The sequence below is a fragment of the Lepisma saccharinum genome, chromosome 7, assembly GCF_977018435.1.
Source record: "Lepisma saccharinum chromosome 7, izLepSacc3.1, whole genome shotgun sequence".
In the NCBI taxonomy this organism is placed as follows: domain Eukaryota; kingdom Metazoa; phylum Arthropoda; class Insecta; order Zygentoma; family Lepismatidae; genus Lepisma; species Lepisma saccharinum.
The window spans coordinates 68,150,938-68,727,653 of NC_139235.1; the positions used below are offsets into that span (position 1 = coordinate 68,150,938).

The 576,716-nt window shown below is 39.1% G+C and overlaps 5 protein-coding genes and 1 non-coding gene across 12 annotated transcripts; 4 read left to right on the forward strand and 2 right to left on the reverse strand.

The window, feature by feature from the left end:
* Positions 1–101,678: 101,678 nt before the first annotated feature.
* Positions 101,679–368,736, reverse strand: LOC145989899 (uncharacterized). 6 transcript variants are annotated; one of them, XM_083125391.1, is made up of 23 exons: positions 368,665–368,736; positions 225,809–225,898; positions 182,233–182,310; positions 179,715–179,950; positions 156,813–156,884; positions 151,351–151,574; positions 145,614–145,711; positions 141,913–142,076; positions 140,997–141,132; positions 139,471–139,610; positions 137,364–137,490; positions 135,721–135,840; positions 132,428–132,619; positions 125,462–125,584; positions 123,455–123,659; positions 121,865–122,021; positions 119,442–119,644; positions 112,118–112,266; positions 110,550–110,662; positions 109,450–109,645; positions 107,753–107,962; positions 105,017–105,207; positions 101,679–103,441 (listed from the first exon to the last, which is right to left on the reverse strand). In XM_083125391.1, exons 2-23 carry the CDS (start codon positions 225,848–225,850, stop codon positions 102,937–102,939), a joined length of 3,681 nt encoding a protein of 1,226 aa, XP_082981517.1. In that variant the 5' UTR covers positions 225,851–225,898; positions 368,665–368,736; the 3' UTR covers positions 101,679–102,936. The 6 variants fall into 6 exon arrangements, with proteins under 6 accessions (XP_082981517.1, XP_082981514.1, XP_082981516.1 ...); XM_083125388.1 differs by having other exon boundaries at positions 132,413–132,619; XM_083125390.1 differs by lacking the exon at positions 368,665–368,736 and adding an exon at positions 309,871–310,032 and having other exon boundaries at positions 132,413–132,619.
* On the forward strand, positions 177,105–177,176 carry TRNAT-UGU (transfer RNA threonine (anticodon UGU)). Its single transcript has one exon. It is a non-coding gene; the product is annotated as a tRNA-Thr (tRNA).
* Positions 368,737–378,839: 10,103 nt separating the features above from the next.
* LOC145990499 (uncharacterized) lies at positions 378,840–379,277 on the forward strand. Its single transcript, XM_083126195.1, has one exon. It carries the CDS (start codon positions 378,840–378,842, stop codon positions 379,275–379,277), a length of 438 nt encoding a protein of 145 aa, XP_082982321.1.
* Positions 379,278–379,283: 6 nt separating this feature from the next.
* Positions 379,284–384,376, forward strand: LOC145990500 (uncharacterized). The gene is made up of 3 exons (XM_083126196.1): positions 379,284–379,733; positions 380,408–380,523; positions 384,235–384,376. The coding sequence occupies exons 1-3, from the start codon at positions 379,284–379,286 to the stop codon at positions 384,374–384,376; spliced, it is 708 nt and encodes a 235-aa protein (XP_082982322.1).
* On the reverse strand, positions 383,310–462,324 carry Exo70 (exocyst complex component 7). 2 transcript variants are annotated; one of them, XM_083125395.1, is made up of 15 exons: positions 462,052–462,324; positions 461,760–461,878; positions 459,233–459,398; positions 455,033–455,241; positions 451,409–451,526; positions 449,791–450,020; positions 442,354–442,409; positions 440,017–440,117; positions 432,281–432,465; positions 407,806–407,985; positions 404,470–404,707; positions 402,859–403,075; positions 392,631–392,742; positions 390,904–391,037; positions 383,310–386,670 (listed from the first exon to the last, which is right to left on the reverse strand). In XM_083125395.1, the coding sequence occupies exons 2-15, from the start codon at positions 461,808–461,810 to the stop codon at positions 386,568–386,570; spliced, it is 2,100 nt and encodes a 699-aa protein (XP_082981521.1). In that variant the 5' UTR covers positions 461,811–461,878; positions 462,052–462,324; the 3' UTR covers positions 383,310–386,567. The 2 variants fall into 2 exon arrangements, with proteins under 2 accessions (XP_082981521.1, XP_082981520.1); XM_083125394.1 differs by having other exon boundaries at positions 461,760–462,323.
* Positions 462,325–551,129: 88,805 nt separating this feature from the next.
* LOC145990255 (protein singed-like) lies at positions 551,130–574,144 on the forward strand. The gene is made up of 6 exons (XM_083125929.1): positions 551,130–551,253; positions 560,325–561,280; positions 567,264–567,423; positions 568,185–568,346; positions 570,280–570,416; positions 573,591–574,144. Exons 2-6 carry the CDS (start codon positions 560,332–560,334, stop codon positions 573,797–573,799), a joined length of 1,617 nt encoding a protein of 538 aa, XP_082982055.1. The 5' UTR covers positions 551,130–551,253; positions 560,325–560,331; the 3' UTR covers positions 573,800–574,144.
* The last annotated feature ends 2,572 nt before the right edge of the window (positions 574,145–576,716 follow it).

Consider the following 576,716-nt stretch of genomic DNA (forward strand, 5'->3'; position numbering starts at 1 on the left):
CTTGGCTAGTACAGTAAATCTGAGAGTTTTATCTGGATATAATTGTAACTTGTTAATCTCGCCAAACACAATCTTTACCTCAATTTTGGAAGCTAGCTGAACTTTAGCGTTTCGAATTAGTGAAGGCCTCTATAGTGGAAAAATACACCCCGTCTGTAAAAATTTGGAAATGTTGTCTCCTCTGTCGAACCAGACCAACAGTGTTCTCAAGTGTTTCAATATATTTCTTAACATAACTAACTTTTCAAGAAAAAAATACCTTGTGACCAGATAGCTTAGTTGGTATAGCGTTAGGCTTTTAACCTATCTGTCCAGGGTTCGAGTCTCTGTCTGGGCGATAACAATTTTTAAATTTTGTCATCGGATCTTTTGCAGAATGGATATAAAATATGTTTACAGTCTAACAGATTATTATTTATCTAAAATTTTGCAAATAAGCTTTTAAGTTTCTCAAATATCAGCATCTTTAGCTAACAGTACAGCATAACCAGTATTATTATGATAGAAATGTTCTAGTGGTAGAATCTACACCTACTGTAATATCTCTGTGGTATTAACTTACATGCAGCCCATAACTTTTGGGACTGTTTCTCCTCCGTTACATTTCCTGGCCATTTACCCTTAGCGTCGCAATTAGCCTCAGAAGCAAAAAAAGCGAAATCTTATATTTGTTCTTTTTATATCTCTGAAACCACCTATAGCTACTATAGAACTACATTTAATTAATTTTGCAGTCTTCCTGTTCGATCTGTTAAATAATCCAGTCAATAAAAATATACTTACATAGAAAAATCTGTTTTTCAGATACTTTAATCGGGTAATCTGCTCTTGCGTACTTCCTCAGAAATATACACAATCATAGTTCTTTATAAATTTAGCACCTGATATAGAATAAATCGAAGTCTAGTTAGATTTGGCCTGTAAGTGCTTCTGGTACATGTAGTTACTTGAAAAAGCAAATATTTGGTGCATAAAAAGTAGCATTCTTGTGAAACAGTAAAAAATCAACCTCATTTCCTCGTAGCATTAGCTGTAAATGATTCTTGCAGGTTAACAAAGCTCTGGCGTCTGGTACTACGTCACCTACAATCCTTTGTAAGGTTCGTGTTGTCCTATAAATTGTCGATATACATACTAAATCCCTAGTTACAGCCTAAGCTTTAAGTTTCAATCAGAGGATTTCAGTGTCCAGATAGTGATTGTAGCCTCGTATAATAAACCAAATAGAAATAACCCAAGTGTTGATGCACCCAAAAAACCAGTAATACTTCAAAAATACCTTGAAAAAGGCTATAAGGCTAAATTATTCTTCTAGCATAGAAAAAAGTTTAGCAAGTGGGCCTATGGTCCATATAGTCAGTCGTCTGTGAACTTCGTCTTGTCCTGTGAATTGAGAATATATTGATAAATGGTTATATATATATTTTTTAAAAAAGGAACAATGTTGGTAAGCGTTCAGTTATGGACCCATCGGTAAAAAGATTTCAGTCTTTATAGACACACAATAATTTTCGTTACACTAAAAAATTGGCCTCGTATAAAAGTAAATAGTCGAAATGATAAACATTTCGTGTACTTTATCCAGTAAGCCTTAGCTAGAAATACAATAACAGCGTTACAGACATAAAAATTAAGCAAGCTTTGATATTCTAGTGGCACATAATAAATATAAAATATCCTTTAAAATACTCTGACAAATAGTTGTGGGTTATCTGAGATCAAAATTTTCAAGCCCCCTCTCCTGCATAAATAGGCTCTAGAATTCACTAAGCCTCAAAATAATATTGGGTACATAAAATAAAAAGCAGATGGAGAGTGATGCTGATCGCATCATCTCCAAACAGCAAAAACAAAAGTATATGGATGGAGCCCTACCTGATATATTTAGAAAACTTTACCTAGTATAAAAGTAACAAAATACTCAGCAAACTCTAAAATAAACAAACTTTCCTACGTAGCACGCGTAACCTGACCTAAATAAATACATATAGAAATACAGAACCAAAAATAGCATAGTGGAAATCAGTAAACCTTAATAATAATAATAATAATAATAATAATATATTCTGTGGCTTACATTTTAGCTAAAAGTACTTTTTCTTTAGTGTTTTTGAAAAGATTTAAATAAATACTAAACTCTAAGTTAAAAATTTGTAAATGTATATATGATACAAAACAAAATAAATACAAATTAATACATACCCTGCAAAAAATCAGTAAAAAAGTTGAAAACATCTCTTTGTGCATCCAAAATATAATAACAAATCCTTCCTGACTGGATTAAATTGTGTTATTTGAGTAATATTAAGCCTAAACTTGTAAAATAAAAGGGTAAAACTTGACGAAACACACTTCATGTGTACAAAATTTAATTCAAAACACATCTAAATTGTGTTATTTGAGTAAACTAGAGAATAATCCTGTAAACTTGGAAAATATATCTGTGTGTGTGTGGATGTGTGTGTGTGAGTGCGTGTGTGTCCAAAATGTAATAAAAAAACACGTTCAAATCGTGTTATTTGAGTAAATATTAGGCTAAACTTGTGAAATAAACAAATAAAAGTTGAGAACACACACTTTGTGTGTCGAAAATATAACTAAAAATCTTTCCTGAACAGATTGAATTGTGTTATTTTGGTAATAATAAGCCTAAACTTGTGAAATAAACAGATAGAAGTTGAGAACACACACTTTGTGTGTCGAAAATATAATAAAAAATGTTGCCTGAATAGTATAAATAGTGTTATTTTGGTAAAAATTAACATAAAGTTGTAAAATAATTAGTTAAAAGTTGAAAAAATATCTTTGTGAGTCCAAAATTTAATAAAAAATGTTGCCTGAATAGTATAAATAGTGTTATTTTGATAAAAAATTAACATAAAATTGTAAAATAATAAGTTAAATTTGAAAAAAAATGTCTTTGTGAATCCAAAATTTAATGAAAAAATGTTGCCTGAATAGTATAAATAGTGTTATTTTGGTAAAAATTAACATAAAAATTGTAAAATAATAAGTTAAAAGTTGAAAAAAATGTATTTGTGAATCCAAAATTAAATGAAAAAATGTTGCCTGAATAGTATAAATAGTGTTATTTTGGTAAAAATTAACATAAAATTGTAAAATAATAAGTTAAAAGTTGAAAAAAATGTCTTTGTGAATCCAAAATTAATAAAAAATGTTGCCTGAATAGTACAAATAGTGTTATTTTTGTAAAAAATTAATATCAAGTTGTAAAATAATAAGTTAAAAGTTGAAAAATTGTCTTTGTGAGTCCAAGATTTAATAAAAAATGTTGCCTGAATAGTATAAATAGTGTTATTTTGTAAAAATAAGGATAAGCTGTGAAAATGTTTGACATAAAGTCAAAGTTTGGTAAAAAAAAAACTCAAAATTAAGTTAAATAGCACACAGTAACATACATTTACTACCTAAATCAATAATCAAAGGGTCCTAGGTTTGTTACCCCGTGATAAAAGCAAATGGTGAAAACTGTAGGCCCCGTCCCTGATAGCTCTCCCTTCTTCATAGTACAGATAAAAAAAACCCTGCGCTAAAGCGTCCTGTGCCTTGAAGGCAAACCTGAGCGGAATATTAATTGGCGGCGGAAACCAGTTCTACAAGCGACGCATAGCTTCAGAGATTTGACCCTTGCTGCGCATTCGCAGACATCCTTTGTTGTCTGGATCAATCCCTCCCCTGCCCTACAGTATTGCATATCTTTCCCCTGTTCTTGCGTACTGGTTAACCTTGAAAAAAAAACCGGTTCTGAAAACCTACCGACGCGTTCTCTGATTGGTCAATCGGGTTCCTTCTTTGTCCTGGCGTTGTGACGTCATTTGACCTTGAACGCACACTCCCCAAATTCCTTTCTCGTCTACCTGCGCTGAATATTAATTCTTTCTCTCTGTCTGGCATCAGAGCGGAGTTGAGATTCGGAGACCTTATTCTGTCTAGCGTGTGAAACCATCGTGTTTCATAACGTAATGCAATTATTACATAGTACTAATTAATAATATTACATATCGCGGGTTCGAATACCGGGACCGTCCCCAATCGTAATTGGACCTGTACCTACACCCATTACCACCGTTCATAGCGGTTCATAAACCATAAACTCTTATTTTCAATATTATAAACATTAATATTAACATTTTATACATTACATACTTTGTAGTAATGAATATAAAACCATATGCATAGCGTTTAGTACCTCTAATTACCTTCTATATACATATTTTTCATAAAATAAATAATTATATATTCATAAAAAGTTATAAACATGCAAATACATAAATGTAAAGTACTCTAAGTACATGCAAATGAATTCTAAATACATGCGAATTAATTAAAACCCGTGCAAATTAGTTCTAAGTACGTGCAAATTAAAGACCACCCACGCAGCGACCGTCCTTGGCGCGTTCCTCTTCTACTGACACCTAATGAAAATATCTATTCTATGTCCATCTCAAATTTACCAGCAGTAATGTTGTCACCTTGTAATAAAAATGCCTGGCTGAATACCCGGTGGGAACACATATTGTCCGGACCCACAAGGTCTTTGGAGATGTGTGGGGAGAAAGTTCTCGGAATTGTAAGATTTGGGCGTAAAGTCTTGGAAGTTCACAACAGTCAAACTTGATAAATGTGTGTAAATTAAGAAGAGAGATTCCATAAATAATAGAAGTGGTTAACACATTTAATCTACGTGAATATGGAAAAGGTAAAATAATTGAGAGAATTATTTTTTTTGTTTTTCGCAAGTTGTAGTTGTAATGTTGTTAACATGCAATGATGCAAATAATATACTTATAATACCGTTTAACACAAATGTTCAAGGTTCCAAGGATGGAAACATGGTGGAGACACCAGTCTACGGTCGAACCAGGGACTCTTGAAGACAAATTTAAAAGGTTCAAAGGTTGCTGGTTAGATACCCGATGTAGGTACCATCACTCCAATTCACATTGTTGTAATGAGAGAAAAGTGGCAGGAATGCGACAGTAAAGAAATTAAGATAATCAAGCAGTGACATTATGATCAAGGGGTCCCAGAATCGATACCCGATGACGATACACCAATTTCAAAGTTGCATCTTATGCCTTGATATTTTAACAGAGCTGTGTTCGAGTTCGAGTTCTTGTGATAAATACGTCCAACAGATGTGTTATTTTATCGCGTTTTCTGCAAATGAACCGATTCGTACAACGGAACTAACATTTTCTGATTTTGCATATTAAGACAAAACCGGTGTCAAGCGGAATAATAGCATGCAGGGAGAAAAGAGAGATGAAGATAAAGAGAGGGAGAAGAAATAGAAAGAATAACTATTTTTCTCTTGTTTTTTCCATGTGCGGCTGTGAAAAAGGAAAGAAAGAAACAGAGAAAGAGTCAAAGAGATAGAGGAACAAAGCAGAAAATAAAAAGATATACAAATTCCCTCCTTTTGTTTTCTTTCTTTTTTATCGTAACTCGGAAGGAGAGAAAAATAAATAAAATACAAAGAGTGATAAAAACAAACCGAAAGAAACATGAGAGAAAAAAACACTCCCTCCCTTTTGTTTTCTCTCTCTTTAGATTCACACAGAGCTGCGACAAAGCAATAAAACACAATACCAATCATTTGTCGAGCAGATAACTGAACAGTAAACTGACTCTCGAAGACAAATTTGAAAAGTCAAAGTGTCCCTGGTTCGAGACTCGATGGAGCATTCGCCTACGAACATCTCAAATTCACCTCATATACCTATTTCATATTTTGATAAGAAAAACCGTTGGAACAATTTGTGGGTGGTTTTTTAAGTGTGGTAGGGGGAAAATGTTGAGAATGGAACAGAGTAAAGGAGTGGTGAGGGTTGGAATTGAACATTGAACAAACGTTTTACAAGGTTGAGAATTAAATAGTATCCAAGAATGTTCCAGGGTGTATTAGAATTTTGGAAATCTCTTAGATTATACCCTTCACTGCACTGTTGCTTTTTTCCCAATACATTCACACAGATCTGATATAAAGCAATTAAACACAACACAACACAAAACCTTTGACTAGCAGAAAACTGAACAGTAAACTGACTCTTGACGACAAGTTTGAAAATATTAAAGGGGGTTCCTGGTTCGATACTCGATGACATTCGTCTACGGACACCTTATATTCCTTTTATATGCTTTTTCTTGTATCTTGATAACAAAAACCGTTGGAACAATCTGAAGGATTTAATGGCGATAAGGAAAAACAGTTGGGAGTGAAGGGAAGTAAAAAATGGGCGTGTGTTGGATTTGATCAGAGAACAAACTTTTTTACAACATTGAGCATGAATTATTATCCGAAAATGTTCTAGGACGTATTATTTTTTTTTTAAATTGAACAGTTTCTACACGTCATGCGATATATTACTTACTACAAATGGGATGATTTGTAATTGAAAAATGTGTCAAGACGGATTTGTTATCACCTAAGTAATATTTGGTGCAAAATTGAGTATTGGAATGCCAAACTGGGAAAGAAATTGCAAAAGGGCGCATATGAAGTTTTAGATAAGGTATATTTTGTGATGTCATGTGATCTATGTTTTACCACCTTTTGATAATGGTGAAGGTAAAGGAATAGTGGTAAAGATTGATTGAGTTGGTGTTTAAGTCCACTTTATGCACAGTAAGGCCAATCGAGACTGGACCTACCGTTTAAAGTGGGATCCGAACCACTATGTGCTTCCACCGGGTATTGCTTCCACCAAATATTACTTAGGTGATAACAAATCCGTCTTGACACATTTTTCAATTACAAATCATCCCATTTGTAGTAAGTAATATATCGCATGACGTGTAGAAACTGTTCAATTTAAAAAAAAAATAATACGTCCTAGAACATTTTCGGATAATAATTCATGCTCAATGTTGTAAAAAAGTTTGTTCTCTGATCAAATCCAACACACGCCCATTTTTTACTTCCCTTCACTCCCAACTGTTTTTCCTTATCGCCATTAAATCCTTCAGATTGTTCCAACGGTTTTTGTTATCAAGATACAAGAAAAAGCATATAAAAGGAATATAAGGTGTCCGTAGACGAATGTCATCGAGTATCGAACCAGGAACCCCCTTTAATATTTTCAAACTTGTCGTCAAGAGTCAGTTTACTGTTCAGTTTTCTGCTAGTCAAAGGTTTTGTGTTGTGTTGTGTTTAATTGCTTTATATCAGATCTGTGTGAATGTATTGGGAAAAAAGCAACAGTGCAGTGAAGGGTATAATCTAAGAGATTTCCAAAATTCTAATACACCCTGGAACATTCTTGGATACTATTTAATTCTCAACCTTGTAAAACGTTTGTTCAATGTTCAATTCCAACCCTCACCACTCCTTTACTCTGTTCCATTCTCAACATTTTTCCCCTACCACACTTAAAAAACTACCCACAAATTGTTCCAACGGTTTTTCTTATCAAAATATGAAATAGGTATATGAGGTGAATTTGAGATGTTCGTAGGCGAATGCTCCATCGAGTCTCGAACCAGGGACACTTTGACTTTTCAAATTTGTCTTCGAGAGTCAGTTTACTGTTCAGTTATCTGCTCGACAAATGATTGGTATTGTGTTTTATTGCTTTGTCGCAGCTCTGTGTGAATCTAAAGAGAGAGAAAACAAAAGGGAGGGAGTGTTTTTTTCTCTCATGTTTCTTTCGGTTTGTTTTTATCACTCTTTGTATTTTATTTATTTTTCTCTCCTTCCGAGTTACGATAAAAAAGAAAGAAAACAAAAGGAGGGAATTTGTATATCTTTTTATTTTCTGCTTTGTTCCTCTATCTCTTTGACTCTTTCTCTGTTTCTTTCTTTCCTTTTTCACAGCCGCACATGGAAAAAACAAGAGAAAAATAGTTATTCTTTCTATTTCTTCTCTCTCTCTTTATCTTCATCTCTCTTTTCTCCCTGCATGCTATTATTCCGCTTGACACCGGTTTTGTCTTAATATGCAAAATCAGAAAATGTTAGTTCCGTTGTACGAATCGGTTCATTTGCAGAAAACGCGATAAAATAACACATCTGTTGGACGTATTTATCACAAGAACTCGACCTCGAACACAGCTCTGTTAAAATATCAAGGCATAAGATGCAACTTTGAAATTGGTGTATCGTCATCGGGTATCGATTCTGGGACCCCTTGATCATAATGTCACTGCTTGATTATCTTAATTTCTTTACTGTCGCATTCCTGCCACTTTTCTCTCATTACAACAATGTGAATTGGAGTGATGGTACCTACATCGGGTATCTAACCAGCAACCTTTGAACCTTTTAAATTTGTCTTCAAGAGTCCCTGGTTCGACCGTAGACTGGTGTCTCCACCATGTTTCCATCCTTGGAACCTTGAACATTTGTGTTAAACGGTATTATAAGTATATTATTTGCATCATTGCATGTTAACAACATTACAACTACAACTTGCGAAAAACAAAAAAAATAATTCTCTCAATTATTTTACCTTTTCCATATTCACGTAGATTAAATGTGTTAACCACTTCTATTATTTATGGAATCTCTCTTCTTAATTTACACACATTTATCAAGTTTGACTGTTGTGAACTTCCAAGACTTTACGCCCAAATCTTACAATTCCGAGAACTTTCTCCCCACACATCTCCAAAGACCTTGTGGGTCCGGACAATATGTGTTCCCACCGGGTATTCAGCCAGGCATTTTTATTACAAGGTGACAACATTACTGCTGGTAAATTTGAGATGGACATAGAATAGATATTTTCATTAGGTGTCAAACTCAGAACAGTTAAATACAAGACAATAAAATAGGTTACCATTACATCATTAGTTCATTAAGTTAATTAATTTAAAGTCGAATTCCAACCACTCTGAGTTAATAGTTTCAGTATGTTTTTACATCCATTTCATTCACAAAGTGACTAATCAGGATAGGACCTACAGTTTGAAAAGTGAAATCCAAACCACCATGCACTCTATCTTATTACATATTGCATACATTTATATACATCACCATTCATTTCATTGTAAATAATTTATATATGCACCAATTATGTACTTCAAAAATTGTAACTAAACATTCATAAACTTTAAACATATTTCATTTCTTGTAATCATTACAATAAAAAACAGTATAATTTCCAAACATTTAATTGCATGAGCGTTTACATTTTCACATTTGGCATGTTCTCTATACTTAACACATTTTTACTTTTCATAATACCACGGTATTTTTCAACAGCGTGAAAGAACGCTTCACACTATCCACTTGTGGACATTCAAGTTCATATGACAAACATTTTCTCTAACAATAACTTGTCCACCCATTTTTACTTTTTTTGGAGGGGGGGGTAGAAAGAGCAGTGGACCAACAGTTTTAAACAAAACCTATACTTCACTCACATTAACGGTAGAAAAGGCGACATTAAATTACAAAAGTTACATTTTAAGAATGCTGGCGCGCCAAAAAGGTCCCTTGTTCGAATCCCGAATTAGGTCAAAATGTTATTTGTAAGTATCCCTTCATCACATCGTCACTCATCGTCGCGTTTAGCCAAAAATGGTAGAAAAAAATAGCATAAAATAAAAAAAAATCTTGGCGCACATCAAAATCAAAAGTCTTAGGTTCGAATCGTAAATGCGCCAGCACCATTTTCTTCAAATTTCTCTGTTTTGCTAAATACAAACATCTATCTCTTTCAAGTAACGCTAGGTTCTTGGGTAGTAAAGAAAAATCCTCACGGTAATACAAACTATTCTATTGTGAATATAATTAACACATTTCATCTTCCACCGCCCCTCAATACGCTTAGTAGTAAACTCCGAAGCAACATCACTAGTTTTCATAGTAATAAAATAATTATTTGCGCTACACTGTAACTGAAACTATTAAAAATAAAACAAAAAAATATTGTTCTTGTTTAAAAATTATCACTTATCTATACAAAACATCCTATCTCGCCATCTGGTCGCACCATATGTCCGCTCATTCTCTGCAATGCATAGCACCAGTTCTTTCAACAGTGAAGACATCTCACAAAGAGTGCAAAGGGTATTGTAGAATACCTGCTCATCTCCTAGCGGATCTCCCTTGAATTCAGGGTGGCTCCGTTGATAGAACTGAAATACATGTAACGTATTCTCTGGTTCCTGGAAATACTGCCTCACACTTCTTATCTTGCTCCATATGCACCGATGACATTCAGATTCTACACCTTTGCCGCCGCATTTCAAGAAATGGTACATCTCACAAAAATGTCCATCCTGATTATCCAAACATTAGTAACATCCATTGCAAATCACAGCGTAATCTGGAGTGTAACGCTTCAATGAGTTCCAGAGACAGTACACGTCGACATAATCGTGCGAACATGTACAGAACGTTAAAATTTCCGTAACAATATCATTGTCTACTTCGATGGTGTTCTTCCCTGCCATCATGAATACTCGACTGTGAAAACATGGGTAATATCCTCGGTCGTTTCATACACACACTACGTCCACTTCCATGGGGTTCACAATTACCATGTTTGCGTCGATGGTCATTTCGCTGAAAAATAAAATCTGGATAAGTCTCAAGGTAGTTATTTTTTAATTTTATAAATTTATTACATATAATACAATTGCTATCAATCATTTCCTCTTCGATATTTCCGTGAAAGTACATACTTTTACATAGTTGACACAATATTATATTCCAATACACATAACTTTATGTCAGAAGACCAGATTCCCAAATATCATACCGTTTGGTTGTTGGCTGATTGATTGATTTGGTATTTTAGGTCCATTTTATGCACAGTAAGGTTAATTGGGACTGGACCTACAATTTAAAATGGGATAAAAAATTGAAACCACATCGCCACACACGCTTAGAAAAAACTCACAAAAATTTCCGCAGAGGGGCGCCCTTTTCGAAATTACCGTGAAGATACATACATTTACATGGTTGACACAATATTATATTCCGATGCACATAACTTTATGCCAAAAAAAAAAACATATTCCGAAATATCCTACCGCTTGGTGAAGTGGTTAGCACAGCACCAGAGATCCTAGGTTCGATTCCTGTTTGTTTTTTGTTTTTTTTTGCATTGGTGTTTTTTCTTTGTGTTCTTTCATCAATTTCATCATATCATCACTTATCCTCACCGTCGCGGTTACGGATCGGTAGAAAAGGCTACATTAAATTACAAAAGTTATATTTTAAGAATGCTGGCGCGCCAAAGGGGTCCCTTGTTCAAATCCCGAATTAGACAAAGATGTTATTTGTAAGTATCCCTTCATCACATGATCACTCATCGTCGCGTTTAGCCAAAAGTGGTAGAAAAAAATAACATAAAATAAAAATAGAAAATCTTGGTGCACATCAAAATCAAAAGTCTTAGGTTCGAATCGTAAATGCGCCAGCACCATTTTCTTCAAATTTCTCTGTTTTTCTAAATACAAATATCTATCTCTTTCAAATACTTCTTGGGTAGTAAAAAAAAATCCTTTTTCAAATAACGCTAGCTTCTTGGGTAGTTAAAAAAATCCTCACTGTAATACAAACTGTTCTATTGTGAATGTAATTAACACACTTCATCTTCCACCGCCCCCTCAATAGTTAACTCCGAAGCAACATCACTCGTTTTCATAGTAATGAAATAATTATATGCACTACACTGTAACCCCCTCAATAGTAAACTCCGAAGCAACATCACTCGTTTTCATAGTAATGAAATAATTATATGCACTACACTGTAACTGAATCTATTAAAAATAAAACAAAAAATATTGTTCTTGTTTAAAAATTACTTACCGCTTCGTATTATCAAATACACTTCAAACAAAATAGAAAAAATGATCCGCACGAATAACCTGAAAAGAAAAAAAAATGATATTAGTGTTTTCCGTACATTGTTCAATTAATTAAAATTCTAATAAATTTAAACAGATTATCGTATGCAACAAATTTTATTTGAAAATTATTTGCATGCATTGCTACCATTCTTCCAGTCGGTGAATTTAGCTAGAATTCAAGATCGTTAAATGTCGGACCCCGTGGCCGAGTGGTTAGCATCGCGCTCCGACGCAAGACGTCCCGTCCCGCTTGGGCATAAATGTTTGTGAGTGTCCATTCATCAATTTCCATCCCCATCATCGCAAATTAGCCAAAAAGCACAAAATAAAATAAAGCAAATCAATCAATCAATGAAAATCAAAATCGTTAAAAATTGTTTGCATCCTATAATGCCAAAAAAACCTAAGTTCGAATCCTATTTTATGTTTGACTCTTGATACTCGATGATACAGTAATAGTTGTGATGTGTCTTGGCGTAGAAACATTGCACACTAGTTATAATCTGCATTTAAAATATATAGATCCAGACATCCAGTCAAAATTAACCTATGCGAGCATAAAATAACCTTAATAAAACAGTTTTCATCTTCTCAACATTCAGTCTCATCGTCGCGATGTATTCAAGGAAATCTTGGCCTAGAAAGATATTGCACACTGACTCGTTTTTTCAAGTTAGCAATAACCAATGCATAGAAATAATATCAATATATTCACTGCAATATTCACTGAATCGTTAATTTAAAAAATAATGTTCTTTTAAAATTTACTTACCGATTTTTTTATTTTCAAATATGCTTCACACAAAGTAGAAGGGCGATTCTGCAGTGTTAATCTGAAAAGAAAAAAGTAATATTAGTGTTTTCGGCAGATTTTTCAATTCATCTTTGCTCTAAACTAAAATCACAACAAATTTTATTTTGAAAGACATTCAGATGTCTTACTACCATTCTCCGAGACAGTAGCTACAAAGCAAAAAGTTAAGAATCGTAGCGGTTGGTTAACATCCTAGAGTGCCAAAAAATTTTCTAAGTTCGCATCTTTGTGGCGTTTCCCACTCGTGAACCTCACTGCGACTGATGTATTAAAATATCGGTCTAGAAACACCGAGCACTGGTTCGGATCTTAATTTAAAATATATACCCAGTCCTGATTAACCTATCCGAGCATAAAATAAACTCTAGAAGCCATTTTTAATTTTGTCATCATCATCATCGCAATTAGTCTAATAAAAAGTTAACAAAATGCACAAAATTCGCATTAAACTTTTATCTCAAATACACAATGCAATATTAATCAGTAAAATTATAACAACTTACTACAGTCTTACCTGGTATTAATTTACAGATACAAGTCGGCAAATACAGCTAGCGTCTTCTTGAGCTTCTTTCGGAAATGTGACAGCTGGCGACAATCATCTAATTTTATACTGTTGTCGATACAGTAACTACTTCAACGTCATCGGTGCACAAAATTTTCCGCAAACACATTGTGCTTGTTTGTCTCCATTTTTAATGCGACGACACCAAATCGGAGGAAGTCAATCTTCCGAAATAGTGCGTCTCCCGTTAACACTTCAGGGTATTAACAGACAATCGACATCAAAATAGAAAATACACTTCCTGCCGATGAACGGTCATAGATCCAAGAAAGTGTGCCATTACAGTACCTTTGAAACACCTTCCTGTTGGAAATCAGTACATGTGCTGGAGAAAGGGTGTCACAGTTCCATTCTAGGATTTTCAAAACAACTTCGGAAATTTCATTACTTTCAAAAATTCAGCACAAGACAACAGTTCCACGGATGATCAGCAATGCCATTCTTCCTATATTCTCAATCAGCTCAGATTTCGTTCTCGCCTTCAAACTCACCACTGGGTTCGACTCCCAAAGAAAGCATGACTGTTTTGTGTGAGTATTCTTCCATCAATTAGGCTACTATTTTATTCATTTCTCCCTCTCTCTCTCTCTCTCTCCCTCTTTCTCATTTTCATTTTCTCTTTCTCCCTCTTATCCTTTCTCTTTCCATTTCTATCTCTGTGTATTTCGGTTTCTCTCTCTCTCTCTCTCTCTCTCTCTGTCTCTCTCTCTCTCATCTTTATCCCTTTTTTCTTATGTTCTTATTCTTTGAGTGGTAACAGGCAATCAGAATAAATACCAAAGAACACCTTTCTATCCCCTTTTTTCAACTCTCTCCCTTTCTCAGGTTCGCCACCTATAATCTTTCGCCTCTTTATTCCCTCTTTCTCTCTTTAACCACTTTCTATCGTCTCTTTTATTCTTTGAGGGTTAAATCTCAAAACAAACGCCTAAAAACACTTTTCTACCCTTTTTTCAACCCTTTCTCTCTCCATCTCTCTCTGTATCTCGGTTTATCTCTCACTCTCTCTCTCTCTCTCTCTGTCTCTGTCTTTCTCTGTGTGTGTGTGTGTGTGTTCTATCTTTCTCATTTCCTCTTTCTCTCTCTCTCTCTCTCTCTCTCTCAGTGTGTGTGTGTGTGTGTGTGTGTATGTGTGTATGTGTGCTCTTTCTGTATCTCGGTTTCTCTCTCTCTCTCTCTCTCTCTCTCTCTCTCTCTCTCTCTCTCTCTCTCTCTCTCTCTCTCTCTCTCTTGTGTCTCCCTTTCTCTCTCTCTCTCTTCCATCTTTATCACTTCTTCTCTGTGCTTTGAGTGTTAAAGGGCAATTCTTTGAGTGTTAACGCTTTGAGTGTTAAATGACAATTTTTTGAGTGCTAACGTAAAATTTACGTGCTATTTCTCCCTCTCTCTCTCTCTCTCTCTCTTCCTCTCTCTCTCTCTCTCTCTCTGTGTGTGTTTTCTCTTTCTCATGTCCTCTTTCTCTCTCTCTCTCTCTCTGTCTCTCTCTGTCTCTCTCTCTCTCCCTATCTCTGTCTATTTCGCTCTCTTCCTCTTTCTCTCTCTGTGTGTGTGTGTTCTCTCTTTCTCATATCCTCTTTCTCTCTCTATATATATATATCCACTTCTCTTTTTCTCCTGTTCATCATCTATGATCTCTCACTGTCTTTATCCTCTCTATCTCTCTATATTCCCCCTCTTTTATCGCTCTCTCTCTCTCTCTCTCTCTGTGTGTGTTCTCTCTTTCTTATGTCCTCTTTCTCCCTCTCTCTCTCTCTCTCTTCCTATCTCTGTCTATCTCCGTCTATTTCTCTCTCTCTCTCTCCCTCTTCCTCTTTCTCTCTCTCTCCCTCTTTCCCTCTCTCTCTCTCTCTCTGTGTGTGTGTGTGTGTTCTCTCTTTCTCATATCCTCTTTCTCTCTCTCTCTCTCTCTCTCTTCCCATCTCTATCTCCGTCTATTTCTCTCTCTTCCTCTTTCTTATTTTTCTCTTTCTCTCTCTCTCTCTCTCTCTCTCTCTCTCTCTTTTCTTTCTTTGAGTGGCTGGTGTCAAATCTCTACTCCCATTAAATTAATATTCTTGAAAGCCTGCAAAGAAATGGGTGTAAACATTTTCTTGCTTGCTTCACTCGCAACCATGTGTTGAGAGAATGCGTGTTTGGCGCTTTACTGAGGTGAATGTGAAGTTTCATACTATACATTACAAGACACAAGCGATATTCTCCATATTCATTAATAACATCACTTATTAAAATATAATGCTTAGTGTTGGTATACTGCTTAATGTAAAGCAGGTGCATCATTTGGGACAAAAATATATTGAATCCGTATTTCTAACTTGTCACAGGAAAATTTTAAATTTGCACTGAAGATAAAATCCAAGTAATTATTGTTATGGATTATGGTTTGTTACGAAAATAATTATATTTACTCGAGGAAAACGGGGGGTGAGGGTGAGTTCTTTGAAAGAGGAACCCTGTTATATTATCGCCCTGAGGTTAAGAATTTCTAGCTAGGGTTCTGTAATGTCTCGTGAAACAATTTGAATCTGCCATACGGCTGGAGCATATTATTAGGTTTGCCAAGGTTGAATTATTCTATCTTTATCTTAAGTTGTGTAACAATTTGTGTTAAATACTCAAATTGAGTTTTATAAACACACTCAAAAATACTATATATATACATATTTTAATTTACTACATTTAACCAATCAATGTGCTAGCTTTAAGTTTTTTCGAAAATCGAACAATCAAAAAATATGGACAATGTAACATGGTATTTCATTCAAATAGACATCAACTATTACACATTCATCCAAACTATTTTCGGGGGATTACGATGAACGATTTTAGGGGTGGTCTTTAGTGATGGGCACCCCTGTTTAGGGAATAAGGGCAGATCAAGTATAGTGTTCTGTAAAGCTAAGGAAAAAGTTACTTTCGGTAGACACACTGTCGTAATTAAATACTTTGTGGGGATTACAATTTACAATATGGTTTGAGGGCGCGAATTATGCTTTTCAAAAATTCTCGTCTGTTTTCATCTGGGCCTATTTCAAGAATGGGCCTAATGCTGCATCATCAATAGCACCCACCTTAATCCGGCCCTGATTCCTTGCCCCCTCGCTGTGTGTGTATGTGTGTGTGTGTGTGTCTGCTCCTTCCACCCACCCCCACCAATCTGCAGTGATTTCGCAACCTGAAAACGAGAAGACCCATCCAGATTCAAGAAGTTCGCTCTGTTAGCAAACCACAGGAATGACAGAGTATCAAACGACAGTAAATACAATATCCTATTAGCGAGGCTTCTCTTGCTTAAGCATCAATGTCTTGCCTGTTGAAAGTGGTCTAAATTCAATACCTATGCTTAATATGACAACATGGTTTTGATAAGTTCTCATAACGTAATATAATACTGTAGGATTTAATAGTGTATAGATTTTTAAAAGGGGGAGTGGAAGGGGGTGCGGTAGAAAATTCAAGAGTGCTTGAGCACGCACCCCTTTGCATCCCGCTTGAGCCGCCCCTGGTATTTGGCAAGTCTTTAGGGAGATGAAGTTTTCGATAAAACAATTATACGTAATTGGTGAATGTGGTAATTGAGAGAATTTTTTCACGGATCTAATCACAAGTGGTTCTCAGTTGTAGCGAATGGACATTTCCACTCAATTTTTTTTTACAACAAATTAAAAACTACACCCTGGAAAAATGACCCCTGCAAGTTCTCGCGTTTCTCTGCGTCCAGTTTAAGGCAAAAACGAGACTTCCAAAGTTGGGAGGCTAGCGTTGCGCTGAAAACACGCCGCCGCCATGTTAATACGTCACGTCTTAGAGAGAGCTCGTTTGTCGTCTGCTTTGAGCGTCCAGTTTACTGCGGGTAGACCGCGGTGAGCGAACATGTGCAGCAATTTTACAAATCTGTACAGATTTAAATAATGGAAGAAGGAGCGATAGTGGAAAGGAAAGCCATGCTTTGTAATGATCATTCTTCCATGAAATATCCCTGCTGCTCACGTGCAAGGGAAATGAAAGGGTTCTGCTGCGTACTTGTTCTCAGGTCATGCGAAAAAAATATTGCTTGTAAAATTGGTTGCTGACCAAACTTTCAAAAATATATATATTTTAAACTTATATTTATCGAAATTTACCGTAACCTATGTAGTGCAAAATAAGAATGTTCACATTCTTCTTCACTTTATTTATAAAGCCTATTTTACTTTATTTTCCATAAACCAATTTCAGTTTGTGTTTCATTTCTGTTGCGCAAGTTATGATCAAATATTTTTGGGCAATTAAGAGAAAATACACTGACAAGATTACATCAGTTGCACAGTACATATTAATACTTAGTTTATGTATAATTATTACAAGGAAATAATGTGTATAACAAAGGGCGTACTTAAGGGGGTTTCAACGGGTCCACCCCCCCTTTGGTTCAGTAAAATTACCAGAGTTGCCTGTTCATCTGCTTGTTCATAAAAATTTCTTCGGACTTATTTTATTCTCTTAAATTAGAGACGTAGGACAGGGAAAGAAATTACGTAATTCCACACACCGGATGGGACTGCAGACCAAATGTCTGCAATTTCCTGATAGTTTCGGAATTTCTGCGATAAGAAACTGCATTGAGACTAAAATCAGTTTTTTTTCCCTCGAGTCATCTTAAAGATATTTGGTTTTTAAAAACGCAGTGACACAAGATGAACAGAAAAGTATCAATACTAGCGTGACTTTGTGACTACATACACACAACTTTGTCGGGTCCAGCACTCCCTGCTCTCCAACAAGCTTCTGGCCAGCAGTGTCCTGGATTTTCACTTACGAAATAAAGCAACCCTAATCATACCAAAAGTTGATCCACCCCACCCCCCCCCCCACGTGAACTATATATACGCCCATGTGAATAACAATATCCCATTCTGAAATGGTACGATATATTTTGAATTTTGTACTGCGAAAATAGCCGCCTCATCTCGTTACCCCGAACGCATTAATTTGTTGGTTCACAACTTCAACACTAAGGATCCCATCGACGGTACGAGCCCTCGAAAACTGAATATTATCCTGCTTATATATGCAAACCAAACAGCAGATTCAGAATTACCAGGAAAGAACTGGCGTTGTAATTATTATACACAAAATTCATGATTTATCTGAGAAGTCGCATGTTCCAGGTTTGACTCTCGACCTGGGCATGACTGTTTCCTTGTGAGTGACATTTCATTGAACTGGAAATTGTTACATGGGAGGATGTTACCTCGAAACTTTGGGGACAGCTAGGGGGATGCTTCTCACGAGACGAGACATTTTCCGTCTCGTCTCATAAAAGGAGATGGGACAAGTGAATGTTTTCGAAATGAGATGGGACAGAAGAAAAAGTTCGTCTCGTATCGTGGCAGGTTGGGTGATACTTAGATTGTGCTTGGTGGTGGTAGTGTGTGTGTGTACGTGGAGGGGGTGTCCTCCTACACCCCGACTTCGAATACTGCTTGTAGTCATTCATCTTCATTGTAGGGATTAGCCAAAAGGGGGAAGAAATGTGATGTTAGAGAAGATACATAATAAACTAACCATGCGTTCTCATCGTTGTGGTTAAACAAAGTGACGGAAAAGCGACGTAAAAGTAGGCTAAATACAAAAATTTGCAATATATATATATATTAACTGAAGAAAACTGTCATTTACTGCAGGAAATTTAAAAACTCCCCATACCTTTTTATATTGTTCACCTCTTATATTGCAGAAATTGCCGTGTAAACCAGAGTGTTCTAAACGTATTATCTTAAAATTTGCGAAGAAAATATTATGACGAAAATAATTGTAATTCCAGAAAAAGCATTCCTATAACATTAAGTTCTTGCTAGTCAGAACCAACCTATGTATTCGCAGTAGTTATGCACCCGCGTAGAGTCCGATAAATCAATTGATTGGAAACGATCGATCAAAGATCAAGTGATGACCAAGCAGTGTGGGCAAGCAAGGGTGGGTGTTTTGAGTGATGACGTCATAAATGGGTGGGGTTTATTTTGTTAGGAGGGATTTGATTGGTGTGACGTCATTGAATGGGTTGTGATTAATTTGTGAGGAGTGTTTTGATTGGTTGTTGGGGGGAGGAGGAAAAGTCGGTGGGAGAATTGATAAGATGGTTTCCTGTTGTTAATGATGAGGTGACGGTTTTCTGGGAATGTTGATATGGGTTGGGGTTTCCTGTTGTTAATGAGGAAGTGACTACGGTTGGTTTTCTGGGAATGGTGATATGGGTTTCCGTTTCGGTTGGGGGGCGTAAATGACTGTTGAAGTTGATAAGAGGTGACAGTTGAGAAGATAAAGGAGTTGGAAAGGAAATGTGTTGGGATGTTGAAGTGATATGGAGCGATTGTGGAACACGTGTTGGGACATGTCGGGTGTTTCTTGGAATGGGCGTGTAGAAGTTCGTGGGAACATTGATAAGGTATGACTGTGTGCAGGATACGTTAGTAGGCGGCGGAATGGAGAGCGGGAAAAAAGAGCGGATGTGTCTAATTGGTTTTTAGGGGCGTTGGTTATCAGTTTAGTGGAGATAAATGCTATTTGTGTAGGAACATGTGCTGGTTGGGACTGTAAATGCAAAGATGGAGAAAATGTGATACTGCTGGATGGAGAACGGAAGGAAAGAAAAGAAAAAAGTACGTTTCTCCGAAGAGGTGGATGTGTATGCGATACCGGGGGAGGAGGATCGACGAGGTACGTGGGCACTCGACGCTCTGCGCGAGAGGATGCGCAAGGAACTTCAGGGAGAAGTTATCAGCGAGGAAGAGGAGGGGTAGGTAGGTATATAAAAAGTTCCGTTGTGTTTGAATTTCACTATTCACCAGACATCTTCAGCTGTGTACATCATTGGAGATAGTTGTTACCGGAGGAAGCGATAGAACAGCTATTCGAAGGAAGGTAAGTATGATGGGTTTGGTGTCCTGGGTGTTGACGTTTTTCGGTGGGGTGATTGGAAAATTATCCCCAGCTGAACCAGTTTCGGATTGTAGTAGTGACGTACCTGCTCCTGAAAGTTTACCGGAATCATCGATACGTCCAGGTGGGAGTACGGAAGAGAAATGGTATGAGGGTAGGTATTATTTCCGAAACTGAGGGTAAAATGAAAAGATCGATATTTAAAAATAGTAATAAACGTGTACATATATATTTAAAATGAGCTATGAATACAAAGTTAGAAGCGATAGAATATAAAAAACAGAAAACTCACCGGAGATTCGGTACTTATACCTGTTGAGCTTCTTCTTCTTCTTCTCCGGAAAGTATCTCCACTATCTCCGGTTGGGGGTTATTTCCACCCGAAGATAGTGAAGTAGTAGAGTTACCAGCATTCGGTATCAGGGGGGAGGACAGCCGTGCGAAAAATAGAGCAGAACTCGGAGGGGGAATTTGTGGAAGAGCTGCAGGTTCGAGAGCCACGGGTTCTGTAGCAAGAGTGTGAGTAGTAGAGGTAGAAGGTTTGGAACGGTCGAAAGGTGACGGAGACGTAGGTATCAGAGGGGGTGGGGGGTTTACTGTTGTGGAAGATGAAGAAGTTTGTTTTCGTCTTAAACTCTTCCCTGATTCTAGATGCTGGTAACGTCTTACATGTCTTTTTCGGAGAGTATCGAACCTGTAAATAGATAGAAATATTTTGTGAGAAAATGCATATAAATATATAGAACGAATTAGTAATGATTAAAATGTTTAAATTTAGAAGAACGTTTGTAAGTATAGGAAAGTATGTTTCTATGTGTGAATCGGGAATTATCAGATACTTTAATCGAAAAATTGAAAATATGCGTGTATAAGAAATTATAATTTGAGAATTCCAGAAAAAATGTATTCCAATAGACGTGTCAAAATATTGTATTATAAAATATGGTATTTACCCTGTTTTGTGGGTACGGCACTCGTCCAGAATCTCGTTCTGCATATCATGAGTACCGAATCTCCGGTCCAGCTCCTCTTCCATCTGGTCCAACTGTCCCCTCATGGCGTCTATTTTTTGCTTGAAGAAATTTATGTTTTGCTTATTTAGCCTGTGATATTTCGCCAATATATTCCTTATTTTTCTGAGAAACGTCTCTTCCGTACCCGTCATCACACCGAATATCTGCATTAATATGAACTGTGTCTGCATCATGTTGCCTATGGTGAAAAACTTTTCCTGAAAACAAAAAAAAACATATGTCTTACTTTTTGTTTCTTATTTCCAGATGGCATCCCTACCGTTCGAATTTGACCTCCTACACGCGAATGTGAAAAATGAAGCTGAACGTGGAGGTGAGAGAAAGAATCTATGGAGCAAGACCCATGCGAAGCAGGCTGAGAAGCAGATTGCGTGCTTTGTAGATTTTTGCGAGGAGAATGGTTTAGCTGGAGAGTTGTTGGAAAATCTGGAAGAGGTGTGCAAGGATATGGAGGTTAGGCTCGACAACCTCGTCAAGCTGTTCACGTACATATTCGACAAAAAACAAACAAGTCTGGTGTTCGAGGGATTTATTGAAAATATAAGAAAAGCTACCTATGTACCATCCCACTTCAGCTTGAAAGTGTGTTTTGAACTGATGGAAGTTTTCAAAGGTGTGCGGAAGCAGAGAGGTATAGATAAAATGGGGGGTACAGAAGGTGAAATGGAGAAGAGAATGCTAGAGATTTTGAAAAAACGAAAATTGGATAACTAAAAACTAACAATGCTAACACACTAATCATCTTATTCAATTTTCGTTATTTCTATATATGTAATGTATATAAGTTGACATGTGTGCAGAGTAACACTGTTTTTTCTGATCCATATATGTATTTTGAATAAATGGAAATAATAAACATATATTGAATATATATAAAAAATGATTATGTTAATTATTTACTTGGAATACTTGGAGTTCTCTCTCTCCATATTCTTGATGGCTTCTATAAGATGTCAGAACAAACACTGTCAGTGTATTCGACAAGTTTCATTTTCCATTCGCAATATCAAAAGGAAATGGGTGGATGTTCATATCTCTGTAAGGAAATGGGTGGACGTTGATATCTCTGTACGGAAGTGGGTGGATAGCGGTATCATATTCTGCTAACAAGAATGACAAACCATTCGCAGTATGTCAAAGAACCTGCTAACACACATAACTCATGGTTAAAGTGTAAAACCGTATACCTTTGTAACCGTAAGTTAATGACCGCTAATAACCGTATATATATATATTTGTAACCGTAAGTTAATGACCGCTAATAACAGTATATATATATATATATCACACACACACCCATATGTCAAGGTATATATATATATTTTACATATACATCTTGACCTTGACCTTGACGACCTTGACCTTGACCTTGGCCGTGACCTTGACCTTGACCTTGACGACCTTGACCTTGACGACCTTGACATTGACCTTGACGACCTTGACCTTGACCTTGACCGTGACCTTGACCTTGACCTTGGCCTTGACCTTGGCCTTGACCTTGACCTTGGCCGTGACCTTGACGTTGACCTTGGCCGTGACCTTGACGTTGACCTTGGCCGTGACCTTGACCATGACCTTGACCTTGGCCGTGACCTTGACCTTGACCTTGACGACCTTGACCTTGACCTTGACCTTGACGACCTTGACCTTGGCCGTGACCTTGACGTTGAAATGACCTTGAAACTTCAAACCCGGATATCTCGGTAACCGGAAGTGCTAGACCGGAAATGACACCATATTCGGATTCTACGCCTCGATATCTATCGATTGGACAACTTGACCTTGAAATGACCTTCAAACTTAAAATCCCTATATCTCGACTCCTAATTGACCTAGGAGGATGATTGATAGCTTGTTGGACTCGGAGTGAAGGCCTCTTTCCGGTGAACCGGCCGTTTCCTACTTTCTTTATTTTCAATCGTAGACCCCCTTCCGACCACTCTACTGAAAGGTCTCGACGTGCAGATTACGAATTTGTCATCACTTCCGGTCTAGCTCAATTAGGAGCCGAGCTGTTTTCTTATCTACGTCCTTCTTCCTTTGCCGATAGATAAACATTTCAGACGTTCCTTCGTTAAGAATTTATCTACATCCTGTGTTTACAGATAAACATAAAAACCGTTACATAGTGATATCAAAGAGGAAAACATGTGGTGAAGCCTGTTAACCATTTCCGGGATAATTACATAGGGTCAGTAGAACCGTTAGGATCGGAGATAACTGTTGCTTCATGCTTGCATATATAAAGAACGGCGTTCTCTCCACAAGACAGTCTTCGTGAAATAATCATTGTACGATCATGGACGTACAGTTATCCGCTGACGATCTGTTAGTGCTATATCGTGACGGATATTACACAACATCTGCACAATTACGGGAAGTGTTGGCGATCATTGCGCAGAAAATCATCGCGGGAGAAAGTATCTCATTGGTTGAGGAGTATGACCACTTACTACGGACAGTGACAACATCCGCACCCGATCTTTCAGGAGGATGGACAGGTATTCCCGAAGAGTCCCCAGGCCCCCCATCGACACCTGATCCTGTATCCCGAGTCACCAAGGAGACGCAGGCATCCGACACAGGAACTTCTACAAACGCTGCATCCAGATCACCACCGGAGCCTTTGCCAGGACCGTCATGGAGACCGGACCCCCCAGCAGGAGGAGGATGGACAGGTATTCCCGAAGAGTCCCCAGGCCCCTCATCGACACCTGATCCTGTATCCCGAGTCACCAAGGAGACGCAGGCATCCGACACAGGAACTTCTACAAACGCTGCATCCAGATCACACCCGGAGCCTTTGCCAGGACCGTCATGGAGACCGGACCCACCAGCAGAACAGCCATCAAATGGGAAAGGTAAGAAAAGGAAACGTGCTTCAGTGTCTCGTGAACAGATAGGAAATATAACATTACATAACATTCAAGAACGTGAATATCCTAAATTCCGTTCCAAGGGACGACGTGTTGAATTCAGTTTCTCACAGCCACCAGAAAATGTCGATCCTCACACTTGGATTCGCGAAGGTGTTGAAAATCTTCTCATCTACGTTAAAAAAGACACCAAGGATGAAGACAAAATAGGTTTAACTTTGTCTAACATATCTGACCCAACTGTGAAAGATATTTACATCGGGTGGCATAGATGTGATCAGTTGCATAGTGATATGGTGTGGAACATTATGTACAAAATACTACAAAGTGCGAAAACCTTCACTGCTACAGATCGTTTAATTTTACGAGCAGACCATGTCAATATACCTGTTGGAGGTGGTGGGGGTAATCGAACATATTGTTTACCTAATTACATGTTAAGCACTCAAAAAAGAAGTATCGTCGGTGTGCCAAATAGAAAAAAACCACTCTGTTTAGCTGAAGCGCTGGTCATAGGGAAAGCCTATGCTGATAACGATCCTTCCTATACTCAATACAGAAAAAACAGAAATCTTCTCAAACCTGTTTTCGAAATTATGCGAAAAGCAGATGTAGATCTGACAGACAATACGTGTGCCGGAAGTGGAATTCCCGAACTGAGAAAATTTCAGCAAGTTCTCTCAGAATATAAAATTATTGTATACAACAATCTTCGTGACGTTAAAGATGTTTTGTTTGAAGGACAGGTTGAAAACGCTTCCAAATTTATATATCTTCTCTACGATAACCTGAGACAGCATTATGATGTGATAGTGAACCGTGTTGGAGCATTTGCGGCAAAACAAGAATGTCGCGGGTGTAACGAACTCATATTTCAGAAAGCTCATAACCATCTGTGTAAACAGTTATGTTCTATGTGCCGTTCAACTCCGCCGTGTGTGCCTGAACAGGGTGTTCGTAGAATATGTCAGACATGTAACAGAATTTTCAAAAATGAGAACTGCTTCACAAATCATGTTTCTACACCGTTCCGAAACGGTACTGTCTGCAGCGAAATCCAACAGTGTCCCCGATGTTTCAGAATTATTCTCACGAACAATAGATATGAGAAAGTACATAGATGCAACATGAAATATTGTACGGTATGTAATTGTGTGAAACCTGTAAATCATTTCTGTTACATGTCTATACCGAAACCTAAACAGAACTCAAAATTTCTATTTGTGTTTTACGACTTTGAATGCTACACTGACATTCCTTATTTTGAGAAAGAAAAAACTTTTCTTCACGTTCCGAATCTCATTGTGGTGCAGACGGCCTGTCACGCATGTTACAAAAAAGAGGATTTAACAGTTCAGTGTTCTGTTTGTGGAACAAGAGAGTTTATATTCTGGGATGACCCTGTAGACACATTCCTGTCCTATTTGGAATTGCAGCATAAGTTTTCCGACATAACCATCTGTGCACATAATGCACGAGGTTACGATTGCACATTTTTATTACGGAGAATGTTGGAGAAAGAAATGAAACCTCGTGTCATCTTAGATGGTACCAAAATCATCAGCATGACATACCAAAATCTTCATTTTGTGGACAGCCTCAACTACGTTCAGACAAATCTTGCAGGCTTTTCGAAACTTTTCGGTTTGCCTGTTCAGAAGGGATATTATCCGCATTTGTGGAACACCTACAAGAACAGAAATTACATTGGACCGATGCCTCCTCCTTCTGCATACGGTTATGAATACATGAAAACAGTTGAAGATCAACACCGTTTCATGTCTTGGTATGACGTCGAATGCATGCGAAACATACCTTTCAACAACAGAAACCAACTTCTCCAATACTGCATCAAGGATGTTACCCTGTTGAGACAAGGATGTCTGAAGCTGAGACAGAATTTCCTGGACATATGCAAAATAGACATTTTCAAGGATTGCCTCACAATAGCATCTGCCTGTTCACTAATTTACAGACAGAAATTTATGCCTGCTAACACTATAGGAATAATTCCTAAAGGAGGTTACCATCATGCAGATCAGATGTCGAAGTTTGCATTGAAATGGCTAACCTACGTTGAAGAACAGAATGATGTAATACTTCTTCACGGCGGACGTACTCGTGAGAAATATGTCATAGGAGGACGTTACAGAGTGGACGGTTATCACGAGGAGACGAGGACAGTGTATGAGGCCCTGGGCTGTTACTGGCATGGTTGTCAACGTTGCATATCCGTTAACAGGAATATGTATCCGAAAGATGACGATGAAACCGATCAGGATAGTAACAGTCAGAAACACAGTGACATGTTGAACACTGCAGCTTTCAGATACGAGACAACATGTCGTAAACTTGCGGCTTTACGTTCTGAAGGATACCATGTCGTCACTATGTGGGAATGCGATTTCAACAAAATATTGAAAGCAGATCCTGAACTGAATAGATATCTATCGACACATCCTATTGTTTGCTGCATTCCTTTGAATCCACGAGACGCCTTATATGGAGGAAGAGTTGAAACAGTCAGGACTTATTACAAGATCAAGGAAAACGAGAAATTGCAGTACAACGATTTTACAAGTCTGTACCCTTATGTGAACAAATACTGTGCCTATCCTGTCGGACATCCTACAATATTTCTAGGAAATTCTATTCCTCCGGTAAATGAGGTTTTGAACATGGAGGGACTCATCAAATGTACTATTCTGCCACCGAAAACCCTTTTACATCCTGTTTTACCTACAAAAATGCACGGAAAACTGATGTTTGTATTGTGCAAGGAATGTGCTTTTAGATTAAAATGTGAAGGTACATGCAGCCATTCCGATGATCAACGTGTACTTTCAGGAACTTGGGTCATAGCCGAGGTGCGTAAAGCTTGCAGTTTAGGCTACAAAGTACTGTCAGTGTCGGAAGTGTGGAAGTATGAAACATCGATGTACGACCCTGTCACAAAGACTGGAGGACTTTTTTCTGGTTATGTCAACACCTTCTTGAAAATAAAACAGGAAGCGAGCGGGTGGCCTTCATGGTGTCAGAACGACGAGGATAAGCAGAAATACATACAGGAATATTTCGATAAGGAGGGTATTCTGCTGGAAGAAAACAGTATCGAAGTCAATCCCGGGAAACGTACTCTGGCTAAACTCTGCCTTAATTCTTTATGGGGCAAGTTCTGCCAACGGGACAATCTTTCCCAGACAGCCATCATCAAGGAATCGAAGGATTTCCTCGATAAAATGACTGACCCAAATATCATAATCGGAGGAGTCGTATTCATCAATCAGGACACCGTTTTAGTGAACTGGAAATATGTTGAAGAGGCAGTCAGTCAGAACAGGAAAGTAAACGTTCCTATCGCTGCCTTCACAACATGTCATGCTCGTCTGAAACTTTATGAACTTCTAGAAAAATTGGGTGACAGGGTATGTTATTGTGATACAGATTCAGTAATTTACATAGATAGTCCTGAAATGGAATACCATCCCCAGACAGGTGACGCACTAGGAGAACTCACCGATGAATTGGCAGATTTCGGCACCGATGCGGTTTGTGAACAGTTTGTTTCAACGGGACCGAAAAGTTACAGCATGAAAATAACAAAACCGTTCTCCGAAGCACAGTATATCTGTAAAGTGAAAGGGATTACATTGAATACCTCCACATCAGAATTGATTAATTTCGATACCATGTGCGACATGATAAACAATGAGAAACCTGAAGTTATGGTCGAAAATATTTTCCGAATCAGAAGAACAAAACAGTTCCAAGTCATCAGTACAAATGAAAAAAAGCTGTTTCAGCCAGTATTGTTGAAACGACAATTCGACCATGAACATTTATCGTTTCCTTTCGGATACTGTGCAGATTAAAATATGTCTGTAACGGTCCAGAGTTCGAACCCTTCGGGGCTGATATAAAACGTGTTTGCAGACTGCCAGACCTTCATTTTTCTTCAGAATCTGTAAGACGTTTCTTCAGCATGATTCCTAAACTTTCTCATCCTTTCACCATGATGGTTTGCGGAGCATCAGTAAGCGGAAAAACTACTTTTGTGACAAATATGGTCGATTCCATCGTTCATCTTGTAGAAGGATCCGTCAAGAAAATCATATGGTGTTACGATCAGGAGACCAGTATTCCACAAAGTCTTCGAGATGTGCAATATCATAAAGGTATCGTCGATTGGCAGTCGTGGAACGGAAAAACTCCTACTCCCATAATCCTGGATGATCTTATGATGGTTGCACAAGGGGAAAAAGTCGCCGACCTTTTCACAAAAGGTAGCCATCACAAAAACATTTCGGTGGTGTTCATAACACAGAATCTTTTTCACCAAGGAAAAAATTGCAGGGACATTTCGTTGAACGTGAAGCACTTTGTTATTTTTAAAAATCCTCGAGATATGAACCAATTCACTGTTTTTGCAAGACAACTTCATCCTCACCGCATGAAGGAACTCGAAAAAGTATATACAGATGCTACCACGCAACCTTACAGTTATTTGTATATTGATCTCTCACAGTCAACACCGGATCCTTTACGTTATCAGACAGACGTTTTCAACCAGAATTACTCAACTGTATATCTTCCTCAGGAATGTTTAAAACATCGAGATGAGGAAAACGAGGAAGACACGTACCAACTCACGTTCTAACAGGAATAGACATTCCACTTCTTTCAAGAAACATTCACCTTTCTTGCACGTGTTGAAAAATTCACCGCCCAAAATCCGTAAATCATTATTGAAAAGTGCTCCGAAAAAAACGATACGTTTCATCAGCGAATGCTGCCTGAACGTTTTAAAAGGAAACGTGAAAATTAAACCGTCCGCAAAACGTCGTCTGACACCTTACAAGTCGGTCATACGCAATCTAGTGAAACCGAAAGTGAACATCGAGAAACGCAGAAAGCTTCTTGTTCAGAAAGGAGGATTTCTACCTTTACTTCTAGGCTCCTTGTTATCGGGTCTTCTCGGTACTCTCATTCCTCATTGAGAAATGACATCTTCTTACAAAAAGATGATCGTCCTTTCACCGGAACAGTTAGCACGTATTCGTGGTTCCGAATTGTCTATAACTCAAAAATTATCCGTTCTAGATAAGAAGATGAATGATATTCTAAAAATGAAAAATATATCAGACGATCAAAAATGGCGTCTTTACAGAAAGGAACTGGACGAGTATTTATGGCTGAGTCGAAAATCCAAAGAACCATTACAGATTCCTATTGTTCAAGATAACGACGGTTCTTCTACTATTTCACCAGAATCGACGTATTTTCCTGAGAACCTGGCAGAGACATTACCCCGTAATACACGTCATCAGTTACAGAATATCATCGATGAGTACCAATCCACGGCACAACATTTGATAAACGAACGTCAGGAAAAAACACTTCCGGATCCGAAAACGTTGAACTTCTCATCGTCGCCAACGGAAAGCCCTGGACCGTCTCATCGACAGAAGAAGAAGAAGAAGAAAGTGACAGTCCGTGTTTCCAGGAAAACTACACCTTTTCTGAGAACACCTGACGCTTACAAACTGGTTCCTCTGAGAAAAAGCCGTAGACAGAGAGATCGGTCATGGGAGTCTCTAAGTTGAAACACAATAAAATTCTCACCAAAATATATTACGATCCCCGACACCATGGTTCATTCTCATCTGTAGATCGTCTGTGGAAAGCGGTACGGGATAAAAATATATCCCGCGATACGGTGAAAAAATGGCTGATGCATCAGGAAACCTACACTCTCCACAAATCTGCGAGAAAAAGGTTTCCTCGAAATCATTACAATGTATGGAACATAGACATGCTTTGGGAAGCTGATCTCAACGACATGACCTCGATACAAAAACATAACGACGGATACAAATATCTTCTGACAGTGATCGACGTATTTTCAAAATATGCCTTTGCGTTACCGCTAAAAAATAAAACAAGCAATTCGGTAACCGAAGCTTTCAAAACTATTTTCGAAGAAAACAGACGGAAACCTGTTACACTGCAGACCGACCAAGGAACGGAATATACAAATTCTACATTCCAGAAATTTTTAAAAAATGAACATGTACAATTTTCGACAGCAACAAATTATCCTGTGAAAGCGAGTGTAGTGGAACGTTTCAACAGAACATTAAAAGAACGGATGTGGAAATATTTCACCTCAAAACAGACAAGCCGTTATGTAGATATTTTACCGCAACTTCTCGAAGGTTACAATACGGCAATCCATAGTTCCATAGGAATGGCCCCTCGAGATGTCAACGAGACAAATGTTTACATTGTGTGGAAACGTCTTAACAAACCTGACAAACATGTCTCGCAACCGTCTTCAGATCTTAATGTAGGTGATATTGTACGAATTTCTGTCGTCAAAGGACATTTTGAGAAAGGATACGAACAATCGTGGTCACGAGAACTTTTCAAAATCCATTCCCTTGTTCAGCGAACACCCGTACCTGTATACATATTAGACGACTTAAACGAAGAACCTGTAAAAGGTACATTTTACAAACACGAACTGCAGAAAGTTTATTCGGATCCTGACGAAGAGTATAAAATTGATAAGATTTTGAACACCCGGGGAAAAGGAAAAAATTTGGAATACCTGGTTCGTTGGCTCGGATATCCGCCTAGTTTCGATTCATGGATCAAGGCATCTTCCGTAAAACAGTTATCGGGAAAATAATTTCCAAAACATATTTATATCAAAATATAACGTTACAGTGATCCAGTGAGTCCTCTGTGTTCGGCGAGAATGGACGATAATTTCTACGTTTACCTCCTATCATCTGCATCGGAGGAATATTTTCCAGACAACACACTCACTCATTTCACCGTAAAACTTGCTAAACGGATCGATCTGTCTCCAGAATTGTGGGAAGTCGGATTGGCAGAACTACATTATTCAACTCTATACGACAATGTTTTGGAAACTGATTCTGGAATGTTAACTCTTCCTGTTCGGACATATGCAAGTGCTGAGGACCTGATCTCTACCATCATCGAATCTCTCCCCGACGACCTGGAAATAAGGAGATCCGTTCTCGAGAAATTCTGGCATTTTTTGACGGAACCGCAATGGGGAACATTTGGATCTACTGTTTGTGCGGATAACACACTCTATATAAACGAACAACCATTTTATTTTCCTGCAACAACATATACGATAGAGGATCTGATTTATTTCCTGAAAACAGACCCTGCTAATGTAGCTGTTCCTACTCATCTCAGGTTTTTCTTCAAACAGGCCGTGTACAAACATCTATCCGTGATAGGGGTTCCGAAGCCTGAACCTGACGATGCTCCAACAAATACCGTTACACCCATAAACGAAACTGATGACTATGCTAAATTTCGATATGACATATGGAAATCTATTTATTCTACGCACGCACAGTCCAATAGCGTTGTGGATAAAAACCCATATATATTTATTTACTCCGATCTGGTGAAACAACAATTGGTCGGGGGAGAAATGGTACGTCTCTTGCGTCTTACCCGAAAACAGTGTTCGGACACAAATACGTCTTGCACAGTACCCGTAGCCCATCAATCATTCGACCCGATTCATTACGTTCCTCTGGATAAAGCCTCTTTCGAAACAATAGAAATTGCGTTGTACGATAGAAAAGGAAATTTCTTACCTTTGAGAACTGGGTCCGTACCCACAATCGCTGTTTTACATTTTCGTAGAAAAGCAAAGTCCTTTTAAAAAACAGTACACAGCTATTTGTCTCAGTCTTTGTCGAAAAGCGAATGAATCATCATGAATTCGCAGACCGAATATTACAGTAACCAAATACGTGGAGGAATTGGCCCCATCTACCGTTCAACTAGAAATCAAAAAGGGAGAGGATTGGGGTCACTTTTCGCAGGACTGTTTAGAATGGTGAAACCTCTACTCTGGAGCGGTGCAAAGGCGATCGGAAGAGAAGCTTTAAAAACAGGCGCTAACATTATCACCGACATTGCAACAAACCAACAAACTCCGAAAACTATTGTTCGTCAACGGGTACGTGAAGCAGGTCAAAATCTTCAAAGTAAAGCACAACGAAAAATCGACTCTCTGGTAGGTTCTGGTATAAGAACGAAACCTGCAACAAGAATTGCTCAGTTGATGTTAAAACGTTCAGCCACCCGTATTAGAACATCTACGATCCGTAAAAAACAAGCATCCAAAAAAACGAAGGAAAACATCCGCAAAATCTAGGAGAACACGTAAAAGAAAAATCAAACAGAAGGTCTCAGGGAAAGATATTTTTGGATAATAATGGAGGATAACATGTGCATGATCTCGCAGTTCGACCTCTTCCGGAAAAAACCTATTCAGCAAAATGTGGAAAAAACGTACACAGCCACCTACAAGCCTATCGCTTCCATCGATAATCAGAATATAATTCAGTTTGTCATACCGGCGGCAGGAACTGATTTTCTCGATCTTTCATCTGCATATCTCCGTCTGCAAACGCAAATGGTTAAACAGGATGGAAGTCCCATGAGTGCTTCCGAAACCGAAAATGCCCTCACAAAAAACTGCGGGGTCGTGAATTATCTTCTCCATTCACTCTTTTCCCAATGTACAGTGACTCTCAACGGCATTGCTGTAACAACCGCCGATAACAATTACGCATATAAAGCGATCTTCGAAGCAGCTATCAATTACGGAAGCGATGCCGCAAACACGCATCTCACGAATGCCCTATGGTATTTAGACACACCTGAACATCAAGATGAAATCACTGCCGACAACACAGGTTTCACTACAAGGAAAAAAATCTTCCAGTATGTTCCGACGACCGGAAATCCTACGGAAGTGACAGCCGTGGTCGACCTTATGGGAAAACTTCACATAGATTTCTTCCACCAGTCTAAATACCTGATCAACGGTGTTGAAGTACGCATCGATCTAGCTAGATCACGTGACGCTTTTTACATCTGGGGAGACCAGACATCACCTACAGTCAGAATAAAAATTTTAAAGGCTGTTCTCGAAATAAATCACATCATTCCTACTCCTACCACCAGTTTGGCCATAGACAGAGCACTCACTTACGCTCCTGCTCATTATCCGTTCACCAGAAGCGTCATCAAAGCTTATTCTTACGTCGCCGGAACGCAGCAGATTTCGATCGATAATGCTTTTCAAGGTCATTTTCCGAATGTTGTTCTTTTTGCTATGGTATCCACCGCCAGCTTTCTCGGAGACAGTAAGAAAAATCCGTTCGACTTTAGAAGTTTTAACCTATCTTCTTTCCATCTTGTGAAAAATGGAGAACTCGTACCTTCCGAACCTTTACGGATCACCACAGGAGGAAACAGCGGATTGATAACACGTGCCTATCAAACTCTATTTTCCGGTACAGGCATTCACCACGCCAATTACGGACACCAGATCACACGGAAAATGTTCGAGAACGGATTCTTTTTTCTGATTTACGACATAACGCCTGACTCTTCAGGAAACGACACGCACACCAGTCTTCAGGAACAAGGCATCATCGGAGCCGAGATGCAATTTTCTCCCCCGCTGTCGGAAAATATAACATGCCTTTTGTATGCTGAATTTGAATCTGCAGTGGATATACCTAAAGATAGAAGTGTCATCCTCCATCAGTGAGACAGAATTTTCCATAAATATGTCTGCCTGTGTTTCTGACTCACAGTGTTACCGAAACAGCTCTTATGTAAACATTATACTGCTTGTGATGGAAAAACCCACCAAAGTGATAACCCGTACTATTAAGCATAGTAGTGTTTCTTCGAAAGTGACAACTTCGAAACCTGTGAAGATACAATCGTTTCACGAACTACTTGACAACAGCCCTGGAAGCATAGAAATGACCAAAGACAGACGCATTATTATACATTATTGAAAACATAAGCAGCATGAACACGTCGCAGATCAGACAGATTCTATCTCGTAACTGTTCCACCAGAAACATTTTTTAAGGTGTTTACCCGAGAGATCTTTTACCTCGGACGTTTCCTACCCCGGCCTTGATCATCGCAAACACTGACAAGTCCGACTCCCGGGGTACACACTGGGTGGCCTTCTATTTCGACAAAAACAATGTGGCCGAGTATTTCGATTCATACGGATTTCATCCTTTCTATCAAGAATTCGTAAATTTCCTGAACAGTCATTCCTCGGTATGGACTTACAACAACATTCCCTTACAGGGGATATTGGCCACAACATGCGGTCATTACTGTTGCGTGTATGCTTATTACAAAGCACGTCACGTTACAACCAAGGATTTCATCCACACATTTCCACCAGGTATCAGTAAAGATGGATATATCCTGCACCGTTTTCGTCAGATCTTCAAATGTTTACCACATTCCAAGTGTTCCAGAGGGGAACAAACGTGTTGTTCTATCCACACCATGCACCTTTAACATAAACTTGCTGATTCATAAGCACTAAATACAGAAGATCTTCTAATTTCTCGTACGGTAGCCATCCATCATTCCAATCGAGACCATGTTTGTTGGTACGGAGCCAGTAATTCACTCGGCGATACTTTTCACTCAACAAGTGTAAACCATATGGAGGTTTCACTAAACAGTCAAATGCACTGTCGAAAGGAAATTTTAAAATTCCTACTTCTTTACACACAAATTCTCCTTCGACTCCTCGAAAACCTTGAATGTCCAAAAAACAGGCATCCATTTTGTTCAACAGGTGAACACTGTCAATGTATCATCAATACTGCCCCGACATACCGCACACTTGTCCAATTGAGAGGCACAGAGACCACAGGCTACAAAATGTCGACACGGAAGAATTACCACACTGCGAGAGTTTTCAAAACATATTTTACAGAGTAGCACAGAATCCACACTCTTTTTATCGGATGTTTTTTCAGTAGTTTCCACACTGTCGCAATATTTGCAACTTTTCGAATCACTGTGTAACGCTGCAACACTCTGTATGTAACTACAGGCTGGTATTGCCTGGTAATGTTCTAGAATCGGGCAATCTTCGGATGTCCAATCACACGCTCCGTACCCACAATGGAAACATATTACCCTATCACTGAATCCTGAATAATAAAAACCTGCAGTGACTAATTCTTCAGCAGTCTGACGTAATCCTATTGGCCACTTTCTGTAAGTCTTGTATCTCGCATTCACCGACATATAATCGGTGGTAAAAGGACCGCCTGCTATCAGACGAGTATGGTAAGTATACACTCTCATATGTCGAACAAAGAAAACTCGTCTGATACTATAGGTGACGGAGTCCTCGGTATCGGCGATAAAGGTTCAGCCAGAATATCCTCAGGATCGTCGGGGAACAGCCGTCTGCGAAAATCGAAACCTTCGGGAGGAACCACAGGGAAACAAGGATGACCTTCTAAGTTAAGTAACAATGGACGATCACAGCCAGAACACCACACGGAATTTCTGTCTGCCAACAAAGAAAGCCACTCTTTCACTCTCTTCTTCAAAGCTTCGCCCAACTCTTCCTTCCTGCGACGTAGTTCGCAGATACACCCGTGACTCGGAAATCCTGTTCTCTCGTCACCTCTTCTTTTCCTCTCTTCTATCTCCTTCGAAGTCTCGCAGCGACGGTGAATTCTTTTTCCTGAGCCGTTGACCACGTGACATCCACACCAGGGAGATTCAGGTATCGCTACATACATAAACGGGAAATAACTCAGCAACCGATCCAGGGCCGTTCGATCGCTGTCCAGATCGCCTCAAGACCGAACAAGTTCCCAGAACTCTTCGTAGCTGATCTCGTAGAAATTCACACCATTATCAGACAAACGTGTACCGCTTACATCCATCCTCACATGACACTAAGATCCTCCATCCTTTCTATTTATACCTTTTTCCCTCCTACATCACCATTTCCGTTAAACAAACTTAAAACTACAAGGCTACGCCCAAAACATGTTCGGGCATGTTCACACAGAAAACCGTTACACCACCCAGAAATTGCAAATTCATCCAAACCTACGCCCAAAACATGTTCGGACATGTTCTATTCAGACAGAAAAACCGTTACACCCATTTCCAGGAATTTCAGACTTATCAACGGTCTCAAACGGGAAACGCCCCCCAAAAATAGCCACCCATCTCATCAACAACCGGAAACCCATATCAATCACTCATTAACAACACATCAACGCCATTTGTTTTCAAACACCGGAAACACGTACTCCAATTTATATATGACGTCACACGCCAAAATAGCGTAACAAAAACAAAATGGCGTCACAGAAATTAAAACAATTCATAATAATAATATAATAATATTTAAATTAATAATAATTTAATAATATAATCTGGTCACGTGACTTCCATTTTGTGACGTTACAGTCACGTGACTCCCAGAAATTGCAAACTCATCCAAACCTACGCCCAAAACATGTTCGGACATGTTCAGACAGAAAAACCGTTACACCCATTTCCAGGAATCTCAGACTTATCAACGGTCTCAAACGGGAAACGCCCCCCAAAAATAACCACCTATCTCATCAACACCGGAAACCCTTATCAAGTCCTCATTAACAACAAAAAACACTTCCCGCCAAACTTATCAAAGCCCCCGAAAACGCCCCCCTTAATCAACTCCAGACCGGAAACACTTATCAATCACTCATTAACAACAAAAAACACTTCCCGCCAAACTTATCAAAGCCCCGAAAACGCCCCCCGGAAACACTTATCAATCTCCTCATTCACAACAGGAAATCCATATCATTAAGCCCCGCCCACTTTTTCCCAACAACCAATCAAAACGCTCAAAACACCCACCCTTGCTTGCCCACACTGCTTGGTCATCAATTGATCTTTGATCGATCTTTTCCAATCAATTGATTTATCGGACTCTACGCGGGTGCATAACTACTTTCGCAATGAAGAAGGCTGTTCACGTGTTCAGCCATTGACTGTTACAAGTTTTGCTTTGTCACCCTAATGAGAAAACCCTCTACCGAATGGCTGAATTATAGTACATTCTGCTATACTGCTAGGGCATAATTCATCTCCAAGAAATGGAGCACAGATTTTTGCACTGGAAGTTACAGGATACTTGTTTTACACAGTAGCAAGTGACTTGCTGTCGTTTCCGCGGCTCATGCTAAGTTGAAGGGACGAGCAGAAGCCCCGCCTACACGCATTTCTAAGTGATGACGTCAGAGGACCTCGTGTCTGTGGAGAGGACGTTTTCAAATCCGTGACGTAGGAGGTGAATTTCAGCGGTGTTTGAAGGCGTGTTTCTCGAGAACCAAAACAAATATCGCCGAGATATTTTGCACATCTCATGTTTGTGTCATTATCTGTAAAATGAATGGATTTAAAACGTTTTTCATGTCAAAGTGGAAATGTCCATTTAGGAAAAAGACAAAATTGCGTTGTAGACAAATTAAGGAAATTTAAATTCTTTCTCTTTCATTATCTATGTAGACAGTATGCCTTGCAGGCATGGGCGTATTTAAGGGGAGTTCAACGGGTCTAACAACCCCCTTAGGTTCAGTAAAATTACCAGATTACCTGTTCTATCCGCTATGCGCAGAGACTTAAATTGAAAACATTTCCCCGCAGATTTTCAGCACCATGGAGGACGCAATAAAAACATGGGCGGAGTTTGAGCTTTTGCTTTAGGATGGGGGGCAGACTGTGGGAGAAGCATATGATGTACCTGAGGATTGTTGAATATCCCCTAGCTTATAAAGGGTCCGGAGGTCTTTCCCCGGAAATTAAAAAACAACAACTTAAAAACACTGAGTTCTAGGCCTTTTAGATTTGAAAATGTTAAATTTCCTCGTTTAAGTAAACAAATATTAATTAGTAATATTGGTTGTCAGTTTTAAAAGAAGCAAAACAGTACGATTATTGCATTTTGCATTTCATTATTTTTTTATTGATACAATACTCGTATTACTTTAAAAAAGTTACGGTACAATAGTAAGCTTCAGAAATTTTAGAAAAATTAAATTAAAAAGTTCTTTTGATGCCTCAGCAGTAACTGTTGACTCAACACAAAGTCATTTTACGTTTTTCTTTCTTCAAACTGTACACATCAATCAAGTCCCGCTATTGCGGCGCAATTACCGCAGATGCCATCATGCCAAACGTCAAGATTTGCGGTATCGTTTCATAACAAAACTGCAGTAACTGAACTTAATCATGTGTTATTTTTTTAGTCTTTTTTAAGTTGGGGGCGGGGGGGGCAGGCCCCTGGTTGAAATTCAAAACTGAAACGCATGAGCGCCCTTACGGGTAAAATTTACTCGGGCAGTGTTTTTACGCTCCTGTGACGGGCAGGTGCGATTCCTCCATGTAGGAAGTGAGGAACTTCCTACAGTTCATTTATACTTGCTTCCAGCTCTCTATTTTTTTGGAGTTTAATAATAATACGAGTTATAAAATTATGAGCGTAATGTACGTACAATTGACTAGGTTAGCTACTGTCAAGAGATGACAGGTACTACTGCTCCTTCCAGCCGCAGCCCAAAGACGATGGACACACAAGCTTGGCTGCCCCACCTGAGGAATCTCGGCGGTCATCCTACAGACATGGGTGAGGAGTGGAAAAGGGGCCGGGGGAAGGTTGCGGTTTTTATCGAAGGGTTCCTCAATCAGTGATGCCAACCCCATCAAAATGGTACTAAACGTAGCACAGTTTGATCTTTGTTGGCCCCTAGCATCCTGCTTTTGGCATAATGGTTAAATCTAGCATAATCTGCAAACGCGAGTCCCTGGGAGAGGGCATCCACCGTAGCTTTTCGGCGGCCCAGTAATGCATGTTGTGCCGATTTACCTGACCATCACTTTTAAATGTAGCCTCGTCAAACGACAACATTTCGTCAAAGAATCGAACATTTGCATTCACTTGAGCTTGAGACCACATGCAAAAGTCTAGCCTGCTTTGAAAATCAGTTCCTTTGTAGCTCTTGATGCAAGGACACGTGGTACGGATGAAATCTGTGATTCTTTAAAATCCTTCTCACTGTACTTGCGCTGACACCAGAATCATGAGCTACTTGCCTGCTACTCACGTGAGGATTGAGATGAAAGGCTGCAAGTACACCAGCAGACATCTCATCTCGAACAGGTCGAGCATGAGTTCATGTTTGTGACTGCTAGAAGGCTGAACATTGCCCCTTCTGCGTACACGATCGGCAAGGGTGCGAAAAACATGTCTTGAACAATGTTCCCGATCGGGATACCTTGCAGCATACACACGAGCAGCAGCAGCAGAACTATTTCGTTGCCACTCACCCAACACCATGAGCATATCAAATGCTTCTTCGTTCGTGAAAGGCATTATCAATTCACATTCAACAATTTGCAACTGCGAATTAAGTACAGGAATGCACACTACCCGCGAGGAATGCACTGTAGAACGTCCTGAGGTACCACGCAATGCCTTCGACGATGCAGGCAATTGTAACAGACAACGGTGAATGAGACCAAGATTGGAGGGACGCATGGGAGGGACGTATTCGCGTTATCAGAAGAAAGCAGACTGGAACCGACTGCTATGCAGGAGAGCTCGTCACACCTCGACCCGTGGTACTTTCCGATTGCCTTTGTTGAACTGGGCAGTGGGAATAGCGTACGTGCAATTAAATGGAACTGGACGCACCGGCAAGTGGCGTACTTTGTTGTGTACTGCAGCCTACCCAACACGTGGGATTATGCTTTTTCCTACTCGTACACAATGAACCTGAAGTTCTACTCACTGCATGTTGTACACTCACAGAGGCATGTACTAATACGAAACCGCAAACCTCTCACCCAGATGTTCAGTACACTGACGTTACATGTGACGGGTGGCATGGTCTGACAATGGTAGCGAACCAGTCAGTGGCGTACGCAAGGGGGGGGGGGTTACCGGGTTTAAACCCCCCCCTTGAGCTCTTGAAATATTATGGAAAATGCTGTAGAAAAAATTAAAAATGGCTAATTTATCACAGTCAAAGATCTGCGACAGTAATAATAATAATAATAATAATAATAATAATAATAATAATAATAATAATAATAATAATAATAATAATAATTTGGATTATTATTCCCATGCAGCATGAAGAAAAACACAACATTCCAAACACAATCTAAGCGGCCGCAAAGTTCAATTTTGCAATTTTCTTTTGCAAAAAGTCGCGCAGTGACTCTTGGGAGAATTGTGAAAATTCCTTGCTTCGTCCTTATTGCAAACGTTCTTCCCGGTACTGATTTCACATCCCCTTGTGAACTCTCAAGTGATGCTGAGTCTACATCCACATCATTAAATAATGTCGAAGAAGTCTTTTGTGAATCACCTAGAATCGATAAATGTGTTGGAATGTCTATAAACTTACTTTACAACGAAAACATAGACTCAGTGGAATTTAGCAACATGTATTCTCGCGCTTCATCATCACCCTGGGTGAGTTCCATAGGTAAAGGTAATGTAAATTCCCCCGTGTATATAGCACCTAGAATCGATAAATGTGTTGGAATGTCTATAAACTTACTTTACAACGAAAACATAGACTCAGTGGAATTTAGCAACATGTATTCTCGCGCTTCATCATCACCCTGGGTGAGTTCCATAGGTAAAGGTAATGTAAATTCCCCCGTGTATATAGCACCGTGCCATGAAGTCACACATAGTGGTGTGGTGGGCCCCAAAGATTCTTGATCTCGAACTATTTTGCAGGTGATGTGATCAGCACCATGCTCCGGCAGCCTTCATCCCCCAAGGTTGCTCTCAGATACCCATAGGCTGGGTGCGGAGACAAGGCTGGATAAATTTCAACCAATTCCGGGAATCGAACCCGGATATCCGACGAAGTTGTCAGACTAGACCAGCGCGGCTCCTTGAATGAGTTTCATATTTCGATTATTTCAATAAATTTAATATATTTGCTTGTTTTTATGGATTTTCTTCACACTTAAAATGTCTCACTTATCATATACAAATAACCGTTGACTAGACAATTATTTTGAAACAAAAGAATTGTAATTTTGTTCTATTTCTTTCATAAATAGCAGCTGCATTAGTAGTAATTAAACTAATTAATTAATTATAAGAATTATTAATTAATTTATTATTATTATTAATTAATTAAAGTATAATAAAACAATGGTAATGTGAATTTGTAGAAAGTTTTCGAGATAACACCCCCCTTGATGAAATCCTGCGTACGCTACTGGAACCAGTAACCACTTAGAAACCTTGTCACGAATAAACAGCTGTTCCGCTGGCATTCTTTGTACAGGATCTCATGTACTCTGTCCAGTGTTCGTGTTTTGCTATTTACGTACGTAATTCCTCACTTTGGAACACCAACTTCAGGGGTCGGAATTGTTTTGGTCGCCATTTTGAAACCGGTCATTCGATTACAAAATCATGTTCGCATCCTTTTCACGTTTTCTGTGACCATTAAAACGAGGTATTACTGGATACCCCTTGCCATTTGAAATTTTCGAGTGCTTCCCTAACTTTAGACTCCCTTTTTTGGGTCACGCGGTTTCATCCTTTTTTAGTCTCGCAGTCATCATGTGGCATATCGTTGGAAAGCTTGTGTCCCGCACTATACGAAACTGTTATGGTGCTGCACTTATCTTAATTGTTAAGCTCGGTATACTCGTTTTGCCTCACCTTCCTTTTCTTTTTGCAAAACCATTTTCTACACGGAAAACGGTAGGTGGTAGAGACAAATGTTTCTTATGTCAATCGTATTTTTTCTCCACCTTTCCGAATTTGTATTCCAAACGTACCCTTCCCATTTGAAAATCGCACGAACGGGGCATGTGCCCCCCACTAAAACCACAAAGGCTGGCTTTCGGGCTGTTGCAAATACTTTCTACGGATTCTTTGGGCCCAACTTAGTGGTGCATTTTTTTGTTTCAACTTGATACGATCTCCCGTTCTCGAGAAAAAGGTAGTGTCTGGGTCGCTCTTAAACACCCTGTATTTTGTCGCACGAAGTTCAAGAAAGAATCCTGTCGGCGTCTCTGCGTTGAAGTAATAGCAAATATTTCCAATATCCTCTCCCAGTTATTTTTCAGCCTAAGTTTGATTTCCAGATGTTTATATCGATAACAAAACTGAGAAGGCAAGGTATTTGGGGCAAAAAATAATTTCTTGAACAGCCAATGGCAAAGGAAACAAGAGGCAAATTGTCCATTACCATTTTCATTTAGTTTGTTTTCCACATTGTGATGATAATGAGTTGAAATAAAAACGTGAATAAGTGGAGGTGAACACCAACAGAATTCCATTCTAACAGGATGTAGAATAATAATAATAATAATAACAATAATAATAAAAGATAACAGCGATGGACAATTTGCCTACTATTATATCTTTGCCGTTGGCAGTACAGCAAATGTGTGTGTGTGTGCGAGGGGGGGGGGGACTAGCTAATATCTGTGCGTCCATCCCCCTAGCGGTGTCAATGTTTTATGCGTTATAGATTTATCGTTAATTTTTTCACTGAGGGGTCCCACAGAAGACTGCGCTACGCCACTGGGCAAGCCCATTGTCCTAGGTGGAACTTCCACGACGTGTCCTACCAAACGGTAGGGAAAAACCTTATCGAGAGGGGTCCTACAGTTTTTCTTGCCATCCGAATAATAGGAATCCATGAGATATAGGGTGGAAACGTAACGTGTAAAGTGTTTTTAATTTTAAAAAAACTGCCTTGGTCAGCAGCAATAGTGTACTTAATGTGGAAACAAAGCAAGAATCCAAGTTACTTCAGGAAAATCCTTTGATAGCACAAAATATAACACACACGATAAATATCAGATAAAGAGAATAACCAGCATTCATTTTGCAATCTAATCTACAAGCTGTATACAGCAGCGGTGATGGGACTCTATGAAACTGAATTCTGGTTGGCACTCTAAGACCTGTTGGCGACACGGTTTATCTATTTTATAGACAAACACCTCTGAACATATATAGAATTAATAATGGTCCCGGGTTCGAAAGCCGGCCTGGAAATGGGTGTTCTTTGTGACTGTCCCATCATCTTCGTCTTCGCGAGTAGCCCAAAGTGGAAGAAAAGCGAAGTAAAATAAGCCAAGTCAATGTAGCATTAATAACAGAAACATGTCGGTTCGGTGACCCGAGGAGTTGGCAGACTTTCGATCTTGACACCGAAGTTCCTGGGATGTAATCTCGATCTGGACATGGGTGTCCATGTAAGTGTCCTTTCTTTAATGTAATCACATCGTCGCTATTAGCCAGAAATTACAGAAAAGCGATTGAAACTAATAAAATTCAAGAACTTACGTACTATCCTGCAGCTGACAGCATCTCTCCACTTTTGAATGGAAAACCGGTATTAAGAATTTTTACCTTAAGTAAAAGTAGAATAGATTTCTTATACGCGTTGGGCCGTCAGTTTTTGAATGTAGTTCCATAGCTACTGTAACGAGCTTCAACAACGAATAATAAGTGTTGCATGTTGTGTGTTAGATCCAGGCCGTTAGATAGGCAGGGGCCAGAAGGGCTCAGCCCCCCTGGAACTGACATGGCATAATTTGTTTGCAGTGAAGAGTGAAAATGTAGACAACCGATATTATTTTGCTCACAACTTTGGTGAAGGATAAATTCACAGCACATGAACAACAGCTAATACATTTGTTCTGAGAAGTCTAAATAGCGGTAAGTATTTAGAAGATTCTCTTCTCTAGACTCTAGAAAGTTCTTTCACAGGGGAGCTTCTTTCAAGGGCGCCGACGTTCCAAAATTTCTGTGGGTGCATATCAATGGCGGTTAGATCTGTAATTATCAAATATTGTATACTTCAAACAACTTACATGCACAATGATTGCAAGAGGCAATGATATTATCAACATGTTACTAAAAGAAAATACCACATTCATACAAATAAAAATGAAAAATCTGCATAAATGCAAATAATTTTAATTGTATTGCAGAATGAACTATGCAAGGATTTTGTTGTGAACAGAAACTACAAAGTGACTAACTTTATGTACCAAATAATAATAATAATAATAATCATGGCATGTTAACTTTCAATATAAAACACATTCCTTCTTACGTCATTTGCACTTCTGAATTTGTTTGTAATTTTGGTAATGTCAATATTTTTAGTCATTTCTTTATGAACATGCAAAATTGCCAAATCATTCAATATTATTTGGGTCATTGTTGACCGCAAAATGTTTTCAATCGTCTAAGTGCTGAAAATGACCGCTTAGAGGTACAAGAAGTAACAGGTATAGTTAAAATCACCCGTACAAACTTCACAAATTCTGTGATCATTTCACGCATGGGACCACTGTTTTCTCTACTTGAAATATTTGTAATGTCTGACAAGTTGGCCACTTTTTCTTTGTTCGTTCTGCACACATCTAGAAACATGTCCCTGTCCAATGTTAGCTTGTCTCTATCAAAGTCTGTCCCATCTCAATGTTTTAATTGCTTATTATTTTTTGATAATGGCAAGTGAGAAATATTTATTTTATTTTGTTTTTATCAAACTAAAAATCTTGTGGGTGCGGCGCACCCACAAGATTATTTATGTGGGTGCTCGAGCCCCGGAGCACCCACGTAGTCGGCGCGCATGGCTTCTTTATCTGTACCTTCGTTGTCCCTGTTTCAATCTGTGACTTTAAAGTCATCATGTAAATTCCCTCCCGCATCTGCGTCAAAGGTCAACAGTTCCCAAGTTTTCGGAAGTCAATTTTTTGAACGTCACAATTGAGGCCAGTGGTGGAATGTACTGTAGGCAATGTGATTGAATATAGTGCATTCTTTTCTTGTGTGATATAAATATGTTTCATCAACAGTAGTATTGTGTGTGCAGTAAGGGATAATTTCAGTAGCAGACAGCACTTCAAAACTCGATGTTTTAAAAGATATAGAAAAAATGTAGTAATAATAGCCCAAGGCTCGACAGCCCTAGAAAGGGCCTGGGTCTATCTCCCGGCTGCCAGTCTCACTCGCACAATCCTACCTAGAGCTGTGGAGTTCTTCAACCGGTAATGGGGTGACGTGTGGTTAGCACGTCGAACCCCTAGCCATTGTAGGAGATTTCCGAGACCCGGTTACGCTACTCACTCAGCTCCCCAATTTCCTCACGATGGTGGGTTGCCACCAGCCGAAAATTCCCGGAGACTCAAGATATTTCCAAATTATTTATAACTCATTAACCCCACCCCAACACACACACAATTTCTTTGTAAGCTTGAATTTGATTTTAATTTTTATTTTAATCTGTTCTATTGTATGGGATTTTATTCCTTTTGTATTTTATTGTACTCTCTTGTTCAATTTCTTTGTAATCTTGAATTTTATTTTAATTTTAATCTGTAGGCCTACTTTTTGGGATTAGGTGGTATACCAGCAACAGCTGAAACTCCCCCAGCAGTAAAGTAAATTCAATTCAATTCAATTTACCTTCATTTAATACTCTTAAACTTTTGAAAATTGGACTTTGTTTAAAAAGCCTCCCCTGATAACTCGTGAGCCCCCCCCTCTTAGATCAGTTCTAGCTACGGGCCTGGTTAGATCATTTATTTATTTATTTATTTATTTCGTCTTCTTTTACATGGCGAAGTTAAGGCTGTGGAGCCTTTTCTTCCACTTGACCATGTTTACAAAAAAAATTGAATATGAAATAATTAAAATATTGAAAAAAAGAAAGAAAAAATATAAAAATTACAGATAAATAAAAAATACAAAGAAAAATTACATATAAGAAAGGTAATCTAACCTATAGATACGAGCACACACACTCACACACACACATACATATTTTTGCCCTTATACACGTACAAGCAAATACATAACACTACACTTTCTTAAGCACAGTCCAATATTACACATACTTAAAACACAGTCCAAAACGATATACTTTGACGATAATTCATCTTAACTATTACGCTAAATAATTTTTGTGCCTTACGTCCTTCTATCATTCTCTGCACCCGCCATATTATTAGGGAAATCAAACATTTAATTTTCATTGTATAATATGTGTAACTTTAACAATTTTTTGAACGTCACAATTGAGGAAGAGATATGAATTTCAGGTGGCAACTTGTTCCAAAGGCCTGCTGAGGTAATAGTAAAATAATTTCCATAAAAGTTGGATTTGTGGAGTGGAATGGACAGCAAAGACCTTTCGCGCGATCTGGTGTTGCGGCTGTGAAAGTCGGAAAGATGTTGAAATCGGTTATAGAGATATTGCGGGTCTTTTATTTGGAGGATTTTGTACAGTAAAATTAACTTATGAAAATTACGTTTATCGCCTAATTTAAGCCACTCGACTTTCGCAAAGTACGATGTCAAATGCTCTGAATATTTTAGATCGAAAACGAAACGAATGCAGGCATTTTGAATTCGCTGCAGTCGTTTAGCTTAATCGTGATTGACATCCAAGAAAGCAATGTCGCAATAGTCAACAATGGGAAATACAAGAGACTGGACCAGTTTAATTTTTATGCGTTCAGGGAGGAAGTTTATGAGCCCATAGAGTGAATGCAATGCACCGAAAGCTCTTCTAGATACAGAGTTAACTTGCTCTGCCCAGGTGAGATGTTGGTTGAGTATCACACCCAGATTCTTAACAGTAGTGGGGAAGGGCAGATGAATATCATTTACGTTGAGTCTAGGGAGGCTAGATTTATATATTTTGCTCAAAATTCTAGGGGAACCTACAAGAATACACTGGGTTTTAGTCGGGTTTAGATGTAAGCCATGGTGTGCAGACCAAGTACTTATTTGTTTAAGGTCATTGTTCACAATTTCTATTGCATGCAGTATTTCTTGCGGGGGGAAAGAGAAATATAACTGAAAATCGTCGGCATAGATATGGTATTTACAGCAGTTAAGCACCGTCGGGAGGTCGTTTATATACATAGCAAATAAGAGGGGGCCGAGTACAGTGCCTTGAGGGACACCACATGGAATGTTTTTCCACGACGATTTTCCATATAGGTCAACGACACATTGTTGACGTTCTTGTAGATAGGAGTAGAACCAATTAACCGCGGAGTCGGAAAAATTGAATATCGATGATAATTTAGTGAGTAGAATTTCATGATCAATTGTCTGAAAAGCTTTTGTAAAGTCTAGAAGTACCAGAATCGTAAGTTGTTTATTGTCCATGGCTAGCCTCATGTCATCGGTTACATTGACAAGAGCCGTGCAAGTGCTGTTGTTACTTCGAAAGCCAGACTGAAGAGGATCTATTAAATTATTTCGCGTTAGAAAGTCCCGGGTTTCATCGCTGACGAGATGCTCTAGGGCTTTAGACAAGGCTGGGAGGATGCTGATTGGTCGGTAATCGTTGACGTTTATTATGTTGTTTGTTTTAGGTATAGGGCGTACCAGGGCGAGTTTCCAAGACGAGGGAAATGCGCCGGTAATTAAAGAAAAATTTAAAATATGAGTGATAGGAGCAAGTACTTGGTAGAGAATTTTTTTAATCATGAGGATAGAAATTTCATCTACCGATGACTTTATCTTCTGTAACGATTTTCTGACTTGTTCTGGCGAAAAATAAGAAAAACAAAATTTTGGAGCAGTTGTGGAGCGTGTTTCAATGTTACGAATCGTTTCGTGTTTCACATTATCATCGACGATCGGAAGATCACAAAAGTGATCGTTCAATACTTCCGGTGGAAATTTATTAATGGATTCGTGGTTTCTCCGCTTCCCAACTCCCAGTGTTTTCAATTTTTTCCAGAGGGCATCAGGTTTGCTTTCGTATGTTAGTAGTTCAGACGCGAATCGGCGCTTTGATTTTCGTACTTCCTGGGTGCAACGGTTCCTCAGGATTCTGTAATTTTCAAAGATGGATGTGTTATGATCACCAACCTTGATCCCCTTCCTATATTTGGTGTACGCTTTGTCACGCATCGCCATAAGCCGGTGCAACTCGTCCGTCAGCCAGGGAGCAGGGGGACGCGAAACACGCTTCTTCCTGACTGGAGCATGTTTATCGTACAATTGGAGGATAAAGGTATTTAACAATGAAACTTGCTCATCCACTATAGGTAACGTACTGATTAAATGCCATGGTACAAGGGCAGCGTCTTCATTTAGGCGGGCTTCGTTAATGTTTTTGAAGTCTCTATATGAAACTTGTTTTGCTTTATATTTAGGAACGCGAAGATAATAGGACACGTAAATTAAATCGTGGTAGGAAATTCCAGGCACTGGTATTTGACCATGGCGCGTTACACGATTTTCGTCAGAAACCAATATGACGTCAAGCCATGAGTCGGAAGTGGTCGTGTGGTGGGTTGGATTTAAATGGCATATGGAAAGATTTAAAGCATAGAACGTATCACGGAATTATATAACCTTTTCTTTTTTGCTACATAGGTCGGTATTCATATCTCCCAGAACGATCGTGTGTGAATATTTTGGTAGAAAGTTTGCAACGTCGTACTCGAAGTTATCAAGGCGAGTGCAAGGTGGACGATAGACTACCGCCAGGAGGAGTTTTTGTTGACAGATACTGATTTCGAGGATTATATATTCCGATGAACCGTCATAGGCATCGGGCGACTTTGAGAAAATTTTGGCAGGAATGTCCTCGCGCAAATAAATTGCCACTCCCCCTCCCCTCATTCCGATTCTGTCTTTCCTAAATAAACGAAATCCCGGAAGATGCACCAGATCGTCCGAAAGACTCTCCTTTTACCATGTTTCCGAGACCAGTAAGGCATGCACGTCTTTGTTTATTTGAATTATATTTTCTACTTCTAGGAAATGAGCGAGAATACTTTGCGCGTTGATATGAATTGCGTTAAAGCTGCCGGGTGCAAGATTCAGCTGCGGCCCAGAATATGGATAAACCGTTCACTTACAAAATAATCTAGAATGTAAAAGAAGTTTCGAACATAAAGAAGGAAATATTGAAACTGAACGTGAAGTCAGCAAATCTCTGGAGTTAGCTAATTTTACTTTTTATTAATATAGCCATTTTGACATCTTTCCTCTTTTCCTCGATCAGTTCATTTTGAATTTCAGAATGTTGATAATTATTGTGAATCTTCTTTTATTGTGTACGTCTGAAATTTTTTTGTGGTAATTGGTCATATTTCGAAAGAAATGTCACAAAATACGTGAAGTTTCCTGATTTTTTGTTCTTTCTGTTGTGTATAATTAATGTTTTTTGATGTTCTCGAACCGCTAAGTTATGAGAAGTCAAAAATTGCGTTTATGCTTATCAACCTTTGTAAGAGAACGTTTTATTGTTGGTGTTTGACTTCCTGAATATTCTAAAAACAGACGGCTACCACCCGGTTTATTTAAAATACTAAATAGTTGATGTATCCATTCAAATTGTAATGTTTCATTAGAATTTATAGCTCGATAAAAACATAATAATGTAGTTTTATCGCCCACAAAAATTAGTCCTTTCCATCTATTTTTCTCACCTCTATTTATTACAATTTTTTTTTAAAAAAAATTAATAAGCCCACGGATCGCGAGGCCCCTTCGCCATACCCTTTGCTACGCCTCTGTTGTTATCATAATTCCTCTCATTGTTACGGTAACTGAAAGTCAGATATGAGGAGTAAAATGAATAAACAAAGAAATAAAAATGCATTCTCTTCAGTGGTCTCAGCTCCGATTCCCTTCTAACGCATCTTGTAGACTTGTTCTGATCCAAATTAAAACTTTAGATCCAGTTCGAATTAGCCTATCATGAGGATAAAGTGGATTTCTCGAGCCTGTAAAACGTGGTGATAAAAGTACAGAACGAATGAGTCTTGAATATTATATATCCAAAAAATGGAAGTTGGGAGGGGCGATCGCCCCTGGGGGAGAAAATATTGTAAAGGGCAGCAGTTAAATTACTTGCACACATTGTATGCGCGTGCATGTTGTTACCCTGTCCCTATGTCATGGCAACAGTGTTTTTTTCCCTTATTGAAATATTTATTAATATGTTAATTAATTGGGTAATCAAGTGTATAAACATATATATGTGTGATTAGTGTAAATCAATTTATTATGCATTTTTAGATTAGTTAGGTTATTATTCCATGTATAAATACCATGTACCTCTCTGTTCTTTCTTCGTGTTCCGAACGTTCGAGGAAAAGGCGGGTAGTTTAGCTGTTAAAGGTTAAAAATTTTGAAAGAAGGGCCGTTGGCAACAGACACCAACAAAACGTATAAAATCTCCCAGATGAGAGTGAGGGAGGTCGTCTGTTGGAACTGAGACTTGGAAGGGAGAGGCTGTTTTTGCTTTGGTCAGCTAGGACCGGAGGACAGTTCTCCTAAAACGGATGCTGTAAGAGATTGGATTGCCGGGCAAACTAGTGCCTTCGTGTCCAGTTTACAGGTAAAAAGATAGTTTGTACTGGATGTTATTTTGAAGTAATTACGGTGCACCGGGCAGCCTAGTGCCTTGTCACCGTGGAGGTTGAGAAATGTACACGGATGGCGACCTCGAGCCTTTAAGACGTTTCTTGGAGTAATGCGAGTCTGCCTTGTGACAAGCGTACTTCAAATGTAATTCATGAAATGTAAAGCATCCAGGTACAAACAATAGAGATTTTCCAACATCAAAATTAGAGTTTTGGCCCGATAATTAGAGAAATGAACGTTCGGATACGACTTGTATATACTTCAAATTTTACGTTAATTAAACTATAGAAAATATCCAAAATTTCCGTTTTTTAATTTCACAGATGCTGGTCAAGGTAATTTATCTCCCTATAGCAATAAGGTTTCGCAAAGGTTATCCGTTGTCTTTTGTAGTTAATTATATAATTATGTTGACTTGTAGCAACCCACGTGCATTGTCGTACAAAGAAGGATACCCCTAGACAAATCAGAGCCGAATACGAAGTGCACCGAACTTCTGGTGCGGAGGTAAAGTGCCAGGAGAATAACATATTTATTTGGGGGCTCGTCCGGGATTGAACTTATTTATTTGGTGGCGTGTCGCAGGATATTGAACGAGATTTTTGCTTGGAAAATTACAGAGAGAAACGGACGAGGATTGAACCAATGATCTTGCGAAGCAGAAAAGGGGAAGCTACGAGAATGTCGCTTGGTAACTCGAGCAGGTCCAGCCCGACCGCGTCATAACTTTCTGTTGTTGAGGAACAAAGGTGCGTTCCAAGAGTGACAATGGAGGAAATTCGTTTGCCGCTTCCGACATTTGAGGGAAATGTATGGAAGGAAGATGCTTTTTCGTATCTGGATAGGATTGAAGATTACGCGAGAACGCTTAAAATTGTTGAAGATGATCTTCTGAAGCAGTTTATTCCTCTTTAGTTGAGAAATGAAGCGAGAGAGTGGTTTTTGTTCACGGAACCGTTCGGTGATTTTTCACAATTCATGCATAAATTCTTGCAGGCTTTTCACGGATTGGATTATCACAGAGAAGCAGAGTTATTTTTGTCTCAGAGGTTGCAACTTGCTAACGAGGGATTGGCGGAATACGTTCGCAAAGTTGACAGGCATTTTTGCAGGATAAGAAATTCGGCTTCTGCACAGGAGAGAATTGACTTTGTGAAGTCGCACTGCAATCCGGTATTTAGGGATTATTTGTACAACAAGACATTCACTTCTATGAGAGAAATGAGCGAGTACGCGCTGGAATTGCAAGCGGAGTTCTTGGAAAGGCAGAGATACAAGTCTTTCGTTTCTGAAGACGAAATTCGCAATTGGGCGCTGAGGAAGTCAGTTAACCAGGAATGCGAAGAGGAGAGGGGGAGAAAGAAATCTGATATTTTCTTGGACCCTGTGAGTATTGGTTTTGACCGCCCGAAAGTCGAGCGCTTGAGGGCTGAACATGTGGTTTCACGCCCTCCACCCTCGAGATTTGCGGTGAGGGATGAAAACAAACAGAACCGCTTTTCGAAGGAAGATTGCCAGAGAAATAAATTATGCTACACTTGTGGACAAAAAGGTTGCAGAGCTTCAAATCACCGTAGGGAAAACAAGATTAATGAACGTGGGAAGGAAGTAACAAAAAATGCGTAGAGTCGCCACCACGAATTTGTCAAGTTCGTGGCGTGGAAACAGCAAATTTTACAAACAAGGACAATTTTTCACCTCACAATGTAAATGCAAAAGATGTAAGGGAACTTATTGTTTTATGCCACGTGGCTAACGTGGAAGTACACGCATGTATTGATACGGCGTCGTCCAATAACTTTGTGTCTTTGCAGATCTTCGAGAAGATGAAGACAAATGGAGTGAAATTTAAGGGTTGTAAAACTAAAGTAATACTTGCGGAAGGAAATGTTGAATCTTTGGGGAGCGCTTACGTGAATATTAAGTTTCACGGACACAAGGCTCGGGATTAGATATTTGTTTTATTTAATGCTAATCATGAAATGTTAATGGGAAGGACATTAATGGCCAAGCTGGGAGTTATACCCATGATTCATCGTAACGGGTGGGCAATTAGCCTGATCTTTCGAAAATCGTGCCTTTTGATTCGCCGCCGACACATGACAGCGTTGATGCTGTTGGTTCTAGGGGACTGAGTTCGTCCACGGATGGAGTCGAAGGAGTCCGAGAGAACGTTTCTTCTTGCGGAGCGGAGACACGTAGCAGAGACATCAAAGGGGAGGGGGTTGACGAAGAGAGAAGGATTGCCATGCTGATGGAGGGTACCGATATCTCAGAGGAAAACAAGCCGAAATTGATTGCCATACTGAGAAGGCGTATTGATGTTTTTCAAGATAAACCGGGATTAGCAAAGGATTACGAGGTTCGTTTGAATGTGAATAACGATAAGCCATTCCGAGCGAAACCTAGGCCACTTTCTGAGCAAAAGAGGAAATTAATGAATCAGGCTGTTGAGCAGATAATTGAAGACGGGATCACTGAAAGGGGTGACACAGATTAACTTTCACCGCTTATTCTTCATGTGAAGAGAGATAACACATGTAAAGTGATCATCGACAGCAAAGGCTTGAATAAGAGATTGGAGGATAGACGTAGAGAAACACCTGATATTAGGTCGACAATATGTAAGCTTTCTGGGGGAACTATATTTACAGTTCTGGACATTCCGTTTGCATTTGCAAATACGCAGATTTCTGAAGATACAATAAAATATGCAAGTTTCTTGACAGAAATGGGAACTTTTAGATACAAAAGGTTATTTTATGGCTGTCGTAGTAGACCTTTTCACCTTGCAGAACCGATGCAGAAGGCATTAGGAGAGCATTATCAAACTGATGCAATATGTTATTATGATGACGTAGTTATTGCGACGCTACTGAGGAAGGACAACTGAGTGTGTTGGATTCTGTCCTGGGAAAGATGAAAGACAAAGGACTGACGATTAGTTATCGAAAGTCGCGTCTCTTCAGAAAGAAAATTGATTTTCTTGGGTTTACAATTTCAGAAAATACAATATCTTGTGCGGAAAGTAAGAGGAAACAGGCAGAGCAATTGCAGCGTCCGAGAAATATCAAGCAGGTTAGGAGACTAGTAAGTTTCTTAAATTTTCTGTCGGATTTCATAAAGGACCAAGCAAAGATATCCAAACCGATAACGGACTTGTTACAAGGAAATACGAAATTTTCTTCGGGAAAAGAACAAGAAGAGAGTTTGCAGAAAATGAAGAATGCAATTGTAAATAGTCCTGATCTCAAGATTCCTGACGTTTCGAAACCGTTTCACTTGTTTGTAGACTGCTCTGACATAGCGCTTCGCTATATCGTCGCTCAGGAGGAAGATAAAACCAGAAAATTACAGACTGATGCATTTGGGAGTAAGAAGCTGTCTGACACTCAGCGTTCTTATTCTGTCACAGCGAAAGAGTTATTTGCGTTGAGCATGGGTCTGGAGAAATTTGAATATTACTTTCTGCAAGCACACTGACCATTCTGCGCTCGTGGATATTTTGAAATCTTCTCAGATTCCGAGCCACATAAACAGAATGATAAACAGGGTGACCAGGTTTCCAGTTACCGTAAAATACATTGCCGGTAGAAATAACACAGCGGTTGACTACTTGTCGAGGATCGAAGCGGGATTCTCTGAAAGGGAGAATTACATTGGATCTTCGGATGCAGAAGAGAATTATCCGATAGAGGACATCAAGCCTGAAGGATATTTCAGATTAGAGATGTCGGATGGGATGATAATGGAACAGCATGAGATTCCTAAAGTCGAAGGCAAAGTGTGTCAGAAATTCGACCGGAAGCAGAAAAGGAAAACGGAAGCGATGTTTACAGATGCAGCTGGCAACACTGTAAATGGAAGACAGACGGACGGGCAGAAAGAATCTTCGCCGCCCGTAGATCTTAACGAAAAAGAAATGTGGAAACGAGGACAATAGTGATCCTTACTTGTCGAAATTAATTGGATGTTTAAATGGGGAAGAAGTTGAAATAAAGGATGCTAGAGAGAAGAGAAAATTTGACTTTTATCTGCAACATTCCTGTCTCGACGATGATGGACTGCTTTGCCGTTTCGTTGACGAAAACACTGGACTTTATCCACAGTTTAGCTCCAGATTAAAGCTGTGGGTACCAGAGAATTTGAAGAGTGAAGTACTTAAGTCTTCGCATGATGATTTATTATCTGAGCACTTAGGACATGGAAATACATTGTTTAAGGTCCTAGAGAATTATACTTGGGACCGAGTAGTCAAAGATGTGAGTAACTATTGCAAAAGTTGTATCACTTTCTTCAATATAATCCTGACAACAGCAGAAAGATGGGCTTTATGAACTCGAGGAAAGCTACTGCGCCTGGATACAAAGTGTTTCTGGACATTTTTGGACCACTGCCTACAAGTACTGTTTAGTCATTCAAGATGAGTTCTCAAGGCACATTAGTTTGACACCGCTTAGAACTACAACGGCGAGGACGATCTCGCAAGCATTCTTGAAGTACTGTTTTCAGTCAGGATTCCCGAAATACGTTGTCAGTGACAACCAAAGTGTATTTCGAAGCAAACTGTATTCACAAACGTTGCGTTCTGTGAATTGCAAGCCTGTCTATATTACGCCATATAGACCGAAGGGAAATAAATCAGAAGCAGCTATTAATATAATCAAGCAAGCACTTGGGAAGTTCTGCAGAGAGCACTTGTCGTGGGCTGAAAACTTGGACGCGATAAGTTTTGCCATTAATAATGCAACGAATTCGATGACTGGATTGAAGCCGTCATTCTTGTTCTTTGGACGTGATTTGTACACACCGCATTACACTCGGAAAATGGAGCTTCAGAGGGAAGATGGAACCGGGGAGGACGTCACGGCGGAGAGACAGATGGATTACGTCATGCAGTTAAAGGAAAGAATGGGCGCGGCTTTCGAATTTGCAAAAGAGAAAGAGGAAAAGACGGAAAAGACGAGGCAAAAGTCGTCAAAGGCCTACACTAAGGGCAGAAGAAGGGTTAATCTTCGTGTCGGAGATCGAGTACTGCTTCAAGAGCATATAATTTCGTCTGCTTTTAATAAGCAAACTGCGTGCTTTTTCCCGAAATTCAAAGGGATCTACAGAATTCTGAATTTCTCTACTCCAAATAATGTTGTTTTGGAAAAGGAAGGTGAGGGGAAGAGAGTTCTGGCTAACGTTGACCAGCTGAAGGTCATCCCGAGAAGAAATTTGAGAAGTGTGAGGGAAAGCACTCGTCCCTAAATTCTACCCTGAGAATCCATCTCAAGGGGAGGGGGTAGAAGGGCTGTGAAAAATGATGGAAAGGAAGCCGAGTGACAGACTTCTAGTTTGTACAGTTGTAATTAAGTTCCTGATTTATTGTCGCTACACATTAGAGTCCTGGTAAATTTATTTCATGTGAATATAAGATTTAAATTACGGACTGTTGGATTTTGTTATGAAAACTTTTACCGATTAAAGTAGATGAATATTCTGCACACGAGGACATGATATTTTCATCGCTAAGAGAATGCTGAGGATGGCAGTTCGATGCCCGAAGAAGGAAGGGAATTCCTTAAAGATGGAAAATGGGAAAGCCATTTTTAAATGTCGGGTCGTGTGATCGAACGATAGAACTTTTTGTAAGCATTTGAAGCTGAAATTAGGCAGGAGTCGAACCAAGTACCGCAGAAATCCCAGACGCAAGAACTAGGTGACTAAGGAGCCAAAGGTTCTTTGCATGGACCGTGGAGAGGCCGAGTCGACTCTAGAGCGGGAGCCGGACATGTTCTTTGGAAGGTGGAAGAGCTGAATACGTCTGCACCTGGGAGCAGTCCTGATGACCGAGATGTCCAGGAGATTCCAGGATTCCCGGAGGAAGAATCCGTGTGGAAATAGGATATTTAGTGCAGTGAAATCGAGACTCTTCTTTTCAGAGAGACGGTTGTGGTGTGTAGTGAAAAATGACTTTTTTTCAGTGAACTTTTCTTCTCAGATACAGTGCTTAACTTTTCTCAGTGACTTTAAGACAATTCACACACCAGTAGCGTACGCAGGATTTCATCAAGGGGGGGTTATATCTTAAATTTTCTCCAAATTCACATTACCATTGTTTTATTATACTTTAATTAATTAATAATATTCATAATTAATAATACTGATAATTAATTAATTAGTTTAATTACTACTAATGCAGCTGCTGTTACTACTAATATCACTAGTATTATTAAGTAGTAGAGATCTACATAAACATATTTATGAAAGCAATAGGACAAAATTATTTTGTAGTCATTCGATTGTTAACAAATTCTTTGAGTTTTTTTGTTTCTTTGTTACGAAATAATTGTCTAGTCAATGGTTATTTATTTATGATAATCCATAACAACAATCAAATATATTAAATTAATTGAAATAATCAAAATATGAAACACCGCGGTAGTCTGACAACCTCGCGGGAGATCCCCGGAATTGGTTAGAATTTATCCAGCCTTGTCCCCGCACCCACCATCATATCAATGGGTACCTGAGAGCAACCCTGGGGGGATAAATGCTGCCGGAGCGTGGTGCTGATCACATCACCCGCAAAATGGCCGAGATTGAGAATGTGTGGAGCCCCACCACACCACTACACGTGGTTTCATGACACGGTGCTATATGCACGGGGAAATTTACATTACCTTTACCTATGGGAACTCACCCAGGATGATGATGAGGCAGGAGAATACATGTTGGTAAATTCCACTCCACTGAGTGTATGTTCTTGTTCAAAAGTAAGTTTATAGACATTCCAATACATTTATCACTTCTAGGTAATTCACAAAGCACTTCTTCAACATTATTGAACTTTGCGGCCGCTTAGATTGTTTAGACACATCGACGGATCCCAAACTACACTGTAAACATTTATGAGAAACACGCCAATACCGCTCTCAAAATCTACTATGCACGGGCACTATAATTCACACCTGGTTGTCTCGTTGTTCTTACCAACAAAACATTTCACAATAGTTAAGCTTATTGTAGTTCGAATTCAGAAATTCAAATGTACCGTGCAAACAATAGACGGTGTTAAAGGCGGAGCTACTGCCGAGCATGCGCAATCGTCTGGTCCCCCTCGAACATCCGGTTACGCTTGCGATGCTATGGACGTTAATATGAAAGGGCAAAGTGGAGATTTTTTTTACAAGGAAATAGGGTGTCAGCTGTGTAGCATATGGTTGCACAGTTCGATCGGGAACAAATTTATTGAGTCAAGTATCACTTCGTAGGTTTCCCAAGGACGTAGAGAGACGAAACATGTTGATACAAGCAGAACGAAGAAAGGATTGGTACCCGGAAAGGATTTGTACGAGTTGCATTTTGTTACAAACATATTTGTTGATCTATGTAGATTTTCAGCGAAAAATGCAGGCTCGACCAGGACTCGAACCCGGGTCTCTGGCAATCCGTGCCATTGCTCTACCGCTGAGCTACCGCGCCAACGAAAATGCGGGGGAAGCCAGGCCGGCTCGGTAGCTCAGCGGTAGAGCAATGGCACGGATTGCCAGAGACCCGGGTTCGAGTCCTGGTCGAGCCTGCATTTTTCGCTGAAAATCTACATAGTACATCTCCTGTGTGTGCCTAATTTAATATTTGTTGATCGTTTATCTGCGTATTGTGTTGTGGTGAAAAGCACGCATCTTAGTGAGGTTTCAAACCGAAGCGACACGCGACAGCAGTGGTTCGTACCGAAGTGAGAAGAGGCACAGGCCCATTTAGTCTATAAATAAGCATTTACCGCTCATTGGAAATCAAATTTAAGGCGGTACAATACACACAATTCGAAATCTGAGCGACACGTGCAGCTTGTTGTGTCGCTTCGGTTCGAAAAATTTCATTGATCACTGAGGATTCACTTTATTTTAAGTGGCACGGAGATTATACACCAAAGCGACAAGCAACAGTCCCTTTACTCTAAAGGAAACACTTCACCTTGCATACGAGTACAACAGAGCGAGGCGACACGATGTATGGTACTGAGAAAACAACAGTCCAGTCAAAGCGACACGTGCATTTTCTCGTGGTGAATTGGTTCGAAAGGAAGCTTCCAGACTGCAAAGATACGTGTCCTTTGGATACCAACATTAAAAAATAAAGAAACACCTTCCGAACGACAAATTGCAGTACTGTGCATGCATTGTATTGTATTATTTGCGCAAGCGTGATTGGTGAATGGTTTGCTTTAGATCGAATGCTTCTGTGCGAAATCCCGATTCGCTTGTCGCTTCAGTCTGAAAACTCCCTTGTTGTTTGAAGTAAATTCGTGCAAGTGGAAGTGGCATGCCATATCATAGGTTTTCCCGAAATCCCTCAGGCGGAAAGGCGACGTTGAAAGTACAAATATTTACTTGCATTTGTTATGTGTCATTACTTCTGCAGATTTGTTGGCAAAGATTCACTTAAGCATACTTTATAATATAATAATATCACAAGTTTTATAAAATTATCTTTCCCTCACTTTTCCATTTACAAAATAATTGAATATATCTAAACGTTCGTCGTGCGTGTACGTACATGAGACACTTGTATGTACGTAGTGTAATATACAACTGGCGGCCACAAAGACACGCCATATTTTAATAATCTGCTCTGCAGTTGATCATCCGACGGATTTTAGACGTCCACTCCTTCATAGTAGAACTTTAACAAATACCTTTCTGGACTATCGTCGCACAACTGATGAAAACAAGCGCTCATTTCTTACTTCGTATGCCGGTGAATCTACACTGGCAACAACGGGGACTGGCCTAAACCGGAAGTTCCGGGGGGACCGGGCAAGACCTCACCAATGTTTATGTTTACATTTTTAACACGGTCTATTGGAAGGTGGACTCGTGATCGTGTTTTCTTGTAGGCCTAACATTTGTCTACATTAGCAGCTTACAACGAACCAAGAACTTTATTTAGTAAAAGCTCATTGTTCACAGACAAAAGATGCATGTTCTTTGAACATTGTTGCAGCTGATGTACAAGACAACTTTTTTCTTTTAAATTATAGTTGCCCTCATATTTAATTTTCAAGAATTTGTGTTTATTTTCAAGGCATTCACTATTAAAGATGCGTGTGTTTGAAATGTTGTGCTTTTCTCCATGCTGCATGGGAATAATAATTCAAATTATTATTATTAGTATTGTTAATATTATTATTATTATTACTACTACTACTATTATTATTTTTATTACTGTTGCAGATCTTTGACTGTGATAAATTAACCATTTTTAATTTTTCTCTACAGCATTTTCCATAATGTTTCAAAAGCTCAAGGGGGGGGTTAAACCCTGTAACCCCCCCTTGCGTACGCCACTGTCACACACACTGAAATTTAAATTTCAGATTGAATTGTAACGCTGGGGAGGGGGAATCTGTTACCCTGCCCCCATGTCATGGCAACAATGTTTTTTTCCTTATTGAAATATTTATTAATATGTTAATTAACTGGGTAATCAAGTGTATAAACATATATATGTGTGATTAGTGTAAATCAATTTATTATGCATTTTTAGGTTAGTTAGGTTATTATTCCATGTATAAATACCATGTAGCTCTCTGTTCTTTCTTCGTGTTCCGAACGTTCGAGGAAAAGGCGGGCAGTTTAGCTGTTAAAGGTTAAAAATTTTGAAAGAAGGGCCGTTGGCAACAGGCGCCAACAAAACGTATATAAACTCCCAGATGAGAGTGAGGGAGGTCGTCTGTTGGAACTGAGACTTGGAAGGGAGAGGCTCTTTTTGCTTCGGTCAGCTAGGACCGGAGGACAGGTCTCCTAAAACGGATGCTGTAAGAGATTTGATTGCCGGGCAAGCTAGTGCCTTAGTATCCAGTTTACAGGTAAAAAGGTAGTTTGTACTGGATGTTATTTTGAAGTAATTACGGTGCGCCGGGCAGCCTAGTCCCTTGTCACCGTGGAGGTTGAGAAATGTACACGGATGGCTGTCTCGCGCCTTTAAAACGTTTCTTGGAGTAATGCGAGTCTGCCTTGTGACATGCGTACTCCAGATGTAATTCATGAAATGTAAAGCATCCAGGTACAAACAATAGAGATTTTCCAACATCAAAATTAGAGTTTTGGCCCGATAATTAGAGAAATGAACGTTCGGATACGACTTGTATATACTTCAAATTTTACGTTAATCAAACTATAGAAAATATCCAAAATTTCCGTTTTTAATTTCACAGATGCTGGACAAGGTAATTTATCCCCCTATAGCAATAAGGTTTCGCAAAGGTTATCCGTTGTCTTTTGTAGTTAATTATATAATTATGTTGACCTGTAGCAACCCACGTGCATTGTCGTACAAAGAAAGATGCCCCTAGACAAATCAGAGCCGAGTACGAAGTGCACCGAACCTCTGATGCGGAGGTAAAGTGTGGGCGGCCAGGCGAGTAACAATGTACAGTGGGATCCATGAGTAATACCGTGCAAATTGTCAATCACCATTTTCGTGCACTTTATTTGACCCAATAAGAGCTTCAAGATTTAAAACAAAACTCAAAACAAGCTGTTGACAACGTCTGCACCAGCGTACTTAAAAATCCATCGCTTAAAATCATTTAGGATGCAAGATAAAAATTAATTAAAATAGTCATGGACAATTTGCACGGGAATACTCATGGACCCCACTACGATCTCTCGTCGAGCTGTAGAGCGACCACAAATAAATGAACAATTGGCCAAAAACGTTTCCGCATCTTCGCCTCCATCCGTTCAACTCGGGCCATAAGGAAGCGTACTGTACTCTACCACTCTCCTTCACGCGCGAGTACGATGCACAGGACACCCGGTACTGCGCAGGTTGCCATGTTCTCTTCCCTGTGGTCCCACCTGCATAGTTTATTAATGATGTAACGCCTGACAAACAAGACATAAAATGCATTCACATTTAGCTCATTTTATTCGTTAGATCTGCCCCGCGTTGCGGTTTTGACCTTAGCGAGTATCCAGTTCAGAGACAAGTAAAAATGTAGTTTTCCCATTCCATGTTACTGCGTTTACCCCCGGGAAACCAACTTTTCTGATATATTCTTTTACTTACATTCAGCTTTAATATATGTAAATCAGAATTTAAGTAAATTATTTAATGACCGGTTTATGTACAACACTGATCGTTGTCCGTCGCACCCTTCTGACGACTGTTTCCCCTCCCTGATTGTGCGCGGGGAGGGCGAGGGAGCCCTCTGCATGCTGGAAACAGCGTTGGCGGGAGAAATCTGCTGGTTTCTTTCTGTTTCTGTGCCGAGCTTGCCAGTTGTTACATGAAGGGAAATCCAGGTCCAATTTTCGGTAAAGTGAAACTTTCTAAAAATATCAAAATTGCCTGAAAATTTGAAGTTGTGTGTTTGTTTTACTTGCATTGGTGTTTTATTTCTATCTAATTCAGCTAGACAGGGGGGTGTATAATAAATATCAAGGATATACAATAGATAAGAATTGTTACGGAGCCGAGGGTTTTCCAGCTAACTGGTTTTTATCCTCGGAGCTTTCCTTTTATTTTCATCATCTTTCAATTTTCGCCGCCTGGTAAAAACCTATTTGAAGACTGGAATTAGGTTCAAACAAATCCCGATGTCATGTAGGTAGTTAGCAATACTTGTGCATGCTTGCTTGAATGGAGGTCTCCCCAAAGGTGCCACATCTGGCATTATCTCGATAATTGGCTCTCAGAGAAGGAAAACTCCCTGGCCAAGACTATGGACTATGGAATGGACTGGACTCCCAGGAAAGATCAAACGCCGGAAAGGGGTAGTTGCTGGTTGACTAAGGTCAGCCACCACTCACTGCTGCGAGTCCTTTGGGGGCAGCAGTTTTAATTTATTTATTTTTCTTTGTTGTTGCGGTAAACCAGGTCAAATTTTCTTCTTTCAAAGAGTTTCATTTCCTTGCAAAATAAAGAATGACACTGCAAAAATAATTTTCATTAAGTGTTAAAAACAATAAGTGACTTAGTGAGGTATGATTCTCCTATTTGCCAGGGGCGGCGCGTGCCTTTTCAGGCAGGCAGGGCACATTTTTCTTTTTGGGTGGGGAGGGGGATGGGCAGTTAACCTCTATATTCCTCTTTAAGGTTTTTGAGTGAAGTTCCTTGACATGGAGTAAGTAAATTGTTCGAACAATGGGTCACTATTTGGAATAAAATGTAACATTCTGATCAAGATATCTCTCCAAAGAGCATTAAATACTCACTACGTAGGATTACGAAATATCAACAACATATGGAACAAATTACATGAATAAAAAAAACCTCGAATACTGACGTCGGAACCCTATACTCTTGCAGTAACTAAAGTTTGGGTAGATGCTGGAATGATTAGGAAAATGTTATACTGTTAACTCTGCTATAAAGTGCATGAGAAAGGAAGCAATGCCAAACGTACTTTCAACAACGACGGTGAAATCTGTGAAATGGTCAGCACCCCTCACTGCTGAGCAATAACAAAATAAAATGAAGAAGTGAAGATACTAATTACAGAAATAAGATAAAATAAAATACCTTTCTTTCCATTTATAATGGTAGAAGAGCTTCTCCAGTTTCTGCGATGAATATTTTCCTTCGTACGATGAACTGTGAATGAAGCCTATATGCATCATCTATCTCCAGGCGAGCGGCTGCTCCTCGTCTTTTAATAGAGGGAGGGGGCCATGGACTTGGATTCCACACAAAGTTATATAGTGCAGAGTAGTTGATTCACTACAATATGTCAAAATTTCACACATTCGCACTTTTAACACTGGGGGGAGGGAATCTTGCTCCTCATCCTTTCTGCACCTCACCATGCCAATAATGTAAACTAATATTAATGTGTTACGTCTTTGTATAAGAAGTCCATTCTGCGGTTCTTCAAACATGCAAACTTCTCCATTACTCTTTTGTTGAAGTCAGGAATTTCACGAACAAGTTCTTTTTCGATAGATAGCATTGCCAGTGCATTTAATCTCTTCTCTTTCATCGTGTTACGCATAAAAGTTTTAATGCGCTTTAGCGTAGAGAAGCACCTTTCTGATTCCGCAGTGTTCATGGGAGTGGTTACAATAACACGTAACAGCTTCACAATTTCAGCGTATACCCCTTCTAAGTTGTTTTGAAGGAAAAACTGAAGGAGGGAGGTTGCTCCACCACTGATTCTGAAATCTTTCCTCGTGTACAACGTAGTTAGTTCAGTTTTCAGCCGTGGCTTATTTAGAAAGGGGTATGCATCAACAGCAGCGTTTACCTCACATTCAGGAAATTTTAGAGCATATGTCTCAAACTTATTTGAGCTAAAAAGTGTTGAAGCCACAAGATGCCCTGTGAATGAGAAGCGCTCCCGGGCTTGCGTTATTATGGTATCGCAAACTTCTAGAGATGCTGCTAGCTTCCCTGTTGCTGAGTTCGATTCACGCCGACGTTTTGGATCGCTTCCTTCCTCGGATGAACGTTCTCTTCCGGATATGCCATTTCTCACGTCCGTGACTGCATTTTCGAATTTGTTTATAGCAGCATGCACTTGTACTGGGTCCGTGTTCGTTTTCTGAACTTCGGCGTACAAGTGGTCAACATGCGGCATGATTTTGTGAAAGAGTGACAGCCAATACATAAAGGTGTTGTTTTTCAATTGATGACATAAACCAGCTGCCTCTCGAATTGTCACACCGTCGAATTCGGCACTCTGTTCTATGTTTTCAATACATTCAATAATTTCCGTCCTGTATTCAAATATTGTGTTCACCAGTCTGCTATTGAAATTCCACCGCGTAGGAATTGCTGGGCAACCGCTTTGATGCAACTGATTCTAAAGCAGCAATTCTCTGAGGTGACCTCGAAAAGAATAATGCAAAGCCAGCAAGATGCATGAAAAATGTCCTGACCCCACTTATATGCAGAGTAGCCTGTTGCATGGTGAGATTTAATTGATGGGCATAGCAATGAATAAAATAAGTAGAGGTTATCTGAGATAAGGACGGTCGCTATTTAATATTCGCAATTAATTTGCACGTACTTATAACTCATTTGCACGGGTTTTAATTAATTTGCATGTACTTAGAATTCATTTGCAAGTACTTAGAATACTTTACATTTATGTATTTGCATGTTTATAACTTTTATAAATATATAATTATTTATTTTATGAAAAATATGTATATAGAAGGTAATTAGAGGTACTAAACGCTATGCATATGTTTTTATATTCATTACTGCAAAGTATGTAATGTATAAAATGTTAATATTAATGTTTATAATATTGAAAATAAGAGTTTATGGTTTATGAACCGCTATGAAAGGTGGTAATGGGTGTAGGTACAGGTCCAATTACGATTGGGGACGGTCCCGGTATTTGAACCCGCGATATGTAATATTATTAATTAGTACTATGTAATAATGTATATTATTATGGTATGAAAGACGGTGGTTTCACACGCTAGACAGAATACGGTCTCCGAATCTCGACTCCGCTCTGATGCCAGACAGAGAGAATGAATTAATATTCCGCGCAGGTAGAGGAGAAAGGAATTTGGGGAGTGTGCGTTCAAGGTCAAATGACGTCACAACGTCAGAACAAAGAAGGAATCTGATTGACCAATCAGAGAACGCGTCGGTAGATTTTCAGAACCGGTTTTTTCCAAGGTTAACCAGTACGCAAGAACAGGGGAAAGCTATGCAGTACTGTAGGGCAGGGGAGGGATTGAACCAGACAACAAAGGAAGTCTCGAAATGCGCAGCAATGGTCAAATCTCTGAAGCTATGCGTCGCTTGTAGAACCGGTTTCCGCCGCTAATTAATATTCCGCTCAGGGTTGCCCTAAGGCACAGGACGCTTTAGCGAGGTTTTTGGATACCCAATTAGATTGGAGCGAGAACTTTACTTTGAACAAGGAGAACGAAGCGTAGGGGTTTATTATATGTACTAGGAAAAAGGGAGACCTATCAGGGACTGGGCCTACAGTTTTCACTATTTGCTTTTATCACGGGGTAACAAACCTAGGACCCTTTGATTATTGATTTAGGTAGTAAATTTATGTTACTGTGTGCTATTTAACATAACATTGAGTTTATTTTTTTCGCATGTACTTAGAACTAATTTGCATGTACTTAGAATACTTTACATTTATGTATTTGCTTAATTATAACTTTTATGAATATATAATTATTTATTTTATGAAAAATATGTATATAGAAGGTAGTTAGAGGTATTAAATGCTATGCATATGATTTTATATTCATTACTGCAAAGTATGTAATGTATAAATCGATAATATTAATGTTTATAGTATTGAAAATAAGTTTTTATGGTTTATGAACCGCTATGAAAGGTGGTAATGGGTGTAGGTACAGGTCCAATTACGATTTGGGACGGTCCCGGTACTCGAACCACGATATGCAACGGTAATAAATATAGTGCACTATGTAATACTGTTATATGGCATGTAATATATTGAGCGGAGACGAACTATGTATAACGTGTGAGCTGAGTCTGATGCCAGACAGACAAGGGTGAACTCCGCGCAGGTAGAGGAGAAAGGAATTTGGGGGAAGTGCGGTCAAGGTCAAATGACGTCAGAACGCCAGGACAAAGAAGGAACCTGATTCACCAATCAGAGAACGCGTCGGTAGATTTTCAGAACCGGTTTTTCCAAGGTTAACCAGTACGCAATAACAGGGGAAAGCTATGCAATACTGTAGGGCAGGGGAGGGATTCAACCAGACAACAAAGGATGTCTGGAAATGCGCAGCAAGGGTCAAATCTCTGAAGCTATGCGTCGCTTGTAGAACTGGTTTCAGCCGCCAATTAATATTCCGCTCAGGGTTGCTCCAAGGCACAGGACGCTTTAGCGCAGGTTTTTTTTATCTGTACTATGAAGAAGGGAGAGCTATCAGGGACGGGGCCTACAGTTTTCACCATTTGCTTTTATCACGGGGTAACGAACCTAGGACCCTTTGATTATTGATTTAGGTAGTAAATGTATGTTACTGTGTGCTATTTAACTTAATTTTGAGTTTATTTTTTACCAAACTTTGACTTTATGTCAAACATTTTCACAGCTTATCCTTATTTTTACAAAAATAACACTATTTGTACTATTCAGGCAACATTTTTTATTAAATTTTGGACTCACAAAAAGACATTTTCTAAACTTTTAACTTATTATTTTACAACTTTATGTTAATGTTTTACCAAAATAACACTATTTATACTATTCAGGAAACATTTTTTATTAAATTTTGGACTCACAAAGACATTTTTTTCAATTTTTAACTTATTATTTTACAACTTTATGTTAATTTTTTACCAAAATAACACTATTTGTACAATTCAGGCAACATTTTTTATTAAATTTTGGACTCACAAAGATATTTTTACAACTTTTTAACTTATTATTTTACAATTTCATACCTATTTTAACCTAAATAACACTATTTGTACTATTCAGGCAACATTTTTTATTACATTTTGGACTCACAAAGACATTTTTTCAACTTTTAACTTATTATTTTACAACTTGATTTTATTTTTTTACAAAAATAACACTATTTGTACTATTCAGGAAAGACTTTTAGTTACATTTTCGACACACTAAGTGTGTGTTCTCAACTTCTATCTGTTTATTAGGCTTATTATTACTCAAATAACACAATTCAATCTGTTCAGGAAAGACTTTTAGTTACATTTTCGACTCACAAAAAGATATTTTCTAAACTTTTAACTTATTATTTTACAATTTTATGTTAATTTTTACCAAAATAACACTAGTTATACTATTCAGGCAACATTTTTTATTAAATTTTGGACTCACAAAGTGTGTGTTCTCAACTTTTATCTGTTTATTTCACAAGTTTATTCTAATATTTACTCAAATAACACGATTTGAACGTGTTTTTTATTACATTTTGGACACACACACACACTTACACACACACACACATACACACACACAGAGAGAGAGAGAGACAGAGAGAGAGAGATTTCTTTCCAAGTTTACAGGATTATTCTCCACGTTTACTCAAATAACACAATTCAAATGTGTTTTGAATTAAATGTTGTACACACGAAGTGTGTTTCGTCAAGTTTTACCCTTTATTTTTCAATTTTATGGTTATTTTACCAAAGTAAGACCTCTTAGTCTATTCAAGAAAGAGTTTTCAATTATATTTTGGATGCAAAAGTATGTTTTGACAAGTTCTACCCTTTTATTTTACAAGTTTAGGCTTATTATTACTCAAATAACAACGAAAGTTTGTTTATTTTAGAGTTTGCTGAGTATTTTGTTACTGTTGTACTAGGTAAAAGTTTTCTAAATATATCAGATAGGGCTCTGTATATTTTTGTTTTTGCTATTTTGGAGATGATGCGATCAGCACCACTCTTCATCTGCTTTTTTATTTTATGTACCCTAATATTATTTTGAGGCTTAGTGAATTCTAGAGCCTATTTATGCAGGAGAGAGGGCTTGAAAATTTTGATCTCAGATAACCCACAACTATTTGTCAGAGTATTTTAAAGAATATTTTATACTTATTATGGGCCACTAGAATATCTAAGTTTGCTTAATTTTAATGCCTGTAACGCTGTTATTGTATTTCTAGCTAAGGCTTACTGGATAAAGTACACGAAATGTTTAACATTTCGACTATTTGCCTTTATACGAGGCCAAATTTTTAGTGTAACGAAAATTATTGTGTGTCTATAAAGACTGAAATCCCTTTACCGATGGGTCCATAACTGGACGCTTACCAACATTGTTCCTTTTTTAAAAAATATAACCATTTATCAATATATTGACAATTCACAGGACAAGACGATGTTCACAGACGACTGACTACATATATGAACCATAGGTCCATTTGCTAAACTTTTTTCTATGCTAGAAGAATAATTTAGCCTTATAGCCTTTTTCAAAGTATTTTTGAAGTATTACTGGTTTTTTGGGTGCATCAACACTTGGGTTATTTCCATTTGGTTTATTATACGAGGCTACAATCACTATTTGAACACTGAAATCCTCTGATTGAAACTAAAAGCTTAGGCTGTAACTAGGGATTTAGTATGTATATCGACAATTTATAGGACAACACGAACTTTACAAAGGATTGTAGGTGATGTAGGCCCACACGCCAGAGCTTTGTTAACCTGCAAGAAGCATTTACAGCTAATGCTACGAAGAAATGAGGTTGATTTTTACTGTTTCACAAGAATGCTATTTTTTATACACCCAATATTTGCTTTTTCAAGTGACTACATGTACCAGAAGCACTTACAGGCCAACTCTAACTAGACTTCGACTTATTCTATATCAGGTGCTAAATTTATAAAGAACTATGATTGTGTATATTTCTGAGGAAGTACGCAAAAGCAGATTACCCGATTAAAGTATCTGAAAAACAGATTTTTCTATGCAAGTATATTTTTATTGACTGGATTATTTAACAGATCAAACAGGAAGACTGCAAAATTCATTAAATGTAGTTCTATAGTATAGGTGGTTTCAGAGATATAAAAAGAACAAATATAAGATTTAGCTTTTTTTGCTTCTGAGGCTAATCGCGACGCTAAGGGTAAATGGCCAGGAAATGTAACGGAGGAGAAACAATCCCAAAAGTTATGGGCTGCATGTAAGTTAATACCACAGAGATATTACAGTAGGTGTAGGTTCTTCCACCAGAACATTTCTATCATAATAATACTGGTTATGCTGTACTGTTAGCTAAAGATGCTGATATTTGAGAAACTTAAAAGCTTATTTGCAAAATTTTAGATAAATAATAATCTGTTAGACTGTAAACATATTTTATATCCATTCTGCAAAAGATCCGATGACAAAATTTAAAAATTGTTATCGCCCAGACAGGGACTCGAACCCTGGACAGATAGGTTAAAAGCCTAACGCTATACCAACTAAGCTATCTGGGCACAAGGTATTCTTTTTTTGAAAAGTTAGTTATGTTAAGAAATATATTGAAACACTTGAGAACACTTTTGGTCTGGTTCGACAGACAAGGAGACATCATTTCTAAATTTTTACAGACTGGGTGTATTTTTCCACTATAGAGGCCTTCACTATATGTAATTCGAAACGCTAAAGTTCAGCTAGCTTCCAAAATTGAGGTAAAGATTGTGTTTGGCGAGATTAACAAGTTACAATTATATCCAGTTACGGACAAATAAAGCTAAAACTCTTAGATTTACTGTACTAGCCAAGTTTTAGTAACATTTTCTTCACTTTAGTACAAATACCAAAGAAATAGGTATATTTTATTTATAATTTGACAAAATGTACTAGTATTTAATTTACAAAGTTAGGTAAAAAGCAGTATTTTTTAAAAATATTGTTACTGCCTTCAAATTTTATGTTATTTAGCCACTAACAACTGATTTACACTGTTTGGCATCCTTTAAATAGGAAAAGAAGGAATTATTTGTTTATTATTTTTACTTTATATTTATATTTATTTAAGAAAACAATTCTACAGTTTAACTTAATTTTAACAAATTGTTACTAATTTATATATCAAAGTTATGTTATTTAGAGTGTATCAAGGCGTATAAAGTTAATATTTGTACTTATCAGTTCAACTAACAATTATATTTTACACACAAAAGATGATGTTTACAGTTAAATTACTTGAATCAGAGAATAATATTTTACAGTAATTGATTCATTCAGCACTAGTCAGTACTTTTATGCTTCAGAAAGTTTTCTTAATTTTCTATTACGCATGCTATTTTGGGCTATTTTTAAAATGTATTTCTAAGGCAAACTGGTTTAATTTTCTGCTTATAATGCAAAGTTGACATAGTTTTCGCACAATGCATTGTACATTTGTTATATTCTCTACTTACAATTCAAATATTATGCTTATTTAATGTATAACTAACTAACTCTCTAGCCTTCTTAAACCCGAAGGTTCATGGCTGCAGCAACACATGCCTTTCATCTGTCCCTGTCCTGAGCAAGATCTATATACTCCTTTTCTTCCCTACCAATTTCCTTTTGGTCCATCTCTACATTATCCCTCCATCTTTGTTTTGGTCTTCCTATTGGTTTTTTACCATCAAGAATCCTGTATACTCTTCTTTCCTCTCTCATTTGTACCACAGGATCTACACACCTAAGTCTTTTTGATTTAATCATTCTAATAATATCTGGACATGAATACAAATTATGTACTTCTAATTTATGTAACCTTCTCCACTCATTTGTCTCCTCATCTGTTTTAGGCCCAAATATTTTCCTAAGGATCTTATTTTCAAATACTCTCAATTTATGTTCCTTTTTCAATGTAAGGGACCAGGTTTATTTACTGTATTTAACTTTTATTTTTTGTAATTAACAAAAATTAAAAGCTTATACTGTAGTTATTATATCTTTTTCTATCAGCTTATTTTGAAATTAATATTATTAGGTATAGTCTTTGATTTATAACTATATTGCTTTTTTATCAATTTATCTAAGAGTACACGCAGACAAACACATGTGTACACACTTTTATGTAAATAGATATGCCTTTTTTCCAATATTTTAGTATGAAGATTGCACTTTAGCTATTTAAGCAAGGGTAGGAAAGGTAGGATTTCTGAGAATTTGTTGCAGGATTTTGTTGTCCAAGTATAGATGAGAACTGAGCTGGGAGACTGTTTCGAACCTTTTCATGAGAGTTTGCATGTGAACTGTATGCAAATTGAGCACTATTGACTGTGCATGCTTCTAAGTTTTGCTGTTATTTCACATCAACTTTGTGAGACTGTAGACACTTTTCCCATTTCAAGTAGTTTTTATTGATTGTATTTGTATATGTTTTGGGGACTTAGCAGTTTTATGTTATGAGGCAGTTTGTTGTAGAATATTTTTACCGGATTGTTTTGAGATATTGAGTGTCTGCTGTTTTACTTGTAATTATTTTCCTTCTTGTGTTGTGCATTTGACTATATTTTGTCCAAGTTCGTAGTATTTAGATTAATTGTTATTGACTTGTAGATGTAGGGAGTAATAATGCTTTGCAAGATGCCCTATACTTTAGTCTGAACATAATTCTTAGTGTTCACTTTTGAAGCCTTAGTATTCTGGTAGTATTATTAATGTAGAGGTAAATTAGGCTGAAACGTAGGCATTTTTTCTGATAAATTATACTCACTTAGTTGTTTCAGCAGGTAGAAGTTGCATGATGGTTTACTGCTGATGATGTTCATTTGCTCTTCTTATGTACTACGTATGATGTAGCTTACTTGAGTAACTGGAATTTTCTACTGAAAAAAGGATTGCTTGTCTATTTTATTCCTATGTTGTTGAGTTTGTCCATAAGCAAGCCATGGTTTTTACTCTATCCTATCCCTTGGAAGAATCTAGATATATTGTGTTTGCAGTTTTATGTTTCTCTAAGGTTTGAGCTATGTAGTTTTTAAACTGTGCTATGGGTGTGACTATTGATTTCTCTTTCTGGATGCCATGTTGGTTTCTGTGTATTCCTCTTGCTGCTTGAATTTGACTTAGGTTGTTTGCTTGTTTTCTTAGATCTTTATTTGTTCAGTATTTTTTATTTTTTGAATTTTAATTATTTTAATTTTACATTAACTAACATATTTTACTTTAACAAAATAATTTACTCTAGTATAAAAACTTCTACTAACAAAAATGTACTATTATAACTTTTAATTTTAGAAAATTGTATTTTTAAAACTTTAACTTTGAAAAATTGAATTTTAATTACTTTAATTTTACATTAACTAACATATTTTACTTTAACAACAAAACAATTTACCCTAGTATAAAAACTTCTACTAACAAAAATGTACTATTATAACTTTTAATTTTAGAAAATTGTATTTTTAAAACTTTAACTTTGAAAAATTGAATTTTAACACACTTTGACTTTAACAATGTACTTTGAATTTTTTATGTAAAAGAATATTAAAAAAATAAAAAATACTGAACAAATAAAGATCTAAGAAAACAAGCAAACAACCTAAGTCTAATTCAAGCAGCAAGAGGAATACACAGAAACCAACATGGCATCCAGAAAGAGAAATCAATAGTCACACCCATAGCACAGTTTAAAAACTACATAGCTCAAACCTTAGAGAAACATAAAACTGCAAACACAATATATCTAGATTCTTCCAAGGCATAGGATAGAGTAAAAACCATGGCTTGCTTATGGACAAACTCAACAACATAGGAATAAAATAGACAAGCAATCCTTTTTTCAGTAGAAAATTCCAGTTACTCAAGTAAGCTACATCATACGTAGTACATAAGAAGAGCAAATGAACATCATCAGCAGTAAACCATCATGCAACTTCTACCTGCTGAAACAACTAAGTGAGTATAATTTATCAGAAAAAATGCCTACGTTTCAGCCTAATTTACCTCTACATTAATAATACTACCAGAATACTAAGGCTTCAAAAGTGAACACTAAGAATTATGTTCAGACTAAAGTATAGGGCATCTTGCAAAGCATTATTACTCCCTACATCTACAAGTCAATAACAATTAATCTAAATACTACGAACTTGGACAAAATATAGTCAAATGCACAACACAAGAAGGAAAATAATTACAAGTAAAACAGCAGACACTCAATATCTCAAAACAATCCGGTAAAAATATTCTACAACAAACTGCCTCATAACATAAAACTGCTAAGTCCCCAAAACATATACAAATACAATCAATAAAAACTACTTGAAATGGGAAAAGTGTCTACAGTCTCACAAAGTTGATGTGAAATAACAGCAAAACTTAGAAGCATGCACAGTCAATAGTGCTCAATTTGCATACAGTTCACATGCAAACTCTCATGAAAAGGTTCGAAACAGTCTCCCAGCTCAGTTCTCATCTATACTTGGACAACAAAATCCTGCAACAAATTCTCAGAAATCCTACCTTTCCTACCCTTGCTTAAATAGCTAAAGTGCAATCTTCATACTAAAATATTGGAAAAAAGGCATATCTATTTACATAAAAGTGTGTACACATGTGTTTGTCTGCGTGTACTCTTAGATAAATTGATAAAAAAGCAATATAGTTATAAATCAAAGACTATACCTAATAATATTAATTTCAAAATAAGCTGATAGAAAAAGATATAATAACTACAGTATAAGCTTTTAATTTTTGTTAATTACAAAAAATAAAAGTTAAATACAGTAAATAAACCTGGTCCCTTACATTGAAAAAGGAACATAAATTGAGAGTATTTGAAAATAAGATCCTTAGGAAAATATTTGGGCCTAAAACAGATGAGGAGACAAATGAGTGGAGAAGGTTACATAAATTAGAAGTACATAATTTGTATTCATGTCCAGATATTATTAGAATGATTAAATCAAAAAGACTTAGGTGTGTAGATCCTGTGGTACAAATGAGAGAGGAAAGAAGAGTATACAGGATTCTTGATGGTAAAAAACCAATAGGAAGACCAAAACAAAGATGGAGGGATAATGTAGAGATGGACCAAAAGGAAATTGGTAGGGAAGAAAAGGAGTATATAGATCTTGCTCAGGACAGGGACAGATGAAAGGCATGTGTTGCTGCAGCCATGAACCTTCGGGTTTAAGAAGGCTAGAGAGTTAGTTAGTTATACATTAAATAAGCATAATATTTGAATTGTAAGTAGAGAATATAACAAATGTACAATGCATTGTGCGAAAACTATGTCAACTTTGCATTATAAGCAGAAAATTAAACCAGTTTGCCTTAGAAATACATTTTAAAAATAGCCCAAAATAGCATGCGTAATAGAAAATTAAGAAAACTTTCTGAAGCATAAAAGTACTGACTAGTGCTGAATGAATCAATTACTGTAAAATATTATTCTCTGATTCAAGTAATTTAACTGTAAACATCATCTTTTGTGTGTAAAATATAATTGTTAGTTGAACTGATAAGTACAAATATTAACTTTATACGCCTTGATACACTCTAAATAACATAACTTTGATATATAAATTAGTAACAATTTGTTAAAATTAAGTTAAACTGTAGAATTGTTTTCTTAAATAAATATAAATATAAAGTAAAAATAATAAACAAATAATTCCTTCTTTTCCTATTTAAAGGATGCCAAACAGTGTAAATCAGTTGTTAGTGGCTAAATAACATAAAATTTGAAGGCAGTAACAATATTTTTAAAAAATACTGCTTTTTACCTAACTTTGTAAATTAAATACTAGTACATTTTGTCAAATTATAAATAAAATATACCTATTTCTTTGGTATTTGTACTAAAGTGAAGAAAATGTTACTAAAACTTGGCTAGTACAGTAAATCTAAGAGTTTTAGCTTTATTTGTCCGTAACTGGATATAATTGTAACTTGTTAATCTCGCCAAACACAATCTTTACCTCAATTTTGGAAGCTAGCTGAACTTTAGCGTTTCGAATTACATATAGTGAAGGCCTCTATAGTGGAAAAATACACCCAGTCTGTAAAAATTTAGAAATGATGTCTCCTTGTCTGTCGAACCAGACCAAAAGTGTTCTCAAGTGTTTCAATATATTTCTTAACATAACTAACTTTTCAAAAAAAGAATACCTTGTGCCCAGATAGCTTAGTTGGTATAGCGTTAGGCTTTTAACCTATCTGTCCAGGGTTCGAGTCCCTGTCTGGGCGATAACAATTTTTAAATTTTGTCATCGGATCTTTTGCAGAATGGATATAAAATATGTTTACAGTCTAACAGATTATTATTTATCTAAAATTTTGCAAATAAGCTTTTAAGTTTCTCAAATATCAGCATCTTTAGCTAACAGTACAGCATAACCAGTATTATTATGATAGAAATGTTCTGGTGGAAGAACCTACACCTACTGTAATATCTCTGTGGTATTAACTTACATGCAGCCCATAACTTTTGGGATTGTTTCTCCTCCGTTACATTTCCTGGCCATTTACCCTTAGCGTCGCGATTAGCCTCAGAAGCAAAAAAAGCTAAATCTTATATTTGTTCTTTTTATATCTCTGAAACCACCTATACTATAGAACTACATTTAATGAATTTTGCAGTCTTCCTGTTTGATCTGTTAAATAATCCAGTCAATAAAAATATACTTGCATAGAAAAATCTGTTTTTCAGATACTTTAATCGGGTAATCTGCTTTTGCGTACTTCCTCAGAAATATACACAATCATAGTTCTTTATAAATTTAGCACCTGATATAGAATAAGTCGAAGTCTAGTTAGAGTTGGCCTGTAAGTGCTTCTGGTACATGTAGTCACTTGAAAAAGCAAATATTGGGTGTATAAAAAATAGCATTCTTGTGAAACAGTAAAAATCAACCTCATTTCTTCGTAGCATTAGCTGTAAATGCTTCTTGCAGGTTAACAAAGCTCTGGCGTGTGGGCCTACATCACCTACAATCCTTTGTAAAGTTCGTGTTGTCCTATAAATTGTCGATATACATACTAAATCCCTAGTTACAGCCTAAGCTTTTAGTTTCAATCAGAGGATTTCAGTGTTCAAATAGTGATTGTAGCCTCGTATAATAAACCAAATGGAAATAACCCAAGTGTTGATGCACCCAAAAAACCAGTAATACTTCAAAAATACTTTGAAAAAGGCTATAAGGCTAAATTATTCTTCTAGCATAGAAAAAAGTTTAGCAAATGGACCTATGGTTCATATATGTAGTCAGTCGTCTGTGAACATCGTCTTGTCCTGTGAATTGTCAATATATTGATAAATGGTTATATTTTTTAAAAAAGGAACAATGTTGGTAAGCGTCCAGTTATGGACCCATCGGTAAAGGGATTTCAGTCTTTATAGACACACAATAATTTTCGTTACACTAAAAATTTGGCCTCGTATAAAGGCAAATAGTCGAAATGTTAAACATTTCGTGTACTTTATCCAGTAAGCCTTAGCTAGAAATACAATAACAGCGTTACAGGCATTAAAATTAAGCAAACTTAGATATTCTAGTGGCCCATAATAAGTATAAAATATTCTTTAAAATACTCTGACAAATAGTTGTGGGTTATCTGAGATCAAAATTTTCAAGCCCTCTCTCCTGCATAAATAGGCTCTAGAATTCACTAAGCCTCAAAATAATATTAGGGTACATAAAATAAAAAAGCAGATGAAGAGTGGTGCTGATCGCATCATCTCCAAAATAGCAAAAACAAAAATATACAGAGCCCTATCTGATATATTTAGAAAACTTTTACCTAGTACAACAGTAACAAAATACTCAGCAAACTCTAAAATAAACAAACTTTCGTTGTTATTTGAGTAATAATAAGCCTAAACTTGTAAAATAAAAGGGTAGAACTTGCCAAAACATACTTTTGCATCCAAAATATAATTGAAAACTCTTTCTTGAATAGACTAAGAGGTCTTACTTTGGTAAAATAACCATAAAATTGAAAAATAAAGGGTAAAACTTGACGAAACACACTTCGTGTGTACAACATTTAATTCAAAACACATTTGAATTGTGTTATTTGAGTAAACGTGGAGAATAATCCTGTAAACTTGGAAAGAAATCTCTCTCTCTCTGTCTCTCTCTCTCTCTGTGTGTGTGTATGTGTGTGTGTGTGTAAGTGTGTGTGTGTGTCCAAAATGTAATAAAAAACACGTTCAAATCGTGTTATTTGAGTAAATATTAGAATAAACTTGTGAAATAAACAGATAAAAGTTGAGAACACACACTTTGTGAGTCCAAAATTTAATAAAAAATGTTGCCTGAATAGTATAAATAGTGTTATTTTGGTAAAAAATTAACATAAAGTTGTAAAATAATAAGTTAAAAGTTTAGAAAATGTCTTTTTGTGAGTCGAAAATGTAACTAAAAGTCTTTCCTGAACAGATTGAATTGTGTTATTTGAGTAATAATAAGCCTAATAAACAGATAGAAGTTGAGAACACACACTTAGTGTGTCGAAAATGTAACTAAAAGTCTTTCCTGAACAGATTGAATTGTGTTATTTTGGTAAAAATAAGCCTAAACTTGTGAAATAAGCAGATAAAAGTTGAGAACACACACTTTGTGTGTCGAAAATATAACTAAAAATCTTTCCTTAATAGTATAAATAGGTTAAAAATAGGTATAAAATTGTAAAATAATAAGTTAAAAGTTGAAAAAAATGTCTTTGTGAGTCCAAAATTTAATAAAAAATGTTGCCTGAATAGTATAAATAGTGTTATTTTGGTAAAAAATTAACATAAAGTTGTAAAATAATAAGTTAAAAGTTTAGAAAATGTCTTTTTGTGAGTCGAAAATGTAACTAAAAGTCTTTCCTGAACAGATTGAATTGTGTTATTTGAGTAATAATAAGCCTAATAAACAGATAGAAGTTGAGAACACACACTTAGTGTGTCGAAAATGTAACTAAAAGTCTTTCCTGAACAGATTGAATTGTGTTATTTTGGTAAAAAATTAATATCAAGTTGTAAAATAATAAGTTAAAAGTTGAAAAAATGTCTTTGTGAGTCCAAAATTTAATAAAAAATGTTGCTTGAATAGTACAAATAGTGTTATTTAGGTTAAAATAGGTATAAAATTGTAAAATAATAAGTTAAAAAGTTGTAAAAATATCTTTGTGAGTCCAAAATTTAATAAAAAATGTTGCCTGAATTGTACAAATAGTGTTATTTTGGTAAAAAATTAACATAAAGTTGTAAAATAATGAGTTAAAAATTGAAAAAATATCTTTGTGAGTCCAAAATTTAATAAAAAATGTTTCCTGAATAGTATAAATAGTGTTATTTTGGTAAAACATTAACATAAAGTTGTAAAATAATAAGTTAAAAGTTTAGAAAATGTCTTTTTGTGAGTCCAAAATTTAATAAAAAATGTTGCCTGAATAGTACAAATAGTGTTATTTTTGTAAAAATAAGGATAAGCTGTGAAAATGTTTGACATAAAGTCAAAGTTTGGTAAAAAATAAACTCAAAATTAAGTTAAATAGCACACAGTAACATACATTTACTACCTAAATCAATAATCAAAGGGTCCTAGGTTCGTTACCCCGTGATAAAAGCAAATGGTGAAAACTGTAGGCCCCGTCCCTGATAGCTCTCCCTTCTTCATAGTACAGATAAAAAAAACCTGCGCTAAAGCGTCCTGTGCCTTGGAGCAACCCTGAGCGGAATATTAATTGGCGGCTGAAACCAGTTCTACAAGCGACGCATAGCTTCAGAGATTTGACCCTTGCTGCGCATTTCCAGACATCCTTTGTTGTCTGGTTGAATCCCTCCCCTGCCCTACAGTATTGCATAGCTTTCCCCTGTTATTGCGTACTGGTTAACCTTGGAAAAACCGGTTCTGAAAATCTACCGACGCGTTCTCTGATTGGTGAATCAGGTTCCTTCTTTGTCCTGGCGTTCTGACGTCATTTGACCTTGACCGCACTTCCCCCAAATTCCTTTCTCCTCTACCTGCGCGGAGTTCACCCTTGTCTGTCTGGCATCAGACTCAGCTCACACGTTATACATAGTTCGTCTCCGCTCAATATATTACATGCCATATAACAGTATTACATAGTGCACTATATTTATTACCGTTGCATATCGTGGTTCGAGTACCGGGACCGTCCCAAATCGTAATTGGACCTGTACCTACACCCATTACCACCTTTCATAGCGGTTCATAAACCATAAAAACTTATTTTCAATACTATAAACATTAATATTATCGATTTATACATTACATACTTTGCAGTAATGAATATAAAATCATATGCATAGCATTTAATACCTCTAACTACCTTCTATATACATATTTTTCATAAAATAAATAATTATATATTCATAAAAGTTATAATTAAGCAAATACATAAATGTAAAGTATTCTAAGTACATGCAAATTAGTTCTAAGTACATGCGAAAAAAATAAACTCAATGTTATGTTAAATAGCACACAGTAACATAAATTTACTACCTAAATCAATAATCAAAGGGTCCTAGGTTTGTTACCCCGTGATAAAAGCAAATAGTGAAAACTGTAGGCCCAGTCCCTGATAGGTCTCCCTTTTTCCTAGTACATATAATAAACCCCTACGCTTCGTTCTCCTTGTTCAAAGTAAAGTTCTCGCTCCAATCTAATTGGGTATCCAAAAACCTCGCTAAAGCGTCCTGTGCCTTAGGGCAACCCTGAGCGGAATATTAATTAGCGGCGGAAACCGGTTCTACAAGCGACGCATAGCTTCAGAGATTTGACCATTGCTGCGCATTTCGAGACTTCCTTTGTTGTCTGGTTCAATCCCTCCCCTGCCCTACAGTACTGCATAGCTTTCCCCTGTTCTTGCGTACTGGTTAACCTTGGAAAAAACCGGTTCTGAAAATCTACCGACGCGTTCTCTGATTGGTCAATCAGATTCCTTCTTTGTTCTGACGTTGTGACGTCATTTGACCTTGAACGCACACTCCCCAAATTCCTTTCTCCTCTACCTGCGCGGAATATTAATTCATTCTCTCTGTCTGGCATCAGAGCGGAGTCGAGATTCGGAGACCGTATTCTGTCTAGCGTGTGAAACCACCGTCTTTCATACCATAATAACATACATTATTACATAGTACTAATTAATAATATTACATATCGCGGGTTCAAATACCGGGACCGTCCCCAATCGTAATTGGACCTGTACCTACACCCATTACCACCTTTCATAGCGGTTCATAAACCATAAACTCTTATTTTCAATATTATAAACATTAATATTAACATTTTATACATTACATACTTTGCAGTAATGAATATAAAAACATATGCATAGCGTTTAGTACCTCTAATTACCTTCTATATACATATTTTTCATAAAATAAATAATTATATATTTATAAAAGTTATAAACATGCAAATACATAAATGTAAAGTATTCTAAGTACTTGCAAATGAATTCTAAGTACATGCAAATTAATTAAAACCCGTGCAAATGAGTTATAAGTACGTGCAAATTAATTGCGAATATTAAATAGCGACCGTCCTTATCTCAGATAACCTCTACTAAAATATGCACATTCATAATGCTTCCTAATAAGTGTTTGAACACCTGCATGTTGCCCGCTCATTACAGCTGCCCCATCGAAGCACTGAGCAATTAATTTATATGGCGTACCTTTTAAGAACTGACCTATTTCGGATAACAATATATCTGCAATATCGTTTGCTCTGGCACGAGCAGGATTAAAAAATCCCCAGAATCGTTCGTAACTAAACTTTTCCAGATCTCTCATAGCGGAAAATGAGAACAACTTGTAGCTGTGAAGAAGAATCTGTAGTTTCGTCAGCCTGAATTGCAACAAAATTAGCATTTTCTATCTGAATGCTTATTTCTTCTCTGCATACTTCCAAAATGCAGTCCAAAATTTCATTTTGAACCGTGCTTGAGGTTCCCTTAAATACACTAGCAGACTCAAGATGTTCTTTCAATGATGAATCAAGTTCTGCCGCAAAATTTACAAGGCCAAGAAATATTCCTCTGTTAAGTGAATCTGCAGATTCATCATGACCTCTCAATGCACATTCAAATACACCGCAAAATTTAATGCAGTCTATAATAGTTGATAGAATTTTCCTGTTCTTGTCAACCATATCATTGTGCCTTTTCACTGCTATTCGATATGAGGAGTCCAGTTGTTTAGCAATACTTACACGACCCAGTAATGCAAGATCCGTACATGCATTAATGTGCAATTTGGAAGATTCGTGGCTTTTTATCTTTTCTGACAAATGTTTCATGTCCTTTATACCCGTACGTGTCCAAGCAAAGTCGCCCCCAAACAAAATTCAAGGAAAGCAAAATAAAGCGATGCGTTTATCGCAACTACAAAGCCACACTTTTCGTTGATACCAGTCCATGTTAAAATTCCGATTTACTTGCTTTCCCTTACATGTTGTTGAATGCTGAATTGAAATATTTGGTCGATGTGGTCCTAGTAGCTTTTTCTGCAGTTTCTCTTCCATTGTCAATGAATTGAAAGGCGTAGATATTAAAGTTTCTACATGATTCAATGTCATTTTAGCGTCGCAAAATGTCTTCCAAAATAATGAAAAGAAATATTCTATATTCACCAAGTATCCACTAATATCAAGGACTAACTTGGAAGATGATGCAGCGTTAAGTTCAGTAACAACACTTTACATTGGCCATGTACCCCCAAAAATTTCGTTCATACTTACGACGATATTCTGCATGTCAAGTTGCTGGAACACAGACACAATCACACAAATAAATAAACGCGTACAGTAACTATAAACTCGCGAAAAACGAATTATTTCATAAGCGACCAATACGCACAGACGGAACGCAATGCAAACTCACACACTAACTCAAATCCAAATCCGTATTACAATGGGAAGAAAGGAGGATCTTTTTGAAAATACGAGGGACTAGTTTGAGCAATAAAAAGTGTTGTCAACTTTTCAGGTCGCCGGAACAAGAGGAAGAAAAGCATTCGAGGGATTTTTTTCTATCTTATTGCTGCATGCTGAAAGAACGAATGAACTGCCTGCCAAGCGTTGGAAACACTGAACGGTGAACGAGGCAAACATGAATGGGCAGGGCACCTCGTCCGCTGCCCAAAGACGGCTACGAATTTTGCGCTTTTCCATTGTGAGGGGACCGTCCCTTGGGTCCCTTGCCTATGCTGTAAATGTTTGGATCAGTCAGTGACGTCACGTCTCCGGGGCAGATCCGAGATTGGACTCTCTCCAACAGGACGGAGAAATATATTAACCTCGCACAGGGTGCATACATACCCTGTAAGATTGGTTGCAGCAACGTAGGGGTTGAGGGAAAAAACAAAAAAAATATTTACGCGTATATACCGATCGTCTCTTCAGATGAACTTTTTATGTTAAAATTGTTGTGGGGCAGTGCCCTAGTTGCCCTTTATGTAGCATCGCCACTGCTATTTGCATGTGTTTTGGGCAATGCATCGACCAGCTGCAATACCTCCAAGAGTTGACATTTCTCCTTCTCAATAGCCAAATGAGATGGCCTGGCAACCCTACATGATGGCTCTGAGGCTCACCCAGCAGCTAGGTGCTAGAGTATTGTGCTGATCACACTAAGATTGAGAATACATGGAGCCTTACCTCTAGACCACACATGCCTTCACGGCAAGGTGCAAGGGACATCCAGTGGCATGCCCAAGGGGGGTTATAACCCCCCCTTTGGTCTAGTATTTGTAAAAAAAAGAACGTCAAAGGCAGAATAGAAAAATGAGGACCGACTACTTAAAAAATGTACACATAACCTCTCCCTTTCGAAAATCCTGGCCACGCCACTGGGCACCACTGAAATAGCTGGGGAAATTAATACTGCCATCGTATCCCAGTGGTAATGCTGCATCAACTCATCTCTACATATTCTCACTAAAGTTTCAGATGTGATGCTCATTATCTTCAATAGTGTCCTTCAAGGAAAGGAAATAAGAGAAAACACCCCTGCCAGTAAAGAAATCAAAAAGTTTTATTTGTTTTATTTTACTTCGCTTTTCTGCCACTTAACTGCAAAGATGAAAATGATTGGTGATAAGATGAAGGGACATTCTCAAGCAGATATGGACAGAACATAACAAAAGATCCAGAGAGAAGTCCAGATGCCATGGTCATGTTAGTCTGAACAATACAGTCGAGGCAGGCACGTATATTCCACGCTATCTAGGAAGCCTAAATTAAAATGCAGGAAATAATCGACTTACAAATATGACTGATGCTTCACTCTCACATAACGACCATGAAAGGGCTAGTGATTGGTCGTCTCTACTCTAAATTATCACCAGGCTTCTTCCTGAAGATTCTTCCCCAACCAGTGCCTGCTAGGAGGCAGAGTACCAACGGATGATGTATTTGTGGAGGCTTCTAACCTAAGCAATGGACAGAGAAATCTTTAGTTCACCCTGGAGATAAAACCTCACAGCGATATCAACTCGCCAACCAGCATGGGATTTTTCCCAGGAAAGAGACATTTTGAAACAAAACTACAAGAAAAGGGTGGCATGTGACAGGGAAATTGACCTCTGGGACAAAACCAACACTGTCCCATTGAACACATGCAGAAGCGAGAGACTACTGACCCTTTCAACCAACCATGCTTTACAGTGGTGATGAAGTTTTGATCTTGGGGAGACTAGCTGACTGGGGAGGGGGGGGGATGACAAAGGTGCATGAGAGGGAATTGCTTGAAGGATGTTTTAGAAAATTACATTGTTCACTGCATGGAATTTAAATTATTTAGAGGCTGGAGGTCATGCATTTAGTGTAATGAGTGAGTGAATTATATATATATTTTTAATATGTGCTTGTGCCATGTAGTGAATGATAGTGAGCGACATAATTAACGAACAACTGACGAAACAATTTACTCGACTTTTGTATGAGGATAAGCTTCAAATCGTGAAGATATTCAAGCCTCTGCCATCCCAAAGAGAAAAATGATTTTGATGTAGTTTTGTTATTTAGCATAACTTTTCTGCCACTTTTAACTAATTGCGACAATAAGGATGAGTGACGATATGATGAAGGGACATTCACAAAGAATATCCATGCCCAGACTGGTATTTGAATCCGGGACCTCTAGTGTTATAGCACGCTGTGCTGTCCATTTTGCCACGGAGGTTGGCAAGAGAAGAATGGAGTTTCTGTTCAAATTAAATGTTCAAGGTAAGAAGTCTCTTATATATTTCATTCTTGTACGTAGGCCTACACAAATATTTCACAATATGAACCTCAATATTTATAAATAACCATGAAATACTTGAAATGCTTTCCTTAATGTTTCTGTATTAATGATACCGTGACATTTTAAAAAATATTTGTAAGCTATGAATTTTTAATCACATTCAGCATCCTCCCCCCCTCCAAACTACTCACAACTGGGTGCCCTGTTGAGGAAATTGTCCACCACCTTCTTGGCAGTCCCAGTCCGGCCCTGATTCCAATACTATCATATGAAGACTTAGCCCCAAGTTTTGAACTCATCATATGCCACCAAGTCCAGGGTGTACTTTGTGGAAGAGATGTTGACATTTAGGTGTCTATAAACGGTCACCCCCGGCCAAATTCATGATTACATGGTATTAACCACTATGCCATCAAATAGGCTTTTATTCCAGAAAACGATTTTTTATACAGAGTAACCACTCTAGGACCATGAAAAAATTCAAGTATAATTCCCGGTTTTCAAGGAGAACTTTCCAAAAATTCAAGGATACAAGCAGATGCTTTCTCTATTTCAGCCATACATATTACCGCCTCTCACCACCTACACACAAACACACAAAAATATATTAAAATATAAAGGGTCTGTGTAATTCCAATGCATCCAAAAATTCTAATTCAATTTAATTAAATGGTATGAATTTAAGGTGTGGGGTTTACATTTGCCATTTCACCAGGGGCGGCGCCAGAAATTTTCGACCGGGTGGGCAGAAACTGTATATTGATAGATTTTGGTGGGCAGGTATAAATGTAAATAAATATTATATATATATATGCATGTAAGACACATAGTACGACATGCATGCATATGTATCCCCTTCTCTCTTACACTCCTCAGTTCCCTTCTGTTTTTCCTTTCCTTTTCATCTTTTCTGTTTTACTCCCTAATGGCTTCTTATATATTTCTTTCTCAGCTTGTTACCTCTTTCTCCCTTTCACTTTCTCTCGTTCCATTCTTCAAATGTTTCTCTTAACTGCCATGCACAACACATCACATGTATGTGTGCGTGTGTGTTTGGTATCTTCCCTCTTCCTTTTCTAATCTATTCTCGCCTCTTGTTCTACTTCTTCGTCTCCCATCGACACAATTACTTCAAGGAAGTGTTTGTGTGCGCGCAGCCATACATTGTAATCACATTTTGTCCTTCAAATGCAAAAATACAAGGCACACACCTACTCCACTTTATATATTAGGCGACAGTGATAGAAATTGTGATGGTAGACAATGTTGAAGGATTAAATTACTTTTTCTTAATTTAAATCCATGTTCCTGATCATATTATTTTCATCATATGAGATTTTGACTGAAACTTGGGGTTAATGATCACTCTTCTTGGCTTACAAGGTTATTACAACTGACAAATGTATCTGAATGTTTGCAATACCGGCTATCGGGTGCCAAAACTTTGGGGCAAGGACAGTTTACTTCTTTGGTAGCATTAAGAGGCCAAACTGCGGGTGCAACAAGTAGCAAAATGTGGCGGGAGAACTTCCCCCCCTTGCTCCTCCTAATCGCCACCATCGGATATTTGGATTAAAAGTTATGTCTTATTGGGAATTAAACACACACACATGGAAAAACCAATTCTTTGTTCATTCTGCTTGAAGTATCCCCAGGCATATGAAAGGCTATTTTGACAAAATATCGCCCAAAAGTAATAGTCAAGTAACATTGAAAAATCTGTTAGCTAAGTTGTTATTGTTTCTGAAGTAAGTCTTCGTTAATCATGCGGGAGAAGTGATAGACGTAGGGTTAGATGAACATATGCACTGAGGTAACAAATGGTTTACATTTTGTAGAATGTGATTTGTGACACAAGGAATTCATCGAAATTGATCACTATACCGGTAACTTTTCGAAAGCGCTCAAATGTAAACCTCTATCCTGAGCAGTATACCCTGGAAACTTTAATCTTGCAGGAGAACGAGTCTCTGGCGTCTGGAACCACAGTCAAAATAATAATTTGTGGGGGGGTTGTATTTTCAATGTCTGCTTGTATTTGTTTTCCCCCTTCGTCACTTTCATCTAATCACCACTGAACCTCATTGTCGCCATTAACCAAAATTAGAAGAAAAGTGACATCGCATAGAACAAATCAGTCGAATCAACAACAACTTACTCTTCCAAAAGTGAAATTTCATTAGTTCATACCACTTCGAAAGTTGAGGTGGTAGTTTCAATTTCACAGTGTTTCATTGTTGGATCAAGGCAGCTAACTCCGTGAACAATAACGTTGTTTTCCAAAAGTCTCAAATATTGTCTCTGGCAATACACCCTCTTAAATGAACTAATATTCTATTGTCATAATATAACACGTTCCCTGCGAATTCTTTCTGTATATATTTTTTCTCTCCAATGGCATAACGTTGTCGCCTTATAACGAAGAGGTCAGCTACTGCCCCCTCTTCTGGTGGAAGCACAATGCACACTGGTTCAGACTCCACTTTAAACTGTAGGTTTAGTCCCGATTAGCCTATCTGAGCATAAAAGTCGACTTAAAAACAAATAGACAAAATTTTCTTATGGATACTTCGTGACATACCTTTTCGTTTTTACTTCATCTGCATCTAAAGATTCTGTTGACCTTTTCGGCTTAACCTCTGATGCTTCTAAAGTTTAAACCATTCTCATCGTGACTGATTAGTTCTCTGACGCCCTCAAAACAAAGCTTTCCTTCTTCTTTTAATTCTACGTAAGTTAATCACAAGAAAAATCGCATGATTACATAACTGATAGGCAAAATTTATGTGTGGAACCAGGATTTCGAAATAGAATTAGCCACCCATTATCAATTCAATAATTCTGTTGCTTTTTCCAAACCCATAACTGTTACATCAAAATTAATATACCTCGGTATTATAGTGGTTTTTGTGATTGCTTCTTATTAGTAGAACGAATTTCAATGTAGACCTAATTAAAAAGTTGAAATAATTTATTGTGTTGCGGAGGAAGCAACGCTGTTTTTATTTGTTTATTTATAGATTAATTTAATCATACGCAGGCCGGGATTTATATATGTGAAGACCCGGAGCTTACAACACCAAGACCCCGCCCCAATCCCCTCCACAGTTTCAGTTTATCTTTTCGCCAAGCTACATGAGGTGGTTAGTTATACGTTTTTCTACATTTTTTTCAACACATCCAAAGTACCTAATTTTTTCTATATATGGTACTTTTCAAAGCAGTTTTTCCCCCAGTGAAGGCCCGGAGCTGCAGCCCTCAAGCTCACCCTAAATCGTGATCTCATTTTGACCATACCCCCTGCATAATCTTGCACCTCCTAAGCCCACTAGATGCTTCTAATCATAGAAGTATTCAATTGGTCACAGTTTCCTTGTTTCAAGATCTCTAGTAATTCCTTATTGCTTTCTAATGACAAAGTTAAATCAGCTTTTTATGGGATGATGATATGTGAACATTTCTAGTATAAGATAATATTCGTTAGTAAAATATACATGTAATGAACACCAGAATACACTTATTTATTGCAACATTCACATATCTCTAAGTATGTGTACTTAGTGAATTTGATTGGGTGGGCAATCGGGTGGGCACAGGAATTTTTGGGTGGGCCCTTGCCCACCCGTGCCCACCCCTGTCGCCGTCCCTGCATTTCACACACACTCAGACACGAAACACATCTACAAAAACACATCATAAATGTTATGGGATATACTAATCTATCAAAAATTGTTAATTGTACAAGAATTTGAAGCTCAAATTTACCAAATGCTTCACAATATCTTAGCTTACAATAATCTTCCGTCTGTCAGATAGATTGTTCTGCAAAGGACACTAACAAAGTAAACAGATTGAGAGAATCCTGATTTACTTTCCTTTCTTGATTAAAATAAAAGCTAGACTGTGAAAAAAAATCCAACAGGGCATTTATAAATATGTATACAGTTAATGAGATTTGGATTAATAAAAGTTGTAAATTTTCACCTCTACACAGAAATTCCAGAGCTAATAAATCATACATAATTCCCAGAATTCCCACCTTTTTATACAACCGATCCCACAGGCAAAATATATATATGTATATATATATATATAATCAGCTATAAAATAGCATATTTCTCCTGGAAAATTGACATATCTTGACGCTGATAAATTTGAAATTCAGAGTTTTATGTGCATATGCCTGTGTTTCCTTCACAAATGAAGAGGTGAGAAATTCAAGAAATTGTTAATCAGTTAGTTGACCAGTTGTCAAGGTGCATGTGTATGTTTCTGGAGGCACTGTGGCCTAGTGAGTAGGGTGTCTGACTGCCACGTCAGAGAACTAGGTTTGATTCCCAGAGTGGGTGATCTAAGGTTGGACATTTTTCGGCCTTGTCCCAGCATAAAGCTGCTCTTGGGCTCACCCAGCCTCAAATTAATTGGTACCTCGAGAGTAAAGGCTGCCGGAGTGTGGTGCTGATCACATCACCTCCAAAATAGCAGCGATTCAAAAATGTGTTCGACCCTACCATAGGGGCAGAGTCCATGAAGCTGGGGGGGGGGGACTCCGGGGGCAGAGCCCCTCAAATAATTTTGCTTAAGAAGATCTAATGTATTATTTTGCTTCTCTTGTAAAGTTTACTCTGAATTGTGCAAACATGAACTTAACTTTACACATTTGAAATGTTCTAGACCATCAACTTTGGTGGGCTGAGACCGCTAAACCATCAACTTTTGGGGGGGGGGGGGGAGCTATGAGCGGAGACAGCAAAACACGTGACTTATTACTATATACTAAGTATATAATTATGAGTAGAGCCCGGAAGTTTGGCAAAAAGCCCTGTTTTTATCTACTGCATATATTGATAAAATATTTCCGGATATACGTTTTTTATGTTGTTTCGAATGTTTTAGAAGCCTTTTCATTTTGCCTATTTTGCCTATTTGGGACCCCACTGCCTATTTTTAATTATAATGCCTTTTTTTTGCCTTTTTCAATGAAATTTGACCATTTTTTAAAAAAAATATGTTGGCATTTATTTTTCTTCCGTTTATGTTAATAATGTTCACTTTATTTAAGTAATATTGAACTCACGCATGTTTCAACATTGCTGAAGGAGAATAGTGTGAGAAAAAAGTATTTCATGCTCAGTTAGGATATTGCCTTTCGGTTAACATTTCCTTGTGCATGATTGACTGATGAAGTAGAGAGGTTGATTTCGAACACAAAGAAGATATTTCTGAAATCTCCCTGTCGAACCCGAAAATTTCAGAAAGTTGCGCCTGAGCTTAGTTTACCTCCGCAACCAGTCTTGACGAGATGCGGAACCTGGATATCAGCAGCTATATATTATGCTAACAACCTTGAAAAAATCAGTGAGGTGATCGATGCTCTTCCAGAAAATGAAGCGGCTTCAATTCGTGAAGTGAAAAACTCCTGTGCTATTCAGAACTGAAGAATGAACTGTTGTTTATTTTTGCACATTATTGTGCATTGCCAGAGACAATTACAAAGCTAGAAAAAAGAGGTGAGACTCTTGTAGCATCCATGAAAATCTTCGAGGAATCTATGCAGCAGATGATGGAAGTGCCAGGAGAAAAGGGGTCAGCTGTTGCGGAAAAGTGCAAACTTGTAGTGAGTGCAAATAAGGACTTGAAACAATTGAAAACAATTTGTGATATTCTAAAAGGTGAATATGCTGTTACCAAAATGAGTCCAGCTACGTACATTAGCTTGTTTTATGTATGCTCCAATAGCTTCTGTCGAAGTAGAAAGATCATTTTCTATTATGAAAAACATTCTCTCTGACAGACGACTATCAATTAATGTTGAGAACTTAAAAAAAACAGCTTGTAGTTATGTGCAATCAAGACGGAGAAAATTGAAATGCTCTTCCCAATGTAGATTTTAACATTTTGCCAGAGATTATAGATAAAAGTAAGTGACTTCCAAATGTGCCTTTCTTCGCTTTATTTTGCCTTTTTTTCATTTTTAGTGCCTACTTTCCACATTATAAATGCCTTTTTGCCTGCCTATTTTAACGAAAATAAATGCCTGAACTTCCGGGCTCTTATTATGAGTATTGTTAACATCTTTACTAAAAAGAGTTTCAAAATAACGAGGTGATATGACAATTATACCAGTATGTTGTATAGTGAATTCTGAACAATTTGAAGTCGTAAACACGACTTTCAGGCAATATTGATATGTATGATATTTAGTTATCCTCGAAATCTTTTCCTCTAGTCCAAAGAATAAGGGGAAAATAATTCTAAAGTCTTTGAGTTTATTTAACACTGGCTTGCAGTAAAGTACGCAAGGAAAGCTTATGAAAAGTCTGTATTGCGAAAGAGGGAACAGCTATGATCAAAGGCATTATTGCTAAAGCACGGCATGCTATGTGTTTATTTATTATTGCAAAATTAAAATTAGAAAGTAAAATATTGTAGCAAGAACAAAAAAGTTAAATGCTAACACAAATCGCAGGAAAATTAGTTTGTGTAAATAATTAAATAAAACTGTTAAATATTGTAAATATTTGTTATTTTTATGGGTACGTCAACACTAAGATTATTTGCACCCGTCACGTCCTTTCTTTACAAATCTGTTGCGGACATTAAAACACACCCATGCCCTCGCTGGGACTCGAACCCAAGATCTCCGGATCAAAGCGAGTTGAGTCGACCACCCAACATGCTCAGCTACCGAGGCCGGCATAAAACTGTTATGTTGGCCTCTTAATGTAAATACATAGCCTACTTTTCTATAAAAATGTTAATTGTTATCTAAAAACAAATGAGCAGACATGTTTTTCATGTTACATTTCATTTGCATGAGGAATATAATAGCTGCTGAAAAACTGCTATACGAAGACATATTTTTTATTTTTAAAACGGAGGGAGTGAGTCATTCATTCATTTATTTCAGTGATCAGAGCCCCCCAATAATTTTGACAAGTCGGTGCCCCTGGGCCCTACACACTCCTTCTTCTGTACCTCATAGCATGGTGCAAAGTGCATGGGGGAACTTTACCTTATGTATGCTTCTAATGCCTATTTTTTATTTCTTGTTCACTCTTCTGTACCTCTTTTACTGCCAATCTCGCCTCCTCAATGAAATTTTCTGAAGAATCGTATGTAAGATACACCTAAATATCCCATGGAAAATGTGGTGATTCAGTATGTAGGTGAGGTAAAGGTAAAGTTTCCCATGCATGTAGCACTGTGCCGCGAAGGCACATTTAGGGAATGTGGGGGTTGGGCCCCATATATTCTCAATCTAGGTTATTTTACAGGCACCATGTTCCCCCACCAGGGCTGCTCTCACGTACCCATTGATTTGAGAATAGCGAGCCCCAGAGCTGCTTTATGCGGGGACAAGGGTGGAAATATTCTGATCTTAGATCACCCACACTGGGAATCGAACCTGGGTCTCCCCCCCCCCCCCCCATAGCAGTCAGATGCCTTACTAACTAGACCACTGCGACTCCCCAGTATGTAGGGCTGTTCAATATTTATGAGGGACTTTTTTTTTTTGGCGCGAATGCAGGACTGGCACAATAATTTGAAATATACAAATGGAAGAGGACACTGTATGACACTGAACAATGTATGTATAATGCAGGTCATGTGTACAGTCAATGGCAAAGATAATAGTAGGCAAATTGTCCATCGCTATTTTCATTACTTTATTATTCTACATCCTGGGTTGTTTAAACGAACGAAATTCTGTTAATTCGAAGCAGGCATTATCCTCTGAATATTGACGCTTTTATTTCAATTCATTATCATTACATTGCGTTAAAAAGAGCGAATTAAAATGGTCATGGACAATTCAATCACTGTTTCTTTTGCTGTTGGGTGTACCAGGGGTTGAAAGATAAGTGGCAAAAATCATTAATGAAAATATCGTTCTACAATCATGTATTAATCACAAGACTACATTGGTAGAACAAAAACAAAAGAAAGTCATAGCAACTACAATAAGAGTAGGATCTTTCATTCCAAAGAGTGTCACACCTGTAGTAGAATATTTTGTCACTAGATGGCAGTGGAAAGTACGGTTATTGCACGGAGTGTGAGATAACGTCAGAGGTGATGGATGGAAGTTACTCGGTGTGAACAACATTCTCATGTGGAAAATAGCTGTTCTCTGCAGGTGAACTGCCTGAGGATGCCACAGGGAGTTGGTGGAAGTCTTGGGAACAAACATCTTGATCTTCTGGAATATGCCGTTTCATGATGCATAAAGCAGCATGCGTACGGGAGCTACCCAACGGTTGGGGCTGTGAGGTACTAGAGCACCCACCATACTCAACGAATGTGTCCCAGTGTGATTTCGACTTCATACTCAAAGCAAAGCAATCAATGCGCGGGAGACAGTTTTGGACTCGAGAGGACATTGCCATCGGCGTGAAACGTGAGCAATGTTTAAATGATTCTTGTGAGATTTAGAATGTATAGAGCAGAATGGAAAAGAAATGTGCTGAAAAATCACGATCAGGGATCAGGGAGCAATGTGAAGTTTAATGGAAATATCACATCTGAGTCCACATTCAGTCAATAATTGACTGATTTGGTTTCTCCTACTTCGATTTTCTGCCACTTTTGGCTAATCGCGAAGATAATGATGATATGATGAAGGGATGCTCACAAAAGAACACCCATGTCCAGGCAGGGATTTGAACCTGGCATCATAGCATTTTGTCCTAACCACTCTCCAATGGAGGCCAGAACATTCTGTTAATAAAAAACAAATATAACACTATTATATTAGTCCAACAACCAACTCCTGAGACAGTCAGCATGAAAACAATATAGCACGTCAGCACAAAAAGGTTTGCGAGGAGTGGCACCATCAGTGGAGAGGACCCATCACCAAAAAGTGGCAGAAAATTCTTGTACCCATAGTTCCCTAAACAAGAGCGTGGGCCACAATGAGACAATAATGGACACACTGAAATATACTGAAGGGGAGTGGGCTCCAGCACACCTGAAGTCACTTTCATTTGGCTTCAAGTCAGTTCCACTCACGTGCCAATTCTAAAGGGTTACAAAAATCAGCAATATTGGTGTAGTGTACACATGTCTTTTCACGCTTAGACAAAATTGGAAGGAAGAAAAAGACTCTTGCTATTTCTTTCTGTCCAGTTCTGTGCTTACATCTACCTCTCCTCCAGCCTTCCTAATGTTGTCGCCTTGTAATCAAGGGGTCTTGGGTTCGATAGATGGTGGAGGTACATAGTGTTTCAGATCCCACTTTAAACTGAAGTTCCAGTCTAGATTAGCATTATTGTGCATAAAGTTGACTTAAAACACAAAATCAATTACTCTGATGTTATCACTACGGGAACTTGGGATGAGCTGGGTTCCTTAACTCTTTCGCTGCAGTCGTCGCTTTTATGCACAGCATGCCAGGTGCCTTGTTCCGCGGAAGTCGCATTATTGCGAGTTCATACTTCCACTCGCTGCGGGTGTCACATTTCCGAAGTACGTCGCTTTTAGTAGCCTTCTGACATCTGTTGATAGTATTTTGAACTATTTGAATTTGTAGTTTTGTTTTTATCCGTATGATTTCTCTAATTACGCCTCCGTTTAGAATTCTTTGACATACGAACGTTGAGTGCTCTGACATGTCAGTTTCAAATGCATGTTCAGATCTAAACAACATGGCTTCGTCAAGTCGTCAACACTTGTCTGATAATAATGTTACTCAACTGTTATTTGCCGACTCAGAATCAGAAGGTGAATTAAGTTGTGACAATAATAGCGACAGTTTTTATGAGACTTCAAGTGGTGACAGTGATTGTGTAGTGTCTGATGAAGAATTTGTACCACCGTCCGTAACAAAATGGAGCAGAGTGCAAAACAGCATTGATCTAGGTGCGGGAATTTCAAAATTTTTCAAAAAATAAAATACCACCAGGGTCTACAGAATGGTTTGCCAGTGCAAGTAATGACTTTTGTAAGTTCTCTATAACATATTTTGCAATGTAATTTTGTAAAATTATTGTTTCTAAAAAAATGTTTATTTTTCAAAATTTCAAAATTTTTCAAAATATCATACCACCAGGGACTACAGAATGGTTTTCCAGTGCAAGGAATGATTTTTGTAAGTTCCCTCTCATATATAATGCAATGTAATTGTGAAAACTAATTTTTTATAAAAAAATATATTTTCAAATTTAATTACCCAGCCAAGGAATATTGTGTGCCAGAGAATTCCGCAGCAAAAGAGTTAATAGGGGTGGACCCATGCTTGCTTACTTACTGATGGTTGCTACAAAAAATGTAGGTCCTCAGCTTTTCTTCTTCAGCTCTCTAAGATCTTCCAAATCATCAAGCCAGCTCTTCCTGGGTCTGCCTCTTTTATGAATATTTTCTTGACAATCCGAGTTTCCGCCATTCTCTCAACATGACCAACCCACCATATTCTCCCTTGCTTAATTTTCACAATATCTGTCCGACCAAACTGTTTCTGCACTTTGACATTTGTCCTCATTCTCCATCCCTTCTCGTCTCTTGCTGCTCCAAATATCTTTTTCAGTCAGGATCTTCCTTTCCCACCGTAACAACCAATCTTCTTCTCTAGATGTTATCACGCAACATTTTGAGCCATACATGACTATAGGTCTCTGTATTGTTGAGGGCTCGAGCCTAGCTACCAACTGCCAGCCTCACTCACTCACCGATCATCGAACCGGTTATGGCGTGACGTGTGGTCAGTATTACGAACCCCCAGTCATTGTTGTAGGTTTTCATGACCAGGTTACGCTACTCATTCACAGCTCCCCAATTTCCTCACGATGGTGTGTGGCCACTGGTCCCATACACAGGCCAAAAATCTCGGGAGAAAAGTTGTTACACTTCCCTCAGGAAACTCGAACCTGCACGTGTTCTGTAGCTGGAGCCGAAAGCATGACGCCTTACACTGCACGGCCACAATGTGGGACTTTGTCTAAAGACCAAATATTTGGGGGATCGTCGATAGCGTGAGAAACGTTGCAAGAAAAAGGGAGTACCTCTGAAGAGCTACGTCTACACTCAAACTGCAAGGGGACTAGCACCGTGAAATAAGAACACACTGACATCTGTTTAAAAACACTACCTTTGACTGAACAGGCTGGGTGAGGAAAGACATAAGGAATGTTCGTTTACCTGTAGTTCTGCTGGAATCTCTTCTCCGCTGGTCCTCGTTGCTATGTGGCCCTACTCTGTAATAAAACGGATGAGGGAGCAACTCCGGGCTCCAAACTCTGTACTTTCATAGACCGATATTCTAAACGATAAACTTTAATTTCCCGATCGTTCGTTCGCTCCTTTCTCTAAACTTATGACAACTGTGGAGCTCTCTCACGATAACTGGATTCAACGTAAACTGAAAACAACTAGAAACGGAGTTCTTTTGTAACTACTTCATCTGACGGAAAACAGAAGACAACTAAGCAGGAGATTTTCTCTCGCGACCTATATAAATGAAATTCGAACTATCGGCCGTTAAGACGGTTGACTCGATCGTGTCCATTGGCAGTGGTGAATCTGAGGAAAAATGCTGATTTCCTGATTTTCATACTGTGTCAGCCTAATGCAATGTCAGCAGATGTTTTCCAACTTCGCTGAAGGTCGCTGTCATAATTAGCTTTTAAGAAGCTGTTTTTCAATGCTTCAGTGGGACCCTTTATATAACATGATTAGCTTATTTATTTATGATGCCCGGGTCCTAGGTTCGACTCACGCCTGCGGCGTGATATGGCTTCAGTATTGTTGTACATATTTTTATTGTTGTGTTCCTATCGACATTCATGGATTTAAATGTATTTTCCAAGCCATAATAGCATCCATTTGTTATCCTTTACTGCATTTCTACTGATGTCTGCTGTCATTGTTGAGCCTGGATGTTTACATGCTTCAAGTCATTGATACTCTATTCCATGCTATGGCATTTTAATCAATCCTCAGCTCTGAATGTCTGTATAGGCACATTTTCTTCCAAGAAGCCAAATAATTTTGGAGCAGAGTTATTTTCTTGTACTCAACATTTTTGTCATGAAGTTCCACTAATAATTTCACAAATATGTAAAGTAATTTCTCAAATAATACAAACATATGATTTCAGTCTTGTTGTATTTCAGTTAAAGCCTAAAATGCAGAATAAAAATTTACAAAATAATAAAAGATGGCAATAGTGTATAAGTATATAATAGTCTATGTGCATATTTTTATACACTGGTCAACGCCTGCAACAGGGTGTGTCTTTCAACATGTGCCTTTCAGGGCATTATTAATAGTTTTTCCATAAACTATGTCAACAAAAAATCATATGACAACAAATAAATAATGACAACTAATAATAAATATACTGCATTTCTAACAGAGGAATATACGGAATTATAAAAAATCCCATTACTCTAGAACAATTATGGAATTATGAATCAAAGCATTATGTTTTGCTCATTTCCAAATACTTGAAATATATACCACAATTATATTAAATATTCATATTTTTTTATGTTCTTGTGATTTGTTCTTGTTCTATGGAGTTTAACCAAATCTTACATAGCTTTGGGTATACATCTTTCCATAAAATATATACCTTTCAATTTCATTTTTAAAGCCTTACAGATCTGAGAAAATTACATTAAAATTGCTTATATTTTATCAGTTGATATGGCAGATCATGTTTCATATCGAGCAGTCCCATTGGAAAACACCACATCATGAGACATAAGAAGAAAGTATTCTGTCTTATTACATAAGATATCAGATTACACATTTTCAAATTCAAAATATAGAAATTATAACAAATGATATACAAAAAACACATAATGGGTCACAAAGGACACATTGGGACAGTAGAGAGGATGTCTGGGTACTTTGAAACTGCAATTCCAAAATTTCTTCTAGTGCACAGACATGAAGCTTTAATGATTTGAAATGGGTTTGGTAAACTTGCCTTATTACAATTACCAGCAAACAAAAAACATAAAAGTTTAATGATCTGCTTGATTTATAAAAATGTGTATTTCCACTTGTTGTAATCATATTCAATTGTAGTGTTAAAAGCTAATTTATATATATATATCTATATATTTACATGCTTATATATGTATGTTAAAATGCTATTTCTCAAAATTTTACAAATACTTGTTGTCTGTATTCAGGTAACTTGTAATATTCATGTCAATACATTCAGATCTCCCCTGTTATATCAATAAGAAATATCCTAACATACATACATACATATATATAAATATATGCATGCATATGTATATACATAGGAAGACAAATTAAATACACAATTGGTTGCTTAAATTTAACAATATTTTTTTGGAACCGCACATAATTCATTTGTTTGGTCAATCAGCAATTAGTTAATTTACTACCAATTCTAATACAATTATATTACAATATACAGATTGAATTTTTTTACGAATTGCTTTAAGTTCAAACGCTACAAGGAAATATTACCAAACAAGAAAGTACCAAAACAATGTATTTACTATTATGCCAGTAAATTTGCCCTAATCTTTGGAACAATTACAGTACCAAGACCTACTTGCTAAGTTTTAGTATGGCAGTTGCTTCTCAGCTATAAGCAGTGCAAGACAAGTACATAATTATCACTCAAATGAGTAATACTAATATTGTTATACTTTTCCTAATGCTACTCAAATTTGAAAAATAAACTGATCTTTGTAAGTTTTTAACAAGAATAGTTATACCCTGATTTTAACACACAGAAATTTTTATCAATAAAATAAAATTCTCTTTTTGCCTACAACTCACTCCTTTAATTGTTCTCGGATAGGCTCTAAACTAAAATTATTCTCATGCTAAAAACTTGTCACTATAATTTGCAAGAACATCCTTGAAGATATCTCACACTACACAATTTAAAGAGATGAAAATCTAATACCTTTGGTCATGAAGAGTTTGGTACTTGTTTATATACTCTGTCCCAGCTAACTGTAGAGCAGGCAAACAAAATCAAGTCTCTGCGTAAGTAGTGACGGGAGACGGCTTCACCAATGAACACAAGAGAGGAACGGAATTGTGTGGAGTGGAGGAAAGCGACTGCCTTCCCAGCAGCGTGTACTGCTTCGCTCTGGCCACTCAATGTCCCTCGCTTCTCTGACGCTATGCGCAGCCTTGCTCCACAGTTAGCTGGGACAGAGCATAGTTTAAACTTGTTTTGATCTTAATGGTAGGAAAAACAATCTGTTACGGAAATACATGTTTCCTTAAAAAATGAGCAATAACCAATGCAATTAAATGCATGATTCTTATTATGTGGCATAAGCTACCATGTTCTTCACATGGAAAAAAATTCGTTGCAGACAAATATAAACAGAAATGTCTAATCAAAATACCAGCCCAAGTTTTTGATTACCGAATAGATTACTTCTAATGATGAGAAAAAGATGCTTTGGTAATATAATATAAGTATGCTCTTCTGCCAAAAGAATATCACTGTTACAAACTACTATTTACATTCCAAGATCTCTAAAACGTACCACAGTTTGATATCTCTGACTTGATCGCTGGTCAAAACTGTTTCACTATGAGATTCCTTTGTTTCTGTTCAGCACAAAATGGTAATACAGTTTGCTACCAAAACTTACGAGGATTGGCTGCACCTTTGCATGATGCCGGAGCAGCAGCCGTTTTCAAATTTTCCTCTTCTTTTCAAAAACCGTTATGATATTCCAATTTCAAAATCTGGAAAATTACATATGATTAGAATTTCTTCAGCAGCACTCACGTGAATCTTTGTGTGGTTTTGCCTAGATATTCTCAATAGTTTAATAGACTTTCATAGCCACAAAACTACTGAGAATATCTAGGCAGCAGCAAAAGCAAATCACACGAAAATTCACATGAATGCTCTAGAAGGAATCTAAGCGTACATAATTTTTCAGATTTTGGAAAGGAGAGGAACATTTGAAAACAACTGCCCTGGTGTCAGCTAAAGGTTCAGCCGACTCTTAGGGAGCTTTCAGACCGAAGAGATAAGCGACAAGTGACATGTGTCATGGGGAAGGGTGGCGACACAAAGAAGTGACAAGCAACCTGACCAGAAACAGAACATACTGAATGCTATAGAACAAAGGCCTAGCCCAAGTGACATGTGTAGTATGATGTTGGTGTGAAAGGTTGCATTTATTTCCAAATGACAACTGTCATTTGTCACTTTGGTCTGAAAACACACACATTTGAACAAATTGTTTTTAAAATTACGAAAAAGGTCCACTAATAATTTACTCTAAAGCCTCGAAAACACAAAATTGAAAGTGTTTAAATAATATTTGTTATGTGAATTACACGGGCACCTACTAATTTAGAAAAAATACCCATATATTGCTGCATAATATTGAACACCTGCTAACGCAAAATAAGATATTTCTTGAGGTAGCTTTCAAAGGTTCACCTGTATTTACTAGCTGCCTATAATAATAAATGTCTTTCTAATCTTCAGTACTAATTTATCTCGACTATATAGATAATTAACTTCAATATAGAAAGGAAATGACATACATAATAAACATTTTACATCATGCTAATACATGTTAAAAAACAAGAGAAGAATAAAAAGCAAAGCACACAATAACACAGACAAGTAAGTGCTTCAATGAGTTTCTTTTAACCCTCGCATCTGTTTTTTAACCCCTCTGCCCAGGATTTAAATCTCCTCCCAGCTGATCATCAAGTGGTATTTAAATCGCTCAGCTTTAGCGTTTTCTGGTTATATCAAACAAATTTCTATTCTTTTTAAAAGTAGCGATTATATTTAAATCAAAATTTTCAAGAGTTATTCACAGACATGTGCTCACACATCTTAATCCGTGCGAATTTTTTTGATTCATGCATTTTGCATGCATTCTAGATGCATTGTGTTCATGACTACATTTGAAAGTAGTAACATTTTCGCTCTTAACACAGTTTTTATCACACTATAATTTAAAAAATGACAAAATCTAATACCTGCCATTAAAATAACTTGAAGAATTACTATACATTTGTAGAGGAATGTCATTGTTGAAAATTTACGATTTGGTCTTTCTTGGTATTCTTCTGCATCGCTTACCAGTTTGGACAACCCAGCCATTGTCGGTTTGACTGACAAAAACAACGTTGTGTAAGTAGTTTTCTTATTTCCCTATAGATGGCAGTAAACAACTGGAAAAAATAGTTTATGTATACTGCCAATAGATGGCATCTAACAGCAGTTTGGCATCAAGAATGCAGCGAACGTACACATGTGCATCGAACTGCGGAACACAGAATTCCGGAATGTACATGCATATGTCATTCCACCTTGAGGAGTTAATGTGTTACTCTGATTTTTAATATTCTCTTGATTTTTAAAGGATAAAGGCATGCTCTATCCAGTACATGGCATTAAGATGAAACTCGATATTTCTGAGCTGGTGAGCTTAACCTTACCTGGGTACTTTTTGTGGGAGTTCTACATTGGGGAAAGTATTAAAAATATTTAAAGCACAAAATAATTGACCTAACTCCTACCTCTGCAGCATATGCATTATGTCACTGCATCATGACATACTATGATGGAGAGGTGCAACATATTACAACATATTATGGGCCCATTTTGATATCAGGTAGAGAATACAACAAATGTTACTGAGGAGTCAAAACGTATCACACCCAGGGAATGTTAGCTCGGAAATAGCATGGGTGTAACCAGTGCTGGCGATTAGGGGGAAGAGGGGGCAGTTGCCCTCCCAGTTTTCACTACTTTGCCCCCGCACTATGCAAAATCTTATCTACAAAGGGAAATGTACTGTCCTTGCCCCCCCCCCCCCAGTTTTGGCACCTTGCCTCTTCCCATTTTGGAACCCAATCGCTGCAACTGGGTGTAATATACTGGAAGTAAAAGTAAACCTCATACGCGATTAACAGGTTAAGAAAATATCTTACAGTTGGTCTTTTTTAAAGATGCCAACTGTCAGTTTGAAAATCAGGTGGTGATTATTATATCACACAAAAACACAATTTCCTAACACACTTCAAATACCAGCCAATCAGATATTTGCAACCAAATATTACTAACCAATCATTTCATTAAACCAGTGTTCTTCCACACCTAAAAATCATTCTATGTACTTATTAAATTTTGATACATGGCAATTTATGAAAAGAAAGAGAGCATCTTCAGACAAAATAGTAGCTGAACATATGGACAGAAATTCACTATTTTTTTTACATGGAAATACAACAAGAATGCCAAAAATGTATAGAGATAAACAATCATCAAATACACATTGCGACATACTTCATTTGTTTTAGTTCACTATGCACTAAATTGTTTTTTAAAATGTACTTCTTTGGTCACCGTTCTCTGTATACACATTGTTGCTTGAAAATGGATTCAACCTTGCTAAAGGGGGGGAGGGGGGAATCTTGCATGAAAAGTTGCATTAAATATCTTTCTTTTGAACACTCGTCATTCTGAGCAAACAATTGAGGACTAAAAGTGGTTAACATTGTAAGTGCCAAAAGCGAAAGTGTTGGGAAATCGCATCGTTCAGCACATCAGCCCGTACGAACGTTTACACTAGTGCCATTTTACACGCCCTTTGAACTACTTAGAGGGCTACCAGCCACTTTTCAAGTTTACCACATTATACAGCATGGAACATTTCACAGTTTAACGTGGAAAACGGTGTATGAATTCTTGTGGCACTTACAGCATTTACCAATTTTAGTCTTCAATTATCATTTAAGTGAGCCATCATAAAACAAATTTTGTATTAATATTGCTAAGTTTTGCATGAAAGTAACACATCCAGCCACATAAACGTAACTTAAACTAAGGACTGCTGCACTTAAAAAAAATGACTGTATTGCATTCATTATACACAAATGACATTATTCTGCACAAAATTAAACAGTGGTTTAAAACTTCTGCTTTTAATATTTACAATATATGTTAAAAAAAGTATTTGTTGGGAAACCAACTGCATCTTTGTGCAATATTATTCTCATTATTAGTACATATATTCATTCAAGTGTAGATTCAGAAATAAAAGTTATTGTGTAAAATTCCTTATACACATGCCATCCCTTTAAGAATAACAAAAACTATTAAAAAAGAGGGAGGGAGTAACGTCAGCAAACTGACATTTACAACAGTCATGAGTTAAGCCGGACACTGGAAATTGCATTTATTCCAGGATTAAAAAAAATTAAAATTATAACAGACAGGATTCAATTTTTAATTGGCTAAAATCCAACACATCTGTGCATATTATACAATAAAGAAAAAGGTGGGGAGTCATTAAATGTTCTGTCTCATTCTAAATTCATTGTTCTTACAGTTATGTATATGAGTATTACATATAGTGAGCCATTTCTTCCTCTGTTCATCAACTGACTGACAAGTTTTACTGTACAACAAAGCACAGAAAGAACTACACTGCATTCACTGTATGAGGCATTATGATATGCACAGTAAGGCTTTAAAAAAATGGAAATGGGGGAAATCACACCACATATAAGGTTTTAAGATAGATTACTGTACTGTTTTTTGCTACTATAATTTGAAACTGGCACATAAAAATGACTATGTCATTTCGTTCAGATATATATTTATATATATAAAGGTTTGTACAATCTTGCCATTAGAAGTTTTAAATGGTGTCAGAAGACCTGAAATATGTTTTACAGCTTCCTGGCTAGAAAAAGCAATGTAGTTCATTATACTGTACAACACCTAAATCACATCGTATTGCATCCTTATTATCAGTGTGTAACTGCTTCAACCTCAGTGTTGCACGTTTCTGCATACGACAGAAAACACTGTGGGGAAAAGATTACATGGTACAAAAGCAAAAAGAGAACGCCATCTGAACATACAGGTTCTCTTGCACTGGCAATGGAGACGATAGGTTGGCATCACATCCAATCGGTTGACGAAACTTGCAGAAATCTAACAAAACCTGACTAGGTATCAGACGGTGGTACCGTACGAACTGAACAACACTCTGGAACCGTCAGTGTCCAAGGTTACATCTTCGGGTGATGCTAGATCGACCCTCACTGACCCAGAGTTCCGTCTGTGAGACACTCCCCACTCCCCTCTCTGCCAATGCTCTCCGGTTTCATCCGTGTCGCGAGATTGGCCATCACCCCTACTTGAAACTGAAGTCTGTGATAAGGAGTCTAAGCTTCTCGTTGTCGACTCTTCAGGTGAAAGAACACTAGTACTGCAGTCCCCACCACCACGATACCTAGCCACACCGACCATCCCACTGAAATTAGGGTTATTGTGGTGAGAATCCTCGATGGCTTTCAGGATGTTCTGACACAAATCTGAGTCGAGTGGAATAGGGTCCTCATTGTCTCTGTTGTGGATCGTTACGGCGATGTGTGCAGGATGAGGGACAGGTAGCGGGATCAACAACTTCTCTGCATTGAAGGGCAAACTTTTTCGTTTCCATGGGTGCCACGAACGCCTGCAAGTAGAGAGGGATAGTTAACAAGAGACACTCTTCACGCTCATAAACAATCTGACAATTGCATTGTGCCACCTCCCTCCCCACCAAAAATTGCATGGCTTACCCAAACCTTCCAGGTATTTTTCCATATCACTATGTAACGTTTGAACAAGGAATGAGCTGATACTACTTTGATTCATTGATTTGCTTTATTTTACTTTGCTTTTCTGCCACTTTTGGCTAATCGCAAAGATGAGCATGAGTAATGATATGATAAAGCGACATTTATAAAGAACACCCATGCCCAGGGTGGGATTCGAATCTGGGACATCGTAGTGTTGTATGATAACCACTCTGCACAGAGGTCAGCTACACCACTTTGAACCAATGCTGATACTCTTACCCATTGATACCGATACTTGAAAACTGGAGCAATTAAAAAGTCGTTCAAAATACTGATTAACATTAATCAGCAAGTACTCCACTCCAATTGTAAGGATCAATTTACCAGAGTTTTGCTTTAAAATATTCAAAGAATTACTTACGTTAAAGTATTAAAATACGTAACGTCAAATACATTTTTTTACACAATACTGGTACAAAATACATTTATAAACTTTGACTTTTGCATAATTTCCAAAGCAATTAGAGCCTGCAAAAAAAGTTATGCGGCATATCATATCAATATCATTTCATTCAAAAGATTGTTACAATCCGGATGTCTGGTATCAGCTCAGCCCTAATATACATGAATTATCCACATAACCTGTTTTCGGAAAGTAGATATACTGTTTGTTTTTCTAAGGCATGACTAGTCACTCATGTGAATTACAATAAAGGTTTTTCACAGAACATTTGCCATTTAATATCAGACTGGTAAAATATTGGCCACTTGTATTAATAAATGTTATGCAGTTTACATGATATTTTGTTTTTAAATTGTTAAGAACACAATAAAAATATGACAAATTTGTGGCAGTAAGTCACAAGTTATGTATAGAAATATCAGGCAGGTAAGAAACTAAAAAATTATCCGCCGATAATTATAATTACCATTAGATGATAAATTAATATAATTTGTTCTTAATCACACACTAGGGATGGGTCAGCTTAATCAGTACTCTATCAGCATCGGCCAATATAGGCATATTGGTGATAATCTATAAATATCTTATAATGTAGTGCAATATTCTGCCATTTTGTCAATTTTTATGGATATAAACATATAATCTCCATTCCCTATTTCTCTTTTTTGAAGTAAATATCTCGTGAACAAAACAAGCAAAAATGTATTTGGCCATACTTTAACTCTTCAAAGGCTTCCTTCACGCCCAACAGGCATGCACCTTCTGGTAGCATTGTATTTTCCTTATTTATTATTACTATTATTCTTTTATTGTGGTTTTGTCACCACTTTTGGCTAATGAGAACGAAGAGGACACTCACAAACACATAAGGCCGGGCCTGGAAACTTTGGTGGTGAGACTGTGAGCCAACAACATGCTTGGGCACTGGATTGGCTTCCAGTAGTTGACATTCAGTCTAAATGATTGTTGTTGCATGCCTTTCTACAGAATGGAGTTCAATACATACCCTCGCTTTTCTGTTTTTCTAGCCGTGGCACCCGCTCGTGAGCGAGGGTTGAATGCTGTTACTTCCAGATATGGGGAATGGACCTGAATGTTTCCCCGTGGTGCATAGACAGGGCCCAGCAAATCGGGCCCACCTCCAAGCTCTGCACTCCTTACTAGTTCTGTATACCGAGATAGATCCACGTGATGAGGCTGGAAAATAAAACAAATTGTAAAAAAGTTGCTGCGGACAAAATAGCATGAGGTGCAGACAAAAGTTCCACCGGACCACTGGCCTACTATGAAGATGTAAACAAATGTAATTACTTGTACAACCTTGGCTGGAAAAACAAATTAGGTGCAGCAGCAAAATGTCAGTCTCCTTGTAATCAAGGGGTTCTGGATTTGATACCTGGTGGAGGCGCATTGCACAGTGGTTTGGATCCCACTTTAACCTTTAGACCGCCGAGCGGGATTTCGGAAGTAACCCCTCTCTGACCACTGCCTTTGCGTGCGATTTTTAAAATTTTTCACTTATTTCAGAAAAACGTTATATCTCTCAGAGTATTTGAGCAATCTACTTCGGCTAACTTTTGTTAGGAAGCAAAACTATCGGAGCATGCGACCGTACAGAAATCAAAATGCCAAAGCCAATAAGAGGTTTTTTCTTCAGGTTCGCCGAGGCCTTTTGACGCAAATTTTAAATCCATACACTTATTTGACAAAAAATGTTATAACTCGTAGACTATTTGAACAATCTACTTCGGGTAACTTTTGTTTTGCAGCTAAAATATCAGGGCATGCAACCGTGCAGAAATCAAAATGCCAAAGCCAATAAGAGGGGTTGGCTGGGCCGCGGCCCCCAACTTTCAATGAAAAAAATTATAAAAATGGGGAGCATGAAATGACTTTCATTTGGTTGAGAAAGGACCATTCTTTGAAAATAAGGCTAAAGTTTGCCTCCCCTTCCCAAAATAGCAGGGGAAGAGGGTGCAAACTCCCCATTTTTATGATTTTTTCATTGAAAGTTGGGGGCCATGGCCCACCCAACCCCTCTTATTGCTTTTGGCATTTTGATTTTTGCACGGTTGCATGCCCCGATGTTCTAGCTGCAAAACAAAAGTTACCCGAACTAGATTGGTCAAATAGTCTACGAGTTATAAATTTTTTTGTCAAATAAGTGTACGAATTTGAAATTCCGGCCAGCTTAAAAACATAACTTTGGAGTCAGGGGGTGGGGGGGGGGTCCTGGGTGGGGGGGGTTTCTTCCACATGACATTTCAAAGCATTGGCTGACAAAAGGTTAAATTCTGGGTCCAGTCTTGATTAGCCTATCTGTGCATAAAGTGAACTGAAAACAACAATTCAAACAATTTAGATTCAAACAAAATGTAGTTACATATCCACGTAATGGTGTATTTCATTCAATTAATTCAGTGACCAACACTGGAACTTGTAAGTACGAGGGTCGTTCAAGGAAAAAGTTTCCCTATGTTACAAAACATTTATTTCTTAAGTTGCAGACAAAAATCAAGTTGCACCAACTTGTAGTCACTTTTCAATATAATTTCCAATCCGGCACAAGCATTTGTCCCATCGTTGCACAAGTTTTTGAAAGCCATCTGCAAAAAATTCGGGGTCCAGGGAACAAAGAACACTTTTCACGGCTGTTTCCATTCCATCGATGTCCGTTTAAATTCTGGAGTGTAGTGATGAACGAAGCTCTATCCTGAGTCACAATACGGCAGAGAAAGTTGTTCCCTTCATTGTGGTACCGGGTCAGAGAATCCAGGCAACATGTCATACGCATCGTGAGATGTTCTGCAGTGAGTTGTCGTGGGACCCAACACGATGAAACCTTCACGTATCCCAATTTTTCGTGGATGATTTTGTGTGCAGTCCCGATGGAAATGTTCAAATCAGCGGCTGCTTCACGAACCTTGATTCGACGGTTGGCCAAAACCAGTGCATTCACTTTGTCAACCAATGTTGCGTCACTGACTACAGACGGGCCACCGGGCCGATCTTCATCGAATATGCTTGTTCATCCTTCAGAAAACAATTTGCACCACCTTCGCACCATTTGCACTGACATTACAGAGTCTCCATAAACAACAACCAGCTTCCTGTGGATGTCGATAGGAGCAAGACCATTTGCCCACTCATACAGGATCACAGAATGAATCTCTTCTTTACTCCACACTGCCAAAACACGTTGTTCTGCCATGACTCGCTACTCCTCATGGCCAGGGCACATTTCTCACTGCATGACTCATGCTAATCACGTGCCGTGCATGCGTGGTAGTCCGCACGAACATTGCACTGTGTGTAAATGTAGAGGACAGACGAAAGAACACATTGCTAATTTCATTTCATTTATCGGGCTCGTACTCGTACATTTCATGTGTATATTCATATCTTACTATGTCTAAAGTCCCATAACATGAATTGATTATTATGGTTAAAATTATAAAGCTTATAATTTTTATAATTTCAATTTGCTAATATTAGTAATTTCCTTCATTTAAGTATAACCTTGCAACCTACAGACTAGTGCAGACTAGTATCATCTATCTCCTATTAAATGAAACAAAAACAGCCACTACAAATGGTTCACAGCACAATGACGAGTTGTTGCAGTTGAAGTGTATTGATGAAAAAACATTTACAGAGGTACAATTTACTAAATTTTCATGCATTACTACAAATTCTTTTTGCACCATTTCGTGTTTTTTTTTTATGAAGCCACAAAACTTACCTCAAGTCGGAATTTTGTATCGGTGTCATCTAATGGTGTGAGGAAATCCAGGCTGAATATTTCTGTATACATGAGACCTGCAAGGCCTGCCCAATCGTTCACAGACAGCCCTTTGTTCTCCCAGAATTCATCTTCGTTCAGTGGCAGACGCTGCATTACATGCCCCGGATAGAACTTCTCGAGCATGTGGGCTGCTTGTTGAATAGCTAACTGCAATTGTAGAAGGAAATTACATCAGACACTTGTAACGGATTTCATGTAATTGATGTAAATTATACAGGAAAGTCTTTAAAAAAAATAGAGAATTAAGGAACACTTGAGACAATGGATACTATAAAAAAAATTAAAAGTGAAAAGTACTGGTTTTAGGGTTGAGCCAATACCACTTTGAACTAATAACCATAATTATGCCAATACTCTTACTGATTTCCACCAATAGCAATGCTTGAAAAACTGTAACAATTATATTTTTCAAATTTGATTTATTGATTGATTTGGTTTATTTTACTTTGCATCACTGACTCTTTTGGCTAATCGTGAAGATGAGGATGAAATTTATGAAGGGGCACATAAAGAACACCAATGCCCAGGCCAGGAATCAAACCCGGGACCTCTGGCATTGTAGTGTGGTGTGCTAATGTTTCAGCCACCAAGCCCGGCCCATTTTTCAAATTATTGATTAATATTAGTGTAAGTATTCCACTGCAGTTACATGCATCAATTTACCAAGAGCTTTGCTTTAAATTATTGAAGAATTACATCTGAATATTAAAATAGCTGTTATGTAATAACAAAATCCACTTTCGAGCAAAACTGGTATGTACAAAATAAATGGAAAATTCAAATTATGCATAACTTAATTAGACCCCTCAAAAGTGTCATGTGGACCAAAATGCCGGAAAAGTATTGGATGGAAATGGTAAATAAATTTCAATCAATGCTTTTCAATAACCGATACATCGGTATTGACTAAGCCCTATTCGGTTTCATCTCAAAGACTTTCTTCAGGGTTTCTAAGAGGTTAAAAGTAATTAAAAAGGTTGCTACCAAGCTTCCCTTTATCTACTTAATTTAGGCCTCCCGATGGAATCCAAACCAGTAAGTGTCTACACTAGGTATCAAACTTTGGAAACTTTGATTACAAGATGACAACATTACCACTTAAGAACATGTACTTCTAACTGAATCGTATTCCATTGGGTCATTCCATGTCAAATCAACAAATTAAAAAATATTTATGAACCTATAGGTTTCAGATATTTATGATTTCTCTTTATTCATTGTACCTATCAAGCGGACAAAAACTGCCAAAATTTCAAATATTTTGGGCTCATAGATTTTGAGTTATTGACTACTTTCAAAAAAGCAAAAATTCCAAAATTTGATGACATTTTGAAATCTTTAAAAATCTGTAGATTAAAAACTATTTCAAATTAAAGCTCATTAAAAGCAGAAGAGAATGACACCAATTTGAGCTATATACAGTCAAATAGTTTTTTTACCTTGAAATTTTGAAAGTCAATAACTCAAAAACTAAGGGCCCAAAAAATCATAAATTTGGTAGTTTTTGTCAACTTTACTGGTACCAACACTGTACCAAAAATAATCGATTTCAGAAATATCATTTGACATGGAATGACCCCCATTGTATAAAAGTAGACCAGCATGATTGGTCAACTAAGCTTGTTGAAACATACCTTCAGGTCCCTTGTGGTAAGTTTAATTTTGCTTCGGATCCCAACTCCGAGCCCAGTCTGCAAGTCCCTCCTCCTCCTCTCCAGCTTCTCATGAAGGGAGCTGATCAAATCTTGAGCTTCCTTCTCTAGCTGACGGTACGGACCATCTTTCACCAGCTGGGCCGAGAAGGGGTGGAAGCACGTCTCTACAAAATGACTGGAAAGAAAACAGTATTATCAGTAAAACAGAATACCCACGACCAGGCTGGGATTCGAACCTGGACCCCTGGCGTCATAGCATGCTGTGCTAATCACTCCACCATAGAGGTAGGCAAAACATACGGAACCTCGATTTTACATTTTTTAGGTGACAAAGTTGAAAAAAACTTAAAATGTGGGAAAATATATGATTGAGGAAAATTTTATAACATTTTGCTATGTTGGGACCATTAAGACTGAATGTATAATGCGGGAAAATGTAAAATCTGGGTTTCACTGCATACATGTCCACAATATTCTGCCCATATTAGAAAATTATGGCCTTCAATACTACAGAAATATTGAAATTCTAGAGGAGAGATTCTGAATTTTTGGTCTTTCAGACACGGTCGTCTAGTTGGTAGGGCATTTGACGGCCATGCAGAAGACCCAGGTTTGATTTCCAGGGTGGGTGATCTAAGGTTGGGATTTTTCCAGCCTTGTTCCCACATAAAGAAGCTCTCGGGCTCACCCAGCCTCAAATAAATGGGTACTTGGGGCAACCCTAGGGGGATAAAGGCAGCCAGAATGTGGGGCTCATCATCACCTCCAAAATGACCGAGATTGAAGAATGTGTGGGGCCCTATCCCCTAACCCCCTCCCCACATATGCCTCATGGCATGCTGCAAAGTGCACCTTACCCATTATTCACATTAATAGAAACAAATGCCTAATATATGCCACTCTTTATTTTTAGTGTCTGAATATCCTGGCTCTAGTAATCACGCAGATCAACCTGCAATAATCTTAGTTCGAGATAAGCAAATAACACATTTTTCAGATAATAATTTTACATGATGTTGATAGTGCTTATATGAAACGTTTTATATACATTATGGAAACAAACGAACATGAAAACTCACCTAAATTCTTTCTGAGGCTGAAGAATTGTTTGCTCCATTTCATGTTGATATGCTGCCAGTTCATCTAGTTCTAGTTTAGCTTCGAATGCTGCAAGTGCTTGTTCTGGCCTTATCTATGGGATACATGAAATACATATTTACAATCTTTGTTCTCAGCATGTTAGCTACAAGATTCAAGACTTATTTCCAGGCATGTATTTAGAATTATATTTCAGGAGGTGCCCAAACAAAATGTCTCACATGTAATAACAACAATAAAGTTTATAATAAATAAGTTAATAATTGATAATTTACTTCACTTTTCTGCCACTATTGGCTTACTGCGATGAGAATGAGTGACGGGTGATACTATGAAACTGATGAACACTCGCAAAGAACACCCATACTCAGACTAGAAACTCCTGATGAATAACAGCAAGGTATCAAGCTAGGTGCACATTAGGATTTAGGAGTTTGTTTAAAAAAGATAATTGATATCCAAGGTATGTTGATTCAAGTAAAAAAAACAAGAACTTTTGTTCATGGTTTCATGAATAAAGGTTTAAAGTCAATTATTTAACAGGATATGTAAAATTATTTTAATTTTGTAAACTCAGTCGGTAACGTGTCTGACTACCATGCTAAAGGTCCCGGGTTCGATCCCCGGCCGGTTCAAATCCGGGAACTTTTCTAACGTAGGAAGCGGCCCCGGCGCCCACACAGCATCGAATAACATGGGTACCTGGGGGAAACCCTGGGGGGTAAAGGCGGTCAGGGGCATGATGCTGATCACATCACCCCCACTCACGACGGGATCAAGAAAGTGTGGGGCGTTACCCCCACACCCCCTATACGCCTTCATGGCGTGGTGCTAAGCACAGGGGAGCACTTTACCTTTTTTACAATTAATACATACAAATTAGCTGATTTCTGCTAATTGGGGTTTTGGAATCTATTACTATAAGGGAACAAGATTTTGGAAATGACTAACTATGCTTCTAAGATCAAGCAGGAGTTGGAGGAAGGAAGTGACTATAGAACTTCTTTATTTCTTACACATAATTTCTTTTGCACAACTCATTTTCTCTAATATCATACAGTAACAATTTTTTAAAAAATAAATTTGTATGTATTTAACATAATTTTGGATAAAAGGAAGGAGGGCCACAAGGGATAAATAAAAAAAGGAAAGAGGAAACACTCACGAAACACTAGAAAAACTCAAACTTTCGCAATTTCAATTTTCGATTGGGGAAGTTCCCCAAGCAAACCCATTTCCAAACCCCCAACCATCTTTTACCACTCCCACTCAACCCTCCCCCTGCTGCCACCACTCACATTTTTTGACAAACCAAGCGAAAGAGCACAGTTTTTTTTACATAGTTCTAGATCTTCAATCCCGACCTGAACTGCTGCAGGTCCATTTTCGCCTTTCCTTCTAGAACATGATGTGGCTCGCGGTGCCGAAAATTTTAGTTTTTCAGTGTCTGGTGATTGTTTCCTCTTACTTTAGTGTCTATTAATTCAGCATAATTTTGTTATATTAGAAACATGATGACAATAATTTAATTCAACACTTTCTACATTACCTGGTAATAGTACTTGGAAGCCAATCCTGGGCCAGCCACTCGTCTCACAACAAAGCTATCACTTGCTGGGATTCGTCCTCGCTTCTTAATAACAAGATGGAAAATGGCAGTGTCCCAAACAAGGCGAAAAGCATACCGAAACACACCAACTAAAAACAAGTAGATAAAGAAGCATTAATATATAATGTACAAAAACACAAATATATATGACAACAACTGTGTTGCTCTTTATAAAAAATAAAAAGTTGAATTCGTTTTTGTGTTGAAATTAATATTTCTATGCACATTTTTCTTAATTTACATCCCTTTTCTGCCACTTTTTGGCTAATTTGCTGAAGAAAGCAGATGAATTGGATTAGCTGTGGTGATGGTCACACTATATGCATCTTCCAAACATGGTGCAGAGTTTTAACTCTGGCTTCCCCAGGGAGGAGGGGGCAGCCAGGCCCATCAGAGGAAAAATTGACGTAGTGGGCCTCTCAGCACCCTACTCCCTCCCCCTCCCTTGGGATGTGTGTTTCAACATAGTACTCATGAAAGTAAGAGTATACAGTTGGTTGGTAATTTATTTATTTATTTATTTATTATCCTGCGCACAACAGGCATCTGCCCTTTTACAGTGCACAGTAAATGTGCACTGTAATTTTGTAATTATTATAATTACTATATAACTGAATCTATATAAACATAACACACACTGATGCAACATTAATATGATTTTCTTGAGGTTTAGTGAATGTTAAAATAAGTGTGTGTCACTCAAGTGATAATCGGTTCTTATATTTTATCAATGATGATAATTTTTGTAATTCATATAATCATTATACAGGGAGGTTATTTCAGTCGTTCACCGCCAGCGTGACGGCCGTTCCGCGGACTCTTCATGCAACAGGTCCCGGCAAATTGCGTTCAGGAAGTCCGTAACAGAAACCGCTTGTTTTGTAATGTTTCCACTTTTCACAATTACAGTTACAATTACAATTGAAATAAGCACGTACCTTGTCGCACGGATGCAGGAAAAGGTGTCCTCCCAAATACAAATATTTCTGGCACCTTATTTCTGACATCTAATCTTAGATGTCATCGCTACTTTATTCTCAGTTGTCGCGACAGCGCCTGCAGCTTATCGGGGGTTGGGTGAGTTGTCAGCCGCGAGAGGGCGCTTCATACTGCACGTGTCGGCAGTGATGCCAACCGTAGGGACATGTCCCTACGCATAGGGACTTTTCACTAAATTTCGCCCGCGTAGGAACGTAGGGACAGATTTTGCCAAATGAGGGAAAACGTAGGTACTTTTTTCAATCTTGGTAAATTACATTTTATGAATTAGTTTATCTGGATACTTTAGCGAGGAGGAGAAAAAAGAACTAACTAACAGATCTCCATCAGAATTTTGGAACATGTTATCGGTTACCAAAAACTTTCAAGGCAAGTTCCTTTTTGAAAACATTTCCACTCTCGCGAAAATAGTGCTAACAATGCCGCATTCTAACGCGGAAACGGAAAGAATATTTTCAATGTTAAGTGATACAAAAACAAAAAAGGGAAATAAAATGGGACCAAAATTGTTAAAGAATGCAGGAAATACAGCATCACCAACCAACATCTATCTCTTCACAGCAGCAGCATGTATGACTTCAAATAACATAATCAACAGTAAACGACTCAACGTTATTCATTAGGGGTGTGCTGGATTCTTTACTTTAAAAAGTCGTTAATTCTCGACGTTTTCTGCCTTGTAAGTTTCTGGAACTTATCGAAAGTTGTAAGTTTTTATTCTAGAAATGCAAAAACAATCACTTAAAGTGAAAATGACTTGTAAAATTCGAGATTTCCAGTGCTTCGGGAAATTTCGAACATTTCCCGTCCAGAAAATTTTCCGACTTGGTCGGGAAATTGCAAATTTTTCAGTCCCGAATGTCGGGATTTAAAAAAATTACCGTCCCGATCCCGTCCCGACCCAAAAAATTCTGTCCAGCACACCCCTATTATTCTTTAAGGCAAGAATTTACAATACCGGACCCTTCTGTAATTTCTATGCTACGTCTTATACTCACGAAATAATTATTCGTGATTATTTATCTCAAGTTAACATGTTGGGGTGAGGGGGAAAAAATGTTCATTAACGTGTAGAAGTTGTAAAATAAGCTTTTCAATTCTCGCAATGATTCTCCGTATACAAGTATGGTAGCCATATTTGTTGATATGAACAAATTAAAATTAGTTACGCTGTCTACAGCGTTGCCACACTGTTGATTTCATACTTGGAGAGCATGGATCGTGTAAGAATGGCGGAAGAGAACAGTAAAAAAGTTGTTAATGTTGTACAGATTGTTAGGTGGAGTGTGCAGGAGGATGGCTGTGGGCTAATTAATAAACTTATGGATTTCAGTATATTGCCCAAAGAACGTGCTTACATGTGACAGCGACAATCACGATGTAGAAGAACTGATTTGATTACAGGTAAATTTGGCAACAGTACATCAATCATAAAATTGCAGGATACGAAAATGGCGTCTTCGATGATGAACGTTTGCCGTTAAAGTGCTACGAAAATAATATTTTTTATCGGTTCGTAATCACAATTACCGCAAAACCATTCAGGAATAGCCCCACTGACCATTCTCGGTAAGTTTAGGTTAAGTTAGGTTAGGCAAACATAGTTAAAATTTGGGCTCGAAAAAAACATGCACGGGTAGCCCAACAAACCATTGACGGATAGCCCCACGAACCATTCAGGTACGGTTAGGTTAGGTTAGGATAGGCAAACATAGTTAAAATTTGGGGTCGTAGTAATATCAGGAATGTATATTTCGTTTTTTAAGTATTGGAAACACAAAATCTTCCGGTAAATAATAAGCAATCGTGCCGATCGCGGACCACTCAATGTCACTTATTTTGCAATTTCTACACGTGACCCCCCAAATTTTAACTTCAAATTCGTGATTAGGAGGCCTCAATTAGTGAGTATGCGAAATATTACAAAAAATCGGGGAGAGGTCCTGTATTGTAAATTCGCTCCTTCATTAATTGTGGAAGCACCGAGCAGAAAGATTTGGTAAGTAAATGTGTATATTTTATCTTCTGTTTGCATGCTCATGAGGTGTTTTTTTTTTAGTCACTTTACTTGGCGTAGGGACATTTGGTCAGTTGTAGGGACATTTTGACTACGTCTGTAGGGACATTGCCGAAAAATGGTTAGCAACACTGTCGGCTACCAGACGTCAGTGTTCGTTCATGTTCAATTCTGTTTGCGTTCAACAGTACGCGTGTTGCTTATACTGTGTTATTGTAATGTGCTTACTCGTGGCCAGTGCTTTATTGTGTGTTAATTGTTATTCATTCATTACTTATGTCGTTAAACAAATATAGTCTTGAACATAGAGTTTTTATGTACGATAATTACGTGAAAACGAATTCTTGCAGAAAAGTGGTCAGGGATTACGATAGACAGGATCTCTTGAACCTAAGAAACGTGTTGTATTGCTGTTGAAGGAAGTCATTTTCAACATCTCTTATAACACAGGAGGTTAGTGATCATCATTATTATTACTTTTAAATATCATTTTACGCTTTCGGTTTGCTTTATGCGCCGGGATGCTGTCTTCCCTTTCTGTCAACTGAGGATAAAGTAGCGATGTCTAATCTAAGATTAGATGTCAGAAATAAGGTGCCGGAAATATTTGTATTTGGGAGGACACCTTTTCCTGCATCCGTGCGACAAGGTACGTGCTTATTTCAATTGTAATTGTAACTGTAATTGTGAAAAGTGGAAACATTACAAAACAAGCGGTTTCTGTTACGGACTTCCTGAACGCAATTTGCCGGGACCTGTTGCATGAAGAGTCCGCGGAACGGCCGTCACGCTGGCGGTGAACGACTGAAATAACCTCCCTGTATAACTCCACCTAGATAAACAACAAGGGAAGCAGTGATTCAAAACCAAAATGGTTCTTGAACTTTAGTGATAAAAAAAATGTGCAGAACTCAAGAGGTAAGTTTCTTGTGCAGCACAGGTAAGGAAGGGTTAAAATGCAACTAAGTACTTTAACAATGGTGCCATTGTGGTAATGGATAAGTTTACCTGCCTTCTGAAATTGGAGCTTTTACCTCTGTTGACGGCAGTAATTACATGAAGGTGAAAAATACAATGGTCATACCATGGCCATTGCCAGAAATTTTTGCAGGGTGGGTCGGGCAAATGATAAAAAGTTGAATCGTAGAAAAATAATAAGTATTATTACTACGATTACAAATGTTATTACAGGAAAACCTCGTTAATACGATATTGGTTAATACGAAGTACCCTTTAATCCGAAGTTCTTCCCATTCCCTAGCCGATAAGATAGGATTTATAATGTATTTCAGTACGGATAAATCGAAATACGGATAATTTTTAATACGAAGTTGTTTACGAGACCCTTCCGCAAAACTGGTTTCGCTTAATTCGAAGTAGACTCCTGCGTAAGTCGACAAGAGGAGATCGAATGTGGAGAGAGCTTGGACGTTATTTTAACTTGACCTTGACATGTTTCCTTGTCCTAAGAGCTGCTGACAACTCGAGGGAAGCAGCCCGAAATGCCCGCTGGACATTGACATTCTTTGTCAATGTGCATGGCAGGTGAGAAATGCGAGATAAGATCGCACGAATGTTCCAAAATACAAGACGCGTGGCGCCTGGAAATCTCACCTATCTGCCTAGCTCTGAGCTCGAGATACAGCAATTTCCCGTGAGCGAGCAACTTTTGGCCTGGTAGCCGACAACTTCCAGTAACCACTTTCATTAAAAGCGTGTTCTTTGTGCCCTGTAGAACTTCATAAAAAAAAGGGAAACTGTTACAGATAATCAAAGCTGCATAGGCCAACTAAAGATCGTCAACCTGCTTAATGCGTTGTCATCTAGGTTTCCCACAAAAGTTGACGTCGATCTTACGTATGTTGCAACTCCAGTTTCCCGCTTCATACGTTTCTCAACTGTGCCGGTCATAAAATTGGCCAAAACAGTGTTTTGTTGTCCGAGTGACTTCTCCCCTTTTTTTATCAGCAAACGGGGGGGGGGGGGGGGGGGGGAGTCAGTTGCTAATTGTTTCGGCCACGATTTTCTTGCTCGTGTGCGCACACCGACTCCTTTCCTTTGGCGTCTAAAGAAAAGGAAACAGTTCTGAATACCTTCTTCAAAACGAACAAAAGCCGCATGAAAAGTAAAATAAAAGTGACCCCCTTCTTTCTCCTACAACAGCTCATTATCCGCCACTGGTGTGCATGGTAATGCGATAATTGCAGAATTCAGGTCCCTCTTTCTTGTTTGAATGCAGATGTCTGGATAGGAAATATTGCCCGTATTATTGTCTGTTGCATGATAAAAGGTAATGCAAGGATCATTTTTTTTCACACGGCTGATAAAAGTTCGGTCTTCGACAACTGCGTTATCTTTAAAATGCAGATGATTTCCCTTCTGCCACCTGCTGCTCTAACTTCCAGCCGGTCTCATTGTGTTTACGCTGCAGCTGGCGCCAGTGTTTAGTCTAGCGTCTGGAAAGCTCTCGCTTGCCGATAACTGCAATGACTCATCCAGTGCGATGGAATAAGCGTCATTGTTTTGAATCTCGCAAAGCAATATAATCCCCGCTTTTCTTCAGAACCATTAGCGTGCTGCTGTTAAAAAAACAAAAACAAAAAAAAAACGCAATGCTCAATGTAGGAATACGAGAGGAAAATTTTTGGCGGAGCGAGTGTTTGACCTCCAGAATACTCCTGAAACCTACAATAAATTGTCGATTAATCTGAAAATACGCAAGTTTCGCAAAGCTTGTTTTTAGCTCATTTTATGCTGAAGAGCTAAGCGGGACTAAATATACAGTTTAAAGTGGGATCCAAACCAGAGTGATTATCGAGTGCGGCACTGTTTAATGTGTCCTAGGATACACGTGCAAACAGATCGCAAGTTGTGTGTTTACTTTTTCAGATTGGATTACAATGCAAGTTGAGGAAGAGTTTGAACTGATCCCTGCAAAGGGGGAGGGGGGGCGAATATGAAGTTAACGGAAGCATAGAATTCGTGATTTTTTTTACGATGTGTTTTAGACAGCCGAACCAGAACGAAATTTACAGCCCCGATTTTGTTCTTTTGTTTTGTTTTGTGCCAGGGAAAGGTTGTGTTCTCTCCCAAGAGAATCTTCTCTTACCAGTTAATCCTGTAACGGACAATGTTCTAGTGAATCCACATAAAATCCAATATTCATTCTGTCCGATTATCTCCCGTCTCTTGCTCGCGCCAGTGTGACTACTGTCAAGATTCTTCCGAGTTTCACTTCTTGCAATAAACGAGATTGTTTTCCTTTCCGTAGGTCTCCGTGCAAACGGGTTTCTTATGTACTAAAATTGTAAGAATTTTGTGGAAGAGCAACGACTTCGCACAATTAAAAGAAAATACCGTTTTTTAAAACACTTTTTGCCACAACATGCATCCCGTGCATAACCGGTTGTATAACTAGGCAGGATAAATGGTGTTAACCGTCTCCTTGGAATCTTTGTGTTCGCGTTAAGTTCCGTGTTCTCATTTTGTGTAACATTTTTTACACTTTCTTTAAAACGTACAATATTATTATATAGTACATATAAAGCTTATTTTCTGAGCTACCACCAAGTATAAAACATCCTTTGTGGGGGTAATTTATAATCTACTTTATTTACACCTGAAAACAGGCGCCATCTTGAAAAGTTTGGATAACTCGAAGTCGTTTAATACGAAGTTGACATTTTTTGGTCTCTTGAACTTCGTATTAACGAGGTTTTCCTGTATACAATAATAAATATTATAAACTAACCAAAATACATTTTACTTGAAATAGTAACAATTATTACTATTATATAAATGGGAAGACTTGATCTACCAACCAAGTAAATACCATTACTGCTTTTGCATAAACTTTTTTTTTCATAATGTTTGTTGTGCGACCTCTTCATCTACAACTGTAATTATCAGAATTTTGAAAACTGTGGAACCATTTGTTTTTTGAATGAAATGGTAGAATATAACCTTGTTGCTGTATTTTTCACTCAATGTTTTCGATCCAATGCATTTTTACTTTGATTATTCTGTTTGAATACTAACTAAATTAACTTTATTTCTGTTCACAACAATAAGAGTAACAAACTTTCGGCTTTCTTGTTACTTTAAATGAAGGATGGCAATTTCCAGGGGGGAGTCCACTGACCTGTTCGACCCCCCCCCCCCCCTCCCTTCCCGACACCCATGGGTCATACAAACAAACTGAACCTCTAAACCAGTTGTATTAGATTGAAAATGTAAATGGACATTTACCTGCGAGTATTGTGACTGATATAATTGGACAGAACACGAATGCAACAAGTAATGCTGCTATTGGCTGCACGCATCCTTGAGCTCCCATGTTCCAGATGAGAGCCTCAAGGATCACTAGGTACCTATTTTTTGCCAGATCAGGACAATCCAGGTCACATATCAAAGCCATGAAGATGTGCAAACCAAGGGTCACAACAGGCATCCTGAAAAAAAAATAAAAAAAATTAAACATTATGAACATCAGTTACATTTTATAGAAAAGGACAATGCAATGTACACTAGTTCCTATCTTCTAATTTATGGCTGTACACGTAAATTAACATGTTTTTTGATGTAACATTTTTAAAATTTAAATTTCTTTTGTAGCTAAACAGGGTGGCTAGGACTGATAAAATTTAAGTACAATTCCTGGTTTTCAAGGCAAAGTTTCCAAAAAATCAAGGGTTCAAGCATAATTTTCTCTATTTCAACCGTACGTATTACCACCTCTCACCACTCACATGGACATTCACACAAATATATTAACAATATAAAGGGCCCGTCTATAAATTTATATATATTTATAAATGCCTCAAGACATTTATAATACACGTATAAATTCAATTGGATTTGGATTAATAAAAGTTGCAATTTTTCACGTCTCTCAAGAAAAATTCACGCATAACTCCCAGAGCAAATAATAATTCATGCATAATTCCTAGAATTCAAGGAATTCCTGGTGAGTAGCCACCTGTTATAACTGTTAATCACTTTTATTTTATTTTAATGTCTGATGAAGGGAGGGTGTGATCTTCTAAAACATTCTTTTTAAAAGTCCTCATAACTGTTATATATTACACAATAAATTTTATTTTCAGTGTTTTTTCATTCTTCTAGCAACATTTTTTCCAGTCCCTCAAAAAGTTTGTTTTAAGGCTCGGCTGAACCTTTGGCAGCTTAATGGGCGATTTTTTCAAATTTTCCTCTCCATTTCAAAAAACCTCTTGGATATTTCAAAATATGAAAAATTACATACGCTTAGAATTCCTTCTAGAGCTTTGACGTGAATTTTCGTGTAGTTTGCTTTCACTGTTGACTATATATTCTCAAAAGTTTCAGGATTACGTAAGTATATTAAACTTTTGATAATATCTAGATAACAGTGAAAGAAAACTGTACGAAAATTTAAGTCAATGCTCTAGAAGGTATTCTAAGCATATGAAATTTTTCATATTTTGAAATATCCAAGAGGTTTTTCGAAATGGAGAGGAAAATTTGAAAAAAATCGCCCATTCGGCTGCCAAAGGTCCAGCCGAGCCTTAAACCTACACTACCAAAATATATAAGGAGTTAACTGTAAAACGCAGACTGACTTTCACAGAATGTATAGGACATCAAGGCACCAACTTTTTTTGGTAACTCTTTCCATCATCATCCTGTATGTATGCAGCCATGTAACACAGATTCACTGTTGATTGATTGATTGAGTTTGTGTTTTAAGTCCACCTTATGCACAGTAAGGCTAATCGGGACTGGGCCTACAGTTTAAAGTGGGATCCGAACCACTATGTGCATCCACCAGGTATTGAACCCGGGACCCTTGACTACAAGGCAACAACACAACCACTGCACCATTCGGAGGCCCAGAAATTCACTGTTGCCACCCTCATTTGCCTCCTTAGTGAGATACCATACAGAAGTAACAAGTGACATGTGATGTACAGGGTGCGGCAATGAATCGGATGCTTTTAATACTCCACACTTGGGACAAAATAATGCATACAAACCATACATAATTAAGATAAAATTAATTACTTTATTAATTGAAGAAGAAATACCATTATATTGTGATTTATTTGAAAAACATTACCATTATGACCTTTATTTCATTCCACACACTCTGTCAGTGTTTTGTTAGTCACCTCTTCCCAGATCAGATCTTTCAGTTCATTGAAGCTGCATGGGGGTTGCTTGGAAGACTTTCCCTTTCAGATGCCCCGGAAGAAAATATTCACATGTGGACAGATCCGGTAATCTGGCAGGCCAAGGAATTTGCCCGTTGGTGTTTTTGTAATACACTGGTACAACAAATGTGTGCAGTGCCCTGTTTCTACGACTCCATCATAACTGAATGGTAAAGCAGGGGGTGCAAGATAGTGGAAGTCACATGTTTCCTCTGACATAACAACTAGCTATATCCAGTGTTGCAAAATTCCCCGATTCATTGCTGCACACTGTATATCACTTGAGAACAAACCAGCCAACAGCAACATTTCACACAGTAGCATGACAGAACAGACTGCATCAGTCTACATTTGGACACACTCAAATGACATACAAAATGTTGCTTTGGCAATAAATCTCCCTTAGAGTACTATAACAGCACTGTGCACATTATGCAAAAGCCAAGAACTAAAAATGAAGAGAATACACGCAATACTTACCATACAAAAGCAAAAAGAGCAACAGCTAAACTTCCGCAACTAACAACCAAACACACTAATGGGAAGACAATCATAATGGCTAATGTGCCTAGAAGTCCTTTCAAAAAATAGTTCCACACACGATTCATATGTCTCGTAAGGCCTTTTCCAATGAAACCTGCGGAAAAGATGACATTTAATTAATTGCTATATTACTGATAGTACCAACGCACCAATATAAAATTAATATAAAATTTACCAACACTGATAATAATCAATTTACCAACATTATGTTTTACATTTTTTATATGTGTAGGGTACTTGAATTATACCTTGCTGTTTGCAAGAATAATAACAAAATAGTGGAATAAGTTACTCAATTACAGGCCATGTATGGAAATACTGTAATAGATAAAATTGCATGAAATTTTGCCAATATGCCAATACTGGCGAAATACCTAGAAAGTATTGTTCCCATGTCTGGATTGATTGAATTAAGTTACTTTATGTCATTTTACTGTTACTTTTGGCTATTCACAATGCTTGGTTCCATTCCTGATATATTACGTCATGAATACTTTATTTTTAGCATCAGTGATCCAATCTGACTAACATTAACCAAAAAAGTTGACAGATATATCACACTAATTCATTGAAAATCAATCTTCTTATGTCTTTTTATCAACATCTAAAGCTAATATATGTGACAGTGAATACAATAATAAAAATATGTATATGCTAATAAAATGCTAAGTTTTGCAATTTTGTACATAATGTACACCATAACATAAAGTGCAAGGAATCAACCATCTATAATAGTATAAAAATTTACATGTAACAGTTTCTAAACTTTCAATAAAACTTTTACTTAGCATAAACAAATGAAACTAACTACAGAAAGAAGAGAATTAAATAACTCCAATTTAAAAGAAAATGGCATTACTGTGGGCTATTACAACTTATTTTTATCATTGTGTGATGTCATACAGCACATGCAATCAAATAATGTCATATTTATTGCTAAATAATTGGCCCAAAAATATCCGATACCACTTTGAACTGATACTCTACAGATTCCCACGGATACCTGAAAAATGATAACAAATCAAAACAGTTCGTTCAAGTATTCATAAATTTTAATATATGTCTTCCACTGAAATTATACATCAATTCAACAGTGTTTTGCTTAAAAATATTCATAATGCACATGAGGTAATCACAAAATTAATTTCTTTAAACAATATTGTTGCAAAAGTAAATAAAATTTAGCATTCTGCATAATTTCCAGGATATTTAGACTGCAAAAGTGTTGAGTCACCTTTTAGCAGACCCTGTAAAACATCCGGACTCCAGAAAGTATCGACTTGTACCAGCGAAAACTTGCAAACAGTCTAAGAGTAAGCTAGTTTTCTTGTATGTACGTATTGCTTGCATTCTAGAATTATTTCTCTTGCAGTCTACAGTAATTACAAGCATAAAACCACAGTTGTTCGTTGTGAAAACGTGTGTTCTCCTGAAACATCACAACGAAAAACTGTGTTTTTATGCTTGTAATTACTGTAGACTACAAGAGAAATAATTATAAGAGTAAGCATTTGGGTTGTAACTCACCAGTGTCTGGCTTTGTCTCAAAGTGAGTTCGAGACTTTGATATATGCCTCCAGAGGGACAGAAGACGTGAGCATAACGTGGGCGTGAGTGATGACTTGCGTGGAAAGAGTGTGCCATTCACCTGGGACAACTCAAGGTCTGGCATGAATGGATCTATACAAAACAAAGCACGGAGGCTGACAGGGCTGCACCAGGGTATGACAACCTAAAAGAGAAAGAAACATATGAAATATCCTGCCAACACACATATGAAGTAATGATGACTATTCATGATGGATATGGTAAACACAGTATTAGTATTTCATACATGAAGTTCAGTGTTTCTACGTTGCAAAGTTGGATGTTTCCGCAGAAGACAACCCAACCTGCCAGCCACTGCCCTGCAACGCCGCCAGATGACTGAAACCAGCAGAAAGCACAGCAGACAATGCAAACCAAGACATGCAGCAGTGCTGCCAGATGGAAGAGAGTGGAACTACTGCTACCTGGGAACAAGCAAAGCAGAGACACACTACCATCTTGGTTCCAGATGCTGCATCCTCAGTTAATGAAGGCAGTGGGCCTTCGAAATTAATCGGAAAATGTCCAAATTTGCAATGCGGAAACACTGACCTTCACGTATGAAATAATGATTACTTTGTAGGAAGGTTCATGCAATAACACTTCTACAACTACACTGTACGGACCGATTAATATGAAACTTTTACTGATACCAATTTAGTATTTAGTAATGTTAATGACCTAACAAGTAAGAATGGGGCAGATTAATACTCTAGGTACATACTGTAAGAAGTAAGAACATCAGTTATCATTTTACTGTTAAAATTACTGATCCATTATAAGTAGTCCATAATTTTGTGCAAAATGCTGCCATTTTGTAGCTATTTTAATGAATATAAAATTATAATACATTGCCTCAGTTGAAGTGTAAATACACAGTTCCTTTTTCAAAGGTACAACCCATTGCAAACACTATTTGCAAACATTTAATAAGGATACAGTTCCAGGCATGGGCATCGAGAGGGATGGTCAAATGGGTCCATCAACCCTCCCCCCTGAAAATTTAGCATCGTTCAGGTTTTAAAGAAGTAGAATCTTGCTATTTTTATTGTTAATAACAGAAATAAAGTTAAATTAGTTAGTACTCAAACAGAATAACCAAAGTATAAACCTAATTAAAAAAAAATAGTGTAAAATAGAAGAACCAGGCTATATTTTCTTATTCTACAGTTTCATCCAAAGAATAAATAGTTGCACAGCTTCCAAATTCCCCAAAGTTATAATTTTTTTGTGGGAGGTGACCCAATATAAACTTTCAGTAAAATTTCCGCTAAACTTTTTGAAGTCTTTTCTTGAACGAGGTATATAAAAGTTAATAACAGAATACAATAACTAACACTAAATGTACAAAATGTAAGAAAATAATGGACAACAGTTGTGTTGGATATTCACACATATGGTGGATCGAGTAGCAAATTCTCTCAATAATAATAATAATAATAATAATAATAATAATTTTAAAATATTATTTTTATTAACTTCTAATAGCTATTGTAAAATAACAATTATAACCGTGATAATAACTATTCTTCTTATTATTATTTCTACTAATCAAGTTTTATCAACGGTCTGAACCACCCCCATCTACAAACATTTCCGGTAATGCCCATGGATCCAGACATCCTGTTTTTACAGAACTGTCATGTAAAAGTTTATATTGTTTTAATGTAATACAGTGAAACCCTGATTTTACATTTCCCTGCATTATACATTCAACATTCAAGGTCCCAATAGAGCAAAATGCTATAAAATTTTCCAAGAATTTACATTTTCCAGCATTGTGAGTTTTTCCAGCTTGGTCCCCTAAAAACGTAAAATCGAGGTTCCACTCTATATATATGTTATAAAATGTATTAATGTTGTATGTTAGTGTATACAACCTGGTTTTTACTTTCCACACTTTAGAAAGGAAGAAACCTAGAGTCACAAGAGAGAAAGTATACAAACCCCAAAGAAAAACATTGCATTCCACGTCCAACTCCATGTTCGATGGCAGTAATTTATCCACCTCCAAAATGGCCATCTTGTTGTTGTGGTCCGCACTACTTCCTTCTCTACAAGGAACACAGGCTGAAAAATAAACGGATACATTAGAATGACTATAACTTGTACGTATCAAGACTTGATCGCATCATTATGTTCATTTGCAACAAGAAAGATGGAAAGAAATGAACCATACATGGCCTTACTGCAGGTAATATCCCAGCATTTGACTGGAGTGACTCAGGAAAAGTATGCAAACATTGGTCAGGAGGAACGGCTATGGGAAATTGGAGGGGGGGAGGGAGGGAGGGAGGGAGAGAGAGAGAGAGCAAATTTTCATTAAAACTTATCATGTGGACATTAATTTTGTTTATTTTACTTCGTCCTCCTCCGTGGCCATGCAGTCAAAGGTGCTGTGCTTTGGGTCCTAACTGCAGGATGGTATGGGTTCGAGTCCACCTAGGTTCAGTGTCTGGGTTCTCAGCCTGTGTATAGGACCAGTGGCAACAGACCATCATGAGGAAATTGGGGAGCTACGAGTGAGTAGCGAAACCCGGTCTCCCCCACGTCACCCCATTACCGGTTGAAGATATCCACACCTCTAGGTAAGATTGTCGGAGGGAGACTGGCAGTTTGGAGATCGGCCCTTCAAGGGTTGTCGAGCAATGGTTTATTTATTTTTTATTTTACTTCACTTTTCTACCATTTTTTGGCTAATTGCCAAGATGAGAATGAGTGATATGATAAAATTGATGAAGGGACGCTCACAAAGCACATCCATGGTCAGGCTGGGATTTGAACCCAGGACCCTGGCACCGTAGTGTGCTGTGGTAACCACTCTGTTACAGAGGCTGGCTTGTGAACATTAAATACTCATCAAGGCAGAAAGTATTACTTGTAAATCAGGAATAAATTATCCATACATATGATAAAAGCTGAGAATCTAAACATGTGGTCAGCACACACAAGAGGATTTTCCTGACTGTGGTTTTGATTTGATTTATTTTACTTCGCCTTTTGTGCCACTTTTGGCTAATTTGCGAAGATGGGATTAGTGATGATATGATGAATGGACACTCACAAATATTCATGCCCGGGCCAGGATTCGAACCCGGGACCCCTGGCATCGTAGTGCGATGTGCTAACCACTCTGCCACAGGGGCCAGCCTCCTGACTGTGAATTCACATGAGTAGTAGTAGGTTGGTGAGAAAAGAATACAAATGCAGATAGTAATATGATGTTGATGTCAGTGATGGGAATAATCACTTGTAGCAACAAATTACATTGCAATATTAGTTGATTCATATCCCCCTTCATAGCAATACACATAGCAATATCTAAATAAATGTACTAATGAAGGCTTCAAAGCAGGTCTCTAGCTTTAAATTCTATGCAAAGCATACAAGAGCGTTATTTTGTTAGCAATTAACAAACTGAGGGAAAGAAGAATTGAGAATGAGTGGGTGAGAACTAATGTTCCCTATAAATGCATAAGGAACCATAATGCAAGCAGTGATAAAAATTACTGGTGAACGTTGTAAAATACAGTATTATATATTAATAGAGTGGCTTCATTTTGCTAGAATCTTTCCTTTATCTTAAATTAGGAATTATAAATATTGGACAAGGTTTTCACTTAATAATTACTGTCTGTAAAAATCAAACTATTGGATGAATACCCAATTCATATAATTAATATTATTATTTTCTTGGTGTTTTGACAAAACACAAACTAATAATATTTAAAACAGTGAAACCCAATTTTTACTTTCCTAGATTTTGCACATCAAATACTTAACTTTCCTGGTCTAACTATAGCAATATAAATATACAAATACAATATTCAAAGATTTTACATTTCTGAGATGGATATTGTGGACATGTACACTCAAGTTTGCATAAAGTGGCACTGTTGAAGTAGGTGCCACTTTTTCTTAACGGGAGTGTATAACTCAATGCCTCTACACCTAGCACTAAGCTCATTACAGAGGTGGTTAACAATCAACAAAATCTCGATGTTAGATCACAACACTTGTTAGAAATATGTCTTAAATAGAATTATTTCCAATTTGAGGACTATTTCCATCAGCAATCTGAGAGCCTAGCCATGGATACTCCCCCCCCCCCCCATCAGCTCCCATAGCAGAAAAGAACATACTCTACGCACCAGAACTTCAGTTTATGGAAGGTATGCAGATGACACCATAGTTATTCAGAAAGAACTGGATTTTCTAATGGAGAAATGTGGCAACATCCACCCCCATCATATTCACAATAGATATAGAAAAGTGTGGCAAAACTAACTTCTTAGACTTCACCATCAGACGAAGGCACAACAAATTCATAACCACAGTATACAGAAAGCCAGATGCAGGCAACCAATATATCCATGCTGCTTCTAACCATCCACCCTAACAAAAGGTGAATGTGTGGCTACACTTCTTACGATTTTCTTATTGCTCTAGGACGACGACCTGAGGCAAGAGAGAATTAGGCGTAAACATGGTTACACCAAGTACCAACTATCCACTTGGTGTAGCAAAGCTGAAATGCAGGTCAGACACCCCAGCCAGCCACAGCTGGGACCAAACATCCAGAAATGTGGTTTGCCTTCACCAACCATCCTGCCACATCCAACAGATTAACCAAAGCTCCCCAACGATACAGCATTAATGCAGCTCACAAACAGATTGCAAAATAGATGACAAACTCAGTCAACACAAATTATACATCTTCCCTCCATTTGATAACCCAGGTGTATACGATGCAGTATGAGTGCAAGGCACATTTACATTGGCAGATCTGTAAAGGAAAGAATCCTGTGCACCTAACAGATGCTACCACCACCAGACTTGACAAACAAATCAAATACAACCACCAGAAAATCAGACAAGTACTGTATTTGCCGGCATATAAGACGCACCCCACTTTTTGTACACATTTTTGAGAAAAAAAGCTTTACCACTTAATATTATACTTAATTTACAGTATTTCAGTAATATATAGGTCTATTTTCAACAAATAACTTACATAATCTAACTAGGAAAGAATACATTTTAATTTTCTTCATCAAAACCCAGATAGATATTCAGCTCCAGAGCTAAATGAAGTCACTTGAAACCTCGTCTAAATCACAATCTGAGTCCTTGTACATGCACATTAACTCTACGTGACTAGAATGCTCTCACAGACCACAAGGAATCAAGAAAAAAAATGTTAAACTCAGAACAGAGAAAATTTTTAGAAATGAAGATAATCAAAAACTGAGCATCGGCATATATGTACACACTGTTTTCAGACCTATTTTTAACCCTTAGATGACGAGGCTTTCCAGGTATTTGCACTAACTTGTTTTCAGCGGAAAATTTGAAACTCTGCATGCTTCTAAATTAAATTTTATATTTCCGGAACTAAGAATGTTAGAGGTACAAATGATACCTCGTTTTATTCAGTACACTTTGGGCTATAATCCTGATGGAATTTCTTTTTCCCGTAATCAGTTAGAAGAAGAAAAGAAAGGAGAAAGTAACTATTTTTTTTACACAAAATTTGAAATTCATCAGACCGCCAAGGCACCAATCAGACCACCAAACCCATGAAAATAAATAGAAGGAAAAAAGAATCACAATTTTTCCGACATCATCCCCAAACCCTACCAAATAGTAACAATGAAATTAAACTTTACTAACTGTTAATTACATACCTCTAGACTCATGCAGATCTCAAAACATGTATCTCCGATCATTATCCAAGTTACAGTATGTTTAAAAAGTAACATCATTACGAGAAAAAGCTGATTGTGACACCAGTGTCACGGTCCGTCCTTTAAGGGTTAAAGGAAAAATTGCATCTTATGCACCGGCAAATACAATATGTACCAGACACACAACTCACACCTTGATAGGACAGAAAAATCAAAGAAATACATGCCTTTATGCACTTCTCACACAAATTAAACACAGACAGAGGACAAGCACACCACATCCGGACCCTTCTATTGCAGCAGCTGGTATAAGGAACAGCAGAAATGCTGTAGACAAGCAGGCGCAACAACGCACCAGGTAGTGTGCCACAAAAATATACACAACAAAGCTCACCAGAAAATAGCACAAGTTCCCAAGAAGGTGGTGGAAGTCTCCACCGAAAGTAATAGAACACCAAAACACCAATTTCACAGACAAGTGAGTACCGGTATTTACTTTTAGAGTATTTGTTTGCTACTGTATCTTTCATTCCCTGAAACGTGGATGAACAGTTTATTAATACTATAATGATGTTAAATGTTCAATTCTTAAAATCTTGGGCAGATCTAAATAATATTAAATTGTCTATATTATTTTTTAAAGTTGAAGGTGAAGCAGTATTGGAAGTTGCTTCATGTGAAACTGGATTTGAACTAAATATAATATAATTTCAACAGCGAGGGTACAGAAAATACTTATAAGATTCCTGACAACTCATTTCAAGAATTGTCAGAGATATTCTGAATACACAAATGCATTACAAAGTAAGAATGACTGCATTAAATGTCAGAATATTGCAGACTAAAATCATATATATTAACAGAATATTGTCAATTGTAGTCAAAAGTAGGATTCAGAATGTTGAGTCACAGTGTAAGAATTTCATTGCCAACTAATGTTCACAATAGAAACACAAAAAATTCACTGTTAATGAACCTCATTGGTACTTCATAAAATTAACCCAGACCATGACCACAACATGTTCTCAGACTGGCCTTGATTCTTTCCAAGAGTTGAAACGGTTATGAGCAAAATATGCTAAAAAGTTAAGATATGGATAATACTTGTGTAAAAACTTGAACCACAATCGTGACGGTCATTGCCATAATTATTTTATCCATATTTTAAACTTTATCATGTCTTACTCATAACCTTGCCATTCCTGAAGGAGGATTAAGATCAATATGATACTTCAGGTACATGTTGTGACTATTGTCGTGGTTAATTTTACAAATGTTAACAACACATGGTGTGAAATAATAATCTACGAGGGTTGCTCCGAAAGTAATGCCTCCAATTTTTTTCTCATTGCTGGTGACAGTGTAGGTGGTTGTTGGTGATACAGTAGAGGAGGCTGAATCATCCAGAAAATGTACCTGGTAGTTCGTTGCTGTGCAACAGAGAGGCAGCCCGCAGATGTGAGGTCTGACTTGGATGTCCGTTTGAAGCAACGATGTGTGATTGAATTCCTTCACGTGGAAAAAAGTTGCACCAATTGAAATCCATCGACACTTGCTGCAGTTTTATGGAGACCAGACAGTTGATGTTAGCACAGTGAGGCGGTGGGTGGAACATTTCAGCAGTGGGGAAAGTGAAGTGACCACGTTCTGGACGGCTGTTCACAGCTGTCACACCAGAAAATGGGATGCGTCTTGATGAGCTTATCCATTCGAATCTGCGAATAACTACCAGGGAGCTGTGCATAGAGCTGAATATTGGCTTCAATGCATTGGAAACCATGTTAAGGAAACTGGAATATTGCAAAGTTTGTGCGCAGTGGGTGCTGCGAATCCTTACACGGGAACAGAGAGAGAGACAAGTTTGAAGACCAAGGAACACATTGTCAAATTTGACTGGATTGTCCTTCCACATCCACAATATAGTTCTGATTTGGATCAATCAGATTTCCATCTTTTCGGGCCTTTGAAAGATGCATTGTGTGAGCAACATTTTCCAACAGATTATGTCGTCATCACAGCTGTGAAACAGTGGACTAAATCGGTTGGTTGTGATTTTTACGAGCATGGCTCTTGTTCGTTGCTGGCAAAAAAGTGTAAGAAATGTGGTCATTACATAGAAAAATAGTGTCTTGAAGCTGAAACTGTGCCCTCTTCAATGGTGTATTGTGATCTTTTGTGTCTGCTGTGGTTTGTCCGAAAAAATTTGGAGGCATTACTTTCGGAGCAACCCTTGTATTTTCTAATTAGTAAATATGATGCAGAAACTGACACAGCCAATTGATTTTCAAATATATATTGTAAGGAAAACTCTCAATTTTATTATTTTTCCATTTTAATTTGTTATGTACATGTAATATGTTTTAACGTGTTTGCAGCAGTGTAACTCGGCACCTATGAACCTCAGGTCTCAAGAGGTTAACAAAAATACTCTTGACTTCTAAATTTTAATAAACCTGAAAATTTTTTGGGGGAAGGGGGTGACCCCCTTGCCATCCCCAGTTATGCCTATGTATGCTTTTACTTTGGTAAGAGGGAGCTTGCTTGCATTGTGTCTGTATTTTGATTTATTGTGATCGGTACTCAAAATTAAATATTACAGTGAAACCCCAATTTTACATTTTTTGTCCCTGTGCCAAAGTGGTTAGCACATCACGCTACGATGCAGGGGTCCTGGGTTAGAATCCTGGCCTGGGCATGGATATTTACGAGTGTCCTTTCATCAATTTCATCATATCATCACTCATCCCCATCTTCGCAAATTAGCCAAAAAGTGGCACAAGAAGCGAAGTAAAATAAAGCAAATCAATCAAACAATCCAGCATTATACATTTGAATCTTGATGGTCAAATGAAATTTTCCTCAATTTTATATTTTCCTGTATTTTAAGTTTTTGCAGCTTGGTCCCCCTGAAAAACGTAAAATCGAGGTTTCAATGTATATGTATTCATGGTTGGGGTGGTAAACGTGGTTTTAGCATAGCGCAGGAACTTCACCTATGCAATATAATTATTATTATTATTCTTATTTTTTCACTACAGGGTAAAAGGAAGCAGCCTTGAATTAATGCTTAAGCTACAATGAATATATGACATTCATATAGTTTGCGAACAGCACCATGCCTTTACTGAGCAAACAATTTCAATTGAAGCTAAATGCATGAAGCAAGGAAATACATCAAGCTGCAACAGAAATAAGCGAAGCGAGAACATACTGTTTCCCCCTCTACCTGGCTCGGGTCAGATCGGGGGGTAGTAATGGAGGTTGCCGTTTCACTGAGGACTGTCGGAATGACCTCCGAATGGCCCTGAAAGTTCCTGCGAACGGCCCAGTTGGTTGGAATCCATATTTGTGTCTTCCACTGGAAGCTCCTTGTTGGTGTCTTGTCTTTACGCAGCTCCTTTGTAAGGACAGGTTCTCTCTGACAAAGAGGAAAAAAAAAGATAAAATAACATACATTCTAACAACTTGCATATTGCCACATTGGACATTATAGAAAAAAATGTCAATTCATTGACCTTTTTGAAATTAATCATGTTGTGTCTTAAATTTAAATGATCGATTTTTATAGTATTGTTCTTATATCTTTACAGATTGTCTGCGTAGCTATACTCACAATAAAACTTAATAGTAGTGCCAAATCAAATTGATGCACACGTGCCATTCTCAAAAGCTTTGAACTCTGCAAGTATACTCTTGCAGTGACTAAATTTATTTTCACAATGTTTCAATTAGGGCTGAGCTAATACCACTTTGAACGGATACTGATACTGATGCCGATACTCTTATCGATTCCCATTGATACTGATACAGATACTTGAAAATTGAAATAATTAAAATTTGTTTAAATATTGATCAATATTGGTGTGTAAATTTTCTTCTCCAATTCAATATACCAAGAAATATAGTTTAGAATATTCAGGAATTGCATCAGAATATTACAATATAGATATTATCTAATCACAAAATATTGTTTTTCGTGCAAAATTGGTGCAAAATGAAAAGAAAGTTTGAATTTTGCATAATTTCCAGGATAATTAGACTCTGCGAAACTGTCGCACAGCATTTTTGCGGACCTCGTGAAAGACCAATTGCCGGAAAAGTATCGGCTGGTATCGGTAGATGAATTTCAACCGATACTTTCCGGCATCGGTATCGGCTCAGCCCTAGTTTCAATGCATACATATGAATCTCTAAAGAGCTCATAGCTTTTTGAGAATGGCACATGCATCAATTTGATTTGATTTTTCCATTATGATCACACCAGTACAAAGGCTACTTTTGCTTATCACACAATACAGGGATAAGCCTCTTAATTAAATCAAAACTGAGGACAGAGAGGAAAATGAACCATGTCTATAAGACGTAAGCGAGTTACTAAAGATATATCCGCGAAAGTTATTTGTAAATGTTCTATTAATTTCAGTGGCCTCTGCCACCATCCACTGGAATTCGATGCTATCTGTTAGGTTGACTTCGGGGTTCCTGTTGTTGTTTCTTCGACTACCGCTAGGGGTGCTGGTGTAGCAATTTTGTCTGCTGCGTGCGAAGGGTTTGGAGCTGTTGCAATAGCGGGAGCCAACCCAACCCACTACCGGACTAGCAAGGCACCTGAAGTTCAACACAGGATCCAAAAAGTTTCAGTTAGGCATACATCACACACCCTAATCGACACCAAAACCAAAGAGACCCATGCAATTAAGCACTTTCCGCACGAGCTGAATATCGACAGCGGTCAGGCTCATCATGTTTGGCTCCTGCTATTACAACAGCTCAAACCCATCGCACGCAGCAGACAAAATGGCTACACCAGCACCCCTAGCGGTAGTCTAGGAAACAACAACAGGACTGGAAGTCAACCTAACAGTAAAGCATCGAGTTCCCAAGTGGATGGTGGCAGAGGCCACCGAAATTAATAGAACATTTACAAGTAAGTTTCGCGGATATATCTTTAGTAACTCGCTTATGTCTTATATTATCAACAGCGTTGTTTATTCCCCTCAACATGAAAACCATGTCTGTTAATAACTTGCTCACTCAATATATAAAACTAACACATTCATAAATTCCTTATCAAGAAGTAAAACTTTACTGTCTCCAAGGATAAAACCTCCATACTTTAGTTAAAGACTGAGGCTGTAAAGGGGAACTTAGCACAAACAAGGATAAACACAGGTCAACACAATCTCATAGAAGATTATACTGGCTTGCAACACCGAAGTTACCAGTGTGTACCACGTGGTGGTTGACATTTAGGTGGCTTCTCAAGTCACCCCTTACATGCTCTGGACTGCATTGAAATGTTGAGGGAAAAACAAGTTTAGTGACTGCAGGTCAAGTTTTATTAGTATTACTGTATTAGTTCTTACTCATGATTAAATTTTCTGTTTTTATTTGTCTTCTTTTTTGTGTTCGTTATTTGTATTGTCAATTGGGTAGAATATTTCTTTCTTTGTTACTTGTACTGATACCATACCAGAGATTTTCAGCAATTTAATCTCACATGTAAATATTTAATAGGGCTCCTGTGCAGCCAGATGGTTACAACTGCCACTGGTATGGATGGTCAATGGTTCTATTATTGGTTGATTGATTGATTTAGTTCATTTTACTTCACTTTTCTGCCACTTTTTGGCTAATTGCAAAGATGAGGATGAAAGATGACACTATGAAATTTATGCAGGAACACTCAGAAACGCTCAGGCTGGGATTCGAAGCCGGCCCACATGGCAGAGTGGTTAGCACCACATTGCACTACAATGCCGGGGTGCCGGGTTCGAATCCCGGCCTGTGCATGGTTGTTTGTGAGCATCCATTCATCAATTTTATCATATCGTTACTCATCCCCATCTTCGTAAATTAACCAAATGTGGCACAAAAAGCAAAGTAAAATAAAGCAAGTCAATCAATCGATCCAGTTCTATTACAGGTGTAAGCCTGAACGTTTCATACAGACCGAGCATTGAAAAGAAGTAGCATGCTTCAGTCTAAAAGCCAGAAAACTGTGATAATGGAACTCAATATGCTCAGCTAGCTTAACTATCAAAAAATTCTTGGTAGGTGTTTGTCCTGTAAGGAGTAGCAAGTAGTGCTGACAAAACTGGCACAAATTTTTAATAACCAAAAATTAATTTTACAAGAAAGTGACATTCCAGTTTCAAAGCTGTTTTTTAGTTTTATTTTCAAAACAACTTTTTAGTTTTAGGTTCCAAAAATAGTTTTATTGAAAATCAAAAACTGGAAATGTTGAATAATTTCAACAGCACTAATAGCAGTTGTAATACTACAAGACAAATTCACACATAATTTCAGATTGTAGGGTACCTTTTCAAATTCAAACAAAACAAAGTTGCGAACATTGTAAACAATATTCAAAATAAATATCTGACAAAGGGAGCATGTGTTATCCCAAAACATTACATAAAAAAGTGTTTTTATTGTTATGACATGTGTAAATTAAGAGATAAATTCTAGAATACAAGGAATACATACATAATACAGAGTACATATTTCTATACATACCTCTCGCATAAAAGCTAAGTCCCTATTTAAAAAGTATACAGTTTGGTGCAGTTTCTGATTATTGCAGAGTAATAACGCCTCCTCGTGAGCACTCCACTGACACTCATCCACAAAATGGCTCTGGAAGATGAATAAAAAAAATACAAAATGACAGAGAAAAAAGGAATATACTATTCTATTTATTGAATAGTAGTGATCCAATTCCCATTTTCTCTAAGGTTGATTTGTAATTCTACATGGACTAGAACAGATATCCTGACAGATGGAACCTAGGTTCTACTAAGAGGAGCATTTGTACATTTGAGAATATCACTGCCAAACCATTGGTACCATCAAACCACTTATACGTATGGAATTGTAGAGCCATAGCTTCCAACCCTGGACAAATCACAACTTTCCCTTAATATTGCATGTAGATCAGGGGCGCATATTCAGGGTTATCTAGGCTATCTGCGAAGCCCAGACTTAGTGACCAAAACACAGACAAACATACTCGTATCTATCAGAAATGTGCATAAAATTGTTCATTTCAATAAGAAGATGAACCTGATTTCTTAGGAGTTGGCACCTTGATTTCTTAGGAGTTGGAAACCTTGCCCACTTTCTTTGAATTCGCGAGGTGGTTGCGGGCAGCTCTCCAGGGGGTAACTGGCGAACGTGATAGAGCGATCTTAAGGATCAACCGGTCAGTGTTGCAAACAATTTTTTCCCAGCATGTAATTTTCCCAGGAATGGGGAATTTTGAAGCCAAATTATCGCAGGCAATGGGAAAGTATGTCATATGGCAGGGGCAAGAACATCATTGAACGTTTGCAGACGAGTTGAAAAAGAGGTCGTTGACCTTCAAACAACTAGAGTTACAGTGGGAAGGAGAAAATTGTTGGCTGACTGGGAATGGTTTATGAGTGCATCTAAAAATTACCGAAATGAAAAGGACAAGAACCAGTTCTAGTCTAGATCGCGTCCAGTGGTCTTTAAGGGTTCCTTGGTGCATGGAATTTATTTAGAGGCAGCGTGTGAATACAGTGGATTGTATTTTTGTGAATGATACATGCTGTGTTGTGTAGTGAACTGAAATGAGGGTAATAATTAACAAGCTGTCTAGTTGGCTTACATACGACGATAAGCTCCTAATTGTTTTGGATTTTTCTTTGATGTCCACTTATGCACAGATAAGTTAATGGGGATCGGACCTACAGTTAAAGTGGTATCCAAACCATCATGTACCGAACCCGGAACCCCTTAGTTTCAATGCAACAATGTTACCATTGCGCCAGCAAGGAGGCCCCGAGCTACAAATCGTGAAAATTAGGTAAAAGTTTTATATTTATTCTCGTATATAGGCCTACATAAATATTTCACAATATGGGCCTCTTATTTATGCAAATAAGAATGAAATTCTTTCCTTACTGACATAGTGTACATTTCCATATTTTATTTATGAGGTATATATTTTTAATCACAATGTCACATCACTTCAACCCCCACCCCAAATGAGCTAAAAAAAACACCCCCACCAGCAAATTTTTGTCCATTCGAACACTATGATATGGTGCGATAGCCCAGGTTTTTAACCCAGTATATGCCACTGATATAGATATATTTTCAGTAATTTCTGTTTGATTTAATATTAACTTGCTTACCTCAGCACTTCTCAGCTTGTCCCTCATCCAAGGCTGGATCCTGGATAACACCGGGTACATGTACTGGATCCGCCTCTTCAGCGATTCTTGAGTTTTTGATAACTTCCGTTGAACATTCTCCACAGCCCTGTAGTAGAAAAAAAAATCCAGATTAACAAATATTCAAGTGATGAACCTCAATTTTATATTATAAATTTTAAATGTTACAAACATTATACATTATACATCCCGAAAAGTTGGGACCGGGATCAGGAAAAAAAATTCCCATCCTGATCTACACTTCGGGAAATGACTTCCCAACTTTTCAGGATCCCGAGCAGTCAGAAAATGCCAAATGGTCATTTTAACAAGAAGTTAATTCTCGACGTTTTCTGCATTATAAGTGTCTGGAACTGGGTGGAAATTGTTAGTTCTTATTCCAGAAAAGCAAAAACAATCACTTAAGGCAAAAATGATGTGTAGAATTCGAGATTTCTAGAGCTTCAGCAAATTTCGAACATTTTCTGTCTCAAAAATTTCCCGACCAGAAAATTGAGAATTTTTCTTGCCCCCAATGTTGGTATTTAAAAAATTTCCCAGCCCGATCAGAAAAATTCTGTCCCACATACACCTACATTTCATTTTCCCTGTCCAATGGAGATGGGAGGGGGATCATGTGCTGGATGTCATTGATGTCATTTTAGTAGCTATCAAGCAGTGACATCATACTATTTTAAAAGTGCATCTTCCACATTATACGTTTCCACATTACAATAACTGAGACTGCACCAATCTGATTTAAATGACTAACATTTTTACAGGAACTTTACTTCTATAATCATTAAATCAAATTTCATAATGCAACAGCCCACAAAATTATAATGGATATTATTAATGCTAATACTTCTCCTAGTTTGTTTGGAATTGATAGTAGAATTGCATATGCAAATACATGGACGTCCGCAGGATTTTTTCCAGGAAGGGGCAAGGAAGGTATTTTTTTCCAGGGGGGCAAACAAGGCACATTTTCTCCAAAAATAGTGTTGTTTCCTAAAAGAACATTGCTTAAAATTGAATTTATGGTGTTCATGCAATAATTAACACATATTATTTTGGCTAAAATGAAATTTTATGTGTGAAATACATAATTTTTGGTTGCCTTTCATTTTCCAGGGGGGGGGGCACAGCCCCCCCTTCCGGACAACCCATGTGCAAATAGGAAGTATCATTCTGGTCTACCAGGCTGATAAGAGTACACAGACTTCGTCGGATCTCTGTTGTTTCTGCTGAGTATTCACTAACTACCCTTTTATCCCATGTTGCTTCTACCATTAACACTTTACATTGAGATCTACATCACATCAGACTAAGTATGTAATACAATATTCCTTTGTTATTGTTAACTATGTGCCTAATTGTGTTCAACAGGTAATGACATAATTAGAACTCTAAGGGAGAATTCACACCGAAGCGAGACGTGACAGGTTTCACTGATTGATTGATTGAGTTGGTGTTTTAAGTCCACTTTATGCACAGTAAAGCTAATCGGGACTGGACCTACAGTTTTTAAAGTGGGATCTGAACCACTATGTGCCTACACCAGGAATTGAACCCGGGACCCCTTGATTACAAAGCGAGGAAGCTACTACTGCGCCATTGAGGAGGCCAACATGCGACAGGTGACAGACAACAAGCAACACGTGTCACTTGGAAACGAACCCTCAGTAATAAATGACACCTTTTGAACCGAATAAAGACAATAAGCTGCACATGTTACTTGTTGCTTGCCTGTTGCTCGGGACTGGGCAATTTTCTCAATACCGTGCATTGTGTTGCCTCCATCCATGGTACGCGCATGTGCAGTGAACACTATGCTTTAGACTGAAGGGGCTCATGTCACTTGTCACTTCGGTGTGAATTCTACGTGTCACTTGTCACTTCGGTGTGATATCTCCCTAAGTCTCTACCATGAGAATAATGTCATTTTTCTTACAGGTTTTCCACTAATATTCTTCTAAAGCCAAAGTCTTCAACGCACCTCCAAGAACTTATAATGGAAAATATTCACTAGTTGCATGATGTACACGCACACATTTAAATTAACAAAATACTCTCACACAGCACATACCTGTGCATAAGAACAACTGACTGCGCTTGTTGCACAAGAAGCTGACCAATTCCTTCTCCCAGAGCTAATATGTCAGGGTGGGACAATATACTAGTGTACACTCGCTGAAGGTACTCCCGCATCACAGCCTGATTCACTTCCTAAAACAAAGGTAGAAAGTTTAAGGTAAACAACTACTCATTTAAGTTCATTAATACAATGAGTCTACAATTCTGTAAAAACAAAAGGTTTCACACCAAATCATTATATCAATTTAATGTATATGAACACTCACACTTAGATTTCCACTTAACCAAGATTTAGAATATATAATGGTAATAATGTGAATAAAAAGAGAGCAACAATAGACTGTTTGGTAGTGAGAATTTCAAGTAATACTTGAAATTTATTGACTAATGATTAACAAAGAATTATTTTTTAAAAAATCAATAACAATTACAGTGTAAATAATAAAACTTATTGTAAAATTTAGAACTATATTATTCTAGATAACTATGTACCAAACATCCCCTACTCCAATATTAGAACAATATCAATAGTCACTCATTGTAGTAGATATCTAAATGATGGATTACAAGACATGACTCCTTTTCGTGAAGTATTAAATGTACAATTTCTACTCTAACTACCAGTAATACTATGAATTAGTATATCAAACTGGTCCATAGAAATTTCTTCTTTGTCATATTTTTTGTTTCTTCACAAACTAAACAAACTATTTTTTTAAAAAAAAACAACAGATATATGCAGAATACGAGTAAGTTACCCTGAGAGAAAAAATAAATTCCCTGAATATTGTAGGATTTCCAGGTTCTCCAGACAGGTAGACACCCTGTTATTAATATGGTTGCATGTAATGAGTAGAGTAAAAGTGAGATTTTGTTTGGACAACTGTGCTTTAATCTAGAAGTGAGTTGATACCAATGTATCAGTATTGGGTGATACCAGAAGTATTGGCACTGGAAAGTATTGGTTGTACTTTACTTACTGATACAGACTAATACTTTTCCAGCATTTCGGAATTTGGCAGGATCTGCAGAAATTCCAAGAAACACTTTGAGATTTAATTATCCTGAAAAATATGCAAAATTTGAATTTTCAGTTTACTGTGTATCCAGATGTTCATTTGGTATTTTCTTTTATGGTATGAAAAGTACATTATGTTCAATGTAATTGGGAGATGTATTCTGCGTTGAACTAATAAACAATAACAAAGATTGTGTACCAGTATTGTGTGATTGCATAACAGGTGTTTCAACACTCTGATGTAAGTATTGAATATTTTAAGGCAAAAAAGTCTGGGAAATTGATACACATAATTGGAATGGAGTATTTATACACAGCTATTAATCAATATTTTGGACAACTTTTAATTGTTACAATTTTCAAGCACTGCTATCTGTGGGAATCAGTAATAGTACTGGTATTGATAGGGAATGTTTCTAATAACATCAAATTACCTTCCTTCTAAAAGGTTACAAATGAATGAAAGGTGTTTAACCAATAAAAGAGAGAATTAATCTTACCCTTTCTATCTCCTCGTCAGGAAGCTTCTGGTTTCTCAATTCAGAGATAAGACGTTCTCGAAAATGAAGAAACCAGCCTCTAGTTTCCCTTTCAAGAATTCCTACAAGGACTGGCAATGCTCGCCTCATCAAATCCCTATCAAAAAATAAAACAATATTACCATGGTTCGGCATGACAAATTACAGAGGTTAAATTGAATTAGATTTATTGTTGAGGACATAAGTGTAACTTGACGGGGCAAGGGAAACACTAGCCCCCCCCCCCCACCCACCAACAATTTTCAGGTTTAATAAAATTTACAAGATAAATGTACGTTTGTTAACCTCCTGAGAGCTGAGGAGCAAAGTATTAAAGAATAATATTTGTGATTTTGCAAATGTACTACTTATTTAGCAAATAATCCTGGTGCTATTTATATGAGATGGAAAACTTATTGATTATGCACCCCTCATCCTTCGATTCTTATTGGAATCAATATCTGTCACTCACTGAATATTTAGGAAATTAGAGAGCAAATGAACTGAAAATTTTTTTTTTACTTTTATACAGATTTTTTACTTTTTGGGGGGGATGGCAACACTGACGCTTAAAGAAGATTACATACAATTTTTGTAAGTTATATTGTAAACTGTAGTATTTTGTATTCATATACAAAATTTAAGGTCTATAAAGTATACAGTAACGGAGAAAAAAATTCTCAAAAAAGCAATTCTGTGCATATGCACTGAAAAGGTTAACTTTCTATGATATACCTTTAAATCCACTATGAATGGTTGTTACCCTACAAACACTTGAAAACTGAAATTAACACCTTGATGAGTCATTGGTCAATGTTAAAAAGTCACACCTCTAGTAATCAATCACTTACTGTGGCTGAAACAAGCATTAACATTGCTAACGTTTACTACAGCTTACCTGTTGAAGAGACGAAGGTCCAGCTCAACCCCTTTGGGTGTCTGGAAGAGATAGGGAACCGGAGGGGGAAGTTCACTCTCCAGATGAAACTTCTCCATGGAGGCACGGTGGAGCTGCTGCTGTACAAAGTGGCAAAACTGATCCAGGGTATCTTCAAATTCTGCCTACATGACAAATCAAAGAACATTTCAGTCAACAACAAAATAAACAAATCCATAATGGGCATTTTTCAAACATTTTTTTTTAATATTTCAGAACCCCTTGAAAGCCCAGAACCAAAAATATGTGAAATACAGAGAGCGTAACTGATTAAGGGTAAAATATAGTTTCTTTCACTGTGTGCTTATGGAAGTACTATTTTTAAGTACTCTAGGAACATGTTACTTAATATCATGCCACAAATCACATGAATGGAAAAAAGAAAGGTTGAAGAAAAACTCGTCTAGCTGAAAAAGGTCTAAACATTGCTCTAATTGCAAACCTTTTTCATTCTCCATAAGAAATACATGGGAGTCAAAACAGTTTTATTAATTATATTTTTAATAAATTCTACCTAGCATAATAACTTAACTGTTAACAGCCGGAAACCTCTCCTGCATATTAGCCTTTCCAGATGGAAACTTTTCAAACTTGAAATTTTCCAGACATTTTTATCATCATGATTTTGCTTTTGAACCTTGTGTTTTTTCAATTAAATGTATAATACATTAATTATTATAAAAATATTCACTTTCACATTTATTTATTTATTTATTTTTTTTATTATTATTCTACACACACAAGAACAGTAGAGCAAAATGTTAAATTACAATCGATATTAAAAGTATTGGGTGCTACAATCATGTGCATCTAGCCTTCAGGCTAAGGTAACAGAGGTTCATTATTTCACCATAACAGATCTCCACAATATAAAAATAATAGAAAAAGTTCATAAACCATACACAATTTTGCTTACATTTATAAGTACACAGCATCTGGAGAAATTTTTGTTGCATATGGGAATTCTATAGGAAATGTCCACAAGACTAAGATCTATAAAATAATAGACGATAACCTCATCTTCAGCAACCTTTCCGATAATTATGATCATGTTGTCAATGTACTTTAGTTATCAATCAGATATCTGGACTGCAAGTTTTACTTTGATATTCTTTCTAATATCTAGTATTATAAAAGCGAAAATTTATTACAGAAATTCGAAGGAACCATAATTTCGCACAAGACTGAGAATCATAAGAACGAAAGAAACAAGTTTCTAAACTGAATCTTTTTTGGGAGTGAAATCAGAAGAACCGAATCCAGAAGTGGAAGTTAACTGCTTGTTCATTTTGAAACTCTTTCCCTTGCAGACTCCAAAATGCACGTAAATTCCAAACGATCTGAAAAATTCCGTCACATTTCCCAGTTTTACAGGTTTTCCAGCAACCCTGTAATTGTCATAGTGGGACGAAATCATTTCTTTTGGAGGAGGGGTGGGGGCATAACAGGACTCTTAGCAGAGATGAAATTTATACATTTTATCTCGCAATAATGAAGGTTAAAGAAAGAAAAATAGAAGAATATCGACATTTTACACAAAAATTCTATGTAGCAGTACAATATTGCTACAACCATGCAAAATTGCATTGAAATAGGCAGACTCTCCTTGCAGGGGAATTAATAACGAAGCAGTGTTGCATCTAGTGTCAACCCTATGGATGCTGGATGGACCAAATTTACAGAGAAGCACAACAAAAGACCTCTCTTCGATGACACATATTCCAAGTAGCCAAAATTGCAAAAATTGAAAATATGCAATGAATTTAAGAAAATCATGATTTTTGGTAATTTTGAAAATTGGACGACTCCTGCTGAACTCCTAATTTTCATAAGTTGTGAACATTTTTTTGTGTGTTTTCATTATTACATGTACGAGGGTATTATTCTTTCAACCTCCGATGATGTCGCCAGGTGGGCCGTGAAGTGCTAGTAAGCGGGGCATTACGCAGCATGATTGGTGTCTCCCCTGCCACTACCACCACCACTGCCAAGGTCAACACTTCAGTTGAAGTTGAACGACGGGCACATACATACAATCGACTCTCCCACCAAGTGCAAGGTGTGTTACTGGTTGACTTTATGGAGCCAGTGACAACAATCAATGCGGCTGCATACTGTGAGACATTGCGCAGACTACGCAGAGCCATCCAGAACAAACTGAGAGGAATGCTGTCTTCAGGCATTGTCTTGCTTCATCACACTGCCCAACAACATGTTGCTGCATCAACCCAGGTCCTTCTTCAATGATTTCACTGGGAAGTGTTTGATCACCCTCCCTACATCCCAGACCTGGCACCAAGTGACATCCACCTTTTCCCGGTGATGAATAAGTGGTTGGGAGAATGGTGCTTTCACACCAATGAGGAGCTGGCTCAACAGACAGGTGGCACCTTTTCTTGCAGAGGGTATTAGAAAGCTGGTGCATCAGTACGATAGATGATACGTGTACGTAACATTTGTCAATAAACCCATTTTGCTATTCACTGTGGTTTAGATTTCATGCCCTATCGGAGGTTGAAAAAAAATAGCCCTCGTAAAAGTTAAACATATAAGCAAAGCATGGTGGTTACAGAGTAATCCCCAGCTCACATGTTACAGCCCATATTTTTTTTTTTTTTGTGGGAAAATGCATTTGTTAATAATAATGACAATGAATATATTGTTTTGTCATTACAGTATGCTATACCTTCACATTACATAAATGAACATAAAAGAGAGCTGAATTATCATCTGTAGTTTCCAAGAAATGATGTGTTACTTGCTGCAGTGGTTTTGTTTTAAACCAGCTGCCCGCTAAAGGTTATAGATCTGCTTAGAACTACAATGTAAGGCCCAATTCATAACTTAGAACTTGACAACGTTTTCTTTTACAATAGTTGCTACCATTCTGACAGCATTGAAATAAATGTGCACTTTTTGAAAAACCCATACCTCATACCGTTATTGGCCCAGAATTCATAAAAAAAGAACGTCAAAATTAAGAAAAATGGCAAAATGAGGGCTCACTAATAAGAAAAAGAATATATACCACCAGTTTCAATAATCCTGGGCACGCCACTAGTTTAGAAGTGAGAAAAATATATTAAGATTTTTTCGGGCAAAGTAGACACCAGAAACCTGTCAGGACTGCAAGGTTCCAGGTGATGTTTTGCTCATAAAACAACTTTCCGATCATATTTGGACAAAATTATTTTATAACCATATTTATAGAGCTAAGAATAAGATATAAAAAATTCTGGGGTACTTACAGTTATTCTAATATCTAATTTTAATAAATCTAACACCACTGCACTTTTATGTGGTCAATATGGCTGCATTACTGACGCTTAGGTCTAAGAAACTGCTTACTGCCCCCTTGCATATACTTCCAGCAACACCTGTTGTTTGTTGTGAGTAGTAAACACTACACATAACAGGGATGCACAAGTTCCGCCAAGTCAGAAATCAACTCTGCCATGTAGCAAGCATTTGTAGTGTGTGGGACTTTAAAGTCCCGTCAGTCGATAAAGGGTTAAAAGTTCAGACACTAATAGAAGCAAGATTATATTCAAAGTGTTGAGACAGTAGGACCTGATTAAGTTCATTATGGATATCTTCAATACTCAACAGGTGAACAAAATGTGCTTAGAAAAATTTAGACAGAATGTTTTTTTATTACTTACCCTACATAGAAGTTCTGCAACTAAATACCGGCATCTCTCTTCACGTATTTTTGCATTGAGATTATGTGCTTGCAAGGACGGTATACCTATCACAATATCTGAAAAGAACAATTATTTGTTAGTTTATTTCTATCTGAAGCTTTATCTACAAATTTAGTATATAATACTTGAAACAGAACTTTTTAGTCAACAGTAGACATTTAAGCAAAATTTAACAAAATTTCTTTTACGAATAAAAATCATTAAATATTTTCACCACAAATCTGAAATATTAAACAAACTAGTATATTTATAAGACATATTTTAAGTTATCATGGTGTACATATATGCAGAAGTTTACAATGTTGTCTTTCAAAGCAATAATGAACCTAGTTTGACCTACCTTACAACAGGTAATGCCAATACAGATAAAACTTTAAACCAAAGATTTCAGTCCTGTGACATCATCATGGAATGAATTTGCAGGCGAAGAAGATTAATTCAGATGTTGGTCACAGTCTGTATTTGTGATGTCACTTGCAAGTCAGGTCAAATCTGACTGTCCCAGCACAAGGAGTAAGGTGTTTTGAACCACAAAAATGCAAAAACTGGTCATTTTGACAATATAATAGCAATTATTGAATAAATATTAAATAGTATATACTAGGGCTGAGTCGATGCCGATGTATCGGTATCGGTTGGAATTCATCTACAGATACTTTTGTGGCATATTGATCTTCCACGGGGTCTGCAAAAATGCTGTGCGACACTTTCGCAGAGTCTAATTATCCTAGAAATTATGCAAAATTCAAACTTTCTATTTAGTTTGCATCAATTTTGCACGAAAAACTGGATGTTGTGGTTATATAACATCTATTTTAGTATTCTGATGTAATTATTGAATATTATAAAGCAAATTTCTTTGTAAATTGATGCATATAATTGGATAAGAAAATTCATTCACTAATATTGATCAATATTTTGAACAACTTTTATTTATTGCAATTTTTAAAGTATCGGTATAAGCTCAGCCCTAGTATATTCATATGAAAAACTGTTTCTCTGGCAAAAGTCCAATATTCAGTTGCTAGTATATCTGTTATTTGTTTGAAAAAAAAAAAAACAAAAAAAAAAACCTGAAAGTTACTGTATCCTGGACTCTGACTAACCAGCAAAGAATCTGTTGTTCTCTGAGGCTGCATCAGTTGCACCAATATTTCACTTTCTATATAGAGTGCTGAAGTCAGTGTCACAATGCACATACCAAGCAACAAGCCAGCCAGAAGACAAATGCAATCAGGCACTCTCCAATTCTCTCTAGGCAGCCAAATGCAACTTGCATTTGAGACATCTGAGCACAATTAAGACTGCCAATCTTCAAAATAAGCATCTTCAGAAATTGATTGGTTCCTACTGTTAGGTTACCTGATTTATATTTCTCGTATTTTGTGTATCTTTTTGGCTTGGAAAAAATGGAACAAAGAAATTAAAAGTATTCAATGACTTAATGATTAAGTGACTGAGCATAAATCTGTCAGGATGGCTATTGAAGGGATTCTGGGTCATGTTAACATGATGAGAAGGGGCAGAGGGCAGGTGCCTTCTTGGTTAACAGGAAGAAAATTATAAATAAAGGCTATTTTTAACTCAAATGCTTCATGATATTTAGGGACATATTCCATGTAACTGTCTGTACAGAAAGGATTCTTGTTGTTACACTCATTCTTGCCTGGCACCATTACTAGTTTCATTAGGTTGGGGAAAAAATGGAAATGAGTAGTTGCCTATCTTTCTATGTTGTAGCATACACATATCATGAATGCTTAACTGATTTGGTTCATTTTACTTTCTTTCTGCCACTTCTAATTAATTGCGAAGATGAAGATGATGATGAAATTGATTAAGGGACACTTATAAAGAACACCCATGCCCAGGCTGGGATTTGAACCTTTGACCCTGACATCATAGTTAGGGTGACCATATGGAGGCACATAGTGGTTCGGATCCCACTTTAAACTACAGGTCCAGTCTCTATTAGCCTTACTGAACATAAAATGAACTTAAAACATAAATTCAATCAAGCAATCAATATTTTGACCCGAAAAATCGGCAATCAAAAAACTATTATTATTACTAGTAGTTAAAACTAGAAACTACACTAGTGTCCAAAATTAAAGCAACAAACAAAAATCCTTTCCTCGTGTGATTTATTTATCATAAAATAGTATAAGGTATAGTCAAATATAAAGTATAAACGAAGTAAACACTGTCACAGTATGTGTTGATGTGTTGTTCATGAAAGAACAGTCACAAACCACCATTGTCTGCTGTGCTGCAAAATTTATCCACTGTCACAAATGCCAGAACACGGGTTACTTCTTCTCAATACGGTTTGTGATCACCTCTGGCAGTAATACAGGCCTGACAATGACGTGGCATGCTGCGAATAATGTCATCAATCTCATTTTGCGGTATTAATGCCCATTCTTCCTATACAGCAGCTCTTAACTCCTGGAGAGTGCTTGGTGGAGTCTGACGTGAAGAAATTCATCTCCCGAGAGCATCCCACATGTGCTTTATCGGGTTCAAAGTTGGGAGAGCAAGCAAGCCAATCCATGCGAGCAATATCTTCAGTTTGCAGGAAGACATCAACCAGCTGCGCTCTATGAGGACGTGCATTATCGTCCATCAGTACGAAATCTGGGCCCACAGTACCTCGAAACAAACGAACATGAGGTACCAAGATCTCGTCACAATACCTGACAGCCGTGGCAGGTCCCTTTCTACAATATTTGAGGGCCGAAACCGTTGTTTTAAACTTATTTGTTCTAAGAAAATTAAGCTGATAACACCAGTAACGCCTGCAGATCACTTCGGAATGAAATTTCTATATCTTAGGATGCCACGTTAAAAATACTTAATTTACAGACAACACCACCCACTTTCCATAATAGCAACACTAACCCCATTTACAGACACATGCGGAATTCCCCCCTCTGAAAGAAAGAATTAAACATTTATGCACTGTCACGAACAACCAAATACATATGTTAAAGAACGGAAATATGAACACAAAGAAACAATGAGCCCATTTATTGAGTTGAACATTTACACATGTTTCATGCTTGTATTGTCAGTCAGCTGATTTAAGAGAACTTGAACAGAGCATTTCAACCTTAACTGAAGCATATACTATTTTAGTACCAAGGAATGTATCTCCTTATTGAACTAAAATATGTGAATCAGCTGTCAATACGTTGATCGTGGATATTACCATATATGGTCATGTGACCTTCAAGAATTTAACAATACCAAATGTACACCATGCAGTACAAATCTGTGATATATATGATATATGTGACCAACGAGAATTTAACAATATCAAATGTACATCATGCAGTACAATTCTGTGATATATAACGTCCAATATTTATCATACCCAAATTACCACTTTATAATCAAATATCACACAGGTTTCGCTCGAGATGTTAAGAATTCAATTTTCAGACATCAAAGGCATCCACCCACATCGTGCTCGTCCACGCGGTGCAAACAATGATTTATTCGTTTTCCAAAGTACCACACGGATCACACGCTAGCATGCTATGAAATATGATAACAAACGGGTAGATCTACCAACGAACGTCTATACATGAGCTCATGCAACGCTAAAAGTACATATACAGCTTACTTCCATTGTGATATCACGAGGCAAAATCAGTTCCTCATCCTACCTTGTTTTGTTTCAGCATTCCAAGTCCAGCTGTCCTTCCCAATGATCCGTGCTTGTTGAAAATATTCACTCAACGTTTTTGGCCTTTAGGCAGAGTAATGTAATCGTGTAGCTCAGGCCTGCATGCAGAAATCCGCAGATTTTCGTCACCGTTTTTTCATTCCGATGCCGTTTGTTCAGCGTCCATCACGCAGGAATCCTCGCTCTCGTTTTCTTTCTTCCTCTTCTTCCCCTACCCATTTCCCCATCCTTTTGTGCCCAGCACGATTGTCTTTGCCAAATCAACAATTTACATGTTTAAGAAACCACATGTTAACATGCATGTGTATGTGTTAAGAAACCTATTGTAATACATATTGAAATAAACTTTTTACTTTTAACTATACGATGACACTTAGATCAAAACGCTGTAAATTTTATAATTTTCCACCATAACTGCAAATTGCCCATGCGTGCAGCGGCCGGCACTTCAAAATGTCCCAGTGCATAAGCAAACCGCAAGCAAATCGGATTTTAGACAAAGGAATGACAAGTATAATAATTCCAAAACCAAGTTAAGTGTCATGGGGCTTAATCAACAATGGAATTTACTTTGTTAGGTAACTGACAATTAATTGAGGCGTAAATCGAGCATTTACAATTTAAATATGTACACTGGCCAGAGCCATCTAGTGACTCTTCGCGTAACCATGGAAGCAACAAAGTTATATTACTGCATTGACATTCCACTTGTCGTGAATTCTCCACACTATAAGAGCATTGGCCCACTGTTTGGCTGTCCAGATGACATGTTGTTGACTCCACTCTAGATGTCTTCTTCTGTGCACACACATTAGGGGTTCAGATACAGCCGGTCGCCGACAGTAAAGGCCTCTCAGCCTAAGCCTTCTGTACACCGTTTGCCTTGATACAACTGTTGCAGTGGCTGCTGTGAGGTCAGCTTTCGTACTGATGGTGATAATGCACAACCTCATATAGCACAGCTGGTTGATGTCTTCTTGCAAACTGAAGATATTGCTCGCATGGATTGGCTTGCTTGCTCTCCCGACTTAAACCTGATAAAGCACATGTGGGATGCTCTCGGGAGATGAATTTCTTCACATCCGACTCCACCAATCACTCTCCAGGAGTTAAGAGTTGCTGTACACGAAGAATGGGCATTAATACCACAAAATGAGATTGATTACATTATTCACAGCATGCCACGTCGTTGTCAGGCCTGTATTACTGCCAGAGGTGATCACAAACCGTATTGAGAAGAAGTAACCCGTGTTCTGGCATTTGTGACAGTGGATACATTTTGCAGCACAGCAGACAATGGTGGTTTGTGACTGTTCTTTCATCAACAACACATACTGTGACAGTGTTTACTTTGTTTATACTTTATATTTGACTATACCTGATACTATTTTGTGATAAATAAATTACACGAGGAAAGGATTTTTGTTTTTTGCTTTAATTTTGGACACTATTGTATATTAGCATTCACCAATTCATTAGGAATTTTCTATTGAGTTTATGTCGAGACGCATGAATTCAAATTCTTCATGCAGGCCCCCATTCAAACTACATGTACACTTCTTAGTCATACTTATATTCGCTGCTCTAGAAATAACGGAACATGAGCAAAACAATAAGAACTGCAACAAGAGCTAACTTAAGCACTAAACTGCTGTTTGCTTATATCTTCTCGATGAAATTGTAGAATTTGAATTGTTGTGCGCAATTAGCCAAAAGTGGTAAAAAGCAACGCTAAATATAAAAATAACAAATTTCTATGCATAACTTGAAACAGTGTTTTCATGAAACAAGTATAAAAATGCCATAGACTTTTTTTTTAGCATGAAATTTTGTCTCAAATTTAGATCTAATTTTTGAGGTAACTTCTAGATTCTCTTAAAACGGGACATATCGACGATTTTAAAAATATGAACTGTCCCGGTCAAAACGGGACGTATGGTCAACCTAATCATAGTACATTGTGCTAACCACTACACCACAGAGGTTGGCGTGAATGCTACTTACCTAACAACCTGAGAAGTCCTCTCAACAGAGCTTGCAATGCCTGGCTAAGACTAAAGAAATGAGATATCAATCTCCCTTTGGCGGTGACTATGATGAATCTCAGGGCAAGAGCAAGATCGTTGAGAAGAGTGTCATGACTGCGCTCGGTGCCTTTTTGAAGAAGCTGGCTCAGCCTCCACTTGTGGACCTGTCCGGGGAAGTTCAGACTCTCCACTTCAAACTCCCTGGAACAAAACAATAGGAAATTATTCTTTGCTTGCACCTTCGCAAATACTGAAGCATTTTGTATCTGTGTCACTGCATCCACTCGATTTATTGAAACTGTGAACCTCTAATGTGATATCCATACTTATGAACAGTATGTTCCTGACAACAAAGTATCGTTACATTTGTAATTACACTGTTTAATTGCACTCTATAATAATAATAATGCATAACAAGACATTCTATCCATTTCTACAGAGATTTTTTCTCTTTCAATTATTTTATGTCACTTTTCTATCTCTTTAGTTAATCACGATGATAAGGATGAATGATGAACTGAGATGATGGGACAAACACAATGATACTTCCAAGCCTTAACCAGGATTCGAACCTGGGGTCTCTGACTTTGTAGTGTGTTATTCTTACAGCTTCCCCACGTTGTTGCCTTGTAATCAAGGGGTCTCAGGTTTGATACCCAGTGGAAGCAGCACATAGTGGTTCGGATTCCAACTTTAAACTGTAGGTCCAGTCCTGATTAGCCTTACTGTGCATTAAGTGGACTTAAAACACCAACTCAATGTATCAATCAATTACAACTCCACCACACATGCTCAAACTTCTTTGGTTCGTGGTACACTGTTTTAGGAATGTCCGCAAAATCTGGATAACCGATATCCAGTTTTCAAATTAACCGATCCATTTTGGATGCAATGGATAATTTTGATATCTGGATAGTACAGATTTGATGAAGGTCTGTGTAGAAAGAAATTGTCCCTTTCATCTCCATTATATATATATGAGGGCATGCTGAAAAGTAATGCCTCCTATTTTTTTATGATGGTGTAAAGACATTTTGGATTTTGAGCAACCATGCATTGTACTCTTCAAACTTTCCCCCTTCTCCATTCCAAGTTGCTGAACTAGAGTGAGGAAAATTGCAGCATGCAACCATACTATGTGGGTGCACCTGAAACTATGTGTGGTGGCCGAGATTCCAACTGCACTGACATTACATTGTACTGACGTTACACATTCATGGCCGTAAAAATCCTTCATTCTGCCATTTTCCTTGCTCTAGTTCAGCAACCCCTGGTGATAGAAGTTTGAAACTTGGAATCGAGAATGGAGAAAGTCTGAAGAGTACAATGCATGGTTGCTCAAAATGGTCTTTACACAGTCACAAAAAAAAAAAGGAGATATTACTTTTCAGCACGCCCTCTTTTATATATGTATATATTGGTCTGAATATACAATGACATGGTGATAAGGGCACAGAAGTCAGAAAAGAATCCTATATTTTTTTAAATATAGCATAGCACTTTTAATCTTGCATCCAGTGCAAGAACATACTTTTGTCGTCTCAAATATAGTAAAGAATAATACAAATATAACATTACAAGTAAATCTTTGATTTTCCCTTCATGGTTAATATCATGACTAAAGCTCAAAACTAACACACAAATACAAAAAAGGCATTAAAATCGGTCCTGATGTATATCATGCATTGTTTCTTCTTTGCTACATTTAAAAGCCAAACTTCATTTGCACCTATTTTTTCCATACATGAAATTAAAAAGTATTAAGCAAATGACTGACATCAATGATACAGCATTGTCAAATACAATTCTGCAAGTAATAGGTAACCGAAATGGGCAACGAAACAAAAATCCCCTGGAGTGATTATGTTAACCATGTACCACTCTTATTTATCATACTTTATATTTCAAATAAATCATTCTCAAATTGTTTATTTCTAAACTTACCTATATTCGTTGTAAACACACACAAGATAATTATTGTTATTATCAAAAAATTAAACAGAAAATGTACATTGTTTTACTTACCCTGACTTTTTTCCCAATAAAATAAATATTTGTGCCCTTTTATTTACAAAATATGAAACATTAACACTAAACTTGAAACAAAAATATTACACTGGAAAGTTTCCCCTACTTCTATGTTTCTTTTCTAATGAAACATATTAATTCCAATGGTCCTATCTGAGGCTCATGAAAACATATTTGAAATAAATAGATTCAAGATAACATGAAATATAGAAATGGAAAATACTTTTTAACATTGCATATCAACTATGTTGTACCATAATATGTGATGAAAGATTTTATGATAGAAAACAGAAATTTCATAAAATTGTATAACAATTAAAGTCAAGATAACTAAATTTACCTTCATAAATTACAACACCATTACACAAAGCAGAAAAATTTAGTAAATGTATTTTTTATTAAAGTTTTAATGGTATTTCATTCACCATGTGACCCTTATGCCAACACCACTAAGGAAAAAGATAGTGTGTCATTGAAAAAAATGGGAAACGGTAAAGTGCATTTATATTTGTGATCAAGTAGTGAGGTGCATAGACTAGGTGCATATATGTAAGCTGTTAAAGCCTATTTTGTAATTAGATAATAATTATTAACACTATAATAAAAATAATAATATTTTCTTTTCATCAGGAATGGAGATAGAGTAAAAAGTGAGGTTTTCCAGAAACACCCTGAATTTCACAAGGAAGTGAAGATGTTGAAGTGGATTAGTAATTTATATTCAATCACCTACTGCATATACAATCAGAATGTTTTGCTGGTGTTCTGGACACATCTTTGTTTTTCGAAAGTTTAATACTCTACCTAAATTTTATATTGGTTTCTACCACTCTGGCAACAAAGATGGGTGAAAAGAAATGAAATATATCAGAATAACACAGGAATAGAAATAAAGTTTCCTGGCTTCACTGTGCACTATGCTAAACCCGTTACATCAGTGCTTCTTAAGGCTTGGCAAGACATTTCTTTGGCCAACATTAGGGCAGCTGTTTTACAATCTTCCTAGACATAACATAACCTGTGGCACAACAGCACTTGAGGGCCAAAGCCTAATTACAGACTTTCACATGCCTCAGCAGAGGTGGGCGATCATCCAACTAGTTACAGGGTTACGTGTGGTCAGCACGACAAACCCCCAGTCATTATTGTAGGTTTTCCATGCTCAGGTTATGCTGCTCATTTGTAGCTCCCCAATTTCCTCACGATGGTGTGTATCCACAGGTCCCATACAAAGGTCGAAATCTCAGGAGAAAAGTTGTTACGCTTTTCCCCAGAAGACATGAACCAGCACGTGTCCAGTAGCCCGAGCCCAAAACCTCACGCCTTAGACCGCATGGCCATGGTGCTGGACTCGTATTTTGCTCTTCTTTCGAAAAACCGCTATGATATTGCAAAATCTGAAGAATTATATCTGGTTAGAATTCCTCCTAGAACATTCACATGCATTTTCTTGTGGTTTGTTCTTGCTGTTACCTAGATATTCACAATAGTTTCGTGGCTACGTAAGTCTATCAAACTCACACGAATATTCACGTGAATGTTTTAGGAGGAATTCTCAGCAGATGAAATTCTTCAGATTTTGGAATTTTATAGCGGTTTTTCGAAAGGTGAGGAAAATTTTAAAACAGCTGCCCTGGCATCGGCCAAAAGTCCAACAGAGCCTTAAGGCACCTTGGAAATCATAAAGCAGTGCTAGCTCACCAAGTTGAACTCTACATACTCCCAACCTGCAGATGCAGCACTTCATCACACCACATCCATTTACAACCATGTTTAATGCATGAAACCCTACCTCCACATCAACTCTGTGCTTTCATGGAATGATGGGAAGTACTTTTCACTTCATGTATTTACTGAACTGCAGCTCCATATACTTTCTTGGTAATTAAGACATATTTAATTTCAATGACAAAAATATCTCCAGTCTTTCTAGATGACCCTTTGGGAATGATCACGAACCAAATAAAATACACAGCACACAACACAAAAAGGTCAGGCATGTTGACTTCAAGGAAAACTAAGGGGAAAATTTGTGGTCCGAAGTAGTATGCTACTGTATCTAGATACAAAATTCTTGTAGCTTGTATTGAAAATATTTCTACATCAACAGTTTCTCTCAGGATTTTGAGGTAAATTTTGTATGTGGCACCAGTACTAGGCAGGTTGCCTATTCACTTTATGATAAAACTTTACGGCTGATACAGCATCTTAAGATATTGTTTGAAAAATCCCAGTTTTTCAGTGAAAAGTTTCTTTCATGGATAGCATTTTTTCCACACTGGATTTTATAGAATAATATAATAAAAAAGTTTTCACATCACCCTAATACACACACACACACACACACACACACACACACACATACATTATATATATATATATATATATATATATATATATATATATATATATATATATATATATATATATATATATATATATGTATGTATGTAAATAGTAACATCCAGTTAACAGGGTGATTCATAATTCCCTCTGGGTTTTTGAACGTTTATAGTACAAGAACTATAACAGATGCAGCAAAAAGGTGCAAATCAGTACATAAAGAATCTCTCCAAGTTTGGTACATTCCTTACGGGTGCTAAACATGTGTAGCCTGGTGATGTGGCAGACATCAATCCTGAAATCTGGCACACACGTCTTAACATATGCATGTGTGATCCTTTCTCGCAGTTGTGCTAAATGTGGCAAAGGGGGCATGCATGAATACACAATCTTTGATGTAACCCCATAAGAAAAATCGCATGGGGTTATGTCAGGTGAGTGTGGGGGCCACGGAAGAAGAGGAGAGTAATTTCAAGAAGCATATCCAATCCAACGACCAGGAAGTTCAGCACTGAGGTAAGCATGAATGCCCTTGTGGAAATGTACGGGAGCCCCATCTTGTTTACCAGTGTAAATTTGGAGAGATTCTTTATGTACTATTCTTGATGTATGTGTTATAGTTTGAAACCCCGAAGGCAATTATGAATCCCCCTGTATTGATTTAAAACACTGAAATCAATAATATTGACATCAATACAAATAGTTCATACTGACACTGATATAAAAAATAAAGGCTTCAGTATAGTTGCAAATTTTCGATGAATATGACACAAAGGTTTTTTTTCTCCATTTTATACAGAAAATGGTTTCCTTCAATCTTCAAGAATTAAGCAAACAGGGAGTTATTACTCAACAAAAAAATCACCAATCAAAGTTACAACAGCAAGTATCGGAGCATCTCACAAAATGTTAGATGAGTTTCTAATTTTCACTTCTACAGTACTGTGCAAAACAACCAATAAATACACATGCTGAAACCACTACCTTCAACTTGCACCAGAAGAACATGCAATTTAAACACAAGCAGAGAACATGCATGAAGAATAAATACATTAGGGTATGACATACCCCCAGCGACGGATGCTATCCAACTGAATATTGCTCAATTTCCTCGGCTTTCCATACTTATCCTTGTGCAAGCTTTCATAAAAGGAAGGGCATATACAACTTTCAGATGTCAACAAAATATCCAAGACAAAGAATACACAAGTTACACAATTCCGACAATATGAGATACTGAGTATTTTCATCAAATTTACTTAAAGCGAAGGAACTTATCTACAGGTGCACAGAAAAAAATATTCATGCCACTTTCCAAAGAAGTTACTTAATAAAGGTATATATTACTTAAATTTACAATAACTAATATCAGATAATTATACAAGAAAATAAATTACTACCTTGCACATTGAAAGAATCTACAAGAGACTGCCAATCTAATATGTACTGTACCACTTTCAAGCAACAAATAAATGTAAAAAATAATTTATTACCTGGAATAAGCTCAGCTAATAGGTATTGATATTTATTTCCAAAAGCTTAAAACTTGGCAAAATGTTACAAATAATGTAAAAAAGAAAAAAATATATATATTTGATGAAAAATCAGTTTATATATGCATTTATATAAAATGATGGTAGTTATTTTGTTGCTATTTAATATCTGGACGCACTGTCCACCCACACATACTCATATCACTAAAAATCCTTTGTTCAGATATTCAGAAACAATAATATGTGATCAGAAGAGTCAAATGCTCCTATAAAAGCCAAGATACATATAGCTAAATGTGCAAAAATTAAAATGGTTAATAAAATCGCCTAAACACCTCTTGGAAGATATCAATTTCTCAACTCCTAAATTTTGTGCCAATGTTTATAAGAAGCTTATTGTGTAATTATCTGCCAAGTATGTAAATATGTGGCTATTACTAATGGTACCCCTTAGTTGTTCCCAATGTTTTTCTAAGTTGAAGTTATCTTTAATATTCATGATGAACTTATATACCACCCCCCCCCCCCAATTGGTTGTTTCTTGTAATATGCAAGCCTTTTTCCTCTTTCTAAAAAAATATAGATGTGACCTTAGCAATTCAAATGGATTTGAAAAAGGTGCACAAACTAAGAAAGACAATTTGCAATTTAATTAGCAAAAAATACAAATTCTTCAGTTATGTCAATGTGACAGTTGATGTAATTTTGAGACCCAACCAGACTCCACATTAACCCGGGAGAACATACGCGATGACATCTTACGCGAGGAGGCGCATGCGGTCAAAATAACCGCGCTTGAATATTTAGGTCTATTTGGTTTGTTTCATCATATTTCAAAATTAGTTTTCTTGTATTTTATTGTTTCCTTCCTTCTTTTGTATTTATTTTTATTTTTAATACAATAAATAAAACTGGTGAGAGTTTTTAAAAGTTTAAACCTCTTGTTTACCACCTATCTTTTAAAAGATACCTTACTGTAACCCCCGGGGGACCACCTATCTTTTAAAAGATACCTTGTCATGTTCGTAGTTTTTACGTCATAATGTCACTATTTTTCGCTGGAATTGCGATTTTCTTCTTTTATATTATTGTTAACACATATACTGCACCGTAAAGACTCTTGCACGTCTTGTTCTTCCATAAAAGGGGGTGGGGGAATGGCGGGAAAATGGTGGCTTCCTTTGAAACTGAGTCAGTGGCACATAGACATGTCTTTTGGGGGGTACAAGTCGTGTTCTATTACTCGTATGATAATAATGCAATTATTTTCTTGTTCCAAATATGCCTGCGATCATTTCCATGTCTATTTTGACAATGTCCTGTACTTTGTTGTCCAGGGGCGGAGGGAAAAGGGGCATTTTTCTTCAGGAATTTTGGTATTTTCCGGTTCCTCCCCTTCCCCCGCATCCATATATACACTCAATGTGCATAAATTTTATATAGTCCGATTGTATGGTTTATTCTGCGTATAACAGTACTTGATTTGTCCATCTAGGGCAATTAGCTTCGGACCTACAGTCATTTTAAGGTAACTGCACATTTTGCTGAATGGCTCAGTGGTGTACAGACATATCGTTTTGGGGGTACAAGTCGTGTTGTATTGTTCATATCATAATAGTGCAATTATTTTCTTGTTACAGACATGCCAGCGATCATTTCCATGTGTATTTTGACAATGTCATGTACTTTGTTGTCCAGAGGTGGAGGGGAAGGGGCATTTCTCTGAGATTTTGAAATTTTCTGGTTCCTCCCCTCCCCCCGCATCCATGTATACACTCAATGTGCATAAATTGTATGTAGTCCGAATCTATAGTTCATTCCGCGTATAATGGTACTTCATTCGTCTGTCTATGGCAATTAGCCTGCAATCTACAGTCATCTAAATGAAACTCTGCATTTTGCTTAAAATTGGCCCAGTCCCGGAGGGCTTACATGGCAAAATGGGATTGGTAATCAAAAGGTTACACTTTTTGAAGAAATTTGTTTTGTTCTCTATTTTTGTAAAAAAGTAATATGCAAAAGAAACACGATTTTACAAATTTTAATAGGTCATTTTTCTTGTTCTTGTTCATTTCTATCATTGTAAGAATACAATGTAATTATGAAAGAAACATCATTTTACATAAGTTTGATGCAAAGTTTTTAGAGAGAACAAAATTATGATACTAAAGGTCTTTAAAATTGTAGTATATTTTCTACTATAGCTACTCCAGTTTCTTTAAAATTTATCTATCTGATCTCTTTACTCCACACCCACTTCATCACCATCAAGATTTCTATTTGCACATTCCACACATTAAAAAATGATGTGTTCATGTCAGACATAGAGTGAACAGTGGATGCATTTTCTTTCTTTTTCTGATTTACATTCTTCATCGCCAAAGAGGTCATCTTACCCTTTCAAATTGCCTTCCAAGCTCTATCACGTTGTTCCTCCTTCTTGAACCATATGAATTCGATTCTCTTCTTCTGAGTTCATAATATTAGGGGAAAATCTAATAAAATTGTTGGCTGGCCAGCATGTCTCCCACATGTCCAGCATAGATAATGTAAGAGCCAAACCAACACGTTTGTACAAAAAGACAAGCAAAGAAAGAAATTTGCGGTCAAATCCCCCGCCACGCGTGCTCTCCCAGGTTAAGACCTCATCTATATTTATTTTGTGTATCTGCAAGCTAGAAATGCAGACTTACGGATCAAGTACTTTACTGTCCCAGAAACATTAAGATCTAAGGCCACTTAACTGACAGAGAAGCTAAGTGACGTCTCCTAATTTTTTTACTTGTAAATTTTTTAAACTTTCAGCTTCCATACAAAGAAACTTCATGTCTTTATCTGTAATGGTTGTCATAGAGTTTACATTCAAAGAAAGAAAAGACAATGAAAGTGTGACAGGTGCTTATGTCTCTTCATCAAATAAAGGACATAAATGTTGGACATGTAATGTAAAATCAATGTCTTAATTGATTGATTGATTTGGTTTATCAGGGTGACTACTCTAGGACCATCATAAAATTCAAGTATGATTCCCGGTTTTAAAGGCAAAATTTTTTAAAAATTCAAGGTCACAAGTAGATGTTTTCTCTATTTCAACCTTGCGTATGTAACGTTTGTCCCTTTTGCGAGTGCCCAACCTTACGTAATTAAAAATTGCTAGTCCAATTTTTAGCCATCGAGGGCATTTTTGCCTCTCGATTGCTCTTTCTGGTGCTGCCCCTGGCGGTGAATTTTTGCAGCTTATGCCTGCTCGGAAATCCTGCTGCACCAGGCAATTCAGTTCGCCCTCAGCCTTTCTACATAGCACGCCCACTCCGAACGGCTCCATTCCGTTGCGACTCGTATCATCTAGTCCACGCCGGCAAGAGTGCACCGATCCACGACTTGTAAAATTGACGTCTGCCACGCCGACCGCTAATTGGGGAGAAGGTGAAGAAACGAGCATAGAGACTTTAGCGGAAGGAAGGCCATGCAACTTACGTGATTTGACACTCGTGGGGAGGTATGTACAATAATCTCTTGACCGTGAATATGGCAATGTGAACACATATACACTTTTTTTTTATTCATATTTGCATCAGTGATTGGCCCTCGTGTATTTGCCCTTTTGTGAGGAGAACTTTTCGTAGCGTTACAACCTAGTGTATATTTTTGTTGTCGCACAACGGCAAGGGCAAAAACAAGCAAATCGAAGCATAGAATATAAAACTAGAGTGGACTCAGCATAAATTACGCGAACCAGGCCTTTTTGTAAATCGGCGTTCGTAATAATTACTGAAACTGTGCGTGGCCATTGTTTATGAACCTTTTTGAGTAAAACGTCTGTTGGGGGCGAAATTGGATTTTGAATTGTGCAACGAACTTGTGGTTCCAGGTCAAATTAGACTTTTTCTCGTGAGACGTCAAATGTGGGCGCATTTGCGCTTGAACCAAAGAAATAAATAACGCAAAGACATAGAATAACTACGATCCCTTCTGTTCCTTTTGGTTTGTCCTTTCTCGTATCCCGATAATAGACATGTCCGCATTGAGGTAGCACTAACGATGCATTTAGAAAATGGGGAACACAAAAAGTAAAGTATAACGAGTAAAGTAAAATAAGGGTCGTTTTGGCCCGTGTGTTCGATTGAGTAAAGACGAGTCGTACGTCGTTATCCAAGCACGCAATGTGCGTTGTTTTAGAGAGGTAGAACCTCGGTACGAATTATTGTTATTGTAGAGTCAGTTGACAAAAAGATATAAGATTGTTTAAGTGGACGTGCACTTGATAGTTTGCACTTGATTGTTAAAATTGAATGGGGAAAACTATGCGATACGTTAAATGGAGCGCCGGACGCTCGAATTGTTGATGAGGAATGTGTGTTGTTAAATTATTCATAGTAGCTACACTTTGGGTATGTTTGTATTAAATGAATGATGTACTGAATAGCAATCAAGAATACATTTGAACTTGTTAATTAAAATTGTGTGGAATCTTAATTTCTGTTGCTGCATTCTAAATTGCAAGAATTGCGAAATATATATAATTGGTTACAAAATAATCCATGATTTAACTAAACGAGAGAATTGGAGATAAGTCTACAGTCTTTTGGCACGACTTTTTGAATAACAGATATAATAGTAATAATAGAAACGAGAAGGAAAAATTACATTGGAAGAATATTGTAGCAATTTTTACTTTTACAGCGAAGAAGGCAGGTACTGCTATTCACTGTTGAACCCTTGTGAAACTTATTGTGCGTGTTGTGCGACGTACGTGAGTTTCTTTGTTTTCAGGGCTCCTTCCCTATTTGTCTCGTGCTTCTCGCACTCGTCGCTCGTAAACTCTTGCGTCATTGTGCCGGAAGTACGACACAAAGAAAGGAAGTATACAACTTGTAACGTGAAGAGCGGGTCTTAAACCTTTTTGAAGGTGAGTCGCCGCGAAGCCGCTTCCTGTTAATTACCGCGTACAGTCTCATCAAATCCTGCTCCCACGTCACAAATTTTGGTACCAGAGCATTGGTTTTTTTTCGTTCCGATCAATCAATATTATACCTTTTTGTTATAATTGAAATGAAAATTTTTTTCCCCTCCCATTAATTCCCCCCCTTTTTTTTCTTTTGTCCTTTTATACAAACTTTGGCAGCAAAGTTTTGGTTTCTTTTCATCCATCAATTCACTTTATTTTTTTTTTAGTAATAATTGCCCCGAAAATTTTTTTCACCCCCCTTTTTTTCTTTCGTGTATTTTTTTTCCCCATTTACAGCTTTTGCCATTTCTTTGGTTTTGGTAGCCCCTCAATTAATCCTTGCCCTTTTTTTTAATTAGTGTTTGGCTTTTCTTACTTTTCACTTGTACCGGGTGTTTACAAATTTAAGGATTTCCTTGTTCTTTTGTGATAGCAATATGACATTCGATATTCCTCCTCCCTATGCTCCGTCCCCTTTACCTCCACCCTCCCCTTCAACATTGGATTTTGTAAGTGGTCTCCTGTTACCTCAGCCACAAACGCCCGTGCGCGACCTTGTACGCTTCAATGCCTTCAAATTTCTTTTTCAAGATCTACCAGTGTTACATGGCCTAGATATCCCTCTTTTATTTACCTTTTTTCTCCGACTTCATAAGATAGTTACCTTGGAATTGCTTGACATTGAGTCAGTTTTGCTATGGGCCTTGCAGTACACCTTGACTCCCCTTAAAGAGATTTGGCTGGAAGGCCTTTTACAAAAGTTGCCTTGGAATTTATTCAAGTTAATGATATGGAATCGGTTGATTCCACATTCTTTATTGTTGCCATTTCAGAATGAGGTTTTACATCGGGTGCAGCAACCCGGTGAGAGTTTGTACTCATTCGTTCGCGACATCTATGACGCTTATCAAATTCTCCCGGTAGAATGGTCGGAGTCACAATTATTAGGGACGATTATAGAGGGTATAAATTTTCCAGCGCGTGCATTACTTTTGGGGCATTCCCGTCCACAAACTATTGGGGATTTACTTCTTATGGCCCAAAACATTTGGCAGCCGGAATTGAAGTGGAATCTCCAACGCAAACCGGACAATGTGGACATTTTGGAACATGTGCCTTCGGTAGACGATTCTTCAGTTCCAGACATTTCGCCCCATCAACCAGTTTCTATTCCATCCTGCATGCCAGCGGTAGCGTCATCAACTAGGTTGGGGCAGGATTCCAATTTACCTTTGGCTTTCGGTACAACACAGGTGGATACCCCTCCCTTTTCACTGCATGCCGAATATCCCTTTTTGTTGGAAGGTCACCCGACACCCACACTGCGGGTGCTTCTTAATCATTCTCCCGTTTTGGCATTACTTGATACCGCTTCTTCGGTATCTATAATTTCTTCTTCTTTGTTACATACTCTTAAAGGTTCCTTTCCTATTTTTTCTGACCAATCCATCGAATTGCGAGATGTTACTAACCATTCATTTTTTTTATCCTCCTTTTGTTACCTACCTTTGCGACTTGACCGACTCACTTGGAAATGGCGCTTTTGGGTGTCGGAAGCTCTCCCCTTTTCATTAATTTTGGGCACGGATTTTTTGGTCCATACCAAAGCGACCATTTCTTTTGAGACGAAACTTTTATCCTTTCCCTTTCATCAGGAGGGTGTACCTATTGCTTTCCTTGAACCTACCCAGCTACATATCTCTGAGGCCCTCCCTGGTTCCTCCTCGAGTTCGCCAGAAACTTCTCATGTGTCCGTTATTACCGATCCCCTTCCCGTTCACTTCGATAACCAACCCTTACAATCATTGTTACTTCAATTTCAGGATGTGGTTACGGAAAAGGTTGGTACTTGCACTTTGGAACCGGTTTCGATACCTGTTGTGTCAGACATCCCCTTTCGATCAAAACCCTTCCAACTTAATCCTGTTCAAACTGACATAATGAGGAAACAGATTGAAGAGTTGCAGGCTCAGCACATTATAGAGCCCTGTCGGTCAGCTTACTCCAGCCCGGCCTTTCTGGTTCCCAAAAAGAACGGTACACACCGTCTGGTATGCTCATATAAGAACCTTAACCGGCTGATAGCGTATGATCAATTTCCACAACCGCGCATAGACTTATTGTTTCAACATCTACAATCAGCGGCAGTATTCTCTTGTTTGGATCTCTGCCAGTCGTTCCATCAGATACGGTTAGATGACAGAAGTAAAGACTTGACAGCATTTGTCACTTCCTTTGGCCAGTATCGGTATACTCGCGTTCCGTTTGGAATCGATCTTGGAACTCAGATATTGTCAAGGGTTCTCGATGAGGTATTGGGAAAGTTTAAATACAAGTTCCTTTTGACCTATGCAGATGATTTATTGATATATTCACCCGATGAGTCGTCCCATATGGAACATCTTAGAGAGGTCCTTCAGGTTTTGCGATCGGCTGGTCTTACTGTCAATCCGGATAAATCTATTTGGATGGCGTCGGAGATTAAGTATCTCGGTTATATCATTCGTAAAGGCCAGATGGTTATGGATCCGGATCGGATTTCAGCTATCCAAGATATTCCCGCTCCTAAGAACCAGAAGGGTGTTTCCCAGGTCATGGGCTTACTCTCGTATTATTCCCGGTTTCTTCCCCAATTCGCTGATCGCACGTCCTTTTTAACAGATAAACGGAAGAAAGACGCTACCTTTGTATGGACTCCCGATGATCAAATTCGGTTTGATAATTTGAAAGCCGCATTCATTGAACATACGGTTCTGGCCTTGCCAGATTTTACAAAGGAGTTTGTACTTCAAACGGATGCCTCAAGTTTAGCACTAGGCGCTACCTTAAACCAACGAGAACTGGATGGCTCATTGCGTCCTATTGCGTTTGCCTCGAGGAAGCGTACACCCTTGGAGCGTAAGCAATCTATATATGAAGCGGAGTGTTGCGCGGTGGTGTTTGGATTCAAGAAATTTGAAACATATTTAACCTCTAAACATTTTGTTCTCCAAACAGATAATCAGGCATTGTCTTGGCTTTTAAAACACCCTGAACAATTTGGTAAGTTTGGTCGATGGCTTTTGTATTTGTCTCGTTTCTCTTACCATGTGGAACACATTGGTTCCGCTAAAAATCCGGTGGCCGACTGTCTTTCCCGCATGCATTCTTCAGACGATTTTGCGGTGACGTCTCCGCCTTGTACCAGTTTGGCTTGTGCGGCTCCAAAATTCAATATCATTCCTTTCAATAAATCAGATATTGCGGTTCTTCAAAGCCAGGATTCAGACTTGTCACCTATTATTACGCATTTGAAGAATAATCAGCAGGTTAAACATTATCATTTACATCAGGATCTGTTGATTTGGCAGCCGCCTCGTTCTACTTCTTCTCTAGTTGTTGTTCCTCAAGTGCTTAGACATTTAATATGTCGTTATTATCACGACACCCCTGTCGGTGGTGCGCATTTGGGCGTCAATAAAACCATCAAGAAAATAGCGACGCTTTTCTGGTGGCCTACTTATCTCTCAGATATCCGGCATTATGTCCGTTCTTGTGACATTTGTCAGAGGGCCAAACTTGCTATCCGTAAGCCTCCTGGCTTATTGTCTTCTGAGGTTATACGACACCCTTGGCGACGTTTATATATCGATTTGGTTGGTCCTCTTGTTCGTTCCACTAAGGGTAATGTGTATATCTTGGTGGTGGTGGATGCCTTTTCCAAGTGGGTGTCCTTGTTTCCGCTTCGGTCGGCTACATCCCATCATATTATTGACAAGCTACGCACCTTGTTTTTAATGTTTGGTGCTCCATGTGAGTTGGTTTCGGACAATGCCTCTTATTTTCGTTCTAACCTCTTTAATAATTTTCTATTTGAGTCAAATATTCGCCATATTTACACTAGTGCTTATTATCCCAATCCTTCCTTAGCGGAGAGATTCATACGGAACCTTAAGGCTTCGTTAATTTGTTACCATTCTAAGGATAACTCCAAATGGGACACTCATCTGGAAAGCATAGCTTTTGCCTTCAATACCGCCCAGCATGATAGCACTCATACGTCTCCATCTAAAATTATTTTTGGTCGAGACATAGACGGCCCGATGAATTTTTTTTGGGAGTTACAAACTGACTCTGAATTGGCTGCTCCTCCTTCGCCGGAGCGGGCACATCGCTGGGGTGAAGCTTATCAACATCTATTAAAGTCTTGGCGCTCTCGCCAACTTAAATACGACCCCTCCAGATCCCAGGTTTCGCTGAAACCAGGAGATATGGTACTTTACCGTACCTTTCCCCATAGCAATGCCTTGCTCCGTATATCTTCTAAACTTCAGGAGCGTTGGTCGGGTCCGGCTCAGGTGTTTAAAATGCTGGGTCAGGTTACCGTCATGTTGGTTGACCCAGATACCCAGCAAATGATCCGAAAGGTCCATGTCTCTCACGTCAAGCCATACATCATTCGGGGTATGGATGTTGACCCCCAACCGGTTGATTTATCGGATACTGAGGTTGCAGTTACGCTTCAGTCTTCCCCTGACAACGGCTCATGATTTTTTTGACATTATTAAATGGTAATGCTTATTTCTTCCAGCGTAATTCCTGCTCCTTCTCCTTACTTTGCCAGTGTATATATATTATGTTTTTTTTGTATAGTTGCAAGTGCATTATTTATATTCATATATTAATATTTTTTAAAGATCAGTCTTTTTGTAATTATGGGTTGTTTTGTACATACCCTTGTTGGGTTATTTATTAATATTGCTGATTATGCTTTATTGAAATTTGAAACTGTTTATGTCATGCATCCTATGGTTCTCCCTCATTTTTGGCATCTTTTGTAATAGTGCTACCTTCCTGTTCCTTCTCGTAGTAATTGTCCTCCTCTCCTTTCCTATTTCTTACATCTTCCTTCTCACTTTTCTCGTTTTTGATTCTTGTTTTTTTTCTTTTTCTATGTTTTTACTTCTGCGAGGATGGAATATGCTACGCATGCGTTTTGGGAATTGACTATGTTTAACAACTTCTATTACACTCAGCGTAGCCTTATGATGCATATACACATCTGGAACGACCATGTGGGTGACATAATTCAGTGGTGTGATTGTTTTTCTTCAACCAGTGTCCATATTGCAAGGAATCTAGGTGTATCGACCGGGAGGCGTACACGATCTCCTCTGAACTATGTGATCAACGACAACAGCAGTGCTTTTATATAGACACTTAATATGCTCTTTGAAATTTATCAGAGTTAATCTCTGATCTGTGTTTTGATTCTGTGTATGACATTATGGTGTATTGATAAATTTTGGGGGTTTGTGTTACTAGCTGATTGTGTTTTGGACATGGTGAAGGTGGTTGACCTATGATGGGCTTATATTGGCGCGTTTATATTCTTGGGAACAATGCATTGCCTTTTTAGGTTAAGGGGGGTTTTGTTTTTCGCTTGTTGGGGGTATTTGTAACGTTTGTCCCTTTTGCGAGTGCCCAACCTTACGTAATTAAAAATTGCTAGTCCAATTTTTAGCCATCGAGGGCATTTTTGCCTCTCGATTGCTCTTTCTGGTGCTGCCCCTGGCGGTGAATTTTTGCAGCTTATGCCTGCTCGGAAATCCCGCTGCACCAGGCAATTCAGTTCGCCCTCAGCCTTTCTACATAGCACGCCCACTCCGAACGGCTCCATTCCGTTGCGACTCGTATCATCTAGTCCACGCCGGCAAGAGTGCACCGATCCACGACTTGTAAAATTGACGTCTGCCACGCCGACCGCTAATTGGGGAGAAGGTGAAGAAACGAGCATAGAGACTTTAGCGGAAGGAAGGCCATGCAACTTACGTGATTTGACACTCGTGGGGAGGTATGTACAATAATCTCTTGACCGTGAATATGGCAATGTGAACACATATACACTTTTTTTTTATTCATATTTGCATCAGTGATTGGCCCTCGTGTATTTGCCCTTTTGTGAGGAGAACTTTTCGTAGCGTTACAACCTAGTGTATATTTTTGTTGTCGCACAACGGCAAGGGCAAAAACAAGCAAATCGAAGCATAGAATATAAAACTAGAGTGGACTCAGCATAAATTACGCGAACCAGGCCTTTTTGTAAATCGGCGTTCGTAATAATTACTGAAACTGTGCGTGGCCATTGTTTATGAACCTTTTTGAGTAAAACGTCTGTTGGGGGCGAAATTGGATTTTGAATTGTGCAACGAACTTGTGGTTCCAGGTCAAATTAGACTTTTTCTCGTGAGACGTCAAATGTGGGCGCATTTGCGCTTGAACCAAAGAAATAAATAACGCAAAGACATAGAATAACTACGATCCCTTCTGTTCCTTTTGGTTTGTCCTTTCTCGTATCCCGATAATAGACATGTCCGCATTGAGGTAGCACTAACGATGCATTTAGAAAATGGGGAACACAAAAAGTAAAGTATAACGAGTAAAGTAAAATAAGGGTCGTTTTGGCCCGTGTGTTCGATTGAGTAAAGACGAGTCGTACGTCGTTATCCAAGCACGCAATGTGCGTTGTTTTAGAGAGGTAGAACCTCGGTACGAATTATTGTTATTGTAGAGTCAGTTGACAAAAAGATATAAGATTGTTTAAGTGGACGTGCACTTGATAGTTTGCACTTGATTGTTAAAATTGAATGGGGAAAACTATGCGATACGTTAAATGGAGCGCCGGACGCTCGAATTGTTGATGAGGAATGTGTGTTGTTAAATTACTCATAGTAGCTACACTTTGGGTATGTTTGTATTAAATGAATGATGTACTGAATAGCAATCAAGAATACATTTGAACTTGTTAATTAAAATTGTGTGGAATCTTAATTTCTGTTGCTGCATTCTAAATTGCAAGAATTGCGAAATATATATAATTGGTTACAAAATAATCCATGATTTAACTAAACGAGAGAATTGGACATAAGTCTACAGTCTTTTGGCACGACTTTTTGAATAACAGATATAATAGTAATAATAGAAACGAGAAGGAAAAATTACATTGGAAGAATATTGTAGCAATTTTTACTTTTACAGCGAAGAAGGCAGGTACTGCTATTCACTGTTGAACCCTTGTGAAACTTATTGTGCGTGTTGTGCGACGTACGTGAGTTTCTTTGTTTTCAGGGCTCCTTCCCTATTTGTCTCGTGCTTCTCGCACTCGTCGCTCGTAAACTCTTGCGTCATTGTGCCGGAAGTACGACACAAAGAAAGGAAGTATACAACTTGTAACGTGAAGAGCGGGTCTTAAACCTTTTTGAAGGTGAGTCGCCGCGAAGCCGCTTCCTGTTAATTACCGCGTGCAGTCTCATCAAATCCTGCTCCCACGTCACACGTATTACCGCCTCTCAACACCCACACACATGCACCAGAGGCGCAATCACGAACTTTTGTCAAGGGGGAGGGGGGGGGGGCAAGTACCAGGATAAACGTACCAATAATAGTAATAATGACATTATTATGACTATTATTATTATTATTATTATTAGTAGTAGTAGTGGTAGTGTCAAAGACGTTATCATTCTCGTAAATTACACAAAAATGGGGTAGAAGTCGGTGTTAAAGCATTTTTGTTGGAACAAACCATTATAAACATTTTTTTTGAAAAAAAAACGTTCAATTTCACATTAATTAATAATGGAAAACAAGTACACAAACTGTATTTTTGAATGGCAGAAAATGCATGATAAATGCATTTTGAATATTATTCTTTTTGTACATATAACATGTATAACTTTCATGTACAACATATGTTTCACACATATTCAAAATGGAGTGATGTAAAATAATATACAAATACATGCCAACACTAAATTGTGTAGGTATTCAAATTATATATATATATTGAGACACAGGGTTGTCTCAAAAGTAATAGCGCAAACTGACACAGGTGAAAGTACACGATAATAGAAGCAAAAAGTCTCAGTAAACATGGGTCTGCAAATGAGCCGTTTGAGATAATTGCGAATGTGTGATTACAAGCCGCCACCGACTTCAGTGTTTGTAAACATCGTCCTAGTTGGTAAAATGTACTTTTTGTTGCTGTAAGGTTCCATTTGCACTACACAGTACAGCACAACTGACGTGACTCCCACAGTACGATTACAACGCACCTCTCGGAAATGTTCTGTTTTGTAAACAAAGAGCAAACCTCGGAACGTGCAAGGAGTAAAGCACTCAATGTTTACAAAATTCAATCGGTGATGGCTTGTAACCACATATTCACACACATTATTAATTTTACCAACTAGGACGATGTTTACAAACAATGAAGTCAGTGGCGGCTTGTAATCACACATTCGCGATTATCTCGAAAATGGCTCGTTTGCAGACCCATGTTTACTGAGACTTTTTTGCTTCTATTATCGTGTACTTTCACCTGTGTCAGTTTGCACAATTACTTTTGAGACACCCTGTATACAGCATATAGGTCTATTATTTATATTCATTACGTAATCAATGCATCCACCTCATAACAAATGAACAGCAATAATTATATAAATTGCCTCTCAAATGTGCACGCTCCTTTTCCTCCCAACAATTGTTCATGCATTTAAGACAAAATCCATTAAGAGAAGTCTTATTTCTCTCTCTCTGGTAGTTTACAGTGCATTACAGAAAACTATCATATTGCGAGTGAAGCGAACAAGAAAATTTTTAATCCATTTTTTGGCAAACTGAAAACAATATTGATTTAATAGGGCGCAAATAATTTCACGAGGTACCATGGCATTCTCTCTTTTACAACTTTTTATCATTTATATTGTTCGGTGGCCAGGGCCGACTCCCGCAGCTCACTAGCTACAGTTCTGAACTTGACGAGACTAAGAAATATGAAATATATTTTTATTTGCATAAAATTTGAAATCGAGTGAGGTAATTGCCCCTCTCTGCCCTTGGCCATCAATGTTTGCCCCCTTGCCCTCCTTAGAATTGATTTCCATTCAATGTTGGGGGGAGCAATGCCCCCCCTGCCCCACTGTAGTTGCGCCACTGATATGCACACACAAATATAGTAACAATATGAAGTGTCTGTGTGATTCCAGTGTATCCAAAAATTATAATTTAATTTAATTAAACAGTATATTTAAAACATTTAATTTGAGGTCCTTAGTTTACATTTTCCATTTCACAAACACAAGTCACAAATGTTACGGTATATATTCTAACCTGCGAAAAATTGTTAATTGAGTAAGAATTTCAAACTCAAATCTACCTAATCATCTTCAAGAAATCTTATCTTGCAATAATCTTCCATCTGTCAGATTGTTCTACAAAGGACAGTAACTAAGTAACAGATCGAGAGAATTCTGTTTTATTTTTCACACATTATTTTCCTTCCTCAATAAAAATAAAATCTCAACTGTGAAAATCTCGCCTCAGGGCATTTATCAATATGTATAAATTCAATAGGATTTGGATTAATAAAAGTTGCAATTTTTCACATCTACGGAGAAAAATTCAAGCAGAATTCACGCATAATTTCCGGTGAGTAGCCACCCTGTTTATTTTACTTCACATTTCTGCTACTGCTGACTGCTGAAGTCAGCAGGCCGTGATTAGATAACACCAGAAATGTTGAGATACATAGGAATTGAAGGTAAACAAATGCTGCTCCAAGTAATCAACCTGGCATGGAAGGAGATTAGAATACCAGAGGATTGATAAAACATTAAAATGCTCACCAAGGCAAACTTTTATAGTATAAAAATATACATAAAAACGTAATGTTTCCACCCTCAACAAATTGTTGTGAAGTTTCCTCTGAAGAAGATCCTGTTAGAGGGTGGAAACGTTACGTTTTTATGTATATTTTTATACTATAAAAGTTTGCCTTGGTCAGCATTTCAATGTTTTATTAACATGGAAACAAGGCTTAACAGTGTTACCAGAGGATTGGCAAGTCACTATCATAATACCAATATATAAAAAAGGAGACAATAGAAAATGTGAAAACCACAGAGGGATTTCCTTACTCAGTGTCCCAGGGAAAATTTATGCTCGAATACTGGAATCACGTTTAAGAAGTATAATTGAACGCAATCTAGACGAGGCACAACATGGATTCCGTCCTGGAAGAAGCACACAGGATCTCATTTTCAGCATACGTCAAATTAGCAAGAAAGCTATAGAATTTGAATAAACAGTACACATGGCTTTCATAGATCTAGAAAAAGCCATTGACACCATACCTAGGGCAAAGATCTGGGCAATCCTAAAGCAAAGAGGACTAGAGGACATAGGCGCCGACTCCATGGGGCTTGGGGGGGCTCGAGCCCCCCAATGGTAACGATGTGGCCAGAGCCCCCCAAATAATTTTGCTTAAGAGGATCTAATATATTATTTGCTTCTCTTGTAAAGTTTACTCTGAATTGTGCCACATGAACTTAACTTTAAATACACATTTGAAATGTTCTAGACCATCAACTTTGGGGGGGGGGGGGGGCTATGACCTTAGACAGCAAAACACATGACTTATTACTATATATTAAGTATATAATTATGAGTATTGTTAAAATTTTTACTAAAAAAGAGTTTCAAAAGACGATGTGCATGAACTAGGGTAGTGGATGGGACGTTCGGGCTACAAATATCTCTCACATGACATTCAGAACGAGATCATTGATATATTAGGGAGATCTGTTTTGCGCCCCGTGGTAGCAGATATTAAAAGTCGGGAATATTTTGCTATTATGGTTGACAAAACTTGTGACATATCCATTCGTGAACAATTGACATTTTGCATTCGAACTGTAAATAAAAATTTTAATATTTTTAAGGAATTCATGGGCTTTTACGAGATTCCAAACACTGAGGTCAAAACTTAAAAAAGGGAGGGAGGGAGTCATTCATAAATTTATTTCAGTGATCAGAGCCCCCCCAATAATTTTGACAAGTCGGCGCCCCTGCTAGAGGAAGATGTGCTACAAGGCATATACACATATTGTACACAAAATGCCACACTATGTTAGAACTGGAAATGCTAAATCAGAAGAGACTGAAACAACACGAGGTTTGAAACAAGGAACTTAGTTCCCTCCATTTCATCATACTGATGGATGAAGTCATAAAATAATGTAACAAAAAAAGTAAAAAAGTTACAGCTAGGATACAAAAATATGAGGCCAGTACAACTGTCACATTTTGCATATGCAGACGATATCCTAATTTACGAAGCTCTGACAAAAATCTGCAACATGAAAATCTGGAATAAAGAACGCCTAAGATATGGGATGAGAATAAATAACAATAAAACGAAGACCATGATAATAGCAAAAGAAGAGGTAGAGCATAAAATATACCTTGAAAATCAAGAATTATAACAGGTTAATAGCTTAAAATATCTGGGAGCATCACTACAGCAAGATGGTAAAATAGACAATGAAATTAACAGCAGAATACAAGTAGCAGGATGCTTATTTAATGCCTTGAAGAGAAACTTCCTCAATAAAAAGGAAATAAAGTCAACAAAACCACCAGTGTATAACACTATATACATACCCACGATTCTGCACAGCTGCGAGTCCTAGACACTGACATCAAAACACCAAAGTAAACTGCAGACAATGGAAATGAGATTGGTGCGGTAAGATAGAAGGAAACAACACGAAGAGATCGAGTGAGAAATTAAACCATAAGAAATTCTTTGAGACTTTCTCCCTTACTAGAGAAAGAAGAACAGAGAAAACTAAGATGGTTTGGTCACGTGAAGAGAATGGCTGGAATGCACGTAGCCAAAGTGGTCTACGAAGTGAAAATGCAGGGGACAAGACCAAGAGGAACACCTAGAAAAGTGTGGGAAGATGATGTAGAGAGAGCTGTGGAAGTAAGGAGCAGCAACTGGAAAACTCCTACACCGCAAGGTAGAAGAGGAAGGATTAAGTAAAGTAAAGTAAATTTCTACCACTTTTGGCTAATCGTGAAGATGAAGATGAAATTGATGAAGGGACACTCACAAAGAACACCCATGCCCAGGTCGGGATTGTGAACCCAGGACCTTTCGCATTGTAGCATGCTGTGCTAACCACTCTGCCACGGAGGCAAAGTCATTGAAGAAGACAATCTCTAAAGATATATCACACAAATAATTTCAGAAGCTGATCTTCATTAAGCAGTAATTCGTTCTTTTCTTTAAAAGTGGGGAATGCCATTTAAAATGAACCTCTTAAATGACCGACATCTTCGAAGTTCTAGTTTTCTATGCCACGTATTGAACAGACTTTTCACTCGCCAGACTCGACAAATCTAACTATCATGAGGAAGGGTACAATTAAATAAAAATGATGCACTTTTACTAGCTATAAAATTAAATTTTCCTTGAAGTGTTAACACGATAGATATGCCTTCAATATTATTCATTTCTTAGCATTTCAATTGTCAATTTTTGTATAAAATGATAATAATAATTATGTATTACTTGTGAAAAAAATCACTGCTTACTGATTTTGGTGATTCTAGCATCATTCACAATCAGCTGTTTATGTTATCCAGATTCATCTAGCAACACTGTCTGAAAGTACTCTTGGCATGATTTTCCTATCCATAGCAAATGAACTTGCCAACACCAGTATGTGCTGAAACTGGAATTTCCTCAGTTATCTGACAGAGAGGGGTGCAAGCACGAAGTGTACTTTAGCCTCTTTGCTTTTTTGTATTGGTATCCTGCAATAGCTGTTAAAAAGCTACTCATCATTGTTGAAAGCTTAGGAAACATGCATCTTATGGTCTGTGCGCTTTCGCTAAATATAAAGCAGCCTATAAAAAATGCACCTGGCACTCACACACCTTCATCAGAAAAGCAATGAAGAAAAAAAGCATCAAGCACATGGACAGAATGGTCCAAGATGATATTTTGTGTGTCCCGAATTATCTGGGACAGTCCCAGAATGATATCATTTGTCCCTAATAGTTTCTTCGGGATGTACAAATGTCCCAGAATTTGGTGGGAAATAAGAAATGATTAAGACTATACTTTCATGAACATTATTTCTATTTAAATGGATGGGCATAATTTTAAAATGTTCATTTTGGAAAACAATCTAACTGTACGTTGAACAGCTCTCTCTCTTTAATAAAAGAGTTATTGAGTTACAAGAAAATGCTGCAGGGGTATATGATCTTTTCACCACCATCTGCTGGCTGTGCTGAATTTCAGTTAAGATTATCTTCCAATGTATAGTAAGCTGCTTACTTTAAACAGTCAGTGCTTGGGTGTCTATCTGTTCATTCTGTAGTTTTCAAATAAGAGTATCGACATTGTGATACAGTTAATTATGGAACCAAAAAGGATTTGCAAGGTCAATGAAATACTTGAAAGTTAATGTCAGTTTTTATTAAGAAGTGCAAAAAATATGATAATGGGCCTGCACATAATACTTATGTTGTACATACAGACTTTGGCGGGTCCAGCCCACACTGCTCTCCAACAAGCATCCAGTCAGCAGTGTCCTGGATTTTAAATTAAGAAGTACAGCAACCCTAGTTTTATGTCATTATTTAGATAAAAATCTTGATACTACGAGGGTCATCCAGAAAAAAAGAAACACTTTGGTGTAAAACATAAACAATAAATGATGCGGGCAAAAAAAATTATGGCACAGAAACTACATGCCTTACTCTAATTTTCCACATATTCACCATACCAATTGCTACTGTCATTGTACTCGGTTGCAGCATTTTTGAGTTCATTAGCCATGACAAAGTGCTTTCCGGAAAGAAGGAACATTTGACTGTAACACACAGCATACTCCACCTATGCCCCCTTAGTTTGAGCCAAGCAGAGACGTGTACAACCCATGCTTGTGGCAGAGGCCTCAAAGACAAAGATAGATGAAGCAATTCAGGCTGACATTCTGCATAATTCTTTTCCTGCAATTTCACGATCTCTGTGTCACATGGGTCCCTCGACTGCTGACTGAGGAGCAGACTGTCACTACATGGTTGAAAACATTAGCAGCAACCGAGTACAATGACGGTAACAACAAACTGGTATCACACTATGATAAGTGCTTGAATGTGTATGGTGAATATGTGTAAAAGTCAGGCGCGGAGCGTCCATGTAAGCCGTGTAAGCCGGGCTTACACTTCATTAGTTGTAGTAAAATGTATGTAATTATCTGGCAAAAATTCGTAAACAACTTCCAAGTTCAAATCGGGTCGACACCAGTGTTCGAGATCATGTTTGTTAGATTGCAACACTTCAGCGCCAGGCGGCACATGGGATCTCCCGCCTTCTGCTTGTGGAAAGCTGTAAGCCTTCTGAATTTTGCCTTACAAATTTCTGACCGCGAGCGAGCAGTGCCTACCCTATCTGGGTGCAAGGCCCGTTCTCTGGGTGGGGAAGAGCGGGCCAAAACCCACGTGTGTAAACCTTCCGGCCAGAGGCTTACAACAGCGTTGCAAACCTTATGTTTACAAAAAGTGTTGTTCATGGATGTCCGCAGTATTTCTTTCCACCAGGGAGGATTAAGCATAGTAATTTTTTCAGGGGTGGGGGTAAACTAGGTATATTTCCCCCATAATAAAGTTGCCTCCTCAAAAGATACAAATTCAATTTGAAGTTAACATTTTTCTGCAACGCCCTTACAATAATTAACATAATTTGATGTGACTGAAATGAAATGATATGTGTGAAATATATTATTTTATGGTTGACATTCATTTTCCAGGAAGAGCTTCCTCCCCTTGCACCTTCGGGACATCCATGGTCTCGTTTAAACTCCATAATTATGCTACATACTACTAAATTGTTCTTCGATCTACATATTATTAATATTTATTTGTAACAAGAAATAAATATAAATTCGAATGGTTCAACCAACGGGATGAGTTCGACGTCATATGTGAAAAGTTTGAGAAAATTCAACCACCACGAACAGCGGCCCTCTTGTTTAATTTATATCCCCAACTTCCAAACGACATTTGAAACTTGTGCGATGGGCCTCCATGGCGCAGTGGTAGCGTCATTGCCTTGTAATCAAGGGGTCCCGGGTTCGATACCCGGTGGAGGCACAAGTGGTTCGGATCCCACTTTAAACTGTAGGTCCAGTCCCGATTAGCCTTACCGTGCATAAAGTGGACTTAAAACAGCAACTCAAACCAAACCAAACTTGTGCGAGATTTAGCACCATTATGCTTGGGTTGGCTTCACTGGCTAACCGTGAACACGCGCGAGCGAGACCCAGGTCCTGCAAGAGGAGGGTTCTCCAGCGTTGTCGGGTATGAATGAATGGTTGGCTGCAAAGGAAATTTGAGCCAGTGGTGTTTCAAGGAGGTTTTTTCCAGGAACAGGGAATTCTGAAGCAAAAAACTAACAGGAAGGGGAAAAAGGAGAAACATCTAAAAATGAGCGAGAAACGTGAAAATTAGATATACAAACGCTTGTTTCTGTTTTTCGCTTGTAGGAGAGCACAAACATTGGAAATATTAATATTTCTGTTTTTCGTTTATATTTGAACTCAGCTGGTAGTAATTGAGCTAACAAGTGCAATAACTTTTTCAAAAATTAAAATGTTTAATTAAAACTGAATATTGAGCCAGTTTTACAAATCTCATGTCAAATGTGAACAAAATATTATTAATTACATAGTCCGTGGTTTAAACACTCTTCGAACAACGTACGAAATGGCTGTTTATGGTCTTTCAGGTGCAGGATTTTCTTTTACACTACCCTTAGATAGCACTTACATCTCCTTTCACAGAAATTTCTGGATAAATCCTCAGAATTAGCGAGCATTTCTTTCATATTTTATTTTGTCTTTCTTTTTTTACGAAATATAAGGGAATTTTAAGGCAAGAGAGGGCATTTATTTATGTCCGAAAGGGATATTCCCCTCTTGAGTCCGAAACATCAGAGCATTGAGCAGTGACCGCTTTTGGATGTGATTTGTTTTTGTTTCCCCTTTCATTTGTTGTGTGCATGGTTAAAGTCTCGCGGTATTTCTTTGCGACTTTCATCCATTGAAAAGGGGGCTGTCATTCGTCTGCTGTAGTGTTATAGTGAACAACAACAACTGCATTATGAAAGAAAACGAGTATGATTGTGTGGTGGGGTGGAGAACTTGTTGAAGACGCCGTTGTCCAGCAAGGATTTTGCTGCCAAGAAGAAACTTGTGGATGGTAGGCCCACCACTTGTCTAGCAGGCACGGTAACAGAAACGAAAAATAAAGTGCCCCGATTTTGTGATTCATGGTACGAGCTGATACTTGGTTATGCAGCGGTTGTAAAAAGTATTCAGCACTTTTCTGTTTCTTTCTGTTTTCGTTTCTTTATTATCATTATTCTTCATTTTATCTAACTTTGCATTTTTTTATGGATAAGTTACTCATTGTGATAGGAATAAAACTGACGTAATTATCAGTTGAAATGTAGGAGATATACAGCCTAGCAAAGAAAACACCAGGCTCAGGGATTTATCCAGAATATTTAATCTGATTTAGTGTAACTTCGTTTTTAAAGGGTGTAAGGTTAAATTTAGTGCCAAAATTAGGGTTTGGTGAAAAATTTCAGGGAAGTGTTCTAAAAAAATGGGGGAGGGATTGATGATTGTGGATAAATCACTGACCCAGCCCAAAAATAAACACAAGCCTTCATCATGCTAGGCTTACACTGTTGGAAAGGTCACGCTCCGCCACTGGTAAAAGTAGAGTAAGTTCTGTAGTTTCTGCAACATAAATTTTTTGCACACATCATTTGTTGTTTGTGTTTTACACCAAAATGTTCAATTTTTTCTGGATGACCCTGTGTATAGATATGTCGCAAGTTCATTCGGGAATCCAAGACTGAAGGATTCACACCAGAAGATGACCAAATCCATTCCTTGAGAATCGGCCATCTTAAATCACTAGGATTTTTTTAACGAGTCATATTTATGTTCTTAAAGGTTTGCGCAACGACTTTATGCGGATCTGCGACGAGTCATATTTAAATAAAAAAAAGTGGAATACTCCAGTCCCTGATGATGCAAAGAAGAGGTTACTGAAACGTTGAAAACATGTTCACTTTCTATGCAGTGTAAATCAAGATTATATATAATGTTATTTTAATGCATCTGAAATTATGTTTTATGTTGCCTAACATGTGTGCTTCCTAACAGAAATTTCGAAACATTTTTCTAAAAATAAGTAGCATTATACTTGTGCACAAAACATTCTTAAGGCTCCTGGGTGCATTGGAAATGTTTACAAAGGTGACTTAACCGCAGCACTATTAATGGCACACTAGAGCACTGCTCTTTTAGAGTATAAAATTTATTGATGGCAGCAATACGTGACTCTTCAGGAAGGACACTGCTTTTTGAGGTTTTAGATGACTGGTACCCTCAGTAATTCAACACACAAAAAAACTCAAGTGTGTTCAATCTTAGAAATCTGTACAATTTTATGGTATATTAACTTAGGTTTTTTAATTAATGATTAAAAACAGGCATCTAGCATTTTTAGATCAAGCAATATTCTAAGATAAGCAGTTCAGAGAAAAAAGCAGAAGTTTCTGTATAAAAAGCTAATTTAGTATGAATGGTACTATTTCTATGCAATTAGTAAACTTACCCTCTTTCATGGATGCATTGCAACTGCTTCTCGTTCAACCTCCTGGGCTCCCCCTTTGAGTCGACGGCAACCGCATCCAGCTCATCAAACGAGGGTGCCAGGAAGAGATCCCGCATGTTGATTGGCTTTCTACGAGCCAATGAGGAGTTGTGGTCTCCATTATCATGTTGTGCAGTTATTGGAGGCGGAAGAACTATAGGAAAGGTCTTCCAGTGATACAGGAATTTTTCAGCTATCTATAAACACGGAAGGGAACATTGACAAAAATGTTTGCATATTTTTTTACATGTATTAATATAATGCAATATTTGTACTAGGAGTTACAAATGAATGCCTCTAGACCATTGTTTCTCAACCTATCATGAACGACACACTGCTGGGTCCTGAGGGGACGTTTGGTGGGTCACGAAGTCGGGTTCGTAAATTTAATTACCGAGTCTTAAAAACCTATTACATTTAAATTGCTAAAATATATTGTTTTAACAATTTAAATTCAACCCATTTTGTACGTAGTCTAAACTCTACATTTCTGTTATTCCCACTCTACCATTGCTTAAATTACATATTTACTTTTCTAGAATGAAGTATATGTAATTTGTTTAAGAAAGCATAAAAGGGGCTTCTTAAAGTACTTCATGTTTGCAAAAACATTATAAACTGGGTGCACACACCTACAAGTAATTCTGCCAGCGCCCATGCTTATGGACCCCATGAAGTGTAATATTCTTCAAGGAGGGTCCTGGACTGAAAAAGGTTGAGAATCACTGCTCTAGACTGTTAACTGCTTGCTTAATTTCCATAACATGGTTAGAAAAATCTTGATATAGCATATTTCTTTGAATCCAAACCGCACCTTAATTATTTCTTCAGCTTTCGAGAAAAAAATGTACTTCCAACTTAAGGCACACAGATGCATAATATCGGTACTTTATTAGAACAATACCGTACTATTACATTTACATTATTACTACAATTATGTTCACAATACTACCACTGTCTCGAATACAAGATGCCACCATATACAAGGTGCGCACACCTCAATTTTCAACATCCAAAAAACCTTAGATTTGAAGTTATATGGTTTTTCTAAAAAATATAGTGTTTCACATGAATATGAATATAAATATATATATATATATATATATATATATAAGAAAGAGATATCAGCTTATGGATGATATTAAATTAACGGGGTCGTATGCTATTACGAAGCGTAAGGCAGAGAATAGGGAAAGCTGGAGATTGCAGTGAAAAACTTGCCAATTAGGCAGAAAACAATGAATGAATGAATATATATATATAAATAAAGACTGAATAAGTATCTCAACACAATGAACAAAAACACATACTTAAAATAAACCACATGATTTCCTGCCTTTTGATATTTACTTTTCTCCACTTCAAAAAGAGTTTGACAACTTGCTTCAGGGTAATCAGAAATGTGAAACGGTAGCCTGTCCACAGTTTATTCAGAGCAGCATAAAATATGCATCTGGAACTTGCCCAAGTTTACATGGGACAATAAAGCAAGAAGTTAATAGTTTGGAAGGACAAATGCTGACCTGAAGTTTAATTAAAGAGGACAATGTTGTCATGTGTTTTAAATTATGGAACACAATGCAGCCATTAATTTGTATTTTAGTCACTTTACATCCTTTGTAACATCAACAAGTGAATTGTGGTAACAGGAATGGATGACGTTGTACCAACGGTTTGTTTACATTCACCTTCCTTTTTGGTGTTGTAAAAAAAAATGGTCAGCTATCAAGACTGGTAAAGTGCTCCCCTGTGCTTAGCACCACGCCATGAAGGCGTATAGGGGGTGTGGGGGTAACGCCCCACACTTTCTTGATCCGGTCGTGAGTGGGGGTGATGTGATCAGCAGCAAGCCCCTGACCGCCTTTACCCCCCCCAGGTACCCATGTTATTCGATGCTGGGTGGGCGCCGGGGCCGCTTCCAACGTTAGAAAAGTTCCCGGATTTGAACCAGCCGGGGATCGAACACGGGACCTTGAGCATGGTAGTCAGACGCGTGAGCCACCGTGGCTATTCAATATTGGAAACATACTGGTTTCATTTCTTGGTTGATTGAGTGTAGCAGTGGACAACAAGGGGTACTCATCCCAGTCTCTTTATGTCAGTGAGCCCTTTGAAAAATAATTTATAGAATATGTTTATATTGTATTTTTACTACTTTAGTAAAACCTGTATTTAAACTACTTTACTGTGTTCTTAAATGAAGCACAGCATAACACATTGGATTAATTTCTTCCATGAGAAAGCTATGTAAACCTTCACAAAATCTCAAGGACATATGAAATTCCACTCCAAAAAATACATATGTGCAACGCATTTAATTCACATATTCTTTCTTGTCTTACTTATGTGTAAAGCTGACAACCCCAAAAATCATGTTAAGGTTCATGACTAAAAACTCAATTTTGTACACACCACATCCTACCAGCTGTAAATATTAGTTAACTTTGTGTGTGAACAAATGCTAAATACTTATCCATACCTCCTTGATATTCCGAACAAGGTGGACTACTTCTGAAGGTGCTCCCCTAAGATGGAGATCAAATTTCACAGATTCTTTCTGAAAAGAGAAAGGGAAACAAGAAGTTAGAAAAGCTGTGAGAATGTATGGAAACAAAAAGCAACACACAGAATAAATATATCATCATTGATGCAATCAAAACTCGTTGTTTTATTCAATTTTTATAATCAGGATTGACACGACAAAAATCCCCTGAATTGTACACTACCCGTTACGCACAGCTACATGCGGGTTGCCAACCTTTCAGGATGCATTGTTACGATAGATCCAACGGAGACGATGTAAGAACGAAGTCACGTCGCTCCTGAGAAATCATATTGGTTTTTCCAATGGCAGCTGCGTAGAAATCCTGTGCGGAGGAATATAGTGCAAGTGAAAAAGCCACACCACTCAACCTAGCTGCTAATGTTGAAGTCGTGCAACTGTGCAGTTACGACCAATATGTTCATGGGCAAAATTAACATCTGAACTAACACACAGGAGAGGAACTATTTCTCATACGCCACGCGGTTTTGTTTACAATAACTTCGTTCTTACAGTGGATGGAGAATTGCAAAAGCGTACACTAAGGATAGGTGTGGAAAGCGCCGCTTGCGTATATTTTCCCCAAGTTCTAATAATATTTTCATGTATTTGTTGCTTTCAGCATGCTCTATGAAAGGGTAAAGAGTTTTCCAAATTTACGTATGTCGGCAGTTGAGTTCTTAATAGTTTTGGTGCTAGATGGAAGGGTCCTGTTCGAGTTTTGGGAATAGACTGAGAAGGGGTGCTCTAAGTAAATTATCTTCGAGCTGAGGGAATCCTCTACTTCGAATACTACATTGAACGCTTATATTTAAATTGAACATTGCAATTTAAAAAGGAAATATTTAATCTTAAATTGACCAATTATTACATAACCACCACACAATCGTAATGGGTTCTTAAGAGCTTTAAATATTATGTAGCTATTGCAGGTCTGAACTTGCATATATCTTGTAACACAATAATGATATTTGTGTGAAATGAAATCACATATGCAGTAGCTTCCCTAACCCCAAATGTTGCCGCACACCCTTGGAGAACAGATATGTTTATTTCAAACTAAGACAAGACTAAGATTTATATTTTGCGCGAAGCATTTCATATTTGTTACTTAGCGTCGCTTTCCTGTCACCTTTAGCAAATCGCGACGATGAGTGATATGGTATGATGAAATTGACGAAGGGACACTCACAAAGAACACCCGGATTCGAACCCGGGACCCCTGGCGTCTAGCGCGCTGTGTTAACAACTCCCCCACGGAGGTTGGCAGTTCTGCCCGAAACAGACTAACTGAATAGATTAAATTGCTGTAGATGATTTATCTTTTAAAAGTCAGACGCTGTCTAGACGGGACTGGCCTTAACGGTAAGAGTAACAGGTGTGGATTTATTTCAATATCGTCGCAATGTGTACTGCTACTAAAAAATCACCCGGCTGTAAAGGAGAGTATGAATTTCTTCCCATGTTGCAAGTGGAAACGTTTTTTAAAGTTGATTATTAAGCTGGACATGATGTTCGAAAAATAAGTTGATTTTTTTTTGTTTCTTTTTTTCAGAATCCCATGCATTCCCTATGGAGAAAAACACCCGCAACAACTTCAAGTTACGGTTAATCAAATGGGAGTTTCGACTTTTCCTATCGTAACATCCCCCATAAAACAGAGCAACTTTATCAGGCATGAAGTTCATAAACCCGATCACAGCCGTTGCACTCATAGGTATCTAAGGAATGCCATGTCAGAAGTTAACCAACTTTCCTGAATTAGTGATATTGCAAACAGGTAAATAAGGAGCTGACCCAAAAGGTATTGTAGGGTAATGACTCTGAATTATGGAAAAGGAGGAGGGATAAGTATTGAGTGCAACGGCCGGTGAGGGGTATTTTCATGAGAGCGTGGCTTGGAAGAAGCGGGAGAGTTTTGGGGAGAAACGCTACAGGCTCACGCCTAAGTGTTGACTTTGAAGATCAGAGCTGTCGGCGAGAGGTAGGTATTTACCTTATTTAACCATGTGTGATCCAAACTTGAAAGTGTAAAATCCCAGTAATTGTGTTTTTAACATCTCTTGAATGTGCGTTTCACCTCTCGCGCTTTACCGCTAATAGCAAGAGGAGTGTGCTCTTTTGTCATGAGGATGAATGGTGATCGAGCTACAACACCCACCGGGACATCTGAACGTCCCTGGTTCGATCCCAGTTCCTAAGAGAACGTTACGCTATGACAACTGAAATCTTGAACGCTGACCTCTTTCCGTTCATATGTTTTCCTACGCCATCAGAAGTTTCATATTCCCAAGAGAAAAAATAATACTCCCACAAGCTTAATGCTAAGTCTTCTCTTCTTACGACCATACAGCACCCAGACCTCTCTATCCCCAAAAGGTCGGTGGGGGAGGAACAGGTTCCTCGCGTCTGGCTGGACACAAGCTGTTCCTCTTGCCCTTAACTTTAAGGTGAGCGGAAGTGGAGTTTGGATATCTTTACGTTGGTAAAAATCGACTAAATCACTGCTACGAACAAAAACAAGCAACACAATTGTCGAAACCATGAAAAACATTCCCCCAAACACGTAAAGGTAATTAGGTGTTCATCCAAGATCTTCTTTACGAATTGAAGCCGAATGCTGGCCTCCCCCTCGTTGGCTAATGTCCTCAACTTGGCACTTTCCCCCAAACATCCCGCCCGAGTGAGGGGGCGGTGACAATGAAGGCCATTATACCACGGGCCGTTCGATAGGCAGCAAAGGTTAAGAGACGACAAGCCTCCTCCATCATTTATGCTTGAATGCTAATTTAGGTTGGGCCAAGGCGATGCCAAGTTCTAACGAAGGGAAACCGGTATTTGCATAAATTGAGGAAAAGCTTCGTGTTCTTCGTCAATGGAAGATCCCAGCGATGAATGCGGAGCGGGGAACAAGCGAAGCTGAAATTGGCCGTTTGAGACGCTGAATGGGATGTTAGAGAAGAGTTCCCGACTTGTAAGAACTGGGCGGTTGAATAAAGATTGTTGGTTAAGGGGAGAGTCTATGAATGGCTGGGATATGAAGCATGTAAATGTTGCAATAAACGTAATAGTTAGTTACACAAGTGATAATTATGAACAGAAATATGAGGGTCCGATACCACTTTGAACCGATACTCATATCGATACTCTTACCGATTCCCATCGATACCGATACTTCAAATTTGAACAAATTAAAAGTTGTTCAAAATAGTGATTAAAACTAGTGTAAAACCAATTAGGTACAAGCATAAAGTTACCAGAGTTTCACTCTAAAATATTTAGAAATTACATCCAATATATGAAAAACTCAATATGCTGACCAAGGCAGTAATTTATTTTATTATAAAACAAATTAAACGTAACGTTTCAACCTTCTAGCAAGGTCTTCTTCAGACTCTGCACCAAGTATAAATGTACTTTCGAGCGTACAAGACGTGACCTGTGCGCGAGTCAGAATATAAAAATACACGTTATGTAATCACAAAATACAGTATTTTTTACATAATATTCGTACAAAATTAATGGAAACTTCGAATTTTGCATGACTTCCAGGAAAATTGAAGGGCTCGGGTGTAAAATACATTGTGGTCATTTCTGAGTTCATTACGAAAAAAGGTTATTAGAAGCTATACTGTAGATAAATTGTTTTCGTGTTGTGTTTACCAATTTCAGAAGGCTTCACCGAATCCAATGCAAATTGTATGGCATGACAATTTCACTTGAAAATTGAAGGATGCCACATTTTACTTTGTAAATAAAAAAATTACCAAAATATTACTTACCATGTTTTACACCCAAACCCTTGAATTAGACATCGCGAAGTGTCGAGCAACATTTTCTGCGGACCCTGCGAATGATCAAAACCCGGAAGAGTATCGGTCGGTAAACAAATTTCAGCCGATACTTTCCGACACAGATATCACTGGTATCGGCCGATACCGACACATCAGTATCAGTTGAGCTCTAATATTGATCCATCTCGCAAAGGGGTAAAGAAGGAGGACAGACAGACCTAGAGAGAGCGAGAGAGACAGTCAAAATACTAGACTCTGGACCTTTAAAGTCCAACACATACACTGTACACAACTCATATTTACATGAGATATCAATTGTTATTTACAAAACAACCCAAGGCTGCAACACTGAGCTTCAAAACATCATTTTCTTTTTTTCATTTTAAAGATGGATTCTCTTACACACACGCACAAGAGAAGAGTTGTGGTTTCGGAAAGCCTAAAACTTATAGACATTCTCCGCCAAATGAAAATTCAATATTTCTATGTATGCTTACCACACCAGCAATTTGCGAATAGAGGAGGAACTTCGACAATGGCAGATGGGTGGAAAGACCTTTGCAGTGACTGTACGTGCACCTCAACGATTATTCCTTGTGAGGTAAGCAGGCACTTAGACCAACTTGAAAATAAATATACATATGCATTGGGTTGATGCATACGTTCGTAGCGCTTTTTTTTAACGTGGAAAAAGTATATTTATTTGATACTAATTTGAGATGAACAAAAGACATACATTAATCAGTAATATATTTTCCTTCATTGTCTATAACTGTCTACCAACGCTGGGGCAGTTTTTCAATTCAACGCAGCAGATTCGGGGTTAGAAGCGTCGTCAAGCCAACTTTGAAGAGCATTTTCGTCACCAAAGGAGCTTCCTTGAAGATTGATGGATTGAGAGTTGAAAAGGTAGCAATCCGAGGGCGCAAGATCGGGGGGAGTAAGGAGGATGTAAAATAACTACCCAACCAAGCTCCTGGATAGCAGCTTTTGTCATGTTAGCGGAGTGTGGGTGTGCATTATCGTGTCGCAGTACTTGATGCTGTCTTCCTAGCCTACTCGCTGATTTGGTTGTTTTCATTTAAAGCGTGCGGTATCCTGAACCTTACCCATGGAACGCAAATGTCGCACGATGGTTGAATGGTCACAGTTCACCACTTTTGCTAATTCTCAAGTCGACTGATGTGGATCCTCGTGGATTAAAGCGTTTAAACTGTCTTCCTTAAAGCCCGATGGTCTTCCTGAACGTGGAGAAACAATTAAGTCAAAAATGCCCTCTTTGTAATGACAAACCCATTTTCTTGCCCTGCTTTCCCGTTGGCATTCTCCCCGTAGAAGGGACAAATGTTTTGAGCCGCCTCCGCTGCCTTTGCCCCTATGTTAAACTCAGACAGAAGAATATGTCGGAAATGCCCCCCCCCCTGGACATAGTCCATAAATAACTTGATTAACATTAAAAGATAAACAAACCCCTAACACCGCAGTGTTGCCATACCAAACACAAACGCTACGAACTTATGCATCAACCCAATAGATCAGCAATGAGGGTATGCTGAAATGCTGCAAACTAGCGCAATTTTACATTCAGAAATCTACTAGATAGACAAGTTAACGTTTACTATTCTCGTATGTTCGTGAAGAAATGCTATCCAAACATTTTTTTTGTGCGACACTGCAGGTTGAATTATTATTATTATTTGACAAAAAAACTAAGAGTCCAAATATTTTGGTGAAAAATTCAGATTCGAAATATTTTCGTGAAAAACAGAAATATGAATGAAGGAGAGGAGAGAAAAAAGATAAAAACAAGGGAGGGAGGGAGAGGGGGGGAGAGAGAGAGAGAGAGAGAGAGAGAGATTCTAACACGCCATACTTTTTTCTTTTATGCGAACTTCTGTGGCGGAGTGGCTATATTAAACGCAACTTCAACTGGCGGCTGGGAAACAGCGAATCAGCAATCAGTTGAATTTTCTTCGACTGAGATCGGGTATTTTCGAGTCACAAGGTACCGAGCGTTGTTCGTGGGACGAAACAAATGAGCGCTGGGTTCACCACATGTTGCCAAACATACTGTAAAGGGAGAAAGAGTTTTCTCGGTCAACACAAGAAATCAGCGGGTTCAACTGCACGTTGAAGTTTCCGGAAGGACCACCCACAGCTCAGAATGCAGGCAGACACACAGTCATATAAAGGCAACTGGCAAAAAGAGAAGTACGCTTGGCAACGTTGCTTCGGGAGAGCGATGTGATCCCTTCAGGTTTTACTTAGTTTGTTGACGCCCATCGGACCACACGCCCCCGAAAGTGATTGGGGGACAGGACGCGCCAGAAACAACCATCAAGGTCAACCGCCAGTTGGAGTTGCGTTCAGTATAGCAGAGCGCGCTACGGCGAAAGCGGTCCCGGGTTCGAATCACGGCCTGGGCATGGGTGTTCTTTGTGTGTCTTCACGAATTTCATTATATTATCGCTCATCTTCGCGATTAGCCAAAAATGGGAGAAAAGAGATATAAATTAAACCAAAGCAATCAATCAATCAATCTTTTAACACACACACAACACACCCCATTTCGGAGGCTGGGGATGCTTTTTAATTTAAATTTTTGTACATTTAGTCACTTTACGTCGCCTCCTACACCTCTAGATTAACCGTGGCGATGAAGACGAACGAGGATTAGACGCAACAAGGGAACACTTATGCCTTTGGCGATATTCGTAAGCGAAATCGCGAGTGGAGCAAATAACTCGCTCAGTTTGAATGATCAGGACATCCGGATAAGAGTGGTCTGGTCGAGGAACTGAATGTATGAAAGAAGCAGATGATCTTGGTCCAACAAGGCTCTCTTGGATGCAGAATAGAACTTCCGCTTAAGGGAATAGAAATAAGTTTTCGCGAAAACAAGAACATAAAAAAAGAACGACCTTCAAACTTCGCTTCGTGATCCTGTACCAAAGTTTGCAGTCGCAGAACGACCGTGAACTACTGGCAAACAACATGGAATCCGAAAAATCAATAGAAGTCTCGCAAACTGGAAACTCACCACGGCTTCTTGGCTGGCAGGTTTCCTTGTAACTGAAATATGACAATGGTTCTATCTTTGCGGGGCCTTCGCGTTGGTTTTATAAAGTTTTGTGCGAGTGCATCTCAACCTATCCTTTGGGATCCTTCAGTGGCGTACCGGTAACGTCGTCGCCTTTTAATCAATGGGTTCCGGGTTCGATACCCGGTGGAAACTACAGGGTGTATGATAATAGAGTAAACAACTTTAAGAATTCATTTGGACTAAACTATATGGAATACAACACTGATATTTATTATGTATCAATCAGTAACACTTCAAGTTTCTATGAATGTCTACAAATGTTCAATGTGGCTTCCACCAGTTATGCGATACACATCCCATCGAAATTCGAGTTCTTGCCACACTTTTACCAAGAACTCCTCGTCCACCAAAGCAAGGGCGGGCGTTTCTTATTCTCTCCTTTAGCTGTTGCGCACTACGCGGCATAGGTGGCACATAGACTCTTTCACAAAGCCCCAAATGCAGAAGTCTAGGGGTGTAAGGTCTGGGGACCTGTGCGCAATTTTCTTTAACACTACACCAACGCCACAATGACTCAGCTTACAAAAGTCTTGCGTATGAAAACAAAACTTGAAGATTTCCTCATTGTTGTGTTTCAGATATTTTTAACAATAAACCTGATAAGTTGCTTACTCTATTATGATACACGCTGTATAGGTCTAGCCCTCATTAGCCTGTGTAAAAAGTGGACATAATAGAAAAAAAAAACAACTGAAACTTTGGGACACTTTTTTCACTCATTGAATGATAGAAATTAGGGGACATTCTCGAACTCGATCACAGTAGAGGTAGCGTGATCAGCACCACACTTCGCTTCTGTTTAATCCCACCAACACCACCACGATCTCTCACAAGCATGTATTGCTGACTATACAGGGTGTTTCAGCTGATTTGCCCTGATTTCAATCTTCATGAGAAAAAAAAAATTCTATAACAGATACCAGTGGCGGCGATTAGGGGGGCAGTTGCCCTCCCCAGTTTTCGCCACTTTTGGCCCCGCACTATGCTAAATCTTATCTACAAAGGGAAATATACTGTCTTTGCCCCCTAGTTTTGGCACCTTGCCCCCCCCCCCCTCCCGGTTGTAGGACCCAATCGCCGCCACTGACAGATACAAACTTACACAAGATATCGTTAGAAAGAGGAACGTTCAAAGCTTTACCAGTTTGTGAATATTTCCCGCGCTGCGCTGCGTTGTGACAGCCATTTGTTGAAGAACACAAAAAATGGATTCACACCGATTAACAACGGAACAGAAAACTTTATTGTTGTCAATTTTATTGCGTCTAGGTCGGCTGTAATGGTGCAAAGAGAGTTTCGGAGGAACTTTCATGTATGTTGGATGTCGGACGGAAAATATACACTCATGAAGAGACACTCACAAATAACACACTGTAAAGTTTCAAAACTAGGAGGATCTTTACATGTAAAATTGTTTGGTTCGCGGAATCGACTTTTAAAGAAAGATTTTAAAGGGCCGCGGTGTCACGAAGGTTGACAACCACGGGTGTAGAAGGAATTCTATACAATGTAATTTTGCAGAATTTTGAACATCGTATTTCGAAACAAGATAAGTTTAAAAGTATTGAAACGTTCCATGCTCGCTCCTGCATGACGTCAGCAGACTGATTGATTGTTGATTTGGTTTATTTTACTTCGCTTTTCTGCCACTTTGGGCTAATCGCGAAGATGAGTGATGATTATGATGAAGGGACACTCACAAATAACACCTATACCTAATCCGGGAATCGAACCCAGGACTCCTGGCGTCGCAGCGCCGTGTGCTAACCACTCCGCTACAGAAGTATGAGTCACTGGAATGAGGAACTTGCACTTTCGCCGTCATCGAAGCAGCTCCAACTGCATCGTCCAGGAATAGTCGTTGGTGCAGTGAGAGCTTTTTATAAAAGCGAGTTCGTTGACACCCCCGCGACGGAAACAGCTGCCACAGAGGTCTTCAGCTTGGGCCGCGAACGCATTTCAGGCTTACAAAATGATCGTCTTTTCCTCGTTATCACCCTTCTCCTCTCCCCCTTCTATTCTCGTGGAGATTACAGCTTTCTCTCGGTGGAATTTTCAGGAAGGAATGGCTTCCCAGGAGACAACTTGTCGCTTTCTTGGCATTTTTCTTTTCTCGCCTTTACAAGTTTCTTTCCTAGCTCGGTGTGCTTTCCTGTTGTCTTTCTCCTTCCTCTGACTAGGTTCTATTGATATATTTGCCGACATCCGTGGCGGAATGGTTAGCACAGCGCCCTACTACGCCCGGGTTCGAATCCTGGCCCAGGTATGGGTATTTATTAAGTGACCCTTCATCAATTTCATCATACCATCACTCATCCATCTTCGCGATTAGCCAAAAGTTGCAGAAAAGCGAAGTAAACGAAATCAATCAATCCGCCTTGGGAATAGGTATTCTTTGTGAGTGTCCCTTCATCGATTTCCTACCATCACTCACCTTCATCGTCACGATTAGTCGAAGTGGAAGAAAAGCGACGCAACATAACCTAATTCAATCAATCAATTATCGATTTATTTATTGTAGCCCTCCTCGATTGCACAGTCGTAACTCTGTCGCCTTGTAATGGAGTCCCGGGTTTGATCCTCGGTGGAGGCACATAACGCAATCGTTCGGATCCCACTTTAAGCCGCAGGTCCAGTCCCAATGAGCTAATCTGAGCATAGAAGTGGATTTAAAACTTATTTATTTTTTCGGCGCGTCTGTTCTTTAATTCCATTTCCTTTCTACTATCTTATCTCCTTGCAATATCTGAAGTTTTATCCCATTTTCTGTTTGCTTTTACATTTCTTTGCATTTTCTCGATTTCCGTTTTTCTTAAATGTTTCCTTTCCTGCGTTTACACACCCTGCATGGGGTTTTTAACGCTTTTTCAAGGTCTCCATTATCTCACTTTTCTTTTAATGGTTGCATTTTTATAGACTCTGCGAAAAGTGACAGAACAGCGACGCTACAAAACAAATACTTGTACAATTAGGGTAGGTAAGTCCGGGAGAGATGGACCCCCCCTTTTAGAATTGCAATATTTTTGTTATTTACGGCAATACTCGTGATAAAATAGAACCACAGTACCTTATAGATATATCCTAACAATAGAAAATGTTTGAAATGTGAAACAAGCAAAAACATTTTTTTTTTAACAAAAATAAGATATTTTTTCCAGTGGTCCATCTATCACATATGACTCTGGGTTAGATGGACCATCCTCTATGGGAGAGATGGACCACCGAAAACTGAGGACAGGAATGTATCAATTCATTAGTTTTAAAACACTATATTATTAGTATAGTACATCTGAACTGTTTCTTTTACACAAAATAAACCGTTGAGACAAAATACAATATTATGATTATAATTTAAATTTCTTTAGTTTTTAAGTCTTCTTCCCACACACGTCACACTTATTTTCATACTTGGTGCAACTCTCGTGAAGCGAACGGGAACACACAGTACATCGAATCCAGTCTTCAGTGCTGGTAGTTGTACTGTAATCCTCGCCACACCCAGCACATTCATTTTCATCCCAATCATATGGGTTGTGATCGCTGTCGCTAGTATCATTGTAACAATTGCATCACCAGAACACCCTTCGGAACCTGACGAGTCATTCCTCTCTCGTCGCAAAGTTCTTGGTATCTTACATTTAGACGTGCTAGATTTACCATCACGCCTATCATTTCTTGCCTTTTTACTTTTTGGGAGACCTATATTCTCCCCTGAATTGAGTATTTTCGAAATGCTTGCTGCCTTACCACGCAAGGTAGTTTTCTTCTTCAGAATAGGAAGAGGAGAAATATTTTTCAGTATTTTAGTAGGTGAATTGATTTTACTACTCCCTTTAAACATGTTGGTGCTTCCAGTTGAAGTTCTAGCAACCGCCAATTGTTCAGCAGGATGTGGATGCCCTGAACTCGATGCGCCAGTCGCACCTATTTCGTCATTATTTCCTGAAGACTCTTCTTGAGGCCTCAAATAGGCGTAGTCTGGAATAGCAACCCTATTTAAAGGGAAAATCCCCGTTTCTTTGAAGCCGGACAGGGCATTTTGACCATGCAAAACCTAACAGTTGGCCGAACTGAAGTCTTCAACCAAGTGCTGTAGATCCACCAACGCATTTGAAACCCTGGTGTGGAAGAAGCAGTGTCGCTAGCTTAAGTCATGGGAAAGCCTGTAGTTCGCATATTTTTCAAGGTTTCAAAATGGGACACATACATCCTGAAATACTAGTTTCCCTGCAAGCCGTTGTGTGTGTTGCCTAACTCTCCGGAGGTGGCAGAACTTGTCATTGAAAATTTGCTATTAAAATCTTATCGCCGTACGCCTTGCAGGAAAACTAGTATTTCAAGATCTAAGTTGTCCCATTTTTATTGTTGGTGACTGTACCTGGCATCTCTGAAACGCCCCAAGGTCACGGATGCACGCATATCCTCAATCCGCGAACAGGGTTGCCAGCGTATGGAAGTTCACGAGGCGCGAGTACTAAATACGTCGACCGTACATGAAAGTTTCGGAAGACTTTCCCTTTCGATAGGGCACTTCCTGACCTTGCCCCGCCCCTGCAACCCTGGTGGTCTCTGCCGAGGCCACGACGATGAAAGCTAGGTATGAATGATTCACCGTGGATCGCGTGAACCATCTTCGCTTCCGTTGCCAGGCAGGAGGCTTCCTCAAACTCCAGGCGTTCCGGCACGAAACCTTTCTACGCACGCTTCATCACGTTACGAGTCTTCAATGCGGACATTCGTGAGAGGAACTCCAAGTAAACGGGGAGACTGCAAGGGAAAGCGGGACCGTATCGACGTCTTCTCGACTGAGGCGAGACCGAGAGTTACAGTGGTTACAGTCTGTTCAGTCCCTCGTCTCGTTTCAAACTTTAGTAAACAAGAATAAATCCAGTTGGAACTTTAATACCTAAAAGTAACAGTTATACAAGAGTACTTACAAGGGTCGTTCAAGGGTGATCGAGAATTTTACGCGTATTTCTAGGAAAAAAAAATTGGGAAGTCCTACAAGCAGCAAACTATGTGAGGTTTTCAAAGGAATCTCCCTGAGCACCCAGGCACCGCTGTCATCATTGTGTCGGTTCCCCGAGTCTCTTGGCGTAGAAGGAAGTTGACTGCTGCCATAGCCACTACAGGACATCTTTTGTCAGTGCTTCATCTGTCTTCAATTTCTTCCCTTCTCAAACAAATCTGTGAGCGCTTAGTCCGGACTCTAAGGACATGTGGGAAAAACTTCGCAGTGCATTTCGGCGAGAATTGTTAGTCAAACTGGCCGTGTGGGGCCCTGCATTGTCATGGTGACGAATGACATGTAGACAACTTTCCCGGTCTCTTCTTTCGAATGGTATTACATACAGCACCCTTCATCAATGTGCAGAAATACTGGCCATTAATCATGACTCATCCCCCCCAAAATCCACATAAAGAACACCTTGCATGTCCCATTATTTGTCAGCAACTAGCGTTCTTCGCCAAACTGTTGACGTCATTCGTACACTCTTGCCCGTGACATCGTTTGTCCCCCATACTGTGCTTGCAATCTTCTCAAAATTTCAGCTGGCTTCATGTTCTCTTTGACAAGGAATTTGATCATACACGCTGCTCCACAGCTACACACACACTACTTGCCACTATTGTTGCTAACACTACTGCGCATGCGCCAACTACATCGGGGCGAACACGCAATACTCACGAAGGATGAAGGTACATGATCTGGTAGTTTTATCGTTTTCCAGCTATTTACCATTTTCTTATTCACAAACGTCTCGGTCAACGTTGAACGACCCTTGCACTTTGGAAAGTACACTATTCTCTGCCTGCTGTAAGAACGAAGTCAGTGTAAACAAATAGACGTGTTTCTAGAGGATCTCCCCGATGGCACAGTGGTAACGTCCTCACCTTGTCATCAAGGGGCCCGGGCTTGATACCCGGTGGAGGAGGCATATGCACTCTGTTTGTGGAATTTGTGAAACAAGGCCGCACATAACGGTAGAGAAGGGAAGAAAGCGAATGAGCGGAGCAAAGCAGTGTGCGCTGCTGAAAACGACTGGTAGCTGTAGCCGCGTTTTCCCCTCCATAAACTCACGCATTCATTGGGCGAGCTCTATCGAGTCCTACTTGCCCAGAGGGATTGTTTTCGTTCGCTTGCTCCAGAGATTCCATGGGAAGTGTGTAATGGTTCGGAATCCGAACCTCTATGTGCCTCCGCCGGGTATTGAACCGGCTACTCCTTGATTACAAGGCGACGACGTTACAGCGCCATCGGGAAGCTACTTCTACGACTAGTATATTTATGGGAAAATAACATCGCAACTAACAAGAAAGGAATTGTGTCTCAAAGTCACGTGATTTTATTTACATTAACTTCGTTCTTGCAGTGTATGGAGAATAGCTACTTTTAATTTATAAACTTGTATAACAAGTTTCATGTATGGATGGATCTCAAGTGGGTTCCTCGAATTAGTAACAAAAATTAACATTAATGTTAGTTAAATTATAATTAATCTGATATTTCTTTAAAATAAAAAATATAGACGTACACTTGCCAATTAAGATTAACACATGAGGCTGGGTGAATTCCAGAGCTAATTGGTCATCTTGTTTCTAATTATAAGACGAGTGTTCACGACTAGGGAATAATAGTGCAAGCGGAAGTATGACTAATATATATTTATTTTTAAAGTACTGCTTCTATCCTGGAGTAATGTTTCGTTGAACTTGCAAGAAACAGCGAGGCGTTCCTCACATTTAGCAGCTAACTGCCTCCGACGGCCAAAACAAACAAAACGACTGACGTTTCTTCAGATCTGCTGATTTTCCGAGACAATGAACTTAGGAGAGAGAAAAATTCACTCCACTTTCCCTCCCAACGCCCCTTTGCCTTTATTATGGACGGCGCTCATGCTAGACGAGAAAAAAACCACACCCAAAATGTAAATAATGTTTGTCGCCAGGTAATAGGCCTCTCTGTCTGCATGCAATATCATATCCACAAGGAATATGTACTATTATCTACACTACTGGTGGATTGTGTTTTACAATACTTCTCTGCCACTGACGAGGATGAATAATGGATTATTACATGGAATTGATAAAGTACACTGATAGAAGTTACTGCAACGTTTACAATATTCTAACATTAAAATTTAAGTCGGCCGCAACAATTTTTTAAATTTAAGTTTGAATATTTTATCATTCCTAAAGATGGATAATGATTGCAAATTACCACTGCATGCACCATAAATAGAAGAAAAGGTGGTAATAAAAACCCTGCTGGTAATATGGAACGCCTCTATATCTGAAGAACACGCTGCTGCACTCTAGTGGTTACACTTGTAACTTTGTTTATTACTTTGTCCTGAAGATCATAGGACCGCTACAGTCGCCACTTTTGTAACAGCAGGTGTTAGAGAAGCACTTTTGTCTTTCATCAAATTTCAAACCTTAGGAAAGGTATGTAACTCGTCTGTCTGCAGTTTTTGATGATTTACAGATGATGTTTAGAACGAGGCGTTGCATGTTACTTTGTAACATATTCACGTGTTTACATACTACCTCTGACAATAAAGTCCGGTGAATGATCCGGAAAAATTGTTGGTCCCTCCGGCAGGAATTCCTTGTGGATCATGCCATCACTATCAAAGAAAGTGATAAGCATCGTCTTGATGCGTGATTTTTACGCCTTGACCTTCTTCCGACGGGGTGATGCAGGAGAACGCCATTCCATGCTTTGGCGTTTCGTTTCAGGGTCGTACCTCACACACCAGCTCTCATCCTCTGTAGCAATGCATTGCAAGACATTTGGATCTGAATCCTCCAGATTTCTTTCTCTTCCCACGCCTCAAAATCGCTTTCAAAGGTCAGAGATTTGAGGATATTCCGGACATCCAACGGAACGTGACGAGGGTCTTGAACACCATCCCGAAAGAAGACTTTTCTAAAAGTTTACAGGACATGTACAGCCGTTCTCAACGGTGCATAGCCATGGGAGGGGACTACTTCGAAGGACAGTAAGGTAGGTTTCATTACGAATTCGTCTACTTTCGATATTCAGGATTATTCACCGAACTTTATTGTCAGAGGTTGTATATTTAATCTTGTTAGCATGCAGGCTGCAAGGAAAGACCTGCCCCTGGGCAGAAAACAATGAATTAATGAATGAATGTTTTAATGGTACTTTGCAATGTTACTCAAGGTGGCAATGTTTGCATTAAGGACCACCATGGTGCTGGTAATATGGAACCGGGTTTCATATTTCATGCATTCAGGCTATGCCATCATACTCAAATCTTTTTCATTTGTTAACAGACAACACAAAGTACTTCATAACTCTATGAAATCATGTCATTATGAATAATTTAATCCAATCTTATGTCCAGACCCTTACATTTTGTGTGAAATGTCACACACGTAACGCTGAATGCTCCCAACAGCGAAAAATCACGCGAAGTCAAGGCTTACTCGGTAGCTCAGTTGGTAGAACAATGATTGATTGGGTTTATTTTACTTCGCCTTTCTGCCACTTTTGGCTAATTGCGAAGATGGGAATGAGTGATAAGATTAAATTGATGAAGGACACTCACAAAGAACATCCATGCCCAGGCCGGGATTCGAACACGGGACCGCTGGCGTCGTAGCGCGATGCGCTAACAACTCCGCTGGTAGAGCAATGACAAGGTATTGCAGAAATCCGAGTTTCGCCGACATTTAAACATACCACAGTGATCGACATCAAACTTGGTCTTGACTGAGATTCTTGCGACAATCACCTCAGATTACCCCTGACAAGAAAGCACTCCTGAACGTGAACGTCGATAATTTCCTCTTCTTTGAATTCAAAGGGAAAATCAGCCGGAAAAGCATCCTCTGCCGTTCCTTGAGGAGGCATTCCTGCTTGCCAGACTCGACATTAGTCCAATTAAAGCCACGAAACCTGTTTACTCCTCCTCCCATCTTCTGGAGAAGTCCCTTTATGGTGACGTTAACTGCCGCGACAAAGTCAGGCAAAAAAAAGCCAACTGCCACAAGTGAGACCATAAGAATCATTAACCGAGGCTGACCGAGTCGGAGGAAAGTATTCGCGACTTCTCTCTCGGTTTGCTGTTCTTGCAGAAATGCAGCAGGCTTCTTCATGAGGAATTTTTGTAAGCGGAGAGGGCTCACGTCAACGATATAAAGTTGAATGCACAGTATAGGATGAGGCAAAAGTGAGGTTACCTAGGTCGCCAGACCTAACACCCTGGATTTTTACTTGTAAAGAAGCATAAAGGCCACCGTGTACGTTAAGAAAATTAAGAGCCTTGACCACCTCAAAGAAAGGATCACAGGCGCCATCTACAAAATACCCACCACCACAGTAACACACGTCTCACGCACCTGGGAGCGTCGAATTCAAGGATGCATTCAAGCAGATGGCGTGCACATAGAACATACACTGTAACTGTAACCATTACATATCAATCATGTATATATGCACGCATTTGTTTACCTACCTATGTAGGTGCCTTGTTGGAATTTTTATGGGAAGCAAGAATTGCAGAAGAGAGAAGAATGTGTCTTTCACTCGCTCTCTCTTTTTCAAGAACGACAAAAACAATATTTTACAACTTTTAAGTTCATTCTCTCTCTCTCCCTCTCTCTCTCTCTCTCTCTATATATATATATATATATATATATATATATATATATATATATATATATACTGTATCAGTGGCGTGGCGTGGGATTTTTAAAAGTGTTACCGGTTATCAGTAGGACATTTAAGGGAGAAGCCGTAAGACTTGGGCGCCTCCCCACCTCATGTCCCCCCCCCCCATGTCTTCCAAGTAGTTTGTAAAATATTATTCTGGTACGACTTCAATTGGATACTAGATTTTGGTAAAGTTATTAATCAGGAAAAAAAATGTTGACTAAAGCACTGAAGTGAAATCGCAAACATTGGTTCTTGACACAATAAACATTAGCCTAATAAAGAAATACTAATTTGATACTTACAGAAATATCTTCTATGGCACAATTACACACACTGTTCAGATAGGACGAACCCGCTACCTCGGAACTCGAAACAAGCTCCATTCCGCTTGTTAATTAATTGACAATGCCCGAAAACAACACAAAGACGAAAGACACCACTCACAAAACTCGCACTGCACAGACTCTCCCGCCAACAGTTGTTTACTTTTGTAACACGTGGAGCACCCCATCTTCCTTGCCCCCTCCCTTCTCAGCATCGGCGCTTCCCCAATAGCCAATATTTCCTTCGGAACCTTACACTGCAAGAAGTCCAGTTGTACTACTGTTGCCATCTTAGTTCTTTTGAAACCAAATCGCGAAACTTTTCGTTTCAAATAAGACGTATGTAGAGTAGATGTAGTCTTATCTATTTCCTAACTACTCCCACTCCCATGTTTCGCTAAATCCACAGAAATCCCATTTCTGACACCACTACTATTTCCTATATTTTACGTCCCTTGCTACCTTTAAGGCTTTCGCTTTATAGGATAATCGTGACGATGAGGATGCATGGTAAATTATTGAAATACAATTATTTGTTTGTGTATGTAATTATTAATTTTTATAATTATGTAAGTAAAAGAATAACAACAAACATTGAAATAACCATTTCTTACTGAGGATTCGAACCTGCGACACCTGACACTTCAGAGCGTGCTAAGATCACAATCGGGAAATTATGCTTGTAAGTAATGTTTTCACCCAAAAACAGTGCTGCTATCTCAAAAACATTGCTTCATTCCGAAATTATCGCATTCCTGCGACAACGTATGTCAATCTCAATCGGCCTTTTCACCAATTATCACAAATTCCTGTAACCGAAATAATATTATATTATATGTGTGAAATATAGAATTTTAGGTTGACATTTTTAGAAGGACAGCGTACCCCTTGACCATCCCCATCCCTCTCCTTCTCGCCCACGATGTCGAAAAAGGACAAAGAGGACTTTCGTAATCGCTGATATTTAGTGTAAATAAAAAATATCACTTGGTAGTTTGCTTTTCCTCAGTGTGATTTGACTTTTTTTATTTTCATTTGGCGTTTTATGTCCACTTTATGCACAGTAAGGCTAATCGGGACTGGATCTACAGTTTAAAGTGGGATCCGAACCACTTGTGCCTCCACCGGGTATCGAACCCGGGAGGGATCCCTTGATTACAAGGCGGCGACGCTACCACTGCCCCATCGTTCCCCAGTGTGAGTCGACACCTTCAGAGTAAGATAGACCCGATTAGGCGACTTAGCTCTTTTCTGTCAATTGAATATGGCAACACTGATATGTATCCGGTAAGAATCACCGGCAACTGTGGCGGCTAAACAGGCATGGCAAAAACCCGCCTCCTCCTCCCGCCGTAACAGCGTTTGCCGCGACGCGAAGTCTTCCTTGCGTGGACTCAGGACCCTTTCCTCATGTTGCCTGAGGAGGGTACCGGATCAGTACTCCTCTTCGCTTTTGCCGGTGTCAGAAAAAATGTCAGTCTGCAATATTTACTTTTTGACAATATTACCAGTTTATGTATGTAATAATATTTTAAGACAGGTTCTTCAATTCTTTATATTTTGCTGTTACCTGCGGTAACAGCGGTTTCATGCACGCCACGCCTCTGTACTGTATATAGCCTATTATGAATAGACGGTGAGGTTGCATTTAGTGCACAGTGCAAAACACATTCAACGCACCAAGTAGTCAAAGGTTTCTCCGATGGACTTGTAATCAAGGAGCCCCGGGTTCGAAACCCTGTGGAAGCACACACTGGTTCGGACCCCTACTTTAAACTGTAGGCGAAGTCCTAATTAGCCAATCTGCGTATAAAATGGACTTCAAGCAAAACTCAAACCAAGTGGGAAAATTCATTGATAGGAGCATTAGTTGAATCTACCATAGGCTTCTTTTGTGATCGAAAAAAAAATGGTTTTTAACAGGATCAAGGAACAAACCAAGACTTTCCGTCTCCAGATGTGGGAGTTTAGAAGTGCAAAGAGCGGTGTTGCCACAAGTCTGATTTTCGCTCGGTCGTAAATGGCATATTCTGCTGTCAACATGCACCCTTCGCTCACATTTCAGGGAGAGACAGAGAATCGGAGAATCATTCGTTTGCTATCCTGCGGCACTGTTAGGCTTAGCAGTACCTTGGACATGTTGGGGGTGCATTTGTCACCTATTTCGAAAAGTTTTGCTGCAAGTTTGGCAACGGCAAATACGACAAGAATGTCCCCCACGGGAACTGGAAGAAGCCGATTGGTTCGAGGATCAAATGACCCTCCCGGCCTTTCGACGGAAAAGACAAAAATAGAATTTCAAGTTGGTTATTTGATCGCTCGAGCGATTTGGTGAATACAACTTAGCGACATTTAAATACTGTTCATCTATGCGCCAATTAAAATACAACAGCAATAATAATACCTGGATGGCAGTGAGAACAAGCCATTTCTCTCCGTCAAACACAGCTTTCATTCTGGACAAAGGCTCACTGCCCCACTGCACTATCTGCGAACAAAGACTTGTGCTAACCGAACAGTTCCAACGCAATGCACAAGATAGGTCAGATACCACAAGCTTCACATCTTAGTTCTACAATCTATCCGTAATGCGCGAAATAAAAGAAAAGCTTTCAAGAAAATGCGAGAACCATGTAGCTCAATATTCCGATAGCAGAAACGCACGCTTGTTACCAACGCATATACATTGCGGTGGTTGTTTTTGAGTCTCTACTGAAATTACTTTCGACAAAATACGTAGATCCCAGGCAATACGGTACTACTGTTGAAGTTGTTTACTTTTAATGATTGCCTGTACTTAGCATTTCTGCCCCTTTTGACTAATCGCGCAGATGAAAATGAATGGTGGTAAGTTAAATGGATGAAGAGACAATCACAGTACATATGGACTACACAACACAAGTCCTACAAAAGATTATAGCGACTGCAGGTTCAGGCGCCAGAGCGTCGTTAGTCTGCAAAATGCAGTCTGGCCTGTATTACGTGGAAGAGAGGTTCAGATGACTTACAGCTCTTCTTTACTTTTTTCTCTAGGTTAGTTTTGTCTGTTTGTTTGATTTGGTGTGTTAAGTCTACTTTATGTACAGGCTAATCGAGACTGGACCTACAGTTTAAAGTGGGATCCAAACCACTCTGCCTCTACCGTGTATCGAACCCGGAACCCCTTGATTACGAGGCGGCGACGTTACCACTGCGCCCTCTCTCTTGGTTAGTTAATGTCGCTTTTTCTGTAACTTGAGGTTAATCATGACGATAAGATTGAACAGTGATTAGGTTAACACGTTAACACGGAAACCAACAATCTGATTGTATGCATAACAAGCAATGGTTGACTGGACAAATAACAGTGATATCCTTTAAGCACTGGAATGTAACTGTGTAATTTATGAGCACAGATGATTCGGCTAGTTATTACAAACGGCCTCCAACCCAATATGAGTGCCCCCGCCTCATACCTGTGAACAATGTGTTGCTGAAGATGCCCTTCTGATTGATTGTTTTACTTCGCTTTTCTACCACTTTTGACTAATTACTAAGATGAGGATGAGTGATTGAAATTGATGAATACCAAGAACAGCCATACCCAGGTCGGGATTCGAACCGCAACCCCTGGCATCGAAGATGAATTCTCCTTTCCCAAAAGAACAAAATGGTATATTTTTATGGGAGTTTGATAAAAAAAAAAAAAAATAGTTCCTCTAATAACTGTCAGGGAAAAGCAACTCCTTCATTTCATTTATTTGCCACAATAGGGTTTGATCAATACTCTACTGATAATATGGTGATTTGATGGATATTTTGCCACTCGTTACGACCACTGTCAGAATGACCAATGCTAATGTATAGAGACATGCACATTTCGTTTTTGACGAAAACACGAAATGTGAAATATCACATTGTAATGTTAATTTTTCATGTTTCTGAAAGGTGTGAGGTGCATTTTCCTACCCTGTTTTGTCACGAAATGAACTGCAAAATGCGAAATAGACTCTTAAACACGAAATTTACCGTTTATATACCGACACGACACTTTCTGAAGTCTGAAGTATCCTGTGAGTTATGCAATTCACGGAAAATTGATTAATTCTGCTGTAAATATTTGAGAAACAATAATTATCCGCTTTATACAGGAATAAACTTACTATTCTGGTAATGATTTAATGTGCTATTAGAAGGGATATGTTTATTTTGTGTAATAAGTGTAGTTTTTAAATCAAATTTTTGATTATATTCACATTTTTAAAACCAAAATGTCATTTTATATGACGCTTTTTCACCGCTATAACAGCGAAATTTCATTTTATTTACCGCTTTTGAACCAGAAATTGACTCTGTTTTTGTACCGAAATTTTGCTTTTTTACTTACAAAAAATAGGTGCCAATGTACCGAAATATAAAAAAAAAATATTATAAACAAACAATAAAAATATTGTACACACTGGTTCCACCGTTCTTATGGACAATGGCAGAATATTATCTGGATATTCGGGTTATCCGAATGTGTGCATTATCCGGACAGTTTTATTGTCCGTTTAACGGGCTATCCATATATTCTTTAATTCGTCATGTTCGTATTTCACTGTGCGGACTTCTTACAAATGTTTAATCAATTCTGTACTATCTGGAATAGTCCAAATACACTGAAAGTATGTGCATTTAAGAATACGTTAAATCTCTTAATGTACAGTCGTGGAAATAAATACTTCCCCCATAGGACTATTGGTATTAAAAACCGCCGCTGTCACCTAACGGTGACACGCAAGATGAGGGGCTTGTCCGCCGTTGTCACCGTGAGGTGACAAGAAGAATGAGGTAAAATTCCCATGCTCTTTGCACCTTGATACTTTTATATTGTGGTGGAAAAAGTAACAGGCTTTCTGGGAAAAGCCTTCGTCATGGTTGGAGAACTTTTCCCCCCCTTTCAACACGCCCAGGTCACGTATTCCAGTAATTGTTAGCCTTGTTTTTCGAGCTGTGCATGCAGACCTCAACATATTGGTTCATATTAAATTTTGTGTGCCAGCTAGGAACGTGAAAAAACTTTAATTTCATTACGAAAGGTCCATACTATGAAACGAAAGCTAAAGTTTGCGTCCTTTTCCTATAGGAGTGGGGAAAGATGGGGCGAAGTCCAGTTTTTCATTCTTTTTTCATGGAAAATTGAAGGCACGGCCCACCCCACCCCGTCTTCTTCACTTTGCGTTCTGATTGTACACAGTTGCATGCCCTGGTGTCTTAGCTTCAAAACAAAACTTACCCGAAGCAGATTGGTCCAATAGTCTACGAGTTATACCGTTTTTCCGAAATAAGTGTAAAAATTTAAAAATCGCGCGGAAAAGTCTCGGCGAATCAGGGGTTACATTCGGCAAACTCGCCCGCCAGTTTGCTACATGGGGGAAGTACTTTCTTCCATGACTGTACACCGAAACGCAGAATACAATATGTGATAACGGTTGCCGAGTGAAACTGGATAAAAATAAGCAACTGTACGAAACTCTCCGGCCTTTACAGTTGCAGAAAACTGTGCAGTACCTTCGAAAGCGATGACGTAGCGGTCGTAGTGGCACTGACCTGTTTCGCGGGACATCAACCGGAAGAAATATTTGCTCCGGATGCTATCAGGTTGGCAGCTGACGTCACCGGCCATTAGCTTGATATCTCGTATCACAAATATTTGACCGCTCGGGGCGTCAGCACCATTTAAGAAATTAGACGCCGAAGTACGGTTCGGATGGACGTAAAAAGCTTTGACCTGCTGTCGGGACACGAACTCCGACCAGCAAAGATCCACACAACGTTCTCAACCTCTAAGCTTACCAAAACTTGATTTTTGATTAATTTAGTTTATTTTAGATTTTTCCAGCATTTGGTTTTCCACGGGCTCTGCATAAATCCCACGCGACATTTTCGCGGAGTCTAATTATTCTGGAAATTATGCAAAATTAGAAATTCTCTTTCATTTTGCACTAGTTCTGTGTGAAAAAAACGAATTTTTTGATAACATAACGTGTAATGAAATATTCTGATGTAATTCTGGAATATTTTAAAGCAAAAAATCTTGCTAAATGAATGCATATAGAGTGGTATACTTGAATACTTGAATAAATCACTATTTTAACAACTTTTAATTATTACTAGGGACGTGATGTTTTCGTTTTATCTTTCCAAAAATTTCGATGTTATTTTTTACTGCAATTCGGTGTTATTTTTAGCGGTTTAGGGCAAAATTCAGTGTTATTTTTACATGCATTTTTAATGTTCCTTCTATGCTGAAGATTCTCACATTGTGTTAGTTAGACAAATTTTAGTATTAATGACAAAAATACCATTTCTTTCCATTTAGAAATCTATTTCATCTCATCAGCCACTAAATATGAAATGCTTATTGAATGATAACACCTAGTGTTGCCCACGATACGAGACTTTGGCCTGTCTCGTCTCGTGGAAATGCTGTGAAATGCTGTCTCGTCTCGAAAATATTCTTTTGTCTCGGGACACATGATCAATCTCGTCTCGTCTCGAATTTTTAAAAGCCTGTCCCGTCTCGTGGGCAACACTAATAACACCCAAATCTTTGTACACATACACATCACATTTCCCTATCAATGCTCAAAAATCCCCCTGCGACCTCAAAATACAGTTTTGTGTACACACACATACATGCCCAACTCCGAAAAACAACACGTGCTACTCTCTGAAAATTTTCCCATTCCTACGAAATTTCTCTTCTGGAGAGATTCCCCCCGGGAGCGAATTCTATTTCAGGACGAGATTAAACATTATCAGCCATGTCTGCGCCAAACTGCAATAAATGAATCGTGATAATTTCTTTTGGATCGAACTATCACCAGCTAAACTACAAATGACAGAATAGCGCTTCAGGCAATTCTTTTTGAACAGAAGAAGTGTTATTTCCAGTTCATATTACATATTTCGCGGCGTTTTTCGCGTTAAAGTGTAAAATTTGGTGTTATTCTGAAAAATGGCACAATTCGCGTTATTTCGAGATTACGAAACTCCCAAAACTTGCCTCCTTTACCTACCTAAATGCACTTTAAACACTTTATTTTGTTCTCCTCAACTTTTCGGTGTTATCGTTAAAACGAAAACTTCACGTCCCTAATTATTACAATTTTCAAGCATCGGTATCGCTTTTCAAGATGAAGATGAGTGATGATATGATGAAATTGATGAAGGGACACTCACAAAGAACACCCATGCTCAGGCCGGAATTCGAACCCGGGACAGCTGGCGTCGTATCGCGCTGTGCTAACCACTCCGCTACTGAGGAGAAGGAATTCCTATAGTGGAACCACAAGCAAAAAAACCTGCGCAGAAGCACATCGCGCCGGCGGGTGCAAGAAAGGGCAGGGGGAAGCAACATTCGCGCTGGCTCAGGTCAGCGTTGCCAGGACTATTGATTTCTCGGGAGAATTCCTTAATAAACTATTGCTATGGAACCTACAACGGCCAGCTTAAAAACACGTTTCCTGCTCATCTTATGGCCCCGTGCACCAACGCCGATTATTTCGAAGTTCAGATGAGCGAGATCAATTTTAATCCACTCTAAATGAACTTGGTTTAAAAACTTGCATTGCACCAACGAAAAACGACGTTCACGAGATTCCGTTCAAATGATCCGAGATTAATTTGTAAGGCTATACCTGATTGGTTGGTTAAAATCAAGACAATCAAGAACTCCACCGAGTAGTGTGATGTGTTAAAGTATCAACGTGTAGGAGAAGAAAGTAATTCGGGCCGCAAATTTATCTGAATTTGAGAATTGTACTGATCAACCTTGTCGACGAGTACAAGGAAGTAGTAGGGTGTAAAGAAATAATAATCTTAAAAAAGAACTGACGGCACAAGACAAAGGGGTAATGAGAAAGCATGGAACCTTCTTCTACGGGACTTCAATGCCTTACAAAATGCATTCGCGAGAGCGTACGCTGAACCTCGCCCGCTCAATAAAGAGATTTTATTATTATTATTACTGTATTGTGGTAAGTATTTGAATTTTTCATTTCTTAATTCTTATATATTTATATTGTCGTGTCGTGTAAATAGCCAGTAACATGTATTTTCGTAAATTTATACAATCATATTTCCAACACCATGTAGCAAATCGTAACATTGCTCTGTTCTAATTTACCTTGCACTTGCACGTGTTTTGTTTTCTGGGATAGAAAGTACAGTATTTAGAAACATTTCGACTTTGCACCACAGAACCACAAATTATTATTATTATTATTTTGCCAGTTTTTAGTTTACTTTGCACATTTCTCGAATTATCAGCATTGTACATCCAACATCTCTAGCGTTTGCACGCCCTCGATATCACTTTCCGCTCTTTTTATACTCAAAAACAACTGCCTGCAGTCGAAGAGTCAGTATCGTGAACCAGGATCAGACACCAAAACGGTGCCGAATGGCCGATCAGAAGATAAACTCGTTTTGATGTTCCTAGATCGCGATCAAGTGTTGAACCGTCTTCGTGCAATGGAATTTTCCAGTGATCCTTTCCCGATCCGAGTTTAAAATTTGATCTTCGTTCGTGCACACGGCCATTACTTGAACATGGAGGGGATATGTGGAGTGGAACTCCACTCAGCCGTGAAAAGTGCTGTTTGAACTGTGAAATTATGTCAAACGCTACTCAATTGTGCTAGGACATTATTTTATGTCTTTTACTACATTACTATTTTTAGATGGCTGTATTTTATCCCACCCTAAACTCTATTTCTATTTTAGTTATTTTACGTCGCTTTTGTGCCTCTACTGGTAAGTACGACAATATGGATGAATGATAAACTGATGAAGTGGATGATGTGACACAAACACAGTGAAACGTCCTTGCCTTACGAGGTAGTTACGTAGATACACTGACTTCGTAGCGTGGGCAAATTATGTTATGCATGTATGTGTTTGTGGGTGTGTGTGTATTTCTAGCAGATGGGGAGGATGGGTGGCACCCTAGCATAAGCGTTGATATCTTGAATTATTGAGGAAGACATGCTGTCTAATTCACCAAATATATTTCACATACCTACGTAATGCATTTTCTCATTATGGTGCAGGACGCGTGCCCACCCCTATCGATAGCTGTACACCGAACACCAGCAGAAGGCAAATTGTTTTGTTATTGTTAGCATTCGACTTGAAAGATTGTGGAAAATCGCCGACAACGAAAGGCGGCACGTTAGCTTCATCTGTGAACACAACTTTCTACCATTCTTTGTCATAAAAATTCCTCGCGATAATAGAGCCATCCCAAACCCCTTGTGTCGGTGCTGAGAAAGGGCAAATTTGAGGGTGTTTTCCACGCACCCTCTAACCGGAAAATGCGGAAGAGATGAAAGATGTTGGTCGGTTCCCTCGGGCGGTTTACTTTCTTTTGTTTGAAACATGTCCACTCCTGAAATGGAGATCTTCGGTATATTTTCGCCAAACACAGGGTGCTGGGTTAAGCACCATTGTTACAAAAGTATCTGTGACGTTTACACCGTAAACAATGCGAGCCACTCCCCTTGCCCCCCCCCCCCCAGTGCGCACGACTATGCCGCCCCTCCGCCCCCAAGAACGTCGTTCATCCGCTACTATTAGATCATCGGATTTTCTAGCAGATCTTCTGGTTTCCCAAGGAACAATCTCCCGAATTTTTTAAATCTGACCTGGCAATACTGCCCCGAACACCGATAACTGCAGGGAAGTTGCGCGAACGCTTTGGACGGAAGGTTTTTTTCCTTGTGGTCGAGCTACAGACACATTTTAGAAGAAAAAAATGGTGTTGCAGGGTGGCCACTGTAGGACCGTGACAAAATTCAAGGGTATACAAGCAGATGTTTTCTCTACATCAACGTATTACGAATCTCACCATTAACACATATGCACACACAAATATATTAACAATATAAAGGGTCTGTGTAATTCCAATGTATCCAAAAATTCTAAATCAATTCAATTAAACGGTAGTACATATATTTAAAATATTTAATTTAAGGTACAGAGTTTACATTTGCGAATTCCACATATTCAGACTCGAAATACATCTTCAAACACAAGTGACGGATGTTACGGGATATACTAATCTGCAAAACTTTGTTAATTGTACAAGAACTTCAAACTCGAATTTGTCTATTCAACTTTAGGATATCTTATCTTACAATATTATTTCATCTGGCAGGTAGACTGTTCTGCAAAATACACTAAAAAAGTAAACGGATTGAGAGAATTCTGTTTTATTCTCCCCGTAGCTTTCCTTTCCTTCCTCGATAAATATACAACCTATACCGTGAAATCTTGCCTCCGAGCATTTATAAATATGTATAAATTCAATGGGACTTGGATTAATAAAAGTTGCAATTTTTCACGTCTATGGAGACAAATTCACGTATAATTCACGCTGAATTTCCTGACCCAATAATTCACGCAGAATTCCAGGAATTCCCTGTGAGTAGCCACCATGTGTTGAGAGTACGTACTGAGCAAAAGTGCACATAGAAATATACTCAGTGCAGTGACTTGTACAAATTTGATTCATTCAAGATTGTCGGCGCATAGATGGATAAAAAAAATGCCCCCGCTACCAGACAAGAACAAATTCCCTCCCGTGCTCTCCTGATCTCATTTCGATGATAAATATCTGCGTTCTATTTCCACCCAGCATCGGCAGATCAAAGAGTTTCCATGCTAGCTAAGCCAGCCTCGCAGAAATCATCTCTGGAGATGCTAGCAGATATTACGTCAAGCGGACTCCCCGACCTCCGTCTATATATAGAGAACTGGATTAATGGTTTAAAATTCATATTTCCATAAGGACACACAGTCTCTTCAACCTCGAAACTGCTTTTGCTATTATGAGTGGAACTAAGATTGTCACAGTGTGACAATATGGCAGCAATGTGTAGGGGTCCCGGGTGCGAATCCCGGCCTGGGCAAGTGTGTTCTATGTAAATGTCCTTTCATCAATTTCATATCATCACTCATTCTTATCGTTGCGATTAGCCAAAAGTGGCAGAAAAGCGGCACTAAATCAATGAAAGCAAAATGGGCAATTCGTACAGAAATGTTGCTACACCTAGGGGCAATGTACGACTTTAAAAAAAAGGGGAGAGGGTCAGGCAAGCCGCTTGGATTTTCATCCCAAACTGAGGAGGAAAAAACCTACTAGCATTAAGGTGAAAAATGATAATTCTACTACTAGCATTAAGGGGAAAAATGATAATTCTACTACTAGCATTAAGGTGAAAAATTATAATTCTACTACTGGCATATCAAAAGTTGGTAGAAAGAATAGGAAACCTGGAATCATAAATTATACAGGGTTCCCGCTTATTTTGACAAAACTTTGATTGACTGAATGATGTGATTAATTTTACCTTGCTTTTCTGCCACTTTTGGCTAATCACGAAAATGAAGATGAGCGATGATATGATGAAGGAACATTCACAAAGAACACCCATGCCAAGACAGGGATTAGAACCGGGGAGGATGAGTGATAATATGATGAAATTGATGAAGGGACATTCACAAAGAATACTCGTGCCCAGGTCGGGATTCGAATCTGGGACTCCTGCGTCGTAGCGCGCTGTGGTAACCACTCCGCCACGGAGGTTGGCAAGTACTAAACTATAATTAGTATTTTCAAGTTGTGTTTAATATTGCTATAAAACTTCCTGACATTTTACGACATCCACCTCCTGACTTCTCAAGAGTCCTGATTCAAGATTACGCGTATAACTCAACGACGTGTTACGCGAACAAAATATTTTAAATTGCAAGCACGTTATGGATACATAATTCCTGCATAAATACGCTAAATGAGTGAAGTAACGCATTATTTTTACAACGCCAACCATACAAGCATTTATCGTGCTCGTCCTATATCAACCGAAGAACTTCCTCTTCTCCAGCCCTTCCCACGGCTGGGCGCACACGATGCTTTTACGACGAAATAAGGTATTTGGAGAATGAGGGAGAGATGTCATACGAGGAAGACATTCCTTTTGATATATATGGCTTCCCCCATTATCCGACATGGTCTCTTACGGAAAACTGTCCTCTGAATATTGCAGAAGTGCCGTTTTAGGGCACTGGAATGCCCAAATATGCAGTTTTCGTTTTCTTCCATCGTCTTCTCTCTCTCTCTCTCTCTCACACACACACACACACACACACACACACACGTACACGTGTGCGTGCGCACATGATATTGTCATTGAGTTAGTAGCATAACCAAGAATAGTTGAAGGAATGTGTCTAATCCGTATATCTCTTCTTTTTATTTTGTTGATTGATTGATTGACCTTTATATTATACAGGGTGTCTACTAAAATAACAAATATACAATTCTTGACCTTTTCTTCGTTTTTCTTAACCTTTATTTATACGACCCCTACTTAGGTAAAGGTGGAAATTAGCAACTAAAAAATATTTATTTAATGATCCCTACCAAAAAGCCAGTTAAGATGAAAACTGAAGCTGTATTTAACAAGATAATTAAACTTGCCCTGCACTGCATTTGGCAGACTAGCGAGGCTCTGGCGTCTGGACTCACAGCCAGTATAATCTTATGTGGGGCTCGTGTTGTCATCCCTAGGTATTTGTGACTGTCCCTTCATCCATCTTACCTTACCATCATTGATCCTCATCTCCGCATTAGTAAAAGAGGCAGAAAATTGAAGTAAAATAAACTAAGGATGACTTTCTTGACTGGTAGACACCCTGTTATAATCATATCAGCACATAGGCTCCTTTGGCCGTCACACAATACGGAATAAGCCCCTTAACTAAAATAACAACAAAATAAAAGACAGTCTACTAAAAACTCCCTCCATCAATTTTTAAAACTAACTAATTCCTTACTTATGAAAAGGTGAGGCTGAAGGGACACTCAGCACACACAAGGACAATCACAGAACAACACGGATTATCCTGGCCGTGGATCCAGACGCCAGAGCCTTGTTAGCCTGCAAAAAGCAGTTACCGGGGTGTACTACGGGGAAGTGAGGTTTACTTTTGGGTGCCCCCTTACACGCCGGTTTTTATTTTGTAGGCACACCTGTATATTTGCATGCATTTTTGTTATTCTATTTAGCTTTTCTGCCACCTTTGTGACAACGAGGATGAACGATGTTTACAAAAAAACTGATGAAGGGACACTCACAAAGGAACATTTATTCCCACACCGGGAATCGAACCCCCTAACTTCAGTGGTGAGATAAAATGTCAACCAGCTCGGCCAAGAGTCGACGTACAAACACATCAAGAAATACACCTGGATGTACCAAAAATACAAAATAATGTTCCTCATTTTAGGGCAGCGTTTTTCAACCCCCGTTAAAGGTCCAGGAATTTCATATAAATTCAATTCCGGTCCAGGAGAGAAAATCAGCAATTGTAAATGGGTTCTAGACCCTAAAGAACCTTTTTATGTTTAAAGTATTTCAATTCGGTCCAAGAACCTTTTTTCCGGATGAACTTAAATACGGTCCAGAAACCTTTTTATCGGATGAATTTAAAAACGGTCCAGGAACCTTTCTTCTGAATCAATTTGAATACGGTCCAGGAACCTTTTTTCAATGAAACAATACGCAACTTGTACCGAATTTAAATTGTGCGAGAAAAAAAAGTTCGGTTCTGCAGCGGAACCCATTAGTATTTATGGGTTCTTGGACCTTTAACAATCCTGATTCAAATCACATTAATAAAATAGTAATCAGTGCTTTCTGAGTATAATAATATAGTCATCGATTTCCCAATTAGTATTAACTACATTTCGGTGTTCTAAATTGAACATGCCAATCAAAATCAAAGTTTACTAAATTAATTTGAGAGATGTAAAGAGTGACCCTTATTGAAGACACTCAAATGTCAATTAACCTCTCTTCCGCATAATACACCCTGAAGTGCATTCTGCAAAATAACGAGGCTCTGGCCTGTTGTGTCCTATCCATGAGTGTTCCTTCGTCACTTTCACCATAGCACTCATGCTCATCTTCGCCATTAGGCAAAAGTGGCAGAAAAGCGAACTAAAAACAAATCAATCTTCATTTCCAGCTATACCCCGTGACAGGTTAAGTTTGCAGCAGGTTTTATGTATTAAACCGCACGAGAACGGCGCGCAGCATCTCCCGTGCGAGTCTTGCCTCAACCGCCGGGTTGTTCATATCACAGACAGTGAGAAAATCGGCAGTATTGTAGCGGAACTATATTCTGCGCGCACGTTTGGGTCTACATGGGCTTAGGTTTCTTGTCGTGAGAAAGCGGAAAGCGTCCAAAACGGAGAAGTTGGCAACAACGAACACTCCGAAGAACTGAGGAAAAATGTAACCAAGAATACTTTCACGTCGCCAGGGGCGGATTCAGGATTCATTTTTTGGGGGAGGGGCACAAATTTTCAAAAGTGTACACACTAACAAAGATTACAGTATTACTTTAAATTAAAGTTTACCATGGTGAAACAAGTCTTTTATACTTTAATATTTCTTTAAGTACTAATTCCAGTCATCTGTACATGCAGCCAAGTTATTAAGAACAAATATATTTAAAAATTACATTGTAAAAAAAACAATATATTAAAAATAGCGTACTCCTCGCGAACACAGAAACGCACAAGTTGCAGAAGTATTTTCATATTAAAAACAGTCTGTTTCACTTCATTTCTTAATTGTTTTTTTGCTTTATAATTAGTTTAATGTAGCACCTGGGTCCTTTTCAGTAACATACATGATACATGATAAAGCTGCTAGTAATTTGGACACCAGTTTAACTTTTTTAATCGTCAAATAATTGGAACTTACTAAATACATTTAACTCACCCTACAGATTTCGTGAATGTTTCCTTGCAAATATGTCAATAATCTCCTCTGGTTTCACTTGGTATTTGTCTTTATGAATGTACAGGAGAGCCAAACCATTCAATCGTTCATTACCCATTGTAGATCTAAGGTAGGTCTTGATTTTTCGCAGATTGGAGAATGAAAGCTTAGATGTAGCCGTTGTGACTGGAATCACACACATCAGGTGAAGCAAACTTCTAATGTTGGAATACAAGGAAGAAAAAAATTGTACGCCTCTGCTGGATTATCTGGGGTAGATTTTTCCAATAACCAGAATTGTCTGCATAACTTGAGTTCCCTTTCTAATGCTAAAATAGACTGCACATCATCTTCATAAAATTTAGCTCCCTCAATTATATCTTTAGCTGGATCATCTTCTTCAACAATGAATTTCGGAATTACTTTCTGTAGAGTGCTTAAGACTTCAATCTGGTTTCTTTGAAATCTATAATCAAATTCAGATATTAAATAATCCAGAAAAGGGATGAACACAACACATCTGAAATAATCGATGACATTCTTTGAGAGAATATTTGACCTATGTCTTTGATTCTGTGCAATTCTTGGGATTTTTACATCAACATTCAGCTCTTCAGCAAGTGCTTTAATTTCCTGAAAGACTTTATCAAACTCTTGAGCACTGTTCTTTCTTATATCCAATAGAGATGAGTAAACAAGCTGAACCAAGTTTGACGATTGCATTAAATCCATTTGCTTGCTCTGTAGTTGGATTGACAAAGGAAGAGTAACGGATAGGAATTTTGCTAATACTTCAAACTGATCAGAGGCACCAACTTTCAACGATGCACGTGGGCACCAACTTTCAATGGTGTATGGGGGCACCAACTTCAAATGATGTTCGGCACTCAGCAATTTTTAACAATATACGGGGTGCACCACTTTTCAAAAGTGTTCACATAATTAATAAGAATTGTATTTATTAATTTTGTAAATTACATATTACGAGTATAACGTGCCCCTGTGGCCCCCTCTGGATCCGCTACTGCACGTCGCAGAAGAAACCCGATAAAACACTAGAAGCAAAGTGCAATGACAAAACGCGGAATTTAGAACTTTCCAGCAACACACCGCAACTCAAGTTACATTAGAAGTAAGACTTTGAAACCAGCAGGACGATGAAAGTTTAGAGAGTTTCTTGGACAACTCAAACTTCCCGCATTAGCAAACTTCGTGACTACAGCAAGTTCATTACATTCTTTATTCAGGAAAAACCTGAAGTGGCGCCCTGTACTTTCATTACCATGTTCTTAAATAGTATTATTAAGGAGTCATGCAACCTCTTACATTATCATTTTAAAGACACTTACATTTCATTAAACGATGTACTTTAATGAGGTCAATACAATGCTTCAGTTCAGCATATGTAATGATTGTTAAAAAAAAAAAAAAAATTAACACGAACCCGATAGGATATTGTTTGAGTGTAACACTTTAGGATTTTAACACCACTGGATTTCTTATATTTAGGAAAATTTCAGACCGAAACGACAAGCGTTGCGAGTTACATGAAAACCGATCAATCTCCTACAGTGTGAAACGTTGCTACTCACTCGTTTGTTCTCAAGTGGCACGGGCCGCTTGTCTAAAGCAAAATATTCACGGCGTATGCGTGAACAGACCGAGGCGTCAAGAAGCATTGAGAAAACGGCCCAGTCCAGCTACACGCAAGCGACAAGTGAGACATGCAGCTTGTCGTGTCGCTTTGGATTTCACCAATCGAACTCAGGCTTGTGCGGCTTGGCATGCCACTACGGTGTTCGTTTCCAAGCGACATGTCTAACGTATTTCAGGTCATGTGTCAACGTGTGCAAAATTGTAATTTATTTTCATATTTTAAAAAATGGAAACAACAGATGGTGGGTCTTGCCCCCGCCTTCCACCCACTACGATTGAAGTAAACTGTGAGCTCCAATTGCCCACCACCGTGAACGAGACGGAGCGACTGCAACTTGGCACCACTGCAAATTCGCTGCGAAAGTTCTTTCCGATGCGGCGTTGCGTAAAATTCGGCTCGTGTATGGTTCGCTTTATGACCACTATTCTCCCACAATGTAACATAACATGCAGCTAACCATATTCGCATACGGGATACCTCCCAAACATCGGCGGGGAACAAAACACAAAACTTGCAGACAGCACGTCTCGCAGGCATGGCGGGCTGACCCCATTTCAGGCAACTGCAGTGTCGGTGGAACTATTGACCCAGCCCCTGGTCTCCCGCCGCCAAGGACGTTTCTCCGCTCCCGCCCGCGGAGCTCCGTGGCTCTTGCGTTATTCAAGCTCTCCCTGCGAACAACGAGAGACCGCGAAATTAATGCTCCTGAAAGTGACACTTCTCCACAGCTCCGGACCTGTTTTGCTCAGCCTCCGCAAAAGGAGCCCGATCTCTTCTTCTACTTTTCAATGCGGGTTTTCCCGATTCCTTTGAAGATCTAGTTTCTTTCTCCGTTCCCAGATGAAATTCTTCCAGGAATGGTAATCGCGCGACTGGTTCTGCAAAGCTATGGATGAAGAAACAAAAGAACTGGAATTCCCTTGTCTGAAGGTTCCCCTGGGCTTCAGTTTGGTGTTAGCAACGACTTATTACTATTTTCCTTTTTCGAAAATTTCTCAAGCTTCGAGGAATCATGCGGAAACTAATAATTTGAGCAATGAAATCTGTTTAGTAGTCTTCTTCCAGCATCCACGGTCGTCGCGGGAGCGGATCCGAAATTCGTCGATCTTATCCGAAAATCTCCATCTCCTGTCAGCCACCAAATTTTTCCTGGGGAAGCATAATTCATTCTAATCCACGACAAAGATAAACAACTAGTTTTGACCACAAATATACTGTACTAAGGATACAGTCGGTCTCTCTATTCCATAAATGTGTGATTGAGGAAGTAAGTCTTTCTACTACATGAATAAACCATATAGTGCCGCTGGAACATCTGGCCAATTGCTAAGATGTTTAGCTGGATTTAATGAATATGTACGCAAATAAAATACTGCACTTTCGGATAAGAAATAGGCACCTACTCGACACCTTGGGTTACATAAAATAAGGATACTCCATTTGATTTCCGACAGAAGCTGCTATGCTGGTAATTTGTCCAAACGGAAGACTAAATCCTCTGCTGATCGTTTTATTTTACTTGGATTGCTATGGCTAATCGTGAAGATAAGGATGTGATAAGATGAAATCGTTCGAGTTTTTAAGTTCACTTTATGCACAGATAGGATAATCGGGTCTGGATTTGAAATTTAAAGTGATATCCAAACCACTATGTACCTCCACCGGGTATCGAACCCTTGATTACAAGGCGAAGGCGTTAGCACTACGACATCGGGTGAAACTAGTGAGAGGACAATCACAAACACACACAAGCTACATGGAGGATTATACTGGCGGTGGGTCCAGGCGTCAGTCTCTCGCTAGTATCCTAGAATGCAGTCCAGGGTGTACTACGTGGAAGAGAGGATGATATTTCAGCGCCTTGAAAGTTAACTCCTTACACACCCAAATTCTTTGTATGTTATAAGGAAGGGTAGAGTGAGTGTGAGAGAGAGGAGGGTTAGAGAGGGATGGAAGAGGAGGGGAGAGATAAGAATGTTAAGAAATTAATGTCAAACTGCTTATACTAGAGTAATACTTGTACTAATTGGTGAATGAATTGACAGAATATTACATTCTTAACAAAGGAAAATGATTTTTATTTTATTTTACTTCGCTTTTCTGCCATATTTGGCTAATCGCGAAGACGAGGATGAGTGATGATATGATGAAATTGATGAAGGAACACTCGCAAAGAACAACCATGTCCAGGCTGGATTCGAACCCGGGACCCCTGGTGTAGTAGCACGGTGTGCTAACCACTCCACCACGGGGGTCGGACTGAGGAAAACAAATTGGTGCTTCTCTGCTGAAGGCTTTTATTTTTGTCAAGAGCGCATTAATTTTGTTACTCCAATTTGGTTAAAAAAAAAGTTTAAAAAACACACGGAACAAAGACAATTGTGTTAAAACTGAAATTGTGAATTGTGACCAAAATAACACCCAACATTTGAAGAAATACTATGGAGAAGAGGGCCTAATATCGAAAATAGGGACGCTTAGCAGAAAATCATGGTTGAAACTAGTGTGAAATCATTGAAGACTAATGGGGGGAAGGAAGATCTTGATCTCTACATGCACATAAGGTTATTATGATACATGTACATATTTATAATGTTATTAAATATAAATAAATTAATTTGTTACTTTTATGTACGTATATCAGATATTTATAAAGTAACAAAGTAATTCATTTACTAACTGGTTCAAGACGTCAATAAATTACAAAACAGTTCAAACAGTTTTATTATCTGAAGTTTTTGATTAGGTTTTGCTTTCTATTAATATAAATATATTAATTTACTAATTATATATGTCTTGCATTCTTGTCGTAATTTTATTGTGCGTATAAATGTTATTGCTGTAAATCTGTTAATGGTATCTTGAGAGAGAGAGAGAGAGAGAGAGAGAGAGAGAGAGAGAGAGAGAGAGAGAGAGAGAGAGAGAGATAAATAGCATGCAACACTCACAAACACAGCACTTTGTGTTTTCGATATTATCCTGTAAGTGCAAGTAATAGCACAGACCAGTGTATTAGGCAGACACTGATCTCAGGCAGCAAACCTCTTGCGGTTGTCTGTGCTAATAGCTTATTTGAAGTCCAAATTAATTGCTTATCTTGTGTTGTTTTAACAAAAAATTCCCCCAAACACGGATTTTTTTTGGTGGAGGGATTTTTGAGGCCAAGATTGTTGGCGGGAAAACCCCCCTGTTCCACCCCCAGTATTTCACACCCTGGTTAAAACACTGCCAAAGACAGATGGTCTGCATTCTAACCCCGTGTGAGGCACAGGCACTCTTCCATTCCACCACCCGCAACAATGCAATCCAGCTATCAATAATATGGCATCAGGCAGCAACCTAATCTCATCACAGAAGTGACGATGTGTGGCAGTGTGCCAACACAAAGACCTCCCCACCCACTATTCCCAGCATGGAAGCTTCTAGGTCAACACGAACAAGGGCATATGTCTTCAGAATGTATTATGACTATTTCTTTAAGGATCTGCCACGCTGGCTTTTGTCCAGAAGAAGCCATTATCTGCTCTCACACAACATCCTAACGGAGAATAACATGACGTTCGTACATGCAAATGTAAATATGTTTCGCGGTGGCATGTGTGCTCGCTCCCACGGCATGGTTGCTTCTATATATGCCTCTCTGGAACGGGTTTTCCAGGCAACTCTGCAATAGATTCCCACACCATTCTGTGCTGCTTTAACATGTATGTTTTAGGTGTTAAACTGCACTTACTTTTCAACAGAATCAAGTTTGTTCAACACTAATCATTGATTGATTTGGTTTATTTACAAGGGTTGGATAAAAAGTAATGGCAACACTGGTATAATTGGTACTTGACTGTATTGGCAGAGGAGCACGTGTTACATTCCTTCAAAGTAATCGCCCCTCATCTCTACGACCTTCTGTCACACGTATGGAAGGCGTCGTACACCGTCAGCGCGTCCATCTCTGTTGATGTCCCGCAGTGACCGCCCTATAGCACGTATGATCGCTTCGCGCGCGTCGTAGTGCTTCCCGTCCAGTGGTTCCTTCATTTTGACAAAACGGTCGTAATCACACGGTCTCATACTGGTGAATACGGCGGATGTTCCAGTACCTCCCACTACCAGTTATGCAGGAGCACCGTCACATTGTTCGCAGTGTGACACCTTGCATTGTCAAGCAGGATGATGGGACACCGTGCCGTCGCTTCCTTCTTAATGCGAGACGAAGGTGGTGTTGCAAGAAGGTGCAGAAGTAGGCTGCGTTGACCGTCTGCCTGAGAGACGTTGTTCTTCTTGCCTAAACATATTGTTAGGGCGCTTGCACTCTCGTCCTCTGCTTCAGAGTACTGCTGTTTTTGACTGAATAACATACAATCGCTCCCACTCACTGTACTTCCTCGTCTGACATTCCTTTATCAGCCACGAAACGCTTGTGGCGCTGTGACTCACCCCTTTCACGGGACAGCAGTGTTGCCATTACTTTTTATCCAACCCTTGTAAGTTATCAATCATTTGTAGATACCCTGTATTTAAAACCAAATTGCAGTGGAATACTCATTTGAACAACTTTTTTAATTGTTACAATTATCGGTACAGGCGGGAATCGGCAAGAGTATTGGTAACGGTTTCTATCGAACGATAGAAAAGTGTTAATTGTAATTAATTAAAGGAAATAAACATACAGAGAAGCAGGGAAAGAAATTTGCAACTTTGTAAAATAAAATTCACGGTGTTAATATTGCAATATTCTTCACTGGGTGTGTGTATCCCAGTGAGAAACTTCGAATTGAATTTAAAATACCACACATCTTTCGGTAGCTGTGTGCGAAAGAGTTTGTGAAAACCCATTAGGAGATTTTTTTTCATTCGGCGAGATGGGAGAATGCGTTCGCAATGCTTCCGCACCCGTGCGTCGATAAGATTAAATTGACCGGAGCACGAGTAGCTGGCATGTTGCATGCGATTCGACAAGGACTCAATCAATTATACACGTTCTTCACGTAATCCTCTGTTTCGCCGTCATTAGTGGGGGAGCACGTGCGCAAGGAATTGCACGTTCCCACTGCGAACGTGGAAAGCCGATGCGGTACTTTTTTTTCTTTCCAGTCCGAGAACAAACACTGCTATCCCTACCGGATAAATATTTTGATTAAAACCGGAACATGTCTGATATTAACCCTCACGCTCTTGTACAAACAGGAACAAACAAAAACCGGGCCCTCCCCGATGGCGCAGTGGTACTGTCGTTGCTTTGTAATCAAGGGGTCACGTCCCGGTGGAGGCACATAGTGGTTTGGATCCCACTTTAAACTGTAGGTCCAGTCCCGATTAGCCTTTCTGTGCATAAAGTGGACTTAAAAACAACAAATCAAGGAACAAAAGCAATTTCAAGTTTTAAAAAAAAAAAAACAGAAACTTTTAAATATTGGCAAGGCATACAGTTCTCCATCTACAGACAGTGCAAATTTTGTGTTCCTCTTTGTTCCTGCTGTGTTCTAAGCTATTTTCATCAAGACTACTGTCTGTTATTAGTATTAAGAGTGAGTTAAGTCGTAGAAGAATTTACATGTATTTTTTGTAGCAGTCAATATTAGAATCTACCAATAAAGAAGCTTACATAATGTCAGTTACCGTGGAATATTTCAGCCTAATTGTCTTGTTGCCAAGAGAGAAGATAATTTCAACCTAGTTGCCAGTAGAGAAGGTTATTTCAGCAAAATCGCCATGTACTTCAGCCTACCTATCAACCCGTTACACATCCAGAGGTTATTAAAGATAGTTGGGAATACAGGAGATAATTGCAGCCTAGGCAGGCATGGAGAATATTGTTTTGCCCAAGTGCCAGCAGTGAAGATTATTTCAGTCAAATTATCTGTGGAAGGAGTTGTCTCGTTGTCAATAAAGGAATGTTACTAGAGTCTACTTTCTGCAGAGAAGTTAATTTCAGCCTAGTTAGACGTACATGATATTGTCTCAGTCTAGTCACCAGTAGTGAAGATTACTTCAGTAAAATTGTCGTGTTGAGAAGGTTACTTTAGCCTACTTGTCAATAGAGATTATTACAGCTTAGTTGGGAGTACAGATGATAATTTCAGACTTGTTGCGAGTGGAGAAGATAATTTCAGACTTGTTGCGAGTGGAGACGATAATTTAAGACTTGTTGCGAGTGGAGACGATAATTTCAGACTTGTTGCGAGTGGAGACGATAATTTCAGACTTGTTGCGAGTGGAGACGATAATTTCAGAAGTGTTGTGAGTAGAGACGATAATTTCAGACTTGTTGCGAGTGGAGACGATAATTTCAGACTTGTTGCGAGTGGAGACGATAATTTCAGACTTGTTGCGAGTGGAGACAATAATTTCAGACTTGTTGCGAGTGGAGTAGATAATTTCAGATTGTTGCGAGAGGAGTACATCATTTCAGATTGTTGCGAGTAGAGAAGATAATTTCAGATTGTTGCGAGTAGAGTAGATAATTTCAGATTGTTGAGAGTAGAGAAGATAATTTCAGATTGTTGCGAGTAGAGTAGATAATTTCAGATTGTTGCGAGTAGAGTAGATAATTTCTGATTGTTGCGAGTGGAGAAGATAATTTAAGACTTGTTGCGAGTAGAGAAGATAATTTCAGACTTGTTGCGAGAAGAGAATTTGAGACTTGCAGCGAGAAGAGAAGATAATTTCAGACTTGTTTCTAGTAGAGAAGACAATTTCAGACTTGTTGCGAGAGAATTTGAGACTTGTAGCGAGAAGAGAAGATAATTTCAGACTTGTTGCGAGTGGAGACGATAATTTAAGACTTGTTGCGAGTGGAGACGATAATTTAAGACTTGTTGCGAGTGGAGACGATAATTTCAGAATTGTTGCGAGTAGAGACGATAATTTCAGACTTGTTGCGAGTGGAGACGATAATTTCAGACTTGTTGCGAGTGGAGACGATAATTTCAGACTTGTTGCGAGTGGAGACGATAATTTCAGACTTGTTGCGAGTGGAGACAATAATTTAAGACTTGTTGCGAGTGGAGACGATAATTTCAGACTTGTTGCGAGTGGAGACGATAATTTCAGACTTGTTGCGAGTGGAGACGATAATTTCAGAATTGTTGCGAGTAGAGACGATAATTTCAGACTTGTTGCGAGTGGAGACGATAATTTCAGACTTGTTGCGAGTGGAGATGATAATTTCAGACTTGTTGCGAGTGGAGACGATAATTTCAGACTTGTTGCGAGTGGAGACGATAATTTCAGACTTGTTGCGAGTGGAGACGATAATTTCAGACTTGTTGCGAGTGGAGTAGATAATTTCAGATTGTTGCGAGAGGAGTACATCATTTCAGATTGTTGCGAGTAGAGAAGATAATTTCAGATTGTTGCGAGTAGAGTAGATAATTTCAGATTGTTGAGAGTAGAGAAGATAATTTCAGATTGTTGCGAGTAGAGTAGATAATTTCAGATTGTTGCGAGTAGAGTAGATAATTTCAGATTGTTGCGAGTGGAGAAGATAATTTCAGATTGTTGCGAGTGGAGAAGATAATTTCAGATTGTTGCGAGTGGAGAAGATAATTTCAGACTTTTTGCGAGTGGAGAAGATAATTTCAGACTTGTTGCGAGAAGAGAATTTGAGACTTGTAGCGAGAAGAGAAGAGAAGAGAATTTCAGATTTGTTGCGAGTAGAGAAGATAATTTCAGACTTGTTGCGAGTAGAGAAGATAATTTCAGACTTGTTGCGAGAAGAGAATTTGAGACTTGCAGCGAGAAGAGAAGATAATTTCAGACTTGTTTCTAGTAGAGAAGACAATTTCAGACTTATTGCGAGAGAATTTGAGACTTGTAGCGAGAAGAGAAGATAATTTCAGACTTGTTTCTAGTAGAGAAGACAATTTCAGACTTGTTGCGAGTAGAGAAGACAATTTCAAACTTGTTGCGAGTATAGAGAAGACAATTTCGCTAGTAGAGAACATAATTTCAGACTTGTTGCGAGTGGAGAAAATAATTTCACACTTGTTACGAGTAGAAGATATTTCAGCCTAGTCAGCCACGGAGAATACTGTTTTGCCTAGTTGCCACCAGTGGGAAGATTTCAGCCCAGTTGCTGTACGAAAGATTATTACAACTCAGACTGCCAGTCTTGCCTCTTGTTTAGTTGCATCTAGCACACGCATCCGCCTTCCTCTACATCTCCTTGAACACTCCAGATGTTGCAGCCCCAAGTGTTGGGCAAGTTCCAAAGTTTGGAAGACGACACAAAATGAATGGAAGAGGGGGGAAGTAATGAACGTCAACACTTACGTGGCAGGATATGCACCCACTTCGGGCAGTGTTTGTTAATCAGGAATACAAACAAGGCTGCTTACACTTTGGCTTGACTCTGCCCTTGATTAAGATCACAACCCCATGTTGTTACTTCCCTCAGTGTGCCTTGATCTACAAAGTTCTGGATCACCCGCAAGGCATCCATAAACATCCCCTCCGTATACGTAATGTGATGCTAAAGGAGCTTTCAGACCGAAGCGACAATTGAGACGTGTTACTTGGAAACCTGCCTTCAGAAATAAACGCAACCTTTTGTGTCGAAGTGACATGGTAAGCTGTACGTGTCGCTTGCGGCTCGGACATGGAGTGTCTTTTCAATATCGTGCATCGTGTCGTCTAGGTCGGGTGGTGGTGCGTGAGCATTGATTTTTTTCTCTATTTTTAACAAAGTGCAGGTGCTATTTCGTTTGGCGGTGTGAAACCCGCGTGTCACTTGAGGATTTGACCAATCGAACGCATGCTTGTGCGGCTTGGTATGTCGCGTGTCGCTTCGGTCTGAAAACTGTCTAACACGCACAGCCGCCGAAGGTTACGAGTATGAGTCGTATAATTTAAGTCGTGGCCTGAATATAGGTGTACATACAGTCACACGCAATAAAAATGGGACACCTTAAATACTCGCTTCCTTGCAAGACGTTGTGTGTGTTGCCTAAGTCTACGGCGATAAGTGGATTTTAATAGCATATTTTAAGTGGCAACTTCTACCACCGCCGCAGAGTTACGCACCACACCTAACGCCTTGCAGGGAGTGAGTATTTCAGGATCTAGGTGTCCCATTTTCATTGCTGGTGACACTGTATACATGACGCGTTTACTTGGTTAACGGCCAAGATCTGAAGAGAGCTGCCGCCACGAACATGGGTGGGGAAAAACAGCGGGCGAGTTTTTTCGTCCAATCACACTCAACCTTCAGCCAATGGGCGCAGCTGTCATTCTGCTCATCCACTCCACGTGGAGTCTCAGTCACATGACTGCGGATACGCTGTTGCCGTACTTTGCAACTTCAATGTGGAGACCGTGGTAAGGTGCTAGTACGGGGGAGAGACAAGGTGGCGTAGAGTAGATGTGTGGCAACACTGTGGGTTGAATGTGATTGTTGCAGCTGGTGGGCGCGCTCCGTTGACTTCAAAGGTAGCCGGTCGTTAACGTAGCTAGCGTGTCGACTATACCTTGTGACGCTTCATACATTTCACGCAATCACCATTTAACCTCACTTTGCGATTAGACATAATTGGTAAAAACTGCTGTACAAAATACATTAAGAGACAGGAAACGTATGTATTTTTGGTTATTTTACGTCGCAACCATGCATCGCGACGATAGTGATTGATTTTGTTTATTTTACTTAGTTTTCGGCCACTTTTGGCAAACCGCGACGATGAAGATGAGTGATGATATGATGAAAAGACACACACAAAGAAGACCCATACCTTGGCCTGGATTCGAACCCGGGACCCCTGACGTCGTAGCGCTCTGTGTTAACCACTCCGTCACGAAGGTCGGCCGAATGGAAGACTTCAAAAGAACACGATGCTTTATCCAAGATACGAACGTAAGTACACACGTTACGATAACCATTTCGACAGGAAGGCTGGCATTAGGCAATAAAAATCCTGCCTCTCCGATAGCGTACTCTCAATACGTTCCGAATTCGATTCCCGGTAGTGAATTACACAGTGGCTCGAATTTCACTCTTATTTGTAGGTTCAGACATTAGTATTTTATCTGAGAAGAAATTGGATTAATTTTTGTCTCGATTCACAGCAGGATCGAATCTCAGTCTTCAAATACAAATTAAACACTCGATTGTACATTAAGTGAATCAAGTACTTACTTCTGGCTCTGCCCCGTCCGGGTGTAGCCGGACGGCGCTCATGTTGACCTCGCCAGGTCAGCTGACCTTAAGAAACAGCATTGTCGATCCCTGTGAAAGATAAATACAAGCCATTAGCACAACGAATAGTATAACCACAAAATGCAACTGAAATTTCAGTTTTCCCAGTCATTTCTCCGAAATGGACAAAAATCCAATTTTGAGTTTCTAGGCAACATGTTGTCACAATACCTGATCATTGTGTATCAATGCAGCGAAATATTGCATTGTCAGCTGAGTTGTGCAGGAACTCTATTTGGGACTGTAACAGGATGTCTACCAAAACAAATCCAAAATTCTTGACTTTTTCTTTCCTTTTCCCCTTTTTCGTAACATTTATTTAATCGCCTACTACTTAGGTGTAGTTAGAAATTAAGGAAATATATATTTTTATTCAATGAAAAACAACTACAAGTCCGGCTACGATGAAAACTGAAGCTGTATTTTAAATTTCTTTAATTATTAATGCATGTAAAAATTAATGCTTCAGTCTTCATCCTGGATGGGGAATTATTTAATATTTTTACAAAACTTCCACACATAAAAGAATGTAATTCTTAAGAAACAAAGTGAAAAATCTTAACCACAATTCAATACAATTTTAGATTTCCAAATATTCAATTTTATCAAATCCCAGTACAGGTATATAAAAATGTAAATTCACTGTACTCTAAAAAATAGCTAAAATTCTTGACCACAAGCATAATTTCTTGACTGCTAGACACCCTGTGAAATCAACCTAGATTAAACAAGTAACCAACTAACTCTCTGGTATGACCAAACCTGTAGGTTTACCGCCACGTTTTAGTGTCTCCGGTCTAAGCAGCATGGCCTTGAAATTTGCTCGCGCTCTTCCGCTATTGGAGGCCTGAAATAACAACGGCCCCGCTGCAGAACCTAATTTTATATTTCCACCTCTAGTAGTTTCAGAGACATCGACACAAGCGGGCGAAATCCTAGCGTAAATCTTTTACAGCTTCCCTGATTACCGCCCTAAAACAGGTGGAGGTTGAATCTGTGCGGGGGGAGTCTAGCAACAATGCAGTGTCCATAAAAATAGCATTTCATACCCCCAGGTTTATCTCCGCCGTCAGCAGCACTGGAGAAACGGGCCGGTGTCTCCGACTGAGCCATCACAATCTCTTTTTACGGTTGCCGCGGGACAAAAACAACCCCTCCAGCTGTGGCTTGTGACGTCACCGTTTTACCTCCGGCGGTGCGTCTTACAACCAGGCTTACATAAAAGTATAATCAGATCAAGGCGGACAAGGCATTAAACAGTTTATGACGTTCTTTCGATCCAAAAAAAAAAAGTCAGGTTTCACTCGGGTTTTACGCAAAAAAACACCAGCTGTTCTTCATTTGCGTCAATTGACGTGAAATACGTCACTTGTGCGGTTGGAATTGTTAATGACGCCTCTTTTATATATATCGGTATAGGTTGGATTTTATTTAATGATACCGGCCGATACCTTTCTGGTGTTTTGATCGCGGGTAAAGTTAAGGTAAAGGTACCTCTGTGCATGTGCACACATGCCATGAAGGCACATGGGGGTGATGTGGATATAGAGCTCCACATATTCTTGATCTCGGCTAGTTGGGATGATGTGATCAGTAGGGAACGGGTTTTAAGGTGCAGCACTTTTCCAAAATTGTAGCTGTTTTCATGCCGATCGTTTGAGATGTATTTTCATGAAATCAAGTATGCACATACTTTGTTGCACCTTTTCGTGAGATTAGCACATTCATCCCATTTGATGCTTCAGCACCTTTTCCCTTCCTTTTCATTCATGTTTGTTAAAAAAATCGGATAGCAAAATAAATTGTTTTCACTTTTCTTGAGCAACTACATAAAATTCTATAGTCTCAGTTTGTAGAGCATATCGAGAGCTATAAAATGGTATAATGTAATCATTGCAGCCCCAATAGTTCCCAAGATAATGTAGTTTCTCCACATATAAGAATCTCTTGAACTCAAAGCGTCAGCGAGTTACATTCGAAAACATAGAAATGTTGAGCGTAATCCAGTATAACAACTTGCACCCTTCCTTATATTATACCACGGCCATATCTTCAGGGTAGGGTTCTTGTTAGAAATGAAATTGGACAGTAAGCCTACCAATGGAGACAGTTAATGGATTATATTATATCTTTCTTTGTATATGAAGATTATAGTTGAGAACACATAAGAATATATTCATATAAAAGTAATCGGACTTTTACAGAAATTTCAATTGCTATAGTTCTTATTTACTTGTCGTAACTTTCACACACATTCACTTGTGTGGACTTCCTACGGGATCTGGGTCTTGACTTGGACTTCCGTCTAGATCCGGGCATGGACTTCCTTCTAGACTCCAGCTGGGACTTCCTTCTGGATCTGGACTTATCTTCTTATATCACAGAACCTTTGCTTTATTAATTGCCCTATTCGAGTAGACTAAATCCCAGAAAGTTTTGCCATTTCTTTTCCCAATACTAACATCAAGTCCAATCTAGTAACCCACCTTCGGGCGTCGATTAGAACGCGCCACCAACTACACTGTTCTCAACCACAAGTGTAAACTTGGTGCTGCGGTTGACAAAGCGCTCCAAGTCGGTGGAGTGATCGTGACGCGCAACCAAAAAGTGCTGTGGGTCGCGATCGGAAAGCGCCACCAACCGATGTAATAAAAATTTCCACCAAGGGGATCGTAATAAGTAGACCTCGGATTTTAGGTTTTTAAATAATAAGTTACACAGCGTTTCATTAAAATACGCAACAACTGACGGAGTTTTATAGAGCCTAAAATAACCTATTTTGCTTGTCAGAACCTATTTTAGGTCTATGTGCCTAAATTGAACCTTTTTGAAGGTTTTTACAGGATTTTTATATCTCACAGAGGTATTTACTACGTTTGGTGGAGAAATAATTCAATGACTGCCGTGTTTAAAACATGTTTTTTGTCGATTTTCCTCCCTTCAAGTATATGATGTTTATCAAAAATTTAAACAAAACAAACAATGTCTGACGTCACTGTTATCTGCAGACAGTGGCGGCGAAATGGGACAGTTCCCCCCTACTTTTTACCCCTGCACTATAGACTCTTAATGCTAAGCCTTGCCTACTAAGATAAAGAAAACTGTCCTGCCCCTCCCCTCCCCATTCTCAGCTTAAGCACCCAATCGTCTCTACAGCCTGCACAGTCCCAAGTGCAAACTTCTGATCTGTGTTGCCTTGCTCGCTTTCTTGTCAGTTTGACCCTCTTTGGCATTCACGCCTTGCGAAGTAATGTCTAAGTATTCAAATTAGCACTACTGACTATGTTTCTGTTGAAAGATAATTTTCAGCACATGAAATGATCCTCACAGACAAAAGGTGGAGTTTGAATGTGGATATCGCAATAAGATTCATGGTGGTCACTAGGACCATGATAAAATTCAAGTATAATTTCTGGTTTTCAAGGCGAACTTTCCAAAAATTCAAGGATACAAGCACATGTTTTCTCTATTCGAAACTTACGTATTAAGGGCTCTCACCCTCCCTTTTACACACAACAATACTAACAATATAAAGGGTTTGTATGATTCCAATGTACCCAAAAAATTTACCTAATCAACTTCAAGATATATATTATTTTGCAATAATCTTCCGTCTGCCAGATAATTGTTCTACAAAAGACACTAACAAAGTAATCGGATTGAGAAAATTTAGTTTTATTTTCCATTCAGCTTTCTTCCTAAAAAAATAAAAGCTAAACTGAGAGAACGTTGCCTCAGGGTACTTATAAACATGTATAAATTTAATGGGATTTGGATTAATAAAAGTTGCAATTTTTCACGTCTATGGAGAAAAAGTTGGAATAGAGAAACCATCCGCTTGTACCTTTTTGAATGTTTTGCCAAAATTCATGAATAATTTCCAGAGCCAATAATTCACGCATAATTTCCGGAACCAATAATTCACGTGTAATTCCCAGAATTCCAAGTGAGTAACCACCCTGATATTGTACAGTAAATTATATAACGTAATTAATTTATCATATTAACAAGTAACTTTTTCTAACAGCACAAGTGCAGTATTATAATAATTTGTAGATAATTTTGAAAATGATATAAAGAAATGAAAATTTGCTTAGAAAATTGTTAGGAGAGACAAATTTATATTAGTCTTTTCATTTCTTTACATTTCGCATATACTTGCATATGAGCACCTTGCTAATTTTGCCATTATCTTAATTAATTTGGTCGTCTTTATATCTTTTCTTTTTTCTTACATTGTATTTTATTATTGTTGATCTTCCTAATTTACTTTTACGCCCAAATACACTATCATTTGTCTATAATGCAGCGATCTGCCTTTTACGCACCTTGTGCTGTCATCTCTGTTTCACTTTAGCAACTATTTACAAGTATTAGGTCTATTGGGTACGTAACAAAGTTGTAACCAAGTGAATGCCACGTTTACTTCCTAAATACAGGATACATCATGCAATTATTACCAAGTATGTTATTTGCATAAAGAATATTAGTAACTGGTTTAGACCTGAATAAAGGCATATTATCAGTACCTTTTTGAAAACATTTTCAGACCATTTATTTCCCTTTCGCGAGCATAATTTTGCACCTCAAAATCATTTCCCTAGTGATCAGCATCAAGCCCGGCTGCGCCTCAGAACCGCGCAGAAACAGGGAAATGACTGGAAAAAATCCTGGTCCAGATCACCTGTTCACGGATTCAGATGCTGTACCAATTCAGCTATCGTTCGCGGGGTCCGCGCGACACTTTCGCAGAGTCTAATTATCATTTAAGTTATGCAAAATTCGAAATTTCTATTGATTTTGTACCAATATTATGTGAAAACTATATATTTTTATATATTTTATATGCTTTTTTTATATTCTGATATATTTTGAATATTTTAAAGCAAAACTCTAAAAGCTGCTTATAATTGGAGGGCAATACTTGCCCGCTAATATTAATTAATATTTTGAACAATTTTTAATTGTAACAATTTTCAAGCATCGGTATCGAATAGGTAAGAGTATCGCCATCAGTATGGATATTGTCTCAAAGTGGTATAGGCTCAGCCATAATTCAAACTAAATCCCACAACGTTACACACAAAGCAATTAGCATCAGTCTTTCCGTACGTATTTGTAATATATTATTTTGCGTCGCTTATCCGCCTCTTACAAATAATCGCGTCGGTGAGGGTGAATGGTGAAAAGATTAAATTTAAGGACATAAGAACATCTAATTCCAGGACGAGACGGAGGTGAGGCGACATTATGTATTTGTGTATTTCGCAGAAATGCAAAACGATGGCATAAAATGGATCAATACCGGAAATTCACCGACTTCTGTGACACAGTGGTTAGTGTGTAGCGTGTAAGAATCAGGACATTTTTTCATATATTTTATCAATTCAGCATTAAGCCCAGACAAGTTGAAAAACGTCGAGAATTAAAAAACAATATATGCAAAATTCTCTCGCAACTAATACATAAATCACATATTTGTAAGCAAATTTTAGAAAAAGACAAAGCCTCCAAGAAGAATTTTCACATAATCCCCAGCTTTTGTTATTTAGTGCGCTCAAACTAAAATCTCCACACCTTTGATAAAAACTGAGGCAGACACAATGACAAAACACAAGATCAATAAACAACTTCGCAGACGATTATGGTGACTGCGCGCCCGGTCACCTGAACCTCGATGGCAATGTCCGGGGCGTACTAGGAGGAACGGAAAATGACATTTGAAGACTACAGGGGAAAAAGGAGGCAAGTCAGTTTTCCATAATTGTACAGAATAGCAAATTTAAAGTTTGGAACCAAATAATCGTTAATCTTATTGATGTATGTTCTTCATTACATGTATTATGAAGCAAGCGTATATTTCTTTGTATGAAAATGAAATATGAAAGAAATTGATTCAACAAGAGTACAAAAGTTATGACAAAAACTTTCTTAATGTAACAGTTTACATCACTATGAAGTGGTGCACAAATTCACTTGTTCAGATTTAGCAGTGCTGTCCTTAATGTTTCTGTCCCTAGGTCCATGTGGCAGGTTTGTGTAGTGAACCTGAGACTCTCTTGTGAAGAACACTTTCAATTCCTGAAGATCTTTGAACTCTTCGTCTGATATTTGTAATAGTCCCTCATAAGGTCGAGCACGGTGTAGAAATTCGTTAGATTCCAGATGAGGTGCAAGGCTTCTGTTGTTTTTTTCTTCCCGCGCACGATTGTGGAAATCCATTCTGCATTGTAGTGTTTCAGATGCATCATCAGACGGTGAAGTTACTTTCGTAAAATTACTTACCTCCCTTTTCCCCTGTATTCAACTGACTTACCTCCTTCTTCCCCTGTAGAGAAAAATCTTAAAGATTAAATTTCTCAGTGACTAACCTCCCTATTGTTCTGACATTGAGTCCACATAAACTACATCAGTGAAGCTACATGAATCTGATGTTAACTCATTTTCGACAATTTACCGACTTGCCTTTTCCCCTGTAGTTTTCATTTGAGTGCCTTCCGAGAATGGATCAACAATTTAACGGGGGAAAAATCGGTGGCGTTCCTAGGCTATCGAGTTCGTATGAGAAAAGAGCCTTTCCGGTGGCGTAGTGTTAACGAAGTGGCATTGTAATCAAAGGGTGACGTGTTCGACCCCCGTCCGCACACCCAGTGGAGACACACTGCACAGTGAATGGATCCCACCTTACTCTAGGTCCTGTCCCGTTTAGCCTATCTGAACAAAAAAAAAAGAATGGATTTACTCCCTCTGTCCCAAAATTATTGTCCGGTACACTTTTGTTTGTTGTCCCATAATAATTGTCCGATATTCAAACTGTGACATTGGTGTATACAGAAGAAGTAAATAAAACACGGGAATGTGTCATACAACGTTATTACTCAAGGATCAGTACAAATTGGCCGATCAAGTATCCAAAAGAACCTAAATAAAAAGTTACCATTTTGGCATACCGGACAATAATTATGGGACAGAGGGAGTATTTATTTATTCACTTTTCTGCCACTTTTGGCTAATCGTGAAGATGATGATGAGTGATGATAGGCTATGGTGGTATTGATGAAGGGACACTACAAATAAACACTCATGGCCACGCCCGGATTCGAAGCAGAGACTCGTGGCGTCGTAGCGCACTGTGCTAACCACTCGATCCCGGAGGTCGGCTTATATTGACTTCTCATTAGATTGGGGGGAGGGGTAATGATAACTATATCTTTACTTCGGGTGAGGTTTTGCCACAGCAACTACATAGGTTTGATTGATTGATTGATTGATTTGGATTATATAATTTCGCTTTTCTTTCACTCTTTGGCTAATCGCGAAAATGAGGAGTGATAATATGATGAAGAGACTATCACAAAGAACACACATGTCCAAGTCGGGATTCGAATCCGGGACCCCTGGCGTCATGGCTCACAGCTACATAGGTAAGGGTATACGTAGTTGACTACATTTTAACTATTTGTAATGTATCTCTTAAAAATAAATACATAAATAAATTTGGGCGAAATGAGAGTCGTGAAATATACCAATCGTTCTCTGGGACGCCACTACAAAAAAAAAAGTAATACAAAGGGGGATTGAGTGAGAGAAAGTTTGTGTGTCTGTACGCGTGTGTTCGTAATGGGAAACAAGAGAACAGCCTGCATCAACACAGGAACTACACTCCCTTTTAATTTCAGCTGCTCAGACCCATCAAGCTCAACGCATCTAGGCTTACAGGAGCTGTGCAAAGGAGTGTACTGTAGGCAGGGACGAAATTGGAGCATGCAGTCGCTCCCTGCGATGCCCTTGGCCGTGTTCTTGTGACGAGGGAAAGAATGCGAGGCCCCCGCACACGCCAGAACGATTTGTGGTAGAAAATTCCTCTGGCAACAACACGGAGGATAAAATTCGAAATATGAATGCTCCAGGGGTTGTCGCAGCGTTGCCAACTGCAAGTGGATGTTACCAGCTAAAAGAACGAGGGAAACGAAGCAACTTGTGGGACCTTCCCACCCACTCTTCAGCAACTTTTTAATGCAGTGACTTTGTAATCAAAACAGTACATGTGCGAACTTTTTTCGAGCAAAAGCAATCCCGATGATCCACTGTGCAAGAAGTAGGGATGTGCGGAATACCGAAAAGTAGTGTTGCCCACGAGACGAGACTCTGGTCTGTCTCGTCTCATCTCGTGAAAAAGCCGAATGATAAATGTTGGTTTTACTTCGTATTCCTACCACTCTTGCCTAATCGCGATGAGGATGAGTGATGATATGACGAAATGAAGGGACACTCACAGAGAACAACAATGCCTGGATTCGAACCCGGGACGTGTCTTGTCTCGTGAATAACACTAGTGTTGCCGACCTACGTGACGGAGTGGTTAGCACAGTGCGCTACGACACCGGGGACCCCAGGTTTGAATCCCGTCCTGGGTATGGGTGTTCTTTGCGAGTATCCCATCATCAATTGCATCATTCATCACTCATCCTCATCTTCGCGATTAGCCAAAAAGTAGCAGAAAAGCGACGAAAAAGAAACCAAATCAATCAATCAACAGTAGTGATGATTGATTGATTGATGCACGTTCTCGCGAGAACACTACCGAAAATTGGTACCAGGATTGGGGAAAAAAAATTCCGTTCCGATCTGGAAACCATGGGTACCTGGGGACCACCCTGGTTGGTAAAGGCAGTCGGAGCGTGGTGCTGATAACGACCTAAAATGCCCTATAGCGACATCCCCATATATGCCTTCATGACACGGTGCAACGAATATGGAGAGAACCTCAGCATACCTTTTTGAGGCTAATACTTTCATGTAGTTTTTACGTTACCTTAATAAATGCATCTGCTTTTCTGTGTGCAGTTATAGAGGGTGGCCCAAAAAAAGGTAACCGAAATGTAGAACCGTTGTATTGTGTGTTCGGTTACCTATTTTTTTTTGGCCACCCTCTATTGTTCCGGAACAAAAGAAAATACTAGTGTTCTTTCAGCAAGTAAATTAACCCAGAGAGAAAAACAAAGAAGGGGGTGGGGAACGGAGGGACAAGAAAGAGGGACAAAGAGAGAGAGAGAAACCCATACGCACGATCAGAAGTTTTCATTTTCAAAGAATGACATTGACTTTAAGTGGTTACAGCTTTATCCACGAATGAGATCGCTTAAAGACAGCAAAATTAAAGAAAGAAGGAGAGAGAGAGAGAGAGAGAGAGAGAGAGAGAGAGAGAGAGAGAGAGAGAGAGAGAGAGAGAGAGAGAGAGAGAGAGAGAGAGAGAGAGAGAGAGAGAGAGAGAGAGAAGAGGGGGGAGAAAAGAGATATTTTCATATTTAGGGTGGTTTGTCCCATTAAAATTTCCGCATGAAAGACTTACTGTTTCTTCAAAACATTATGTTTTATAGTTAACTAGCTGATTGCCCAGGTATTTATTTATCCCAATCTTCTATTAGACAGGAAAATAATGAATTCTAATTACAGTGTAAAACGAACTTGGAGTTGAACGGCATTGGGAGTGTCACTATTCATCTCAGCGGCCCCGAAAACTATGGATTCCACACTAATATCTGTCATTTTAGATTATTTTTCCATGTTACCCCTTCCCATCCCCACCTCTAAGGGTGCCAGGGGTGTCTTACCACCACAGTATTTCTTTCCATATTGCAAGTGATACGTGTACCAAGTTTGGTTGAAATTGCTCCAGGCGTTTGAGAGTTATGCCGGAACAAACACAAACACAAACACATATATATATATATATATATAAAAGAAGATTAATTAATTAATATAGGATTGGATTAAATATAATTCTTGCACCGAAGTGACTTTCCTTGGGAAGGCTCAACTGGAAACAATACTATGGCCGACTGTACAATATCGCTGCAGATTTTAAAATTCGGCTAGGAACAGTGCAAAAATGTATAATGGCATGTTTATTGATCTCACATACAGTACTCGTCATTAAAATCAAAAGTAATGTAAATTTCCGCAAGCCAATTCGAAATATATAAAAAGAATATTTAGAACAAAATTTAAAAAACGACCGATGAAAATTTTCAGGCGCCATGCCGACCGGACCCACTATATTTTTCTATCCCTGCTCTAATAAGCGATTCCTACACAGACAGGTTGGTTCATTTTACGTCGGAATATTAGAAGTTCCAGGTTTCGAGGCCCGGCCTGGGAATGGTTGAACGGTGAGTGGTGATGGAAGAAAGGAATAAGCACATACCACTCAACGAAACATTGTCAGTTTCCGCAGCTGTAGAACAATGCGACCCGTACAGCTACGAACACTACATTTAAAGTCAACATAAGAGCCGAACTTCAAATAGGAAAGCAAGAATTTCTCACAAGTTACGCGCTTTGTTTACGTTAACTTCGTTCTTACAGTGGATTGAGAATAGTTCGACGAGAGATGAAGAAATTTTCAGTTAAACGTGTTGAACAAATTGCAGAAACACAATTCAAGGTTGTTGGTTGGCAACACTATCGTGGTTAAGAAGGGACGAGAATCCAACAGACAAAATTATGTGGATATTTTTTTCGGCTGCTTTGTGAAGGAAGAAAAAAAATAATAGATTACCTGGAACTTTGCCGTTTACCACTGCTTTATCACTGGCGAGGAACGGGAGGAAAATGAACATGGAACGGGCGGCGATGGGAACAGCCCACTGAACCAACTGAGATGCTTCTAGTGGCTTGAGACAAAACATTTCGATTAGCTTCCGTAGTTTTGTCTGAGCCGTGAATAAGGAGGCTACTGTATTATTAAAGTTACGTTTGTTACTTTGTGTTCGTTCTTGTCTTCCACTTAAGCACCTCATTATTCATCCTCATTCATAAATGACAAACACATATGGACGACACAACACAAGCCTCACACATGGGGGCCCAGACGCCAGAGCCTCGCCAGCCTGCAAAATGCACCCCAGGACGTACCATGTGGAGGAGAGATTGATATTTGAGTGTCTTCATGGCAGGTCACGATTATACGAGGGTCTTTCAGAAACAAAAAAAAAAGGAACGTTTTGGTGCAATACACAAACGACAAATGATGTGTTCAAAAAATTTATCATACAGAAACTACATACTTTACTCTGCTTTTCCACATATTCGCCATACCCATTCAACCACTTATCATAGAGTGATATCAGTTTGTTGACACCGTCATTGTACTCGGTTGACGCCAATGTATTCAAACATGTAGTGACAGCATCCTTGAGTTCATCAGCCGTGGCAAAGTGCTTTCCGGAAAGAAGGAACCTTCGACCGCAGCACACTCCACCTACAGAAGCCTTAAAGACAAAGATCGATGAAGCAATTCAGGCTGACCGACGTTTCACGTTAGACATTCTGCATGAATCTTTTCTGCAATTTCAGGATCTTTTCTTGACGAAAATCCGTGCCAGATGGGTCTCTCGACTGACTGAGGAGCACACTGTCACTACATGTAGATTACATTGACGGCAACCTAGTACAATGACGGTATCAACAAACGATATCAGGCTATGATAAGTGCTTGAATGTATATAGCGAATATGTGTAAGGTATGTAGTTTCTGTACCATATATTTTTTTTTTTTTGCACACATCATTTGTAGTTTGTGTATTACACCAAAACGTTCCTTTTTTTCTGGATGACACTCGTACTTCATTCAAAACCTTGAAAATAAAATTAGTTTGGCGAGCGCACTACGTGGTCGATTTTTGGACTGGCTACCTAAGTTTCCAGTTTCGAATCCCGATCTGGGCATGGGTGTTATTTGTAAGCATCCCTTCATCAAATTAATCTTATCGTCACTAGTTCCCATCGTCGCGATAAGCTATGCAAAGTAACTAAAAATACAATATTTAATAACAAAACTACAACAGCACATGCTGTGAAAGTTCGTGCGTTGTTGTTTATGCTATGAAACAAGACTGAGACTTTGCCATTCCTACTGATGTTACATGTTCCCCATCAACTTCACAATTATATTAACACTTCAATTAAAATATCATATTTATAACTATATATTTTATCATGTAAAAAGTATGACAACAGTATAGCAGGGGATGCGTTTGCCATAAACTTCAAAGATCAAATCTTATTGGTAAATGTTCATGATTGTCATAGTGTCTGTGATAATTAAGTGCTGTTGAATTGTGTAATGTATGTGACCTGTTTGTCAGTAATGCTTCCGGAAGCTAAACTTTAAATGTTGTTCTGCATTGTGTACCGGCAATTGGTATTTACTACGCTCAAGGCCGGAAATAAATCAATTTCGGCGTTGCGTAAAGCGTTTTTTCGATTTACTCAAATTGGACTCTCTTCCATTCTAAAACAACCATGTTCGTTTACTAAGCGACACGAACACAAATCAATCGAAAACCTGTGCTTCCTAGCCCTCGTCGCTGCAATTGGTACCTCCCTTCACGGAAATTTCATTTGTTGCAGCTTCGAGAACGGTGGTGAAACTTAGTGGTGTTCGCGGTTCTTTACCGACAAACTGAAGCTGGTCAAAGCGCCTTCTTATGTTTCTTATTGCGTGCTGTTGTTGAGGTTTTGAGTCCACTTCATGTACAGATAGGTTAATCGGGACTGCACCTACAGTTTAAAGTGTGATCCGAACCACTATGTGCCTCCATCGGGTATCGAACGTGGGACTTCTTGATTACAAGGCGACGATGTTACTAATACAACCGGGGAGACACTCTGCCATTTTTGGCTAATCGCGAAGGTGACGATGAGTGATAAGATGAAATGGATGAAAGAAGAACTACAAATACACATGGACAAGACACAAGTCCCACAAAGGATTATACTGTCCGAGAGTCCAGGCACCGGAGCCACGTCAGTGTACAAGAATTCAGTTAGGTGTACTACGTGATTGAGAGTATAGGTGTATCCATCAAGCCCACCCTAGGAAAACAAGTGGTGAAAAATTTTCATTTTGTAGATTGTGCATTTTTATGTTGGAGTGTAAAATAAATGTTTTCCCCTTTTCAAATAATTCAAATACTAGTCAAAACTTTGCCACAATTTCGAAGTGTTACTTTAACCCCCCCTGGAACAAGTTTTATTTTGTTTTTTTCCCCTCTTCAAATAAATATTTGGGTACAGCCATGCAATAGAGGTTGATCGTTGACATTTAGTTGCCTTGACAGGCCATCCCATAATCCACGAGCCGGCATCCGAGGCGAAGTGATGATCACAGCGCGCTACAACGTCAAGGGTCGTGGGTTCGAATCACGGCCTGGGCAAGTGTCCCTTCGTCAATTTCATCATACAACTCATCCTCGTCTTCGCGATTAGCCAAAACCTAGCAGAAAAGCGAAGTAAAAATAAATCAATCAAACCATAATCCACGATGAGGATGAGTGATGATTGGTTTGGCTTATTTTACTTCGCTTTTCTGCCCCTTTTGATAATCGCGAAGGTTGAGAACGAGTGATGATATGATGAAATTGATGAAGGGACACTCACAAAGAACACCGATGCCCAGGCCGGGATTCGAGGATGATCAGGTATACTTCAAAGGAACAACCGTGCATTGCTCACGTTATCGAACCCGTCGATATCGGCCATAGTGCCTTTCGTTTAACTATTCCACTGCGTAGGCCAGCCTCCTTGTGCAGTCTGCAAGGCTAACGCGTATATTCTGGGCAAGAGCCATCTCACTCAGCAACCATAAATCGTCCCCCTCATCGATGCGAAATGTGTCGCCACGGCTCCCATCTCCTTTGATCCCGAGCGTCCAAGTTTCCAAATAGGGATGGAGTTACGGAGCCGCCCTACGTGAGGACTTGCACCAAGATCCCTCGCTGTTACCTTTGATGGATGGACAGGAAACGTCTTGGGACTTGTTTCGCTTCCCTCGAATTCAATTTTGCGAAGTTCATCTCGCAGGGACGCCTTAGAAGACCCGCTGCTTCTTCAATAATAATGATTCGATTCCGACTCTCCTGCAACGTACAGTCACCCCAACCCTCCTTCCCCTACCAATAACGTCTGGGAACGTGTGTTACGCTTCAGGATCGGTAAGCCCAAGGGTGAATTTCCAGCGGTAGTCTTGGTAACGAATTTGTTTTTGCGGGTACTTTGGAATCAAACTAACCTGATGCTACGAACAAGGAAGTTTTTTCCCAAACACAACAATGGTGATAGGATGTCGAAACACCCTCGCTGGCACTTTGCACGATGTCATGAGGTGTATATATAGGGTAATGTGAGGACAGGGACCCACACATTCTAGGGATCTCGGCCATGTTGGAGGTAATGTGATCAGCACTACGCTCCGATCGCCTTTACCCGCTACGGTTGTCGCCAGGTAAAGTTGAAGTCCTGATTCGAACGCCACTTCAAAGAAAGTTCCGAAGGAGTAAACAAACATCCGTCACGTAGAGCCCAGTATATTCTCCCCTCAAACCTTTCCCGCCAATAGAGTCCGTTTTAGGAACTGACAGTTCTTGTCAAGTCCACGTGGAGTAAATGAGATGTTGCCAATTAGAGATTTCTTAACGGAAGGTGCGGTTGCGTTATCTTTGCTAGGTTGTGCTATTTTTCTTTCTTAATACAATGTGGAGACCTTGGGATTGTAACGTCGCAGTGAATGAATGGATGTCTAAACACTGCAGGTAAACGTGGCAACAGCGCTTCTCAGGAAAACAGCTGCTGGCTCTAAACCAGATACGCATCCTGTCAGCTTCCTCTCGAGCTATGTCAAAGATACCGAACTGGCGTTCCAATGAGGATTTCAACTATACCCTTGAATCCAAGTCAAGGTACCATGGAAACTCACCTGATGCTACGAATCAAGAAAGTTGCATTCTCGACCAGAGCAATGGTGACAGAATGCTGGAACCCTTCTAGGACTAAAAAAAAAAACCAACTATCCCTGGCAGCACAATAAAATTCCATGCCTGACACTAGGTTTGACAACTTTAAAGAATATAATTCCTGGAGATTTCTTTCCAGCCTTCAAACCGTTGATAAAAATGTTCTGGAAGACTAATATATTGGATATCAGCTGTTACTAGTTTCTATCGATACTGTGAATACAAAATTCGATGAACTTGATCGAAACAATCCACCAACCCCAATGTGTAAGTAAACAAGAGAAAATCAATATAAACATATACACACTCTTCTGAAACCTTAATACTTATAATACAATTCTTCAAATTTAAAAATCATGAAAGATAATACCGAGAGATGACAAAGTTTGTCCGGGAGACTGAGTTCGATTCCGGGTATGGTTGGCAAGCCTACCTGTCGCCCGTACAGTACATATCTGGAAGGGATATACTACAGATATCCACAATGTCCAAATCAAATCGATGGACATTGTGGATATCCAATGGGCATCCATAGTATCTCCTGTCCCGGATATCCAGAGAATCCCCCGTCCTGAATATTCATTAGGCATCCATGGGATATCCCATCTAAGATATCCAACGGAACTTACCACCTGTTTCCGTTACACCTTCCAACCTTATTTTGCCACTGGACTTGTCCAATAAGCGCATGCGCAGTTGCACCGATGGTCACGACCAAGGCAAACGGACTATACTACTGTGCTCCAGAGAAATGCTTTTAAGGAACTCTTCTCATACGCACATCTATGTTACTGGAGGTTAATAATGGTATCTTCTGGTAACGTTAGAAAGGGAATGATTTATAATGCAATTATTACACTATCTTAATGTTTGCTTTCATTTATTATTATTATGTAGGGCAAGGACAGTTCCGTCACTGCTGTTTATTCATCACTTTCTTCACGTAGATAGGATTTGTTTCATTATCCTCGCGGGAACACTAAATAACTACTATTTTTCAGAAAGAAACGACAACAATGCAAGGAACAGTCTGTAGATGATTTTGAACTTGACGTGTCAGATACTGTTGCTTTAAAATATTGTCCAGTTGTATCTTGTGAAGTAGAATGAAATTTTTCTGAGCATAAACATATTTTTTGCTGAAAACACGTAATCAAATGAAATCATAATCTGTAAGGAATGTAATTTTAATTTCATTCATGAAACAGCAGTGTAAAGTAAACAAGAGTATGTTCAAAAATTCAGAACTGCAACTTCTACATTTAGTATCGTGAGCAGAAAAAATATCTATTTACATGTAGGATTTTGGCGGTAATTCAAGGAAAACAATTTAAAGGGTGTTTTTACAAAGTGCATATTTATTTGCATATTTTGCACCTTTTTAGTGCATATTTTACGTGGGTTGGAAATTTAATAGCGGCAACACTGCTGTATATACAACATGAAACGGAACCGGTGTTTCTCACTTATACCACATGTTAGTTTGATGCCAAAGCTACCTCCCAGTAAATAGACTCTTCCTTCCAACACTAGGCGCATGCGCAGTGAAGAGAGGAAGATAGTATCGTTGGAGTTAGCGGTCTACAGGTCTAAAATTGTGTAGTGTAGTCAGAACAATACTAATATGAAAGTTATGGTGATTGATTATCGTGTACGACTGTGATGATGTTATCTTAACGCATACCTTACCTCAAGGACAGATGGTCAATGAGCAGTATTACTGTTCATTTTTAGAACATAACCTGCGACATGTGTTTCGAAATAAGAGGCGACACTTTCTCCTGAATCCTCCCATCATATTGCAGGACAATGCTCGGGAGCATGTAGCGCAACATGTGGCTGACTTGTTAGCTCGATGAGGCTGGCAGGTGCTCTACCATCCCCCATACTCCCCGGACTTGAAACCACTGTGACTGATTTGATCCCTAAGATGAAGGGCATTCGTTTCCGAACTGTTCCAGAGATTCTTCAGGCAATAGACCGCTCCATTCGAACCATCAACAGAACAAGCACTTCTACAGAAATACTACGACTTGCACATCGCTGGCAACGGTTCTACACAATGCTGGTGACTACATCGAAGGGCTGTAAAAGTTTCACAGAGGTATCTCTTTTGTATAATTTTTAAATAAATAGTTGTCACTTTTAAATTTCCAACCCACGTAAGTGTATATACTCCAGACGTTTATACACACTACGTATAATTCAACGTGCAACGTAATACACTACAGAGTTAGCAATTACTGGGTGGAAATATAAACTTTCCGAACAAGGAAACAAGTTAATATACATACGAGGAAATGATTTAGTAGCCATGCAGCCTATGGAGATGCAAGCTTTGTATGGAAATTGGTCCGCCACTACTCCGCGCTTCAAAAGGGTTAGAGCAAACAAAGCCTGGAAGGGTGGAAATTTACGCAACAGGGAAAATCACTCCCCACCAACTGGCGCGTGAAAATTTCCCATCACCACCACGAATATTCACGTCCTTGCTATTCTGACAAGAGCAGACTCCATGTGCACGAGTCGAGATCATAGAGGGGAGAAAAAAGTTCAGTTGTGCTGGAACAGTGCGCGCACCGTTGTCACCGCTCAATTAACCGAGCGGGAAATTAACACTAAACAAATACGCTCCGTGTCGACAGCACATGCATGGGAACGGACCAATACGCGAAACGACTCGCGACAAAGGACACGCCATCTCGTTAGTAGCAATTGGAAGCCGCTTAAACGGACATCAAGGAGATGATTGAGTTTCAAAGCAGATACTCATTGTTTCATAGTAGACCTGTGAATGGCATTGTAGTCCATTTGCGTCCATTACAATCTAGGGAAACTTTTCGAACCTTGCACAACTAACTTTGTAGTGCGCTACGCTAACCACTCCGCTACAGAGGCCGGCACTCAGGCCCGTACCTGTGGACCACATTAGTGTGACGTAAGTGAGCAAGATTAAGTCCAAACAAACTCACCACTTGGCTTTTTCCCATGCGATAGCATTGGAAAATCTCCTTCGCAAGGAGCAACTCAGTGGTAGAGCAATGGCACGGCATGCCAGAGACCCGGGTTCGTGTCCTGGTCGAGCCAGCATTTTTTGCTGAAAATTCTACGTAAAACAACTACTATCTGCTGTGAAACCAGGGTTAAGGGATGATAGCCGTTAACAAAAATATAAAGATTGATCGATTTGTACGATTTAATTTCGATTTCCTGCCACTCTTGTCCAATCGTGAAGATGATGATTGGTGAAATAATGTTAATGATGAAAGGACAATCACAAACACACATGGACAAGACACGAGTCGCACAGAGGACTATACTGGCTGTGAGTCCCGACGCCAGAGCCGTGTAAGTCTGCCAGAATTAAGTCTAGGGTGTACTACGTGTGAAACGTTCCCGAGTGATTGTGGAATGCTTAGGTAAGAGAAACTAGGACAGACACAATAAAATACAAACTGTACAAAAAAAAAACACAAACGAGGTTTAATAAACTTTCAACATGCGTACAACATGGCGCCCGAGGAAACTCGAACTCTCTATCGTAATCAACAACAGAAAATTGAACATATTTGTTCTTCTTCTTCGTAGCTACATGATTATACATACTATAATGCTCAATCACAACAACGTGGAAGGGAGGTTGGAATATGTCTTTCGAAAAAGCACTCCTTACACCCCAAAAATAAGATAATTAAAAACGTATTACGGTAACAACTATGAGTAGTAACAATTATCTTGGGTGTGGGTCAGTTGCGAGTCTCATTCGTATCCAAGGACGCTGTATTATGAGAAGAGAATGGCATATAGTTGAATGATATATGAATAGGGCACCTGTTCCACACGAAAGCTGTCCTCCTATCCCAACGATGTTCCATCTGTTCCTTTCTCTCAAACAGATGCTGGAATCATTGACTTGCAAAGGTAAAATAATTACACTCTATGGCGCAACAGCCCTCTGGGGGTAGGGTCTGCCAAGCGACTTTTTCAATGGGTAAAGTCCCTTTTTCAAATGATCACATCTCAAATGAAATGTCATAACACATCTTATCTCGCACGCTATTTCCAATAGAATCCTCCACAACCGTTTTGGTATTATTGTTGCTGTTCGTCACTGCTAACGCCCTTCTTTCTAAGTAATAAGTGTCCTTTCGGCTTTAAATACTGAATTTGTCCTTCAATATAGTTCCCTATTTGCGTTTCACCGTACACAAAGAAATCGAAGTGCACACACTTGGGTCCATGCATTTCGAAGAAAAGAAAATTACACGTTTTAACTGTAGCAATCGATGGTAAAAACAAAAAACAAAAAAAACTCCAGTTTGATGCATTTCGAGATGCTCTATCCGTATATTATACACATCTAGTTTAAGACTGTATATTCCAATATACAGCGTGATTCAAAAACAATATACGTACGTATTTCAAACCAGTATGCTGTCAAAACTACTGATCACTGAACAGCACGGTGCTCCCTGGTGGAAGATAACATTGTCTAGTTTGCCGCTAGATCGCTCGTGCAGCGCTATTTGTCTTCACGATCCCACTACTTCAGTTACAGTGAAATTGGCGACTCAGCAGCAGAAGGCGTTTTGTGTCCTCGAGTTTGCTAAACACTTGGTACTTTTTAGCTGGCCTGCAAGGTCACCGGATTTGTATCCCTGTGACATTTCTTGTGGGGGTACATTAAGGAAACCGTTTATGTACCACCACTACCAAATGATCTGGAAGAGCTGAAAAATCCGATAACTACTGCTGTAGCGTCAGTGACGATGAACGATGCCCGAGTTTGGAATGAATTTGAGTACCGCTATGATGTTGTTCGTGCCGCTGGTGGAGGACATATTGAACATCTTAAGATATTCGTAAGTAAGTGTCAAAACTTTCAGTTGTACTACTTCTATTTTTTTCAAATATACCTGCTTGAAATACGTATATTCCTTTTGAATCACCCTGTATTAACGGATCCAAGAAAGAAAAAAAAAACAACTGAAAGTGCAAATCGAACATAAAAAAGGCGGATAAATGCACCACAAACGGTGTGTGGCGTGTGTAAAGATGTAGTCGAAACTGGGTGAAATGTTTAATGTGTTCTCTCTGGTTCCACATAAAGAGCGCAGCGAATGGAAATGAATGACCCATACTTAGTGTGTTCTTATAATACTCCCGAAATCATGTAGTGTCCGTTTGCTCCGAACATGCAGGGAAAACTAACACTGCAAAATCGTATGATTGATCGGACTATTTTCAGTTCACACCTTGTATGGCAACAATCATGATCATTTTTCAATAAAAAGTTTTAGTTATTTTGAGAAATGTGCTTAGGGTGTCCGTTTGCCTCGTCCGTACCCTTGCAGTGCAAAATGTTAAATGCACAAGCCTTACACGAAATGATCTTTGAATAAGATCTATGTGCAAAATGTTAATACCGTCACATAAATTGAACACAACAGTGAGCTGTCAAAAAAAGCCCTATGAGAGGTGTCTACCTATCAGTGGCGGATCCAGGACTGGCACTCCAGAGAGGCGACTTTCCACACAAGTACATTCTAACATAAACAATATATGTATAGCACTGCTCCTTGATCTACAGGTCTGACGAACTTGCATTAAACTTACAGAAACCCTTCAAACCGCAATCAAGGAAACTGCCCCAACGATCCACACAAAACATCAATAATCCCGTCATGGTCCAATAAACTGACCAAATTGAAGAAAATAATGCGGAAGGCAAGAAAAGTTTACCAGAAATCTTCCATAGAAGCGTACAGAACCATTAATTTAAACATATACAGAACCAGAAAGAGGGAATACGAATTGGAATTAGCCAACACAAAAATCCAAAAGTGGGCCAACTTCGTCCAACTCGGCTCGAAAGAAATGAATGGGGACTACCCTATAAAATTCCCACAGGCAAAATAAAAAAAAGACTCATGACTATCACCACTTTACGTAAAGAAGATCAATCAATGACTAACAACTTAGAAGAAACGGTACAATATCTCCTCTATATGTTTCTACCGAATGACGATCCCAATCCAGAAAACAACTCCTTGGAAACAAGAAATGAACTCGACATTCCACATACCAATACTCCAATTCTCTCCTTTAATCAACAGGAAGTAGAAATAGAAATTAACAATCCACTGGACCTGACAACGTTCCAGCGGAAGTAATTCAAATCGCCAAACTAAAAATCTCCACATACTTGACCTCTCTCTTCAACGAACGCCTTGTCCAAAAAGCCTTCCCGTCTTGTTGGAAGGAAGCAAATGTAATTATCATTAAAAAATATCCTAGCAAGGACGACTCTTTAGTCAAATCAAACAGGCCCATCTGTCTTTTGAATATCATTGGTAAACTTCTCGAAAAGCTGATTCTAAAAAGATTGAAAGAATTTCGATTACTAAAAGGCGTTAGTGGAAATCTATACGGATTCACGACCGGAAGATCAACAAATGATGCACTTTGTCTACTTACTGAAACAGTTAAAAACTCAGAAAACAAATACGTCATTGGTATTATGGTGAACATAGCCGGGGCCTTCGACAATTTGAGGTGGCACCACCTGTTCAAAACGCTGAAAAACCTAGAATGTCCTGGTGTCTTATATAGGCTACTCAGAAATTACTGTACCAATAGAACTCTAAATATCAAATGTCCAAACTTCGAAACCTCTAAGCTCATCACGAAAGGATGCCCCCAGGCTCCATTCTCGGTCCGAAGCTTTGGAATCTGAACTTGGAACCAGTCCTTACAAAGCTCAACAATACTCCTGAGATCGACAGAACAACCGCCTACGCTGACGATATAGATCGTCTTCGAGGGTGGTGTGTGCCTCGACTAGCTTGTTTGTACAGTGTGTGGATGTTTTGTGTACTAATTTTCCGTGCATTATGTACTGTTGTACAACTTCTATCGAGTAACGGCGCTGATCATGTCTCTCTCTCTCTCTCTCCCTCTCTCTACCCCCCCCCCCCCATTTTACAGTGCGTTTGGCAACATGCTGTGTGTCCAATGCTCATTTGTTTCGTCCCGCCAGCAACATTCGTGCTTTGTAACACGAAAATGCCCGACGTCAGTCGAAGAGAATTCAACTGATCGCTGATTCGTTGCTTCTCAGTCACCAGTTGGAAGTGCGAGCAGTATACCAGCCTTTGCAGCAGTGTGTACTGCTACGCTCCACCCACTCGCTTTCTCCCCTTCTCTACCGTTATGCGCGACCTTGCTCCAGAGATTCCCGGGATAGAGTATACGTATACAATACAAATTAAATATATGACATAAAAAACGAAGTCTAGACATTTGAAAGGGGGGCATCATCCCCATCACTCTTCCCGTGGTACCCGCTGGTCTACAAGCTACAACAGCCTCGATATGGGGAGGGATAGAGAAAAGTGCTCTCTAGGGGCAAAGTCTGCAGTGTTGTGTTCAAAGCGACAACCACGCGTGTATAAATGCAATCGATATCACGCGCCTAATGAAGCGAACTGAAAAGCGCATCCTGTCCGCTGTTCATTGAATGCGGTGTCAGCTTTAACGTGGCAGTTCACCTTTCAAAGTGAACGCATCCATGGCTAAAATAAGATGCATCGGAAAGGGACAGTTGCAACGAATGCTCATCGCTTTATGAAGAAGCTAAATTTAAAACAAACTATTATCAGGCGTGAATACACCACTATTAAAATAGATACACTGATAATAACAATTCTCAGGATTTTTCATAGCCTTCATTAAAACTGGTTTATATTTCTGCTATATTACCGAACACTAGGCACAGTGCATATCGCGTTTTGTCCCCCCCCCCCCACCACCCCCCGAGTCAACATCCATTTTAGTGTCTTGATGCCCGTTGAAGAAAGTACTAGTATAACACAGAAATCCTTAATTACATTGCTGAAATAAGTTAAAACAGATAAATATACGAGGCTTGGTTAAAAGGAAAACAACATAATAAAAAACCTCCAAAATAAAACACTGCATTGGGGTATTACTCTGAGAGTAAGATTATACGCCCAAGCAGCCGGGATAAACGCCTCACGTAAAAAAAAAAAAAAAAAAAAATCCGCAGAGGCTGCAAAAAAAAATCCAGTTCAGGAACAAGAATTGTTATTGAAGTAAAGAAGAATAAATCTGGAGAATTACACGAGAGCTAATGCATTAAGAACAAGATAAAACTTGTATTCAATAATGATGGTGGACAATAATTGTTCTCCGACACTATCATCACAATTATTTTCCCGCGTTCACATATAAAACACAATTTCTGTTTGCACTGTTACACATAATTAAAAAAAAAAAATGTGGGGCCTACTGCCCTGTTGCATTTTCAGCGGGGCCAATATAATGTCCAGGTATTTTTGCCCCGCCTCACAGCTCGCAAACAGAAAGGCAACATGGCGTCCTTCAACATTTACACCCTTCTTCACGCATAGCATTACTACCAAATTCAACCAAAATCTCCTAAACCTCTATTTTCTCACTACAAGATTCTAAAATACACCACGCGTTAAAAATATCCAGAGTAACTTTCCTCTTTGTTTTCACAATGCAATTTTTGGCGGAAAAGTCAACGTTTTTGTCACGACTGCCCGTCTACATTCTGACACCAGAGCTATCACCTTCTGCACATCTGATCTGTAGCCACTGTGGCGTTTATCCCGGTAGGGTGTGGTATACACCCCGAATTACACCTAGTGTTGCCCACGAGACGAGACGAGACGAGACGAGACTTTGGTCTGTCCCGTCCCGTCTCGAAAATATTCGTTTGTCCCGTCTCGTGTCCCGTCTCGAAGGGTTCTGTCTCGTCTCGTCTCGTCCCGTCTCGAAAAAGTGATCCGGGATATCATGCCAACAAAAGTCAAAAGAAGCAGAAACACGAAATATTTTTCCGGAAAGTGGAATAAAGCTCCAAATATTTTACCCATTGCGTGGTGAGAATAAATAAGGTTCGTTAATAATGAGGACATTAATATTAAAAATGCAGTTTGTTGGTTACTGATTGCTAGGTATCTTATAAAATCTACCTTGTGGTTTTTCTGGCTTCCATACAAGAGTGCTCTTTTCATTACTGCTATACCTTTTGGAAGTTTTGAAATGTTTTCCACTAGACCTTCTTTCTTTCTAAATGTCGAACTTACGTGCCCTATGAAAATGTACATTTCTTCTTTAAATTCTAAGCTTGGCACTCGGGAGCAACAAAAAAGTTTTTAAATGTGTAGTACGAACACAAAATACTATTTAAAATTTCAATACTTAGTATATTACATTTACTGTTCTTAACATTGTTAAACATCTTCAAAAAGTGTTTCTTTATGATATTGTGCTGTTTCTTATGTTCAGCTTATGACGCACATATTTCTTTGTTTTCCGTTTAGCCTCTAAGTCCGGTACCACCACCGCTTGATCTAATTTATCCTTCGGCAGACACGCATCTAGAAATATATGTCGGGGGAGGGTATCCGAGCCAAGAGTTTCAGAAAATATGATAATAATAACATTAACGACAACAATTAAGCGAATGTGTAAATTAATACATTAATATAATTCATAGGTCTATTCATTTGAATATGTAAATTAATCAATTCTATTATTATTATTACATGAAATGTTACAAAGATTGTAGAAGAATAGTAATATAACAGCACGAATATTAGCTAATATCTAGCTTACGTGTAGTTAAGATCGCCAAAATTTGCATAAAAACAGCTGTCCTGGCTAGAAGTTTAATGTCAAAAAAGGTGATGAATTGAATATTTGCTGAATAACAAAAAAGGATGTTACATCCAGTTGACGAAAAATAAAGTTCCTGATTAATATTTTATGCTCATTATTATAAGTAGTAGTGTACATAAATCTTCATTGATACTGTCATTCAAAGCCGTATGATCGCAATAAAATCCTTGTTCGGCAGGAAAAAGTAACCCTCGATTATGCTAAACAAATATATTTTTTTGTTTAGCTAGAGGAAGGCCCCAGGAGGATGCAAGAAGCCGTTCCTGCAAAAGTGTATGTTGTACGAAGCGAAGAAACGTGACAAAACCACCACGTATGGAAGGCAAACCTGCATATATTTTATATCGCACATTTACAGAGCCGTGCTTCCTGAAGTTATAAAAATCCCAACTTCAATGATTCTTTTAGACATGCTATAGTTGAAAAAAATATGTTTAGATGCAGCAAAAGTGCATCATTATCAGATTATGCATATAACGTGTTATTGAAATCAAAAAATTGTGTAAACGGATGCCTCCCCGATGGCGTTGTAATAACGTCGAGGTCTTGTAATCAAGGGTCCCCGCGTTCGATACCCAATGGAGGCACAAAGTGGATCGGATCGCACTGTAGGTAGGTCCGCGATTTAGCCTATTTGTGAATCATGGACTTAAATAAACAATATCAACCTTAAGAATATTAGAATCCACTAATTCACCCGCACCTAAGTCAAATTTCACATATCCCTTTTCATCCTCGTTTATAGACTTCCTGCAATACTCTTGTGCATGTATGTTGCATCCCACCAGGTGCGAGAAATGTGAAGTTATTCTTTCCCTGTACTGCGTTATTTCTTTTCATAACAGTAAGGCTAAATTCTAGTTTTATCTGAACTTTTAAAAATGTGCAAAATACGTCTCTATCTTTAAACAAGCACCCTTTCTCATGCATGTGCAAAATAATCCCACTCTGTCTCAGAAAACCTCTTCCTACGATCAAATGAAGGAAACAACTCTCAAGTCTCAACAATTATAATTTTTTTGCTTAAATTTCCTATAATTTATACAAACAGTAGCACATATCACGTCCTTTGGTGCAACACTGTCAACAGCTAATGTTAGTTTCCTTATCCTAATAAATTTACTTACAACCAGTGACGGTACCAGGGAAATGTGACGGGGGGGGGGGAAGGGGGGCAACAAAATATTGTAAGGGGGCAGTCACATTAAAACGCCCGAAAACACTACATATATTATATATATATATATATATATATATATATATATATATATATAATACTTATAATAATAATAATAATAATTATTATTATTATTATTATATTCATGTATGGTGTTTTGTGTTTGTCTTTTATTTAGAGTGGACGTTTACTGCCTTACTTTACTTCTTGATTACGAGTTTATCTCCATATGATTCCTTTTAATAAAGACATTAATTATTTTTTTATTGGTAAGTTGCGTTGTCTCTAGTGCCCTATTTCAGTATTGGAAGACATTCATAATTTTATAATTCATCGTCTTTCTTGAGATGAAACTACTGATATAAATATTTAAGTTATAAGATAATAATATAAATGACGAAAAAATGCTTCGAAGAGTTTAATTTTCTTGCAAAATAAACGTGACGTTGGAAGAAATGAATCTTCTTGAGTATTAGAAACAATGTGAGGCACTTCTCCTGTAGGAGAATTCTGCTCTATGTGCTTTGGAGAACACATTGCCCACCTTTGGTACGTCCAGGACTTGACATTTCTTCTCAATGGCAAGAACAGCCAAATGAGGCAGTTTGCATCCAGCATCCTGTTTTTCAAAGATTTTAAGGACAACCATCTTCGTAATGCTGAAGAGTTTTGGGCAAAATTTGTGTTTCACCTTTCAGGAAAATGTTATCACAGGATAAAAAAATTAGACAAAGGTTACAGTTATCTCATAATTTAAGAAATATTCTGACCCTGGCATTACTTACTCTTACTCTATCACTCCAACGTATGTCTGTGCTACACAATTACAGGCACCTATGGAGTTCGCGGGAAGTTGTTCTTCGATTTTGATGTACGAGAAAGAGCGAACCTGCATCCAATGATTGAAGAGTGGCAAATCCTAATAAGCGTTCTTTTACCTGCCCGCGATATGTTTTGAATCGAATTTTAAGTGTAATTTGCATTTTAAGGTTCACGTTCAATACATTTCCAAATAATATCCCCTCATTAGCTTCAAGAGTATCGAAGAAATCCCCTTTGTTAAGGTTTCCTCAGACTCATCATCTCGAAATTCAAGTCCCTGAATAGTAAGAAACCGCGATGAATCCACAACAACTGACATGTAGTGTCGGGTTTTCTCCGATCACTTTTGGTCCTGGGTTCGATACCCAGTGGTGGCACTTTAAACTATTAGTCCAATCCCGATTGGCTTTTCTGTGCATAAAGTGGACTTAAAACACCAAAGCAACCAACCAACCAAATCTTGAATCAACTTTCCATGTCTTTTACTAATTAGCGTTGTCACTAACGACCACGATTAGAATAATTTACGCGTACTACAGATGATGTCTTGTGGTCCTGAAAATATTCGTGATGTTTTAAAACCATCCACATTCACACTTTTCCCCAGTTCTTAAGACTGGGTAAAACTTAGGTTAATCTCGGCTATTACAGGACATAAATGAATGAGAAATCACCTATGCCCAGGTCGGCGCTCGAATCTTGAACGAAAGTCACACACACATAGCTCTAGATATATACTAAACAAATTAATATTTGTTAATCAAGTTGGTATTATACGCGAAAGCAGGAAAGTGATATCATGCAGAATACACCACTTTGAAAAGGTGAAAATCGTCATACTCTTATAAATGAATTCTCTTATTATTCGATATTTAATTAACTTCAGTTGGAGGGCCCAGGGGGGGGGGCAAAGTGTCTGACATGGGGCGTCCCCCTGCCTCCTCTGGCGTCGTCACTGCTTCCAACCCTCTAATAACTTCGCTGCCAATAGCCTCACCTTCGAAATGGAAGCTTGTGTGTCGGCGAATAATACAAAGAACTTGTGTCCACTGTCCCTCTTTCATTCAAAGTCTGCCGTTTTCCTTTTCAGCTTTCCCTGCAAAACTTCCTGTCAGCAAGCAAACCAAATTACAGAATTTTTATTGCCCCTCCCTTGCATCAACTACCATTCCTACTTTAGGCCTGGATTTATGGCACGTACCCGCTACTGCAGGTCAACCTCTACCAACTACTTTGTGAAATGTGTTTAGTAACGAGTGAAAATGTAGACAGTAGATACTACATGTATTTTGCTCATAAACTTGAAGGCTAAATTTACAGAATAAAAAGAACAGCTACAACATTCCTTCATCTGATTTACAGAAAGGCTAATCGGGACTGGACCCACAGTTTAAAGTGGGATTCAAATCACTATGTTCCTTCACGGGGTATCGAACCCGGCACCCCTTGATTACAAGGTGACGACGCTACCACTGTACAATCGGGGAGTCCCCATAGAACAAAGTTTGCTTCTACGACGATGATACAGAACTTAGTGCATTCCTTCATTTGAAATCTATTCTATATCAGGCTCAGTATTTCGTTATTACAATCCAAGGAATAGTATTCTCCTTAAATAAGAAATACATAAATAAAAAAAAAGCATTGGAAATAATCTTCAAACTGACGTAAAAAAATCGAATCCAACCACCTGTAGAATGCCTGAGGGAAACAACAAGAATTTTCTCAACAAAGACATATCCGAAATTTCCATAACATTCTAATAATTTCGCAACCCGTACAAATATCATGTGGTAAAATCTTGTCGTGGTTCCCCGTAAACACTAAAATCACCAAATTACTTCTTTCCATATTTCCCGTATTTTCTCCTCCTCTTTAGCTCTCAGCTGTTCGGAGTGGGATAATGCTGGATTATTTGTCCCTAATTATCTCCTTCTCTTAGTCTTGCTAATATCTTGGACTCCTTAATAACTTTCCCAACAACTCCTTATCAATTTGTACTGCCATGTTTCCCACAATGTTTTTCCTACTTCCTAATAACGTTCACTTCTGTACACCCTTTGATGTAAAAATTAAATAATAATAATAAACCCTATCCGTCGGTCCGTTTATCTTTCCAACCTATAGAGCTGAGACTATTTTTACAAGATAAACCTCGGACTCAGATACTCCACGATCTTTTGGCCCCTCCTTCCACCTTCTCTACCCGCCCTTTTACTTGACGTTATTCAGAATTGTATTAGTATCTGGAGTACTATTGTAACATAAAGTTATTAACCTGGAATGAATTGAAAAACAAAAATGGGGAGTAATTCTGTGTTTCGGAAGAGTATTGAAAATAAGTTTAAGTATTCATTCATTCCTCTCTCTAGAATAGTCTTCTTTTGACTTAATACACGTTTATCAACGTTTCTAATTGAAATACTTTATTCCAAGCTAACAAGTATTTGCAACTGAATAAATATTTTGCTTTTATTTTTTCGAGACATTCCAGACGAGACGAGACTTTTCAGAGAAAAGCTAGACGAGAAAGGCATTCCGTCTCGTCCCGTCTCGAATTTCAAAAGACTTGTCCCGTCTCGTGTCTCGTCTCGAAAACGAGACGAGACGGAACATGTCCCGTCCCGTGAGAAACACTAATTACACCATGTATGCAAAGTTGGCCTGGGAACGAGTTGGATCTCATCAACAGAGAACGGAATTCGCAAATATTTGTGTCACCACTGCTTACTCTACAGAAAGTTATACCCTGGAATCGATGCAACAAAGTACGCTTGCAAGCAATTTGGGTTGCATATCTGTAAGGATACAGATTTAGGGCGCTCTTTTGCAATATTCTCCTGACTGTACGTGCCTCCCGATGGCGTAGTGGTTACGTCGTCGCCTTGTAAACAAGAGGTCCCGGATTCGATACCCGATGGAGGCACAAGGGGTTCGGTTCAGATTTCACTTTAAACTGTATGTCCAGTCCCGATCAGCCTTCCTGTGCATGAAGTGGATTTGAAACCAAAACTCAAACTCTCCTGACTTTACATTTTTAAGATAAAAATTTTGGCTGCGATAAGGATAACAGTAAGCAGTGTTGGGGGTGTAAGGGGTGGGGCTTTGTCAAGACATCCAACTGTGAACCTCACTTTCACTTAGTACACCCTGGACTGTATTTTGCAGACTAAAGAGGATCTGGCGTCTGGGCCCATGGCCAGCATATGTCTGTATGTGATTGTGATTATCTACTTTATCTTATCATCATTCATCCTCATCTACCCGTTTAGCCAAAAAGGGGAAGTAAAATAATCTAAATCAATCAAGTAGGCAGCATTCAGAATGATGGGTGAGGTTGGTCAACACCACCAGAAGACAGATTACGTTCATTATCGAACTTCACACAATCTGTACCAAAATCCCAAGGTGACTTCTTTTCGGAACGCCCTCTCAACTTCCTCAAAGGGGTTGATGGGGTAGTGGGTCAAACCGAACTCCTCCATTCTTCCGAAGACAAGACTTTCTTTATTGTCCACGGCTCTGCAGAACCTCGCTATCTTTGGCAAGATTCCCACGCCGCTGCAGTGCCTGAGTGGAGACATCTTTCTCCGAGATAAGGCCGACTTGTGGAAACGAAGCTATCGGCATCCGCGTGAAACTTCCCAAAACACTTGTTCGACTGCGCTGGAGTCATGATATACATTTCACGCGGATTGCACTGATAACGATTTTGGAGAAAAACTGGAGAGGTTTTCTAAGTTGTATAGTGGTTCCTCCTACACATATTGTTGACTCATACTCAAATCACAGAGTACACACTGAAGGCAAACATTATCTGGTGAATCGTTCTGCCACTTCCGGCTAATCGCAACGATAAAAATGAATGATGATCAGATGAAAAACATGAAAACTCACAAGGAAACAACACCAGACCTAAATTTAGGTGAAAATGATAAAGTTTTGCAAAAACGAAAAATTTGAAATGTAAAAATATTAGAAAAAACCTACCAGTTGACTTGGCTTGGTTTAATAGTTACAACTACCTCTGGTGATCTGTGAAGCAAGGTCATGCATAACGGTAGAGGAGGAGGCGATTGGACAGAGCAAAGCAGTGCGCGGTGCTGCAAACTGCTGGTAGCTGCAGCCACGTATTCGCCTCCACGCAACCCCGTTCCCTCTCAGGCGTTCATTGGTCGAGCCCTTTCGAGTCACTACTTGCGCAGAGACATGTCGTTCGCTTGCTACAGAGATTCCCGAAACAAAGTATAAAATTATTATGGATACATCAGTTGTCAAAGGGGCTTCATGGTGTTATATCCAAGCTACCACACATAAAATTCTGACGTGAGAAGCACCCATGCTCAGGATAAGAATTAAAACACTACACTACGCCACTATGACGCTGTAGTAGATGATTAAGGATGAAATAAATAGGAAAACAAAACTCTCTGGGTTCCCTTAGAGCTGCCTTACTTCCATAACATCCATGGTAAAATCTTCAACACGTGTTTACGTCGTGATTTGGGCCCTGTCATTCGCCACTTTGAAATCCAAGTTGATAGTCCACACGTTATTACGCATACTCTTCTGATAACGAGCAATTTTAACAACGGGTATAAACACTCTTATTATAGCTAAGGGCTAGCTAGGTAAGAATTGTTCCCAGTTTTGAACCTAGGAAGCATAGTTTCGCAACGAAATGTTTGATGAGCATGACGAAAAGTAAGTGCTGGTGACAAACATTGAACATATAATTGTTCAGCAACAATTAGTAATTTTGACATAAAAGTGGGCACATTCCTTTATAATTAGTCACGAAACAGTCAAAATTTAAAAATTTAGTGAGGGCTACAATTTATCTGTCACCACTACTTACTACACAGAATTGCCAGTGCCTATACTGAACGCAACTCCTACTGGCGGCTGACCTTAACGGCTATTTCTGACCCCTCCTGCCCCCATTAGTCTTTGGGGATATGTGACTCGATGGGTGTCAACGAACTCAGTTGCGAGGTAAAAGCTGGGGGTCACATAGCTTTCCCAAAGCAACGTTGCCAAGCGTACTTCTCTTTTTGCCAGTTGTCTATTTGCGTGTTTGTAGTGTTTGCGTGTGAAACTCTCTCGTGTAGGACTACGTGTGCAGTTGTACCATTAACACCCCACTGATTTCTGGTGCTGGCAATATCGTTGGCCGAGAAGACTCTCTCGCGTTTTACAGTACGTTTGGCAACATGTGGTGGACCCAACGCTCATTTGTTTCGTCCCGCAAACAACGTTCGGTACCTTGTGACTCGAAAATGCCCGATTTCAGTCGAAGAAAATTCAACTGAACGCCGATTAGCTGTTTCCCAGCCGCCAGTTGGAGTTACGTTCAGTATAGCAGTCGTTGTTCTAGGTTGGCATGACCGGGTTATGCTACTCATTCGTAGCTCACCAATTTTCTCACGATGGTGGGTTGCCACCGGTCCCATACAGGCCGAAATCTCAGGAGAAAAGTTGTTAAGCCCGCTTTAGACGAAAGCGTTTTCCTTAGCATTTGTGCCATGACCAAAATGCTACCGTGTAAAGTGAGAAATCTTACGGCATTTCAGATGGCATGGCATCTTTCATGGCATTTCTCAAGAATATGACTCGTCCTATTTCCGTAGCATAACCAATCAGAAGCGACCTCTAGGTCAGGAGTACAGTTGTAATGGCGGCCGCGTGAGATGTAAACAATGTATCACTTCACATTTTTAAAACACGATAATTATTCAACCGAAGAGGAATTACGCTTCGTAATAAATGGTTTAAGTAGGGAATCATGGCGCTGATTAAATATATACTTTACAACGTTTACTGTACACGTATGGAAGAATATTTTAGTTCTTTTCAATTGTAAACACCGTACACTCGCCATATATGGTGTAACTCGATGTGCCTTCATCACATCACACAATGTAATCTCAACAGCTAATCGAAATGTTCCATGAAATGCTTTCGTGTAAAGTGCAGTCTGCTACAAGATTTTTGGAAGCATTTACATAGCATTTATGCTAGCAAATATGTTAAAGGAAATGCTTTCGTCTAAAGCATGCTTTACGCTTCCCCAAGGAGTCGCGAACCTGCTCGCGTCCTGTAAACGGAGCCCAAAGCTTGCGCCACGATGCGAGACCTATAGAAAATGACATCGTGAAATAGATGAACACCGTATAATTGCATGTAGTTTGGGATGCATATCTATAAGGGTACAGATGGAGGGGGTGCTGTCAATTTGACTGTATGAACTCTCTAATGACGTAACAACGGCAATATTTTCTTGAGTGAATATTTCTTCACCTTTAAGACAGAAATCGTGTCTAAGTATGTTATGATTTTTTTAAAAATCTAAAGTCAAAGAAATCGGGTTTTCCAGTGTACTGAATAAGTATTGGGTTCTGGTATTCAATTAGACCTTTCAACAAACATGAATACAGACCAGCTTCATGGTGCCGATAACCAGAAATTGCTTGCTTAGCTGAAGCATAGCAGTTTTCGCTCTTCTGAAGGTGTTAATCGACTACTGCATATTTGAATGAAAAATGTGGTGTGATTAGAACTATGCGGGTGTTCCTCGCCCTCAATCTACAACCTTTCTTTAATACGATCATCGCAAGGCCTCTACTTTGTAAACCATTCAGATTGGTGCACAGGTAGAGATAGTCCGAAAAAAGCCTACATTCTAGCAATACGCCACATCTCTACCTTCATTTAACAAGGAAGAACGTAACATTTCACCTCCCTACACACTTACATAGCTATTCCGCCCGCACACAAAAGCTCGCCTTACAGAAAACAGTGACTGCGACGTATATTTCTTTCAGAAATGAGGGGAACGTGCCACGGGAACAGGGGGGAAACTACACAATGGTCTGTTTGTTTACGGTTATTGTCCTCAGCGCCGGGATAAAGGCATCTCCAAGGATGGGAGATGGAGCACGATCTAGTTTCCTGCGAGAAAAATGAGACCCCGGCCTTATTCTTTGTTGGGATTAAGTGATGCTACTGTTTCCGGCCTGGGGGGATGCTCTGAGAACGAGGACCAGTTCTCAGGTTGTCACGATAACGGTCTTACCTGTCTCTTCGATGTATCACGCGAGGGGAACCGGATTCTGCCGTGTTGCGTTTCCAACAACACAAGACTATTGTATGTCGACCGTGGTTGGAAAACGCTACACTGTGTAATATTACTATGTTGTTTCAGTAACTACCTCTGCCACATTTATGTCTCCTAGTAAAATTATGCGAAAGGCTGCGGGCTAGTGCAACTGCAGGTTTTCGTTTGGTTCCCAAATCAGAGCGACATTTTTGACGTCTGCGCAATTCTGATCATGGTAAACATGCTGGGAAATTTACATGTTATCTTGAATTGATTGAATTACGTCACTTTACGCCGCTTCCTGCAGCTTTTGGATAATCTCAAAGATGAGTATGAGTGATGATATTGAGTTTGTTTTTAAGCCCATTTTATGTCCAGAAAGGCTAATCGGGACTGGACTTACAGTTTAAAGTAGGATCCGAACCTACTGCCGATGTCTGCACCGAGCATCGAACCCACGACCCTTTCATTACAAAGCGACGACGTTACCATTACGGCATCGGGGAGGCTGGGATGAGTGGTATGATGAAATTGATAAAGAGACACTCACACAGAACACCTACGGCCAGTCCGGGATTCCAATCCAGAACCCCTGGCGTCGTAGCGTGCTAGGTTACTCTCCCTGCCATGGGCATGTTATCCTGAACCATTCATCATTTAGATTGCTTAGAGTTCATCACGACTATGAGTATAAATAACTACTTGGTGACGTCACCCCTTCCACTATATTCGAACCCACAACCTCAAGCTTCGTACCACCAATCACTTTGTGTTGCTTACGCTGTCATTTGGAAAACTTCACGTGCAGTCAGTCTGTGGTCCCATGGCATTAATTTTTGCAAAACAAATTTCATGAAATTTCAGCTAAAAATGAAGGTTCGATCAGGACTCGAACATAGATCCCTGGCATAACTTACCATTGGCATCAAAATGGAGAAACTAGCAACAGTAGACGTCAGCAGTGTTTCAAAAATAACAGAGCCCGTTGCGGTAGCAGTGACAGGCAATTCCACGCAGGCAAAACCGCAAGACTCAGGCGAAACTAGACCTTCCTCTGTGCGCTAAACAGTAAGAAAAAACCTTGACTTCTCCTGGTTCTCCAGGCAAATTTAAAATAAATAAGTTTCAATTGTTAAACTGCAATGCTATTCAAGACAATAAAGTTTACTCAACTTTGGTGAAAATGAATAAACAAAGAAATCATTTTTATACAGAATATCGGTCATCAAGAGACTGATTCAAGAAATAAAGAATCCTGGGGAGTACAAAAGCCACTTGATTTTCCAAGACTTTTCCAGTTACAGTAGGAACGCTGTTAGTATTTTTGTAATAGAAACATTAAAATTGGGAGTTCTGAGCGAGACATCATGTACATTACGGCCATGAATAACCGGCATCGTCATTGCTAATGTTTCACGCCTGTAGACAATGTTCATACATAATCCGTGACTAATCCCTACGCAATTAGGTCAGCAGACTACAGGTATTAGTGACTGCACCTTTCGTTCAACAATGAAACCATACAGAGGACGACAATATCTTACAGAGTACATTAAACCAGCCCTTTTGAGGAAGATCCCTGGGGACCTCGTGCAATATGTTCACAAGCTCTGTCATGGTGGCTCCCCTCCATCCCTCTTTTGGCGTGTTGATGGATGGATTTGAATCAAATAGGGAAAGGGATCGATACAGTGATGTCATCAACTCCCTCTCTCTCTCCGGGTTGCAAAGGAATTATTCATTCCAGAACTTGGCTCTAGAGAATTGTAACCAGTTCTGGGAGACAGCCCATCAGTAAACCTCAATCGCTCTCGACAATTGCTAGGAATGGAATCGAGCATTCATAAACGATACAATGAAAAATAGGTTAAGACACGCTTCGCTCTGTCGCTCAATGAATTTCGCACAGCCTGTCCGGGAACAAGAAACCAATTTATCTCCTGAGAACGCAACAATCGTTCAGATTCTCATCAAAATTCAGCACTTTTTATAGAAGATTTGAAAGATCTATACCTAGGTACATACAATACATTAATACATACTTTGTCCATATTCATGTTCACAATCCAGCACATTTAGAAGACATTGAAACATCTAAGTTCACATATTGCTTCGTTCCATTTCATATTCACAATCTAGCATATTTAGATATCTAAATTTATTATAATTTGTTCTACATTCATATCCATAATCTAGTACACTCAGGGGTATAAAATTTTCTCCCATAGGCTATCCTTTGTTTTGGGTCCTGCCGACTTTATTATTATTATTAACAGTTTTGTTATCATGGTACTCCAATTTCACTAAATGCAAGCCCTGTATGAATAGCACATTGTAATGGTAGAACCAGTAAATGATCCTTTTCTTTATTAAATGTTGGTATATGTTCATTAATATTATTATCATGGGTTGGTGAAGGTAATATTTGTTATTCAGTTTCTACTAATGTAACCTGCTACGTAGTCTGGGAAAGCCAGTTGCTCAGAAAGCGGGTAGTTTAAAAACTTGTACTTTAAAAAACCGGAGGGGTAAAAAAGAAGTCGTTTACTGGCTGTTTTCAAGGGAGAAAAGAAGCAAAACAACATGTAAACTTTAAAATATAGATATATCTAATTAAAAATTGTTCATTAAATTCCATTTTCGTTAATGATATAAGAAGTTATTTATTTGCTAGAAACTGCTTCCTTCTACCTTCTTTCATGAAATGATCAAATAAAAAGGATTACACATGTTGTTTCATGTTGCTATTATCACAATATTAATGAATTTTAATAGTCGATGTCTTAGTCAATTCTGCCCCTTGAGCGTCTCATTTTTGTGCGGCCCTTGGCTACAGCCTAGCATATCCTAGTGGCAACCCCCCCCCCCCAATTATATACTTCAGAAGATATATCGTAAGATAACTAAATTCATACTTCATACACATTCATGTTCACAATCCACCACATTTACAAGATTTCCAGATATATCTCAATTCATACATATTTCATGCATATTCATTACGGCTAGGATTTTTATGACCTAAAAATCACCAAAATATGCAAAATAAAATATGCTCTTATGAACTAAAATTTTACAAAATATGCACTATAATTTGAAAAATATGCCATTATAACTGGACTGTTTCAAACATCACTTTATGGGCCCTGAGTTGCAATACACAATTAATACTTTCTCTAATGTTTCAAATAAAAATGAAAAAGATTTTGCTACAGTAAAAAAAAATCGAGTAAACATGGGACTAAGAACGAATCCACTTCGAAAATGACTGTATATTTCTTGATAATGCAAAAATATGCTGAATATCACCGAAAATCCATCAAAATATGCTATATCACGCAAAAATGGCCAAATATGCCAAAACATGCCCTTAAAAAGCTCCTTAACTTAATTAGTTTCTTCCTAATATGAATTATTTCTATATGTTTTGGGGAACACATCACCCTTACAGAAAAAATTATGCTAAGTCATGAAAATTCTAGCCCTATTCACCATCATACAGAAGTGATAGTGATAGACTTCTATAAAAATGATTTATTTAGTCTCCCTCCAAACCACAGTTCAAAAAACATGCTTGAAATACACTCCTCAAAAAAAGTTTGGAATATTCTTACATTAGGCACAGCAAGTTTGGAATATTATTATGTTTGGCAATAGGCGATAGGCACGGTGGCTTATGTCGACGAGAACGTCCACCAGACAGATACGATGCGTTGTTGCATTGCAAGGCCGTGTCTATTCACCTATTGTCTAATATAACAACGTTCCAAAACTTTTTGTTAAATTTCATACGCGTTTAGCCAATCTGCCATAATTCTGCTGCACTATCATGCTTGTATGTATGTAATTATTCAACGCCAAATTTCTCCTATTTAAGTGGTCGTGGATATCAGATAAATGGTGATTACATGAGAGAACAAACATGATCCATTACTCTGGTCGAGAACCGAACTCGGAACTTCAGACAAGAGATCGTTACTCAATGCACTCGGCTACCGGTGCGGTTGCATCATGGTGTAAGATGTTTTCAGTCATACTACAACAAATAGAAATGGGTATGGTATTAAGACCAGGTCTTGTCTCGAAATATATAGTATAAACAACATAGCACATTTTTTTTTAAACAAGTGCACAGAAGTCATTAAGGGGAAACAATTTTCTTGGTAAGGTTCTTGTTTGGCGCTTCCTCCCGATGCAACGAACACCACAAAGTTTTCTGCCTTGAATAAATGATATATACAGTGCGTACATATTAAAACCGGCCCCGAGCACAAATATGAGAAATGTTACAAGATACTGGTCTGCGCATTTAGTACCTTACAACAAAGGTTTATTTGTGTATATTCTTGTACTTTGTTGTTCAATTCTTGCATACCTATACTCCCCTCCCTCCTGTTCTTCCCCTTCCCTTTCCCTACCGCATTGCGTGTTTGTCTGGGGGAATTTTTTGGCGAAAGGGTTATTTCACAAGGATCCCAGATCTCCTGATCTCTCAATCCGGACTACTTCATATGGTTTTTTTTTTTTAAAGAGCTGAAGCATCACATCACTGTTGCCATTCAGAATATTACCGCAGAAGTACTCCATAAAGTTGCTAGGAATATAGCAACCGTCTGGACATGTGTATCCTGCAAGAAGGACGTCATTTCTAACATTGTTGTAAGATACTAAATGCGCAAATCACTATATTGTAACATTTCTCACATTTGTGCTCGGGGCCGGTTTTAAAATGTACGCACTGTGTATATATATAATATTGGCATGCGACATGTCTGAAGGTGATGTATGGTAAAGCAAATTCGGTAGGTACTTTTCTTCAAATATCATAAATAGTCTCGAAAAAGACTGAGGGCCTGTAGACACTAAGACTTGATCTCGTCTCGATTTTACAGAGCTCTGTCTCGTCAAGTTCGAAGGGTCTAGTGTAGTTCCCATCTCGATTTCTACAAAGTCGTCTACCTAAATAGAAACACATTTACGAAAGCTAAACAAGACATCTACGAACCGCCATGCCAATTTTGATGAAACTAATCAACACACAGGCATGAGTCCCTCTCGATCATTTTCTGGCATGCTAATCTCTTATCTGAACATTCTGGCGGCCCAATTAATTCAGTACGAATCGATCGTTATAACACCCCTCCAACCTGTCCAAAGACTAAAGTTCGGGAAAGGCCGCTGCGACTAACATTTTGAACTGAAACGGCTTACATGTTCGAACAAACTTCGTTAGACAGATTAAGAACCCCCTGAAGAAGCTCCTCTCCACCCGCACACATTCAGCGGCATGAGCTTCATGCCCTGGTGCCTGTAGTATAAATCAGGGCGTCAGTAACTTCAGAACTTCGATACCCCCGTTTTTGTGTGCGCTTTATTAGTTTATATATGTTTACAGTAGTATAAATTCATAAGTTGTAATAACACATGCCAGAACAAGTCTGGTTTGCCAATACAGGGTGAGTCAAAAGTCAGGAACCATAGGACTAATGGATTAATCGTACGTCAGTGGCTGGATGACAATTTTCCAGGGAAGTTTATAGGTCGGCAAGGACCCATTGAGTAGCTCACGAGGTCGCCTGACCTTACACCAATGGATTGCTAATTATGGGGTTACCTGAAGGCAATGGTTTATTGCACCCAGATTCGCAACCTACGCCATTTGCAATTGAGGATAACGCAAATATCGCCTGCCACAATCCTCAGTGTCCTCAAGAACTGGGGCTCTTGGGTGGGGGGAGGGAGACGCAGCCTCTCGGATTTGCTTCCGAAACACACACTTTCGTCTTCGCGGTTGACCTCGCTGGAACAAAATCTTTTAGCAGAAGGATGCAGCTTTTAGTCGGTTAAGTTATGTTATTTAGTGAGGAATGTTTGGTTAAATAATATCCGAAGTACTAAGCAGTATTAACAACGACGATATGCAATTATTGCAAAGACTATACATTAAAATACAAAATTGATTAGACAGTTAACCTTGCCATGGCAGAATTAAGATAGTAATAATAATAATAAAGTGTAAATGTTAAAAGGAGTTACTCCCTCTGTCCCATAATTATTGTCCGGTACACTTTTGTTTGTTGTCCCATAATAATTGTCCGATAGGCAAACTGTGACATTGGTGTATACAGAAGAAGAAAATTAAACACGGGAATGAGTCATACAACGTTATTACTCAAGGATCAGTACAAATTGGCCGATCAAGTATCCAAAAGAACATAAATAAAAGGTCACAATTTTGGCATACCGGACTATAATTATGGGACAGAGGGAGTATAATACTAAATGGGGATATTAAACATTTATGACTGATCGATTTGGTTTATTTTACATCGCCTTTCTGCCACTTTTGGCTATTCGCGAAGATGACGATGAGTGATATGATGAAATTAATGAATGGACACACACAAAGAACACCCATGCCTAGGCCGGGATTCGAACCCGGGACCCCTGACATCGTAGCGCGGTGTCCTAACCACTCCGCCACGGAGGCCGGTTATTAAACATTTATGATAATATTCACAAGGATTTGATAAATGACTAACATTGTATGAAAATAAAGGGATGATTAAACAACTAGTGTTCTGTAGAACGTGAATATTTTGCGACATTTCGAAAGGCACAAGTGAAGTGACAAGGAAGGCCTTCCTCCAGCCAAACACACCTCCGCTGTTCCGCAATGCTACTTCCGCCATACCAAGTGACCGACCAAGGTCACGGACAATGAAGTTCAAGTTTGCTTCGTTTGCGACCTTGGCAGATCATCACAACTCTTTTTTGCTTCCGGTACATTTTCCATGTTCAGGCATTATCGACCCACACACTGCGACAAACAGTGCTGCAGGAAATATTTGCACACTTCAGTTTAATTTCATTTATACTCCCGGATCCCATCCTTTTCAAAAGTCTCACATTTCGGAAATATTAACTGTCATATTTACCACTAACTAATATATTTTAATTCCCTTTGCAGACCACTATAAAGTAACTTCGGAAAATTGACTGCAAATGAATTAATTCGACAACAAAAAAAATGTACTTAATATCAAATACTAAGAATAAAAATATATTCCTTCATACATTTTAGTCTTGAGCAAGGTGGATAAAAATCACGCTTAAAATTACTTGTACTGTTTTTGGCAGCATATATATAGATACATGTTTTTATAGAAAGGCTTTTTCTGGTAAACGGCCCTGTGAAATATTTGAATAGTTTGATTAAAGCAAATAAAAAAATGTGTAAATATATATTTTTCTATTTCTGATACTGCAGTCTATATATGAACTTACTATGGATGGAAATGTTTGTTTGGTGTGTTAATGAAACCATACAATTTAAGTAACTTTCCTTCCAGTAAAAATAAAACATTCTGGACGCACTACATAATTAAAATATTTTTTACATTTTTGTAGCTTAATTTTGGTGATTGTTTTAATCATAGCTTGCAAAATATCACCTGCCATGTTTATTTATAGTTTAATGATAATGACACTATTTACGGTTTAATATTTTTGTATATTATTCTACACCAAATGTTTGTTACTTTTGTCTATATTGAATTTTAAATCAAATTTAAGTGTGCTTGAAGTAAACATATTACATTTTCTTTCGTATGAGCTTCACCCCATCAGTACGTACATTTTGTTTCCTGTCTTAGAGTCTAAACAAACATCATTAAATGATAATGAGATTAATGTACTTTCACCAAAGGTGATTCTGATATTTACAAAATCCAGTGTTTTGAAGTAACTAGTTACAAGTAACAGTTACTTTTTTTTTGAGAAAATATAACTGTAACTAGTTACTTTTAAAATTGAGTAACTGTAACAGTTACTTTTTACGATAGAAGTAACGTTTTAACAGTCACTTTTACAGTTACTTTGCGACACTTAAATTGCTATGTAAGTGTCATAAATTAATGGCGATTTTGAACTCAAAGTGAGCCGGAATTTAGTTTCTGCTGTGATATAAAAGCCCATTCTTTGAGACATTAATTCTTGCAAACAATAGATGAAGAGGAAAAGAGAAAGTTGTTGTACTAAATTTATCTCCTGGCGGTGGTCAGTCGGTAGGCCCCAGCCAGGTGCCAGAAATTTCAAGGTTTATCCTATGTTTCATCTTTCGTTTGGTAGACCTGAATTCCAAAGCGATGTAGACGCCTCGGAAGAGGGATGGATTTCCCAGAAGCGGGAAGATAAACCTCTAGGATGAAAATTCCTTCCTATTGCTGACAGTTTGTAATTGTCAGTTGTGTGCTGTGAAGTGTCTCTTGTTTCTGTAGTTTGTTCCTCTGTGACCTTATAACTTCCCCTTTCTGTAAGCAGCATCCAATAGTTTTTCTTTGCTATAATATCGGATTAAGCTGTAAAGGGACGTTCTGCAATATTTCAGTGTTTTTACGAAAGAATTCAACGATGCTGGTAGTATGAACGAAACTGAAGAAGACGAGAGATAGCAAATGCGCATATGAATGGAAAACAATCCAATTGTTTCCACGTGATTTCATTCATCTCAGTTCCTGATAATTTAAAAAATGGAAATACAAATATTTCCGATTAGAATTAGCTTATTTATGATTATTCAGCATTTCTGGACATTTTGAAAAAAAAAGTAATATATTTTGGTAAGTGCTATTCGTTTAAGATTTAAATGAGAACCCATTTTCTTGCAACAACAGATACGACAGATCTCACCATTATTATTATTATTGATACAACAGTGAATTACAACACTCAAGTGGCAAACGAAAGAATCAGGAAAACCCTAACGATCATTCTCACTTGTTTATGTAATCCTCTCAGCGAGAACTGAAGGGGTAAGTTTAAAATGCAATTTTCACCTTCATTGATAACGCACAATTATAGGCTACTACATTATATTTTTTTTATCATTTTTTGGCTCATAAACACTTGAAACTGTACAACAAATGTATTTCTCTCTGACACACCCTTTATGCGAAACAGACCTCTGTACGTGAGTGAAATATCTCTCTCTCTCTTTCTATACAGTTACTAGAATCCCCCCACTCCAATACATATTCCTTAAGAACAACAATGATAATAAATAGTCGCAGTAGCTCAGGTCAACCTCCGTGGCGGAGTGGTTAGCACAACGCACTATATGTCAGGAGTCCCGGATTCTAGTTCGTTTCGGACATGGATGTTTGCGTTTTTTCCAATGAGAATACAGAAAACAGAAAATTGACATACGTGAAAACTGAGAAAATGTTAATAACGGGGGATACTACCGCCTGACTACCATGCGAGAGACCCCGGGTTCGATCCTTGGTGGGGGAGAACAGAGATTTTTTCCCTGTTGAAGCGGCTCCAGCGCACACACAGCGTTGTATAAAGTGGGTATCTGGAGGAAACTCTGGGAGGTAAAGGATGCCAGGGGACGTGGTGCTCATCACATCACCCCTACCTTCGGCCATGATCAAGAGAGTGTGAGGCTCTAACTCTACACCTCCTATACGCCTTCATGGCGTCACGCAAAGCACAGGAGAGCACTTTATTTTGAAATATGCGAAGACTTATATCAGGGCATGAAATTTCAAGTTTGAAGTCAGTCGCCGGACTAAAATCTTTGGTCGCCACTATTTTACTGATAAATAATAAAAATATGAGCAATTATTAAAAAGAACATACGTTAGGAATTAATGTTTGTGTGGCGCTGTAGTTCTACACTGAAGTACCACTTATTAATCGCAGCTGCTGGGCCAGACACTGAGAGCAAATCATCCAGTGTCTCAGTCTTCAGAGAGTTCCTGTAAGTAGTCTTAACTCTGTTGTGACAGTTGAAACCTCTCTCACCTGAAGCTGTTCTCACTGGTAGAACAGCACAAAATGTCAAAATCTGGAGCAAATTGTGGAATCTTGCTGAACACTCCTCACTGTGAATCTTCTCCAGCATCTGATTCAAATTCAGAGAAGGAAACAAAAGTTTGTATTCTGTCCACTCTGCTAACAGAACATCCACTTTCTCATTATAGAGGCTCGGGTTCAAGTACATGTAGCGCTACTGAAGAATATTTTCTTTGGGAGGCCAACCCAAGGTGTCGAAAACATGCAGACATGCAATCACATCTGTTGATATAGATTGCAATCTTTCTGTGATTTACACCTTCGCATTGTTAATTAAGTTTCCTCTAACAGTCTGAAACTCTTGCTCTCCATTTTGAATGTTTGTGAGCTGCACATCCCTGATCTTCCCTGAAATGGATACATGGTCCAAGAAATCTTGTTCGCTTGGTCGAACATTAGATTCCAGATCATCCAGTGTTCAAGTCTCATTTTCAGAGATGAAATCAAAAATTCTTATTTTGTAGTGCCACGCTTAAAGGGTTCAGTTTTCTGTAAAAATCCAAAAGGAAGTACAGAAGCTTAACAAATTTAAATTGCTTCATACTTTTCAGCAAACCCTTAGCTTTAGCGCCATCATGGTCTTTTCCATGGGCCACATATTCAAGATGGGTCACAACAGCTTTCCATGATTGCAAGAGATCTCTTACAGCACTTTCTTTGCTGGCTAACCACCTAATAGTGTTGATATAACTCAGTTTTAGAATTTCTTCTCCTATAACTTCTGTCGTTTCTCTCAAGAGGTGAAGTCTTTAGCCGAGCCATGATAAAACTGAAAAATAGTCCTAATCACGGAATCAAATGCTCTACGATACTTAACTCCAACACAGCTAACTGCAAACGGTGTGCAAGGCAGTGAATATTTATCATTTTATTACAAATTGCTTTCATTTGCACAGCCAATCCTAATTTGTGCCCGACCATATTTGCTGCACCATCAGTACCCAAGCCTACAATGTAATACTTGTTTCTGTATTTATTTGAACCTATTGTCTTATTAGACGTACACATTTGTATGCTCGAATGATGATCTATCTGTGGATCCATCCATCAGAAGGCTGATGTATATACTTTTCTTTATTTTCTCCACTAGACCTAACTTCAAAGTTTCAGCTATGAAATGAATAAATTCTCTGCATTGCTTATCATTGCCTTACGTAGGTAGAACACTCACACTAATTTTCCTGTCAAACACAGCAGATCTACAAAGTCCTTAAATGGCTTTTCATGTTATCTACACAGTTTGCTACATTAAATAAATTTGTAAGATGGGGTCGGCGTTGAGTGGACACGGGGTTTTCAATCGGCTCACTTTCCAAACCCATGTACGAACATTGGATTGAGATGTTCGGACATGTTTGACACACATTTGAAACAACAAAATTTTAGTCGCCAGGCTCAAACTTGTAACGTTTGCATTATTTTTGCTTTACAAACCTTACACATTCAAAAAAAAAGTGAAGAAAAAGCGACGTTCCCTTTTTTTTAGCCATCGGAGGTCGTTTTGCCTCACGATGACTTCTTGTGCTGCCTCTAGCGGCGATTTCTGAAACCTCTGGTCAGCTCGTAAAATACGCTGCTTCAGTTAGTTGGCGTGTGCGTTTCGCCTCTCGCAGCTACTTCCTACTCCCGCTCCGAACGGCAGGTGCCTGTCCTTGGGCACGACGTCTGATCCTTCGTCGGCAAGAGATACAACTCCACCAGAGCTTCCTGAAGTGAAACCTGCCATTCCAACCGTTAATAAGCAGAAGCCTGTTGAATGAGTATAGCGGAAGGAAGGCGTGGACCTTTCTGTGTATTGAACGTTAGTGGAGGTATGTACAAAAACTATCTTTTGACCGTGATATGGAAATGGTGATTACATCTTGCGATCCTGCCGTTCGCTGCCAACATTTTGATAATTCACTTTGACCTTTTACGGAACTTTGAGTAACGAATTCTAGAAAACAAACAGTGCTTCTACTTCGTTCGTCCCCCCCCCTCCCCTTTTTGGCTTTGTGCGTTTCTCTCGATGAACTTTTGATAATTGTTTGAAACCAACGTATGTATTGGTGAGTGGGCATTAAACAAAAAAAAATAAAAGGGGAGTAAAGGAAAGAAGGCGAGCGTATGAATGCATGAACTTGTCCTATATTGCCGACGCGTTTAATAATCTGATATTTTCAAAAAAAAAAAAAAGGTCTTACACTAAACGTGACTAACTGCATAATTGAACTAATTAGCAAAGTCTATCCGCGCATGGCCAGCGTTTGAAGATTGACAGTGAAGTGTTCCCCTTTTGATTGCCCTAAGTTGCCGTCGCCGGAGTCGAATGCACCCATGTGCGATTTTGATTAGAGAACAGCGACTCTTACTGTCTTATCCCAATTCACTATCTCGTAGTTAATAACCTACCTGCCCGCCTTTCGGTAGCACTAATTGATTAAGTATAAAAGAGAGGCATTTTGGTTAAGTATAAAAGAGAGGCAATTTGATTAAGTATAAAAGAGAGGCATTTGATTAAGTATAAAATGAAAGGCATTTGATTAACATAAAAAAGAGAGGCATTTGATTAAGCATAAAAAGAGAGGTATTTTTGGGTTTAAACAAAAGAAATAGCGGTACGCTATATTTGCAAAATTGTACCTTCAAGGTAATTTAGAGACACAAACCGGTACACGCCAACTGTTCATGGTGTCCCCCCCCCCCTATCCAGAATAAGGTTGTGATTTAAACTGTATTTTAGGTGCACACTCGTGGTTTGTTAACAAAAAAAAAAATATAGAAAAGTCACGCGAGAAGATTAAAATAGCGCGCAGGACGCGCAGGTTATTGTTAATGTTACATTGATTGTTAAAATTGCTCTCAACTCTAGTTTTTTGGAGATTGTGTATACTCGCAAAGTGTATTGTTTTGGAACTTTGAATATACATATATTTGTTAAATTGAATTGTGGAGGTCATTTAATTTATCTTGGTTACGTGCATTAAATAGTAAGATTTACCAAAAAAGGAGGGACTGGTTGAAAGTCCTATTTGAAATTAACCTTAAAGAACAACTATTGGATTACACGTTTGGCAACGTTGGAAAAGGAGAAAGGATATTACGTCGGGAGAACGTAACCATAAATTCTAGATTACAGCGGAGAAGGCAAGCATTGCTATCCACTGGCGAATCCCTTCGAAACTATTGCATGAAGGTGCATAATTCATAAGTTTCTTTATTCTAGGGTCCTTTTTTGTCTCGTGCTTCTTGCCCTTGCTGCCCGTAAACTCTCGCAGTACGGTGCAGGAAGTACGACACAAGAAGATAAAAGCTTGTAGCGTGAAGTGTGGACGTTAAGATTATTTTTACCTTGCACGTGATCGCAGCCCAGTCGTTTCCAATTGATCAATTTGTGCGATTGCGTTTGACCACACACGTCACGCTATAAATTTTGGTAGCAGAGCATGGTTTTCTGATTCATTGCGGCATCATAATTGTTGTTATTACTTAACCTGACAATTTTTCCCCCCCCGATTGTTTTTGGCCCCCCCTTTTTTTTGGGTAATTGATTTTTTTTTCTTTTCCCTTTTTCAGGTACATATATAGTGTTTTACTACATTATCTTTTGTGCAATTGTAACTGGTTTCAGTTCAGACTTAGCAGCACTTTTTTTTGATCTAAGCAATCAACATTGTTCCTTTTCGTTACAATTGTAACGTACCTTTTTACCTATTTCAGTCCCCCCCTCCCCTCTCCTTTTTTTTCCTTGGATCTTATATCGTTTGTTTTTCTCCATTTTGCCTTTTTACATATATTTTTGGGGATTCTTCCTCTGTGTGTTTACATATTTCCCTGCCTTTTTCTGAGATAGCGAAATGACATTTGATATTCCGCCTCCCTATGCACCGTCCCCTTTACCTCCACCCTCACCTTCAACTTTGGATTTTGTTAGTAGTTTATTGTTACCCCAGCACCATACTCCCGTGCGTGACTTTGTCCGCTTTAATACCTTTAAATTCCTTTTTACGGATTTGCCGTTGTTACATGGACGGGATATCCACCTTTTGTTCAATTTCATGTTTAGACTCCATAAGATTGTTAATTTGGAATTGCTCGATGTGGAGTCTGTTTTGTTATGGGCCCTACAGTATACCTTACCCCCACTTACAGAGATTTGGATGGAGGGTCTCTTACAAAAGTTGCCCTGGCATTTATTTAAGTTGATGGTTTGGAATCGTTTGGTTCCATACTCCTTATTGTTGCCCTTTCAGAACGAGGTTTTACATCGGGTGCAGCAACCCGGAGAAAGCTTATATTCTTTCGTTCGCGACATTTTTGATGCTTGTCAAACCCTCCCGGTGGAATGGTCTGAAGCTCAGTTGTTACGCACGATAATTGAGGGTATTAATTTCCCAGCTCGTGCGTTACTTTTGGGTCATTCTTGTCCTCAAACGGTTGGGGATCTACTCCTTTTGGCACAAAACATCTGGCAGTCGGAATTGAAATGGAATCTCCAGCAACAGCCTGACACTGCGGCCATTCCGGCTCATTCGCCTTTGGCGGACGATTCCGCGGATTGCAATCCTTCGCCCCATGATCCCCCTTCAGTTCAATCATGTATGCCCGCGGTAGCGTCTTCAACGCAGCCAGATTCTGGTTACGATTCACATTTGCCGTCTAGCACAATGCAGGTGGCCACACCTCCTGTTTCGTTACATGCTGAATATCCATTTTTGTTTGAAGGTCACTCTACACCCACTATGCGGGTGCTTCTTAATCAACAGCCTGTTTTGGCGTTACTAGACACAGCTGCGTCGGTATCTATAATTTCTTCTTCCTTACTCGATACACTTAACGGTTCTTTTCCTATTTTTTCTGATCATTCCATCGAATTGAGAGATGTTACTAACCATTCATTTTCTTTATCTTCTTTTTGTTACCTACCTTTGCGACTCGATCGACTTACTTGGCAATGGCGCTTTTGGGTGTCGGAAGCTCTCCCCTTTTCAGTGATTTTGGGCACGGATTTTTTGGTCCATACCAAGGCGACCATTTCTTTTGAGACGCAACTTTTATCCTTTCCTTTTCATCAGGAGGGTGTACCTATGACTTTCCCTGACCTTGCTCAGATCTCTATCTCTGAGGCGCCTTTGGGTTCCTCTTCGAGTTCACCGGACACTTCGCAGGTGTCTGCCATTACCGATCCTCTTCCTGTTCACTTAGATAACCAATCCTTACAATCATTGTTACTTCAATTTCAGGATGTGGTTACGGAAAAGGTTGGTACTTGCACTTTGGATCCGGTTTCGATACCTGTTATTTCAGATATCCCCTTTCGATCGAAACCCTTTCAGCTAAATCCTGTTCAAACTGACATCATGCGGACCCAGATAGCAGAGTTGCAGGCTCAGCACATCATAGAACCCTGCCGGTCATCTTACTCCAGCCCGGCCTTTCTGGTTCCAAAAAAGAACGGTACTTACCGTCTAGTATGCTCATATAAGAACCTTAATCGTCTGATAGCGTATGATCAATTTCCACAACCGCGCATAGACTTATTGTTTCAACATCTCCAATCAGCGGCGGTATTCTCTTGTTTGGATCTCTGCCAGTCGTTCCATCAGATACGGTTAGATGACAGAAGTAAAGACTTGACAGCATTTGTCACTTCCTTTGGCCAGTATCGGTATACTCGCGTTCCGTTTGGCATCAATCTTGGAACTCAGATCTTGTCAAGAGTTCTTGATGAGGTGTTGGGGAAGTTTAAATACAAGTTCCTTTTGACCTATGCAGATGATTTATTGATATATTCACCGGACGAATCGTCTCATATGGAACACCTTAGAGTGGTCCTTCAGGCTTTGCGATCGGCTGGTCTTACTGTCAACCCGGATAAATCTATTTGGAAGGTGTCAGAAATTAAGTATCTCGGTTATATTGTTCGTAAGGGCCAGATGGTTATGGATCCGGATCGGATTTCAGCCATCCAAGATATTCCGGCTCCTAAAAGCCAGAAGGGTGTTTCTCAGGTCATGGGTTTACTCTCATATTATTCCCGGTTTCTTCCCCAATTCGCTGATCGTACGTCTTTTTTGACAGATAAGCGGAAGAAAGACACTACCTTTGTGTGGACTGCCGAGGATCAAATTCGGTTTGACAATTTGAAAGCCGCATTTATTGAACATACGGTTCTCGCCTTGCCCGACTTTACAAAGGAGTTTGTTCTTCAAACAGATGCTTCAAGTTTGGCACTGGGTGCTACCTTAAACCAACGTGAAGCGGATGGCTCCTTGCGTCCCATTGCATTCGCATCGCGAAAGCGTACGACCTTAGAACGTAAACAATCTATATATGAAGCGGAGTGTTGTGCCGTGGTGTTTGGCTTCAAGAAATTTGAAACATATTTAACTTCTAAACACTTTGTTCTCCAAACAGATAATCAGGCTTTGTCTTGGTTGTTAAAACACCCTGAACAATTTGGTAAGTTTGGTCGATGGCTTTTGTATTTATCTCGTTTCTCTTACCATGTAGAACATATTGCTTCTGCTAAAAATCCGGTGGCCGACTGTCTTTCACGCATGCATTCTTCTGATGATTTTATGGTAACATCTCCGTCTTTTACTAGTTTGGCTTGCGCGGCTCCCAAATTCAATATCATTCCCTTTAATAGGTCAGACATTGCGGTTCTGCAAAGTCAGGATCCAGACTTGTCTCCCATTATTACGCAGTTGAAGGATAATCAACAGGTTAAGCATTATCATTTGCATCAGGATCTGTTGGTTTGGCAGTCGCCTCGTTCTACTTCTTCTCTAGTTGTTGTTCCTCACGTTCTTCGACACTTATTATGTCGTTATTATCATGACACCCCTGTTGGTGGTGCGCATTTAGGCGTCAATAAAACCATCAAGAAAATGGCGACGCTTTTCTGGTGGCCTACTTATTTCTCTGATATCCGCAAATATGTCCGTTCTTGTGACATTTGTCAGAGGGCCAAACTAGCTGTCCGTAAACCTCCTGGCTTTTTATCTTCTGAGGTTATACGACACCCCTGGCGTCGATTATATATCGATTTGGTCGGTCCTCTTGTTCGTTCCACTAAGGGTAATGTGTACATTTTGGTGGTGGTGGATGCCTTTTCCAAGTGGGTGTCCCTATTTCCGCTCAGGTCGGCTACATCCCATCACATTATTGATAAGCTCCGCACCTTGTTTTTGTTGTTTGGTGCTCCATGTGAGTTGGTCTCGGATAATGCTTCCTATTTTCGTTCTAACCTCTTTAATAATTTTCTATTCGAGTCAAATATTCGTCATATTTACACTAGTGCTTATTACCCCAATCCTTCCTTAGCGGAGAGATTCATACGGAACCTTAAGGCTTCATTAATTTGTTACCATTCTAAGGATCATTCCAAATGGGACACTCATCTGGAAAGCATAGCTTTTGCCTTCAATACCGCCCAACATGATAGCACTCATACATCTCCATCTAAAATTATTTTGGGTCGAGACATAGACGGTCCGATGAATTTTTTTTGGGAGTTACAAACTGATTCCGAATTGGCAGCTCCTCCTTCGCCGGAGCGGGCACAGCGCTGGGGAGAGGCTTACCAACATCTGTTAAAGTCTTGGCGTTCTCGCCAACTTAAATATGATCCTTCCCGATCCCAGGTTTCCGTGAAACCAGGCGATATGGTACTTTACCGTACCTTTCCCCATAGCAATGCATTGCTTCACATATCTTCGAAACTTCAAGAGCGTTGGTTGGGTCCGGCCCAGGTGTTTAAAATGCTGGGTCCGGTTACCGTCATGCTGGTCGACCCTGACACTCAGCAAATCGTCCGAAAGGTTCATGTCTCCCATATCAAGGCATATGTCATTCGTGACGAGGACGTTGTTCCTCAATCTGTCGATTTAGCGGATTCAGATGTTGCTGCTACTCTCCAGTCTTCACCTGTCCCTTCCGGTTATAATGGGCTTTGATATTTTTTTTTAGGGGGTAGTGCTTGGTTCCTCCGATGTATATCCTAGCTCCCTTTCTTAAATCGCTCTTGTATATATATATATGATGTAAATTTTTTCCAAGGTTTATTGTCTTGCACATAGGTATTATTCTTATAATTAAGGCTTTATGTGTATTTATGAATGATTTTTCTTCATTCTTTGCAAAGGTGTTTGTTAATATTGTTCATTATGCTCTCTTGAATATTGACTCTGTATATGTTGTGTATCCTATTGTTATTCCTGCTTCTTGCATCTTTTGTAATAGTGCTACCTTCCTTTTCCCTGTTGTAGTAATTTCCCTCCTCTTCTGTCCTATTTCTTATATCTTCCTTCTCTCTTTTCTAGTTTTTGATTCCTGGTTTTTTTTCTTTTCTATGTTTTTACTCCTCCGAGGATGTGATATACTACTGGTGCTCTTTGGGGAAATGGTTCAGTGTTACAACTCTCTGTACAACTCGGCGTAGCCTTTTCATGCATGCTTAGGAATGACAACGTTGCAGATATGTTTCAGTCCGGAGAGAGTTGGAATTTGTCAGACATCGAGGTGTTTCGACCGGGAGGTGTGCACGATGTTCTGCAAATTGGAGGATTGACAACAGAATTGGTTTTCAAAAATCTTGAACTTTACGTGTAAATTATGAAAATTGTCAGAGTTGAACTCTGATTGGTGATTACGATTTAGTGTGCTCATTATGTGTTCTATTAATTTTTTGCAATTTTTTAACTAGTATTACATGCTTTACCATTTCTTATATTGTTGGTTACTAATGGGTATATATTTGTATTGCCTTCTCTATATCAGTGGGTTTTCCTTTCTCTTTTCTAGTGGGGGGTATTTGTAACGTTTGCATTATTTTTGCTTTACAAACCTTACACATTCAAAAAAAAAGTGAAGAAAAAGCGACGTTCCCTTTTTTTTAGCCATCGGAGGTCGTTTTGCCTCACGATGACTTCTTGTGCTGCCTCTAGCGGCGATTTCTGAAACCTCTGGTCAGCTCGTAAAATACGCTGCTTCAGTTAGTTGGCGTGTGCGTTTCGCCTCTCGCAGCTACTTCCTACTCCCGCTCCGAACGGCAGGTGCCTGTCCTTGGGCACGACGTCTGATCCTTCGTCGGCAAGAGATACAACTCCACCAGAGCTTCCTGAAGTGAAACCTGCCATTCCAACCGTTAATAAGCAGAAGCCTGTTGAATGAGTATAGCGGAAGGAAGGCGTGGACCTTTCTGTGTATTGAACGTTAGTGGAGGTATGTACAAAAACTATCTTTTGACCGTGATATGGAAATGGTGATTACATCTTGCGATCCTGCCGTTCGCTGCCAACATTTTGATAATTCACTTTGACCTTTTACGGAACTTTGAGTAACGAATTCTAGAAAACAAACAGTGCTTCTACTTCGTTCGTCCCCCCCCCCTCCCCTTTTTGGCTTTGTGCGTTTCTCTCGATGAACTTTTGATAATTGTTTGAAACCAACGTATGTATTGGTGAGTGGGCATTAAACAAAAAAAAATAAAAGGGGAGTAAAGGAAAGAAGGCGAGCGTATGAATGCATGAACTTGTCCTATATTGCCGACGCGTTTAATAATCTGATATTTTCAAAAAAAAAAAAAAAGGTCTTACACTAAACGTGACTAACTGCATAATTGAACTAATTAGCAAAGTCTATCCGCGCATGGCCAGCGTTTGAAGATTGACAGTGAAGTGTTCCCCTTTTGATTGCCCTAAGTTGCCGTCGCCGGAGTCGAATGCACCCATGTGCGATTTTGATTAGAGAACAGCGACTCTTACTGTCTTATCCCAATTCACTATCTCGTAGTTAATAACCTACCTGCCCGCCTTTCGGTAGCACTAATTGATTAAGTATAAAAGAGAGGCATTTTGGTTAAGTATAAAAGAGAGGCAATTTGATTAAGTATAAAAGAGAGGCATTTGATTAAGTATAAAAGGAAAGGCATTTGATTAACATAAAAAAGAGAGGCATTTGATTAAGCATAAAAAGAGAGGTATTTTTGGGTTTAAACAAAAGAAATAGCGGTACGCTATATTTGCAAAATTGTACCTTCAAGGTAATTTAGAGACACAAACCGGTACACGCCAACTGTTCATGGTGTCCCCCCCCCCTATCCAGAATAAGGTTGTGATTTAAACTGTATTTTAGGTGCACACTCGTGGTTTGTTAACAAAAAAAAAAATATAGAAAAGTCACGCGAGAAGATTAAAATAGCGCGCAGGACGCGCAGGTTATTGTTAATGTTACATTGATTGTTAAAATTGCTCTCAACTCTAGTTTTTTGGAGATTGTGTATACTCGCAAAGTGTATTGTTTTGGAACTTTGAATATACATATATTTGTTAAATTGAATTGTGGAGGTCATTTAATTTATCTTGGTTACGTGCATTAAATAGTAAGATTTACCAAAAAAGGAGGGACTGGTTGAAAGTCCTATTTGAAATTAACCTTAAAGAACAACTATTGGATTACACGTTTGGCAACGTTGGAAAAGGAGAAAGGATATTACGTCGGGAGAACGTAACCATAAATTCTAGATTACAGCGGAGAAGGCAAGCATTGCTATCCACTGGCGAATCCCTTCGAAACTATTGCATGAAGGTGCATAATTCATAAGTTTCTTTATTCTAGGGTCCTTTTTTGTCTCGTGCTTCTTGCCCTTGCTGCCCGTAAACTCTCGCAGTACGGTGCAGGAAGTACGACACAAGAAGATAAAAGCTTGTAGCGTGAAGTGTGGACGTTAAGATTATTTTTACCTTGCACGTGATCGCAGCCCAGTCGTTTCCAATTGATCAATTTGTGCGATTGCGTTTGACCACACACGTCACGCTATAAACTTTTGCCGGAAATTTTGCGCCCTGACTTATATTATGTACCAGTAACGTAAGTAAAATACCTGTTAGTCTTCACAAAATATTTTATTACAATTAATGATCGATTTGTGTAATTTGGTTGCAAGAAAATTTTCAGCAGAAAGTAACTGTAACTGAGTTACTTTTAAAAATGAGTAACTGTAACTGTTACTTTTTTAAGCAAGTAACTGTCTGTAACTAGTTATCTTTTTAAAAGTAACTTTCCGAACACTGACAAAATCCATATGCACATTATTCTATAAATTATTTCTTTAAAGTGATTTAAATCACCTTGGTTTTGAGTATTAATTAAAATGTACAATAAAAGTATATTTCTAAGACTGTTCTATCTGTGCCAAATATCTACATCTCAAAAACGTTTGGAGCTCCGAACATGAAAAACTCTGGAGCGAACAACATAGCCTATTTGAATATAAATTATCGGGATATCAACCTACTGATACACATGTATATGTTTTAATATGAGTTAGTCTGTCCATCCAAAACACATTATGGACCTCCGAGATGGCGTAGTACTAACGTCGCCGCCTTGTAATCAAAGGGTCTTGGGTTCGATACACGGTGGAGGCACGTACTTTACTGGGTATCGAACCCGGGACCTGAAAGCGTTCGGGAAGACCAAACACATCTCGATCTATTGAGAATACCGAAACAGCACGGGCTAATGTTGACGAGAATCCTAGTTAAGTCTTTCTCTCTGTGATAATTGAATTCGTCTTCATTTCCAAGTTCTAAGAGTGTTTTCAGACCGAAGCGACACAATAAGCTGCACGTGTTGCTCGGGCTGGGCAGTTTTCTCAATACCGTGCATCATGTTGCTCGCGCATATGCGATGTACGTTTTGCTTTAGATTGAAGGGACCCGTGTCGCTTGTCGCTTCGGTGTGAAATTTTCGCTCGCTTCGGTCTTAAAGCACGCACGCTTCGGTCTTAAAGCCTACTAAGACAAATAACTTTCCACTTCGCGTTCTTCTTGAGCTTCTTTTAAACAATAAATGACACTTTATAAAGCCTAGCCGATGCCTTCAAGATACTACGACATAAGCTGGCATGACCTAGTGTCCCGAAACGAACTTTAAATGCCCCAAATTTGATGTAATCCCAAAACAATATCAAGTAATTTTGAAAACGACGCAGCTACTATCAAACCCGTCCCCCATGATCCGAGAACCGATTCAACAGGAAGCAACCGGGGCGAAAATAACCGCAACGACATGCACGCGATTCCAACATGAAAAGGAGGGGGGAAATAGGTCAATGGAAACCCCCAGAGCCTCATACATGGGAAGAGGGGATTTGGGCCCAAATGCACTATATATATATTAAATAAACACGAGATAATATACAATGGATCTGAAAACAGAACTATTATTTCCACTCGGTTACATAGCGACAGAGACGTATCTCTGGAGCTTAGGAGACAGAGCTTCTCACATGACATGGTACAGTCAGTCAACGGCAAAAATAATACCTAGTAGCAGGCAAATTGTTCACGATTTTTTCATTCTATATATATTATTCTACTCCACGTGTTGTTTTAAGGAACGGAATGCTGCTGATTCGAAGCAGATGTTGTCCTCGACCTATCAACAATGTCATCATAATGTTGAAAACAGGCTGAATCAAAATGATCACGGATAATTCGCTTACCACTTCTTTTGCCGTTGGGTGTAGAAAAACAAGTGAAAGACTGCCTGTCAATTTACAAAAAAACGGGCCGCAATCGTTTATCAAATTAAATTTTAAAGTTGTATCGTGCATTAAGTTAGATAATGATTATTAGGGCTAGAACGTTTATGAAAAATAGTTTTTTGGGGCCCTTAAGGACAATACTAAAGCTGATAATAATCAGTTTCCCTTGAATTAGAACAAGAAAACATTGTTTTTATCTTGTTTTTTCTTTGGCATTTTTCCTTTTAGGTCATTTTCAGTAGTTTTGGCTGCTTTTGTTGCATTTTTATCATTTGTGAGATTTCTTCTTGCTCCTTCCCTATCGCTTCGTGAATGTCAAATGCATTTGATAGCGCAACTTACATATTTAACTTTCCTAAGTACGCTATTAATTGAAAATATGGTCAATCTAAAAGCACAACATGATTCTTAACTGAAATCTCTGGCAATGGCTTGAATAATTAATTTATTTTTCCTCTAGTAACCTTAATATACTTTGAGTGAAGCTTACTTTGGGGTTCACTTGCTGGCCACTATTATCGCTTTAATCTATGGGTTTAAAGTTAAATTAGTCACTAAAAATATAATCTTATGCACGCAAAACACTACTATATTTTCACATGCTACTGTACCATGCATGGCGCACTCAAAGGAGATGAATGACGTACATCATAAAACTACATCAGCACTTAATTGGTTGCCCTCCTTTCTTCAGTAGTTTAAACCACTAAGCACAGAGTTTTATCGAATTGTTCAACTACACTCTTGTAATTTATGAAGAAGAAAAAAACAAGAGTTCATTAAGAGCAAAACTTATTTTTAGGTCATTCTATAGTTTTGAGATTTTCTAAATCATCAACTTCAGTTGTGTGCACCATAAATATATTTTTGAAAATTGAATCATTAAAATTAGATTAATTGCAGTAAACTATGCATGGCTGTTGTTCCTTTTAAAATGGCCATGATCATTGTTTACGGTCGCTGTAAAGCATGTCCAACGTTGTTGTATCTAAAATACAGGAAACTGCGATTGAGGACTATATACGAGCGACAAAGAAGTCAATGGTTGATTTGCTTCATTTTACTTCGTTTTTCTGCCACCTTTGGCTAATCGCGAATATGAGGATGAGTGACGATATGATGAAATTGACGAAGGGACACTCACAAAGAACATCCATCCCAAAGGCCTCGAACACGGGGCCTCTAGCATCGAGGCTCGTTGTGGTACCGGAAGCCCGCGAGCGACAAAGATGTTTTACTACTTGTGATTTTGATTCATTTCCATTGGTAGTTTGTCATGAAAACTAGCAAAAATTAAATTCGTGTTTAGCATAATTGATTGGTCAACTTTCCGTAGGAGAGATGATTGTGAAAACTATTTTTGAGACCCATTTGTTTCTTTCTTTAAATATCCGTACCTAAATTTATCAGATAGCTTCTCCCCAGCTTATAACAACAAAGTTTTGGACAATGAAGATTTATACATAGAAATGAAATACGAGGAGCACGGGCGAACAGATATTCCATATCTTTCCGCGGCCATTAATCATGATTATTCTTCAGTCTGCATCCTCACTTAAGGTCTTCATGAGAAAGTGGTTTCCCCTCCACCGAAGCAATCCATTCAATGGCCTTCGCGGAAACAGCCATTTCCGTTTTCCCCTTTTCCACCACAACACGTCGCTTTTCCGGCACTCTGCAAGAAGGTATTAATAATCTCGGACGATAGATACTTATAGATAAAAAAAGTTTCCTCTGTGTTCGAACATTCCAGTCCCCCCATTTTTATGAGGTAAAGTTATGTGTTCGGGAGTGTTCTGTTACGTGTAATAAAGGCAAGTCAAAATTATAGTAAAATGCATTATGTGCGGTTTCTGAATCGATACCAGGGTTTGATATCTGAGCAATTCCCAAAAAATGTCAACCCTGATGATGAAAGTAATATACCAGTGAAGAGCAATGTGCTGTACATTGTTTTAAAGGAGAAAAATCTTTAGATTGCGAATATTTGTTTCTAAACTCACCTCATCAATTACTTATTCGACTAACTTTGATTCAGAAAACCCAGATTCATAGGTTGGCAATTGTGTCAGTCTGTTTGTTTTATGTTCTTTTCTATAGTGCTGGCAAAATACATCTGAAGAACTTTTGCTACGATAGAAGAAATACTACTAATTATAAATTTCTTGGGATTATTTTTTTCATTATATGTTTCATGAATCATATACATAAAAATAAAATATAAATAAAACTGCTTCTAAAATGTCAGTCTGTTACCTCTGGAATTGCTTTTCTTGTTCTGGTTTCAACACTGGTCTCATTTCGAGTCGAAACAATAACGCACTCTCTCTCTCGGAACTGATAACTTCCGAGCGTTTTGCTTCTAATCAATTATGTGCAGACACGTTAATTGTGACTAAAAGCCCTACAGTTTAAAGAGAAATTCAAACCAATGAAATGTATTTGACAGAATAAATTGTACAGAGGGTTTCATAACGTTCTTACTAAACTCAAACCAGTTTTTGCTTGTATACTATATTCACGTGATGCTACCGATAGCTATAGCAACTTGAAGATGTAAGCTAACGGAATGTAATAGCAAGGCTAAATAAAACTTAATAATTCAGGGGTAATGCATTCCGTTAAATACTTTAACAATTTGGCAATTTCGGAGGTAATGATCTTCCGTAACAAAATAGGGAACACTGTCGTTAACAAGATGGTACTTTGATTTGCCCGTCACGTAATACGGGGACAAGGCCCTTTAAGACAGGCCCATAACAAGGAAATAAAAATGTATCTGTCAAAAACTTCCTTAATCATCTTTCTTTAAAGGAAGTCAGTAATTCATGACAAGAACTATCAACGGGTCCTGGGTTCGATACCCGGTGGAGGCAGAAGTGGTTCGGATCGCACTTTAAACTGTAAGTCCAATCCCGATTAGCCTTGCTGTGCATCAAGTGGACTTAAAACATCAAATCAATCAATCAATCATGACAAGAATTAAAACTATACTATCTCTAAGGACTAAGATCTCCTTATCTAGGTTAAAAGCGGAGGCTGTAAAGGGAACCTCAGCACGCTCAAGAACAAACACATGACAACACAACCCCACAAAGGATTATCCTGGCCATGGGTTCAGGCAGGAGCGTATACTCTAGGCTACCTAGGCTATCTGCGAAGCCTGACGTCTAGAGAATAAAATTCAGGAGAAAAATCGACCAGAAATTGTAAATAAAATTATTCATATCAGTGAAATGATGATGGTGATTCTGAGTTGGCAACCTGATTTCCTACGAGTTGGCAACCTGATTTCTTAGGGGTTGGCAACCTGATTTTCTATGAGTTGGTAACCTGATATCTTATGAGTTGCTAACCTGATTTCTTATGAGTTGGCAACCTGATTTCTTAGTAGTTGGAAAAATGTATTTCTATTCATAGCCTAGGACCACGTGACATAGTGAGATAGCCCAGATCTTGGACTCAGTATACGCCACTGGGTTCAGGCGCCACGGCCTCGTTGGCCAGCAAGAACCAGTTAGCGGGGGTGTACTACGTGGAAGATTGGATGCTTTACCCGAAGGTCGCCCCTTACACCCCTGTATTAATTCATTTTATGTCTCTCTACAATCAATTTGTTTCTTATCTATGTCCGTCCACTGTCACTTCCAAAACAACATTGATGATGAAATTTCCACTCTCTCCAATTCAACAACTTCCCTCTGTTCAATGTTTCCACAAGAGGGCGATCTCTTACACGACTTTTTCGCGTGACCTGGCAGAGACCTTCATGGATAAGAAAAAGCAGACAGACACGCTTTCCTGCAGAAACCAATACCGTACAGATTGACTTTTACTGCAACGGAACTTTTCCGTGAGATATTCAGTGAAATGTCCCCAATAATTAAGTTGTCAGTGAAAATCCATACAATGTGCCTAGATTTGTAGAATGTGTGTAGAATAATTAATTATAAATTGACAAGGATTTACCTAAAAAAAAATTCTAAAGAAAACTTTTCTGTGGAGAAGGGGAGGGTTAAGTTTCGTTAATAATTAATGCTACGTCAAGTTGGTTGATTCACGTGCTTGAGGTTTCATATTAAATAACCTGAATGTATTCAAGTATATCATCATCAGATCAGGAATCAGTGAGGAAATATACAAAAATATTAATTCACGTTTCTTATTAATATAACGTCGCCTTGCAATCAACGAGTGTCAGGTTCAATTTCAGGGGGTTCATATTTTCAATGGTTCGAATTACATTCTAAGTTGTACCTTACTCCGTTTCGACTTCCTCATGCATGAAATGGGCCTAACCTTTGGGAAGACAATCTACCAACGTATAGCTAGCTATATTGACTTCATGACAAAAGTTTATGTTAAAACACGAACTCTGTGTTCTTTCTTTAATGCTACTTGTTCTGAAAATACTACACTGAAGGAGATGGAAATCATTTTGCACTGAAGTAACATCCTTGAGGTTATGCAACGCTTACAACGGCATTGCGTGACGGGTTAGTATAAGTTCTTCATACTACTTATTTAGTGTCTCAAGACGAGATATTTCTAAGTCCCATACCGATACCATCCTTATTGGAAGCAACAACACTTGTCATAGTAACTGGACAATTACAAGTCAGTTCATTATCAGAACCGGAATAGTTCTTTTGACATGTTCCGCATTTACCTTTTACTGCACCAAGTCTGCCGTTGCAGACGGCGTTATTCTCATTTACCTTATACAAGCCAGGGACGTGCAGAATGTGTTTCCTTGCTCCCTTCTTGACACGTGTCAGGAAGAGTGGGGCAAGGAATCTAGGACAATTGCGATAAAGCCAAAATCACGGACAATTGGGATGATTTTGACGGTGAAGGTCATTTTACAAATTAAATGGTAGGACGATAGCGACGATCAGGATGACTAACCCACAGGTGCACCGAACCGAACCAAACCTAAAAGTGGTTGTAATGCAAGTACGTTTACAAGCTCCCTTACCAGTCTCAAGCCTGAAGAAAGTGTGAGAGGATTCAGTGTTCTATTCGAAAGTATCACATAATAAATTTCACACAATTCTCTTGTAAGAGGTATTGTACAGTCACGGACACTTCTGGCGTGTAATTATCCCATAAAAATTCAACGTGGTGGTTACAATCCAGAAGCGCCCGTGACTGTACCCTTCAATTTGATAGAAGATATAAAATGTCATCGCAATTGTCCACCCGCCCTTTCACTTCTAACTGTGTTCATCGCAATTGTCCGGCTACCGGGGCAAAGTAACGTTGAACAAGCTTCGCGCTATCAAGCCCACCATTGCTGCATGGCGTTCCTCGTGTAGTCCCTTCCATCCAGAAGAGGTCATTTTAAAATCTATTCTGAGGAAGTTTTTAGTCTAAACTTAACTTCTTAATGTGTTGCGTTTGTCCTGTGCAACCTTTCACTTTTTAATCTTTCTCAAGGAACTTTTAACACCCCTTTTTAAACTTTCAGGTAAAGGTTTTAGATAAAGGGAGACACATTCAAGGGTGAAAAATGGCAATATGTGCCGACGCGCCCAAAATTTTAAATTAATTCATTCATTTCCACACACGAATTATATTGTCCTTACTTCCAGTCTTTGGGCACGCACAATATGCATCAAATCAATGTTGGTGCATCAACTGACATAGCTCAACGTGTCCTTTTAGTCCTTGAAACGACCGCATCTGATTTGTTCAATTGATGCATTTTTAATGCGTCATACGGAGTAGTAGTTGATAAAATGTTAACTTTTGATTTATTTCTCTTGCATTTTCATGCACAAAAATGCATCATTAGAAGTCTCTGCGCTTTAATGCGTTACCGGAGTAAAAAAATAAGTACTTGTGTCATTTTACACAGCTTTCGTTCTCTGCGTAGTTGTACAGTCACAGACACTTCTGGCTTGTAACAATCTCATTGACTTTCAGTGGGATCGTTGTAACCCAGAAGCGTTCTTGACTATACGTTAATACATATGCATTTCAGAACAACATACCATATTTCAATATGTTCGTACCAAACTGTTTGGCGCACACGAGAGATGTAGTACGTAGAAATTTCGGCGAAAAATGCATGCGACGAAGAATCGAATCCGGGCCTATGGTATACCGTTTCATTCCTGCATCACTGAGATCATGCAAATCCAAGTCTAGCTCGGTAGCTCAGTGTTAGAGCAATGGCACGGTAACACGTTGAAGCATTGTTTCCATGACAGGAAAAAAAACCACTGTATCTGCTGACCAAGGCACTTAACAACGTGACGTTTCAATTCTCTATCAGGATATTTTTTAGTTTGGTTTCAAGTCTGAGGAAGACTCTGATAGAGGGAAAACGGCACGTTGTTATTTTTAAACTGAAATATAGACAGCCTTGGTCAGCAGATGTATCTTCTTTTCCAGAGATTTGGATTCAAGTCCTGGTGGAGCCTGCATTTTTCGCTGAAATTCCTACGTTTTATACCAAAGTCTGTTGGTTAGTTGGCAACCCGTTTGTGGTAAAGGCGCTTCCAGGAGCTAGTTACGGTCGTAAAACACTGGCTTGTGCTTAATTTAGTTCTGCTCTATTCTCAAACTTCCCTGGACCTCAAGGTGAGGACGGCTCCAGCCGCTCCAGATTGGGGCTATTAAAATTTTCAACTTTAAAACAGGTCGTCATGTGAAGTTTGGAAAGAACTCTTATAAAGGGTAAGGGTGAGAAGCAGAGCGATAGGGAAACTTCCGCTGGAGTTTAACCCGAGTTGAGAATTACAGTGGGCTTATATGAGAAACCATCCGACACTTCATTAACGATAATAGACTCTTGTAACTTCGCACAATTCGTGCTGGAATTCTCCTTTAACAAGGCGCTAGTGTACAATGTACGGGATTATATGAATATGGGAACATAGTAGGGTTTAGTGAAACATACAACGAATGTTATTATTTAAACGCCTGTGTACTGTTAAAACTTACAGAGAATCTAACAGTCTGCCTGTTATTTTCTTATATATACAGGGTGTCCCACTCGTAAGGAGCCCCGGAAAAAGTGTTATAAAAATCTTAATAAAAGAGGATATGAAACCAAATTTGTACATGACATACCTTTATGGTTGAGAAATGAAGGTACATTACAAGAAGTGCTGGAAGTGACCTCCCCCACCTGTATACACAGTTCAACACGGCGCTGCATGTTCGTGAATGTTGCTGCCAGAGTATTCGGCGTGACTGCCTGGATTTCACGACGGATGTTCTGACGTAACTCGTCGATGGTGCGTGGTTTGTTCTTGTACACACTACCTTTAAGGTGTGTGTACAAGAGTTACGAGTTACGTGAGAACACCCGCCTTGAAAACTTCCGGAAAACTGAAATTTAAAGACGTGTCCGAAGTATTTGGAATATACGTATATTCATAAATTGAACTACACTTAAAATACTGACAATTTGATTTCAAAATGGAAAAAATCAATGCACGATTTGATTTTTTTTATTTGATTTGATTTATTTTATTTTACTTCGCGTCTTGTGCCTCTTGGCTAATTTGAGAAGATGGGGATGAGGATGAAATGATGAAATTGATGAATGGAGATTCACAAACAACCAAGCCCGACCGGGATTCGAACCCGGGACCCTTGGCGTCGCAGCGCGATGTGCTAACCACTCGGCCACAGGGTCGGGCAAATCAATGCACGACATATTCCGAATGTAAACTTGTACAAAGTAAAAAGAAATAAAAAATGGGAAACCATAGAAAAAAAAACCTCCTCGTGGTGTTTCCAGGAAACGGCATAGCCGATCAAGGAGGGTCTCTTGCAAAATGATAGCAAGTGTCCGTGAGGGAAAACATAACCAGGACGTGGAGAGTAAAACCTTTCCTCCCATCCCTGCGCGCAAAGGACCGTATTCTTTGCTTGCGCGTAAATGTTTGGAGCGGAATTGTCCCGAACCCCTTCAAATGCCCGAAACTTGTCCTTCTGAACCCTGGTGTTACCAAACAAGCGAAAGATAATTTTGACCGTTCGAGAAAAAGATACGTTGAAGATTCAGAAATATGACTGGAATATTTTACTATGTGCTTATGTATTCACTTCTGGCGACCAGACAGTCAATATGCTGATGATATGCTTGAAGCACGATTTTAAAACACTTTTCCACGGGGATACACTGGATTTGAAGCTTTCCTAACTAATACATTTACTGGCTGAAACCACCCAAGTCTGAAAGATAACCGAGCTCTTGTGGACAACATTTTCAGCTGGCCTCGTAAACAAGTCCTGATAAGTGTTATCTACGAATGTTTAAGGGCCGAGGACGACTTTTCGGTGTCACGATTTTAACATGTTTACTAAAGAATTTCACTTACAATTCATGTCTATAATTTCCGGAATTCAAGGACTTCTCATTGCCGTTCCCAGAAGAGGTTGATTTATAACCAGATTAATCCGCACACTCCTCCAAATTTCCTCAGTACGCTCCAAAAATTTTCACATAGGTCCAATTCACTGGCGTACGCAGACGGGGAGGAAGGGGGGCTGATGGGGGTACAGCTAAAATTAAATAAACACCATCATCTCTAGAGAAATCTAACACCAGGAAGTGTGTGATGGCTAGAATAAAGGTAGCCCCAATAAGAATAAGCCGTCAATCCGTCACTGTAAATACAGGACTGACTCCTAAAAGAAAAATCGCAATCCTTAGCATGGGCAAAATTTTTGTAGGAGGGGCTCAGGCAATTTAAATACGTAACTTGAATAGTACAAATAATAATAAAAAATATATTATTATCATCAGTTTATTTTAATATTATAAAATAATAACTTTTATAAACTAATAAAAAAATGTTATTCCAAATGCATTATTATTGTTTTATTTTCGAGATGTTTCCACAGATGAGTGAATATCCACCCAGCACAACTGATTCTCATTATATTCTTACATTTCATACAGTTAGTGTTCTGAAATTGATGGTTATTCTATATTTGTTATTAACTTTAACATATTTCGTTCAAGAACCTTTGAAAGTTATGGGGAAATTTTAGTCATGATGTTAATGTTGTTTGATCTCACACAAAAATTAAATTTCTGAAATATTGAAAACTTTAATATTTGGTTTAAGCTGTAGAATATGACAACATAACCTGGTTCCTGTGTTTTTTTATGTCAATTTTTTTCGTTTTAACGCAGTTTTTTTATTATCCTGTTAGAATACTACCTAACTGAACCTTTTTCTGTTATTAACAATAAAAATAATTTATTTATGAATGCTGTCAAAAATCCTATAAAATCTATAGAAATAAAATAGGGGATCCTGTAAAAATAAAATTTATTATATTATGTATATATATGTTTGTGTGTATGACTATATGTACGAGTATGTATATTGTTGTATGTTCATTATTTAAATACATTTTTGTAACTTGAAATGGACGGTGGCAATTCCCAGGGGGTCTACGGACCTGTTCGACCCTCCCATCCCCCCCTTACGAGTTTCGTGGAGCCTTACTCTCCAGGTCAACAGACATACTGTTATCTTGCCAGACATTGGGCCTCGTCTTGCTGCAATCAATTTAGCAAAGCGATTAATTACCAAAGCACGGCACAGGTTCTCGATGCAGGCTGAAACTAGGGAAAGGTAACAATGAGGCAGCTGAATGCGTAAGTACGCATGATTGAAACGAATGAACAATGAACGATCCGAACAATTTGCGAGAGAATACGCGTGAATGCAGAAATTGCTCCACCGGGAGGCAGGCCGGCCTCTCCATTATATTATCAACTGGACGAATTATTGTCAATGTCAACGGCGTATGAATACCGCATCTCCTATTCTCCTACTGAACTCAATTGCTTTATTGGTTGTTGTATACAGGATGTATTTTGTGCTGGGTTAATATAACCAGAAACGATTGCTGCGTGGGGGAGGAGGAAGTATACGCTTCGTAGCTTAGTAATGCGATTGATAGATTTAACATTTTTTGGGTGCTTTGGAACATGTAGTCATCTTGCACCCTTCAGTACATACGAGGGGAGAGTGAAAAGTCTTGAGCCTCGCATGGAAGGAGTGATGCTAGGTAGTTAAAATTTTGGATGATGTAAGGTTCGAGTTTTAGGATACACTGTGAGAACGTTCATGAAATTCACGTTTTCTTGTATTTCTTTGGGAGGTTGAAAATGAATGAAGTGTCAGAGAAAAGAGTGGCCGACAGGGCCGTGATTCGATACCTCTGTCGGCAAGGACTCACTGCACAGGCTGCATTGTTCGAGTGTGGCTTCACCGCACTTCCCCATCCACCCTATTCCCCCAACCTGGCCCCGTCAGAGTTTCATCTTTTCCCTGCTATGAAGAATTCACTTCGAGGACGTCACTTCCACACGGACGAAGGCGGTCAATCAGTGGTGTGAGACTCAGTACAAATCATTCTACCAGATGACTGTAAACAAATTGCAGCACAGAATGTATAAGTGCATTGATCTGGGGGGTGATTATAGAGATTATGTGATTATGTAGCTAAATCATAATAAGAAACTGTAGCTCAACCACCCCTTCCCTGTGATGCTCAAACGTTTCACTCTCCCCTCGTACAGTATATACTCTTACCTCAAATTTCAATAAGGGGCGTAAAAAGGCCGTGAGAGGTTAAAAATGCAAGTTGCACATTAAAAAAAGGTAAGGGTAGTTTAAAAACTACCTCAGACACAGAGGAAAAGACCTGATCTTCTCAAAAAGTAAAAAACATTGGCTAAAACACTGTCATTGTCTCCCAACATAGATGACAAATTGTTGGGACGTGTAAAACCCTGACTAAGGTAATTAAAATTAAAACAACGTTGCAAGTACGGCACAGCGGAGGGTCCAGTCCTTGCATCAAATGACAATGTGTGAGACAGCTGTGTCCGATTCGGAGCCGCGTTAGGATGACTTCTCGGGTCCGTGGCGGGGTGGTTAGCACAGCCCGCTACGACGACTGGGATCCCGGGTTCGAATACAGGACTGGGCATGGGTGTTCTTTGAGAGTGTCGCTTCATTAATTTCTTTATCATCACTCATCCTCATCTTCGCGATTAGCCAAAAAGTGGCAGAAGACCGAAGTAAAATAAACCAAATCATTAGTAATGCGAAGTAAGGGTTATTCTTACGGGTCTCGGATCGTTCTAAGAATGGGAAACTTTCTGGGAACGGCTGTCTGTCGAAAACAGCCGCTGTCAAGTTGCTAGAAGTTCCGAGCCTAGTCGCTAAAAATAGAGATTTGAGACCGCTAATTTCGAATACTACTGCGAAAGCACTTTGATTTTATTGACTGACTGATTGAATTACGTTAATTTAAGTCTTCTTTATCACTTGTGTTTAATCGCGACGATGAGGGTGAGTGATGATATGATGAAGGGACACTCGCAAAGAACACCCATGCCTTGGACAAGATTAGAACCTGGAATCCAAAAGCACTTGGGCTATTTGCACCGATCACTAATGTGAGAACATAATACGACTCTCGAAATGAATAGGATTTACATTATTTGGCACTAACTTTACAGCGTTACACATCAACAACCAGAGGCTAAATATGCACATGAGGTCTAAAATGTACTGTGGTTATGACAAAAGCTAATGATGTACAGAGGCAAGCAAAAATAAGAGAACAACTAAATTACAAAAATAATGAACACCTTGCAGACTATTGTCGTAAGTGTGATTCCAGGTGTCACAGCCTCGTAAGCCTGCAGTTGTCAGGAGGAGAGGATGGTTTCCAGTGCATTCTAATCGAGTATCGGTACCCTCATTGGGGAAGGTACAAACAGAAACACAACGAAAGTTATCTCGAGCCTCAACAATAGAGTAATGGGCAACATTGTGACATTGCGGTCAAGGAATCCAGGGTTCGGTTTTCGGAGGTCACATTACACAGAGGAAGGTCCAAATCCCGATTAGAATATTTGACTGCAAAATGTGGGCATAAAACCATCTTTATGAAAACACACAATGCGTACAGCGTTATTCTGGCTCTAGGTAGACCAAAAGGATTGATTGATTTAGTTTATTTTACTTCGCGTTTTGTGCCTCTTGGCTAATTTGCGAAGATGGGGATGAGTGATGAAATGGACATTCACAAACAACCAAGCACAAGCGGGATTCGAACCCGACACCCTTGGCGTCGCAGCGCGATAGACCAAAAGGAAACGGATTGAACATGGGTTGATTAATTAACATTGCATATTTGTGCCACTAGGTTAATCGAGATAAGGGGTTGGAATGAATGGAACGAGGGAGGGAGAGGGGTCGTCCATGGACTTCAATGAACGTACCATCGCAGCATTGTCCTCAAACGACTGAGTAAAACAACGTTAAATTCACCAGCCACGAGATTTGAAGCTGCTACCTCCCAAATGCGAGCACTCACCTACAACGGTTTCGTCAAACATTAGACTTATTTGACTGGCAAGATCATATCCTTGTAAGGTCTGTCGCACTGTCACTGAAGATAAGCAAATCCACAAGAACAAATATCCAGAAGCACAACATGCGCGGACACCAACTTGTAAAAGTAGGTCAATTCCAATAACCAGCTGAAGAGAAAATAAACTTCCACAATTTGGGACATTCCTTGCCCCATCCTTCCCCCACCTCGCCGGAACTTCCTCCTGAAAGACGTCAGAGCTCGACAAGCAGAAAAAAGAATCGACGGAAGTGTTAGCTGCAGACTTACCGCTCCTGCTACCAGTTGAAGACGGCGCCAGAACTCGCAGTACAGGTTACGTCAGTTCCATGTCGACGACTTTCACCGAAACCATTCACATTCGCTCGACACACGTCGATGCTGCAAGAGCGATGACAAGCCCTTTCTGGTAACGCCTGAGAAAATCTTCCCGAGCACTCAAGGAACCGAGTTCGATCCCCGGGACTTCTCCGACACAAGCAGCTGTGTGGGGGTGTGGTCGGCCCCGTTGCCGACGATCGATGCAGCGATGCTGGCAACATCTATCGGCCGAACCTGCAAGCTTGTACGCAGGTTGGCGGAAATGTCAGTCGGCTCCATGATACTAAGAACCATGGTCCGCTCTCTCAGGCACACGATAACAACGTTCTGTCTACATAGAATTGAAGAATGTTTTGATTTTACGGGGCCTACAACTAGGGTGAGAAATGACGCAGAGGGGGAGAGAATTCTTAAGAAACACTGGCTACAGGTGAATTTAAATCCTTCCAGATATAATTCGTACACACACAAATCTAGGATTAGATACCCGATTCTTCAATCTAGTATTCGTTGCCAGATTCTTTGATCTAGATTTCCTTAACCGATTTTTCCATCTGGGATTCGTTTACCCATTCTAAAATCTAGGATTATTTGCAAGATTCTTTGCCCGATTCTTTGATCTAGGATTCTTTAGCCGATTCTTCAATCTAGAATTCGTTAACCTATTCTTAAATCTTGGGTTCTTTACCTGATTTTTGATCCAAGATTCGTAATCTGATTCTTCAATCTGGGATTCAGTACCCGATTCTTCAATCTAGGATTCGGTACCCGATTCTTCAACCTACGATTCTGTACCCGGTTCTTCAATCTACGATTCGTTACCTGCTTCTTCACTCTACGTTTCGGTAAACGAATCTTCAATCTACGATTCGTTGCCCGATTCTTCAATCTACGATTCGGTACCCGTTTTTTAATCATCTACGATTCAGTACCAGATTCTTCAATCTAGGATTCGTTACCGGTGCTACATGACATGTGTATTATTTTAAATTATACTGTACTATGCAATAACAAATAGAGTAAGTACAAAACGGGGGAACCGATAAATTTACGCAACCGATGCTCTGGTTTTGTATATAAAGTCACCTAGCATAAGCGCATACCCCTGAAAGTATGCGGGTGGAAAAGTAAAGTAAAGTGTTCCCCTGTGCTTAGCACCACGCCATGAAGGCGTATAGGGGGTGTGGGGGTAACGCCCCACACTTTCTTCATCCGGTCGTGAGTGGGGGTGATGTGATTAGCACCACGCCCCTGACCGCCTTTACCCCCCAGGATTTCCCCCAGGTACCCATGTTATTCGACGCTGGGTGGGCGCCGGGGCCGGGTGGAGGAGTTTTTTTTTCTGGGTCCCCCAGTTGTTTTTGTTGATTGTATGAAAAATGCGCTCAGTGAAAATTTCGCTCAAATGGAATGTTGCGAAATTTGCGCTCAGCTTCCTGGAAGAAAGAAGCGCACCTGCGTATGACTTACCGCTTAGAGCAATGCACCCTTTCGCCACCAACTATTTATTTAATTTTATTTCAGGTGTAACTTTTGTGTGGTGCACTATGGAGATTCTTACAACTACTAAAAGCAAGCCTCGCGCACTATGAAGGCTACGCGTAGCGGCAGTATACAGCATTACCACTTGGCGATGTCTCCGGCAGCAATCGAAGAGGTGTCACGGGACAGTGAAGTGTTAAGTGTCACTGAACATTCATGTGGAGCCCCGGATGAAGCGCGCCTCGAAGTAGAGAAGAGTTTACATCACGTGCGCTAGTACTTTACATTTCCCCCCTCACTTACAGGAATTGGGTGCAAGAATCGAGAACACAGTGAAGAGGTATGAAGAAACAGGCAACATTAGATCGTGTCTCAGAGAGATATCATTCTTACAAAAGCTGCAGTAAACTCGATAAACCGATGATATGACAAAGCTTTCTATCAAGAAAATAATGATTGATTTTCTTTAGGATGGGGGAGGGTCATTAATGGTTCTTGGAAGTGTTAGCGGATATTTCACTGAGCGGAACTTTCGCGACACCGTTTTTGTTAATCGAACAGATAAAAACAAAAATAGAAGTAACAAACAGAATTCATGTAACCCAATTACAACCATAAATATGAACTTGTTTTCTGTCAAAAATAACATCCAAAATTATTTACTTTTTCATAACTTCTTCAAGTTATTTATTTAATAGACCCATACTTAGATAAAGTTGGAAATTAGTAACAAATAAAATATATTTCTTATTTAATTAAAAAACCCTACCAAAAGGCCGGTTAAGATGAAAACTGAAGCTGTACTTCAACAAGAGAATTAGACTTGCTTTATGCAAGAATTCGTTAACCTGTTCTTAAATCTTGGGTTTTTACCACATTATCTTATTTAATATTTTACAAAACTTCACACACACAAGAATGTAATTCTTAAGAAACAAAGGTGAACAAATCTTTACTACAACTCAACACAATTTTAAATTAAGAATAAGACAGAAAAGCGAAATAAAATACACCAAATCAATCAATCAATTATTGTGATAGCAAAAATTCTTGACCACAAGTAAAATTTCTTGACTTCTTGATTTTCATGACCTACCCATTGATTTATTTACTTTTCCTTGACTTTAATGACTTTTTGACTGGTAGAAACCCTGTTTGTGTATACCCTGTATTTCAATTCAATCTTCAGGTCAACCGAGGCAATAGGGGGATGAAAGACGCACCACCCGTCTGGTGTTTCAATGCAGATATCACGGACCCCACGAACGCGACAAACTCATATTTTCGAAAGTGCAAAACCGAGACATGCTTGCATGCAAACATAAACCATTGTCGCGATCACGTGATAATTCTGTTGGAAAGCTCCCCGTGGATGTTTTCAACATCATAAAACTAATGCTGGTGCAACGCTATGAGGGTAAATTCGCCTCCTTAAATCTACATTATTGCCCTTCCCCCGCCTGAGTCAGGGGGAGTATAAATCCTGCATGCAAAGTCCATTCATCATAGGCTGAAACCTTGAAAGACCGAACGCTGGAATTGCTCTTTCCCCTTCTCAGCCCCCTTTTGTACGAATGATACTTAACGCTATCGTACGAATGCTCCTTTCAAGTGCTTTAATACCGATAGGAGAGTACGTGGTGTTCAGAAATTATTGGTCGATTTTGTAAGGCGATATTTTCACCAACAGTGAACAGAATTACATTTTAGTAAAATCACTTGAAACAGGAATATTTGCAGTTTCACACAGACCGTAAATGCATTCTATGTTCACACAATGTGCGGCAGGACAGGTGTCCAAGCAGTACTTCGCCCATTCTCAAACATGTCTTCTGTGACGTTGCAGATGGCGATGTTGATTCACATCGCAATTCTGGCAGTGTCTGTGAAAGTGGAGGAACGTAAACATTGTCTTGATGAAACCCCACAGGCAGAAATCACACACCGAGTCCCATAGGAAACGTCACACAAGACATGCTTGAGAAGATGTGTCGAGAGTGGAAGTACCGCTTGGACACCTGTCCTGCCACACATGGGGGTGCACATCAAATGTATTAAAGGTCTCTGTAAGGTAAAGGTAAAGTGCTCCCCTGTGCATAGCACCACGCCATGAAGGCGTATAGGGGGTGTGGGGGTAACGCCCCACACTTTCTTGATCCGGTCATGAGTGGGGGTGATGTGATCAGCATCACGCCCCTGACCGCCTTTACCCCCCAGGGTTTCCCCCGGGTACCCATGTTATTCGACGCTGGGTGGGCGCCGGGGCCGCTTCCATCGTTAGAAAAGTTCCCGGATTTGAACCGGCCGGGGATCGAACCCGGGACCTTTAGCATGGTAGTCAGACGCGTTACCGTCTGTGAAATGGCAAATATTCTTCTTTCAAATCTTTGTAGTATCATGTATTTTTGTTCACTATTTGTGAACATATGGCCTTACAAAACGATCAATCATTCTCTGAACACCGTGTATAACGAATTTTCCAAAATCCCATAGAAGTATATTGGAGGGGAAGGGGTGATCTCGACTATTTGTGAAGATGCTGCGATCAGCATCGCGCTCCGGTCGCTCTTACCACCCTCCAGACATCCACTTATTAGTCTGGGTGAACCCCAGAGCCACTCCAGGCAGGGATATTGCTTGAAAGGTTCCTGAAAGATGCTGATAGACGTCTTCCAGCAGACGGCAGATCACCAGCTAGTGGCGGGAAGTGTACCAGGTCAAATCTTCTGAAGTATAGTGCTAATCTTATAACCTTGTTCACTTCTTGAGCACCGAGCACCTGCTTATTTGTATTAATAAGGCAAAAAGAGGGGGGAGGGCTGTGTGTCTACCCGGCAATGCACAGGGTGTGAAAACATTAATGTTCAATAAACCCTTTAATCAACGTTTGTTCCTACAAACAGTGAACATAAACCACGTGTTAAGGCTTCAATGTTAGTAATATCTTTAAACCAAACATGCGTCATTGAAGTGTATTTTACTAAGAAGAGGATACTGTGAAATCAGTGCCAAGTCAGAATGGCTCTAGATCATAACAACGCCTTTCTACGAAGATACTACATTACCCCCTCTCCCAAAAACCTCAGGAACAAACAATACATCCTTATGATAACGAGTAGGAAGAAAATACTAAACATTACACAGCACCATCTAGAAGTGCTACACTTCTGGAATTTGAAGATACAACTGACCTTCAACAAAATCGTCACAACCAGAAATGCTCGCTACTGTACCAGGCACCAGAGTCTCGTTAGCCTACGTTCCGGGCAGTATTTGTCGTGTGTGACGTTGCAATTTGAATAGTGTACATGGACTGTACGGTTCATAAGACCTTGAAAACGGAAATATGCATCTAGTAAGAGATTGTGTTTTGCTCTCATATATAGAATGTAAACTTACTTGTGCAATCTCCTCCAGTGTCGTGCCAACCTCTGTGGCGGAGTGGTTAGCACAGCGCAATGGGTCCCGTGATCGAATTCCGGCATGGGTGTTGTTTGCGAGTGTCCCTTCATCAATTTCATCATATCATCCTCAGCGATTAGCCAAAAGTTGCAAAAAAGCGAAGTCATATCTATTGAAGTAAACTCAACACCTGAAATTTGATCTGCATGTCTTGAATACACAACAGTATTCAGTTACACATTTATAACCAACTTGTTGGAATAAGATCAGTTCCTGAGTTGTAACACGATAAAAATCAATTAAGCTAATAATTAAGTTTCCAACTTCCACAACCAACGACTGATACCCTCGTTTCCTTCTACTTCCAGCACATCACGACACGCCCCCAGAATGTCAATCCACGACTAGCAAGACAGCTCACCCCTCCCAACACTAATGAGAACCGATGCTGCGAGGTTCTTGATATCGGAAGCGAATGAATTTTAAGTGGACTTGTTTGCACTCAATCAATATCATTTCGCGACAGGACTTCATCCGCATTCCTCTTCCTCGAGGACGATAAATGGCTTCTCAATTTGACAGTTTTTTTTTCTGTTTTTTAAAAAAAAGCTCCGCCGGCGCCGTCCAAGAGGGATGGAGAAGATACTTACGCCATTCAGATATTAATTCCCTCACCTTGGCACTAGCGATATAAATTAATCTTACTTGGATCACCAACGTCTTCTTGTAATCGGTCATGTTTAGCTTAAAAGTTTTCAGACCTTATGGTATTGCTGGTAAACACCTTATGGTGTGTCCAGGGTGGATAAAACTTATGATTTTTATATTTTAAAATCATTTTTGATGATTTTGTTTTATTAAAATCTACTTTTTTATTTTAAAAAAAGCGCTCAAAATTGCGTGTTTTTCGGCACAGTATCTGTACTGTAGGTATACTTTTGTATAAATACTTTTTTAAAATTAATTTTTGATTAAAGCAAATAAAAATTACATGTAAATAAATTTTTTTCTGTTTCTGATATTGCATATATGAACCTACTTTGGAAAAGTTTGAGTGTGTCAATGAAACTATAATTATTTCAGTAACCTTTTTCCAGTGAAAATAAAACATTATGATTAAATATTTTTTCTAGTCTTTGTAACTGAACTTTGGCAATTTTTTAAATTATAGTTTGCTAAATATCAGCTGCCATGTTTATTTACAGCATAATGATAATGACACTATTTACGGTTTAACATGATTAGTATTTTGTATATTATTTTACACAAAATATTTGCTTCTTTTGCCATAAAAATATTGAATTTTAAATCAAGATAAATTTAAATGTGTTTACAGTTTCCTTTCGTGCGAGCTTTACCCCATCAGTACATATATTTTGTTCCCTTGCTTTCTCAAAATGTTACAATATCTTAGAGCCTAAGTCTAACAAACACCATTGAATGTTTCCGAGATTAATGTCCTTTCACCAAAAGTGACTCTGATATCTGCAAATTACTTATGTACATTATTCTATAAATAATTTCTTTAAAGGAATTTAAATCAGCGATTTAAAAAAAAAAATCACGCGTTAATTAGATGTAACATTCTTTTTTTTGGTAAATAAATAAATATTCAATTCATTATCTTTCTGACGTTATTTATCTTGCCAGGACAGTTGTTCTTATACAAGTTTTCAAGATCTTAACTACACGTAAGTTAGATAATGAATACTTTCTGTTATATCTCTATTCCTATACAGTCTTTTTAACTAATCATGTAATCATAACAAGACGATGTTAATAAATTTACATATTATTATGAATAGAGATGCTTAGTTTTGACCCCCGAAATATACATATTTCTAGATACATGCAATCTTCTTACTCTCTCACGTGTTCACAAATTAAACTACGTTTATTCAAGTTTTTCCTTTAAATTTGGGGGGTTAGATTAAGGTTATTCTCTCGGCTAAGGCAACTGATTGCAAATAACATAAAGATAGACAAAAAAAAATTTTAAAAATACACACAAAAAGGAAAGAGAGAGTTTGCTTGCTTTCCCGATGCGAGACAAATCCCTAGCCATCGTATAACTCTAAATGCCCGACGGAATAAACAGCAATAACAATTTGTATTCATAAATTCAACATTGGACTGCTGAAAAAAAAAGGCTGGTTTGCGGTTGGTCAGTTCATGCGTGATTCTGCCCTATAAAGCCATCGTTCACTCTAAACGGCAAACTGGTTTATGATCAAGGGAAGCCTTAAAAAAAATGCAAACACAGCATCCATATAAAGGCACCTTTCGTTCTGATCGCTCAGGCGGTTCTTCAAAGGGCCGGTACGCAAAGAGAAATAGAGGAAACGATCGGTTTCCTTGCACTGGCAATCAGACGTTAAGTATCCCTAAAGATTCTATTCTCCGTCCACTACAAGAACGAAGTTAATGTGAACAAAACAATGCGACTTCTGAAAAATGGTTCCTTCCCTGTGTCTTACAAGGAGAGGGCACGGCTTGGGAAATTGAGTTTGGGACTTGCTGTACTGGTAGGGCACCCTATAGATATTGATACGCCAAGATACATGTGTGCACTAGCAAGCCATTTCCGAGAAAAAGCGATTCAGAGTTTCGATTTCCATGCGCATCTCCTTCGACTGAGTAGTATCCCGGTGGCATTTCCTTTTTATTAACTCCAGTAAATATTCACTGCAAAAAATAGTTTTTATTTGCTGCGCGAATTGTCGAGAAAGACTTTGTTTTCGATTCTTTCACGATAGTTACCGCTCTAGATCGTGTACAAAAAAGTAAATAAAAGCATTGCTTGTGAATAGTATTCTTGGGTTTTGTTTCTTCAATATTTTGTACAAAAAGAAGAAAATGTATACATTTCGCTGTATGACTGTTAAATGATGAAAAAAAATCTAAACAACATTAAAAATGGAGTATCTTCCTCAAAACATTTGCATAGAATTTTATTTCATATTTATTTCAATAGTTATAAATTGTAATAAACAGTTGCTCGAGTTAATAAAAAATGTAAGGGTAACCGAACGGGAATCGAACACAGAACCGTCGGCACGTGTAACTGATACGCTTGAACAGGAACTAGTTCCTATTTGGAAAAGAGAAGAGATTGACCTAGAACTAGTTTATTTTTGGAGAAGAAAATGACGAACTGAAGGTAGTTTCTCTTCGAAAGAGAGCTTGAACCGGAGCAAGTCACGTTTTGAAGAAGAGCTCGAACTGAAACTAGTTCCTCGTTGGAGAAGAAAATAACTTGAATCCTGGGCTAGTTCCGTTTTGGGAAAGAGAAGAGTTCGAACTAGAACTAGTTCCTCTTTGCAAAAGGAAACCTGAACCGGAACTAGTTCCTCTTTGGACAAAAATAGAACTGCAATTAGTTTCCTTTTGGAGAAGAGGAGAGCTCGAACTGGAACTAGTTCCTTTTTGGAGAAGAAAATAACTTGAACTGAAGGTAGCTTCTCTTCGGAAGAGAGCTTGAACCGGAGCAAGTAACTTTTTGAAGAAGAGCTCGAACTGGAACTAATTCCTCGTTGGGGAAGAAAATAACTTGAACCTGGGCTAGTTTCTTTTTGGAGAAGATAAAGAGTTCGAACTGGAACCAATTCCTTTTAGAGAAAAAGTAACTTGAACCGGAACTAATTTATTTTTTGAAGAAGAAAACAACTTTAAAGGAGGCCAGTTTTTCTTTGGAAGAGAACTTGTACTGGAACTAGTTCCTTTTAGGAAACATCTCTTGTAAAGGGATGAACGTGAGCAGGAACCATTCCATTACACGAGGGCTGGGGAGTAAGTCATGGCAAACCAGTAATAATTCAACAATCGAAGTATGTATTAAAATTTTGTTATATACAACTGAAAGAGTATCCATTATGGATATTTTGTAGGTAGGAATCATGAAAGAAAACCCAAGCAACCCTGTGACATACACATGTATTAATGTACAGTACAAGTTACAAAAACCTGTCTGGCCCTGTGACATACACATGTGCACTGTTACAAAAACTTGTCGGATTATGACAAACCTTCGAAATAATCTCCCGCATTGTCCACAGCACGCTGCGCAGTAGGTCCCGTACACAAGCTGCCTTATGTGGCCTTGCATTATCGTGCAGTATGATTGCATTATGCAGTAGATCTGGACGCTTCTCCCTAACGGCAGGTCGTAGATGTCGCTGCAGGAAGTCTTCCACATCGATGGCAGCGTGCTGTGGACAATGCGGGAGATTATTTCGAAGGTTTGTCATAGTCCGACAAGTTCTTGTAACATGTGCACATGTGTATGTCACAGGGTCAGACAGGTTTTTGTAACTTGTACATTAATACATGTGTATGTCACAGGGTTGCTTGGGTTTTCTTTCATGATTCCTACCAACAAAATATCCATAATGGATACTCTCTCAGTTGTATATAACAAATTTTTAATACATACTTCGATTGTTGAATTATTACTGGGTTGCCATGACTTACTCCCCAACCCTCGTATAAAGGATATTTCCAAGCTGTTGAAAGCGCCGGTCGCACTTCTTGTCTAGGTGAACGAAATCCAAGTGCCGCTCATGAACCATTAAAAGAAAAGTCTGAATTAAGGACAGACAACAATAGAAGGGGGAAAAGGCACAGCCATCCACCAATCAAACATTTTTTTTATTTCGACGAGGAGGAAAGGGGGGGGGTTAAGACAATTATAAAAACCTCCCCCCGCCCCGGACACGAGAGATTGCGCCTGCCTCCAAACTTTGAGACAGGCTATTCGGAATAATTGATGTTTTCCGGTTGCCCAACTGATGGGCGCCAGCTAAGCGTGGAACACAAATTCCAATATTTATCCGGTTCCTTTTGTTTCTTATGGAAATGATCGCTTTGCTCAGAGCTCGAAGCAAAAACGAGAGAGCAAGATTGCACATTTGACTCGGAACCTATCGGACCATTACTGCATGTTATTTTTATGGAATCTGGAGACTGGAACGCTGGAAATATGTCACTGGAAGAACGTATAACAAGGTCGCTGAAAAGGAAGCGACAATATTGAGGGGAAAAGAATAAAGGGTGTAGAAATTTTGAAGTGCAGAGGGAACGCACTGTCTTTGTATATTAAACAAGCTGTTTGATATACAAGCATGTCCTCGTTACTATTGTGGCCACCTGCAATAGTTTTTTCAACTTGAATAAATTCTATACATTCGTCTGAATTAGGGATGGTCACAAAATCCGAATTTCAAATTATCCGATATCCGTTTCGGATGCAACGGATAATCCGCATATCCGAATAGTAGGTATATCGGGATAATACGGGTAGAACAGATCTGATGAAGGGTTTGTAGAAAATCCGTTCAGTGAAAGACGAAAATGGCTAATAAAAGAATATGTGGATAGTCGTAAAACGGATAAACGTTAACATTGTCCGGATAATGCACTTATTCGGATATCCGAATATTTCGCATAATCCTAATATCTTATATCACGATAATTGGGTTAATCCGGACAATTCGGATATCCGAATTGCAAAACGTCGTCGCACTTCTCCACAATTTCTCTTTCCGAGGTAACACTCGAGACGATAAATCCTTTGTTGTAATGTAAACTTTTGTGGTGCCATATTAAGGCACAATCTTCAACACACGGACACAACACAACACAACACAACTTCCGAGGGAGGATTATACTGGCGTCAGTCTACAACGTCAACAGAAAGGGAAAGAGAGCGAAGGCAGGGAGAGCGAAAAAAAACAGACTGTAGCGTGCGACTGTCGCGGACCCCGTTCACCAGGAAAGACAATTCTCTGCCGCCGGGTTGGTCCATGTCCGTGTGAATAAAAAATGTTAAATTTTTCACATACATGTCACTTTCATCGCTTCCTGACCAGATGTCTCAGGTTTGGATGCTGGTAAGGAATCCATTTAATCGTTAATCTTCATCGTTACTATTATCCGAAGGTTCAGAAAAGTGATACTTAACAGAAATATAAATAGATGCAGGCTATATTCAAGGGAGCAGAAAAAAGAACAGAAAAATGAAAATGTGAATATGAAACTGGTACTTAACATACAGGTACTGTAATAATGTAGTCAGATGTCTAAAATTTCCCTGAAATTGTGGTACTTTTGATCGAAATTCCCTTCCCTGCGAAAGGGAAATTTCCCTTCATGTGGCAACACTGCTCTTGAGTCGAGAGGATACGCACATCCGATTTTGCCGGCAAGCGGCGTGTTTCAGCCGCAACAAGGGCACTTGTTCGAGCGGTACAATAACCACATGAAGTCATCGTATATTACTAAAACCAACCATGTACGAAACAACTAAAAAGCTTTCTCTCTTTGGAATCGGAAATCATTGTTTTTAGAGCATATAATTAAAAAACAGGGTCACAGACTCGTGGAAATTCTGTTGGCAAGTCAATACAGAGTAATGCGACACTATAAGGAGTGCTCAACAATTGGAACAAGAATTACAAGTGTGCAAAGTGTGTATTAATACAATATTTTTGCAGCGTTACTCAGGATGCTTATCTATAAGGCTAAATGGAACTCCCTATCAAGTTTCATGCTTCTGCGTACTGAAGTTCACGAGATACGGACACGAAAAATCCATGGAAATAATTCATATTCCGCACCTTCAGGTCCAAACCGAGCTGCCTATCAAGTTTCACTCTTCTTCATACTGTGGTTCACGAGATATGGGCATGAGAAATTCAAGAGAATAATTTCTTTTCCTTATGGGGCCATTGACAAGAACCGTAGAAGCATCGACACGCCGTCCTTTCACACTAAGGCCTCTTAAGGTTCCAAGAAACATGGATGCACCGGACGGCTAATAAAGTAATGGCGTTTTCGGAACAGCCCCTGGTCTTCGCATGGAACGGGAAGGAACTATTACCAGCCTCTTTGGTATGCATTACGTTCCCTATTCACAGGCAAACCTGTTTGGAATGCAAAGACCAACTTTAAAAAGTAAAAAGTGTTCAGCACGCGCGGTTTTCCCGAAGCAACTTTTTTTTCTTCTTCTTTTTTTTTAAAAAAAAGGGGGGAAAATCCGAGTGTCAAAGTTGCAGTGTCGCCTGCCCTGTCTAAATAACTGACTGGAAATGTCATTCGGGGAAGGCGACATCTTGCATGTTTCCTTCTTAATACCGGGTGTCCACAAATGAACTTCGGAGTGCATTAGAAGTAAAACTACCAGAAAGAATCCAGAAATTATATCTCTAGAACACATACCAACTGTGGAAGTATTATATAACATGGTCAGTAGACCTCCAACCACATGCGCTATGTTCGTTGCAACATGTTTAGATATGTCAATCCCGCAAAGCTCTGGGACTGGTCGTACACTTTAAAACAATTCGCCTCTTTAAACATCTTAACCCACTGACCAATGCTCTTTCGCGGTGGCGGCGGTCGTCTGTTGTACAATCTTTTGAAATTTCGCTGCACTAGAGATTTTGTCTCTCTAAACCACAAGACACACAAACACACACTGCTTTTTACTGTCGAGACACCATATCTGTCAACAATACAAGTAGAAGTAGCTCTGCCTCTCGCCACAGTCTTGAACTAGCGCAATGTTGCCAGTCTACAAAGAAACTGCCACAGTTACCAACTATTTTCTCATGACAAACTATTTCCTATGTATATTCATTTTATTTATATCACACTCCGAAGTCGTATACTTCATTTGAGGACACCTTGTACAATGTACGCTTTAATGTCCATATAGAGGCTCTTCCAAGAAGGAAGTTACCAAAGTTGGTCGAACTTGGTTTTAAGTCCAGTCGGTAAGGCGCCTGACTTCCACGTGCGAGACCTGGGTTTGATTCCCGGTACGAGTGACCTAAAGTCGGAATTATAATCTTGCCTCTACATAGAGCAGGCCTGGAGTTCACCCTACCTCTACCTCTAATAAATGGGTACCTGAGGGGTAAAGGCGGCCGGAGAGTGGTGCTGATCATACCACCTGCAGAATAATGTCCGTAAATGTGTATGGCCTACATCCCGCTATGTGCTATCATGGCACGGTGGAGCGAATACGGGGAACTTTACCACATGTTCAGAGAAGCTAATCGAGACTGGACCTACAGTTTAAAATGGGATCCGAACCACTTTCCACTGTGCTTCCACCAGAATGGAATCTGGGAGCACTTCATTACAATGTGACCAAGTTAGCCATTACAGCGTCGGGGAGGCCTTATAAGGAGACAAGTCTTCGAAGAGTCTAGTCTTGCAAGATTTTAACATTTGTTTTTGTTCTTATTTCACGTCGCTCAGCTGCCTACTCAGGTGACGATAAGATGGAATAATAAGTACGGGTCCCCGATTACGAAGTGGCTAACTCTGTAGACTTGTAATCAAAGGGTCCCGGGTTCAATCACAGATGGAACCACATAACCCAACGGTTTCTGCAAATGTAGTACCGTTTAGCTTGTCTAAGCATCATCAATTGGGTTTAGAATTTCCTTCTGGGTGGTGATTGGATGATGCTGATGGAGAAACACCCATACTCAGGCACGAACTCGGACCAGGGACCTTCAGTAGGTAAGATCGTGAGTCGATCAGGAACTTATACAGGGTGTTCATAAAGTCCCTGTACCATTACAAAAAAAAACATAGCTCTGAAACTACATGCAATAGAACAATGCTGTTCTTCTTCTGGGGGTATGTTAAAGACTTGTGTTTACCGCAGTCCTGTTCCAGATGTTGCTACTCTTCGAAGAAATAACGGAGAGTATCCTAACTGTTAAAGCTGAAGTCCTGAACATAGTGCCAGTTCGGCATCTTTGACACAACCCCAGAGGAAGCTGACCGGAACCGTATGTGGTTTCGCGCCGTTTCGAGCCACCACCTGTTTTTCTGTAAAGCGATGTTGTCACTTTTGACTGCAGTGTTTAGACATCAATTCATTCACTGCCAGGTTATACTCCCAAGGTCTTTATATTGTATAAAAAAGTAGCACAATACGATAACACAACCTAGTACAGATAACGCAACCGCAACTTCGCGTTCAAAAATCTCTAAAGAAACTGAATTAGCAACATCTCATTTAGTCCACGTGGACTTGACGAGAGCTGTCATTTCTTGGACGAACGCTATTGGTGGGAAAGGTTTCACGGGACGATTTATTGGACTCCACGTGGACCTGACATGTGGTTGTTAGGGGGAAAACTGATCTTTCGGAACTTTCTATGAAGTAAAGTGAGGTTGGAATTAGGACGAGGAGTATACTGGTGATATGCTAGGGCGTGTATTGGCAGAAGTGGATTACCGCCTTGATGTTCTGAGAGCAACTAGAGGGGCGCACATTGAGGTGTATGGCATATAAACGTGGAGAGTTGTATCTAATTTTACAACCAACAGCCTTGTTCTATTGCATGTAGTTTCTGAGCTATTTTTTTGTAATGGTACCGGGACATTATGAACACCCTGTATGTTTTATTTCGTTCTAATACTAAGTATTTTACTTTAACGAGACGTCCCTTTTCGAAATCGAGACAGAGACTGTGCCATGACGCGTCAAGTCTCGTCTCGTCTCGGTATAATCCCTACTTCCGAGATTGATGACGCATTTCCTGGGCCTATTTGGAAAATAAACACACATATTTTACACCTTATATCTGAATCGATACATTCTCCCTCCGTCCTGTCACATAGACAACGGAAACATTTGTGATTTCTCAGATTTTCCACTTATTTCCCAAAACAAATTCCAGGATTTTTTCACGTTTCCAGCCAATTCAAATCAAAATTAATCTTCTGGAGTCAACTTACCAGTACTGAAAACAGGAAAATAAAATAAATTGAAACCTTTCATGTAACTTGTAGGACCAACACCCAAGTACTTTTCTGTAATTTGTGTATTTTCTTTTTACTTACTGTGTATATGTATTTTCTGTGTTTTTCTTTTCTTTTTTCTTTTAGTTTTCTTTGGCATTCTAAGGTTTTTAGTTTTTAATATTCCGCAGTTATAATCATTTTTTTTCTATAATGTAAAGTAGAGATGGTTAAGTGGAAGAAAAGGCTTGTGCCTTAACTTAGCCATCCAAAACAAAAAGTAAGTGGTGCTTGAACATGTATATAACGTTTTTGTTAAACTGCATTTGCTATTTAAGAGAATACATCTAATTAAATACTGTTCAAAATAAATGAACAAAACAAGGAATAAAAACATTTTGTATAGAACAACTTCCATGAAGAAGATGGTTCAAGAATAAAGAATCGATTCTCCATGACCTTGCAAGATTTTAACATATATTATCAAAACTCCGTGACATTTTCATTTACATATTGATTTTTCTGAATTTTCCAGGTCACTTAAAACACTGTTTGAAGGTCATTTCGCCCCATTCCTCAAAATATTACAAGGGAAATAACACTCACACATCTCGAAATCCCCTTACTACCTCACAACTGGTATATCGTCGTCAGAGAATATAGAAAGCAGGAAAGACACAGAACACAATTTAAGCCGTCACACACTTCCACACACAAACGGAACGCACTAAAATTGCCGCGAACACATGCACACACTATCTGAATCCAGGATAAACATACGTCAGCACTATGCTTGCGTGTATATATACGCATGACGTGTACAAGACTATGTAATCAGCTTTCGTACCAAAACAAAGTGAACCTTGACTTTCCTTCACAACCTTCAATTTCCTTTTTTTTTTTATTGTTACTTTCTTACTTAACTTTTCTTTTCCGATAATCCGATTTATGTAATTCTCTTCGACTATTGCAAAACTTATTCACTACTTTAAAAAATTATGTTCTTGCATTAAAGATACTGATGTCACGAAAACTTCCATAAATCGTTTATTTCTTTACTATGCGCTCCAAAGCCAGCAGACCGCTGACATCACTGCTCCACTGTTCAAAAATCAGGCTTTTGATTTTTTACAAGATAGTTAATAAATTTCGTTAATGTTTATAGAATATTACATTCTTTAAATATAAACATTTCATCACGATTTCATACTCATTAAATGAATAAATCTTTTCGTGTATGAATCATTTGTAAATACTCGAGTAGCAAAGTCGACTAAAATTCTCCCTACCTTTGGATTTAGGTTCGAGTGCCGAACTGTGCGAGTCATCCTTCATCGATTCTACTTACATTTTCATCGCCACAACCAGAAGAAAGAAGAAAGGCAAGACAGAATATACTGAATTTCGCATGATGTTCAGGAATAAAGAATAAAAGAAGGAATGTCTGAATTGCTTGGTTTCGTCATGCTACTTGTGACGTCTCTTCAGCTATTATAAACATAACTGTACAGCAAAATACTTCGATGTATGTTTTGTATAGTTAAAAAATCAGTAGAAAGTAATCTGTAAGCTCAACTGTTACCCTTCTGCAAATAATGTATAAAAAGGTACTTTAGTATTATACGGACTACTCGTTTCAGACCGTCTGTTTTCTGGGAAAGCAAAAGAAACACTTATGGCCATAATAGGAACACTGTATTTGAAAGTTTACAATACATAAATCATACAATTAGCATTTTGTTAATTGTGATTTCCAAAAGTCAGCTATATCATCTCGAAGCTCGTTGAAAGCGTCGACACCGGAAGCAGCCACCGCCGATCGCCACATGTATTCCGCCAAATACGATTCCAGATGATGACGATTTCTCGTTGTTTTTAGCATGCGGAGATGCGTTATAAATGACTAATTAGCAACTCCTGACCTTGAGCAAAAGCGGGTGGTTTGCCCAGTATGGCAAATGACTCATGTTTGCTAGGGGAATATAATTTAACGTAGACAAATGAGATAGTCCGCATAATACTAAAGTACCTATAAAAATAATAACTACTTACACAGATGTAACGCCCAGTACACGAAAACTTTAAGAACAGTAGGGTAACATACCTGTAAAAAGAATGAAAACAAACATTAGCTCACTACAAAATTACAAAAAAAAACATAATACTAGAAGGACCCTTAAATTACAGTATGAATAACATTGACATACACATATGAGAGCAAAATTGTGTGAGCTGAATCCAATCCATATGCAAGCTGAAGGAACATTGGTAGCTAATTCCGCAGCAGCACCAAAGTCGAAGGTTTGTTCACTAACAAAACCCCAATTTATTCCTATCATAGTGAGGCACACCTAGCTTTTGTTATCCATGTCAATTTTCCCGAATTTCATTTTAAAACACGGAAAACACGAAACGACCCTGAAATTGAATCCTTTAATTAAATACTCATGAATGAGGAAATTCTCCTCCAACCTGATATTGCACAACGACAATCCAAGGCTAAGCGATCAATACAACTATAAAATAGAAAGCTTAAATTTAAGAGAAGAAAAAATTAAGCACCGCCTCGTGTTTTTCAAATGTCGCTGATAATTTGAAATAACTGACAATAAGTTGAAGCTCGGCTAACTATAGCCAAAACCCAACATTTCCAAAATCCATGTGAAGAATTATACACAGAATACAGTTTTCACACTTAACTCTAGCATTTTGTAATAGTTACTGGTTCTCGTTCCTGTAATACCTTATTCTCTTATTTTTTGCAACAAACATATTTATTTTACATCATGTACGACTTGTAGCATGACGAAGAATATAATGAGGATAAGAGAAATGTAAGAAATGCAATCACATGTAATGTACACCACTAACAACAAACATTTTTTCCCAGATTTTCCGTTGTTTGGGAGGAAATTTTACTGCAAACTTGTAAGTTCACTCATTGGGATGAAGACTGTGAATGTACATTACAGTTGAAATGCGTCCGTGTCTGTGCGAGAACTCGAACAGGGAACATTTCTTAGGTCTTTTTCCTTTTTAAGAAGGAAATATATTTTTGTGAAAAAAATTAATTCCCATATATATTTATTTGAAAATGTTGAATACAGAATGCATCCATTTTATGTCAGGATATTAATGAAAAGTAACGTAAAGAAATTTACATATGCATAACAACAGTGAATCCAGTATTATTAAATTAAGTCTTCATCTGCTTGATGCATGCCGCTTTGAAAGTCTTGGTTGATTGATTGATTTGCTTTATTTTACTTCGCATTTTGTGCCACTTTTGGCTAATTTGCGAAGATCGGAATGAGTGATGGTATGATGAAATTGATGAATGGACACTCACAAACATCCATGCAGGCCGGGATTCGAACTCGGGACTCTTGGCGTCATAGCTCGAAGTGCTAACCACTCCGCCACGAGGGCCGCTTGAAAATCTTGGGAGGGATGGAAGCCTGGAGAATCAATCCTTTAAGTTCAGAGGAAAATATAAGCTGCACGGAGAAAACAACCGATTTGTATGAATTGAGAAAATACGTTTGGTTACGCTTTTTCATAACCACAAACCAAAAAATTAGTATTCTTTATTCTTTTGAAATAATTATTTCGTAAACAAATATGCAAGATTATTAAAAGAATTCGGTCTTTGGGAACAATCACTTCTTTGTCAACTATTTAAGAAAATATTCGATTACCAGAAACTACTTTTTTTTTGTTATTTAAACAAACCTTTTCCCCTACATATCATTACTTAAATGCGTATTTCTCAATTAACACTAATCACGTATAAATTCGATATATTGTTTCAAACTTAACGTATACAAAGTGAAAATTTTACGATCTTAAGTTAAATAAGATTTATGCACAGCTCTCTTTATAGGTAGAAAAAAATGCATATCTTTTGTAGTTAGCCGTGGAGTTGATCAGGTAACCTTTAATTACAAGCCACTAAAAATCGTTGAAGGCTCGAGTTGATTGACTGATTAATTTAGTTTATTTCTGCCAATTTTGGCTAATCGCGACGATGAGGATGAAAGATGAGATGAAGTTAATGAAGGGACATTCACAAACACATACGGACGACACAACACAAGCACCACAGAGGATTATACCAGGGTTGTTAAAGGTCCAGGAACCCATAAATTCTAATGGACAGAAACCTTTTTTTCTCGCACAATTTACATTCGGTCCAAGTTCCGTATTGTTTCATTGAAAAAAAGGTTGCTGGACCGTATTTAAATTGATGCGGGGAAAAAGAGTTCCTGGACAGAATTTAAATTCATCAGGAATAAAGGTTCCTGGACCGAATTTAAATTGATCTGGAAAAAAATGTTCCTGGACCGAATTGAAATGCTTTAAATATGAAAAGGTTCGACACTGTCTAGAACTCATTTACGTTTGCTGATTTTCTTTCCCAGTCCAGGATTGAATTTATTTACAATTCGTGGACCAGGGTTGACAGATTAAGAGTTGCTTTCTAAACGGGTCCGCGAGTACGTTCTGTTGATCTCTGTGGGCCACGTTCAAAAAACTCCCTTGTCGAAGTGTTACATAACACAATTAGTTGTTGTTATATATTGTAATATTAGTGTGACGTCACGTCACATTGAGTTCAAACAAACCCGTCACGTGTTGCTCCGGCACCCGATCCAAGAACCGCAGCCAACAGGAGCCGTTGATGAGGTTACGTGAGGCTGCTGTGCTCCCAGCAGCTATCACAACAGGGACGGGCAGTGAGCCGGAAGAAAGGTTTCTGGACCGTATTTAAATTGAGCCGGAAAAAAAATGTTCCTGGACCGTATTTAATTTAATCGAAAAAAAAAAAAGGTTTCTGGGCGAATTGAAATACTTTACAGATAAAAATGTTCTTTACGGTTCAGAACCCATATAGCTTGCTGATTTTCTCTCCTGGATTGGAATTGAATTTATTTAAAATTCCTGGACTTTTAACAACCCTGAATTACACTCGCCAGAGCCTCGTTGGCCTGGTTGGGGGGGGGGGATGGGTGTACTACGTGGAAGCGAGGTTAGCTCTTGGGTGCCTTCATGAAAGTCACCCCTTACACTCCAGGGGACGCTCGATTTGATTTGGTTTATGTTGCTTCGCTTTTCTGCCACTTTTGACTAATCGCGACAATGAGGACGAGTGATGATATGATGAAATTAATGAAGGAACACTCACAAACAACACCCACGCCCACCCAGGGGCCTATAGCCTCGTAGTGCTAATCACTCCGTCACGGAGATCGGCGGGCAGTTGCTGAAACTGGAATTCTTACAGACAGAAACTTAAGAGGTTCTCCGTCAGTTGTGGAATTCATAATTCTCACTTATCATTCAGCAGTGTTCATTTACATGTATGGAAACTTATACGTTCACAGCTATTTTACCCAAGTGGTGAGTCACACGCATCAACATGCTCCACTTAAGAAAAATGTCGTACATTTGAAATTCGCTAAATGCGCACGTCTTTCTTCACGCATGCAAGATGCCAGTCGTTGAGGAAGTGTGTGACGTCTTCCGAAATCCACGTTCAACACACTATCACGATTTCCTCAAACAAGTGGAACACGAACAGGAAGACGGTTCAGATGACTCGAACAGCTTCCGGTTTCAAGTGATCCGTGCTCTCACCAAGATAGTGATGCTGGGAGTCACTCGAGATCCGCAGTTTAGTTTACGTATGCCGAACGTTTTGGCGTCAGAACCTTATTTCTGTCACTTTCCCATCGTTATGCATTAATTGGGACAATGGGATTTCTTAGTTACAGTACGAGCAAAAAGTAGTGCAACTACTAACCTTGAAACACCTTTCTAAACCTCATTAACACATTTGTGCCTACACCATTCACTGATTTCAGAACTCAATAAGCATTGTATGCATTAGTTGATCGATTGATTTGGGTTTATTTTACTTCGCCTTTCTGCGACTTTGGCTAATCGCAGAGATGAGGATGTGCGATGAAATTGATGACAACTCTAACAAAGAACACCCTTGCCCAGCCTGGAATTCGAACCAGGGACCCCTGGTGGCGTAGCTCGCTGTACTAACTTCTCCGAACGGAAGTCGATGTATGTATTAGTCTAACCATAGCAGTGCATCGGTAAAATTGTCGATATTACCTATGCATTATTACCATAAACAGGATGAAAATTGATGCAAAATTAGAATTCTTAAAATCTGTTTTAAAGAACGGAAAGATATTAGCATATCCTTGTTCTGCACACTGTAAAAAATAAGCATCTCAGTTGCCACCAAAAATGGTGTATTGGTGTATAACACAACATCTAATTGCAAGGACTCTAAATCTGGTGTGGTTTGACAAAAACGGTGTAACAAGACACTAATTCTGCTTTAACATTAAATCGAGTGTCCTGTTACCACCAGTTTTGGTGGAAACGCAGTTGCATATTTCTTTTCTTCTAGAGCGTATAGTACACTGGGATGCAAAAGTATTACACGGCAAATTGTCCCTCAGCTATTTTCATCAATTTTTTCTCTTACATCCTACGTGTTTTATTGAATGGATATTTACATATGATGGCGCAGAGCTCGTCTGCAGTTTGTTTGGTGTTGGATTCAATAAACATGGTATTGGTCAATTTGCTTGGGAATACTTATGCATCGCACTGTACAACTCTAAATATGTTATTGCTGTCACTTATATATAGGGAAGGTGTCGTGACGACTTGGCAAGTCTCGGAAGATATTATGTACACAGCATATGCACTTTGTAACTGTACAAACCTTCATAAAGTATAGAGATCATTGGAGCAAAAAACTTGAATACTCTTTTCTGCTTGACGCCCTGTTTCGACGCTACGAATCCATAAAAATTGTAACTTTATCCTGAATATGTGGAACCATGCAGAATATGTCACAATTACCATTAATGAATCGACTTCGTAATTAGTATAAACAAAATATATGACATCCATAATTGATTGAATCACATTATTTTATACCGCTTTTCTCTCACATTTCGCTAACCGTAACGGTGAGGATAAGTTATGTTGAAATTGACTAAAGGACACTTACAAATAACACCTACGCCAAGGGTGGTATTCGAATCCGGGACGCGTATTTCACATGTACACATTGAAATAGAAATTGGGGGCGTGGTTTGTGTATGAATGCGTCCTATTGGCTAGCAGACTGCCTCAATGATATAGGATAGAACACTGGCATTTATTTCATTGACTTGTGCGAACACTTTCTGTAAACCACGGACTACAAGCAGAACCATCTAGTGGGAAAAATACAACGCAATCGGATAGTAATAATACTCGAAAAGCGAATAGACTTTCTTATTGGAAATATCAGAGGCAATAATTTTTAAAATGTTGCGTTGGATGAAAATTCTTATACAATTATTTAATATATTGGGTCATTTTCCGCTTTTCGACAGATGCAAACAAGAAGCATTTTTATCTGTCAAAACCTTGAGTAGCGCCAAAACCTTAATTTCGACTATATAAGCGCGCGCCTATTTGTTTTGTAAAAACTTGTTACAAACCAGATATTACATACTGGAAACAACAACACAAGATGAAAAGAGAGGAGTTTCAAAAAAGAAAAATAGATGGCAGCACAAGGCGAAAGAATATAAATAAATCACTGAGGATAAGTATGGATTTAGTGAAAGTGAACTAGAATAGAAAGATGTAGAAAAGATGAAAGCAATGTATAAAAAGTAGAAAATAGATGGAATAGGAAAATATAAGTGGTTTACATCATTCAACAAGTTCAAGCCTGTAGTCAATTGTTAGGCACGCCATAGAAGTACTCAATAAATAAAAAATAGACCAGCCAACCAGAAACTTCTCCATTACAAGCCACGCCCCCAATCTCTATTTCAATGTGCGTATGTGAAATACGCATCCGGCCGGGACCCCTTACGGCGCTAGTCTCAATTCTACAGACGTGTCTCGACAAATCCCGGAAAGCACTAGTCTTCTTCTCGTATCGAATTTTACAAGGTGTCACCGGCTTAGGCGATTAAGAACCATTCATACAACATTTGCAAAATAATATCGCATCAGGATACGTCCAATATACAGTATTGGCCAAATTATTGGACTCATTGTAAAACAGAAGCACATTTCCTTGTTTTGAAAGTGTTCTAACCATGTAAATATATTTGACGAACATTATAACTTTTTATGGAATTAAAACTGTTTGTCTGCTTCGATATTTCTTGTTTCCCACAATCCTTACTGCGTCCCAACAACAGGTGGTAGCACGATTCTTTGCACATTCGCAAAAATGCTTGGAACAATACGTACATTGTTTACCTTCTTATTTAAGCTCTTTGTTTTATAACAAAGGAAATAATATTAATTCTGATTGTTGTAAGGGTGTTCTTTATTTGTATCTCCGGAGGAACATGTAATTTCATAAACCACGTGGTTTGAAGTTTAGAAATAAGAGTGAAATGGAATTGTACACAAACAGTGATTAAAATGGGCTCAAAAAGAGCCAAAGGTGGTCATATGAAGTACTGACAGTACTTGCAGTGTGTATAACAATGTAATGTGCATCACAAAACATTAAATCTGTCAAATTTCTCTACATAAAGTGAGTTCATCTGTTTAATTTTTTCAACAAATGAGTCCAATAATTTGGCCAATACTGTATATAGACTTTTAGTTTGAAAACAGTTACACTTTTATACTAACTTAAAGGCCACGGAGACTGATTTCCATTGCTGCTTTCTGCTACTGACATTGTTACATCCTTACGATAAAACCTCGTAACTTACAAATGAGCTTGCGTTACACCTTTTCGACGCACCGTACTGTACAAAAGGACGCATGGTGAACCGATGCGTAACGGGGGAGAACTCACGCACTTTGCATTTTCAACAAAAGACAAACCACCGGAATGGATGTCGAGTTAAGAAAAGGTAAAGTCACGCAGGGAGTTTAACGACCGAAGAATGTCTTCAACAAGCGCATGCATTGAAAGCTAAATGGAACCATTTGCAATTCGCTGATTTAATGCAAATTCTCTCGGAACTGCAGTGTTTTATGTACAAGGAGTCTCTACGCTAAGCATGCAGGCGAGAAGTGGAGATTGTATTTACTTAGGCCCGATTTAGACCCGAGCATTTCTTTTAACATTTTTGCTAGCATAAATGCTATGTAAATGCTTCCAGAAAGCTTAAGTAGATAGTACTATACACGGAAGCATTTCATGTAACATTACGATTAGCTTTTGCGATTTCAATGTATAATATATATACAGCCCGAAAGGCACGTCGAGTTACACCTCTATGGCGAGTGTCCGGTGTTTACAATTGAAACAACTAAAATATTCTTCCATACGTGTACTGTGTACGTTATAATGTATTTAAGCAGCGCCATTGTTTTGTACCTAATACCGTTTTACAGGAAACGTAATTCATCTCGGTTGAATAATTATCGGCTTCTAGAAATGTGAAGTGATGCACTGTTTACATCTCATGCGGCCGCTATATGTACACTTGTGACCTAGAGGTCGCTTCTGATTGGTTATGCTACGAAACATGGTACGGAAATAAGACGGATCATATCCTTGAGAAATGCCTTGAAATATGCCATGGCATCTGAAATGCCATAAAAATTTTCACTTTACACGGTAGGATTTTGGTCATGGCATAAATGTTTATAAAAATCCTAAGGAAAACGCTTTCGTCTAAAGCAGGCCTTACTCTGCATGGTTATCCCTCTCGCATTTCCACCTGGCGGCTGGGAAACAACGAATCAGCGATCAGTTGAAATCTCTTGGACTGATATCGGACATTTTCGAGTCACAAAGCACCCGAAAGTTGCTGCTGAGCTGAAGCTAATGAGCGCCGAGTACGCATAATGTTGCCAAACGTACTGTAAAACGGGAGAGAGAGAGTTGATCAGCGCTGTTGCTGGATAAAAGTTGTACAATAGTACACAAAGCACGAAAAATTAGTACATAAAACACCCAAGCTATGCACAAACAAGTTAATAAAAACAACTGACAGACGTACGCTTGGCAACGTTGTAACGGGAGAGTGATGTTACCCCTACACCTTTTGTTTCGCAACTACGGTTGTTGACACTCATTGAGGCAAACACCTCCGAAGACGATTGGTGGACAGATAGCGATCAGTATAGTTAACTGACGACATAGGTTAGGCTTTCATTTTATCCCAATACGATCAGTGGAGTAAGTATTTTTTGACCTGTTTCGGTAATAGCAACATGGAGAGCGACAGAAGGTTACAGGGAATGGGAATATGCGCTCGTAACCTTCGTGAAAATACGATCCTACCAATCGTTTGGCGGTGATGAAACCCTTGGAAAACCTCGGTCAAGATAAGCTATCGAAGCCATGGCCTCACGAATAAAATATCAATAGTTTCTCAAAGTTGTTTGAAGTCCACTTTACGCACAGACCTAAGTGGGATTTGAAACACTATGGCTTTGTCCGAAAGCTACAATAAGCAGACGAAGTCACGGAAGTGACGTCACCCACTGGAGTTCGAACGCGCCAAGTACACGAGCAATCGAGACCACAGCGCGGAAAACACATCGTTGCAGGCTTGATCACGTGATTCCTGCACTCGTCGTTCATTTCTTTGAAATCACGGAGGTAGAAAGCCATCAAGTTGGTGGTTAAAGTTCTTCTAATGTGTGGAAATGTATGTATAAGAACATTTTAAAATACTATGATACTTCTATGGTGAAAAACAGGTGTTTAAAACGCGGGGAAAACAAAGCGTCCTCAGTTTTATCTATTGATCATATTTGGTGCTGCACTGCGAGACCATGCTCGGAGGATGTTCACTTCAAGTACGGTCTTGCACCTTTCGGACACGGCCCATGTGCTGGCAATCGAACCCAGGACCCCTTGATTACAAGGCAGCATTACAATAACGCCATGGGGGAGGCCAGCCGAATCATATACGTATATGTAAAGTAATGACGAGAAAGTCAATTTTTGACAGTCTAAAGTGGAATCCCAACTACTATGCGCCTCCACCGGGACCCTTTGATTACGAGGTGGAAGTAAGAACGAAAGTAATTCAAACAAAACCAAGAAATGAACGATGTAGACTTTTCGTCACTAAATAGCACCCTTGTCTCGATTCCAAACGTATACGGGTCTCGGTCTCGCGAAATGAAAACGAGACTTATCTCGGTTCCACAACTGAACAGAGAGATACGGAAAGAATGTTTCGTAATATTACGATAGTTTAGTCTGTAAATTCAGGTGACGTTGCAAGGACTGGAAGAAACAAATTTAATAACTGAAATACGAGTCCATTTCATAAGAAGTAGCCGAGCATGACAGCGAAAATGATTCATTGTAAATGATTCAGTGGTACGTGATGAACTCTGTGGTTCTTGCTATGCGATAACGACAGAAGAAGCAAGATACTTAACCCAGCGAGAAACTTAAAAGTCAAGCCTTTCTCGTCAGAGGCTACGGATTAGCCAGCGGAATGCGTACAGCTTTAGGAGCATCTCTTCGCTGGTGGCCAACAGGCGGTCTGGAGCGATCGATTCGTCGCACCGTTTTATTCTCTCGTGGTGCAATGGCGACACACTGTCTCCATATGGAGGAAAGGGCTGTAAATCAGAATCCCCGTTTATATTCTCCCCTCGCCTACGCTGCCATTTTTCTTTTATCCTTCTTTCCTCCACAGCGTTGAAAATTGATACCCTTTATACGCCGGAGGGAAACCAAGGGTAGGTTCGATTAATGTACATTTCTTTTTATAAAAAAATGTAAAGGTCTTTTCGATTCGAATTTCAGGCCCGTGGCGAGGAATAGGCTAAAGAAAGAATACAAAAAAAAGTCGGAAAATATGGAGAAATTTACACTTGGAAGATGCACGGTTAGACTATTGAAGAATTTGGAGTTATGAAGTGGCACCTATAGAACATTTTCAGTCCGGGACCCACCTTCATGGATATTACAGTTCATGGGACCCATAAGCATGGGCGTCGGCAGAATTACTTGTAGGGGTGTGCACCTAGTTTATAATCATATTTATGGTAACGTGAGTACGTTAAGGAGCCTTCTTTTACGCTTGCTTAAGCAAATTACACATACTTCACCCTAGAGAAGTAAATATGCATGTGACATAGATCATTAAAAACTCATCGCTGCGACCGAAACGAAAACGACAGCTATCCGATTCTCTTGAGTTAAAACATCAGAGAGATGCCGGTAAAAAGCAAAGATAGATCACGAATAACAGAAATCTAGAGTTTAGACTGTACAACACGGGTTGAATTTAAATCGTTAAAACAATATATCTAAGAAATTTTAAATCGTTAAAACAATATATCTTAGAAATTTAAATGTAATTGGTTTTTGAGACACAGTAAATAAATTTTCGAGCCCGACTTCGCGACCCACCAAACGCCTCCTCGGGACCCAGCAGTGGGTCGCGCCCCACAGTTGAGAAACGATGCCCTAGATACTTCCTTTGGAGTCACCACGTGCAAATAAATAACACAATCCAACTCTGTACATGACGTTCCTTGTTCCGCCAGTCATTATATATATATATATATATATATATATATATATATATATATATATATATATATATATATATATACCAAATGTCCCAAGACATCTTAAACTGTTATAATGCAACATGAGAATAAATTAGGAGTTATTTAATGTCATTAAAGGAACGTGATGTGATGAGTTAGTATGACTCTGTAACTATAGACGGCTTAGGATCCAGCGCGGATCCTTTATGATTGATTGATTTAGTTTATTTTACTTCCCGTTTTGTGCCTCTAGGCTAATTTGCGAAGATGGGGATGAGTGATGAAATGATGAAATTGATGAATGGACATTCACAAACAACAAAGCCCGACCGGGATTCGAACCCGGGACCCTTGGCGTCCCAGCGCGATGTGATAACCACTCGGCCACAGGGTCGGGCGCGGATCCTTTATGGCAGTGACAGTGACTCTCTGTTGCCGCGTTTACCTACGAAGGAACTCGCGGTCAAGCAACCAATTAGTAGTGCTTGGGCAAGAAGAGGCAACGGGGTGTAAGGGGTACCTTCCACGTAGGCGCCCAAAAGTCAACCTCACTTCCACGTAGTGCACCCTGGACTAATGACTAACGAGGCTCTGGCGACTGGCACTATGGCCAGTATAATTTTGTGTGTGTTGTACTGTTTGTTGTCCTTGTGTGTGCTGAGTGCCCGTTTACGGCCTCAGCTTTTAACAGAAGTCAGAACATTTTAACATTTTTAGTTATGCAACGCTAGAGTTGTTATTTGTAATGATAAGGGGCTGGCCCCCGTATAATGTGACGGGAGCAAAATAGCCTAAGTGCTGACGCTCCCAAAATTTTAAATTCAAAATCAAATCAAAATCAAAGAAGAGGCAACAATAAAATCCCTAATCCCCGAAGCAGCAAGCAGGGAAACAGGATTTTGTCAAAACAACCGTTCTACGCTATGAATGGACACCAGTTGATAGGACGGCCGGAGAGTAGGCTTTGTTATTTAAAACTGGAATTCTATAAGTATCGGTACCGATGCCGATACTCTCACCGATTCTGTTCAAAATATTGATTGATTTTAGTGTTCAAGTACTGCATTCCAACTACAAGCATCAATTTATCACAGTTTAGTTTTAAAGTATTCAAGAGTCTCATCATAATATTAAACTACCTCTCACGTAATCACAAAATACAGTTTTCCCACACAATATTTGTGCAAAACAAATGAAATTTTCTAATTTCGCATAATTTCCAGGATAATTATACTTCGCGAAAGTGTCGCGTGGCATTTCTGCGCACAAGATCTCTCACTGTATCTCTGTCGCTTATATTTTTTTCTCTCCGGATGATTCTCTCTCTCTCTCTCTCTCTCTCTCTCTCTCTATATATATATATATATATATATATATATATATATATATATATATATACACATACACATATGTGTGTATATATATTTGGAAAAGGGAGAGAGATATAAATAGAAGTCCACTTTATGCACAGTAAGGCTAATTGGGACTGGACCTAAAGTTTAAAGTGGCATCCGAACCACTACGTGCCTCCACCCCTTGATTACAAGGCGACGACGCTACCACTGCGCCATTGGGGAGGCTACAAATAGAAAAAGAGGGGAGGGATAGAGAAAGAGAAGGAAACGAAGATACTTTTCTTCTTTTCTATTTTTCTCTTTCATACTCTTTCTATCTCGGACTTCCTCTTCCCACTTCTTCAGTTCCCCCCCTCTCTCTCTTTCCATGAGAGAGAGAGAGAGAGTTATAGGAAAGGGAGGGGTAGGGGATGAGAATTCTCTCTCTCTCTCTCTCTCTCTCTAAAAAGAAAGAAATCTTCTTCTCTTTCTTCAAAGAAAGAAGAAAAAGGGAGGGGAAAAGAGGAAGGGGAATGTGTGGAACTCACACTCACACACACACTCACTCTCACTCTCTCTCTCTCTCTCTCTCTCTGGCTCTCTCTCCTGTAAAGGGCTGGCAATACAATCATAAATAATTATTTCGGAAGTAGCTCTTGCAAAAATGATAATATTTAATGAAAAATGAGAAAAAGACTCACTGCAGACTATAAAATTGGTTTTCTATTCGAGAAAAGATGGACCACCACTACAGAGTGAAAGGTGGAGGACAGAAAAGGTGTCTTGCAATTTTGACGTCTTCGCCGTACAGTTCGAGTTCGATATTCGTCGTGAAGATAAAGTCGAACGAAAGACAAACTGGAAAAAAGAGGAAGCTCCTTCAAGATCAATCTTCATCCACCCAAAAATAGAAATACAGCGTTAAAGAATAATAAATGCAGAGTAACTTTATTGGTTTTCATTACATCTTTTATAGTGCCTTCCCGATGGCGTAGTGGTATCGTCGTCGCCTTGTCTTCAAGGAGTCCTGGGTTCGATACCCGGTGGAGGCACATAGTGGTTCGGATCCCACTTTTAAACTGTAGATCCAGTCCCGATTAGCCATACTGTGCATAAAGTGGACTTAAAACACCAACTGAATCAATCAATCAATCATTTACTTCTGTAAACAATCTTGGCTTCGGCAATCCAACAAACCTTGGATACGCGGTTCTACCCCACTTTCAATGCGCACTGCCCCCCCGGTATGAAGGCACAGCACACAAGCGTACACACACAAACGTAGAGAGAGAGGGGAAGAGAAATCCGAAAACCTTGTGTCACCTATCCCTATCTGCACACAGACAAGCAGACAAAAATAAAACCCCGCAATCAACGCATTATGACAAACCATAATGAAAAAATGGCCAAAAATATTCGCCATATTCTTGCGCACACCAAGAATAGATGGCGACACTGCATGCGCCAACTTGGACCTCCCCCTCCCATCAAACCTTCGCCTTGTGATATAATCACACATTCAACTCAAGGGGGGCGAAGGACTGATGAGATCCTGGGTGCGAGCGAGTTGCCATGGCAACTGATACATTCTCGGCAGTGGCTACGCTGAAGGTGGAAACGTTACGCAGTACAAGGATATGAAGTCTGAACGAAGAAAGCCATTCCTCCAAATTCACTTACAGCATCCCTTCCATACTTCAAAACCCGATATTACAGGGCCTAGATCGTGTTGGCATAACGAAGAATCGTTGTATCAGAAAGAAGATAGTACAAAACCTGAAGGAAACACACTACTGTTGTAAGACTGCCTACAATTTCAAGCTTGAACTTGTTCGTAACGAGTTCATTTTGGCAATATTTAGTGAGCTACGTTTAAATTTCTTTGTTAAATGCTTGATAAAATAATATGCAGTTCTCAAACCATGCACGTTTGTGATTGTCCTTTTATCAATTTTATCTTATCACTTTTCATATTCGTCAAAATAAAACAAATAAATCAATCAAATCAAAATCAACAATGGCAAAGGTACAGAGACGAGACAAGAGTTGGAACTGTACTCAAAATAAATAAACACAAAATATAAAAATAAGACTTTATAAAACAAACTGTTATTGATTGATTGATTGAGTTGGAATTTTAAGTCCACTTTATGCACAGTAAGGCTAATCGGGACTGGACCTACAGTTTAAAGTGGGATCCGAACCACTATGTGCCTCCACCGGGTATCGAACTCGGGACCCCTTGATTACAAGGCGACGACGCTACCACTGAGCCATCGGGGAGGCCCAAAACAAACTGTTATGTTCTTGCACATACAAGAACATACATACCCTATGTGTAAATTAGCAACCCCACCCCCCCTCCTCTCTTAGGTGCGTCTGAAAAGCATAGTAATTTTCATAGACGTTTCGATGGCTAACGGTAGACCCAGAATTCCGATACTGGATTTCTGAGATCAAGCATGGACGTGCGGAAGGGAGAGGGGAGAACAAGGGAATTCACCCCCCCCCCCGGAAAATGAATGTCAACCTGAAATTATATACTTCACACAAATAATTTCATTTCAGTTACAGTAATTTATGTTAATTAATATAAGCGCGTGGCCTGAACAAGATAATTTTAAATTGAAGTAGTGCTTTTTTTCGTTTGTACCTCCTCCTCCCCCTCCTTCAAAAAAATCGTACGGACGTTCAAGGGCTCAAGAATTCTCAACGGCCGAGAAAAACTCTACAGCAGATATTTACGCCATAACCCGTGCATATACTTACAAAAATCAGTCTGTATAACTTCTACTCCGAGAGTACACGTTGAATATTCTCCCCAATGTTGAACGAATTCAAATGCAGTTCACAGTCAAATTCTATGAACTCAAGCGGTTCGAAACCTGAATCGTTCTTTGTATCTAATCCCTGTATTGAACATCGCGATCAAACGTATAGATATATGCACATCCTTAATCTCGGCGGCAAATGGAGATGGTGTGGTCAGCACCACACAGGGAGTAATCCATACATAAAGAGACTCAGTCAGGTCGCTCCCGTAGAAACTGTGCGTTTTGATTAGTGGATCAATCGGTCTCCGCACTTATTTCTTCCGTCTTGTCTGGAGGACCAAGTCCCAGAGGATGTTCTGGAACAAATTAACGTTGTGCCCTTTGGCTTCGATGGCCCTCCATTTTCTCACTGATTCTTTTATCCCCCTGCCCTCTTCCCAATACACTCCATGTTCGATTTCTTCCCCCGCGTATCGTTAATTTTTAATGTTCCGTGAAACAAACGGGAACACTGCCCACTTCTTACGAAATAGGCAACAGATGCGAATACAACTTTTTTCCTTACGTTCCCAGGCACAAAAATACACGCTATAATCACAGGCGGACCTACATCTTTCTTTTCTGGGAGGGACACAGAACATATTCTCTCTCTCTCTCTCTCTCTCTCTAATTATTCACATAAATTCCCAAGACACTTTGATTGCACAGTAATAGCATTATTGATATATGATTTTTGCGCCTTTTTTAACCACTTTTTGCAAATCGCGACGATGAGGATGAGTGATGATATGAAACACACACTAAACTAAACGGTGCAACAGTTTTTTGAGGGGCAAGTCCTGCGACTCGGCTATTCATGGGGTGACGCGTGGTCGGTGCATCAATTCTTTTCGACATTATTACCTGGTTTTATACACTAGAACCCTCTACTTCTTTTCAAGTAGCTAGGCAACTGTCCTCACGATGCTGGGACAATCCCAAAATTTTTACCACGTTTGTGATCGAACCCAGGACAGCTAGCACCAAGGGTGGGAGTGCAAACAATTCGGTCAAGCAGGAAAGTTTGCGAAACATCCAATTTCACAGATACAAAAATAGATCCAAGGCAATATGACTCCAAAATTTAATATTTCATTCGGAGTTATACTTTGGTGACCTAATAAACGTTAGAGATAAAGCTGGGCTCAGAAACATCTGGTGAAGACTCGGCTGATTGTTACCGACTGACGAGTTCACTTCCTCCTGACATGAAAAAGAAATATCGCATTCGTTTCGACTCACATACTTGGGCAAGTGTTGCCATAACCATGATTTAACAACTTGAAATATTAAAGTACGAACTACAAATATTTCATTTACGACGACCAAACTTTGAAATAAATTTTCATCTTGCAATATTAACGGGTGGGGGGGGGGGGGGCGCTCCTTTCCCAAAATCCCAGCCTATTGCTAGGTATAAAAGTTGGAAGACTCCAGACTTCTACGCGGGTGACCCAGGAACTTCAAAGAGAACTCCAGTCAACCTTGGGCACGCCAATGGGTTTTATAGTATGACTGATTGATTGAATCAGGTTATTTTGCGTCGCTTTTCTTCCAATTTCGGCGATTCGCGACGATGAGGATGGGTGATGCTGTGATGAAGAGATACCCACAAGGAACACCATGCTGACGCCTGGATTCGAACCTGTCACCCTTGGCGTTGTAACGTGCTAACCACTACGCCACGGAGGTCTGCAATTCTTGAAATAAGACCGTAAGTGGTGAGTCACGTCACAACCATAAGCAGTGGCGTACCCAAGGGGGAGCGGTTGGTGAGGGTTATAACCCCCCCCTTTTGGCCCAGAATTCCTAAAAAAATAGAACATCAAACGCAGGAAAAGATGGCAAAATGAGGGCTGACTACTAAATAATGTATACCAAACCCCCTCCTTTCGAATATCCTGGACACGCCACTGACTATAGGTGAGATTTCCCAAGAATTGTGAGAGTGTGAGAAAAATACAAATGTACGCGTCACTCTTAATACTTTTTTCTCGTGTTAAAAATCTTGTTAAAAGCCTTGAGGGTCATGTGACCCCTGATCCTTCTTGTGGACATCAAGGAGGAATCCTCAAACCAGAAATGTTTATCTCATGTTCCCTACCATGGCGCGTTGAGAGAGAGAGAGAAGGGGGCGGGGCACTGACAAGCCTCTTCATCCTACTATCCGTAACAAAACTACAACAATTTTTCATTAATATAATGATTATTTTCGCAGTGCATATAGTTCACGATTCCCTTGTTAATGGTTCTTTTACATTGCAACACGTATGTTAATACGTGAAAAACGGTAATTTTAGTGTATACTCTGGTGCAATTTTGACATTTTACTGGAATTTTTAGCGCATATAAACCAGTCCTCAAATACAGGGTAAGTCAAAATGATGTTCCCGGTTTCAGTAATTTTGTATTCATACTTCTATGCAGCAGAAAATGTAAACAAAAACTCAACAAGTTTCTTCTAGCAAAATTACAAAGTTGCAGACAGTCCTCGTACAAAAGTTACAAACTCTAGAAATGTGGTCTTGATTGATTAGGGTGGCTACTCCAGGACCATGATAAAACTCAAGTATAATTCCCGGTTTTCAAGGCGAGTTTAAAAAAAAAATCAAGTCTACAACCACATGTTTTCTCTATTTCAACCTTACGTATTACCGCCTCTCACCACCTACACAATATAACAATATAAATGACCTGGGTGATTCCAATGTGTCCAAAAATTCTAATTAAATTAAATGTTCCATCACCTTCAAGTTATCTTATCTTCCATCTGCCAGATATTGTTCTACAAAGGACACTAACAAAGTAAACTGAGATAATTCTGTTTTATTTTTCACGCAGCTTTCTTTTCTTTCCTCAATAAAAATAAAGAGTAAACTGAAGAACGTGCCTCAGAGCATTTATAAATTCAATGGGATCTGGATTAATAGACGTTGCAATAATTCACGCAGAATTCCAGGAATTTCCGGTGAGTAGCCACCCTGTTGATTTGGTGTTTTAAGTCTACTTCATGCACAGTAAGGCTAATCGGTATTGGACCTACAGTTTAAAGTTGGATCCGAACCACTATGTGCCTCCGCCAGGTATCGAACCGGCGACGCTACCTACCACTGCGCCATCGGGAAGGCCCCAAAAGAAATGTGGTGTGTGTGTGCTGCATGCGTAACACTGCATAAGCAGGGAACATGTGGTCCTTCATGTGTTACTGCCATCACAGAAATTTACTCAGAGCTACAAGGGTCTTCTGGAGGAATTTGATTCCCTGTTCAGTGTTTCCTTTCATTAGTACTAACTGCGTTTAACACTGCAGCACAAAATATGAATAAAAAAATACTGAAACCGGGAACATAATTTCGATTTAGCCTGTATAAGGTAGTGTCCATGTATTTTAAGGAGTCGCAAGACCAATAACACCATACGCCACTGAATTCCACGGGCAGAAATCTCACCTTGAAACTGACCACAAAACAAGCTCTGAAGAGAATACTTACGCGCACTATCAGGAAACTTCATGTCCTATAATGCCCGCACTAGTAACACGCCTAAAGCGCAAGGAGCAGTTGGCAACACTGTGCCTCAATCAAGTTAGTAAAGCTTTTTAAAACATATGGAATGCGTCTGTCAGCAAAGTCCCGCTCGGCTCGTCCCCAAAGCACGTGATAGAGACGGAGCAACCTTGGGACATCAGTTCAGGGTCTAGTGGAGGAAAATGCCTTCACCCCCCCCCCCCTCTTTCACATACCCCTTTTCTCGCTTAACAAATCTATTCTTTCTTTCGCGCTTGTCATCTCGTCTACTTAGCAGGAATGTTATTCGCTTAGCGCCCGAAGCCCATATGAAAGAGAGTGCCTATGTGCTCTATCTAGGCTGATTCGCTGAAAAAGGGGTCAAAGATCTGGATGCTGGGGTCCTGCCAAGTGGCTATCTACGAGCACAATGAAAGTGACTTCCGCTTCGGAGCATTCACGGTTTCAAAACGATTTTTAGCCATGTGCAGAGACTCTACAATTTCCCTTTCGTTCTTCCGTAACGCAAGAGATAGAGGTCGTCAACAGCATGCATATAGATGCTACCCATCTTACAAGGGCCCCGAGCTCACCCAATACTTTCTCGTATTATTACTATTATGATATACAGGTTAATTCAAAATGAATGGTGCGACTTTACAGTTATTATGACGTTACTATTTATGATAGAAAATCAGACAAGGCATCACTATAAAGAAAAACTGGAAGTTTTACTCCCACTTAGCGGGAATATTCTGCTTAGCCGATGCTCCACCAGGATCGCCAGTGTCGCAAAATGGCTAATGACCAGTAGAAGGCGTATTGTGTGTTGGAGGTATCGAGAACTGATTCAATCACAATGGTGCAAAGACATTTCCGCATGCTTTACGGTAGTAATGTGTAATGACCCCGAGTTTGCCATTACTTCGTGTTATATTATTATTATTATATTTTATATTATTATTATTAGTATTATACAGTTGATGATTCATATATATATATTCATAAATATATTAATGCCTTCAACCAATTTTGTAATATGGCATACTTTCAACATTAATCGTTTCATTTGCTTTTAAATGTTCTAAGGAGTTTTATAAGTTTCATTTTGATCAGTGAATTGAAGCCGAAGTTAATAATTTCTGAGTTAAATTCTTTATATCTATTTGTTGTTTCATGTTTCTGGCAAACGCCGTTCGTTTCTCTTATATTTTGAAAGCCATTGTTGATTTATTTAAACTCTTGTGGTGTGAGAAGATCACGTGCTTTTCACTGCATTGTTGCCACCACATACCTAAATTCACTGTGCCAGGTTACTGTACATTTCTAATATATTACTGTTGGCTTTTAACGAACTTCCTAGTATTAAAAGGTTATTGTGTCTGGTAACACTGTGTAACTGAGGAGGTGTTTTCGCCTTCCAGGAAAACGGTTAGGAGTTGCGCGGAAAGATTTGAAGTAGCAAGAGGTGCTTCGCGTTACGGGAAATTAGGCTTACGCATCTCGTGCTGTACCGTTCTAAAGTATTTGAATTGTAATTTTAGTCTTACATGATATACGTGCGTGTCTATAATAAACGTAAAGTTGAACATACTGCTGTTTTTCTTTATTTCGAAAGTGTATTTCGTACTTGTGGATACCTGCATCAGGAGGACAACCTCGTGGGTTGTCATTGGACTTCACCTGTGGATCCAAGGGGAAGGAACCCAGTATCTCAACCCGATCCCTGGGATTATCCAGCATGCTCTGCTGAGCTTATAAGGTAAGTGTACTTGTGAAGTGCACCGCTACGCGGGACGTAGCAAGTTTTGGCGCCCAACGTGGGGCTCGTGAAGAGTGAAGATTGTCCTTTCTCCCATTGTGTGAAGTGCTTCCCAGTGGTCCCGAGTGTTTTGTGTCCTCCCAAAATTTATACCACTTTCCCAGAAGATGGATAGGAAGAACCTAAGGAGCCAATCACGCAGCGTAGTACAGGAGACGACAGCGGCGTGTTGCAGCACTACTTGGACAGAAGAATCTGGATACCGATGTCAAAATTGTGACAGTTTATTCCACACTGGGTGTGTTGCACGGGCAGAGACTGTGGTCGGCGAGAATGACAAGGAGTTGCTGTGTCAAACGTGCTTTGAACAGAGGATGAGGCCGGTGGAACCTGTGCTAGGCACCGTGTCAGTGATCCCGGATTGGATAAAGGCCGTGATGGAGAGACAGGATCAGATTATTGCTGCCATTGCTGAAAAGGAACGTGAGCGGTTAGCCCAGGAAAGTGACCGGGAAGAGGCCAGGTTAGCCCAGGAACGTGAAAGGGAAGAGAGAGACCGGCAACGACAGGAACAGTTCGTCACCGCCATGGAACAGAAAGAACGTGAGAGGTTAGCTCAGGAACGTGATCGGGAAGAAGCTAGGTTAGCCCAGGATCGTGACCGGGAAGAGGCCAGGTTAACGCGATGGATCAAGGAGACGAGTTTGTCACCCTTACGTCTGAGACATCTGGTGGTGAAACTTCCGAATTACTAGCAGCCACCAACGATAGTTTCGCGAGCGGGCCCAACGCAAGAGTGTGGCTTATTCCGCGATGGAATATAGTTCCCCGTTTCATTTGCATTTTCCTCCGTCGCTGCAGTTCTTCCTCTATAATTTACCCATCCTTAGTGTAGCACACGAAACGTAGATGTACTTTGCAGTATGTTATGCGTTAGACTAGACAAGATGCGAAAGGTTGTTTTACATTTCAATTTAATTTAGCGAACAAAAATGAAAGGTGAATGTTATGTTCCCAAACTACTATATGGAAGTGTTATAGTGTTATCTGTGTACAATGTTGCCATTTGATTCCTTTCCTAAAATATAAGTTACTCACTCTGTATTACAAACAGCAAAAAATAGTATACGCAAAAATAAAACTTTCACCCACAAAATACGAAACACGCGCCGACCCTCGTTCAAGCTCCCCTCCCCATCTTTCCGGGTCTGTAAATTCCTTCGTCGCAGAACATTCAACCAACACCCTTCGACTGCTTTTGTTTTGATTTCTGTCTGTCCCCGAGGCTAGGTTGACCAGCCACTCAGGTTGGGTTGGAATTTTCTATGCGATTGTTTTGGTGATGGTTATTCCGTGTTGTTACCAATAAATTCCAAAATCTGCATTTCAGGCCTCCTCGATAGCGTAGTGGATAACGGTGTCGCCCTGTGATCAAGGGGACTGGGTTCGATCCCAGGTGAGAACACATTATACAGTGGCTCGGAAACTGCATTGTACGTCAGTTCCGATTTGCCTATCTGAGCAACTAGTGAACCAAAACCTTCGTCTCTTTTCACGGCGAGGTTAAATGTTGAGCCGATGAAGCAGGGAATAGAACAAATGCACCAAAATATCCAAACCATGGCCATAATTCGAACCTAGAGCCTTTTAGAACAGAAGTCAGTTCTGCACCACCCAGGTGGCAGCTTTGGAATAATACACTCCTTGGTGGAAATATCGTCTGAGGTTCAATACCTGCCGAGTGGCTTATCTTTGGATAACACCTGCTCAGCGCAACGAGTCCAATTGTCTTTATCGTGTCGTGCCGTGCCGACCTTCGTGGTCGAATGGTTAGCACAGCGCGCTACGACGCCAGGATTCCCGGGTTCGAAATCTTGGCTTGGGTATGGATGTTTTTTGTGAGTGTCCTTTTACCAATTTCATAATATCATATCACTCATTCTCATTGGCCGAAAGTGGCAGAAAAACGATGAAAAATAAACCAAATAAAGATTGGCCAACACTGACATTTGCGACTCCCATTGGGTATAGAAGGCCAGACAGTTCACACCGAAAGCAACATTTGACTACCTGGGACTACATATGAATGTATCATTGATATCGCTATTAAAAATCGAAATAGAAATTATGTTTCAATCTGAATAAAGTAGACATAAAAATATATTAAAGGCACAAATAAATACAACGTCAAGGCAAAATATCTCACCAGGAAATAGCGTTATTTTTACGAACATTATAAATTACATTATTTCAAGAACCAAGAACAGTAAAATAATATTAGTAATATTAAATAATACAACCTCAGAAAGTGGAATATATCCGATTTCACTCTTTCACTCATTCTGTCTTTTATGCAACGCGTAGTTACTTTCCTACTTTTTGTTTGCAAGTCGGCTCGCAAATATGGTGGCGCTGCGAGAAACTCGTATATTGTGTTAAATCAATATCATTTTTTATTTGCAAATAATAAGATAAATGGTCTGGATCGCTCTACTAGGAGTTGAAACCTTTTAATAGGTAAGTCAATTCCAATATTTCTTTCCCATGAAAAATAATTTCGGCATAAATAAAAGTATGCTGAAATAAGTTCACGAGACACCAAATTCTATTCCCCCTCCCCGGGGTCAGAAATCTCTGTCAACCAGTGGCGTGACGCAATATCCTAGCAAGGTCTATCTTCCAACGATCACTTCAGAATTCGTCACTTCCCTCCCAGCTTTCTTCACCTGTTCAAAATGTTCCTACTCAAGTCAAGCTCCTATCACGTTTTATTGAACTACAGTTTGTAAGAAAATCAACAAAATGAGAAATCATCTTTTTAAATTTCGATTTCGGCTGAGGAAGCTATGATAGCCCAGAACCTCCCGAAAAAAGTGTCAACTACCCTTGAACCCACGCCAAAAGAAATTACTGGTGACGCCACTGGTTATCTCCAGGGAGCGGTTGTTCCTCGATGTGCTAACCAACCCTCCCCCCCCCCCTTCATTGAGATAAGCAGTGACGTTACCAGTAAATTTTCTTTGGTTGGGCTCAATGGTGGTTGAAACATTTTTGGTGGGCTTTGGTTCAGTTTTCGTGGCCAAATTAGCGGTTAAATTTTCACGCAAATCAGGTGGCATCAGCGTGATATAAAAACGCGATTATCAATTTATACACATGTCCCCCTCACACACACACGAACGAACGAACGGAGACTGAGACAGAACGGTAATTCTAAAAATCGAGCATATGAATTGATCGTTAAACTACAAGGGAAATGAAACTGAACTGCAGTAGTATGAGTAAAACCACAGAGTAGATAATTTCTAAATTATCTACTTTGTGGTAAAACTCTTCGATAGCGAAATTTTTCATTTCATGCGCAAAATCTTCGACTTTAGCATTTACAGATATCTCTCTCTGTAGTAAAGTGTGTACCCAGAATTTTCATTTCCTGCGGGGAGAGAATCTCTTGTCAATACTGATTTCTAGAGTGCCCGAAGAAAATAATAATGTACTGTTGTTTTTATTATACACAAGCAAATAGAACACGTTACTTCTAGATTCTATTGTTACACAGAAACGAAGCATTGATTCATACTACATACACAGAGCAGTAGGAGAAAAATGACGTTTCATTTGACGTCACTTCCTTTCGATAGATTTTCAACGACTTGTTCAGAGATTATTGCACAATGCGCGGAGGGCTTTACTCAATTTCTTCTTCTTCCTTTTTTCTAATCCCAGTCATCTAAAATTTATATTTTTACATCGCTTCTACTTCACTATCCTTTCCAGTACTAGTGACGATCTTCCATGTTCCAAATCTCATGTTGTGTCTTCTATGCAGATGATATTTCATGTGTTACGAGTCCAAGCGAGGACCCTGTTACCTCGGGACAACTGGTCCTCCCAATATTTGTACCCCCCTTATGAGGACAATGATAGCCGGGTTATAACACCCCCCCCCCCCCCCCGCAATGGCTGTTTGGTTTGATTTGCTATATTTTACTTCACTTTTTGTGCCAATTTTGGCTCATTTGCGAAGATGGGGATGAGTGATGATGATATTATGAAATTGATGAATAGACACTCACAAATATCCATTCCCAGGCCAGGATTCGAACCCGGGACCCCTGGCGTTGTAGCGCGATGTGCTAACTACTCCGCCACAAGGGCCGGCTCCACGGGTTCTTATCCACTATTCGAAGCACCCCTTCTTACATACTAAAGGGACTTCCTTATCCGGCACTTGAGGGATCATTTGATTTTGTGCATTTTCACCTGATTATGATCTTTCAGGTGCATAGATCGTTTCCGGTTGTTGGCGAATCGTTTGCTTTTACAATCCTAAGGGGTACAGTGAGGACATGAGGTGAAACTAAAAACATAATATTACGCAAATGGACGCATACTGATCAACACATACATATACAATAAACATACAAGGTAACTCTGGGTAGTAATGTTTGCTTAAAATGAAATGTGAAATGGGAAAAACATATATATTATCACACTCAATATAGTGCGTGTTTAGTTAACTGTAAACTAGAAAAGTAATAATTAATTGTATTACAATTGTATTCGGCTCAATGTGAAAAGGTTAAGAAATGCAATGAAACTATATACGTCAAAACTTACATCTATCTTCAACAAGGGGATAGTGAAACAACAACATTTGAAGTTTGCAATATCACAAAGAGAGAGAAAGAAATTGAACACTTTGTATTACAACGTATCAGACTCGGTATACAATGTAAATTAAATATATAGTAATACAAGAAGCATTGAAGCCAAAGAAATTGCTTTCCTTTAGAATTTTTTACAATATAAATGTCCTTTCTGCAAATTTCGTGGAGCAATTTCTTACATTTAATTCATTGAATCCAATCACATTTTGATCCCTTTTTATCGAAATAGAATCATTCGCATCTTCATTCTCATTGTCACCACTACTGATTATGAGATTACATAAATTTTAATTCTGTCGTTCACATAAAAGATGATGATGATACGTTACATGTTAGTAGAGCTAGGCCAGACTGTCATTTGGGTATAATCGCACCACTAGTCAGCATGGGGGTCCCCAGGATTCTCTCCAGTGAGGAGCAAACAAGGTAATTTGCTTTCCAGGTGGGAACAAAGGAGGCACATTTTTTCCCCCCTCGAAAAACAGTATTTCAGTCCGAAGTTATTATGTTTCTTCAACTAATTTATAATAATGAACATGAATTACTGTAACTGAAATGACATTATATGTGAAATATATAAGTTTTAGGTGGACCTTCATTTTCCAGAAGGACGTGGCCCCCCTTACCCCCTCCATTCCATACGACCATGATAGTCAGTGTTCCACCTATTACGACCATAGCATTTTTTTATCCAGTAAAATCCAGTTGATTTGTCCGTTGCCCCCAAAAGTTTTATCGGCAGGTAAACTACTTTCCATTATTTCCACTCAGTCATTTCAGTTTCTAAACAATATTTTATTTTTAATTTTCATTATTTTTCATTTCTCAAACCCCACATTGAGTAAAACAGAATTTACTAGCTATTATTCTTAAGAGGGACCTTACGCAGCCAAAAGTTTCATAGAATTTAGTGATAATGCATGCGTTAACGAATATTTCTCAAATATTCAAGTAAACAAGAAAAAAAATAAGCAGATATCCGGATGTAAATAAAATAATGGAAACGTTATTGTTATTTCTATTTCTATTTTGCTTACGTCTTTTTTGTAACTTTTGTGATATTTGCGACGACGATGATGAACGATGAAGCGATGGAACAAATACACATGCATATTTGCTTGGGATTCGAACCTACGACAATTTCTGTGATACCTCCACTATTGAGGTCAATTATTATCATCATTATTATTATGTCATGTGATCAACCAGCATAAATATGTAACACAAGCTTGGACAAACATAAAATACCCGGGTTCAGTACATTTACACGTAATATTTCATTTTCAATGGAAAAGATAGCCCTGCTCCCAACAGAAGAAAGTTCCTTCCTGGCCTGGCTCTGGTAATCGACCATTCATTCCAAAGAAGGATTCTGAAATTCGACCTTGACCATTTGGCGGTGACAACACAGCTCTCTGAGAGAGGGTCGAGGAACAGTCATTCCCCTCCGGCTATTTCGAGGGTATGGAGAACACAGATTTCGCGGACCTATGAATTTGCGGCCGGAATTGTTGGCGTGACAATTATACTTTCTTATATTATCTGCATTAGGAAAGTAATAAAAGACAGTTTTACTGCTTTTGTTGTCTCGCCAAATTTTCAAGTTAATTGCTCTCCTCTTTTTTCTTACTAATAGAAACAATCCTCTCTTCTTTCTTGGCGGTGACGTAATTTCTTATTTTATGTTGACAACACAACACTCGCGAGACTCGAAAAACTTTTAGTAAGCAGAAGCTGTCCAACTCGAATATCCCTCCGCCCGCTGGAAGTTCCAGGCGGTGTCGCAGGTGGCAGCACAATTTGCCGTGATAAAAATACGTTGCAGGCCTGGAATGTTAATATAATTGCAAAGTAATACGCAATCTTGCCAGTAACAAAAGTATAGCAATCGCAGCATAAATGTTCCCTCTTGTGATCTACGTAGTCGGTTTTTTAATATTCTTCTTGTGAAATAAGAAAATTAAGTGGAAAGACGTGAGAGCTGAATTTTGCGATTTATTATTATTTTGCGCTTAATGTAATTATACAATCTATAATATAGGTACGAGTACACATACGGACGAGTATGAAGAACAATGTCCTGCAAGCAGAATGTCGAAATTCCATTTCAGAGCTACACAATCACAGTAGCAATTTAGCATGTAAATGAATGGGACGATTTTTCAAGATGGCGGCCGTAGTCTATCCCCTTAACCCAGGAACGTGAACGGGAAGAGAGAGACCGGCAACGACAAGAACAGTTCATCATCGCCTTGGAACAAAAGGAACGTGAGAGAGAAGAGCGAGACCGGCAACGACAAGAACAGATAGCGGGAAAGCTTGGTGACATTATGCAACAACTAAGTGCTCTTCCTGTTCAAATACAGCTTACATCTGAACGTATTGGGCAAGTCGAAGAAGCACAACAGGGTCTAGTGTCCAAGCAGACTGTCCTTGAGTCCAATGTAGGCGTGTTGAAGGATCAAGTGACCGAACTTTCGCAGGACATTTCTGGTCTGCGGACCCAGCTAAAGGAGACTGTGACGGAGACTCACACGAACCTACAAAACGACATTGCAGACCTTCGGCAGCGTGTGACAAATTTAGTTGTTCGAGAGGAAACTGTTACCCCTCCCGTAGGCGAAAACATGGGCCACAACATTACCTCGTCGCCCCGTCGCATTGCAGGAATGTACGAACAACAGCAGTCCTTGCACATTGAGAGAGATCATCGACCTTCTTTGCGCGAGTCCGTTGTACCTGCTCGAGAGACAGTTCGTGTTGGACAGTACGACGTTGACGAACGGCGAGTAAGTGATGAAGTGTCCGATTGAGATAGTGCTCCTTTAAGAGAGTGGAATCTTCGTTTGCCACGCATGACAGACATAAACCAGTTACCAAAATTTGACGGAAACATTGAAGCGTACTCAGCGGAAAAATATCTGACAGACCTAAACCTTAGCTTTCGCCTAATGCATGTACCTTATGAGTGTCGAGTAGGTTTGCTGTCTCGAATCTTTGTGGGAACGGCTGAACATTGGCTTTCCGCGAACCGTGACCAGTTCCGAAACTATGAGGACTGGAGTACGCCTGGAGTACCTACGCTGCTTGCAAGAACCTGTCTGACAGTTTACGAGAAAATGAAGTGGTGACTTTGATAATCGAACAGCTCCCTTTTCGAGTGCGACATCTGTGCCTTGCCAACGCTCCTAGGAACATTCGTGACCTGACAACATTTCTTAAAAGTTACGAAGTGTGCGAAGAACCGATGGGTTGGCAAACGTACGACAACACTGCTGGCGTACGACGATAGGAAGACTTTCGTCGTACACAAAATAACAGTGTTCCCAAGTAAGGATGGTAAGACAAAATAACCGTCCTAACAATCAAAACCAAAATTCATTTCATCCTTACAATACTTCTCGACAGCAGAATCAACAGAACCGGACGTCTCAAACAGATGAGCGGTCAGAAGGAACGAGGCAATGGACACCACCTGCTCGTCGACGACAGCGGTACAGGCCGAGCTACCAACGGTCATGATCGGACTCTCCCCGCCATAACCCGATGGTGAACGCTGAAACAAACACTGATGAGCCGCCGTTAAGTCACGAACAGCAACAGGCCATAAATGACACTCGAAACTACTACTGGAACATGAATCAGGTAGGTGGGAATTCTGCGGAAAACTCTCATCTTGCTTAATTGATCAGCTCCGTGTTGGGCAAGGGCATCTTGAGGAGCTATCCCACGTTACTGATCCCAGATCTTTTGGAGTGACCACGACGATTGATTTAACTGAAACTGAAAAGGCTGTGATCCGAGGTGCCGTATTTAAAATTCAAAATTTATCTTCAAATAGCACCACTCCGATCGTGCATAGTAATATCGCTGGACTTCCGGTATATTGTGTCATCGACACCGGAAGCGAGGTATCATTGTTGAATTATGAAATTTGGGAACGTTTAGTGCAGAAATTCAGTGGTATGGCACTTACAAAAGAACCACAAGTTAGGCTGACAGACTTTACAGGAAAACAGCACGTACGTGTGTGTGGAAAACGAAAACTTACAATATCATTTGATGGACAGGAAGTTCAAGTAGACATTTTTGTGATCAAAAACATTCCGGCAGATATGTTTTTAGGAGTTCCGTTTCTGCGTGACTACAAGGCTAATGTGGACTTTCAAACCAATCAGATGATACTTCGCCTCGATGATGAATCATCCTTGTCTGAGAATATAGTTTTTAACGTGGGTGCAAATGAGCAAAGGAAGGCTGTGCACCACGTTCAGTATGACAAGTGGATGGCTAGTGAGGAGGATTTGAAGTGCAAGGTCGATGAAGGTATTACTTTGAGTTTTTCAGAACGAAAGGAACTGTTAGATTTAATTTTAAAATATCAACCGACGTTTTCTGACAGACCAGGAACGGTCAAAGGATTGGAATGTGAAATAAATTTAATTGATCAAATTCCTGTATTTCGGAAGGCTTATCCGATTCCCATTACTAAACGTGCTGCACTCAAGAAGGAATTAGAAAAGTTGAAGGAATGGAGAGTTAATCAAGAAATGTTTTATTGCGCCTTTATTGTCGACACGAATCACCGATTGTGGTCTAATTTCATCATTGATATTGTTTTGGCTCCCAAACATTCGATCCCACAAGTCATCCGACCCTTGCCCGACAACCCACAAATGGATGCATTTTGACTGAAGGAAGGAATCCCGCAAGTGCAAAGGAACTTATAGATTAAATTGTTGTTTTGTTCTTTTCATTACTCAGTACTGTCAAACAAAAGAATCCATTATTCTGTTAAATCTTAGCTTGAAATGCAAGAAAGAAAGAACAGAGTATAAGAAAGATATCTGTTTATTTCTCTTCAAAGCAAGAACGCGCTTTTTCTGTAAAAGCCTGTAACAATGAATGAAGCTTGCGACTGTAATTTCCTGTAAATATTTGAATGTTTTCTTTTGGTTTTGTTTTCTTTTGTGGAGAAGCATGACAGTAACAATGCTTATAGATTGGTAACTTTTTCTCATGTTCGGCGATGGTTGTCAAAGTGCCGACAACTTTTCCTTTTGTAATTGTTTTCTGTGATTGTAGAACCGCTTGTATTTACGAATCGTATATGTTTCTAATGTAAGTTAAAACTGTAGAATATTTTGATTGTCAAAAGAAAAACGCGAATTAAGTATTGCAAGCTAAAGATTAAGCTCTGTGCACACATTCAAATTCTTTTGGAAGCTTGTTTTGTAACAATGCTTTGAGTGAAACAACAAGATATTTAAAGATGGATTTTTTTTTTTGTGTACAAGAATGGAATAGTACACTAACTTTGGTTTGTTATCTCCATAATCTGTTTATTGTGAAGACGTTGCAAAACATTTGTGTAATCAATGTTTAAGATACTTCGTTGTTAGTATGTTTTCTGGCACAGACAAGTTTTATATTTGTTTGATATATATACAGGGCTAGCATAAATGATTCATTCGTTTTGAAAAGGCTATATTTTCAAAAGTATTACACGTACGCACATGAAAGATAGATGAAAAGAACCACAAACTCACCAAGTTTGTATTGTGTATTCCAGGTGGCAGCACGAGATCATTATCTTTTTCTATTATCTATTATTTTGCTGCCAAGTTGATATTCAGCGATGGAGCAACGTTCCACTTATCCGGGAACGTGAATCGCCATTATGTGCAATTCTGGGGCACGGAAAACCCACGTGCAGTCGTAACAGTTGAAAGAGATTTGCCAAAGGTGAATGTTTTCTGTGCAGTGTCACAAACAAAGATGTATGGGCCGTTTTTTTTCTTCGCTGAGCAAACTGTGGCCGGTAAATGTTACCTGGATATGTTGCAGTTGTGGTTGTTCCCGCAATTCAGTGCTGACTTCAGGGATTTTGTCTTCCAACAAGACGGGGCACCCCCTCATTGGAACACTCCACTTCGTGACTACCTATACGATGAACTTCAGCATCGCTGGATTGGGCGTATTTGTGAGGATGACCTAGCTTTGTTCCCCTGGCCTCCCAGATCTCCTGATTTAACGCCCTGCGACTTCTTCCTGTGGGGGTACGTTAAGGACCTTGTTTACGTACCCCCACTACCGCAATCCTTAGTCGAGCTCAAAGAACGCATCAGTTCTGCAGTCCAGACCATTGACAGGACTATGCTAAAAAATGTATGGAATGAGCTTGAGTATCGTCTGGACGTGTGTCGTGTAACCAAACGGGCACATATCGAACATTTGTAGAGGGTGTATAAACTTGGTGAGTTTGTGGTTCTTCTCATATATCTTTCATGTGTGTACGTGTAATACTTTTGAAAATATAGCCTTTTCAAAACGAATGAATCATTTATGCTAGCCCTGTATATAAAAAAATACTTTTCTTCGATTTTCTCATTAAAGATTTTTTTTATTTGGAAGAGGGGGGATATTGTAATGACCCCGAGTTTGCCATTACTTCGTGGTTTTATATTATTATTATTATATTTTATATTATTATTATTAGTATTATACAGTTGATGATTCATATATATATATATTCATAAATATATTAATGCCTTCAACCAATTTTGTAATATGGCATACTTTCAACATTAATCGTTTCATTTGCTTTTAAATGTTCTAAGGAGTTTTATAAGTTTCATTTTGATCAGTGAATTGAAGCCGAAGTTAATAATTTCTGAGTTAAATTCTTTATATCTATTTGTTGTTTCATGTTTCTGGCAAACGCCGTTCGTTTCTCTTATATTTTGAAAGCCATTGTTGATTTATTTAAACTCTTGTGGTGTGAGAAGATCACGTGCTTTTCATTGCATTGTTGCCACCACATACCTAAATTCACTGTGCCAGGTTACTGTACATTTCTAATATATTACTGTTGGCTTTTAACGAACTTCCTAGTATTAAAAGGTTATTGTGTCTGGTAACACTGTGTAAAGTTCGCGCGTTCATTATATCCCCAGGGGTTAACAAAGGGAGCGGTACTCTTTGTTAAAAGAAACACCCAAGTTGGCGGTTTTCTTTTGAAGTAGAAGCAACAAACTGGAGTAGGAAAGCGATGTTGCCAAATTGAAAAGATAAAGAGGAAAAGAAGGAAATTGTAAGGAAAAAAAAAGAAACAAACAAAATTAAAGAATATGGAAAGAGAAAATAAATACAGATAAAGATTAAAAAGGAAGTGTTTAAGGGTATTATTGAAAGGGGGGGGGGAGAAATATCCAACTCTTACATATTAGACCTTAATTGACATCGGGGTTCTGGGGGGATTCTGAATTAAACGTGGGGGGGGGGGGGCAGTATCCAACTCTAGGTCTTACATTATGGCTGGTATTTTAGTTAGAGGGGGATTGAACATTAAATTGAGGGGGTATCCAATTCTTGTGTATTACTATTGTCTTAGACTGTTGTGGAAATTCTGGTGTGGAGACTGAGAATTAATTTTTTTGGAGGAAGCAATGCTGTCTAAAACTAGCATGGAAATTTTGGTGTATTGTATTAAATTTAAAGGAGGAAATAGGAAGCTCTTGATAAAGTGTTAAACCTTAGATTGTCGAGAGATTTCTGTAGTGGGGAGAGAGTTCGACCATTAAATTTTGGAGACTGTATTTAGCGATATTGTATGTAGTACACGTTTTCGACCTCAAACGTGCCAAAGGAGAAGCTGGAAAAGACAAAATATCTCGGGATCTTAAGGAAGTATTGACACCCCATTAAATTAATATTCTTAAAAGCCTGCAAAGAAATGGGTGTAAACATTTTCTTGCTTGCTTCACACGCAACCATGTGTTGCGAGAATGCGTGTTTGGCGCTTTACTGAGGTGAATGTGAAGTTTCATACTATAGCTGCATTACAAGACACAAGCGATATTCTCGATATTCATTAATAACATCACTTCTTAAAATATAATGCTTAGTGTTGGTATACTGCTTAATGTAAAGCAGGTGCATCATTTGGGACAAAAATAAATCGAATCCGTATTTCTAACTTGTCACAGGAAAATTTTAAATTTTCACTGAAGATAAAATCCAAGTAATTATTGGTATGCATTATGGTTTGTTACTAAAATAATTATATTTACCCGAGGAAAACTGGGGGTGAGTTCTTTGAAAGAGGAACCCTGTTATATTATCGCCCTGAGGTTAAGAATTTCTAGCTAGGGTTCTGTAATGTCTCGTGAAACAAATTGAATCTGCCATACGGCTGAAGCATATTATTTGGTTTGCCACGGTTGAATTATTCTATCTTTATCTTAAGTTGTGTAACAATTTGTGTTAAATACTCAAATTGAGTTTTATTAACAAACTCAAAAATACTATTTATATGCATATTTACATATTTTAATTTACTACATTTAACCAATCAATGTGCTAGCTTTAAGTTTTTTCGAAAATCGAACAATCAAAAAATATGGACAATGTAACATGGTATTTTATTCAAATAGACATCAACTACTACACATTCATCCAAACTATTTTCGGGGGTTTATGAACGATTTTAGGGGTGGTCTTGAGTGATGGGCACCCCTGTTTAGGGAATAAGGACAGATCAAGTATAGTGTTCTGTAAAGCTAAGAAACAAGTTACTTTCGGTAGACACACTGTCGTAATTAAATACTTTGTGGGGATTACGATATGGTTTGAGGGCGCGAATGATGTTTTGGGGGGGGGGGGCACATGATATAATCTGGGGGGACGCATGACATGATTTTTGGGGCAAATGCGCCATTGGCTTTGAGGGGGGTGGGCACCTCTGCTCTCCATGAAGGAAATAATATCCTGCAGTTTTGTCTTCATACTTAGGATTTTCACTAGCAGCCGTGAGTGATAACTTGCATTATGCAAAGTCTAAGGAAAAACTAAAAGCACAACACTATAACAAAGCAACAAAACAGCACCATAACACAACACAACTAGTTAAAAAGAATCAACCCCGCACGTGGTTATGGAGCAAAAATAATGAGAGGCGCCTTGCAACTACAAGAAATGTAAAGAGAATGTGGCAACAACGTCTGAGTGCACGCGCTTATCGGGAGCGGCTTGGCTATTGTTTGCTATTGTTGTCAGTGTTAAGTTTTATAAAAGGGTTGCCGATGGGGACATAATGAACGCGCGGACTTTAACTGAGGAGGTGTTTTCGCCTTCCAGGAAAACGGTTAGGAGTTGCGCGGAAAGATTTGAAGTAGCAAGAGGTGCTTCGCGTTACGGGAAATTAGGCTTACGCATCTCGTGCTGTACCGTTCTAAAGTATTTGAATTGTAATTTTAGTCTTACATGATATACGTGCGTGTCTATAATAAACGTAAAGTTGAACATATTGCGGTTTTTCTTTATTTCGAAAGTGTATTTCGTACTTGTGGATACCTGCATCAGGAGGACAACCTCGTGGGTTGTCATTGAACTTCACCTGTGGATCCAAGGGGAAGGAACCCAGTATCTCAACCCGATCCCTGGGATTATCCAGCATGCTCTGCTGAGCTTATAAGGCAAGTGTACTTGTGAAGTGCACCGCTACGCGGGACGTAGCAAATGCATATGTTTCACCCTTTCGAAAGATTTGCCAAAGTTACAACTGCGAATAATTGTTAGTGCCTTCGAAACCGTTGACAACGACTTGCTGTCTCGTGCATAGCAAGTACTTGGTTATCGTTTGGACCTTTTCCACGTTACACGTGGTTCCCATGTTGAATCTTGAAAATGTGAGTCGTGGGAGTAAAACTTCCAGAGGTTTTCTTTATATTGATGTCATGTCTGATTTTCTATCATAAATATTAACGTTATAATAACTGTGTAAAGTTGCACCATTCATTTTTATTTACTCTGTATTTGTTATCGTGATTCATGGATTGCTTATTGAAATCAGAAAAATAAGCGAGGATGTATTGAGTTGAGCTATTTTCTTGTTTTTAAGTTTTTTATGCACAGAAAGGCTAATCGGAAGTGGACAAAGTAGGATCCGAACCACTATGTATCTCCATCGGGTATCGAACCCGGAATCCCTTGATAACACTGCAACGACGTTACCACTACGCCATCGGCGAGGCTTAGGTTGCATTCTTGGTGTCCATCTAAAGAGCGAATCTTTTCCGAGACGAGGCCAACATACCTGAAAATAAATATAGGGTGTTCGGGGAAGAAGCACTGAAGTCACGAACTGCGATTTTCTGATACTTTCATTTAAGCCACACTGAAGCAATTAAAGAAAATATACGTATAATTTTATATTGGGCATGTGTAAAGATTGTTAACAGTGACGATCCAACATGAACATTATGTTTGTAATGTTTTCTATTAAAATAATTTACATAATTAACTGTCTGCCGTAAAATTTCATTTTTTGACCTAGGTGCTTCAACTAGAACACCCTAGAAATAACGATTGATTTGATGTTTTAAGTCCACTTTATGCACAGTAAGGCTAATCGGGACTGGGCCTACAGTTTAAAGTAGGATGAGAACTACTATGTGCCTCCACCGAGCATCGAACCCGGGATCCCTTGATTACAAGGCGACGATGCTACCACTGCGCCATCGGGGAGACACTAGAAATAACCAGAATACACGCACATGAATGATCTTGCAGGCACTTCAGACAAAAGCAACAAGCGACACTTATCACCACTTTCAAACGAGCCGACAGAAATAAAGGCAATCTTTCGTACCGGAGTGAAACTACAAGCTCCACGTGCCGCTCGGACAAGGCCGCTTTCTCTATAGCCTGCATCTTGTGACTTGTCGTTTGTCACTTCGGTGTGAATCCATCGTGTCGCCTGCAGCTTCGGTCTGAAAACTCCCTAATAGAGACAAGATTAGCTGATTCAGGAGGTTGACTTGATTGATTTGGTTTATTTTACTTCGCTTTTCTGTCACTTTTGGCTAATCGCGACGATGAGGATGAGTGATGACATGATGGAATTGATGGGACACTAACAATGAACACACATGCGCAGGCCGGGATTCGAACCCGGGACCCCTGGCACCGAAGCACGCTGTGCTAACCACTCCGCCGCGGAGGTAGGCAACCTAATCACGGGGTCCCAGCTTCATTCCCAGGTTGTGAAAGCACATGCAAGTGGATGGATCCTACTTTAAACTACATATCCTATAACGATTACCCTATACATGCATAAAAGTGAGTAAAATTGTTTGACAAAGAAACGTCTTATAGTGGACTCGAACCATTGCCGCCGCTTATTTGTACCGATTAGGTTAAACGTGACGATAAATATGAAAATATGGTTAAGAAAAGATACAATTCGCCTGGAAGGGCTGGAAAAGCCTTGTTGAGGACAGCTAGCCACGGGAATTGAGGGGAAAATACACACATTTGCCCAATTCAACTGAAAACACGAAAAAGCACACACGCAATGAAATAACCCCGCCATGCTGCAATGTCTGAAAGAATATGTATTGAATAAAGATTGAACACGAGTTTTACATCGAGAGTGGTCAACGCGCACTAGTAACCTTAAAACGAAGCCTAAATGCCAACAAGAAGTCAACCACAAGATGGAAATGTCAACAGATTTTATAAAGAGATAAAAAAAAGCACGGAAACACTTCAGCCGTGGACAGAATGGATATACTTCTCCCCGTGTATAAGTGTTCGAAATTATCAGTTTAAATTCGCAAAATGCGCCTGTATAGTTTTCACTTTAGTGTCTATTTTGAACGATTATATTGGCACTTCTAAGGACTACGCAAACCTTACGCATATAAACGCAATGGAAACTTTACCATTAATTGAATCCTTCTAATACAGGAACTAAATATTTTATGTTTGGTAGTAAATTAGACAAGTGGTTATTATTTGCATCGTGTATCGAACCCAGGGACCCTTTACTACAAGACGATGGCGTTACTACTGCGCATTATCTCCATCTGAGAAAAAAAAACCTGGCTATCACAGCGCGCTACGTCACCTGGTGTTCCGGATTCGAATACCGGCCTGTGCATAAACGTTTTTGCGAGTGTCCCTTCATCAATTTCAACATATCATCACTCATCCTCATTTTCGCGGTTAGCAAAAAGTGGCAGAAAAGCGAAGTAAAATACACCAAATCAATCAATCTGAAAAACTGCTGTGGGGAGAACCTTGAAAACTGTCTCTCTTGGATCATACTTTTTTATATATATAAAAAAAAGGCGCTAGATTGACCAACTGCACCGACAATCGGGATTCGATCCCAGATTCTTATTGTTTCAAGCAGATTTCCTTTCATACGTGCAAGAGTTTGCTCTTGCATGTGAGATAGCGTCGGTTGAATCACGATGCTGACACCACAATAACAGATAACTTTCTTCGTCGCTTTATTCAACTTTTTCTAATCGCAACAAAGAGAACAGTTGATGATGTGATGTTCATATATAGAGTGAACCAAAAGTAGGTGGACAGTAAATGATAACATTTATTTGAGATTACATATACAATTATATTTACGAATACAATTCAATACTTCGTGTTTTTTGACTATAAACTTTGTCCTTGAGAACTTCCTCAAAAGAAAAAAATCCATTGGGGTAAAGTCAGGTGAACGTGCTGGCCAATCAATTGACCCTCTTCGGCCAATCCATTTCTCAGGAAATGTTTCATGGAGATACTCACAGACTGCTCTTGCATAATGTGGAGGCGCCCCATCTTGAAAACACCAGAACTTGAAATACCACCCCCAAACAGTGACATCAGGCTGGTTTAGTTGTTGCTATAATGTTAAATGCATGTTCTCACTATACCAGTAAACACAATTATGTCTGTTAATATGACCGGATAATTTGAAAGAAGCTTCATCACCTACTGTCCACCTACTTTTGGTTCACTCTGTACAATAGGTGATGCTCACATACAATGTCAAAGAATCATATGTTCATGAAGAAAATAGAAAAATAGACACCAATAGATGGAAGACCAAAAAACACTACGATATTCCAAAGTTTGAAATCTTACATCTGTTTAGACTTTCTAGCACTCACGTGAATGTTGGTGTGATTTGCTTGCGCTGTGGGGTAAATTATTCGTAATAGTTTCGTGGCTACGTAAGCCATTAAACAGAATTTGGAATACCAAGTCAATTTTTCGAACCCTATAAAATACGGATCTGAGGAACTGGACAATGAAACAAAACAGAATACTGTGGCACAAGATCATCGAACAAACTAAAACCCATAATTACATGGTTATAGTGGTAAATTAAGACGACGACGTTCATAAAGAAACATCTACGCCGGGACATTGTTGGCGGGGGGTGCTATGTTCCCCCGCAGAGTATCACACCCTGGACACAAACACATGTAGTACTAAGATGGGTGATCGCCTTCGAAAGAACGCGGTGGCTCTTCCCTTCAGACCATCAAGAAGTATAAAACCCGAAAACATGAGAAAACACCAGACAACCACTCATCACCCGCGACAGTTGTGCGACGTCAACAACTTTACAATGTCAAAACAACCGTCACTATTACAATCATCCAAATAAGCTAGGAGGCAAAGCAAACCAGCTGAAACTCCAAACTACAGTGCAAAAACCGTCAAGATTCAGAAATGAAATGAAAATGTAGACACCACACAACACAAGTTCCATAAAGGTTTATACTGGCCATGGGTTCAGACGCCAGAGACTCGTTAGTCTGCAACAATGTAGTCCAGGGTGTACTACGTGGAAGCGAGGTTGACATTTGGGTGGCTTGTCTTCTTAATAGGTCACCCTTCACTTGGCTATCTTCGTTATTTACACTCGTAAGTTAGTAAGCATGGCTTCTCAGTTATACACACGGTCTTCTATCAGTAGTAGTCAGTGTTATTTCACGACAGCTGTAAGGCCGTAAAGGGACAGTATATCTGTTGGCGCACATATTCAACAATTGAGTCAATATTGAAAAGGGAAAACTCACACCGCCAAAGACTCTCCCGCTCTCCCTGTAGCTTTCATTTGCCTTCCACGAGTCGATTTCTACCTTGAAAACCAACTTCGACGGCGCAATTGAAGGAGTGCGAGGAATATCAAGTAACATCAACTTCCCTATTTCCATGTAGGGGAAAAAAAACAGTTCCTCCTAGAATTCTTCACGCGTACCCCTTCCCCTCCCACTTTTTGGAAAATCCATCTTGAATAGAAGCCGCCCTGGAAAAGTTGGGACTAACGAAGGCATGGAAAAAAGAGCCACCCTTCCTTTCATCCTCCTGCTGACGTCACATCTCGCTCCGTGACGTATGAGCCAACCTTTTTACGATGGCCACGTGCAGGGAGGGCCCCGATCTTCAGTGAGCACAAAGGAGCAATACTACGGATTACACGGGAAGGGATTCCAACCCTGAATAATGGGCACGCGCGTCTCCCTACGTCCAATTTGCATACCATTTGTCGATTTTGCATAATTTCGACACAGAATAACAGATGGGAGGCACATCAAAAATTGGAAATTTATTTCATGTACTGTAATATCTCATCCCCTCAAAACTGCTATGTTCCCACATATGACAAAGGACTTTAGAAACCTTTTCGAGCAGGCCTCATCTCCAGGAAGGTATCAACTCGGGGCAAGCCCCGGCACCTAGCGACCTGTTGGGTGAGAATGAGTCAAGGCGAGAGCTTAATAAACCTTTCCCTGCACCCCCCCAAACGTTTGACAACATGTAAGGGTAAAAACACGGTGAGGCACAGGGACCATTGCTCATTGCACGGAGTCCGGTCAAGTCATAAAAATGTCAGGATATAATGAATGAACCGGCTGTCGGACAGGCACCTTGAACACCATCGCACAAGCTTGCAAACGACAACTCTCTCAAAAAAAAGTGGGCAAAAAAGAGGGTGTCTTCCAAAAAAAGGAAGTGACCTTGAGTGGGCCAATCACGGAGCCTTCCACTTGAAACAAGGGACCCAAGATCAAACCGTGTTTGTTCTTGGGAACCTCTCGCGATGAGCGGGGCTCCACTATGTTTTCCCTCGTTTAACTCCATGGTTTTGAATTACTGGAAACTTGTCCTTGCGAGTTTCTGGCGACGTGCGATGAGCGATGTGCTTCACTGTATTTTTACCCTAACGGTAAGCAACTTACCCATCTGGTGTGTTTTGGATTCTGTTTCGGGTGCTATATTCACGTGCGCGAAACGTTCAGGCTCGTTTGTATCAGGCTAACGTAACATAAGTTAAGGCAATAATAGTTAGGCTGTAGAGTTCATGTGAACTAACCGATCTAACAGTTTTTCGAATTTTCCTCATTCCACGTCGCTTTCTTCCTCTGTAGGCCAATAAGGACGATGAATATTGACTGAAGAAAATTGATGAAGACGCACTCAAAAAAGAACACTAATGACATGACCAGGCCAAGGCTTGAACGTGAAACCTTCGGTGGCTTAGTGAAATTAGTAAATTGTACGGTAGATGAAAATTTCACCAAAATAAAATAGCCTCTTTCTGCCTTGTAATCAATGGGGGTCCCGGGTTCGATACCCGTCGGGGGCTCATAAGCGGTTAGGATCTTACTTTAAACTACAAGGCACAAGGGGGTGGTCATACCCCTCTTTTTTGGACCAGTATTCCTTTAAAAAAAAGAACATCAAAAGCAGGAAAAAATGGCAAAATGAGAACTGACTACAAAATAGTATGTTGCCCCCTCCCTTTCGAAAATCCTGGGTACATAGTGTTGCCCACGAGACGAGACGAGACTTTGGTCTGTCCCGTCCCGTCTCGTGAAAATGCTGTCTCGTCTCGTGTCTCGTCTCGAAAATATTCGTTTGTCCCGTCTCGTCCCGTCTCGTTTTGTCTCGTCTCGTCTCGAAAAAGTGATCCGGGATATCATGCCAACAAAAGTCAGAAGAAGCAGAAACACGAAATATTTTTCCGGAAAGTGGGATAAAGCTCCAAATATTTTACCCATTGCGTGGTGAGAATAAATAAGGTTCGTTAATAATGAGGATATTAATATTAAAAATGCAGTTTGTTGGTTACTGATTGCTAGGTATCTTATAAAATCTACCTTGTGGTTTTTCTGGCTTCCATACAAGAGTGCTCTTTTCATTACTGCTATACCTTTTGGAAGTTTTGAAATGTTTTCCACTAGACCTTCTTTCTTTCTGAATGTCGAACTTCCGTGCACTATGAAAATGTACATTTCTTCTTTAAATTCTAAGCTTGGCACTCGGGAGCAACAAAAAAGTTTTTAAATGTGTAGTACGAACACAAAAGACTATTTAAAATTTCAATACTTAGTATATTACATTTATTGTTCTTAACATTGTTAAACATCTTCTATGACATAAGTTTCAAAAAGTGTTTCTTTGTGATATTGTGCTGTTTCTTATGCTCAGCTTTTGACGCACATACTTCTTTGTTTTCTCTTTAGCCTCTAAGTCAGATACCACCACCGCTTGATCTAATTTATCCTTCGGCAGACACTCATCTAGAAATATATGTCGGGGGAGGGTGTCTGAGCCAAGTGTTTCAGAAAAAATGATAATAATAACATTAACGACAACAATTAAGCAAATGTGTAAATTAATACATTAATATAATTCATAGGTCTATTCATTTGTATATGTAAATTAATCAATTCTATTATTATTATTACATGAAATGTTACAAAGATTGTAGAAGAATGGTAATATAACAGCACGAATATTAGCTAATATCTAGCTTACGTGTAGTTAAGATCGCCAAAATTTGCATAAAAACAGCTGTCCTGGCAAGAAGTTTAATGTCAAAAAAGGTGATGAATTGAATATTTGCTGAATAACAAAAAAAGGATGTTACATCCAGTTGACGAAAAATAAAGTTCGTGATTAATATTTTATGCTCATTATTATAAGTAGTAGTGTACATAAATCTTCATTGATACTGTCATTCAAAGCCGTATGATCGCAATAAAATCCTTGTTCGGCAGGAAAAAGTAACCCTCGATTATGCTAAACAAATATATTTTTTTGTTTAGCTAGAGCAAGGCCCCAGGAGGATGCAAGAAGCCGTTCCTGCCAAAGTGTATGTTGTAAGAAGCGAAGAAACGTGACAAAACCACCACGTATGGAAGGCAAACCTGCATATATTTTATATCGCACATTTACAGAGCCGTGCCTCCTGAAGTTATAAAAATCCCAACTTCAATGATTCTTTTAGACATGCTATAGTTGGAAAAAATATGTTTAGATGGACCAAAAGTGCATCATTATCAGATTATGCATATAACGTGTTATTGAAATCAAAAAATTGTGTAAATGGATGCCTCCCCGATGGCGTTGTAATAACGTCGAGGTCTTGTAATCAAGGGTCCCCGCGTTCGATACCCAATGTAGGCACAAAGTGGATCGGATCGCACTTTAAACTGTAGGTAGGTTCACGATTTAGCCTATTTGTGAATCAAGTGGACTTAAATAAACAATATCAACCTTAAGAATATTAGAATCCACTAATTCACCCGCACCTAAGTCAAATTTCACATATCCCTTTTCATCCTCGTTCATAGACTTCCTGCAATACTCTTGTGCATGTGTGTTGCATCCCACCAGGTGCGAGAAATGTGAAGTTATTCTTTCTCTGTACTGCGTTATTTCTTTTCATAACAGTAAGGCTAAATTCTCGTTTTATCTGAACTTTTAAAAAATGTGCAAAATACGTCTCTATCTTTAAACAACCACCCTTTCTCATGCATGTGCAAAATAATCCCACTCTGTCTCAGAAAACCTCTTCCTACGATCCAATGAAGGAAACAACTCTCAAGTCTCAACAATAATAATTTTTTGCTTAAATTTTCTATAATTTATACAAACAGAAGCACATATCACGTCCTTTGGTGCAACACTGTCAACAGCTAATGTTACTTTCCTCATCCTAATAAATTTACTTACAACCAGTGACGGTGCCAGGGAAATGTGACGGAGGTGCGGAAGGGGGGCAACAAAATATTGTAAGGGGGCAGTCACATTAAAACGCCCGAAAACACTACATACATACATATATATATATATATATATATATATATATATATATATATATATATATATATATATATATATATATACACACACACATATATAATAATACTTATAATAATAATAATTATTATTATTATATTCATGTATGGTGTTTTGTGTTTGTCTTTTATTTAGAGTGGACGTTTACTGTCTTAATTTACTTCTTGATTACGAGTTTATCTCCACATGATTCGTTTTAATAAAGACATTAATTCTTTTTTTGGTAAGTTGCGTTGTCTCTAGTGGCCTATTTCAGTATTGGAAGACATTCATAATTTTATAATTCATCGTCTTTCTTGAGATGAAACTACTGATATAAATATTTAAGTGATAAGATGATAATATAAATGACGAAAAAATGCTTCGAAGAGTTTAATTTTCTTGCAAAATAAATGTGACGTTGGAAGAAATGAATCTTCTTGAGTATTAGAAACAATGTGAGGCACTTCTCCTGTAGGAGAATTCTGCTCTATGTGCTTTGGAGAACACATTGCCCACCTTTGGAAGCTTGTGTGTCGGCGAATAATACAAAGAACTTGTGTTCACTGTTCCTCTTTCATTCAGTCTGCCGTTTTCCTTTTCAGCTTTCCCTGCAAAACTTCCTGTCAGCAAGCAAACCAAATTACAGAATTTTTATTTCCCCTCCCTTGCATCAACTTGATTTATGGCACGTACACGCTACTGCAGGTCAACCTCGCCCTATGTTTGGTATTTGCCCCCTGAAGCAACGGTGTCCATTGTTCAAAGCGAAACCTCTGTTAGTGGGGAACGGCGAAAAATAGTCTCGGAATACACCCTCTCGTAAACAAGCTCCCGCCACCCTGACAATGCTGTCAGCTTTCCTCTGAAGTTCGATAAAACTACTTTGTGAAATGTGTTTAGTAACGAGTGAAAATGTAGACAGTAGATACTACATGTATTTTGCTCATAAACTTGAAGGCTAAATTTACAGAATAAAAAGAACAGCTACAACATTCCTTCATCTGATTTACAGAAAGGCTAATCGGGACTTGACCCACAGTTTAAAGTGGGATTCAAATCACAATGTTCCTTCACCGGGTATCGAACCCGGCACCCCTTGATTACAAGGTGACGACGCTACCACTGTACCATCGGGGAGTCCCCATAGAACAAAGTTTCCTTCTACGACGATTATACAGAACTTTGTGCATTCCTTCATTTGAAATCTATTCTATATCAGGCTCAGTATTTCGTTATTACAATCCAAGGAATAGTATTCTCCTTAAATAAGAAATACATAAATAAAAAAAAGCATTGGAAATAATCTTCAAACGGACGTAAAAAAATCGAATCCAACCACCTGTAGAATGCCTGAGGGAAACAACAAGAATTTTCTCAACAAAGACATATCCGAAATTTCCATAACATTCTAATAATTTCGCGACCCGTGCAAATAATCATGTGGTAAAATCTTGTCGTGGTTCCCTGTAAACACTAAAATCACCAAATTACTTCCTTCCATATTTCCCGTATTTTCTCCTCCTCTTTAGCTCTCAGCTGTTCGGAGTGGGATAATGCAAGATTATTTGTTCCTAATTATCTCCTTCTCTTAGTCTTGCTAATATCTTGGACTCCTTAATAACTTTCCCAACAACTCCTTATCAATTTGTACTGCCATGTTTCCCACAATGTTTTTCCTACTTCCTAATAACATTCACTTCTGTACACCCTTTGATGTAAAAATTAAATAATAATAATAAACCCTATCCGTCGGTCCGTTTATCTTTCCAACCTATAGAGCTGAGACTATTTTTACAAGATAAACCTCGGACGCAGACACTCCACGATCTTTTGGCCCCTCCTTCCACCTTCTCTACCTGCCCTTTTACTTGATGTTATTCAGAATTGTATTAGTATCTGGAGTACTATCGTAACATAAAGTTATTAACCTGGAATAAATTGAAAAACAAAAATGGGGAGTAATTCTGTGTTTCGAAAGAGTATTAAAAATAAGTTTAAGTATTCATTCATTCCTCTCTCTAGAATAGTCTTCTTTTGACTTAATACACGTTTATCAACGTTTCTAATTGAAATACTTTATTCCAAGCAAACAAGTATTTGCAACTGATTAAATATTTTGCTTTTATTTTTTCGAGACATTCGAGACGAGACGAGACTTTTCAAAAGCCGTCCCGTCCCGTCTCGTGTCTCGTCTCGAAAACGAGACGAGAAAGGCATTCCGTCTCGTCCCGTCTCGAATTTCAAAAGGCTTGTCCCGTCTCGTGTCTCGTCTCGAAAACGAGACGAGACACGAGACGAGACGGGACATGTCCCGTCCCGTGAGCAACACTATGGGTACATCACTGAACTGGACTTAAAAACATGCTTTACTTTGAGACTCATTCAGACACACCAAAGGGGAAATGGTAGGTGCTAGTAATTTGGTGACCATCGGCCAAGTCTTGTGCGCTCGCACGTTGAGATGTAGTCAGTCCTCATTTTGCCATATTTTCCTGCCTTTGATGTTCTTTTTTTAAAGGAATACTGATCCAGAAAAGGGGGGGGGGGGGGTTGACCACCCCGCTTGGGTCAACGCCACTGGTCCACTATGAATAGATGGGCAAATCTTGATGGGGTGCCTCAATGCTCGTTATGACTTTGGAAATGTCTGCATGTAGTAGCCCCATCTAGTTCACTGCAATTTTTTGACTCTGAACCGTCTAATTGGTTACACGGTGCAACACAGACTCGTCTACTTCGTTGATTTGGTGTCTGCACCGTTTGCACTACGTTCTGGAGCGATGTAGCATGTGGTGCGTGCTAGCTAATCGAATGAACGTTTAAAGCCACAGACAGGCATTTGTTGAATCTTCTGAACTTGAACACCGCTATTCGTGTAGTTGGTCGAATGTAATTTCATTGCACCAGCCTGACACCGGGGTACACCGAGTGTCAAAAAGTGAAGCGAACTTGGCGGGGCTAGTAGAGAAGGAAGGGAAACAAGTGAGTACGTTCCCTTGTTTGAAAAGTTTAGAACGCAACGTTGTGTGTGTACGTGCTCCAATACTGTTATAGTTGAAGTCCTGATTCGAACGCCAATTCGATATCTTTAACACAGCTTGAGAGGAAGCCGATCGGAAGCGTATCTGGTTTCGAACCAGTACCTGTTTTTGTTTTTGTTTTCTGAAAATCGCTGTTGTCACTTTTACCTGCAGTGTTTAGACACCCATTCCTTCACTGCGATGTTATACTCCCAAGGTCTCCAAATTGTATAAAAAAAAATAGCACAACACAATAACAGAACCTATAACGCAACCGCAACCTCACGTTAAGAAATCTCTCTAAAGAAACTTAATGGATGATATTCAGCGAACAACTTCCCCCACAATTCATTGCGCGAAAACACACCCGCGGCCGTGATTCCGGCAAACGTTTCGGAGCGTGTTGGAAGCGCGTTTGATAAGCATTGCGCTTTCAGCTTTTGTGGCAGCGATTCAAGGTACAAATATAACGATTACATGCCAAATGTAGTCTTTCACATTTTGCTAAGACTCGTAACAATGACCACAGTATCTGAAAACATGATATTTGCCACAAAACAACGTTGTATAAAGCTCCGCAACATACGAAAAAAATACAAGACTGGAGCCTGTTTCTCATGGAATCAATCGGACCTATCCGATAGTGCAATGGCTAATGCTATCGCCTTGTAATCGAAGGATCCAAAATTCGATTCCCTGTGGAGGGAATTAAAGAAAAGTTAAATAAACATTTTAAAGTGAATTGAAAACAAACTTTGTCTCGTGAAAATAATAATTTATAGAAATGTTCCGTAGTACAAAATTGTGTACTATATTTTTTAAGGTCGTAATGTATCATTGTCACTTTTCCTATGCGTATTGAGACAGGCATAGAAAATATGCTGAAAAGTGTATACAAATATACGCATACTGCGAACGCATCCGCTGATTGATAAGCAGTATTTCAAACTTTCTGTGAATATTATTAGAGATCGTACAGCAACCACACGCGTTGCAAAGCATGCGGATGTAAGGAGTAGCATAAAAGTCATATAACGCTAGCCATAAACACAGTACTTGCCTTTCAAATACGATTCATATTTCACCCCGCATTGGAAAAATCACGCCATCTTAACCATAGAAGAAACTGTATGAATGTATGATGTTCTCTCACAATTAATACATAAACAATGATACACACACACACACACACACACACATACATACACAACGCATTAATTCACCAAAAAGAAACTTCATTTGAAAATCTACAATAATACAATTAAAAATGTTAACGTAGGGATATTTTCATGCACGCACCATTTGCTTCGATTCACGCTTGCCGGACCATACGGTTTTGGCCAGATTTTCCATCATACTCTGCTCCGCTGACGTCACATTGAATATCATCCATTGGCAACATCTCATTTTCTCCACGTGGACTCGACGACAGCTGGCAGTTCCTAAAACGGACGCTATAGTTGTGAAAGATTTGAGAGGAGGATATACTGGGCTCCACGCGGACGTGATGGATGGTTGTTTACTGCTGCGACAGAAGAAATTGATCAACCGGAACCCTCCTTGAAGTAAAGTGACGTTCGAAGCAGGACTTCAACAATACAAATACTTCATGGGTCACAATTCAATGTGCAAAAACCAATGTTTTTAGATAAAGTTTTTTTTCTCTATTGTTTGTGTCTATTATTTCGAGACGAGAAGAAAGAATGCCACAAGTGCCGGAACTACAAGCCGCAAAACCCACAGTGCGGGGGGGGGGGGGGGGGCGGAGACATGTAAGCCTTTAGGGGGCCCTCAGCCATTGATATAGTAGAGGGTTCGTATGTGCGTATGTAAAAAATAAACGTAGTTACTCAGGGGTACAGAAACGAATACAATATATACAACTAAAGGTAAAGTTAAAGTTCCGTGTACACATAGCACCGTGCCTGGAAGGCACATTAAGGGTATGTGGGGGTAGGGCCCCACATATTTTCGATGTGGGCCATCTTGGAGGTGTGTAAACAGCACCACGCTGCGGCCCGGGTACCATTTGATTTGAGGCTGGGTGGGCCCTAAAGCCGCTTTATGCGGGGACAAAACCGGGAAAATTCCGACCTTAGATCACCCACTCTGGGTTTCCCGCGTGGCAGTCAGACTAGAATCAAATCAGGCTAGAATTTCACGAGAAATGCAGTGGTGAAGGTTTCTTCAACCTATATTTAATCAAGGAATAAGTTATGACTACATGATTGTAACAAATGTATCATTCTCCAGGTGTGAGAAAACAGTGTCATATATATATATCACATCATCCCCTTTGCATTTAAAAAAATTGAGTTGAATTCAATATAGCGGCCACCAATATGGCTTCAAACACACCAATGTGGTTCCCCTTAAACCTATCCTGTTTCTATCATGACCAATTGTACCCAGCTTAACTCCTTTACTTTGTATGTAGCTATATGTGTGTGTGTGTAAAGGAAGGTAGGTAATATTTTTCGGGGGGGGGGGGGGCAAGATTTGTAGATCCGGCACTGAATGCCACGTCTCGTCTCGGTACCTTACCAAGTGGCCACGTTGAGAAAGAAGAACGTAAAATGACCTCTGTGCTCCTTCCCACTGCGGAGACTGGTCTTTCAGCAAGCTACAAATGACCCAGAGGAGTTATGGAAAACAGCCTCATCTACTGCACGGAGGATCGTTTTGCTAATTAGGAAATGCAGATAAGTGAACCGCTACCGGATCCTAAGTGAATTAGCCCGACCGATGGCACCCTAGCAACGAGTCCTCCATTAACACGGTCGAGATACGTGAAAGGACAGTGTGACTTCGAAACCTTCAACAGGATCTCTCGTTACTTCGAAATATACAGGGCGATCCAACATTTGCATACCCATCTTGGTGGTAATCAAGATAAAAGCTCTTTCCTATAAATGTGCAATATTTATTAAGCACAGATGATTATTTGAGTAGTTTTAAAGTCCACTTTATGCACAGTAAAGCTAATGGGGACTGGACCAACAGTTTAAAGTGGGATCGGGACCAGTACATGCTTCCACCGGGTATCGAACCCGGGACCCCTTGATTACAAGGCAGCGACGCTACCACTACGTCATCGGGGAGACCCTTTAAACACAGATAAGAACACATAAGCAGTGTGCATTTGAAAAATTCAACAAGACTTTCTTATTTACTTTCGAAACACACAGGGTGATTCGAAATGTTGCTACCTTTCTGGTGGTAACATCAAAACAGAATGCATTATAAAGATAAGATTTGTATTAACCAGGTAGGGATGCACAGATCGGAGTAAAATTTTCGAAAAGTTCAAAAAGCATTCTCGTTGCTTTCAAGTGAATTCAATAAATACAGGGTGATTTGAAATTCACCTACCCTTTCATTGTAAACAACATCAGAACACGAATATCTTGATTAAAAAGAAGGGTTTACTCACATGATATTGCACTTGCTTGTACCAGCTGCGAGGTGCAGATGTTTGGGCAATGCCCTAGTTTACATTACTGAACTGCTCTTAATATTATTAGGATATGAAGTAGGCTAATAAGCTCTCAGTATAGGCAATTGGCTGGTTTAGAATGAATGAATGAATTGATTTAGACACATATGGACAGCACACATGTCCGATAGAGGATTATACTGTTATATTGACCATGGATCCAGACACCAGGGCCCCAATAGTCTGCAAAATGCAGTCCAGGGTGTACTATGTGATAGTGAGGTTGACGTTTGGGCGTCTTGAGAAAGGGTCATCCATTACATTAAACCAAAGTCAGTTTTGAGAATGTTGGTGAAGTGTCACAGACAGCTTGCATGATCTGTAACATGAAACACTTCCAACATTGGGCAGGCAGGTTGTGGAGATTGAAATGGAGAATTCTTTGTTTCTGTGTGTATTGTTCTACAATCATACATGCTAATTTCTTTATACCTAGTACTTGTAATCTGCATGAAGCTCATGAACAATATGAGTCAGAATTGAACAAATAGCGATTGCCATTAGTTCAAGAAACACTAACACCATACTGTACTGGATGTGACCTAAGTATAGAGCGACCACAAACAAAATAACATTTGGTCAAATACCTTCGTGCATCTTCCCGTCCATTCCTTCAACTTAGGCCATAAGGAAGCCTGTTCCACTCTACCCCTCCCCTCATTGCACAGGACACGTGGTTATGCAAATGTCCTTTTGCATGTGGTCCCGCCATACTGTAGTTATATGATTGAACGACCTCCCTGATCTGACATTTTTTACTTAAATGGGCTTACTCAAAACACAAAGCTTACCAACAATGAATACAGAACCTACATGAGCTACATGCAGCAATCACTAAAGAGTTTAATGTTGTTCCAGTCGACTTTTGCCACACTTCTCTATGGGAATGTGTGACCATGGTAGACAAAAATAAAAATAATTCAGGCACCAGCCACTTCTCCCAAGGAACCACCTTTCCATTTTTCTCCAAATAAAGGATAAGAAAGTCATGAACCCAACTATACATTTTTAAAGGTGACCTTAAAGCATGTATTAATTAATACAAGATTAAAGTAATTAGATCTTGCCAGGAGCCACGGTAGCTCAGTTGGTAGAGCATCTGGCTACCACATTGGAAGAGCTGGGTTCGATGTTGGGGCAGGTGATCTGGACCAGGACGTTTTTCAGTCATTTATTTCCCTGTTTCTGCGTGGCTCTGAGGCCCACCCAGCCTTGTATAAAATGGTACCTGGGGATAAAGGCAGCTGGGCAGCTGATATCAAGAATACGTGGAGCTCTATACCTCCACATCACCACATATGCCTTCATGGTATGTGTGCACACGGTTATCTTTACCTTCTTTTTACTGGAATGGCCTTCCTAAAGAAGGTTCTGCCGGTAATGGCACAAAAAATTATGCAATACATTCTAATATATGGCTGACTCTACCATATCGCTGCAGATTTTAAAATTTGGCTACCAACAGTGAAAAAAAATATAACAGCATGTTTATTATTCTGATTCAGAAAACACACAAACATGAAAAATTTTCACAAGGAAACTTGAATTAGGGTGGAGCAGGGACGCCGACTTGTCAAAATTATTGGGGGGCGGGGGCTCTGATCACTGAAATAAATGAATGAATGACTCACTCCTTCCCTTTTTAAAAAACAAAAATTACGTCTTCGTATAGCAGTTTTTAAGCAGCTATTATATTATATTCCTCATGCAAATAAAATGTAACATGAAAAACGTTCAGAAAATATTTCAAAGTCTCCTTATGTCTTTTGTGTCTGCTAATTAATATTTTTATTTAAAAGTAGGCTAAATATTTACATTAATAGGCCAACATAACAGTTTTATGCCGACCTCGGTAGCCGAGCGTGTTGGGTGGTCGACTCAACTCGCTTTGATCCGGAGGTCTCGGGTTCGAGTCCTGGCGAGGGCATGGATGTGTTTTAATGTCCGCAACAGACTTGTAGAGGAAGGACATGTGACGGGTGCAAATAACATTAGTGTTGACGTACCAATAAAAATAACGAATATTTAGCATATTTAACAGTTTTATTTAATTATTTACATAAATGCTAACACAAATCGCAGGAAAATTAGTTTTACTCTTTTGTTCTTGCTACAATATTTTTCTTTTTAAATTTAATTTTGCAATAATAATAAAAAAGCACGCCGTGCTTTAGCAATAATATCATAGCCGTTTCTGCAATACAGACTTTTCATAAGCTTTCCTTGCGTACTTTACTGCAAGTCAGTGTCAAATATTCCTTGGACTAGATGAAGAGATTTCGAGGATAACTAAATATCGTACATATCAATATTGCCTGAAAGTCGTGTTTACGACCTTAAATTGTTCAGAATTCACTAAACAACATACTGGTATAATTGTCATATCACTTCGTTATTTTCAAACTCTTTTTAGTAAAAATGTTAACAGTACTCATAATTATATACTTAGTATATAGTAATAAGTCATGTGTTTTGCTGTTTCCGGTCATAGCCCCCCCCCCCCCCCCCAAAGTTGATGGTTTAGAATATTTCAAATGTGTATTTAAAGTTAAGTTCATGTTGCACAATTCAGAGTAAACTTTATAAGAGAAGCAAAATAATACATTAGATCAACTTAAGCAAAATTATTTGAGGGTGTCTGCCCCCACATCATTAACATTGGGGGGCCTCGAGCCATAACCCCCCAAGCCCCATGCAGTCGGCGCGTATGGAGGCATTAGTTTTGGCCACTGCCCCACTTATGGCCACTTTGCTGTTTATATTTAATTGGTAGCTACCTAGGTGATCTAAAGCCAATCAGACAACAGCTTACATAAATCTGCGTAAAATAAGCTTTCCAATTGGATATCCATGTATCCTCTTTGTACTTCCTGTAGGAAGTAAGCTTGTTGTAAGGAAGAAGCTGCTTGTTACAGTAGAATTTCTTATGCATTTTTATAAGAAAAGAGAGAGCTACAATAATGTTTTCCACAGTGGTTATATACATCAGAAACATATAATTTGTTCAGAGGTAAGTTTAAATGTTAGAATTGCAGTATTTATATCCTGAAATAGAAATAACCACAAAACAGTAGGATAAAGGGCGGACAGATGGCGCATCACTTGACTATCAGAGAAGGAGCAGGCCGTTAACGCCACGTTTCCACAGTTTTAAAGAAGATACAATAGGATAAACGAGTGAGCGTTGTGTTCCCGATAAATCAGATAGCAGAGATATTGCAAGGCTTTTACGTCCTCAGGACATAGCTGATAAGTGAAATAAATTTATTACAACTATTTTGTAAGCATCATAGATATCACATAGGAAGCAATTAAGAAATTTTCAAATGCATTTTTCGGAAGCTTGTCTGTTGCACTTCCACAAATGTTTTGTATATTCAGGTGAGTGTTGCCATCTGGTGAGATTTTGTAAAAACATTCATCTCGACGTTGTGGGGTAAGATGGCGCAATGTTGATTTGGACAGATGGCGCCACCTTTTTTATTTACAAAAAAGTTACAAGATCAGCAATCTGCTACGGAGTTTGATACAATAGTTTTATCACTCATAAACCAAATGTTCTACTCGTTTAATTACCTCATCCTTTACTCTTTCCACTTTTTTACAGAAATATGACCAGAACGTGCCGGAGAACAACGGAACGAGCATCTTGGACGGAGGAAGACATCAGAAAGCTACACAGCATATGATTAACGAGCAAATTGACAATTCCACAAACCAGAGTCTACCTGTGAAGGCGACATCTTTCCAAGAACTTATGGAATTGCCGGATTTAAGGCTACCGGTTCATGTTAACCTTCTGTTATTAAGTTTGAGTTATGTCTTTAGTTCCACGTTATGCACAGGAAGGCTAATTGGGACTGGACCTATAGTTTAAAGTGGGATCCGAACCACTTGTGCCTCGACTCGGTATTGAACTCATCTTCGCTTATGTTGTGTGACCTCAACGGATCTATTACTGGCAATGAAAATGAATGAGTGCCTACAACTGTACCAAGAGTTAACGTCCACAGCAGACTGGACACAATGCATAAAATGAACGAACTGGTTTAATGAAACTTGTTCAGATTATCCCGATAAGTGCTCTGTGAATGGAAGAGCGAGAAAATGGAACTACGGGCTGCCAAGAAGAATTTGTGAGGCGCTAAACTGTTCTTTACAGATCACATTCCCACTGCACCATTTGAGAAACATGGCTAAAAGCTACTATTTTTTTACGTGTATATTGTCGCTACATGGTGATACAGAACTTAGCCATCGTACATTTTTATTGTTCCTCAAGAACTGAAAAATGATGTAAGGTACATTGAAAATAAATAAAAAGATAAATTAAAAGCTATTTTGCGTTGACTGAAAATGTGTGCCATCTGCACCCCTTTACCCTATGTGTAGACCACATGGCCATTACTAGATGCAGGTTGGTAAAGATTCTTTGATTATGGCCACTGCAGAAAATGATTCCTTTGATTATATAGAAAATGATAGTTCAACAATAAATGTGAATGACATTATGGGACAACTGCGGGAGCCTATCCTAATACAAGAGGGGCGACACTTGATAACAAAATTTCCTGGTCCTGTTAACACACTGGAAACAAAGTAATTTTCTGTATAACATTATTGCCAGTGAACTTGCATTAGACATATAATTTCCTTGTGATATGAAGCTACTATCTAATGTGTGAAAACTTTTTTCTCCTTACTTTTATTTTTGGAATCGACATTTTGTTGTTTTGTTTACTACGGAGTCACCTGAGAAGTCTGGAAATGTTAATTTATGTTGTTCAACTACATTTACACTATGTTCATCCATTGAAAATTATGTTATTTACCTTTAACATATTGTGTTTCGTCTATATTACTTCATTATTTGTTCATAGACAAAGTCGCCATAAGTGGGGAAAATGGGTGGTCGTAAGTTAATTTAAGTGGCCATAACTGAAGAATAGTGTCACGTTTGGTTAATAACTAACTTGTTTGTATTTGTTAATGCTTAGTCATAATGTACCGACTCTGTACCAGTGATCATAATTTTTGTAAGCCATCAGCAAAATTATTATCATGTTAAAAGTTGTATATTATTGTACATTTTCCTTAAAATGGCCATAACTAGTGCCTCCACCCTATTTTAATTTTTTTTTTTAAAAAATGGATTTCAAATTCTGGCACCAGGTACAAATTTTCAGGTGCATAGCGATCAGGCAAACTGTATTTATCTACCAGTGTCGGTGACACGATGCTTTCAAGATGACACCAATGCCGAGGGGGGGGGGGGGGGGGGGGTCAGTCATCTCATGGAGAATAAATATATTACTATGTTTCATTATCAGCTATCAATTACATTTAAATACTTCTAATGAACATTTACCTATGTCTATGTACAAAATAAAGCCAGTGTAATTGAAATGAATTACTGCATATGTGATTCTTATAACATTATATTTGCAATTGTAATGAAATAATTTAATTTACTGGAAACTGCATTGATTTATTTGCTTTATTTTACTTCGCTTCTTGTGCCAGTTTTGGCTAATTTGCAAAAATGAGGATGAGGGATGAAATTGAATTTCAATGGACACTCACAAACATCCATGCTCAAGCCAGGATTCGAACCCAGGACTCCTGGCATCATAGCATGATGTGCTAACAACTCCACCATGGGGTCGGCAGGAAACTGCACTGAGAGTGATCTTGGAACATACACAAACACACATTCTATTTTGATTTTGTTTATTTTACTTCGCTTTTCCGCCACTTTTGGCTAATCGTGAAGATCAGAATGAGTGATACGACAAAACTGATGAAGGCACACTCACAACGAACACCCACACCCAAGCTGGGATTCGAACCCAGGATCCAAGGTGCTGTGCTAATTGTAGAACAGAGGCCTTGAAATGAAATACTGATTGTATTTCTCCAGACAATCTTGAATGGATGCTACAGTTTGTTGCTATGGATGCACTTTTATGATTTATAATTAAATTAATGTCACATGTAAATAAAAAAAAAACTGCTGATCAGTATTTCACACGGGGTGCATTTCGAGGACAAGAATTCAGGGTTGAGAATAGGTTCCTTCTCTCATAGAAGCAAGTGTAACTTTTCTCACGAATTTCATGACATTTTTACTGACGTTCCTTCTCATCAACTTTAATATTTATTTATTTATTTATATTTTCCTTTACCATTCTGTAATATGATAGTGCAACAATGCTTTAACATCTCTGCACACCTTATAAACCGCATTAATTAAAAATTGCTCTGTTTCTCTTATGGGGCATTCCACGAAAAGTGGTCCTACTCCAAGTAAATAACAAAATGGATTAATCTGAAAATTATTAATGTTTTTAATTGCATTAAGGTTTAAATGTTTGTGAATGCATATTTCACGAACAAAAATTATAAGCATCTGTAGCCTATACACTTCACAGATAAATGAAGTCAAACTTTGCTGCATTTGTGTTACATAACACATTTTCGTTAATGCTTTTCATGCATGCTATGTCATCATACTCCAGTTTTTTCTTTCCCCATTTATTAGCAAAGTACTTCATAATTCTATGAAATCAGTTCATTATGAATATTTTAATCCAATCTCACGTCTAGAGATGTCACACATGTAACGAGTCTGATGCAGGGTGCACACAGCTTGCAACAAATGCCAAAACTAAATGTTACGAGCTCTAAAGCTGGCCCTCTTAACCTAACAATTCTGCTTAGGTCTAATAATGTATATGTGGTTAGGTAAATGTATTTGTGGCTAGGTAAGGGCCAGGTTTGGAGCTCTTAGCATTTAGTTTTGGAGTTTGTTGGAAGCTGCCCTGCACCAGACCCCACGCATAATGCTGGAATGTTCCAGCACACCCATTCATGCAGTCGGTACATGCACACTTGCGTCAATGATTACAATCAAGGCACAGAGACTATAAATTAGTAATGTGCTCATACTGAGGATTCCTTGTAAACGGATCATTCCATGCCAAATGAACCAAATTTTGGTCAGTTTTGACCATGACCATCTCTGATTTTATTCATACTTAGTTGTTATGAAGTACCACCCAAGGTAGGAAAAACTGCAAAATTGCAGATTTGTTTCTGTTGTAGTTCTCCAGTTAGAGCCCTCTGAAATATGGAAAAAAAAGCACAATTTTCGGCACACATGCAATCACAAAAAAACTCATAAATCAAGCTAGAATTGACGTAGAAGGTTGGGATAAGAACCAAATTGTTGCTTTTGCTATGAGCTTTAATTGGGTATATCACATGACGTGTTTTCAATTTTTTTTAAATGGTAAAAATTTACTATCCTTCGGACACCTCTAATTTTTTCGTTTTGTCAATTTTTGACATTCGTACTTACGTATCTGCTTCGCGGAACATTCCTGAAGGTGTATCAACGTTGTTTTGATTAAATTAATTGCAATTTTTCACATTACCAGTATGTCTTCCTGATAGGCCTTTTCGCTTGCCTGAGACGAACTAACCTAACCACGTGCCAATGGTTCGTGGGGCTAGCGCCAATGGTTCGCAATTATTTCCAATTTCTAGATCCTGATACTAACACGACACCAAATTTTAACTATGTTTCCTAACCTAACAGAACTAACCTAACCACGCGCCAATGGTTCGCAATTATTTCCAATTTCTAGATCCTGATACTAACACGACACCAAATTTTAACTATGTTTCCTAACCTAACAGAACTAACCTATCCACGCGCCAATGGTTCGTGGGGCTAGTTATTCTCAGTCGGAGAATTAATTTTCAATGAACAACATGAATTTCAGCTATGAAACATTCCCAAATCACACAAAACACCTTCCCGATGTTCGACAATGCTACAGGAACTTATTACGGTAAGTAGTTTCTTCTGTAAAAATAAATAAATGTGTCCGAAGGATAGTAAACAAGTACCAAATAGAATAATTTATGAGTTACAACATAAGAGTTCGGGGTCTTACATTTCTTGAAATTGCATTTAAATGTTCCAAATGAACACCGTAGAAGAGTTCCTGTGCGTCCCCATCAAAACTTTTATGATGATGCCTCCTGACATTTAGATTCGCATGTACGTTAGTTACTTTAATCGGGTGCCTCGTATTTTGTGTTAATTACCATCCAACATGCTAAACATTGCCCGGTTTAAATTTCTTCCAATGTCCATCACAGTTGAACGAACGAGGAAAAGATACATTCACCTTCCAGTATCGCATAAATACACGTCAATATTGACTGAAACAACGACATTAATTGCCAAGTACAAGATTAGAAATTATGTATTGCAACAATACAACTACTATGTCGTAAAAATCTTGCAAAAGGGAGTCATTAACTTACCTTAAAATTATGATTTTTCAGCAGGCCAATAACTACACGGCATAATACACTTTCATCCAGAGATCATTATGGCCAGGATTGCCAACCACTTGAGAGAAAAATTACTAAAGAGCATTGTAAAATATACTACGCCAAAATATGATTCATGGTCGACCCAGTGCTCAGGAAATGGGGAGATGCTGCCCATTTATTTTATAAAAGTATCCTCCCAGCTATGAATATACGCGAGCCCCCCCCCCCCCCCCCCGTGTTGGTAAACCATTCTTTCAGGTAGGAATTTCCACTATGAAACGACCGCAACATGAAGATAACATAACACAGAGTCAGTAGCGGCGATTAGGTGCCAAAAGGGAAAGGTGGGGGTGCAAGGACAGTTTACTTCCTTTTGGTTCACAAGGCTTAGCATTAGGAGGTCAAAGTGAGGGGGCAACTCTCAACTGCACCCTCACGCCCACCAATCGTCGCCACTGCATACATGCGTGTCTCTAATCTAAAATGGTGCAAATTTAGCGAGACTAGTTTTAATAGCATATCTTCGAAATTCCTTCGTTGGCCAAAAAAAAATCAGTAGCCACACGTCAAACGACTTTTAGATTTAAATATGCAGAGTCAGGAGTATCGACGTCACAACCCGAGAGAAATTGTGGATGAACTATGGCTACAGAAGACGAGACTAACAGGTAGTTCATGTGCTAATCAAGAAAGTTGCCCTGCCAGATTATAAATTAGCCAAAATGTGTTTTATCGCAATAAAAATGAATTTTTTGCAATTTTTTAAAATATCAAGTTTTGGATCAATCAATCCCGCGCTAAAAAAGGAAATTACCCAGCCTAGCGAAATACAACTACAGTTAGCACCACTGTTAAGCCCTCTGGAGGTGAAATGGGAAACTAGAACAGAATGGCTACTTGAACTCGAGGTGCACGTGGCGCCTCAAAATAGTTTGACGGCTTGAAGCAGAACTATTTGAAATTACTGCAGTAAGTGTTGCTAACTTTACACACACACTCTGAAAATCAAATAACTCAATAATTAGTGTTCTATTTATTAGAAACAGTAATTAATGTGCGTATAGTATGATTTTTCCTCCTATTGCCATATATTAACTTAATTTACTTGAGATAAAGTAAAACCATTATGAACAATCCACGTCCAACATGTTACCTGTATTTGCATTGTTCGTTTTTTTCGGCTGGTGCTGCAACACAAAAAAAAATATTGGTTATATTAAGTTACTTGGTGCTGGAAGTCCAGAAACATGTTGCAGTACGTTCAGATAATAAATTTCAATATCTCTCTCTCACACACACACAGAGAGAGGTTAATACACAATATTTTGAAAGATGAACAACTTAAAAAGCAAAGCATATCTCTGTCATGTTGTTAGATGTACATGTACAATATTGATTAGAACATACAAAACAATGCAGGTGACCTCCACGGTGAAAAATTAATGTTGTGCGATTCGAAGCCAGGTTCTATTCCTGGTGAAGCAATCTGACCCATCAGCAGATCCAGAAGTTACAATTAGTAGGGGCGAATTTTGGTCAGGTACCTCACCTCACTGGGAATCAATTCTAACCTACACTACAAGAACCAAGATGACTTCCATGTCCTTGAGATTAGAGCATTGTTTTGCAAAAAATAGGGGTGCACATCTGGGATAGATGATTATTATTGTCATTATCATAATTCCTCCTATTGCCACAGTAAACTGAATCAACAGATATGAGGAGTAAAGTGAATAAACAAAGAAAATAAAAACTTATTATCTCGAGGGGTTTTGGGTTCCATCCCCTTTGGAGGCATATTGCTCAGTAGTTTGGAACCCAATTGAAAAAGTAAATACAGTTACCATTAGCCTAACATGAAGAACATAAATAAACTTTAAAAAATATTCTGCAATAAGCTTGATGATAAAAGACAGAGCAGTTGCGTCTTCAAAAATATTAGGCATAATAATATCCAAAAACGAGGCAGTTTGGGGGGACAATCTTCCTTCCCGTGGATCTGCACCTGTTCTGTTCTGAGCAATAAAAATGAATTTGGTGCAAAATTTTGCTCGAGTTATACCCAGGATTTCTTTATGGAGGGGCCAGATCCGAGAACGTGCTTATACTAGGTAGCTACACACACACTTATATTAGTCTTTTTTCGTATTTTATCTTTATTAATAGGGAGGGGAGGGGGTAGATCCGAATATGTGGAACAAAGAAGTTTAAAAGAGAAGATCAGAAATGCTGAGGTTGATTGAATTAGGTTTTTTGCGTTGCTTTTCTGCCAGGTTTGTCTAATCGCGACGAGAAGAATGAGTAATGATATGATGAAATCAGTGGCGACTGCTTAATATGTGCTACCGTGCTATAGCACGTTACTCAATTTACTAAAATGAAAATAAAGAAAGGGACACATTTCATATATTGAAGAAGTTTAATAAAACACTGAAGTGAAATTAACTTTTCACGTTAATTCGGTCAAAAATTTGCAGTGCACTATGTATTTTCTGCACGCTGTTAAGCTACAACGAATACCATGCTATTGGCTTCATAGCACGTTTTCGCCACCTCGCGGTGCGCCGAATCTGGCCGAATGCCCCTCGGTTCTGCGGGAGAGGTAGGGTCAGAGCCAATCAGCTCAGGAAATCAGTCTGCTAGCATGTTACACAGATTCACAGCACGGTAAGTGTTGTCATCTCAGCATAAGAAGAAAGTTTGTGGATAGCTTTACAGAATCATACAATTTTTTTTCTTGCGGTTCATAGTCATGCGCATGGCATATGGAGCAGTCATTGTAAAGGATCAGTTGTGCTCTGTTTAGGGTTACCAGTTTGCTATAAGAGAAAAGTAGGACATGCTGTCCCAAAATGTAGGACTTTAAGTAAAAATGTAGGACACAGAACATTCGCAGTAAATAATATATATATTTCTATAGAACTCATTAGAAATTGATTTAAAAATGACACTTTTAAGTTTTTTTAAAAAAAATATTTCTTAATAAATACCTAAATGCAAAATTTCAAAACCTGTAATCATACTAAACAATGCACCGCTTACTACTACTGGTACTTCTCAGAGGAGCCAATTTTTCTCAAAATTTCAGGTTTAGTCAAAATATATTTATGAGAGACTGGACAGTTAAACTCTTTGAAATTATAGGGACCAGTACCAAACTTTTTACAGACTTTAGGAAAAAATTATTTCTCTCATGAGTCCATGGTGCTGATGGTAATTACAATATCCTCTCAACATTTACATTATGACCTGTAATAGCAAATAAATACTCTGCAATTACTGTAATTTGAAATGGTTCCAGAAATTTCATCTTTGGTAGTTTTAGTTCAATAACAGGGTTTCTACCAAAATAACAAATCCAAAATTCTTGACTTTTTCAGGACTTTTGGCCTATTTTCGTTTATCTTAACTTTTGTTTATTCGACTCCTACTTGGGTAAAGTTGGAAATTATCAATTAAGAAAATAAACATCAATTTAATGAAAAATCCCCACCGAAAGGCCAATTAAGGTGAAACTGAAGCTGTATTTAACAAGCGAATTAGACCTGCTTTATCTATTAATACACACTGGACTGCATTTGGCAGACTAGCTAGGCTCTGGCATCTGGGCTCACAGCCAGTATAATCTGATATGGGGGACTTGTGTTGGGTGGGGGTCGTCCCTGTATGTTTGTAATTGTCTCTTCATCCATCATATCTAACCATCATTTATCCTTATCTTTGCGATTACCAAAAGGGGCAGAAAAGTGAAACAAAATAAACTAAATCAACCAATCAGTCACTTTGATAGCGAAATTTTTGACCACGAGTATAACTTCTTTACTTTGTATTGACTTCTTTACCTACTTGTTGATTTCTTTACTTTTTGTTGACTTTCCTGACTGGTAGACACCCTGTATAACTTTGCTCTCTATATCACTGCTTTACAATCAAAATATTGAATTAGAATGGGAAACACCTTGTTCCATCAGTATAAACCCCAAAGCAAGAAATTCCGCTCAGACATTGAAAAAGCAACACATCAGAATGTGGCACCAAAATTTGTTCATCAATTGCTTACGTTTTCCCGTTTATTCTCTAGCAGGACAAACTTTTAGTTTCTTTTTGGGCAATGACTGAATCAAATTAAATTTCACTATTCAGTTTGAGAGAGCAGTCCATAGACTTGTAACTTGCATGAATTATCTCTGTTCAACTTAAACACGTATCTTCATAATTAATATTATGCGACGCTCGAAATGTAAGACATCTATGATATTTTTCAAATTCCTCCCGGACCTGGATGTAAGGCTAAAATGTAGGACATGTCGGGGAAAAACCGGACATCTGGTAACCCTAGCTCTGTTGTTCCAAGCAGGGGCGTACGAGAGGTTGGGGGTAGGAAATTGATGGGGGCTACATCCCATCTCCAAATTTTGAGTTTCGGATGAAAGCAGCAAAGAACTTGGAAAAAAAAAAAAACAGTGTTAAATGCAAACACCCTTTAAAATGATCTCAGATTAGCATTTTTGTCTTTGAATAACTTTTAAAATGAAGGTTTAAATCAGTGATTGGAAAATATTTTATAGTTTATTCCAGCCGTACGTAGAAAGCAGTTATGTGATACAGACCTTTACAATTCCAGACCCCTCGGGAGAAAACCCTGCATACGCTAGTGGTTCCAAGTGAGTGTGTGTGTGTGTGTGTGTGTGTGTGTGTGTGTAAGGGGAGGGATAATTGTAAATGCAAGAAACAACATCTACCTGTAGCAAAGTGTGAAAAGTCATGATCTGCCGCTGGATGAAATTGATGAAAGAACACCTATGGGATGCCACCTACATCTGGGATTCAATCCAGGAACCTCTGGTATCATAGTGTGCTGTGCTTTCACTCCACCACAGTGGTCGGCAAAATGCTGCTGGAGTGTCAGATGTTGCCAACAGTGCCATGCTAATATTACAGCTAGAGCTAAACATATATTTGTAGAGTTGCAACATATGGTCCAAAGTAACTGGAAAAAATCAACTCATGGATCCCCCCTACACCCCCTCCAATCAGCCACATAGTCGCTTACAGACAAAGGTGTCACAGGGTGTACATTCAATTGTCTGAAGTAATAGTCTGTGTTCCAAAAATTAACAAAGTTTTCAATTTTCTTATACCAGTACCATTGAAGAGTCATAATAATTCTATGCTTAGAAAATAATATATTTATGAATTAAATTATACTCATTTAGCAATTATTATTATAAAGAACATGTCTAAATGTGGGTTAACTGCATCACGACTGCAGTTTGAAAAAGTAGGGACAGAGATTACAAGGAATGAACTGTCAATAAATCGGAGACGTCTGGTAGTCTTGCATCAATGGTTATAAAACTAAAAGTACCTAATATTACAGTTTGCACACCTCAGCGGCCTGCCTCTCTACACAAGAAACGCATTCATGCAAGGACAAAATTGAAATTTTTACAAAGTTGAGAAATCGTTGATGTTATTTTCGTAACTTTTTATAGGTTCACATTTAAGTATTTCATACTTCGAGGGGGGCCATGGCCCCCATGAACCCCTCCGTGTATGGGCCTGGTTATAGGTAATGACCAAGTGTAGTGACAGAAAGTGATGATATTTTATGTTGGTTTTGCCCAACTATATCTGCTAGTAGCCAATATCATCCAATGAAAGAGGCAACTTTCAACTTGCCACTGCTTATGCACATTACTTGTTTCCTTCCGAACCAACAGATGGTTTCTTCACAGCCAACAATAGGAAGAAACATTGCAATTAAGGTGACAACTGAAGCTGCTTCATTGATCCTGTAAGTACAGGGAGGTTGGTAGCAGGTGCCTCATACACCGGCATCAACACCCCCTGTACTTGTCACCCAATGTGACCTCCACAAAATCAGACATACCCTATGTTCCCTCTTTTCCCATCCTTCACAGTAATCCTGACACGATAAACGTTTTCCCAGAGATGTTTTCAAATACAACCCCCCCCCCCTCCCCCAACCTCCAAAATATCCTGGTCAATGATAACCCTCCAGCACACAACCGACTCCCCCCCCCCTCACTCACAAATGCAACTGCCCCAGATGCAAAACCTGCCCTATCCTCATCACTTCCCCTACAATCCAGATCCACACTGCCACTGGAAAATTCACCCTCTACCCCAAAGGAACCTGACACACCTCTAACCTAATCTCTATCCTTCCCTGCAACATCTGTGGTAGGGGAAACATCCATAGCCCTCAAACTCTGAAGCAATACCCACCCCAGTCAACACACTAACGTTGCCACAATGTTGTATGAATGTTGTATCTAGGGGAACAACGTTGTGATAACGTTGCCACAACGTTGTATTTATGATGAATGTTGTATGTAGGGGAACAACGTTGTGATAACGTTGCATCAACGTTGCAAAAAAAATTCCACTGAATACGCTTTAGTTTGGATGATCACCACCATGAGCGCCACAAGCATCAGATCAGAGTGTTTTGTTTAATCTGAATTTGTGTGTGCACTGACCACCAAAACTTATATTTCCTACAGCGTACACTAGATGGCAGTGCGACTCAAATGCAAAACAAACATAACTTTTAGTAACACAAATAAGGATACTTTCGATTGTAATTAGTGAAAAAATGTGTTTTATTATCCTTCGAAAGATGTGTGAATATTGAAGTTGTAAGGAAGATCAGAAAATGAAATATGTTACATACAAGTGAAACTCCCATGATAAATATTTTTATTCCAGACTATATAATCAGGAGCTAAGTACTGCAAAAAGAAACTGATTACCAGGTGTAGTTAGAGATTGGTCAATTGCCTATTTTGGTGGAGCAGGGAAGGTTTTTATAATATGTAAAGAGAAACTGTGACGTTACAAACATGAGTTTTTCCTGTTACGCATATGTATTATATACAAAAATGGCTTTTCAGGCAAGATTGCTAATAGCTTACCATGCGAAATAACCATATTTTAAATATGTATTGTTATATTCATAAATTACACAGGCAGCAAGGTAATGTTGCAAAAAAGTTGTGGCAATAAAACCCCTGACATACCTAACGTTGCTACATAATGTTCAGTATATGTTGTGACAACGTTGTCAACCAACGTTGCAGCAACGTTGAAAAAAATGACCCTTAAACGTTGACACAACGTTTTCACAACGTTGTATCAACATACATTCAACATTGTAACAACGTTAGGTATGTTAGGGGCTAACGTTGCCACAACGTTGTGGTAACATTACCTTGTTGACTGGGACTGCTCCTCCACCAAAACCTTGAACTTCAGCGCCGCCGTGCATAACAACTACCACAATATTCTTTTCAACCTCTTTTCCAGGTATCGATCGTCCACCTCTTGTCCCAATCCACCAACACTGCAGTACGTAAAGATGAGAGGGGGTCTACATATCAACCATGAGTGCCCCCCCCCCCCAAATCTGAACTAGGCCACCCAGTAATGTTCCCAATCCCCACCCCTCACCTCCATTATTACCCTTTGCTCCCTCTCCAACATGCCACCCCACACCACTCACAGTTCTTTCCACAAGCCTAGCTAGATAACCAGTTTTCTGTTACTGTCAACAACTTCGTTTCTAGACCTGGTAACCCTGAAGGTCACACTATTACCTCCGTCTGATCACTTACTTCACTTCTACACCTGAAGATGCAGTTCGCGGCTGCAAAAATTTCAAATTTTTCCAGTGTCTGGCGAGTGTTTTCTCTTTTACTTGTTATTTAGCCCTTGTGGTTCTCCTTCCTTTTTTAACTTTGAAGTACAGATTATGTACATAGATTACAAAGTTTAATAATGCAACAATAATACTCATTGTCTATATAAACTGCCTATAAAACAAAATACAGTGCTCAAAAAAAGTTTTGCATATTATGATTGCATGCGGTTTGAGTCGCGATATTCCCAAAAGGTATACAATGTGAGCAATGCTCGAGCCAGAAACCGACATAATGCCCCAAGTGAGTTCGATATTCAGCAGATAGAAGGCAGTAGTTGCCACATGATCCCTGAGCAGATTTGAAAGCAGCCCGATGGGAGGCATTGTCCGTGTCTTATCTGCACTTGTGAGCAGGGGCGCCGACTTGTCAAAATTATTGGGGGGGCTCTGATCACTGAAATAAATGAATGAATGACCCACTCCCTCCCTTTTTTTAAAAAATAAAAATTACATCTTCGTATAGCAGTTTTTAAGCAGCTATTATATTCCTCATGCAAATGAAATGTAACATAGAAAAGTTTAGATAATGTTTCTAAGTCTCTTTATGTCTTTTGTGTCTGTTCATTTGTTTATTAGATAACAATTAACATTTTTATTGAGAAGTATGAATTTACATTAAGAGATCAACCTAACAGTTTTATGCCGGCCTCGGTAGCCGAGCGTGTTGGGTGGTCGGCTCAACTCGCTTTGATCCAGAGGTCTCGGGTTCGAGTCCTGGTGAGGGCATGGGTGTGTTTTAATGTCCGCAACAGACATGTGATGGGTTGCAAATAACCTTAGTGTTGACGTACCTATAAAATAATGAATATTTACAATATTTAACAGTTCTATTTAATTATTTACATAAATGTTAACACAAATTGCAGGAAAATAGTTTTACTTTTTTGTTCTTGCTACAATATTTTACTTTTTAAATTTGATTTTGCAATAATAATAAAAATTGATAAAATAAATAACATGCTTTAAAAATAAAGCAAAAGTTGCTCTATGCAGTGGGATATTTTTTTATGAACTCATTAACGAGCGGTCTCAGGTCCAAATTTTCAAGCACAGTTTGATGTATGTGGAGTACCGCTAAGCTGCTTAGTCTCTTCTGCCCCATTGTAGATCTCAAATATGTTTCTAGTCGGCGAATAGCACTGAATGACCTTTCGGCTGTGGCTGTCGTCATTGGCACAGTGCAGAGGACCATTATGAATTTGGTAACTTCAGGCAGAAGCTCCTGGAGGGTCCTGTCTTCCAAAAGAAACTTCCGTATGTCACGCATGGCAGTTAGAAGCACTTTCTTCTGTTTGGCGATATCACCAAGCATGAACATGTGTAAGGAGAGTCTATCGACATCCAAATCTTGGCGAAAGAATTCTCGCGTTTGCTGAAAGTTTGTTGTGCAACTGTTCACAGTTGAGATGCATTCTTTCTCTACGGCTGTTATTTTTTGTAGTCCTGTAGATACAGGTCCTTGTTTAACACATGATTTTACTGTGTCACACACGTCAGTGTATATTGATTTCTAATACTATTTTGGAGTGTAGAACTTGTGATGTTTGGCAGCATCAGGATTTTCAAGTCTCTTAGGGACGTGACGTTGCCGGGACAATTCTGGTTCATCAACGAGGCTCGGTTTGCCCTCTGTGCATTTCAGCCAGAACTGCTCAAAGCACATTCGCTTTTCTTGAAAGATGTCAGTCAAGTATTTTAGTTTTGATCCCACTTCTGTAGCACCAATGCGTGGAAACTGAATCATACAGTTTACCTCTTCTATTTGACCCATCACATGCCAGTAGAGGGAGAGAAATAAAAATGTCTTGAAGTGAAACATTGTCTCCAGGTATCTCGCACATTTTGATGCTGCGTCAGTAGAATCTTCTTCAGAAAATTTCTCAAGAAAATTTAGAAGGTTTTCATAGTTCTTTAAGATCTGTTGCATACTGGAGGCTCTCAACGTCCACCAACGAGGGCAAAGTGGTCGCAGTCCGGTGTTGCCAGCCTTCTCATTCACATCAATAATATTCAAAAATATTTGCATTCTTTTAGGGGATTCCCAAACAGTCTTTAACAAGTCGTTGGCTTGTATATGTATAATAGTAAATAATAATTATATACTTAGTATATAGTAATAAGTCATGTGTTTTGCTGTCTCCGGTCATAGCCCCCTCCCCCCCAAGTTGATGGTTTAGTGGTCTCAGCCCCCCAAAGTTGATGGTCTAGAACATTTCTAATGTGTGTTTAAAGTTAAGTTCATGTGGCACAATTCAGAGTAAACTTTACAAGAAAAAAAATTAATACATTAGACCCTCTTAAGCATAATTATTCTGGAGGCTCTGACCCCACATCATTAACATTGGGGGGGCTCGAGCCCCCTTAAGCCCCATGGAGTTGGCGCCTATGGTTGTGAGTTGGAAACTGCACAGAGAGCAGTTGGAAAACGAAGGGCAACATGCCTCGAGCAACCGCTTTTGCTACGGACCGGATTCAAATTGTAAGCTGCTGCAAGAGGGGATATGGCCAAGTAGACATCAATGCCCATGTTGGAGTGAGCCAAGGTGATGTCTCTCGAGTGTGGAAGAAGTTCAGGGAGAGACAATCAGTTGCTAATCGACCAAGGACAGGGCAGCCACGCAAAACAACACACAGGGAAGATCGGTACGTGGTGATTTTGGCACGTCGTAGACCCATTGCAACTGCTACCAGTTTGTGCCAAGATCTGCAGATAGCCTCAGGAGCGAATGTTTCCAATCAGACAGTGCGGAATCGACTTCATGAGGATGGATTGACGTCAAGAAGACTCATACCCAAGTTTCCTCTTAATCCACACCATAAGGGAGACCGTGTAAGGTGGGCAACAATGCACAGTGAATGGAGTCAGGAACAGTGAGAGCACATGCTCTTTACAGACGAGGTCACCATCAGTTTGCACCCGTTAAGCAAAAGCATAAGAGTTTGGAGACTATCAGATGAGAGATTGAACGAGCCCTTCATCCAGGAACGTCACCAACAGCAGGGGGGCTCCATCATGTTTTGGGGTGGAATCATGTTTGGTCGATGTACGCCCCAAATTCCTCTCCAGGGTCACCTGACCGGTCTAATGTACAGAAACGCTATTCTCGAACCCGTGGTAGCAGGTTTCTCTACAACTGTGGGGGATGGCTTCATGCTGGTGGATGATAACGCTCGACCACATCGAGCCAGAGTGGTTCAAGCGTTCCTCGATGTGCATGGCAGTCGACACATGGTGTGGCCGGTGTATTCACCAGACATGTACTGTGTGGAACATGCATGGGGACATCTGAAACCAGCAATTGTCAGCCGCGAAAATCCTCCTGTGAACAAGGTGCAATTGCGGGAGGCTGCCATTCAAGAGTGGGACAGTCTTCCTCAGAAGTTGAATGATCTTATCCTTAGCATGCCCCGTCGTGTTCAAGCATGCTCTCGGGCTCGAGGTGGCTAAACACTGTACTGAACTCCCATCTGTTGATCCCAAGCATGCCTGCGAGCCATAGGTACACTGTATTACACTGCCTTCTTTTGTGTTTCGCATCCCACATTTTCAATCTTGTTCTCATGGTGTGATTCTGGTATGATTTTGTTTCAACTGCATGGCTGCACTGTTTTCTTTCTGTTTGTATGTCTCCCCTGTACTCTTAAATATGATTCCATGTATCTAGTACAATAAAATGATCACAAACCTTGAATATGCAAAACTTTTTTTGAGCACTGTATTACAGTGTCAGAGGTATAATACTTATTCACATGCCATGCCCCACACAATTCATTTACATACATTTAAACCTAGGATAATGACAGCATTGCAAACAGTTGTAACAGCTCTTTTTTTATATGAGGCAGTATCAAAAAGTTTTGAGACTAGTGCTGCTTACAAGAAAGTACTTCATTTATCTATGTTTACACACTATCACCTTCAAAATAGTCTCCTTGCACAGCAATACAGCGCTCCCAGAGTTCCTGCCACTTCTGGAATGTGTCCTAGAACTCTTCTTTTTGAAGCATGTCAAGCATCTTCTGCAATTCGCGATGGATCTTCGCAATGGTGTTAAAACTGTGACCTTTGAGCTGGATCTTCATCTTCGGGAAGAGGGAAAAATCCACAGGAGCCAAATCTGGTGAGTAAGGTGGGTGTGGAAGTGAGATCATGTTTCTGGCGAGAAACTCACATATGAGGAGAGCTTGGTGTCATCGTGGAGCATCCAGTTTTAAATAAAATAAACCAATTAAACATATCATCACCCAGCCTCGTCTTCACGATTAGCCAAAACTGGCACAAAAGCGAATTAAAATAAACCAATCAATCAATTTGGGATACTTTGGTAGCAGTGGTTTTTTTTTCTGACAGTATGCAAAGCCTACTAGCGGCAACTTTTCTCATGGATCGAATAACAACTAATTACAGTTTGTGTTAACGAACGAATATAATACATAACCAAGTACAAACGTATAATTATCAAGATGAATTAAACTTTGAAGATTATCATTTTTATTGTGAAACTTGTCGGAAGTATCAGCTTTGTACCAAATTACAAGGAAACACTATTGCAAGTATGATTAAGCACACCAGTTTGATCCATTTGTACTAAAAGTCACACACATAGGTGGCATATGAACTTACCTGAGAGGAAATGTTCACTGCATACTCTGTAATGTTCGCTTTGTTAATTAATGTTGGCACGATTTACTTTTGCCAACCAGACGATGCGATGGCATCTTCTGATCAACAATTATCGAATCCCGTGCCCTGAAGCACACCTTCTGTTCTTTCTCAGAAAATTCGAGGATAAACGTGAGTTTCTGTTAAACAACCGAAAACTACACAGTATTATCGTAAACAAGGTTGAAATCTCCCACCCACTTGAATTCCTTATGTTTACAAGAACCAGCCTCAATCATGGCTGCTCGGTCCCACAATGCAACAGTTTGTGATGTAGGTGAAACACACCTATTGGCATGTTACAGAACTAGTCTCAAAACTTTCTGATACCACCTTGTATATCATAAATTTCATGATGCTGATGAATACACTGGAATTTCAAATCACTTCCACCAGATGATTTATCTATTAGTCTCAGTTGGTGAACAGCTCTTGCTTTCATAAGGTTGTGTTTGAAATTTCTCCAGATTATTTGTGAGAGACAGAATTTGTTCATGAAATTTATTAGTAACGGTGTTCGTATTTTGATACTTTCAGGACTGTGGTTCCTTGTTTTCATGTAGAATTTTGCACAGAAAATTGTTATTCCAGTGAAAATTTATAATTCTCTTTTCCCTCGGACTGAAAAATTGATAATATGCTACAAGAACTTGATGAGGAAGATCAATCAGATAGTGAAGAATGTAGCGAAACAGAGCATCACATAGAAGAATGACTACCAACTACAATCAAGTTTACAGGAGACCTACATATGGAGAGCCCCGAGCTATGTCTTAAATTCTAGTCAAAATTTTTTATGGTAAATTGGAACATATTGACAAGCACTTTGAGCAAAGATTCCTGGTTGACTCTTGAATATAGAATGTTACTTTTATCCCTGTTAGAATCAACAGAAAAAGTTTTATAGGACTACCAGTTATTAGCTGTCTTAATAATCTAGTCTCAATTTTACCAGAACACGAAGATGGCGTCTTTTCCTTCATTGGAAGCTACACGACTGACACTGGCGGTTGGTTTCCCATCTCATATATTTTTATGCTCAGCCAACATTTCTTTGATTGTTCTTAGTTTCTCTGAATGTACACTTTATTTACCGAATCCAATCAACTCCTATAACTTTCAAACAAAGGTAAGCTAAGCATAAAAAAATATAAAAGTTTAAAATGAGCATGTGTGAGATACAGGGAGAGTATTTAAGATAAGAAATGATTGTAGCAAGAAGATTGAAGTTCAGGGAAACTAATTTGTATGTGTTACAGATGCAAAAACTATTAATTTGTGTGCAAATGTCTGAAATGTAGGTTATGGCTCAAAAGTAGTCAGTTTGAAATGTTCTTTTCACATTGAAAGCATTTTCCCGTAATTTTTGGCTTTTTAAAAATACCCGTTCCTGGAAAAGTTCCATGCTGGGAATAATGATTTCGCAACAATGATGAAGAATTTTGCAACACTGGCCAAGTTCAATGTTCTGTTCAATACCTTGTCTTGTGAATTCATCAAAGAAGACAGACAAGGTTGTCAGCTCTTCAGAAATCAGGTTGACACTGTGCATGCATATGTTGCTTACTGCATTTGATGCTTTTTGTAATAAAAATCCTTAAGTATTGTCCAGAGATTGCATACTTATAGGAGAAAAATGACCATTATTTGGTGGATTGTAGGATTGAAACAACAGCTGAAGAAGTAAAAATTTACTGGGGAAAAGCATTTACATTCTGCAAAGTGTATTTCCCAATTTTAATAACTTTTTCTAAAATAATGCTACGTGAGGAGCAGTTAAAATCAAAATATGTACGTGTACAATGTGCCTTGTTGATGTAGCCGTTTCTTGCATTTGCTCTAGTTTTTATTGAAGTTCGGTAAAAGGTAAAAGTAAAGGTAAAGTGCTCCCCTGTGCATAGCACCATGCCATGAAGGCGTATAGGGGGTGTGGGGGTAGCGCCCCACACTTTCTTGATCCGGTCGTGAGTGGGGGTGATGTGATCAGCATCACGCCCCTGACCGCCTTTACCCCCCAGGGTTTCCCCCAGGTACCCATGTTATTCGACGCTGGGTGGGCGCCGGGGCCGCTTCCATCGTTAGAAAAGTTCCCGGATTTGAACCGGCCGGGGATCGAACCCGGGACCTTTAGCATGGTAGTCAGTCGCGTTACCGACTGAGCCACCGCGGCCAACCATTGAAGTTCGGTATAGGACATTTTCCAATTAATGATAACAATGATAAGAAAGATCATCATACTGTAACAATATATTTAGTTCAACTAGTAACAATGTAATACAAAACAGTACTGCATACTCAATAAATACATTTCTTGAACATGTACATCTGATGCAACAATATCCATTCTATCTTGTGCCCAACCTCCCTGTTCACATAGCAGAGGAAAAAGATATTCTACTCAAACAATACTGATTATAAAATAGTATGTGTATACATAACACAATCGTAATAAATTACGTAAAAATTGTCCCAATATGGTAGGTGGCAACAATATTCCACTATATGCTTGTAAATTTCCACATATTTTGTATTGTAAACTCACACACCCAAACTCTCACATATCTGAGGCTTGAGTGCTAAAAATTATTCTGTTGTTTCCTTTCTATATGCAGGGGATTCATAATTCCCTCCGGAGTTTCAAATGTTTATTGTACAAGAACTATAACACACACAGCAAAAAGATGCATATCAGTACACAAACAATATCTCCAAGTTTGCACTTGTAATAGGCCGGCCCCTTTGCACTTGTAGGCCCTGCCCCATCATGTATTTATAGATTTAGCTGCTAGGTGGCAGTATAAAGCAAAGATCATGCCTTTGTGCCCCCTTTGCCACATAATTTAGCAAGGAAGGATCATTCATGCAGTCACTGGTATTGATCATGATATGTTTCAATGTGGCAGGAACTTGATTTCATTATTGATGTCTGCTGCATTGTGACAATCAGTTTTTGTCACCTATGTTTTTATTATTCTATATCCTAGTTTTTCATTATTTTATATTCTTGCGTAGCTTCGTATCGTATCGTAGAGAAAAAACACTTTTCTGAACCTTTTGTGTTTCTCTGCTTTTGTCAACTTTTCCCCTGTTCAGTCAGAGGAGCAGGGAACTACAACAATATGCCGTGATAAATCTTTCACTGTTACAACTTTTGTGCATTCTGCGACAGGAAGTTCGACTTGGGAGGCCAATTAGTGGAGGAACATGTTACGTACCGGATGAGGGTCCAGGCGCTAGAACTATTCTTTTCACCCCACACTAACGCAACACGTGTGCCTGAAGAAGCTGGACCACGCAAAAAGGACGCTTGACCACCAACGACGCAACTTCAGATTTCCATGCCTAAAAGTCAGTCTGTTAGAATTCGAAATTTCAAGTTGTCTTTAAATAGTGGAAGAACAGACGAACAGTACACAGTATACCGCCAGTTTTTGACCCGGCAACAACTCTGTGACATTCGGAGTAAGATTTGGGACTTTGTCTTTTTTCTACCGCGCCGTCTGTTTTACTCTGCGTGAGTGACAGTGACTAGTGCTATAAATACGCAGTGTTAATTAGAGAGAAAGAGAGAGAGAGAGAGAGAGAGAGAGAGAGAGAGAGAGAGAGAGAGAGAGAGAGCATAAAACACACACACACACACCGACATCCACGAATGTCCCCGGTACAGCAACCTTGCCCATTTTCCCCCGAGTAGAGAGAGAGAGACAATGTCGAAGCAATTAATCGCTCCACCACAGACAGATGGCAGATAGGCAGTTTTCCCTCATCTTGGTTGCCGTGATGTTGAAGCGTAGAAGGAAGGTGCGTTCAAGAAGTTTGCAAAATGCCACTACAAAGAAGTAACATGGGGAAGTGTTAGTGTCGCGAGGAGGACCGTGGATTGACGTCACGCCGCCATCTAAAGGACTGCGGTAAACGTTGCTGGAACATCTAGAACGCCGAGATGGTACAGTATACAACTGTTAATTTTCTATATGTGTTAGTGATCATTGACCTAGGACTCCAAAGATCGACCGTCGGACAAAAAGATACCAGTCTTTAAATTAAAAGTTGCAAAGGTATTGATTAAATTTTTGCCCAACATAATCTAAATTTCACGACAATTTCTAATTCAAAAAATCGATTCACAGCAAGCATACTGTTGTTTTGCCACACTCTGCGCCGAGCCGTATGAATAATTATCTTCATCTTCATGTCATATTAGGTGTGTACTCTTAAATATTTGATTAAAAGTGCGTAACTTGTCTCCCGTCCGGATAATTCGTGTATCTCTTGCAGAGATCGATCACCTCTCAAGTTTGTTAAACAAGGAAGTAAATTGACTTCGTGCTATTTTTATTATATTCATACATCAGTGTCTTCATTTTTCATTCTATAAACATGTATGTGCCTTGCATTTGATATCTATGTTGCATAAGTTCCGTGCCCTGCCTAATGTTATTGAAGTTCCAAGGTGCATTTGTGAAAATTCTACAATAATTATTTAATGTTTTAATAAACTGCAAAATATAAAATATTACGTGTTATGCTAGTTGGCAGAATTTAATGAGCATGCACAGATGAAATCTAAGTATCTTGGATTCTAAACAAATTAACGTCTGCAGGCACAGATTAAGATTCACCCCTGCGCATAAGAAAACTAAATATGTATTGGTATCTATGAAAGGCCAATGTATTCATCTTAATGTCATTTTACCCCTGCAGTATGAGTGAGAGTGTGAATGCTTGAGTGATAGTGAGGGGTTGTGTAATGTGTCTATTTTTTGTGTGTTATATAATATACATTTTTGTTATCTATGATTTGTGTTTATACATATAATATACATATCCTCATAAATATTGGTATTAATATTTTGTTCCACGTTAAGTCAGCAAAGCATTTCCGTTGGACTTTAGGGCTAACCTCAATTATTATTATTATCGACGTGTCTATTATTAATGATTATTATTAATTATTCAACATCACTTTATGCACGAGTCGGCTATGCGCCTGGGGTGAAAACCAATCTGGTCACACGTACCCTGGAATCGAACCGTTTAGCTTGGTACCTAGGAAGGGGACTTCGGTTTCGGAATAAGGTAAAGTTTCCCAGTGAGATTTGGCACCCACGAACAGGTCTTCACGGGAAATGCCGGGGTGAGAGCATCACCAAGGGGCACATATCGATCACCTGTAAGGTACACACCAAACTTGGAGAGATTCTTTATGTACTAATATGAACCTTTTTGCTATAGGTGTTATAGTTCTTGTACCATAAACATTGGAAACCCTGGAGGGAAATATGAATTACCCTGTACATTCTGTGATACCTTAACCAAAAGATCATAAATTATTAGTTATCTTAGATGTAATGGTAATTTCTCTACATGTCCATTAGCCACATATACGAAAGTCTTGGGATTGGGTTTGAATCCTTTGTCTCATAACATGTGTGCACTTTCCACACTTCCTCAGAGGTTAGGCTGAGAAATGAATGCAGGTTTTCAATTGTTGATAACTAATTACGCTGCAACATCAAAGAACTGATCAATTGAAGATGACACATCTGTGGGTTTATACTTGATGTACTTTTCTGGATTCTTCGTAAATGGAATGTTGGCATACCTAAAAAAATAAAGTTTTGTAGTTAATATTTCTTATAAGAGTAAAATGCTATAAAAAACTAAAGGTTTGTTTTCTCAAGATTTTGCACCTTAGTTAGTAAGATGTTTTCTCAGGGTACTAACTCGGTTTGGCAACACAAATTCCCTGCCTTTTTTCACCCAGGTTTGTAAGACAATTCTAAATAAATATCCAGACCATTATTTGATGCTTTAACACTCTATTAACCAAGTTTTAACTTTTAAACTTCACTTGCTATTCTAAAGAACCATGTTCATTCAGCAACGTTCAAAACAAATAAAAAAATTAAACAATAAAAACAATTTATAAAGAATATGCCTGATCCCAACACTGGCTCAAGTAAATAGTGTTTATTTTCATAGCCAAATATTGGCAAGTACAAAGTACACTTGATTTTCATCGACTTTCACAGGCTTTACAGACAAAATCATTAGAGAAATTAGTGTACATGAGCAGAGCATGTCGGGGAAAAGGTCACCTAATTTAGCTAAACACTTAACTTAAATTTTCATTTAACCAAGATTTGACTTGATTTCGATTTGATTTGTTGTTTTAAGTCTACTTTATGCACAGATAAGATAATCGGGACTAGACTTAGTTCAAAGTGGGATCAGAACCACTGTGTAATGTGCCTCCAATGGGTATCAAACCCGGGACCTTTTGATTACAAGACAACAACATTACTGCTACGCCGCTACCAAGCTTTAAATTACACTGGGGTCTTTCCACGTCAAATCACCCAGGCCATGTCACCCACCATCTCCGATTTTGATGAAATTCGGTATACTTATAGAACTTTTCATGCTGATTACAAAAATGACAACTTTTTTGAGATTGGTCAAGGGGTTCAGAAATTACGCGATTTTAAAAATCTCCCTCTACGCCACATGCGGCTCCACTTTGAATGACACACATTAGGCTATAAATTATAGTATCTTCTCTCAGGTTTGCCGTAGAAACTTCAAATTTGATTTATTTTGCTCAGGATAGTGTAAGCTTTCATTTAAATAAGGTTTCTGATCATTGTATCAATAATCATGTATTTTATGTATAGTTTCATGTATTTTTTTAGAAAAATAAATGACTAACTTCAAGAGCGAATTTCGTGCAATGCCCCCCCTTCAATTTCACCCAAATTTTATATACAGGTAGCTGAGAGTAGGTACTAATGCTTGATGGAAAAATTGGGATGGGCGGTTCAGAGACAGGGTGATAAAAAAATCATTTGCATTAAAAGTTAATCTTATTAAAAATACTTATGTATTTAGCACAAAGTCTGAAGTACAATATGTTTTGAGGTATAATATTCAAAATTTCTGTTCACTATGTGTGAAGGTAAGCATAGGCGTAACCTGGTGGGGGCAAAGTGATTCATTTTCCCTATCCAAAATTTATAGATTAATTAAAACCTACAAATAATAATTGCAGTGGAACCCCGATTTCAAGTTCCTCGATTTTACATTTCCCTGCATTTTACATTCAATATTGGTGGTCCCAACATAGCAAATTTTCCTCGGTTTTACATTTTCTCGCATTCTACGTTTTTTCAGCTTGGTCCCCTGAACAACGTAAAATCGAAGTTCCACTCTATCTAAGTTAGTTTCAACTGTCTTCAATTTTTTTAAAAAAATTATGATCATAGTCATTAGCATTCCCAAGGTTAGCAAATTTTCTTCAAGAACATTCTTCTTTTTGTGCATTTTATCTCAATAAGGATTTTTTTTATACTCTTCACGGAGATACGTAATATGAAGTAAGAATTAAAAATACACATTTGTGCTGATTGAAGTTTTTCCAAATGGAGCTTTTCTTGCCACATACGAGAGAAAATCTCCTTGTGATGGGGTGGTTGGAACACTTAGAAGACTTGCATAGACATCAACAGTATCAAGTAACAAGTTGAGCAATGAAGTACCAATTCCATAGAAATAGTATTAGAGGCATAAATTTCTTATTAATCACGTAAGGTGAAATGATAACAACCCGCAGTACAATGTGTCAGCGATTGCAAAGTACTATACAACAGCACCAGGAAGATTAAGTATGCACTGTTTTGAACTTAGGCTACAGGTTATTTACAGTGTTCGGTAAGTTACTTTTTACAAGTAACCGAGTTTCAGTTACCCTTTAAAAAGAAACTCTGTTACAGTTACTGGTACTTTGAAAGTAACTGAGTTACTTTACAGTTACTGTAAAAGAAACTTACAGTTAATGATCATTGATTTGTGTAAAAATTACAAACTGTGTTTCTAGTACATAATCCGTATGTCTTCATAAACCTACATTACTACTGCAAATAAATGATGAAACACAGAATCAACTTTGCTTGAACTATTTTAATTAAGAAATCATTTGAATGCTGACCACTGTATTTTGAATATGGTGTCATTGATTCCACTTGCACCTATTTCTTTCTCCTCGATTCGAAGTTCAACAAAATCCAATGATCCACTCCTTCGACGATGACTGTTTCCTAGCTCGACAGTCCACCTAAAACACTGAAGTTTTCACATACAAGTAGATATGAATTGAAGTAAAGCGTGGATGAAGTTAGCATGAAACAAAGCATAGCTTCCTTGACAGGCCAGCAATTCCAAGAAAATCCTTTTACGTAGCATCCAGAGAAGGTACAGGTATATTTTTTTTACAGTTGGGAACAGAAAATGTGAACGGCACAATTTATAGTGCATGAAAATTTGGCAATGCATAGTATACAATCGAGTACGTATTTTTCGGTACTATCTTCATGGGCGTAACTTGGGAACTAACTTTGGTTGAGAAAATCAAAGTTTTCAGTCCCATAAAAATAGTGTCAAAGATTATTTGCTAAATACATTTGAAAAATCACAATAATTACTCTTTTTTTTGTTTGTTCCTAAAGTGCCAGGAGGTTCACAAAATATATTTAACTTGTAGGTTTTAATTAATCTATAAATTTTGGATAGGGAAAATGATTCCCTTTGCCCCCACCAGATTACGCCTATGCTTACCTTCACACATAGTGAACAGAAATTTTGAATATTATACCTCAAAACATATTGTACTTCAGACTTTGTGCTAAATACATAAGTATTTTTAATAAGATTAACTTTTAATGCAAATGATTTTTTTATCACCCTGTCTCTGAACCGCCCATCCCAATTTTTCCATCAAGCATTAGTACCTGCTCTCAGCTACCTGTATATAAAATTTGGGTGAAATTGAAGGGGGGGCATTACACGAAATTCGCTCTTGAAGTTAGTCATTTATTTTTCTAAAAAAATACATGAAACTATACATAAAATACATGATTATTGATACACTGATCAGAAACCTTATTTAAATGAAAGCTTACACTATCCTGAGCAAAATAAATCAAACTTGAAGTTTCTACGGCAAACCTGAGAGATGATACTATAATTTATAGCCTAATGCGTGTCATTCAAAGTGGAGCCGCATGTGGCGTAGAGGGAGATTTTTAAAACCGCGTAATTTCTGAACCCCTTGACCAATCTCAAAAAAGTTGTCATTTTTGTAATCAGCATGAAAAAAGTTCTATAAGTATACCGAATTTCATCAAAATCTGAGATGGTGGGTGACATTTTCACAAAATTCTTGATGATATGACATGGAATGACCCACTGGTCAACATGGGTTTTGATGTTTCGCAGATGACTGTTGTCTCTGAATAATTTCAGCATGCTGATTCCAAAAATGAAATCCATTTTTTCCCATCACGTCACAATTTCACAGTCAAATTGTGGTATTTGCCATTACAGTACATTTATTACATAACGCAACAAAAGAGAAATTTCGGTTGAGGATATGATGATTTTGATTGTAAAATGGTGAAAAAACCCTGTCGTAATGCGAAAAAATGCATGTCATTTCTGGCATCAGCATTGAAAATACTTCCAAAATATTATTGATTTTGAAACAACCAAAATTTTCCTTTTGTTGCGTTATGTAATAAATGCAATATAATGGCGAATGAGAATTTTGATTGTGAAAAATTTAGATGTGATGGGAAAAAATGGATGTAATTTCCGTGATCAACATTGAAACTACTTCCAGAAACACCCATTGATTTGAAAACATCAGAACTTTTTCTCAAAATGTCGATTCGAGCAGCGTTATTAACTGAGAGCTTCTTAGATCTCCCATAAACTTAAAAATTGAATACAAAAAAAATATGTTTATGTAAATAAATATCTTATTTTAAGCACGGATACCTACTTTTCATAAAATGCAGTGTATTTTGGAAGAATATAATCCTTGTTATCTCGTTTGAGAGATTCCCGGAGTTCCACATCAGGAATGGAGTAACCTCTCTGGATTCTAACTATTTCCTCCATCTCCTTATTAAAGCCCTGTAGAGAGAGGAAGAAATTAAGGAATAAATTAACACAGCATCGGCCGCACTCGCTTGAGTCGCCTCGTTGGTTGCAAATGACACTTGTTTTTCAGGCATATTTTACAGCATTTTAATTTTTTTAAATTTATTTTTTGTTCTTCTAGTAATCCATTTATTATTTTCCTTCTTCATTGTTATATTTTTGTTCCAAAATGTATATTTGTTTTCAAACAGAGTAATATATTGTTGAAATAAGCAGCTATCAGCCCTAACAAAAATCACACATTCTCAAAGCTGCCCTCAAGAACTCTGAAGCAGTTCCATCTGCTCCACAAATTTGTTATAATATAAAATTACATGGATGCTTTTTCATATTTCCTATTAACACAACAAAAACAAATAGGATGAAAACAAACTAGAAACAGCATGGGCTTATTGACTAACATAACGCACAAATATAAATAAAAAAATGTAATGTAATGGGTCGAGGGTGACCCCGCTGCTCACTCTGACAACACTCCTTCCACAACAATGATCTCTCTCATACTGCCATTTATGTCATCTCATAAGAATATGACCAGGTCACTCGCGACACTCTAAAAGTCAGCTGTCAAAGTGGCTCTTAATTAAAATTGAAAGCAAGTACAGCTCTCGCCCACGCAGGTTAACAACATGTACGAGGGATAGTCAGAAAATAAGTTTCCCTAGTCTCCCATCTGCAGTGTTTTCTTCTGTAGAAAGAACATGACACGAGCAGAAAGAGCCACCATTACACTATTTTCCACAAAGTCCCCAGTGACATTCAGGCACTTGTCATACTGCTTCACAAGTTTCAAGCAACTCTGTTCGTAAAACTGCATATCCTATTTGTGGATGAAGAAACTTTGATTCAATGTTGAGAAAAATCAAAATTATCATTTTCATTTCATTTATTTGTCCATCACATGATGTTCCGAATGTCCCACCCATTCGTAGCAAACAACAGCTCCCACTTCATCCTTTGTCCATGACTGCAATGTACTTCTGTTCTGCATGACGGCCGAGCACAGACTTGTCAACTACTCCTGTTTTTAAAACAGCAGTACGCTGGGAAAAGGTTGTGCGTCAGACAACAAAAGAATAATGATGCGCATATAACCACAACATATTACCAACCCAAAATTTCCACACTTTCCGGAAATATACATGCGAGAAACATTTTTTCAGACTATCCCTCGTATATAATTCTGATGATTCAATAATAAGAACACTGCCAAAACACACTGATTACAAGATGTGTTCACTTACTTATTATATTGTTTCCACACATTGTAACGATCAATAGAAATTTCCATGGAAAATAAAACTGACATTTCGAGGCTCCCACTTGAGATTAAACACAGGACTATTTGCACAAAACATAAGAGCATTAATGATTCAGTGAGGAAGAAGCCCAACGAACAATGCTGTAATTTCACACCAGATGGGAAAAATGGGTGAATTTAACACTGCTGTTAAATAACAATATGCAAGCATCAAAAGTTAGATCATCATCATCATCATCATTGTTTTTAGTTTGACATTTAACATCTTAACTTAACTGGTGATAATGTACAATGATCCTACTCACAGCAAATTTCTCTTTTATTAGGCTCCTATCCTTGTCCCTCAACTTCCCCGCCTGGACAACTGCAACCGGAACGTCTTCGGCAGACCAGATGTAGTTGAGGACTTTACTCCAACTGAAAATTTTAAAAAATATGTATGTATTACTTGAGAGGCGTGAGGTGCATCACCTTTCTGTAACATGCATAGGCACCTGGGGTACATCTGTCCCCCAACCCATTAACTATCTTTAAGACATGAAGTACATTGTGAATTATACTATGCATACATGCTGAACGTTCGTTCTTTGTCTTTCCTCAAAGATCAGCTGCAATTTTCTGTTATACAGGGTGAGTCATAATAGAGTAAACAACTCAAGATTTTTTGGACTAAACTATATGGAATACAACAATAATAATTGCTGTGTATCAATCAGTAACACTTCAAGTTTCTATGAATGTCTACAAATGGCTACAAATGTTCAATGTGGCTTCCAGCAGCTATGCAACACGTCTCACATCAAAATTTGAGTTCTTGCCACACTTTTGCCAAGAACTCCTCATTCACAAAAGCAAGGTTGTTTCTTATTCTCTCTCTCCTTTAGCTGTTGCACATTATGCAGCATAGGTGGCACATAGACTTTGTCTTTCACAAAGAACCAAATCCAGAAGTCTAGGATAGTAAGGACCTGTGGAAGTTGCCATTTTCTTTAACACTACACCCGAGCCACAATGACCATGTTTGCAAAAGACTCGCCCATGAAAACAAAACTTGAAGATTTTCTCATTGTTGTATCAGATGTGATAAAAAAAGGTAAAGTGCTCCCCTGTGCTTAGCACGACGCCATGAAGGCGTATGGGGGGGGGGGGTGAGGATAACGCCCCACACTTTCTTGATCCGGTCATGAGTGGGGGCGATGTGATCAGCATCATGCCCCTGACCACCTTTACCCCCAGGGTTTCCCCCAAGTACCCATGTCATTCGATGCTGGGTGGGCACCGGAGCCGCTTCCGTTAGAAAAGTTCCCAGATTTGAACCGGCCGGGGATCGAACCCGGGACCTTGAGCATGGTAGTCAGACACGTTACCGACAGCCACCGCGGCCACTTGTATCAGATGTGCCGATTAATAATTCTTAATTTCGTCGTTGGATGGCGCTGGAAGCAAGGGTTGGTGCACAGTCTCAACTGTTACGTCAGTGTGTTGCCAGGACAGTACCTGTCAAAACGTCGTGGATGTGCAACCGAGTGTGAGTGATCGTGATATTGGGTTTGTGTGGGAAACATGTTGACCTTCAAACCAAATAAGGAGCATGTGCAGCTTTTCTTGTTCAATCAAAAGAAAAAATCCGAGTGCAAGCCATTGTATCCTTGTGGAAATGTACGGTAACAATGTCCTAACCCAAGACGCATGTGTGCGTTGGTTTCGACGATTCAAAAGTGGTGATTTCGACTTGAAAGACAAAGATCACCCGGGCCAGCTGAAAAAATTCCAAGGTGCCGAATTGCAAGCACTGTTGGACGAAGATGATACGCAAACGCAACAACAACTGGCAGAGAAGTTAAATGTTTGTCGACAAACCATATCTGATCGTCTTCATGCCATGGGAAAGATCCAGAAGGCAGGAAAATGGGTCCCACATCATCTGAACGACAGACAAATGGAAAAGTGAAAAACGATGTGTGAAGTGTTTCTTTCTCGGCATGAAAGAAAGTCTTTCTTGCATCGGAGAGTGACTGGGGACGAAAAATGGATCTACTTCAAGAACCCAAAATGCAAAAAGTCATGGGTTGATCCAGGACAACCTTCAACATCAACCGCAAAACCGAATTGCTTCGGAAGGAAGACAATGCTGTGCATTTGGTGGGATCAGAAGGGTGTGGTGTACCATGAGCTTCTGAAACCAGGTGAAACAGTGAATGCCGTTCGCTACTGTCAACAACTCATCAATTTGAACCGTGCATTGATCGAAAAGCACCCAGATTGGGCGACAAGACACGGAAAAGTGATTTTGCAGCACGACAACACCTCATCACACACAGCGAAAGGCGTCAGACACACCATTTCTGCAATTGGCTGGGAATTCTTGCCCCACCTGCTATACTCACCAGACTTAGCCCCTTCGAACTACCACTTGTTTTCATCGATGTCTCACTCACTTTTCCAGCAACACTTCAACAATTATGAAGATGTCGAACAATGGCTTGCTGACTGGATCACCTCAAAATGTGAACTTTTTTTTGGTAGGGCATCCACAGATGGGCACAATGTATAGCTAGCGATGCACATACTTTGAATAAAGAATTTGTTACCTTTCTCCCCAGATACACTTGTTTTATTTCGGATCAATTAAGAATTATTAACCGGCACACCTGGTACATTGTTTTGTTTCAGATATTTAAAAAAAAAAAAATAAACCTGATAAGTTGTTTACTCTATTATGATACATTCTGTACTTTCCAAATGATGTAATATTATATAGTTAACGTCACTCACATGCTTGGGAAACAGTTGTCCCCCACACACCTATATATGTAACAACGGAAGCAGTGCCATGTTCACTTTCTGTCACAGGTCACTTTCCATGCTTTCCAGATTTCACCAGCGTGCATCAGACTGGTGCACCAAAAATGACACCAATTTCGGTGAAATTCGGAAAGCTTCATAGTGAAACAAATTAAAGTTAGATTCGGAATGGGCATGCATATCTGCATTTATCAGGAAAAGTATCACCATCAGTGACTAAATCACAGAAGATATTTCATGAATATTATATATTTTCACTTAACGACATCTTATTTTGCATGTGCAGTATGAATTAAGTGGTATTGTTTTGTAATTATATCGAATTTTGCAAATGGATGCTTTCCTGCATGTTGCAGCAGAAGATGGACGAACGTTTTGATGCATCGGCATACTTTATTTTACTTTGCGTCAAACAGTTTATGCATGCATCCACTTTACACGCCCTCCGTGCAACAAAATCGGCGTGACATTCCGTACTATTGCCTACAGAACGCATATCACAAATCAGAAGAAGCTTCAGTGCAGATGACGCCATTTTGATTCACCAGTCGCACCAGCTCTTGAGGTGTAAATTGATGTCGTCATGGTTTCACCTGGTGAAAGCTTTGGTGTACCCCGGTGAAATACAGAAAGCCAAAGCGTGCATCAGCAGAGCACCAGCCCATCCACTGGTGAAATTTGGAAAGTACAGTTCCACATTCACTTTCATCACTAAGGCATACCTACATGTCTTCCCCTTCCTCACTAACCCACTTCCGCATAACACCTGTATCTGCTATGTGCTCTGTCTTTCTCACTTTCATATTTTTCTTGTTACGTATTTAGTCCCCCTTGCGACTGATGTTAACTTTACAATATTACATGACTTAGAAGTGCAACAGAACAGCAAAGCTGAGCTAAGAACAAAAATAAAGAAAGAACGTTCAGCTGTACAAAAACACACATGTTCAGTATAGTTCACAGTGTTGAAATCTCACAATAAATATCGGTACAGGACACCTGTACCCCCTGTATCTAACAGAGGGTTAAGTAATGAAATAATCACACATGTGAATACTGTACTATGGTAAAAAAACAACAAAACAAAAACCTGAAAGAGTGGCATTGTAAATTCAGTGATGGAGTCATTCCATGCCAAATCAACACAGATATGTTCAATTTCTAACCTGACCATCTCCGATTTTCATGAAATTTGGGGGGTTGAAAATATGAATGGAACTTAGTGACTATGAAAATTTTTAGTTTCATGCGTCTTGTAATTGTTAAATTATTCAAGGTCAAAGTTAGCAGAAATTGCCCTTTTTGAGCCCACTTAGCTATACTAAATGTTCTGTAACTCCGCCCCTATTTCGCCTAGGAAGCTCAAATAAAGCTTATTGTACAGGGAATTAAACAAGCTTTCCAGTGATATATAACAAGCACACCTTTCGATAAAAATATAATTTTGTCACGTGACCTTGACCTTTGACCTTGAATATCTCAAAACATGTCATCACCAAAAATCGTGAAAAAAATATATTTGGTCCCTCATTCCATACTATAAAATATATCAAAAAATCATTCTGGGACTGCAATGGGATCAGAAGATACAAAATAATATGTGTAACTATGTGACTGATAAAAGCCTCATTACATGAACTATGACGAGTCAAAAGTCCTTTAACACCCCCTACAAAATGTAAAGGAGTTATCCTGGTCATGAAAGAAATAGGTTAGGCACAGGGAGATCCCTAGTTGCGTGTGTTAAGCTGCGTGTGTTAAGCGCAGGTCCAGCACATTTTTGACCGCCATATTGAATTCAACGCAAAAATTTCAAAGGAAAGGGGGTGAAATGATATATCAAATCAGGCTAGAACTTCACGAGAAATGATGCAGCGAAGGTTTACCAATGTATCTTTAACCAGCAAAAAGTTATTACTGCATGCTTGTAACCATTTTCTCCTTTTCGAGGTGTTAAAAACAAAGTTTTAAGAATGCTCCTAACGTGTTAGGAACTCGTTGAGATCATGCTGACATCTTAGGAGAGAAAGAAGTATACATACCATTGCATATGATTTTAATCAGCGACATTCACCAAATACTTGATTAGTGGAGAGAATATTGGGAAAAGTATCTCAAACAATTACGTGACACTTCCTTTGGAATGAAAAATTCTTCAGTGACGAGGCTAATTTTTATGTTCACGGTAAAGTTAATAAAAATTATATGCAATACCTGTGATTTGATAATCTACAATAGACAGATCCCAGCCGAATGGTTGTTGCTGGTAAGCTAATGATGTGGTATAGTGTATGGAGAACGGAAATCGTTGGTCAATATTCAACAACGGAACCTTAAATGGTGAGGCCTTCTTGGATGTATTAAGTGAACAGGTTTTTCATCCTTGCTTACGGGACATGGCACGTTTTCCAAAGTTTTGAAACAGGACAGCGTGTGACCACACTATGTGAACATTTTGGCAATTTCTTCATGGTAAATTTTTAGGTAGATTGATAAGCAGACGGGGATGTATTAAAAGGCCTGCACATTCCCCAGATCTAATATCTTAGGAGGGCTTTTACCTTCAGAAACATTTGAAGAGAACAGTGCATGCACTAAAAGTCCCTGATATTGACCATCTGAGAGAAGGCATAGTTGCTGCTTGCAATGATGTTGCACCTGCTACATTGCCAAATTTTCTATGTGAGTGTGAGAGACGTCAATGAGTGTGCTCACAGGAATATTGACAACACTATGAGGTGCATATATCGTAAGTGAAATATATGTGTATAACGTTTTGCTGCCTAAAAATAAGTTAGAAAAACCTTCACCATTTCATTTCTCGTGAAGTTCTAGCCTGATTTGATATATCACTTCACACCCTTCCCTTTGAAATTTTTGCGTTGAATTCAATATGGGGGTCAACAATGTGCCGGACTTGAGCTTGACACACATAGCTAGGGATCTCCCTGTGTCTAACCTATTTCTTTCATGACCAGGATAACTCCTTTACATTTTGTAAAGGGTGTTAAGTAGGGACTTTTGACTCGTCATAGTTCATGTAATGAGGCTTTTATCAGTCACATAGTTACACATACTATTTTGTATCTTCTGATCCCATTGCAGTCCCAGAATAATTTTTTGATATGTTTTATAGTATGGAATGAGGGACCAAATATATTTTTTTCACGATTTTTGGTGATGACATGTTTTGAGATATTCAAGGTCAAAGGTCAAGGTCACGTGACAAAATTATATTTTTATCGAAAGGTGTGCTTGTTATATATCACTGGAAAGCTTGTTTAATTCCCTGTACAATAAGCTTTATTTGAGCTTCCTAGGCGAAATAGGGGCGGAGTTACAGCACATTTAGTATAGCTAAGCAGGCTCAAAAAGGGCAATTTCTACTAACTTTGACCTTGAATAATTTAACAATTACAAGACGCACGAAACTAAAAATTTTCATAGTTACTTACTAAGTTCCATTCATATTTTCAACCCCCCAAATTTCATGAAAATCGGAGAAAAGGTGGTCAGGGGTGTGATGCTGATCACATCACCCCTACTCACGACCGGATCAAGAAAGTGTGGGGCGTTATCCCCACAACCCCTATACGCCTTCATGGCATGGTGCTATGCACAGGGGAGCACTTTACTTTTTTTTTTTTTTAACTAACAAACTCTCTAGCCTTCTCAAACCCGAAGGTTCATGGCTGCAACACAGGTCTTCCATCTGTCCCTATCTTGAGCAAGATCTATATACTCTTTTCCATCCCTACCAATTTCCTTTAGGTCCATCTCAACGTTGTCCCTGCATCTTCGTCTTGGCCTTCCTACAGGTCTCTTACCATCAGGTTTCCCAACAAGAATCCTGTGAACTCCTCTTTCCTCTCCCATTCGTGCCACATGGCATGCCCACCTAAGTCTTCTTGATTTAATCATTCTAATAAAATCTGGACATGAATACAAATTATGTACTTCTAAATTATGTAACCTTCTCCACTCACCTGTCTCCTCATCCCTTTTAGGTCCAAATATTTTCCCAAGGATTTTATTTTCAAATACTCTCAATTTATGTTCCTCTTTCAATGTAAGGGACAAAGTTTCACACCCATATAATATTACAGGCAAAATTACTGTTTTGTATATTTTAACTTTTAGTTTCTTAGATATTAAACGAGAAGACAAAAGTTTATGAAGAGCGAAGTAACATGCATTTCCTGAATTAAGGTAAAGGTAAAGGTAAAGTGCTCCCCTGTGCATAGCACCATGCCATGAAGGCGTATAGGGGGTGTGGGGGTAACGCCCCACACTTTCATGATCCGGTCGTGAGTGGAGGTGATGTGATCAGCATCATGCCCCTGACCGCCTTTACCCCCCAGGGTTTCCCCCAGGTACCCATGTTATTCGACACTGGGTGGGCACCGGGGCCGCTTCCAACGTTAGAAAAGTTCCCGGATTTGAACCGGCCAGGGATCGAACCCGGGACCTTTTAGCATGGTAGTCAGACGCGTTACCGACTGACCCACCTGAATTAAGTCTACTTTTTATTTCCTCTTTAATATAATTTTCATTTGTTAATATTACTCCTAAGTATTTGAATTTGGAAACTGGTTCAAACGAGTTGTTATCAATAATTAGATTTTGATTATTACCTAACACTTGGTTTCAGCCTGTAAGCATATATTTAGTTTTCTCTTTGTTAACTTCCAAACCTATCTCTTTAGCAGTTTTGAAAAATATTTTAGCATTATTCTTAATTGTATTTATATCATCCTCTAATAAGTCTACATCATCTGCATATGCTAACAACTGAGTTATACCATTTCATTTTAGTCCTTCTTTAGTTTCTTTTACCTTTTTGAAAACTACACATATTATATTTCAGTTCTGTCTTTTTTGTTCATTAGTATACAAATGAAGGTACGACATACTCGAATTACAAAATAATATATCCATTTTTACTATTGTTAACAAGCATAGATTGAAATAGTCCTTTGTTAACCTGCTTAATATCATGGGATCGATTTATAGAAAGGTATATACCTCCTAATCGATTGCTTTTTTTCTGAAAAATTTCAATTTTACAAGTAATAATGTGCAAAAAGCAACAATTTAACAATGTGCAACAATTAGGTGTCCAGGTGGTATGTGAGGGCAAAGGCCCAAAGTTCAAAATTTGTCCAGAACAAGTGGCAGCAATTAACACGCCATTTATAAAATAAACTACACTTGATATTTCAGTTGTCGTTTTTGTTCATTTGTGTATGCATAAAGCTATGACATACTTGAATTACAATTGTTACTATTCAAATTCAGGATTTTTTTTGTAGGCTAGCAACATTGCCACTCTTGTACAGTGTTTTTATTTTTTTTGCACAAGTAGTATTAGCCTGTTTTCAATTAAACTTTGCATGGTTGTAGGAATGTCCAACTGCTGTACTACATTTTTTCATTCACTTTGGTCTATTGGAGGGGGGGGGGGGAGGTTACAATTGGCATGCTGTATGCCAATATTTTTTAAACTTCAATTTTCTTCTTCTTCCATTAACTATTGGAAGGCACAATGTATAAATTTTATCTCCACTAAAAGCCATGTTTTTAAAAAAGAAAACAAAAACAATATCATCTCTCTATGACAATTAGTTCTAGAGCTACAATTTTTATTTTTGGTACTTCACGACAAGTTTAAAAAGTGAGTCCGCAAAGAGTTTACCCTCGCATGAGGCTCCGTCCGCTAAAGGTTGATATTCAAACTTATGCTATTTTCAACAATATGTTAACGGATTGATGACGATTATTGAGTGTGAAATATTGATAGTCATGTTCTTGCTAGAGTAAGCTCAGGAGTGTCCAGCCTTCACATTAAATTAAAATAGGAATAAAAAAAAAAAGGCAAGAGAAGTAATGACTTGGGAGTTATAAAACTGCACATACATTGTTATCACCAGCGGTCTTGCATGAAGGATGCACATCACTATCAACAGTGTAATACTGGTCCCAAGTCTATTTTTCTTTAAACACTTTCGATTTTCCTTAATGAACAAGACTGACAAAGGAACTTGGCAATGGATCCAAAACATCAGGACTATTAAACAACTTATAAACTACATGTAAGTAGACACTTTTTTCTTTGTTAATATACAGGATGAGTCAGAAATATGGCAACACATTTGAAATAAGTGTAGTGTGTTACTGTCAATGTAGATGGAATGGTGAATGGTATATTATAAACTTGAAACTTTATTGTTACATTTCAGGTAAGGGTCACGTGCCTGAGCTTACATCATTAGCCAAGATGGCGCTGAACACGCAGCGGCAAGTTACATTTGCAGCGTGGGAAATTCTATTCCAGAATGAATCATGAGGGTCATGTGCACAGCAATGGACTTAACGTAGCGGTAGTTTTCTCCACTTTCCCAGTCGACAGCAACAACGTTAGTTAAAATCAGGTCTTGCCAGTCTCATGATCATCCTGGTAGGGAATTGCCAATGCTGCAACTGTAACTTACTGCTGCATGTTCAGCGCCATCTTGGCTAGTGATATAAGCTTGGATGCTTGATTTATTTGAAATGGACAAATGAAGTTTCAAGTTTAATATACATCTCACCATTTTCCTCTACATTGTACAATAAAACATTACATTTATTTCACTTTGTATATAACCTGTGGATATGTGAACCTTCATGAAATTATCATAACTCTCCACAATGTCAACATGGAACATTTGATTCAAAATCAGCACGCAAAGAACATATTTAAGTTATTTTCTGTCACTTTTCTACCTCTCTAGGCTAACTGCAACAATGAAAATTCATGATACAGTTGAAACTGCTTTATATGTAACTCAGTTCTGCATAATTGTTTTATACGTAAATTAATGTAGGTCGCGACAAGACATAAGTTAAAAACGAGTTAATTAAACCTTATTTGTAAATTGTACATAATGCATTTATACATAATTTGGTGTTATAAGTACTAATTTACGTAACCAACCAACAATTGTCACAAAAACACAAGGCGAGTTTCAAATGTGAAACAGGATAAGCAGCATGGTAGCGGGCTGTCTCGAATTGCGAGAAAGTTTAGCATGGCATGGCGGTGTCACAGAGGTGGCACGTGGCATGGAATCAGAGAAAGATTTGCCGCAGTTGATGAGAACATGACACACATTTTATCTTGAGTAATCGCGAAAGTACGCACTTTAAAAAGATGCCGATAGCTGATGTTTCCAGTGTTCCATAATAAAAACAGAACAGTGGTTCCTTCAATGAACGTTTCTAGTTGCTACTGGTTGTCCATGGAGAGCAGAAAGAGGAAAAGTTACGTGCTTGAGCAGAAAGTAAAATTTATACAGGAAGTGGAAGCTAATCCACTTAAAACTGCCACACTTTGCACAATCATTAGTAAAATAAATGCTATTTTAGACAATTTTTTATTATTGGGTAGTAAATTTAACACTTTATGACAGAAATAACCTGCATTATATCTTGTTCCTCAAAATAGATGCAATTACAGTATTTTACGTTATGATATGACATGATATCTAAAACTGATTTGTAAGTAATTCTCAGTTATACATATAATTTTCTCTTCACCTTGACATACTTATAACTCAGGTTCAACTGTATATATAATAGAAGAAACACTTACGCTGAACACAGGATTCGACTCTACGATTCTGCCCCACAAGAATGGAAATCATTTTCATTAACCATCCTCAATAATGAAAACTACCGGCAACTTACCTTTGGCAATAACATTTCTTCTGTTCCTTGATCATATCGTAGTATGATTGTTCACACTCTGGCTCTGACGATCTCACCAAATCTAATAATCCCGATCGTTGCAAGGCTTTTAAAACATAGTGATTGTTGTTCAGTCGGAACACAGCCCTCAAGTACACATCATTGTAAAGATCGCTCTTGCTCACCAAAGTGAGGTTCAACTGAACCAGTACCTTTTCTGAAACATAACATGGAAAAAAATTGATAAAAAAATTAGATTTTGTAAACATTATCTGCAGAATATTTTTACTGGGGCTGATTGATTGATTTTGGTATTATACACTGCTTTTCTGCCACTTTTGTCCAATTGCAAAGATAACAATTAGTGGTGATACGATGAAATTGGTGAAAGTAGAATCACAAACATACAACACAGAACAAAAGTCCCCACATAAGATGATACTGGTGTGGGTGTAGGCACCACAGCCTCGTTAGTCGTATTGATTGAAGTTGAATTTGGTAAAAGTTGGGCATTGTGAAACAATGCCTATGAAATCATACAGCTATTCTTGTGATTTTGTGCTCCTCTCTTTATTTTCAATATAGCAAAACATTCAGAAAATGTGATTCTTTCTATTCCAGTATCAATGAAGTGCTTATACCAAACAATAACTGATCCAATGTAAAATGCAAATGTTCCATGAAGAGCACAAATTGTTCGTCCTTAACAAATAAATACAGGGTGTTCATAAAGTCCCGGTACCATTACAATGTACATTACATTTGTAATGGTACTGGAACTTTATGGACACCCTGTATATTCAGGTGACTGCAATATAACACTTTGAAGAAACTGCATGTGTAGATATTTACTTTAGAAAACATAGATGTATGAATTACATTCATAAAAATAACAAAATGGCAGAATTTTGCAGTTATTTGTAGAATTATTGGATAAGTAAAACTAACGTTACTTTTACCGATATCATGATTTGCCTATACTGGCCAATGCTGCTAAAATACTCATTAATCTGTCCCATTATTGAAATAAATTTGCACAAAAACATAACCGTTAAGGCAGGTAAAGAAAATGCATTAACTTCCAAAGTATTCAGTATTGTTCATGCCTATGAAAGACATACACTTTTAGTGTTGTTAGATAGATTGATTGATTTTAGTATTATGGGCACTTTAGCACACAGGCTATATATTTTCAAACAAAGTCAGGTTTTAGAAATATAATGCCTAAATTCCTTTGAAATTTCCAAGTCTTGAAGTCTTCAAAAATAAATCAATTTGTAGGGGTGAACACATAGCGTTACCATATGGTAACAGGGCACAGTTCAAAAAAGGAGAATGAAAATTTTCAAGCAATGATTCAAAATTGTTTTTTAGTACATATCAACAGATATTGGACTAAAAACAAGAAAAAAATTTGACAAAAAATAATTCATGTGTTTCAGGGTTAAAGTGATTTAAATCAGTATTTTTTTTAAATCACTTCATTTAAATTTCAATTTAAGTCGATCCACCTTGCTTGCAGTAGGAGAATAAAAGAAGACTGAAATACACTGACATTGGATATTACAAGCATACATGCACTTAAGACTTCAAGAATATACCTTTACTTACTTATGTACAAACCAAGAAGTGCTTTGTTCTTATCGTTTTTCCCCTGCATCAGTGCAAGGGCATTTCCATACACAGTATCCTGTGCCAGCATTCCACCAATTGTATCAACATAATCGAGAAGTTGTTCCAGAAACATCAGAACATTGCTTGTTAATTCGTGGACTGTCCCATCCTTAGGCAACTGAGTACTTGGATCATTGCGGATGCTGTCTATGAAATCCTCTAAAGCCTTTGCACCCTAGAAATAAATAAATATATTAGGAATGAACAGATATCAAATTTGGGCAAATTTATCAATACCAATAACCTATATTCTACCAATCAGATATAGAATTCAAAAGGTTCTTGAAGAATGTGAATGCAGGGTGGCTACTCTAGGACCATGATAAAATTCAAGTATAATTCCCGGTTTTCAAGGCAATCTTTCCAAAAATTCAAGCAGATGTATTCTCTATTTCAACCTTACGTATTATCACCTCTCAACATCCACACACAAATATCTTCATAATATAAAGGATCTATGTGATTCCAACATCCAAAAATTATAATTCAATTAAATAGTATACGTAATATAATTAAAATATTTAATTTAAGGTGCTGAGTTTCTATTTACAATCAAAGGAGGAGGAGGAGGAGGAGGAGGAGGAGGAGGAGGAGGAGGTGGTGGTGGTGGTGGTGGTGGTGGTAGTAGTAGTAGTAGTAGTAGGAGGATCATCATCATCATCATCAAAGATGTTATTATCCTTGTAAATTATGCAAAAAAAGGGGGTAGAAGTTGCTGCTAAAGCATTTGTGTTCTAACAAACAATTTCAATTATTTTTTCTCCACACGGGACAGTAGTTTGGATCCCACTTCAAACTGTAGGCCCAGTCCCGATTAGCCTTTCTGTGCATAAAGTGGACTTAAAACCACAAATCAATCAATCAATTTTACAACATTTTTCATATAGATAGTTCGGCACCCAGGGCCGACTCCTGCCGCCTCCTAGCTATGGTTATAAACTTGATAAGACTAACAAAAGCAGGAATTGCGAGCAAAGCGAGCAAGAAAATTTTATGAAAATAATTTTTATTTGCATAAAATGTGAATACAATTTGGATTACAAAAAGTTGTAATTTTTCAAGTCTACGGAGAAAAATTCGAGTAGAATTCACGCATAATTCCCAGAGCCAATAATTCACGCATAATTCCCAGAATTCAAGGAATTCCCGGTGAGTAGCCACCCTGGAATGGTAAAATATTGAACTACATTGTAAGATATATACACAGTGCGGCAATTTGAAATCGAGACTGCTGCTGTAAAAAATAAACAAGTGTTCATAGAAAGTTACTTACCTGGGGTCGTTCAAAGTCGGACCCTCCTGCATCCACACATCATTGCACCCTGCCTACCAGTGCATGGAAGGATTACTGGAATTTGTTTTGTGTAATGCTGTTTAAAATCCTTGTCATAGCCCTCTTGATGGTTGGTATGTCATCGAAGTACAAACCTTTGAGTGCAGATTTTAGTTTAGGAAATAGAAAATAATCACACACAGCCAGATCTGGTGAACAGGCAGGATGCGACAATATACGGATTCCCTTTTGGGTCAAAAAGTCCTTCACAATCACAGCCTTGTGACTTGGGGCACTGTCATGAAGCAGACATCAGCTAACATCATCCTGATACTCGGGCATCACATGTGTTATTCTTTGCATCAAACGTTTCATAACCTCAAGATAAAATCCAGCAGTAAGAGTCTGTCTGTGATTTCAGTCTTTAGGAATGATTGTCCTCTTCCGGTGTTCTCACTGTCCTAGCTGCACCCGGATACTTGTTATCTTCAATTGACTCCCATCCTTCAATCCTTCATGTGAAACACCTGTGCCATTCAAATACATGCATAGAGGATAAACAATTGTCCCCATACACTTGGCTGCAACATGTGAATTGTTTCCATAGCAGCTTTACCCAGGCATGCACAAAACATGGTGTTTGCTCTTTGTTCCATGTTGGAATCGCGACGCACTTTCACGACACATGCCCACACTCAACAATGCCACATGTGGCAATGTCACTCAAGGTCAACGAGCTCTGCACTAATTAATTGTTCATGAGATACCCCTCACTTGTTTGCACCACAGAATGCTTGCACAGTGGTACCACCTACCGAGGAAACTAAATCAGTCTCAATTTCAAATTGCCACACTGTGTATATAGATACATCAGATCGGTAAAATTATCAGTAAATTTTACTTATAACTGATATGCCTATATCGGCCAATACGAATAAAATACCAATTAACATGTTCCATGTCTAAAATATATAAATAAATATGAGAGAACATACAAATATTGAGGCACAAATGTTCAATGATATTTAAAAAATTTAACAAGTACTATGAAAATTAATAACAAAAATAGAAGTTTCGCCTTCTCTTCTACTCAATTGTCGGACTGTGTATCTCGTAGAAAGAGAGAGCTTTACCCATGTTTCTACATACTACAGGGTGAGCGAGAAGTCGTTGGACTGAACATTTAAAATATAATTTTCAAAGTTGGTTCCATTCTGTACGCCGAAACGTGCACGGCTTGTGTGGACAAGCCTTGGGAAAGGGAGGTGCCTATTTTGAAAGCGAGGCTGGCTTTGGAACTGCAGCAGTGGCTGTTTGTTGACCACGCAGTGCAAGATGGCTTTTAATCACGAGAAGCGTGTTGCTTTGTTGGAGGCTTACTTACAGCTGAAGACCAATACTTTGTGTGTGGAAAAGTGGAGAAGACTGTATCCCGATGAATATGTTTTGTTCCTGAAATTTGCTATTTATTGTTATTGTTATTATTACTATTATTAACACAGATTTTAGTGCAATATTAAAAAAGAATAAAGAAAACAAATGCACAAATGACATCCTGTCAGTTTTATTGAATACAGGAAGATACATCCTACATTGTGCATATTCCAATCTGTTGAATTTATAAATAAACAGCAATGAAAAAAAAATTCTCAGTTGAGTCCGGTGACTTTTTGCTCGCCCTGTACAATAGTGATGGTATACCACAGAATATACATTTTATTTGCATGTATACTGCAAGTATGTTGGTGGATCAGTTTAATGGAAGATACAATGGAAAGAAAAGGCCCGAAATGGGAGATGGTGTACAAGACTTTAGTCACCGAGGGAAATCATGGAAAATAATGGTGAACGGTAGATTGATGACATGAACCTCCTGAAATATTCTCAAACACCCTTAAAATCTGGGGGAGGGGGAAACTGAATTATTCATTCATTTCAGAGTTCCCTTAAAAAAAAATGTTCTCTAATAACTGAAAAGTAATGTGATGAATAATACTTACTGTCCCATGTAACGTGTTGAGAATGGATGAAAACTTTGAGCGGACATTGATATTACATCCTTCCACAGTTTTCTCAAATTCTGGTCTCATGGAAAGCAGGTGCTTCAGAATGGGGAACACAACTAACACAGCTGCAAAATCATGCCTGTTTATGCATCTTTTTGCTCGTGATGCAATATTCTGAAAAATAAATGTGTTATGCATATGTAAATATTATCTTTAATATGAACACCGGTGAAAGCTTAGTTATTACACACAAGTACAGGCATGTATATTTCGTTTTAGAGGGAAACACGAAATGTGAGATAGCACATTGTAATATAATTTTTTTCATGTTTTTGAAAGGTGTGATGTGCATTTCCTACCATATTTTGTCACAAAATAAGGCAAAATGAACTGCAAAATGCAAAGTAAACTCAAACACGAAATTTAGAGTTTATTTACTGACGTGACACTTTCTGATGTCTGATTTATCATATGAGTTATGCAAATCACGGAAAATTGATTAATTCTGCTCTAAATATCTAAGAAGCAAAGATGGCCTGCTTCACACAGTAATGAACTTAATTATCTGATAACTATACATTAATGTACTATTAGAAGGAAAATGTTTATTTTGTGTAATAAGTGTAGTTTTTAAAACAAATTTAGGATTATCTCACCACTATTATAACACCGAAATGTGTCCAGTTTTTGTACCGAAATCTTGATACTTTATTTGCCATAAATATTTGGCACTACACATAAAGCATATATTTTTAGCTATAAATATTCAGAAATACCCTAAAAATTTTCTCAAATATCATTATAACACATATATTAACTGTTGGTTTGTTAATTAATGTCAAATGTCAAACTTAAGTCATGTTTCATGAGTCAGAATATCCAGATAGACTTGATCACTCATGAGTTCTTGCTCACCATAAATAAGTCATATTTTTGTGCACCATAATTGTAAAGTTATGTCTTTCTTGTGGGAAACATGGAGAATAATAAACATTTTTTTCCTAACTAAGGAACTTTTTTGGAAATTTTTGTGAAAAAAGCATTTTACTTGCTTACATTTATATAGTTTTTCTTGTATGTACGCATTGCTTGCATTGTAGAATCATTTCTCTTGTAGTTTACGGTTATTACAAGCATAAGAACACAGTTTTTCGTTGTGACGTTTCAGAACACACGCTCCCTTCATCAGACATTTATTTTTAGTTTGACTAAAGATACAGTTATAACAAGGGTTAACAATTTTTTAAACAAAAAGAATCCATTATACAATGGATGTTGTCAATTTTACATTGTTGTAATGTAACAACTTAATTGTGAAAACAAGCAGTCTGTTTTATTTTCATTTCAGATAAAAAAAAATTGATCATATTATTTTTTATTTAAAAATTATGAATCTCAAATATCATCAGGAAATTCAAAGTCATCATTGCTTTCACAAAGTTTCTTGATGTTTTCGGTTACATTAAATGTTAAAGATAGTGGATTACTCCATTTATGAAAAAGAAAACTCCATATTGCGTCTATGTTACCATTTTCATTATTTAATTTATTCCAGTGTTCTTATGCAATGAAGGGAGCTTCTTTGTTTAAAAAATTGTTAACCATTGTTATAACTGTATCTTTAGTCAAACTAAAAATAAATGTCTGATGAAGGGAGCGTGTGTTGTCCTGAAACGTCACAACGAAAAACTGTGTTCTTATGCTTGTAATAACCGTAAACTACAAGAGAAATAATACATTTACATGTTTGACTACCTTGAAGCAGGTGAAATCAAACACGTCGCACAAACAAAATTTCAAACCAACCTTTCAACCACATCTGAAGATAATCATCAATATTTGCGGCAATCTTTATTTCACTTGACACACTACAATACACAACGAGGGTCATTCAGAAAGTAACCGCAGTTTGGCTGTAAATAAAAAAAACCTCATAGATACAACAGATTTTAAGTTTACATCTGAAAGGTACAGTTGTCCTCTGTTTTTCAACATAGCTAACTAACTAACTCTCTAGCCTTCTTAAAACCGAAGGTTCATGGCTGCAGCAACACAGGCCTTCCATCTTTCCCTATCTTGAGCAAGATCTATATACTCTTTTCCATCCTTACCGATTTCCTTTAGGTCCATCTCAACATTGTCCCTCCATCTTCGTCTTGGCCTTCCTACAGGTCTCTTACCATCAGGTTTCCCAACAAGAATCCTGTGAACTCCTCTTTCCTCTCCCATTCGTGCCACATGGCCTGCCCACCTAAGTCTTCTTGATTTAATTATTCTAATAATATCTGGACATGAATATAAATTATGTACTTCTAAATTATGTAACCTTCTCCACTCACCTGTCTCCTCATCCCTTTTAGGTCCAAATATTTTCCTAAGGATCTTATTTTCAAATACTCTCAATTTATGTTCCTCTTTCAATGTAAGGGACCAAGTTTCACATCCATATAATACTACAGGCAAAATTTCTGTTTTGTATATTTTAACTTTTAGTTTCTTAGATATTAAACGAGAAGACAAAAGTTTATGAAGAGAGAAGTAACATGCATTTCCTGAATTAAGAATACTTTTTATTTCCTCTTTAATATAATTTTCATTTGTTAATATTACTCCTAAGTATTTGCATTTGGAAACTGGTTCGAACGAGTTGTTATCAATAATTAGATTTTGATTATTACCTAACACTTGGTTTCGGCCTGTAAGCATATATTTAGTTTTCTCTTTGTTAACTTCCAAACCTATCTCTTTAACAGTTTTGAAAAATATTTTAGCATTATTCTTAATTGTATTCACATCATCCCCCAGTAGTCGCCATGTAAATTCAAGCACTTGTCATAGCGTTTCATCAACTTACCAATCCCTTATACATTAAACTCGGCCGCCTGGGAATTCAACCAACCTGTCACAGCATTTTGAAGATCCTCATTGTCAGCGAAATGCTGTGCCCCAAGCCACTTCTTCATGTGAGTAAACAGATGAGAATCAGAAGGAACCAAGTCCAGGCTGTATGGGGGATGATAAAAAAACGTCCCATTTGAATTGGAACGAAAGGTCTTGTGTTCGCCGAGCAGTGTGAGGAAGTGTGTTGTCATGCACGAACACAACCCCAGATATCAGCAGACCGCGATGTTTGTTCTGGATGGCTCTTCTCAGTTTCTGCGAAGTGTTACAGTGGATTTCAGAAGTGATTGTCATACCACGTTCAATGAATTTTTGCCCAAAGAAATCTTATCACTCCGCATACCTCGCATTTGGTGGGATTTTCAATTGCAGCACACATTTTGTGACGTTATAACCAGCACACGCACGGCATTACGATACTCTCACTAGCACAGCTGGAAGCTTACTGAATCACAGATTGCATGATGTAACAACGGTTGGGTTCTGTCCACTACTTCTAGTGCCATGCCACAATGGTTACTTTCCGAATGACCCTCATAAAAAAAAGTTGTTTTCGACTCTAAAAAAGCGACCTGCACAACCATGAAGACATTTGATGTGAAAATTAACAAAGTATCCAAGAGACGGAAATATCTATTCAAGTTTCCTTCCCTTTTCCAACCAACCTATGTATTACCCTGATGATGGTCCTGAGATGGAGTTGAAAGCTATGTTTTACTTTTAATTTTGTTTGTCTGGTTGCGTGGTGTTTTCGATATTGCCTGCTTCAGTGCAAGGAATGTAAGTGTGTGTACATAGCGGAAACAAAAAAGAGACTGAAAGACAGGTTGAAGCAACATAAGGATAACGTAAGACTAAAGAGGGAGAAAAATGCTATATTCAAGCACACAAAAGAAATTGGACATGACATAGAATGTGAGAAGGCTAGGAAGATAGGGAGGGAGAAGATAGGAATAGTGAGGTAGTGGAAAGAGGCCAAGGAAATAGAGAAAAAAGGAGAAGAAGAAATAATGAACTATAATAGGGGGCTGAAAAGTCAACAAGCAATGGAGAGGAGTGTTAGAAAGAGTGGAAAGGATGAGAGAAAGGAAGGAGGAAAGAAGGAAAAATTTGAAGAAAGAAAAGAGGAGGGAAGGAGTCCAGGAGATAAGGAATCTGTCTATGTCCAAAAGTGGAGGAATTTATAAGGCACAGACCTGTCAATCACCTGTCACACTCAGGAATTCTTGACAGGAAATGTCCTAAGATAATGACTGGTGCCTTCCTGTTCTTTTGTGAATATTCCTCTGAAGAAGAGCCTGTTAGAGCGTGGAAACATTACGTTTTGATGTATATTTCTTATACTATAAAAGTTTGCTTTGGTCAGCATTTTAAAGTTTTATTTTTCTGTGCATAAAGGAACTTTAAAAAAAAAACTCATTGACTTGTGAGAAGGCACCTGTTGTCAGCACCTTTTTTTAAAAAAAATCAAATCTGTATATTTATGTGTGAAAAACTGGAAAATACAGTGTGTTTTTAAGTGGAACTTATGACCAGTTACAACGTCCAAAATTTGTAACATTTACACATGTAGAAAAAATATTAATTTACGTAAATACTCTGTATTTGTCTTATTCTAAATTGATTTTGCCAAGAACTGAAGCTGGAACCTTCACTGGTAAGACGGTGAGTCAACCACATTACACACACTGTCACAGGGGCAGCACATGAAACTCTGGGCTTTAATAGTAAAGTACACATGCAAACACATAAATACCAACACACACTACTGGTTGATTTCCACATAAACCAAACCAAATTTCACGAAGTGGAAAACTGTGTTGGCAGTAGCGATGGACAAACAAGAGCAAAATTCAATCCAGATATCCAAATTATTTGGGTGTTAGAATTATCCAGATATCCAGGTTATCCTAAATATCCAGATATTTGAAATAGCTGAATGTGTGCATTATCCAGAGGTTTTATTGTTAATCCGTTTTACTGAATCTCTGCATATTCTTTTATTCATTATGCTCGTATTTCTACCATACAGATTCTCTACAAATCTTACCTTTACCTTTTTTTTGCTTAAAACAGATCTGCATTACTGAGTTCAGTATAAATGCACAAAGTTTTCTGCCCCACCAAAAAACCTTAGAGATACAGTTTTCAATATAATATTCTTAGTTTGGTGTAACCATCCCTTATTTGGTAATATTTCCTTAATTTCGAACACAATTCTTACCAAAACAACTCACTGAACTTGAAAAAAGTAAATAGCAATATGAATACATAGATTATCTGAATATTCAGGTATCCAAATTATCCAGATAATTGAATAAGCCATTACATCCAAAATGGATATTGGATAATTTGAAATCCAGATATTGTGGCCATCCCTACTTGGCAGTAGTATAGAGATTATGAATTTTCCAGATATTCTTACGTAAACATCAATTTTTGATGATAACACTTTCATTTTGAATGCTCACACTTACTATAAAAATTTCAACTATGAAATTTAAAACACCACTTGGTAAAATAACAAATTAAGTTACAGCATTTTTTTGAAAACAGATCTGGACGATATTTTCATTTCAGTGAAATAAGTTTCCCATGGGGTGCACATGTTTTATGTATTACACTACACATACCTAATTACAATGTATCTGTGGTGTGTGTGCTGTACAGGTCATTTTCAACTAATCATAATACATAAACACATTTGTACAATGTATATAATTTTTGGAGTTTGAACAGGAATTATGGGGACATCACTAAGTATCCTAATTCAAATATAATGTAATTCTGGATGTTTAGCCCCACACTAACAAAAAATGCAGTGCAATATTAGAGGCATGCATATTTCATTTTTGTTGGAAACGCATGCTTTAATGTTACATTTTCATCCTTTTGAAAGGTGTGAGGTGCATTTTCGTACCATGTTTTGTCACGAAATGATGCAAAATGCGAAAGAAACTCTTTGAACACAAAATTTACAGACACGACACTTTCTGAACTCTGAATTATCCTGTGAGGTATGCAAATCATGGAAAATTGAATAATTCCGCTGTAAATATTTGAGAATCAAAAATGAACTCCTTTGCACATGAATTAGTCTGACAATGACATATATGTGCTATCAGAAAAAAAAAGTTAATTTTGTGTGAGTATAGTTCCTAAATGAAATTTACTGTTATATTCACCATTTTAACACCAAATGCCCTATTATATATTGTTTTCGATACTGAAATGTGTCCTTTTTTGTTGCCGATATATTGATCTTTATTCACCAAGTGCTTTTCTTAATTTCTTAATTTGAATTTGAAGTTTTGGGTGCGTCAACACTTAAAGGTTATTCTGCACCCGTCACGTTATACGGTGTAGCCCCTTACCTTATCCAAAACATATATAAGAACACAGTTGTACCATATATAAAATAACTGTGATGTTGTTAACTAAAATATAAAAACATTCTGACTTCGGTTAAAAGCTGAGGCTGTAAAGGGGCACTCAGCACACACAAGGACAAAATACAGGAGAGCACACACACACAGAAGATTATACTGGCCGTAGGTCCAGACGTCAGAGCCTCATTAATCTGCAAAATGCAGTCCAGGGTGTACTATGTGGAAGAGAGGTTGACAATTGGGTGTACTAAGTGCAAGGTTCACCAGTAGTGCAGGTGGCCCGGTTCTGCGCCCGAAAGTGGGGCTCGGTGGGACTCGCCAAACCTCAAAAACTCACTTTCTCTCCACGTTCCGCGCCTTATTTATTGCGCTGACGATGTTTCACAGCGTAGAAAACAGCACCAAAACATCAAAAACTCATTTTGATTATTTGGAGCTCACCAAAACCTCAAAAACTTATTTTTATTAATTGAGGTTTACCAAACCTCAAAAATTTTTATTTTCTCTCTATGTTCAACGCCTTATTTATTGCGCTGACACAACGTGATGAGTAAATAATGCAGTTTTTTTATTCTTGAAGGATGAATGCACCTTATCGTAATTTTCCAAGCCCCGGTCAAATGTTTGTATATCGTGACCTTTGTAAACCTCTCTCTCGGGAACGATGTGCCACACACACGCGCGTGCACGCCTATATTGTGACGCAAACAAACAAACAAATAATATTTTTTTTAAGATTCCTGGCCCCTAACCCCACTTCCGGTCGCTATTTTGGATTTCCGAACATAGGTTCTATTCATATTTTTTCTCACATATAGGCGTACGTGATGAATCCGCAAACAGATTTTTACTAAGTCTTACTGTTTCCAAGATAACCCCACTTCCGGTCGCCATTTTGGATTTCCGATCATACCTTCTATTCATATTTTTTCTCACGTATAGGTGTACCTGATGAATCACCAAACAGATTTTTCCTAAGTCTTACCGTTTCCAAGATAACCCCACTTCCGGTCGCCATTTTGGATTTCCGAACATAGGTTCTATTCATATTTTACTTACATATAGGCGTATGTGACGAATCCGCAAACAGATTTTTTCTAAGTCTTACCGTTTCAAAGATAACCCCACTTCCGGTCGCCATTTTGGATTTCCGAGCATAGGTTCTATTCATATTTTACTTACATATAGGCGTACATGACGAATCCGCAAACAGATTTTTCCTAAGTCTCACTGTTTCCAAGATAACTAGTAGTCCAATAAGCCCGGTTCTGCAACCGAAAATGGAGCTCGGTGGAGCTCGCAGTGTTGCCAACTCCTCACTCGAAAAAAATCACCAAGGTTTTTCTTGGTCTAACCTAACCTAAAGCAAGGAGCTGGCAACCTTGCTTGAGGCTCTTGTAAGGCATGAGCTCCATTTTCTGGCAGTGTTGCCAGCTCCTCACTCGAAAAAATCACCAAGGTTTTTCTTGGTCTAACCTAGCCTAAAGCAAGGAGCTGGCAATCTTGCTTGAGGCTCGCCTTAATGGATTTCTCTCGTAAGGCATAAGCTCTATTTTCTGGTAGTGTTGCCAATATTTTACTCGAAAAAATCACCAAGGTTTTTTTTTTTGGTCTAACCTGGCATAAAGCAAGGAGCTGGCAACCTTGCTTGAGGCTTGCGTTACAGTGCATAAAGCAAAGTTGCCAACCTACTGGTACTTTTGCCATAATCTTTTACAAAAAAGAGGGAGGAGAGAGAGAGAGGGAAGAGTTAAACAGCCGACAGCCTACCTACAGCTTTTTTTTTTGTCTAACCTAGCCTAAAGCAAGGAGCTGGCAACCTTGCTTGAGGCTTGCCTTACAGTGCATAAAGCAATTTTTGCCAACCTACATATACTAAACAAGGAGAGCCGGCAACAAATATGTACTGCCGTAAAAGAGAGAGAGATATGGGTGGATGGTAATATAGTATGTGCGTGCGTGTGTGCGTATAATATGTAGCATTATTAACTAGAGTGTGTTGGCAATTTACTTACAACTAAAAAAAAATAGAGATGCCAACTTTGCTGTAAGATGAAAAGAGAGAGAGAGAGATTTATGGCTGGCAACAGTGGTGGGCGATGTCCTCCCTCTTCTGTGCAATATGATATTATGATATTACTATAATTTTTGACGGGGATTACGAATTAACTAAAAAAAACCTACAACTAAAAAAAATTGCCAACATACATATGCTATTATAAGAGAGATGGATGACTGGGAGGGGCAGCATTTCTGGCTATTCACAATGGCGGATGTACTTCCTGTTGTTTTAAAAGCTAACAATAATGATGGAATTTCATGCTGACAGAGCGGATTTCTACTAGTCCACGTTGTTAACCTGCATATTACTCCTCGACTAATAAAACTAGAAGCTTGAGGGCATTAACATTAGACCGTCACAGACTTTCATATTACCCATCACTGATGCTGCCAGAACCAAGTTTCCTGCTTCTATTCATAAACCAAAAACAAAAAAAAACGGGGAGAAAAGAAACATGTACACACTTCCGTCACCATTTTATAACAACTAGGGGAAGTGGGGCGGGAGGCGGACATGTAATGGGAGATCACACAAGCGAGCTTCCTCTACATATTTGAGGAAAACAACGCCACCCATATATAAATAAACCCCTCAAACTAACACTAATTAGAATTATCCTACAAAATTTTTCTCGTAAGGCATTTTTTTGTAAACACTCTACCACCAACAGATCACATATAAATAAACATACCCCCCCAAAAAAATGCGCTCCATGAAAAGTTGTCCTGTGTGCAAGAGAACCAAATCAAGCAAACATTTTGCAAGACATTGTCGCACCTGCGTGCCAGGCAAGCATTTGGCTGCCACAGAACTATGTTCCGGATGCAATATACAGATCACAATTGCGTATGTCGAGAACCATAAGCTTAATTGTCTAGGCAAAAATACATCTGGGGCCCAGCCTTCGACCTCCACCAAGAGGAAGGCAGAAGCAGCCTCCATCAATGCACCACCCACGAAACGCGTCAAGCCTGTAGCGAAAGCGAACCAGGCTGCTTTCGAGCGGTTGTTAGAGGACTTTGTCCTCACTTCGGAGGGCTCATGCAACGTGCGTAGCTTTTTGGAGAACGTGCAAGCCAAAATCATTTCCATCCTCGGCGATGCACTGGCTACGTACTCCACCAAATTCTACGCATCGCTACGTTGCCAGTACAAGAAGCCGTCTGAAGAAATTTACAGCTTCTGCCACAACACCAAGGCGAAGACGCTGCATCTGGCGGATGTCGACAACCTCGAGGTCATCTACAACCAGTTTACCGATGAGCTGGTGACCAAACAAGAAGAACATCAAGCTAAAGGCTCGGGGGGTTCGCTGTGTGGCGAGCCTCACGAACTGTGCGTCAAACTTTGTAAGTTCTTGCCTCTCTCCGCCTCCAGCTACGTCCCCTTACCACCTACCATTGTGGCAAAGAAGGCCGTCCTGAACATTCAGAACAATGACGCCAAGTGCTTCGTATGGTCGGTGCTTGCAGCGTTGCACCCTGTCGACAGGAAAAACCATCCACACCGACTTAACCACTACCTACCCTACGAGGCAGAGCTGGAAGTTGCGATGGCTGGGATCGACTACCCGGTGGCGCTTTCGGACATTCGAAAGTTTGAGGTTCGTGCGCGGTTGGCTATCAACATTTACGGTCTCACTGACGAAAATGCGGTGTACCCCATCAGGGTGAGCGACGTAAATGTTGATGGTGCGCAGGAAATTCACCTTCTGCTCATCAAGGACGAGACCAATCACCACTACACCCTCATCCGTTCCCTCTCTAGACTTGTTTCGAGCCAGCGGAGCAGTGATAGTCACCACGTCGAGGTGTGTCGAAGGTGCTTGTCAACTTTTGATAATCGAGAACAGCAGGACTACCAGCGCATCAGAGGTCCCAACATCGCTGCAGAGAAGCTCGCTCGCCACAAGTTCTACTGTAGTAACAACGAGCCTGGTGTGGCAGTCTTGCCCAAACCTGGCACCGTGGAGCGTTTCCACATGCACGGTGCCATGGTGGAGCATCCCGCTATCATCATCGCGGATTTCGAGGCCTTCCTCAAACCCCTGTCCACTTGCGATCCAGATCCCGAAGTTTCCTCCACCACCCCTTACCAACTCCACGAGGCCTCGAGTTATGCCTACGTTGTGGTGCGACGTGACCAGCACATCGCCCCCGAGCCCTACGTGTATCGCGGTCCCGACGCAGCCAAACACTTCCTCGAGAGGATGGTTGTCGAGGCCAACGAGATAGGGAAGGTACTGTTGGCCCCCAAGTCTATGCTCCCACTGTCTCCCGACGATCAACGTAGACACGACGAGGCCATCGCTTGCCCTGTCTGCGTCAAGGAGTACACCACCAACAACCGTAAAGTCCAACACCACGATCACTTTAACGGTAGGTATGTTGGCCCATGGTGCAACGGATGCAACCTCATGGCTCGGGACCCGCGATTTATCCCAGTGTTTTTTCACAATGGCTCGGGATACGACTTCCACCATCTGGTGCCTCACTTTGGCTACGACGACATGCGAATCAACGTCCTGGCGCAGAACGAGGAGCGTTACATTAGCTTGAGCAAGTGGGTGCGAATCTCAGAAACACACTCTACCGTCGAGCTTCGCTTCCTCGACTCCCTGAGGTTCCTCCCGGCCAGCCTCGATGCTCTCGCAGGGAAGCTTAGCGACGAGCAAATGCTCATTACCTCCGGAAACTTTCCGAACTTGGACGCAGGTCTCTTCAGGCGTAAGGGGGTCTATCCCTACGAATACGTCACAGACCCTACCAAGTTCGCGGAGACGACGCTACCTCCTCGAGCAAACTTCTATAGCAAGCTGCGAGGCTCGAACATCACCGACGAGGAATATCACCACGCCCAGTCCATGTGGCGCGAGCTGGGCTGTCGAACTCTCGGGGACTACCACGACGCCTACCTCAGACTTGATGTGACGCTCCTCGCCGACGTGTTCCAGACGTTCCGTGCAACTGCGAAGACCATCTACCAGCTGGACCCTGCCTACTTCTACAGTCTCCCCGGACTGGCGTGGTCAGCCATGTTTCTGGTGACGAAGATCGAGCTGGAGCTTCTTTCGGACGTAAACATGATGCTGTTTGTAGAACGTGCCGTGCGGGGTGGAATGGTCCAGGTGTCGCAGCGACACTCGCACGCCAACAATCACCACATGTCCACCGGTTACGACCCCTCACAACCGTCCAGCTACATCATGTACACGGACGTCAATAACCTCTACGGACACTCCATGATGCAGCCACTCCCTTTTAGAGGCTTCGAGTGGGCTGACCCTTCCAACTTCGACGTCGAAAGCTTCGACGATTCGGAACATGGGTTCTTCGCCGAGGTGGACCTTGAGTTCTCCGAGAAGCTGCAGGATTTGTTCTGCGATCTTCCCCCTGCACCCGAGTTCAAGTGTCCACCCGATTCCAACCAGAAGAAGCTCGTCATGGATTTCGAGTACAAAGAGCGTTATGTCCTGCACTACCAAAACCTCCGGTGGTTGATGAAGCAAGGGGTTACCGTCCGCACAGTACATTGAGTTTTGATGTTCGAGCATTCTCCATGGTTGAAGCCATACATCGAGCTCAACACCGAACATCGCACAGTCGCCACTTCTGATTTCGATCGCGATTTCTTCAAGTTAATGAATAATGCGGTGTTTGGCAAAACTATGGAGAATGTACGGAATCGCATGGACATAAAATTGGTAACGAGGAAAGCACAATGTCGCAGGCTCGTAGCAAACCCATTATTTAAATCGAGGACCATTTATAATGAGCAGCTTGCTCTGGTGCATATGAGGAAGAGTGAGGTGAGGCTCGACAAGCCAATTTATGTTGGTGCCTCAGTATTAGACCTGAGCAAGCTGCACATGTTCGAGACGTACTACGACATATTACGTCCACATTATAGCCACAACATCTCGCTTCTCTACACGGACACGGACAGCTTGGTGTACCACGTCCACTCAGCCGATGCATACAGGGATATAATCACGGCACCAGCTTTGGTTAACCTCTTCGACACCTCGGGCTATCCCCAGCCGAACCAGTACGGCATCCTGCCCCGAAACAAAAAAGTACCTGGCAAACTCAAAGACGAGAAGGACGGTGATGTAATTCTCGAGTTTGTAGGTCTTCGCGCCAAGGCCTATGCCATCAAAGCCGAGGGCAGCGTTACCAAGAAGGCCAAGGGTGTCGGCAGACAGGTGGTTCGGGAGCATCTCGCATTCGAGGACTTTGCCGATTGCCTCAAGACCAGGTCGTCGGTTCTAAGAGAAGAACAGCGCATCCAGAGCGTCGACCATGTGTTGACCACAAACAAAGTTAGAAAAATTGCGCTGGATCCCAACGACGACAAGAGGTGCGTCCTCGAGTGTGGTATTCACACATTGCCGTGGGGGTACTATCGCTTAGCAGAATGCAAAACCTGCAACATATGTCCATCTTCAACAGAAGATTCAAAAAAAAAAAAAAAAAACTGTCATTACAAAAAAAAACTTTGGCCGTATTCTTAAATAACCAGCATGCCTATGAATTTGTTCGGTTTCAAAAAACAGATCATTATGGAAACCATACCAGATCATGAAGTCTTACCTTCCGTGTTACCTAAACTCAACGGTCTGTTGATTATTCACCTCAACAGCATTTGGACGAAACTGAATGACGATGTGGGCAAGATGTTTTATGTTTTTAATAACAATTTACATTTCTACGAAATTCCGATCGACGGGAAACTTCAAATCACCGTGAATCCGGAAAACGCAGGCGAAATCAAAATTTCTACCGGCAAAAACATTTTTCGAATCAAGCACGACAAGATGCTTTCTAACATTACGTACGATGTGTCCGCAGGAGATTATCTTTACATGGAACTCCTCGGAGATTACGACAAACTTATTCCTCTCTTCGTAGAATTACGAATCGTCTATCCTATTATAAATAACCGTTAACCAAAAATGCCTAACGACATTTTCGGCAACACCAAGCGTGTGGACCACGCAGAAGAGATTCTCATGTTGGACATTCGAGTTAAGAAGTTGAGGACCGATTTGATCGCTTTGCAGGAAACCTTAAACAAAAGTTTAGAGTCGGAAATCGCTACGCTCCAAACGCAATGTCTCGACCCCATTCTGAAAATCGATTCCGAACTGAAAACGCTGATAAAAAATTATGTCGACGTACCTTCTTACGACAACGTTCAAAATATACAGTTGAGCGTGGATTCGCTTCAAAATGATTTGGCCAAATTACAGCAATTTCAATCGAAAAATGAAGATTTGGAAAAATTGAAACTCGAAATCGAAGAACGAACTTCCGCAATAGAAAAGAATTTCTCTGAACTTCAAACCGTCGTGAACGATATTGATGTAGAACGCTTGCACGTCGTCGTTTCCAAATTACAAGAAGAATTCACCAGCACGTTGGAAGAAATTAAATCCAAGTTGCAGACTTTGGAAGATACAATGACGAACCTACCATCGTCGGACGAACTGCAGGTCATCGGTAAAAGCGTCGCGAACATAAAAATTCAATTGGAGGCCTATCAAGATTTCGAACACATTCAAACCACCATCGCTACGCTTCAGGCGTCCTTGGAATTGATCAACGAAGAAATTAAAAATATTCACGCTGAAGCGAGAGCGTTGACGAGCATTCAAGACACGTTAAGCACGGTTCAGCATAAAATCGAATATTTAGAAAATTTGAACGTCGAAACGAATCTCGCTCATTTTCATCACGTACTGGACAACATACAGGGTGACTTGGAATCGTTACGGACGAGCGTGCCTTCGAGCGAAGATTTGGAAAAATTGAAAACGGCGGTGACGGCACTATCCGAATCGAACGACATCAAAAGTTCATTGAGCGATCTCGAGAGTAGGGTGGCCAATCTCCCCACCTCCAAAGAATTGCACGCTTTGAAAAGAAACATATCTCGAATGCTGAAACGACTAGAAACGGAAACGGCGAACGTGGAACAGATTCGAGACGAAATTAGTTCGCTGGTGTCGACGCTGCCCACTTCGCAGAGCGTCGCCGACCTTCACACGCAGTTTATAGAGATGCGAAGCATCGTGAACGATCTTACCGAGAAGAGCTCGAAATTGAATCAAGTCGAGAACCTTCAGAACATCGTCGTCAACATCAGAGATCAAGTTGGAGTGCTGGAATCCACGCAGGAATCGACGCTGGCCTCTTTCGGTGCCAAGTTGCAAGAACTCAACGAAAACTACAAGCAGTTGAACGTGGAAGTGAAAATCAAACCGTCGTTTTCTACCGTAACGGATACCATAGTCGAGCATTTGCTCCCCATCGAAAATAAACTCGGACAAGTTCACAGTAATCTGCTCGGCGTCGACACTAAATTCGCTAAACTGCATTTTCTGCAAGCCATCGAAATCAACAGCGTACCCAATCAACAGAGAATCTCCACGTTCGTCGAAGGTAACAAACTGTACATGTTGCATCCTTATCATCCGTACTACAAGTTTCTCCTCGATGGCACGATTCAGATAAACGAATTTTCGTACTGGTCTCATGGTAGAAAAGCTAGCGTTCCTACCATGACTTTGATATCGAATCGTGGTGTCCAGAAAGCAGGAAACATTCCTCTGGCACGTTGGAACGAAACGCGCAACATATATGAAATACATGAAGACGAAGATCTCACCGTTTTCGACGTGAGTGCCGGCGATAAGCTGATCATTCAAAACACGAGCGAAGTGCCACCCTCTTTGAATCCCATCACGCTTGTGCTTCTCTTGAAACGTAATCTCTAAAAAAATGTCTAGGCAAGCCATCGTCGAAGAATTGCATAAACCTGCACGCCGTAACTACGAACGTTTGGCTGTGGTAACCAAGGGCATCGACGACCTCTGGCAAAGTGACCTCGTGGAGATGAGTAGTGGCAATTTGAAAAACGTGCATAAATTGAACAAGGGCAACAAGTACCTTCTCACCGTCATAGACACGTTTTCGAAATTCGCATGGGCTCTACCTTTGAAGGCAAAAACGGGAACGTGCGTCACGGAAGCATTCAAATTAATTTTTCGCGAAAGCGGTGGCAGACGACCACGGTTTCTGCAAACGGACAACGGTAAAGAATTTTACAACGCCGTATTCCAAAAGTTTATTCAAAAACACAAGATTCGACATTATTCGAGCTTCAGTCACATCAAAGCCAGCATCGTGGAAAGATTCAATCGAACCTTGAAAACACACATGTGGAAACGATTCACGCTTCGGGGAAATTACAAATGGGTCGACATCCTGCCGGAACTCGTCGACACCTATAATGATACGGTACACAGAACGATAGGCATGAAGCCAGCTGACGTTACGAAATCTGACGAGCAGCGTTTAATTTCTACCGTTTACTGTCCAAAGTACACTCCCACGACAAAAAAAGCTAAATACAAAATTGGAGACCAGGTGAGGATCAGCAAATTCAAACGCACCTTCGAGAAGGGATTCACAAAAAATTGGAGCACGGAACTTTTTACGGTGGTTCGAGTTCTACCCGGAAACCGACACACGTATATAATAAAAGATAGTAGCGGCGAGATTTTGAAAGGAAGATTTTACGAAGAGGAACTCTCTAAAACGAAACACCCTGACACGTACCTCATCGAGAAAGTATTGCGTAGGAAAGGTGACAAACTGTTTGTCAAATGGCTGGGACTTCCGGAAAAGAGTTGGATCGACGCGAACGAAGTGATCTTGTAAGTACGTGGAACGTGGTGAAGCGTCTACCGGATCCGGAAAGTCAAACGAGAAAAAAAAAGAACGGCAAGTTGCTTCCCGACAGCATCCGCTGTCTGATCGTAGGTCCTTCGGGGTGTGGGAAAACGACACTGCTCGTGGACAATTTTCTCCTCGCACCGAATTGGCTAGATTGGAAGAACAGGCACCTGTACGTGTTCTCGAAAAGTTTGGAGCAATCCAAATACCAGCAACTGATGAAACTGTACGATGGTCTGGACATTGCAACGTTTGCCTCGGAAATAAAACCACTTGACGATTGTCGTGAAAATTCAGTTGTTGTGTTCGACGACGCCATCCTGGAAAATCAAAATGAAATTCGCAACTTTTTCACGCAAGGTCGTCACAAAGGAATGGATTGTTTTTACCTAGCTCAAACGTTTTCCAAAATTCCAAAACAGTTAGTACGAGACAACGCTAATTTCATATGTTTGTTTCGTCAAGATCACACCAACCTCAAGCACGCGTACGATGACTACGTAGGCGGAGACATGAACTACAATCAATTTTCGGAACGCTGCTGCTCTACTTGCTGGAACGGTGACGATTTCGGATTCGCGACGATCGACATGACGAGGAAACCCAACGACGGAAAATACAGAAACAAAATCAACGACTTTCTAAACGTTGCAACGTTGTGAGAAACGACGTATATAAATAACGTCATGACGAAACGAAAAATCGAAGACGAAAATCTCAAGCTTCGCGATTACCTCGCGAAACGCTTCAAAGGTTGGAAATCCGAGAATCGCGGATTCTACGAAGAGAAGAAACGCCAGGATCAACCTGTGATCGATGCCATCAGCGGTCTAGGTAAAGAAATTAAAAGTGTCACGGAACAAAATAAAAATTTGATTAATGAACTCGTACCGCTCGCAGCTAAAAGTTATGCCGTACCCACGCCCATTTCGAGCATTCCTTCGACGCCATTCGAACTGAAGGATGCACCGGCACGACGTCGAGCCATAGGCAGCACGTCGTCTTCGGATAAAATCGAGTTGGGACCTTTGGCACGAGACTACCTGAGCACGGGGAAATTCGACAAGGATGAAGTGTTCGGATTGTATCCCAGCATGGAAACCAGCGAAGGCGGCGGTGTGGTGTGGAAGATTGGGAAATCGAAGGTGACCTTCGAAGGCAACGACATTAAAGTTAATTTAGGCGAGAAGGATAGTTGGACCAGGTATCCGGGTACGGTGGGACTGTGGGAACTCGTTGCCAAAAAGCAGCCGAAAGATTACACCGACGAAGATTACCAAAGTTACAAGGAAATTCTGATCATGACGGATGCCTTGTACCAGAACAACGACGCCTCGCAGAATAGGGTGAAATCGAGCAGCGGCGAGAAGTACAGGAATCTCATCAAACCGATTTGGAACCAGGTCAAAACAGGCAGCGGCGTCAAATGCTACAACACGTTACCCAAAGAATTCGTTTGGGTGGACGACGTTAGGAAACTCGTGGACCGATTGTTGGTGATAGCCGGCGAAGAGAATGCAGGCAATCGTAATTTCTACAACGAGAAGGTTGGCATCGTGGACATGATCAGCACGAAACTTTCCAACTTCATCGTGAACGACGACAAGGGCATAGGTTACCTGATCAAAATCATCAACACGCTGCCTCCGAAATTTTGGAACGTGGCCGAAGGAAAGGGACTCGTGAACGACATCATCAACAAGTTACCTTTCGAGATGCATCTACCTGGCTACCAGTACTGCGGACTGGGTACCAAACTCGAGAAAAGATTGGAGAGAGGAGACAAGGGTGTAAATCCGTTGGACGCGGCATGCAAAGATCACGACATCGCCTACAACACCACGCAGACGGATCTGGACGCACGTCACGAAGCAGACAGAAAGTTAGAGCACGCAGCTTTCGAAAGGTTCGTGAGCAGAGACGCATCGCTGAGTGAACGGGTCGCCGCACTAGGCACTACCATCGCCATGAACACGAAACAAAAATTGGGCTGGGGTATATAAATAACATAGAGTAAAAAATAATAATAATAACAACATGTCTCGCATAACTGATTTGCCGCACGAACTACTATCTAAAATATTCAAAAAGGTAGTTAACGGAGATGTTAATAAACTTGTGATCATAGCAAGAACAACACCGGAATTTCACATCCCTTGTGAAATGGTTCTCAAGTACCATCTTCGGGAGATCAGCGGCCTGAGGTGCGGTGATCTCAACATTCTGCTTTCGGCTGCAGGGGAAAAATTGAACGAGAGGTTGGACGAACTGGAGGAGGCAAGGCAGGGAAGAAGATGGTACACAGTAGATTGGTACAAGTCTATGCAGGAGACGAAAGATATCATTACGCACATCATCGCGTTTTCCGAAGCACGGACTTTCTTCCTCTGTTAAAAAAATAATAATATATATACGTGTCAAAAAAAACTTGATATATAAATAAATAATCTTCGGTATATATAAATAACACACATCGTGAAAAAACAATTAAATTTCTCTCTAACACTTTGAAATTTTTTTTGATATGACGACTGAAAAAATAAGTGATCTCCAAGCATTAAAACAAATGCTAAATTTGTCAGTTGAGTATGTAAAAATTCAGGAATTGGAAGTCGACAAACCTTACACGATAACTTCCGGTTCAATCGTTTCTACCCAGTATGGTCCCAAAGTACGCCTGTTGCTCAACGCACAATACAGTCTATTTTTACCAGATCGATACGCTAACATGTTATCTGACGAGAAGCTATCTATTTTAATCGAGAACAAAACTCGAATTGTGTACAAGGGGACAAAGGAACTTCTTGGCAAGAAAACGAAGCACGTAATAGAATTTGTGTAACGACTGCGAGGCCTTGAAAATATATAAATAACATACCGTAAAAAACTACACAAGAAAAAATCTCAGAATATATATATAAATAACATACCGTGAAAATAACACATAGAGCATCAACATGAAGCCCAAGGGTGTCGTGTACCAGATACCATACTCCAATCTAAAAAATCTAGGTGCTCTCGATGGGTTACTCACCAAGAAACAACGCGAGAAGAAACGTTCTTGCTTGTCGAAAGGACATGGAATGAAATTGCTGCTCAGCACACCTCAATTGAAAAGATTGCAGCGTTCGCGGAAACAGCAAAAGATCGGAGGTTTCATATTCAGCATCCCGGCCATCCTGGCAGCATTGGGGGCCGTTGGAAGTTTGGCCGGCGGAAGTGCCGCCATCGCGAAAACCGTCATCGACTCGAAGAAGAACAAAGCGGAATTGGAAGAACAGAAACGTCACAACCTGGCCATGGAGAAGAAAGGAGGAAAGGGCGTGATGAAGAAGTTTAAAAAAAAGAAACAGAAGCACTCACCAACCGAGACATTGAATCTCTGATCGGACCGTTACAAATCAAACACTTCAGAGGAGTTTTCATGTCCGACTCGCTACCTTCAAGCGTTAAAAGAAGAGAATGCGGAGTAGTCAACTTGGACGGTCAAGAAAATCCAGGCACGCATTGGATATGTTACCACAAAAACGACAATGATAAAGCATTCGTTTTCGATTCTTTCGGAGGTGTTCCACCTACAAATTTAATTCATTATCTGAAAACGAACAAAACCTCCATATACTACAACGACGAGCGCATTCAAAATTTCGGAGACGTGAACTGCGGTCATCTCTGCCTCTCCGTGCTCGCGTTTCTCTCTAAAATAAATAACCCTACGATCGAGGATTTCCAGAAAGCATTGTGGAACCTCAAACAGCATCACTAGGATGGGCGTGTTCCATCTCACGAGCGAATCTTCGATCTTGAAACTCACGCTGCACGACGACATCGTCTATCCTAAATCCGTGGCTCTGCGTGCATTCTACAGCATGTACCTCATACCTAATGTTACGCAGCACAACAACAAAATTAGCGTCGGAAGCGAACACATCGTCGTCACGCCAGGACAATACAATCTTTCCACTTTGCAAGCTCAGTTACCCAAAGGCACATACCTTTCTCAAAATTCGGTCACGCACAGAGTGGAAATCCTATCCGCTACGGAGACCGTGGACCTGGGCACCATGGGAGAACTTTTAGGTTTCGAGAACGACACCGACACCAAACTCGAAGCTGGCATCAAGCACGTAGCAACCAACATTCCTAAATTTTTGGCCATAGAGACTCTGAACGTACACTGTAACGTGGCCGAAGGCATGATCACGAAATCTTCGGACGGATTGCTGGGAAGTCACAAGCAGACGGGAATCATAGCCACTTTCAAACCAAGTTCCGAGTTCATGGAACCGATCATCTACATGCCCTCTTCGCCGATCTATTTTCCAGTATGCCGCAACCGCATAGACGACATAGAGTTGGTGGTGACGAACGAGAAAGGAGACGTGGTGGATTTCGCAGGTGCCACTACGACGGCCATCGTGGAGATCAACATATAATAAATAACCATACATGTAAAATGGAGCAAATCGAAAGTTACGAATTGCAATCTTTCCCTCCCAACCGTCGCACGTTCGCCAATCTCAACGAGGCGAACAGGGAGATCGAATACGACATGGACGTAGGCGACGGGTTCGTTCATCCTCACAGAGCGGACCTCTACCTTCAATTCGACGTGGTGAAGAAGGAAAGCGGAGACGCGTTTCCTGCAGCAGCAAACTTGATACTCGTTGACAACTTCGTGCCTCACCTGTTTTCGCAGGTGGAGGTGAGGAAACACAACACCGTCATCGACAGAATAGATTATCCAGGCATCACGTCGACGGCAGTGGGAACGTTGAAATTATCCAAAACGGACGCAGCGTACTACCAGGCCGGGGGATTCGAAGCCGGGACCAAAATATCGACGAAAAGTCACACGGTGCTCTTTCCCATGCGTCTGCTGCCTGGTTTCTTCTCGGACTACAAGGAGATCATGTGGAAGGGAGGACTGCGCGTTACGTTTCGAAGAGCGGCCAACGACAACGACGCACTGATGCGATACGCTACTTTGGGTCCGGACGGCACCACGCCGATAGCCAACACTTTACCCGAAGCGGCGAAATGCGTCATCCGGAGCATGGAATTGAGAATGCCGGTGGTGGAATACGAAACGAACTACGCCCTCAAGTACAAAGCGGAGATCTTGAAAAGTCCGCAGGTGCCGATTCACTTTCACGGTTACCAGTGCGTGCAGAAGATGGCGTCGGGAAGTCACATGGAATTCGACGTGACGACTCAATTCAACAACATACAGTTCGACATGCCAGATTTCGTCGTAGTGCTTTTTCAGACCGGGAGGGACAAGAATCAGGAAAAAGATTCCAGCAAGTTCGACGACTGCAAGATCAAGAACGTTTATCTGAAGAATGGACGCAACGAAGTGTTCCCACGCGAGAATTACAACCTCGACGTGACCAAAAACGATTACCTCAAACTTTACGAAGCGTTCTCGGCTTACAAACGCGTGACCGAGGGAAGCGTGGACATGTACTACACGCCCAGCGAGTTCAAAGCACGGAGACCCATGACCGTCATCAACACATCTAAGAGAAAGAAGGTTGTGGTCAACGATCGAACCAACATCAAGGTCGTCTGCGAGTTCCACGACGCCTTGCCCGAGGATACCCTATGCAGTGTCATCCTGATTGCAGAGAAGTCCTTCGCCTACGACGTGAAGAACGAGAGGGTCACAGAGCAGTTTTAACAAGTTTTTTAACATCTTTTCTTGCACAAATAAGAAATTTTCTGCACTAGCACAATCAGTTACAATAGCACAATACGAATTTCACTAGTTCAGATCAGTTACAAATGTCAATTTCATTAGTTATCAGTTACAATATCTTTTTTGCACTATAGCACGAGACAATCAGAAAATTTGCACAAAAAAATTTGTTGTTTTTTACACGTGAAAATTAACAATAAAATTTCTTTTTTTATCGTTTCAGATGCTGTCGAAACATCAAAAACACATACACACACTAGAAAAAAGCATGCAACTTTATTTGTAACACGTACATATTCTCCATCTTCATCAAGAAAATATTATAATAAACATAATTATTTTTATCTATATCTCACAATAAAACTCTATATCCAAAAATATCACAACATCAAATAACACTAGAGTCGTTAGTACACGTTGCATGCATTACGGAGGTCCTCTGTAGGGTTTCATGGAAGTTTGGGGGGAAAAAAAAACACGTGAAACTCTATAGAGGTGCGGTAATCTATAACCGCAGCCGTTAGAAAACCTTTACTTCTTGGCTGGGCACCACGCACTCCTGGCGGGGTTATGGGGGCCAGGAATCCTAAAAAACAACAATTATTATTATTTTGTTTGTTTGTTTGCGTCACAATACATACGCGCGCGCGTGTGTGGCACATCGTTCCCCCGAGAAAGGTTTACAAAGGTCACGATATACAAACATTGGCCTCTCTCTTTTTTTTTTTTTTTTTTTTTTTGGGACTTGGAAAAAATTTACAATAAGAGAACATCGCCCACCACTGTTGCCAGCCATAAATCTCTCTCTCTCTCTTTTCATCTTACAGCAAAGTTGGCATCTCTATTTTTTTTTTAGTTGTAAGTAAATTGCCAACACACTCTAGTTAATAATGCTACATATTATACGCACACACGCACGCACATACTATATTACCATCCACCCATATCTCTCTCTCTTTTACGGCAGTACATATTTGTTGCCGGCTCTCCTTGTTTAGTATATGTAGGTTGGCAAAAATTGCTTTATGCACTGTAAGGCAAGCCTAAAGCAAGGTTGCCAGCTCCTTGCTTTAGGCTAGGTTAGACAAAAAAAAAGCTGTAGGTAGGCTGTCGGCTGTTTAACTCTTCCCTCTCTCTCTCCTCCCTCTTTTTTGTAAAAGATTATGGCAAAAGTACCAGTAGGTTGGCAACTTTGCTTTATGCACTGTAACGCAAGCCTCAAGCAAGGTTGCCAGCTCCTTGCTTTATGCCAGGTTAGACCAAAAAAAAAAAAACCTTGGTGATTTTTTCGAGTAAAATATTGGCAACACTACCAGAAAATAGAGCTTATGCCTTACGAGAGAAATCCATTAAGGCGAGCCTCAAGCAAGATTGCCAGCTCCTTGCTTTAGGCTAGGTTAGACCAAGAAAAACCTTGGTGATTTTTTCGAGTGAGGAGCTGGCAACACTGCCAGAAAATGGAGCTCATGCCTTACAAGAGCCTCAAGCAAGGTTGCCAGCTCCTTGCTTTAGGTTAGGTTAGACCAAGAAAAACCTTGGTGATTTTTTTCGAGTGAGGAGTTGGCAACACTGCGAGCTCCACCGAGCTCCATTTTCGGTTGCAGAACCGGGCTTATTGGACTACTAGTTATCTTGGAAATAGTGAGACTTAGGAAAAATCTGTTTGCGGATTCGTCATGTACGCCTATATGTAAGTAAAATATGAATAGAACCTATGCTCGGAAATCCAAAATGGCGACCGGAAGTGGGGTTATCTTTGAAACGGTAAGACTTAGAAAAAATCTGTTTGCGGATTCGTCACATACGCCTATATGTAAGTAAAATATGAATAGAACCTATGTTCGGAAATCCAAAATGGCGACCGGAAGTGGGGTTATCTTGGAAACGGTAAGACTTAGGAAAAATCTGTTTGGTGATTCATCAGGTACACCTATACGTGAGAAAAAATATGAATAGAAGGTATGATCGGAAATCCAAAATGGCGACCGGAAGTGGGGTTATCTTGGAAACAGTAAGACTTAGTAAAAATCTGTTTGCGGATTCATCACGTACGCCTATATGTGAGAAAAAATATGAATAGAACCTATGTTCGGAAATCCAAAATAGCGACCGGAAGTGGGGTTAGGGGCCAGGAATCTTAAAAAAAATATTATTTGTTTGTTTGTTTGCGTCACAATATAGGCGTGCACGCGCGTGTGTGTGGCACATCGTTCCCGAGAGAGAGGTTTACAAAGGTCACGATATACAAACATTTGACCGGGGCTTGGAAAATTACGATAAGGTGCATTCATCCTTCAAGAATAAAAAAACTGCATTATTTACTCATCACGTTGTGTCAGCGCAATAAATAAGGCGTTGAACATAGAGAGAAAATAAAAATTTTTGAGGTTTGGTAAACCTCAATTAATAAAAATAAGTTTTTGAGGTTTTGGTGAGCTCCAAATAATCAAAATGAGTTTTTGATGTTTTGGTGCTGTTTTCTACGCTGTGAAACATCGTCAGCGCAATAAATAAGGCGCGGAACGTGGAGAGAAAGTGAGTTTTTGAGGTTTGGCGAGTCCCACCGAGCCCCACTTTCGGGCGCAGAACCGGGCCACCTGCACTACTTTCACCCCTTACACCCCAGGTGCTTTTTTTAGAAACACTGTCCTGATAAAGAGAAAATGACTTTCTGTACCTCTCCATCCTGCACCACCATTTCCATGGCTTCCCTAATCACAATCTCAAACACTTGATGCTGGTGCTGCAGTGGAATTATGCCAACCATGAGAGACCTCTCACTCTGCATCAGCCGATGCAGTGCCATCACACACACCAGGTAGTTCTCCATTTCCTGCTCTTCCACAACGTCCTCCCTGTTTTCTAAAAAAAAAAACAGGAAAAATTCTCAATGAAAATGCCACATGATTGAAAAGAGAGAGCAAAGCTAGATAAATTAACAGCTTCGGTAGGGTGTCCAAATAGTCACGCAAACCAAGACTTTGAATATACGTTACTTTTGTACAAAAAGCAATAGACATGAAAATACACTGAATACAACGTATTTTTCGGCCGATTTCCTTCACTTTTTCAACTTCTTTCCAAATTTTTAAAGGTTCCCGGGAAAAAGGTCATTACTTCGATAGGGTTGTTATATCCAGGGTTGTAGAATCGAGAGCCGACTGACAGTAACAGAAAATCATGCTACACATGAATGTTCAGTATGGGTAAAAGTTACTAAGGTGTAAGAAAGTTTTTGTATGAAGAAAAAACAAACATGGATAAAAGACAGCTGTGGAGCTGCTTGCAAAAGTTTTCGTTGTGTATCTCTATAGGTATTTATTACATTGACAAAAGAATGATAATTCTTTGTCCATTTTATGCATTACAGACAATTTATGGGGTTAATTATGACATATTCATAAAAATGTAAAAATTAAAAAAATTACAACGTGTTCGGACGACATTGGTCATATCAGAGGTCAATATCAGGTGTGATCAACATCTGGCTAAGTTAATCAATCAATGCCCAGATTGAGTTGAAATTTATCATACAAAAAGATAAATAGGCGAGGTAGATTAGTTTAAATTTCTACTAAATAAAGTCTGTGTGTTTATCCCAATATCATAACATAAAGTAAACAGATAAAGTAACCAGTTTGAGAATTATCCATAGAACATTTTTTGATTTCTTTAAATTAGGTGCACACAGGAGATGTACTACATAGAATTTTCAGCAATGGTGCAGGCTCGACCAGGACTCCAACCCAGGTCTATGGCATACCATGCCATTTATCTACCAATGAGCAACCAAGCCGTGCTAGTGTCGTAGATGCTTGAGCATTTTACATTATACTCAGTAAATCACTGTTCTACTTCACAGCAAATTATGAAATAACAATAATGTATATAGTTCAAAATCACAACACTGTTCTCTGACGAGTATACTTATTATTTGCACTGAATAAATACATTAATTATGCACCAATTACTATGATTCGAACTATATGCAACAAAACGTCCTTGTTATCTCCTTTCACTTGTTTCTTACAACTGGTTGCTACGCAACAAAACAGTATGCTATGACATTTCTTTCTTTTTCTTTTACACAAGAAGTGATTATATATTTTACAATTTAAAAACAGTCACAGCCGGCTTAGCCTCGCCTGATTTTTCACCTGGTCGGCTTGGTAGCTCAGTGATAGAGCAATGGCACGGTATGCCAGAGACCCATGTTTGAGTCCTGGTTGAGCCTGCATTTTTTGCAGAAAATTTTACGTAACTTTCTTGATGTCCAATAACAAAACTTATCATTGTAATAATAATAATATTATACTTTTAACAAGTAACTCAACTAAAAAGGTAACATATTGTAAATTGGTGCATATTACTCACTTTTAAATGAAATAAACAACGTTAAATTGTATTAAGTTAAGTTTAAAACTACTTAGGTGAGTGAGTATGCAGCTTTCTTGGAAAAACGTTTCAGGGTCCTACTGCCCCCTTCATCAGGTTCGGAAATATTTTCCTAAGCACTGAACATAGTGCCACTTTAAAAAGTATTAAAAGAGGATTAGGTTGAGGGTAGGGTTGAAAACACTTAGCACAATCTCTGACACATTCCTAAATAAAAAACTCTACATATTAAAAAATCCCATAAAGACAAACCACCTATTTCGATTGAAATCACTTAAAAACGGGAACTCTTGAAATCGATAAAAACCCACATCAGTTGCAAGGCCAGCACTGGTGAACAACACCAATCTGATAGGAGCTGAAAGGGGAATGGGGACTGAATAGGAGGGGAAGTAGCTTTCACCTCCTATGAGATTGGTGAATATATAGCACCCTCAGTGTTTTTATTATTATATATTATCAGTTGAGAAGATTAACAAGGACATGTTGGAGCTTGAGATGTATCATAGTCTTGATATTTTGGGAGTTACTAAAGACACTCATTTCAAATGTAATGAAAACACTTCAAAGTGTGCTCTTTTCAAATTCATTTAGTCTACAACTGTGCTCATTATCATGCCCTACACAGTGTTACCTTGCCAACAGTGAAGTATGTAATTATTAGAGCTGAGCCGATACCGATACCCTGACCGATTCCGATACTTGTATAATTCCAGTATAAAATAACGAAGGCTAGTTACCAAGTCATATCAACTCGTCACATCACTAGGTACATATTTAGAAATATATTTGGGGAGTCAGTCCAAGCCAAGTGTCTCAGAAATATAACAATAAAAGTTATTTAATACATTAATATAATTATAGGTCAATTTGTAATAATACGTAAATTAATTATGTTGTACGTAACCACAGACTAAGAAACTGAGGAAATACAACATTAATACCTATTTTGTTCTTTGTTTCTTGACTAAAAAATATTGTTATTACATAAATAGTAAAAAGACGCTTTAAAATCAGAGTTAAAACAGCAAATATTCATCATCTAGTTTACGTGTAGTTAAGACCACTAAAATTTGTGTAAAACCAACTGTCCTGGCAAGGAAATTAATGTCAAAGAAGTAAAAAGTTGAATTTTTATTGAATAACAAAAAGAATGATGGTACGTCCTGATAAATATTTTATGTGCATTATTGTAAGTGGTGAGTGCTGTACATAAATCTTCAGAGGGGCCTCCCCGATGGTTTAGTTGTAACACTGTCCCCCTTGTGATCAATAGATTCCGGGTTTGATACTCAGTGGAGGCACACAGTGGTTTGGGTCCCACTTTAAAATGTAGGTCCAGTCACGATTAGCCTATCTGTGTTTAAAGTGGACTTGAAACAAAAACTAAATCTTCCTTAATACTGTCATTCAAAGCCGTATGTTTCCAATCAAATCTCGGGGGAAATAAATAATCCTAATTGGCCGATACCGGCAGTCACACAAAAGACTGACACAGAAGGGAAGAGGACAAGAAGAAATTGCTGTATCCACTTCCCGCTTGAATATAGATAAAACAAAGCTAATTTCACAGCCACCTTCATCCCCCTTTAGCAAGAACTCCGGAACTACCTGACCCGTCATTAGCATGACGTGTGGGTGAACAAACTTTTAAAAAAGGACAAATGTTGAGATGAGCTGTTGCCCTTGCCCACTTTTCTAGCCACTGAAAATCTTTGGTATTGGATGGTATCGGTAAAAGAAAATCAACCAATACTCACCGCTAGTAATTATATCGTATCAATCCATAAGATTATATTTTATTTAAAGCCTCTCTGATGCTTCATGTTGACCAGGGCATTCACTTGTTTATCTCAGTTGTCTCAACCTCTGAGGTATGTAAATAATGCAGTGTTGTGCTATGCAAACCTCCTGAGGTATTCAGGATATAGGAAGTTCCATCAGCCTATGGAGTCAACGGTTTGCATAGTGGCAGTAAAAATCACGATTCGGCATGGAGGAAGGTCTCCATGGTCTGGGGAATATAGAGGTGAGACAGACTGAGAAGGGACTGACTTTTAATTTGGATTGAGGAGAGAGAAGAGCTTAGAGAATAGGAGTTGAGGAAGAGTGAGGTGAGGCGCTGGTCAACCTGCAACGAAGCCTACAGAGGACTTACTTTAATTTTACAGCGAAAACTGGTTACGATTATCATAGGCTCAGTGCAACATATTATGTCTATTTTTCATACACGATACATAGTCTTATTTACGATATTACTTACACATTTGAGAATCCACGCTATCGTGAACTTATTTTTTGTTCACGATATTTATTTTAAAGGTCCAACTCGGGCTCAATACTATAGAAACATTGCTGAACTATTAGTTTCCTTGTGAACACACATCGGCCATTTGCATTTAGTATATACCGGCTGACACTGTGCTTTGGAAACACTCTGGCGATAAGACAGAAGACGAACGGCGATCGCTCACGACTCACTAGGAATGAGCAATACTACATGAAAGCCTTACGTACGCAAATTTTGTTACGTCGAAAGTTATATGACATAATGATATGAACTTTTTTGTAATGATACATGTTTTTTTTTTTCACATCATATTGAAATGCGTACTCATTATTATGGATTGTAAGGTTTCGGGTTATAGAATATTTTTTTGGGTAAGGAAACAAAGACAAAGCTATATGTTGTTATTCAATTCATTTTTATCCTGTTGTTTTTATATTTTTTGTTTGTCTGTTTTAAGAAAATATATCAAACTGGCGAACCTGAGTCATGTCAATCTTTGAGATTTGAATTTTAAATTTTCAAAATGGATATTTCTTTCCGCAGCGGTAGAACGTAGCAATCCATAAGATTATATTTTATTTAAAGCCTCTCTGATGCTTCATGTTGACCAGGGCATTCACTTGCTTATCTCAGTTGTCTCAACCTCTGAGGTATGTAAATAATGCACAGTGTTGTGCTATGCAAACCTCCTGAGTAGGGTGTATCGAAAAAAACTTTTTTTCGAAATGTTAAGGTGGCTAGTGCGGAAAAGTGGCCATTTGTGACCAAAAACACGTCTGTTTTTTTCCAGATTTTTTGGAGGTCGTTTAGGTGACGTGCATCGACCTTGAAGTTTTGATAGTGATTTGGTTATGCAACACGCACAACAATTTCACAAAAATGTCATTATTTGGCCATTTCATGTATTTTTTTTCTGCATTATGGTCATTTATTGTTTTGTTTATGGCAAATATGTTACATTCGTGCCTTAGGGGTGGTTTCCTATGCTGTTTACGTATGCTTAGGTCAAAAATTGTCAATTTGAGGCTAAAAATTCCAATTTTTCTATTGATGGTTTCCAATTGGTTTCGACTTTGTGTTTTATTGGAAAGTTTTCCGATATAAAAGACTAAATAAAATATTTTGGCTTTCTAATTGCTAACAGTTCCTCAATTACTGTCCAGCGCTTCGCTTATTTTCATAGCTTACTATTATGCTTTGAAAATAACCCAGAGCTCACCACAAGGAGGTGGTTGGACTGCGAGCTCCACCCATGTTGGCAAACGTAATTTTACTAAGGGGCAGGCCAATATTTTCATCTAGTTTTCTCCTTGAACTTTACAGTCTTTTTTTGTTCGAAATGTTGGCATATGTTCTCTAGATTCCAATTTCGCTTTGATGGAGCCATCACGTGCGCTGGTGCCGAAAACGGAAGAAGCAGCCTCTGTGATAATTTTCACAAGTCGCTCCACTCCTTGTGTGTGGCAGGGGAAGTCTTGAATTTCCACTATTTTTTTGTTTTTAATGTAGTCATCTACTTCTTCATTTGTAATATTATTGGTCAACGAAGGCTCGTGGAGGGAGCATGAAGCCCAATCAACCATGTCATAGTATTGGCCTGCATTAAAATTGATGGTTGGTAAAACAAAAGTGCGAATTCTTTTACCTTTTTCCAATCCTCTTGCTTTCTTAATTCTTTGCCAACCAAGACTTCTTATTTCTTGGTTTTGGTCGGTTATTAAAGCCAGCAGGAGATTTTAAGGATGGGCGAAGAATGCGTTTTGTTGAATGACCCTATCAATCAGATCTCGCAAGTGGTGTGGGAGAAATTGGGACAAGTGGATCAAATTCCAGAGGTGTCGGGCTCCGTCAGTTATCGATGGTTCATTCTTGATCCCAAACCACACATACTACATAATGAAGGTGTACGCACCGGTGTGGTTTGGGATCAAGAAGGAACCATCGATAACTGACGGAGCCCGACACCTCTGGAATTTGATCCACTTGTCCCGATTTCTCCCACACCACTTGCGAGATCTGATTGATAGGGTCATTCAACAAAACGCATTCTTCGCCCATCCTTAAAATCTCCTGCTGGCTTTAATAACCGACCAAAACCAAGAAATAAGAAGTCTTGGTTGGCAAAGAATTAAGAAAGCAAGAGGATTGGAAAAAGGTAAAAGAATTCGCACTTTTGTTTTACCAACCATCAATTTTAATGCAGGCCAATACTATGACATGGTTGATTGGGCTTCATGCTCCCTCCATGAGGCTCCGTTGACCAATAATATTACAAATGAAGAAGTAGATGACTACATTAAAACAAAAAAATAGCGGAAATTCAAGACTTCCCCTGCCACACACAAGGAGTGGAGCGACTTGTGAAAATTATCACAGAGGCTGCTTCTTCCGTTTTCGGCACCAGCGCACGTGATGGCTACATCAAAGCAAAATTGGAATCTAGAGAACATATGCCAACATTTCGAACAAAAAAAAGACTGTAAAGTTCAAGGAGAAAACTAGATGAAAATATTGGCCTGCCCCTTAGTAAAATTTCGTTTGCCAACATGGGTGGAGCTCGCAGTCCAACCACCTCCTTGTGGTGAGCTCTGGGTTATTTTCAAAGCATAATAATAAGCTATGAAAATAAGCGAAGCGCTGGACAGTAATTGAGGAACTGTTAGCAATTAGAAAGCCAAAATATTTTATTTAGTCTTTTATATCGGAAAACTTTCCAATAAAACACAAAGTCGAAACCAATTGGAAACCATCAATAGAAAAATTGGAATTTTTAGCCTCAAATTGACAATTTTTGACCTAAGCATACGTAAACAGCATAGGAAACCACCCCTAAGGCACGAATGTAACATATTTGCCATAAACAAAACAATAAATGACCATAATGCAGAAAAAAAATAGATGAAATGGCCAAATAATGACATTTTTGTGAAATTGTTGTGCGTGTTGCATAACCAAATCACTATCAAAACTTCAAGGTCGATGCGCGTCACCTAAACGACCTCCAAAAAATCTGGAAAAAAACAGACGTGTTTTTGGTCACAAATGGCCACTTTTCCGCACTAGCCACCTTAACATTTCGAAAAAAAGTTTTTTCGATACACCCTACTCCTGAGGTATTCAGGATATAGAAAGTTCCATCAGCCTATGGAGTCAGCAGTTTGCATAGTGGCAGTAAAAATCACAATTCGGCATGGAGGAAGGTCTCCATGGGCTGGGTGATATAGAGGTGAGACAGACTGAGAAGGGACTGTCTTTTAATTTGGATTGAGGAGAGAGAAGAGCTTAGAGAATAGGAGTTGAGGAAGAGTGAGGCGAGACGCTGGTCAACCTGCAACGAAGCCTACAGGGACTTAGTTTATTTTTATTCTTCGAAATTATCTTCATTCTTCAGATAGACAGGTAATTATCCTAACCCAGCCATGATTCAGGTTCAAAGGTTCATAAAACCCAATGAGTGACCATTGTCTTTTCTAGTTGTTAGTTTTCCTAGTTAGGGGTTTAGTTTTAGTTGTGCCTTTCGCACTGCCAAGCGTTAACTCGTCATGTTAATGACTGAATGCTCTCATCATCAAGGATGAATAAGTTACATCACCCATTGATTAATTGTGAAAGTGACTGGTTCTGATCCCATCATTCTGTAGAATGACACGATATACCAAAAAAGTAACAATATTGAACATATAATGGAGATAAGAATCACAAATTGTGAAGTAACTTTTAAGAAGTACCTAAATGCATTCCAGAACGCCTTGGTCCAATAGTTAAGCCAGTTGATTGTTCTATGGTCTGGGATGCTTTCAAGAACATTTTATTTGCTTTCTTTTCAAACCTGCAACACAAAAGAAAAAAAAACACATTAATAGCAGTTTTAAAAAATGAAGAAAGATGACAAACAGAGAATACATTGTAATAACAAAAATTGCAAGCTAAACATAAATGACATGCTTCAAAAAATATTTTCCAAATAAACAAAGAACAAATTCCCTTGGAAAGAACATGGCAGAATGCGAGATTGTGAAGCTTATATGTATGTAAATACATGAAAAAGGCTGTGCTCTAGATGTTGATAGAAGCATAATTGAAGAATGCCAAGGTATAATTTTGAATTTAAGGCATATAATAAAAGCATATAGTGAATTCCCTTATGACGAACAAAATTAGGGGCATACTATATAGGAGTGAAGAATCCAAAATTTCTTTATGCAGTGTCATTTGCAGCTTCATAATGTACATGTACAATCAGTGGCGGCAATTGAGTTCCAAATTTGGGGGAGCAAGGTTCAAAACTGGGGGGGGGGGGCAAAGACAGTATATTGCCCTTTGTAGATAAGATTTAGCACAGTGCAGGGGCAAAAGTGGTGAAAAGTTGGGGGGCAACTACCCCTCCCTAATCACCGTCACTGTGTACAATACAGTCTCACTCCATGATCTCAATTAAATAGGATCTTCTGCTATGCTGAACCCTAAGCATGCCTCAGCAATGGCATTTCAGAAAATTTATCACACTTTGTAAAACCAAACTCAACTTGAAATTTTGAACTATTAAATTTGGTTTGATCCTACATCGAGAATTCTCTTGCTATTATGTGGAGAGTTTTAATAGGAGAGAGGCTAATACCTAACATATGAAGGGCCTTCTGAATGTTCTGGCACTAGCACTTAGAACATAATTGTGGTATTTCAAAGCAATACATATTTTCAAAAGTTGTTGTCCAGCTGTAATAGTATACAGAATTATTTTATCCACATAAAAATGAACACTGAACCCCGGCCCGTAGCGAGGGGTAGGGTAGGGGGGAAGAAGCCTAGGGTGCATTTAAAGACAACAAAGTCAGACTATGAGGTGGAGAAATTTACACTCGGCAAAGTTAAGGGGAGAAGGAAAGCATACAAGGTGTTACTCAACCCTCATTCCCATTGAATTTTTTCAAGCAATGTAGTGACCCCTAGATACTTCCTTTGGAGGTCATCATGAGGAAATAGATGTCACCATTCAACTTAATGTATTTAAATATTTTTTCTTATTGTGAACCTAGTGCACACTGTAATATACGTACATTTTAATTATTCTTCTTCTTTAACTTGTAGGTTTACATTCTGGTAACACTGCTGGAAATTTCTGTTTCACAAAGTATTACAGTAAAACCTCATTAATCCGGACCCTGATAAGCCAGACTTTACTTAATCCGGACAGGTAAAAGGGGGAGAAAAAAAAAGCAGAATGCCAGGTTTTAAATGTGGCTAGAAGTCAACAAGAGAAATTCCCAAAGAAAAGGCAGTCAACCACTGATGAAATTCTGTTTCCCGCAGACTTTGTACTGTATAGTGCATTTAGGCATATGCCCTTTAAATACACCATAATAAACATGTTTTGTTGCTATAAACGGAGTTTTAATGCACTTTCTACTGTTCTTTTAGGTTATTTCAGTTAATCCGGACTTTCCTTAAACCGGTCAACTTATCCCCCTGATTAGTCCAGATTAACGAGGTTTTACTGTAGTACCTCTTTAAAGATGTTCTTCAGACACTCAGAAATGACTGAAATATTCTTAAACATGCTTTTTCCTTAAATCAGAAATGCAAACTATGAATCTTTAAAAATAACCTATATTACTATTATTTTATTTCATCTTTCAAAATTTGTAGGATGGATGCACATAAAATGTTGGTGCTTGGTAATGGAGGAAGGGGAGGGGGTATGCCAAACCACAATGCTGCCTAGGGCACCACAATATCTAGATACAGGGCTGACTGCCACTCCCTAAATTATCAACATCACTCTAAAAATCTGCAAGGACATCAAATTTCTGAAGATCTTGGGGTGGAATTTTGCCAATTTTTTTGCCCACCCTGCAAAAATTCCTTACAGCTGCTCCCATTTCAAAATGATGGATAAATTATGGAATTTAAGTAAATATAATAATTACTTGAGTGTATAAGAGGTTGTTTCCTCAAATTTCAAAATTAGCTGACAAAATGTTCAAAGCACTGTTTCCGATGAATTTTTCATAATGATTATATACTCAGATTTAATAAAGTGTGGTGTTTTGATAAGGTTTACTCACATGTGTAATCTTTTTGATGCTCTTCGACTGGGTGTCTCGTGACGAAATTTTGGTCTCTGAAAGACATGAAGAAAAATAGTCACTGTCCATTAGGTTAGATATTATTTACAGACAAATGTTTGTGAATTTGTTTTAAGTCTACTTTATGTACACATAGGTTAATTGGGACTGAACCTACAGTTTAAAGTGAGATCCAAGGCACTGAGCAATGTGTCACTGTCAGGAATTGAACCCAAGATTGATTGCAAAAGAGTGTTTTAAATATAAATGCACAGTAAGGCTAATCGGGACTGGACCTACAGTTTAAAGTGGAATCCGAACCACTATGTCTCTCCACCGGGTGTCGAACCCAGGACCCCTTGATTACAACTCGATGACGCTTCCACTGCAACATAGGGGAGGATAAATAAGTGTCTCATCTTCAACACTGAATGTTAATCAAACAAATCAAGATCATTCAACACGGTAGAAAATAAATGTAAACAAAAATCATATTTGTATGCACAATATCCCTAAAAAAAGGTAGGAAAGAAGTACAACAGGAACAGGGAGTCTACAATTTCGTAAAAAGAAAATTCCGAACCAAAATTCTCCAGAGTAAGGCCATTAGGTAAATTCATGTATTTAAACATGTGTGTAAGAAGGTCACTATATTTTGGCTAACGCCATACTTAGAATCTCATATTAGGGTCATTCCATGTCAATTCAACCATAAACAGGGTTTGGGAACCCATAGTCTAAGATTTTGATGAAACTTGGCACATTTAATCCTTCCATGGTGGTGAGAAACCACATAAATTTTCCTGCAATATTCTTTTAATCATAAACACAAATAACTGACTGGATTAAAATTGTGTGTGTGAAAAATATATACTTTTAGGTTGACATTGATTTTCCAGGGAATGGGATATGGATCCCATTGCCCCACTGTCTGCACATGAATGCAAACATTATTTAAAATTTTATGCTCTAAAAATTTGCTTCAATGATATCTTGAAGCTAGATTCTTAGATTTTGAGTTAATTTGAAAAAAATATAAAAATCCGGTAGCCATTTTTAAAAATTTTCAGAAGGAATGAAAAAACCATCAATTTTATTTCTGGGTAAGTTAAATCATATATCTAAGTTCATTTTAAAAATATTTGTGTTGGCATTTCACCAATCCCTTTCAATCATAATTCAAATTTTAGTAAACCATGTTTTCAGTCAAAAAAAAATCATAATAATATTTTATTACTTTATTAGTGTACTAAAATATAAATATGATATGTTGCCATATTCTTTTTCTGGAATCCTTATTGTTTGGTTAACATTGTTGTGAAGTTTCAAAAAGATTGAATAATTTATAAGGGAGATAGAATTATTTTTCTAAGACAGTGCAGCTCACAATTCTGGCAATGGAAGACAGGATGAATTACTGAAAGTTTGAGGGGCTATAAAGATGAAACCATACAAGTTAGAAGCAAAAAAAAAAATATGTGGTTTCTCACCACCATGGAAGGATTAAATGTGCCAAGTTTCATCAAAATCTGAGAGCCAGGGTACCATGGTCTGGCTGAACTAACATGGAATGGCCCTTTAACAAGTTCTTAGAATATTCATTTTGCGCGTACTGTAAAAGTGATAACACAAGAAGCTGAATAGAAAGGGGCATCAGGGGTCAGCTTTTAACTAGTACTTGGCAAGTATTGACTGATGGTAAAAAAAAATAATAATAAAAATCATAACAATTATAGCATAAATAATACATAATTACAAAAAGTAGTAATAGTATCTGTATTAATTAACCTTTAGCGGATGGAGCCTCGCGTGCCTGGAAGCCTCTGCGGCCTGGACTTTTTCAAGAGCGCGCTTTTCAAAATTTTCACGAAGTCCGAGAACTAATTGTTGTAGATATCAAAATGGTTTTGCTTTCTTTCTTAAAGACAGGGCTTTTAGCGGAGGTAAAATGTATTCATTATGCATCTAAATAATAAGTGTTAAAGAGAAAAAGAATATTTAAATTGGCATACAGCACACCCCTGTGCCCCCTCCTCAATAGACCAAAGTGAATTCAAAAAATGTGGTATGTAGCGGTGGTACATTCCAAAAACCATGCAAAGTATGGTTGAAATCAGACTGATACTTCTTGAGTAAAAAATAATAACATTATATAAAGTGACAGTGTTGCCAGCTTCAGAATAATGTCCGGAATTTTGCTTCTAGCGTCGGTCCTATGAACGCTAGCTGGACCAAATTTGGAGGGAAGCACAACAAAAGACCATTCTATCAGGATATGTAATGCACGGGCTGCAACTTTGAAAAAAGAACGGAAATTTCAGGGTTCGGAAATGTTGCATAATTACTGAAAACTTAATAATTTAGGCTATTGCCCATTATTTTCGCCTATACCCTTAATTGTCCAATGTTACTTAAAATGTTGCTTTTTACTCATTCTTACATTTAGAATTTAAATTGTTCAAGATGATGCAGTGGTTGATGAGTTACAGCCTATTATCTTCAATTTATCCCATAGTAACAAAAGGGAAAAAAAGGGTTTTTCAAATGGCTCTTGTTAACCCCTTCCCTGTGAATTTTTCTGACAAAATGGTTTCCTGTTCTGTGTATCTTTTTCCTGAGTTTGCGCAGTAATATTTTTAAGTAACTACTGCTTCAGCACAATTCATCTGAGTATCATGGTTTATACGACTTTACCTTCAGAATAGAACAGGCTTTCAAATGGTATCATGCACATGTGTACATCAAGTATGAAGAAAGGGAAATCAGGGTTATTTCGGGAAATTTCCCTCCAAAAATTCCAATTTCGTAACTTTGGGGCCCTTTGGACCGGAACTGGATACAGGTATCCGATTATAATCTACCTTGAAAAATACTATGGTCTATACGTAATGCGTCCGCTAAGTTTCATTGCAATATCTTCAATAGGTATGAGGGAAAAAAAATATTTCGCAATCCTGTTTGACAATACTATAGAAACTCAAAAACCAAAAATAAATCGCCAACAGTTCAAATAACGCAACACCCCAAAAATGTATATCAAGCAACTGACTAAACGTGGCACACAAACGAACTCACGTTTGCACTTGGTCAGCATAACACAAAAAGAGTTTACTTTCCTCTGAACTACTACTTCTTCTTTTTATTCATCTTCTTCTTTGTCAGCACTGAAAATCGTGACTACAGCCCTGTTCAGCCCAGTACGGTACATACCGGAAGTGCTTCACATCAGTTCAAAGGCGAGCGCAGAGGTAGTGCAACCGAGGGGTGAGGTGGGAGCAGAAGGCAAGGATGTCAGATCTCTCAGATTTTCCCCCTGCCGCCGGCCCTCTTATTCCCTTGCTGAGCGAGAGCTCTGATTCTCTGTCATCTGCTGGATGGTAGAGGTCTCAAACCAGGGTGCAGGGTTGCAACCACTTGCAGTGTTTTTTCCGGTCTGTGCATTTTAACTCATTGACATTCCACAGGTGAAAAGTGCACTTTGAAATTTTTCGGCTTGTGTTTGTTATTGCGGTGTTCTTCTGTATTTTCGTTAGTTTCTTTATCTTTTCTTGTTGCATTGTTGTTTTTATTTTCATTAATTATTACTTATTTATTTATTATTAGTTATTATTGTGTGTGAGCATGGAGTACGTGAAGTGAGCAAGAGGAACAATGGCCTGTACTTCCCCAAAATGCTACAAGAACAAGCATAAAAAAGGCAAATGTTTGTCCTCGGCTGAACAGAGAATTGTGTTGAACATGTATGCCTATTTCCGGGCAAAGGAATCAAAAGGCGGCATCGGAACAGTGAGAACTGCCACTCGAATGACATCTGAAGCAACGAGGATAGCTATGTCGACTATTATTAAAATTAAGAAAGACTTTAAAGTAAACGATGGGAAATTTTCTACCCAAGGAAGAAGAAGAATGATAAGGGGGCGATTCGACTTGAAAAATATGAGTTTTACCCAGGCTGCTATTAGGAGGAAGTGCATGGCATGTATAGGGAAAATGAGTTACTGACTTTGGGAAAACTCCACAAAATCATCAAAGACGACTATGATTTTCCTAAAATGTCACTCAACGTTACGGCATTTACTTGTGGACATGGACTTCAGGTTTATGAGACGTGAGCACAGCTCCCAGTTGATTGATAGGGATGATATCATTGCTTGGCGCTATGAATACTTGCGAAAAATTAAGAAAAGGGAGGGACATTGTTTACACCAACAAAACCTAGGCCAATGCAGGCCACATGAAATCCAAAGTGTGGTGCGACACAAGTATAAAAACAGCTGGTAAAGCACGAAGTGAATGTTTGACTCCAGGTTTGAAAGCACCTTCTGGTACGGGTGTGGGGGGGGAGGTCATTTTAATCCACGCTGGTACGGGGAATGGATTCGTTCCAAACGCTAAGCTTGTGTTTCACAGCAAAAAAACTGGGGATTACCATGGCGAATTAAATGCAGAAACATATGAAAAGTACTTACAAGAGTAATTACTTCCAAATTTACCTCCTGATTCGGTCATTGTGATGGACAACGCCCCTTATCATTCAGTCAGAACCGAGAAAATCCCAACAACATCAAGCACTAAGGTGGAAATTCAGCATTGGTTGACAGACAAGAGGATTCACTGGGATGAAAACATGAATAAATTCGAACTTTGCGAAATTATAAGTAGAGCAAAAGACAATTTTCCTCCAAAATACAGAATTGATGAACTGGCAAATGAAGCAGGCCATGATGTATTGCATTTCCCTTTTACCATTGTGAACTTAACAACATGTAGCAAGTATGGAGTCAGGTCAAAGATTATGTGACTTCAAAAAACAAAACGTACAAGTTGGCAGACGGGCAGCGATTGGTCGAGGAAGGTGTAAACAAAATGATTCCAGAACAATGGAAACATTACGTGAATTTTGTGAAACAAGTCGAGGAAGAAATGTGGGTGGCACATGGTTTGGTAGAAGTTCATCACGATAGACTCATCATCAGTTTGCAAGATGATGATGACTGAGGGAAATGATGGTTGTCTCATTCCATCGATGATGGAATAACGATGATGATTTAGGAGTCAACACGCTTCAAGAATAACTTTTCAGGTAAGTTGACACAAGCAAGAATATGTTGTTACATTTTAAAAATAACTTTAAAGATTCCTGTACAAATTTTTAAAATATGTAAAATTTTAATTGCTACTTTTCATTAATTAGATGAAGGAACGTGCGAAGAAAAACCATTTGTTCCATGTTCTCGATTTAATTGAACAAGTTCGTTTAAAGTTCACTTTTTTCTCAGATAAGCTAATCAAGACTGAACTAGAATGGAATCAGAACCATTATCAATATTACTCAAAGGGGAATCAAACCCTCTACTCTATTACAAGACGACGTGGTTAATAACTATACTGTCCTTTCTTTTTCATTCATATACAGAGTTTTTTCGAATAGCAGTCGTGATCCGAAAATGCCCTGATTCTTTGGTTAATTCACATTAAGCCATGTTTCTTTGTTATAAATGGCATAGCTAATATGTATCATTTAATTAATCCATGAGATTGTGCATTTACCAAAAGCATATATTACTTTCTAATCATAGAAATGTCGTGATTATTCCGTAGTACAGATGTGACGGAATCAAAGGTAAGCGAAAATATTGTTAATTTGCAGAATAAAATATTCGAATACTCCTGAGAATTGAAAGTAAACAATGAGTGCGAAGCTGTAAGCCATGCGGTGGCCTTTGTCAGTAGCCGACTGTTTTGTTTGTTTCAATTGTTGTAATTTTCCGACCCAAAGTCGGATATGGGCCTGGTTCCAATGGCCATTCATGTTTGTTTAAATTGCCAAGAAATGATTGCCACCTCCATATTTCAGCTCATTTAATGCATGAGATGAGACGATTTATATATTGAAATGCTAAAAAATTGCATGTGCTTTTATGTGTACCTCACATCCTTCATCACTGAAACAAAAAAGAAAAGAAAACAAAAATCTCTCTTGGTGTCGGCTGGAGCGACAGCTGAGAACAAAGTGTGTATCGAAAGTGTAAGTGCTTGCTGTTTTTAATTTGTTACACTTTAAATGTGGCAACATCTTCGTGCCAAGAAGGAAGTAGGGCTTATTTCCGGTATGTACCGAACTGGCGTGAACAAGACTGTAAATAAAAGGTTGTTGTTTCTTCAATAGCAAAACCACCAACAAAAAACGTATTATTCCGTTCAACACAGGTTACTTCAGTCAGAGATGTTTGCGGGTGTAATATTACGCCCAACATAGAATAAGCTATAGTGACCAAGGGCGTAATATTACACCAAACACAGGGAAGAGGTTAATAATAGTAACAATGGATGTATTGTTTTGTAATTCGAGTATGTAATACCTTTATACTTAAGCTAATGAACAAAAAAAAAAAAACAGAATTGAAATATAGTGGATGGTTTTCAAGAAATGGCACGTCAATTGCTGCTGTGTGCTAACACGTGGTTGGGGCAAATTTTAACAATCCTGACTTTGCTCCTGCAAAATACAGTCGGTGGTACACATTTGTACCAGCAGGCCGCTAAAGGTTAATATCTACCAAAAAGAACCAAAACAAAGTGGTCAATTCCAATCGCCACTTACAGTACTGGAATTTTAAATGAAAACAGCTCAAAACATGACCTTTTCCTAGAGAGTTTAATACACAATTTCTTCTGTCTACCTGTAATACGTCAAATTGAAGTATAGTTTGTCCACAACAAATTTTAAATTTCTTGCTTGTCCTTTTTTCATTGTTCAAAAATCTACTTTTAATGCACTACAAGAACTTTGATTTTTCCAGAAACAGTAAATTTCCCTGACAGTTCCAGGATTTTTCAGACTGGTAGACACCCTGTAAAGTGTGTTTTCAGTTTCCAATCCTGGAGGAAGAAGGCACGTTTTAAAAGGGTATTTTACAAAAATGTGTAAGGCTCTTTATCTGATGTAATTTTTGTTTATGTTATTATTTTTGTTGTTCTTTTTCTACTGTTATACATTCCAATGTAAAATGGCTAATGCTGTATTTGGAATTCTTGTTAAATAAATTAAAAATAAGAGAAAACATTTAATTGCTGACTTTTTAAAGTTTTTGAACATTTTTCAAAATTCCCGACTTTTCCGAGTTTTACAGGTCAATGGGAATCATTGGCCTCCACAGCAGAGTGGTTAGCATAACACACCTTGATGCTAGGGGTCCCAGGTTCAGCCTGGGCATGGGGCAGAAAAGTGAAGTAAAATAAACCAAATCAATCAATGGGAACCATACATAATCAAAGTAACATTTATTTAATCATTGATATATATCTGTACTGACCAACCATACGGATTACTTCTGTATATCTCCCTGCTGTTTGTTTATGCAACCGATGAGAAATTCCTTCGTGAATATGCCTGACTACAATTTACATGCCACTTAAAATGCACCTTCCACTTACCATGAGGGGGGAATTGGCTGCCACACCCTGGATGCTCCCTCCACTGGCTGAACGCTGTTGCTCCTTTAGCTGTTGCAGGGACTTCAACAGAACAGTCGCTCGCACACGAGCGTACACGTTCATGTACTCATCGCGATCATGCATGATTAGCCAATCAGCAATCCTGATCAGCTCTTCTGCAACTTTGTCAGGAAAATGATTCAGAGAAGGAAGATCATCTGATACAGGTTCTGCAGGGGAAAAAATGCAACTACATAATCATCATATTGTAGTAATTGACCGACATATTTGCCAATAAAATGTGGATTTAAAAGTAACTGATAATGATTTCTAAGGCTAGGATTTTCATGACAGCATATTTTTCTTTGGAAAGGTGATGTGTTCCCTAAATATATTGAAATTCATATTATGAAGAAACTAATTAAATTAAGGTAGTTTTTAAAGGCATATTTTGATGGATTTTCGGTCATATTCAGCATATTTTAGATTTTTCAAGAAATAACAGTCATTTTCGAAGTGGATTCCTTCTTACTCCCATGTTCACACGACACACTCTTTTTTTCCTGCAGCAAAATCTTTTTAATTTTTATTTGAAAATTTACAGAAAGTATTCATTTTGCATTGCAACTCAGGGCTCCAGGCCCATAGCTACAATTGATCTCCAGGGGGGAACACTGTAAACAAAGTCCATTTTTCAAAAGTTTACCAGTATTAAATGAACATAAATTATGTGTGTGTTTGAGAGGGGGGGGGTTTGTCATTAAGTTATATAAAATTTAGTAATATTACACAAATACTACATTTTACCTATATCTTTAAAAATATTACTTGAAGTGTTAATTGACTGCTACTGAAATCATCCCTTACTGCACACTCCATACTACTTTTGATGATACAGTTATTTATATTACACAAGAAAAAATACAAAATATTCAATCATAGTGCCTACTGTACATTAAACTGCTGAAGCAATGAAACTCCCCTTCTTGGGAGCTATTGACCTTTGACCCAGATGCTGAAAGAATTGCATGATGGCTTCAGAGTTGCAGATTTCTGTCTAAATGGGAGGCCACAACAGGGCCAGTGAAAATATAAGTAAAGAAGCTCTCCTATGAAAGAACTTTCTAAAGTCTAGAGAAGCTTCTAAATACTTGGGACAGATTTCGATGTTTTACGTAACATAAAATTCATTATAGCATGTGGAAACCACAAATAACTGAGATAATTAATCCAACGTTCGCATAAACGTAAAAACTACTTTCTGGACTACTTTCACTCATTTTTTCACTTCAAAATTCCAGACACCAATGAAGCGAAAGAACAGTTAAATTCCATTGACATCAAACTGAACACTTGTAACCGTAGGTTCAGTCACGATTAGCCAATCTGTGGACAGTGCATGACATCATTCTCAGTATCAAACAAGTTGGAGGTGTATTTAGGGTGCAACTGCAATATGCCCCATCAGTAGCAATCAGAAACTAGCAAATCAATACTTCATTGCTGACAATGAATGACAAAGAATTTTATTGAAAAAGAAGGCAATGATGACGATGAATGGACAGTACTTTAACTTCAAATACGAAAAAATCAATAAAATAATACATTAAAAACTAACCTTCATCCACACTAACTAAATCTAGAAGACTGATGGCTGGCACTGGTTTACTATGCTTGAATAGAAGATCCTTGAACTCCCTGTTCAGTGTATCTCCCCCTGAGTTGAAGATAGTTGACTGAAATAATAAGAATTAAGAATAATTCCCACAAACAATCTCATGCAACTGAAGCTTAGTTTATGTCAAATGAAAAAATCATTCATATAAAAATAAATCTGGCTAATGCCAATTCTTCTATATAATACACATTGTTTGCTACTATTGCTATCACTTCTATTTAAAATAAAAGAGCACTAAAGCAACATTTCAGTTTTACTAAAGCATTCATCACGTTACATTCTGCACAGGTTAACAATGCTCAAGTTGTTACAATTATTTTAACCAAACGTTTTAGAATAACTGTTAAAAAAAATGACGCATGTTTTTATTTCATTATGCAGTTTTCTCTCTCTTGTTATTTTAAATAGTCATTGTGCAGAAAATTGATATACCACAAATAAAGAATATGATATCAAAGAAAATAAAGAAGAAGGAAGAAACTAAGGGAGAGAAAAAGCATAGTAATATAATAAAAAATAAAATTTTGACTTCGAGATGTAACAGTTTCTTTTCTTTTAATATAAATCTGTAGATTCTTAAGAGTTGTTGTCACAGCCGATGCAGGCAAAAAAACATCAATGTAAAACCATTTAACTTGTAAGTACAGCTGATACACTACTTGTCTGTTTTATTGTCTGGATTCTTAAATCTTTAGTTTGGTTTCAAGTCTGAGGAAGGTCCTAATGGTTGAAATAGCACAAGTGGTTTTTTTTACTGAATTATAAACTGCCTTGGTCAGCATATTTAGTGTCTGTACAAGGGATGGCCAGATCCGGATCCTAGCGGATCCGGTTGGTTCCGGATCCTAAGGATCCAGATCCTAAAATTTTTTGGATCCGGATCCGATAATTTCGGATCCGGATCCATTTTGCCATCCCACATGCGCTTCTCTGGAAAGTAAGAATGTGCTTATAACAAACATATTGTTACCTGCTAATATATATTGCTAATATATATATAGTGTGTGTGTGCGCGCGTTGGCAATTTGTAATTAATTAATACACTTACAAGGGAGGTCTAAGTCTCCCCCTCCGATTTCCATGAAACTTGGCAGGTGTATAGAGCCCCCCCCCTCTCAAATGTCAAGATGAGGAGAAATTGAAGTGGGGATCTGGACCCCGAAACCACGTAAATATGGCATAGGTAGAAACAGAGTGCATAGGGCCTCTCTATACACCTGTCAAATTTCATGGGAATCGGAGGGGGACACAGGGGTCATATGATCCCCACGTCAATTTGTCCTCATCTTGACATTTGAGGTGGGTTTTGCCCCCTAAAACAGTTTTTTAGCCGAAACAAAAAAACACGTATTTCTTCCTTTGGGCCCCTCTATACACCTGCGAAGTTGCAAGAAAATCGGAGGGGGACACAGGGGTCAGATCCTTACTTCAATTTGTCCTCATCTTGACATTTGAGGGGATTTTGCCCCCTAAAACAGTTTTTAGCTGAAACAAAAAAACACGTATTTCTTCCTTTGGGCCCCTCTATACACCTACCACGTTTCATCTAAATCGGAGGGGAACACAGGGGTCAGACCCCACTTCAATTTGTCCTCATTTTGACATTTGAGGGAGGGTTGCCCACTAGAACAGATTTTTAGCCGAAACAAAAAAACACGTATTTCTTCATTTGGGCCCGTTTATACACACACCTGCCAAGTTTGATGGAAATCGGAGGGGGACACAGGGGTCAGATCCCCACTTCAATTTGTCCTCATCTTGACAATTGAGTGGGTTTTGCCCTGTAAAACAGTTTTTTAGCCGAAACAAAAAAACACGTATTTCTTCCATTGGGCCCCACTATACACTAGCCAAGTTTCATGGAGATCGGAGGGGACACATAGGTCAAATGCACACTTCAATTTGTCCTCATATTGACATTTGAGGGGGGGGGGGCTGCCCACTAAAACAGTTTTTTAGCCGAAACAAAAAAAAACACGTATTTCTTCATTTGGGCCTGTTTATACACACACCTTCCAAGTTTCATGAAATCGGAGGGACACAGGGGTCAGATCCTCACTTCAATTTGTCCTCATCTTGAGATTTGAGGGGGTTTTGCCCCTTAAAACTGTTTTTTAGCTGAAACAAAAACACATATTTCTTCCTAGGGCCCCACTACACGCCTGCCAAGTTTATTGGAAATCGGAGGGGGACACTTAGATAACCTCCCTTGTTAGTCTTACACTTTGTAATTATATAACAGTGCATATATTATAATGTTTTATTTTAATTTGTAAAACTGTAACTGTAGAACAATTGTATAATTTTTGTATAACATTTCTATCTTGTTATATGTGTTAAAGGTTTCATCCTGAAATGGAATGTCTCACATTTATGTGTGTTTTCATTTCCAATACATTCAAATGAATACATATTCGTTTCAATGGCATTTATGAAATCACCTCTGGCATTTTATGTTAAACAAGTAAGATTATTTTTCTGCACGAGTGTGTTAGCCGATGCGTAGCAAAGTATTAGGAACAACACTTGAAAAAATTTCTTTGTAATTGAAGATCATAATACTTTTTGAGGTGTGGTAATATTATAATGGGATTTAGATACGAAACTCTCGGACCCGGATCCAGATCCAAAACTTTCAGACCCAGATCCGGATCCGAAATTTTTGGATCCGGATCCAGATCCGTTACTTTTCGATCCGGATCCATTTGGCCATCCCTAGTCTGTACTGCTTCTGGCTTACCATAAAAAAGGTAAAGTGCTCTCCTGTGCATAGCACCATGCCATGAAGGCGTATAGGGAGTGTGGGGGTAAGGCCCCACACTTTCTTGATCCGGTCGTGAGTGGGGGTGATGTGATCAGCATCATGCCCCTGACCGCCTTTACCCCCCAGGGTTTCCCCCAGGTACCCATGTTATTCGACGCTGGGTGGGCGCCGGGGCTGCTTCCATCGTTAGAAAAGTTCCCGGATTTGAACCAGCCGGGGATCGAACCCGGGACCTTTAGCATGGTAGTCAGATGCATTACCGACTGAGCCACGGCATACATAATTCTTATTATTGTAACAATATGTAAATATGCAAAAAAAAAAAAAAAATAATAAATAAATAAAAATAAAGTAATGCTTGATGGTCAGGATACAATAGTCATTAACATTATATTATTGTTAGGGCTGAGCCAATACCACCTTGAACCGATACAGATACTCTCACCCATACTTGAAAATTGCAATAATTAAAATTTGTTCAAAATATTGATCAATATTGGTGTGTAAATATACTTCTCCAATTATATGCATCAAATTACCAAAATATTTGCTTTAGAATATTCAGGAATTACATCATAATATTAAAATTGCCTCGCAAGTGTTGTGCATCATTTTTGCAGGTCCCGTAAAGACCAAAATTCCAGGAAAGTATTGGCTGGTATTGGTAGATGAATTCCAACCGATACTTTCCGATACCGATACATCGGCATCGGCTCAGCCCTAATTATTGTTTAAGAGTTGTTGTAGCTTGTTACTTGTCTGATCAGAAATTAAGTATTCTTACAATGAAAACTACTTACCACATTTTCCAGTTCCACACTTTGAGAGTTATTCTTCTCAAAATATTCCAGGGCCGCCTGGAGTTTGTCCATGGCTGAGAGAAATGCATCGAGGCCTGAGCCTCCATTTGCAATTGGTCCAGGACCGGCTCGTATCACGGGCTCCACTTCCTGACTCACGCTGTAGAAGCCTATGACATGGTCCAATGCACTTAAGGTTCTCTCAATATCTTACATAATGTTAAGGAAAGTATTCATAAATTTTTGGTGTGTTTTTACAAACAGTATTATTGTAATTAAAATGGTAAACAGTATTTACTTAATTTTGAGGAAAGAGTAAACCTAGCATCATTGCAAGAAAAAGAGGTACCCTAGACCCTCTGTACCCCCTGGAGAAAGTTAAATATTTTGAATGGTTTATGTAGATTTTGTTGTTTATGAATGTTTTCAGTTGATTTTTGCTTGCGGAAATGTACAAGAGCTTAATCCGCTTGCACAAGTTGGCTGCATTTTAGCATAGACCCATTGCTGATCAAAAATCACCAAAATATGCAAAATAAAATATGCTCTTATGACCTAAAATTTTACAAAATATGCACTATAATTTGAAAAATATGCCCTTATAACTAGACTGTTTCAAACATCAATATGCTGAAATATTTTCATAAACATACTATTTTTAGTTCACTTTATGGGCCCTGATGAGTTGAAATGCACAATGAATATTTTCTGTAAATTTTCAATTAAAAATGAAAAAGATTTTGCTGCACTCCAAAAATTAAAAAAAAAACTAAATAAAAACAAAAAACGAGTGAACGTGGGAGTAAGAACGAATCCACTTGGAAAATGTGTATATTTCTTGAAAAAGCTAAAATATGCTGAATATGACCAAAAATCCATTGAAATATGCTTTATCACATAGAAATGGCCAAATATGCTTTTAAAAACCACCTTAATTCAAATAGTTTCTTCACAATGTGAATTTCTATATATTTAGGGAACACATCATCCTTACCAAGAACAATATACTAAGTCATAAAAATCCTAGCTATACTGATCAACATATATTTTCAAGTCTGAGTTAGTGCTTGTATACCTTAAGAAGAAGAATATTTGGAATCTATGTGCAGTCACTTATGAGCCACCGCGAAGATCTTTCCACCCAAATGAGGCCATTGTCAAACTTCCTCCTCTACTTGTAAACTTGCTGGCATGGTAAACATGCATAGGGACATTGAATTTCTATTTGCCGTAGAATGTCTGTAAGTTTTAGGCTTCCAGAGAGAAAGAGACCATTGCTTTTCGCTGGTGCATGTGTATGTAGGAGGCGCCATCTTTAAAATAACAAAACTGTTGTTGTGAAACTCACTTGATCAGTGTTGTAGACTTGACGTCGTTTTGTAACAACAGTCTATGCCTCAAGTAAATTTGAGCTACGTATTTAGAGTCTGTATTGTAATTTTTGTCGGACTTTTAATGTTTCATTTGACTCTCCCTCATATTACTGTGAAGTGAAGTACGTCTGTTACCTTAGCGTGTAGCAGAACAGGCTGAAGGCTTCACACAAGTGAATATAGCACCCAAAACGACTTTCCACAACAGCAGCTATAATTTTAGGATTGCTAGATTTGGTAATGATAGTGATTTCCAACACATTTTTTTTGCTATTTTAGTGTGCATACAAATAGTTCTTACTCCAATATTGCAGGTTTTAACTTACGTAAGCCATACTTTGGGATCAAATACCTCTGTTATTTGTGGTTTCCTAATGCTGGAACCACTTTTATATTGCGTAAAACATTGAAATCTGTCAATTTAAAAAAAATCGTGAAATTTACATGGTCATGTTACTATTAACAGATGTCCGAGAACCAAAAAGAACTTAAAGTATGCTCACAAGGACAATGTCACAAAAATGTGTTTTCAAGAAGGCCTACACTAAAGCTCTTCATTCAGTGAACTTCTAAGGAGTTGGAATGCAAAGTAAGTGATATTTCTGCATGGGAAAAACATGGGCGAAAAATATGAAATTTCTTAATTGAACTTGTAACAACCTTGAAAGTATAGGCTGACAATTACTCAAATAGCATGCTGTTCTCTATCACAATGGATATGTTAAGTACAAAATTCAGCAGTGTGTTAATTTTTCATGTTATTTTCAGTAGGTTTTTGCATGATCATTTGCTTATTTTTAAATATCTTCATCAGATGATTTGACTCAAGCTACATATTGATATTTGTACAATAATTTAATCAAATAAACAAATATTTACTTTATGTGCATAACATTGGAATTTTCCTTAACTCTAGAAAGCTAACGTGTCCTGCGCCAAATGTTGAAGCTAACCATTCGTCTGCTGGACTACTGATTTCTTCAGAATTAAAACGCAGCCTAAATTTTGCAAAAACTATTTTATTTACTACAAAAGTTAGTATTTACTTCCAAAATATATGAAGTTACCCCACACCCCCTATATGCCTTCATGGCATGGAGCACAGACTTCACCTTTTTTTTTACCTTAAAATATATGAATAGCATGGCAGGAATGCAAAATTAATTTATAGGTCTTGTGTGCACATCGAAACAACACTTATTTATTTATTTACTTAAAGTTTCAGATACACTACTGAATGACCATTTTATACTGAAACTGTAGCAACAAGAAAAAAAAATAACAACAACAACAAAACAAGACAATACAAGATGGCAGACAAAAAAATGTTACATGTACATTCTTAGTGATTGTTGGAAACTGTGTTCTGACAAGAAAATATCAACATTTACAGGCAGGTTATTATATAAGTGGAGGAGCCTATAGTAAAGAGACCGCTGTAGGAGAGAGAGCCTTGGAGCAGCTGGTGTTCACCACACATGGCTTTGGAGCAATTGCAACAGAAGGATCTGGCCATCCTCATCTTGCTTGAGGAACAGAATGCACAAATTTTCCTTCCTTTTTTGTCGAGCATCTACATTATTTTTTGGCATTTCCACATTCAGGATGATAGCAAAGTCTCACGAAGTTGCTGTGGAAGTTTTGGTGCACGTAGACACTAATGTTTCATGATGACGCAAAATTAAAAACCATTAAAAACACACTGAAGGAACGCTGGAAAAAGTTCACCGATACTTCCTTGTCAGTCTCTCTGATCCAAATGAAGGTAGACGGAAGGGGGAGCGGAAGATTTTAGTGGACAGGGGTGAAACAAGAAAACGGCCCCATGTGCATAGTCTGCCAGATGATGCATTAACTTTCTAGGGTTACGAGGAGTGCAAAACATTCTGTGGGGTTGTTCACCCACTGTACTCCCTCGTGAATTATGTTGATTTTTTTTTAATTGACAGATTTCAATGTTTTACATAATATCAAATTGGTTTCAGCATGCAGAAAACATCGGAGATCCAAAGTAAGCCTGCATAACTAAAAACCTGACATCTCAGTACTTTCACCACTTATTAATAAAAAACTGTTTGCATGTAATAAATAGCAAACACATCGAAATTTGCTATCAGTCCCAAACCTAATAATCCTAATGATGTAAAATTATAGATGCTGTTGTTGAATGCATGCTGGGTACAATATTCACTTGCACGGTGCCTTCAGGGTGTTCTGCTTCAAGGTAAGGTAACACGTGAAGGTAACAGACATACTTTACTTCACAATAACAAATTTCTGCAAGCTAAAAACAACTGTTTTCAATCTTCTTCACCAAAAAATACTTACCATCATGTTCGTCACATGTGCAAATTGTACATTATACATGGGTAGCTGACGAATAGCCCCACGAACCATTTCCGATAAGGTTTGGTTAGGTTAGGCAAGCATAGTTAAAAAAAAAAAAAAAAAAGGTTGGAAACACTGACAGGGGGTTACATCATCAAACGTATGCAGTATCTGGTTCACGTAGTGAATCAATGGCACTTGTGCATCGGTGAGATATTTCTCTTTGAAAAATACATGATTTCCCGGTCAAATAGATTCCACGATGAAAGAAAATACCTTCACGAACGTTGGAAACCTTAGAGAAACTCATTTCCGTAAGTAGTTCCTTCTGTAAAAATGAAGAAATGTGTCTCCGATATACGGAACTGTTACCAACAATTGAAAATGATCATAAGCAACATAATTTTCAAAAATCATGCAAAATATTTAACTTTCTTGAGGGGGTTCAGACGGTTAAGGGTACCCATTGGAATTACAGTGTTTGGAAATGAAAGGATACTTTCCTGTCTTCTCTGTAAATTGCCAGTCTCATTGTACACTGGCAAAATAGTCTCCTCCAGTCTTGCTAGTCTGTGTTCAAATGATGAAAGAATCCCCACCATTCCTTTTGTTAGCTGGTTGCTTTTACTCACTGTTTCCTTCAGCAAATTCAAGTTGTGCCTCTCCTATGAGGATGAGAAAAATATGATAGTTAATGTAATTATACTATGAATATGTTTGGCTTATTTATTGGCTATAAATGTAAATAGTACACAATTACATTATTCCGAGTTAAATTATCTGAACAGCAGCTTCTGTGCTCCAAAAAGGGGTAATTACTTTTAGCCAGATCAAAATGTACTGCAACAGCAGTTACCAAATAAAATAGCTAATGTTGCAATTTTTGACTGACTGTCTTCCACTTTGTATAAATTCCATTAAGTTTCTTTAACTAAATAGTAATAATTGAAAACTGCTTCACAATAGTCTTCTATAACCATGTCAGAAATTGAAAATAACAAATCTGCTAGTTCACAGTTCAAAATCAAAACAGAGGTCTGACAGACCTATCCATAGCAGTTGTGTGATTATCAACGTCATGGTACTTAATGGTTAATATGAGAAAGTGTTTAAGATACAGGCCTGTATGGAGAGTAAAATAAATTGAATTAATCATTCAAGAAAAGTTAACTCCTTCACTTAACAACTCCTTGTTCCAACATTTTTGTTATAATATAAATATTTGGTAAATATGTGATATCGCCCGAACAGACTTCTTCAATTTACAGGAGAAACTACTTACTGAAGTCAAGTTTCTGTAGCATTGTCGAAGTTCTTCGAGGTATTTTCTTTCGTGGAAACTGAAAACTTCACCATAGAATGTTGCAGAACAAGAAATAATCACTTTTTATATAAGGAACTTGCATTTTCTGTAAAGCGATAACATTATGCTGTTGTTTCCATTATGAACCTGCAGATGGCGCGAGCGGCGAAAGTCACGAAGTCTCGCCAGTGTTTCCAAACGTGCCTCTTTTTTTTATGATTTTTTTTCCTTTTTATTAACTATGCTTACCTAACCTAATCCAACCTAACCTTGCTGGAAATGGTCCGTGGGGCTATCGTGAATGGTTTTTGGGCTATCCTTCAATGGTTCGTGGGGCTATCATGAATGTTTTTTGGGGCTATCCGTTAATGGTTCGTGGGGCTATCGTGAATAATTTTTGGGGCTATCAGTCAATGGTTAGTGATGACATAATGAACACGAAAGAAGGTATTTTTCGGTTAAGAAGGTTGAAACACTGTATACCCACTCCAAATCGACAAAACACAAGCACGACGTGCGATGATCCATGATGAGCACGCCATATTGTCTGTTACCCAAGCGGAACAAGGAAGACAAATAATGACTCGTAATATGAAAAGTTGGCACTATTTTATGGAAAAAGGCATAAGTTCACCTTAAAGAATCTTCCGCAATGCAGAATAGGTAAGTATCAATGCTAAAATGGTACTATTATAGTATGGGGAGACACCTGTAAATCATATATTTCGAACTTCTTTACATTGCTAACGTACTATTTTGGAATGCGGAACATTTCCTAAGGTGAAATAATGCATTTCTAACTAAGACAATGTCTATTTCTTACATTTACGAGTACTTACTGTTACTTGTTATTTCGATTCTGTAACACATTATGGCGGGTGATAGCGTTGTGAGAGTGTTTTGTCGATTTATGTAGTGTTGCAACCTCGTTCACCGGAAAATACCTACTTTCGTGACCATTGACATTAGCCCCACAAACCATTGACGTTAGCACCATAAACCATTCACGTTAGCCCCAAAAACAATTTTCCGTAAGGTTAGGTTAGGCAAGCATAGTTAAAAAAAGAATTACAAATAAAAATACTCGACACGTCATGTACTAGTGAAAACATGGCGAGTTTGAAACACTGACTACGGTGTTACGTCATCAAACACACGGAACATTGTGCTCTCATGCAGAAAGCAAATGGCGGCAGCAGAAACAGCATGTCGGACAGAGATTTTCGCAGAAAACAACATGTATTCGCATTAAAATGGATCAAAACTACATTCACGAACTTCCACAATGCTACAGAAAATTATTTCCGTGAGTACTTTCTCCTGTAAATTTGAAGAAATCCGTCTCCCCTATACTATAATGTTACCGCTATAATTAACGAAATAAACGAGCGAGAGGTGTTCGAGCGATATCGCATAATTACCAAATATTTGAAGACTTATATTATGTACCAGAAACATAAATAAAAATATGATAGTCTGCATATTACTATAATGAATGTTTATTAATTGTATCAAATCTGCTTGCAAGAAAATTTCCAGCATTTGTAAAAGGCACTACTTACAGTTACTTTTCAAGTAGGCTGGCAGTAAGTGTCACTGCATTACTTTTCCAAATAAGTAATAGTAACTCAGTTACTTTTTGAGCCAAGATACTAACTCTACCTCATTTATGTTTTAAAAAGTAAATTTGAGAAGACTTACAATTTTTACGTAACACGCTTACCTTTTCTAATTTGCTTTCAATTTGAAATTTTTTCTCACTTGGATCGTACATTCTTCTTTATAAAATTATATTCAGTAGAAGAGATACTTTTGCAACTATTTGCAATCGAAAAACGCAAACTGAAGTTGTAAACTAAAAACACAAACTGAATATATGAAACCCTGAGGTGAATAAAAGCGTTGACACTCTTCAATCCAAAAACTTAAGCAATATTAGGTTGACACACCAAGTAAAGAAGGATCTAGAAAATAGCAAATGTAATTTGATTGATATAAATTGTAATACACTTTACTATTAATTGCCAACACAACATATTCTATCAATTCTGACTTTCATCACCCTGATGGCTGCTGAAAACGGTCGTAACCTAATTTTAAATTGGAACTGAGATTTTTTGTTCTAATAATCTCGGCCTCGTCATAAAGAAACTAAATTCTGATTCTGACAGCAATTTCCACGGCCTATTTCTAATCTGTGTTCCACGGTACTTTCTGCTGTTTCCTATCTTTCAACATGGCGTAGTGCGAAGACTTCCGACGTATATATCGAATTCTGAATAAACATTTATGAAAGATTTAAATCAGAATACTGTTTTTACCAGTGTGATTTCAAGGAACGTTTAATTTAATGTTGAACTGGAAAATGAGCATAAAACATAAAAGCCAGTATATGATTCGTCTGCAGTCATGGGTAGAATTCAACTTGTCCATGGGTAGAATTCAACTTGTCCAACAGTTGGAGATAATGCCGAGATGCTGGTAATGTTGCTTTCCAAACCCTTCCTGCTAAGGAACAACTCTTGTTGTCCGCAACTGGAAAATATATTGATCAATAAAGAGTATGCGGGACGGGAACGGGACGAGAACTTTTTAAAATCCCGACTTTCGGGACGGAAAAAATTCTCCATTACCCGACAAAGTTGGGAAATTTTCGGGACGGGAAATATTTACAATTACCCGACACTGTAAAATCCAAATCAAATTCAACACACTATTACGGAAAATTAGCCACTTTAAAATGCGATCATTCCCCTCTAGTGTAGTTTACTGTGAAGTGGAAAATCTTAAGTTTAGGGTGCTAGCTCGAGCGTTTAGGATAGATACTTGTAAGTAATCCCGAGGTTCCAAAAAAATTTCCTATGATCCTCTGCGCGCTATGACGTCATGAAGAGGACAGAATCGAACGTACTTCGTTAGCGTATATGGAAGCTTCAAATAAATGACTCTATTTTTTTACGTATACACACCTTTTCTTGAATGCCGGTACAGTGGGATCCATGAGTATTACCGTTCAAATTGTCCACGACTATTTTCATTAATTTTTCTCTTACATCCTATGTGTTTTTAAGCAGTGACGTGCACTGAGGAGTAGCTAGTCTAGCAGAGATAGATCAATCAATCTCACGTCTCTAATTACTTTTAAAATCACAATATTTATTATCTTGAAGCCTCAGTTCATATGCAACATTTCTTTCCACGCGCTTCTCGTCCCTCGATGTGATCAGCTGGCAAGGCTGAATACCCTAGCCGGCTCTTCTTCCGCCTTACCAGATCCAGGTATAGACAACCGCCCGAAGGCAAAGGGAAGATTTCTGCCTGCACCTCCCTTGCCCCTTCGCCCCCCGCTCCCATGCTTGAAAGCCCGTGGTTTCAGGTCGTCCAGTCTATCTCCTATAGGACAGATAGGGGATTGGTTTCCCTTCGATTCCTTTGTAAATCCTCTGAAGAACTCAGGGTAAAATTTTCTGCAGTACTTATGTTCTCTGTATTTACCCAACCTTTTAAACGTTGTACAATATGTATGTATAGTATGGAATGTAGTTTTATTTGTATGTGAATGGGAACGTACTTGTATTATGTGCAAACAAAAATGTTATGGTTTATTTTCTCTTTTTTCAAATATTGAATATATAATGATTAAATAATAAATATCTCGCTCTCGTTTTAGTAGTGTTTTATTTAAATATACTAATAATTTGGCCTACAATAAAAATATGGGTAAGCTAAACAGTCATAAATACTGATGTATTAATTTGGGCAAGAAAACGTGCGTTCTAATTGTTGTTGTTGGTTTGGTTTATTTTACTTCACCTTTCTGCCACATTTGGTTATCGCGAAAATGAGGATGAGTGATGATATAATGAAATTGATGAAGGGACCTCACAAAGAACAATCCAGACCGGGATTCGAACCCGTGACGAGCATTCTTGTTCCTATGTGTTATACATGGTTGTACTCTGCAGTGAATAATGAAATAATTTGGAATGTAAAATGTATCCCAGAACTAAGAAAGCCAAATGAATGTTGTTGAAGAAACTACAAAAAAGTGTGTTTTGTTACCTGTTCATCCCCTGTAATATATTTAATTTTTGCCACCATCCATCACTTTTTCTAGCTGTATAGATTTAATCGCGATAAGTAGCAAATGAGCTTATGGAAGCCACGAGGGACAATCATAAACAGAGAACTCTGGACTCCTGATTTCACAGTGCCCTGCAGATGAACTGGAAGGAAATTATTTTTATTTTCTTTTTCCTTTCTTTAGCGTTGCTTTTCCACCACTTTGCCTAACTTCTGCCATGACGATGAACGTTGATTAAATTAAACGGATGAAGAGTGGTTACAAAGGAACACTCATGCACAGGCCAGGGCTCGAGCCCGGATCCTTCAGTAACGAGATCGTGAGATGAAGAAATTATGGAAATCGAGGAATGCAATTTTTTTTTGGAAAAACGTTAATCATATGCAAATATGGTGTTTCAAAAATCCAATTGAAATTTACGTACCACTGAGTAAATACGCAGTTTGCTTTACCGATACCCAAGTATCCAAATAGTTAGACCTTTCCACTCATCCTTGCTGTCGGCCGACCTCCGTGGGGGAGTGCAAGTGACCCCGGACCAGGTGGACGCACATAGAGGTTTGGATCCCACTTTAAACTGTGGGTCGAGTCCCGATTAGCTTTTGTGTACATAAAGTTGACTTAAACACCAAATCAACCAACCGCGGTGGAGTGGTTATCACTGCATGCTATGACACCAGGAGTTCCGGGTTCGAACCCCGACCTCGGCATGGGTGTTTTTTTGTGTTTGTCCCTTCATTAATTGTATTGTACCATCTTCGCGATTAACCAAATGTGACAGCGACGCTAAGTAGCATAAATCAAATCATTGATTGATTGTTTCATTTGTTTTGTTTTACTTCGCTTTTTCTACACTTTTGGCTAATCGTCAAGATAGTACAATAAAATTGATGAAGGGTCAAACACAAATAACACCCATGCCCAGGTCGGGGTTCGAACCCGGGATCTCTGGCTTAATAGTCAAATCAACATGTTTTGAATTTTCGAAAGTAGGTGGGATTAACACGTGCTTCTTTTCAGTAGTCCTTCGTCATTTTGCAATCCTTTTCTTTCTTTGACGTTCAATTTTTATTAATACTGGGCCCTAAAGGGGGGAGGGGGATTATGACCCACACCAACCTCCCTTGGGCATGCCACTGATTGCTACCCCAAGTGTCGACATCACCGCACGTCACTGTTTTTAAGCGATTGATTGATGTGTATGCTGGTGCAGAAGTTGTCAACAGCTTGTTTTGAGTTTTCTTTTAATTCTTAAAGCTCTCATTGGGTGCGTTCCAAATGTCTTAACGAAACGAACGAATCGAACGAAAGTAACTGGCCTCGTGAACATGGGTGAAACCAGTTATTTTACAGACTTATGGGACGCTCTAGACGAAAGCGCAGGCGCAGCGTTTTGTTTATAGAAATTTTCGGCATGGCGTCCAGCGGAAGGCATTCCCTTCTGGCAGAAATAAACTCTGCTTCGAACACTGTTACTAATTTTAATCACATTGTAAGAAGAGTTAAGGCACACTCATCTTGTGCACTTCATATCGCTCTCTGTTAAAAATATAATACACTTTCCGAACTAGTGCAGTTTAAAACCATCATGCACGCGCCTTGTCTGCGAGAAGCAGACGATTCTCACCGAACAAACCAGCATCCTGGCCCGTGCGTTTGGTGAATCTCGTTCTTTCACGAGACGCACGGAATGCGACTTTTGGGACAGCATAATGAACCTCACGAAACGCACGAAAGCACTTATGGGACAGCCAGTTACCATAACTCGTAACGGGCCCATTGCTTCAAATAAAGTGCACGAACATGGTGATGAACAATTTGCACGGTAATACTCATGGATCCCACTGTACAATGAGTACAAATCACCTTGTTTTTGCTATTGCCACGTGCAATAATAATAGAAGATAATCTCCTTGAGTAAAGTGATCATCGCTTACCAAAAAACAAGTTGTCGCTGCACAAGCGCGGATCTACGGTGAGGGCGAAAGGGGCGAACGCCCCTTCCCACTGCCATGTTTTTGGATGTACTATTATGCCAAATAATATTCAAGACTCATTCGTTCTGTATTTTTATTACCACGTTTAACAGGCTCGAGAAGTCCACTGTATGTTCATGATAGGCTAATTGGCAACTGGACTTACAGTTTAAATTTGGATCAGAACGAGTCTACAAGGTGCATTAAAAGGGAACCAGACTTGAGGCCACTGCAGAGAATATGTTTTCATTTCTTTCTTTGTTCTTTATACTCCTCATATCTGACCTTCAATTTACCGTGACAATGGGAGGAATTATGATAACAACAGAGGCGTAGCAAACGTTGGGCGAAGGGGCCTCGCGTCCCATGGGCTTATTATTTCCCTTTAAAAATGTAATAAATAAAGGTGAGAAAAATAGATGTAAAGGACTAATTTTTGTGGGCGGTAAAACTACAACATTATATATTTAACCGGTTATAATTTTCTAGTGAAACGTTACAATTTAAATGAATATGTCAACTATTTAGTATTTTTAATAAACCGGGTGGTAGCCGTCTGATTTTAGAATATTCAGGAAGCCAAACAAAAACAATGAAACGTTTTCTTACAAAGGTTGACAAGCATAAACACAATTTTTGACTTCTTAAAAATGAGCTGTTCGAGAACATGGAAAAACATTATACACAGCAGACACAACAGAAAAACTTCATGTATTTGGTGAAATGTCTTTCGAAATATGACCAATTACAACAAGAACATTTCAGACATACACAAATAAATTAGATTCACAATAATCCATGTTCTGAAATTTAAAATGAACTGATACAGACAAAGAGCAACCAACGATGTCAAAATGACTACATTAAAAACTATTTACTAACTTCACGTTCAGTTTCAATATTTACTTTCTTTAGGTTCGAAACTTATTCTTTTACATTCTCTATTAGTTTGTAAATGAACGTGACCTAACACAAACAGCACAACAATGTTTAACATGCAACAGTTGTTGTTCATTGTTGAAGCTCGTTACAGTAGCTATGAAACTACACCCAAAACTTGGAAGGCCCAACTCGTATTGAACTTTTACTTAAGGTAAAAGTTCTTTATACCGGATATCCATTCAAAAGTGGAGAGGCAGTTGCATAGGGTGATCAGATATTTGTTGACCAAAAAGAGTATAGTCGATAGGTTGAAGGTGCGCATGCATTTAGCTCTTTCACGGGGTCCGCAAAACTCCCGCGCGACTTCTTGACAGTCTAATTATCCTGGAAATTATGCAAAATCAAAACTTCCTTTTTATTTTACACTAATTTTGCACAAAAAAACTATTTTTTGTGACTACATAATATCTATTTTAATATTCTGATGCAATTCTTGAATATTCTAAAGCAAATTTCTTGGTATGTTGATGCATATAATTGGAGGAAAATATTTACACACCAATATTGAACGCCCGACCCTGTGGCCGAGTGGTTAGCACATCGCGCTGCGACGCCAAGGGTCCCGGGTTCGAATCCCGGTCGGGCTTGGTTGTTTGTGAATGTCCATTCATCAATTGCATCATTTCATCACTCATCCCCATCTTCGCAAATTAGCCTAGAGGCACAAAACGCGAAGTAAGATAAACTAAATCAATCAAAACCAATATTGATCAATATTTTGAACAAATTTTAATTATTGCAATTTTTAAGTATCGGTAAGAGTATTGGTATCGGTTCAAAGTGGTATCGGCTCAGCCCTAATCATTAAATTCCAATAAATTTGAAATATGTTTTGCTTGTTGATGGAATATGAAAATGACACTTGAAATTGTTCATAGGAAATTCTTGAGTCAAGGAGTAAATACTTCAGTTTGTTGACATCTTGACGTTTTCCGTTCTGTGGATTTTAAGGCATTTTTACGCGTAAAATAATGAATGAAATTAAATAGCAAGGAAAAAGAGTATATTTGGGGATTTTTGCAAATTGAAAAGAGTATAGAGTATATGAACCTCTAAAAGAGTATAATACTCTTAAAAAGAGTATGTCTGGTCACCCTACAGTTGCAGGATAGTACGTAAGTTTTGAATCTTATTATTTTCAGTCGCTTTTCTGTAATTTATGGCTAATAGCGGCGATGCGAATTTAGTGATGACGTGATTAAAATAAAGGACACTTCCAAGGACACTCATGCCCAGATTGAGATTAGAACCCGGGAACTTCGGTGGCAAGATCGAAAGTCACTTGACACACTCGGTCACCGAACCGGCGTGTTTTGTGTTATTAATGCTACATTGATTTGGCTTATTTTACTTCGCTTTTCTGCCGCTTTTGGTCACTCGCGAAGATGAAGATGACGGGGCAGTCACAAAGAACACCCATTCCCAGGCCAGCATTCGAACCAGAGACTCGTATTAATGCTATATATGTTCAAAGGTGTTTGTCTGTAAAATAGATGAACCCTGTGGCCATCAGGTCTTAGAGTGCCAAAGCCTGCCAACCAGATTTCAGTTAGATGACGCCTAGTGAACTCATAGAATGCCATCACCGCTGCCGTATACAGCTTGATTGATTAGATTGCAGAATGAATGCTAGTTATTCTCTTTATCTGCTATTTTATCTACTAGTTATATCCCGTGTGTTATATTATGTGTTAACAAAATATACCACACAGGATTTTTTTGAAGTTACTTGGATTCTTGCTGTAGCACGATTATGCCTTGTTTCCATATTAAACACACTACAGTTCCTGGCTAAGGCAGTTTTTTTTATATTTTTTAAAAAATAATTAAAAGTAATTTACATGTTACGTTTCCACCCTATGTCTCATGTGTTTTTGTTATTCGGATGGCAAGAAAAACTGTAGGATCTCTCCCGATAAGGTTTTTCCCTACCGTTTGGTAGGAGACCTCGTGGAAGTTCCACCTAGGACAATGGGCCTGCCTCTGCGTTGGTGGCGCTCTATACTAGGTGTGATAGTACATAAGGTTTTCCTAGCTAGTACGAGTTTGTCTGCTCTGGAATATTGCTGGGTCGGGAAGGTCCTACGTTTGCTCAGCATCCACTGTTGTTATGCTGGGGTGAACTTGGCCAGCTTGCCACAGTAAAATTACAGTAATAACAGTAATCCCTGAGATTTTTCCATGTCACTTCAGGAAATGTAGGTATGTAATGAAGTAAGTCTTCATAGCCAGTATGTAGGTATTGAAATAGTAGGTATGTAATATTAGACCACTAATGGTTCTTCCTTTTGGGTCTGCGAAATAATTCCTTAAGCTTGTAGGTTAGGTTGAGTGATAGGTATTTCAAGTGGTTTATGCAATTTTCATTACCTTAGATTTGTGTATGACAGTATTTGAACACTCAAAGGGAAGAATGGTGTATTACAAGGGATCGCTGTGGACATGAAAGCGAGATCTTGTTATACACAGATGCAATCGACATTTAATTTATATCGACTGTATTTGCAAGCGATATATCAAGTCGATTGCAGTTGGTTCTCCGGCTCAAGGCGGTAAGGTACAAATGGCCTTGCGCCCCTCTTCCAACTGAAAGAAAGAGGCCCTCACAGATGGTAGAGACGTTGACGGCGTTGTGAGGCTTCAAACTGACATCTACCTGTACCAACCAAGCCGCATCTTTTCAGGATCTTAAGAGACATAGATTGCCCAGGAACCATATCAGATGGAAAGCACATCAGATGTCTAACTTCACGGCCTCAAAATCAACAACACAAGGATCCACTTTAGGTCCCGAATTGTGGAATCTAAACTTGGAGCCATCTCTCAAAAAATTTGGAAATATTTCGGAGATCAAGAGAACAATCGACTTTGCAGATCACGTAATAATTGTTAATTCAAGAACAGAGTTGGAAAGGAAGTCCAGTTTTACGATAAACTCTTTCGAGGACTTGTGTGATACAGAGAAATTGACGATTGCCACCCAGGAGACCCAATTTATAATCCTAAAGGGTAAGCTGAACGTGAACAAACAAACAAACACTCACAGAAAAATCTTAGAAGAATAAAGAAGCTAAATATCTAGGTGTGAAATTACGAGTAATGCAACGATGACGTGGATTACGTAACTTCAAAAGCTGAGCCTGTAATAAATAAATTTGTAGCAATAGGTTCGAACACATTCAGACTCCCTATGTCGCTTATAAACCCATACATATTCATAATCTACAACGCAATAGTTTCTTTCGACGGACCAATCTGAGAAGACTACCTAAAATATACAACATATGCAACAAAAATAACATCATCACAAATCACAAATAAAGACCAAATAATCAAACAAAGAACCGTCATATACTGGTGCAAGGAAGGCCAAGAAGAGAGAATTTACAAATTAATTGGTAGGTAGATATGTCCCTACCATTGCAAAATAAATTCCCAGATCATCCAGGACTGGAAGGAAGAATGGACTAACATTGCAATTGTAGGTTCGGTGAGATACCCGACTCTGAAATTCGCCCCTCCCAAGAGTAATTTCTGGATCCGCCACTTCCGCAGCAGGATTGATTCAATTTATTCCTCCAAACTTCGGACTTTCTTCCATACTCGTCTTCCGCATCATCACGTGTGCAACTTTCAAAAACCATTACACAATCGTAACTCAGTTTCTAATTAGATATTGCTTTATTGAATATTGAGAGTAAAATAAGATCTTCTTAGCTTTGAAGTTGAAACATCGCCCGCGAAAATAATAGCTACTTTGAAGACGTGGATATCCAATACTAATTAACACTTGCACTGTGTTACTTTATTTTATGTGCGACTGTTGAGAAATAGTGCTGAAAATGTAAGGTACGGACGGCTTACAAGACAGACGATTTGCTCTTGCACATCGTTTCAACCTCGCGTCAAACAATGAGAACAGCTGTCATGTAAATAATGCCTAAGGAAGCTATTCAATGTAACGCATACTTATCAAAGCAAGGAAAATTTTATCAATGGTTTTTGTATTATCAATATAATATTTTATAAACACGTCTATATATTTAAAGATGTACAAATATAATACTATTTTGCTGGCTTTAATTTATTTATATGTGCTTTAAAAAGCCTCGTTGGTCCAGTCGGTAAATAGTCTGACTGTCACGCTGGAGGCGGGGATTCTGTTCCCGGGGTGGTTGGTCTCCAGTGGGATTTTCTCAGCAACGTCCTCGCACGAAAACTGCTTTGAGGTTCACCACGGGTCTAAAAAATTAGTATTTTGGGGTAAAAGCGGGGACCGGAACGTGATGATAACATAAACTTCATAAATGGCCGAGATTGTGAATCATAATCTCTATATTCATTCATGGCATGTTGCAATGCGCAGAAGGTGCTCTTGTTTTTGATACTTAAGTAGGTTAGTCCCCACATCGTGGCCGTTCGGTCTAAGACGTCATGCTTTGGCTCCAGCTACGGAATGCGCAGGTTCGAAGTCTCCTGGGTGAAGCGTAATAACTTTCCTTTCGGAATGTGTATGGGACTAAGGGCCATGACTGGGGTTCGTCGTGCTGACCACACGTCACCTCGTAACAAGTTCGATGATCTCCTGCCTCGGCAGGTGGAAGTGAGGCCGGCAGTCGGTAGGTAGGCCTTAGCTCTCTCTCTCTCTCTCTCTCTCTCCCTCCCTCCCTCTCTCTCTTTGAGAGAGAGAGAGAGAGAGAGAGAGAGAGAGAGAGTGAGAGTGAGAGTGAGAAACACCTGTATTAGTACATATTTGGATACATGCCGCGAGAATACTAACACATTATGAAATTTGTTTGACTCAACTCAAACATGCTGCAGAAACTTTTTTCACGTAGATTTAATAGCCGGCCTCCGTGGCAGAGTGGTTAGCACATCGCGCTACGACGCCAGGGGTCCCAGGTTCGAATCCCGGCCTGGAAATGGATGATTGTGACGTAGATTTAATATGAATGAATACAAGTAACATAAAAATACACATTTTGAAATATAATCTTAAAACATTTAATTGATTAATTAATACAAGATTGCATTAAGAGTAATTAATTCTTGCGTCGGAGTGGCCTTTCTAAAGAAGGTTTACCGGTAACAGCATAAATAACTGTACGTACTACACATTCTAATATATGGCCGACTCTTATCATATCGCCGTAAATTTGAAAATTCGGATAGCAACACTGCAAATATGTATTATGGCAAGTTTATTATTCTGATTCATTGATAAAAGTGATACAGAAAGTACGCAAACATTAAAAACACATACTCGTAACGGACTCATTTTTATTTTTTAAGAAAACGTAATGGAAATATTTCCATAAGTGAACTCGAAATATTAAAAAAAAAATATTTTTTCAGAACTGGATTTGAAAATTCAGGCGCCAGGTGAAAATTTTCAGTCGCCATGGCAACCGGACATTCTGCATTTTTCTATCCCTGTTTACAACCAATAAAAAAGGGGGGAAACATGGCCACATCTCACTTCAGGTAGCAACACTGATTAGACCTATCTCCACCCTTTAGAAAACGATGATAGTCTAAATTTCTTTTTCTCGTATTTTATGCAGGATATTCTCTGGATTGATTTCGCAATTCTCTTTGTGTCATTTGGATGACGAGAGATCTGTACATAAGGTTCGATGAACACAGGGACAGACTGACCAATCACCCGTTGAAACTGCCTTCTGCATTGGTAGTGTTCTGCTCTGTCATTTTCGCTGGGACATCAAAACGCGCCATATAGCCATGCGAAGTCATGCTTCCCCTCTGGTGATGGAACCAATTGTAACCGACAAACGAATGGCGATCTACTTTAATTTTGTCGTCAGGTGGCTCCACTTTTTCGTTCTTTTCCTCGTGCCTGACAGAGATAAAGGGTGAGATTTATTCGAATCCACCCTTGAGAGAAATACCACTTTTTTCCACTTTGTATGTACGTACTGATCATCACGGTTACTAGACGTTCGTATTAGCTTCTACGCAAGATTTATAAATGAAGGTTTTACAACACATGACACATTATAGGACGGAAATCATTCGGTGAAACAAAATACGTCATTACTTAATTCGCAGCGTCTGTGTGTTTGCTACAGAGTCATGGCCAGAATTTTCTCAGGTGTGGTCCAACCAGTGATGTGCGTCTACGCGTAAACAACGATAGTCTACATTCTACACGTAGACTATTTTATACACGTAGATTACATAATCTATGTAAACAACATGGCGAAAGGTGATAACTTAGCAAAGGGCGCCATGGAATTAAAATAAAATTTTACTTTGTATCAGTTGCTGATGTGTGAAGAGAACTTTTCATATTCTCTCTTCCAAATTCGAACAATTTCTCACCTAGGAAGAAACCTAATATAGGAAATATTCTAGTATTTTATGGGGAAAATACCACTCTTGCCTCACGACTGCCATCTGCTGTCTTTTTTGCATACTATTTATCTTCTTCCTTAGTTGATGATAGAAGAGAAGAGATATTTTGTTGTAAATAGGATTCTTTTCATTTCGTTAGGAACCAATATAGTTGAAAATGTCACTTTCCTTTCAGGAAACCCTTGAAAATTAAATTTCAATGCACTTTAAATTGTCTACGTAGTCTATGTAAACTACAACCCAATGTAATCTACGCGTAGATTACGTGTAGACAACGCACGTAGACGTAAACTTATAGTCTACGGCATATCACTGGGTCCAACCTTCAACAAGAAAACAGTTGTTGAAAAATCGCTATATTCTTTACATAATCCGAACAAAAAAAAAAAGAAAAATACAAGCCCCTCCAACTGTCCTTTGAAACCCCAATGGCTTTCATTCCCTCCAATTTCTTTATGTATAGTTAACATTGCTGCACTCTGTGGATATTTATATTAACTTTTTATCAGTATTCACGGAGTGGATTCCCCATGGGACATTATATCTTATTGTTTTACTCAATCAACTATGATCTTCATAAAATCATTTTTTGATGTTCATAGGGAGTTCTAATGTGATTACCAGGGCTAGGATTTTCATGATTTAGCATATATTTTTTTTGTAAGGGGGGATGTGTTCCCTAAACATATAGAAATTATGAAGAAAGTAATTAAAATAAGGTGCTTTCTCAGGACATATTTTGGCATATTTGGCCATTTTTACGTGATAAAGCACACTTTGATGGATTTTTCGGTCATATTCAGCATATTTTCGCATTTTAATTTTTTTTAATTGGATTCGTTCCTACTCCCATGTTCACACGAGGTTTTTTTTTTACTGTAGCAATTTTCTCTTCATTTTTATTTGAAAATTTACAGAAAGTATTCATTGTGCATTGCAACTCAGGACTCATAAAGTGAACTAAGAAAGTACATATGTGAAAATATCTCAGCATATGTTTGAAACAGTCCAGTTATAAGGACATATTATCTTGTAAAGTTTTAGGTCATAAGAGCATATTTTATTTTGCATATTTTGGTTATTTTTAGGTCATAAAAATCCTAGTCCTAGTGATTATTTAATTAATCACAATAGCCTACATTAAAACTTGAGGAAGATATATTAAAATAATCTACATCCACCATAACTTTTGAATGCGGAGGCGGAAAATCTACGAGATGTGCACAATGTAGTAAAATTTACACACATGAACATCATGAATTCAGCTTTGTTTCAAAACACGTAATCCACATTTGTTGTTGTTCTGAGATTCAAAGCGTTGAGGGTTTGATGGGAAAAAGTTGCACAGCTTTTCCTGCAGAACTAAGAACGTGTGCACGTCCTTTTTTACGGCAACAGCTTGTTCTTGGAATACCGAATCGCACCAGTTCTGCCACCAACTAGTCCTTCCGCTCTGTTTCCTCCGCGGCATAACGTGCAGCGACGTCACAGCATAATAGCCACCTCGCCATTAACTTCCTAATTACTCCTCATGTACCACAGTCCGAAGAACCGAAACACGCAAACATAAATTTCGCCATGAAACACTTCCAACTGGACATCGTAGCATAAAGCACTTGTAAGACGTTCAATTTTTTCTCTTACAATAAAACGTTTTGTTGGTTATGAACACTAAATCTATGCACATAGGCTGAAAACTACTTTGAAATGTTCTTGCGGTACCGTATGTGATATTGCAATATTTCTACTCACAGTAACCTGGTTTCGAGTAGATTGAGTCGATATTCGTGGCAGGGGCTTCACTACGACGCCAGAGGTACCGGGTTCGAATCTTGGCCTGGGCATGGGTGTTCTTTGTGGGTATCCCTCCATCAACTTCATCAAAACACACATCATCATTTCGACGATTAGCCAAAAGTGGCAGAAGAGCGAAGTAAAATAAACGGCCGTAGACCGGGGGAGCACAAACAAAAGGCTGCGTGCGCTCGTGGATAAAAATGTATACCACGAGCGCACAAAATCCATGGCAATGTTGCCACGTTGTGTCAACTGTTTTGGCCTTCCAAGGGACCCCAGCTGGGGCCTTATAAGTTGACATATTATGCATCATGTGAATGGCTATAAGACGGGCAATGTATCGCTGCAGAAGGAGGAAGACCCCAGCAGACCCCAGAGACCCCTAACCTAACCTAGCCATTACACAATCATAGATGTGACAACGCAGCATAGGATGTTGTGCGCTCGTGGCAAATTTCATATACCACGAGCTCACACTATCACATTTTTGTGCGCTAGTGGACTGCCCCCAAATTAACAAATTAAACAATCAAAAAACAGATATCCATGGGATATCCATAGGACATATCCAGATCAGATCCATAGATATTACGGATATTCCATCCTTAGATATTCATGAGGTATGAAGTATTATGTCTGCGTGTTATTAAAAAATGGTAGAAATGCGAAGTAAAATAAACCAAATCAATCAATCGAGTGGATAAATACATAATGTTCCAAGTAATCTCGGGTGACCATATTTTGACACCCCAAAATATTGCAATATGATTAAATTTCTCAATTTTATTAATAAACGCAATGATTCGATTTGAAACTCGATTACGCCGATCTCTGCGAGGGAGTGGTTAAAGCCAGAGATTCCGGTTCGAACACTGGTCGGGCGTGAATGTATGTATCATTGGCTTGTCCCATCACCAATTCCATCAGTTCATTCATCGCGATTAACCTGATAGGTAGAAAAGCGACGTAAATGAAACGAAATCTAATAGAAAGTGGATTTTCAAACAGGATTCTAATAGAAAGTTTAAAATTATTTATTTAGATTTTTATTTTAAGCCGAGTCCAGATCTTAAACATCAAGGAAGAGAAACACATTTTAGAATAAAAACAGCTAAATTACACTAAGTTTTGAACCCTTTCTTAAAAAATAATATTCCTGGTTAGCGATTACATGTACTTCAAATACATTACTTAATCTACAATCTTGTAAGAACACGAAAATTGTGATTAAACACTTTACCTACATAAATAAACATTCTGTATGGCGCTGGATCCGTTTTCCAACTCCTTTTGTTTTGAATTATGGCGTTTAACTATATGCTTCGGCCATCATTCTGTTCAGGTATTTCCTTTTACGTTGTGATAAAAACACACACGTGACAATTGAGGAACAATACTTTTAAGCGTCGGAAAAGCTCCTAGAATTTACAGTAGGATAAGATCCAAATCCCTAAAATTATTTCCAACAGAAATAATTGATTACGGGAGCTCTGTTTCATTCGCGAACAATGACTTCATGAGCGTGTTCAACTGCTGTGATATTTAAACGAATATGGAGAGAAATATACAGACTTGCGAAGGAGAAACAGAGATGATAAAGACAGGAAAACGGATAAAAATAAGGGAAATTGGAAAGAGGTAAGAAATAAAGGTATAGAATGTATAGTAGAGATAGGGAGGGAGAAGGATGCAGGAGGGAGGACAATGAAATTGAGTGAAAGGTGAAAGAGAGGTGGAAAAACAGAGAGACACAGAGAGAGAGAGAGAGAGAGAGAGAGAGAGAGAGAGAGAGAGAGAGAAGAAGTTAAAACATAAATGATAGAAATACAGATGGGAGAAAGAGATGAAAACGTGAGGGAGAGGAAATATACGTACATGAGAAAACATATAAACGAAACGATACAGATAAATCAAGATTAGAGAGAGACAGATAGATGTGTAAGAGAATTCATTAATATGATTATGTTATTTTACGTCGCTTTTCTTCCGATTTTGGCTAGTAGCGACGATGAGTGATTTATTTGGTTTATTTTTTACTTCGCTTTTCCGCCACGTTTTGCTAATCGCAAAGATGGGGATGAGTGATGATATGATGAAATTAGTGAATGGATATTCACAGACACCGATGTCCAGGCCGGGATTCGACCCGGGATCCTTGGCATCGTAGCGCGATGTGCTAACCACTCCGCCAAGAAGGTCGGCAAGTGTGATAGAGGTAAGTGAGAGAAAAGGAACTAGAAACAAAAAAGCAAGCTAGTGTGTGTGTGTGAGAGAGAGAGAGAGAGAGAGAGAGCGAGAGAGAGAGAGAGAGAGAGAGAGAGAGAGAGAGAGAGATAGAAAGAAAGGGAGAGAGTAAATTTCACGATAATCTAAAAACTGTGGAGGCACATAGTGGTTCGGATCCCACTGTAAACTGTAGGTCCAGTCCCGAGTAGCCTTTCTGTGCATAAAGTGGACAAAAAACCAACAAATCAATTAATCAATCAATCTAAAAACTCAAAACGTTCATTCTCGAATAAATACCTGAAAATCAGAATGCATTTGTTTTCTACAACGTAGATATCTTCTTTGCTTGTGAAATTAAATTCCTCCCTAAACATTTCAAATTTATCATCTCATTTTTCACTTTAATGTAATGTGGGGAACACGCCAATTGATATTTTTTAAATTTATTACTAGCATTTCATATGCATATAATTTCGTTGTCACAGTGTCAGTTTGGGTGAGGTGAAAATAAATGGAGGGACGTAAATTTCACCTTCAAGGCGAAACTTAGAGTAAAACTTTCCGACATCTACCTAATAGTCATGCCTGACATTATGCAAATGATCTTGATCCAGTTGCTTGTCTGTCTGTGTCAAACAATCGATATGCGTTTAACCTTCGATATTTCGAAACCAAACAAAGCTACGAACATGTAGCAACGTCATTCTAAAAAAGTTTTCCGATTGGTCCGTCCGTTTATCTGTCCATGTCATCGATCGAAGCATTGCTAGGAATTGTGTTGATTGCTAGGAAACTAGTGTAAATATGGATATAGTATAAAATTTAGTGAACTGAATGGGGATACTAGGTGCTGGCATAATGCGACATGTAACATCTCGACCGATCTATTTGTTGATAGAAGAGCGCAGCTTAACAAAGATAAGAATTCTACCGGCAAAGTTGTGAATTAAAACGTACAGTCATCTGTTTTCTCCTCTCGCTTCCCCTTCTCTCGTGCCTTTTGACAGTGTTGCACAATTTGGCAACGCATGAACAATGCAAGCAGCTGATTGCATCGCCCACGCTCCCTTGTTGAAAATTCGACTGCAGCCCCACAGGGGGATTCTTATCTTGGTAGAAGTGATGGATGGGTCCAATGTGACGTTTTTTACATCGCTTTTCTACACCCTGGGGTCAATAGGCAAGATGAGGATCACTGGAGTGGAATTGCATATGTTGGGCGAGAGGGTGGAATTGTATAGGTGGATCGTACGTAGCAGCGTTCTGGAGATACACAATAAGATATTTTGTATACAGTAAAACCTCGTTAATCCGGACTAATGGGGGGATAAGTTGACCGGTTTAACGAAAGTCCGGATTAACTTAAATAACCTAAAAGAACAGTAGAAAGTGCATTAAAACTCCGTTTATAGCAACAAAACACGTTTATTATGGTGTATATAAAGGGCATAGGCCTACATACGCTATACAGTACAGTACAAAGTCTACGGGAAACAGAATTTCATCAGTAGTTGACTGCCTTTTCTTTGGGAAGTTCTCTTGTTCACATCTAGCCACATTTAAAACCTTGCATTCTGCTTTTCTTTTTTTGCCTGTCTTGATTAAGCGAAGTCCGGCTTGTCGGGTTCCGGATAAACGAGGTCTTACTGTATTTAGAACCTTCCATTCTCAAAAATGATAATCAGAGGCAGTGGCGGCTATTATGGGGCAGTTGCTCCCACTTTTTGCCACATTTGACCCTCCCACTAAGTCTTCTTAATGCTAAACCTTTTATACCAAGAGAAAGTAAACTGCCCTTGGCTCCCCACCCCCTAGTTTTGACATCCAATCGCCGCTACTAAATCGGGAGTCATTTTAAAGAGGAGTCTGCCTTTATCACTGTGTTTATTCCCCAGTACTTGACTGCTTTCATTTCAGAATGTGAAATCAGCCCCCCCCCCCTCCTCTGCGTACGCCAGTGATAAGGATGAATGATGGGACAAAGACAGCCATGCTTTAACCAGGGATTGTGGTTTGTTGCGCTGACCACTCCGCCACGAAGCCTGGTAACCATTGGCAGGCTCAAGGCGGGTTGTTGGGGGTTATAGCTCCTCCCTTGGCTCAGTATTTCTAAAAAAAATGAACTTCTAAGGCAGGAAAAGATGGCATAATGAGGGCTAAGTACTAGAAAAAAGTATACGAAACCCCCTTCTTTTGAAAATCTAGGGTACGCCACTGCTAGCAACCACACCACGAAGATCAATTTACGCACGTATTTTGTGCAAAGCTGTATGGGCGCGAGGGAAGCAGCGTCGTTTGGCAAAGAAGCATGGATCGTGGTTTCTATTGTGTGAGAAAATGAAAAGGACAAACAAATGCAGTCGTTTCGAACGTGATGGATTTCGCATTCAGTTCAGAGAAGCGTAGAAAAGAGAGGTTTTGAAGCTTTGCCCACTGTTGTTCATTTCATCAAAAAAACCGCTCCACGCCACATCTTTCCATTCTTGCATGGCTGCACTGGACAAACGATCATGATTTCCAATGAAGGACTCTGAGTACAAGTATTTGTTCTGTCGTCCTCGCGAACAATCCTTGTCCGAGAGGAACAAAAGGAGCAATTCGTGAAAAATTACAGAAATAGACGCTCTCATTAATAATAATAGAAAATATGAGTTTGAGTTTTTTAAAGTCCACTTTATACACAGATGCTAATCGGGACTTGGCCTACAGTTTAAGGTGGAATCTGAACCACTATGTGCATCCACCGGGTATCTACAACTCTACGACTTTACCACTACGTCATCTGGAAGGCCCAAATAGAAAATACGATTATATGATTGTGTTTACATACATATGCACACATGCATATACGTTCATTTGAACTTGGCCTCCTTATATCTATCTTTGGCTATCCCCTAATCTCCATCTCTACAAATTCTCATTAACATTATTAGGCCAGTCAACAAGGGATAATTTTTGGGGTCCAATAAGGAAAAAAGTTAGGGAAAACTGGAACAAATTGCGCCCAAAATCAGTTTCTTGCAAATATCTCGCTTGGAAAACATTTTACAGCAAAATAGACTATGACAAAAATTAATTTACATAAAATTCTCTACAAAAAATGTTCTGTGCATTTTTTTCTAGGAAGCATCATCATGGCGCTAGAGAATCGAGTATTTTTACCTTTTTTCCCGCTCCATTGTGAAAGAGCGAAACTCAAGAAAACGCTTTTGCATGGCAGCTTGAAGCCTTATTTCTTATTAAAATGCCTATTATAAATGTTCTAAGGACTCTTCTGGAAAATGTATTCTCAAGTGGTAATATATGTATATTAATTAAAACATAATTTTGTAAAATTTAACATAAAACAAATGAATATAATGTCTGTATTTCTGCTACTGTTAGGAACCAAAACATTGCTTGTCTTCTACCAGCAAGAATTCTTGTAAGTGAATGTGGAATAGATCATCAGAATTGACGTGAGCTTGCAGATCGAAGCAAAAGCGACAGTCCATAATCTACACAGGGATTTCAAAGCTAAGTGATGACACGGTCCCCTTTAGTCTAAAACATTCACCGTGTATGCGCGCACAACTGACGAGGTGCTACAAAGCACGGTATCGAGAACAAGGACCAGTTTGAGCAAGACTATATTGAGGTTCAGAGCGCAGCGCTCAGTCAAGACGTCATCATCTGGAGGCGATCGTCTTATGGCTGTATACACCCCCTAGGTGTCCTGTAAAACGCGCCCAGTGAAAATTGCGCCCAGCGAAAATAGCACCCAGTACGGTCCCTATCTGTCAATTAATCATATTTTTCAAATGAAACTGACTCCCATCACACTTTATCCACACTTTCCTTCGTTTGCCTTCCATACTTGACTCTGTCCTTATTAACGCACACACTGAATTTTCTGCTTCTGTCTTCATACATTCGATCACGTCTTTAATTTTTTAGGATTCTGCTTTCCCAGCATATTATTATTATTATTTTCTTTTTTGTGCCAGCCTTCTACAGCGTTGGTGGTTCATTGGCGCTGTCTGTAGAAACTCCAAAGACTGACCGGGACTTCACAATTTTCTAACCACCTCTCCACAAAATAGTCGAAAAATTCAGAAAGCTTGGCGACTGTGGATGCTTGAGAATGTACGTACGCTCGAACCAGCCATGAAAGACATCTTCAGGCCGAAGGAACGCCAGCTGATATGCAATCTTACTTCTTCATTTTCTCTGTATTCGCGAGTACGTCACAATTCTTGTACTTTTCTTCTCCACAGACATTTTTTCATGTGGAAATGTCATCCATACACTTCAACTGATGGGAACACAACTTTTAGTGCAGAAATCGCTGCTGGTTCAAAATCAGCTGTTACATTTTTAGGATCCCATTCTTTAATATGTTCAAGTACATTACGAAAAAGACATGTATGTCTCTTTTCTTTTGTTTGGTAAGAATGCAAAGGCCACTGGATAGATGTTTCTTTCACTCTTTGAACTTCCAAAGTCTGCATGGATGGTGTATATTTGAGAAAATTGCTTGCTACAGATTTTAAAAAAAATCATGTATACCGCGGTGGAATGTGACTCATGGGGAGCAGGTGGGCCGTGACTCATGGTGACCAGGTAGTCGCTAGGAATGAATACTTAAACTGGTCGCGATATACACAGATTTTTGTATGGGCGCGATTCTCACTGGGCGCGATTTTCATATATTCATTTTTATCGTAGAGAATTAACGTATATTTATTTCTCTTGTGAAGTTAAATTTTGACACTTACTCTTCTAGTGAATATAGTTAGAAGAAAAAAGTAGAATATTGAAAATTTACACCAAAATTTCCATTCAGGAAGTCATTATGACCACCACAAAAATTACGACCATGGCATAAAGAAAGGGTTGAAATCCGTTAGAAACGTCCCGGCGCAAAATTTAAACATTGTATTTGTCAACCACAGTAAAACTCGTTACAGCTCTTGTATGATTTTTTGTATGTAAAAATCAATTGATTAAATTATAACCCCGCATGTTAGGTTGACAGTAAACTTGCCAAGTTACGTAATCAATTAAATTTTCTTTAACTTTACCCATAACCAGATAATGCAGACATTCTGTGAAGCTATACGATCTCAATACAAAAACTTAATTTCTCTAATCTTGCAGCAAAAGCGAAATTGTTAAAAAGGCAATGTTACATTTGTGAATAAATGTATGTGAATAAAGACTAAATCTAAATCATTTGTCATTGTAATTTCGACCTTATTGACTTCATTGAACGAAAGATAATAAACAAACTGAGTCATTTCATTGTCGTTAGTAAGATCCGTGACAATTGTAACGAACCTGACAGTTTAAGGTTTTATATTTGTAATACGTTAAGATTTTTAAAATGTTTCTTATCTCAAATAATGTGCAAGTTGTCACAGACAACTTAGTTACATTTATACAGTTGTGTATGGAACTGGTATAGATGTTTATAAATACGTCATAATCTGTTCGTGTTGACGTCACTTTCTCATGTCAGCAGAGGAAGTGAACTCACCTGAATGTTTCTCACCTAACGACAGACTGAGTTTGAAAAACAATTGAATGTGAAGAATAATTATGAACTTGGAAACGGAGAGAATTGAAGTATAGATTTTGGTTTTTCGAGTTTTCTTCTTGCCGATAAGTTGAAAGTAAACAATTAATTATGTTCTTTGACTTTCGCTTTATGTGAGGGAATATACCAACGTTAGTATTGAATGTTCTAGTGTTGTACTGGTAAGTGATTATGAAATATACGCGTTTATAAAACTGCGTTTTAACTTTGAAAACAGTGTTGTGTTTCTTTTCTACCCAGCAAGCCCTGATGATTTGCAGATTCTCATGTTCCCGACTAAAGGAGTAGCGGACTAACTTTGTGATGACTGGTGTTCGACCGGGGGGACGTTGCATAGTTATTTTGGCACACCAACGCGGGGCTCGAGTGCATAGTTATTTTGGTACAATCGTGGGGGCTTGAGTGCAAAGTTATTTTAGCAATTAAAACGTGATACCCGGTTTAGTGCATACTGAAATTGTTCGTCCATAGAATTCACGAAGGTGATATTGAAAGTCCTTGGAATTCACGAAGGTAAAAGTGTGATAGTGAAGTGAAGGTATTAACTGGTAAGAGCTATAGACGGTGTTGTAGAATGGAGAAAGACGCGACAGGAATGAATCTGCGAAGCAGAGGAAGAACGACAATGGATGCAGAAACCAAGTTTGGATGCTGTGATGATCTTACCAATGACAGGGAATTCTTCCAGTGTTGCCAATGTTTGCAGAGGTTTCATAGTAGTTGTGATGGGCAGGAAGTAACGTTGGCATCAAATAAAGAGATGCGATGCAAATCATGCTTGTCAGCACCAGAAACAGAACCAGAACCGAGCGTTTCTACCAAACCCTCATCAGATCACTGGCTACTTGATTGGTTGATGAAAGATAAAGCAGAGCGAAACCAGAAAGAAAAGGAGGATGAAGACCGTAGACAGAAGGAAAGGATAGAGGAGGAGAAACAGCGTAAGAAAGAGATGGCTCAGATAGAGAAAGTTCGAAAGAAGGAGATGATGGAGTTTAAGCTTATAGTTGAGTCTATAGAAGAAAAGAGAAGGAAAGAGAAAGAAGAGGAAGAGGAATGGAGAAAGAAGGAAAAAGAAGAGGAAGAAGAAAAGAGAAGGAAAGAGAAAGAGGATGAAGAAGAAAAGAGAAGGAAAGAGAAAGAGGAGGAAGACGAAAGGAGAAAGAAGGAAAAAGAAGAGGAAGAAGAAAAGAGAAGGAAAGAGAAAGAGGAGGAAGAGAGAAAGAGAAAAGAAGACTTAGATATTTTCCGTGCATTGATTGAAAACCAGGAAGAAAGGAGGATACAGGAAGATATAAAACTAAGGTCAGAGTTACAGGCTCTATTCTCTCAACATAAACTTGAACAGGTAGAGAGCATCAGAGGAGAGATAGAAAAGCTTAGTATTAAAGTCACTGAAAAGGTGGACGAAAGGGTAAAGGAAATTGTGGAAGAGCAGCTAGAGTTCTTAACAGTTCGGCAAGGACGGATAGAGAAGGAACAGGAGCAATTGAAGAAGAATATGGAAACCTGCCTTGAAATTGTCCAGTCTGGAAGAGAATCTGAATGTGACCCTCCACAGAGAGTTCAAGAATTAAAGATTTCTGTAGAGTCTATTAATGTAGCACTAAAAACCTTTGGTGAACGAACAGAACTCATAGAAAATATAGTGCAAGGACAGAAAGTTGAAATAAAGGAAGCTGGAGAAAAGGTTAATTTTCTCCATGAGAAGGCTAAAAAGATGGAAGTATCTCTTCGCCAAGAAATTCAGGAACAGACAGTTACAATTATAAGTAGGGTCAGTGAACTGCAGGAAAAGATCCATAATTTACAGATTCGACCAGTAACCTCTTCCGATATACTGCCTGATCCAATCCGAGGACTGAACCCAGAAGCTACTGCCTATGAACCTCCTGTTGTACTTCCAAACCCATTCTTCCCCGGTAATACCACAACTTCTGATAGATGCAAGAGGCCTAGAGAAAAGGATAGTAATGACAGTTTTTCTCCTCGACGAAGAACAGAGTTTAAGATGCCCAGAATGGCTGATATCGCGAACATTCCGAAGTTTAAAGGCGATATCGAAGCTCAATCTGCCGAACGATATCTGCGTGAATTAAATGTCAGTTTTGACTTAATGCAAGTGCCTGAGCACTATAGATTGGAATTATTACCTCGGGTTTTCACTGGCAAGGCTGAGCATTGGTTAGCTGGTAATATGGACAACTTTGTGAATTATGCTGATTTCTGCGCACGCTTTAAGGATGAATTTGCATCAGAAAAGGTAAAACAAAGACAACTAGCGGCTGTGAGGAACCGAAGGTATTCTCGCCTGGTCCACGACAACTTAGAGAGTTTTGCCTGGAGTGTCTACGCAGCGTATAGAAACCTGGCTGACAATTTTAATGAGAGTGAAGTTCTTAATTTGATCATTGGACAGTTGCCGTATCGCATTCGGAATCTTTGTCTGGCGCATGCTCCACGAAGTGTGGATGAATTGACACACTTCTTAAAGGACTTCGATATTTATGATGACCCTGATGCCTGGAAGAATAAAGAAGACACTAAGAATAAAGAGGCTGCAGGAAATAAAAGTTTTAAGATCCGGAATATCCAGACGGATTCAGAGAGTCGAGGAGGAAATTTCTTACGACCTCGAAGATTCAACAGAGGATTATGCAGGAGAGGTTTCAACCAAGATCAAAACCAAAAACAGCGAAATTTCTACAGGCCTCGTCCAGAGCAAGAGCGTAATTCTCCAGACAGATGGCGTTACGAAGAACGACGTAGCCCTAGTCCGCATAGACAGTACTATTCACGACGTAGAGGTGACAATTGTGGTTCCTTCTCACCAAGACATGACGTTGCCTCAGAGCGGGAAGAAGCAGTGAAGACTACTAGAGAGTTTCTGCATAACCAGCGATCCCAATCGTGTCAAACAAACGTCGACCTTTACTAAGTGCCTCCTCTTCGTTTAGGCAAGTGAACTCGACGGGACGTAAAATACAAGGATTATATGTAAATTATTTTTGCTGACCGAAAATGTATCTTCAGGCAGTCAAGTGAAAAAAAAAATTCCGTATGTGAAACTGGTGTATTTTCCAGAAGACTCAAGAAGAGAGTGTTAGATGGTAGACAAGTAGAACTGGAAATCGGTGGTCTGAATTTTAGCACCAAAGTATCCATTTAAGAAGGTTTTGGTTCTGACTTCCTCTAGCGAATGCTTTTTCTAAAAACTGCACCAGGCACAAATAAGTATTAAGAAAAATGCAGTTGATGTGTTGTTTGTTACCACTCCTGATCAAATGAAGGAGGATTTTCCAGATATATATTTAGTGCGGTACATCCGAAAGGTCCGAGATGAGGATAGAATCGGGATGTATAAATCCGTAGACCTCTCAGAGAAGGTCCATAGAGTAAATATTTGGATTGATTCCTATAAGCAGGAGTTATTATATTGCTGGTGTGGAATTTAAAGGCATTATTCTAGAAGCACAGAAGCAAGAAGAGTGTTGAGTTTGAAGTGCTATGGAAAAGTACTGATTCAGTTCATTGCTTATCGAACCCTATACAGTTTTCTACAAAGTCTTTCTGGAGAAGAAACTAGATATATGGAAGCCTGCTGTTCTATTAAACCATCATGGAATAAATCATTGCCTTATTTCACTGCGTATTGACTGATTAACTATCCTGGATTACATTCTGTTTTTGATACTGTAAACTACGTTCCTTCTGAGCTGTTGTCAAATGAAGAGAAGCCAAGATTGAGTCATTCAATTGTCAAGAAAATTATATTTCAATGTTCTTTATGTACTGAAATTTTTTTCATAACTTGTAAATTACAATTTCATCAAAAATTTTCCCCGGACGAGGGGCAATTGTAACGAACCTGACAGTTTAAGGTTTTATATTTGTAATACGTTAAGATTTTTAAAATGTTTCTTATCTCAAATAATGTGCAAGTTGTCACAGACAACTTAGTTACATTTATACAGTTGTGTATGGAACTGGTATAGATGTTTATAAATACGTCATAATCTGTTCGTGTTGACGTCACTTTCTCATGTCAGCAGAGGAAGTGAACTCACCTGAATGTTTCTCACCTAACGACAGACTGAGTTTGAAAAACAATTGAATGTGAAGAATAATTATGAACTTGGAAACGGAGAGAATTGAAGTATAGATTTTGGTTTTTCGAGTTTTCTTCTTGCCGATAAGTTGAAAGTAAACAATTAATTATGTTCTTTGACTTTCGCTTTATGTGAGGGAATATACCAACGTTAGTATTGAATGTTCTAGTGTTGTACTGGTAAGTGATTATGAAATATACGCGTTTATAAAACTGCGTTTTAACTTTGAAAACAGTGTTGTGTTTCTTTTCTACCCAGCAAGCCCTGATGATTTGCAGATTCTCATGTTCCCGACTAAAGGAGTAGCGGAGTAAATTATCGACGACTGGTGTACAACCGGGGGACGTTGCACAATAACATGAGTTTCATCATTTTCATTGAAAAAGAAAAACAGATTAATATTCCGATCTTAGCGTTCATTTGGAAAATTAACATTTAGAATATTTCCTTACACTGTGTATACACCCTGTTAATTTAATCGTGAAGAATGTTAATGAATTATGAAACACAATAGTAGTGTAAACGTATTGTTTCAAAATAATACTTGGTACGAGCCCTTTTTTTATGGATTTAACCTCAGTGGTAGCATATTTTGACGAGTTTTTTGTTGATTTTATAGCGTTTGACGACTTTTCAGTGCAATTTTCACCGCATCTAATTTTTTTCCACTCATACTTGGTACGAATGCCACGATCTTACGTGATATAATTTAACCTATTCATTTTTTTTATTACGTGCTAAACTACACGAGAGCCTCTACGTGCTTTGACAGTAGTGGAGAATAGAGAATTCAACGTCATCAAGTGAGCCACAGTGTTGCCAACCCACCCAAAGAAAATTTCACCATGGTGATATTTTACAGGCGAAGCTAACCTACCAATAGGAGTTGGCAACACTGATTAGTTGCTTCACAAACCTCTTGTTTTTTTTTTTAAACATATGATATTTCACAGGCGAGGCTAACCTACAAGTTACAAGTTGACGGCGTAGCCTTCTATAAGATGATAAGTATGCAGTAAGATGAAGAAGACGCCAGCTGGCAATAGCGGTGTTAATGCTTCCTCCTCTCTACCCCCCCTCCCTCACCGGGCCTCCTCCTTTATGGCGGGAACCCCAAACGTTCTGGCGCAGTCTTTTGACCTACTTTTTATTTTACGACGTTTTTTACGGACTAAACTAACCTACAATGAGAGAAAAGTGGACAGAAAAAAAGCTCTGGCATCACTTTTTAAGCTATTTTTTACCTCCTGCAATTTTGCTCTTATGCTAACCTCGCCCTTTGACCTACTCTTGAAATGACTTACCTATAAGTCTGTCTCCCCTTACTGTAAGGTCCCTCAGTGTAATCTACTACGACCTTGCTCTCAGCGTAATCTGCCACGACCTAAAATACGATGGTTGTTTTTTTTTTTAAACTCTCATGTGCGATCTTCTACAATGCTACGACCTAACGGGGACCTCTCTCCTACGATGTTTTTTGGGCCCCCACCTGCTACGATGTGTTTTTCTCCTCATGATGCAAAAAAAAAATGGTATTGTAGCGGTATTTTGAAATCGACTGTGCTCCGTGAAGGGGGGGGGGGAAATCTCTTCATGTTCACTGAACAAAAATAGGAGAGCTTGGAAGAGTACTTCCTGGCTTTTCATCGAAAACGGGGGCGATCGTGGTCCTTCACGAGCGCGTACGTCTGATACCGGATAGATTTTATGAACGTGGTCGCGAAATTCAACAGAGTCGTGGTCGTGTCTCGATTTTTCACGTCCTCCGGCTTTTTCGGAATTTCGATCTTGGCCTCTTTCAGACACACCTCGGAAAAAGTCGTAACGCGTTCTCTGAGCAGGGTTAAAATTGGTTCGTCGTTGTTTCCTCTGTCTTTCCTACCCTTCTTATTGTACTGTTTGGAGAGTTGACGCAGGAACAACCGTTTGAACGATTTGAGGTTCGAAGTTGCAGAATTCTTGAAAACGGTGTATCTTCTATCCAAGGATAATTTTTCCACGTTCTTATCTTGAAACCTGAACACGTACATCAGGAGCAGATCTGCAATTAATTTTAGAAAGAGGGTATACATTCCGGCCCAACCCATCGAAATAATGAAAAGTACTTTGGTTACGGTTTCGGCCATGATCTGCTGCAACCTGGCCGTCCGCGTCTTCTCATCTGCTATCAAGAACGTGTCGGTCAATTTCTGTACGAGTTGCTTTATGTGTTCGCGATTCGAAACGTAAGCTATATTCTTTTCGTACAATTCGAGCAGGGTTCCCACGTCTAAATGGTTGATGGACCCGATAGCGAAGGATGATTTCAGCACTTCGCAGGTGCAGGAGAAGGTGGTCCCCCAACCTTGGGGACGATCGAAGTTGATGCTGGCAGAGAGCGCAAGATGGTGAAGCCCGTACAAGATCGAAAAAACGAAACATTCGAGTACAATCTCCAGCAACGCGATGAACATGCTTCACATGTTTTTCTCGTCCGTGAGAGGAGCCAAAATCGAATTCACTAATTCGATGACGGGCGAATTGCCTTCGTACCTGCTATCCAAAAGCGTAGAAGGTTCAAAACAGCCGAACCCATGCAGATCGATATGTATTTTTGTTGCACGGAAGCTTCGAGTATCGAGTTGAGGACGCACTTTTCCTAGTAAATAGAATCTCATTGAATTTTGGGTCGATCGTGCGTTTTTGTATTCACACCCAAGAAATTCTATATAAATAACATACCTGAAAATTGTATCGCTACATATACTAGACTTTTTTTTGATTTCTGTGATTTTGGAGAAAGCATAATGGAATCCACCAGTTTGATCGAATGTGTTACTTGCGAAAAATTAATATCTAAAACTAATATTAGCAAGCATAGGGCAAGATGTAACGACACAGCTTCGAGAATTAATCGTTCGTTACCTTCTAAGCCTTGTGCTCGATGTAGAAAAATGATCAGCATTGCAAATTTAAGTAAACACCTGAAAATTTGCAAACCATCGACCGGACAAGCATCGAAAACGAAAATCGATGATCCAGGAACCGAAGCTTCTACTTCCAAACAAGTTAAATTATCCGATGAACGCAAACAAATTAGATCTGCATTCAACGACCAACTCCAGGATTTTTCAATTAAGTCAGAACCAGGCCGTGACATCCTTAGTTTCTTGGATGAAACGAAAACATCTGTACTAAATATTTTAAAAGATAAACTTGAAAATAATTCCATAAAAGTATACGTTGATCTATTTTCCGAATACGTTAAAGTCGATGGTACAACAAGAGTCTTTTATCATCGAACAAAAAACCAGGCTCTTCATTTGGCGGACGTCGAAAATTTAGACAACTTCTATTATAAAATTACCAATGAGCTGGTTAAGAAACATGACGATTTCGAAGCTAAAGGGTCGGGATGGTCTCTGTGTGGAAGTCCTCATACGTTAACCGTTTACGTGAACCAATTCTCGCCCCTTCGTGCTTCCAGCTACGTTCCTCTTCCACCGAACATTCAACACAAGAGGGCTGTGTTAAATATACAGAACAGCGATAACAAGTGTTTCCTTTGGTGTATATTGGCTGCACTGCATCCTGTTTATTGCAAAAATAATCCACAGTGGGTTGGACATTACAAACAATAAGAGTCCGAGTTTGAAAATGTAATGTCTGGCATCGAATACCCGGTGACATTGTCGGATATAACAAAGTTCGAAAATCGTGCAGGAAAACGCATCGCTATTAATGTATATTCCTTCACGTCAGATAAATATCTCGTGCATCCCGTCAGGATAAGCGATGTCGACGATGACGATGCTTATGGAATAAATCTTCTTCTTATTTCCAACGAGGATGTTCATCACTACACGCTAATTCGTTCTCTATCACGTTTGGTCAGAAGTCAAACTACCAAGTATGCAAACAACATCGAAGTTTGCCCGAGATGCCTAACCACATTCAACGATATAAAACGAGTCGATTATCGAAAATACACCGGACGTCAGATTGCTATCGATAAACTTGTTCAACATAAAATATATTGCGGCAACAACAGACCGGTTCGAATGTTGATGCCCGAAAAGAACGAAGTGGAAGAATTCAAAATGCACAAGGCATTGTTGGAACATCCGGTTCGAGGCGTTCCTCAAACCACTCTCATACTGCGATCCGGATCCCGAAGTTTCTTCCACCACACCTTACCAGCTTCACGAACCAAACAGTTTGGGTTACGTTGTCGTGCGACAGGATAAAATAGATGAACCGTACGTATACCGAGGACCCGATGCAATCGAACGCTTCTTCGAAAAGATGATCGAGGAGGTTGGGAAAATTGGATGCATGCTGCAAACATCGAAACCGATGCTTCCGTTATCTGCTATCGAACTTCAAAATTACTATGACACTGTCAAGTGTCCTGTGTGTGATAACCACTTCACAGACGACAATCGTAAAGTGTTTCACCATTCGCATACGGACGGTCGCTTCATAAGCGGAATCTGTAATGCTTGCAACCTCAAAATCCAAAAACCAAAATTCGTCCCCATATTCTTTCACAATGGCTCTAATTACGACTTTCATCCCTTAATTAGGAAACTCGGATACGACACTCAAAAAGTAGATATTCTTGCTCAAAACGAAGAACAATACATCTCTATAAGTAAGAAAGTTATGATTCATGAGACTAAAAATACCATCGAGATGAGGTTTCTGGATTCATACAGATTTCTCTCTGCCAGCCTGGACGCTCTTGCCAGCAAACTTTTAGACGAACAATTCAAAATTGCAAAAGCTAGTTTTCCCAACGTAGACATAGAACTCGTTAGACGTAAAGGAATTTATCCTTACGAATATGTTAGTGATAATTCTAAATTTAATGACGACGCTCTCCCACTTCCAAGAGAATTTTACAGCAGACTCAGAGAGAAAGGAATTACGGACGAAGAATACCAACACGCGCAACTCATGTGGGAGAAATTAGAATGTAGGACACTCGGAGACTACCACGATGCCTACTTAAAATTAGACGTAACGATACTCGCGGATGTTTTTCAAGCGTTCAGGAAAACGGCAACGAATATTTATAAATTAGATCCAGCGTATTTCTACAGCCTACCGGGATTAGCGTGGTCGGCAATGTTATTCCAGACAAAGGTCAAGCTGGAACTGATATCGGACGTGGACATGTTACTTTTCATCGAGAGGGGGATTCGGGGCGGGATGGTACAATGTGTACAGAGATATGCAAAAGCCAACAACGTGCACATGAAAGAAGATTATGATTCAAATCGAGCATCGAATTACATCTTCTACGCCGACGTTAATAATTTCTACGGACATGCCATGGTACAGAAACTTCCTTACGGGGGATTCGAATGGGCATCAATAGATATAGAAAATTTCGATGATAGTGACTATGGCTTCTTCGCAGAGGTGGATATCGAATTCCCCGAACATTTACACGATCTGTTCAGCGATTTACCACCAGCATCCGAGTTCAAATCTTCGCCTCATTCTAATCAATGCAAGCTTTTATTGACTCTAGAGGGGAAAAAGAGATACGTTGTTCATTACTCGAATCTCCGATTCTTGATCGGGAAGGGTGCTAAGGTAGCGAATATTACAAGAGTCCTCAGGTTTAAACATTCCGAGTGGCTCAAACCGTACATTGAAACAAACACGCAACATAGGACAGTTGCCACTTCCGATTTAGACAAAGATTTTTTTAAATTGATGAATAACGCGGTGTATGGCAAGACGATGGAAAACGTGCGGAATCATGTAGACGTGAAATTGGTTTCAGATAAAAATAAATGCATGAAGTGGGTGACCGATCCTAGATTCAAGTCGAGAAAAATTTACAATGAGAATTTGGCACTTTTCAATCTAGATATAAAATTGATGAAATTCAGAAAACCAATTTACGTTGTCGCAACGGTTCTCGACTTGTCGAAACTTTACATGTTAGAATTTCATTATGACGTGATGAAACCCTTCTTCAATGATAAGATATCACTTTTGTACACGGACACCGACAGCTTCATTTACAGCATACAAACACCTAACCTCTATGAAGACATAAAAAATCCTTCCATGCTTGAGTATTTCGATACTTCTGCATATCCTCAACCCAACAGATTTTGGATTTATTCCCTCAACAAGAAAAGTCCTAGGTAAACTGAAAGATGAATGTAACGGTGATATTATTGTCGAGTTCGCGGGTTTGCGATCGAAAATGTATGCCATGAGAACAGAAAGTAGCGTCACGAAGAAAGCAAAAGGTGTGTGCAAGAATACGGTGGAGAACAAACTCACCTTCCACGATTACATCGATTGCCTATACTCACAATCGACGATACTAAGTATAGAACAAAGAATCCAAAGTGTAGACCATGTGATTACAACAAACAAAGTTAGGAAAGTAGCATTAGATCCGCATGACGATAAAAGATGTATTTTGTCTTGTGGAATCCACACGTTGCCTTGGGGGCATTATCGCTTAGAAATTAGTAAAAATTGTAGGCAATGCAAATGAAAATAAACTTTAACTGTCACATACACAATAAATAACTAGCAAGGACAATGAATCTTTTTGGTTTCCGAAAGCAAACAATGGAGACTGTACACCGCACGACAGATCTACCTTCCGTGTTATCTAAACTCAACGGTCTACTGATCGTTCACCTCAACAGCATTTGGACAAAATTGGACGAGGACGTTGGCAAGATTTTTTACGTCTTCAACAACAATTTACATTTTTACGAAATTCCGATCGGTGGGAAACTTCGGATCACCGTGAATCCGGAGAACGCAGGGCGAAAAATCAAAATTTCTAGCGGCAAGAACATTTTTCCAATGAAGCACGACAAGGTACTTTCTAACATGGCGTACGATGTTTCTGCAGGAGATTGTTTATACGTGGAACTCCTCGGAGATTACGACAAACTCATTCCTCTCTTCGTAGAATTACGAATCACCTATCCTATTATAAATAACCGTTAACAAAATGCCTGACGACATTTTCGGCCACACCAAGCGTGTAGACCACGGAGAAGAGATTCTCATGCTGGACATTCGAGTTAAAAAGTTGAGGAGCGATTTGATCGCTTTGCAGGAGACCTTAAACAATAGTTTACAATCGGAAATCGCTTCGCTCCAAACGCAATGTCTCGATCCTATTCTGAAAATCGATTCCGAACTGAAAACGCTCATAAAAAATTATGTTAATGTACCTTCTTACGACAACGTTCAAAATATACAGTTGAGCGTGGATTCGCTTCAAAATGATTTGGCCAAATTACAGCAATTTCAATCGAAAGATTTGGAAAAATTGAAACTCGAAATCGAAGAACGAACTTCCGCAATTGAAAAGAATTTCTCTGAACTTCAAACCGTCGTGAATGATATTGATGTAGAACGCTTGCATGTCGTCGTTTCTAAACTACAAGAAGAATTCACCAGCACGTTGGAAGAAATTAAATCCAAGTTACAGACTTTGGAAGATACCATGACAAACCTACCATCTTCAGACGAATTGCAGGTCATCGGTAAAAGCGTTGCTAACATAAAAATTCAATTGAAGGCTTATCAAGATTTCGAACACATTCAAACCACCATCGCTACGCTTCAGGCGTCTTTGGAGTTGATCAACGAAGAAATTAAAAATATTCACGTTCAAGCAAGCGCGTTGACGAGTATTCAAGACACGTTAAGCACGGTTCAGCAGAAGATCGAATATTTAGAAAATTTGAACGTCGAATCGAACCTTGCTCATTTTCATCACGTACTCGACAACATACAGGGTGACTTGGAAACGTTACAGACGAGTGTGCCTTCGAAGGAAGATTTGGAAAAATTGAAAACGGCAGTGACGGCATTATCCGATTATAGAGACATCAAAAGTTCATTGAGCGATCTCGAAAGTACGGTGGCCAATCTCCCCACCTCCAAAGAATTACACGCTTTGAAAAGGAACATATCTCGAATGCTGAAACGACTAGAAACGGAAACGGCAAACGTGAAACAGATTCGAGATGAAATTACTTCGCTGGTGTCGCCGTTGCCCACTTCGCAGAGCGTCACGGATCTTCACACGCAGTTTACCGAAATGCGAAGCATCGTGAACGATCTTACCGAGAAAAGTTCGAAATTGAATCAAGTTGAGAACCTTCAGAACATTGTCGTCAACATCAGAGATCAAGTTGGAGTGTTGGAATCCACACAGGAATCGACGCTGACCTCTTTCGGTGCCAAGTTGCAAGAACTGAACGAAAACTACAAGCAGTTGAACGTGGAAGTGAAAATCAAACCGTCATTTTCTGCCGTAACGGATACCATAGTCGAGCATTTGTTGCCCATTGAAAATAAACTTGGACACGTTCACAGTAATCTGCTCAGCGTCGATACTAAAATCGTCAAATTGTTCACCTTGCAAGCCATCGAAATCAACAGCATACCCAATCAACAGAGAATCTCCACGTTCGTCGAAAGTAACAAACTGTACATGTTACATCCTTATCATCCGTATTACTAATTTCTCCTCGATGGCACGATTCAGATAAACGAATTTTCGTACTGGTCTCACGGCAGAAAAGCTAGCGTCCCCACCATGACGTTGATATTGAATCGTGGTGTCCAGAAAGCAGGAAACATTCCTCTGGCACGTTGGAACGAAACGCGCAACATATATAAAATACACGAAGACGAAGATCTTACCGTTTTCGACGTGAGTGCCGGCGATAAGCTGATCATTCAAAACACGAGCGAGGTGCCACCCTCTTTGAATCCCATCACGCTCGTGCTTCTCTTCAAACGTAATCTCTAAAAAAAATGTCTAGGCAAGCCATCGTCGAAGAATTGCATAAACCTGCACGCCGCAACTACGAACGTTTAGCGGTGGCAACCAAGGGCACCGATGACCTCTGGGAAAGTGACCTCGTGGAGATGAGTAGCGGCAATTTGAAAAATGTACATCAATTGAACAAGGGCAACAAGTACCTCCTCACCGTCATAGACACATTTTCGAAATTCGCATGGGCTCTACCTTTGAAAGCCAAAACGGAAACATGCGTCACGGAAGCATTCAAATTAATTTTTCGCGAAAGCGGCAGACGACCTCGGTTTCTGCACACGGACAACGGGAAGGAATTCTACAATGCCGTATTCCAAAAGTTTATTCAAAAACATGACATTCGACATTATTCGACTTTCAGTCACATCAAAGCCAGCATCGTGGAAAGATTTAATCGAATCTTGAAAACACACATGTGGAAACGATTCACGCTTAGGGGAAATTACAAGTGGGTCGACATCCTGCCGGAACTCGTCGACACCTATAAGGATACGGTACACAGAACGATAGGCATGAAGCAAGCTGACGTTACGAAGTCTGACGAGCAGCGTTTAATTTCTACAGTTTACTGTCCAAAGTACACTCCGACTACCAAGAAATCAAAATTCAAAATTGGAGACCAGGTGAAAATCAGCAAATTCAAACGCACCTTCGAGAAGGGATTCACAAAAAATTGGAGCATGGAACTTTTTACGGTGTTTCGAGTTTTACCCGGAAACCGACACACGTATATAATAAAGGATAGTAGCGGCGAGATTTTGAAAGGAAGATTTTACGAAGAGGAACTCTCTAAAACGAAACACCCCGACACGTACCTCATCGAGAAAGTATTGCGTAGGAAAGGTGACAAACTGTTTGTCAAATGGCTGGGACTTCCGGAAAAGAGTTGGATCGACGCGAACGAAGTGATCTTGTGAGTACGTGGAACGTGGTGAAGCGTGTACCGGATTCGGAAAGTCAAACGAAAAAAAAGAACGGCGAGTTGCTTCCCGACAGCGGATGCTTCAGGGTGTAGGAAAACGACACTGCTCGTGGACAATTTTCTCCTCGCACCGAATTGGTTAGATTGGAAGAACAGGCACCTGTACGTGTTCTCGAAAGGTTTGGAGCAATCCAAATACCAGCAACTGATGAATCTGTACGATGGTCTGGACATTGCAACGTTCGCTTCGGAAATAAAACCACTCGACGATTGTCGTGAAAATTCAGTCGTTGTGTTCGACGACGTCATCCTGGAAAATCAAAATGAAATTCGCAACTTTTTCACGCAAGGTCGTCACAAAGGAATGGATTGCTTTTACTTAGCTCAAACGTTTTCCAAAATTCCAAAACAGTTACTACGCGACAACGCTAATTTCATGTGTTTGTTTCGTCAAGATCACACTAACCTCAAGCACGCGTACGATGACTACGTAGGCGGAGACATGAACTACAATCAATTTTCGGAACGCTGCTCTTCTTGCTGGAACAGTGACGATTTCGGATTCGCGACGATCGACATGACGAGGAAACCCAACGACGGAAAATACAGAAACAAAATCAACGACTTTCTAAACGTTGCAACGTTGTGAGAAACGACGTGTATAAATAACGTTATGACGAAACGAAAAATCGAAGACGAAAATCTTAAGCTTCGCGATTACCTCGCGAAACGCTTCAAAGGTTGGAAATCCGAGAATCGCGGATTCTACAAAGAGAAGAAACGTCAAGATCAATCTGTGATCGATGCCATCAGCGATCTAGGTAAAGAAATTAAAGGTGTCACGGAACAAAATAAAAATTTGATCAACGAACTCGTACCACTTGCAGCTAAAAGTTACACTGTACCCACGCCCATTTCAAGCATTCCTTCGACGCCGTTCGAACTGAAGGACGTACCACGACATCGAGCCATAAGCAGTACCTCTTCTTCGGATAAGATCGAGTTGGGACCTTTGGCACGAGACTACCTGAGCACGGGGAAATTCGACAAGGATGAAGTGTTCGGATTGTATCCGAGCATGGAAATCAACGAGGGTGTGATTTGGAAGATTGGGAAATCGAAAGTCACCTTCGAAGGCAACGACATTAAAGTTAATTTAGGCGATAAGAATAGTTGGACCAGGTATCCGGGTACGGTGGGACTGTGGGAACTCGTTGCCAAAAAGCAGCCGAAAGATTACACCGACGAGGATTACCAGAGTTACAGGGAAATTCTAATCATGACGGATGCCATGTACCAGAACAACGATGCCTCGCAGAATAGGGTGAAATCGAGCAGCGGTGAGAAGTACAGGAATCTCATCAAACCGATTTGGAACGAGGTGAAGAGTGGAAGCGGGGTCAAACGCTACAACACGTTACCCAAAGAATTCGTTTGGGTGGACGACGTGAGAAAACTCATCGACAGATTGTTAGTGATAGCCGGCGAAGAGAATGCAGGCAATCGTAATTTCTACAACGAGAAGGTTGGCATCGTGGACATGATCAGCAACAAACTTTCCAACTTCATCGTGAACGACGACAAGGGCATCGGCTACCTGATCAAAATTATCAACACGCTGCCTCCGAGATTCTGGAACGTGGCCGAAGGAAAGGGACTCGTGAACGACATCATCAACAAGTTACCTTTCGAGATGCATTTACCTGGCTACCAGTACTGCGGACCGGGTACCAAACTCGAGAAAAGATTGGAGATAGGAGACAAGGGTGTGAATCCGTTGGACGCGGCATGCAAAGCTCACGACATCGCTTACAACACTCGCACCGATCTGGATGCACGTCACGAAGCAGACAAGAAATTGGAACATGCCGCTTTCGAAAGATTCGTCAGCAGAGACGCTTCTTTGGGTGAAAGAGTTGCAGCACTGGGCACCACCATCGCCATGAACACGAAACAAAAATTTGGATGGGGAGTGTAGAAATAAAAAAAAAATTCGAACCGTGGAAAAAATTTCTTCGCTATATAAATAACACTACGTGAAAAAAACTCCAGTTGTGTTTGTCATCTCTTAAAAAAAAATGAGTAAACAATCACTAGACGCCCAAGCATTAAAACAAATGCTAAATTCATCAGTCGAATATGTAAAAATTCAGGAATTGGAAGTGGACAAACCTTACACGATAACTTCCGGTTCAATTGTTTCTACCCAGTATGGTCCCAAGGTGCGTCTGTTGCTCAACAGACAATACAGTCTTTTTCTTACCAGATCGATACGCTATCATGTTATCCGACGAGAAGCTATCTATTTTAATCGAGAACAAAACTCGAATCGTGTACAAGGGGACAAAGGAACTTGGTAAGAAAACGAAGCACGTAATAGAATTTGTTTAATCACAGACACACCCGGAATATATATATATATATATATATATATATATATATATATATATATATAAATAACATACCATGAAAAATGACAACTTGTATAACTCAACTTCCTCTCGAAGTGTTGCACAAAATATTTACGTTCACGTTCGACGGGGATGTAACTAAACTCATAGACTTGTGTAAAGTAACGCCAGAATTTTGTTCACCGTGCAAAATGATTTTAATGGATCACCTCCGAGAAATAAGCGGAATGAAAAAATGTTCCGATCCCGAGACTCTCTTTCGAGTTGCAGACAAAAAAATTGACGATAGGTTAGACGAGCTGCACGAGTGGAGGCAGGGGAGAAGATGATTTACCGAAGACTGGTACGCGTCGAACATTGAAACTGACGATCTTGTAAACCACATGATAGCATTAGGCGAAGCAAAAACTTTTTTCTTTCCCAGAATACATATATATAAATAACACACCGCCACAGTTGTGTTGAGTGAGACGATATAAATAACACACACCGGTTGTTCTCTTTCCCAGATAACATAGCATCAAAAAAAAATGAAACCCAAGGGCGTAGTGTACCAAATACCATATTCGAATTTAAAAAATCTAGGTGCCCTGATGGTTTACTCACCAAGAAACCACGCGAGAAGAAACGTTCTTGCTTGTCCAAAGGACACGGAATGAAATTGCTGCTCAGCACACCTCAATTGAAAAGATTGCAGCGTTCGCGAAAACAGCAAAAGATCGGAGGTTTCTTATTCAGCATCCCGGCCATCCTGGCAGCATTGGGGGCCGTTGGAAGTTTGGCTGGGGGTAGCGCCGCCATTGCGAAAACCGTAATCGACTCGAAGAAGAACAAGGCGGAATTGGAAGAACAGAAACGTCACAATCTGGCCATGGAGAAGAAGGGGAAGGGGGTCATGAGGAAGTTTAAAAAAAAGAAACAGCACTCACCAACCGAGACATTGAATCTCTGATCAAACCATTACAAATCAAACACTTCAGAGGCGTTTTCATGTCCGACTCGTTACCTTCAACCGTTAAAAATAGAGAATGTGGAGTAGTCAACTTGGACAGTCAAGAAAATCCAGGCACGCATTGGATATGTTACCACAAAAATGATAAAGCATTCGTTTTCGATTCTTTCGGAGGTGTTCCACCTACAAATTTAATTCATTATCTGAAAACGAACAAACCTATATACTACAACGACGAACGCATTCAAAATGTCGGAGACGTGAACTGCGGTCATCTCTGTCTCTCCATGCTCGCGTTTCTCTCTAAAATAAATAAGCCACAGGTGGAAGATTTCCAGAAAGCATTGTGGAACCTAAAGCATCACGATGGGCGTGTTCCATCTCACGAGCGAATCTTCGATCTTGAAACTCACGCTGCACGACGACATCGTCTATCCTAAATCCGTAGCTTTACGTGCATTCTACAGCATGTACCTCATACCTAACGTCACGCAGCACAACAACAAAATTAGCGTCGGAAGCGAACATATCGTCGTCACGCCAGGTCAATACAATCTTTCTACTTTGCAAGCTCAATTACCCAAAGGCACGTACCTTTCTCAAAATTCGGTCACGCACAGAGTGGAAATCGTGTCCGCGACGGAGACCGTGGACCTGGGCACCATAGGAGAACTTTTAGGTTTCGAGAACAACACCAAACTCGAAGCTGGCATCAAGCACACGGGAGCAAACATTCCTAAATTCTTGGCCATGGAAACTTTGAACGTACACTGCAACGTAGCGGAAGGCATGATCACGAAATCTGACGGGGGATTGTTGGGAAGTCACAAGCAGACGGGAATCATACCCACGTTCAAACCCAGTTCCGAATTCATGGAACCGATCATCTACACACCCTCTTCGCCGATCTATTTTCCAGTATGTCGCAACCGCATAGACAACATAGAGTTGGTGGTGACGAACGAGAAAGCAGAGGTGGTGGATTTAGCAGGTGCCACTACGACGGCCATCCTGGAGATCGACGTATAATAAATAACACACATAGTGAAAAAAAAAATGGAGCAAATCGAAAGTTACGAATTGCAATCTTTCCCTCCCAACCGTCGAACGTTCGCCAATTTGAACGAAGCGAACCGGGAGATCGAATACGACGTGGACGTAGGCGACGGGTTCGTTCATCCTCACAGAGCGGACCTTTACCTTCAATTCGACGTGGTGAAGAAAGAAAGCGGAGACGCGTTCCCCGCTGCAGCAAATTTGATACTCGTGGACAACTTCGTGCCTCACCTGTTCTTGCAGGTGGAGGTGAGGAAACACAACACCGTCATCGACAGAATCGATTATCCAGGCATCACGTCGACGGCAGTGGGAACATTGAAATTACCCAAAACGGACGCAGCATACTATCAAGCGGGGGGGTTCGAAGCGGGAACCAAAATATCGACGAGAAGTCACACGGTGCTCTTTCCCATGCGTCTTCTCGGACTACAAGGAGATCATGTGGAAGGGAGGACTGAGAATCACATTTCGAAGAGCGGCCAACGACAACGACGCACTGATGCGATACAGCAACTTGAACGCGGACGGTATCACGCCGCTGCCCAACACACTTCCGGAAGCAGCGAAATGCGTCACCGGAGCATGGAGTTGAGAATGCCGGTCGTGGAATACGAAACGAACTACGCCCTCAAGTACAAAGCGGAGATCTTGAAAAGTCCGCAGGTGCCCATTCACTTTCACGGTTACCAGTGCGTGCAAAAAATAGCGTCCGGAAGTCACATGGAATTCGACGTGACGACGCAGTTCAACAACATACAGTACGACATGCCAGATTTCGTCGTTGCACTCTTTCAGACCGGGAGGGACAAGAATCAGGAAAAAGATTCCAGCAAGTTCGACGACTGCAAGATCAAGAATGTTTATCTCAAGAATGGCAGGAACGAAGTGTTCCCGCGCGAGAATTACAACCTCGACATGACCAAAGATGATTATCTAAAACTTTACGAAGCGTACTCGGCTTACAAGAGGGTGACCGAGGGAAGCGTGGACATGTACTACACGCCCAGCGAATTCAAAATCCACAGGCCGATGTTCGTCATCAACACCACGAAGAGGAAGCAGGTGGTGGTCAACGATCGCACCAACATCAAGGTCGTCTGCGAGTTCAACAGTCCGTTGCCCGAGGACACCGTGTGCAGCGGCATCCTGGTCGCAGAGAAGACCTTCGCGTACGACGTGAAGAACGAGAGGGTCACAGAGCAGTTTTAAATATCGCGTTCAGAACAGTCGCTCTAGATGATATGGCAGAGAGCTTTCGGATTATAAGGGATTTGCGAGGTGGCGTAATCCGCATCCGAAAATTAGTCCCCCATTCCAATTGTCTGAACTGAACATCTTCACCCGTTTTCGATTTGATTTTTTTTTATTTGATTTGATTTATTTTACTTCGCGTTTTGTGCCTCTTGGCTAATTTGCGAAGATGGGGATGAGTGATGAAATGATGAAATTGATGAATGGACATTCACAAACAACCAAGCCCGACCGGGATTCGAACCCGGGACCCTTGGCGTCGCAGCGCGATGTGCTCACCCGTGTTCGATGAAAAGCCAGGAAGTACTCTTCCAAGCTCTCCTATTTTTGTTCAGTGAACATGAAGAGATTATTTTTCCCCTTCACGCAGCACAGTCGATTTCAAAATACCGCTACAATACCATATTTTTTTTTGCATCATGAGGAGAAAAACACATCGTAGCAGGTGGGGGCCCAAAAAACATCGTAGGAGAGAGGTCCCCGTTAGGTCGTAGCATTGTAGAAGATCGCACATGAGAGTTAAAAAAAAAAAAAAACCATCGTATTTTTAGGTCGTGGCAGATTACGCTGAGAGTAAGGTCGTAGTAGATTACACTGAGGGGACCTTACAGTAAGAGGAGACAGACTTATAGGTAAGTCATTTCAAGAGTAGGTCAAAGGGCGAGGTTAGCATAAGAGCAAAATTGCAGGAGGTAAAAAATAGCTTAAAAAGTGATGCCAGAGCTTTTTTTCTGTCCACTTTTCTCTCATTGTAGGTTAGTTTAGTCCGTAAAAAACGTCGTAAAATAAAAAGTAGGTCAAAAGACTGCGCCAGAACGTTTGGGGTTCCCGCCATAAAGGAGGAGGTCCGGTGAGGGAGGGGGGGTAGAGAGGAGGAAGCATTAACACCGCTATTGCCAGCTGGCGTCTTCTTCATCTTACTGCATACTTATCATCTTATAGAAGGCTACGCCGTCAACTTGTAACTTGTAGGTTAGCCTCGCCTGTGAAATATCATATGTTTTAAAAAAAAAACAAGAGGTTTGTGAAGCAACTAATCAGTGTTGCCAACTCCTATTGGTAGGTTAGCTTCGCCTGTAAAATATCACCATGGTGAAATTTTCTTTGGGTGGGTTGGCAACACTGTGGCTCACTTGATGACGTTGAATTCTCTATTCTCCACTACTGTCAAAGCACGTAGAGGCTCTCTTGTAGTTTAGCACGTAATAAAAAAAAATGAATAGGTTAAGTTATATCACGTAAGATCGTGGCATTCGTACCAAGTATGAGTGGAAAAAAAATTAGATGCCGTGAAAATTGAACTGAAAAGTCGTCAAACGCTATAAAATCAACAAAAAACTCGTCAAAATATGCTACCACTGAGGTTAAATCCATAAAAAAAAGAGCTCGTACCAAGTATTATTTTGAAACAATACGTTTACACTACTTACAATAAACATTATCACTGATTTAATGTATCAAAATTACGAACATCGAAGCTTCACAAAGACGAAAAATAATAGAAAAAAGAAACAGTTTACATAAAACAATCTCATAAAATTTACTACATGTTTAGTTCATATGAACATAACTCGGTACAAAAATACTTTCTGTGTGAAAACGTTTGTATTTGAAACATAAATAATATATTCTGGGATAACTTTGCACACGAATATTTCATCGAAGTTCTTGTTACACATCGTACCCTTGTATTTGAATGTAAAATATATCTTCCATTAGCCTCCGATTAGCCTAAAGAAATATAAAGGCGGGTCAAATTAAAAATGTAAATGTACACATGTATCAATTTGGCCCAGTTGTATAGCTTTCTTTCAATAAGCATATTTTGAAACTGAAAATTTGTGTAAATTATATGAATATGTTATCGAATGTTTGCATAAAATTTACACTAACAAACTGCTTTGGTAGATGTGACTAATATTTTAAACACTGACTAAATTTTGAAACAAATTATTTTGCAACCATAAGCAACAACGCATCTTAACGTTAAGCAAAGTTTGTAATTCAGGGTAAATTATTCGATATTTCTAAAGAAGAAATTTTGACAAAAGAGAAAAAATGACCAAATCTATGAGTATGTTAGATGCCTATTCCGGACACATGAAACCTTTACATCATGAACTAAACTGTTTCTATTATTTATTTATGAATATAAAACCTTTGTTATTTACCCTGTATCTTTTCGTAGGGCATGAATCACATGGAATTGGCTTAAATATTTCCAATTTTCGGCAACATCTTGAAGATATGTGAACGTTACTCTTACCTTTTTCATCATTATTACCTCTGCAATTGAGAACACAACACTTTACACCATACCTCTTGTATATTTACGCATAATCTTCATATCAACTCGCTTACAGTTCTTAAAATTTCATTGCAATTCCATATTCACTAAAAAGGTCCAACATTCATTCCAAAGAAGCAAATCAAACATGGCGGCTATCTCGCCTCCAGTTACTGACGTTTAGTCACGTGACCGGAGCAAGCCATTAGGCTTTCAGATAGAGAAGGTTATGGTTGGGGTGACACGTGCAGCTTGACGTATCGCGTCAGTTCGAAAAGTTGCATTTATTTCTTAAATTGGTTTCCAAGAGACATGTGCTGCTTCCATCTGAAAGCTCCGTTCGTCTTCTATACTCTGTCCCGGGAACGAAGACAAGGGTCTGCACAAGTAGCAACTCGAGAAGACAGTAACTCGACAAATGAATACGTGAGAGCTAATACACGAGAGCTCGTAATTGCATGGTGGAGGGAAAACGACTTCAGCTACTAACCGCTTACAAGACCGTGTACTGCTTCGCTCGCCCACAAGCTTTCTCCCCTTCTCGAATGTAACACGCGGCCTTGTTCCAGAGATTCCCGGGACAAAGTATAGTAGATGAAGGGAGCTTTCAGACGGAAGAGGCACGTGTCTCTTCGAAACCAATCTTAAGAAGTAAATGCAACAGAGTCAGATTTTGAACAAGTTATTGAACACTTTAGCCCAATTTTTCTACAGCTACAAGTCCCCTTGCGTAATCTTTAAGGCGTTTACAGGGTATAATTCAAAGAATCTGGCGGTGCAGCTTCTTTGTCTCTCAGCGAGTGGTACAAAGATAATCATTAAGAGAAGGCTTCTTGGTTGTCCACATCCCTACCTCATCAGCTATAACTGGTATGGGGCAAGTTTGTACTTAAAGTTTTCTCTGAATTAGTCTTGTGATTCTTTAGTAAAATAATTTATTAAATAAAAACTCTGGATCAACTGGATACAACACATCTGATTTTCACTTCAGAAGTGACCGCTCCAGTGATTAACTCTCTTATTTTGTTCAAACTTGTCATTTGCCAAATTTTTATCAACGATACTCAACATGGAAGACATTCCAACATCATAAGCATCAGAAGGATTGTTTTTCTTAATCCCTGTTACTTCCGTAATCATTGACTTTATGTCCTCAAAATCAGGTAATGGTGAGTGAGTTGAGAATCATTGACAAAAGATTGATTGAGTTTGAGTATTAAGTTCACTTTACGCACAGTAAAGCTAATCAGGACTGAACCTACAGTTTAAAGTGGGATCCGAACCAATATGTGCCTCCACCAGGTATCGAACCTGGGACCCCTTGATTATAAGGAGACGACGTTATCACTGCGCCATCGGGGAGGCCTCACTGACAAAAGAACTGAAACTCTTGCTTATCCCTTGATATACGAGACTTTCGTGCAACGACATGCTGCTCATCTATTTTATCTGGAAACTAATGAGCATGCCAAAATATCCACTTAGCATTGACTCTGTTCACTCCTCTGCCATTCCCCACAGCTCTTAATGGAGCACCGGGTTCGATACCCGGTGGAGGCACATAGTGGTTCGGGTCCCACTTTAAACTGTAGGTCCAGTCCCCATTACCTTACTGTGCATAAAGTGGACTCAAAACACCAACTCAACAACAACAACAGCTCTTAATGGAGCGCATCACGGCTCAGTTGTTACGCGTATATCTGACCAGAACTTTTCTGATCATTATATTATGGTTTGAATTGTTGTTTTAAGTTCTCTTTACGCACAGTAAGGTTAATTGGGACTGGTCCTACAGTTTAAAGTGGGATCCGAACCACTGTGGAATGTGTCTACAACGGGTATCGAACCCGGGACCCGTTGATTACAATGGCGTTTTATTGTGAAACAACCTTTTTGGACAAAGTCAATATGCTCATTTGGATTTATATTCTCTTTCAGACCAGACATATTATCTCCTGCACACAGCTGACATAAATAACTGCATGCATTGATAAAAACAATTGAACTCATAAATGACGTTCTCTAAGAAAGAACAAATGTAATAAGTACAGTTTTATAGAAGATAAATACTACAAAACATCATGGAAAAGACGTTTTCTTGAGTTCCGCACTTGCAAAACTGAGCGGGGAAAAAAAATTCTCGCTCAGCTAGCACCCAAACAGCGCATCCTAGAAGAAAAATGCACAGAACATTTTTTGTAAAGAATTTTATGTAGATTATTTTTTGTCATAACCTCTCTTGCTATAAAAAACTTTCCAAGCGAGATATTTGCAAAAACCTGATTTTGGGCGCCATTTTTCCAAGATGGCGGCCAAATCCTGGGTGGCAGAGGGGTGCAAAATTAGTATGTTGTTAAGAACCCTTTTTTGAAGATAATAAAATTTGTTCCAGCTTTCCCTAATATTTTTCCTTATTGGACCCCCTTATTGACTGACCTATTTACAATGGCACAATATATCCTATGTACAGTCACGGACACTGCTGGCTTGTAATGAATACATCGAATTTCAATGGAATCGTTACAAGCCGGCAGTGTCCGTGGCTGTACATGTGTGTGAATATGTTTGTAAAGTAGACAAAAAATTAAGGGTTCAATTTTCACTAGCCCAAGGATATTAAAATCTTAAGAGTTACTATATTATATTACTAATATACTATACAATATTATTATTATAATTATTATTCAATTTTCACTAGCCCAAGGATATGAAAATTTTAAGTTACTATATTATATTACTTATATACTATACAATATTATTATTATAATTATTATTCAGATAATAGTTATGCATTAAAACTGTTTTGTAACCACTTCGGATATAAATATTGTGACTTTATGTTAATATTAATTAATTCATTATGCCTATCACAATATTCCTTTTACATTCAACGCTATTGTACAGTTATCTCTTTCTATAATTTCTTTCGCTATATCTCTTTCTCTCTGTTTCTCGCTTCTGTGTGTGTGTGTGTGTGTGTGTGTGTGTGTGTGTGTGTGTGTGTGTGTGTGTGTGTGTGTGTGTGTGTGTGTTTCTCTCTCTCTCTCTCTCTGTCACTTTTTTCGCTTCTTTCTATCTTTTTCTGTTTTTCGTTTCTCATCTGTTTCTTACTTCCCATTCTCTTTCTCTTTATATCTCTCGCTCCTTTTCTCCTTCTTCCTTTTTCTCATTCTCTATAGCCTCCCCGATGGCGCAGTGGTAGCGTTGTTGCCTTGTAATCAAGGGCTCCCGGGTTCGATACCCGGAGGAGGCACAAGAGTAGTGCAATCAGCCCGGTTGAACGTCCTCATTTGGGGCTCGAAGAGCCCCCTGGTCTGGCAGTGTTGCCAGCTGCTTACTGGAAAAAATCACCAAGGTTTTTGTTTTTGGGTCTAACCTAACCTAAAGCAAGGAGCTGGCAACCTTGCTTGAGGTATTTTCTCGCAGTGTTGCCAACTCCTCACTCGAAAAAATCACCAAGGTTTTTTTTTGGGTTTAACCTAACCTAAAGCAAGGAGCTGGCAACCTTGCTTGAGGCTTGCCTTACAGTGCATAAAGCAAGGTTGCCAACCCACTGGTACTTTTGCCATAGCCTTTTACAAGAAAAAAAAAGAGAAAGGGAAGAGTTAAACAACCGACAGCTTACCTACAGCTTTTTTTTGCTCTAACCTAACCTAAAGCAAGGAGCTGGCAACTTTGCTTGTGCAATCAACCCGGTTGACTGCCCTCAAGTGGAGATTAGTGTTGCCAACTCCTCACTCGAAAAAAAATCACCAAGATTTTTTTTGTTTTAACCTAACCTAAAGCAAGGAGCTGGCAATTTTGCTTGTGCAATCAACCCGGTTGACCGCCCTCAAGTGGAGATTAGTGTTGCCAACTCCTCACTCGAAAAAAAATCACCAAGATTTTTTTTGGTCTAACCTAACCTAAAGCAAGGAGCTGGCAACTTTGCTTGAGGCTTGCCTTACAGCGCATAAAGCAATTTTTGCCAACCTGCACACACTGGGCAAGGAGAGCCGACACTGCTGTAAAAGAGAGAGAGATGGGTGGATGGCAACGCAGTATGTGTGTGCGTGTGTGTGTATAATATGTAGTATTATTAACTAGAGTGTGTTGGCAATTTACTTACAACTAAAAAAAAATAGAGATGCCAACGTTGGTGTAAGATGAAGAGAGAGAGAGAGACCCATGGCTGGCAACAGTAACGAGCGAATGCGCCATATCGTAATTTTCCAACTCCGTATATCGTGACCTTTGTAAACCTCTCTCGGGGGAACGATGTGCCACACACACGCACGCACGCGCGCGCGTATGTATTGTAACACAAACAAACAAACAAAATAATAATAATTGTTGTTTTTAGGAGGCCTGGCCCCTATAACCTCGCCAGGGTGCGTGGTGCCCAACCAAAAATGTAAAAGTTTTCTAATGGCTGCGGTTATAGATTACCGCACCTCTGTAGAGTTTCACGTGTTTTTTTTTTTCTCAAACTATTAAAACACATATTTGAGGAAAACAACGCCACCCATATATAAATAAACCCCTCAAACTAACACTAATTAGAATTAGCCTACAAAATTTTTCTCGTAATGCATTTTTTTGTAAACACTCTACCACCAACAGATCACATATAAATAAACATACCCCCCCAAAAAAATGCGCTCCATGAAAAGTTGTCCTGTGTGCAAGAGAACCATATCAAGCAAACGTTTTGCAAGACATTGTCGCACCTGCGTGCCAGGCAAGCGTGTAACCGCTAAAAAATCATGTCCCAGGTGCGGTATACATATTACCATTAATAATTTGAAGAGGCATATAACATCATGAGTAGTGGTATTTACGGTACGGACAGTGCGAGAAAGTACGAACCCTGCTCCAGCAGATTTGCTACACTTAAAACTTGCTCAACATGCCCATATGAGTTTTTTGAGCAGGTGTGGAACCCCGTCTAATTCAAGATTTTTGTAAAAAATGCCCTCGGGAATTTTTCAGAAAGTACGAGCTCTTCAGATTGATTTGCACATACTTACAAAAGTTGCATCAGCCAGATTTTTGTTCATAAGCTTGTCAATTTTTGGCTACACCAGAAATTAAGCTTATAGTATGTTTTTCTGTCAAAATCCCAGGAATCTTGAATTGATATCTATTGGGTTCTGAGACTGAGTGGAGTGTGGTGTATTGCCTTGTAATCAAAAGGTTCGGGTTTGAGTCCTCATAAAATCTGATGGCAAAATGTTAATATTGTAGTTTTGTAAACAAGGGGCTTTGGGTTCGAGTCCTGAGAGATGTGGCACTCCATACGTGAGATTTTGAGCTAGTTGATAGCTCCCAGATCTTAAACCTGGTAAAAATGTTATACAACAGAGCAAAATTATTCTCTATTAAGAATCACCAGAGTTTTGTTATCTCGGTAAAATATCAGCTGAACAATACGGGCGAAACTGCCTGATCGATACAATAGAATGGAGGTCAGGTAAACATTGCATGTTCTTTCCAATCTTTTGATCAGTCCCATGTTTCGGCCAACAATAAATTATTGCATGCCCGTGAGTTGTATGCCAACAGATATAATCTATATTGCGTCTTTTCAGAGTTATTCATCATCAAATAGTAATTGCCTTCTTTCTGTATGCCTGAGTGATTATATCTATTGATATTACCTGTACTGTGCCTTTTCCGAGGGAAATTACATGTCATTTGTCATGGAACTCAAAGAGAAACTCTTATCTACACTATGCCCCCTTTTAGGGACTATTCATCATATTGAGGAAATTCCTGGATATTGTCATTGCAAACTGAATTGCATTTAGGCTTGGTCTTGTTGTACATAAGTCTGTAACTTACAGAATAATTATTGCAATATTTCTGTATTTCAACTTTTGGCAAATGTATTGTATTTTGGGTAGGTATCTGCCACGAGCAGAGGTGGTATAAAATGGGTAGGTAATATATTTTCTGACGGTAAAGTATTGTTTTATATCCAAAGGGCCTTTGTGTTTGAATTGTGTTTCTAGTTCGAGTTGCTGTTTTAAGTCCATTTTATGCACAGTAAGGCTAATCGGGACTGGCCCTACAGTTTTAAAGTAGGATCCGAACCACTTGTGCCTCCACCGGGTATCGAACCTGGGACCCCTTGATTACAAGGCAATGACGCTACCACTGCGCCATGGGGGAAGCCCTGAATCGTGCTTCTAGAACTGCTCTGTGACTCTTTCATTTCTTACATCATAAACATATGATTTTTCCCCTATGAGAATGACACTACAAATGGTGTCATCGGGTAATGCCTCGTGGAATTCACAGATAATTTTAATGTTTGTCCTGTCATTAACCACAACTTGTTTCCTTTTTGAAGTGTTAATTACAAACATGGGTCTCCGTGCTTTGAATTCATCTGGTGCATAATACAGGTCACTACTGCCAGTAGTGACGCGCTTGAAAGCCGAAAAAGCTTCATATAACTTGAGAAAATCATCCTTGGAAATGTCTAAATTGTAATTTTCTCTAGGAAAAACCTCATTTCTACCATTTTTAAGATATATGTTCTTGATGTTGCAGTTATTAAATCTACTTGAATTTTTTTCCTGATTATTGTGTCTCCCGGTCTGAAACAGTACCACTACAAAATCGGGCATGTCAAATTGAATACTGGAGAATGAATTTGTGGCATCAAATTCATAATAAGTACCAGAGGCAACCTTCTGTACGCATTGATATGTGTAAAATTGCAGGGGAATCTGTGGATTTTTTAGGATATCAGCTTTGTATTTAAGAGCGTAACTGGCCTCATATTCAACAACAGGGATTCTTAGCTCCATAGTCTGAATAATGCATTTGCCTGCATCAGGTAGGGTATTAGGCAGAGCTTCTCCTGTAGAGTTTAATGTGCTGTACCTCATCAATGCATTATTATCATTTGCAGCTCTTCTAAATGTAATTCTTAAACTACCCTTCCACATAATTTCTTTGTAATCCGAGAAGAATCCTGGCAACAGGCGCATGGGGAACAGCACTGTGTGGCTCTTAGATAATATTTTATCACCAGCCTCAAATCCACCTATTTGGTAGTATGAAGCCTCGGTTTTGGATAATTTTAGTGTGGCCAAAGCTGTGGAGGTAATGCCGGGATAATCTATTCTGTTTATAACAACACCATGCTTTCTGATCTCAATTTCAGAGAACAGATGCGGCACAAAATTGTCTACAAGTCTTATGTTTGAATTTGCAGGGTAATCTGTACCATCGAGCTTTACAACATCAAATTTGATGTATAGATCTGCTCTGTGGGGGTGTATAAAGCCGTCCCCTACATCAAGATCAACCTCTATTTCCGTGTTGGGTTGATTTAAATTTGCAAATGTCCTCCTGTTTGGGGGGAATGATTGTAGCTCATAACTCTCAATATTTTCCATTGTATGTATTTTTATTTAAATATTAATCTCTATGATAGCAGTTGTTGTGGCTCCAGCAAAATCAACTAATTCTTCTTTTTCATTAGTGACCATCAATTCAATATAATCTATTCTGTTATGGCACACAGGAAAATATAATGTTGGGGATGGATTGTAGATGATTGGCTCCATAAATTCGGAATTAGGTTTGAATGTTGCAATGATGCCAGTTTGTTTGTGAGTGCCTATACTATTTGATTTGGTGATCATACCCTCGGCCACATTACAGTGAATATTCAGAGTCTCTATGGCCAAGAATTTGGGTATATTCATAGCAGTGTGTTTGATGCCTGGTTCAAGTTTTGTGTTGTTCTCAAATCCTAACAGCTCTCCTATAGTACCCAGATCCACTGTTTCTGTAGCAGACACAATCTCTACTCTGTGAGTGACAGAATTTTGACTTAACACTACACCTCTGGGTAATTGAGCATTTAGAGTGGACAGATTATACTGCCCTGGAGTGATGACAATTTTTTGATCCCCTACTGCAATTTTGTTGTTGTGGTGTGTAATATTAGGGATTAGGTACATGCCGTAAAATGCTCTGAGAGCTATTGTTTTGGGATACACTATATCATCATGTAATTTGAGTTTCAATATTGAATTTTGGCTGGTGAGATGGAATACCCCCATGATGTTTTAAATACCACAAGGCCTTTTGAAAATCTTCAATTGATGGTTTATTTATTTGAGACATATATCTAAGAACAGATAAACACAAATGTCCGCAATTAACATCTTTGAAGTTTTGAACACGGGCATTATTGTAATAAAGATTAGATGAATTTAGATATTTTACTAAATTTTCAGGTGGAACACCTCCAAATGAATCAAACACAAATGCCTCATTTTTTAAATATTTAAGATAACAGATCCAGTGAGTGCCCTGATTTTTGTACTCATCCAAATTAACAATGCCACACTCTTTGTTGAGTGGTTGTTCCGGTAAAGAATCAGACATGTACACACCCCTAAAATGTTTGATGCCCAGTGGCTTGATTAAAGCTTCAATATCTTGGTTTGTAAGCGGCTCTTGTTTTTTTTAAACTTACTCATGGCTCTCTTAACACCTTTGCCTTTTTTCTCCATTGCCAGGTTATGGCGCCTCTGCTCATCTAATTCTGCCCTATTTTTCTTGGCATCTATTACTGTTTTTGCTATGGCGGCTGATCCCCCGGCCAAGCTCCCAACAGCCCCGAGAGCAGCTAAGATGGCAGGGATAGTAAATATGAAACCCCCCACATGTGATTTTTTTCTTGATTGCTGTAATTTTTTTAATTGGGGGGTACTAAGCAACAATTTCATACCATGTCCCTTTGCAAGACAAGAGCTTTTTTCCTTGCGCTGCTTTTTGGTTAAAAGACTATCAATAGTTTTAAGAGATTTGAGACCTGCATAAGGTATTTGATACATAACACCCTTGGCCTTCATTGTAGGTTTATTATATACATGTTCACAGCCCCCACCCCAGTTTTTGTTTGGTGCTCATAGCTATGGTGGTTCCCAATGCTGATATTCTCTCACTCAAAGAAGCATCTTTGCTTACAAATCTACCAAATGCAGCCTCTTCTAATTTCTTGTCTGCAACATGTCTCTTGCCAAGATCAGAATGTGTGTTGTATGCTATGTCATGGTCTCTACAAGCAGCATCTAGGGGATTTACACCAGGATCACCTCTGTTTAATCTATGGTCCAATTTTGTGCCTGGACCACAATACTGATAGCCTGGAATGTGTAGTTCAAATGGCAGCTTGTTTATAATGTCATTAACCAACCCCCGACCCTCAGAAATATTCCAAAATTTAGGTGGTAGAGTATTAATAATTTTTATGAGATATCCAATCCCCTTAGGGTCATTCACTATAAAATTAGACAATTTTGTGCTTATCATGTCCATAATTCCAACCTTTTCATTGTAAAAATTGTGGTTCCCAGCATTTTCCTCCCCAGCTATCACCAATAACCTATCTACAAGTTTCCTGACATCATCAACCCACACAAATTCTTTGGGCAGGGTGTTGTATTGTTTGATTCCACTACCTGTCTTGATCTGTGACCATATGGGCTTGATTAAATTATTGTATTTTGCCCCACTGCTAGACTTGACTCTTTTTTGTGTGGGATCATTGTTCTGGTATAGGGCATCTGATTTTATTAATATTTCTTTGTAATATTCATAATCTTGATCTGTATAGCTGCCAGGCCTTTTCCTAGTTATCAGTTCCCACAACCCAGGTGTGCCGGTGTACTTAACAAAAGCACCTTTTTCTCCGAGACGAGATTCTGAATAAACAATTATATCATCTCCCATAAATGTTACTCTGAAATTGCCAATTCTATGTATGATGCTGCCATCAAGCTCTGTGTCGGCATATAAGCCAAAGACCTCATCTTTGTTGTCTTTAGGTGTGGTTAAATATTTTTGAGCAAGAAGACCCAATTCAATAGGATCCTGTGTAGCTTCAATTCTTCTAGGAGCAACAGGGCTAGGTGTATGAATACTGGAAAGTGGGGTGAATGGATAATCTAATATGTTCCTTGCAGCTACAGGTACAAGCTCTGTGATCAAATCTTGATTCTGCTCTGTAACAGTTTTGATATTCTTACCTAAATTATTAATAGCATCAATTACAGGCTGTTCTGTTTGTTTGTGTTTTTCATAAATTCCCCGGTTCTCTGATTTCCATCCCTTAAATCTTTTTACAAGATAATCTCTTAACTTAAGATCATCAATGACTGGTCGTTTCATGGTTATATATGTTTCAACGTCTAGAAAATCGTTGATTTTATTTCTGTATTTTCCAGTATTAGGTGTTCTTGTCATATCAATTGTGACAAACCCATAACTGTCCTGGTTCCAGCACCTGCTGCAAAACTTGGAAAAGTTATTGTAGCTCAAGTCCCCACCTACATATTCATCATGTATGTGTTTGAGGTTGGTATGATCTTGATGAAACACACATATAAAATTACTGTTGTCTCGGATCAGTTGCTTCGGTATTTTAGAAAAAGTCTGTGCCAGGTAGAAACAATCAATGTTTTTGTGCCGCCCCTGTGTAAAGAAATTTCTAACCTTGTTTTGATTATCCAGTATAATGTCATCAAACACAACAACAGAATTATCGAGACATTCATCAAGTGGCTTAACATCTGGTTCAAAAGTGGCAATATCCAATCCATCATATAACTTCATCAGTTGCTGATATTTTAATTGTTCCAAGCTCTTAGAGAAGACATACAAGTGCCTGTTTTTCCAGTCTAACCAGTTGGGTGCTAATAAAAAATTATCAACGATTAGTGTAGTTTTACCACAAGCTGATGGCCCAACAATAAGACACCTAATATTATCAGGCAGCAAGTTGCCATTTCTCTTATTCTGCTGTTCAGGTTCTGGCAGCCTTTTTATAACATCCCAGGTGCTCATATTATCACTTTGTCTGCATCGATCCAGCTGTTTTCCGGATGACCCAGCCATTTGACAAATAACTTGTTGCCTTTTCTGCGGATTATTTTTTCTATGAGATATGTGTCAGGCTGTTTTGTTTTGCTGAGCTCTTGTTCATAGAACCTGCCTTTGAGAATTTCTCCTCGGTGATCTTTTATTATATATGTATTAAGGGTCCCGGGTTTAACTTGAACTACTGTAAATAATTCGGTACTCCAGTTTCTTGTAAAGCCTCTCTTGAATAAGTGCTTATATTTGCTTATTCTTACTTGATCACCCACCCTGTATTTGGCCTTTCTTATTGTTGGCTGGTATCTAGGATAATAAACAGTCCTGATCAATTTTTGCTCATCAGATGGAGTTACTTCAGAGGGTTTCATGTTAATTGTGGAATGGACCGAGTTGTTATATTTTTGTAGAAGTTCTGGAAGAATATTAATCCATTTATAATTACCTTGGAGGGTAAATTGTTTATACATAAGATTTTTTAAGGTTCTGTTGAATCTCTCTACAATTGAGGCTTTGAGATCACTGTAACTCGAGTAATGTTTTATTGCCTGGCTTTTAATAAATTGTTGGAACACAGAATTATAAAATTCTTTGCCATTATCTGTTTGCAAATAGCGCGGTGATCTTCCACTCTGATTGATGATTGTTCTGATGGCTTCTGTAACACATGTTCCAGTCTTGGATTTGAGTGGCACAGCCCAGGCAAATTTTGAAAATGTGTCTATTACAGTGAGTAGATACTTGTAGCCCTTGTTGATTTTGTCTAAGTTTTTCAACTTTCCACTTGCCATTTCAATCAAGTCGCTCTGCCATAAATCATCTATGCCCTTTGTGACTACTGGGAGTCTCTTATAATTATGTCTGGCTTGTCTGTGTAATTCATCAACGATAATTTGTCTAGACATAATATGTAAACAAGAATATTGCAACTATGGGATGTTCAGCAGCTGATACTGCAGGATTTTCTAAATATAATTTGTCCCCTATTTGTATTTTAAATTCCAGAGAGCCATCATCTTCAGTATAGGCTGTTTCTAATGTATTGGGATCTGTAAAATCCTCTAATTCTACACTGGTGATTTTTACTTTGTTATCAGCATTTGTTATTGATAAGGTGGGGTAGTGATGTGCCTGTGGCTGATGCCAATATTTGATTTTGATTGGTCTCAGTGTGCCCCCAACAAAAAATTGGTAATAAAATTGTGCAGGGGACAGCATATATATTTTGCCACCTGGTGTAAATGGTGAATCATATTCTTTGTTGGGGATGCTGTACATTTCAAGAATTACTGTATGTTTTGGATTCTCGATTATGCCTGTTATTTCTTTTTCTGCTGTAAGCAATCTGCTTGTTACAGATTCAAGGTGCTCATTGATGGTCCTAACAACATCATCGTGGCCTGGCTTGATTTTTATGTCCACAACAAGTTTCTTGTATTGTTGCACAATCTCTTGAAGCTGGGTGGCAAAAACAGACAGAGCATTTGCTTGATTGGATTCCATGGTTCCTAGCTGTTGGTTGATATTAGCTACAATTTGCTGCAAATTTTCAACAACTGCCAATTTTGAATTTTGAGCAGTAAGATCATGGACCTGTCTTCTGATATCCTCAAACAGGGCATGCAGTTCATTAATATGTTGATTGGTTGGTAGAGTGGCCACTGTCTGAGTGAGTTGTTTGATCTCTGCCTGGATATTCTTGATATCTTCTGATTTCAATATGCGATTCACAGCTCTCTTAATATTTTTAAGTTCCTGTGATGTGGGAAGATTTGATACTGTATTTTGCAAAGATTCAAGTGCCAATTTTACATTATTTAATTCAGATGCATCAGCCACATTTTGCATAGCATTTTGGAGCAGGGCTATATCTGCCTGAGAGGGTGTTGATTGTTGTAAAATTTCAAGCTTTGTTTGGATATCATCGATCAAGTGATGAAAATGAGATAGTTCAGATTCAGTGTTGAGGTTTTCAAGCTTTGTAATCTGTTGCTGGACACTGACAAGAGTGTCTACAATCCCAGGCAGGCGGGATTCTAGTACATTTGTCAAATCACTTTGCACTGCTGCTATTGTACCTTCAAGATGGGTTATGGTACTTTGAATTTTTCCAAAATCTTCATATGTTTCAAGTTGCAGCTTAATATTTGCTACACTCCGAGTTATTGCACTCAAAGCATCAGAAGATGGCAAGTTGTTCATAAAATTTTCAAGCGTCTCAATTTTTTCTTTAACCTCGGCTATGGCATTGTGCAGAGGATCCAGGTTAGGTATCTGGAGTGACTGAATCTGTTCCTTTAGAGTGGAAATCACTAGATCAAAATCTTCTTGTGATTTTATGCTTTTGACAATTGTTTGGAGCTGTGTCTGGATATTATTTATCTGCTCTTCCAATTGTTGTTTCAATTGCTCAGAGTTATTAGCCTGGGTCTGCGACAGCTTCTTCTAAACTTTGAAAATTATCTAATGTGGCCAGATCAGTATATTTCTGAAGCAGCAGTTTGAGTTCAGAATCAATTTTAAGAAGAGGGTCCATGCATTGTGATTGCAAATTTGTAATTTCTAATTGAAGACTGGCATTGAGTGTGGTTTGTAAAGCTTGTAAATCACTTCTTAATTTCTTGACTCTGACATCAAGCATCAAAATCTCATCACTGTGATCTTCATGTCTTGTATGGCCAAATATATCATTAGGCATTTTGTTTTAATGGTTATTTATTATAGAGTATCTGATTCTTAATTCTATAAAAAAGGGTATAAGCTTGTCATAAGATCCCGGGACCTCAATATATAAGCAGTCACCAGCAGAAACAGTATATACAGTGCCAGAAACCATGTTTGAGTGCTTAATTCTATAAATATTTCTCCCTACTGAAATCTTGACATCACCCTCAGGGGTTGTAATAAATTGTAATTGCCCACCTACAGGTAATTGGTAATGATTTAAATTATTGTTAAATATGTACAATGTTTTACCTGTTTCATCATCATTATCTGTAAGTATGCTGTTCAGATGAATAATTAACAAGCCACTCAGTTTAGACAGCATATCAGAAGAGGGTTGTGGTGTGGGCAGGTCCATAATAGCCTGTTTTTTGAACCCAAATAAGTTCATAGGCATGTTTATTTATTTCAAATCATGCTCTGTAATTGGGCATTGATTCCCATTTTTCAAATCACAATGCCCCCAAGGTAAAGTATGTATGCCACATGATAAAATGCATCTCTTATCATCATGTGGGTCCAGGGCCACTTTTCTTACAATATTGCTAGTCAACAAGTGATTCTCACTCTGAATTCTATTTTCTGATGTTCTGATTGAATTCTGGGATTTGATGCAATTTTCATAATCTTCAAATTCAAGATCTTTTTCAACAGTCACTCTGCCAATGCCCTTGGCCTTTTTAGCAATAGCGCCACTACATGTTTCAAAACTGTACATCTTAGCACTTAACCCAGCAAATTTCACAATAACATCACCAAGTGTCTCATCTTTTAACTTGCCAGGCACCTTTTTGTTGTGGGGTTGAACTATTGTATGTTCACTGGTATCAAAGTATTGAAACAATTCAGGCTGTGACATATCTTGATAAACATCTTCTGTTTGAATATCAAGAATAAAACTATCCGTGTCCATGTACAATAATTTTACACGATCACCATAAAAAGGTTTCAACACATCATAATATAATATTAACATATGTAATTTGGACAATTCCAATATCACAGCCCCTACATAAATAGGTTTGTCAAATTTGATCTTTGTTTTCATCATGTTGAAAAGTGCCATGTACTCATCATAAATTCTTCTGTAATTGAAGTTGGGCTTTGCAACCAATTTTTTGCTCCGGCTGGGGTCAGTAATTATTTTAACATCGGTATGTTTCCTGACATTTTCAATTGTTTTGCCATACACTGAATTCACCATCAATTTAAACAAGCCCTTATCAAATTGGCTCTTTGCAGATGTTCGAAGCTCCGTATTTGTATCAATGTATGGTTTCAACCATTCTGAGTGCCTGAACCTCAAAACTTTTCCAACTTTGGTCACTTGAACACCATGTTTCATCAGGAACTGGAGGTTTTTGTAATATGCGACATATCGCTGTTTCGGATCCAGAGTCGTCATGAGCTTCTTCTGTTTAGAGCCAGGTGAGCACTGAACCTCGGGAATTGGGGGCAGATCAGATAATTTATTGTGCACATCATCAGGAATTATCACATCAACCTCTAAGATGAGGCCACTGTCACTGTCATCAAAATCCTTAAGATCTTCAATATTGAAATTTTCAACCCATTCAAGCTCTGCATATGGCAGTTTTTGCATCATGGCGTGACCATAGAGGTTGTTCGCATCTACATACAGTATATAATTTGATGGCCGTGCTGGATCATAATCAGGCATATGCTTGTTATTTGCTCTGGCATATCTCTGGGAACATTGCACCATCCCTCCTCTTATACATTTCTCCATAAACAGATACATATCTTGATCGTGGATCAGATCCAATTGCATTTTAGTATTCAAAAACGTTGCGGCCCATGCTAGGCCCGGAGCACTGAAAAAATATATTGGATCCAGTTTATAATTTTGCATAGAAGATTTTCTGAATACCTGTATTACATCAGCTAAGAGGGTCGTATCAAGTTTCAAATATGCCATGTGATAATCACCAAATGTCTTGCATTTTAAATTGCTCCACATCAACTGGGCATGGTGATAATCATCATCAGTGATTCCAGATCCTCTGATTCTGCTGTAAAACTCTTCTTGCGGTGGCAGGGAACACTCATCAAATTTAGAAAAATCTGTAACATAGTCATATGGATATACACCCTTCCGCCTAATTAATTTCAGGTCCTGATTTGGAAACAATGCACGTGTGATTTTGAATTGATCATCAGATAATTGATTTGCCAGTGTAGCCAGGCTAGCAGATAAAAATCTGTAAGAATCAAGAAATCTTATGTGAATAGGAACACCATCAACTTTAATTATCTTGCTAATAGATATATATTTTTCATCATTTTCAGCTAAAATATTTAAATTCTGTTTGTCAAAACCCTCGTACCTGATCAGATGATGGAAATCATAATTGGATGCTCCATGGCAAAATATGGGGACAAATCTTGGTCTCTTGATCTGAATATTACAGCTATTACACAGGGCCATTAAGAATTTACCATCTGTATGAGAATGGTGTTTCACCTTGATATTTGTATCTGAAAATTCAGAATCACATACCGGGCATTTTTCTGCATTGTTGAAATCTTCAATCTGTTCCTCTGTTAAAGGCAACATAGGCTTTGATTTTAATAAGATGTTAGATGCTATGCCACGGCACTCATTTTCTATTCTATGTGCAAATATTTTGATGGCATTTGGTCCCTTGTATGAGTATGGCTCACTAGCTACACCATCCTGTACAACCACATAACAAAAGCTGGAAGGTTCATGTAGCTGGTATGGTGTACTTGAAGATTCTTCGGGATCTGGGCTACAGAATGCAAGAGGTTTGAGGTTCGATTCGAAATCACAGACAATATGTGCTGGGTGTTCCAACAAGGCTTCATATTTTTTGAATTTGCAATTTTCACTTGGATTGGGCATCACCATATGAACAGGTTTATGGTTGCCACAGTATTTCAGATGCTCAATTAACTTGTTTTTGGCAATTTCTGCACTCTCTTCCCGAACCCCCTTCGCCATTTTTTGACCATCAAATACAGTTAAACATCTTCTGCACAACTTAAATATTGTATGAGTTTTGTCTAGTTGTGTTCTCACTAAAGCTTCAAGATTATGTATCAGAGTATAATGATATGTGCCATCCCCTTCAATTAAGAGCAGATCAATCGGAATTGCAGCTTCATCATCAAGTGTACTGATTCTGAGAGGTGCTATCGGGCAATTGCCAGTGGAACAAATAAATACATTAATAGATAATTGTTTGCCATTGATGTGCCTGGCCCTTTTTTCAAATTTATCAATATTCTGAACTGACATTGGATATTCCAAACCCTCCATTGCATCGTCAAAAAGATGTTCATGCTGTTTGTAATAAGTTATTCTCTCAGGATTTCTTGAAACTGGATACAAAGCAGCTAAAATACACCACAAAAAGCATTTCTGGTCGGCATTTTTTATATTGACCACGGCTCTTTTGTTTTTGATATTGGCAGGTAATTGCAGATAAGTGGAACCTTGTAATGGGCTAAATTCAGAAATATTAACATAGAGCTTGTGTGATGAACCGCATAGGCTCCATCCGGACTCTTTTGCAGCAAATTCAGAGTGTTTGATATTCAGTTGATTTATCAAGCTGCTTATTATTGTGTCTGAATTTGCATTTGAGTATACAGGTACAGTTTCTGTTATGTGGGGCTGTGTAAATTTTGTGCCATTTGGCTTCTTATATTGTACAAACAATTTGAGGGAGAGCTTATAAGAGCCATTTTGTGCATTAAGAATTGCCTGGAGATCAGAATTTATACTGTTCAAGAAATTCTCAATGCCACATCTTGGCTCTGATACAAACTTGTGATCCCTTAATTGGCCGTTAAAACTGCTACGGATGGGTTCATGGCGTGGCTGCTTTGCTGCTCTGGTATTAAGAGGTACTTCGTGCCTTCTTTTCAGACCAGATGTGGATGGTTGAGAGGGCAATGCAGAGCAAGTATCTTTATGTTTATATGTAAAATATTCCATGTTATATTTTCTATTGCATTTGGGGCAAATTTTTGTGGGAGTTCTGTATTTATCTGGGTTACAAATTTTTTGATGCTTAGCCCAATTAGAGCTGGATATATTTTTATTGCACTGATTACAATATTTTTGATTCGGCATTTTTGCTGTTGTTTATTATATACAATTTCCTGGGTTTCAATTCAAAACTTTATACTGAATAAAAAATATCAGTTGGGTTCAGCACTGTGATTTGCATGTATATATGTATATATATGTATATACACTTAATATTTTTGGTTTTGGTATTTATATAAAATTTCCTGGGATTCAAATCTAATCTTTATGGATTAATATTAATAATATTAATCTTATGACAGGTTGTAAAGCCAATAGCTTACAAGTGGAATATTCATTCACACTGCCCCGGCGCAAATGCCTGCACGAACATGCATATCTTGAATAGCAATAACCTTGTTATGTATAACAGGCTGGGACAAATATAAGCTTGACTCTAAATATGAATGGATTACAACAAATATCAGATTTTATATTGTTCAATATGAATTTAAACCTGTAAGTATGAGAAGTACTGTATCAACACATCTGTTCTCCTCAGTCAGTCTCACAATACTGAATGATGCAATACTCGGGAATTTCTGTAAATACTGGCGCTGAGGAAAAAAATCAATACTACCGTCTCGGGAATTGCGCACATTGCCACAGAGGGGAAACATGCAAATACGGAGCAATTCTAGAAGAGAGCTCTGCATATTACATTGTTTTAATATTAGATATGCAAATTGAGGTTGGGGTCCAATTAAACTTAAACTGGAAGTAAATATGTATGTATATGTATGGGTTTTTGCTTAATTTCTGGTGTGGCCAAAAATTGACAAGCTTATGAACAAAAATCTGGCTGATGCAACTTTTGTAAGTATGCACAAATCAATCTGAAGAGCTCGTACTTTCTGAAAAATTCCCGAGGGCATTTTTTACAAAAATCTTGAATTATAAGAGCTCCACACTTGAGCAAAAAAACTCATATGGGCATGTTGAGCGAGTTTTAAGTGTAGCAAATCTGCTGGAGCAGGGTTCGTACTTTCTCGCACTGTCCGTACCGTAAATACAACTACTATCATGCAAAGTTGTCGTCGGAACACCTGTTCCACAACCGTCGACCAGCTCGACCAAGAGGAAAGCGGAAGCCGACTCGCCACCATCCGCCAAACGCGTCAAGCCTGCGATGAAAACAGACCGGTCTGCTTTCGAGCGGTTGTTAGAGGATTTTGTCCTCACTTCGGAGGGCTCATGCGACGTGCGTAGCTTTTTGGAGAACGTGCAAGCCAAAATCATTTCCATCCTCAACGATGCGCTTGCAACGCACTCCACCAAATTCTACGCATCGCTACGTTGCCAGTACAAGAAGCCGTCCGATGAAATTTACAGCTTCTGCCACAACACCAAGGCGAAGACGCTGCATCTGGCGGATGTCGACAACCTCGAGGTCATCTACAACCAGTTTACCGAGGAACTGGTGGCGAAACAGGAGGAACATCAAGCTAAAGGCTCGGGGGGTTCGCTGTGTGGCGAGCCTCACGAACTGTGCGTCAAACTTTGCAAGTTCATACCTCTCTCCGCCTCCAGCTACGTCCCCTTACCACCTACCATTGCGGCAAAGAAGGCTGTCCTGAACATTCAAAACAGTGACGCCAAGTGCTTCGTATGGTGTGTTCTGGCAGCGTTGCACCCAGTTGAGCCAAAAAATAATCCAAAACGTGTTGGCCACTACCTACCCTATGAGGCAGAGCTGGAAGTTGCGATGGCTGGGATCGACTACCCGGTAGAGGTCCCGGATATTCGAAAGTTTGAGGCCCGTACACACAACCCTCGGTTGGCCATCAATGTTTACGGTCTCACTGACGAAAATGCGGTGTACCCCATCCGGGTGAGTGACGTAAACAACAATGATGCTCGAGAAATCCATCTCCTACTTATCAAGGACGAGACCCATCACCACTACACTCTTATTCGCTCGCTCTCTAGACTTGTTTCGAGCCAGCGGAGCAGTGATAGTCACCACGTCGAGGTGTGTCGCAGGTGCTTGTCAATGTTCGACGGACGGGATCAACACAATTACCAACATGTTCGAGGCTCCAACATCGCTGCAGAGAAGCTTGCCAGCCACAAGTTCTACTGTAGTAACAACGAGCCTGGTGTGGCAGTCTTACCCAAACCTGGCACCGTGGAGCGTTTCCACATGCACGGTGCCATGGTGGAGCACCCCGCTATCATCATCGCGGATTTCGAGGCCTTCCTCAAACCCCTGTCCACTTGCGATCCCGACCCTGAAGTTTCTTCCACCACCCCTTACCAACTCCACGAGGCTTCGAGTTATGCATACGTTGTGGTGCGACGTGACCAGCACATTGCCCCCGAGCCCTACGTGTATCGCGGTCCCGACGCAGCCAAACACTTCCTCGAGAGGATGGTTGTCGAGGCCAATGAGATAGGGAAGGTACTGTTGGCCCCCAAGTCTATGCTCCCACTGTCCCCCGATGATCAACGTAGACACGACGAGGCCATCGCTTGCCCTGTCTGCGTCAAGGAGTACACTGCCAACAATCGTAAAGTCCAACACCATGATCACTTTGACGGTAGGTATGTTGGTCCTTGGTGCAACGGATGCAACCTCATGGCCCGGGACCCGCGATTTATCCCTGTGTTTTTTCACAATGGCTCGGGATACGACTTCCACCACCTCGTCAAGCATCTTGGGTACGACGACATGCGAATCAACGTCCTGGCGCAGAACGAGGAGCGTTACATTAGCTTGAGCAAGTGGGTGCGAATTTCAGGATCACACTCTACCGTCGAGCTTCGCTTCCTCGACTCCCTGAGGTTCCTCCCGGCCAGCCTCGATGCTCTCGCAGGGAAGCTTAGCGACGAGCAAATGTTCATTACCTCCGCGAACTTTCCGAACTTGGACGCCGGCCTCTTCAAGCGTAAGGGGGTCTATCCCTACGAATACATCACAGACCCTTCCAAGTTCGCAGAGACGTCGCTACCTCCCCAGGCAAACTTCTACAGTCAGCTGCGAGGCTCGAACATCACCGACGAAGAATATCACCATGCCCAGTCCATGTGGCACGAGCTGGGCTGTCGAACTCTCGGGGACTACCACGACGCCTACCTCAGACTTGATGTGACGCTCCTCGCCGACGTGTTCCAGACGTTCCGTGCGACTGCGAAGACCATCTACCAGCTGGACCCTGCCTACTTCTACAGTCTTCCTGGACTGGCGTGGTCAGCCATGTTTCTGGTGACGAAGATCGAGCTGGAGCTTCTTTCGGACGTGGACATGATGCTGTTTGTAGAACGTGCCGTGCGGGGTGGAATGGTCCAGGTGTCGCAGCGACACTCGCGCGCCAACAATCACCACATGGCCACCGGTTACGACCCCTCACAACCGTCCAGCTACATCATGTACACGGACGTCAATAACCTCTACGGACACTCCATGATGCAGCCACTCCCCTTTAAAAACTTCGAGTGGGCTGACCCTTCCAACTTCGACATCGAAAGCTTCGACGATTCGGAACATGGGTTCTTCGCTGAGGTGGACCTTGAGTTCTCCGAGAAGCTGCAGGATTTGTTCTGCGATCTTCCCCCTGCACCCGAGCTCAAGTGTCCACCCGATTCCAACCAGAAGAAGCTCGTCATGGACTTCGAGCCCAAGAAGAATTACGTCCTACACTACCAGAATCTCCGGTGGTTGATGAAGCAAGGGGTTACCGTCCACGCAGTTCACCACATCCTCAAGTTCGAGCATTCTCCATGGTTGAAGCCATACATCGAGCTCAACACCGAACATCGCACCGCAGCCACTTCTGATTTCGATCGCGATTTCTTCAAGTTAATGAATAATGCGGTGTTTGGCAAAACTATGGAGAATGTACGGAATCGCATGGACATAAAATTGGTAACGAGGAAAGCACAATGTCGCAGGCTCGTAGCAAACCCATTATTTAAATCGAGGACCATTTATAATGAGCAGCTTGCTCTGGTGCATATGAGGAAGAGTGAGGTGAGGCTCGACAAGCCAATTTATGTTGGTGCCTCAGTATTAGACCTGAGCAAGCTGCACATGTTCGAGACGTACTACGACATATTACGTCCACATTATAGCCACAACATCTCGCTTCTCTACACGGACACGGACAGCTTGGTGTACCACGTCCACTCAGCCGATGCATACAGGGATATAGTCACGGCACTAGTTTTGGTTAACCTCTTCGACACCTCGGGCTATCCCCAGCCGAACCAGTACGGCATCCTGCCCCGAAACAAAAAAGTACCTGGCAAACTCAAAGACGAGAAGGACGGTGATGTAATTCTCGAGTTTGCAGGTCTTCGCGCCAAGGCCTATGCCATCAAAGCCGAGGGCAGCGTTACCAAGAAGGCCAAGGGTGTCGGCAGACAGGTGGTTCGGGAGCATCTCGCATTCGAGGACTTTGCCGATTGCCTCAAGACCAGGTCGTCGGTTCTAAGAGAAGAACAGCGCATCCAGAGCGTCGACCATGTGTTGACCACAAACAAAGTTAGAAAAATTGCGCTGGATCCCAACGACGACAAGAGGTGCGTCCTCGAGTGTGGTATTCACACATTGCCGTGGGGGCACTATCGCTTAGCAGAAAGCAAAACCTGCAACATATGTCCATCTTCAACAGAAGATTCATAAAAACAAAACAAAACAAAAAAAATCATGTTGTTAGTTATTACAAAAAAAAACATTGACTGTCATTACAAAAAAAAACTTTGACTGTATTCTTAAATAACCAGCATGCCTATGAATTTGTTCGGTTTCAAAAAACAGATCATTATGGAAACCATACCAGATCATGAAGTCTTACCTTCCGTGTTACCTAAACTCAACGGTCTGTTGATCATTCACCTCAACAGCATTTGGACGAAACTGGATGACGATGTGGGCAAGATGTTTTATGTTTTTAATAACAATTTACATTTCTACGAAATTCCGATCGACGGGAAACTTCAAATCACCGTGAATCCGGAAAACGCAGGCGAAATCAAAATTTCTACCGGCAAAAACATTTTTCGAATCAAGCACGACAAGATGCTTTCTAACATTACGTACGTAGTGTCCGCAGGAGATTATCTTTACATGGAACTCCTCGGAGATTACGACAAACTTATTCCTCTCTTCGTAGAATTACGAATCGTCTATCCTATTATAAATAACCGTTAACCAAAAATGCCTAACGACATTTTCGGCAACACCAAGCGTGTGGACCATGCAGAAGAGATTCTCATGTTGGACATTCGAGTTAAGAAGTTGAGGACCGATTTGATCGCTTTGCAGGAAACCTTAAACAAAAGTTTAGAGTCGGAAATCGCTACGCTCCAAACGCAATGTCTCGACCCCATTCTGAAAATCGATTCCGAACTGAAAACGCTGATAAAAAATTATGTCGACGTACCTTCTTACGACAACGTTCAAAATATACAGTTGAGCGTGGATTCGCTTCAAAATGATTTGGCCAAATTACAGCAATTTCAATCGAAAAATGAAGATTTGGAAAAATTGAAACTCGAAATCGAAGAACGAACTTCCGCAATAGAAAAGAATTTCTCTGAACTTCAAACCGTGGTGAACGATATAGACGCAGAACGCTTACATGTCGTCGTTTCCAAATTACAAGAAGAATTCACCGGCACGTTGGAAGAAATTAAATCCAAATTGCAGATTTTGGAAGATACAATGACGAACCTACCATCGTCGGACGAACTGCAGGTCATCGGTAAAAGCGTCGCGAACATAAAAATTCAATTGGAGGCCTATCAAGATTTCGAACACATTCAAACCACCATCGCTACGCTTCAGGCGTCCTTGGAATTGATCAACGAAGAAATTAAAAATATTCACGCCGAAGCGAGAGCGTTGACGAGCATTCAAGACACGTTAAGCACGGTTCAGCAGAAGATCGAATATTTAGAAAATTTGAACGTCGAAACGAATCTCGCTCATTTTCATCACGTACTGGACAACATACAGGGTGACTTGGAATCGTTACGGACGAGCGTGCCTTCGAGCGAAGATTTGGAAAAATTGAAAACGGCGGTGACGGCACTATCCGAATCGAGCGACATCAAAAATTCATTGAGCGATCTCGAGAGTAAAGTGGCCAATCTCCCCACCTCCAAAGAATTGCACGCTTTGAAAAGAAACATATCTCGAATGCTGAAACGACTGGAAACGGAAACGGCGAACGTGGAACAGATTCGAGACGAAATTAGTTCGCTGGTGTCGACGCTGCCCACTTCGCAGAGCGTCGCCGACCTTCACACGCAGTTTACAGAGATGCGAAGCATCGTGAACGATCTTACCGAGAAGAGCTCGAAATTGAATCAAGTCGAGAACCTTCAGAACATCGTCGTCAACATCAGAGATCAAGTTGGAGTGCTGGAATCCACACAGGAATCGACGCTGGCCTCTTTCGGTGCCAAGTTGCAAGAACTCAACGAAAACTACAAGCAGTTGAACGTGGAAGTGAAAATCAAACCGTCGTTTTCTACCGTAACGGATACCATAGTCGAGCATTTGCTCCCCATCGAAAATAAACTCGGACAAGTTCACAGTAATCTGCTCGGCGTCGACACTAAATTCGCTAAACTGCATTTTCTGCAAGCCATCGAAATCAACAGCGTACCCAATCAACAGAGAATCTCCACGTTCGTCGAAGGCAACAAACTGTACATGTTGCATCCTTATCATCCGTACTACAAGTTTCTCCTCGATGGCACGATTCAGATAAACGAATTTTCGTACTGGTCTCACGGTAGAAAAGCTAGCGTCCCCACCATGACTTTGATATCGAATCGTGGTGTCCAGAAAGCAGGAAACATTCCTCTGGCACGTTGGAACGAAACGCGCAACATATATGAAATACACGAAGACGAAGATCTCACCGTTTTCGACGTGAGTGCCGGCGATAAGCTGATCATTCAAAACACGAGCGAAGTGCCACCCTCTTTGAATCCCATCACGCTTGTGCTTCTCTTGAAACGTAATCTCTAAAAAAAAATGTCTAGGCAAGCCATCGTCGAAGAATTGCATAAACCTGCACGCCGTAACTACGAACGTTTGGCTGTGGTAACCAAGGGCATCGACGACCTCTGGCAAAGTGACCTCGTGGAGATGAGTAGCGGCAATTTGAAAAACGTGCATAAATTGAACAAGGGCAACAAGTACCTTCTCACCGTCATAGACACGTTTTCGAAATTCGCATGGGCTCTACCTTTGAAGGCAAAAACGGGAACGTGCGTCACGGAAGCTTTCAAGACAATTTTTCGCGAAAGCGGTGGCAGACGACCACGGTTTCTGCAAACGGACAACGGTAAAGAATTTTACAACGCCGTATTCCAAAAGTTTATTCAAAAACACAAGATTCGACATTATTCGAGCTTCAGTCACATCAAAGCCAGCATCGTGGAAAGATTCAATCGAACCTTGAAAACACACATGTGGAAACGATTCACGCTTCGGGGAAATTACAAATGGGTCGACATCCTGCCGGAACTCGTCGACACCTATAATCACACACGGCACAGAACGATAGGCATGAAGCCAGCCGACGTTACCAAGTCCGACGAGCAGCGTTTAATTTCTACAGTTTACTGTCCAAAGTACACACCCACGACAAAAAAAGCTAAATACAAAATTGGAGACCAGGTGAGGATCAGCAAATTCAAACGCACCTTCGAGAAGGGGTTAACAAAAAATTGGAGCACGGAACTCTTTACCGTGGTTCGAGTTCTACCCGGAAACCGACACACGTATATAATAAAAGATAGTAGCGGCGAGATTTTGAAAGGAAGATTTTACGAAGAGGAACTCTCTAAAACGAAACATCCCAACACGTACCTCATCGACAAAGTATTGCGTAGGAAAGGTGACAAACTGTTTGTCAAATGGCTGGGACTTCCAGAAAAGAGTTGGATCGACGCGGACGAAGTGATCTTGTGAGTACGTGGAACGTGGTGAAGCGTCTACCGGATCCGGAAAGTCAAACGAGAAAAAAAAAGAACGGCGAGTTGCTTCCCGACAGCATCCGCTGTCTGATCGTAGGTCCTTCGGGGTGTGGGAAAACGACACTGCTCGTGGACAATTTTCTCCTCGCACCGAATTGGCTAGATTGGAAGAACAGGCACCTGTACGTGTTCTCGAAAAGTTTGGAGCAATCCAAATACCAGCAACTGATGAAACTGTACGATGGTCTGGACATTGCAACGTTCGCCTCGGAAATAAAACCACTCGACGATTGTCGTGAAAATTCAGTTGTTGTGTTCGACGACGCCATCCTGGAAAATCAAAATGAAATTCGCAACTTTTTCACGCAAGGTCGTCACAAAGGAATGGATTGTTTTTACCTAGCTCAAACGTTTTCCAAAATTCCAAAACAGTTAGTACGCGACAACGCTAATTTCATATGTTTGTTTCGTCAAGATCACACCAACCTCAAGCACGCGTACGATGACTACGTAGGCGGAGACATGAACTACAATCAATTTTCGGAACGCTGCTGCTCTACTTGCTGGAACGGTGACGATTTCGGATTCGCGACGATCGACATGACGAGGAAACCCAACGACGGAAAATACAGAAACAAAATCAACGACTTTCTAAACGTTGCAGCGGTCTAGGTAAAGAAATTAAAAGTGTCACGGAACAAAATAAAAATTTGATTAATGAACTCGTACCGCTCGCAGCTAAAAGTTACGCCGTACCCACGCCTATTTCGAGCATTCCTTCGACACCGTTCGAACTGAAGGATGCACCTGCACGACGTCGAGCCATAGGCAGCACGTCGTCTTCGGATAAAATCGAGTTGGGACCTTTGGCACGAGACTACCTGAGCACGGGGAAATTCGACAAGGATGAAGTGTTCGGATTGTATCCCAGCATGGAAACCAGCGAAGGCGGCGGTGTGGTGTGGAAGATTGGGAAATCGAAGGTGACCTTCGAAGGCAACGACATTAAAGTCAATTTAGGCGACAAGGATAGTTGGAACAGGTATCCGGGTACGGTGGGACTGTGGGAACTCGTTGCCAAAAAGCAGCCGAAAGATTACACCGACGAAGATTACCAAAGTTACAAGGAAATTCTGATCATGACGGATGCCTTGTACCAGAACAACGACGCCTCGCAGAATAGGGTGAAATCGAGCAGCGGCGAGAAGTACAGGAATCTCATCAAACCGATTTGGAACCAGGTCAAAACGGGCAGCGGCGTCAAACGCTACAACACGTTACCCAAAGAATTCGTTTGGGTGGACGACGTGAGGAAGCTCGTGGACCGATTGTTGGTGATAGCCGGCGAAGAGAATGCAGGTAACCGTAATTTCTACAACGAGAAGGTTGGCATCGTGGACATGATCAGCACGAAACTTTCCAACTTCATCGTGAACGACGACAAGGGCATAGGTTACCTGATCAAAATCATCAACACGCTGCCTCCGAAATTTTGGAACGTGGCCGAAGGAAAGGGACTCGTGAACGACATCATCAACAAGTTACCTTTCGAGATGCATCTACCTGGCTACCAGTACTGCGGACCGGGTACCAAACTCGAGAAAAGATTGGAGAGAGGAGACAAGGGTGTGAATCCGTTGGACGCGGCATGCAAAGATCACGACATCGCCTACAACACCACGCAGACGGATCTGGACGCACGTCACGAAGCAGACAGAAAGTTAGAGCACGCAGCTTTCGAAAGGTTCGTGAGCAGAGACGCATCGCTGGGTGAACGGGTCGCCGCACTAGGCACCACCATCGCCATGAACACGAAACAAAAATTGGGCTGGGGTATGTAAATAACATAGAGTAAAAAATAATAATAATAACAACATGTCTCGCATAACTGATTTGCCGCACGAACTACTATCTAAAATATTCAAAAAGGTAGTTAACGGAGATGTTAATAAACTTGTGATCATAGCAAGAACAACACCGGAATTTCGCATCCCTTGTGAAATGGTTCTCAAGGACCATCTTCGGGAGATCAGCGGCCTGAGGTGCGGTGATCTCAACATTCTGCTTTCGGCTGCAGGGGAAAAATTGAACGAAAGGTTGGACGAACTGGAGGAGGCAAGGCAGGGAAGAAGATGGTACACAGTAGATTGGTACAAGTCTATGCAGGAGACGAAAGATATCATTACGCACATCATCGCGTTTTCCGAAGCACGGACTTTCTTCCTCTGTTAAAAAAATAATAATATATATACGTGTCAAAAAAACTTGATATATAAATAAATAATCTTCGGTATATATAAATAACACGCATCGTGAAAAAACAATTAAATTTCTCTCTAACACTTTGAAATTTTTTTGATATGACGACTGAAAAAATAAGTGATCTCCAAGCATTAAAACAAATGCTAAATTTGTCAGTCGAGTATGTAAAAATTCAGGAATTGGAAGTCGACAAACCTTACACGATAACTTCCGGTTCAATCGTTTCTACCCAGTATGGTCCCAAGGTACGCCTGTTGCTCAACGCACAATACAGTCTATTTTTACCAGATCGATACGCTAACATGTTATCCGACGAGAAGCTATCTATTTTAATCGAGAACAAAACTCGAATTGTGTACAAGGGGACAAAGGAACTTCTTGGCAAGAAAACGAAGCACGTAATAGAATTTGTGTAACAACTGCGAGGTCTTGAAAATATATAAATAACATACCGTAAAAAACTACACAAGAAAAAATCTCAGAATATATATATAAATAACATACCGTGAAAATAACACATAGAGCATCAACATGAAGCCCAAGGGTGTCGTGTACCAGATACCATACTCCAATCTGAAAAATCTAGGTGTCCTCGATGGGTTACTCACCAAGAAACAACGTGAGAAGAAACGTTCTTGCTTGTCGAAAGGACACGGAATGAAATTGCTGCTCAGCACACCTCAATTGAAAAGATTGCAGCGTTCGCGGAAACAGCAAAAGATCGGAGGTTTCATATTCAGCATCCCGGCCATCCTGGCAGCATTGGGGGCCGTTGGAAGTTTGGCCGGCGGAAGCGCCGCCATCGCAAAAACCGTTATCGACTCGAAGAAGAACAAGGCCGAGTTGGAAGAACAGAAACGTCACAACCTGGCCATGGAGAAGAAGGGGAAGGGTGTGATGAAAAAGTTTAAAAAAAAGAAACAACAGCACTCACCAACCGAGACATTGAATCTCTGATCGGACCGTTACGAATCAAACACTTCAGAGGAGTTTTCATGTCCGACTCGTTACCTTCAACCGCTAAAAAAAAAGAATGCGGAGTAGTCAACTTGGACGGTCAAGAAAATCCAGGCACGCATTGGATATGTTACCACAAAAACGACAATGATAAAGCATTCGTTTTCGATTCTTTCGGAGGTGTTCCACCTACAAATTTAGTTCATTATCTGAAAACGAACAAAACCTCCATATACTACAACGACGAACGCATTCAAGATTTCGGAGACGTGAACTGCGGTCATCTCTGCCTCTCCGTGCTCGCGTTTCTCTCTAAAATAAATAACCCTACGGTCGAGGATTTCCAGAAAGCATTGTGGAACCTCAAACAGCATCACTAGGATGGGCGTGTTCCATCTCACGAGCGAATCTTCAATCTTGAAACTCACGCTGCACGACGACATCGTCTATCCTAAATCCGTGGCTCTGCGTGCATTCTACAGCATGTACCTCATACCCAATGTTACGCAGCACAACAACAAAATTAGCGTCGGAAGCGAACACATCGTCGTCACGCCAGGCCAATACAATCTTTCCACTTTGCAAGCTCAGTTACCCAAAGGCACATACCTTTCTCAAAATTCGGTCACGCACAGAGTGGAAATCCTATCCGCTACGGAGACCGTGGACCTGGGCACCATGGGAGAACTTTTAGGTTTCGAGAACGACACCAAACTCGAAGCTGGCATCAAGCACGTGGCAACCAACATTCCTAAATTCTTGGCCATAGAGACTCTGAACGTACACTGCAACGTGGCGGAAGGCATGATCACGAAATCTTCGGACGGATTGTTAGGAAGTCACAAGCAGACGGGAATCATAGCCACTTTCAAACCAAGTTCCGAGTTCATGGAACCGATCATCTACACGCCCTCTTCGCCGATCTATTTTCCAGTATGTCGCAACCGCATAGACGACATAGAGTTGGTGGTGACGAACGAGAAAGGAGACGTGGTGGATTTCGCAGGTGCCACTACGACGGCCATCGTGGAGATCAACGTATAATAAATAACACACATAGTGAAAAAAAAATGGAGCAAATCGAAAGTTACGAATTGCAATCTTTCCCTCCCAACCGTCGCACGTTCGCCAATCTCAACGAGGCGAACAGGGAGATCGAATACGACGTGGACGTAGGGGATGGGTTCGTTCATCCTCACAGAGCGGACCTCTACCTTCAATTCGACGTGGTGAAGAAGGAAAGCGGAGACGCGTTTCCCGCAGCAGCAAACTTGATACTCGTGGACAACTTCGTGCCTCACCTGTTCTCGCAGGTGGAGGTGAGGAAACACAACACCGTCATCGACAGAATAGATTATCCAGGCATCACGTCGACGGCGGTGGGAACGTTGAAATTATCCAAAACGGACGCAGCGTACTACCAGGCCGGGGGATTCGAAGCCGGGAACCAAAATATCGACGACAAGTCACACGGTGCTCTTTCCCATGCGTCTGCTGCCCGGTTTCTTCTCCGACTACAAGGAGATCATGTGGAAGGGAGGACTGCGCGTTACGTTTCGAAGAGCGGCCAACGACAACGACGCACTGATGCGATACGCTACTTTGGGTCCGGACGGCACCACGCCGATAGCCAACACTCTACCCGAAGCAGCCAAGTGCGTCATCCGGAGCATGGAATTGAGAATGCCGGTGGTGGAATACGAAACGAACTACGCCCTCAAGTACAAAGCGGAGATCTTGAAAAGTCCGCAGGTGTCGATTCACTTTCACGGTTACCAGTGCGTGCAGAAGATGGCGTCGGGAAGTCACATGGAATTCGACGTGACGACACAGTTCAACAACATACAGTTCGACATGCCAGATTTCGTCGTAGTGCTCTTTCAGACCGGGAGGGACAAGAATCAGGAAAAAGATTCCAGCAAGTTCGACGACTGCAAGATCAAGAACGTTTATCTGAAGAACGGACGCAACGAAGTGTTCCCGCGCGAGAATTACAACCTCGACGTGACCAAAGACGATTACCTCAAACTTTACGAAGCGTTCTCGGCTTACAAACGCGTGACCGAGGGAAGCGTGGACATGTACTACACGCCCAGCGAGTTCAAAGCACGGAGACCCATGACCGTCATCAACACATCTAAGAGAAAAAAGGTTGTGGTCAACGATCGAACCAACATCAAGGTCGTCTGCGAGTTCCACGATGCCTTGCCCGAGGATACCCTATGCAGTGTCATCCTGATTGCAGAGAAGTCCTTCGCCTACGACGTGAAGAACGAGAGGGTCACAGAGCAGTTTTAACAAGTTTTTTAACATCTTTTCTTGCACAATAAGAAATTTTCTGCACTAGCACAATCAGTTACAATGGCACAATACGAATTTCACTAGTTCAGATCAGTTACAAATGTCAATTTCATTAGTTATCAGTTACAATATCTTTTTGCACTATAGCACGAGACAATCAGAAAATTTGCACAAAAAAATTTGTTGTTGTTTTTTTTTACACGTGAAAATTAACAATAAATTTTTTTTTATCGTTTCAGATGCTGTCGAAACATCAAAAACACATACACACACACTAGAAAAAAAGCATGCAACTTTATTTGTAACACACACATACATTCTCCATCTTCATCAAGAAAATATTATAATAAACATAATTATTTTTATCTATATCTCACAATAAAACTCTATATCCAAAAATATCACAACATCAAATAACACTAGAGTCGTTAGTACACGTTGCATGCATTACGGAGGTCCTCTGTAGGGTTTCATGGAAGTTTGAGAAAAAAAAAACACGTGAAACTCTACAGAGGTGCGGTAATCTATAACCGCAGCCATTAGAAAACTTTTACATTTTTGGTTGGGCACCACGCACCCTGGCGAGGTTATAGGGGCCAGGCCTCCTAAAAACAACAATTATTATTATTTTGTTTGTTTGTTTGTGTTACAATACATACGCGCGCGCGTGCGTGCGTGTGTGTGGCACATCGTTCCCCCGAGAGAGGTTTACAAAGGTCACGATATACGGAGTTGGAAAATTACGATATGGCGCATTCGCTCGTTACTGTTGCCAGCCATGGGTCTCTCTCTCTCTCTTCATCTTACACCAACGTTGGCATCTCTATTTTTTTTAGTTGTAAGTGGGTTTCCAACACACTCTAGTTAATAATACTACATATTATACACACACACGCACACACATACTGCGTTGCCATCCACCCATCTCTCTCTCTTTTACAGCAGTGTCGGCTCTCCTTGCCCAGTGTGTGCAGGTTGGCAAAAATTGCTTTATGCGCTGTAAGGCAAGCCTCAAGCAAAGTTGCCAGCTCCTTGCTTTAGGTTAGGTTAGACCAAAAAAAATCTTGGTGATTATTTTTCGAGTGAGGAGTTGGCAACACTAATCTCCACTTGAGGGCGGTCAACCGGGTTGATTGCACAAGCAAAATTGCCAGCTCCTTGCTTTAGGTTAGGTTAAAACAAAAAAAATCTTGGTGATTTTTTTTCGAGTGAGGAGTTGGCAACACTAATCTCCACTTGAGGGCAGTCAACCGGGTTGATTGCACAAGCAAAGTTGCCAGCTCCTTGCTTTAGGTTAGGTTAGAGCAAAAAAAGCTGTAGGTAAGCTGTCGGTTGTTTAACTCTTCCCATTCTCTTTTTTTTTCTTGTAAAAGGCTATGGCAAAAGTACCAGTGGGTTGGCAACCTTGCTTTATGCACTGTAAGGCAAGCCTCAAGCAAGGTTGCCAGCTCCTTGCTTTAGGTTAGGTTAAACCCAAAAAAAAACCTTGGTGATTTTTTCGAGTGAGGAGTTGGCAACACTGCGAGAAAATACCTCAAGCAAGGTTGCCAGCTCCTTGCTTTAGGTTAGGTTAGACCCAAAAACAAAAACCTTGGTGATTTTTTCCAGTAAGCAGCTGGCAACACTGCCAGACCAGGGGGCTCTTCGAGCCCCAAATGAGGACGTTCAACCGGGCTGATTGCACTACTCACAAGTGGTTCGGATCCCACTTTAAACTGTAGGTCCAGTCCCGATTAGCCTTACTGTGCATAAAGTGGACTTAAAACAACAAATCAATCAATCAATCAATCAAATCATTCTCTATAGTTTCTTTCCAATCTTCTTACCTCCCTCTGTCCTTAAAACATTTCTCTTTTCTGCTAACACGTAAAATAGGCATCAAAATATCGCTAAGAATTTTCTTACTTTTTTAGCTTTTTTACGATTACCATTTGTGATAATCATTGTATTCTTTGCGCTCTCATATATCTAAGATAATACAATCATATATGCTGGTAAGGAGCACTGTTATGATAAATTCTTATGGAACTGAATAATCATTCCTACGAGAATGTTTTTGTACCTTTTGAAAACTGTACAAAAACGTCTGCACACTCTACATTCCTTCCATGAACAGAAATTTCAGAACGTTGCAGACTGTCTAGACAGAGTGGGGGAAACATTGTGTTTCAGATGTTTTAATGAGGAAGGTGTGGCCGGTCTTTGAGGAGTAGATGTAACTCCCCGCCTCCCTTTCACGCGAGGGTTTTTTTTTTCGGTACACAGCACATGTGGAACATGTCGTGTGTTCTGCTTTTATTCAAAGGACGGCAACGCGTTTTGAAACAACAACGAGCTTGCGTGGCTTCTGTTTTGAAACTAAATGATTTCTGTTTCTATCAATTACTGTATTCCTGCATGCATCCAACCGAGATAAAAAGAGAATGTTTTTTTTTCAATTGAAAATACAGTAACAGTTCCCTTTGGTCAAAACCGTTCGATGGTTCGAACGAGGTATAATTAAAATATGAAAATATGTCTTGCAAAGGGATTGAAAGACATATTTTCATTTCGTAATTAAACCTGGATGCAGTGGCGTATGTACAGTATCTCTCCTAAAGCCCCAAATACACATTGTATCAATACAAATTTGCCTGACAAGTTTAAATTGTAATGCATGGTACAGAGTGTTTCAAAAGTCGCGCAACCCAAACTTTAAAAATTTATATCACGAAAACCGTAAGAAATATTTACACCGGGTTTGCTGCATTATAAAGCCTCATCCTTTGCGATATTTTTCAATGCTTGACATTATAAATTTACTCCATACAGAAAATTAAATGAATTAATAACTGGCGGAAGCCAGCGTTAAAATTTTTCCAGAAATGCGCTTTTGAGAGAAAATTATATAAGAAATTATCGGAGAGCCTTAATTAGACGTCTGATGACTGACACCATGTCAATCTGTCATTTGCAATCAATAATGATCATGTGCAGCACTTGATGAATTTATGATTGGTCATTTTATGGGTTGAGTGAAAAAGCGCCATTTTTGGGACATATCTTCCCAGCTGACAACACTAGCAGGTTGAAATGTTGTCACCAAACGCACGCAACACGTGCCTAAGTATTGGCGATACATTTACGTGAAAAATCATAAATCATGATTTTGTACCGAAATTGGACTCTTGACAGAATCTTAAGCTGCCCCTGGCTACCCTGAATTTTCTTCTCTTTAGCTTCGCCACTACATTGCCCGGTTGATTCAGCATGGCGTGCGTATTCATTGGAGCAGCACGTGCGCATTGTTGAAGAGTATCTTACTACTCATTCTTATACTCATGTGCAAGAGGCTTTTCAAGAAAAATACCCTGCTTCTGCTGTACCTCACAAAGCAACTGTTTTACGACTAGTGCGTCGATTTCGAGAAACCGGAAGGGTATGTGACAAAACAAGAAGTGGTCGCCATCGGATTTAACCCCTGCCCCAGTGGGCAATATGCGTAAACCATGATAATTGATTGATTGATTGATTTGGTGTTTTAAGTCCACATTATGCATAGTAAGGCTAATCGGGACTGGACCTACAGTTTAAAGTGGGATCTGAACCACTTGTGCCACCACCGGGTATCGAACCCGGCACTCCTTGATTACAAGGCGACGACGCTACCACTGCGCCATCGGGGAATCGTAAATCTTGATACGGATAAACGCTTGAAGTACTGCAGGTGGTGTCGATCTCTCATCGAAGAAAATGGCATCAGAATTCTTGATTTGTTTTTTTTTCCTTCACTGATGAGGTTTGGTTCCATTTGTTAACAACCAAAACCTTCTCAATCTGAAAGCCTCATGGCTTGCTCCGGTCACGTGACTAATCGTCATCAACTGGAGGCGAGATAACCGCCATGTCTGATTTGCTTCTTCGGAATCAATGTTGGACCTTTTTAGTGAATATGGAATTGTAATGCAAATTTAGGAACTGTAATCGAGTTTACATGACTTGTAAATATGCTTAAATGTGCAAGAGGTATGGTGTATAAGTGTTGTGTGCTCATTTACAGAGGTAATTATGATGAAAAAGGTAAGAGTAACGTACACATTTCTTCAACATGTTGCTGAAAATGAGAAATGTTTAGGGCAATTCCATGTGATTCGGTCGGTCCCTACGAAAAGATACAAGTTAAGTAACAAAGGTTTTATACTCATAAATAAATAAGAGCAATAGTTCATGATGTAAACATTTCATGTGTACGGAATAGGCATCTACGCGTAATATAATCTTAAATGTGGTCATGTTTTATCTCTTGTCAACATTTTTTTTAGAAATATCAAATAATTTACCCTGAATTACAAACGTTGGTTAACGTTAAGACTAGGCTATTGTTTATGATTGCAAATTAATTTGTTTCAAGATTTAGCCAACGTTTAAAATATTACGTTCGTGTCTAGTAAAGCAATTTTTTAGTGAAAATTTTATGCAAGCATTCGATAAAATTGTCATACTATTTACACAAATTTTCAGTTTCAAAATGTGCTTAATGAAAGAAAGCTATACAACGGGGTAAAGTTGATACATGTGTACATTTACATTCTTATTTTATCTCGCTTGATGGTTCTTTATGCTAATCGGAAGATATGTTGTACATTCAAATACAAGGGTGCGATGTGTAAGAAGAACTTCGATGAAATATTCGTGTGAAAAACTATCCAAGAATATATTACTTATATTTCAAATACAAATGTTTTCACACAGAAAGCATTATGTTACCTAGCTATGTTAATATGAACTACAAATGTATTAAATTTTATAAAACTGTTTCATATGAACTGCTTTTTATTTTTTGTCTTTGTGAAGCTTCAATGTTCGTAACTTTGATTATTATATCAGTGATAATGTTTATTGTTTCATAACTTATTAACATTCTTCACAATGTTATTAACAGAATATAAAAAAAGTGTAAGGAAATATTAAAAATGTTTATATCCCAAGTGAACGTTAAGATCGAAATATTAATTTGCTTTTTTTTTAAATGAAAATCTTAAGTTATTGTCACAGATCTTACTAACGACAATGAAAAGATTCAATTTGTATATTATCTTTCGTTCAATAAAGTCAATAGGATCGAAATTACAATATGATAAATGATTTAGGTTTAGTCTTTATTCACAGAAATGCAACATTGCCCTTGTACCAATTTGTTTCGCTTTTGCTGCAAGGATATAGAAATTAAGCTTTTGTATTGAGATTGTATAGCTAAGCAGAATATCTGCATTATCTGGTTGATTAATTTTAGGTAGAGTTAAAGACAGTTTAATTAATTAGGTAACTTGGAAAGTTTACGCTCAACCTAACATGTTTTTTTATTATTATTTAGTCAGTTGATTTTACATACAAAAGATCATACAAAAGCAGTTACGAGTTTTACTGTAGCTGACAAATATTCTCGATAATATTTTTCAAAGATATATAATGTTTAAATTGTTCCGCCAGGAAGTTTCTGACGGTTATCAACTCTTTCTTTGTGCTATGGTAGGAATTTTTGTGGTGGCCTGAATGAAAATTGTGGTGTAAATATTCAATATTATACATTTTTCTTCTATCTTCGTCGGGAGGGTAAATGTCAAAATTTAAGATCATAAAATAAATAAATATACCTTAAATATCTACGGTAAAATTACGACAAGGAGTTTACAGCGTTAAGACGATCGCCTCCAGATGATGACGTCTTGACTGAGCGCTGTGGCCTGAACCTCAAGATGGTCTTGCCAAAACCGCAGAACATGATCCGCTGAAAATAGTTATGCGTTCCACGAGGTAACGCTCTATCCCCCCCCCCCCAAAAAAAAACTTGGAGTATGGTGTACTGTGACACATGAGTATTGCGTTTAGTATTGTTGTCAGACTGTGTCTGTTTTCCGACGACAAAAATCAACAATATTAAACACCAACAAATGATCCCACATATTGTTAAGAGTTGTTATTTAGTGTTGAAGATCAATTCTCAGATGTTTTCAGCAAATTTACAATGTTTATAAAATATTGTAATGGCTTTATTTAATAAATGATAATTTTATTAAGCCAGTGATAGCCTACATGTTTGGTTTAGTGATTTAATCAGAACACTTAATGTCCAAATTGTAATAATAATAAAAAAAGTAGAAGCGTAGAAGCCGCATTTATGCCTCGCCCTTACCGTTTCGTAACAAGCTCCGTCAGCTGAGTTGGAATGACAGGGTTTCCAGGTGCGTGGAAATTTACACATAAAAGTCAAATTTCGGCGCAAAATTATGATTTTGATTTTTCTTGTAAATGTATGGCCAATACTTAGGCACGTGTTGCGTGCGTCTGGTGACAAAATTCCAACCTCCTAGTGTTGCCAGCTGGGGAGATATGTCCCAAAAATGACACTTTTTCACTCAACCCATAAAATCACCAATCATAAATCCATCAAATGCTGCACAAGATCATTATTGGTTACAAATGATAGATTGACATGGTGTCAGTCATCAGACGTCTAATTAAGGCTCTCCGATAATTTCTAACATAGTTTTCTCACTCAAAAGTGCATTTCTGGAAAAATTTTAACGCTGCCTTCCGCCAGTCATTAATTTATTTAATTTTCTGTATGAAATAAATTGGTAATGCTAAGCATTGAAAAATATTTCAATAAATGAGGCTTTATAATGCAGCAAACCCGGTGTAAATATTTGTTACGGTTTTCGTGATATAAATTTTCGAAGTTTGGTTTGCGCGACTTTTGAAACACTCTGTAGAAGTAGATTTTAGTTATACATGTGCCAAATGGAAGCAAATCTCATTAGTAAATATTATTAACATTGAAAAAATCTGGCATGTTTTCAATATGCTGATTTCTGTGTAAGAGGTTTCAAGATATCTTAATTTCCAAAACCTGTGAAGCTACAGAATATATTCTGAGCTAAGATTTCGGCTTGGAGCCCTGGCCTTGACATGCGCATTTCTTTGCGAGCATAACCTCCTGAATTTTATCTACTTTCTCATCTCATCGTCGTGGTTAGCGAGAATTGTAGAAATGGGACGAAAAATAAGAAAATATCACTAGAAATACGTATCTAGAAAATATTTCGACGGGGGAGGGAGGGAGGGGTCCGAGTATCTGAGAAATAATAATAATATAAATATATAATATAAATATTTAAATTAATTCAAAACTATTCAAATTATGTAAATTAATTGATATTGTATTGTTGTTATTACGTTATTTGTTAAAAAGGCGGTATATATAACCACACTAATTCATTATATAGCTTACGTAGAGTTAAGATCGTAGGATATGTATACAAACGACTGTCCCAGCAAGGAAATTAATGTCAAAAAGATTAAGAATTTAATATTTATTAATATTTATTGAATAGAAAATATATTACATCCAGTTTACAAAAAGCAAAGTTCTTGATTAATATTAATATATATTATTGTTATTATTTGTAATATAATATATTATTTATAAGTAGTAGTGTGCATAAATCTTCCTTGGTGCTTTCATTCAAAGCGTATAACAATCGTTTACACAACAAATGCTATGCAAGTTTATTTTCATTATTTAATTTTAGTATTTAGTAAGTCTTTCGGGAGGGGGTCAGGGCCCTCTAAATGCGCCATTGGTGATCACTAGGGCCCGGGACTTTATGTTATAACTAGGGAACGGAACTTTAGGTAAATAAATGTTTTTTCTGCGATAAGATAGAGACCCTTGTTTTTGCCAAAATTCTGATCATAGCCTTATATGTCAACACAGCAAATTTTATTTTACATAAAAACACATATTTTCCAGTTTTCCATATGTAAATACATATTTTGCGAATTTTCATTTTAAATACATAAAATCGCTCATTGACTTCAGCTACCTCGAAATCCTCGAAGGAAAAATGTTTATTGTCCGCACCTCTTTCATATCGAGTGTGTTAGGTTTGTTTTGTCTTCGAACACTCTCGCTGGAAGTCTTCTGGCGCCTCGAGTACGATCCTATTTGGGGGAAATATTACCCCCACTGGATCTAACGCACAAGTGCTAATCTCTAAATGTACAGAAATTTTGGGAAAAAACAACGTTTTCAAACTTTTTGCCAAATTGCACGTGTTTTGGAAGTAGAGGAAGAGGAAGCTTTGGAAAACTTCAGCGTTAGTGACATTTCGTGCTTCAAATATGCAAGAATTGTTTCTTGTGACGTGGAGCGATCTTTCTCACAATATAAGATGTTTTTTAGAGATAATCGTCACAGATTTACAATGGAGAATTTGGAAAAAACTATGGTGATCCAATGCAACTCTTCCAAAAAATAGCTCACTAAGAGGTAAGCATTTAGAAACGTATTTCAGGTGTTTAAAATGAATGTAATATTTTGTTTTTGTTACCAAATGTTCTTTTTTATTCTTGTCACATATTTTCAACATTTATGACACATAAAAAATAAATATTTCTGAGTATTTTAGCACATAAAATTCCGTTCCCTAGTTATAACATACTTTTCAACTGGCTTCGGATCTATTATTGGGGTGAGATCTTTACATATCTGATGAAAATCAGCCGAAATAGACAAATTTGACAAAGCATATTTTGACATATTTCACCAATTTCGCGTTTTTACAACATATTTCTTCAATTTTGTTGTAATAAGACATATTTCTGTATAATTTCGTAATTCTCTAGCACATAATCAGTTATTTCATATTTTTTTTCTTCGTAGCTTTAGCACAACGATAGTTCATATTGTCGATGGCAGGATATGGAAAGGCAGGGAGAAAGGTGCCGTCTTTTCTTAGTACAGAACAATATAATACCCCACTTTTTTATCCCGCCGACAATTGATAGCCATGCAAACATTATTGAGGCAAAATGTTCTCTTTCATTGTTGCACGGGAAGTAAAGAAGTTTCGTTCTCATTTCTTTGCCTTTTTCGCTTTTCACAAAAATCAGTCAAAAGTAAAAATAACATTCGGTACATTACAGCCCCTACTCTACTCTATCGGGTATTGGAGAAATTCGAGAGTACTGTTGTGCATATTTTTGGCTTTACTGGGAATATTTCTGCATTTTTCTGACATATTTGTAATTTTTCATGACATATTTTCCAATTTATATGAGATAATTACATACATATTTTACAGTTTTATAGGACATAAAGTCCCGGGCCCTAGTGATCACCTCGTATAAGTAGTTGTGAAAAGATTGTTTCACGTTGCATTGCATTCGCACGGAGGAAAAGAAGAAAAGTATGGATCAAACGTAACAAACCGAACCTACTCAAAACGCCAGACAATAGTGCCTGGCTTTGTCTTATCTGTAATGAATGGGAATTAGGTATTGGTTTTAGTTTTATCTCTGTGATAATTGTATTCTAATTGTGGTTGTAGATTTAACTCTGTACCTTCAGTACATTAATTGTTTACATTATAAGTATGAATGTTTTATTTTTATATTTCTACTGCAACAGTAATTTTCAGGAAGTGTAAAGTGTCAAATGTAATATGTATTTCACAAGGGTTTGTTGTAAGAACGTCCCGCGAGGCCGAAACACGCCCTCTCAATAAAGGTGATTTATTATTATTATTATTATTATTATTATTATTATTATTATTATTATTATTATTATAGTAACACCGAGGACATGTTGGTGCATTTACGTTTGTGTATTTTCTGTATTTTGGGCCATGAGTCACTAATGGCTACACGATGCATTTGTGCATAATCATATTAAGTCACGATATTATATTTTTCAAATACTCTTTAGATCCCTTTTCTTAGGTTAATCACGTGTGATTCACACGGTGTGAAACATTGATTTTTATTATAGGAGATATTAATAATCGTAGCTTTTTTATCAGGAAGGGTTAAATTTTAATTCTTCCATAAGTTAGTTGCTATAAGCTGTGAATGTATCGTAATATTTATAATGGTAAGATTTTTTTCTAAATGTTTTAACTGATAATCTAAATTAATACTAAAGTCATGTAAGTTTATATGGAAATATCTGAGCTGGCGACCTGCAGGGTCCATTAAATCATGGTAGCAGTTATGGTTTCAAAGTATTTCTGTACGAAAATTATTATTTATCTTTTACATATGTTTCTTCTGGCAATGATAAGTTTTAATTAACTGTTATGCTAAGAGCACCAAACGTGATCCACCCACGGTCCTGATTAGCAACATCTGTTGATCTAGCGTATATGTCAGTTTATGGAGCAATCTCGACTGGATCCTCGGCGAATTCCTAACGCTAATGCAAGTGTAAAAGCGTTTGAAAGACCTTCTCAATATACATAGAGGAGTAATTAGACTATCGTTCGTGGAGCCTTTTTTAAAAGCCCCTACAAGCACACCGAAGCGTGCATATCTTGCACAAGTGGAACATAATATCTCCATTTTGATGACGTCTCTCTCTGCATGCACCAGCGCCTCTTGCGGCTGGCTTCTTGTTTCACTAAACATACGATAAACATATTCCGAAAGAAAAGTGGTCATCAAATTTCTCTCGACTTGCAAAGGCTGTATTATGAGGTCTGCAAAAACGAATTGATTCTGTCGACGATAGAAATGTCATTGTTCTATCAGCTTGCTCACGGCCGACTGCTTTCGCGACATTGAAACTTTTATCTGCTCGGTCTACATGGAAGTGTATTGACGTTTCAATGGAATGAAAGTAAATGAAACTATTGTACTAGACATAGGGGTGGTACTGTAAGTAAGTTATAGCAAGATATAAAACTTTCAGTATGCTGTTTGCATATGGGAACCAGCAGCGTATTTAATCATCTAGGATGCGGAGGAGGTGCGGAATGAAATTTAGGGGGTGCGATGTTGAAAATAAAGGAAAATGAAACATGCATGCAACCTTTAGCCACTACATCAAATACCGATCAACGTTTAGTAGGCATATATGCCAATGAAACTGAAGAATACTAGCTTCTTTCTTCATTTTTGCTTCATTTTACTACAAAAAACACATGTTTGGAAATTTGATTGATTGAATTAGTATATTTTACGTCGTTTATCTACCAGTTTGGAAATTTGAAAGCAGCTTTTTGAAGACGGTTTAATGACACATACTGTGAATTACACTCCATGGAATACAAACATTCAGACACAAGCTACGAAGGGGCTATAATATGACGATATGGCAATATGTCACAGCAAGAGTCAATAGTTTTTCCTGTTGAAAATATGTTTTGAAAAAGAGGTGCTGAAGAAAAATTAAGGGGTGCGAAAAGAACCCCTTCACACTCTCTGGCGGGAACATTTCAAAACTACGCATACCTACTGACACGCAGTTCCTTATTATCTAAATCCTCTCTGCTTCAAGTCCTTAGCTTGAATATCAAAACAGGTTGATGTGTCAAAGAGCCAACGAAAAACGTATGTAATTTATTTTCCATGTATTTATGTTATTTAGCGTGGCTTTTCTTCCTCTTTTGGCTAATCGTTACGATGAGGATGAGTGATGATCAAATTAAATTGATGAAGGAATAATTACAAGGAACACCCATACCCAGATCGAGACTCGAACCCGGGAACATTATATATATATATATATATATATATATATATATATATATATATATATATATAGGTTCGTTCAGTTTTTGTAAATTAACGGACAGACTGATAGCTTTTAATGGTATAATATTATTAATTTTACAGTAATTTCTGCCAGTGTGGCCAAGCCAAGACTCGAATTCGGAACCTTCAATAGCGAAATCAAAGCGGCATTCTCATATATTAGAATTAACAGTGGCGTATGCTGAGCCTAAGACCTGGGGTAGCTCACAATGACACCTGGTCCAAGGCTATGGAGCAAGGGAGAAGACTAGGCTCATTCTTGACGTCTTCAAGGAAACTACGTTGCCATCCCAACGGTAGTCAGGTTGCAAACTTATAGAAATTCAGGTTGCCAACTCTAAAGAATTCAGGTTGCCAACTCCTAAGGATTCAGGTTGCCAACTCCCTAAGAATTCAGGTTGCCAACTCCTAAGAATTCAGGTTGCCAACATCAGAATCGCCATTATCTTCTTATTGAAAATTAGGTTTATTCACAGTTTTTAATCGATTTTTTCTTCAGTGTTTTACTTTCTAGGGTTCAGGTTTCGCAGATAGCCTAGCTAGCCTCCTGAGAATTAAATTTGAAATATCACTTTCCTTCATTATAGAGGATAAATATAAAAACTGGGCAAGTTAAGGTAGGCCGAGAAGAAGCAACTTGCATGGTAAACCAAGAACACTGTGGAGCATAACGTTCATCGAACTAGAAGTTATAATCCAGCGCCTTGTAAAACTGGAAGGTTATCTGGTATGACAAGAAATGAATTATACAAAGATTATGCGAGTGGTCTGCATAAACATGACGCACTCTCTAACTGTAGTTTTATAAAAATAATCCACTTTTATTGCTGTCCGTCGGTCTACTCCAAGGCTTCACCTCTTTCAGTTCCCGACACTGAGGTGGAGCAGAGATAGGTCGACACCAGGTTCCTTGATGTAGGTATATCATATTTCCTATTCTCATTATACACTTTTCGCGCTCTTTCGTATTTATATGTTGGGCCTTTTTCGTTATTCCTCCTCTCTAGGTTAATCGTGACGATGAGGATGAGTGGATGAAATAGAAGAAGGCATGAGCGCAATGATGTGTTCATGAGACAACCAGGATTCGAATCTTAGGACCTCTTTTTTCATAGCGCGTTCCACCGCGAACGTTAGCTTGCATCGCACGCAATAGTGAATGTCTGTTTAGCTGAATTATGGGAATACATCTTTTCATTCAAAAGCCTGATCTCAGGTGGAGACACGTTGCACAGTGGTTTGGATTTCACTTGAAACTGTAGGGCCTTGGACTCAAATGTTTTCGTACTCCAAAACTCAATGCAAGAAATAAATGGTTGTATGGTAAAAGGTAAAAATGGTAAAGTTCCCCCTGCATACAGCACCGTGCCATAATGGTGCATTCAGGGGATGTGGGGGGGTAGGGACATTTTGGAGGTGATGTGATCAGCACCACGCTCCGGTCGCCTTTAACCCCCCATCCCCAGATATAGTGCTAGTCTTGGAAGTAACGCCAGTTGACACAACCACAGAGGAAGCCGACCGGACACGTATCTGGTTTCGAGCCACCACTTGTTTTTCGAAAAAGCGCTGTTGTCACGTTTGCCTTTTTAGACATCCATTTATTCACTGCCACGTTATACTCCCAAGAGCTTTATATTGTACAAAAAGATGCACAATACGATAACGCAACCGCAACCTCGCGTTCAGTAATCTCTAAAGAAACTGAATTGGCAACATCTGATTTACTCCACGTGGACCTGACATGTGGTTGTTAGAGGGAAAACTGATCTTTTGGAACTTTCTTTGAAATAACGTGGTCGTCAAAAGCGGACGACAACTATACCCATCGATTTGAGGCTGGGTGAGCCCCAGAGCCGCCTTAAGCTTGACGCCCCGTGAGACGCCGGAAGCGCGGCAACATAACGGAACAGTTTTGCTTCCGGCGTCTCAGTGGGTCATAACATGTAAGATAACCCGCAGACTTCTAACTGGAAATTCCGTGCTTCGGTTCCGTGCATTTTCATGTAGTGGGAGTTATACCATTTGATTCCAATGGAAGCAGACAACAGAATTTCTGTTGCTGGATATTTCCGTGTTTCGCCGCGTCACAGTAGGCGTAAGCTTTATGCGGGAACAGGGCCGGAAAATTTTCGACCTTAGACCACCCATCCCCGAAATCGAATCCGGGTCTCCCGCGTGGCAGAAGCACTACCGTCTTATTTTGAAGGAATATTCCTAAGCGGTAGTATCATCGTTATTCGCTTTTTCTTAGGTTGTCAATTTTTACTACATTTTTAGGTTTTCTTCCTCCTTTTTGGACAAACGCAAACATCGATGTCGCAACCGGGATTCGAACCCGAGACCTCTGGCTTCGTAGCGCGCTCCGCTGCCAAATCCGCCACGAAGGCCGACACCCGACTAGACCACCGCTGCTCATAAATTGTTCTATGGGTTTTCAAAAGTCCAGAAATGAGATTTCTATGTGAGAGGTCGCAGAATGCAAACTAAATGACTACTATTTACCCCTAACGGCACTGTGCGAATTAACCTTTTTGCTTATGGGGAGGGGGATGCCCACTCCAAGGCCGCCCGCAGTATTTTTTATCGGGGAGGCGTTAGTAAGATTTCATTCATATCTTGCCCTTCAGTCATAGAAACTTGCATTGTTGTTGTTTTTGTTATTATTACTATTGCTATTACTTATTTATTATTATTATTATTACTAGTACTACTGTATACAAGTTCAAACTTAGGAATTGTAGCTTTCCTGGCGACGTGATTTGAACAAGTGTTCTCGGGTTACCAGCACGTTTAGACGATATAGGATCTCAATATTGAAAATATCGTCCAGACGATATCAATCAGAAGATATATCGTCACGATATTTTGGCCACATATATCGTGTCAGCGATATATAAGTCACGATATTTGAGAATATACGTACATGTGGAATCGATATATCGCCGATATGACGATACGGAAAAATATCGTTCAGGCTGATGATATTTTCCTGACGATATATCGCGATATCAAATTTCCGATATTGTCCATCCTTAGTAACCATTCCACCGCGTAGGTCGGCAGCCATTTCCATAAAAGCACCCAATTAGACATTTCTGCAATGACAGTGAAACAATGACTTCTTTTAAAAATACATATAATTGCAACCGAGTGCAGTAAAATGCACAATACCGTTGAACAGAGAGAAAGAAGGGTAATTGCCAAGGAGCGGACTGTCCATGAATATTTTCACCTGGAGATATTATCGCAGGTCCAGGCGTGCAGCTATGTTCAACTGTCCGTGAAGTCCCCCCTCTCTTTAAGTCCTTCCGATGTTCAGCTGTCTCGCGCCGACGGTGACGGGGTAGCGTAACCATTCCTACCATGTGTGGTGCTGCACTGTTACATATCAACCGTTCCATGGTAGTTATCACTCTTTGATTTTAATTACTCTGCTCCTAATTAGGCGCCATCTTGCCCTCGGATTCCACTAGGAACTAGGACTGGCGTGTGCCGTGACAGGGCGGCGTAGGGGAGGTAGTAGGGGGGCGCTCCCGCCGGTATATAGCATCGACACGTATACAATGCATTCGTGTTTCGTGTTTTTCTATCCTTGTGTGAGCATCAAGAACATTTAGTGGCTTGTTTTAAGCATCTGTGGTTCAAAGGCACACGTCGAAACACCGTTATAGGTTTCAGAAGTTCCCTAGGATATTTTAACTACAAGGTGAGGACTTTACATTGTCTTGTGCAAAGGAGAAAAAAGTGATTGTGCGACTTTAGTGTTTTAAAAAGAAGTTGTATTTTCTACAGCATCGTAAATTCTTAAAGTTACCGACCACCTTGGGCTAATGGATTTGTGTGCAAGTGCCCATCGAGGATATCAAACAAGTTTGAGCTCCCAATTGGTTTTTGCAACTCAGCAGTTGCTTACATGAAAGAAAACATAAGAAAGCTTAATGCTTGTTACAAGCAGGGCACAGGTGGGGAACAGGGGTGCATTATAATAATAACAACCCGTTGCTCAACAGCCCATGAGAGCCAAGGGTTACCTACCGACTGCAGAGGTGGGAGATCATTCAATCAGTTACAGAGTGCCATGTGATTTATTTGATTTATTTTACTTCACATTTCCGCCACTTTTAGCTAATCGCGAAGATGAGGATGAGTGATGATATGATGAAGAGACACGCACAAAGAACACTCATGCTCAGGCCGGGATTCGAACCTGGAACACCTGGCGTCGTAGCGCGCTGTGCCGAACACTCTGTCACGAAGGCCGGCGGCGGTGAGGTGTAGTCAGCACGACGAAACCCCAGTCGTTGTTGTATGTTTCCGTGACCGGATTACGCTACTCGTTCGTAGCTCCCCAATTTCCTCACGATGGCCACTGGTCCCCTACACAGGCCGAAATCTCAGGAGAAAAGTTGTTACGCATCCCCCTAGGAGACTCGAACCTATGCGCGTCCCGCAGCCGGAGCCCAAAAAGCTTGCGCCTTAGCACGGCCACGGTGCGGGACAACGGTTACAGTATACTCTTACAAATTTTTAGAAGTGGCACAGTACTCTCATAAAGCCATTAATTAATTTGTTCAAAGACAAATGATAATCGGGTACATTTTAAGGGGGGTTGCATTTACCACTTCAAGTCTTTACTGCTTTCATTTGAAGATTTTGATCTTCCCGAAATCTCGGGAAGGGTTGTAGCCCCATCAGCTTCCTCCTGCGTACGCCAGTGGCTGGATGAAACCTTCACTACAAACAAGAAAGATATACCCTATTCTATGTGTAGTGTAGGCTGTTCATCAGACAAATTTACGAGAACTTATGTTTCAAAGATCCGAACAATAACATTCACAATTTCTACTCTACAAATACTACCCTAAAGATCTACACTACAGCATTTAACCTGAGGAATCACTGAGTTAACCGTTAATTTAACCCGAGGAGAGTGGTGGTATTTTCAATGTGTAGACACTTTAGTAATGCAGCAATATATGATTTTTTTTGTGAATGGGAATGAAATGGTAGTTTGGGTTCATTTTTGCAACCGTGTGGAGTACTTAACTCTTTCGAGCAGAGCAGTGGCGTTGCGAAAGAATTTCGTTCGGGTTTTGACGAAATACTATCAGGTGGTTTGGTTATATCTTTCCTTCGGTAGTCTTCCGTACTAAGATTCACACTCATTCTTCTGGTTTTTCATATATCTTTCTCAATTTCTTTCTTTCTCTCCCTTTCTTTTTTCTCTGTATATCATTTTTTCACGGTCTTTCTTCATCTCTGTTTCGTTCATTCTTTCTTTTTCTTCCTTCATGCGTTTCGCTTTTTCTCACCCCTTTCTTTATCCTCTGTCTCGCCACTTCTCTCTCTTTGTTCCCGTACGTCTTGCTTTCTTCCTCTATTTCTCACTCTTTCTTTCACGGTTTATCTCTTTTTGTCGTTCGCATTTCTTTGTTTTGTCTTTCCTTCTACTTCACTATCTCTATTTATCTCCCTCTCTTTCTCTCATTCCTCTGTTTATCTTTTCCAACCGCTTTCATTCTCCCTATCTCTCTCCGTGTATGAATCTTGCTCTATTAAAATTGATTCTCAAACGCTCTGATTTCGACTATCTGTGTGGCGACAGTCTTGCAACCGAGGACATTCGCCAACAATGACGTGTGAGTTACCAGGCAAATTTTAACATCTGCAAGTTCAAACGTGAGGTTCAGGATTGAAGCAAGACAGCGGAGAAATTGTTGACAACTTTTGGCCGCCAACAGTACGATGGGTACAATGCGCCAGGTCCCCTTTATACACAGAGAGACGAATCGGGACTGGACCTACAGTTTATCCGAACCACTATGTGCCTCCATCGTGTATCGAACCCAGGACCCTTGATTACAAGGTGACGACGCCACATCTTGGAGATCCTCACTTCATTTAAGCATTTGTCTCATAGGAAATTTCTGAGGGTATCAGGGGGTTTGTGGGTACAGTGACGTGCATAAAAGTTTCGTAAGGGAGGGTATGCCTTCTATATCATTATCAAGCCCTATAATGTGTATATCTTCCTACATTATATTTAAAGAAAATAAAAATCTAGGCATAAAAGAGGAGGTATATATCCTTCAGTACCCTATAGACGCCATATCCCTCATTCACTATGCTCCCCTGTATCTCGTTTGTTCTCCTTCTCTCTCTCACTTCCTCTGTTTCGCTTTCTTTTTTCTCCGTGTCTCGCTTTTCTCTCTTTTCATTTCTTTCTTCTTTTGGATCTCGTTCTTTCTTTATCTCTTTTTCTCCCTCCCTTTCACTACCTTTTCTTTTGTTATTCGCCCTCTGGTTTGTTTCTTCTTTGTACTGTTATGCCTTAGGGCAGGAGTTCCCGAACTTTTTCGTTTCACGGCGCCTTAAGTGTATCAAGATTTTCCCGCGGCGGCTTAGTCAGAATGTAGGACTATCTAACACTTGCAACGCTCAGTTAGTGCGGTTAGGTTGCTTGCCTTAAGTTAAAAAATGAACACTTATTTCAAATTCAGAAACATTTTACATGTAAAAAGTACTAAATACACATATTTGGAACAATCATATCATTTCAGTGAAAATATTGGAACATTTCGCGGCGCCCCTGTAAACCAGCCGCGGCGCACACTTTGGGAACCACTGCCTTAGGGCAAGAACGTTATACTATGATAATATGCTAATATAGCGATTCAATACTCAGCATATGTTTCCCTTCTACCGGTCATCGCGGAAACCGAGATCTAGTTCCAACATGTCCGTTTTCTTTCCCTCGTATTTCCATTAATTACATAGGGTCATCAACAACGTGCTAATGAGCCATCGTTCCGAGACAGAGGAAGCCAGTGACCACGGGGAAGTCAAGGTTCGATTCCGGACGGAAAGATTTCCTGCTTCCCCCCGTCCCTCTCTTTTTTCCCTTTGCTGCTTACCTACTCGACCCGTGGAAGCTGCCAGTTTTATTTGCCTTTCGTTAAGTTCTCAGAACCGGAAACCCAACATTCCCTTCGCCGCGACTTGAATTTAAATGAAGATAATGATCAACTCCGAATGCAACGTTTGTAAAGGCAACCAGTGGGTTACGAAGAAGCGGGCTCAGTGAATTTAATAGTGCTATTTGGTCAGGGATTGTTGTAGTGTGGGTCAAGTTCTTGATGCTGACTTCTGCCGGCTCCCGTGGCGGAGTGGATAGAGTTACGCGCTGCGGATTCATAGATCCCAGGTTAAGTGATAAATAGAGACCAGATTTTAAAGGGAAAAATTGTCCTCTAAAAAGGACAAAAAAGGGAAAATTATTGCCAAAAAAGGGGGAGGAAAGGACTATAATTTTTTTTCACTCCACTAAAAATACTATTTTAAATGAAAGCGCAATATATACCATTCATATATAAAAAAGGTATAATTAAATTTCATATTAATGTACGCCTTTTTATATATGAATGGTATATATTGTGCTTTCATTCAAAATAATATTTTTAGTGGAGTGCAAAAATAAACTATAGTCCTTTTTCATTTCCTTTTCTGGAAGGTAAAGTACAGTGAATAATCTTACTATCCGTTTCGATGTAACAGGTTACCGCATTCCATAGCTTACTTCCACTTGTACCTGGCTTCGCCTTTTCACTGACACATTATACTGTCGTCACTCTCACACAGTTAAGTTAAAACTGTTCTAAAAAAACTTCACAATAAGAATCTAAATCTATCATATAAGTACACTTTCAACCCACATGCGTGCCGCTTACAATGCGTTTGTTGCTGCTTAAGCCCAGATTGTTTCAACAATCGTTGCAACGTACTCCCAATACTCATGGAGGGAAGATAAGGTAGAAGGCTCTTGTTCTTTCTTTCCTCTAAGCTGCACCAAATAGACAATTGTTGAATGTTTTGTTCAGGAAAAAGCAGTCCTACAAAATATTTGATATCTTGTCAATAAAGGGACCAAGAAATATGTTTTTTTTTAAAAAAAGGGGGGTGTAGGCTGAAAAACTAGTCGATAAAGGGCCCAGAAATGAAAATGTTTTTAAAGGGGGGGATAGGGAAGTCAAAGTCATGTAATCTTGTTGGTGGAAGATAATTATTAACACTCTTGTTATTTATTCCATGACCCGTGTTGACAAATAACAGGACTTCCCTTTAAAATCCGGTCTCTAATGCTGAATTAAAATGTTTGTATGCATCGCCACATATGGCCATTTTTGCACACTTCAGTGTATACGGAAAAAAAATCTCCTTATCAAAAATCCTTACCTGAGAGTTAAAAGGGAATGTAAAAAGCCCTTTAGAAAAGGCTAAAAGTGTAGGCTGTAAAGGGACCTTCACGGGACATTAAACATAACACATACAGAAGGTAAGGAGACACTAAATAAGTTCCTATTAGAGAGGGGAAAATATCCGCTATTATCATCAATCTAAAAACAAAACAAAAGCGTTTTAAGTCCACTTTAGACACAGTAAGGCCAATCGGGATTGAGCCTACAGTTTAAGGTGGGATCCGAACCACTATATGTCTGCACCGGGTATCGAACCCTGGACCCCTTGAATACAAAGCGACGACGTTACCACCACGCCATTGGGAATATCCCAAAAACACTCTCATCATCTTCCAATATGAATAACGAATATATAATTCTCTGTGTCCCATCATTAAACTGATCAGTTCATCCTCATATTCGCATTTGACCCACGAGATAAAGATAGGAGTGAAATAACCGAAACGGAATGTATTAATCTGATATCTGTGCGTGTTAATTGACTGATTGAGTCTGTTTGCGATTCCACTTCATGCATAGAAAGGCTAATCGGGAGTTGACCTACAGTTTAATGTGGGATCCGAACCCGGGACCCCTTGATAACCAGGCGACGGTGATACCACTACGGGAACTTCTATTGGTGGAGAGGTTATAAGATTACAACACACAACATCACACGTCATAGAGCCTTTTGTCTCCATTGCTTTCAATGATATGAGCATGGATAGTGTAAATATACAGCACTAACAAGAATTAAGTTGGATACATATCAAATGAAAGTACATAATAATATAGGGGTATGAACCTCCGAAAGGGGAACAAGAATCGCTGCACCTCCCACTGGAAAATGAAGCCAACCTAAAAGTACATATTTCACACATATAATTTGATTTCAGTCACAGTAATTTACAAATGGGGAATGCAGGAAAGTGATAATTTCAAACTCAAGAGGTGTTTTATAAGAGGGCAACACTATAATGGGGGCATTATGCCTCGTAAAATTCCCTGGAAAAAATACCTTGCTTGCCCCTACCGGGAAAAAAATCTACTAACGTCCATGATTAGGTGGGCAATTGCTCCCTCTTGCTCCCCGCCTCCGTGCGTACGACTATGCTCATAGCAATACACTCATGGACAAAATATTTTAAAATATGAACTGGCGGCGCTTTTCTTGAGGGAGGCTGTGATCTACCCTGGACCTCATTTAGCATAGCCACTGTTTTTGTTAGTAACGAGTTGTGTTGTGAGTTGAGTTTTTAAGTCCACTTTATGCACAGTAAGGCTAATCGGGACTGGACCTACAGTTTATAGTGAGGTCCGAACCACTACGTGCCTCCACCGGGTATCGAACTCGGGACCCCTTGATTACAAGGCAACGACGTTTTGAGTAACGAGTTAACAAGTTAACGCAGTAACAATAACGACAACTGTAACGAAATTAAAAGTTAATTTTCTTCAGCAAGATCATTGCAACATCCTTAACGAACCATTTGTCTCGGGCGGGTTTTTGATTAAAATTCTGAGAAAAAATATTAACACTTCATCACCAATATCGCCACTGTACGTGTCCCAAGTGCATTTCTTTTTGAACACCTATAAAAAAAATAGGACTCATCGATGCGTAGTGTTATCGTCGCCGTCTTGTAATCAGGGAGTCCCGGGTTCGATATCCGGTTGAGGCACATAGTGGTTCGGATAGCACTTAAACTGTAGATCCAGTCCTAATTAGCCTATCTGTGCATAAAATGGACATCAAATTATTCGCTTTGTTTTATTTGTAATGGCTTTTACAACTCATAACCTATTTTGCCGTTATATTGTTTAAAACTTGAGCGGCAGGCGATTTTCACCAGTTTACCTTCTCTGTTCCACCCCTATCTTGCTACTGGACTCGTCCAATTTAGCGCATGCGCGGTATTGACGAAAATAATTGGACTGTGGAGTGGCCTATTTTAATATCCGATAATCATCCTAAGCATGCTACAACTTCTTGTTTCAACAGTAATTAAGAGAATCGAATATTATTACCTCTTTGTTTTAATATTTTAAAATGTATCCGATTAAATGTAATTTAAGGAAAATTTATGTCAATTTTCTTGATCATTAATAGGGGGCGAGAACTTACTTGCAATTAATGCTTGATGTTTTTCTATTTTTTATATTTTTAAATACACTAATTAGTACACACAGTTAACACTAAATGTAATTAAGAAATAAACTCGTTAATCAGAGCAGGAATGGCTGGATTTGCAAGAGTCCACTGTAACAGTAAAAGTAACTTAGTTACTTTGCATATAACCATAACCATAATCGAGTTATATTCCCTTTCAACTGCTTTCTATCACTCTGTCTCGTTTTATCTTGTTTTCATTCCTTTCATGTTTCCAGTTTCTTTTCTCTCTCCCTCCTTCTCTGTTTCTTGATGTTTCACATTCATGTTCCCTTACTTCTGTTCCTTGCACTTTCATGTTCCTCTTTCCCTCATTCTGATTCTTGCATTTCACATTTCTCTCCCTCCTCTGTTTATTGCTTTTTCATGTTTCTATTTCCCTCTTTTCTCCTTTAACGTTCCTCTCTCACTCCCCTCTTTCTTGCTCTTCCACGTCTCTCTCTCACTGCCCTGTTTCTTGCTCCTTCACGTTTCTCTCTCATTGCCCTGTTTCTTGCTCTTCCACGTCTCTCTCTCTCACTCCGCTGTTTCTTGCTCTTTCACGTTTCTCTCTCCTTCCTTCTGTTTCATTTCACGTTCATCTTCGACCTTTACGTCTGCTCTTTACATTTTCATGTTCCTCTTTCTCTCCTGTGTTTATTTCTCTTTCATATTTCTCTTTTCTTCCTCTGTTTGTTGCTCCCTTACGTTCCAACCTCCCTTCTTCTTATTTCTTGCCCTCTCACGTTTCCCCTGTTTTTCTCTACTATGCTTCTCTCTCCCATCTTCTCTGTTTCTTGCTATTTCACGTTCCTCTCTTCCTCCTTCTTTTTCTTTCACTTTTACGTTTCTTCCTACCCCTCTCTACCTTTACTTGAAACAGTTGGCTAGAAGACTGGAATCTTTTGCCTAAAAATGCATTTCTCGACAACTGCTGTTTGTTTCTCCTTGATGCCTTCTTTGTGAGTGTCCCTTCATCAATTTCATCATATCATCGCTAATCTTCATCTACTCGATTACCCAGAAGTGTCAGAAAAGCACAGTAAAATAAACCAAATCAATCAATCAATCAACTTTCACCTGTTCAGTTATAAACATGTAAATGGTAGTGCGAGTCATGATCTTGCCTATGGAAGTTCCAGGTTTGAGTCCCCATCCCCATGTCACGATTATCCACAACTGTTATAAAAACAACACCAAATCAAATACAGAATTCACAATTTTGTGTTGACGCGAGATAGTTCTGCATTGAAGAATCACAAGCCCGACCGAACTCGAGTCCTCGGACAAGTAAAGATCTTGCTTTCCTACAAAACGAGTTTCGTTTGCACGATCCTAGAGGAGGGGAAGGGGTAACACACGAGCTACATAAAGTGGAAGTATACCACTAATTACCTTGAAAGCGTGACGAAGTATCTACACAATGTCGGGTGATCAATTTTATCATCTGACCTCCTATTCACGCTCTATCAAGAGTTGGTCGAGAGCGAGCTCAGTCTCCTGTGACACGAGGCGGGAAGAATTGGAGCACCTCGAGGTTTAGCACCACGCGTCGTACGTCGACCAGAAAATACGACCCATCGCCAGATAACAGGCCTCGTGCTCGAGAAGGTATTAACCTCCTTCCAAGGAGGTTTTAAAGCACTTGCTTAACAGAATTTGAAATTTAGGGATATCGGAATGTTGCCTCATGCTTCAGCAGTCCCTGAATGGCAGACAGAGTGAAAGTCGGGAAAAGAAGAAAACGACAAGTGATTCACTAGCCTGTGGCGCAAGACTACCTAAATAATTCAATAGATGGCGCTGATGATCCTCAACCCATCTGAATGCTATATGAGAGAACATTAAACATCACTGTGTAAAAACTCAGGATATCATTTTAGAGGGCAATTATAATATGTGAACTTGCAGCAACGATAGTGTCAAGAAAGCAATTTGGCTGGAATGCCAAGCATGTGTGCGAGTGCGTGTCAAGGAATCTCAGACTAAACTCTGCAAATTCCAGAAAGTGTATACATTAAGCACATATTTGCCAAATTAAAATCACTTTGTTCATTGTAACAAACACATTTGTGCTAATGTATTTCTTTAAAAAAAAACCTCAACTTGTTTAACACGTCTCACTTTAGCATCGCCAATTAAATACCAATTTTGAGGCATATAGTGATTCGGATCCCACTTTAAACTGTAGGTCCAGTCCCAATTAGTCTGAATAAAACTGGACTTAAAACAAAAACGCTTTCAATTTTGAAACTCGTTTATACAATACTGAGAAATGTTCACACGTCAGGTGCTATGCAATTCTGTTTAGACAGTGGTAGACTTAATATTCATAATTAACTTATGTACCAAGTCTGAGACAAGAGATGTTAATAATTGCTTTTCGTTTTCCAGATCCAACATGATTAACGGAGTGAACGGTGTTAACGGCCACACCGAACTAAACGGCAACGGCGAAATCAACGGAGAGTTCAACTACCGCTCCGTCCTGAAGGGTGCCAACGGACACCTGGAGGTCAACGGGCACGGTCTTCCGGAAACCCTGCGCCGAAAGGGATGCTGGGCCATCGGTCTCATCAACTCCAAGTTCCGGTACCTCACCGCCGAAGAGTACGGCTTCAAGACGAACGCCAACGGAGCCTCCTTGAGGAACAAGCAGACGTGGACTCTCGAGCCCACTGGCGAAGGCAACATCTTCTGCCTCCGGTCCAAATTTGGGAAGTACCTCTCCATCAACGCCTTCGGGAACGTCACCTGCGAGGGGGCCAAGGATCCCGGCGCTAAGTTTGAGATCTCAGTCTTCAACGACGGCACCGGAAGGTGGGCACTCCGCAATGTTGACCGCGGGTACTTCCTTGGTGCCTGCTCCGACAAGCTCCTCTGCACAGCTAGGGAACCCAGCGAGTCCGAACTCTGGTACGTCCATCTGGCGGTCAAGCCACAGATGAACATCTTCTCTGTTGGCAGGAGGAGGTTCGCTCACGTGACCCAGGACCAGGACGAGATCCAAGCCGTCGAGAACGTCCCCTGGGGCAACGACACCCTCTTCACCCTTGAGTTCAAGGAGGGCAAGTACGCCATCTATGCAGGCAACAACAAGTATCTTCATCGCAACGGGAAACTGGTGGATGACTGCACCGACTCCAGCCTCTTCTCCATCGAGTACCACAACGGGAACTTGGCTTTCCGGGATCAGCAAGGATTCTACCTGTCCCCCAGCGGGGCAACTGCCGTTGTCCGTTCCCGCTCTCAGCAAGTAAGCAAGGACGAGCTCTTCTCCTTGGAGGACTGTCCCCCCCAGGCTACCTTCTTCTCAGCCATCAACAGCAGATACATCTCCGTTAAGCAAGGTAAGACCTATTCATATCTATATCACTTTCTGAGCCACATTGTAACGCCAAGGGGGCTTTGGCGTCACTGAGGGTTACCATAGTAACTCAGAGTAGTTCATAGACAACTCTTTGAGCCTCCCCGGTGACGCTGTTGTAGCGTCATCGCCTTGTAATCAAGTGGTCCCGGGTTCGATACCCAGTGGAGGCACATAGTGGTTCGTATCCCACTTTAAACTCTAGGTCCCGGCCTTGGTACCAGGGTTCGAATCCTGGCCTGGGCATGGCATGTGTGTTCTTTGTAAGTGTCCCTTCATTAATTTCATTGTGTCATCTCTCATGATTAGCCAAAAGCGACAAAAAAGCGAAGTAAAATGAACAAAATTAGCCAATCAATTAATTAATTCTTTACCTAAAACTGAGAAAGAAGTGTCAAAATTTGAAGAGAATTTAGCTCTGTTATATAGCTTCTCGTGTTTTGTCATATCTTAACCATTATATCGTATTACCCTCTAAGATCAAAGCAATATGGATATGTTGCATTGCGTCCATTACTGATGTAAATTCCAATTCATCCCCAAAGGAATTTATCATCATGAGCTACGGACAGTCTATTCTTTAAAAAAAGGCATATCAATTGCCATGAGAATTACTGTAATAATGTTGTACCAAGATTGTTGAAGCTATTGCACGTAAACAAAATAAAGATAATTGTGAGATTTCCATTTCATTGCCACGATAATTACGCATCTATAAAGATAACGATGATAAAAATGACATAAAAATGCTCTTCTATAACGAGCCGAAGCAGGAAATTGAGCAAGTGTCTGCGGAAATTACATCAATTTAACACGAGGAGAAACACGACACTTTCAGTGAAAGGGTCCCCTGCGAACGTGGCAGCGGCCATTGTTATAATGCACGGAATTAATTACTTCTATGGTGTAAACTTTATACACGTACCTAAAATTGATTTGCAATGCTTCCCCTCTTCGGAATTACAATGAAAAATCTGAAAACTAGTTAATATTAGCATGCAATAACGGTCTCTTTAAAGGCGAGGACATTTATGACGCAACCATGTTTTTTCAGCTTCTTCTATTTCAGCTATAATGTGCAACAATGTAACCCATGTGGCATAAAAAAGGTCATATTCCACTGAAACTGTTGCAGACATCCAGAAGACATGTTTGTGATCAAGTTCTTGTATTTGAATTAATTTTATTTATTTATTTATTTGTGCAGACGACACATCAATGTATACAATGTATGTAGAGGTTTGTTGTTTCGTGTAGACCTTATACGTGTATGAATTGATGATGTATTCTAAGAAGGCTATAAACACATCACTTTTCCACGTAATCGCCAAGGCGATTGAAACATTTATCTGACCGCTGGACCAACTTGTTGATGCATTCTCACCATACAGTTACACGAGTTGACGATGAATATCCGCTGCCGGAACATTCCTCGCCCACAACAAGCGTATGACACTTCGCACTTCCACGGCAGACCAATTTTGCAAGCGTATCGCCATTTCATTGGCTACTACGCCACTGACGGTAAACGTAAAGTTGTCGAAACTAGCCACGCGTATATGACGCCATCTGCTGCATCTCCAGGTAAACCAATTACTTACGTCCTATTTCATGCATTCACAGAATGATTGTTGTAACCTTTTTTTCTGGTCCATCCACGTATAGGATGAGGCAATCAAACAGGAAGAATTAAAAAATTCACAAAAAAATAGAGAGAGCAAATATTAGTTAATTTTTGAACATGAATGTACTGCACATGAGTTGAAATTACCAGTGTACCTGAATAAGGTTCATTTTTTGAATATGGTGTCAGTAAGATGGCGTCTTTGGTTTTGCACACATTGTCGGAGTCTCAGAGTAAATCCACCCATGACGCTTCGTTGCATCTCCAACGGAATGTTCTGAATCTCTTGCCGAATTCGCTCCTTCAAATTATCCCTGGTTCTTGGGAGGGTTGTCCTTGAATACTTTGGATTTGAGGTAACCCCAAAGGAAAAAGTCAGGTGCCGCCAAATCGGGTAAATGGGCAGGTCAAGGAATATCGCCGAATGTGCTGATGAGACGACCATGAAATGCGAGTCTAAGCACATCTATACACACTCTGGCAGTATAGCTAGTTGCTGGAAGAGTGTTTCTTCATCTGGGCCATAGCCATCGAGGGCAGGCAGGATAAAAGTTACCAACATGTCAGCATAACGTCCAGCGCTTACCGTCACCGTGTTACCGCGTTCATTTCCGAAAAAGTAGGGGCCGATGATTCCACGAGATGATAATGCACACCACACTGTTACGTTTTCTGAATGGAGAGGCGTTTCATGGAGAGTGTGGATTAATTTCGGATGGGCGGATTTACTCTGAGACTCCGACAATGTGTGTAAAACCAAGGACGCCATCTTACTGGCACCATATTAAAAAAAATGAACATTTTTCAGGTACACTAGTAATTTCAACTCATGTACAGTAAATTTATGTTAAAAAATTAACTAATATTTGCTCTCTCAATTTATTGTGAATTTTTTAAATCTTCCCGTTTGACTGCCTCACCCTATATAACCAAACCTCACTCTTTGTGCCACCACAACTAGGCTTGCCAACCCTACCGGAATTTCCGGTAGTCTCCCGGAATCGAGCTCACTCTCCCGGTCTCCAGGATATACTTTGTTATCTCCCGGAATGACGAGATTTAATATATTCTGTTTTTTTATTATTATATATATATCTTTTCTTTTGGTAAGCATTTTCAAATCTGAGCATTATCAATACATTCCAGTCTTGGTCTTTCTATTTCCTTTGTCCTTGATCGAACTTTCACTTAAATTTCTCTTTGACATCCGATCCATTTGCTATCCTATCTACATGTCCCAACCATAGTAGTGTTTTTCTGTATCCGTCAGCCATTAATCTTCTCCAATTTGAAAACAAAGTAAGCTTGAGACCTGGAAACATTCTTCCCTGTTCTGGAGCAGATCTCTGCCAAATGCTACAATCCCCGGTGCCAATGGACGTTCGTGTCTGTGACGTAATATCCATCCAGATTTCGCCTCCAATGAGTTGGAAAATGGAACGCGACCATTTGTCACAAAAAGCTGGCGAAGAGCTGAAATCTCAGACAGTTTTTTTCTCTGAAGAGGAAAATTTTCACGAACCAATTTTCCATTGTTCTTACGCACTTTGGACTCGCACACTCTAACTTTTAAGTCAGAAACTTCTAATAGGTCCTTAAAGAGTCATTTTCACAGCATCAACTTTAATCTTTCTTCGAGTACTCTTGGGAAGAATGCCTGGGATTGGAATAGGTGAAGGCGGCCTTTGCCAACATTCCTATCCAGTTCAAGTTGAAGTCCTGATTCGAACGCCACTTTACTTCAAAAAAAAGTTTGAAAGACCAGTTTCCCTCCCATATGTCAAGTTCACGTGGAGCCCAGTATATCCTTCCCTCAAAACTTTCGCACCAATAGCGTCCATTTCAGGACCAACTGACAGTACATGTCAAGTCCACGTGGAGTTAATGAGAGGTTGCCAATTCAGTTTCTGAAGAGATTACATGGCTTGAGGTTGCGGTTATCTTTGCCAGGTTGTGTTATTGTATTGTGTTATTTTCTTTATACAATGTGGGGACCTTGGAAGTGTAACGTCGTTACAGTTCGTGTTGGATGCCTAAACACTGCAGGTAAAAGTGCCGAGAGCGCTTCTCAGAAGAACAGGTGCTGGCTCGGAACCAGATATGCGTTCCGTCGGCTTCCTCTCGAGCTATGTCAAAGATACCGAAAGGGCGTTCTAATCAGGACTTCAATCATATCAAGTCTGTTGCTGGTTCAGAAATATTAACACCCGTAAAAAAGCCCGTAACAAGCCCGTACCTTTGCTTCTCTCTAAGAGCACTGTGATAAAGGGGTCCCGGGTTCGATCCCTCGTGGAGGCACATTGATCAGTGGTTCGAAACCCACTGTAAATTGAAGGCCCAGTCTCGATTAGTCTATTTGTTGTAAGTCAGCTTTGTACTCAAATTCTTGACAAGCACATTAACGAAAACAAATTGATCCGTGTCTAAAAGGGAACTATACAGAGACCAACAATGGGTTATTATAAATGAAAAACTCAAGACTGTTGGGAGTAGAGAAGTATTTCATTGGAAAGTTCCGTCAGTCACAATAATTATTTAATACTAACAATCAGTAATGAAATCAGTAAAAATCATATTCTAATTCGAAGTATTATATTTATTATTGTTATATTAACACTAAATAATAGTGATAGTGAATAGATATTAGTTTTCTGTATGAATTTTTAAATGACTTTAAAGGTGATTGGTTGTGAGGTTCTCATTATAACGCCATGTAAAAAAAAAGCTAGTTTAGGATCATAATTTATTATCGATAGAAATTCCTCTGCACCTTCATTTCGTTTTGTCTTAAGTTGAAATAAATTCAACTTTTAGTCATTTTATTTTTACTATGTGCCTGTGTATGTGTGTGTGTGTGTAAAATTTCATATTTTCAATTTCTACCAATGTAACTTGGAATGGACGTTGGTAGAGGAACTGAAATTTTGATCAATACTTTCAGTAATGTTCCATGTTTGATATATTGAAAAACATTCTTTATAAGAAGTCTTTAAAGAAACTACTTCTCTGGTGCAAGGAATTGACGGTTAATTGTTGCAACAATTATTGTTTCTATAGTGCACTGCAACTGGAAAAAGATTTGCATAGAGTGATTGTTCCCGCGAGAAAATAGATTTTGAGTGTTCATGATGCAAATTTAGATTGGAATACATAAAACGAGGCAAACCATTAAGTTTTTTATTCATTGCGAGTTCCAAGAACGGAAACAAAACACAAGCGATACAATTCACAATCTCTGCACCAGCATCGATGCAGTTCGCTGCACTTTTTGGCTCTCTCTGCTGCACTCGTGCGTCTAAACTGAACGCAACTCCAACTGACGGTTGACCTTGATGGCTATCTCTGGCGCGTCATGTCCCCCAATCATTTTCGGGGGCGTGTGGTCCGATGGGTGTCAACAAACTCAGTTGCGAAGTAAAAGCTGAAGGGGTCACATCGCTCTCCCGAAACAACGTTGCCAAGCGTACTTCTGTTTTTGCCAGTTTCTTTAAATGACTGTGTGTCTCCCTGCATTCCGACCTGTGTGTGGTCCTTCCGGAAACTTCATCGTTCAGGACCACATGTGCATTGTATCATTAACCCCCAATGATTTCTGGTGCTGACAGTACCGTTGCCCGAAAAGACTCTTTCTCGCTTTACGGTACGTTTGGCAACATGTGGTGAACCCAACGCTCATTTGTTTCGTCCCGCGAAGAACGTTCGGTACCTTGTGACTCGAAAATGTCCGATCTCAGCCGACGAAGCGGCCAGTTGGAGTTGTGTTCAGTATAGTTGGTTCCGAGATGCAACACCGACTCGTCTACTTCGTTGATTTGATGTAATGTAGTGAATTTGGTGTCTGCACCGATTTCATTACGTTCTGTAGCGGTGCAAGTGTGGTGTATGATCACGTGGTGCGTGCCAAATAATTAAATGAACGTTTAAAGCAGCAGAGAGGCATTTGTTGAATCTTCTGAACTTCAACACCGCTGTTTTTGTGTTCTTGGGTTAACACAATTTCCTTGCTCCTGCCTGACACTGGGAAACACCTGCACTACACCTAGTGTCGGAAAGTGCAACTAACTAGCACTCTTTATGAACGTGGAGTCTTGGGTTCGATATCCGGTTGGGGCACATAGTGGTTCCCACTTTAAACTATAGATCCAGTCCCGATTAGCCTTATTTTGCATAAAGTGGACTTAAAACACCAACTCAATCAATTAAAAATGTGCAGGGGGTGAGAGAAAAATGAATGAGAATAACGATGGTGAATTTGCCTGGTAATGCTTATGTACACCACTGTACCACAAAGAGAATTAGAAAAAAAAATCTCAATAGTACACGCAAACGCACTGTCTTTCAGGATTGGAGGTTGCAGCCAACCAAGACGATGTTTCCGACTTTGAAACCTTCCAGCTGGAATTCGATGGACCCAGCAAGCGCTGGAACATCAGAACCACGCAGGACAAATACTGGTCCCTGGCTCCTGGAGGAGAGGTGCAGACCGTGGTGGGAAAAGACAGGTAAGGCCACTTCTGGAGTTCTGGAGTATTAGTAGCAGTGGCGTGCCGAGTAGGGCGGGGGTGTGCGTATATACTTTTTGTAGTAGACAGCCCTCATTTTGCCATTTTCCCTCACGTTTACCAGGTGTTGGTTGCAAACCATAAGGTATCAAATACGAAACTTCAAATTAGGTCAACGAAATAATTTTGTATATTCCTTTTTGTTGGTTTATACAGGGTTCACCAAAATTATGTCGACAATTATTGTAAACTTTTATTGTAAGTTAGTAGAACTTCATAAATTTAAAAGAAAAGATGTATCATATGAAAGCATACGAATTAGAACATTTTGCAGCATATCTCGATAGGCTTGTGGGACGCCTCATTGTGTGACTAAGTTCATTAAGGTAGCAAAACCCATCATTATGAAAAAAAACATTGTAACAAAACTATCATTGTAAAATCACAACATATTCTCCCGAATGGTCACAGAACTTTGATTAATTGATTTCCACTGCTTTGTCAAATCTTTGCACACGGACACATAAGAAAAAAGTACATCCGTTACTTTTATTTGTATTTATATTACGAATCGTAATTAGGTCCACGCGAGTTTTGAATCACCCTGCAGGATTCCTTCCTAAAGGAATATACCAAAATTATATCTTTGTGACTAACAGTTTTAAGTAAAGACATAGTACATGTGATGAAAATAAGTTCTGAAATGACTTTCTACTACTCAGTGTTCATTTCTTTTGACTGTGCTGCCATCTTTTGTCCAGGAACGCCAACTCGCTCTTTGAACTTGTGTGGCAGCGTGATGGATCCATGGCTTTCAAGGGAGGAAACGGCAAATACATTGGAACTAAACCTTCCGGCCAGCTGAGTGCCACCAGCTCAATTGTTGACGAGAGATGCAAATACTATTTCTACTTGTTCAACAGGTAAGTGTATGCAGGAGTCTCCTTATTTTCTGAACATCTTCAGCTGACTAGCGAGCCTATCAACAGCGTAGGGCGGGATCAAGAGGGATATATAATACATCTATTGGCGCTGCTTTGAGATGACGGCAGCGGCTTGTTTGTTGATTGGTAGCTTCAGGAATTGTGACTCGCTTCCAAGCTGCAATACAGCACATCCAGAAGTTAGGGAAATGATATTTGTTTTAACTTTCCAGAAGTTTTCGATATTTTATCCCATTTCCATTGTCATATCTTCACAAAGAAACATTTGCTTGGAAAGACCAGATTCTTCACCAGAAACAGTTTTTAGTAATCTATGCAATGTATTTAATATTACCAAACAATACAGGGTGTCTCAAAAGTAATAGCGCAAACTGACACAGGTGAAAGTACACGATAATGAAGCAAAAAAAAGTATCAGTGAACATGGATCTGCAAACAAGCAGTTTTCGAGATAATCGCGAATGTGTGATTACAAGCCGCCACTGACTTCATTGTTTTTCAACGTCGTCCTACTTGGTAAAATGCTAATAATGTGTGCGAATGTGGGGAAAACACTCGGAGTTTACAAAATGCAATCAATGACGGCTTATAATTACACATTCGCACACATTATTAGCATTTTACCAAGTAGGACGACGTTTACAAACAATGAAGTCAGTGGCGGCTTGTAATCACACATTCGCGATTATCTCGAAACGGCTCGTTTGCAGACCCATGTTTACTGAGACTTTTTTCCTTCTATTATCGTGTACTTTCACCTGTGTCAGTTTGCGCTATTACTTATGAGACACCCTGTATATTCATTAAAATTCCTTGCACCTGCCCATATTACGACAGTGTTAATTTTATGACCTTTAATTTGTATATTGAAAGTGGCTTAACAAACAGTTACCACAGAGAACAATGGGACTCTCTTGTATTAGTAAACATAAAGAACTAGTTAAAAATCACTCATATTGTTAAATTAATTTCCTTTTTTCTCTATCTCTCTTCTTAATTCTCTTGTATTATTTATTCCAGTCTCATCAACAGATTTGATGGGCGAGGGGAGAAATATTGCACTGTTCATTTGTTTTAATCCACTCGTTGCTTATACATATTACCATAATTCCCATTCAACTTTCGTCTTTTCGCTTTCTATGATGTTTCTAGCCTCACGTATCCATCTTGCTTTATGATTGATATAGCCATAATTTTCAAATATAGTAAAGGACCATATATTTCCTTTCATCACTACTAAGATCAAACTAAACTTTAAAAAAAATCATACAAAAGTGTTGTCTATACTTTAGTAGTGTAGTCAATAATTAATTAGTGAAGTATCATATCTAAATCCTACTTTTTCCATCTGCTTATAAAATTGTGTTTTATATTATTGCCCATAACAGTCTCATTGCCATAGCTACTCGTGTGCATATTTTATCAAATGTATGTCTTTTTGTACTTTACAATCATGGATGTTGGAAATGAGTATATGAGAGGGCAAGAATGAACAGATGAATTTCATGGAAGAATATTGGAATAACGCTCAGTTTCGTTTTCAGAATTGACATGTAGAACACAGAATCAATTTATTTAGTCATAAAAAAGTCTATTTCGCAACAGAATTTCAACGGAAAAGCGCGATTTTCTTCAAAGGCCCGCGCAGGTAACCATTACCTCTTTGGAAGTGTCTGAATGACGTTCTCAATTTTTTTTCATCATTTCGTACAAGGAACGTAATGGCTGTTTAAACCCATAAGGTAGAATTTTGGGGGTTATTCGTACAGCAATATTTCACCCGCTTCAATTAAGGAACCATAAAACTTTCCCGAGCCTTCCGTTAATGGATATTTCTTTTACCTTAAGTTATATTTTACGAGAGTTGAAATTCGATTAACGAACAGATTTCATCTTCTTTTTTTTTTTTCAGACCTGTTCTCGTATTAAGATGCGACCAGGGATACGTCGGCTACAAGAAGGCCAACTCGCCAATACTCGAATGCAACAAGGTTACCTACGCAACAATCATGGTGGAGCGAAGGGACAAGGGCATCGTCTGCTTCAAGGGTAAGTTGAAATCGATCGTCTTTTGTTGAGACAAATGCTTGCCCTACTATTTGAACTAGCTTCCGATCAATGTGAGAGGCGGCAGATTGACTCGATTCCTTCACGTTTTATAGTAGGCACAACTTCGCATTTAATTGTTTCGGGCAGGAGACCACTTCAGCGACTCTAGAACCTTTGCCTGAAATCGTTTTCAGGCAAATTAAATTCGACGTCTCGCCTAGCTTTTTTTTTTTTCTGGAAGCTCGTGTTGCCCAATGAGAGATAGATATTCCATCTTACAGCTTTGTAAACCATGGGCGTATATAGCCTATATATCCCTCCTTCCTGGGAAAAGATTGATGAAAAATTACATTTGGATGGGAAATAGTACCGTCAGAAAATAAAATACTTCGTTGAAGTTTTGAAACTCTTATTCGCTACACCCTTGTAGCAGAGATAAGGATGAACAAATATCGCACGAAATTGAATCATGATCTATTGGATTCACTAGCAATAGAGTAGCGCGCGCGCGCGCGCGCACACACACACACACACACACACACACAGCACAAAATAAACAAAATGCACAACCTGAACACACACTTTGCTTGTCCATTCCACTGCACACAAAAATTGTGGTCATTTCTTACGGGGCATACGTCGCAAAGAAAGCAATAAACCTCTCCAATCAGCTCGACTTCCGTGGCGGAGCGGTTAGCAAGTGTCCCGGGTTCGAATCCCTGCATGGGTGTTCTTTGCTACTAACTCTTCATCAATTCCATCACATCATCATCATAATCTTCGCGGTTAGAAAAAGTGGCGGAAAAGTGATGTAAAATAAACCAAATCAGTCAATTCACAGAGATGCGACCTGCAGAACCTATGGAATCGCCATTTTCGCTGGAGAAGAATCTATTGGTTGTGGATCCACGTTCATCCATTCACAAAATACGACATATCATTTACAACATCAATATTTATCCTATCTCACTATATTGGAACCACAAGGAAAGAAACCTGCGCAGAACCTCATCGTGCTGGAGGGTGGGGGAAAGGACAGGGGAAAGTAGCCTTCAGCACGGCTCACGTCAGTGTTGCCAGACCTATTGATTTCTCGGGATTATTCCTTAATAAACTATTGCTATGGAACCTACAACGGCCTGCTCAAAAACACGTTTCCTGCTCATCTTACTTGAACATGGAGGGAAGAGGCAGAGTGGAACTCCACTCAGCCATGAAAAGTGCTGTTTGAACTGTGAAATTATCCCAAACGATACTCAATTGTGCTAGGACATTATTATTATTTTATTACTATTAATACATTACTATTTTTAGATGGTTTTATTTTATCCCACCCTAAACTCTATTTCTATTTTAGTTATTTACGTCGCTTTTGTCCCTCTACGGGTAAGTACGACAATATGGATGAATGAAAAACTGATGAAATGGATGAAGTGACACAAACACAGTGAAACGTCCTTGATTTACTAGGTAGAAACACTGACTTCTTAGCGTGGGCAAATTATTTTATACATGTATGTGTGTGTGGGTGTGTGTGTGTTGTGTGTGTATTTCTAGCAGATGGGGAGGATAGGTGGCACCCTAGCATAAGCGTTGCTATTTTGAATTATTGAGGAAGACATGCTGTCTAATTCACCAAATATATTTCACATACGTAATTCATTTTCTCTTATGGTGCAGGGCGCGTGCCAACCCCTAACGATACCTGTACGCCGAACACCAGCAGAAGGCAAATTAATTTGTTATTGTTAGCATTCGACTTGAAAGATTGTGGGAAATGAATGTTAACATAAAAGTACCTATTACTTCAGACGTATGAGTTGATTTCAGTCACAGTAATTACCATCCATTCTTATAATAGGGATGTAGGAATATGATAATTTCAAATTCAAGTGGTGTTTTCCGAGAGGGCAACAGTATTACGGGGTAATATGCCTCGTTTATCCGCCTGATAAAAATACATTGTTTCCCCCTGGCTGGAAAAAATCTGTGGACGTCCCCTTGCCCCCCAGTGCGCACGACTATGCCGTCCCCTAAAACGTTGTTTATCCGCTACTATTAGATCATCGGATTTTGTAGCAGATCTTCTGGTTTCCCAAGGAACAATCTCCCGATTTTTTCAAGTCTGACCTGGCAACACTGCCCCAGCACCGATAACGGCAGGGAAGATGCGCGAACGCTTTTGAGGGAAGGTTTTTTTTCCTTGTGGTCGAGCTATAATTAACATTTTAGGCACCTCTGTCCACTTTGTCGCTTCACTACTGGAAGCGAGCCCCCCCCCCCCCCCATAGTCAGGCACAACTTTCCGTCCAGTTTGCTTCAGCAGGGAACCGCTTCAGCCACTCTATTTGGTTGCTCAACACGGCAGATGGCGTTGGTGTTTGCTATGACGTAACCGATGTGGTGAACGAATAGCTTCCGGCACAATACGGATTCATCGGTAAACAAAGTGTTTGTTTACTCGCGTAAAATTAATTATTGTTGTCCCAACAGGGAATTGGATTGATTACTCGAATATTTTCATGAATGAAGCGATACGTCAGGTGAGGCGAGTTACAGAGGATAACGGATTTATGAAATGGAGAAACAAGTTTTTTTGTGTGTTTACTTATCACGAACCATGCGGGAAGGAGGGTTTAATGTAGTTTTGTTCCTCTTTGGTCTATATTTCCTGGGGGGGGGGAATGTAACACTGACTAGCAAAGAAACACGTCAATGGTTGACTTTAGATCTCTTCATCAAGTTCCCAGGTTAAAAATCAAGCCTGGACATGCGTATTTTCTTGTGAGTGTTCTTTCATCTAATCATCAATCACCCTCAAATTCACGATTAGCTAAAAGTTGCAGAAAAAGCGAAGTCAAATAAAAGAAATCAATCAACATTTTTTTCAGGTATTGTAATTTAAAAGTAATATTCTTACTGTACGATATATTATTAAGGAATCCATGCAGCGTAGAACCTTACTAATAGCCTTTTTAAGGCGAAAAATCTTTAAATGCGGAAAGATTTAAATCCGGTAACGTTAAATCGAGGTTCCACTGTATACACTTTGCGCATATTGTTTACAAATGCTGTTTTCTCGAATGCTTGGTCTTTCTGGCAGGGCGTTTTGTACCCATGTTTACACTAATGTACAAGTGCAATGTTTATATTTTGAATCTTATTCATTTCTAGGACGCAATGGAAAGTATTGGCGTGTACAAGGAGATGGAGAAGTAATAACCGTTGAATCTGAAATCCCGGATGAATTCTTTGTGGAGCTCCGAGGACCCAATAAGTTGTGCATTAAGAACACTGACAACCGATATGTTGTCGCCAACAAAAATGGCGTATTTCGTGTTGGAGACAGCGACCCCGACACTGCCACCGTGTGGGAATTTTAGGAACGAACAAAATAAATCAATTGAAAACATGATTATGCAGAGAAATGTGTATATACAGCTATTGTATACATATGTGAATGTTTCATTGTTGTTATTGGAACAATGTTACGTTGTTTATTTAATGATTATTTAAATTCAGGCTTATTTATGTACCATATGCATTGCTTCATCCTGACATGTGCTTATTGTTGTTTTTTTGTACTATTCTGTTTTGTAATCAATCTTATTAATGTTATGTTGTTTCAGAAATAAACACTTATTTATTTTCAGTCCGTATAATTGCAGATTGTTTCATAATGTAGATTATTTTTAAGACACATTTAAATAAAAAACCTTAGCAAAGAATCTTACTTTAATTGCACAAAATTTATTGGTGATAATCAATCCCATCTAGAAGAAATTTTATAAATTTCGTAACAAAAAAATTATAAGAAACAGATTTCGCAGTGTATGTAGATTTGTTTCCACAAAATCACAAGCGAAAAGCGCAACAGAATGCAAAATCATTAGAATAAGCAATAACTTTTGATGCAATAATGTAAAACTGTTGCACCTCTCCCGAAAAGTGTGTTAGGCCTAACATTAGCCAATAATACGAGAGACAACCATATTCAATATCAATGCACATGGAATATAGAAATGGCCCAAAACAGTAACAAAATGCATTATTTTTGTAAATATATGATTAAGAATAGCCTATTTATAGAAATGTTCAGAGAAGATTTCTGGAAAATACGTAATACATAAAGGACGTTGGAATAGGCAGAGCTAGGAAGCGGATTTACAGGTACCAAAACCCTGTAAAACAGGTAAGCAATTAGACACCGAAATGACGTAAATAGGAACTTACAAAGGAAAGGCACTGTAAAATAAGAGAAAGCACAAAAATAAGCAAGGTTATTAATTTTCCTTGTGATTTACACACTTATCGATTTATTTTTTACTTACATGCTGTAAATAAAAGAAAAACATAATTACACTTGTGGTTTCTGTACATTAGCTACCTGTAAAGTAAGAGTGTTGCAGCTATCGATTACATCTCCTCCTGCAGTCACCTTATAGATATAATCTTACAGGTATCCGTATGCTTTACGTCAGAAGAAACCTATTACCAACACATGCAAACAAGATGCACTCAGAATAATTCCATTCTTTCCCGGACGATAAAAAACCATTCAAGAAATGCATCGTCAAAACACGTGTAATATCATTGGCAACATCACACGATGTCATAGTCTGTGGAAATTTCCTCAGTGCAAGTGGCGACTTCTGCGGAATCTTATTGAACTATATATTCTCCATTATCACAGAATGACACAAACCTAAGGTATCAGTTCTCCTTCCGCCTGTCGTAAACACTAGGATCATTAAACTTTATAGTTCTGGCCATCACACATACGAGTGCCAGCGGTAACAATAGAACGTACTTCTCGTATTAGCACGATCAGTCGGCACTACGGAACTTTTATTACCCCATCATTCCTCTGCGCTTTAGTTCAACAAACTTCCACCAGACGGAGCGCCGAACATATCGCTCTGTCGAAAAACAAATAGATAGTAGGCAGTTCGAAGGACTGATAATACGTTTACTGTCGGTATGTAAATGAAACAGCGGTTCAAGTTACTTTTTAATAAGATTTCACAACATTATCTGAGTAGGCTTTGAATGTGTACGCAAACTCATCAATCACAAACACCGTAAAATGTAAAAAAACTTGTAGTAGTGCTTAAAGTGCCTTCAGTCGGTAGACAAAGTTCTAACAGGGTCAGAGAGTAATGTTCTTCTTGGTAAAGCAGTATCATAACTAAAACTCTCAGCAATGAGTACTAATTACGTATGGCCGGATATTTTGATTATCATAATCATCCGGATATCCGAATGCTTGTATTATCCGGACAATATTTTATCCGCTTTACGGACTATCCACATATTCTTTTATTCGTCATGTTCGTATTTCACAGTACGGATTTTCTACAAATCCAGGTAACATTATAGTATTGGGGTGACGGATTTCTTCAAATTTACAGGAGAAAGTGCTTACGGAAATCATTTTCTGTAGCGTTGTGGAAGTTCGTGAATGTAGTTTTGATCCATTTTAATGCGAATACATGTTGTTTTCTGCGAAAATCTCTGTCCGACACGCTGTTTCTGCTGCCGCCATTTGCTTTCTGCACGAGAGCACAATGTTCCGTGTGTTAAGATAACGTAACCCCATAGTCAGTGTTTCAAACTCGCCGTGTTTTCACTAGAACATGACGTCGAGTATTTTTAATTTTTTAATTTTTTTTGTTAACTATGCTTGCCTAACCTAACCTAACCTTACATAAATTGTTTTTGGGGCTAACGTGAATGGTTTTTGGGGCTAACGTGAATGGTTTTTGGGGCTAACGTCAATGTTTTTGGGGCTAACGTGAATGGTTTGAAGGGCTAACGTCAATGTTTTGTGAGGCTAACATCAATGGTTTGCGAGGTATTAGCATAATTTCAAATCCGGGCACGAAAGTAGGTATTTTCCGGTGAACGAGGTTGCAACACTGCGTAAATTGACAACACACTCGCACAACGCGCCCTGAACCAGTACGCTATCGCCCGCGTAATGTGTTACAGAATCGAAATAACAAGTAACAGTAAGTACTCGTAAATGTAAGAAATAGACATTATCTTAGTTAGAAATTCATTATTTCACCTTAGGAAATGTTCCGCATTCCAAAATAGTACGATAGCAATGTAAAAAAGTGCGAAATATATGATTTATAGGTGTCACCCACATACTATAATAGTACTTAAATCCATCGTGAATCTCTTACTATCCGGATTATCCGTTGCATCCGAAACGGATATCGGATAATTTGAAATACGGATATTCGTTATCCGTATTTTGTGACAATTCCTAATGACAACCTACCAGGCAAATCG

What these genes read in the sequence shown, in the direction of transcription:
- LOC145989899 (XM_083125388.1), bottom strand. Translation starts at nt 225,850, where the DNA reads ATGAGCGCCGTCCGGCTACACCCGGACGGGGCAGAGCCAGAA. An exon ending in TTGTTCGGAATATCAAGGAG is followed by an intron (nt 179,951 to 182,232) that starts GTATGGATAAGT and finishes CCGTGTTTATAG; the next exon opens with ATAGCTGAAAAATTCCTGTA. An exon ending in CAATGCATCCATGAAAGAGG is followed by an intron (nt 156,885 to 179,714) that starts GTAAGTTTACTA and finishes CTTTTATGAAAG; the next exon opens with CTTGCACAAGGATAAGTATG.
- LOC145990499 (XM_083126195.1), top strand. Translation starts at nt 378,840, where the DNA reads ATGCCTCGAGCAACCGCTTTTGCTACGGACCGGATTCAAATTGTAAGC.
- LOC145990500 (XM_083126196.1), top strand. Translation starts at nt 379,284, where the DNA reads ATGCTCTTTACAGACGAGGTCACCATCAGTTTGCACCCGTTAAGCAAA. An exon ending in AAAATCCTCCTGTGAACAAG is followed by an intron (nt 379,734 to 380,407) that starts GTGCAATTGCGG and finishes TTCTTTTTGAAG; the next exon opens with CATGTCAAGCATCTTCTGCA. An exon ending in ATCCACAGGAGCCAAATCTG is followed by an intron (nt 380,524 to 384,234) that starts GTGAGTAAGGTG and finishes ATTCTGCGACAG; the next exon opens with GAAGTTCGACTTGGGAGGCC.
- Exo70 (XM_083125395.1), bottom strand. Translation starts at nt 461,810, where the DNA reads ATGTACGATCCAAGTGAGAAAAAATTTCAAATTGAAAGCAAATTAGAA. An exon ending in GTGTGGAACTGGAAAATGTG is followed by an intron (nt 451,527 to 455,032) that starts GTAAGTAGTTTT and finishes TTATTATTTCAG; the next exon opens with TCAACTATCTTCAACTCAGG. An exon ending in TCAACACGTTACATGGGACA is followed by an intron (nt 404,708 to 407,805) that starts GTAAGTATTATT and finishes ATTTATTTCTAG; the next exon opens with GGTGCAAAGGCTTTAGAGGA.
- LOC145990255 (XM_083125929.1), top strand. Translation starts at nt 560,332, where the DNA reads ATGATTAACGGAGTGAACGGTGTTAACGGCCACACCGAACTAAACGGC. An exon ending in TATTTCTACTTGTTCAACAG is followed by an intron (nt 568,347 to 570,279) that starts GTAAGTGTATGC and finishes TTTTTTTTTCAG; the next exon opens with ACCTGTTCTCGTATTAAGAT. An exon ending in GGGCATCGTCTGCTTCAAGG is followed by an intron (nt 570,417 to 573,590) that starts GTAAGTTGAAAT and finishes ATTCATTTCTAG; the next exon opens with GACGCAATGGAAAGTATTGG.